This window comes from Artibeus jamaicensis, unplaced genomic scaffold (assembly GCF_021234435.1).
Source record: "Artibeus jamaicensis isolate MK-2021 breed Jamaican fruit bat unplaced genomic scaffold, CSHL_Jam_final contig_452, whole genome shotgun sequence".
Classification (NCBI taxonomy): domain Eukaryota; kingdom Metazoa; phylum Chordata; class Mammalia; order Chiroptera; family Phyllostomidae; genus Artibeus; species Artibeus jamaicensis.
Genome location: NW_026521837.1, coordinates 4,538,237 through 5,114,952, shown reverse-complemented (window position 1 = coordinate 5,114,952; position 576,716 = coordinate 4,538,237). Strand labels below are relative to the sequence as shown.

Sequence of the window (576,716 nt, the reverse complement as noted above, 5' to 3'; positions counted from 1 at the left end):
AAGATCAGAGTGGAAATAAATGACATAAAGACTAAAGCAATTCAAAAGATCAATGAACCCAAGAGCTGGTTCTTTGAAAAGATAAATGAGATTAATGAAACTTTAGCTAGACTCATCAAGAAAAAAAGAGGCCCCAAATAAATAAAATCAGAAATGAGAGAGGAGAAATAACAACTGACAACAAAGAAATGCAAAGGATTATAAGAAAATACTATGAAAAACTATATGCCAAAAAAATGAGAAACCTGGGTAAAATGGACAAATTCCTAGAAACATGCAATGTTCCAAAATTCAATCAGAAAGAATCAGAAAATCTTGACTAGACTGATAACAACTAATGTAATTAAAGCAGTAATCAAAAAATTCCCAGCAAAATAAAAGGCCTGAACAAGACACCTTCACAGGTGAATTTTACCTATGAATTCAAAGAACATCTGACTCCTGGTCAAGATGGAGGCATAGATAAATGTGGCTCATCTCCTTGCACAGCCACAGCAAAATTACAACTAAAACATAGAATAATAATCACTCAAAACCAACAGAAAATGGATCTTTGTGGAGGTCCGACAACCAAAGAATTAAAGATACCACATCCATCCAGATCAGTAGGAAGGATGAAAGGGAGAAGTGAAGACACAGAACCAGCTGGTTCCAAACTCACACCTGGTGGACACAAACCAGAGAGATATCTTGGAAGTGAGGGGTCCCACCCTCACACCAGACCACCCGGCCCAGGGTTCCAGTGCCAGGAAGATAAGTCCCCATTATTTCTGTCTGTAAAAACCGTGAGGGTTGTTGGATCAGTGGAAGAAACTGCAGGATTCTCAGGCATCTCCTCTGAAAAGACCTTGCACACAGACTTATGTAGACTCACTCCCTCTGGCTAACCAATCAGTATGCATGGTCTGCACTGAACACCAGCACCAGGACAGCAGCTTGAAGGGCACCAGTGGCATATGGGGAGGAAGTGAAGTGTCTGGCATCAGGGCAAGAGCTGGGGGTCAGCTTCCTTCCAGAGAGAACTGCAAACAGTGGCCATTGTACCTTGTCTGAGCCCTCCCACACAGAGCCACAGTGCTGTGGCACCATATCTGAATCTCCATCATCCTGGCTCACACACCCTGATGACTACCTAAGATTGGCCCCCTCCAACTTACAGGCCCACCCAAGTAATCCTCCCCCCACCCCCCCAAGCAACAGTGGCTTTTCCTTATGAAGGGCTGGGCTAGGCACCAGGCTTTAGACCTCTAGAACTCTGCTCAATAAGCAACAGCTGAGCCTAGCCCCTGTGCCTCTCGATGAATGGCCCCAGGCCTGGCACTAGCAGCAGCCATCTGAAGATCCCTTACAGGTTAAGCCAAGGAGCCCCAGGCAGAACACAGGAAGAGAATGACCTTGGACTGTACCACCATGGACACCTCAGCGCCTGTGCACCCAGTAGTCAGTTACAGACCACACTGAAGCACCACCCAATCACCTCCGCAAGCCAGGGAGGTAGGTGGTGGCTGGCCAAGGGTCTCAGCCAGTTCTACCAGCTATCTGGACTGGGTAAATCTCTACCATTGACTTGCTGACAACAATCAAGACTCATTTGCAAGAGGAGGAAATACTCAGCCCACACAAAGGATGGACCTCAAGTACCCAATTTGGGAGATAGGGCAGGATGTGCCACTATTACATCTACTACAATAGGTTATGCTTCCAAGACATGGAGTCAAAGCAGCTCTGCCTAATACATGGACACAAACACAGGGAGACTTCCAAAATGAGGAGACAAAGAAATATGAAAAAAATGAAAGAAGAGAACAAAACTCCAGAATAAGAACTAAACAAAATGAAGATAAGCAATCTATCAGATGTAGAGTTCAAAACACTGGTTATAAGGATGCTCAAGGAACTCAGTAGGTACCCCAAGAGCATAACAAAAACATGGGAAGAAATTGAGGATATGCTAAAAGAAATAAAAAACAATTTACAAGGAATCAACAGAAGAATGCATGAAGCCAATAATCAAATCAATCATTTGGAGCATAAGGAAGAAAAGACATCTAGTCAGTTCAGCAAGAAGAAAAAAGAATCCAAAAAACTGAGGATAGTGTGAGGAGCCTCTGGGACAACTTCAAACATTCCAACATTCGCATCACAGGGGTGCCAGAAGGAAAAGAGAAAGAGAAAGAAATTGGAAATCTATTTGAAAAAAAATGAAAGAAAGCTTCCTTAATTTGGTGAAGGAAATAGACATGCAAGTCCAGGAAGCACAGAGTCCCAAACAAGATGGACACGAAGAGGACCACGCCAAGACACATCATAATTAAAATGCCAAAGGTTAAAGATAAAGAGAGTCCTAAAAGCAGCAAGAGAAAAGCAGTTAAATACCTATAAAAGATCTACCATAAAACTGTCAGTTGATTTCTTCAAAGAAAATTTGAAGGCCAGGGAATTGGCAAGAAATATTCAAAGTGATGAAAAGCAAGGACCTACAACCTAGATTACTCTATTCAGCAAAGCTATCATTTAGAATTGAGGGGTAGGTAAAGTGCTTCCCAGAAAAGCTAAAGCTAAAGGAGTTCATCGTTACCAAACCATTATTATATGAAATGTTAAAGGGATTTATTTAAGAAAAAGAAGATCAAAACTATAAACATTAAAAGGTCAATAAATATGTAACTATCAACAACTGAATCTGTAAAACAAAGTAGCAAACAAGCAGAACAGAAACAGAATCATAGATATGGAGAACACTGGGATGGCGACAGTAGGGGGAGGGGTCTGGCAGAATGGGGAAAAGGTGCAGGGAGTAAGAAGTACAAACTGGTATTTACAAAATAGTCAGGAGACGTTAAGAACAAGTGTAGGAAATGGAATTGCCAAGGAATTTACATGAATGACCTATCGACATGAACAAAGGAGGTGGGATAGCAGAAGGAGTAGAGGTTGGTGGGTGGAGGAGGGCAGAGGGGAAGACACTGGGACAACTGTAATAGCATAATCAATTAAAAAAGTCAAAAATGAAAATAAACAACTTTTATTTTTATTAACAACTATTTTTTAATTTTAATTTTTATTTTATTGATTATGCCATTACAGTTGTTCTACTCTCTCCCTTCATTCCCCTCTACCCTGCACCACCCCACCCCTATCATCCCCCCTTTAGTTTATGACCACGAGTCTCAAGTTCTTTAGATTCTATATTTCCCATACTATTCTTGCCCTCCCCCCTATATATTTTCTACCTACTGTCTATGCTACTTATTTTCTGTACCTTCTCCCCTCTTCTCCTCCTGCTCCCCTGTTGCTAACCCTCCATGAGATCTTCATTTCTATGGTTCTGCTCCTGATCTAGCTGTCCTCTTAGTTTGCTTTTGTTTTAGGTGTGGTTGTTAATAAGTGACAGGTAAGTTTGCTGTCCTTTCACTGTTCATCTTTTTTATCTTCTTTTTCTTAGATAAGTCCCTTTAACATTTCATAGAATAAGGGCTTGGTGATGATGAACTCCTTGAATTTGATCTTATCTGAGAAGCACTTTATCTGTCCTTCCATTCTAAATGAAAACTTTGCTGGATAGAGCAATCTTGGTTGTAGGTCTTTGGATTTCATGACTTGGAATACCTCTTTCCAGCCCCTTCTTGCCTGTAAGGTCTCTTTTGGGAAATCCGCTGACAGTCTGATGGGAACTCCTTTGTAGGTTGATTTTAGTCACAAATTAGAGGAACATATGAAGGCTAAACTAATTGAAATAAATGGCAATGCACAGGAAACCAATAGTAATGGAAAGGAAACTGGGACTCAAATCAAAGGAGTGGACCAGAAGGAGGAAAAATATTGACAACTTTTTATATGCTAAAAAGAAAGAGCTAACACCTACTTCCTCAAATGATTTCAAAAAATTCAAAAGGAGGAAAGACTTCCAAGCTCTTTGTACAAGGCCAGCATCATCCTGATTCCAAAAACAGCTAAAAACACCACAAACAAAGAAAAATATAGGCCCATATCCTTGATGAACTAGATGCTAAAACCCTCAAGAAGATATTAGCAAAGTGAATCCAGCAATACCTTAGAAAGATCATACCCCATGACCAAGTGAGATATATTCAAGGGATGTAAGGTTGATACAATTTCTGTAAATCAATAAATGTGATACATCACATAAAAAAGATACATCACATAAAATCACATAATCATATCAATAGATCCAAAAAAGTACTCAGTTATATCCAGCACCCACATATGACAAAAACACTCAGCAAAGTAGATAGAGGGATTATACTTCAACATAATAAAGGCCATATTTGAAAAACCTATAGCCAACATTATACTCACAGGCAAAAACTAAAAGTGTTTCCCTTAAGATCAGGAACAAGACAGGGATGTCTACTTTTGCCACTCCTATTTAACATAGTACTGGCCCAGATGTGGAAATCCACCCCTAAGCTCGTCCATGGGGCCACTGGTTGCCCCCACTTCTGGGACCTGTGGGGACTGTCTGTGTGAGAATATTGTGTTTTATGAAAGTGTGCTGTGGCTTAAAAAGTTCAAAATCCAGTGAAGATGGAGTGATGTAGGTGGGAGTGGAGTTCACTTCCCCCTGCACAAAGGTGGAACACCTAGAGGATCTTTTGAGGAACCAGAGTGAACAGCCAACAGTGTCCCAGTGTATATAAAGGTTGGAGGCCGAAACTGTAGAGGACATTGAAAAACAGATGGTAAGGAGATTACTTTGGGACAATAAGGTCATGGGGACCAGCACAGGGACCAGGGCTGCTATAGTCCCCAGCCTGGTGTGTGACTGACTCAGGATTCTTGGAAGAGAGCCAGGTCAACGGTTCCCTCCCCTGCCAAAGAGGGAGGACAGAGCTGAATGGACCTGGATGCTTGAAGTTGCTGGGGGGAATAAAAACGTACTGGCAGACACACAGGGGCGGTGTTCACCCACTGAGATTATGGTCACCAGCTGGGTCATTACCGGAGAAATCGGGGGCCCGGTGATGCCTGGAGAAGGGAGAAGAGTTGGGCCTCATGGACACTGACCCAGATAGTCTCCCGTCTTGTTGGAAAGTTGGGCTGTGTGAGAGGCTGTGCACTTGTTGGGAGCGGCAGGCTTGGACAGGAGGATTTTGTTTAAAAAAGAGGCTCTAGGTGGCTGATTAGGAAACTCTCCCAGGGTGGCTACCCCTGGTGCAGCAGCCTCTGCCATCTCCCCTCCCCCACCACCACATAGGCAGAGTCCAGGCCCTGCACCCTCCACCTGCCACTGCAGCATCTGCACCCCCACCTGCATCGCCTCAACCTAGGCCCCACTCCCTCTGAAACAGTGGCCACACCCCTGCCCCAGCAGCCACAATGGTGCCCTGCCCTGTGCAGCCGATCTGTCTTGCTAAGAGGAAGGAGGAGGTACTCTCCAAACAGGAGAACAGCAGGGCTCAAGGAGTTAGCAGTCACCAGAAAGACTTAACTCGGTGGAGGAGCTGATCTTCCCTGAAGAGACTTTGAGAATAACTAGCACCTAGGACAGCAAAGAGTGAGAAGTTGGTGTGTGAGTTGCCACTAACTGGTGCACATCAAGGACAGCACAACTGGTGGATTGAAGGATCCAGTCTGGCACAGAAGAGTACTGGGTGCCCAGCAGCAAACTGAGGAACTGGGCTGGAGGCTGAGTAATTGTGAGGAGTGCGGTCCAGACCTGGCCCCCATCCTCACAAAACCATAGGAAGGGAGAAAAGCGACACCTAACCCCCCTCAGTCTGCTGCATCCAGAAAGACCAGCAGAACTCGCTTGGCCAGTTTAAAGTCAGTAAGAGGTTTTTCTTTCTATACGTATTTTTTCTTTTTATTTATTTAATTTATTTATTTTCCCCCAAGTGAGACAATGAGACCTGGGGCTGTGAAAAGACCAGAGTCAGACCCAAAGAGAGATTACAAAGCTAATCCTAACAATTTAGAAACTGACACAAATTTCACTTTGCTGTCTCAGAGAACTTGCATGTTATTGTTTATTTGTATTATTATTTTTTAATTATTTTTACTTCTTTTATTTTACTAGTATTTTTTAATTTCTTTTATTTCTGTTTAGTTTTCTTCATTTAACTTGTTTGTTTAATTGCATGGTTTGACTGGTTTTCCTTGTTTTCTCTTTCATAGTGTATTTTAATTTTCCTTCTTTCACTTCACTTATATTCCAGTAGCACACTACTCTAGGTCATGCACTTCCTATTCTCATTATTCAGATCATACATATTCTGTCATATGATTGTTGTTCCAGTATTACTGTAAATAATTGTTGTCCCATATAATTGTAAATACAGCATCCTTCCACCCCAGACCGTAGCCCATTTCACTGTCCTCCAGAACTTTATTACTGTTGTGGTTAACTCTTTTCTCTCACACACTATGCCTATTTTCTATACTTTAGTCTCACTATATCTCATAATCTGACCTCCCACAAGCTCACTGTTTTCTGGATTCAAATCACAATCATTCCCCTCTCTAACAAGAGTCTTATCTTTTTTCCACCCTTTCTAAAAAGTGGCTAGTTGGGTGAAATACCACCATTAACACTATATTTATCCAAAGGATCTCCTATCTTTTCTTGATAGAGAAGAGATACACTCCATAGAGTGTATCTAATACACTCCCAAGCTGTCTTAATTCGTTTTGCCTTCCCCCTCCAACTGATCACAAAAAAGAGTAGGTGGGAGCTGTGAACACCAGTATACCTGCTGGAAGAGAGAAATCACCAACAAAAGGAACCACCAACAGATAATAAAAGAAGAAGGTGAAGGAGTGAGTGAAAGCCACACCAACCTCCACCCAGGGCCAATCTGGAATTACAACTAAATGGTGGAGAAATTACACAAAACAAACAACTGAACAAGAGTGAGAGAGAAGCCTCAAAACCTCAGACAGACAGAAGAACCAGCTTTGACACAACCTGTCTATACCTGCACAACAGCATACCAGAGACATGGTAGGCGGAGTGACCCTCAGTTAACCAGCTGGAGGGAAGGATCCACCAAAGAAAGACCGAACAACAATCAAAACCCAAATACATCCAGAGAGCCAACATAAATGACAGCCTAAGAGCATCAAGTTCAGGGGATCCAGGAGACTGCACCATTGAATCTCACAGGTCTCCTACCAGAGAAGTTCACACCATAAACTCAGGGAGTCAGAACAGAACAGTTAGCCAGTGAGGCTAACAAGAAAAGTCTTACAAACAATGGAAAGACAAACAAATAAACCCCAAACAAAAGGAAAGAAGGAATACTCACAAAGAATGCTAAATGACATGGTTGGTGTAGCTCAATGGATTGAGCATGGGCCTGTGAAACAAAGGATCGAGGTTTGATTCCCAGTCAGGGCACATGCCTGGGTTGCAAGCCAGTTCCCAGCAGGGGACGCACGAGAGGCAACCATACATTGATATTTCTCTCCCTCTCTCCTTCCCTTCCCCTCTAAAGATAAATAAAATCTTTTAAAAAAAGAATGCTAAATGAAATAGAGGCAACTCAACTATCAGATATTGAGTTCAAAGCAATGGTTATAAGAAAGCTCAATGAGCTCACAGAGAATTACTGGAAACTACAATAAGCCCATTGCAAACTATATCAACATGAAAAAAGAAATAGAAACTACCAATAAGGGCCAAGAGTAAATGAAGAATACAATTTCTGAATTGAAAAACACAGTAGAAGGAATCAAAAGCACACTAAATGAAGCAGAGGATTGATCAGTAAGCTGGAGGACAAGGTAGAAAAAGACACCCAGAAAGAGCAGAAAAAGGAAAAAAAGACTCAGAAAAAATGAAGAGGTGTTAAGGGAACTGCAGGACAACATGAAACGTAATAATATCCATATAATAGGGATACCAGAAGAAGAAGAGCAAGGGATAGAAAACCTGTTTGAAAAAGTAATGATGGAAAACTTCCCTAATTTGATAAGAGAAAAAGGCACACAAATCCAGGAAACACAAAGAGTCCCAATCAGGAGGAACCCAAAGAGCCCCACTTTAAGACACATCATGATTAAAATGGCAAAATTCCAAGACAAAGAGAGAATCTTGAAGGCAGCAAGGGAGAAACAGGAAGTAGGATACAAGGGAACTCTGATAGGACTATCAGCTGACTTCTCAATGGAAATACCCCAGGACAGAAGGGAATAGCAAGGAATATTCCAAATAATAAAAAGCAAGGGCTTGCAACCAAGACTACTCTGCAAGGGCTTGCAACCGAGACTACTCTATCTAGCAAGGCTCTTGATTGAAATGGAAGGCCAAATAAGGAGTTTCCCGGACAAAAGAAGCCTCAAAGAATACGCTTCCTCCAAACTAGCCTTGCAAGAGATGCTAAAGGGTCTGCTTTAAGAAAAGGGGGAAAAAAAGACTGAATGAGAGTGGAACACAGTTATGAGGGAAGTAAAATGACAATAAATAAGTATCTATCAATAATAGCCTTAAATGTAAATGGATTAAATGCTCCAATTAAAAGATGTACAATAGCCGAATGGATAAGAAAGCATGACCCACACATATGCTGCCTACAAGAGACTCACCTCAGAACAAAAGACCTACACAGACTAAACATGAAGGGCTAGAAACAAATATTCCAAGCAGATAGACAGGAAAAAAAAAGCCAGGGTAGCAATACTAATATCAGACCAAAAGACTTCAAAAGGAGGGCCATAAAAAGAGACCCAGAAGGTCACTGCATAATACTCAAAGGAAAAATCCATCAAGATGACATAAACATTGCAAATATATACACACCCAACATAGGAGCATCTAAATATATAAAGAAAATCTTGGAAGACTTCAAGAAAGATATTGACAGAAACACAATTATAGTAGCGGACTTTAACACCCCACCGTCAAAAATTGATAGATCTTCCAAACAAAATATCAACAAAGATATTGTGGCATTGAAAAATGTCCTAGATCAAATGAACTATATATATATATATATATATATATATATATATAGAGAGAGAGAGAGAGAGAGAGAGAGAACCTTTCATCCCAAAGAAGCAAAATACACATTCTTTCCAAAGGTGCATGAAACATTTTCAAAGATACACCACATGACAGAACACAAACATGCCTCAACAAATTCAAGAAATTGAAATCATATCAAGCATTTTCTCTGACCACAAGGGACTGAAACTAGAAACTAACCTCAAGGAAAATACTCAAAAACACTCACACTCATGGAGACTGAGAGCATGCTATTAAACAATGAATGGGTCAAGAATGAGATCAAGGAAGAAATTAAAAAGTCTCTGGAAACAAATGAAAATGAACTCACAACAATCCAAAACTTATGGGACACAGCAAAAGCAATCCTGAGAGGGAAGTTCATAGTGATAGAGGCCCACCTAAAAAGGATAGAAACATTTCAAATAAATGACCTCACCCTACACCTACAAGAACTGGAGGAACAACAACAAATACAGTCCAGAGCAAGAAAATTAACCAACATCAGAGCAGAATTAAACAACATAGAGACTAAAAGCATAATTCTAAAGATCAATAAATCCAGGAGCTGGTTCTTTGAAAAGATAAACAAAATTGACAAGCCTTTATGCAAACTCATCAAGAAAAAAAGAGAGAGACCCAAATAAACACAATCAGAAGTGAAAGAGGAGAGATTACAACTGATACCACAGAAATACAAAGGATTGTAAGAAACTACCACAAAGAACTATATGCCAAGAAATTTGAAAACCTAGGTGAAATGGACAAATTTCTAGAAAAATATAATCCTCCAAAGCTGAATGAAGAAGAAGGAGAAAGCCAGAACAGACCAGTAATAGCTGACGAAACTGAAGCAGTAATCAAAAGACTCCCAACACACAAAAACCCTGGACCAGACAGTTTCTCAGAGAATTTTACAAAGCACTGAAAGAAGAGCTAACCCCTATCCTTCACAGATTATTACAAAAAATCCAAGAAGACGGAAGACTCCAAACTCTTTTTATAAAGCCAGCTTCATCCTAATCCCAACATCAGATAAAGACATAACAAAGAAAGAAAACTTCAGGTCAGTATTGCTTGCTGATGAATCTTTATGCTGAAGTCCTCAACAAAACATTGGCAAACTTCAACACTGGCTGGTGTAGCTCAGTGGATTGAGCATGGGCTGCAAACCAACGGGTTCCCAGTTCAGTTCCCAGTCAGGGCACATGCCTGGGTTATAGGCCAGGCCCAGTGGGGGCCACATAAGAGGTAACTACACATTGATGTTTTTCTCTCTCTTTCTCCCTCCTTTCCCCTCTCTCTAAAAATACATAAATAAAATCTTAAAACAACAACAACAACACTAGCAAACTGCAGCCAACAATGTGTTAAAAAGATCATACACCATGATCAACTGGGATTCACTCCAGGGATGCAAGGAAAGGATGGTACAAAATTTGCAAATCAGTAAACATAATACATCACATAAACGAAAGCAAAGACAAAAATCACATGATCATATCAATAGATGCAGAAAAAATTTTTGATAAAGTACAGCACCCATTTATGATAAAAACATTTAGCAAAGTGGGAATAGAGGGAGCATTCCTCAACATAATAAAGGCCATATATGAGAGACCTACACCCAACCTCATACCCAATGGGCAAAAACTAAAAGCTTTCCCACTAAGATCAGGAACAAGACAAGGATGTCCGCTTTCACCACTCCCATTCAACATAGTATTGGAACTCCTAGCCACAGCAATCAGACAAAAAAAAAAAAAAAAGAAAGAAAGAAAAGGCATCCAAATTGGAAAGAAAGAAGAAAAAGTGTCGTTGTTTGCAAAGGACATGATAGTGTACATGGAAAAGAGATACAAAGTCAATATTCAGAAATCAAAGGCATTTTTGTATACCAACAATGAAATATCAGAAAAATAAATCAAGAAAAAATCCCATTTGATATAGCAACAAGAAAAATAAAATACCTAGGAATAAACCTTACCAATGAGGTCAAAGACCTGTACTCAGAAAACTACAGAACACTGAAGGAAGAAATTAAGAAAGACAGACAAATGGAAGCATGTACCATGTTCATTGATTAGAATAATTCACATCATCAAAATGTCCATACTACCCAAAGAAATTTATAGAATCAATGCAATCCCTATTACAGTACCAATGACATATTTCACAGATACAGAACAAACATTTCACACATCTATATGGAACCATAAACGACCCCAAATAGCTGCAGCAATTTTGAGAAAGAAGAACAAAGTAGGAGGGATCACTATACCTAATATCAAACTGTATTACAAGGCCACTATAATCAAAACAGACTGGTACTGGCATAATACAGACATACAGACCAATAGAACAGAATAGAGAGCCCACAGATAAATCCAAGCCTCTATGGTCAATAGATATTTGATGAAGGGGACAGAAGCATAAAATGAAGTCAAAATAGCCTGTTCAACAAATGATGTTGGGAGATCTAAATAGCTACATGCAAAAAAAAAAAAAAGATGAAACTCAATCACCAACTTACACCATACACAAAAATAAATTCAAGGTGGATAAAAGATTTAAATATAAGCCATGACACCATAAAAGTCCTAGAGGAAAATATAGGCAGGAAAAGCTCAGATATTATACTCAGCAATATCTTTACCAATATGTCCCCTAGAGCAAGGCAGATAAAGGAAAGAATAAACAAATGGAACCTCATCAAAATAAAAAGCTGCTGCATGGCTAAACAAACAGCATTAAAATGAAAGGAGAACCAACCATATGGGAAAACATATTTGCCAATAATACCTTGGATAAGGGTTTAATCTCCAAAATATATAAAGAACTCACATGACTCCACTCCAGGAAGACAAAGCCCAATTTAAAAATGGGCATAAGACCTGAACAGACACTTCTCTAAGAAGGACATACAGAGGGCCCAGATACATATGAAAAGATGCTCAGTATCACTAGCCATCAGAAAGATACAAATTAAAACCACAGTGAGATACCCCATCACACCAGTTAGAATGGCCATCATAAACAAATCAACAAACAGCAAGTGTTGAAGAGGATGTAGAGAAAATGGAACCCTAGCGAACTGCTGGGGGAATGCAGACTAGCACAGCCACTGTGGAAAACAGTATGGAATTTCCTTAGAAAACTAAAAATGGTACTGCCTTTTGACCTGGCAATTCCACTGCTGGTATTATATCCTAAGAACCCTGAAACACCAATCCAAAAGAACCTATGCACCCCAATGTTCATAGCAGCACAATTTACAATAGCCAAGTGCTGGCAGCAACCTTAGTGCTATTCAATAATTGAGTGTATTAAAACAGTGTGGTACCTTTACACAATGGAATACTATGCAGCAGGAAAAAAGAAGGACTCCTACCCTTTGCAATAGCATGGATGGAACTGGAGAGCATTATGCTAAGTGAAATAAGCCATGTGGTGAAGGACAAATACCATATGATCTCACCTTTAAGTGGAACCTAATCAACAAAACAAAAAAGGAGGCAAAATATAACCAGAGACATTGAAATTAAGAACAATCTGACAGTAACCAGAAGGGAGGTGGGAGAAGATAATGGGGGGAAAGGAGGAAAGATTTTCAGGAACTATAAAGGACACATGGACAATACCAAGCCGGGGGTGGAATCAGGGGAGAGAGGTGAGGATGGCTGAGGTTGTGGGGGAGTTGTGATGGGTAAATGCAGACAACCATACTTGAATAACAATAAAATAATTTTTAAAAAACCATAATACTGGAAGTCCTAACCACAATGATCAGAAAAGATGATGAACTAAAAGGCACCCAAATTGGAAAGGAGAAAAGTAAAACTGTCATTATTTACAATGACATGATATTGTACATAGAAAAACCCTAAGGACTCCACCAAAAAACTACTAGATTTAATAAATGAATTCTGCAAAATAGCAGGATACAAAACTGATATCCAGAAATTGGTAGCACTTCTATACATCAATAATGAACTAATAGAAAGACAAACTAAGAAAACATCCCATTTACCATTGCAACAAAGGAATAAACTTAAACAAGGAGAGAAAAGACCTGTACTGAGAAAACTATAGGACACTAAAGAAAGAAACAGAAGACAGCACAAAGAAGTGGATGCATACTCCATGTTCATGGAATGGAAGAATTAACCTCATTGAAATATCCACACTACTCAAAGCAATCTATAGATTCAACATAATTCCTCTTTAAAATACCAAAGGCATATTTCACAGATATAGAACAAATATTCCAAAAATTTATATGGAACCAAAAGAGACCCCAAATAGCCTCATTGATCTTAAGAAATAAGAACAAACTAAGAGGGATCACAATACCAGATATGTCCCTATACTACAAAGCCACTGTCATCAAAAGAGGCTGGTACTGGCAAAAGAACAGGCATATGTTTTAAAAGAACATAACAGAGAGCCCAGAAATCAACTCACACCTTAATGGTCAGTTAATATTTGACAATATAAACAATAGCATATGATGAAGGAAAAATAGTCTCTTCAATAAATGGTGCTGGGAATATGGGACTGGTACATGCCCAAAAAAGAAAAAGAAAAAGAAAGAAAGAGACTACCAACTTCCACTATGCACAAGAAAAGTAAAAATGGATAAAAGATTTATTCGCAAAACCATAAAAATCCTAGAAGAAAACATAGGTAGTAAAATCTCAGACATCTCATGTAGCAATATTTTTGCTTCTGTATCTGCTAGGGCAAGGGAAACAAAGGAAAAATAAGCAAATGGGACTACACCAAACTAAAGCGCTTCTGCACAGCAAAGGGAACCATCCACAAAATGAAAAGGAAATCCACCCTCTGGGAAAACATGTTTTCCAAGGATACCTGTGGTAACTGGTTAATTCCCATGATACATGTATAAAGAGCTTATACAACTCAACACCAGGAAGACAAACAACCCAATTAACAAATGGGCAAAGGACCTGCATAGACACTTCTCTAAAGAAGACATCCAGAGGGCCCACACACATGGGAAAAAATGTTTAAAGTCACTAATCATCAGCGAAATTCAAATTAAAACTACAAAAAGACATCACCTCACACCTGTCAGAATGTCTATCATCAATAAATCAAGACAAGTGCTGCCTGGCTCTGGATACAAAGGAACCCTAGTGCACTCACTGTTGGTGGGAATGCAGACTGGTGCGGCCACTGTAGGAAACAGTATGAAGTTCCCTCAGAAAACTAAAAATGCAACTGCTATTTGCCCCAGTGATCTCACTTCTGGGACTATGAGGGAGGATCACCAAAAAAACAGAATTTATTTATAAAAAACGTGCATTTATTCTTACATGTTTAAACCTTAGTCACTGTCATGGCACTTTCCATTTGATGCAATACACCTATTGAGACATTTTTTTCCACTGCTCAAAACAGTTTTTGAACTTGTCAATTTTGATGCCTTTTAGTGCTTCTGATGGTTTTTTGTTTGTTTGTTTGTTTTACATCTTCCACATTGGCAAAACATTTTCCTCTGAGAACTTTTTTCAGCCTGGAAAACAAAAAACTTTGCTCAGGGAGAGATCAGGTGAATAGGGAATGTGGGGCACAGGAGGTCATGCTGTTTTTGGTCAAAAACTGCTGAACACTCAGTGCAGTGTGGGCAGGTGCGCTCATAACTCACCCATCATGAAGTGGAAAAACATGTTGAAAGAATCTTCAAAAAAATTCACTGAAGCCAAACGTAGCCACACAAAAACACATGCTGGAACACTGATACAGGTGGGTTATAAAACACTCACCTAGTGGAGGAAGCCTGTACTACAAGCAGCTTGCCCTTCAGAACATAATTTTATATTTTGGGGGACATTGCCCCTTGTATATTCTAAGAATCTCAAAACACCAATCAGAAAAAATATATGCACCCCTATGTTCATAGCGGCATTATTTACAATAGCAAAGATCTGGAAACAGCCCAAGTGCCCATCAGTAGATGAGTGAATAAAAAAGCTGTGGAACATTTATACAAGGAAATACTATACAGCTGTAAAGAAGAAAGGACTCTTACCCTTTTCAACAGCAGGGATGGACCTGGAGAATATTATGCTAAGCAAAATAAGTTAGTCAGAGGAAGACAAATACTATATGACCTTACTCATATGTGAAATCTACTGAACAAAATAAACTGACAAACAAAATACAACCAGAGGTATGGATACATGAAATAACTGATAAATCTCAGAGGGCAGGGGTTTGGGGAACTGAAAGAGATTAGCTAAAGAGTGTGTGTGTGTGTGTGTGTGTGTGTGTGTGTGTGTGTGTGACACACGTAGTGACAACAATGTAGTGAAAGCTGGGATGAGAGGCACTAGTGAGAGGGGAAAGAGGGGGAAAGGGGTGACATCTATAATAGTGTTAAAAATTAAAATAAAAATGAAAGAAACACCAAAGACTGTAAAAAAATTAAAAGCAAAAACCAGATGCAGCTGGACATGCTAGCTTCTAACTCCCTCCAGCTCTCAAATTCAGACTCCAGAGCCAAGTGTGAAGGCTTCTATTCCAGAATAACAGAATTATTTGAAGTACCTCCTTTAGCACAGTCTGGCGATCAATTCTAGAAGTTCTTCCTCAGTATTTTTTTAGAGTAACATGGAAGAGAAAAACTTGTGTAATTGCTAAGTATGATAGCCTTTTGTTCTCAATCTACTAGAATTCTACAGAGCCAGAGCCTTACGGATGACCAGTTCAGCCATGGTAATAGCTGTCATTCATTATGCACATTTGTACGGAAGATGTCATGCTCTGTGCAGTTTAAATATCTCATTTACTCAACCAAACTGCTATTATATCCATTTTACAGATGAAATAACTAAGAGCTCAGGTGAGGGTAAATAACCAGATATCACACAGCTCAATAAAACCGTGGCAGGAATTAAAACTCATTGTTTTAACACCTGCGCTCTGTTGCCCGTTAATTAGTCAGCTTAATTATCTAATGATATGAGGGGCAGGTGTAATGAATGCTGTTGCAGTTATGAATAGTGGAAGTTTTGATCCATTTGGATATTCAAAGTAATTTAGAACTGGCTTAGCTTTTCTTTTTGCCATAAGGAAGCAAGCAATCTCGTACAGTCATAATGGCCTAAGCTTAAATTCAACTCTAGCATTTATACTATGATCTCAGATGATTTGCTAAATCTCTCTTAATCTTTTATTTCTTCGTTCATGTAACAGAGGTCTCAAACTGAGCCTAATGCTTAGTTATTGAGAGAATAAAATGAACCATGTAGGTTACATGAAGTATTCAGCACAGTGCCTGGCCATACATAGTAGGTGCTCAAAACATTGTTGAGGACCCCCTCATTCTTTTCTCCTTTTGATGTCACTTCAACAAGTGGCAAGGCAGCATGAAATTAGCATGCTCCACCTATACAACGTGTTAAACTCTCCTAATAAAAAGTTTTTTTAAAAACCACAGCTATAAGGTGGTAGGGAAAAGTAGATTTACAGTTGTGAGTACACAAAACAGAGTTTATTCTTTTGAGCTAACAAAACTCTTGTAATAATTATAACCTGCCTGTCTTTCTGTATGAACAACTGCAAAGCTACTTTTGCCCACCCCTGTATAAAATCACATACTTTACCACTATATCAGATTATTAGCTAGTCATCACTCACAAAAACCACACTGCAATTATATTAATGTTAATTATAATTTATATAGAGTTCAGTAGTAGATAAAGTAAGGTGCTTTATGTTAACTCATTGGAACTTCACAAGAGTCCTATTAGAAACATCCCAATTTTACACATTAGAACCCCTGCTCAGGAAGGTGAAGTTATAGGCACATACGGGATTCAGGTACGAGTGCTTCCAGCTCGGTTCTTTCCTTGGTCAACTTAATGAGTCTGTACTAGCCAGTTTTTTTTTTCTTAATACAAATTGTTAATTACAAAAAAAAAAAACAGACTCAGAGCCTAGATATATATTGAAGTCAACATATACAAAAGCAAACACATATACTAGGTCACCACAGAAAATGTGATTTCTTGCTACAGGCATTGGGCAAAAAATGTCTCACAAACACTGACCCTGTGTCTAGTTCCAAGTTTTTACTTGCTGTGGGAACTCTGAAAAGTCAACTTAACTGATTTATTCATTTATAAAATGAGAAAAAAATTTTCTGTACTTCCTAGGAGGCTTTTTTAAAATTCAAATGAAATAATAGATGAGGAAAAAAAATACCCTGGAAACTGTAAACTTTCTATAGATGCATTAGTACTTTTGTAAACTTAGATTTGGGGACCATAAGAAAGCTTTGCAGATGAGATTCAGAAATTTCCAAAACTCCATGGTGGAGTTCTACTTTTGCAGGAGTGTCACTATCCCTTCATCCCCTGGAACAGTGTAGAGCTACTTAAGAGGAAGGAGGATAAATTACTTGTGAACTTCCATTTCTTATGGTTTTCCTGCCTCCTAATTATAAAGGTTAACCATTAGCCTCCCCTCCCCTACAAACACTGTAACGTCTTGCAAAAAGCCCCAATTCGATTACTGTCAAGAACTGAATTGAAAAAAATGCATGCAACAGACATTAAGCGCCTGCACACAAGCCCAGAGTTTGGTCTTTGCCTTCAAAAACCAATCACTAGAATTTTTTTTTCAGCCATCAGTTACATGTTGAATGCTCACATATATAGACTACTAAACCAAAAATTACAATCTTCAGACGAAAATGTTTATTTTATTACCCATTTTGTAGGCAGTGATTTATTAAGTTGGATAAATATACAATAACTAAAGGGTAATATATGGTTTTCACAAATCCTAATAGGTTGGGAGGAAAAGGCCATAAATACACTGCTCTTCCTTGTGGAAACAATCCTTTTTAATACGATCAGATATCCCCTGAGGCTTGATTATCGTTGTCCCCGAAAGGACAAAATTTCCTCTGTTCTCCAAAAATCGTGCTTAGCTCAAACTAAAATGTGATGTAACACCACTTCTCAGCAGGAGACGGAACAATTGGTTGTCTTCCCGGATTCCTTCAAGACAGGCAAATACATCTGTATCACAACTACACACGGACAACCATCAAGTTTCAAAGAAGCATCTGGACTGCTTCTTTGCAGGACACTGTCAATTATCCTTGGGACTTCAACAGAAATTTATCAAATTTAGGAAAACAAGCGGCAACTAATCCTCTGAGGTCGTCTAGGGAGATGGGAAGAGAGTGAGCGAAGGACGACTTGGGCTGCGCAGCTTGCGAGGGTTGCGCAGGGCGGAACCAGGGACCTTTGCTCCCCTCCCGCCTACGTCCGTCCCGGGTTTCCTGGGCCGCCAGCAGTCGCCGGGGGCTGGAGCCCGAGTCAATTGTGCAGGACCTAACCAAGCCCAGCCCAGCGGAAGGAGCGGTTTCACAGTCGTTTCTCGGATAAAGAAGCCCGTCCCTGCTCTTGCTGTTACTCTTTCTAGTGTGAAACAACCCTCCCGCACGCAAAAACAATTTAGAGTGATTGGTAAACATACCAAATCCTCGCAGCAAAAAAAAAAAAAAAAAAATGGTGCTGTTCGTCCTGAATTGCCTCCTGCTTCTGCCCTTCCTGATCTTCTGCATCTTGGAATCTCTCCTGAAGCTTTTTATTCCTAAGAAGAGAAAATCAGTCACCGGAGAAATCGTCCTGATTACGGGAGCTGGGCATGGAATCGGGAGACTGACTGCCTATGAATTTGCCAAACTTAAATGCACACTGGTTCTGTGGGATATAAATAAGGTAATACTGCTTTACTGTTTTACTTTCTCGTACCTTCAATCTGTGGACATGTATGCATGCATTTTGCAGATAACAACCCTTTACAGCAAGGCTGTTAAATGCGTAGAAAAAAATTACTATTGCCATTTTACAGATGGAAAAAAACATGGATAACGTGATAAATGGATTTAGTGAAGATTCTCAGTTGTGGCCCATTTGACATTGTAAATTTATCCTCATCATTGCCCCTGAGAATAATTTATAATATACTCCTGAACTTGACTTAACTGATCTGAACCGTATGGAAAGAGTAATAGTTTTACCTAGTACGTTAAGAGTAAGAGGTTTGTACCTATTAAGAAAAAAATAGCAATGCAGCAATTGCTATGCCATAGTAATTTCCAAGAGTTAAAAACAATAAAAAATAAAAAAGTCTTCAATGTAATTTTTACCAGAATGAGGGGTAGGCTTAAGGAAGGAAGGACGTAGAATCTCACCTTTTATTTGGCCACTAGGTAATGTACAAAGAGGTTCCTGGAAAGCACCTACTGACCTGAAATGCATATATTACATATTAGTCCACACCCTATGATGTAAATAGGAATTCGTGGGATGTGAAGTTAGATCAGCACCAATCTAGTGAGTGGGAGATTGAGAGACTAATCCACAAACTTTAGGACTCAGCAACACCAATCTGCTAGTGCTTCCCCAGATTACCTTTCTCCTATCTGCCCCTTTCCTTACACTCTGCTTGGTGTGCCCTGCCCCTTTTTGCATAGCTGTTCTACTCACCTTTAAGATTCAACTCAGGTACCTCTTCTTTTAGAATTGCACTGCATGCCCCTTCTCTGTGTTCCAGTAATTCTCTCTGTATAGCTCTATTATTATACTCACCACAACATATCAGTTTGAACCATACAAAACTGCCAATATTCAAACCTTTATTCCAAAGCGATAAAAATTTCATGTGATCCTACCTAAATATAATTTTATGTTTCTATTATATAGAAAGTAGTAGAAAGTGTGAGCTTGCTGAAGTCAGGACTCTGATGCATTCATATTTGTGCCCACATGGTTCTTCTACACACCTTGAATGTGATCTACGCATTAAAATGTTGGAGGAATGAATGAATGAATGAATGAATTGTAATTGACTCCTTATTTATATATTTTGCAGCCAAAAAACTGATGTCTGTGAATAGGTTTTAGTGACAAAGAAAAAAAGTTTAATTTTTTAAAGCTTAATGTGGAATACACATGCACATGCATATACCTCACAATGTAAAATTCATAATAAAAATAGTATTTTTTAAATTTTTGTCTTTTTCTTCTAATCTTTCTTTAAATTCAGTTCCAACTAAAAAAAGCTCTTCAAAGTACCGAGAGCAAAGTATACCTATAACTCCCTCAAAAATATGTGTCAGGTGAATTCTTGCCCAGTCCTAGTTCAAAGACTCTGTTTTTACCTGTTGATACAAATGCTCACATTGTTTATCTTCATTCTCCTTGCCCTCTGTTTTATTTATTTATTTATTTTTTGTAGAATGGAATTGAGGAAACAGCTGGTGAATGCAGGAGGCTGGGTGCAAAGGCTCATGCCTTTGTGGTAGACTGCAGTAAACGAGAAGATATTTACAGCTCGGCGAAGAAGGTGAAATTTTGCATTTGATTAGAATCATATTGTATCAGAGCTGGGAGGGATTTTGGACATGAGCCAGTCATGATGCAGACAAGCTAACAAAAGTTTTGTGATTTGCTCGAGGTTGAATAGCTAGCTAGCTAGTGGCAAACCCAGAACTAAAACCCAGAACTGAGGTTCCCAGGCTTTAGTGTGTTCTGGAATCTCCCAGGGAGTTTGTTAAAAAGTAGGCACCAGAGAGCTTTTTGTTCAGTAGGTCAAGGTCTGGGCCCAGGAATTTGCATGTGGTACCGTCTGCACACACAGCTCACCCATCTGATTCAGACGCATGTAACACCTTGGATGGCACTACAGGATCACTGACAGAGTCTTCTGAAGTCCAAAGAACTCAGGAAAATAGAATAAACAAATAATTATAATGCATTATTTGCCTCATCTATGCACAATTGAGATGTGCTATATGTAATGGAGTTTCCTCTGAGCACTTTCATAAATGTACTTGCTATCTAAAAGTGGCAATGGTAAGAAGGTCAGTAGAATTACCTGGGCAAATTTCTTAAAATATAGGTCCAGGTTCAGGTCCAGGTTCTTCCTGGACCTTACCCCTGCATATTCTGATTGAGTGCAGTATAAAGATCCTTATTCAGCCAAGACTTGAGAACCTCTTGAATTTTAGGGAATTTTAAATTTTGGGACATTTTTAACTTCTGCTTTAAATTATCATCTTTTATTTCAAACTGATGCTACTATTGTTGGTTAGGCCTTAGCTAAGTCAAAAGAATAGATAGAAATTACTCAGGCCAGTGGTGGGCCTTCCTGGAAGGAGATGCTGTAAGACCAAGCCCTTTGGGTAAGAACCATCTGCATTTCACAGCACCACTTTTACTTAAATTAACAACAATTCCCTTCTCATTTGGGAGTAGGCTCTTTTCTGGAAAACATAACTTTATTATTCGAAACAATTCCATGTATTTTAAACATAGTTTTATTTCTATTGAAATTTTTCTAAGGTGAACTATTATATGCTTAAACAGAATTTATACAATTACATATGATGTCAGATATTTTGAAGTTGCTATTTTGATGTGGCTGTCTTGGTGTCAGGACAATTTTATGCCACCTAAACAATAAAACTCTGTTTGCTTTCATTATTGAGAAATGTGCAATTTGACACTCTTACCCCTTGGGGGGGCGCACGGGACACAATAGGTGACAATGGGGAGCTTGAGGATGAAGGAAGGGCCAAGAGACTCTGGCAACACAAAACAATAACTTATATTTTGAGTCATGTTAATTTGGAGGCATTACAGCAGCTTCATCAATTTAGCCACATAAAATGTCGTTTTTCTCAGAATTTAGGGGCTTTATTCTGAACAATAGTTTTCCTATTGTGTTAGAGATGTAGATATAGGTACAAATTGTGTGTTGATCAAGGGCCAAATAACTTAGCTTGTCTCTGTAATAATTTAAATACAGCCCAGTGAAATTCAGTTCTGGCCAGGGAGCCGTCACAGTGGCACATTGAGGTCCCCCCGGGGTGCTGACGGGCCTCCCCCTCCCGACTTCCTCTCTGCACAAGGTTTGAGGCTTGTTTTGATCTCTGAGGTCAGAAAATCTTGGAGAGTCCCAACTCCATGTAACCTTTGGCAAGAAGGTTAGCCATTCTGTGTTTCATATTTCTGTAAAAATAAGCACACTAAGAGTTGCTAGCTCATAGAATTGTTATGAGAGTTCAGTGAGATAATGAAATCCTGTAAAATGCGTAGCACTTACATATGTGAAAGCTTTCCCCAAGCACAATGTAGCACCATCTAAAGAAGGGCAGCTGTGAATAGAGGCTAGCTTTCGTTTGGAACAAGTGTGTAACAAAATGCATTGTAACTTTAGGGTCCATCCACCAAGAAGCTTAGTTACTCAAAGAACAATAAAAATATGAGAGCAATAAAATGGAGTGAACATACAAATAAATAGATGGTGTAGATGGTGTAATCAGTTTTACATAGTTCCTCATAACAGTCTCTGCATTTGCCAATTAATTAACCTTGTTTTTTTTCTCTTTTTTGGCTTACCTTTTAAAGTAGTATTTAAAAAATAGCCCTGGCCGGTTTGTCACTGGTCGTGTTTTTGTTAGCCAAATGCCTCTTGAGCTATAATCAACAGAGCAAAGAGACTAAATTGCAAAATAATATTTTTACCTAGCAAACTATTTTGAAATAAAGTACCTAAAATTAAAAGGTTCTTTTTTTTCAACTTTGCACACAGATTCAACACTACTTTTTTTCCCCACGGCAAATAAAAAATACATACTTCTTTAACAGTCATTGCATGTAAGCCTCTCCTCATACCTCTTAATGATGTAGATATTTTTCTTATTTTACTTTTAAAGGTGAAGGCAGAAATTGGGGATGTTAGTATTCTAGTAAATAATGCCGGTGTGGCCTATGCGTCAGATTTGTTTGCTACACAAGACCCTCAAATTGAAAAGACTTTTGAAGTTAATATACTTGCACACTTCTGGGTAAGTATGATTTCCTTTACAAAACCATTCCCTTTTGTAAGACTCAGAGATTAAGTTTTAAGTGAAGTTTTCAGGAAACATAAGGACATATCAACTCCATACTAAAGTTTTCTCCAGGTACCAGGGATAACATACAAAAAGATCACTTTTGATGCTATAATCATATCTCATCAGTTATTCTTCCTTCCTCCAATAAAAATATTCATAATAATAATAAATAATAAACTTAAGGTGCTATATGCGTTTTAATTCTAAGCTAGATTCTCATATCTCTGTTTAGAGATGGAGGAGGAATGCGGGACCATCTGCATCATCTGTGATTCTGTAAAAGGGGAACGCAGTTTGCTTTCAGACTCTCATGAGACCCAGGCCTCCTGTTACATCCTGGCCTCTGATGCAAACTTTATTATGAAACTCACCATTCAAGGTCTTAAATACATATACACACAGAGTTTCTTAGGAGTCTAAATATTGCCCACATAGCCAGCTCCTAAAAGGGTCCCTGAAAGTTTTCTTAGGAGTGAGTTTGGAGTGAGTAATCTCAAAAGAATATTGGAGTTAGTAGGTGAAAATACAATATTATGTTTACATTCCTAAGTTATTCACATCTGTCTTTGTATTTTTATGACTTTTTCCATCTTTCTGCCTCTGTTGAAATGCAGGGTATTGTCTTATTTGGTTCTGAATCCCCATTACATAGTAGGTGTTTAATAAATATTTGTTGTGTGAGTCATTCAGTAACTACTGGAAGATTGCTATTCACTTTAATATTTTGATGACATAACCAAACTCTTTTCCAACAATTAAAATAGAAGACATCATTGAGAAAAGGTGGAGAGTCAGTGGACATAAGTTACCCACAATTTAAATGAGATGGATTCTTAAAGTTTTCAGTATTTGTTTTTTACCTTCATTTTTCTAATCTGGGCACCCTACCCAGTTGCCTTATGTTGCTAAATTTGGCAGTTAATCTAGGTTTTTATTTATGCTAGGAACAATGTTACAAACTATAATTTTGTTTCAAAATATCCCCAGTGGGTTTGTGAATCAGAAATAAAAGTTTTTTTTTCTGTCTTATAAAAACTGTTTCTAGACTACAAAGGTATTTCTTCCAGCAATGATGAAGAATAATCATGGCCATATTGTCACTGTGGCTTCAGCAGCTGGGCATACTACAGTCCCATTTTTAATGGCTTATTGGTAAGTGAACATGTGCATTTTTCATTGGTTTCTGTGCTTAGCTTTGTTGTACAAAGTCTCCTGTGCAACAACATTATCAGCTGTTAATAACCTCCTCTGTTGACTGTTTTAGAGGTGGGTGCAGGGAAATTATCCAATTAGAAGCCAACTGCTTCAAGCATTTCTTACCTCTTTTTAGCAACAAGGAATTATAAAACAAGAACAATACCATGAATACAAGTTAATATTAATAATTTTAAATAAAGTGATATGGAAATAAAACTCTAAAGACAGAGAAAGAGTGCAGTCTTGGAATGCTTTTGAATGCAAACAATGGAATTGGTCTGAAAGTAATTGTAATGGTTAGTAATTGAAGAACTTACTGTAGCAAACAGGGCACAGTCATGGTGTGCCCCACTGTGTGCTGTAAAGAACTGATCAGAGCAGCCAGTGTGGCCACAGTGAGCCTGCTGGTTGTACACACCCTAACAGTTCTTTGGCTATTGCTGTATGTTAGCAAATAATAACTCCTAGAATTCTGAGTTATGATTGTGCAAATAAATATGCATAAAAATAACGATAAAATTTTTAACATTGTGCTCTTAGGAAATTAATTATCTAAATTCTAGAAACAATGTAGATATAGTTATATATGTAGATATAGATAATGTATATAAATATTGGGTTGGCCAAAATGTCCATAATATAAAAGACACATTTTTCATTTTCACCAATAACTTTATTAATTTGGAGATTGTGAGTATGTTGGCTGTCTCCTGTGTGGTAGAATGTTGATTGTTTTCAGTTGATTTGATTACCATCAAGTTCAACTGGTCTGTCTACTTGACTATGAGCATTGTCCAGTGAGAAATCTCCAGCAGGGAACTGTGCAAGCCACAGCACCTTCTCCATACACTGCACAAACCTTTTTTTTTTTTTTTGCATTTTTACCTTTCCTGAAATAATAAAGCATAATATGCCAAAAATGTTGCATATTTTCTTCCATCTTCAATATTAAAATGGCTACACAAAAATTCACCAAGTTTAATAAGGTTTTTTAAAAGCATGCTATATGACAGTTGCCACAATACAATGTAACAAAAATTTTTCTAATGAAATTTAAGACAACTAAGTGCTACTAGAGCCATCGTATAGAAAAAAACAAACAGCCTTTATGGCCAAACTGATATATAGATATAAGCATGGGCAGGTAACTTGTATATATATATATATATATATATATATATATATATATATATATATATCTTGTATTTTAAAAGTTTGTAATGATACATACTAAAACATACCTAGAGAGTGGTTATTTTTAGTTAATAGCAATAAAAATGATTTTTAATTTGTTCTTTTTGTTCATCTGTGTGTTCTTCCTATCTTTCTGAACATATATTTGCTTTATAGTAGTTTTAAAAATAAATATAGGCGTGGATTGATATTTGACAAAAGAAGAAATGACTGCTGAAGCAGTCACAGAGCAGACCTGTAGTGTCCAGACTGCATCTTGACTCCTTCAGAACCACTTAAGTTAGGTGATGAGCCCCTAGCCATCAGGGGCTAATACAGTTTTACATTTACTTACTTCCTTGATGAAAGATCGCTGCAGGTGCTGCTGCTAGGCTTCTGTATGACATTCTACTGCCCTGACAAGCTCTGTCATAGTCCCCAGGTAAACAAGGAGGATCAGAGAATTAAACAGGCATGTCAACCCTCCTGCGCTTCCTTCTTCCCTTACCATAGTAAATATTGTACTTCTTTTGATTTTGATTTGATTCTGCCCCACCGAGGTTTACAGTGAAAATCAAGAAAGAACATGCTTTGTGTGAGAAACAAATTCAAGAGAAGTACAGGTTCTCACCGAGTGTTGTCAAAGCAGGAGCAACACACAGTTGTGCAGATTGTGTGCTACACAATTCTAGGGGGCATTGTTAACAACATTCAGGTCCTTTAGGCTTGAATGATTTTCCAGCAGATGGCAGTGAATTGACCTGAAAAGAGGGGTGGCCTTTTCTAATTCACAAAGAGTTACTACTTGGGCTGAGAGGCAGGGCTGCAACTACACGAGTGGTTTGTACACTTCCAGCGAGGGGACAGATCTGAGGTGTGTGGGCCTCACAGAACTCCAGTTTGGACCCTCAGCTCTCATTGGCCTGAGCTGTTGTGTCTGTGACCCTTACTGGCCACAATTATCTTGAGTTCAGTTAACTCTGGTTATCGCTCTGTATCTGGTCAATGGTAGGACTTCCACAGAGTCACACTGAAGACTTTACCCAGCAGGTAGCAGTGCTTATCAGTTGCTATTAATAATTGGGCAATTAAACTGAGATGCTGCTTTTTAAAACAAACTTTTTATTGAAGTATAGCATACATTTGTAAAAATGCAGAAATCACGAGTGTACAGCTCAATTAGTTACTGTAAAGTGGACACCTCTAAGTAACCACCATTCAGGTCAAAAAAATAGAACATCACAAGACCCCAGAACCTCCTTTTGGAATTCTTCCCAATCACCAATTCCTCTTTCCTTCCCAAAGGTAACTCCTGTATTGATTTGTTATACCATTGATTAATTTTGCCTATTTTTGTTCTTTATGTACATGGGATCATACTATGTTCGTAAGATTTACCCATGTTGGTAGCTGTAGTTTAATCATTGTCATGCCTAGACAATAATGTACTATCCACACTACTCTTCATAAACCTTTAAGTTGTTTACAAGATGTGATTACTATGAGTAATGATGTTCTGAATCTTGATTTAATCCATTACACTCTTATGTGACCTTTGGCAAGTAATAAAGTGCAGAAAAAAATCAACTCTATGCTAACTCTTAGCAAATCAAAATATGCTAAAATCAATTTTAGCATATACATTTTAGCATATACATTATTTTGTCCAGAAAAAGTTTGCCCATTGTTAGTATAATGAGAATGGTTTGCACAACATCAATATAATCTGGCAGTGAAGGAGAGTGGACTGGAATGTGCATGTGTGAACAGTGACAACTTCACTGTACTAGTCAGTGGGGTCTATAGATGCCATTGACTGAGCACGCGTACTGTGTGGCTGTCACATTCAAAATGATTGAGCAAGTAGAGCCATGAATCTGCATCAAATTTTGGACACTTATTATCTATCTGTCTATCTATCTATCATCTATCTCAAAACAAATTCACCCTAAAATTCGAAAATATAAAATTCTCTTAACACACTCAAGATCATTAACTCTGAGTTTAGATATATTGCTGCATTTTTGGTTCACTTTAAAAAATCAGAAAATACACTTCAGTAAAAGAGAAAAAATTACTGATAATTTCACCATGCAGAAATAACTTTGGTAAACATTTCTTGTAATTTAGGATATTTTAAATGCAGATATATAGTCATGTGTTGAAAAAAATCTACATACATAATCTTGCTTTTTTTAAATTTAAAATGAATGTTTTGCCAATTTTTAAATACACAAAGTTTTCCCAGAAGGTATCCAGCCTTGTAATATAAAAAATAAAGACATTTACTGAAGAAGATACAAGGTACAAGAAACCTTGTACATAGGACAATGATGCCTCAGTCCTCTTCAAAGTAGGCACCTTGGGACCTCACACAGTTCTCCCACTTACCATCAGCTGCTCTGTTGTATTTTCCTGAATCTCATCAATGGTCTGAAATCTCTTCCCTTCCAAAAATGATTTGAGTTTTGGGAAAGGCCAGCAGCCACAGGGCACCAGTTCTGGGCTGCAGCGGGGTTGAGTCACCTGGGTCATTCGATGTTTTACCAAAAAACTTCTGTACGAGATGGGATGCATAAGCAGGTGCTTTGCCATGATGAAGCTGCCAGTCACCAGTTGCCCACAGCTGTGGCCTTCTAAATCATTCAAATAGTTTAGGTGGAGAAAAGTGGAAGCTTCACACAAAATTTGATACAGATTCATTGCTTTACTCTCTCAATCATTTCGAATGCAATGAACACACAGTACATGTGCTCACTCAGCAGCGTCTTCCGCCCCCACTGACTAGTTCAGTGAAGTCATCATTGTTCACACGTGCTCGTTCCAGCCCATTCTCCTTGGCTGCCTGGTGACATCGGTATGGCACAAACCATTCTTGCTATTAACAATACTTAGACTTTTTCTGGACGGACCTCAGTATATATGCAACATCATTTTCAATTCCTGCATGGTATGCCACTGTACATATATGCCACCGTTTATTTAATTTACCCATTACTGTTGGGTAATGTGTTTGTCTGGACTCTTTCAGTTGCAAAGAACACAAAACTTAAAGTGGCCCAGGCCAAGAGAGGAGTTATTTTGTCTGTGTGATTAAAGTCACAGGTAGGCTGTCTTTCTTGGAAAGGATAGCTGCCAGCAGTTCCATGTAACATCCACTCGACTCCAAGTCCAGCAGATTGGGTAAAGTCATGACTTCCCAGTAATGCCTTCCAATGTTCTACTTCTAGAGTTTATTCTAACTAGACCAACTTGGATCCAGCCCCTGAATGGGTAGGGAGAGAAGGGGCATTAGCTGGCAAACTCAGAGTGATGCTGCCAGAATAAGGGAACGCATGAATACCAATGAGCAAAAACAAGTGCTGCCCACTATAGACCTTTAAAGTCATCTCCACAAACAACATACAGAACAAATTCCTAACAGAGGAGGAGTGAGTGCAGGGAGGGTTTATGGTGACACATGGAAATTAGATTTTTGATGGTGAGCACGATGCAGTCAATACAGATAATGAATTATAATGTTGCATACCTAAACTTATATATACATTATAAACCAGTGTTACATCAATTAATTTAATTAATTGAATACTGTTTCTATTTGCCTTTACACACTATGTACCTCAGGGACTACCCTTGAATAAATCTGTAGAAACATGAGTGATGATTTCCTTGGGATAAATACTTAAAAGGGAAATTACTGGATCTAAGAGCATGGCATATTTTACTGAATTTGATACCTTTTGCTAAATTGCCTTCCAAAAAGGCTGCCAGTTAACTTGTACTTTGGAAAATGGAAAGCTGTGGAAAGCTCTCTCTAGGTTTGTCTTTTTAAGCTTACACATACATCGAAGCCTTAAAAAGAAAAGATTGCTCATTCAATTATATAAAATGTAAAATATTATGTACTTTGAAAAACCACTTAAACAGATAAAAATGTCCTTGTATCCTTACCACTTACTGCTAGGTGAAAATTATTTTATTTTGTAATTTATATTTATTACACTTGAAGTAAAATATTTTAATATGCATAAACCTATTGGGGTTATTTTGTGCATTTTCCGCTAATGTTTTTTAGCCATCTATCCATTAGAGTATTGTCTTACTCATTTATAAAAGTTTCCATATAGTAACCCTTACCCTGGTCTTACACGTTGCAAATGCTTTACCAGTTTTTTTGGCTCTTAACTCGGTTGGGAGCTGATAAAGTTTAGAGTATATCATATAGAGGCCTGGTTATTCCCTAGATTTAAAGTTCGATTCTACCGTTCTCTTTGTGTCTTTGGACAACTTCTATAACCACCCCTGGGGCTTCAGTTTCCTTTGTAATAAGTGGGGATCATTGTGGCATTCACTTCATGGAGTTGCTGTGTGGGTTAAAGGACATAATGCGTCCGAGTCACTGAGGACCGTGTCTGACATGTAGTCATCCATCTTAGGTTTGATTATTTTTGTTCGTTTTGCTTTTTCAAGGTATAAAAGATTTACATTTTATGTAATTGAATCTCTCAATCTTTCTTTTTTTAAGTCTTCATTTTATGTCTAAGCTGTAAAAAAAAGAGTGGAGGGGGTGAAAGCTTTCCTTTTCACAGCTTTGTATTTTCCAAAGCACAGGCTGATTGGCAAGAATGTACAGGTGCTCTGCACGTAACCGCTAATCCACACAGATTTGTAGAAGAACAATCTGTCTGGTAATGCCACTGAATTGCGCACTTTCAAATTTCAGATTTTCTCATATATACTTCACATAATTTTTTAAATTAATAATGTCATATTGTATCTCTATAAAGTTGCTTTTCAAAACACCTAACTGGAAGTGTGATGTTCACTTCCAGTGAAATATGATTGATGTCCCTTCTCTTTTCAAATGAGGGAACTAGGACAATAAGAATGACTTTGCACTTTGTTTTGTTCATTTGACAAGTACTTACTGAGCCCCTGTTTTGACCCAGGCATTGTGTCGGGCTCTGCAGATTTACTGTAGACCACAGCAGTTGTGCAGCTTGTGGCAAAATTATGAAGGACAGACGTTCAAAAAGTTCACCCCGATGAACATTAAATTACGAATCTAAAGTGAGCTGTCGTGGAAAACTGAAGATTACTATACAATGGGGAAATAATTTTAGACTAGGGGTCAGGAAAGTCCTCTGAGGAAGTCACACTGAGACTAAAGGAAGAATTGGTTTTATGCAGGGACATTTTGCAATGAATTCATTGAACATATTAAAGCAAATAATGAGCAGCCTACAGTGTTATTAAATTTTATGGAAAGAGAAACAACAAAATAAACACTACCAATTTTCTCTAACAATACATTTAAGCTTATTCATTTGTCACTCTAATAACTGATGTTGTGATGCAGTAAGTGTTCTATGTCAGTGCTCATAAGCTTCAATGTGCCTATACATTTACTTGAGGATATTCTAGAATACAGATTCCAATTCAGTGGGTCTGGGCAGGGCACTGAGATTCAGCTGCTGCCTGTGTTTCTCAGATGGCTTAACCAAGGAAAACAGCCATCCAAAATACATGTAGTAACTTTCTTGAATTATTTTGTGACCTCTCTCTGTTTATTTTCAGTTCAAGCAAGTTTGCTGCTGTGGGATTTCATAGAGCTTTGACTGACGAACTGGCTGCCTTAAAAAGTACCGGAGTCAAAACCTCATGTCTCTGCCCTACTTTCATAAACACTGGCTTCATCAAAAACCCAAGCAGTGCGTAAGTTGAGACAGAAATGGAGATAAAAGGGTTGGTGATTGCATGAATATGAGCCATTCTGTGGCTTTTCTGAAGTATTTTGATCCTTGAAACACCTGAGATGCAATGCCCTGAGCGCAGTTCAGGTTCAGCTTCTGTAGATTGTGGGAAGACAGGTGGAGAGACGCAGGGAGAGAATGTATACACATGTAAATATGAAGGAGACAGGCGAACTTGCTAATCCTCCCTTTTCCTCTTCCCCAAAGCAGTGGTTTTTAGGCTTAAGTACACACACATTCACCAGGAGTGCTTAGGAACCATGTAGGGGACCCATCCCCAGAGATGTTGGTGTTTACTGGGTTTGGTTGGGAGAGGGTAGTTACCAGTTGGGATGGGGACTTGGAACTATGTACCATATGTCTAATAAGCATCATAGGTAATTCTGATAGACATAAGTCAGAACCACAATGTGAAAAACACTTTCCATTAGTAAGCTAGAGATTATCTTCCAAATTGAGTACGAGACCATGGTCTTTCCTTGGTTAGCACATAAAATTGTAAGGACCTGCTCTGAGGTTAATTTTAATGTTTCCTCTCTTTGGGAATAGCTTTAATATCTTTGTAAACATATTGTATACTTTTTTAAAAAGTCTAACACATACAAAGAAGAAAGTTTCTTTTTAAAATTTCTAAAAACCCTCTATCCAGTAGAAACTGCTCTTGATATTTTGATGAACATCTTTCTAGACATCTCCCTATGTGCAGATTAAATGTCTAAATTTTGTATAACTGACATACATTACACATAGGGTTGTGGAAACAATGAGTAAACTGTTCACTTTCTTCAGCATTATGTTTATAGACAATATGGTATTAAAAACTTCGAAGTTGCTAAGAAGCTACATTTTAACTGTTCCCACCACAGAAAAGAAATGATAATTATGTGATGTGATAGAGGTGTTAGCTCACACTATAGTAGTAATTGTATTACAATATATAAGTGTATCATATATATTGTAATACAATTACTACTATAGTGTGAGCTAACACCTCTATCACATCACATAATTATCATTTCTTTGTACATCACATTGTACATCATAAATTGACTCAACGCGATGTGTTGATTAGGTCTCACTAAAAATTAATTAGGAGACTTCCAGCCAAGATGGAGGCATAGGTAGAAATGCCTTGCTTCCTTATGCAACCAAAGAAGTACAAGAAATTTAAAAACAGAAAACAACCAGAAATGCCAGAAAATCAAACTATACAGAAGTCTGACAACCAAGGAGTTAAAGATACTCATTCAGACTGGTAGGAGGGGCGGAAAAGGGCAGCTGCGGTGGAGAGAACGTGCAGCAAGTGGGTGGACTGGGCATTCAAGGCAGCTGCTGGTGGACTGAGCAGTCCCACATTCACGTGTGGATAAGCCGAGATGAACAACTGGGGAGCGAGACAGATTGTGCAACCCAGGGTTCCAACGTGGGGAACTAAAGCCTTAAAACCTCTGGTGTAAAAACTCCTGGGTTGTGGCAGTAGGAGAAGCTCCCAGCCTCACAGGACAGTTTGTTGGAGAGACCCAAAGGGTCCTAGGATGCACACAAACCCACCCACCTGGGAATCAGCACGAGAAGGGCCAAATTTGCTTGTGGGTAGCAGGGGAAGTGACTGAAATCTGGCTGAGAGCAGAGGAAACAGCACTGTTCCCTCTCTGACCCCGCCCCCCCATGCAGTGCCACAACACAGAGAGGTGGGTTGCCCCGTCCTGGTGAACACCTAAGGCTCTGCCCCTTACAACATAACAGGTGTGCTGAGACAATGAAACGTGGCCCGAATGAAAGAACAGATCAAAACTCCAGAACAAGAACTAAGCAATGAGGAGATAGAAAACCTATCAGATGCAGAGTTCAAAATACTGGTAATCAGGGTGTTCAAAGAAATGACTGAGTCTACTTGCAAAATGAAGGAAGAAATGAAAGCTACCCAAAGTGAAATAAAGCAAAATATACAGGGAACCAACAGTGAAGGGAGGGAAACTCGGACTCAAATAAACAATTTGGAACTGAAGAAAGAAATTAACATTCAACCAGAACAGATTGAAGAAATAGGAATTCAAAAAATGAGGAGAGGCTTAGGAACTTCTGGGAAAATTTTAAACGTTCCAATATCTGAATCATAGGGGTTGTCAGAAGAAGAACAAGAGCAAGAAGTTAAAAACTTATTTGAACAAATAATGAAGGAAAACTTCAATTGGGTGAAGGAAATAGACTTCTAGAAAGTCCGGGAAGCTCCAAGAGTCCCAAAGAAATTGGACCCAAGGAAGCATACACCAAAGGCACATCATAATTACATAACCCAACATTAAAGATAAGGAGAGAATCTTAAAAGCAGGAAGAGAAAAAGAGACAGTTACCTACAAAAAAGTTCCCGTGAGACTGGTCAGCTGATTTCTTAAAAGAAACCTTACAGGCAAGAAGGGGCTGGAAAGAAGTGTTCAAAGTCATAAAAGACAAGGACCTACATTCAAGATTACTCTATCCAGCAAAGCTATCATTTAGAATGGGAGGGCAGATAAAGTGCTTCCCAGGTAAGGTCAGGTTAAAGGAGTTCATAATGCCCAAGCCCTTATTACGTATAATGTTAAAGGAACTTATAAGAAAATCAAAACTATGAACAGTAAAATGACAACAAACTCACAATTATCAACTGAACCTAAGAACAAAAATAAAAAACTAAGCAAACAAGAACAGAATCACAGAAATGGAGATCACATGGAGGGTTATCGATGGGGGTATGGGAGGCAGAAAAAGGGGGAAAGGTACAGAGAATAAGTAGCATGAATGGTAGGTATAAAATAGACAGGGAGAGGTTAAGAAGGATATAGGAAATGGAGAAGCCAAAAAACTTATATGTGCGACTCGTGGACATGAACTAAGGGGGGGGGGCGAGGAATACGGTGGGAGGAGGGGTGTAGGGCAGAGAGGAGTAAAGGGGAGAAAAAAAATGGGACAATTGTAACAGCATAATCAATAAAATATACTTAAATTAGTCAATTGAAAGAGTTCACTAAAACTGAAAGGGGTGTCAAAGAAAGAGGTACCATGCTCAGGAATAGAATTTGTCAATTTTTTCTCATATTTTCAGAATTTAGATACTAAAGTAATATATTTGAGTCAATGTCTTTTACTTAGACTTTCAGCAATTAAAAACAGAGCATATTTTTAAAATTATAATTGAATGTTTTACCCTTGCCCACAGGATGATGCACAAAGCTAACCTTCATGTGGGGAGGGGTGCCCTCTCCTGGCAATGCTCTACTACTACAATTGAAAAATAACTGGGAAGCTTGCTGTGAGGCAGGGGAGTGTAAATAGAAGCTGACAGGATTGTAGCTTAGTCGCAGGAATATGACCAGGCTAAGGAAGGGTCTGGGGCTTGGTCCTGCCACATGAATCCCTTTGAACATAAGCTGATACTAGAGTGGAGGCCAAAAGTGAGGTTGTTTTTAATCTAGAAACTTAGTTCTTCTAATCAGAGGGCAGAATTTATATTCTGGACACTAAATAAAATCTGTAAATTTTTAAACCTCACCACAGTACTTTGCTTGGAGAGATCAAGTCACTTGCCTGTAAGTAGCAGAACTGAGATTCAGACCAAGTTTTTTCCTTTTTACACAGACAACAACCTTTCTGAAAGAAGGAAACTGAAATAAACCTCTAAGTGACTTATCTAAAATAATTTGTGTCTTACTCATATTGGACTTTATATTCTATTTTAAGGCACAACAAGGATGTAATTTATTGGTTCTTATATTTACACATCTAACAGTGCAAAGAAACTAGTTTACTATAAAGGTTGTAACACAGCATAATCCGATTTTATTGGAATTAAATTCGATCAAGTGTTCTAATAATTTTTTGGCTTCTAAGAATTATTTTAATTACATAGACTTGGCTCTCAAGAAATCACTTTTTCAAGCATTTATTCAAAGTCTACCAAATACCAGGTATCTTACTAGGTCTGGGTACCTTCTTATATATAATCCGGGAGGGTTAGATTTGTCCCCAGGCCAGTTTGTCTACCCCTGCCCTCATCCTTCTGAAAACTCTGAAAGGTAAGTATTACTCTGCTCACTTTGTTGACAAACAGTCTGAGGAGTTAAGAAAATTGCCCAAAGTCATACAGCCCCAAAGGGGCAGACTTGAAATTCCCCCATAGGTTCTGGATTCCAAATGCCTTACTATTCCTAGCTTTTTTTTTTTAAACAAAATTTTAAGTGAAGTGTTTTTCTGAAAATAATCATCTAAAATGTATATTAAATATTTCATTGGAAATACCTTTATTGGGTTTCTAATAATGTGTTATGATTGTAAACAAAATTTAAATAATATAGAGAAAAGCCCCTTCAAAGGTGTTGTTCTTCCAGAGGTAACCACTTTATTGAAAATTATATTTCCAGCTATAGCTTCCCAATTTATGAAGCCATACTTCTTAATTTAATGCATTTTTTCTGGTACATGGAAACATACATACTATTCTGTACACTGCCCTTTTAATACTATGCTCTTGTTGCATTATTTACCATTGCCAAGATATGGAAGCAGCCCATGTGTCCATTGGTAGATGAGTGGATAAAACAACTACACAATATATTTACACAGTAGAATACTACTCAGCCATAAGAAAGAAGAAAGTTCCACCATTTGTGATGGTATGGATGGAGAACATAATGCTGAGTGAAATAAACCAGTCAGAGAAAGACAAATACCGTATGAGTTCACTCATATGTGGAATCTAATGAACACAATGAACTAATAAGGCAAATAGAGGCAGACTCAGAGAGCAGGCTGGCAGCTGTTAGAGGGAGGCAGAGTTGGCGGCTGGCAGAGAGTGAGCAAAGGAGAAAAAAATCATGGACATGGACAATAGTGTGGTGGTTGCCAGGAGGTGGGGGAGAGGGGAGGGGGATAGATGGTGATGGAAGGAGACTTGACTTGGAGTGGTGAACACAATACAGTGTACAGATGATACAGAATTACATATCTGAAACCTATATAGTTTTATTAACTGATGTCACCCATTAAATTCAATAAAAAGGAAAAAATAGTTTATTTGGTTCAGATTGACAGTAAACTGTCCCTTGACATATTTTCCTGACCAAAATACCCAATTTGTCATAAAAAAGGAAAGATCATATATAGGGTCCAGCACAATAATGGCCCATTTTTATTACAAAAATCAAGCATGTAATTCTGTAACATAACAATATCATGCTCAAGCACACCACATGACATTTTAGGTGAAATGTTCAAATTAAAACTGTAAATTATTGCACCCATATTATTACCCTACGAACTACGCTCAAGCAGGCATTACTTCTGACCAACCCTGTCTATGAGGTCTGTCCAGAAAGTATTCAGCCACACAAATGTCTCTGAAAAATACAGGCATTTATTAAAGACACAAGATAAACATTGTACACAGGACAGTGACGCCTCTGTCCCCTTCAAAGTAGACACCTTGGGACCTCACACAGTTCTCCCTGTATCTCTTCCACTGTTCAAAACACTGTAAAATCTTTTGTTGGAATCACTACCAGCTGCCCCACTGTATTTTCCTGCATCTCATTGATGGTCTGAAATCTCTTCCTTTTCAAAGGTGATTTTAGTTGTGGGAAAAGCTAGGAGTTGCAGGACACCAAATCTGGGCTGTAGGGATGCTGAGTCACCTGGATGATTTGATGTTTCACCAAAAAATGCTGCAAGACATGTGATGCATGGGCGGGCCCGTTGTCATGATGAAGCTGCCAATCACCAGTTGCCCATAGCTGTGGCTGTTTTCATCATATTGCATCTCTCAACCCACGAAGAATATTGAGTTGGTACTTCTTATTGTTTGGCTTTGAGGGACATTATGGAAAACACCTTTCCAATCAAAAAACAGTTAACATGGTCTTAATCTTGCTGTTGCTTTGCTGCACTTTCTTTGGGTGTGGTGAACCAGGTGACATTCACTGCGTGGACTGGGTCTTTGCTTTCAGATAATAGTCATAGACACACTATTCATCTGCGGTTATGATCTTCTTGAGGAAATCTGGCTCATGAGTAGTGGTTTGAATCAAGTCATTAGCAACTGCAGTATGATGTTCCTTCTGCTCTGGTAGCAGAAGCCATGGAACAAATTTTGACACAGCACATTTCATGCCAAGATCCTGTGTCAAAATCTTGAACACTGTAGATTTTGGAATCCCCAGATCAGCTTCTAGTTCCCTCACTGTCAGTCACAATCTTTGCAGACTGCAGGCCACACACGTGCAACATTCACAGGTGTTCTGCTTATTGCAGGCCTTTCAGAACATGGATCACTTTCAACAGATTCTTGACCATCTTTGAAGCATTTGTTACCCTTTATTTCTGTCACACTTACTGCATTGTCTCCAAAAGCCTTCTGAATCATCCGAGTAATTTCCAGAGAGGAACATTCAAGCTTAACACAAAATTTGATGCAGATTCATTGCTCATTCTATTTGAACGCAGTGGTCACACAGCACACATGCTCACTCAATGGCATCTCCTGCCCCCACTGACTAGTACAGTGAAGTTTTATTTTTCACGCATGTGCATTCCAGTCCACTCTCTTTGGCTGCCGGGTTCCATTGATGTTGTGCAAACAATTCTCTCTATTAAAAATGGCCAGACTTTTTCCAGTCTTCCTATTTAAGCTCTGATCTCCTTCATGTATCTAATTAGCATGCTCACTTTAAAGTGCAATATCATTTTTCTCATTTGTCCCACTTTTACTGCATATTTTCTCTTTCTGAATTAACTATTCTATATTTGTTCCTAAGAATTTGTTCTCTCACTTTTCTCAACTAGTCAAAACAGTTAAAATCTGCCTCTCCAAAATGTTAGTGACCCAAACAGTTTGGTGACATTGGCAAAGTTCCAAAGTGTAATTAATTATGCATCGTTTTTTCCAAATTATTAGTAAAATATTAAAAACTCAGGACCAACTCTGGTGCAGCTCCATGCTAAATGCATTTATCCTAACACCCATATAACAAAGGTCACGTTTTAGGGGCTACCTTCTCAATAGTGCATATACCAGCGAGATTACACAGGGCAGAAGTAACATTGAAACTACCATATTTTTCAGACTATAAGACACATCTCCCTCTCTGTTTCCCACCCCAAATTTGGGAGAAATAATGGTTGTTAATGCTGCTGTTGAGTTCTGTTTACATTTACATTGGTGAAATATTGCATTATTTCTGTTATTAAATATTTTCCCACATTTTTTGCTTCAAAAATATTTTTTCTATTTTCCTCTAAAACCTAGGTGCGTCTTGTGGTCCAAAAATACGGTAAATAATAAATCTGAAAATTAAATGAAGACCTGATAAAGTGGTAAAGGTAGATAACCAAAGGCAATATTAGGGTTTCATGTAGAGAGAGATCAAGGACCTAGAGCCAGACACATCCCTATATTTTAATTCCCCTGACACTTTAGAAATTGTTCACTCAAAATGTCTTAGTATATAATAATAACACTTGTAAAGGGTATCTGACTTCTTTTTCAAAGCTTCTAAAGATTTAAAAGTGAATTTATGTGTTAATGTAGCTAAATTATTTTTGAGTCTTAGTTATTTTCATACTTCTCGTTTGCATAATACAGTTGTTGTAAAGCTTCAGGAGGGTAACCTGTGTAAAATGTTTAGCACAGTGGGCAGCCCACGATAAGCACTAAGTAAATAGTTGTTATTGTTAATATTATTAATGCTAAAGCAGTTGTCATTTTCAAGCATCTGTGACAGCTAGATGCTACAGGTCACTTATGTTGTGGTTCCTGTGGTAATTTAACTTATTTGTTTAACACTAAGCTAAAGCTGAAGCCTCAGTGAAATGATGTGTTTCTGAAGACTGCTTCTGGTTTCAGTTTGGGGTCCACCCTGGAACCTGAGGAAGTGGTAAACAAGCTGATGAAGGGAATCCTGACTGACCAAAAAATGATTTTTATTCCATCTTCTGTAGGCTTTTTAACAGTGTTGGAAAGGTAAGCAACAGTTAAGTTTGCCAGCATTATAAATATTTATCTATTACATGTTTTTACTCAGATTGAAGACCAAATTTTTGTTAAGTACTATTAAATGGAATGAAGTTAATAAAAATAATAGGCTTAAAGAATTCATCAATTTTTAAACTATCTTTGTTAGTGATTGAAGCAAGATTGGTGTTGTAATTGAGCAAATGAACTGAATCATTTCCACAAGTTATTTTCTAAAGAAAGAAATTGGCATACTTTTGGAAGTCTTGTCTTATAAATGAATGAATATGAAGAAGGACAGTTTTTAAACATTAGTACATAGTGGAGTCATAGGATAATAATATTGAAAGAGACCATAGTTAACTTTTGTATATTCACCTAAGTATACAACAGGTGATCACTGAGCTCTTATTTTGTGAAAAATCAGACTGAAGCATAGAGATATCTTTAGAGACCCTCGAGGCTTGCCGCTTCAGATGTGGTTCACAGCCAGCAGCATCAGCTCCCCCTGGGGGTTTGTTGGGAATACAGAATCTCCTGTCCTCCTGAATCAGAATTTGCATTTTGATAAAATCCACAGGTGATTTGTGTGCATATTTAGATTTAGAATAATTTCTCTAGAGAAGTAGTCAACTTGGGTGCACATTGGAATTCACCTGGGAGTTTTAAAAATGCTGAGATCCCAGACCCACTCCCCAGGATTCTGATTTGATTGGTGTGGAGTGTGGCCTGATCACACAGCGACTTTCCCAGTGACTCTAATGTATGGCCAAGATGGGAAAACCCCTACTTTAGAGAATGCCTCATCGTAACACACTGTCTCATCACTCACCTGGGAAGCTGTGTGGCAATGAGGCTGGCCAGTGAGTGAGGGGAAACTGAAGAGGCTGCTCAGGTTAAAAAGGAAAAGAAACCTTTTTCTGTCCCTAGAGTCAAGCTTCTCCAGTGTGGTAGGGTATCAGGATCACTGGGGAAGCTGATTCAAAAAGTAGATTCCTAGCCCTGGCTGGTGTAGCTCAGTGGATTGAGTGCAGGCCAGGGAACCAAAGGATCGTGGTTCCATTCCCAGGCAGGGCACATGCCTGGGTTGCAGGCCAGTTCCCAGCAGGGGACCCATGAGAGGCAACCATACACTGGTATTTCTCTCCCTCTCTCCTTCCCTTCCCCTCTAAAGATAAATAAAATAAAAATAAATAAATAAGATAAATAAATTTTTAAAAAGCAGATTCCTGCATCTCACCTCTTGATATAGGATGTTTGAGTTGAAACCCAGAAATCTGAATTTTAACAGACAATTGCCACAAGCAGTTGGTTCAGAGATTATACTTTGAGAACGACTGACCTAGAGACTGAAAAAAATTAGAAAACCAAAACCATGGGGGCCTGTGTCAGGTTTTTTTTTTAGCCCCTTGTGCTAGTAACTATGGTTGAGCATACTTTGAGGTCAGGTGGCAAAGCTCAAGGATCTTGTTGGTGAGTAAATGAGTTAAAACCTCTGAGGTGTGTAGCATTTTACTTGTCACATCGCCTAAGTAAGCACTCACTAATTACAGTCCCTTACAATGTAACTCAATGAGAGAAGGAATTTTGCCTGTTGTCCTCACTATATCCCCTGCACTTTGAAGAGTTGATACATACATTTGAGGCATCAAAATGTTTGCTGAATGAATAATTAATTCTGTTTCCTAGACCGTTAACATAGAGACCAAATATTTGTGCTCTGGAGTTAGGTGAAGCTGTGTTTGTGTGACTTGCTTGCAACATGAACATGGATGAGTTATTTAACTTCTTTGAAGCTTAATTTCTTATCTGTCACATGGAGACAACAATAAGACTTCAAAGGGCTATGAGGAATAAATAAAATAATGCATTCAAAATATTTAATATACTATAAATACTCAATAAATGTTATATACCACTATTATTTTTATAATTACCACTCTTATTAACATTGCCCTGATTTTCCTCTGACTATGAATGTTCAGTTCTCAATTTCCAAAATTTATTTTAATACCTTCTAGGCAGATGTCTATATATAGTTACACTGACTTACATAGTCTGTTTCATTTCTCTCAGACTCATTGGAATGTGACAAATTTCTCAATATTCTTAAATATAGAGTGGGTAGAAAAAAATTAGACCTACCAGATGCCTATCACTATTTAAGGCATTTTATATTAACACTGATTATTCAAATAGCACTGTGGGATAGGTGTTAATTTTTTGTGTACACGTGAAGAATTTAAACTCAAAAGTTAAATTACTTGTTCAGCATTTTGCTCAAAACCAAGTGTATTGTCTGCATTTCCATTGAGCAGTTCTGCTCCCCCAGTCTCGAAGTGGAACACTTTAATAATATACTGGATAATAAAGTGTAAAATGAGTTCCTATTCTCACTTTCTTTGCAACATCAGCTTTTTATTTTTTTAAAGCCTTTAGCATCTCAGCTGCTCAGTTCTATACATATACTATCATAGATCTTTTAAAAAATATAGAGTATATTTATTTTAAAACTAAATATTTCAAGCCACTTCTACTCTAAAGAATTAAACCTTCCTTTTCCTTTTGAAAAGGAAATGGATTTAATTGGAAAAGGCATATAGTAGTGACTGTGTGTTAAAATTCTTAATCTTGTTTAAAATGAACATGACATGATACATGATAAGCATAAGTATTTTAAGAGAAGATATCTTAAAATGTATTTAATATTAACTTACTAATTATGTTCATGTATGTTTCTTTTAGGATCTTTCCTGAGCATTTCTTGGTACTTCTTAAACGAAAGATCAATGTTAAGTTTGATGCAGTCGTTGGATATAAAAACAAAGGACAGTAGCTCTGGCCCAGTAGCTCAGTTGGTAAGAGCATTGTAGCCATACACCAAGGTTGCTGGTTTGATCCATGTCAGGGCACATGCAAGAATCAACCAATGAATGCATCAGTGGGCAGAACAGCAATATCTGTTTCTCTCTGTCTTTCTCTCCCCATCTTCCTCCTCTCTCTTTAAGATTAATAATTTTTTTTAAAAAATTGTAAATTAAAGAACAATAAGTGCTTGTTGTTTTTGAAAATTCAGTTATCGGGTTTAAGTTGATTTATCTTATATTAAAAGAATTCTAATCTTTGGACTTCTGCTTTTTCTAATTACTTTTCTTTCTTTGATACCACCTTTTTGAGGCTCTTGCAGTCGTCATTTATTACCACTGTTTTCCAGCTGAAAGCTAATTTCATATAATACAAAGAGAAATATCTTAGAAATTGCCTTATGGAAAATGGAGACAAAGAATAAAAGCAGTTTTACAATCATTTCTAAGGTTTCATGGCTCATCTGAAGGTGTTGCAAAATTTGTACTGTAAATGATTAAGATACATTTTTATTTTGAATTGCATTTACATTTTATATAATTCACAAGTTTCCTAACTTCACACGATGTAGGAAATGTCATTCAAACATTTTGGCCTGCACATTACCACTGTTCCTGAGAGATAACTCATATTTTGGTGCAAAACATTTCAGCACAGGAAACTGGAGTGGACACATGTTGTGAGTGAAAAAGCATGATTGGGATGTAAGGCAGAGAATTGGGAACATGTGCCCATCAGTGGCAACAATAATAAGTGGATCAAATGTAAACTTGTGGTGTTTCCAGGTTTTTGTTTTGAACAGAACATGGCTTAACCTTCAAGTTAAAAGGAAAATGGGTTCTGTACCCAAAGGTCTTTATTTTTTTTTTTCATTTTTTTTAGTGTCTGGACTTTCTCAGATATGAGACTTACTGAGATGGTAATAGAAGTTCAGAACTATAAATTGAAAATCCAAGTAGATTTGTTGGATTTCTATTAAAGAAAAATATTTCAAGACTCTGAGACACATGAAGAACATATATATGAAGTAAAGAACTTTGGTCCTTATACCAGAAAGTTCATACTCAGTAAACATAAATCAGAGTCACTGGCCCCAGTGAAATGTAGCAAAAGGGCCACATTTAGGCACAGACCATTCATGATAAAAGATTTTGATCCATTTTGTAAGCAGGAAATTATAATTATTCAACATGTGTTAGTTGCTATCCTAAACACTTGACTTATTGAACAAGTCAAGTAATCTCAGTGCCGCTGCACATTTAAGGAAGGTTATACCTCAGGTTCTATAACATATAAGAAAAGTTCAGAAAGTATTATTCTTACAATAAATTTTCCCCTTTTTTCCATCAACTATTGGGTTGGCCAAAAAGTCTGTATAATTTTTCCCACAAAATAAAAGACATATTTTTCATTTTCACCAATAACATTATTGATTTGGATATTTTGAGTACATTGGCTATCTCCTGTGTGGTATAACTGACTGTTCTCCATTAACATCTTGTGTTGATTGCTATCAACTTCAACTGATCTACACGATGGTGGAGCATTGTCCAGTGAGAAATCTCTAGCACGAAACTTCACAAACCGCTTTTGACACTTTCGATCAGTCAACAGCACTTTCTCCATACACTGCACAAATCTTTGCGTGTATGTGTGTGTTTTGGTTGTATTATCAGCTTTCTTGAAATAATATAGCATAATATGCTGAAAATGTTGCATTTTTTCTGCCATCTTCAACATTAAAATGACTACACAATAATTCACCATTTTTGATTTTTTAAATGTACATTGATATGACAACTGTCACAATACAATCTAACAAAAAATCTAACTTCATGTTTTGAATGAAGTTAAAGACAACTAAGCACTACTAGTGCCATCTTTTGGGAAAACAAATGAACTTTTTAGCCAACCCAATACTTTCTTCTAATATAGACAATCAAAATAGAATTACTGTTGGACTATATTTAACATTTAGTTGATGTAAAGACATGTCAGTAAAAATGCCTACTTTCCAAATCAACATTACATTTGAATACTATAACTTCAATCCCTCTGTACATTAGCCATACTGTAGTAGCACTCTACTATAGTATCTATGAGAAACACACTAGAAGTCTGTACAGTTTCTTTTTTTCTCTTTGAAGTATATTTTATTGATTATGCTGTTACAATTGTCCCATTTTTCCCCTTTATCCCCCCTCATCCTGCAGCCCCCAACACTCCAGCATCCCCTCCCTTAGTTCATGTCCATGGGTTGTACACATAAGTTCTTTGGCTTCTCCATTTCCTATATTATTCTTTTCTAAATATATTTTATTAATTATGCCATTACAGTTGTCCCATTTCCCCCCTTCATTCCCCTCCACACCCCCTCCTCCCGACATTCCCCCCCTTTAGTTCATGTCCATGTGTCATATGTTCTTTAGATTCTACATTTCCCACACTACTCTTGCCCCTCCCCCTGTCTATTCTCTCCCCACCATCTATGCTACTTATTCTCTATACCTTCTCCCCTCTTCTCCTGCCACCCCTCTGTTGCTAACCTTCCATGTGGTTGCCATTTCTGTGGTTCCACTTCTGATCTAGCTGTCCTCTTAGTTTACTTTTGTTTTAGGTGTGGTTGTTAGTAACTGTGAGTTTGCTGTCCTTTCATTGTTCATATTTTTTATCTTCTTTTTCTTAGATCAGTCCCTTTAACAGTTCATATAATAAGGGCTTGGTGATGATGAACTCCTTGAACTTGACCTTATTTGAGAAGCACTTTTTCTGCCATTCCATTCTGAATGAAAGCTTTGCTGGATAGAGCAGTCTTGCATGTAGGTTCTTGCCTTTTGTGACTTGGAATACTTCTTTCCAGCCCCTTCTTGCCTGTAAGGTCTCTTGAGAAATCAGCTGACAGTCTGATGGGAACTCCTTTGTAGGTGACTGTCGCATGCACTGGCTCACAGTGCCCGTGGCGTCATGGATGAGACATGAGACAGTTCACATGGACTACTGAGTCCAATGGAGGAAAAGGGATGGCATGGCTACTCAAGGGGGAGGAGAGCCTCAGAACAGCCTGGCCACCCTCTCAAAGGGAGAGTGCATTGACCCTTGCCTGGACAGGCTTTTTTATTGGGTTTTTTGCACAGGAGTTCAGGTACAACTTACTAATCACTGTCAGGCAGTAAACAGTAGAATGTATACAAAGACCCATTAAGGCTTCTAAATCAGGGTCTGTCAGCTAAAAGGCTATAGAACTTTGGGAACATAAACTCTTTTTTCTGCTTGGGCCTTTATCATTTAACTAAAAACATTCTTAGCAAAGCAGGTTTCACAGGATTGTTAGGAATTTTTTCTCATGCCAGATCACCAAGGGAACCTGCCATTCCCAGCACAAGGCTGCACCACCCTCTGTCATTGTTTTCAGGCTTAAGTCAGGCAGAGGAAGCAGATAGCCAAAGAATTTTCAGAGACTTCTTACAGACAGACTGAGGACTCAGGCTTCGTCAAAGCTGGGGGGTGAGGGGCCATCATCCCCTTTCTCCATAGCCCCCCAAGTCCTTTCCTGGGGCCTCTGTGTGATCATGCCTGTCTCAGGTGATTTCCCCCTTGGGGAATCTTACCCGTCATTGGCTAACTGATCAAGCATTGGAGGCCAATTATGGAAAAAGGAGCAGAAGCAGCACTCCTGCCAGGGAGATAAGCTTTATCTCCTTAGTGGCTTATGGTCCAAAGGTCACTCACTCAGCCTTAGCCATGGTGGGTTTCAGTTCCTGAAACCAGGCAGGGAGGTTCCCAACAGGTGACTGTCCCCTTATTTCTTATTGCTTCTAGAATTCTCTTCTTCATTTTAATCTTGGGTAATGTAATTATGATGTGCCTTGGTGTGTTCCTCTGTGGGTCCAACTTCTTTGGGACTCTCTGAGCTTCTTGGACTTCCTGGAAGTCTATTTCTTTTGCCAGATTGGGAAAGTTCTCCTTTATTATTTGTTCAAATAGGTTTTCCACTTGTTGCTCTTTCTCTTCCCCTTCTGGTACCCCTATAACTCAGATGTTGAAATGTTTAAAGGTGTCCTGGAGCCCTGGCTGGTATAGCTCAGTGGATTGAGTGCAGGCCTGCGAACCAAAGTATCGCAATTCGATTCCCAGTCAGGGCACATGCCTGGGTTGCAGGCCAGTTTTCAACAGGGAACATATGAGAGCAACCATACATTGATATTTCTTTCTCTCTCTTCTTCTCTTCCCCTCTAAAGATAAATAAAATCTGCTTTAAAAACTTTTAAAAAATAAAATAAAATGAATTAATAAAATATAAAATAAGAACATATAATAAAATAAAGATTCCTGGAGGTTCCTAAGCCTCTCCTCATTTTTTTAAATTCTTGTTTCTTCATTCTTTTCTGTTTGGTTGTTTCTTTCTTCCTTCTGGTCCACTCCATTGATTTGAGTCCCAGTTTCCTTTCCATCACTGTTGGTTCCCTGTGAATTTTCCTTCATTTCACTTAGTTCATCTAATTTGCAACCAAAATCAACCAGTTCTGTGTGCATCCTGATCACCAGTGTTTTGAACTGGGCATCTGATAGATTGGCTATCTCTTGGTCACTTAGAAGTATTGGCTCTAGGGCTTTGATTTGTTCTTCTGTTTGAGCTGTAATTTTTTGATCTGGTGGCTCCTGTTAGGTATGAGGGTCAGAGCCTCAGGTGTTCACCAGGGTGGGTCAACCCAATGGCTGGGTTGTGATGCTATATGTGGGGGCAGGGCCAGAGAGGGAGCAATGGCACTTGTTCTGCTCTCTCTCAGATTTTGGTCCCCTCTGCCGCTTCCCACAAGCAAATTGGGCTCTTCTGGTGCTGGTTCCTGGGTGGGTGGGCTTGTGTATGTTGTAGGACCCTGTGGGTCTCTCCCATGAACTCTCCTGTGAGGCTGGGAGCCTCTCCCAGCACGTCAACCCCCCCGCAGATTTTTTCAATCTGTGCTTTTAGGCTTTATTTCCTGTTGCTGGGGCCCTGTTGGGCAGTCTCTCTCCCTGCCCGTTTTTTACCTGGTTTATCTGTACACTAATGTGTGTCCCACGTCAACCAACTGCCTTGTGTGCCTGACTGGGTTTGCTCATTTCCTCCCTGCACCCAGCTCTGCCAACCACTGCCTTTTCCTGCTGGGATCCCTCCCTGATGGCCACTGACTCCGCCCCTCTTATGAGTCTGGATGAGTGGTTTGTTGTTGTTGGACTTCTGTACAGTTTAATTTTCTGTCTGTTCTGGTTGTGTTTTTGTTTCTAAATATTTGTTGGTTTTAAATTTGGTTGTGCAGTATTTCCACCTACGCTTCCATCTTGGCCGTCCTATACTATTCTTAACCTCTCCCCATCTATTTTATGCCTACCAGTTATGCTTCTTATTCTCTGTACCTTTCCCTCCTCCCATTCTTCCCCTCAACCTCCCCAAAGATAACCCTCCATGAGATCTTCATTTCTGTGATTCTGTTCTTGTTTGCTTAGTTTGTTTTTATTTTTGTTTTTAGGTTCAGTTGTTGATAGTTGTTGAGTTTGTTGTCATTTTACTGTTCATAGTTTTGATTTTCTTCTAAGTTCCTTTAACATTTCATGTAATAAGGGCTTGGGAATTATGAACTCCTTTAACCTTACCTTATCTGGGAAGCATTCTATCTGCCCTTCCATTCTAAATGTTAGCTTTGCTGGATAGAGCAATCTTGAATGTAGGTCCTTGTCTTTTATGACTTTGAATACTTCTTTCCAGCCCCTTCTTACCTGTAAGGTTTCTTTTGAGAAATCAGCTGACCAGTCCCATGGGAACTTTTTGTAGGTAACTTTCTCATTTTCTCTTGCTGCTTTTAAGATTCTCTCCTTATCTTTAATCTTGGGTTATGTAATTATGATGTGTCTTGATGTGTTTCTTCTTGGAACCAATTTCTTTGGGACTCTCTGCGCTTCTTGGATTTTCTGGAAGTCTATTTTCTTCAAAATGGGGAAGTTTTCCTTCATTATTTGTTCAAATAAGTTTTTAACTTCTTGCTCTTGTTCTTCTCCTTCTGACAACCCCTATGATTCAGATATTGGAACGTTTAAAATTTTCCCAGAAGTTCCTAAGCCTCTCCTCATTTTTTTCAATTCTTGTTTCTTCATTCTGTTCAGGTTGGATGTTAATTTCTTCCTTCAGTTCCAAATAATTGATTTGAGTCCCATTTTCCTTCCCTTCACTGTTGGTTCCCTGTATATTTTGCTTTATTTCACTTTTGGGTAGCCTTCATTTCTTCCTTCATTTTGCAAGCAAACTCAATCATTTCTGTGAGCACCCTGATTACCAGTGTTCTGAACTCTGCATCAGATAGGTTGTCTATCTCTTCGTCACTTAGCATTTTTTCTGGCATTTTGATTTGATCTTTCATTTGTGCTTTGTCTTAGCACACCTGTTATGTTGTAGGGAAGCGGGGCCTTAAGTATTCACCCAAGTAAGGCAACCCCCTATACTGCACTGTGGTACTGTCTATGAGGGAGAGGTCAGAGAGGGAACAATGCGGCTGGCTTGCTCAGCTCTAGCCCCACTTTCCAATGAACTCTATTGTGTGAGACTGGGAGTTTCTCCCTTCGTGGCAACCTCCACAGTCGTTTACAGCTCACTTAGTTTCCCATTGAGCCAGCCCTCCCTCACCTGTGCGGTCATACAGTTCCTCTCCGCCCACCTGGCTGACTGCCAGTTTCAGTCCCTTCTACCAGATGGGTGAGTGTTTCTTTAAGTCCTTGGTGTCAGAGTTTCATGCAGTTTGATTTTCTGGCACTTCTGATTGTTTATGTTTAGATTGGTTGTTATCCCCCTTTTGGTTGTTCGAGGAAGTAAAGGGTTCCTACCTATGACTCCATCACGGCTGGAACTCTGTACAGTCAGTTTCAACTCATTTTGAAATATGTGTAATTGATTATTCTTTTACTTAAGTTATTATGCCTGCTACAGTGTGACAAGTGGAACAGTGAGGAGAAAAGCTAAGGGAAAGCTGATAATGTAAGTTTAGTAAGATAACTGAAGTTCAACACTTGGTTCAGCACATGTATGAACTTTGGCCTTAACCATTATGGTTAAGTGCACCTTGCATATCATGCTGACAGAATGCGAATCAGTTCTTTTTATTCAGTGTTAACCACATGCTAGGCACAGTTTGCCATTTAATCCTCTAGCAATCCTGTGTAATAGGAATTGTTGAAGGACTTGAAAAGCTGTGAACACAATTGTAGTAAACAGAAACCCAGAGTAACCTTAGAGGCTGAAGAGTCCTACTCTTCTGGAAGGTGGATGATGGAATGAATGCTGAAGATGTTCTGAATTTAGTTGTTTGCTTTTTAAAAAAAATTTTATTGTTATTCAATTAGTTGTTCCCATTTTTACCCCATTACTCTCCCCTGCCCTACCCACCCCCCACCGCCCACATTCATTTCTCCTTGCTACCCATTGTCTTTGTTCATGGGTCCTTTATACACATTTCTTGATTTGACTCCTTCCCATTAGCTCCCTCCCCCACCCCTCTGGTTACTGTCAGTTTGTTCTTTATTTCTGTGTCTCTGGTTATAGTTTTATCGGTTGTTTGTTTTGTTGATTAGTTTCCACTTATAGGTGAGATCATATAATATTTGTCTTTCACCACCTGGCTTATTTCACTTAGCATAATGCTCTCCAGATCCATCCATGTGGTTGAAAAGGGTAGGAGTTTTTTCTTCCTGTTTTGTAGTATTCCATTGTATAAATGTATCGTAATTTTTTGATCCACTCATTTACTGATGGGCACTTAGGCTGTTTCCAGCACTTGGCTATTGTAAATTGTGCTGCTATGAACATGGGGGTGCATAGGTTATTCTGAATTGGCGTTTCAGGATTCTTAGGGTATAATCCCAGCACTAGAATTGCTGGGTCAAAAGGTAGTTCCAGTTTTAGTTTTCTGAGGAAATTCCATACTGTTTTCCACAGTGGCTACAGCAGTCTGCATTCCCACCAACAATGCACTAGGGTTCCCTTTTCTCCACATCTTCGCCCATACTTGTTTGTTGATTTATTTATGATGGTGTGAGATGGTATCTAGTTGTGGCTTTAATTTGCATCTCTCTGATTAGCGATGCTGAACATCCTTTCATATGTCTCTGGGCCCTCTGCATGTCCTCTTCGGAGAAGTGTCTGTTCAGGTCCTTTGCTTACGTTTCAATTGGATTTTTTGTTTTCCTGGAGTAGAATTGTGTGAGTTCTTTATATATTTTGGAGAGCAAACCCTTTTCCAAGGTGTCATTAGCAAATATATTTTTCCATTCGGTTGGTTACCTTTTCATTTTGTTGGTGTTTTCTTTAGCTGTGCCGAAGCTTTTTAATTTTAATAAGTCCTATTTCTTTATTCTTTCCTCTATGTCCCTTGCTCTAGGGGACATATCAGTGGAAATATTGTTGCATGGAATATCTGAAATTTTTCTGCCTGTTTTCTCCATTAGGACTTTTAAGATGTCATGACTTACATTTTTATTTCCTTAAAAAAAAAAGAACAACCAACTTGCTTCAATTCACCAACATCAGCAATTACTGCTATGGCTCTATGTTTGAAGACATTGTCATTTGAATGAAGTTAATCTTTTTTTTTCTTTTTTTTAAATATATTTTATTGATTATGCCATTACAGTTGTTCTATTTCCCCCTTCATTCCCCTCCACCCTGCACACCCTTCCCCCACCATTCTCCCCTTTAGTTTATGACCACGTGTCTCAAGTTCTTTAGATTCTATATTTCCCCTACTATTCTTGCCCTCCCCCTATCTATTTTCTACCTACCTTCTATGCTACTTATTCTCTGTACCTTCTCCCCCCTTCTTCTCCCACTCCCCTGTTGCTAATCCTCCATGTGATCTTCATTTCTATGGTTCTGCTCCTGATCTAGCTGTCCTCTTAATTTGCTTTTGGTTTAGGTGTGGTTCTTAATAACTGTGAGTTTTCTGTCCTTTCACTGTTCATCTTTTTTATCTTCTTTTTCTTAGATAAGTCCCTTTAACATTTCATATAATAAGGACTTGGTGATGATGAACTCTTTGAATTTGATCTTATCTGAGAAGCACTTTATCTGTCCTTCATTATAAATGAAAGCTTTGCTGGGTAGAGCAATCTTGGATGTAGGTCTTTGGATTTCATGACTTGAAATACTTCTTTCCAGCCCCTTCTTGTCTGTAAAGTCTCTTTTGAGAAATCAGCTGACAGTCTGATGGGAACTCCTTTGCAGGTGACTGTCCCCTTATCTCTTGCTGCTTCTAGGATTCTCTCCTTCATTTTAATTTTGGCTAATGTAATGATGATGTGCCTTGGTGTGTTCCTTCTTGGGTCCAACTTCTTTGGGACTCTCTGAGCTTCCTGGATTTCCTGGAAGCCTATTGCCTTTGCCATCTTGGGAAAATTCTCCTTTATTATTTGTTCAAATAAGTTTTCCATTGGTGGCTGTTCCTCTTCCCCTTCTGGTACCCCTATAATTCGAATGTTGGAACGTTTAAAGATGTCCTGCAGGTTACTAAGCCTCTCCTTATTTTTTTGAATTCTGGTTTCTTCATCCTTTTCTGTTTGGTCATTTTTTTCCTCTTTCTGGTCCACTCCTTTGATTTGAGTCCCAGTTTCCTTTCCATTACTATTGGTTTCCTGTACATTTCCATTCATTTCAATTAGTTTACCCTTCATATGTGCCTCTAATTTGTGACTAAAATCAACCAGTTCTCTGAGCATCCTGATCACCAGTGTTTTGAACTGTGCATCTGAAAGTTTGGCTATTTTTTGGTTGCTTAGATTTATTGGCTCTGGGGCTCTGAGTTGTTCTTGAGCCATGTTTTAATCTGTTCATGCCTGTTACCTATGAGGAGCAGAGCCTTAGGTGTTCACCAGGGCAGGGCTACCCAGGTCACTGGTTTGTGACACTGTATGTGGGGCGGGATCAGAGAGGGACAATAGATCAGATCAGAGAATCTGTCGCTTCTCGCCACTGGGGCCTGCACGGTCTGTCTCACTGCTCACTCCTTCACTGGTTTATCTGCACGCGACTGTGTGACCGTGGTCAGCCCTCAGTGAGTCCACTGCCTTGCGCCCTCAGTGGGTCTGCTGCTACTCCACACCTGGGATCTGCCCACGGCTGCTGGCATGTCTGGGTTGCACACCCTGGTTGGTCTGGTGGATCTTTCCTGCCTGACCTCGCTCTGCTGCTGGCTCTGCCCCCCTTACCGATTTGGCTGAAGGGTTCGTTGTTGTCAGACTTCCATATAGTACAGTTTTCTGTGGTTTGGCTGCATTTTTGTCATTCAAACTTTGTTGTTTTTAAACTTGGTTGTGCGAGAAGGTACAGTGCTTCCACCTACAACTGCATCTTGGCAGAAGTCCCCCGAATGAAGTTAATCTTAACTCTGAATTCACCTCTCAACGAGTTTGTAAAAAAATCCATCTCAACAATCAATAGAGCTCCTTCAGAAGGTTGCAACAAAATCAGAGGCTTACATTGTTTTGGGATAAATGGGGAAGAGTGCTTATGTCAGCTGTCTTGGTATTCTGTGGCCCTAAACTAGGACCTTAATGACAGATGGCTCTCTCTATTGTGGGATACAGAAATCCTGACCGTGACAAGAAACCAGCCTCCAGTGACACACTATATAGCATTCCTCTGAGCCCTTGCTGTCGCCCTGGAGCTATGACATAGGACTGCTAGGATTCACTGACATCTCTTCTATTCCCTTTGAGAATGCTTCCATGCTTGCTTCCAGAAACACTCTTCCCTGCCCCTCCCCATGCCACCATTCTCAGTTGCCAAAAATCTACCCTTTTTAATGGAAACAAGAATTAGAAAGAATGAGGAACCAGGCTGAAGAAAAGGGCTAAAACTGACCTTTAGTGCATCTTCAACACCAACTTGGCTAGTGAGTAAATAGCTAATAAGGATTTTACTGTGGGGAAGGGAAGCAAGTATCAACAACCTCCTCTCCCAGGCTGGCTCACAGGTTTACTCCCTTGGACAATTCTAAAAGAGTTTCAACACACCTAAAATCACACAGCTACTTGGACTCAAACTGAGGGTTTGAACCCAAATGTGCTATTTGCTCACTGTTATATATATACAGCCTCAGTGGAATTTTCGGGAGAGGAACCATCACCCTAAACACCTTCCACTTCCTTTTACCCCAGCTTTCCTTGATATTTAAACAATATTCCTAAATCAGCCAAAAATGGCAATTAAAGCTATTTCACATAGGAATTATTTTAAGATGAAATAAAGTGCAACAGTGGAGATGCTCAACTATTTCACTTGAAAAATGTCCAGCCTGGCCTGGCCCAGTATCACCATGGTATAATTTTCTGATACTAAAATTCTGAGCCTGAAATTATTGGGATAGTCTTAATCTACTGGACATCACACCCTTCCCTCAAATAGAAAAGAATTCCCACATGACCTTATTGCCTATCTGATTACTCGTCTCTCTTTCTCTCTCTCTCTCTCTCTCTCTCTCTCTCTCTCTCTTTTGGGGGGGGGTCTAGGGATGGCTGGTCAACCTCAGAATTAGGGAGATGTACATTTTATATTCTATAGTCTTCTCCATAGCTGCCAGTTCCCCAGTACTGCAAAAGAACACTGGGCAATCTAATCAATCTAATTCAAGCTAGCTGTTCTGGAAACTAAGTTTCCTCATCTATAAAAAGATCAAATTAGACTATATAATCTCCAGTTCCAGTTAAATAAATGTCTGTAATCAGCACATGCAAAACCAAACATCTCTCTACCTCATCTGTGTTCCCTAACAGAGAATGACATTTCTAACAGGTGTCCAAGCCAAAAACCTGGGGTTATACCTGCCCCCTGACCCTCATCTCACCAAAATCATCTAATCCCTACCACACACACATGCAGTATCAGTCACTATTCCCACATTTATATTTCCAGGTGAATCTCTCCTCTGAACATCAGACACCTCCAAATGCCTCCTTGATATCTCTGTCTCTATGGCCAACAGGCATTTCCAGGTAGTATTGCCGAAACTGTGCTATTGATGTTATCCTAAACCTGCTCCAAACCCCACTATGCCAGTTGCTCAGACCCCCAAAAATTAGAGCCATCCTTGATTCCTCTATCTCACTCCGCACATCCATGATAAAAACAATTCTGTTTGTCCAGCTTAGAAAATACACCCAGAATTCTATTACCACTTACCACCCACACTGTGACCTAAGCCATTGTCACATTTCGCTCACCTTCGTGTTGTTCCCAACACAGCAGCCAGGATGATTCTTTAAAATATGAGATCATGTCATGCTTCAGCTCAGAATCCTCCATTGGCTTCTCATCTAAAACTTTTTTTATTTTAATGTGGAATGCCTCATGAATTTGCATTTCATTCTTGCTTAGGGGTCATGCTGATCTTCTCTGTATTGTTCCAGTTTTAGCATATGTGCTGCTAACGTGAGCACTCTCCTAAAATTTAAAGCTAAAGTCCTTACCATGACCTACAAGGCCATATGAAATCCAATTTTCTTACCCACTACCTTACTACCTGTATTTGTCAGTGTTCTTCAAAGAAACAGAACCAGTAGAAGATTTTATATACATACATACATACATGAGAGAGAAATCATGTCAAGGAATTGAGGAATTGGCTCACATGATTGTGGGAGGCTGGCAAATTTGAAATGTGGGGGAGGCTGGCAAGCTGGAAATTCTTGGCAGAAGTTGATGCTGCAGTCTTGAGGCAGAATTTCTTCTGACTCAGAGTATCTTAGCCAGTTCAGGCCGCTATAACACAATACCAAAAACTGTGTGCCTTATACACCACAGAAATTTATCCCTCACAGTTCCAGAAGCTAGAAGTGCAAGATCCAGCCACCAACAGATATGGTATCTGATGGATGAAAAACTGTTCCATTCATGTGTGAACCCACAGCCCAGCCAGCTTGTCTTCTTGCTGTCCTCACATGGCAGAAGGGGTAGAAAATCTCTCTGGTGTCTCTTTTATAAGAACATTTAATTCCATTCATGAGGTCACCACCTTCATGACATAATCGCCTCTCAATGGCCCCATCTCCAAATACCACCACACTGAGGGTTGAGTTTCAGCATAAGCCTGGAGGGGTCAGAAACATTCAATCTACAGCACAGTGAAAACTCAGCTTTGCTTTCAAGGCCTTCATATTGGATGAGGCCTGTCCATATAATCAAGAATTATTTTCTTTTATATAAGGAGTACTGATTACAGCAATGTTAACCACATCTTCAGTAACACCTAAACTAGTATTTGACTGAAACTGGGAATTATAGCTTAGCCATGGTGACCTCTCAATGTAACCATCCTCACCCTCTTTCAGTTCACTCCAGCAATACTGGTCCCCTTGATGTTCCTCAAGCCACCACACGTTTCCAACTCGAGAACTGTTTCTTCTCCAGAATGCTCATCCTCTACATGATCACAAGGCTAGCTCACTCTTTCCTTTTAGTACTTTTTCTTAGGTCTTTTCAGAATTTCTCACTTTATACATAAAATTGTATTTATGCTTACACAGCCATATTTTAAAAGATTCCATGTCTTCATCTGTTCTCTACTATTCTCCTTGGCAATTATCATTAGGGAGCATACTATATATTTTGGTTATTTGTCTTCTTTGTTGTCTTCATTCCTCCTAGAGCATAAGCTTCCCAAGGGAAGAGATTTGGTTTTTAAATTATATTTAATTGATTATGCTATTACAGTTGTCCTAACTTTTCTCCCTTTGCCCCTCTCCACCCAGCAACCTGCCTCCCTAGGCAGTCCCTACACTATTGTTCATGTCCATGGGTTATGCATGTAAATCCTTTGGCTACTCACTTTCTTATACTGTACTTTACATCCTCATGGCTATTCTATAACTACCTATTTGTACTTAATCCCTCTGCCTTTTCCCCCCTACCCCTAACTACCCCCACCCCTCTGGCAACCATCAGAATATTTTCCATATCTGTGCTTTGGTTTCTGTTCTGGTTATTTTCTTAGTTTGTTTTTTAGAGTCAGTTATTGATAGATTTGTATTTATTGCCATTTTTGTTCATAGTTTTGATCTTCTTTTTCTTAAATAAGTTTTTTTAACATTTCAGATAAAAATGGTTTGGTGATGATGGGCTTCTTTAGCTTTTTCTCATGTGGGGGGTTCTTTATCTGCCCTTCAATTCTAAATGATAGCTTTGCTGGGTAGAGTAGTCTTGGTCATAGGTCCTTGCTTTTCATCACTTTAAATATTTCTTGCTAATCCCTTTTAGCCTACAAGGTTTCTTTTGAGAAATCAGCTGACAGTCTCATGGGAATTCCCCTGTAGGTAACTAACTGCTTTTCTCTGACTGCTTTTAAGATTCTCTCTTTATCTTTGGCTTTTGGCATTTTAGTTATGATGTGTCTTTGAGTGGGCTTCTTTGCACCATCTTGTTTGGGACTCTTTATGCTTCCTGGACTTGCATGTCATTTCTTTCACCAAAGTAGGGAATTTTACTCTCATTACTTTAAAAAAAAATATATATATATATACACAATTTCTTGCTCTTTCTCTTTTCCTTCTGGCATCCATATGATGTGAATGTTGGATTTCTTAAAGTAGTCCCATGGGTTGCTTATACTATCTTCACTCTTTTGGTTTCTCTTTTCTTCTTATTGTTCTAATTGGTTGGGGTTTTTTGTTTGTTTGTTTGTCTGTTTGCTTCCTTATGTTCCAAATAATTGATTTGGTTCTAGGCTTCATCCACTTTATTGTTGATTCCCATCTACTTTAGAAGTTGTTCTTTATTTCAATTAGTATATCCTTCATTTCTGCCTGTGTCTTTTTTATGCTGTTGAAGTACCCACTGAGTTCCTTGAGCATCCTTATAACCAATGTTTTGAACTCTGCATCCGATAGATTGCTTATCTACATTTTGTTTAGTTCTTTCTCTGGAGTTTTGTTCTGATCTTTTATTTGAGCCATATTTCTTTGTCTCCTCATTTTGGCACCCTCCCTTTGCTTGTTTTTATGAATTTGGTAGAGCTGCTTGACTCCCTGTCTTGGTAGCATGGCCCAAGGTAGTAGGTGTTCTGTAGCGTCAAGTGGCACAGCCTTTTCTATCACCCAAGCTGGCACTTGAGGTGCACCCTCTATGTGGGATGAATACACACTTCTCTTGTAGTTGAGCCTTGATAGCTGTGGGAAGGGCAATGGGAGGAATTTGCCTAAGCCAGTTAACTTCAAGGACTGGCTGTGACCACTGACCATCAACCTCTGCTCTCTATGGAGGATCAGCTGTGTAGGGCCCAACTCCACAGAGCAGGACTTACTTCCGCAGGGCTCTGGTGCCTACTGAGTCTGTCCTTTGAATGTGTTGCTTGTGGAGGTGGTTGGGTGGTGGTCTCTAACATGAGCTATAACTGTCTACTATGTGTACAGACTCTGAATTTTCCCAGGAGGCACAGGCCAAGGTCAACCATTACCTATGTTCTATCTGGGGCCACTTGGCATAAATTACAAAGCAATCTTCAGATGTCTGTTGCTTTGTGCTGGGATGGAGGTGCCCAGGCAAGGCCAGACTGTGAACCAAGGCCAGGTGCTACTAGTGCTGGACCTGGGGCCACTTAGCAAGAGATATGGGGACTTGATGAGACCAGAGGCTGCTTGTTTGAGAGGATTTAGGAAGGTCTGGGGCTGGAACCTTGTAAAACAAGGCATTCTATGAAAAAGCCATTGTTAATAGCTTCAGTGGGCCTGTAAGTTTTGTGGGACAGAGCCTCAAGGAATTACCAATGTGGGGCAAACAGTGTGAGCCAAATTGATGGAGTCTCAGATATGGTGCCCGCTGCTCTGTGGTTCTATGGGGGGGGGGTTCAGGAAAGGAACAATGGCCTCTACTAGCAGTTTTGTCTGGGAGAAAGCTGTCTCCTGCTCTTGCCCTGATGCTAGACACCTCAATTCCTCCCTGTATGCTACTGGTGCCTTTCAAGCTGCTGCCCCAGTTCTAGAGCTCAGAGGGAGTGAGTCTGAGTAAGTCTGTGCATGGGCTCTTTAAGAGGAACTGTTTGGGCATCTGACTCAATGTCCAGTGGTTTTTTTAGTCAGAAGTTACAGGGACTTATCTTCCTGGCACTGGAACCCTGGGCTGAGGAAACTGCTATGGGGCTGGAACCTCTCCCAAGATATTCCTCCTGATTTGTATCCACAAGCCGTTTCACATTTCCACATCCCTACCCTCCCTACCCAACTGGATGGATGTTGTTTCTTCTTTAATTCCTTAGTTGTGAACTTCCATTCAGCTCAATTTCTTATGCTTCTCGTGGTTTGTTTTTTATGGATTTTGTTCACTGTGATATCCTCAATGCCTGGAACACTCCCTAAAGTATACCTACTGCCATACACACGTATGTATATATACATACACACACATATAAAACAAATGCTCATTTCTTCTATTATTCTATCTTCTAAATATCTCTTTGCCACAACCTTCATTCAAGCCACAATCACCTCTGGCCTGGATTCCTGAAAAGCATAGCTAGCCTCCCTTTATCAGCTCCCACCCTCTTTCCAATGCATTCTCCATCCTACAGTATTTCTTAATCTGGTAATAGTATCCCCTACTCAAAAACTTTTACTAGCTCTCATTGATGCTGAGATTCTGAGTGATTGAGCCTCTTCCTTGTCCTCTCTCTTTTCTCTCTGTCCCACACTCTGTTCTCTAGACAGAACTTCCCATTCCTTGAATGTGCCACAATCTCTCACTTCCCCGTGCCACTTCACACAGTTTCCTATATCTGGAACACTCTTACTCCCTTCATCATCTGGGAAACCCCTGCTCACCCTTTAGGTCCCATTTATGGCTTGCCTCCCACTCACATCTTCAGGACTGAGTAATATGCCCTTCTTGTCAGTTCATATAGCTCCTTATATTTAGGAATGTCATAGCACTTCACACCATGTAGAAAGTAAAAAGGAAAGATTTCTGTCCTCCCAAGGAAATAGGTAGCCAGAAAGCAGAAGTAATCACAGTAACTTAATTTGACAGGAAATGATGAAAGACAGGATGGCAAATGGGGATGAGGTGAGTAAAGATGTCACAATATTTTCACAGTGGAAGAGATCAGAAAACAAAAGCAAAAAAGGTCCTGTAGGCAGGATGAGATTGGAATCAACAGAAAGGAAGAACAATTTGGGAGACAAGGAAAGAAAGGTCCAGAAGCAGACTATAGAGATCAAGACTTTTTCTTTGTTACTACAGGAAAGAAGTAGTATTGATAAATATGCTGAGGCTTTCTATGAAGTGTGAATTTGGGATTTGCTTGGACAGATTCTAGGTTTTGGAACCTTCAGGAGAACTTTATATGACCTTTGATGCTACCTAGTACTCCTTTGTCAATTTGGCAGTACACAGACCCCCTGGTGATGAACTAAAAAACCTCTTCAAGAAAGAAAAAAGTATTTATTTGAAGAGATTATATTCTTTTTTTTTAATTTATTTTATTTATTTTTTTATTGATTATGCCATTACATTTGCTCTATTCCCCCCTCCCTTCCCCTCCACCCTGCATACCCCTCCCCCACCATTTCCCCCTTTAGTTCATGAACATGTGTCTCAATTTCTTTAGATTCTGTATTTCCCCTACTATTCTTACCCTCCCCCTATGTATTTTCTATCTACTGTCTATGCTACTTATTTTCTGTACCTTCTCCCCCCTTCCCCTCCTCCCACTCCCCTATTGCTAACCCTCCCTGAGATCTTCATTTCTATGGTTCTGCTCCTGATCTAGCTATCCTCTTAGTCTGCTTTTGTTTTAGGTGTGGTTGTTAATAACTGGGAGTTTGCTGTCCTTTCACTGTTCATCTTTTTTATCTTCTTTTTCTTAGGTAAGTCCCTTTAACATTTCATATAATAAGGGCTTGGTGATGATGAACTCCTTGAATTTGGTCTTATCTGAGAAGCACTTTATCTGTCCTTCCATTCTAAATGAAAGTTTTGCTGGGTAGAGCAATCTTGGTTGTAGATCTTTGGTTTTCATGACTTGGAATACCTCTTTCCAGCCCCTTCTTGCCTGTAAGGTCTCTTTTGAGAAATCAGCTGACAGTCTGATGGGAACTCCTTTGTAGGTGACTGTCCCCTTAGCTCTTGCTGCTTCTAAGATTCTCTCCTTCATTTTAATCTTGGCTAATGTAATTATGATGTGCCTTGGTGTGTTCCTTCTTGAGTCCAACTTCTTTGGGACTCTCTGAGCTTCCTGGATTTCTCGGAAGTCTATTTCCTTTGCCATCTTGGGGAAATTCTCCTTTATTATTTGTTCAAATAATTTTTCAACTGGTGGTTGTGCCTTTCCCCCTTCTGGTACCCCCTATAATTCGGATGTTGGAACGTTTAAAGATGTCCTGGAGGTTCCTAATCTTCTCCTCATTTTTCTGAATTCTTATTTCTTCATTCCTTTCTGCTTGATCATTTTTTTCTTCCTTCTGGTTCTCTCCCTTGATTTGAGTCCCAATTTTCTTTCCATTACTATTGGAATCTTTTGTATCCCCATTCATTTCAATTAATTTAGCTTCCATATGTTTCTCTAATTTGTGGCTAAAGTCAACCAGTTCTGTAAGGATCCTTATAACCAGTGTTTTGAACTGTGCATCTGAAAGACTGGCTATTTCTTCATCACTTAGGTCTATCGGTTCTGGGGCTGAGTTGTCCTAGAGCCATTTTTGGTCTGTTCACGCTGTTAAGTGAGTGGAGCGAAGCCTTAGTTGTTTACCAGGACGGGGCGACCCAGGTCGCTGGTTTGTGACGCTGTGTGTGGGGGCGGGGTCAGAGAGGGAGCAATGGCGTTCCTCTCGTTAGCCCAGCGTTTCCAGTCACTCCGCACGCCAGGGGTTTATCCGATCGGAATTGCGCGAGCCTGCAGCCCCGCGCCGGCTTCCCTTCTCACTGGCTTCTCCCCACGTAAATGTGCGCGACCGACCGATCGCCGCGCCTTTTCCCTGTGCGCTCCGGCAGCCAGCTCGCTGGCGATCAGTGCCCTCGGTTGCCTGTGCGTGCCGCGCACCGCCCCGGGAATTTTTTCTTGCTAACCTGCTCCGCTGCTGGCCTCGCTCCTCGTACCGGTCCAGCCGAGTATCTAGTTGTCCTTTGGACTCCGTATTGTCGATTTTCCGTGTGGCTTGGTTGTGACTGCTGTTAAAAATAGTTGTTCTTAGATTTGGTTGTGCACAGAGGCGAGGTGGATCCTCCATCTATGTCTCCATCTTGGCGGAAGTCCTGAAGAGATTATATTCTTAAACTTTTACTATAGTTAGACTAACCAAACAATGGATTAACGTCATGTGCATAAATTCCATAACTTCTTCATTTTATGGTCTCCAAAGAAATATTGTTGACCTTTCTTCTCACCATAATATACATCATACCATCCAACAATTACAATATAGTATGGACTCTCTTGAGCTCTCCAGTGTGCAAGTGGTGCTCACAGAATGGCTCCACTCAGAAGGCAAAATCTAACTTGAATGACACTTCTGCCACTGTTCCCTCATATATTCTTTTGTTTCTTCACTTTCTTTCGCTATATAAATGCTATGATTAATATTTAATATTATTTTTATCTATGCTCCAAGTTATAAATATTGTAATTATGCTATTCTATTTTTCCCCTTTCTGGTTATTAGTACCTGTGTAAAAATAGTTACATTTCTAAAATTGGTGGTGAAAGAGATGGTTCTCAAGTGGGACATTAATTGAAAATAGAAAAGAAAATAGTAGAGCATTAAGAAAATATTTCAGTTTAATAAGAATCTAAATGGTATGGATGGTACTACTTTAGTCAAAAAAAATTCCCCCAAAGCAACTCATAGTAAAATGTAATGTATAGACAAATTAATGATATAGTCAAATTGCCTTCATTCATATCAGGAGCAAACAACTGACCTAAAATGAGATTAGAATAAACTAAACTTTTTTTGGTTAAGAAAAGCTGCAGAAATTAAGACAATGATGTCATAAAGCCAAACAAACAAAAATCTCGAAAACCCAGAAAAAATTAAAGATCAGATTCTGTGCTTCTAGCATTGTTGAGGCAACTAAAACCCCATATTAAAGGAATGTGAACATTCTGACCCCAAGATAACAAGAAATAGATAAAAGGTAATTCATCAGGTTATCTCATGCTGAATGAAATTTTTCAGCACCCAAACAGAATAATGTTAACTAAGTAATGTTCACTAAATGATTTTCACTTCCTCAAAGTTTCTTAATTTTTGGTCAATTGAAATACCCCAGGAGGTAGAAGAATCTATATCTTGCTATAAAATTTTAAATTGCCTTTCAGAAGCCTATCTATAGTAGTACATGAATTTGGATGATGTGAGTCCTCTGGTCTGGCCCACCCTCAGCAAACTGATTATTGGGTTATAGACATTTAGACAGAAAACAGAATCCTCACATGGCAGCCCAACATCAGGTCTGATCTAAACTGCATATGTTAATATTTCACTGGCTTCATATGATCATCATTGCAAACCTGAATGTACAATGATATAATCAAGTATCTTTTTTTAAATACACTCTGGGTTTAAACTTAAAGAAACAAATATTCTCTCTTCAATGCAATATGGTATAACCTAGGTCTGAGTGTCTCATTCTTGGTACTACTGACATTTGGGGCTGGGTAATTCTTTCAGCAACATCCCTGGCCTTTACCCACTAGATGCCAGTAGCATGCATGACAACCCAAAATGTCTCCAGACAACAGTAAAATGTCCTGTGACAGGCAAGTGGTTGAGAACCACTCAATTGGTTTTGAAGTAGTTGGTCTCATTTAATTTAACCCTCTTGTGGTATGTAAAGTTGATACATGAAGCCTTTAAATTAGTCTATGGTATACAGTAAGTGCTGCATATAAATTTAAACTATTGCTATTATCATTTGATTTATAAAGCCATTTACTACTTGCAAAGCCAATTCATGCTGTCTCATTGGACCCTTATAACTACCTTGCGTGTGAGGGAAGGTTGCCCTTGTGATGTGTGGTAGGGCCTGTGTTGGGTCAAAGTATGCTTTATTTTTATGTCTATTTTACAGATAAAGAAATTGAGACATGAAAAAAAAAAGAAATAGGATTGGCCAAAATCAACACACTTTTTTATTGTAGCAAAATACACATAACATAAAGGTTACTATTTTTACCATTTTAAAAGGTACATTTTAGTGGCATTAAGTACGGTCCAATTATTGTACAACTATCACCACCATCTAGCCCCAGAACTTTTTCATCACTCCAAATTGAAACTCTATACTGCCTTTCTTCTCACCTTAGTATACATCATACCTTCTAACAATGACTATGTAGTTCTCAAACAATAATTCCTCATTCTCCCTGCCCTGCAAACTCATTCCTGATGACCACCATTCTGTTTCTGGCTTCTCTGTATTTGATTATTCTAGATAACTCATCTAAGTATAATCATACAGCACTTGTCTTTCTCTATCTGGCTTATTTCACTTAGCACAATGTTTTCAAAGTTCATCCATGTGGCATGCACCAGAATTGCATTCCTTTTTAGGGATGAATAATATTTCATTGTATGTATGTAATACATTTTATCTAGCCATTCATTTGTTGATGGGCTCTTTGGTTGTTTCCACCTTTGAGCATTGGAAGTAACACCACTTTCAAGTGGAGCGTTCTAGCTCCTGGTGGAGGGCTAATTGTTTAATAATCTACAATCTTCCCCCAAATCAAGAGTTTTTCTGGGAAATAGATAGCTTGTAAAATGATGAGCTAACTGAAATATTGATGCTGAGCTTTCATGAATAAATGAATCAAACTAAGCTTGGTTAGGTTACACTTTAAGTTTAAGATAATATCTCTACATTTTCCTTTTCCTTCATTAAAAAAAAGTTTACAGAGGGACTTCCGCCAAGATGGAGGTATAGGTGGATGTGCCGTGCCTTCTCACACAACCAAGTTTAGGGACAACTAAATATTAGCATCAGAAAACACAACCAGAGCACGGAAAATTGAACTTTTCGGAAGTCCGTTAACAACAAATTCTTCAGCCCGATCGGTAAAGGGCGAAACCGGCGTCTCGTGAGGGGTTGCACAGGAGGACTCCGGTCGGAGGGACCCAGGCTCGGAATCCAGACGCGCGAATCCAGACGCACGGGTTCCAAACGCAGGATTGGACCTAGTGAGTGACCAAGCAACCCACCGGGTGAGCGACTGCTGAGGAGACAGTGGGGAGGCGGTGCTGCGTGTTGACTGCGGTTGCCTATCTGCAGTTGCCTGCCTAGCGGACAGGCGAGGGAGTGGGCGGTTGGACCGGGCCGGTGGTCCCCGTGGCAAGCGGCGGGCGCAGCCATTTTCCCCGCTCTGACCACGCCCCCACATACAACGTCACAACCCAGCGACCTGGGAGTCCAAGGCGCCGCTTCTCACATTTAAAGGGCCAGAACAGACCAAAAATGTCGCAGGAAGACCTCAAAGCCCCAGAGATAAATCTAAGCGATGAAGAAATAGCAAAACTCTCAGACGCACAGTTTAAAACACTGGTCATCAGGTTCCTCACAGAACTGGTTGATTATAGCCACAAATTAGAGAAACATATGAAGGCTAAACTAAGGGAAATGAATGGAATTCCACAGGAAACCCATAGAGATGAAAAGGAAACTGGGACTCAAATCAATGGAGTGGACCAGAAGAAAGCAAATAATGGCCAAACAGAAAAGAGTCAAGGAGCAAGAATTCAAAGAAATGAGGAGAGTCTTAGGAACCTCCAGGACATCTTTAAACACTCCAATATCCGAATTATAGGGGTACCAGAAGGGGGAAAGACACAACCACCAGTGGAAAAATTATTTGAACAAATAATAAAAGAAAATTTCCCCAATCGGCAAAGGAAATAGACTTCCAAGAAATCCAAGAAGCTCAGAGAGTACCAAAAAATTTGGACTCAAGAAGAAACACACCAAGGCATATCATAATTACATTAGCCAAAATTAAAATGAAGGAGAGAATCTAGAAGCAGCAAGAGCTAAGGGGACAATCACCTACAAAGGAGTCCCCATCAGACTGTCAGCAGATTTCTCAAAAGAGACCTTACAGGCAAGAAGGGGCTGGAAAGAAATATTCCAAGTCATGAAATCTAAAGACCTACAACCAAGATTGCTCTATCCAGCAAAACTTTCATTTAGAATGGGAGGACAGATAAGGTGCTTCTCAGATAAGATCAAATTCAAGGAGTTCATCATCACCAAGCCCTTATTATATGAAATGTTAAAGGGACTTATCTAAGAAAAAGAAGTTAAAGAAACATGAACAGTGAAAGAACAACAAGCTCACAGTTATTAACAACCACACCTAAAATAAAAGCAAACTAAAAGAACAGCTAGATCAGGAGTGGAAACATAGAAATGAAGATCTCAAGGAGGGTTAGCAACAGGGGAGTGGGAGGAGGAGAAGGGGGGAGAAGGTACAGAAAATAAGTAGCATAGACAGTAGATAGAAAATAGATGGGGGGGCAAAAATAGCATGGGAAATATAGAACCTAAAGGACTTGAGACACATGGACATAAACTAAAGGGGGGTAATGGTGGGGATGGGGGGGCAGGGTGGAGGGGAATGAAGGGGGGAATAGAACAACTGTAACAGCATAATCAATTTAAAAAAAAAAGTTTGCAGAGAGATCGAAGAAGCCATTAACTGATGCAGTACCTTTAAAGTAATTTCTAGATATGAAACTTTATAGTGAAACATGGTCCAGAACTGTTTATCTTTTAAGCAAGTTTAGAGAGTACTTTCTCTTGGGTTCCCTTGTCCCTGTACCAAGCTTTTACTGGCAACTGGCATCTTTCAAAGCTAGGGGTGTATCTGACCTATTAGAACACATGGACAAAGCCTGCCTGCACACCTGGCTCACCCCTGCCAGTCCCATCAACACTTGGAGCACAGCTCTTCCCTGGAGTTCAGTGCAGAAGGTGGGCAGGGTGGGGGTGGGGTTCTCTGCTGGGACTAGACAAGTACTGAGCCAGAGAAGGGTACAGAGCAGAGCCATGAACACTGTCATGGATCTCCTCCTTCTTCCAACCACCATTGTCTGCTTCTACTTGGAGTCCTTGGTGAAGATTTTTATTCCATGGAAGAGAAATTCTGTGGCTGAGGAAGTGGTTCTCATAGGAATGGGACACAGGTGAGGTAGGCCGACTGCCTGTGAGTTTGCAAAACAGAGGAGCAAACTGCTTTTGTGGGGGATAGATAAGGTAATGGATTCATCTGCTCATCTTCTAAAGTAACAAAGTAAGACATGTGTTTAAAAACTGTTTGACTTAGCATCTGCTTATCTTTGTATTTTTCTTTATCAAAGTTTGATAACTGAACGCCCTGGGCCCTTATGCTGCACATGCATGAGGATGGTTTGGTGAAGGAAACATATGGCGCCTGGGGCGTGACTGTTATGATGCAACATGTGGGTCAGTAACGCAGACTCAGGAGCCAGGCTGCCTCCAAGCTATTTAAATTGGGCAGTCACTGAATTTCTCTCCCTCAGCCTCAGTTTTCTTCTCTTTCAAATGGGGATACTATCTCACAAAATGGGCAAGAGCGGCCTGGCCTGTGGTCAGCCTGTTGAGCAAGGAATGGTATTTTTTAAGGGTTGTCAAAGCAAAAACCAAACAAAGAAAAAAGAACACCAGAGAGAATCTTAGTGCTTCCCATCACATGCACACAATTCTAAAGTATTTACTACCTTGCTCTTTAAAGAAAAAAGTTTTCCAACCCCTGGGCAAGAACATTAAATGAGTGAATATTTTAAGTGCTTAGAACAATGCCTGACTGCAGTAAACACCAGTTCAATAAATAAGACCTACAGGCACTGAGTCAGGTTTTCTCATGAGCAATTGTGTTTTTCTGGTACATATTTGTAAGCACTACATTAACTACTCAAAGTAAAACTGAAATAACTGAAATTTTGTATCATTTCCCCTGAATTTGTGAATTCTGGCAAAGCCATGAAAATGTACACAGAAAAGTGTTTACAGGATTTAAGTTTAGAAAAGTTGTAAATTTTTTTGGAATCAGATTTTCCACAAATTATAATGATTTCAATTGCCATTATATTATTACTCCCTCATGTCTATCGCTATATCATATCTAGCTGGAACATATTTTATTAAGACCTTGAAAAATGTCTCTTTAACTTAGAAAACCATTTCTCTGGTTCTTCTAGACAGTGAAGAATGCTATACAAGAAAAGTTTACATTTTTATGTAACAGATACAGATTTTTGTGTAACAGATATAGACATTTGTATAATAGATGAGTTGATATAGATGAAAGTGATTTGGCATTTGGTTTGGTCCTTGAAGAGATTACAGTGAATTTTCTATAAGAGGATGTGATTTACAAATTGAAAAAAAATTGTTGTCTGCTGTCCTCAGGCATTTATCAAAAATATATAAATAAGTATAAATCCATGAAAAAGCCTTGATGAAATCTAACATTTAGATCTCTTTCAAGATGTATAGTTTTAGGGAGAAGACTGACATTACATTTTTTAATTTACAACGTCCAATAACAAGAGAAAAGCAAAGTTAGAAAGAAATAATAATAAAATATGTAAGTACAATTCTGCTTGAAGGATACCTTTGAATCCTTGACTTTTATGGTTAAACATTTGAGACAAGAAAGGATCCACCACAAAGCTATAAATGTAACTCAGATCTCTCCTTTACCTGTGGAAAGTGCCAACTGCCTTGTTGTCACAGAGGGTTTCTTTTGACTTATAGATGAGTCACGTTAGCAGTTTGCCCTCATTTCATTTAAACTATTACTTTAAAAAAATGTACACTGGAGTTGAAGCTAAAGCAAGCATTTTGCTTATGAAAAGACAAGGCATTACATTTTGCAATGCTCTAGTTCAGCTAAATCATCTCATAAAAGTTCTGGTTACTAATGCTCTCTCCCAGCCTTGAATCTAGAGACAAAAGAGTGTATAGTGGTTCTTTGTAAACTGAAAATGAGTGAGCTACCAGCTGAAGCCTGTATCGGTGAACCGCACTCTTGTCCTCCCTCCACTCCTTTTCTGCAGCCTCCAAAATGCTATGAGGGGATACTGGCTTAGTGACTACGTGTCCTAATCTCTGAGTCTGTTTTTTGGGATTTCAGGCTGCTGCTCCAGGGTTTAGCCCACCCTAGTGAAAAATGAAGGACCAGGGAGATGGTGCAGGCTAAGGAAAACCACCTGCTAGTCACTTAGGAGCCACCCCAAATAACAGCTACACCACTAACATCCCAACGTTCAGGAAAGGTATTTCAGGTGTCCTCGCCCCTTCGTCACCAAGAAAAGTTGGGAAATTGTGAGAGGGAAAAAGTAGAATTTTTAAAGCCTTACAGTATTTTCTACAAAAGTCAGCAGATGTCAAAATTTGAAAAGAATTCTACTTTTCCAGAAATGCAGGTCAAGAAACATCTGAGCAATTTTATCTTAGGAAAGACGCCTTTAAATTTAGGGTGAAAAGAAGTTGCTCAGCTTCCATGTCCTGGAGTTAGGTGCAGTTGTTACACAAGTGAGAATCCAACCAGTGGCCCTTGCTCATTTTCCCTCCAGGACACTTGAAGAAAATACTATTATATCCCCAACAGTAGTAGCACCATCTCCCTATGAAAGTCTTCCTTTAATTTTTTTATTGCTATTCACCTACAGTTGTACCCGTTTTTCCCCCTTTGCCCTCCTCCATCTGATCCCATAGTCAATCCCCACAGTCAATGGTCCATGTCCATTGGCCATTCACATGTTCTTTGACTAGTCCCTTCCCCTTCTTTCCACCATTCTCTGCCTCCCACTCTGGTCGCTGTCAGTCTATTCCATGTTTTCAGGCCTGAAAGTCTTCCTCAAATAAGTGTTCTTTCTCTTTCCCCCCTATATTCTAGAGTATTTAATCTGAACCATCAAGAAAAGTATGATGGGCAGAGGTATATAGTTTAAAATTACCACTAGTTTAAAATTGGTGCTTTCCTACTGATTACATAAGCAGTGCTCAATAAATATACTTTAAATAAATTGTTGAGTTTTTTTCTCCTTACTCAAACATCTCCCTTCATGACACCACAAAGAGCAACATCTTTCAAGCATGTTCTTTAAGCTATGAGAGGAGCCAAATTCAAGAAACTGCCTCCTGGAAAACCTCCAAACCAACATGAAAAGCTGGAAAAACATGAAGGATTGTTTTGTGTGTGTGCAGAATGGCTGGTAAGAATGTAGAGAAACAAGATGGAAACACATGACTGCTATGAGCATTCCCTGGCAGAAAAGTCAGGGGTAATTGCTTTGTGATCTAGAGTCTCTCATAAATTTTCTAAAGCGGGGCAGTGGAGGGGGCACATGAATTTCAATCTTTAAAAAACGTTCTTCTCCAATGCTTTCTTCCACATTCTTGCTCTCTAACTGACCTACATCTTTGTGAATTTGTTTTTTCCAATAACAACACAATGCTGAGGAAATCTCAGCAGAATGCAGAAACTAGGGGCCACTGTGCATGTGTTTGTGTTGAACTGCAATGACTGAGAAGAGATTTGTAACTCCAGAAATGAGGGGAGACTTCAGGACACAAGTTTCCTCAAGAGACTGTATCCAAGGCCACTGACATGGAAAATGAAAAGATTCTTTACATCTGCCTGATTTCAATTAGATTAGTCTCTGCTTACTGAGGTGGTTGTGTGAACAAGGACATACTTTTTCCTTGCATCTAATCCATCCAACTCTGCCAATTTGTTGTTTCATATTGCTAATCAACTTCATTCTGATCAGAAGCATGAGCACTGGTGCAGAAGAACAGAGAAAAGATTTATTACCAGAAAAAAAGGATTACTTTTTTTTTAATTTATTTTTTTTTTTATCTTTAGAAGGGAAGGGAAGGAGAGAAGGAGAGAAATATCAATGTACGGTTGCTTCCAGTGCATCCCCTGCTGGGAACTGGCCTGCAACCCGGGCATGTGCCCTGACTGGGAATTGAACCGTGATCTTTTGGTTCACAGGCCCGTGCTCAATCCAATGAGCTACACCAGCTAGGGCTAGGATTACTTTCTTGTTATATTTTAATCTGTTACTATTCCAGTAATTTAAAAAATTTTTTCCTTTCTTGGATTTTAATTATGTGGGTACTAATCTAGCTTTCTATAGAAAATGTAATATCATTAATTTTATAATAATTTTTAAAAGAGTAAATATCAAATACCATGACCGAAGCATTCTGATAAACCATTGCATTCTTTCATTGGATCACGACGATAATCCTATTAGCTTGTTTGACAGGTGAGCGAATTGAGGTTCAGAGAGATTAAGCCAGATCGAGGTCCAATAGCTAATAAGTGGGAGAACCAGGATAACTCAATCAGCACTTTAAAAGTGTTTGGTCAGGCCCTGGCCAGTGTGGCTCAGTTGGTTGGAGTGATGGCCTATAACTGAAAGGTTGTGGGTTTGATTCCCATTGAGGGTACATACCTACGTTGTGGTCTGATCCTTGGTCTAGATGCCTACAATCCCTGGGTGCATATGGAGGCAACCATGGATGCTTCTCCCTTGCATAGGTATTTCCCTCTCTCTCTTTCTCTCTCTAAAAGCAATGAAAAAAAAAGTGATGTGAGAATTTGAAAAAAATGCCTGATCAGAACTTATATATCAATTAACTTGCCTCTCTCCCAGTCAGATCTTTGCTGCTGTTTTGCTGATTTGTCAATCTTCCACCCTACCTACCTCCCACCTCAAGACAGGAAAATATAACTTGCATTAGTCAGTAATACCAAAGTGATTTTCAATATGATTATCTTTACAGAATATGTCTGTCTTTTAAAAACATTTTAATTATATTTATTTGATTATGCCATTACAGTTGTCCTAGTTTTTCCCCTTTGCCCCCCTACTCCTGGTATCCCAGTTCCCTCCAGCAATCCACCCAACTTAGTTCATGTCCATGGGTCGTACATGTAAGTTCTTTGGCTTCTCCATTTCCTATACTATTCTTATCCTCCCCCTGTCTATTTTGTACCTACTAATTGTGCTTCTTAAATCCTGCACCTTTTCCCCCTTTTTCTCCCTGCCCCCTCCCAGCTGATAACCCTCCAAATGATCTCTATAACTATGAGTCTGTTCCTGTTCTGGTTGTTTGCTTAGTTTGTTTTTCGTAGATTTATTTGTTAATAGTTGTGAGTTTGTTGTCATTTTACTGTTCATATTTTTTATCTTCATTTTCTTAGATAAGCCCCTTTAACATTTCATATAATAAGGGCTTGGTGATGATGAACTCCTTTAACTTGATCTTATCTGGGAAGCACTTTATCTGCCCTTCCATTCTAAATGAAAACTTTGCTGGATAGAGTAATCTTGGATGTAGGTTCTTGCCTTTCATAACTTGGAATACTTCTTTCCAGCCCCTTCTTGCCTGCAAGTCTTCTTTTGAGAAATCAGCTGACAGTCTGATGGGCACTCCTTTGTAGGTAACTCTCTTCTTTTCTCTTGCTGCTTTTAAGATTCTCTATTTATCTTTAACCTTTGGCATTTTAATTGCAATGTGTTTTGGTGTGTTTCTCTTTGGGTCCAACTTGTTTGGGACTCTCTGTGCTTTCTGGACTTGTATTTCTTTTTCCTTCACCAAATTAGGGAAGTTTTCTTTCATTGTTTCTTTAAATAAGTTTTGAATTTCTTGCTCTTCCTTTTCTGTTCTGGCACCTTTATGATTCAGATCATAAAGTTTAAAGTTGTCCCAGAGGTTCCTAAGCCTATCCTCATTTTTTGGAATTCTTTTTTCTTCCTGATGTTCTGATTTAATGCTTTTTCCTTCTTGTGTTCCAAATCATTGATTTGATTCTTGGCTGCATCCTCTCCACTGTAGATTCCCTGTAGATTTTTATTTGTTTCACTTAGTGTAACCGCCATTCTTTCTTTATGTTTTTGCCATACTCAGTGAGTTCTTTGAGCATCCTGATCACCAGTGTTTTGAACGCTGCACCTGATAGGTTGCTTATCTCCATTTTGTTTAGTTCTTTTTCTGGGGTTTTGTTCTGTTCTTTAATTTGGGCAATATTTCTTTGTCTCCTCAATTTGGTATCCTTCCTGTGTTGGTTTGGTGTATTAGGTAGAGCTGCTTTGACTCCTTGTCTTAGAAAAGGTACCTGTAAGTTGTGTGAGATGGAGCTTTAGGTAATTGCTAGGGTGAGGCAATCTACTTAACTGCTTTATGGTTCTGTGTTGGAGAGAGGGTTCATTTGGAAAGGGGACAATGTTGCTGCCTGGCTTCTGGAGGTTTGCCCAGTCCTTGACTCATTTTCAGTCACTTCGCCCACTTCCTGTATATGACTGGTGCCCTTCCAGCTGTGGTTCTGGTGGTGGATCCCAGAGTGGATGGGTTTGTGTATGTTTTAAGTCTGTGTGGGCCTTTAAATGGACTCTCCTAAAAATTCGGCAGTTTCTTTTGTCACCCCAACTCCCACCGGTTTTCACAGCCAGAATTTATGAGGATTTTTCTTCCTAGTGCTGGAAACCTCAGCTCTGTGGTCTGGCCTGGGGCTGGGATCGCTCACTCCCAAAGTATCCCTCCTGATTTGTATCTACCACACATGAGTATGGGACCACCCATTCTGCCACTGCTGTCAGCTCCTCTCTATACCATGCGGCCATGTCTCCAAGCCACTCTGCCCATCTCTGCGACTCTGCCCATCTTACCCATCTGGATGAATGTGGCTTCTTTAAATCCTTGGTTGTTAGACTTTCATACAGCTCAATTTTCTGACAGTACCGGTTGTTATTTGTTTTGAGATGTAGTTGCAATTCTCTCTGTGGTTGCACAAGGAAGTGAAGCATGTCTCCTTATGCCTCTATTTAACCAGATGTCCTGTGTCTGCCTTTTTATATTCACTCATAAACTCTTCCCTTCAACTGCCTATGCAAATCTTACCCATCCTTGAACACCCAGTTGTCCTTTGGAAGCCTTCCTTCACTATTCCAGCCCATATTAACCCTCCCTACAGTTATAGCTCTTTATTAGAGATGCCTAATATTTTTCAACAACTGTTTCATGATGGCCATCTTGGCCTTTCAGTTAAACAAGAAGCCCGTCAAATACAGTAGCTATTTTTAAAGTACTTTAGTATTCCTTATCCTAGAATGCATAATAGATATTCAGTAAACACTTAAGGAAAGGTAGAGGGATGGATGGAATGGATTCTAGTGGTGTATCTTTGTAAACTCTTAGCATCACAACTCACCAACAGTTTCACCAACAAGCCAAGACCTTCAGTTTTAGGTCTTTACTCATATAAGATTTCATATGAGATTTTATCAATATAAAATGAGAAGGTGAGAAGACTGGTATATGGCAGTGCTTTCTTTATATATGTATAATATTTGAAGTATGAGTATTAAAAGACACACACACACAAAGAGTGGTATATGTTAAGGAAGACAGGAAGAACAGAGGAAATTTAAATGCAAACCAGACAACTCTCAGGGTATTTTAACTGACAACTGAAAAGAACTCTTTTGTCAAACATTTTAAGTTGAAATGTTTAAAAAACTTTTCCCATACAGATTTCTCTGTGAAGGTGCCATGTCAGCTATAAATCATGTATAAAATATTCAATCTAAAGCAGTGGTTGTCCACAAAACCAAACAGAAAGAAATAAATGAGCTCCATCCAAGGATGTATGCACCTTAATGATGGAAATCCTAATTTAAATTCAATGCTTTAAAAATTTACTTCAGGACTTCCGCCAAGATGGAGGCATAGGTGGAGATGCCGTGCTTTCTCACACAACCAAGTTTAGAGACAACATAATATTAGCAACAGAAAACACAGCCAGAACACAGAAAATTGAGCTTTTCGGAAGTCTGAAAGCAACAAATTCTTCAGCCTGACCAGTAAGAGGGGCGAAGCCAGCAGCTGGTGGAGCAGGGTTGCACAGGAAAACTCAGTTAGACAGACTCAGGCGTGCAGATCCCAGGTGTGGGGTTGCAATGGGCGGACCTAGTGAGTGACCGCTGGACCCAGCAAGGGCGCAGGGCAGGGGGTTGACTGTGGACAGCACATTCATGCGCAGATAGACCAGTGAGGGAGTGGGTGGTGAGACGGGACCTAGCAGGCCCCAGTGGCGAGAGGCAGAAGAGGAGGCCGCTGTTTCCTCGCTCTGACCCAGTGACCTGAGCGGCCCTGCCCTGGTGAACATCTAAGGCTCCACTCCTCACCCAGTGGCGGGAAACAGCAGAGGGGGCCACTATTTCTCTGCTCTGACCCTGCCCCCACATATAGTGTCTCAACTCAGTGACCTGGGTGGCCCCACCCTGGTAAACACCTAAGGCTCCCCTCCTCATACTTAATGGGCACAAACAGACCAAAAATGGCTCAAGAAGATCTCGAAGCCCCAGAGCCCATAACTCTAAGTGATGAAGAAATAGCAAAACTTTCAGATGCACAGTTCAAAACACTGGTGATCAGGATGTTCACAGAACTGGTTAATTTTGGTTGCAAATTAGATGAAAAAATGAAGGCTACACTAAGTGAAATGAAGGAAAATGCACAGGGAACCAATAGTGATGAAAAGGAAACTGGGACTCAAATCAAGGGAGTGAACCAGAAGGAAGAAAAAAAATGACCAAACAGGAAAATATGAAGAAACCAGAATTTTAAAAAAATGAGGAGAGGCTTAGGAACCTCCAGGACATCTTTAAACGCTCTAAAATCTGAATTATAGGGGTATCAGAAGGGGGAAAGGAACAGCCATCAGTGGAAAACTTATTGGAACAAATAATAAAGGAGAATTTCCCCAATCTGGCAAAGGCAATAGACTTTCAGGAAATCCAGGAAGCTCAGAGAGTACCAAAGAAGTTGGACCCAAGAAGGAACACACCAAGGCACATCATCATTACATTAGCCAAGATTAAAATGAAGGAGAGAATCCTAGAAGCAGCAAGAGATAAGGGGACAGTCACCTACAAAGGAGTACCCATCAGACTGTCAGTTGATTTCTCAAAAGAGACCCTACAGGCAAGAAGGGGCTGAAAAGAGGTATTCCAAGTCATGAAATCCAAAGACCTACAACCAAGATTCCTCTATCCAGCAAAGCTTTCATTTAGAATGGAAGGGCAGATAAAGTGCTTCTCAGATAAGATCAAATTCAAGGAGTTCATCATCACCAAGCCCTTATTCTATGAAATGTTAAAGGGACTTATCTAAGAAAAAGAAGATTAAAAAGATGAACAGTGAAAGGACAGCAAACTCACAGTAATTAACAACCAACACCTAAAACAAAAGCAAACTAAAAGGACAGCTAGATCAGGAGCAGAACCATAGAAATGAAGATCACATGGAGGGTTAGCAACAGGGGAGTGGGAGGAGAAGGGGGGAGAAGGTACAGAAAATAAGTAGCATAGATGGTAGGTAGAAAATAGATACGGGGGCAAGAATAATATGGGAAATATAGAATCTAAAGAACTTGAGACACATGGTCATAAACTAAAGGGGGGAATGGTGGGGGTGGGGGATGCAGGGTGGAGGGGAATGAAGGGGGGAATAGAACAACTGTAATGGCATAATCAATAAAATTTAAAAAAAGAAAAAAATTTACTTCCATTTTTTCAACATTATTAATACTAAAAACATTAGTCTGGCATTAGCAGCACTCAGATAAAAACTCTAATTACGTATCTTCTATTTTCTCAAGAATATTAATGTAGTTTTAATATTCAGAACTATTTTTCATTTCATAGCTCTTACAAGCTATTTTTACATAAACATACTTAAGGGATCATTTTTCCTTAAGATATTTTATTTCTTATATTTCTGTTTAAAGGTGAACAAACCTACCTCCCTGAGATTAAATACAAAGAGCACTTATGGGGTTCCAGCCAAGATGGAGGCGTAGGTAGGTTTGGAAATACTGTACCTCCTCACACAACCAAAATTAAAACCAACAAATATTTCGAAACAAAAATACAACCAGAACAGACAGAAAATTAAACTGTGTCCAACAACAACAAACCACTTATCCAGACTCATAAGAGGGGCAGAGTTAGTGGCCATCAGGGAGGGATCCCAGCAGGAAAAGGCAGTGGTTGGCAGAGCTGGGTGCAGGGAGGAAATGAGCAAACCCAGTTAGGCACACAAGGCAGTTGGTTGACGTGGGACACACATTAGTGTACAGATAAACCAGGTAAAAAACGGGCAGGGAGAGAGACTGCCCAACAGGGCCCCAGCAACAGGAAATAAAGCTTGAAAGCACAGACTGAAAAAATCTGTGGGGGTTGATGTGCTGGGAGAGGCTCCCAGCCTCACAGGAGAGTTCATGGGAGAGACCCACAGGGTCCTACAACATACACAAGCCCACCCACCCAGGAACCAGCATCAGAAGGGCCCAATTTGCTTGTGGGAAGCGGCAGAGGGGACCAAATCTGAGAGAGAGCAGAACAAGTGCCATTGCTCCCTCTCTGACCCTGCCCCCACATATAGCGTCACGACCCAGCCATTGGGTTGACCCACCCTGGTGAACACCTGAGGCTCTGACCCTCATACCTAACAGGAGCCACCAGATCAAAAAATTACAGCTCAAACAGAAGAACAGATCAAAGCCCCAGAGCCAATACTTCTAAGTGACCAAGAGATAGCCAATCTATCGGATGCACAGTTCAAAACACTGGAGATCAGGATGCTCACAGAACTGGTTGATTTTGGTTGCAAATTAGATGAAAAAATGAAGGCTACACTAAGTGAAATGAAGGAAAATGCACAGGGAACCAATAGTGGTGGAAAGAAAACTGGGACTCAAATCAATGGAATGGACCAGAAGGAAGAAAGAAACATTCAACCAGGACAGAATGGAGAAACAAGAATTCAAAAAAATGAGGAGAGGCTTAGGAACCTCCAGGACATCTTTAAACATTCTAACATCCAAATTATAGGGGTACCGGAAGGGGAAGAGGAAGAGAAATAAGTGGAAAACTTATTTGAACAAATAATAAAGGAGAACTTCCCCAATCTGGCAAAGAAGATAGACTTCCAGGAAGTCCAGGAATCTCAGAGAGTCCCAAAAAAGTTGGACCCAAGGAGGAACACACCAAGGCACATCATCATTACATTAGCCAAGATTAAAATGAAGGAGAGAATCCTAGAAGCAGCAAGAGATAAGGGGACAGTCACCTACATAGGAGTTCCCATCAGACTGTCAGCTGATTTCTCAAAAGAGACCTTCCAGGCAAGAAGGGGCTGGAAAGAAGTATTCCAAGTCATGAAAGGCAAGGACGTACATACATCCAAGATTACTCTATCCAGCAAAGCTTTCATTTAGAATGGAAGGACAGATAAAGTGCTTCTCAGATAAGGTCAAGTTCAAGGAGTTCATCATCACCAAGCTCTTATATAAAATGTTAAAGGGACTTATCTAAGAAATAGGAGATAAAAATATGAACAGTGAAAGGACAGCAAACTAACAGTTATTAACAACCACACCTAAAACAAAAGCAAACTAAGTGGACAGCTAGAACAGGAACGGAGCCACAGAAATGGAGATCACATGGAGGGTTAGCAACAGGGCAGTGTGAGGAGGAGAAGTGGGGAGAAGGTACAGCATAGACTGTGGGGAGAAAATAGACAAGGGAGAGGACAAGTGTAATGTGGGAAATGTAGAAGCTAAAGAACTTATGACACATGAACATGAACTAAAGGTGGGGAATGTCGGGGGAGGGGTGTGCAGGGTGGAGGGGAAATGGGACAACTGTAATGGCATAATCAATAAAATATATTTTTTAAAAAGCTGGGCTAGTGATACTTACACCAGACAAAAATAGACTTTAAAACAAAGGCTGTAAGAAGAGACAAGGAAGGACCCAGTAATTCCGCTTCTGGGTATTTATCCAAAGAAACCCAAAATGCTACTTTGAAAAGACAGTTGCATCTGTATATTCATTGCAGCATTATTTACAACAGTCAAGATGTGGAGGCAACCTATGTGTTTATCAGTAGATGAATGGATAAAGAAGATGTGCATATATGCAAAGGAGCATAACTCAGCCATAAAAAAAAAAGAATGAAGTCTTGCCATTTGCAACAACATAGATGGACTTAGAGGGGACTATGTTGAGTGAAATAAGTCAGACAGAGAAAGACAAATGTCATATCATTTTGCTATATGTGGAATCTGAAAAACAAAATAAACAAACAAAAGAAAAATTTGTAGATACGGAAAACATTTTGATGGTTGCTGCCTAATGGAGGAAGATTGGAGGGGATGAGTCAAAAGGGGAGGGATTAAAAGGTACAAATTGGTAGTTACAAAACCATCATGGGCATGCAACATACAGCAAAAGGAATATAGTCAATAATATTGTAATAATTATTAATGGTTTCAGATAGGTACTACATGTATTGGGGTGATCCCTTTGTAAGATATACAGTGTCTAATCACTATGTTGTCCACCTGAAACTAATATAAAATATTTTATGTCAACTGTAATTGAAAAATAAAACACTATTTTGAAAAATAATAACAATAAAATGTACTTGAACATATTCATTTTAGTTTTACACTACTGGGCAACTACCATGCACAGGCAAACTACAAAATATTCTATTTTTATACATATATTCTAACAACAACAAAAGCCTCTCAAACTGAATCCTAGCATTAAATGTGAAGTATAAAAATTTCCTTCTTAATTCAATTTTTATTTTAATCCATTGTGAGGGAAACTCAGAAAAATTATTGGACTCACAACTATCAAGCTCTTTGCCCACTTTTTCTGCATATTTTAAGTGTAAACCTCTTTCTTATAAATTTCAGCTGAGTGTCCAAATGTTTTACTATGATAATCTCCACCTCATAATTCTCCCCAAGAGTCCCACCAAGATTCCGGTTCAAGAGATACCTGTAGTAGGGTATGCAGGGCCCTGTGCAAATATTTCTTGTGCAGCTCCTGTTTATGTAAATAAGTTGATTAAAATATATTTTGTAATAGATCCATGTGAAGTATAGACATTTATTGATGAAGACTTATAATAATGGGAAGATTTATTATTATTGTCCAATCAGAACATGTGAAGATGCTCTTTGATATCCAGGTACCATGTTGTCTTTATTGTTCCAGAAATCATTTCTTTTTTTCTTTTTTTTAATCAAATGAGGCATTTTTTAATAATTCCATATCTTTCACCATAAGAAAAGGTGGAATCACTGTTATTACTCATCATACCATGGCACTTGTAACATATTTGTATTAAAATAATATAAATCTTCTAGTATGTACAATACCTCACTACCATTTACCTTGTTACATCATTACTCTTGCCTGTACAACATCCATTGTGCTACCTGTGAATACTGGCTTCTGACCACTCAAAGACTGTGTGGCTTGTCTTCAATAATGACCACAAATTTAAGTCTGAACTAGAGTGTGCAGAAAAACACAAATCATTTATTTTCTGATCATATAAAATTTGTCATTTAGAACGTTTTATGCCCTGGCTGGTGTGGCTCAGTGGACTGAGCACTGGCCTGTGAACCAAAAGGTCACTGGTTCAATTCCCAGTCAGGGCACATGCTTGGGTTGTGGCCCAGGTCCCCAGTTGGGAGTGTGCAAGAGGCAACCAATTGATGTTTTTGTCACATATCAATATTTCTTTTCCTCTCTCCCTCTCTTTTCCTACCTCTCAAAATAAATAAATAAAATCTTTTTCAAAATGTTATAAAAGTAACAACACACCTTCTAACTGTTTTTCGTCTTGAACTCTTTAGGCAATAATGATTGTATTCCTACCGTGTATCTTTTTCAACACCGACTGTACCTTGTTTCTCAAACACCACCAGCAGCAGGGGGAGAATTATGAGCATAACACAATAAACACTTCCATTCACCCAAGGAAGTTCTCTTTCTCATCTGAGAGATCTTAACACCAACCAGGGAGAACATAGCATCACATCATTCGGAAGGGCCTATTTCTGTGGTGAATCAATAGTCTTGAGAGCTCTCAGAAGTTATAGGTACAGCCATGTCCAAAGGACTGTTTGACCCATGGTATAGAACCTACAAAGTGGTTGAAGTGACTGCTCTAAGCGCTGATGGAAAGAGATATGAACACACATATTGCCACCCCAGTGCACTAGAGTGTTATATCCCAGCGGTGGGCCCATGGTTAGAACATAGGTAGTGAGAGTGGATGCATGGGCCCACACACGTGGCCCGGCCAGCTGACCTTGGATAGCACAAAGCCTTGAATTACATGTATGCCCGGCCTGAGTGAGAATAACCCCAAATTACTATGTCGGTATCATTCTGACAGCCCAATTTCACATGATCCTGCAAAAGAAATGCTTTGGCAACCAGTGCAGCAATCTGCTTACCAGGTGTTTTTCCTAGAACTGGTGCCAGAAACAGAGGCTCGGGATGACCTCTTATGTACAAGAAATCTTCAGAGCTCAGAGAGGCAGACGAACAGCACTCCAAAGTGCAGAAACAGGACTAGAGGCAAAGAGAGACTTAGAAAATTTCAAAGAAGGCACTCCAACAGCAAAGCTCTCTGAGGCACAGAGCTAGGGCTTGGTCTATGCATAAATTAAGGGGGCGCCAAAGTAAATGTAAAGCTAAAGAGAAAATTTTGAGTTAGTCTCAGATATAAATCTTATGCCATGCATTAAATAATGTTTCCAAAGATGAGACTAGCATCCAACACTGAAATTCTCCATTTATACAGGGTGTAATACCCACAGACCCACCCCAGGATTGCTCTGTGCCCTTGCATCATGGCCGTCACAGGAAAGCAAATCAGAAATGCAAACTCTTGGGCCCCACCCCAGCTTTACATAACCAGAATTGGTATTTTTAAAAAGATCCTTATGTGATAGATATGAACATTAAAGTTTGAGAGGCCTCCATAACTGTGAGAAATGGAATTTCATGACACTAGTTTTGAGTTTAGTACAGCATCATGTCAGAAGTGGGTGGTCTAGATATATAATAATTATAACAAATTCAACATATTCCTTTGTGTTTATTTCATCACAAATTACATGCAAGAAATTACAATTCCTTCCACAGGGAAGGAATTCCAACCCCTGTGCTAAGTGTTCTCTCACACCACTTTTTGCTTCCTCTCATATGTAAAGGTTATTAGGTAGCATATACTTCTTTTTCAATTCATATCTTCAAATATGTCAAATGTTTTGTTGACTCTCCCTTCTTTATTTGATTTATATCTGATTAAATTGGCTTATCAGCTGCTTTCAGCAAGGATGGGATTGTCCGAAAGTGAAGTGACACATATTTGATGGGAATCATCTAGGTTGGTTCATGCTGCTCTAACAAAGTAACGTAAACAGGCTGGGCAGCTTATAGACAACAGACATTCATTTCCCACAGTTATGGAGGCTGGGAAGTCCAACATCAAGATGCTGGCAGATTCAATGTCTGATAAAGGCCACTTCCCTGTAGACTTACAAGACTCAAGAGGTGAGGGATTCCTCTGAGATTTCTTTAATGAGCCACTTTCTGCCCTCAGACCTAATCATTTCCCAAAAGACCTGTCTCCAAGTATCATTACACTGGGGGGTAGCTTTTAACCCATGCATTTTGGAGGGACACAAACATTTAGTCTACTGCAAGGATCTTTTATAGTAACAGTAATCGTACTCGAATTACAAGGAAGCACGTTCTCACTTGCCCAGGATGCAGTCACTTCCCATTTGAAATATTCAATAGCTCCACAAACCCAGTGTGCGGTTAGAGAATATTAATAAATTCACATCAAAACACTTACAAAAAAACAAAATCATTTATCTATCTAATTCAACACAGACTGGTCTTCTTTTATTTCCACATAGGAATAGAGGATAGCTCCAATAGTGATTCATTATCTCAATAGAGACATTGTTACTTTTAAATGTAGGGCTAACTTGTACCGTTAAGACTTAACTATTCCCAGACAACACCTCAAAATCTTAATTGTTTATTCCAATATTTAATTCTAATAACTAAGAACTCTTTTCTTTTCATTTCTCAATGCCTCTTTCCCTTCTGATGGCTCTTTACTCAATAGTTCATACCTTGTCCAATTATATTGGTGTGTTCGGTTCTCTGCTTCTCCATTATACTCATTCTCACTTCAGCCTCTCCCTTCCAAGCTACTGCTCGCACTCTGGTCTGGTCTGGAAACATGCCATATTTTTCAATCACTGAAACTATCCCCTATTCCTATGTGGGAATAAAATGTCTGTGTTGAATTTAATTGCAATTTGATTTAAGTATTTCCAACAATATTGTCATACTGATCAACCTTGTTATCTAATAACGTTGCAACTTTGAGTGCTCCTTTTACCTTAGTGAATTCAATGTAAATAATATCCAAGATGAACAGACTACACCAACATTTACACTTTTCAAACCAAACAAGGCTTTTTCATACAAAAATAACTATTCACTCAGCTTAAATTTCATTAAGTAACTTTCATAGGAAATTTATGATACTAAGCTGGAAAAAAATCAGGAATTAAGATGTGATCCTTGCTTTAAAGAAAATTACAATAAAGCTGGAGACCAAGCACATTGTAAGTAATTGCTCATCTAAAGTAAAATAGTCAGTGCCCTTAAAGTTACTAACAAAGTGATTCGTGAACAGTGATGCACCTCGAATGAGAAGCCTTTACTGAGGTGATGTCATTTAAGGTCTTAAAAAAGGAGGAGGCACAAGAACATTCTGAAGAGAGAAGTGCATGGGGGAGTGAAAGGGCGTGTTGACACAAAATGTACGCTTTGGGAAGTGTGTGCTTGTAGCAAGTCTTCCAGGGTTAACAGTGGTCACGTTGGAATTGGGGGGGAAGTAAGCTTGGAAAGTATGTTTGGAATCCGATTGGATTCCAAATAGTGCAGACCATTGGAAAAACATGGTGAGGTTTGTGGACTTCAGTTAGGAAAGCATGAAAAGCTAGTGTACATAAAACCAGTGAGGTCACATCAGTAGAGAAAGACAAAACTGGTATTGACATGGAGGACAAAGCACAGAAGAAAATAATAAATTATGAAATGACTAGTTTGTAAAGCAAAATAAATGTATGCCAGGAACAACTATAAAGGACACATGGACAATAACAAGGGGGGTGGAAAAGGGAGGGAGATGTGGAGGATGGGGGTGAAAGGCAGAAAACGGTACTCGAACAACAATTTAAATAAATAAATAAATAAATGTATGTGTTATTAAATTTCACAATATACAGTCACAAGATAAAACTTTACAAAATTTCAGTTGCTATAAGTGTATTTATTTGAGCCATCTACTAATTTATATGTAATTTATTATTGATCATTGAAAGAGTGAAGTTGATACATTTTAGCTACTTTTTAATGATTACTTACTATCCTGCTTTATTCTAAAAAGGATTTCTAGTGTTTTAAGAGTATCTAAAATTATTTTGCTTGCTTTTTTTGTTGTTGATTAGGTTCTTTGAACAACAATAAAATAATTTAAAAGAAAAATAAATAAATAAATACATTTTTTAGAAAGAGTATCTAAAATTATAAAGGGCACAGTTTGGGGAGCACTGGGGCAGTGGGCTGGGATGGGAGTAAAAGACAGAAAACTGTACTTGAATAAAAATTAAAATAAATAAAATTTTTAAAAAGGACACAGGTCTAGTGGCACTGAGAGAGTGTAGCAGATTGATAGCTTTACAGATTCAGAACTAAGTATAATGGGGGCAATAAACAATATTAAAATAAGCATAGCATTTAAATAGAATTATTATATGATCCAACAATTCCACTTCTGGATGTTTATGCAAAAGAATTGAAAGCAGGGACTCTAACAGATATTGCACACCCATGTTCTTAGCAACATCACTGCAATAGCCTAATGGTGAAAACAATACAGGTGCTCATTGTCAGATTAATGCGCACACGCTACAACATGAATAACCTTGAAGACATTATGCTAAGTGAAATAAGCCAGCCACAAAAAGACAAACATGATGTGATTCCACTTATACGAGGTACCCAGAATAGCCAAATCATAAAGCAAGACAGTGGAATAGTGGTTACTAAAGGGAGTAGAGGAGAGGAAAGAGGAGGTCACTGTTTAGTGAGTACAAAGTGTCAGTTTGGGATGATGACGATTTTCTGGAGTTGATGAGTGGAGATGGTGCACAAGAATGTGAATGTATTTCAGATCACTAAATCATATACCTAAAATGGTTAACAAGGGGTATAATGTACAGCAGAAGGAATGTAGTCAGTGACATTGTAATAACTTTGCACAGTGATAGATGGTTACTAGAATTACTGTAGTTACCACGACATGAGCTATATAATTTCGAATCACTGTTATACACTGAAACTAATGTAATAGCTCATGTCCAACTATAATTTAAAAATGGTTAAAACAATAAACTGTATGGCATGTATATTTTATTATAATGCAAAATATTAAAAAATTAAGAATAAAAAAGAATTAAAAAGTAACCTTAGCATACAAAATGTTCTCAACTTTAATGGCCACACATAATAGACATATTTATTGTACTATTTATGATTACATAATTAGTTTGGGTCTATAAACCTTTAATGAGTACCTACTGTGTCTCTGGGGCTGTGATAGGTGGGAACTGGTGATATAAAAAATTTTCATTTTCCAGTGAGAATGAAAATCATATTTTTGATTGACAAGTATAATACAAAAGAAATTTGATCCTATCATATATCGGCAAACTCCTATATTGTGCTCCTTTTTCTCTGAGACATTTACCTACCAGTTTTACATACATTTACTCATTTAATTTTTATAACAATGCTGTGGGTTATGTATTACTATTGGCAACAACGTCAGGTAAATAACTGTAAAGTCTCAATGCCTTGTCCAAGGCCGCACAGCTGGTGAGTGGAGGGATGGGGGAGCCATACCTCAGCTCCAGGGCCCATGCTCTGAATCATCATGATGCCCTGCCTCTCGTGTGAGGAAATTATATTCGTCAGTCCTTCCCAGTTCTTCCCTGACGTCTCTGCCTGAGCTTCTCTCTCTCCTCTTCAGCGTCCTCTCTTCCTTCTGTTGCTTAACTACAGCTGTTCCTCTAGGGATGGGTGTAATGAAAGCACACATGGCCCCGGAATCGGACCTCCAGCCCCTGGAGTACATGCCCTGCGTCATCCCCAGGACTGTGACTCCAGCGGGTTTTCCTCTCTCATGAGTTACGTTGTATGACACAGTTGATTTTAAGAAAGGGAGATTTTCCTCCTGAGCCTAACCAAATCTCATGAGTTTTGTAAAAGCAGAGGATTTTTCTGAGGAGAGAAATTCAGAGAAATGTGTTCTGGTGCCCTGGAAGAACGCAAAATGTTTATTTATTTTGTGAACTGTGTAGGCAGAAGGGTGGCTAAACGCAGTTCCCGCTCACAGCCAACAGGAAAATGGGAATCTCAGTCCTACAACTGCAAGGAAACCAATCCTGTCAAAAACCAGTGGTTTGGAAGAGCACGCTGATCCCAGATAGGATCGCAGCCCTTGCTGACATCTTGATGTCATTGGGGTGAGACCCTGAGCAGAGAATCTAACCACCCTATGCTTGTACTTCTGACCTTTAGAACTGTGACCTTAATAAATGGTGTTTTCTAAACCATGGAGTTTTCTATTTGTGGCATTTTGTTACACAAAAATAGAAAACTGATATAGGATATCAGCGATAAGAGTCTTTTTCTCTGATTACAGAAATATTATGTAACTCTCACTTCCTCTTCCCATTTAAGGTATGAAATTCAATTTTTCTGTTTATAAACATCTTATAAAACATTTGTCTCCTTTTCCTGTTTTCCTAGGTGAAATATTTTTTGAAATGTTTGAAGTTGTTTGGGGGAATATTCATATGTCCAGATATGTTTTTCCTCAGTAAGAAAATGTTGTGACCTATTGATTGTTCCTAAAGAGGCTGAAATCTAAAAGGGAAAGTTTTAGGTGCCCTTTGGTATGATTTTGTTTTGTTTTTCACTTGACTCAGCTAATTCTATAAAATTGTCTAAAATCACCTCCTTTTTTTTCTTTTTTGCAGGCAGGAAAAAGCGGTGCAACTTGGACAGGTAAATCATGCAGCATATCTGCTGGTCCTTTTTGTTTTTCTGCTTGCACCTCAGAGATGCTGATCTGATAAAGGCAGCAGCCGAGTCATCTCCACTTTGCTGAAAGAGATGTCCCACCGCTGCTGTGCTTACTGGTCTTGACATCTCTTCCCTCTCCTCTCTTGAGGGCTTGGTGGGCATACTTTTGCTGGGAGTAAAATAAAATGTAGAATCGTGTTTACTTATTTGAAGTGTTAATTTAAGAGTCACTTTTTCTTACATCAGTGACATTAGAGATTAATCCAAAGGAATTTGTTCTTTCTCACCACATTCATCGAACTCTGCCTCCAAAATGGAAGTCTTCTTTTTTTTTTAATTGTTGTTCAAGTACAGTTTTCTGTCTTTTGCTCCCATCCCAGCCCATCCCCCCCCCCCCCCCGGTGTTTCCCATCTCCCTCCCATTTCCACCCCCTTAGTTTTTGTCCAGGTGCCCTTTATACTTGTTCCTGTAAACCCTTCCCCTTTTCCCCTGAAATTTCCTCCCCTCTCCCCTCTGGTCACTGTCAGCCTGTTCTCAGTTTCAGTGTCTTTAGTTATATTTTGCTTGTTCGTTTGTTTTGTTGATTAGGTTCCACTTAAAGATGAGATCATATGGTATTTGTCTTTCACCTCCTGGCTTATTTCACTCAGCATAATGCTTTCCAGTTTCGTCTATGCTGTCACAAAGGGTAGGGGCTCCCTCTTTCTGCTGCATAGAATTTCATTGTGTAAATGTACCATAGGTTTTTGATCCATTATTTACTGATGGGCACTTAGTTTGCTTCCAGCACTTGGCTATTGTAAATTGTGTTGCTATGAACATTGGGATGCATGGATTCTTTTGGATTGCTGTTTCAGAGTTCTTAGGATATAATTTTAGCACTGGAACTGCTGAGTCAATAGGCAGTTCCATTTTTAGTTTTCTGAGGAAACCCCATACTATTTTCCATAGTGGTTGCACCAGTCTGCAATCCCACCAACAGTGCACTAGGGTCCCCTTTTCTCCACAACCTCTCCAACAGTTGTTATTTGTTGGTTTGTTTATGATGGCCATTCTGACTGGTATGAAATGGTATCTTATTGTGGTTTTAATTTGCACCTCTCTGATGGCTACTGATGCTGAGCATCCTTTCATATGTCTCTGGGCCCTCTGTATGACCTCCTTGGAGAAGTGTCTGTTCAAGTCCTTTACCCATTTTTTAATTGGGTCGCTTGTCTTCTTAGAGTGGAGTCATGTGAGTTCTTTATATATTTTGGAGATTAAACCCTTGTCTGAGGTTTCATTGGCAAACATGTTTTCCCATATGGTTGATTCTCTTTTCATTTTAATGCTGTTTCCTTTAGCTGTGCAGAAGCTTTTTATTTTGATGAGATCCCATTTGTTTATTCTTTTTTTTATGTCTCTTGCTCTAGGGGACATATTGCTGAAGACATTGCTGAGTGGAATATCTGAGCTTTTCCTGCTTATGTTCTCCTCTAGGACTTTGATGGTGTCATGACTTATATTTAAATCTTTTACTCACCTTGAATTTATTTTTGTGTATGGTGTAAGTTGGTGATCGAGTGTCATTTTTTTTTGCATACAGCTGTCCAGCTTTCCCAACACCATTTGTTGAAGAGGCTATTTTTACTCTATTTTATGCTGCTGCCCTCTTTGTCAAAAATTAATTGACTGTAGAGAGTTGGGTTTATTTCTGGGCTCTCTGTTCTGTTCCATTGGTCTATGTGCCTGTTTCTGTGCCGGTACCAGGCTGTTTTGATTACATTTGCCTTGAAATACAGTCTGGTACCAAAACAGAAATCTTCTTTGTGCCCCCAAACTTAATTCAACTTGAAGGAGGCAGACTGCTGGTTTTCACTGTGTTGTACAACTTCCAGGAAACATTCTAGCCATTTTGCTGAGGGAGCCTCAGGGTCAAGGTAACTTTTGATGAATGTTGGCAAATTGCATTTTTGACATTCCATGTGATTTGTAAGGAAGAGCCAAGAGGCGCCGCTCTCCCTGCCTGTTCCCAAGCCCTCCACTCATCACTCCAAAGCCCTGGAAGCTAAATTCTCTGCTTCCCTTTATTCTGGTGTTGGTAGTTGCCCTTGAAGGTCATCAAAGCAGTGAACTTCAGAGAAATGAACAGAGTAGTCTATCTGGATTGTTTTGATTTGAGGACCTCTATGTTTTATTAGCTTTGGGAAAATGAGCCTTCCCATGGAGTCTTAGCTTAGCAGCATCTCCACATTGGGATCTGAAGGAAAGCTTCAGCTACTAGTAAAGTGCTCCTTGCCTGTTTTTGTCTTCTTTGATGTTGTGAATGAATGATTAAATGAAAGAAAGAAATGATAAACCATTACAAAGTATTATAATTCTATGCAATCATATTTTATATTAGAAATTCAATTTGACTTACCAAGAGAATAGAATTTAAATATGAAATTTGTTTATTATTTTAATAGTGTGGCTAAAGAGTAGATGTACTGAATTAAGTAATTCAAGAAAAAGACGAGTCACTTATTAAACTCATTTTACTCAATACCATCTGAAGAAATATTTTATGAAAGCATTAGGTTAAAAACAAATAAGTGAACAAACACAATAAAACTTTATTACCTGAAATATACAAAAACATGTTAAGTTTATATAAAATGGTTATCAATCTTAACAACATTCTTAAAACTAAGCTTCTTTTATTAGACAAAGATAGAAATTGTTGGTAGTAAAACAAATAAAATCGGGCATTCGGTGGTTATTTTCCCTTGGTGAAGATGTGCATTAATTTCATAGTTGAATTACAACTTTTAAAAAGTCCTTCAAATTTTTCCTTGACGAAGAAATGGCTAGATGCAAAGACTTGTTTGAATAGAGTATATACTCTAAAACAGTGGTTCTCGTGAAAGCTTTGGCTTCCCTCCAAAAAAAAAAAGCCTATACATGAATGCAAAATTTTATAAATACAATGTGTAATTGATAACTTATACATTCGTTTTGAAAATTTTTTTTGATAAACAAGGAAAAAGGCATTTTTTGTATAAGTATGGATGGTCTTTATCTGACAGTAACAAACATTAAAATATAATATGTTTTTCATTTAAATATTCTGGAAGGATATACACCAAAATATTTCCAGTGGGTGGTGAGATTTGCAATGATTTTTTTTTTGCAATGATCTTTAATTAATTTTTTTCTACTGTCATCTCTGTTGTCAAGATTCTTCCAAGGTTTCTTTTTTAAAAAATGTATTTATTTGTTTAGGTTAGGTTTCTTTTATTCAGACAGTTAACATGTACAATATCAGACTTTCATAAGAGAAAAGCTGTTTTCATTTTGGATAAAGAATGGTGTGTGGTTATAAGTGGTGTTAAGAAAACATTACTTAAGGATTAGATACCTTTAGGGGTTTTTTGCTTTTTATTATAGATATTAATAAAATATATAAAATAGTAAAATGAATCTTCTAGACACATCACAACCTCTACAGTTGTTAGCTCTTAGCTAACTCATTTGATCTATATTTTTACCCTCTTCCGCCTCTTCTATTATTTTTTTAAATTGTGATTTAAAAAAAACCCACATACGTTAAGTTTACCATCTTAACCACTTTCAAGTGTACAGTTAAGTAGTATTAAGTATTCACAATGTTGTGCAATAGACGTTTAGAACTTTTTATCTTGCAAAACTGAAGCCCTATATCAATTAAAATCCAACTTCCCCTTCCCTCCTGATCCCAGTCCTTGGCAACCACCTTTCTACTTTCTGTTTCTATAATTTTGACTATTTTAGACACTTCATTTAAGTGTAATCATACAGGTTTGTTGTTTGTGACTGACTCATTTCACTTAGCATAATGTTCTCAAGGTTCCTCTATGTGGTAGCATGTGATAGAATTCCCTTCCTTCTTAAGGAAAAGAAATTCTAATAATATTTCACTGCATGTATATGCCACATTTTTTTATTTATATGATTGCTTTCACTTTTTCTATTCTTTTTATGCAAATTCTACACATCATATTATTGAAAACATTTTTTATTTAATATTAATCCAATCCAAGTAAGGCCATTCATGCTAAGTACCTGATACAATATCATATATCTCTGGGTAATCATGTTACATGATATAAAATTGGGCAGAAAACATAATAAAATAAGAAAAAGAGCTTATCAGGAGGTAAAATGTTCAATTTTTTTAATCTAGGGGTTTGTTGCACTGTTATGGCTGCTCATCGATCTTTCTAGAGTTAAGAGGAAACAAACTGCCCATTCCAGCACCAAAACTGACAATTTATTGAGGTTGCTTTAATGTGAAAATTTCAGATTTTGCCCAACATCAGTGTTTGCTCTAAGACTACAAACAACTCAATTGGTAAACACACTTTAAGGAAAAAAAATTCTTAAATTAGAAAACTACTTGTTTCAAATGGCATCAAACAAACTCAGATTGAATATTTAAAAATCAGTGGGATAACTAGCAAAATCTAAATAAGATCCATAGATTATAGAATTATAACAATGTTAATTACCCAGTTTTAATATTTGTACTAAGGCTTATGTAAGGTATTACCACTTAGAGAAATTGGTTGAAGACTTTATGAGGGGGGACCCAAAAAACCCAGGAATTATCTTCTAGTGGGCAGTACAGGCTTCCCTCTGCTAGATGAGTGCTCTAGGAACCCATCTGGGTACCAGCTGGTGTTGTTGTGAGAGATTGCATTCAGCTTCAGTGAACTTTTTTTGAGGACTTTTTTCAATGCATTTGCCCATTTCACGATGGGTGATTCATGAGTGCACCTGACCAGAACATGCTGAGTATTCAGCAATTTTTGACCCAAAATGGAATGACTCTCATGCTCCACCCTCCCTATTCATCCTCTTTCACCCTCAGCAAGACTATACTGTCAGGATCATTTTTTTTTAAATTTTATTTATTATTAATTTTTTCGAGAGAGGGGAAGGGAAGGAGAAAGGGAGAGAAATATCAATGTATGGTTGCCTCTCATGCGCTCCCTGCTGGGAACTGGCCTGCAACCCAGGCATGTGCCCTGACTGGGAATCGAACCGCGATACTCTGGTTCGCAGGCCCGCACTCAATCCACTGAGCTACACCAGCCAGGGCTCAGGATCATTTCTATAGTTTGTTACTATTTCACCTGAAGCGATGTCTTTTTTATTTTACCGAATGAAAAAAGTCCTCAAAGGGAAATGTTTTGCTGATGTGGATGAAATGAAACAAAAACATGGCAGAAGCACTAAAAGGCATCAGAATTGACGTTAAAAAAACTGTTTGGAGCAATAGAAAAAATGTCTCACTAGGTGTATTGCATCAAATAAAAAGTACTTTGAAGATGACTGAAATTTAAACATTAAAAAATATATGCACAATTTTTTAGAAATAAACTTCATTTTGGGGGGGCCTTCATACTTGTATTATTTTTGCCACCATTGTGTAAATCTGAAATTATTTCAAAATGAAAAAGGGTTTTGAATGGTAGTTTCTCTATATTATATTTGGCATTCTCAGACTTGCCTGGGTATTTCAATTGGTTGGAGCATTGTTGCCTGGATTTGCCAAAGTTGTGGGTTTGATCTTCAGTCAGGGCACATGTAAGAATCAACCAATTAATGTATAAATAAGTGGAACAACAAATTGATGTTTCTCTCTCTATCTAAAAATCAGTAAATCAATCAATAATAATTGGCATCTGAGTAAAACTTATATCTACCCTTTTAAAAGCCCAAACCTGATGAATTGGAGATTGTGAAATGCACATACTGTAAGAAGGAAAAATAAAAAGACAATTATCTTCATCATCCTACCTCTGAGCAAGCCATGGGACATGTTGGGAGCTTCTTGCCCAGAGACCTAGCTACCTTTCTGATGTGTAAAGGAGGGTCAGATGCCAACAACCAAGCAAAGATACCCATCGAGTTCTTAATCTTTGACTTTTTTCTATAAAAAATAGAATTTCTATCTGCAAATGACCATGAAAACTGGAGCCATGTAGAAGATAGGCAAGATGGGGCTTAGTGTCGTTTTAGTTTCTTATTAGCATGAAGGAAAATATACAAGTTAAATGAACTAACAGCCTTCCTAATGATTGGATATAATTGCATTTTCATAAATTTCTTCATGTTTTCTTTCTGTGTGCCTGCATGAGCTTATCAAAAGCTTGTCCTGTGTTCTGTCAATCTGAGCTAACATGCCTGGCCCTGTGTATAATTAATATTATCTTTAAGCCTGATGTTAAAACTATTAGTAGCTATTAATTTCACAGTAGTTATTCTCCAGTAAGCAAGCACAAGTCTTAAAGATACAGCTCTAGACACCTGGGCCAGGTATGAAAGAAAACTCTGAGCTCAGCTGATCTGACACAAGGCAAAGAGTTGGCCTGAGAAAAATCCAGTCAAGGTAAAAGATGAGCTAACCTAAAGTGGGTTCTGGAAAAGAAGTAGTAATTCTTACTTTTAAGGAGGGAGAAAGAGTAAGAAGAGCACATTCAATACTGTTTGCTTTCATGACCATTAAGGGACTGTGGTTTTCTAGAATCAGAAAAAGTGTGGTAGCAAAGAGAAAGAAAAAAATTATTGTCATGAGTCAGTGACAAAAAATAGATTTTGTTAAGTAAGTAAAGAAGTATGAGTAGCCTGGTAATATTTGTTATGGTAACACAGGACACTGTAACAAACTCCATGTTCCCAGCAGTTAATTAGTACAACGAATGTGTGCTTCTTACTCATGTTAAGGACCCACACTTGTGTGCCTGGTCAGAGAGCAGGTTCCAAGGCTATTCCAGGGTATGGGGTCCTTCCTTTTTTTAGTTCTTCTGTTTTCTAGGACCTCAGTGTCTTCTGAAGTGATGGTGTAAGAGAGAATGGAGAAGCCTCATCAACTTCTACAAGACCTTCAGCCCCATGCAAATATCCAACAGATGAATAGATAAACAAAATGTGGTATACCCATATATTATTCAGGCTTTAAATAGGAAGGAAATTCTTACACGTTATAATATGGGTGAACTTTGAAGACATCACGTTAAATGAAAAGCCAGACAAACAAGGACAAATATTGTACAATTCCAGTCACATGAGGTACTTAGAATAGTCAAATACACAGAGACGGACCGTACAACAGTGGTTACCAAGAGCTGGAGGAAGGAGGGAATGCAGAGTTATTGTATAGAAGGTCCAGAGTTTTAGTTTGGGGATAATTAAAACGTTCCAGAGGGCTAGTGGTGACATTTGTACAACAATGTGAATGTATTAAACACCACTGTATACTTAAAAATGGTAAATTTTAGGTCACATATATTTTACCAAAATTTTTTTTTGAAAAACTTTCAGCTCAGAACTAGTCGAGAGAGTTTGGTAACAAATAATCTTTGACTGGGCAGCTGCTTTCCAGTAATACCTCCTCACTGGAGAGGAGGCACAAAGTTTGGGTAGACATCTAGCCTCTAATGCCACAACTGGAAAGAGAGGGGCCAAAGCCCTGAAGTACTCCTTTTAAAAATGACCCCCTCTTCTCCTCACTCATCCCTATTAAAATAAAATATTTTCTCAGTCCTTATTTACTTGTAGTGTTTAGAGTTTATTCTCACCTTTTTAAATGCTACCTATACAGTTACATTTATTAAACCCTCACCATGCCCCAGCCCATGCTATAAATGCCTTGAACCACAGTAAAACTTGTTTAAGGTAGCTACTCTTGTTATCCCTATTTTAAGATAAAGGATCTGAGGTACGGAGGAATTAAGCAAGTGGGTCAGAACATGCAGCTGCTGTGTGGCACAGCCAGGACTGGCCCCACTATCCAGTGGTTTCTGTATTCTTAACCACTATACCACACTTTCTTCTAGGACTCTGTGATGTATTATGACTAATTTGTGGTATATTTGGCTGAGCTGCTTTTTAAAAAAAAAAAAGATTTTATTTTTTTATCTTTAGAGGGTAAGGGAATGACAGAGGGAGAGAAATGTCAATGTATGGTTGCCTCTCTGCGTCCCCTGCGTCCCCAGGCATGTGCCATGACTGGGAATCGAACCATGATCGAACCGTTTGCAGGCCCGTGCTCAATCCACTGTGCTACCAGGGATTCGATTACTTTCTAATATTGGCTTACACAAAAGAAACGTTTTACTTTTCTCTCATTTTAAAAGTCTAAGCTGTTGGGTAGTCCAGGGGAAGAGGGCAGCTTTACCCTACAGTATCCCTTAGGGACTCAGTCAGACTCTTTCTACCTTGTTGCTCCACCTCCCCCTAGGGTACATTCCAGCATGTTGTGGTTCCAACTCAAAGGAAGTGGAAAAGAGGAAATGGGGCAAAGCAGCTTCCTTCTAAGTACTATTTGACTAGAAGTCACACATACCACTTCTATTCCAATGGCTCAGCCTAACTTAGTCATATAATCACACCCAGCTATAAGGGAAGCTGAGCATGTAGTGCCCAACTAGGCAGCCATGTTTACCTGGAAAATTCAAAGAAGACCTGACTGTTAGCAATCTCTGCCATGTATAAAGATCATGTGCTCAATCATCAGACCATATGCAGGAACAAGGTACAAGAGGGAGAGTGATTAAAAAGTCCACCCAAGATACCCAATATCTGTATAACAATAGAACCAGAAAATAAATATATAAATAAAAATAAGAAAGGGAGAAAACTGTCAATAAAACCATAGATATCTAAAATTGATCAAAATGAGTGTCCAAATTGAAAAGGCAACTCATATTTATACATGAGTATCCTGACTGAGATTGCTACCAATAGTGAGTGAGAAGAGATTCCTACCAAAGTACATCATTATTAAACTGTGGACCACCAGGGAGAGAGATGATCCTAAAAGCTTATAGAAAGAAAAAAAATGTCACATTTAAAAATCTGGGAAGATAATGGCATCAAATTTCTCAGCAGCAGCATGGGGCGGCTAAAACACTGGGAAGCAATGCCTACAAAATTCTGGGGAGATACGATTTTAGAACTAGAATTCTATATTCAAGAAAATTACCAAGGAAATATAAGAGTAGAAGAAGACATTCTCAGAGATGCAAGCTTGCAAATGTAAGTGCAAGCAGAAATAGAAGTTTGTCAATCTGCCATACAGCCTTTCTCAGGAGGTAGTCACAGGATAGGCTTCATCAAAATGATGGAGCAAACCAGGACACTGTGTTGCAAGAATTAGAAGAAAAACAGGGAAATACAGGAAGTGAAGTTACAGCAGTTCTAGGGAGTGACAAGTCCACCTTGGAGTCAGAGGAAGACGGCTTCCGCGAGGCCATCTCAGTGGTGTTCCAGAGCTGACTCGGACAGGACCACAAGGGCAGCTGCTCCTCTTCCCAACCCGCAGTCAGCGGTGTCACGCTGAGAGCTAGAAATCTGCTATGGAGGGAGTGTTTACACACTGGAAGGAAGCCATCGGAATCAGGGTTTGATCCTACCTACACCCAAAAAGAGGTGGTTATTAAACATTTACACCTCACTCCTGAACTTAGCAGGTTTGCTCCTAAGATTAACTATATGGAAATTTATATTAAGAGATGTTTTACAAAGCTATTGAGAATTGTGAGAAACTTTAGCCAATATTTCAAAGAAAATTAAGCCAGTGGGAAAAGAGGAGGCGATTATTATCTCTAGGGGAAAAAAGTATACAATAAATATACTGTAATTATAACACAATATCTGGCTCATCCATGGGCAAAATTTACATAATCATAATAATAATGAAAGCACTAAATGTGAATTTAATCAAAATTGTAGTATAATTATATTGGAGAGAAGAAAAAGGGAAGGGGGTCTGTGTTAGAGAGGTAAAATCTTCACCAGTCATATTGGGAGTGTTGGTAGGCATGAGATTGATCTTTTTAAGATCCTCAGCTAGCCCTGGCTAGTGTAGCTTAGTGGATTGAGTGTGGGCTGTGAACCAAAGGGTTGTTGGTTTGATTCCCAGTCAGGGCACATGCCTTGGTTTTGGGCCAGGTCCCCAGGGAAGGCCACATGAGAGGCAACCACACGTTGATATTTCTCTCCCTCTTTCTCCCTCCCTTCTCCTCTAAATAAAATCTTTTTTAAAAATCTGTAAAGATCCCTAGCTACAGGGGCCTTTTGGTCCAAGGGTTCAGTTGTCCTTTGAAATCCACCACTACGGTCATGCTCCTGAAGGGCTGCTTCTAGCCAATGATGGGGAGAGAAAGGTAGGCTGGTTCCTGGGAGTAGAGGACACCTCTGATGGGTGACTGCTGCCTGAGGACTCCCCAAGGCCTCTTGACCTTTCCTTAGAACTGTTCCTGGTCTAAGGTGATTCTACCCAATCTTCCTTTTTTTTTTTTCTCTCTCTCCTGACTTAATAAAACCTGCAGGGCAATCTGATAGCATTCCAAGCCTTTCCCTGGTTTCCTCCTCGTTTTTTCTCAAAGACATTTACCCTAATAAATTTCTTGCTTTTGTGTCTGCTTCTTGAAGAGTCTGTACTAAAACAGAAGTCAATTAATAATACTTAATAATTAATGAAACGATGGCCGTGTATACCTCTTTCTTGGACTATACATGTAAATATCAGAAGAACTAGCTATGAGAAGTGGAAGTAAAAAAGAGGCACACATTTTTAAGTTTTTAGCACTGATTGACATATATATGTATACTGTTTTTAAGTAAATTGTTTAAAAAGTGAAAGACCAGTCCCACTGGTCTTTTTCTAATGGAAAGGCCAGTTTCCATTACTGAGGGAAACCAAAGTTTTATCTTGACTTTATACTTCTAGCAGAAGACTCCTTCTATACAATGACTCCTTTTTCTTTTTTTTATACCAGCAGTTAATCAAACTGCTTGAAGGCGGCTCCTCCTAGGGGTAGCAAAATGAGCTGTTAAGTGCCTACTCTGGGATGAAAGCACTATTGACAATGTCCTTGAGTTGTTTTTATGTTGAATACATACAGAAGGAAAAATTTTAGAGGTTTTCTCCCCTCCTTTTCTCCCTATTTTGGGTAAGACAAGCCCTTAGACCTTGCCTTTGGATTTTTGCAAATGCCTATTAAAGTGGTATACATCCTAAAAAAAACATTCACTAGAACTTCAAAACAAAATCCAGGAAAGTACCTTTTCACACTTATAAAACTGTTTTATATTTTAGGACAGTTTGCTAAAATGCTATATTTTATTATCTAAAAATAATAATAATACCATTCACCATTTTCATGATAAAGACTATTTCCCCAGGCTATGCCGAAGTCTTAATTCTTCAATTTTTTTTTACTGCAAATGTAGTGAAAAGTTCTAGTTAAACTCATAGATTAAAACATAAACTTATCACCATTACTTCTCATAATTTCTCTAAAATAGCAATGAAGGAATCTTTTAAAACTACAAAGTGTCAGAATTCAAACAGGTAAGACTACAGCAGAGAAGAGAATACAGATGGCAGATGGGTGTGTGGTGAGCAACTTAGTGGGAGAGAGAAAGCTGAAACTCCTATCCCCAGAGGAGCAAACCAAAAAGAAGCAAACTGATATTTGCACCCACCTTTTGAGTAAGTTAAAATAAAGCAAGAAAACTAATATGATACCCTCAAAGATTTGAGATATAAGATATCCTCAGAACAAGAAAAATGTGCTATTTTATAAAAGGAACATTTTGAAAACAAGAGGAGAAATCTTGGAAGTTAAACATATTACAGACATGAGAGGTGTGATAAAAAGATTTAGAAGATAAAGGCAAGGAACTTTCACAGATATTGAAAGAGACAGAGAGATTTAAAACAGAAGGAGAGAAAGATAAAAAAACCACAAGACTTCTAGAGAACAGAAAGAAGTTGGAGGATGTTAACAAACAACTATTACCAAAATTTTCCCTATTCATTTGATTGTGAATTCATTTCTTCACTTTCTAGAGAGTGTATGCTATATGCCAGACTGTATTCTAGGTGACAAAAATTCCTCAGAAAACAGTAAAGCAGTAAAATTCCTGATCTCATGGAGCTTACTCAGAAATTAAGGTTAGAGTGATAACTTTTTAGACAGAAAGAGTCCACTGAATATCATTTAAAATAAATAAAAAAGATTGACAATAATGCCCATCATCATGAATGTACAGAACACCTGGATGATGAAATGGTGTTGAAATTTCTAAAATTTTTCTGGAAAAAGAAAGTTTATATATAAAAGACTGTGAATGAAAAAATGGGCTTCTCAGCATTCCCATGGGAAGCTAGAAAACGATGGAACAATTTCTTCATGACCCCAGGGGCAATTATTTTTTACCTAGAATTTAATTCCCAGCCAAACTACTAATCAACATGAGGGCAGTATGTAGTCATTTTCAGATATTTCAAGTTTTCAAAAACTTTACCTATCATATATCATTTCTTGGGAAGGTACTAAAAGAGGTTCTCCACACAATAGAAAGTAAATTTAAAACCATCTGGGATCTAGGAAATAAGGAATCCAGCACAAGGGAAAAAAACACAATTCTAGAACAGAAGTTGGGTCTCAGATCTAGAGAGCAAGCCACTCCAGTTGCAACAGAAGGTCAGAGAGCTCCAGGGTGTTGCTATTTGCAGAAAGAGTGAGAGCAAGAGAGAAGGGGGCTGGGGGAGAGCAGATCTCTGACCTGATACACATGTATAACTATAGATGAGATTCACCCTGCTGCCAACAGTTATAAACAAATAAAGGAGAGGTGGATAAAAAAGAATAAGCTTAAAAAAGCAATTAACTTGTAAGGAAATTGTATAGAAAAGAAAATATAATGTAGTACATTATGTGGCTCACTTGTGAATAATGCTTCCACAGCCATAATAATGTAAACTCTGCATATTTAATTTAAAAGGATCATGAGGTTCCAGTTCAAGATGGTAATGTAGAAAGACCCTGAACTCACCTTCTTGGAGGAACAGAATGGATCCTCAGCTACACGTGGAACAATTTCCTACAGAACTGATCATCTAACTATATTGGGAGGATAGAGGGTGGAAGACTGCATGAGTTTAAAGAGGAGCTGTTGGGGGTGTAAGATGGCTAATTCACAGAAAGTAATTAGGAATATGGAAAAGTGGAGAAAAAGAGTAGTATAAGCATGTTATTTAGAAATTTGGAAATAAATACTTGAGAAACTAGTTGAAACCAGTAAATGTTTCGCTTGGTAAGTTTCTCCTGTTTTACATGACAAGGCTATTAAACTCTAAGTACATGCATTTCTCTGATTAAAAAAATTAAATAATAAAAAGGCAGATGGTTAAAAATTGATACTACTTAGGGCAGTTATCAAACAGTATATAATAAAATATAAAAATAATTGCTCAATAAATCTATTTATTTAACAAATAAAAAGAAGTGGACTATTCTGGCTAGTTTGGGTACTCCCTGAATCTGACAGAAGACTAAGGGAGTAAGTATCTATGCTGGTTCCTGATCTAGAACAAAAAGAAATCAGGAAAAGCCTAAAGTAACTTGGGCCATGGTAACTACAGTAAATCATTAAAGGCAGAAGGTTCTGATCTGCCTTCTGTTCACAATTTCTAATTTTTATGGAAGCAGTGTCTGTAACAAAACTCTGAGTCACTTTGGAGCAGTATTAGTACTTATATTCTCCTTTCTTTCTAAAAGGGAAGTAGTATATCAGGCCCCAGTAGCCAAATGGATAAGGTACTGGCTTCCTAAAAGGGAAGTAGTATAAAATTGTCATTGTCAAAAGAAATGAGAAGAAACAATGTCAAATGTCTGTAAAATATTTTAAAAGGAGAATATAACTAAAAAATAAATGAGAGAGATAGAGATCAATATAGAGAGAGGGAGAGAGTGCATTAAACAGAAATTTGCAACACAACAATGTTTGTTATATTATCACATAAACTATGGCAAATGACTCTTTGAAGTCCCATCTGGGATGGATATAATACCAGGCCAGAAAAATGACTTTGTAAATTCCCTAAGCATTTAAAGTAAAAAGTATCCTTCAAATTTCTTCAATTAAATTTTGACAAAATAGGACTTCCGGCCAAGATGAAGGCATAGGTGGAAATACTGTGCCTCCTCGCACAACTGACTTTAAAGACAACAAAGTTTTAGTAACAAAAGCACAACCAAAACACAGAAAATTGAACTCTATGGAGGTCCAACAACAATGAACCTTTCAGCCAGACCGGTAAGAGAGGCGGAGCCAGAGGCTGGCAGAGCGGGCTTAGGCAGGAAAAGGTGGCCAGACTGACCCAGGTGCACGGGTGGCAGTTGGCAGATCCCAGGCGTGGGATTGCAACAGGTGGACCCAGTGAGGGCACAAGGAGGCAGGCTGACCGTGGTCACACATTCGCATGCAGATAAACCAGGTGAAGGAGCGAGCAGTGAGACAGATCGCACAGGCCCCAGCAGTGGGAAGCAGCAGAGGGGACTGCTATTGCCCCTCTTTGACCCTGCCCACACACACAGCATCACAACCCAGCAACTGAGTTGCCCTGCCCTGGTGAACACCTAGGGCTCTGCCCCTCATACATAACAGGTGAGAACAGACCAAAATATGATGGCTCAAGAAGAACTCAAAGCCCCAGAGCCAATAACTCTAAGCGACCAAGAAATAGCCAACCTATCAGAGGCTCAGTTCAAAACAGTGGTGATCAGGATGCTCATAGAACTGGTTGATTTTAGTCACAAATTAGAGGAACAAATGAAGGTTAAACTAATTGAAATGAAGGGAAATGCACAGGGAACCAAAAGCAATGGAAAGGAAACTGGGACTCAAATCAATGGAGTGGACCAGAAGGAAGAGAAAAATGACCAAACGGAAAAGGATGAAGAAACCAGAATTCAAAAAAATGAGGAGAAGCTTAGGAACCTTCAGGACATCTTTAAACGTTCCAACATCTGAATTATAGGGGTATCAGAAGGGGAGGAGGAAGAGGAAGAAGTAGAAAACTTATTTGAACAAATAATAAAAGAGAACTTCCCCAATCTGGCAAAGGAGATAGACTTGCAGGAAATCCAGGAAGCTCAGAGAGTCAGGAAGTTGGCCCGGGGAAGCATACACCAAGGCACAACATAGTTACATTGCCCATGATTAAAAATAAGGAGAGACTCTTAGAAACAGCAAGAGAAAAGGAGAGAGTTACCTACAAAGGAGTTCCCATCAGACCATCAGCTGATTTTTCAAGAGAGACCTTATAGGCAAGAAGGGGCTGGAAAGAAGTATTCCAAGTCATGAAAGGCAAGGACCTACATCCAAGATTGCTCTATTCAGCAACGCTTTCATTTAGAATAGAAGGAGAGATAATGTGCTTCTCAGATAAGATCAAATTCAAAGAGTTCAACATCACCAAGCCCTTATTATATGAAATGTTAAAGGGAGTTACCTAAGAAAAAGAAGATAAAAAAGATGAACAGTGAAAGGACAGCAAACTCAAAGTTATTAACAACCACACCTAAAACAAAAGCAAACTAAGAGGACAGTTAGATCAGGAGTGGAGCCACAGAAATGGAGATCACATGGAGGGTTAGCAACAGGGGAGTGGAAGGAGGAGAAGAGTGGAGAAGATACAGAAAATAAGTAGCATAGATGGTAGGTAGAAAATAGATGGGGGGAGGGCAAGAATAGTATGGGAAATATAGAATCTAAAGAACTTGAGACATGTGGTCATAAACTAAAGGGGGGATTGTGGGGGGAGGGGGTATGCAGGGTGAAGGGGAATAAAGGGGGGAATGGGACAACTGTAATGGCATAATCAATAAAATATATTTTAAAAGATTAAAAATGCATTTCCTTATAATATATCCTTGGCCATGTACCCTATTAGTAGTTTGTCCTCTTTCACGTACTAAAATCATGCATAACAATGTACATCAAATAAAAATTTTCTTGCAGAGAATATGTGGTTTTTTCCTACTGGAAAGGAAGACTTCCAGAGCTTCAGACTGCCTTTCTAAAAAATAAAGGGAAATAGCAACAATGATTAAGCAGCACTTCTTCTTCTTCTTCCTACCCTCTCCTCCCATACCTCTCTGCCCTCCTCCCAAAATTCCCTATTTTCAAACAATCTGCTTAAACAGGAATGAACTGGTAAGCAGGAGTAAGAAGAATGGTGAGGAAGGAGGGCATGGAGCATTTCAGTGAAATAAAGAGAAATCAGTTAATTACACTAGCTGAGATTCTGCATCAAATTTGATTTTCTTTTTTTTTTATTGATTATGCCATTACATTTGCTCTATTCCCCCCTCCCTTCCCCTCCACCCTGCATACCCCTCCCCCACCATTTCCCCCTTTAGTTCATGAACACGTGTCTCAATTTCTTTAGATTCTGTATTTCCCCTACTATTCTTACCCTCCCCCCTATGTATTTTCTATCTACTGTCTATGCTACTTATTTTCTGTACCTTCTCCCCCCCTTCCCCTCCTCCCACTCCCCCTATTGCTAACCCTCCCTGAGATCTTCATTTCTATGGTTCTGCTCCTGATCTAGCTATCCTCTTAGTTTGCTTTTGTTTTAGGTGTGGTTCTTAATAACTGTGAATTTGCTGTCCTTTCACTGTTCATCTTTTTTATCTTCTTTTTCTTAGGTAAGTCCCTTTAACATTTCATATAATAAGGGCTTGGTGATGATGAACTCCTTGAATTTGGTCTTATCTGAGAAGCACTTTATCTGTCCTTCCATTCTAAATGAAAGTTTTGCTGGGTAGAGCAATCTTGGTTGTAGATCTTTGGTTTTCATGACTTGGAATACCTCTTTCCAGCCCCTTCTTGCCTGTAAGGTCTCTTTTGAGAAATCAGCTGACAGTCTGATGGGAACTCCTTTGTAGGTGACTGTCCCCTTAGCTCTTGCTGCTTCTAAGATTCTCTCCTTCATTTTAATCTTGGCTAATGTAATTATGATGTGCCTTGGTGTGTTCCTTCTTGAGTCCAACTTCTTTGGGACTCTCTGAGCTTCCTGGATTTCTCGGAAGTCTATTTCCTTTGCCATCTTGGGGAAATTCTCCTTTATTATTTGTTCAAATAATTTTTCCACTGGTGGCTGTGCCTTTCCCCCCTTCTGGTACCCCTATAATTCAGATGTTGGAACGTTTAAAGATGTCCTGGAGGTTCCTAAGCTTCTCCTCATTTTTCTGAATTCTTATTTCTTCATTCCTTTCTGTTTGATCATTTTTTTCTTCCTTCTGGTTCTCTCCCTTGATTTGAGTCCCAATTTTCTTTCCATTACTATTGGAATCTTTTGTATCCCCATTCATTTCAATTAATTTAGCTTCCATGTGTTTCTCTAATTTGTGGCTAAAGTCAACCAGTTCTGTAAGGATCCTTATAACCAGTGTTTTGAACTGTGCATCTGAAAGACTGGCTATTTCTTCATCACTTAGGTCTATCGGTTCTGGGGCTCTGAGTTGTCCTAGAGCCATTTTTGGTCTGTTCGCGCTGTTAAGTGAGCGGAGCAAAGCCTTAGTTGTTTACCAGGACGGGGCGACCCAGGTCGCTGGTTTGTGACGCTGTGTGTGGGGGCGGGGTCAGAGAGGGAGTAATGGCGTTCCTCTCTGGTAGCCCAGCGTTTCCAGTCACTCCGCACGCCTGGGGTTTATCCGATCGGGATTGCGCGAGCCTGCTGCCCCGCGCAGGCTTCCCTTCTCACTGGCTTCTCCCCACGTAAATGCGCGCGACCGACCGACCGATCGCCGCGCCTTTTCCCTGTGCGCCTCGGCAGCCAGCTGGCTGGCGATCAGTGCCCTCGGTTGCCTGTGCGCGCCGCGCACCGCCCCGGGAATTTTTTCTTGCTAACCTGCTCCGCTGCTGGCCTCGCTCCTCGTACCGGTCCAGCCGAGTATCTAGTTGTCCTTTGGACTCCGTATTGTCGATTTTCCATGTGGCTTGGTTGTGACTGCTGTTAAAAATAGTTGTTCTTAGATTTGGTTGTGCACAGAGGCGAGGTGGATCCTCCATCTACGTCTCCATCTTGGCGGAAGTCCCCAATCCAAATTTGATTTTCAATGAAAGGATATTACCAAATAACCAATGGGGTCCTACTGCTCAGGGTCAATAGGCAAAAACTCTGGAGACAGAGTAAGGTGAAAAGGAAACTATATATAACTATATACAGTTTGAAATAATGGCAGGTTTCTGCTTCAAAGCCCATTTTCTATAAGACGCTCAAAGAAAACCACCCTGCAACGTTTGCCAGCTCAGTTCAAGGTTGTGCCAGGAACCCCTTCTCCCACCCAAAGGCACCATCATTTAAGAAAAGGGGGTAGCTTAGCTGGTTTTCAGTCGCTGACTGGTGGTTTTCAGTCACTGACTGGTTTCAGGAATCCTTTGGAGTCTGTACACCCAGGCGTCCTGCTTGTGGCGCGCTGCCCTCTGGTGCACTGTGTACCTGGCCATGCAGGGCCTGCACAGCACAGCTCCAGTCATCAGCACTGCTGTGGCTCCCCATGCAGGGGAGGGGCAAGGGTTTGTGGCTTGGGCAAGCAGCTTCCTGGACGGCACTGACCGGTTCACTAAGCCTTGTCTTGCCAATTGCTCCAGTGGGTCCAAGGCACTGCCCGGGCTAGAGTGGGCAGAGCAACAGTGACTGTGGGCACAGCAGTTGCTGACAGGGCCCCAGCTAAGGGAGCACAAAGGCAGCAGGTGGATGGCTGCCAGGGCAGCTTCCCATGTATTCCTGTGCTGGGCAGGAATGCAAATCTCCCGGCCTGCTGGCCAAGCCTCTTTCCCTCCCCTCTTTTTACCCTAGCACCTATGCTCCAGGCAGGCCATGGAACACTGCAAGAGGGGAGCTGGGAATTCCTGGGCCATGCAGTCCTCAAGGCCCAGCACCCAGTAACTCCAGCCCCCACAGCCAGAAAAGAGGGGAGAACAAAGAGCTCGGCTCAGTGTTTGTGTGAGCTCCACTTTTAAAGGCTGCCCCCAGAATGCCCTGCCTGCCAGAAGTAATTGCATCATCACCCTGATTGTCAGGGCTGTGTACACTGGTTCCGCAGTCACAATGTGGCTGCCACCCATGCGCCATTCTTGGAGCTTCCCCACCCTTCCTCCATTTCCAAGGGGGAGGGCCCCGATACGAGGGGATCCAAATAGAAAACATTAGAAAATAAACAATAGTTGGGTCAAGGGTAAAGTATTTCTTTGCCTCGGATGCCTATAAAAATTATTCCAGCTTGTACTATTTGAAACTATTTGGCAAACATCAACTAAAAAGAGAAATAGACTACAAAAATAAAGATGAAATTTTGCCTCCTTTTATGGCTTGAAGTACTTCCTGCCATAGCAGGACCTTTCAAAATCTGTTTTCCTAGTGTAATAAAATGGGAGAACTGAATTCACCAAATTTCTTTCAAGGAGAGTGCGGTATTTGCACAGACATGCCTTGTCAAACCTGTGTGTGTTGGAAGCTGAGGAACTGAGATGGTCTGAATGAGGGTAGATGTTCTGTGTAGGACAAGGATATGGACTTTGTGCTAGTTTTAGAAGAAAAAAAAGAGAGGAAGAAAAGAAGGAAGTGGGGTAATGGAAAGAGGCTAGCACTTCCTACATTGTGACATCTCTGAGAACATCACCATCATTCTTTATGCAGATCTACAGGAAACAATCACGAAAGCCTTGAGGTTAGTGAGCAGAAAATAATAACTACAGAGATTTCGTCTCCCAAATCCTTGCATTTTCATTGGTTCAAAAGGTGCTGTCCTGATGGGTCAGAATAGAGCCACTCTGATTGGCCAGAGCTGTGCAGATCCAATTAAATGAGGAAAACTTTGGTTCTAATGGTTGAAATAGGACTCCAGAAACTGTAAGGGCTAGCTAGGATGGTAGAAACACAGTGTAGGAATGCAGTTCAGTGCAGCCTTCTCCCTGAAGTGCAATTTATATGAGAGACCCCTGTGTAGAAATGGCTGCTAGGCTCACTGGAAAAAAAAATTTTTTTAAATGAGCCTGGTAAGCCACAAGGAGCCCTTCTTAGCAGGTGTCTTCTTTCTCAAAGTTCACAATGGCTTCTGTGGGGCTGGTGATCATGGAAAATATGCAGAACTCTTGTCTAGGCTACATATCAGCAGTAACTAGAGACATTTTGGAAAAGAGCAAGAATGGAAAAAGAGGATTTGGAGTTGTAAGCAGAACATACCACTGCCACAGAGGAAGGATGACAATTAATATAAAATGCGCAGGGTGCAGCATTGGGAACTGGCATAGAATCAAAGACATCAGTGTATGTATTGGTGACAAAATACTTTCCAGAGTTCACAAGAAAATTACTATAACTCATACAACAATTCGGGAGTTATGTACCAATGGAAATTTAGAAAGGCTTCCACATATGTGTTAATATTTAAAGAATTTTTGCTATGAAATGATTTTTGCAAATTGCATCAAGGTGGTAAGGAACACAATTTGGAAATCAGGGTTGAAAGACATTACTTCAATAATAATCTAAGCAAAAAAATATTGTAAAAAGTCAAGTTCAAGGACCTCCCGCCCTCCTTCCACTGAGGTTAAAAGGTACAGAAGTAAATCACTAGCCATTGTTCACTCTGGACCCTAGTAACTGATTACTAGGACCCTAGTGACTGCATTATATCTTGTCTAACCAATAAATGGTATTCCAATACACAAATCATTCATCCAAGAAACCTCACATCTTTCCAAATTTGATTCTTGGCTCTCTACCTATTCCGCAAACTTTGGTCCCTACTTCTAGACTCAACTCTGGCACTTTGTTCTGGAGTGAGTACATTGCTTATTTTGCACAGCTCTCTGGCAGAAGCAGCTCCGATTATCTTAGGTGAGGACTCCATACTCTTGTTCCTAAACCCAATATGTAAAGAGAGGGCATCCAGATGAAAATCAGTATTTATGGTTTTAGAGGCCCAACTAGCAACATTAAGTAAACATAAGAAACATGGAAAGGCATAACAAGTGTTTCTCCAAGGTTCCAACACATAAAAGGATAAATGTCCATGGAATACACCTAAAACAAGAACGCTGAATACAAAAGATTCTTGAATAGTCCCAAACTGTGCCTAGCCAGTATAATTTCTTGAATCCTAGCCTCTTCTATTTTTTTTTCTGTCCTTGAAACAGTTTCAGTATTATTTCCAAAGAATCCCTGATATGGCAGGCCATTTGGGGGGGGGTGGGAAACTGCCTTCACAATGCAGATTATAAAATTACTACATTTGAATCAGCCGAAAAGCAGTGACCAGAACATTTCCTGACCTGCCTGACAGTTTTATCATGTAGAGGAAGTGACTATGGGATTGCTACTCTGAGGCAAACTCTGACCAATGAGGAGGCATTTATTGGTGAAGTGGAAATGACAAGAGTATTGGAAGAAAGTTATGTTAGTTAGAATTCGAAATGTTTAGTATGAGAAAGTACCAATTCATGAGGCATACAATTGTTATCTCCAAGTATTTGAAGGACATCTATCTGGATGGGAGATTTAGATTTTTTAAATTTATCCCTAAGAAGTAAAACTAGGTTCAATGACTAGACACTGGAGTGCAACCAATTTTACTCAATGTTATTTATTTTTTGGTAACTGTAATTATCAGAGTCACATTATTTGTTTTTTGTTTTGCTTTTAATTTCATATCACACAAAAGTAGAAAAGGTTATTATAAAAGGTGGGGAGTCCCTGTTGCTATGGGTGCCCAAGTCGTGGCTTGCAGACCTCTTGTTCAGAATTGGTCCTATAAACATTGGAAATAATATCAGTTAGCTATTGCTACATAACAAACCACTCCGATGTTTAAGGGCTTAAAACAAAGCTGTTTACTTGGCACATGATTCTGCAAATCAGCACGTTAGGGGAAGTGGCTGGAAATTCTCCTAATCTTGGTTAGGTTCATTCATATGTCTACAGTCAACTTCTAGGCCATCTGGGAACTGGCCTTTGCAGGCTTGCTTCCCACAGCAGAGAAGAGGGTCTCAACAGAGAGGAAAGGTGCAAAACACAGGCAACACCATCATTGCATCCTGCCAGGCAAAGCAAGTCACAAGACCAATCAAAATTTCAGAAAGAGAGAAATAGACTTCATCTCTTTATCACAGGAGGAGTGAAGGACTATAGTCATTTTCATAATTTTGTACAAAAAGTCACTGAAGGAACTTTGCCAGAGCTTATGCCAGAGCAATGGTATAATCAAGTAAGTGTTCTAGAATGATCACTTGGAAATATGTTAAGAGCCATGTTTTAACACTCCTCAACTAATACTACAGAACACACACATTATATAGTCTTCACTTTGCATGGCTCTGATATGCATAAAATTCAATTACCACAGATTTAGTTAAATAACACCAACCCCCAACAATCCTGTTATCATGGTATGGTAACTGAATGATTACATTAAGTATCAAGTTAACTTCTTGCTCTTTAGTCCACAAATCACTATGTAAGTAACAGGTGTACATGCTGGTAAGTGACCAATTACATCACTCTTTTCAAAGACTGGTGACTGCACATCTGTAATTCAGTTCACATACAGTAAGGCATTGTAGTTGTGGTATTTCTTGTCTCCCAGTGACAAACTCTTGTGACATTTTACAACAATGGGTCACTAAAAGAGAGACATGGCCAAGAAAGATAGAGGTACAGCAAAGAAACAAAAAGTGATAATGCTATTTGTGAAATTCAAATGGGACTGTTGACATACCTAGCCAGAGGAACTTAGTGAAGGCAAATTTACAAACATTAATGAGGAAAGTGGTTGTAACATAAAGGGTAAAAATGTTCCAGGGGAAATGACAACAACAAAACAACTTTACATTAAAGTCATTGTCAGAGTTTTTTACCACTTGAAAGCACAAAGGATAAAATGTAAGCTTATCCAAACTTAGAAGGGAGTGTGAGAATTAGCCAGGGCACCAAAAAGATGCTCTCTCTTTACAGCATAAGTTATACAAGGAGAAGGAAAGCACTATTCAAACTACTTGTGACCTTGGAGGGCACTCACGGTGGCCAATGGAGGCTGCAACCTGATAGCAGGGTCCAGGTCCCTGTCGCTGTACAGGAAAGAAATGGAGGACGAGACAGAAAGATTCAGCAAGTACAGTAAATGTATTAAAGTGAAAGTGTGCACTCAAGTGTGAGCAGAATTTGAAAAACAAGCTGCCCCAATGGGGTCTGGGAATAAGATTTCATTAAACACAAGCGATGGGGGCAAAGGGTGGTCTTCAGCTTCTGATTCTAGTGGGGTGATTGCTGATGCAGCTGCCCTTGTCCCTCCTCTCCAGGTAGTTATTTCCTTCTTCTTTTTTTTTTTTAGTTCTCTTGGAACTGCCATGGTGATTCGGGACGTGGGGTGGTCCTGAAACCATTAATTTATTATAATAATGTAATGGCCATGTTTGTCACTTTTAGATCAATATGACTGCCAAATCTGGTTGAGATCAGTTTTCATTTGACTTAAATACAGGAAATTGAGAAGAGAAAGCAGGGAACGTGTAGGTGGTCAGCATTCAATGTTCAAGAAGGGGTGGAGTAGAGCTTGAAGACTTTGATCCCTAATGTAACTTTCCTATTTGTGATAAGTTTTTTTAACAAATAAACATTTAAATTTCCAATGAGTCCAGTGTTTTAAATTATAGTGTACTAAATAAATACTAATTTTATTATTTTTTCACTTCCTTACACATTCATAACCAACAATAAGATAATTCTGAATGTTTTTTCAAAAGGTCACAGAACAATTGTAATTATTCCCATTGATTATTAAGATTTCTTTGCATGGTTTCAGCTTACAGAGTCACTTTTATGGTTCTATAGTGCAGTGCAAAGGAAGGGCTGCTTATACAAAAAATTCCTTCACAATGAAATAGTTTTCATAACTAGGTTTGGAATTGTTTTGGGCTTAGTAACTGTAATTAAACCAAAAAAAAAGTAGATGTTAGGAAAACAAACTGGGTTTTAATAAATATAAGTATTTTTTTAAGTAGAACTAATCCATGGCTTAAAATCTACGATTTGGATCTAGTAACTGCTCCCAGAAGGAAAACTAGAGATATGCTTTCCCTAAACATTACTTCAACCAAAAACAATGATGCTAATGAGCAACAGGCACATCTTTATCAAGAATACAAGCTTTCTGCTTCAAAATAAACATTGGTTAAAGCCTTATCTAAAATGAAAAGCTTTCAATTTTTTAAAGCATGCTTTTAGGGGGTGAGGGGTTCAGGGGCTAACTGTCAATCTTGAACAATGCTCTGTTTATATTGGTCCCTTTGGTCATCTAAGCTAGAGAGGAAAATAAAAGCACCATAAAAGCCAATTCTTCCATAATTTTCCCATGGCTTTAAAGCCAAATCCAAACATGCTGATGGAAGTATTAAGGCTGGACACCAAATCATGTGTCCAATGAAACAAGTTCACACACACACAAACTTTAATGAGACATATGACTAAATCATCACTCTTCTCCTCTCACCATTAGTTTGGGCTAGTCCATTTTTATGGCTCCTATGTCTTTTTTTCATGCTGTTAATTATTCTTATAATTATTATTCTAAACTCTTTCTGATAAACTGCTTACTTCCATTTAATTTAGTTCCTCTTGAGACTTCTTTTGTTCTTCATTGGGGCCTGTTTCTTTGTCTTCCCATTTTGGCTGCCTCTGCATTTGTTTCTATGTATTAGATAGATCTGTAAAAACTCTGGTCCCACCTATGTCAGACACTGCCTGTGACTGGTCCTGGGCAACCTGTTTTGAGCTATCCGTGATCCATAGGTTGTGGCTCCCTCTGCTGGGCCTGGGTATGTGCAAAAAAAACAAAACCAGAGTGCACACCAAAGCTGGCTTTTACCATCACCAGACCAGGGGGAAAGTCAGCTAAAGTCTCAGAGCTCCCAGAGATCCAACTTGGCCTGCAGGCTTTCTGTTAGGCTTTCTCTCTGAAATAGCCTCCAGCTGTACTCTTCAGCAGCCAGGCTTAAGCTCCATGGGGTGAGGTTAAGTAACATGCCCAATATCACAGCAGTAAGTACTGAAACTGGAATTTGAACCCAGGCAGGCTAGCAACAGAGTCTCAGTTCTTTAGCACTATGCTGTGACATGTTGTTGATTTTTTTTCCACTCAGCAATTTAGTTTGGTACGTTTTTTTTTTTTCCATATCCCTCCTACTGATTTCTATTTGTTCTGCTGAAACTTGGAAATCATTAGCCTTTTTACCATTTATAAGAACTTGGATATGTTTTCTAATCTATGATTTTTTTTCTTAAGGGGTAGTTAACTTTTTTAAATTATCTTTTATTTTTTAAATATACTTTATTGATTATGCTATTACAATTGTCCCATTTTTTTCTCCTCTTTATTCCCCTCTAACCTGCAACCCCCCTCCCACCGCATTCCCCTCACTTAGTTCATGTCCATGAACTAACATATAAGTTCTTTGGCTTCTCCAGTTCCATACTATTCTTGACCTCCCCCTGTATATTTTTTATCTACCATTTATGCTTCGTAATCCCAGTAACTGTTACTGCATTCTCCCCCCTCTTCCTTTCCACTGATAACCCTCCATGGGATCTCCATTTCTGTATTCTGTTCCTGTTCTGGTTGTTTGCTTAGTTTGTTTTGCTTTTGCCTTTGTTCTTTTAGATTCAGTTGTTGATAGTTGTGAGTTTGTTGTCATTTTACTGTTCATAGTTTTGATCTCTTTCTTTGTCTTAGACAAGTCCCTTTAACATTTCATATAATAAGAGCTTGGTGATAATGAACTCCTTTAACTTGACCTTATCTGGGAAGCACTTTCATCTGCCCTTCCATCCTAAATAATTTCTTTCCTGGATAGAGAAATCCTGGATGTCCGTCCTTGCATTTCATTACTTTGAATAGTTCTTTCCAGCCCCTTCTTGCCTGTAAGGTTTCTTTTGAGAAATCAGCTGATAGTCTTATGAGTACTTCTCTGTAGGTAACTCTCTCCTTTCCTCTCTCTGCTTTTAAGATTCTCTCCTTATCTTTAATCTTGGGTTATGTAATTATGATGTGCCTTGGTGTGTTCCTCCTTGGGTCCAGCTTCTTTGGGACTCTCTGAGCTTGGACTTCCTGGAAATCTATATCCTTTGCCAGATTGAGAAATTTATCCTTCATTATGTTTTCAATTTCTTGCTCTTCCTCTTCTCCTTCTGACACCCCTATGATTTAAATGTTGAAACATTTAAAGTTGTCCCTGAGTTTCCTAAGCCTCTCCTTATTTTTCTGAATTCTTGTTTCTTCATTCTGTTCCAGCTGAAAGTTTATTTATTCCTTCTGCTGCAAACCATTGATTTGAGTCCCAGTTTCGTTCCTGTCACTGTTGGTCCCCTGTATATTTTTCTTTACTTCACTTTTTATAGCCTTTTTTTCCTCTATTTTGCAACCATACTCAACCATTTCTGTGAGCATCCTGATTACCAGTGTTTTGAACACTTCCTCTGTAGGTTGGCTGGAGGGGTCTCTGGGGCGCGGCCCAACGGATTGACCACCCTTCTGCAGCATGCACAGTTGGCTATCTCCTTGTCACTTAGTTCTATTTTTGGAGTTTTGATCTGTTGTTTTGTTTGGACCATTTTTATTTATTTTTTAAAAAATTTTGGTCTCCACACGTCTGTTACATTGGAAGGAGTAGTGCCTTAGGTATTTGCTAGGGCAAGGCAACCCACTTTGATGTGTTGTGATGCTGTGTGATGTGTTTGATGTGTGTGGGGAAGGGGTCAGAGAGGAAATATGCCCCTTGCTTGGCTCTTGATGGACTTTCAGTCACTTCTCCTGCTACCCACAAGCAAATTGGGCCCTTCTGGTGCTGATTCCCAGGTGGACGAGTTTGTGTATGCTCTAGGATTCTGTGGGTCTTCCCAACGAACTCTACTGTGAGGCTGGGAGTTTCTCCTGCTGCCACAACCCCCACAGATTTTTACAGCCAGAGGTGTTGAGGCTTTCTTTTCCCATGCTGGAACCCTAGGTTGCATGATCCATCTTGCCCCCCAGTTATTCTTCCTGGTTTATCCACAGGCAAATGTGGGACCACCCAGTGCACCAGCCTCCACCTTGATGCTTGTTGTCTCCACTCCAGCTGCCTGTCTCTGCCTCTTCTATCAGTCTGAATGAGCGTTTCTTCTTTAACTCCTTGGTTGTTGGATTTCCATAAGTTCCATTTCCTGGTAGTTCTGGTTATTTTTTTTTAACTTCTTGTTGTCCTTATTCTGGTTGTGTGAGAGGGCAAAGTGTATCTACCTACACCTATATCTCTCCTCTCTCAGCAGCCAACACATTCATTCTCTCCATAATCTATGATTTTCATTCAATGAAATGGTCTATGTACTTTCAGTGAAAGCACATTGTATGTAGAAAAGAGATGTGCCTTTGTTTCTTGAAGAGACAGAGGCCTATTTTTATAAGTGATGGCCTTTGAAGAAATAATTATAGTTACACATTTCTGGTGTTATTAAGTACCAGGCAAAGTGCTAGACACTTTTATGTACAGTTTCTCCTATGCTCCACACAAGTATAAGATGTAAGTACCATTATAATTGCCATTTTAGATATTAGAAAACTTAGATTTAAAGAGGTTAAGTAACTTGTTGAAAGTGTCATAGGCAGTAGGTTGTGGAGCCTGAACTCAAAGTCAAACTTGTCTGGCTTGGAAGACCATTGTTTTGTTATAATTCTGTGCTGTTATACATTACTTTCCAAGATGGGTTAATTCCTTACAAGGATATTCAAAGGAAGAATTTGGGGAACAACAGAAGCCACATGTTGCTTTAGAGAGAAAAATTCTTTCTCTGTAAAATGATAAGCCACATGAATATTCAATGACTAACTTTATATAACCAACAAGTCACTGATAAATGCCCAGCCAGAATAAATACTACATAATAAAATTCAAAGGGAAGTTTTAAAAATCAAACTATAATGCAAATGTCCCTTTAAGATATAAATTGTCATAAACATCTTACCTATCCTAGACCATGTCTCAGAAAATACATATTCAGAAACTTTAAACACCTTACACAAGTCTTTCACAAATCACTGCTAATTTTTCCAAAATAATTATACTTTTCAGAACCTAGATGGACTGTAAAATGTTCCAACAGTCCCGGTCATAGTTTTCAATACCACACATTTTGTTTCTCTCTACCATTTCTCATTATCAGCGAATGAAGATAATGCTTCAAAAATATGACATGTAGTATGTGTTATCTCGAGACTTAACTTGTCAGGGGCAGTAATGGGAACCCAACATCTACTCTTATTGCCTCTGCCTGCTAACCCATAGTCATGATGAGTGCATCTTCATCCACACAGGCAAGGCAGTGTCCAGATTGGCAGCACTTGGTGGGAGCTCTATGGCCTAGAATATGGCACCTAGTTCAATGGCCAGATGCCAAGTGACAAGACCATTTGGGGAGGAGAGGGCTCCTTCAACACCCTCTTCAGTGAGACAAGTGCTGGCAAGCATGTGCCCAGCAGTGTTTATAGACCTGGAATCCACAGTCATTGAAGAAGTTTGCACTGGTCCCTATGCCCAGCTCTTCCATCCTGAGCAATTAATCACAGGCATGGAAGATGTTGCCAATAACTATGCCAGTGGACACTGCAACATCGGCAAAGAGATAACTGACCTTGGCTTGGGGTCACTTTGGAAACTGGCTGAGCAGTGCACAGGCCTTCAGGGCTTCTTGGTTTTCCACAGCTTTGGTGGGGGCACTGGTTCTGGACTCACCTCCCTGCTAATGGAGAGTCTCTGTCAGTTATGGCAAGAAAGTCCAAGCTGGAGCTCTCCATTTACGCATCCCTCCAGGTTTCCACAGCTATAGTGGAGGCCTACAACTTCATCCTCATCGCCCACACCGCCCTGGAGCACTCCAGCTGTGCCTTCATGGTTGACAATGAGGCCATCTTTGACATCTGTCATAGAAACCTTGATACTGAGCACCCAACCTACACTAACCTTAACTGCCTTATTAGCCAGATTGTGTTCTCCATCACGGCTTCCCTCAGGTTTGATGGAGCTCTGAATGTTGGTGTGGCCAAATTCCAGACCAACCTGGTGCCCTACACCCACATCCCCTTTCCTCTGGCCACATATGTCCCTGTCATCTCTGCTGAGAAGGCCTACCATGAACAGGTTACTGTAGCACAGATCTCCAATGCGTGCTTTCAGCCAGCCAACCAGATGGTAAAATACGGCCTTTCCCACAGAAAATACGTGGCTTGCTGCCTACTATACTGTGGTGACACGGTTCCCAAAGATGTCGATGCTGCCATTGCCACCATCCCATCAAGAACAAGTGTATCATCCAGTTTTTGGACTGGTGTTGGCAACCCACAAGTTCAAAGTTGACATTAATTACCAACCTGCCATTGTAGTACCTGGTGGAAACCTGGCCAAAGTATTGTGGTGTTCATGCTGAGCAACACCACAACTATTTGCCTGGGCTCTCCTGGACCACAAGTTTGACCTGATATATGCCAAGTGTGCCTTTGTCCGCAAAGGCACACTTGTGGGTGAGGGCATGGAGAAAGGAGAGTTTTCTGAGGCCCGTGAAGACATGGCTGCCCTTGGGAAAAACTATGAGGAAGTTGGTGTAAATTCTGTTGAAGGAGAGAGTGAGGAAGAAGGAAAGGAAAAAATACCAATTTTCATTCCTTTCAGCCCTGCAACATGTCATACTCAGAACTTAAGGTTTAATAACTGACAGACATTACAGCTTTTTGGTTAGATTGTCTTTGCTTTTACCTGTGATCATGTCTGTCTTTTTTCATTTGTACCTTTAAGATTTTTCTCCTCATGTCTCAAAGTAAAGACATTGATAAAAAAAAACACAATGTACCCTTTTAAACATTATTTCTTTTGAAAAATAAATAAAAAGAGAAAGCAAAAAGGAACAGTATATAATATTTTTTGTTTTTTTATTATTAGTTTTAGGTGTACAGCATAGTCATTAGACAATCATATACTTTACAAAGTGTTTGCCCTTCATATTTCCAGTACTGACCTGGCAACACACAGAGTTATTGCAATGCTATTGACTATATTTACTATGCTGTAGTTCACATCCTTGTGACTATTTTGTAACTAGCCATCTGTACTTCTCAATCCTGTCACCTTTTTTACCCAGTCTTCCAATTACCCTGCCCTCTGGCAACCACCAGTCTGTTCTCCATATCTATGAGTCTGTTTATTTTTTATTTGTTCATTGATAGTGTTCTTTAGATTCCATATATATGTGAAATAATATGGTATTTGTTTTTCTATGACTGACTTATTTCACTTAGCATAATACCCTTTAGGTCTACCCATGCTGTTGCAAATGGTAAGATTTTGTTCTTTTTTAATGGCCAAGTAGTAGTCCATTTTATATATGTACCATCACTTTCATTTTTATCCTCGCCAAAGGACATTTTTTTCATTGCTTTTGAGAGAGAAAGAGAAAGAGTGACATCAATGTGAGAGAGAAACATTGATCAGTTTCTTCCCATACATTCCCTGACCAGGAATCAAACCTGCAACCTCCGTATGTGTCCTGAGTGGGGATTGAACCCACAACCTTTTTGGGTTTATGGGACAAAGCTCCAATCAACTTAGCCACTTGGCCAGGGCCATGTACTATCAATTTTTTATCTACTTGTCTATTAATGAGCACTTGGGTTGCTTCCACAGCTTGGCTATTGTAAATAACGCTGCAGTGAACATAGGGATGCATATATTCTTAAACTAGTGTTCTGGGTTTTTTGGGATATATCCCCAGAACTGGAATCACTGTGTCATAGGCAGTTCTATTTTTAACTTTTTGAGGAACCCCCATTTTGTTTTCCACAGAGTATTATAATTTTAGGTGCAAAAACCTGATGTTTTTTCAAGATAACTTTACTTATAACTTAAAGGTCATTCTGCATGCTCATTTATAACAGATATTTTATAATGAATGATTTAAATAGTGACTATTCATATTCACCTATTTCTTTTTCCAAAAAAATTATTTGTATATTTTTAGGACCCACACCCCTGCACTAACTGCCCAAGCAACTACCACAGTCTTATGGTGGGGGAGAAGGAAAGGATTGACATATTATCTTATTCCCTCCTCAGCCATCATAAAAGATTTTTCAGGGGAGCAGTAATTTTTGAAAAGCAAAATCTCCACTCCTCTTGGAAGAACTTGTTTAGCTACGATTGTTAACTGATGGTTATTGGCATCAATTCAATGCCAACAGGAATCCCCAATTTGAGGTTTGCTGAAGAAGGGAACTGTATTCAGTGCAAACAGCTCAATTGTGATATAGCACAGTTGTGAGAACAGCACAACTGTCAAGCAGCTCAGTAATGTTATGACTCAATTATGAAGCAACATGGTTGCAAAACTGTATGACTGCAAGGCAGCCCTGGAATAAGACGGCCCTGGGATAAGACAGCCCTGGGTCCAGGGCTCTCTCTAGCTAGATAGCTCTACTCTGCTCTTCTCCACTCTGGTGTAAGGGGAAATCTTTGAAGTTTCAGCTTAGGTGGTTCAGTCCCAGCAGGGGAAACACAACTTCCAATCCTTGGTGAAAAGGGAAAGTGAGCTCTCTTGAGCCAGTAGGGAGCTGACTTATATTGACAAAAGTCCCCATCCCTGGTCCCTGACTAGTCTATCCTCATGCAAATGAGGACTTCAAATCCTCACAGTTTGATTGATCTAAAAGTTACTGTCCTGATTGGGCAGGGTGGAGCCAATCTGATTGGTTGGTGAAGATGCTGATAGGGATGTAGCTGTACACCTCCAATTGGATAAGGAAAGTCTCAAGTCCTATTGGTTGAAATACAATTCTAGAAACTCCTTTATAAGGATTGGCTCAGCTGGCAGGAACACTGCCCACAGGAAGTTCAATACAGCAATGCCCCTGAAATGTAGTTTGCAGTTTGTCTAAGAGGCCTCTGTATAGAAATGACTGCTAGGCTCTGCTTTTAAGTTTGAGCCAAGGGAGCCACCAGGAGTCCTTCTTGATAACATCTTTCTCAGGGTCCACGTGATTTTTTTTACACAAACTTTACCTTTTTCACTAGGAATTTATTAAAATATATTTTAAAAATGTAAAAGAAACCTGTTCTAAAATGAGATGTTTTATTATTCTAACAAATTAACCATATGTCATCTATTCACTAATTCTCGGATTTTACTCAGCAAGAATTCCTTTGCATTTCTCCCCAACCCCACCAAGGCCCTGTTTAAATTTTAAAAAAAATATTCAACAAAATATATTTTAAGTAATAAACAATTCTCTTTATTTTATAGGTGCTGGGAAGAAGGGTGTGAGAAGTAACAATGTGGTTTTCTCCTCCAAGCCATGGGTCGAGTCTGCACTGAAGGTAGAGAAAGATGATTTATAAGGAATTTGAGAATGAAGCATTGAACTAGACTGGACTGAATTTTATTAACTACCATGAGTATGCTGAGAATTAGATGAGATAACATATGGAGCGTCTTTATCTTCAAACAGTGGTGAGAAGACAAATAGTTAATTTAAGAGCAACAGGAAAAATCTTCTTCAACATTCAATTACAAGAATTCACAAATATATCCTTCTTGATACATTTCCTCCAGTTTTCTCCGCACTGATCTGGGAAATCTAAATCAGGTGGTTTTTATTTGCATAATCTAAACTTGAATGATAGATTAAATAATTTTTTTACACATCATTACAAATCACATACAACATGGCATCATCTCTCAGAGCTCACTACTTGAGTTATATTCCAGTCAAGATGGCAGCATAGGTAAACAGAGCTGGCCTCCTCACACAACCACATCAAAATTACAACTAAGATGTGGAACAACCATCACTTAGAACCACTGTAAATTGAGTTGAATGGAAGTCTCACAACTACAGAATTCAAGAAACCACATCTATCCAGGCTGGTAGGAGGGGTAGAGACGTGAAACAGGCTGGCCCCACATTTACATATGGTAGATAAAAATTCGGGAGGGATATCTTGGGAGCAAGAAGTCCCATCCACACACCAGCTCCCCTACACTAGAGTTCCAGTGAGAGGATATGTAAGTCCCCATAACTTCTGGCTACAAAAACCAGTAGGGATTGAGTCAGTAAAAGAAACTGCTGGATTTCCAAGCAGTTCCCCTGAAAGAACCCAAACACGGACTTACTCAGACTCACTTCCTCTGAGCTCCAGCATCAGGGTAGCAGCTTAAAAAGCACTAATAGGATACAGAGAAACACTGAAGTATCTGGCATCAAGACAGGAGCTAGAGGACAGTATTCTCTCAGACAGAGAGGCTGATGGAGGCCATATACCCTTTTCTGAGCCCTATTCGCACAGAGGCACAAACCCAGCAACCAGGTGCCATATCTGAGATTCCATCAACCTGGCTAAAACTGTTGCCTCCCCCCCTTGGAGATACCCTAAGGTTCCATTCCACCCAACTTACAGACCCACACTGAAAACTATTAACTGTGACTTTTCCATATGAATGGTTGGTCTTGGCTCATGCTTCATAACTTCCTAAATTCTGTCATATAAGCAACAGCTAGCCTCATTGAACCCTTGGCCCCCATACTTTTGGCTAAGTGATCCAGGCCCAGCACTAGCAATAGCCAACCTAGATTCACACTTTGACTTTACCTGGGAATCTCTAAGCCCAGCACAAATAGCAGCCATCTCAGATTGCTTTATAGCTCATGCAGGGTGGCCCCAGGCAGAACACAGGTGGGGGCTGAACTTGGCCTACATCACCCAGGAAAATGTAGGTGCAGTGGACAGCTACAGAAGCATTGGAGCACAACCACCCTCCCCTGGCACAGCTGATCCTCCACATAAGGTGGAAGCTGGCAGTCAGTGGTCACAGCCAGTTTTTGCAGCTGATTGGCCTGGGAAATTCTCACCCATTGACCAGCCAACAGCGATCAAGTCTCAACTATAAGAGGAGGGTGTACTCAGCCCACATGAGGGGCACTCCTTGAGTACCCAGTTTGGATGATAAGGGAGGCTATGCAACTGGACCCTACAGGACATCTACTATATTAGGCCATACTATCAAGACATAGAGTCAAAGCAGGTCTATCTAATACATAGAAACAAACACAGGGAGGCTGCCAAAATGGGGCGGGGGGGGGGAGAGAAACATGGTCTAAATGAAAGAACAGATCAAAACTCCAAAAAATAGAACTAAACAAACAGGGGATAAGCAATCTATCAGATTCAGAGTCCATGAGGATGTTCATGAGGATGCTCAAGGAAATTAGTGAGGACATCAATAGCACAAAAAAGATCCAGTCAGAAATGAAGGATACACCAATTGAAATAAAGAACAATTTATAGGGAAACAACAGTAGAGTGGATGAAGCTGAGAATCAAATCAGTGATTTGGAACATAAAAAAGTAAAAAACAACTAAGCAGAACAGCAAGAAGAAAAAATGATTTAAAAAAATGAGGATAGTGTAAGCAGTCTCTGGGACAACTTGAAGAAGTCCAACATTTGCCTCATAGGGGTACCCAAAGGAGAATAGAAACAGCAAGAAACTGGAAATCTATTTGAAAAAATAATGAAAGAAAACTTCCCTAATTTGGTGAAAGAAATAGACATGCAAGTCCAGGAATCACAGAGAGTCCCAAACAAGGTGCATGCAAAGAGACCCACTCCAAGACACATCATAAAATCCTAAAGGTTAAAAATAGAGAGAGAATCTTAAAAACAACAAGAGAAAAGAAATTAGTTACCTACAAGGGAGTTCCCATAAGACTGTCAGCTGATTTCTCAAAGGAAACTTTGCAGGCTAGAAGGGATTGCCAAGAAATATTCAAAGTCATGAAGCAGGGACCTACGACCAAGATTGTTCTACCCAGCAAAATTACAATTTAGAACTGAAGGACAGATAAAGAGCTTCCCAGGTAATAAAAAACTAAAGGAGTTCATCATCACCAAATCATGATTATACGAAATGTTAAAGAAACTTATTTAAGAAAAAGAAGATCTAAACAATGAACAATAAAGTGGCAATAACTATATATCTCTCAGCAACTGAATCTAAAAAACAAACTAAGACAAGAAGAACAGAGACAGAATCATTGATCTGGAGAAGGTTTTGATGGTTGCCAGATGGGAGGAGGCTGTGGGAGAATGGGTGAAGAGGTGAGGGAACTAAGAAGTACAAATAGGTAGTTACAGAATAACAATGGGGATGTAAAATACAGTATAGGAAATGGAGTAGCCGCAGAACTTACATGCATGACCCATGGATATGAACAATGGTGGGGGGATTGCTTTAGAGAGTGGGGGGTGCTGGGTGGAGGGGGGCAAAGGGAGGAGAATTGGAACAACTATAATAGCATAATCAATAAAATATAATTTTTAAAAATCCCCATGTGCAAAAAGTAAGAGTTGCTTCCCACTCTCAAATCAGTACCAAAGAGAAAGTGTACTTTGCCCCTCTCCACAGCCTTTCTCATATATCACTTCCCAAAGCTCTAGTGTTGCAGGGAGTTATAGTGCACCCTAGATTGAAGTGTTTAATGAGTAGAAGAATTAAACAAAAACAAGAGCCATCACAAACTTCAAATTAAGAGATCAGCAAAACTCCTGTTGGTTTAAAAATCCCATTCAACCTTGCCAATACACTAATTAATATAATAAAACACACAAAGATCTTGCTTAACATTAAGCCAGCAGGCTGCCCACAGCTTGTTGCCCACTCTGTGAGCATGCATCTGCTTAGAATGTAACCAATTGTCTCTCTGGGAGGTTAAAGGAAGGGAGGGGAAGTTGCTTTGGCAGAGAGTCTAACAGTTAACTATGCCTCTTTTGAAAATAGAATTCTTGGACTTCCACCAAGTTGGAGGCGTAGGTGGAAGCACTGTGCCTTATCACACAACCAAGTTTAAAAACAACGAAGTTTTAGCAACAAAAACACAGCCAAACCACAGAAAATTGACCTATATGGAAGTCTGACAACAACAAACCCTTCAACCAAACTGGTAAGAGGGGCAGAGCCAGCAGCAGAGCGAGGTCGGGCAGGAAAGATCCACCAGACCAACCCGGGCGCGTGACCCAGGTATGCCAGCAGCCATGGGTGAATCCCAGGTGTGGAGTAGTGGGCAGACCCACTGAGGGCTGATCGCGGTGACACATTCGTGCGCAGATAAACCGGTGAAGGAGCGAGCAGTGAGACTGAGACAGACCGTGCAGGCCCCAGTGGCGAGAAGTGGCAGAGGGGACTGCTAATGTCCCTCTCTGACCCGCCGCCACATATAGCATCACAAACCAGCCACCTGGGTGGCCCCACCCTGGTGAACACCTAAGGCTCTGCTCCTCATACGTAACAGGCATAAACAGATCAAAACATGGCTCAAGAACAACTCGGAGCCCCAGAGCAGATAAATCTAAGCAATGAAGAAATAGCCAAACTTTCAGATGCACAGTTCAAAACACTAGTGATGAGGATGCTCAGAGAACTGGTTGATTTTAGTCACAAATTAGAGGAACATATGAAGGCTTAACTAATTGAAATGAAGAAAAATGTACAGGGAACCAAACATGATAGAAAAGAAACTGGGACTCAAATCAAAGGAGTGGACCAGAAGGAGGAAAAAAATGACCAAACAGAAAAGTATGAAGAAACAAGAATTCAAAAAAATGAGGAGAGGCTTAGGAACCTCCAGGACATCTTTAAATGTTCCAACGTCCAAATTATAGGGGTACTAGAAGGGGAAGAGGAACAGCCACCAGTGGAAAACTTATTTGAACAACTAATAAAAGAGAACTTCCCCAATCTGGCAAAGGAAATAGACTTCCAGGAAATCCAGGAAGCTCAGAGAGTCCCAAAGAAGTTGGATCCAAGAAGGAACACACCAAGGCACATCATAATTATATTAGCCAAGATTAAAATGAAGGAAAGAATCCTAGAAGCAGCAAGAGATAAGGGGACAGTCATCTACAAAGGAGTTTCCATCAAGACTGTCAGCTGATTTATCAAAAGACACCTTACAGGCAAGAAGGGGCTGGAAAGAAATATTTCAAGTCATGAAATCCAAAGACCTACAACCAAGATTGCTCTACCCAGCAAAGCTTTGATTTAGAATGGAAGGACAGATAAAGTGCTTCTCAGATAAGATCAAATTCAAGGAGTTCATCATTACCAAGCCCTTATTATATAAAATGTTAAGTGGACTTATCTAAGAAAGAAGATTAAAGAGATGAACAGTGGAAAGACAGCAAACTCCCAGTTCTTAACAGCCACACCTAAAACAAAAGCAAACTAAGAGGACAGCTAGATCAGGAGCAGAACCATAGAAATGAAGATCACATGGAGGGTTAGCAACAGGGGAGTGGGAGAAGGAGAAGGGGGGGAAGGTACAGAAAATAAGTAGCATAGACAGTAGGTAGAAAATAGATAGGGGGCAGGGCAAGAATAGTATGGGAAATATAGAATCTAAAGAACTTGAGACACGTGGTCATAAACTAAAAGGGGGGGGGAATGGTGGGGGAGGGGGTGTGTAGGCTGGAGGGGAATGAGGGGGTAATAGAACAACTGTAATGGCATAGTCAATAAAATATATTAAAAAAAGAAAATAGAATTCTTATCCTGTTTTTGATGTCAAGCACATATAATGTCAAGTAAATTTGTCTTAATACAAAACATGTCAGAACTGCAGCAAGTGGATGAAAGTGAATGCTACCATTTATATTAACAAAAATAAGAGGAAAAGTCTGTATACAACTAATCTCATAGTGTTGACCAATATTTGAAAATTTTCTTCTTTTTCTTTCCTCTCTTGTGACTAGAACAGAGTTTGGCACATATTTAGCACTCAATAAATATGTGTTTAATAACTCTAGTTAATAAACAAGATACCTGTGATGTTCCACAGTCATTGTTAATATTAATGATTCCCTATTAGTTCTTGATGCCCAAACTCAGAGGCCAAACATCTTCCCTTGCTTTGTTCAGTCAGTAGTCATTTGTCATGCTCATCACTGTTCTAGGCACAACAAACAATATTTTTAAAAATTTCAGTTTCCTTAAGCAGCTTACATTCCTGTCTGCCAGAAAAAATGCACAGATAGTAAAAGTTAAATAACAGTACAGAGAAATAAGAAGTGAGTGATACAGGAATACACTGTTATATTTCTATTACTGATCCTTTATAAATAAAAAATGCCACTGATTAAGAATTTTCTATGGGCTAGACACTGTAGAAGGTGGTTTAGCTACATGATTTCACTTAGTTCTCACAACTTTGCTTCAGATTAGGTTTTACAGTTTCTAGTTTTATAGAAAACAGGTACTCGGAGAGGTTACTCCAGGAGATGCTGTTAATAAAAGACAAAGTTAAAGGCGAAAGATTTATACGATTTGACTATTGTCAAAGGGCAGTTATAAAGGTTATGGGCATTTTTCTTAGGGCATTTGTTGCCTTACATGTTAATAGCAAGTGTGTTACATCATTTTAAAATAAAACCATTAAGATGTTTTATTGTGTTAACTTTTATTTAAATCTGAATTTGTGATGCTCATTTGGTCTTTTTAAATTATATTGAAATTATGTTTCAAAAAAATAAAAGTCATATTTACCCCTGAAAAAAAAAAATAATAAAAAAATAAAAAAAAAATAAAAAAAAATAAAAGACAAAGTTTAGGATTCCAGCAGTCTTACTTCAAAGACTATACTCTTTCCAAGATGCCATGCTGTCTTCCTGTTTTTAAATTTCATGAATTATGCTTGTGCCCCTTTTTGAGGCTACAGAAATATTTAGGAGATGCAGTTTGGATACTGCATTCTGGAATTGCTTGGACATCTTGAGAATTTTAGAGAGGGGAAATGGTCTAAGAATTTGAAATCTTGGATTATTCAGGGAAATTTATGCTCTCTGTTCACAGTATATGTGTAAAAATAAAAGATTACTTAAAGAATAGGCAGGAAATTTTCATATAAGACAGATGAGATTTTTGAACCATGCCTTAGAGGAACCTAAAGTGAGATTCAACCCTTGCACTCAAGGAGCTAATGGTCAAGAAAGTTATAAAAAACAGACATTTGTATAGGATAAAGACACTTAGAATTAAATTAGTTTTTGTTAACACAACTAAAACACTGGTTTTATACTTCAGTAATTAGTTGTAGTTGGCCTCAGGCAAGGTTCTTAATAACTGCTGTAACTCCTCTTCAACACACCCTTCATCTTACTACAAAGTAAAAAGTAGGATTGTAATAACTCCATGGGCCAAGGAAACTCTTCAGAATTATATTTGGGACTGTTCATAAGATTAAAGACAGAATTTACAATTCTGTTATACATAATTTCAAATAATAAAAGTAAAATATAATAAAAACATTCTAGCAATAAAAAAATTTATAAAGCTTAAAGTAAAAGCCACTTTTCCCCTTAATCTTCCTCCCCTAGAATCCTTCCATTCACTCATTATCCAACAGATATTTATTGTGTACCTACTATATGCCAGGCAATGTCCTACCTAGACTCTTGGACAACTCATGAACAAAATAGACTAATATCCTTATTCTCATTAATTTTACATTCTAAAGACAGTCAACAAATAATATATATTTAAATTATGTGATACATTAGAGGGTGCTAAGTTCTATGAAACAAACAAGTAAAACAGGTAAAAAAAAGGGGGATTAGGAATGCAAGCTGGTGGAGTACAATTTTAAGCAGGGAATCCAAAGTAGGCCTCATTGAGAAGTGCCATTGTCTCCTCCTGGCTGGTGTGGCTCAGTGGATTGAGTGTGAGCCTGCGAACCAAGAGATCGCGATTCGATTCCCAGTCAGGGCACATGCCTGGGTTGCAGGCCAGTTCCCAGCAGGGGAACGCATTAGAGGCAACCATACATTGATATTTCTCTCCCTTTCTCCTTCGCTTCCCCTCTAAAAATAAATAAATAAAATCTTTAAAAAAAAAAGAAGTGCCATTGTCTATGCAAATTCCAATATATACTCAACCATTATTATTTTTACAAACATAAGATCATATTCCGGCGCTGCTTTTTTCAGTTCAAGAACAGATTGTGGCCATAATTCCATGTCGTCATATGCGGATCTGCATTATTCTTTTTAGTCATTGCATAGTTATTTCATTTTATTTATGTGTATCTCTTTGCTACACCTTCATGAACACCAGGTATTACCATTTCATTTGAATCTTTGCCAAGATTGATTTTTTAAGCAAAAAAACTCTTGCAAAATATTTGCAGGTCTCTGATTATTATATTATCATATGTTTATTGTTCACTGATTTACAAAGTGTGGTCAAAATATATTTTATTCATAATATACTTGAATATTTATCATATATTTGCTTCTAAAATTGTCTCCTATTGAGTGCTCTGAATATTTATTAATATTAACAAAAATACTATTACTAAATTAAATGTCCTCATAGTAGTATTCCTCAAAATGTTTTGACCTCTCACTACTCCTAGAACCTTAACTTTCTCTTGTCCTATAAACCTTAAGTATGTTGTTTGAACCTGACTCAGTTTATTCTTACAGCCCCTATTACATTCTATCAAAGACATTGCTAGTTTTTTAACAAACTGGATTATGACCCCCCAAAAGGAAAAAAAGGAACTTTTTCAAAATACTGAAGTGGGACTTTATCATCTATGGGCCAAGGAAATTCCTCAGAATTATATTTGGGACTGTTCATAAGATTTTTAAAGGAGATCTAACCAGATTAAAGACTAATGGGGAGAAATACAATACAATATTTTACCTCTTTTTCCTCTTCCTGGGTTTTCTTTCACCCATACTTTTGTGTGAGTTTAAGCATTATTATGTTCCCTGTTATAATCTTCTGTACTATATGATTCAACTTTGTGTGGCACACAGGAACTCACGAAGTAAAGTCAGAGGAGGACACAAAATCAAAGGCAAAGTCTAAGCACTGTAGGAAGCAAGAACTCTGCCTGTTTCCACTCTTGCCCCACAATAATCCATTGCCTAAACAGTAGTAAGGACGAGAATGTGGCTACAAGAAAAAATAAGTTCATAATATTTACTTTCTTATGGCTTTCCATTGCACTTAAAATACAAAGTTTTTACACTGGCCTACAAAACCCTACAAGATCTAACCTGTGGTTGCATATCTGACCCCTTCTCTGACTTCTCTCACTCTGTCACTACATTCTAGCTAAAGTTGCTTTTTTTCCTATTTCTCAGCAAACCAAGTTTCTTCACACCTTCACACCACAGGACCTTTCATCGTGTGTTTTCTTCTGGCTTCAACACTCCTTGGGTAGTCACATGATAAGATCTTTCATTAGCACTTGGTAGACTGTGGATAAAAATTTGTTGAATGAATAAAGGAAGACAGTGGTAAATATCAAACATCAATTAATTCAGCTAACTCTTTTGGATCATCTACTATGTGCTGGGTGTTGGTGATAACAAAGATGAACGTAAGACAAGTTACACTCTTACATTCCTCTTTCAATAGAAAAAGGACTGTTGTTTCAAATGCTACAGAAATCTTAAAACACCAACATGCAAAAGCAACTTCAGCACAGTATTTCTAAATCAAGAATTAAATTAATATAAAAACAAATGAAAAATAAAGCTTACATTTAAAGACCTTTTCCCATTTTGTAATTTGATTTTGCAAAAATGAAGAAAGAGATTTCAGGCTAAATGACCTAAGCCTTCAAATGTAAGGTAGAACACATCTTCTATTGGAGTAGGGGAGTCAAGGATCTGAGTGTCTGAGCCTGTCGGGAAATTTTGGAGATCCACAATGGAGGAAGTGATAATAATTTAAGAAGATGTGAAAGTGATCAAGTGGAAATTTGCAGTAATCCTCATCCAAAGGGTTTTATTCAGCTATAGGATAAAGAGAAAAATGGTGGTGTTCTGGCTTTGAAGATAACTAATAGAAATAGCAAGCAGGCAGAAAAGTCAAGGACCTATGGAAAAGTAGAAATATATAATAATAAACTCCTGTGTTCTCATTGTCTATCTTCAGTAATTATCTCCTTATGGCCAATCTTGTTTTATTTATATCTCCACACTCTCCAACTCATTACATTGCTTTGAAGCAAGTCCCAGATATATTATTTTACCTGGATTTTAGTGCATATCTCTAAAAGATAAGGGTTCTTTAAAAAAACATAATCACAATACCATTGTTACACCTGAAACATGAGCAATAATTCTTTGTGGGGGCAACTTTTCCCTCACTTCCCCCCCGGACTGCCATGGATGAAAGTAAACAAGACAAGAGATGTTCTGTGATCTGCTTGGGGAGGAGAGGTAGCCAGTTTCCCAGAGGAAAAAGGCCTTGAGCAGTGGCCAGTTTCTCAGGGGAAAAAGTCTTTGAGCCTCTTCCTCCAAGGGCTTTTACTGGGTTGTAATACACAGAAATACAGGGCAGCAAGGATCAAACAGTAGATAACATTTCAAAGAAATCTGAGGGCTTAGTCTGAATTAGAGTCTGTCAGAAACAGAGTTTTAGGGTTTCCTGCTTGTACCCTTAATATATGAATGAAAGCACTCTTAGCAGAGCAGATTTCACAGGTTTATCAGGAAGTCTTTGTGATGCCAGATTTTTCCCCAATACACACTCTAGCAAGGCAAGGAGCTACACCCCTCCCCAACAGGTATTCAAGCTTAAGGGGATTAGAGCCAGGAAGTGCTTCTCCAAGGTGACTGGGCACTCCGGCTATCTCAGAGCCGGAGGGGGCAGGGGCAAGAGTCCATTGCTTCCTCTTTGTTGCAGCGCCCCCCTTCCATGATGGCCTCCCACATGATCGAATCTGGTTTAGGTTGCCCCCCGCTGTGAGGAATCTTACCCATCTTTGACTTCCAACCAAGCTTTGGGGGCAGGGAAAGGAAACTGAGGCAGCATTTGCTACCAGAGACAAGCTTTGTCTCCTGCACTAGCATTCTAGTGGTCGTTGCTCGCCCTTAGGCACAGAGGGTGGAGTTACAATTCCTAGAACTAGGCAGAGCCGTCCACAACAATTCTTAATACAAATATTCACTCTATGTTCAAGTTACTCAAATTGCCTCATAATTTTTTATAGTTGTCTCACTTAGTTCAAATTCCAACCAGAATTCACATGTTGCTTGTGGTTTATAGGTCTCTTAAGTTTCTTCAAACATAGTTCTCCCTGCAGCTTGGTTTCTTTGCAATTTGTTGCTGAAGAAACTAGAAATAAGAGAGATCAGACATGCAGCCAGAGGGGCTAGATCTTGTAGGGCTTTATAAGCCATTGTAAGAAATTTGAGATTCAGTTGCAATGGAACACCATTAAGGAAATAAACTACTGTGATCTCATTTTTTTAATTCTCATTCTGGCTGCTGTGTGGACAATAGATTTTTGTGGGCAACAGTGGAAACAGGCAGACTCATTGTCATCTCCAGAGTTTAGGCATGACCCTTAATCTTGTGTCCCTAAATTATTCCTTCTCATAAAGATTATTCTATTTTTCCAGATAATCAATGACTACATTGGGAATAGATATTTTCTACTCCGTAGCAATCTTTGGGTCAAGAGACAACCTTCCTTTCAGGGTTCCTGATAACAAGCATGAGCAAACATATAGCCGATTAATCTTGGCATAGAAAGAATAAGCCCTCACTTGCTCTGAAGTGCTCCCCTCTGTGCAGAGACAAAGTGGACCTTGGCCAGACTCGCCAGTGGGAACTGACTCCCACTGTTAGCAGCTTGCAGTACAAGCCTCACTGAGTCTGCTTGAGTTGGCAGCATTAAAAGAAACTCAGCCCTTGTTAATTATGAGAGCCAAATGCCCCATCCTGTTATTTCCAAATTGCACTTCAAAATAAAATGAACATTTCTTATTCTATTGAGTGCTGCAAATGGAACTCAAAGATGTAATGAAACACATTTTTCAAAGAAAATTAATACGGAAGCTTCAGGGTTTATCTGCTGCCAATAATATCTGAAATGTAAGTGCCAGAAATGGGCTTTTCCTAAGTCAAGAAAAATTATTTTATTCTTCTGTTTACAAAGATTAAAATTTCCAATATCTCCTAGAAAGCATAATAATTTTTGTCACTATAAATTTTTTTATAAAGTTATTTCCTGCTCACCGTTTCCATCAGAACCTTGTTGCATAGTCACAGTGACAAGCCAAATAACGTACTGGTTGAGTAGACTTCCATGTCAGACTGCTTGAGTTTGAATCTCAGCTCTGTCCATTTCTTACTTGTGCAACCTTAGGCAAGTTACTTAACTTCTCTGAGTTCAGGTTTCCATCTCTAAAAAGTGGATGTAGTCATAGGACAATGCCACAGGCTTGTAATGAGGACTAGCTATGGTTTTTGAATTTGAACACTAACAATAGCTAATGTGATAAAGTAAATGTTGTTGAAAATATGATTTGTTTAGTTTAATTAAGTGCCCAATTCAGTGGTTTTTGGTATATTCACAAAGTTGTGCAATCATCACCACTATCTAATGCCAGGACATTTTCATCTATGCACAAAGAAACTCACATATATTACCAGTCACTCCCCACTCCCTGACAACCACTAACTACTCTTAGTCTCTATAATTTGTTCTGGATTATTACATGTAAATGTAATAATAAAATATGTGGTCTTTTATGTCTGGTTTCTTTCACTTAGCATAATATTTTCAAGGTTCATCCATTTCACAGCCTGTACCGGTACTTTATTTATTTTTATGGCTAAATAATATTTCTTGTATGAACATACTGCATTTTGTTTATTTATTTGCCAGGCGATGGACATTTAGGTTGTTTCCACTTGGAGAGCTATTACGAATAATGCGGCTATGAATATTTACATGCAAACTTTTGTATAAACATGCTTTCAATTCCCTTGGGTAAATGCCAAGGAGTGGAATTGCCAAACTGTTTTTCCAAGGTGATTATACCATTTTATATTCCTACCTGCAACACATGATGGTTCCAACTTCTCTTCATTCTTGTCAACACTGGTTATTGCTGGTCTTGATGATAGCCATACTAGTGAGTATGAAGTGGTAACTTATTGAGGTTTTGATTTGCAATTTTTCTAATGATGTTAAGCATCTTTCCGTATGCTTATTGGCCATTTCTATATGTTTCTGGGGAAATCATTCAAGTCCTTTGATGAATGGACTTGAAATTTTAAAATTGGGTTTTTGGTCTTTTTATTATGGGGTTGTAGGTATTCTTTATACATACAGGACAAATTTCGTATCAAATACATGATTTGTAAATATTTTCTCCCATTCTGTGAATTGTCTTTCTTGATAGTGTCCTTTGGAGCACAATTTTTATTGTCGACAAAACCCAATTAAAAAATTTTTTTTATTGTTATTATATTGTTATCCCAATTTTACCCCCTTTTCCCTCCTCTGCCTTTCTCACCCCCTGCTTCCAAAATTAATCCACACACCATTGTCCATGTCTATGGGTCATTCATACATGTTCCTTGACTAGTCCCTTCCTGTTCTTTCCACCATTATCTTCCACCTGCCTCTGATTGTTGTCATTCTGTTCCATGTTTCCATGCCTGTGGTTCTATTTTTCTAGTTAGTTTATTTTGTTTATTACAGTCCTCATAGTTGAGATCATATAGTATTTGTCTTTCACTGACTGGCTTATTTAACTTAGCATAATATTCTCCAGTTCCATCTATGCTGTCATGAAAGATAGGAGCTCCTTCTTTTCTTCTGCTGTGTAGTATTCCATTGTGTAAATATACCACAGTTTTTTGATCCACTCGTTTACTGATGGGCACTTCAGCTGTTTCTAGCACTTGGCTATTGTGAGTAGTGCTGCTATGAACATAGGAGTGCTTAAGTTCTTTGGAATTGGTGATTCAAAACTCTTAGGGTATATTCCCAGCAGTGGAATCACTGGGTCAAAAGGAAGTTCCATTTTTAGTTGTTTGAGGAAATCCCATACTGTTTTCTACAATGGTTGCACCAGTCTGCATTCCCACCAACAGTAAACTAGTGTTCCCTTTTCCCCACATCCTTGCCAGCCCTTGTTGTTTATTATTTATTAATGATGGCCATTTTGACAGATGTAAGGGAATATCTCATTGTGGTTTTAATTTTCATCTATCTGATGGCTAGTGATGTTGAGCATATTTTCATATCTCTAAGGGCCATCTGTATGCCCCCCTTGGAGTAGTGTCTACTCAGGTCTTTTGTCCATTTTTTAATTGGATTGTCTCTCTGGTGTTGAGTCATGAGTTCATTATATATTTTAGAGGTTAAACCCTTGTCTGATGTATCATTGGAAAATATATTTCCCTATATACTCAGTTCCCTTTAATTTTTATGATAATTTTCTTGGCCATGCAGAAGCCAAGAATGTTAGATGACTAATGGCCAGAAATGTGGATTTGAGAGGCTGGAGAGAGGAGAAATAGTAAGAGTGCAGAATAGAAACAAGGCATAGAAAGGGAAATAATAAAATTTAAAACAAACATAAGAAGGACAAATGCAAAATGAAGTAAGAGAAGGGAGGAGTAAAATATGAAGTTTGAAATAAACTAAAATTAAAAAATAGTGAAATAATAGGAACAAACTTGAAGAAAAAGGAAAGATGTTAAAAAACTATTCAGGAGAGAAAAGTAACTGAAATAATGATGAGGATCACAGTAAAATTCATCTCAGCAGAGTCTACAGTTTGCCACCATATTCTTTCTAGATCAGGCCCTAGTAGTGTCAGATGGTGTCCTAGTCTCACCCTAGGCAGCCCGTTTGAGACTACAAGTGATCCACAGTCTATGGCTGTCTCCTTCAGGTTTGCTGTTCCCCCAGTTATGCCCTGCCATCTTTCCATCAGCACAAGGCCCAGGAGTGGTTCATCTAGTTTTGTTTTTAAAGAACAAGCTCTTGGATTCATTGATCTTTTTATGTTTTAAAGTCATTTGTTATATTTCATTGATTTCTGCTCTGATCTTCCTTCATTCTACTCATTTTAAGCTTTATTTGTTATTCTTTTTAAGTTCCTTTAAATGTGAAGTTAGATTGTTTAGTAGAGCTTTTTCTTGTTTTGTTTTGTTTTTTATTTTATTTTATTTTTTTGAGATAGGCTTGTAATACTGTGAATTTCCCTCTTAGGATTGCTTTCTCTGTGTCCCACAAATTTTGGATTGTTGTGTCCTAATTTTCATTTGTTTCAAGTTATCTTTTGATTTCTTCTTTGATCTCATTGTTGACCCATTCATCATTTAATAACATGTTATTTAGCTTCCATAATTTTGCATGTTTTTCAATGTTCTTCTTGTGCTGATTTCTAGTTTCCTAACATTGTGGTCAGAGAAGATGCTTGATATGATTTCAAAGTTCTTAAATGGATTGAGACTTGTTTTGTGTTCTAAAATATGATATATCCTAGAAAATATTCCATGTACACTTGAAAATATGTATATCCATTGCATTGGGATAAAATACTCTGCAGGTATCAATTAAATCCATTTGATCTACTGTGTCATTTAAGGCCACTGTGTCCTTGCTGATTTTTGTTTGGAGGATCTATCCACTGAAGTCAATGGGGTGTTAAAATCCCTGACTATGACTGTATTTCTTTTGCTCTCTTCCTTTATGTCAATTAAGATTTGCTTCACATATTTAAGTGCTCCTATGTCGAATGGGTAAATGTTTACTAGGATTATATCTTCTTATTGATTGTTTCCTTTATCATTACATAGTGTCCTTGTTTGTCTCTAACTATAGCCTTTGTTTTAAAGTCTATTTTGTCAGATGTAAGTACTGCTACCCCAGCTTTTTTCCCATTTCATTTGCATGAAATATCTTTTTCCATCCTTTTACTTTTAGTCTTTGTGTATCTTTCCATTGGAGTTGGGTCTCTTGAAGGCAGCATATCTATGGACCTTGTTTTCTTATCCATTCAGCAACCCTATGTCTTTTGGTTGGAGCATTTAAGTCATTCACATTTAATGTGATTATTGTTAGATTATTTTCCTCCCTTTTTTTCTTTTTCTCCCTCCTCCTCCTCCTCCTCCTCCTCCGCCTCCTTCTTCTTCTTTTCTTCTTAAAGAAAGTCCTTTACCATTTGTTGCAGTACTAGTTTCACGTTTAAAATTTCCTCTACCTTTCTCTTTCCTGGGAAGTTCCTTATTTTTCTTTCAATTGTAAATGATAGCCTTGCTGGGTAAGGTAGCCTTGGCTGTAAGTCCTTGCTTTTCATCACCTTGAATATCTCATGCCACTCCCTTCTGGTTTTAAATGTTTCTGTTGAGAAATCAGATGACAGACCAATTGGTGTTCCCTTGTATGTAACTACCTGCTTTTGTCTTATGGCTTTTAGGATTCTCTACTTGTCTTTAAGCCTTGTCATTTAAATTATTATCTGTCTCAGTCTAGGCTTCTTTGGGTCCAACTTGTTTGTGACTCTCTGAGCTTCCTGTACTTGTGTATTGTTTTTCTTCACCAGATTAGGGAAGTTTTTGTCATTATTTCTTCAAATAAATTCTCAATCTCTTGCTTACTCTCTTCTCCTTCTTGTACTCCCATGATGTGGATGTGCTACACTTCATGTTGTCCCAAATGTTTCTTAAGCTCTCCCCTTTTTTAAAAATTCTTTTTTCTTTGGCTGCTATGTCTGGATGTTGTTTTCCACTTTGTCTTCCAAATCACTGATTCAATTCTTTGCTTCATCTAACCTACTCTTTATTCCTTCCAGTGTATTATTTATATCAGATATCATTCTTCATTTCTAATTGGTCTTTTTTTATGTTTCCATGTCTTTTTTCATGCCATTGAGAATCCTTATAATCATTACACTAAACCAGAGGTCCCCAACTTTTTTTGCACCCAAGACTGGTGTCCTGGAAGGCAATTTTTCCATGGACTAGGGAGTAGGAGAGACAGGAGGCAGAGTTCAGGGAGTAATGTGAGTGAAGCTTGCTCAGTCACCTGTCACTCACTTCCTGCTGTTTGGCCTGTTTCTAACAGGCTCTGGATAGGTACTGGTCTATGATCTTGTGGCTGGGGACCCTTGCTCTAAACTTTCTGTCTGATAAACTGCTTGCCTCCATTTCATCAAGTTCTTCTTCTGGAGAATTCTCTTGTTCTTTCATTTGAGGGCACTACTTTGTCTTCTCATTTATGCTGTTGCTTTGTACTTTCTGCCTTAGTTGTTAAACCGTTCAGTGATTATAGCCTCAATCTGTAACCAGCAGCCCCATGTGGTGGGGCAAAGTAATTCCCCTGGGCAGGGCTATTGTCTCCCCTCAGGCTGATGCCACTTGGAGAGGTATGTTCTACCTGAGAAAGATGGCCTTTATTACGTTGTGGTGAAGTGGTTTCTTCTGTCTGTCTTTGGTTATAATACTTCTCTCCAGCAATTGTTCAGTTGGTTACTCAGGATGATTTCTCTCTAATTTACTTGTAATTCCACATTGGTTCTGGGAGGAGGTTAGTGTAGCTTCCACTTACTCATCTGACATCTTAGGACTCCCTAACTTGATTGATTTTCATTTATTTAACTACCCTTGTATTCTGGGGATACATCCCATTTGGTCATGGTATATAATCTTCTTAAATGATGGTGACTTCAGTTCACTAGTATTTTATTGAGGATTTTTGCAAAACCAAAAGATAGTGGTTTTAAACAGCTTTCTTCTCTTATGATGTCTTTGTTGGAACCAAAATAATACTAGCTTCATAGAAGGAATTTAGAAGTTGAGATAGACCTAGGAATCAGTCCATTCATGTAGGTTATCTATATCTATGTGGCATACAATTGTCATAGTATTTTTTAATAATCCTTTTATTTCTGTAAGGTTGGTAGTAATGTCCCTGCTTTCATTTGTGATTTTAGTCTTCCTTCTTTTTTCTTGGTCAGTTTTGCTTAAGCTTTGTCATTTTTTAATATGTTTTTCAAAAACTTTGTTTCTTTGACTTTATCTTTTGAATTTTTCATTTCACATAATTACATTCATTTATTATTTTTTCCCTCTGTTTGCTATCAGTTTAATTTTCTCTTTGTTTTCTAATTCCTTAAGGTATATAATTCAGTTATTAACTTAAGATCTTACTTTTTTCTGCTTTTAAATTTTTTAAGACTTATAAAATAACCCCCCCCCATTTTTAAAAATATAGACAACTGCTGGTATAATTATTTTCCTGCTCTAAGAAAATGTTTGTTGAGAAATCATCAAGGACTAAATGTCTGGACTGTAAGATGTAATGATTAGCATTCAAGTACCTAAAAGTTATTAACAGGACATAGACTTTATTTCCAAAGGGGAAGTAAGAACAAAACTTATTACTATCAACATTAATTTGTATTATTATCTTCAATACACCAACTAAGAACTACCAATCTTAACATTATTTTCAGAAGTAGGGTATAAATGATAAATATATATGATAATGTACCACTCCATTAATTTCTACCTCTAGATCAGCCACTATTTTATGCCCTTTTAAAATATTAATCTCAGTCTAATGATTTGTTTATTTAAAGCAAAAGTTGTATCAGTATGTGGTTTGTTAAGCCTTCCAATGAAATAAATTACACCTAGGCTACCTTTCTTTTCTCCTAATTATTTTATTTTTTAACATTTTTTGAAGAGAGTTTCTACCAATAACAGCTAAGTAAACAATTTTTAAAAAGAAATATGTGGTTCGAAATGACAGCAGATTAGGCAGAAGGTATACTCACCTCCCCCCAGGATCAAACTGGAATTACAACTAAATTATGGAATAATCATCCTGAATAAACAACTGAAGACTAGCTGAATAGAAGTCTTAACCAGGAACTTACAGAAGAAGCCACATTGAGACTGGTAGAAAAGGCAGAGACATGGGAAGGGCTTACCCCACTCCCACAGTTAAGGAATATCTCAGCTGCAGGTGTGATCCCACCGAGGAGTGTAGTTTCTAAACCCCAAGTCAGGATTCCCCAGCCCAGAGCACCAGAGCCAGGAAGAAGTGCCCACATAACATCTGGCTGTGAAGGACAGTGGGATTTCTGTTCACCAGGAAGAGACAGAAGTCAGCTAGAGAAATAGGTGTCCACTTAAAGGGTCGTGCACAAGTTTCAATCACAGCCACTCATCCTATGCTCCAGTGAAGGGAGGGCAGAGTAAAAACAGTCAAGTGAATATAGGCAGTTTCTTTCAGTGAATGAGCCTAACAGGCAGCCACCAGGTAGAGGTAAGCAAAAGCAGATATCAGAGTGCTTTGGAATTTTGCTGACCTGTCCCCAGACCCAGAGCTAGTAAAATCCAGCCTTGGTGAAAAGGTTGGTCCTTCCCTTGTGCACCCAGTCCCATAGAGGCAGCCAAAACTATGGATTACTTCTAAGTCAAAACAGGTTGCCCAGGGCCAGTCACAGGAAGCATCTGACATAGGTCTGCACCAGAGAACCTTCCAAGAGGCCCAGAATCAACAAACCCAGTAGCCAGCTTCTGACAACATCAGAAGAGGATCCAATAAGATTTACAAGTAGCATATCCAAAGGGACATCTCAGCAGGCACCAAGCCTTGCTGATGGAATTCCACTTTGTGTGGTCAGCTTCTATACAGCAGCTCCCATGCCATGGTCAGGGTTGAGCCTCACAGCTAGTCAGCCTGAGGGTTGATCCCATGTATGAATGGGCCATTAGCAATCAAGTCTCAATTACAACAGGAGGGCCCACATACCCTATACAAGGGACATTTTTAGACCATCCAGTACAGGTGATCAAGGAGACCACACCATTGGATCTGATAGGACACCTACTACATAAGGCCACCCCCCAATACTAGGAGTCATAGCACATCTATTACTTGGAAGAAGCCCAAGTGTCCATCAGTAGATAAGTAGCTTTAAAAGTTTTGGTACATTTACAAAATGGAATATCATGCTGCCATAAAAAAGGAGGAAATCTCACCTTTTGCAACATCATGGATAGACCCAGAGAGCATTATGCTAAGTGAAGTTAGTCAGTGAACAAAATAAACTAACAAGCAAAATAAAAACAGATTCATTGATAGAGGACAGACTGACAGTGGTCAGAACCCCTCTTTGAGGGGTTGCAAAGATGGTGAAAAAGGTGAAAGATTAAGCAAAAAGAAAAAAGAACCTCATGTGCACAACAATAGTGTGGTGATTACCGGAGGGAAATGGTGGTAAGGGGAGGTGCAGGAAGGTATGGGGGAGAAATGGTGATGGAAGGAGATTTGACTTGGGGTAGTGAACACACAATACAATATACCGATGATGTATTATAAAATTGTACATCTGAAACCTATATAATTTCATTAACCAATGTCACCCCAATATATTCAATAAAAAAGAAAAAAAGAAAGAAATATGTACTAGACGAGTACCTTGTCATTTAAGTCCCAGCTCAAATACAACTTACTTTTCTTTGAAGCCTTTCCTGATCATCCAGAAAATTATGTCTCCATAATCCTCAAAAATATTACCATAGGATTTGCCATGTTTCATTGTTATTGTCTGTGTGTTTATAGTGTTTTACCCAGCAGGCTGTTCAACTGTCAGTTCTAGGAGGATGAGGCACATGCTCTATTCGTCACTGTATCACCAGAGCCTAACTCAGTGCCCAGGAGGAAACACTATATTCATCAGGGAATGTGGTTACCAGCCAGTTCTGGGATTTTAGCCATGAGCATTTGTGGCACTGTGGAAGTTTGTTTCACATCTGTTGCCTTCTTGTTTGCTCTCCCATTATGACAGTGTTTGGGACTGCGGTTGTCATCTTCACTTTAAAATTAGGACAGAGTACAGAGAAGTTAGATGACTTTCCAAAAGTTGCACTGTGAATAAAAGTCTGGGGTATCAATAAAAGATTAGAACACTGATGTTCAGTCATCAGCATTCTAAAGTGATGTGCTCTCCTGAGGGTGCTCCTGTAAGGTGTCAATTAAATCAAGTTCATGCTTTTTTTTACCATAAGGCAAACATTCCTTAAGTAAGTGGAAAAGTGATGAACTCTACATAAAACCATAGAAGAAAGCCTACTGTTGTTTTAAGCTTTCCATTTAACCTAGTGTCAAAGCTAACCTAGAGCCATTTGTTTCCATTCCCTTCCACCTTGGAGAAAGAGCACCTTCCTTGACCCCCTGCTCCTTTACAACATATTCCAGCAGAGGGAGCTTCAGGTGTTTTACACCTACCTATTACCATCCTGCCTTCATTTCCTCCCTCTCCATCTAGCCCAGAGACTTAAGTTTGGGGGCTAATTCTGGTGCCAAGTCATTAAACAGCCCCTGGCTTTCCCCTAGGGTTGCATTAGAAGCTGCTAGGATCTGAAAAACCTGAAGAGAGAGACTCTGTATTTTTACCACACATCTCCATATTCAATTAAGGAGGTCCTACTTAAGTATACAATATGAAATATTGAGCATAATTTTTTAATTCTTGATTTGCTATGTAGTTAGAGATCATGATAGATGATAATAAAATGACAACCATGCTCCCTCCTCAAAAGGTGTAGCATATCCAATTCATCTCGAAAGATGACACAGGCAATATTTATACAGTTTTTCTATTTAGCAGGTCAAATATGTAAAAATATCTCTACATCTGCAATATGGACCCAAAGCTTAACTCACTCTAAATCTAGTGATTCACCTAAGAATTGAATGCTGATTGAGGCTAATTGTTGGCTCTCCTGTGCTTTTGGTAACTTATGCGGCATCTAAACAATGACAAAGAATGTATTGTGGAGTGCTTCTGAAAAATACATTTAGCTTGAAATAAGCATTTGAAAAATTTTATTCAAAGTAACAAATTGAGCTCTGACCAGTGTGGCTCAGTTGGTTGGACATCATCCCACAAAACAGAAGGTTGACAGTTTTGTTCCTGGTCAGGACACCTGCCTGAGTTGCTGGTTTGGTCCCCAGTCCAGGCAGGAACAACACTGATGTTTCTCTCTCACATCAATGTTTGACTGCATCCTTCCCCCCTCTAAAAATAATTAAATAAAATCTTTTAAAAATAATAAATCAAAAAATGAAAAAAGAGGTGGAAAATATTGAGTATCTTCTAGAGGGTTGCTATGATGTACACATAAAGAGTAACATGATATAATTTTAATTTATAAAAATCAATTCAGGCAGACTAAGAATTTAAATATAAAAGATACAACTCAAAAGTTTTGGAAGAAATTATTTTTATGTCTCAAGAATAGGAAAGTGTTTCTTAAGGAACATATGAAAAGCTCAACCCATTAAGTAAACATTGATAATTTTATTACCTTCTGATTAAGACCTGATTATCAAGAGATAATCTTAAAAAGTAACAAGGCACAAACTAGAAGAAAGTACTTAGCACTCAAATAAAAAACAGCTGCTTTCCAGCTGGAGGGCACAGAAGAGAAGAAGGTTCCTGCTATGCCAGGAACCCTTTAGAAAAATCAAAGGAATTTCGTGGAACTGAAGATCAAGCACCTGAGAAAGAAGTTTGCCCAAAAGATTCTTCGAAAGGCATGAAGGAAGCTTATCTATGAAAAACCTAGACTTCCGCCAAGATGGAGGCATAGGTGGATGTGCCGTGCCTTCTCACACAACCAAGATTAGAGAAAACTAAATATTAGCAACAGAAAACACAGCCAGAACACAGAAAATTGAACTTTTCGGAAGTCCGTTAACAACAAATTCTTCAGCCTGACCGGTAAGGGGCGAAACCAGCGGCTGGTGGAGCAGGGTTGCACAGGAGGACTGGCCAGACACACTCAGGCCCGCGGAATCCAGGCACAGGGTCAGACCTAGTGAGCGACCCAGCGAGCGACAAGGTGAGCGACCGCGGGGGAGACAGCCGGGCCCCGGGCTGCGTGTTGACTGAGGTCGCGCATTTGTGCGCGGGTGGACAGGCGAGGTAGTGGGCTGTTGGACCGGGCCGGCAGGTCCCCATGGCAAGCGGCAGAGGGGGCCGCCATTTCCCCGCTCTGGCCACGCCCCCACATACAGAGTCACAACCCAGCGACCTGGGAATCCAAGGCGCCGCTTTTCACACTTAAAGGGCCTGAACAGACCAAGAATGGCGCAGGAGGATCTCAAAGCCCCAGAGCCAATAGATCTAAGCAATGAAGAAATAGCAAAACTCACAGACGCACAGTTTAAAACATTGGTGATCAGGATCCTCACAGAACTGGTTGATTATACCGACAAATTAGACAAATATATGAAGGCGAAACTAATTGAAATGAATGGAATTGCACAGGACACCAATAGCAATGAAAAGGAAACTGGGACTCAAATCAAGGGAGTGGACCAGAAGAAAGCAAATAATGGCCAAACAGAAAAGATTCAAGAAGCAAGAATTCAAAGAAATGAGGAGAGTCTTAGGAACCTCCAGGACATCTTTAAACGCTCCAACATCCGAATTATAGGGGTACCGGAAGGGGGAAAGGCACAGCCACCAGTGGAAAACTTATTTGAACAAATAATAAAGGATAATTTCCCCAATCTGGCAAAGGAAATAGACTTCCAGGAAATCCAGGAAGCTCACAGAGTCCCAAAGAAGTTGGACCCAAGAAGGAACACACCAAGGCACATCATCATTACATTAGCCAAGATTAAAATGAAGGAGAGAATCCTAGAAGCAGCAAGAGCTAAGGGGACAGTCACCTACAAAGGAGTTCCCATCAGACTGTCAGCAGATTTCTCAAAAGAGACCTTACAGGCAAGAAGGGGCTGGAAAGAGGTATTCCAAATCATGAAATCTAAAGACCTACAACCAAGATTGCTCTATCCAGCAAAACTTTCATTTAAAATGGAAGGACAGATAAAGTGCTTCTCAGATAAGATCAAATTCAAGGAGTTCATCATCACCAAGCCCTTATTCTATGAAATGTTAAAGGGACTTATCTAAGAAAAAGAAGTTAAAGAAACATGAACAGTGAAAGGACAACAAACTCACAGTTATTAACAACCACACCTAAAATGAAAGCAAACTAAAAGGACAGCTAGATCAGGAGTGGAAACATAGAAATGAAGATCTCAAGAAGGGTTAGCAACAGGGAGTGGGAGGGGGGAGAAGGGGGGAGAAGGTACAGAAAATAAGTAGCATAGACAGTAGATAGAAAATAGATGGGGGGGCAAGAATAGCATGGGAAATATAGCATCTAAAGGACTTGAGACACATGGTCATAAACTAAAGGGGGGGGTGATGGTGGGGATGGGGGGTAGGGTGGAGGGGAATAAAGGGGGAATAGAACAACTGTAACAGCATAATCAATAAAAAAATAAAAAATTTAAAAAAAAAGAAAAAGAAAAACCGAAGCACTATCTCAAGGAATATAAGCAGATGCGCAGAACTGAGATTTGAATGGCTAGGATGCCAAAAAAATCTGCCAACTTCCACGTACCTGTGGAACCCAAGTTGGTATTTGTCATCAGAATCAGAGGTGTCAATGATGTGAGCCCAAATGTTCAGAAGGTGCTGCAGCTTCTTTACCTTCACCAGATATTCAATATCACCTTCATTAAGCTCAGCAAGGCTTTAACATGCTGAGGATTGTGGAACCACATATTACATGGGGGTACCCAAACCTGAAGATAGTAAATGAATCAATCTATAAGTTGTGATTATGGCAAAATCAACAAAAACCAAATTGCCCTGACAGATAACACACTGCTTGCAGAGTTTTCAAGTCTGGCAAAACAATTGGCAGAATGTGACACAAATAGAATCCTCAGAATTTTTTTCTTTTTTTATTAAAAAAAATTGTATTGATTTTGAGAGAGAGGGAGGGACATTGATTTTTTTGTTCCACTTGTTTATGCACTCGTTGGTTAATTCTTTTGTGTCTCCTGACCAGGCATTGAACTCACAACCTTGGCATATCAGGACAATGTTCCAACCAACCAAGCTACCCAGCCAGTGCTCAAAATCTTTTCTTAAAATATGTTGATATAATGATCTTGGAAGAGAGTTTGGCATTGTTTAATGAATTCAAAGCATGAATACTGTGAAATCAGCAATTCCACTTCTAGAGAGACTCTTGTACTTGCTATTGTTAACTTGTCCGGGTCCCAAGTGTTCATAGCAGCATCATTTGTAATGGTAACAAAGAGGAAACAATTCAATAACCATCAACAGGATAGAGAGTGAACTATGGCACATGCAGCAAAAAATGAATAAACCACAGCCAAATACACTGAGACAAGTCTCACAAATATAGTGTTGAACAAAAAAATGCATATAATATGATACTGTTTATTTAAAGTTCAAAAATACATGAGGAATGTATTTTTATACATGAGAAATATATGGGAAATGACACATTCAGGACAATGTTCACCTCTGTGGGAAAGAGAGGGAGGAATCTGTTTGTAAAGAAGCCCACAAAGGTTAAGTACATAGTTTTATTTAATTATCTTTTCTATCTTATGTGTTCACATATACCATTAAGTGCCAGATAAATTTAGTTATTTTAAAATATTAAAAATTTGTACATTTAAAGCGCTTTAGTCCTGGCTTGAGAGAAGTCATTCCGACAGAATGTGATAGGTTTTAATTAGAGTCATAGTTGTAGATATACAGTGTTGGGACAAAATCTGTGAGATGTTGTGAACAAAGAAACTGTTAAATCATGTTTGATTTTATTTGGGTCCAAAAAAGAGCAATAAATTTTTCAGAGTCCCACTATCTGAAATTTTGGAGGCCAGGAGAACTGGGGTGTCACTGAGGAAACTGGCAATAGTAACAGACTGGAAATCGGGACTCAACTTGCTGAAATTCAATACTGATAGGAAAGCCAATGGAGAGATCCAGGTTACTGGGAAGCCTGATGTGTGAGGTCATTGGTACAAGGGTCAAGGTTAAACTTAAGTGTAAGATACTGAAGCAGGAGCTGTCAGGTCTCCTCTTAGGTCTGCTCTTGGGGAAGTAGTAACCAACTGAGTAACAAAGAGCAATAACAGCATGACCTTCAGCTAATAGTGCAGCAGTAGCATCTTCCTACAACTGTCCTGTACAGAGAAACAAGGCAATTTATAAGAAAAGGAAAAGAATGACCAAAATGTTCCTCCTTATTATTATCAAAGAAATAAAATAAAATATTGGCAAAGACTTCATAGAAAAGAAAATTGAGCTGATAAAGTTGTCAGGAAATCAATAATCTTACACATTGCTGCTAGGAGTGTAACACTTCCTAGGGGCCACTAAGGGGACATATCTGGAATCTTTCAAATTCATGTGTTCTCTGAAGTAGCAGTTTCAATGTCGGGGAAATATCTTGATGACTTAGCTACAAGTTATACAACCTAGTATTGTTTTGAAAACAGAAAAACAAATCAAAATGAAAACTTGATTAAAGGAACACTAGTAATAAGTCCATACAGTGAAATGTTCTCCAATCATTTTTAAATATTACTAAATATAAATATATATTTTTGACTTGGCAATTATTCAGTATATATTCTCAACTGGTAAAAGAAGCAAAAAAAAAGTAAAAACATTAATTCCTATAAAGAAACTGATTTAAAAAATATACAGCAAGATATTAACAGCTGCTATTTTAAAACTGATGTTATCTTTATCTATAAAGGACACATAGACAAAACCAAAGAGGGGCAGGATTAAGGGTGGGAAGTGGGGATGGCTGAGGTTGGGGGGTAGTACTGAGGGGGGAATGGGAACAATAGTACTTGAACAAAAATTTTTTTTAATTTTGCCAATATTTTAAAGTTAAAATGCCTCAAAATAGCATAGTTTTTCATATTTTGACTTATTTTCATAAGCTTTGTCTGCCTCCTCCTCAAAAACTTTCACTCAAAAAAAGTGACATTATCTTTATTTCCTAATTTTTCAATTGTAAGTATATGTTACTTTTATAAAAAACAAAACTAACATTTACTTTTCACTTAAAAATGTCTGTAATTTTTCTCAAGTAAATAAAAAATATGTTTATATATCACAAAAGCTCAGTTGATTGGAGTGTTGTCCAGTAGACCAAAAGTTCGTGGGTTTGATTCCCAGTTGGGGCATGTACAAGAAAGCAATGAATTGATGTTTCTCTTTCACATGTCTCTCTCTCTTTCTCCCAGCCCCTGACTCCCTCTTTTGCTAAAAGTAATTTAAAAATGTCCTCAGGTGAGGACATAAAATAATTATTGTAGGTGTCCGAAGATGGAAGCCTGAGTTCCACCTTCATGCACCACTGCCCAGCTTCAGGAACACCCCTACTGAAACAGTGGTATAAAAATCCTCATGCCTAGATCTCCTGTGCTTTTTAATACTGCTTTTAAATGATTTTTCCCCTTGAGTGCCCACACTGTAATATGAAGATATAAGCCTCCTCTGGGGCAGATAGGGAATGGGGATAAAAAGAGGAAGGCAATTAAGAAGATTATGATTTGCTTCAAATATTCTGTGCTGAATAGTGTTAGGTGCTGTGGAAATGGTAAAGAAGTGTAACTCAGAAATTCTGGTCCACAGAGCTTATGATATAAGAGAAAACACATATGTATATACATATATATATATGAAACATATGAAGTGACAATAAAAGATATATATATGCATATATACACACACATACATATAATTATATATGTATACATATAAAAATTATCAGTGTGAGTGGTACAGATAAAAATGCAGAGAAGAGAGGCACTCCTGTGTTTAAGAATAGTCATACACTGAATCCCACACCAGACCAGAGAATTATACAGCAGTTGAAAATGAGGGTGTTCTAAATGATAAGCCCAGCATGAGCAAAAATGTTAATAATAGGTGTGCTGAGTATCCTCCAATGTATCTCTAAATTTCTCCTTATCCTTCTCTAGCTTGCTGTGTGCCAGGAAGGCTGATCTTTACGGACAGGATTAACAGACTTCCAACAACTTCATTTGGCAGGGTATCACTAGAGGTCAAAGAGAAGGAGAGGAGACTTCCAACCAAGATGGACACATAGGTAGCCATGCTTCACCTCCTTGCACAACCATGAGAAGGATCACAACTAACCTCAAAACAAAATACAACCAGAACTGCCAGAAAATTGAACTGTATGGAAGTCTGACAACCAAGAATTTAAAGAAGAAATATTTATCCCCACAGGTAGGAGGGGTGGAGCTGGGAACCAGGGCAGAGGGGCAGCAGCAAGGGGACAGCAGTGAGGGAGCCATGGCATCAGCAACTGGCAGAATGGGTGGTCCCACATCCACATGTGGCAAGTAAAAATGAAGAGGGTTGTGTGGGGTGCAAGCCACCCCAGTCCCAGGCCAGACAGAGCAGCTCAGGATTCCAGCACCGGGAAAATAAAGTCTCATAACTTGTGACTGTAAAAACCAGTGAGGGTTGGAGTGGTGGAAGAAACTGCCTGTCTCAAAGAAGAGACCATTTAAAGGACCTGCACAGCCCTAGAGTGTATGCAAACCCACCCACTCTAGGATTTAGCACCAGGGCAGCAGCTAGAAGGCACCAATCACATACAGGAAGTGGGGGAAGTGACTGGAAATGGGTAGAGAGCCAAGTAAGTGGCATTGTTCCTTCTCCAGCTCCTCCCCCACATACAGAGCCACAAAGGGCAAAGCAGGTAGCTCCACTCTGGCAAACACCTAAGGCTCCACCCCTTACAGTGTAACAGGTGCACCAAGACAGAGAGTCAAAGCAGGGAGGCTGCCAAATTGAGGAGACAAAGAAATATAGTTCCAGTGAAAGAACAGATCAAAACTCCAGAAAAAGAACCAAGCAAAACAGTGATAGCCAGCCTACTAGATGCAGAGTTCAAAACACTGATCGGGAGGTTTAAAGAATTCCTTGAGTACAGCAAACACATAGGGGAAGAAATGAAGACTACACTAAGTGAAATAAAGAAAAATCCACAGGGAACCAACAGTGAAGGGAAGGAAGCTGGGGTTCAAACCAATGATTTGGAACATAAGGAAGAAATATAGTCAACCAGTACCTAATGAAGAAACAAGAATTAAAAAAAAACAAGGAGAGAATCAGAAGACTCTGGGACATCTCCAAATGTGCCAACATCTGCATCACAGGGATGCCAGAAAAAGAAGAGAAAGAGTAAGAAATTCAAAACTTATTTGAAAAAATAATGAAATAAAACTTTTCTAGTTTGGTGAAGGAAATAGGCATACAAGTCCAGGAAGCACAGAGAGTTTCAAAAAAGTTCAATCCAAAGAGGGCAACACCAAAACACATCATAATTTAAATGCAAATGATTAAAGATAAGCAGGGAATCTTAAAAGTAGAGAGTTATCTGCAAAGGAGTCCCCATAAGACAGCAGATTTCTCAAAAGAAACTTTGCAGGCAAGAAGGGGCTGGAAAGCAATATTCAAAGTGATGAAAAGTAAGGACCTACAACCAAGATTACTCTATCCAGCAAAGTTTTCATATAGAACAGAAGGACAGATAAAGTGCTTCCCAGACAAGGTAAAGCTAAATGAGTTCATCATAACCAAGCTCTTATTATATGAAATGTTAAAGGGACTTATTTAAGAAAAAATCAAAACTATGAATGTTAAAATGACAACAAACTCACAACTATCAATAATCAAATGTAAAAAATAAAAAACCAAAATAAACTCAGCAAACACTAGAACAGGAACAGAATCATAGTAAGAAAGAGCACATGGAGGGTTATCAGTGGAGAGAGGGGAAGGCAGGATGGGGGAAAAGACACAGAGAATAAGAAGCATAAATCGTAGGTGCAAAATAGACAGGGGGAAATTAAGAATATTATGGGAAATGGAGAAGCCAAAAAACATATGTGCAGGCCATGGACAAGAACTAAGATGGGGGGAGGGGACTGCTACAGGGAAGAGGGACACCAAGGAGAGGTGACAAAGAGGAAAAAATGGGACAACTGTAACAGCATAATCAATAAAATATACTTAAAAAGGAGAGGTTTGGGGTATTTCTATTCCAGCCCCCCTTCCTGCAGGGTAACTCCCAAGTGAGCTGTTTTCTTTTATCAAGGCTTTATTACAGTCAGCGGGCCACTGTACACAGCTTTCTCTCCTCTCCAGGTTCTGGTAACTGGTCTCTTACTAACCCAGGTGTACTGCACTGTTCCTTGTAGCATTTCCTAGAACCTGTCCACACTTTTGCTAAATTCTCCTCCAATTGCTCCTTAAGTGTACCAGAAATTTTCTGCCTGCCTCCTGACTAACAGGGTGGGAATGGGCTTCATGAGAGGAGAGAAGACTGAATGAAACGTTTGGCGTGGGCATTTCTTTTCAATTCCTTCTTTCTAAAGAAAATCGTACTCCAAATTTGAGGATAATATTGAGAATGAATCTTAAAAATCTTTAAATGACATGTAAATGTCTGCTTGCTAATGAGCACATAGGAAAGGTAATTACATATTTTCTAACCTGAGCTTTGTTTGGCCTCAACTATTTTCTACATAAAGGAAGAGTCTTTGTGCATGGCACCTCCAGCAGGTAGGCACATATTTAATCATCCTGGGTGTGTCTGTGATTCAAGTCTCAGCCACTGATAAAAATAGCAACAGAAACCTTCCAAATAAGCTGAACAACAGGGCATTCCATTCTATAACCCACTTTATTTTATGTTTTTATTTTAATTGCTGTTCAAGTGAAGTTTTCTGTCTTTTATTGCCATCCCATCCCACTCACCCAGCCCTTCCCTCTCCCTCCCATTTCCACCCCCCCTAGTTTTTGTCCATGTGTCTTTTATATTTGTTCCTGTAAACCCTTCTTCTGTTCCCCTGAAATGTCTTCCCTTCTCCCCTCTGGAAACTGTCAGCTTGTTCTTTGTTTCAGTGTCTTTGGTTATATTTTGCTTGTTTGATCGTTTTGTTATTTAGATTCCTGTTAAAGGTGAGATCATGTGGTATTTGTCTTTCACCACCTGGCTTATTTCACTCAGCATAATGCTTTCTCCAGTTCCATCCATGCTGTCCCAAAGGGTAGGAGCTCCTTCTTTCTTTCTGCTGCATAGAATTCCATTGTGTAAATGCACCATAGATTTTTTGATCCATTCATTTATCGATGGGCGCCTAGGTTGCTTCCAACTCTTGGCTATTGTAAATTGTGCTGCTATGAACATTGGGGTGCATAGGTTCTTTTGGATTGGTGTTTCAGGGTTCTTAGCAGTGAAATTGCCGGGTCAAAAGGCAAATCTATTTTTAGTTTTCTGAGAAAATTCCATGCTGTTTTTCATAGTGGTTGTACCAGTCTGTAATCTCACCAATAATGAACTAGGGTCCTATTTTCTGCACAACCTCTCCAACACTTGTTGTTTGTTGCTTTGTTTATGATGGCCATTCTGACTGGTGTGAAGTGGTATATCATTGTGTTTTTAATTTGCACCTCTCTGATAGCTAGTGATATTGAACATCTTTTCACACGTCTCTGGATCCTTTGTATGTCCTCCTTGGAGAAGTGTCTGTTCAAGTCCTTTGCCCATTTTTTAATTGGGTTGCTTGTCTTCTTAGAGTGGAGTTGTGTAAGTTCTTTATATATTTTGGAGATTAAACTCTTGTCTGAAGTATGATTGGCAACTATGTTTTCCCATACTGTTACTTCTCTTTTCATTTTAATACTGTTTTCTTTAGCCATGCAGAAGCTTTTTATTCTGATGAGATCCCATTTATTTATTCTTTCCTTTATGTCCCTTGCTCTAGGAGACATAATGGTGAAAATATTTCTGGGTGGAATATCTGAGATTTTACTGCCTATGTTCTCCTCTAGGACTTTGATGGTGTCACAAGTTATATTTAAGTCTTTTATCCACCTTGAATTGATTTTTGTGTATGGTGTAAGTTGGTAATTGAGTTTCATTTCTCTGCACTTAGCTGTCCAGTTCTCCCAACACCATTTGTTGAAGAGGCTATCTTTACTCCATTTTATGTTGCTGCTCCCTTTGTCAAATATTAATTGACCTTGGAGACTTGGGTTTATTTCTGGGCTCTCTGTTCTGTTCCACTGGTCCATGTGTCTGTTTTTATGCCCATACCAGTCTGTTTTGATTAAAGTAGCCTTGTAATACAGTTTGGTATCAGGTATTGTGATCCCTCCTACTTTATTCTTCTCTCTCAGCAGCTATTCAGGATTGTTTATGGTCCCATATAAATTTTGGAAGTGTTTGTTCTGTGTCTGTGAAATATGTCATTTGTACTTTAGTAGGTATTGCACTGAATCTTTAAATTGCTTTTGGTAGTATGGACATTTTGATGATGTTAATTCTTCCAATCCATGAACATGGTATATGTTTCCATTTGTTTGTGTCTTCCTTGATTTCTTTCTTCAGTGTTTATGTTATATGGTTTTTACATACAGGTCCTTTACCTCTTTGGTTAGATTTATTCCTAGGTATTTTATTTTTCTTTTTGATATATCAAATGGGATTTTTTTTGTTTCTGCTTCTGCTGTTTCATTGTTGGTATACAAAAATGCCTTTGATTTCTGGATGTTGACTTTATATCTGGCTGTTTTGCTAAATTCATTTATTAGGTTGAGCATTATTTGGGTGGAGTCTATAGGATTTTCTAGGTACACTCATGTCATCTGCAGACAGTGAGAGTTTTGTTTTCTCCTTTTCGATTTGGATGCTTTTTATTTCCTTTTCTTGTCTGATTGCTGTGGCTAGGACTTCCAATACTATACTGAATAGAAGTGGTGAAAGTGGACAACCTTGTCTTGTTTCTGACCTTAGTGGAAAAGCTTTTAGTTTTTGCTCATTGAGCATGAGGTTGGCTGTAGATCTCTCATATATGGCCTTTATTATATTGAGGAATGCTCCCTCTATTCCAACTTTGCTGAGTGTTTCCATCATAAATGGGTGCTGTACCTTATCAAATGCTTTTCCAAATCTATTGATATGATGATGTGTTTCTTGTCTTTGCTTTTGTTTATGTGGCGTATTACATTTACTGATTTGCGAATATTGAACCATCCTTGCATCCCTGGGATGAATCCCACTTGATCATGGTGTAGGATCTTTTTAATGTGTTGTTGGTTGCAGTTTGGCAATATTTTGTTGAGGATTTTAGCATCTATGTTCATCAGCAATATTGGCCTGAAGTTTTCATTCTTTATTGTGTCTTTATCTGGTTTTGGGATTAGGATGAAGCTGGCTTCATAAAAAGAGTTTGGGAGTCTTCCATCATTTTGAATTTTTTCTTTTTCTTTCTTTCTTTTTTAATGTAAGCATTATGTTAGTATATGTGCTTAAATGCCACTTTATTTTTAATATATAGTTTATTGATTATGCCATTATAGTAGTTCTATTTCCCCCTTCATTCCCCTCCACCCTGAACACCCCTCCCCCACCATTCCCCCATTTTAGTTTATGTCCACATGTCTCAAGTTCTTTAGATTCTTTATTTCCCATACTATTCTTGCCCTCCCCCTATCTGTTTTCTGCCTGCCATCTATGCTACTTATTTTCTGTACCTTCTCCCTCTTTCTCCTTCCTCCCACTCCCCTGATGCTAACCCTCCATGTGATCTTCATTTCTATGGTTCTGCTCCTGATCTAGCTGTCCTTTTAGTTTGCTTTTGTTTTAGGTGTGGTTGTTAAAAACTGTGAGTTTCCTGTCCTTTCACTGTTCATATTTTTTATCTTCTTTTTCTTAGATAAGTCCCTTTAACATTTCATAGAATAAGGGCTTGGTGATGATGAACTCCTTGAATTCGATCTTATCTGAGAAGCACTTTATCTGTCCTTCCATTCTAAATGAAAGCTTTGCTGGGTAGAGCAATCTTGGTTGTAGGTCTTTGGATTTCATGACTTGGATACTTCTTTCCAGCCCCTTCTTGCCTGTAACGTCTCTTTTGAGAAATCAGCTGACAGTCTGATGGGAACTCCTTGGTAGGTGACTGTCCCCTTATCTCTTGCTGCTTCTAGGATTCGCTCCTTCATTTTAATCTTGGCTAATGTAATTATGTGTGCCTTGGTGTGTTCCTCCTTGGGTCCGACTTCTTTGGGACTCTCTGGGTTTCCTGGATTTTCTAAAAGTCTATTGCCCTTGCCAGATTGGGGAAGTTCTCTTTTAGTATTTGTTCAAATAAGTTTTCCACTCATGGCTGTTCCTCTTACTCTTCTGGTACTCCTATAATTCAGATGTTGGAGCGTTTAAAGATATCCTGGAGGTTCCTTAGCCTCTCCTCATTTTTTTTGAATTCTTGTTTCTTGATATTTTTCTGTTTGGTCATTTTTTTTCTTCCTTCTGGTCCACTCCCCTGATTTGAGTCCCAGTTTCCTTTCTATCACTATTGGTTTCCTGTGCCTTTCCCTTCATTTCAATTAGTTTAGCCTTCATATGTTCATCTAATTTGTGACTAAAATCAACCAGTTCTGTGAGCATCCTGATCACCAGTGTTTTGAACTGTGCATCTGATAGGTTGGCAATTTCTTGTTCACTTAGATTTATCGGCTCTGGGGCTCTGAGTTCTTCTTGAGCCATGTTTTGGTCTGTTCAAGCCTGTTATGTATGAGGAGCGGAGCCTTAGATGTTCGCCAGGGCGGGGAGACCCAGGTCGTTGGGTTGTGGCACTGTATGTGGGGGCGGGGTCTGAGAGGGACAATAGCGGTCCCCTCTGCTGCTTCCCGCCACTGGAACCTGCGCAATCTGTCTCACTGCTAGCTCCTTTGCCTGGTTTACCTGCACGCGAATGTGTGACAGAGATCAGCCTGCTGCCTTGTGCCCTGAGTGGGTTCACCCGTTGCTACTCCACACCTGGGATTTGCAGTCGGCTGCCTGTGTGCCTGGGTCACATGCCTGAGTCACACACCCGTGTCGGTCCGGTGGATCTTTCCTGTCCGACCCTGCTCTGCTGCTAGCTCTGCCCCTCGCTCTGTTCCTCTTACCGGTCTGGCTGAGTGGTTTGTTGTTGTCGAACTTCAGTATAGTTCAATTTCCTGTGGTTTGGCTGCGTTTTTGTCATTCAAACTTTGTTGTTTTTAAACTTGGTTGTGTGAGAAGGCACACTGTTTCCACCTACACCTCCATCTTGGTGGAAATCCCTCTAGAATTTTTTCAAATAGTCTGTGCAGGAGAGGGGTTAGTTCTTCCTTAAATGCTTTGTAGAATTCTTCTGTGAAACCATCCAGTTCAGGGCTTTTGTGTGTCAGAAGTTTTTTGATTACTGCTTCAATTTCATCTGCTGTTATTGGTCTGTTCAGGCTTTCTACTTCTTCTTCATTGAGTTTTGGAAGATTATATTTTTCTAGAAATTTGTCCATTTCACCTAAGTTTTAAAATGTCTTGGCATACAGTTCTTCATAGTAATTTCTTAAAACCTTTGTATTTCTGTGGGGTCAGTTGTAATCTTTCCTCTTTCATTTCTGATTGTGTTTATTTGGGTCCTCTCTGTTTTTTTTTCTTGATGAGCCTGCTTAAAGGCTTGTCGATTTTGTTTATCTTTTTAAAGAACCAGCTCCTGGATTCATTGATCCTTAGAATTGTGCTTTTCATCTCTATGTCATTTAATTCTTCTCTGATCTTGGTTATTTCCTTCCTTCTACTTCCTCTGGGCTGTCTTTGTTGTTGTTCCTCAAGTTCTTGTAGGCATAGGGTTAGGTTGTTTGTTTGAAATGTTTCTATCTTTTTTAGGTAGGCCTGTATTGCTATGAACTTACCTCTCTATAATCCAGTTTTTTCTCTGAGGAAATTAAATTTTTTTCTTCCAGTACGGCTTCCTTGAAAAATAAATGCAATTATAACAATTTCTTTTTTTCTTTTTTATTTTTTTTCAAATAAATTCTTTTTCAACATTGGCTTATAAAGTCCCAAAGAGAATCACTTACAAAGAGGATCTGAAAATTTGAGCTTCTTTCTACACCATTTGTGCAAGGATCATGGGTGCATGAGTTCTGTAACTGATTTTGCTGACCTGACAGCCAGCAAACATTTGAGTAAAATAATTACATCTTCATAAGCAGCAACAAAAGAACTATGAAGTTACCTTAAAGTTTCTGTGCCAACAGGTCAAGGCCTAGTGAAGTAAGTTCACACACTTCTTGATCTTTTCCTGGTTGTGAGTACATGCAGCCCCTAGGAAAACATCCTAGGACTGAAAATCTACCTCCATAATTGGAGGGCAGGGAAAGATGGAAGATAAAGGCTGGCCACTCCAATACAGTAATTAGCAGAGTTTATTAAGGGAAACTTACATATAAGGCACATCTTGGGCAGCTGCAAGACCAGATAGATCCCTTAGATGAGTAGTAGGCACCAGAGAATTACATAGGGGAAAGAGGGAAGATAGTCATGTGTACTAGTGCATGAATGCTATCAGGTATAGGAAATTACATGCTTGAGCAGCTCAGGACAATGGCCTGTTCCAAGACCCAGCACATAGCAGGATGCAGGGGTAGGGTTTATGTCAGAATAGACATCAGTTATAATCAGACAGTCTCTGAGGTAGTTTTCTGTAAACTATGTCCAATCTCTGATTTGGCTCTGGTCCAGCTCACCAGGTAGGACACCAGTGATGTCATGGAATAGTCACTCCTCCATACCACACTGGTTTGTCTCTTTTATTTTTTTAATTTACTTTGGGGAGAGAGAGACACACAGACAGACAGACAGACATTGACTTGTTGTTGCACTTACTTATCCATTCGTTGGTTGCTTGTTGTATGTGACTTCAACAGGGATGGAACCCACAACCTTGGCCTAGTTGGATGACTCTACAACAAACTGATGTACTCCGCCAGGGCTGGTTTAGCTCTTTCAATCAGTAATTTTCATCTGCCGATCTCCTCCTGGCTCCAAACTCTCATGCCTTCTTTCTCTACTGATCCGGTGAAAGAGCAGCCCTAAACTGCTAATTAATGAGAAAAGAAATCCTGCCAGTCTGGGCAGGACTGTGCCAGTTCCAAAACTTGGAAGCAGCCACATTTTGTTTATCCAATATAAATATTATCTTTTTTCCAACTGGAAATTCCAACCCATCACGGCCTGTAGTGAGACTGTTTGGTGGTTCAGTGATCATCAGGTCATCTTCTGTCATTCTTCCACCATCATATACACGACTTCCACCTATAAATAACCTCCTGCTTGTCAATGAAAAAAAAGATTTGAACCTTTGTAGATTTAAGAAAAGATATTGTTATTTGCACCTATCTGAGGACATTGCTTGAGAACAGAGTTCCAAGAAGACTTGAAACAGTATTCTAACTTTAAGAAAGTGAGGGGATGTTTATATGTGCAGGAGGACAAGGAAAAATACAACTATGCATCAGCACTTTTAGCTACATTCAAAGATTAACAGTTTTGCATCAGGTGGAGAGAATATGCAGGTAAGGCAGGGTCATCAAGCACCCAAAATTGGGAATGTGGAAAGGGGTCTGGAAGCAATTTGTTTTACATTTTTATCAGGATGTGTAAAGAACAGTCACTGCCTTCTATAATTATCTTTTTATTGCAGTTATTGAAAAATATACATGGTTAGAAATTTATTGTGTTTTCTTGGTTACTAATCAAGTTGGAACAGCAGCTTAGACATAGTACTTTCCTGTCTCATAGTCCAAGATGGCTGCTAAAATTTGTCATTTCTTCCAAAAAAGAATGAAGAAAGATAAGAAAGCTACCTACCCAGATGAATCAATTCCCTTTAGACAGCCATCCCTAAGTCTTAAAACCTATCTCATGGATAGAAGTTAGTCTTTCAGTGAGAATGAAAAATAATCAGTTATCCGGGTACCTAGTCATTCTCTAAAAAACTTTTTTTTAAATCAACGAAGCAAAAATATACTGTTTAAGCAGTTAGCATTATCTGCTATGCTGCATGTATTTTACTTTTAAAAATTTTCAAAAAAATACATTTTTCAGTCCCGGTTGGGCGGGTCAGTTGGTTGGAGTGTCAGCCCCAAAACCAAAAGGTTGCAGGTTCCATTCCTTTTAGGGCATATACCTAGGCTCCGGGTTCAATCCCTGGTCAGGGTGCATACAGGAGTCAACCAATCAATGTTTCTCACATTGATCTCTCTCCCTCTCTCCCCTCCTCTCTCTCTTTCTTCCCCATCCCCTGTCCCTGCCCTCTCTTTAAAATCAATAAACATATCCTTGGGTGAGGATTAAAATAAATAAATAAACAATTCATAGATTGTTTGAGATAGATTTCATGAGATAGATTTCATTATGAGAATGTGAAGATGATATTAGAAAGCTAATGCAATATAGGTCTATATCTTAATGGAACATCATACATTTGCAATACATATTGAAATTGAAACAGGGTTACATTTGTTCCACGGTGTCAGTTTTTTTTTAATTTAATTATTATTCAAGTACAGTTTTCTGTCTTTTACTTCCATACCAGCCCACCCCCACTGTGTCAGTTTTTAACATACACATGGATACAATTTTGCTCAGAAGTCTATTGCACACATATTTCAAACATGGAGACTGGAAAACAATGTTTCTCTCAATGTGTGTTTTCTGCTAGCTAAAGTCACAGCACTTCTGCAGCATGGTAGGGATGGAGACAAACTGCTCTCATCCTGTCGTTTCACCAATTGTTCTAGAGAAATTTCCACAGGTCCCCATATATGCAGCCTCAATGCCCAACCATGTCTAGGCAAGTTCATGGGAAATGGTAAGTGATTTGACTTGGGCAGGATGGAACAGCAAAAGTGAAATGTTAAACAATGGAAAAACAACAAAACAACTCCACATTAAATTATAAAGTTTAAAAACTTACCAACACTGCCTTGCGTGGTATAGCTCAGTGGATTGAGTGCGGGCCTGCAAACCATAGGATTGCAGTTCAATTCCCAGTCAGGGCACATGCCTGGGTTGTGGGCGGGTTCCCAGCATGGGACTCGTGAGAGGCAACCATACATTAATATTTCTCTCCTTCTCTCCTTCCCTTCCCCTCTAAAGATAAATAAATAAAATCTTTTAAAAAACTTACCAACATAATTAATTTTCAAAAGAATTTTGTGTACACTGCTAGGATTATATCCTAAGAATCCTAAAACATCACTTTCAAAGAACCTATGCACCACAATGTTCATAGCAGCACAATTTACAATACCCAAGAGTTGGAAGCAACCTAGGTCCCCATCAGTAAATGAATGGATAAAAAAATTGTGGTACATATACACAATGGAATTCTATGCTGCAGAGAGAAAGAAGGAGCTACTACTCTTTGCAACAACATGGATGGAACTGGAAAGCATTATGCTGAGTGAAATAGGCCAGGTGTTGAAAGACAAATACCATATGATCTCACCTTTAACAGGAAGCTGAACAACAAAACAAATAAGCAAGCAGAATAAAAACAGACACTGAAATAGAGGACAAGGGGACAGTGACCAGAGGGAAGAGGGAAGGGAATTTAAGGGGGGAAAAGGGGAGGGATTTGGAGGAACAAATAGGAAGGACACAGGGACGAGAACTAAGGGGGGTGGAAATGGGAGGGAGGTGGGAGCACAGGGCGGGGGGGCTGGGATGGGAGAAATAGACAGAAAACTGTACTTGAAAAATAACTAAATAAAATTATTTTTTTAAAAAAGAATTTTGTGTACAAAGTGAACTGGCAGTGGCCATACTAAGGACCCCTTCTCTTTTAGTTCCATTTACCCACCCAAGCTGAAATGACCTGAAATAATCACTCTAAACAAGAACAATGTACCAGCTATGGAAACATATTCTTAAATATTGTACTCTAGCCCAAAGCTGCACCCCCTCTCCTTCCACTGAATTTTAAACTCAAATTCTATCTCACATAGCTATCTGGAGAGAATTAGCCATTTTCTTTAGAGAGCAGAGTTGAAGAGTTGCAGCAGAGACCTTATGGTCCGTGGCCCTAAAATATTTACTATCTGGCCCTTGACGGAAAACATTTACTGACTCCTTCTTTATTGTATGAAGATAATATGCATTTATTTATTGACTGAGTATTTATTAAACAGCTATTATATATCAAGTACTGTGCTCCCACTTTTTAAGAAGCTCTCAGGCAAATAAAAGAGTAGATAACTAGTTAAAATGCTTACCAGCAAGTGCTACCTTAGGGGTAAAAGGTAGCACTTGCCAGTAATGTAAGCATAGCTCGCAATATAGAAGCAAAGCACGTATAGAAGGTGCTAAGCTGGAATAGAGGGGTACTGAAACCAGTACAGACTTCTTGATGAAAACAATACCTAAATTGATATTGGATGATGAGCAGGAGTTAGCCATGCAAAGAGGAAGAAGGCACAACAGTTACAAATGCTGAGAGAGAAATTAGGAAAATTCAAATATTTCAGAGGTGAAAGTGAAAAAGGTCAGCAAAGGTTTAGAGATACCTATGACAGACTACTAGTAAGGGTGGAAGAGCTGTCATAAACTAACTAAAGTGGCACAAGCTGGGCCACTGGGCCAGGGCCAGAAAACAGTTTGTATTGGGGCAGAAGGAAGTGATTGTTGTTTTGGGAAGCTGAAGCATCACGCTAAGGGGCGTTTGCAGAGGAATGTGAGAAGACAGGCATCAAGGAGTGAGAAGAAAAGTTACCTACAGTCCAGTGACTTTGACCTGGACAGAAAGGGGTGATCTTGCTGCTGGTACGAAGGCTCTTTAAGGAGGTTTTCACAGACAGGCAGCTGTCCAGAGGACTGTGCTCTAGTTACCAGCATTGCCTCCACTGCAAATTAAGATGAAATTGTCCTCTTCATTAATCTTTCCAAATCCCTCTGCAGGCCACATCTGAAATTCTTTTGGAGATTATAAAGCCTTTTATTCCAGGATTAGAGATAAAGATGTAAATGTAAATGTCATTTGAGGTTAAAACTGCAGTTTGTTGGCAGGGCAGGTAGGGACAGGGGTGGAGGGATTGAGCAAAAAGAAATAAGGACTCATGGACTTGGGCAACATTGTGGTGATTGCTCGTGAGAGCGGGGAATAAGGGGACTAAATGATAATGGAAAAAATACAATAAAATTTTTTTTAAGTTCAATTTGTTTGTACCAAAGTACAATAGACAATAAGCCAACACATATCAGATCCTTTCCAGTTTTGATTTATGGGATTTTGAGGTAGGGAAGGAGATTCTAATGCAAAATCCTTGCTTATTAAGGGCCTGTCCTATTTATTCTCAAACATTGCAGTAGAGCAATGAATAAAAGCTAAGAATGGGTGTGTAGAAGGGAGAGCCATACTCCTCTTTCTGTCAACAGATTCCTTCAGCGAAAGATATTCAATATGCCAAGCTGCCATATTTTGTTTTGAGGCAACATGTCTGAAACCATATCAAGATACAGCTTGTTTTATAAAATATATATTTTAAAAAATTATTATTTGAGAGCATTGCTGTGGATATATCATTTTTAAGGAAAGGACTTTTCCCTTCAGTCTGTCATTTCCTTTGAGAATCTCATTTAATTTTCAGAATTTTCGCCTGACACCCCTCTCCCAACAAATAGCTCTACATTGCTATACATTCCCCAATGGTTGTATGTTCCCCCTTCCCTGCCCCCGCTATGCATACCTTATTATTGCTCATGAGCTGTTTAGTTCTTTGTCTCCTCTACTAGATCTTAAGTCTCTATCAGGGCAGGGGGTTCAGTTTGCTCACTGTGTATTTCCCATTTCCTAGTTGAGGGTCTGGCATATAGTAGGTGTTCAATAAATATTTGTTAATAAATAAATAATAATATGGAAACATCAATATTTCTTTTATGTCATTAGTAACTATAAGTATTCTATTATTTGCATATGTCAATTAGCAGGAAAAAAGATCTGTTCTATAAACATTGTTTTTAGGAAACATTGCATAACAGCCTAAAAATGTAGATTATTAAAAAATTCCATTAGAACATGATCCTGTTAAATATACATTGTATTACATGATGCTTCCAGACAAATTTTACTTTCCTTTTGCGGTGTGTGCACACCTTAAAACTGGTCTTGTTCAATTTATCTAAGGGCATTTGCATTATATTTGCCAAATATGCTCTGAAGAGAAATATTTTTAAATATTAAGAATTATTTATTTCTATTTTGGCTATGTAAAAAAAGAAGTGATTTTTCTCTTCTAGATTCTAGAAATGAAATTTCAAATTCAGAAAGTCATTTTGGGATTTTTACATAAGATGCTAATGTAACAATATAAATTCTTTTCTAGCATAATACGAACCTATGTGCTAATATCCACAAATGTATCTACAGTTGAATTTATTGTGAAATAGATTCCCAGGGTTGTAGAAACGTGAGGTTGCTATATTTAGGGGAATGCAGTTCTTTTAAAAATGTTTCTTCGCTTTGTCTTTACCCTTCTACACTCTGCTGACTATTGAAAAGTTGGTTTACTTCATCCTTTTTTTTTACTGTTTTTTTCCCCCAGATTTTACTTATTTATCTTTAGAGGGGAAGGAGAGGGAGAAAATATCAATGTATGGTTGCCTCTACTAGGTCCCCTGCAGGGAACTGGCCTGCAACCCAGGCATGTGCCCTGACTGGGAATCCTAAGGGGTTCCTTTGGTTCGTAGGCCCACACTCAAATCCACTGAGCTACACCAGCCTGGCTTCAACGTCATCTTTACTCGCAACGGATTTTAGCAGCGAGTACTTAAGTTAATAAACTGCTTTCTTAGTTCTGTGACCTGTGGGTATGTACTTACAAACACATATGCTTTGTAAAGCATGTGGAGAAAATGATAGGAATAAAAGCGGCAGCCATTTTTCCTTTTTATAAAAGTTATAAACCTTAAGAACACCACGCATAGGAGGAAACTTGGTGGATGTAAAAACAAATTTTGCACTACCACTGAAATGAGGAAACTGGCAATTGCAGAGGTATTTATGCAGTGTCCTATCTAAAAATGTGGTTTTTGGTCCACGGCTAGGCCCCGGCCTGCCACACCGCGGCAGGTCGACACTGCTCAGTCACTGTCACACTCCTGTGCCCACAGGGGTGGAGCGGGGGCGGCCGGGACGCGAGGCTGCCCTCCCTGCAAGGGAGGGAGCTGCAAACCACATTTCCCGGAGTGCTGTGCGCCGTCGGCGCGCTCCTAGCCCCGCCCCTGAGCCGCCCCCGAGGCGCCGCTCTCCGGTGCCCGCCCCGAGGACTGGGGCTCCAGGCGCAGGAGAGCTCGTGCGGCGCTAGTCCTGGCCGCCCAGGGTACCTGGTGGCTCGGCTGCAGTCCTGGCAGGGCCGGAAGGAACGGAGCCGATGGAGTAGGCGAGGACCGAGGTAACTGGACACTCATTGCCCTTCACTCTCCGCCCTTGTGCTGCTCCCTGCGCTCGCAAGGAGCCCTCTCTCACCCCAGCTGCAAATCTTGAGGCGGTCCCGGGTTGTGCCTCAGGCGCCTGGGAACTCCAGCCCGGTGAGCAGTAAACAGAACTCCACAGCCTAGAGGGTTTGGGCCCGTTAAAATGCTGCACGGTTTCCGTTGCTCCATTTGGCGGGAGGAACGGGTCGCGTTCCCCCAGGGGAAACGCAGCCTCCGGCTCCATCAGACTCACCGGCCGCCCCCTGATGCGCTCCGGTGGCTCCCGGCTCCCGTAGGTCTTGCGGGGAAGAGAGGGCCAGCAGGTGCTTCCCAGGTCCAGGGAATGAGCTGTGCGGCTGGCGTCGGGTCGGGTTCAGGGAGGGTGCTAGACGCCCCCAGAACAGCGTCTGTGGGGGCAGGGCGGCGGGCTGTCTCCAGGCCCTGGTGTTCAGGGCAGTCTCTGCGGGCTGAGAGGCAGAGCTGCCGCTGCGGGACTTGCTCTGGCGCGTGTTGCCTGTCCCGGGCTGGTGCGCACTGGGCGGGGTGGGGGCGGGGGGGAGTCGCCCATCCGGGATTTGTCCCTCAGCCGGCCCGTGGTCGGTCATAACTGCTAGTACCAGGGTTCTGCCTGCAACAGGTGTACCTCCCGAGACGGACACCTGTGGTGGAGACGGTGTGGAAGAGTGCCTCCTGGTGTGACAACAGAAACTGCAGCCTTTTTCAAGACGCGCAGCTGCTCAGTGGTGTTGTTCGGCAGCGATGTCAGCCAGCTCCTTCCACTCAGTCCCGGGCTTAGTTAGCTTGCTAGTTTCTTCAGGGAGGGTGACTTGTCTACATTGTTGGGGTGTTCTAGCTTGGGCTCGCCCTTTAATGGATTTGCACACTCCCAGGTGCCCGGGGTTGAAAAGCCTTTTCTATATTTTCCCACTTGGCAGTGTTTAATCAGATGGATTTTCGTAGAAAACTGACCTTTTCTCATTATTCCTTTTAGTCTGTTTTAATAGCATAACCACACTTGGCCCTTACACCCTATGCTAATGTGCGAGCTAAAATAATGTTAACTTTTTCCTCCCACCTTCTAAGTCCTTCTGGCTGGGCTACTACTCATCAAATTAACAGTTTTTAATATATGTGCATAAGGAATTCACATAAGTATGAACATTTCAGAGACAGTGAGGCAACACTGGGGAGTTAAGACATTTTGGACAAAGGGAAAAAAATGGGAGAGGGAGAATTGGTGATTTACAGGTAGTTTTAAGAGCTGAACACAGGTGGCAGGAAAACCCTTGCTGGGCAACACAGAAACAATGCACTGAGGAGGAATCTAGCCTGTAGCCCTCTTGTTTACTATACATAATTCAAATTAGGTTAAGGTAACTTCCTTAAGATATCCTTTTAAAATTTTTTTAGACAGGGAAAGGGAGGGAGAGAGGGAGAGAAACATCAATGTGTGGTTGCCTCCTACATGGCCCCCACTGGGTACCTGACCTGCAACCCAGGAATGTGCCCTGACTGGGAATCGAACTGGCAACCCTTTGGTTTGAAGCCCGTGCTCAATCCACTGAGCTACACCAGCCAGGGCCCCTAAGATATCCTTCTTGAAGCAGATTTCCTTGTCTGAATGCCTTGGGCAGGAAAGGGGGAAGGTCATCAGTTCTCTTTGAGTCATGTTTATTAATAAACAGCTTAAAAATCAAGATCCCAAAAAGGCAGCCTCAGGAAGTAAACACTTTGGTCCCTTCACTAATGTTACCACTTTGGAAGGATTCTTTAGAAAAAGGTTTTGGAAGAACTTGGGTTGAAAGTATTTTATCTGCTAGTTGTACCTTGACTTTTTTTTTTTTTTTGCATTGCTTTTCTCCTGTGTAAGTTGATAATTGTTCAGCTCTTGGTGTTCTTCATTCTCACTTTATGAGGAAATTCTCTTCCTGAATCTCCCTCCAGTCTGTGTGTGTGTGTGTGTGTGTGTGTGTTTTATTTTATTTTTTTTATAATAAATTTTATTTAGTTACTTTTCAAGTACATTTTTTTAATCTATTTCTCCCATCCCACCCCCCACCCTGTCTCCCCCCTCCCTCCAATTTCCCCTCCCCCAGTCCTCATCCCTGTGTCTTTCATACTTGGTCCTCAAAATCCCTCCCCCTTTTTCCCCTTAAATTCCCTTTCCTCTCCCCCTCTGGTCGCTGCCCACTTGTTCTCTATTTCAGTGTCTTTGTTTTTATTCTGTTTGCTTGTTTGTTTTATTCTTTAGCTTCCTGTCAAAGGTGAGATCATATGGTATTTGTCTTTCAATGCCTGACCTATTTCACTCAGCATAATGCTTTCCAGTTCCATCCATGTTGTTGCAAAGGGTAGTAGCTCCTTCTTTCTCTCTGCTGCATAAAATTCCATGGTGTATATGTACCACAATTTTTTGATCCATTCATTTACTGATGGGCACCTAGGTTGCTTCCAGCTCTTGGCTAGTGTAAATTGTGCTGCTGTGAACATTGTGGTGCATAGGTTCTTTGAAATTGATGTTTTAGGATTCTTGGGATATAATCCCAGCAGTGGAATTGCTGGGTCAAAAGGCAGGTCGATTTTTATTTTTCTGAGAAAATTCCATACTGTTTTCCATAATGGTTGTACCAGTCTACAATCCCACCAACAGTGAACTAAGGTCCCCTTTTCCCCACAACCTCTCCAACATTTGTTGTTTGTTGCTTTGTTTATGATAGCCATCCTGACTGGTGTAAAGTGGTATCTCATTGTGGTTTTAATTTGCATCTCTCTGATAGCTAATGATATTGATCATCTCTTCATGTGTCTCTGGATATTCTGTATGTCCTCTTTAGAGAAGTGTCTGTTCAAGTCCTTTTCCCATTTTTTAATTGGGTTCAATGTCTTCCTAGAGTGGAGTCGTGTAAGTTCTTTGTATATTTTGGAGATTAAACCTTTGTCTGAGGGATCATTGGCAAATATGTTTTCCCATACAGTTGGTTGTCTTTTTAATTTAATACTGTTTTCTTTAGCCCTGCAGAAGCTTTTTATTTTGATGAGATCCCATTTGTTTATTCTTTCCTTTATATTCCTTGCTCTAGGGGACATATCCGTAACCCTGCCAGAAGGGTAGACTTGGGTGAGCAGAGGATCTTTGCCTGGCAGTGGCTTTTTTCAATGCTCGTTGCATTTCCTCTTGCTACTGCCACCTCTAAGCAGTCAATCCATGACCCACTTCAAGCTTTTAGTCACTTTATAACTTGCCTTTAAGATACCAAGTAGTGTTAATATAGGTATAAAAAGATTTCATCAGCAGGATCTGATTTCTGTTGGCTCGTTGTCTGTTGTACTTTGGTCCAAATAAATTGTACTTTTGTCTTTTTAAAAAATCTTTATACTGTACCTTAACTGTTAAAGCTACTAACATTTAAATCCTGTTAACATTTAAAGCTACTAATTCTTTTAGCATTCGATAAGATTATGATTACTTTCTTTTATGATATATTCTGTAATAATTTCATGTTCTGTATTCTGGCAGGAAACTTAATTCACAGTCAATGAATATAATTAAAAACAAACAAACAAGTGGTATTTACCCATTATTAAGAAGAAAAAGAGGTAGATAATCCCCCAACCCTTTTTGAAACCGTAAATACGAGTATATTTAGGTTCATAGTAAAATTGATTTGATGGTACAGAGGTGATTCATGTACTTTCTGCCTGCATGTGCCCTCTGTCAGTCCCATTTATGCACAGTCTCCCCAGCCATCAAAAGCCCCACATTGGAATGGTAAATTTGTGACAGCTGATAAACCTACATTGATACATTGTTATCACACAAAATCCAGAGTTTACATTAATGACTCTGGACTTTGGGTTCACTCTTGGTGTCTGTACATTCTATGGGTTTAGATAAATGACTCCTTTAAAAAAAAAAGTCAAGAACATTTGAGACTTGTAGAGAACTGAAATGGGTAGTATCATTTTTAGAAGATTAAAGATTTAGGATATTTTAAACATCCTAAAAGTTAATTTCAAATAGCTTTTATGTTTTAAAATTTTGAATGTTTAAGCTTTGATTTCTTGTATAATTTTCAATAATTATTTGTTTTTTTATAGTAAGGAATAGAGAGACGAGGGAGTAGAAGTGCTTCACAGAAAAACAAAATACTAAATTTTTAGTCCTAAAATTCATTAGCTTGACCATTTCTTCATTTTTCTGAAAAAACATGTTTTATGTTAACCAATGAAGCAAGAAAAAAAATGGGTGTTTTAGTTATCTTCATTTTTCTTTACTGATAAAGAAATAGCTACAGTAAAATGTGACAGAACCCATGAGCTACAGTTTTTCTCCTCTGGTGGCCTAGGGTCCCATGTGCCCAGTAACCACGTTGGAAGATATTTCTGCCATTGTCTACATGGTCAGGGCTTTGACATAGGCCACACCCATTCTCAGCACACTGTATCACATCTTTTCCAAGTTGAGGGTGAAAGGATATAATAGTTCTGTTTATAGAAATGAATGGGTAAGAACAATGTAGGGGAGAGTGGAGCTATACTTCACTATTTTGTGTGCAAGTTCTATTAATGCTTTAAAAAAACTTAGGAAGCAAACTTCAACCAGTATACTTGATATCTAGAACCCATGGAGTGATTAATAAGTTTGAAAATGACCCACTTTCTTTTACAACGTAATGAGTCATAAAAGCACTTTTTGGTAGCATCACCACATTGAATGACAAAACATTAATGGGTAGAATTACAATGTCATCTCACTGGTTCGTAACCTGACCTATGGGGGTCCCCATAAATGGTCTTCCAAGAGTGTAAACTCTGTATATATCTGCACAGCAGTTTTCTGGGGAGAAGACCAGAGCTTTCAATATGTTCAAAAGGTATTTATGGCCATCTCCCCCCCACAAAGTTTCTAAAAACCATTAGCTTCAGTTATCTAGGCAGTTTTTTCTTTTTACTAAATATTTTATAAATTATTTTTAACATTAGTTTTTTGAGAAAAGAAATTGAACAGGTAACTTCTGAAGTACCATGAGTGCCTGTTTTATGCTAGAAGTAGGGGTCGATATTTATGACATAATACTTTGATATGAATAATAGTGTTACTTCTTAGACCTGGAGATTATACCAGTGATTCATCCATTGTCATTAGGCAGACACTGTCCACTCTTCCCCTCTCCAGGCTCGATGTGCAAGAGAACACATGGCAAAGAATGGCACCCAACATGGCACCCTAATACAATCCAACATGTTAGACTATTATTCTGAAATGCTAAAAGGTCATTTGGTTTATTTATTCTACAAATTGGACATTTTTTCTTTTATCAACAAAACACCAAATGCTAAAAAAATTAAGTATTTTATCTTTAAACTAGGTGATATTTACATAGTTATATGTGTTGTATAATATTTCTCCCTACACATCATGGAGTGGAAAGTATTATTAACTCCTAATTGATCATTTTACTTTCAGTATTGCTGGTTAGGAAAGTATGGAATTTACAATCATCTTATGTAAATTAGATAATAATTTATAATTTGAATTTATAACATTTAAAATTAATCTTATTTGTGTTTGGGGAATTTCAGAAGTAGGTTATAGTTCTAAGTTTGAGTTCATTCTTCTAACAAGAGTTTGAAGTAAGTTATATCAACTGCCCTGTTTTCCTTGTAAGTGATAGGTTGCTGGGCTATAGAGTTTTATAACATGAAGCAAACTTCTGCTTCTGGGCCAGTAGCAGTCACAAGTTCTGAAGAGTATGAGGTGGATCAAGTGATGTTTTACAAACTTATGAATGAATCTCTCCACCAGAATAATGTCTTTATATTTTTCCTCAGATCTTTTTTGTACTTTGATATTGGTCGATTTTTTCCATTTGAAATTTAAAAGCTTTTCAAAGTTCAAGGATCTAAAACAATATTGGGGGGTTTATAAAATAAAGTAACTGTCTTTGTCTCTCTAGATTTGTTCTTTATAAAAATTGTCTAAGAGGTCTATATAGATCTCAAATATTAATTAGAGAAGAATGCCAGCATTTTCATGGTACTTTATGTATGAAAGATAAGTTAGTATGCTACATCTTTAGTTATTTTAATATGTAGGATTGCTTATTTCTTTAAATACACAAAACGTCTTTTGTATGGGCAGAGTACTATTATTACTTGTATTTTAGTTTTCATAAATAATGTATGCATGCCATACAAATATATAGTTACACTCCCTATACAGAGATCTGGTTAATGCCATCTTTGGCCTAGTGTTAAGAGTTTTGGCTTTGTAGTCAGGCAAGCCTATGTTGAGTCCTGGGCAGTGGCACTCAATATTTGTGTAGCTTTGGATAGGTTTCTTAACTTCTCTGAGCCTCATTATCCATATTCCTTTATGTAAATATAGAAATAATACCTCTTTGGGTTGACCTGAGGGTTGAAATCAATAAATGTGAAGTATCTAACTGAAATAATAGCAATTACTTACATAGTTTGTATGCCAGAAAATTTATTAATTCATTTCATTCTTATAACAGTCCTATGAGGTTAATACTGTTCTTTTCTAAATTTTTATAAATGAAGAAACTGAGGTTAATGAAAGGTTATGTAACTTAACCAAGGTCATACAGCTAGTAAGTTGATACTAAGCATTCAACTAATGCTAACTCCTTTCATTTAAAAAAGAAAAAGGATGGGAAGATCTAAGGTAATATAGCAAGTCTTATCTTTTGCTGTAGTGAAAATGTAGATTATTATAAAGCATATTTTATTTCTTTGCTGGGAAAAATGTTGATTGGAGGATTGTCTTTTTTAATAATTATTTTATTGTTCAATTACAGTTGTCTGCATTTTCTCCCAACCACTCCCCTCGACCCCCGCCAAACCCAGCTCTCCTCCTTACTTCCATCCTGCCCCCAATTTTGTCCATGTGTCCCTCATAGTAGTTCCTGCAAACCTCCCCCTCATTTTCCCCACCCACCCACCTCTGGTTACTGTCAAATTATTCTTAATTTCTATGTCTCTGGTTATATTTTGCTTGCTTTTTTCTTTTGTTGATTATGTTCCAGTTAAAGGTGAGGTTGTATGGTATTTGTTCCTCACTCCCTGGCTTATTTCACTTAGCATAATCCTCTCCAGTTCTATCTATGCTGTTGCAAAGAGTAGGAGCTCTTTCTTTCTCTCTGCTGCATAGTATTCCATTGTGTAAATGTACCGTAGTTTTTTGATCCACTCATTTACTCATAGGCACTTAGGTTGCTTCCAGCACTTGGCTATTATTAATTGTGCTGCTATGAACATTGAGGTGCATAGGTTCTTTTGGATTGGTGTTTCAGGGTTCTTGGGATATAATCCTAGCAGTGGAATTGCTGGGTCAAAAGACAGTTCCATTTTTAATTTTCTGAGGAAATTCCATATTGTTTTCCATAGTGGTTGTACCAGTCTTCAATCCCACCAACAGTGCACTAGGGTTCCTTTTTCTCTACATCCTCTCAAGCACTTGTTTGTTGATTTGTTTATGATGGCCATTCTGACTGGTGTGAAGTGGTATTTCATTGTGGTTTTAATTTGCATCTCTCTGAAGGCTAGTAACTCTGAGCGTATTTTCATGTTTCTGGACCCTCTGTATGTCCTCCTTGGAGAAGTGTCTGTTCAAGTCTTTTGCCCATTTTTTTATTGTGTTTTGTGTCTTCCTGGAGTGGAGTTGTGGAGGGTTATATTTTTGATCAATGACTCAGCATTTCATAATTTATAGAAGTATTAATGTCCCTTTATTGAATACTTTCCATGTGCTAGATATAGGGCTAAGTACTTTATATATATTATCTCATTTATCCTTTACAATAAACAACCTTGAAAGAAAGCTAAGACTCAGTTTTTTGTTTTGTTTTTTTAATACTCACCCAGCGAGATACAGGTATGTATATTTCATTGATTTTGGAGAGAGAGGAAGAAATAGAGAGAGAAGAGACATTGATCAGTTGCCTCCTGTATGAGACCCAGCTGGGGGTCAAACCCACAACCTGACAGGGGACTGAACCCACAGCCTTTTGGTTGAGTGACACTCCAACCAACTGAGCCACCCAGACAGGGTGAGACTCAGTATTTTTAAGTGACTTGCCTAAGGGTACTCAGCTAATAGGAAATCCCTAAACTATCTACTCTAAAGTCTGCTATTAACCCCTAGTTTATGTGCCTTGTGTTAGATATGGCAACGGATGTCTCTAAAACACAAGGAAACAACCTAAGTAATTTTTAAAAATTTATTTATTTATCTTTAGAGGGGAAGGGAAGAAGAGAGGGAGAGAAACATCAATGTATAGTTGCCTTTCGTGCATCCCCTGCTGGGAACTGGCCTGCAGGGAACCGGTCTGCAACCCAGGCATGTGCCCTGACTGGGAATCGAACCACGATCCTTTGGTTCACAGGCCCGTGCTCAATCCACTGAGCTACACCAGCCAGGGCCCAGCCTATGTAATTTTAAATAGAAAAATGAAAGTACTCTCTTAGTTTAGACCTGGAAGTAAACAGTGATTACCAAAAACTAAGGTCTCATGGGCAAAACTAATCTTGCTGCTGGTTTTGTAAAATAAAGTTTTATTGGAACACAACCACACACATTCCTTTATGTATGTCTATGGCTGCTTTCTTCCTATAATGTCATAATTGGGTACAGTTGATGGGTGAGGCATACCCATCATCTATGTAGAGGCATAGAACTCCCTGAAGTTGAAAATCTGCATTTAACTACTTTGGCAGATTCATATACAGATTCCCAACCATAGAGTTGTAGAGGAGACCTTTGAACTGCATGGGTTTGATCTAGGTCAATTAAAAAAAAATCCATCAGGGTATTTCAAACCCCCTGATGTTGTTCAAGGGTCATCTGTAGTGACAGAGTCTAGATAGTTCATAAAACCTAAATTATTTGCTCTCTGGCCCTTTACAGTAAAAGATTGCTGACCCCTGACCTGGACCATCTCTGTTCTTTTATGAATGAAGAAACTGAGACTTGGAGAGATTAGATAATTCCCCAATAATGTATTAAAAGTCAATTCTCCTGTTCCCTAACTGAATTGTTATTTCTGCTATACCATGCTACCTTGTATGTTTTTTAAAATCAACAAATATACTATACAATTATTATATAAGACTTTAAAGTATCATAAAATGTTTATGATATACAGTCATGTACCACTTAATGTCCAGGGTACATTCTGAAAAATGCATACTTAGGAGATTTCATTGTGGTGTGAACATTATAGAGTGACTTACATAAACCTAGGTGGTATAGCCTATATAACACATCTAGGTTATATGATATACTCTTGTATCTATGGTTGTTGACTGAAATATGCAGCTTGTGACTGTATAAGAATATACTCATATACCTACTTAAAATAGACATGCTTATATATACTTATACATGCTTATTTATAAGTGTATATATAAGCATGTCTATTATATACTTATATAATAAGTATGTATAATACTTATATACTTATTAGAGTATATAATAAGTATAGACATATTATAAGTATATATTAACAAACATTTAGTCATTTCTCTTTCCTTACAATTTGAAGAGCTTTGGGAATATACGTGTATTTGTATGGCCCATGCCTTACAGTTCTGTGGCCCACTTTAAACTTATCTTTCCTTATTTCTTCTTCCCAAATTTCTCTGTAATAAAGAGGCTTTTAGAATCATTTCATTAATTGATTACAAAACAGCAATTGCAGTTGGACCCTATCTTACAATTAGAAACCTGTCACATATACAGTGTTTGTCCAGAAGACCTTGTAATCCAGCTATGTAATATGAAAAATAGAGACATTGATAGACTTCCACCAAGATGGAGGCGTAGGTGAAAACACCTTGCGTCCACGCACAACCAAATCTAAAAACAAAGTTTTAACAACAATAAACACAACCAAACCACACAGAAAATTGACAATATGGAGTCCGAAGACAACGAAATGCTCTCAGCTAAACCGGTAAGAGGAGCGAAGCCAGCAGCAGAGCGGGTTGGCAAAAAAGATCCCCGACCGGGTGGTGCACAAGCAGCCAAAGGCACAGATCCCAGGTGCGGGCTAGCTACACAGGGAAGAGGCACGGCTGTCTGTCTGCGGTCAGTCGAGCATTTGTGAGCAGATAAACCAGTGAAGAGGCGAGCATTGAGACCGCACAGCCCAAGGTGGTGGGCTTGCATATTTCCGCTTGGATAAACAAGCCGGGGCGGTGGGACGGACTGGCGAGCAGAGAGGACTGCCATTGCTCCCTCTCTGACCCCGCCCCCACATACAGCATCACAAACCAGCGACCTGAGTGGCCCCACCCTGGTAAACAACTAAGGCTCCGCTCCTCATACTTAACGGGCATGAACAGACCAAAAATGGCTCAAGAACAACTCAGAGCCCCAGAGCCGATAAATCTAAGTGATGAAGAAATAGCCATACTTGATGCACAGTTCAAAACACTGGTGATCAGGATGCTCACAGAACTGGTTGATTTTAGTCACAAATTAGAGGAATATATGAAGGCTAAACTAATTGAAATGAATGGTAATGCACAGGAAACCAACAGTAATGGAAAGGAGACTGGGACTCAAATCAAGGGAGTGGACCAGAAGGAAGGAAAAAATGACCAAACAGAAAAGAATGAAGAAACAAGAATTCAAAAAAATGAGGAGAGGCTTAGGAACCTCCAGGACATCTTTAAACGTTCCAACATTCGAATTATAGGGGTACCAGAAGGGGAAGAGGAACAGCCACCAATGGAAAACTTATTTGAACAAATAATAAAGGAGAATTTCCCCATTCTGGCAAAGGCAATAGACTTCCAGGAAATCCAGGAAGCTCAGAGAGTCCCAAAGAAGTTGGACCCAAGAAGGAACACACCAAGGCACATCATCATTACATTAGCCAAGATTAAAATGAAGGAGAGAATCCTAGAAGCAGCAAGAGATAAGGGGACAGTCACCTACAAAGGAGTTCCCATCAGTCTGTCAGCAGATTTCTCAAAAGAGACCTTACAGGCAAGAAGGGGCTGGGAAGAGGTATTTCAAGTCATGGAAATCAAAGACCTACAACCAAGATTGCTCTACCCGGCAAAGCTTTGATTTAGAATGGAAGGGCAGATAAAGTGCTTCTCAGATAAGACCAAATTCAAGGAGTTCATCATCACCAAGCCCTTATTATATGAAATGTTAAAGGGACTTATCTAAGAAAAAGAAGATAAAAAAAGATGAACAGTGAAAGGACAGCAAACTCCCAGTTATTAACAACCACACCTAAAACAAAAGCAAATTAAGCGGACAGCTAGATCAGGAGTGAACCATAGAAATGAAGATCACGTGGAGGATTAGCAACAGGGGAGTGGGAGAAGGAGAAGGGGGGAGAAGGTACATAAAATAAGTAGCACAGACAGTAGATAGAAAATAGATAGGGGGAGGGTAAGAATAGTAGGAGAAATACAAAATCTAAAGAACTCAAGACACGTGTTCATGAACTAAAGGAAAAATGGTGGGGGAGGGGTGTGCAGGTTGGAGGGGAAAGGAGAGGGGAATAGAACAAATGTAATGGCATAATCAATAAAAAAAGTTTAAAAAAATAAATAAATATAAAAAATAGAGACATTTATTGAAGAAGATACAAGATATAAGAAACATTGTACACAGGACAATGACACCTCTGTCCCCTTAAATGTAGGCACCTTGAGACCTCACACAGTTCTCCCTCTGAATCACCATCAGCCTCCCCGTTGTGTTTTCCTGAATCTCCTCAATGGTCTGAAATCTCTTCTCTCTCAAAGGTGATTTTAATGTCAGGAAAAGCCAGAAGCCGCAGGGCTTCAAATCTGGTTTGTAGCGTGGCTGAGTTACCTGGGTGATTTGATGTTTTGCCAAAACACTCTGTACGAGACGTGATGCATGAGCAGGCGCATTGTCAAGATGAAGCTGCCAATCACCAGTTGCCCATAGCTATGGCCTTTTGAATCATCTGAGTAGTTTCTATGGAGGAGTGTTCAAGCTTAATGCAACATTTGATGCAATTTGTTGCTCTTCTTGCTCAGGCATTTTGAATGTGATGCCCATCAGTGCACATGTTCACTCAACTGCCTCTACTGCCCCCACTGACTAGTACAGTGAAGTTGTCATTGTTTACTCATGTGCATTCCAGATCACCTTCCTTGGCTGCTAGGTTACATTCATGTCATGCAAACTATTCTTGTTATATTAACAATGGCTGGACTTTTTCTGGACAGATCTCATACATATTTACAAAATAGAGACCTTAACAGTTTTGTATTCATTTTTTTCCACTTACCATTACATTATTCATGAAAGTTTTAAGCATTGAGGTGATGTGGTCAGATTTGAATTAGGGAATAACTGGCAGCAGTAAGAAGGGTGTACTATTGGTGAAAGGCTGTAATAATAGTTGTAAGATGAGGACAGTGACTAAAGTGTTGTGGCTGGAAAGGAAGCAGGGTCAACAATATGAGAGAAATTTAGGAAGTAGGGTGTATGAAATTTGGTTATAGTTGGAGTTAAATGGGAACTTTGAGTATACATGACCTATCATGTTCAATGGGAAGCCTTCTTGATCACCCATGTGAGTTTAGGTTGTCCCATAATATCCAATATATCTTTCTACTATTTCCTTTATCACATTATTGTTATCATCTGTTTTTGTCCCAGTCAAATGATTCAAGCTCCTTAAGTAGGAATTGCATCATGTCTTATTCCTCTTTTGGAGGGAAATTATTTTAGATAAATTATAGTTTAAAAAGTAGATTAATCTTGTGCATACAGTTTTTTAAAGAAGAAAATATAAGAGATAGATGAAGATATTCCTAAATTGATTCACATTCAGGGTCTGACTCTTTTGCAATTCTAATCTGAGTCATTTGTTTTTTCGTATAGTATAGTCTCCTAGTCCATTTAGAGGGGATAGATGATGCAGCCTTTCTCAAGTGTGCTATACCATCATCCGAGGGATTTTCTTTTGTGTCATCAATACCAATCTTCAGATTTTGATGCAGGTGTTAACTTGTTTGGTGTGTGCTTTACATTCTTTTTGCATGTATCTTAGTAGCAGACTATAGCACAGGCTGAGCTGTTGTGGATATCTGCATTTCTTGAGTCCTATAAAGTAGTGCTTCTAAAATTATCTGTGGTGAAAGACTAGTTTGTGAACCAATATTTTGGTAAAAGAAAACAAAAATGAATTACTAGAAAAATGAAATTAAAAAGGACACAAAATACAAACATCAGCTTTTTATGAGATTTGACAGATATAAAATTACTGTCAAATATAACTTTGCTCAAAGAGTTTTTAAATTTTTTACACTTAATCTTAGCCAAAAGGCCAACAAGTGATAAAATAATCCATTTTTATACTTTATTGCAGACCTGTAAAAAAAAGTATGTGGACCAGACCTGCTGTGAATAGCACTACTTTAAAAGCACTTGGTTGTTGCTTTTCATGTTCATCTTTGAATTTCCACAACCTGCAATATACCATGTGATGACGGATTAATTAATACTAAAAAATGGTGTTTCCCCTTCACACTGACATTTCTCTTTTTATTGAAATTTCTTGAAATGTGATTATAAAATCATGACTAGTATGTATGTACATACGTGTACGTTGGTTTCTGTGCTCGCCTTGTAAAAATAAAAGGAAGTTCCCAAACTCCTAGAAGACTTGTTCTTCAGTGTGCAGGCTGTTGATGCTCAGTCCACTGAGCCACGCCAGCCAGGGCTAGAAGACTAATTCTATATAGCCATGGCAACAGCTATCAGAACCAGGATTAAACCTACTTAATATATGATATTTCTTTAGGATGGGTTTTAAGTCAGTGTAATCAATTAGCAGTAACTTGCTTGGTGAACAGAATTTTTGAAAGCCAGCTAGTCAATGACAGCCCTTCTAGTAACCATGTTTCTAAGCCTCTGAACGTCCACCAACCCTTGAATGGCATACTTCCAAACCCTACGTAAGATTAGCAATGTGCTCTACTCAGAGGCACTGTACCTGACCAGCAGAGCTCTCCCTCAACTAACTAATAATACTATTCAACTTTGTGTTTTATGTTTTATTTCAGATATCTAGTGGGAAATATCTTTTCATACTTGGAAACAAATTATTGGTGAATTTATTTTTTGGTAATCTTTATATTTCTATTCAAATAATTATGGTTATCTTAAGTACAACTCTGTGACTTCTATGCATCTTCAAATAAAAATAATAAGTAATAGATGTAGTTCACATACTTAGATAAAATCCAAGTTTGTTGTGTTTTTTGTTTTTTCGGGTTTTTTTTACTACTTAATACTAGACTTTTGGACAACTCTTATAATAAATTAAGTGGTCCAGTTCAAACAAAGAAGTGATTATGGTAGTGATGCATCAAGTGCCTTAATAAAATAGACCCGCAGTAGAAACATTGTATAAAGTAATCAGTACAATGGAAGTATTGTTTAAAGATCCTGGAAGTGACATCAGTATTTAAAAAGCAGCCTTTGGTAACAGTTATGTCTAATAAATGCTATTGATAATAAAGACATTTTTTTAAAGTCATACTGTTAAACTGTTGGAAGTTATGTATTCCTTGACTGCGTAGGCACTATTGAAACTATAAACCACTCTGGCAAAGCAGCAGAATCTCCTTTAATTATTAGCACAATAATTTTTTGGACTATTTGATTCAAAACTTAAAGTCCCTACACTTCTCTTCTATAAATAAAAAGGAAATAATAAGTATAGTTTGATTTTCTCTGACTTAAAATTTTTTTTAACATATTTACCTTTGAAATAAAGTGATTCAAAAATGGGGAGCTTTTTTGGCTTCTTCTTGTATTTCTGTCTGATTTGGCATCCTTGCCTCCACTCCAGCCTCCACCATATCCACAAGTGTCACCCATAAGACCTACAAGGTGTCCACCTCTGGCCCCCAGGCCTTCAGCAGCCACTTGTACTTGAGTGGGCCCAGCAGCAGGTCCTTAGCCTTTTTCCAGGCTAAGTAGCTACCGGGTTGGCCTGGACTCCAACATAAATCTTCCTGGGAATATGGGGTCTATGAAAGCTGTCCAAGTGAACCAGAGCCTCCTGAGCCCTTTGAAGCTGAGGGTGGGCCCCAACATCCAGACTGTGCAAACCAGGAGAAGGAGCAAATCAGGAGCCTCGACAAGTTTGTCCTTCATTGGTAAGGTGTAGAGCCTGGAGCAGCAGAATAAGATTCTAGAGACCACATGGACTCTCCTGCAGCAGCAGCAGGAGTTTCAGTAACATGGACAACGTGTTTGAGAGCTACATCAACAACTGTTGGCGGCAGTTGGAAATGCTGGCCCAGAAGAAACTGAGATTGGAAGTGGAGTTTGGCAGCAGGCAGGAGCTGGAGGCTCCACTTTTCAAGTGGAGGACTTGAAAAGTAAGTATGAGGACAAGATCGACAAGCACACAGAAATGGAGAATGAATTTGTCCTTATCAGGAAGGATGTGGATGAAGTTTACGTGAACAAAGTAGAGCTGGAGTCCCGTCTGGAAGGGCTGACTGATGACATCAATTTCTACAGGCAGCTGTATGAAGAAGAGATTTGTGAGCTGAAGTCCCAGATCTCTGACGTGTCCATGGTGCTGTTCATGGACAGCAGCCACTCTCTGGACCTGGACTGCATCATCACCAAGGTCAATGCCCAGTATGAGGAGATTGCCACCAACAGCTGGGCTGAGGCTGAGAGCATGTGCTGAATCAAGTACGAAGAGCTGCAGACATTGGCTGGGAAGCATGGGGATAACCTTTGTTGCATGAAGATGGAGATTTCTGAAATTAACCAGAACATCAAGGTTCTCACAGGCCAGAGGGCTTACCTGGAAGCCACCATTGCTGATGCCAAGCAGCATGGGGAGCTGTCCATTAAGGTTGCTCAGGCCAAGGTGGCTGAGCTGGAGGCTGCTCTGAGAACTGCCAAGCAGGACATAGCCTGGCAGCTGCAAGGCTACCAGGAGCTCAAGAACATCAAGCTAGCCCTGGGCATGGAGATCACCACCTATCACAAGCTGCTGGACGGTGAGGAGAACTGTTTGGAGTCTGGGATGCAGAAATATGGGTATCCATACCATGACCACCAGCAGTTACTCTGGTGGGCTGAGCCCCACTTACCAGAACCTCATCTATGGCCTGGCCTTCCAGGCCAGCTTGGACTGTGGTAGGGGCCCTGGCTCCTTCAGGTGCACTAGTAGCAACTCCTCCAAGATAGTAGTTATGAAGATTGAGACCCATGGTGGGAAGCTGGTGTCTGAGTCATCTGAAGTCCTGCCCAGGTGAACAACCACTGTGGTCCCTCCTGTCCTCCGAGACCGTGGGAGAGGAGCTGTGCAGGGGAGCAGAGGGCCCCCCTGAAGCTCAGCCCCAGTCCTCAGCTCACCGTTGGGGTAGGAAAGTTTATAACCTGGGAGAGAATAAAAAGGCGCCCTTGGGGGCACCTTTAACCCATGCCCCCAACTAAAAGCTGAATCAAATGTTTGAGGGTTTTTTTTTTTTTTTCAAAGTAAAGTCTCAGCTGGCTCTGCCAAAAAAAAAAAAAAGTACAGGAAATGTCTTTATTAAAACATTTACATGTGATTGTGGTTAAAATAATATATTCAGAATGCAGTATTATTTCAGTTCAAATAATTTAAGTAAATGTCGATTTGGGTAATAGAAAAATAGTCTCTAGTGTTCATAATAAATCCGTTCATTCATTCCAAAAATAATATTAGTACCTCTATTTACTGTGTGCTATGCTCACATGGGAGCAATAGAAGTGAAGAGAAGGTACCTATATTTTGGGGCTTTTATAGGCAATTATTACAAGTATTATAAATTCGACTATATGTTGAGTATGGTATAATCTATATGATTAGTGCAATGAAAAAGATGTGATCAGATTGTTACAGGTGAACAGAGGAAGTACTCCCAATCCAGGCTAGGAAGAAGGAAGATTTTAAGCAAATGACCCTGAGCCAAGTTGTTAAAGATGCACAAGAGTCAGCTGGTAGGGTTGGTGGTAAAGGGCCTTTCAAAATGAGAGTGTAGCCTGAGCAGGGGCAGAAGAGGTATGAAGTTGTTAGGCAGGACAGGGTCTCAAGATCCCGGCCATTGTTACTAAATGCTATTCTTGCTAAGTGTTATAATGTAACAGTGTTTTGCAGACCACCTATAAAGAGGATAAAGAGGCACCAAGTCAATCTGTAATTGACCAGATAGTATGTATAAGCAATGGCTAAGCCTCCCTTCCGAAGACAGAGCTTTGGATATGAATCCCCTGTCTCTTTTGCTTGCTGCAGGTAAATGAAACTACCTTGTGGTAACCTGACAACTTTGTCTTGTTCTTTAATAGAGCACCCCACATGGCATACCCCTTCAGTTTGGTAACAACTTAACATGGAGTGTGTGGAGAATTACATGCAGTCAGGTTTTACTCTATACCACATGAGGTGGGGTTAACTAACTTATTATTTAACAATTATAAATGAGTCAATTTTAATAAATATACGTCCTCCATCAACTTTTAGGTACAGCTCTAAAATTAAGCAGAAACTGGTGTAAAATATAACATTATATATTATCTAAAATCTTCATCTAACTGAATCGTGAAGAGTATAAAGTTATATTTATAGAGGAATGAGTCTAATAGCACCATTTCTGCCTGTAGTAGATACTGCAGCAGTAACTATATAGCGCTGAGTGTTTTTTAGAGATGCTTTCAGTCATTCAAAGTGCCATTTGGAGTTCTCTTTCTACTTAACACTTTTCTGGTTAATATATTGTATAAAAGTCACTCTTTGTCTTGAAAAACATGTTTCTTTGTCTTAAAAAAACATGTTCTGTGTAACAGTGTTACATATTGATAGCTCATGCTAAAGTGTGATATAGATTATAAGTGCAAAGAAATTTGAAAAAAGAAAATAAAGTAGACTGACTTAGTAGTATATTTGTGCTTTTGCTGTAAGTTCTATTTTAAGTAGTGTTTACAAGTAAAAAATACATTAATTTTGTTGTATATTCTCTGCAGTGAACCAGTATCGCCTTTCTGCTTCTGTTTGATGTATTTTTTTCTTCAGAACGTTCTGTTTTGTTGATTGATATGACTTTATCGACACGTAGAAGAGCAAAAAATGGTCTCAACTTCCAGCCTGCTTCAGTGTCATAATGTGCCAGGGTGTGATAGAAACAGACTTCCACGGACCATGTCTTTTTTTTCTGTTTTTAATATCAATATATTTGAGGAATAGATAGTATTATATATTTTTTCTCCCTACAAGTAATAATCTTAGAAACATTTTTTAAAGTTTTGGGTTAGAGTTTAGGCTTAGTTACATTTTGATTGATATACAGTTTTTACAAGTTACAAAGTCTGCTGAGTTTCTTTGAATGAATTTTTTAAGTAAATATTCTTTTCCTGCTCCTGTATTTCTGTTCTATTACACATAACAGATTTTTTAAGTTGAGGACATTGCATTCTTTAAATAGACTATTTTAAGAGAATTTGCTATAAAAAAATTTCAAGTTGCTGTGTCTTGCCCAAATGTTACAATCACATGTAAACATACAGACTTCTAGCCAAGATGGAGGCATGGGTAGATATGCCTCACCTCATTGCTTAACCATAAGAAGGAATACAACTAACTTAAAAATGAAAAACACCCAGAAATTCTACAAAATCATTCAGAAAAACACAGAATCGTACAGAAGTCTGACAACCAAGGATTTAAAGAAGTTATATTCATCCAGACCGGTAGGGACTGAGTCTGGGAGTTGGGGTGGAGAGGACTCAGTGTGGTGGCAGTGAACCAGGGCTGGAGAGGGGAAGATGGCCAGTGGAATGGGCAGCTGCTTATTCATGTGTGGTGGATAAAAATCAGGGAGACACCTTGTGAGTGAGGGAGCCTAGCACCAGGCCAGACCATGCAGCACAGGGAAAAAGAGAGCATCATAACTTCTGGCTGTAAACCCAGTGGGGGTTTGAGGCAGCAGAAGAAATGGCTGGTTTCTTAGCAGAGCCCTGAACTCAGGCAGACCCACTCACCCTGGGAACAATGTCCAGGACAGCAACTAGAGGGGCTACAGTTGCATATGGAAAGTGGGTGAGCGACTAGAAAGGAGGGAAAGACCAGGCAAGCCCAGAAAAGGCAGTCAGAAGTGGCATTATCCCTACTTAAAACCCCTCCTCCACACATGGAGCCACTGTTGCCCTGCCTGGGTGAATACCCAAGGCTCCGCCCCCACACAATTTAACAGGTGCGCTAAAACAGAGTCAGAGCAGCTCTACTTGGTACAGAGACAGAGGAAAGCTAGCAGAATCAGGAGACAAAGAAATATGGGCCAAACTAAGAAACAGAACGAAACTCCAGAAAAAGAACTAAGTGATGCAGAGATAGCCAGCCTGTCAGATGTGAAGTTTAAAGCACTGGTGGTCAGAATGCTCAAAGATATCATTAAATATAGCAAAAGCATAGGGAAGAAATGAAGTCTCTTACTAAGGGAAATAAAATCCATGGGAAACCAACAGTGAAGGGAAGGAAGCCAGGATTTAAATCAAGGTTTTGGAACAGAAAGTAGAAATAAACATTGAACCAGAAGGAAATGAAGAAACAAGAATTGAAAAAAATAAGGAGAGTTTAAGAAGACTCTGGGATATCTCCAAAGGTACAATATCTGAATCATAGGGATACCAGAAGAAGAAGAGAAAGAGCAAGAAATTCAAAACTTATTTGAAAACATAATGGAAAAAAAAAAAAACTTCCCCAATTTGGCCAAGGAAATACACATACAAATCCAGGAAGCACAGAGTCCCAAACAAGTTGTATCCAAAGAGATCTATAACAAGACACACCATAATTAAAATGCAAAAGATTAAGGACTTCCGCCAAGATGCAGGTGTAGGTGGAAACACTGTGCCTTCTCACACAACCAAGTTTAAAAACAACAAACTTTTAGCAGCAAAAAACACAGCCAAACCACAGAAAATCGAACTATACGAAAGTCCAACAACAACGAACCATTTAGCCATACTGGTAAGAGGGGCGGAGCCAGCAGTGGAGTAGTTAGGGCAAAAATGATCCCCTGACCCAGGTGCGCAGGCCGCCAAGGGTGGATCCCAGGTGTGGGGTAGCAATGGGCAGACCCAGTGAAGGTTCAAGGTGGAAGGCTGACTGAGGTCACACATTTGCACCCAGATAAACCAGTGAAGGAGTGAGCAGTGAGACAGACCGCGCAGGCCCCAGCGGCAGGAAGCAGCAGAGGGGACTGCTATTGCTCCCTCTCTGACACCACCCACATATACAGCCTCACAAACCAGCAACTGAGTTGCCCTGCCCTGGTGAACACCTAAGGCTCCACTCCTCAAATGTAACAGGTGCAAACAGATCAAAACATGGCTCAAGAAGAACTCAGAGCCCCAGAGCCAATAAATCTAAGTGACCAAGAAATTGCCAACCTATCAGATGCACAGTTCAAAACACTGGTGATCAGGATGCTCACAGAACTGGTTGATTTTAGTCACAAATTAGAGGAACATATGAAGGCTAAACTAATTGAAATGGAGGAAAATGCACAGGAAAGCAATAGTGATGGAAAGGAAACCGGGACTCAAATCAAGGGAGTGGACCAGAAGGAAGAAAAAAATGACCAAACAGAAAAGAATGAAGAAACAAGAATTCAAAAAAAATGAGGAGAGGCTTAGGAACTTCCAGGACATCTTTAAACTCTCCAACATCCAAATTACAGGGGTACCAGAAGGGGGAGAGGAACAGCCACCAGTGGAAAACTTATTTGAACAAATAATAAAGGAGAACTTCCCCAATCTGGCAAAGGCAATAGACTTCCAGGAAATCCAGGAAGCTCAGAGAGTCCCAAAGAACTTGGACCCAAGAAGGAACACACCAAAGCACATCATAATTACATTAGCCAAAATTAAAATGAAGGAAAGAATCCTAGAAGCAGCAAGAGATAAGGGGACAGTCACCTACAAAGGATTTCCCATCAGACTGTCGGCTGATTTCTCAAAAGAGACCCTACAGGCAAGAAGGGGCTGGAAAGAGGTATTCCAAGTCATGAAATCCAAAGACCTACAACCAAGATTGCTCTGTCCAGCAAAGTTTTCATTTAGAATGGAAGGGCAGATAAAGTGCTTCTCAGATAAGACCAAATTCAAGGAGTTCATCATCACCAAGCCCATATTATATGAGATGTTAAAGGGACTTATCTAAGAAAAAGAAGATAAAAAAGATGAACAGTGAAAAGACAGCAAACTCCCAGTTATTAACAACCACACCTAAAACAAAAGCAAGATAAAAGGACAGCTAGATCAGGAGCAGAACCATAGAAATGAAGATCACATGGAGGGTTAGCAACAGGGGAGTGGAAAAAGGAGAAGGGGGGAGAAGATATAGAGAATAAGTAGCACAGACGGTAGGTAGAAAATAGATAGGGGGAGGGCAAGAAAAGTAGGGGAAATATAGAATTAAAGAACTTGAGACACATGGTCATAAACTAAAGGCGGGGTGGTGGGGGAGGGGTGTGCAAGGTGGAGGGGCATGAAGCGGGGAAATAGAACAACTGTAATGGTATAATCAATAAAATATATTTAAAAATGTAAAAGATTAAAGATGAAGAGAATCTTAAAAGCCGCAAGAGAAAGGTGGAGGGTTGTTTACAAAGGAGTCCCATAAGACTATCGGCTGATTTCTCAAAAGAAGGGGGTGGCAAGAAGTATTCAAAGTGAAGAAAATCAAGGACATACAACCTGGATCACTCTAACCAGCAAAGCTCTCATTTAGAATGGAAGGCAGATAAAGTGCTCCCTGGACAAGGTAAAGCTAAAGGAGTTCATCATACCAACCCCTTATTATAGGAATGTTAAAGTGACTTATTTAGGAAAAAGAAGAATATCAAAACTATGAACACTAAAATGACAACAAACCCACAACTCTCAACAACTGAATCTAAAAAATTAAACAAACAACTAGAACAGGACTAGAATCATAGATATTGAGACCATTTGGAGAGTTATCAGTGGGGACGGGAGAGAGGAAAGGTGGGGGAAAGGTATGGGGATTTAGAAGCATAATTGGATAGGTACAGAATAGACAGGTGTATGTTAAGAACAGTGTAGCTAATGAAGAAGCCAAATAACATGTATGCACAACCCATGGACATGAACTAAGGGAGAAGATTATTGGAGAGAAGGAGGGAACTGAGCAGAGGGGGGCAAAGGGGGAGAAATTGGAACAACTGTAACACCATAGTCAATAAAATTTACTTAAAAATATAAAAATAATTTTATAAACATGAATATTTGTTAGTACCCTTTTCATGGGACAGTCCTTGGAGAAAGGAAATAATTTTGTGACAACAATAATAAATAAAGCTTTTTGCTAGACAGATGTTAGAGTGGTTGGATATAAGGGTGAAAAGTGTGTGATAGTTTTGAATTGTGTATAATTAAACCCAATAAGATTAAACAATATATTAGTACTGGGGGGGGGTTGGTGTTAGGACGGGTATGGCTTAGCAGATTGAGTGCTGGTCTGTGAACTGAAAGGTTGCTTATTTGATTCCCAGTCAGGTTATGTGCCTGGGTTGTGGGCCAGGTGTCCAGTTGTGGATGTGTGAGGCAACTGATTGGTGTATCTCTCATGCAATGATGTTTCTCTCCCTCTTTCTTCACCTCTTCACTATCTCTAAAAGTAAATAAGTAAAATATTTAAAAAATTAAAATGGGATATTAGTGATGTATCTAATCATAATTCTCAGACACTTAGGGTACAACCCGTGGTATGATGAAAGTTCTGGATTAAAGGAGATTCATTAAACTAACCAATAATGAAGAGTTGACCCAGATTTTATATACATATAATATATTCATATTATATGAATATATTCATTATTATATGAATATATAATATATTCATATTATATAAAGTGCATTATATAATATGTGATACATATTTCATATACATTTATATGTAAGTATATAACTATATTTATATCTATATTTGGGGTAAGAGAAGCACCCAACTCACAAAAGTCATATTGATTTGGTCACTCGTAACCCAGGTTCATCATGTGTGCAAGGTACATAGATGATGTTAAGAAATAACCTTGTCAAAGAACTCACACTGTATTAAGTACATAAGTCTAAAGCACAAATAAAGATAAAACAATGAATGAATTAGAGAAATACAAAGTACTATGTGGAATCATAGAAAAGAGATCACATCCCATTGGGAGAATTTAGAGAAGGCTTTGTGAAACAAGCATTATTTAAGCTGGGTCTTTACATCATTCCTCCACATAGAATGGTGTGAGTACTCAAATACATATTTGATGAAATCAGAATTGTGAAGTCTGTGATAGAGTCCAAAAAGAATGGGCTTTAATCAGAGCTGAATTGAAACCCTAGCTCTCACTTGAAAAATAATTAAATAAAAAAACTTTTAAAGCACACATTGGAGGAAAAAAAAAGAAATCCTAGCTCTTACTAGTTTCTACCTGTGTAACTAGGCAAGTCAGGGATGTTTAAGCCATCTGTAATGTAGTTGTGATGCTTAAATTAGCATATGTAAGATTTCTGGAAAAATATATGGGACATAGTGGTTTAGTCAGTACTCTTCCCCTCTTTTCCTCTACTTTATGCTAAAAATTAATGGAAGAAAGGACTGGTTGGTAGGCTGGAGTCAGAGCAAGGATGGTCTTGAATGCCAGGATAAGCTGTTTGAACTACATATGGTAAGCAGTACAGAAGTGAAATCTATAGCTAGATCTATCTGGCAGCACTGCTCTTGGTAGATGTATAGAGATGGGAGGAAAGGGTATGATGATTGCTTATAGAGGCTGTTATAATTCAGACAAGAGATATGGGTCTGAATTAAGAGTTCAGTGAGGGTGGGAAAAAGGAATGGAATAGGCAAGAGAATTTCCCAAGTAAAAATCAGGGGAATTGAAACTGATAGGTTGTATTAAATTGAGAAAAGATATGGGCTTCTAGCGAAGATGGAGGCACAGATATGTATATACTTTGCTTCCTTGCACAACCAAAAGAAGGACAACAACAAATTTAAAAACAAAAATAACCAGAACTGCCAGAAAATAAAACTGTATGGAAGTCTGACAACGAAGAAGTTAAAGAAGAAACATTCATCCAGACCAGTAGAAGGGGCGGAGACAGACAACCAGGATGGATAGGACTCATGGCAAGGCAGTGACTGGTGGACCTTGTGGCCCCACATTTGCATGCAGATAAACATGGAGGAACAATTGGGGAGGCACCCTGAGCAACCCAGGGTTCAAGTGCGGGGAAAATAAAGCCTCAAAACCTCTGACTAACAAAACCTGTAGGGGTTGCAGTGGCAGGAGAAACTCCCAGCCTCACAGGCTCATTGGAGAGACCCATAAGGTTCTAAAACATACACAAAACCACTCACCCAGAAATGAGCATCAGAAGGGCCCAATTTGCTCATGGGTAGCAGAGGAAGCAACTGAAAGCCTGCCGAAGCCAAGCAAGTGGCACTGTTCCCTGTATACCCCTCCCCCACATAAAGTGCCACATACAGTAATGTGGGTTGCCCCACACTAGTGAATATATACGGCTCCACCCCTACTACATAACAGGTGCACTGAGACAAAAAATATGGTCCAAATGAATGAACAGATCAAAGCTCTGACAAAATACAACTAAGTGATGAAGAGATAGTCAGCCTATCAGATGCAGAGTTCAAAATGCTGCTAATCACGATGCTCACAGAAAAGGTTGAGTATGGTCGAAAAATAGAGGAAAAAGTAAAGGCTATGCAAAGTGAAATAAAGGAAAATGTATAGGAAACCAACAATGATGGGAAGGAGACCAGTACTCAAGTCAACAGTTTAGAGCAGAAGGAAGAAACAAACATTCAACCAGAACAGACTGAAGAAAGAAGAATTAAAAAAAAAAAAATGAAGAGAGGCTTAGGAACCTCTGGGACAACTTTAAATATTCCAACATCCAATCATATGGGTGCCCAAAGGAGAAAAGGAAGAGCAAGAAATTGAAAGAACTTCCCTAATATGGCAAAGGAAATAGACTTCCAGGAAGTCCAAGAAGCTCAGAGAATCCCAAAGAAGTTGGACCCAAGGAAGCACACACCAAGGCACATCATAATTGCATTACTCAAGATCAAAGATAAGGGGAGAATCTTAAAAGCAGCAAGAAAAAAGGAGACAGTTACCTACAAAGGAGTTCCCATAAGACTATCAGCTGATTTCTCAAAAGAAACCCTGCAGGCAAGAAGGGGCTGAAAAGAAGTATTCAAAGTAATGAAAGGCAAGCACCTACATCCAAGATTACTTTATCCAGCAAAGCTATCATTTAGAATGAAAGGTCAGATAATGTGCTTCCCAGAAAAGGTCAAGTTAGAGGAGTTCACCACTACCAAGCCTTTATTATATGAAATATTAAAGGGACTTATCTAAGAAAGAGGATAAAAACTATGAATAGTAAAATGACAACAAACTCTAAACTATCAACTAAACCTAAAAACAAACAAACAAAAAAATGAACTAAGCAAACAAGTAGAACAGGAAAGATTCACAGAAATGGGTATTAGATGGAAGGTTATTAGCAGGGAGGGGTAGCATAGAGAATGGGGTAAAAGTTATAGGTAATAAGCATAAATGATAGGTACAAAATAGATGGGAAAGTTAAGAATAGTATAGGAAATGGAGTAACCAAAGAACTTATGTGTACAACCCATGGACATGAACTAAGGTGGGGAAATGCTGGTCGGAGGTGGGGTACAGGGAAGAGAATAAACGGGAGAAAACCAATGGGACAACTGTATAGCACAATCAGTAAAATATAAAAAACTTTCATTTTAAAGCATGGCAAAAATAAAGCCCCCAAACAAAAAAGAGTCAGATATGGCTCAGATTTTGAAATAGGACAACTGAAAAAATGGTTTTCACTTGCAAAAGTAAGGGAATTAGAAAGAATGGCTGGTTTTAGAGGAGAGAAAATAGGGACCTTGATTTTTTTTAATGTATTTTTGTTGTTTTTTGTAATTCTATTTTACTTGGAGAATACTGTAAACAGTACTTCAGTGGTTAACAGCATAGGTCTTTGAAGAACTGCTGCCTAGGTTTGAATCTGGGCTCCATCACTTGGACTCTATCTCATTGTGCTCAGTTTCCTTATTTGCAAGAAGGGTAAAATAAAAGTAGCTGCCTTATACAGTTGTAGTAAGTATTAAATAATTTAAAATACATAAAGCACTGAAAACAGTGGCTGGCAGACAGTGTTTTGTGTCATGATGATGATATGATGATCCCATTTTGGATGATGATGATGATGATGATGATGATGATGTTGATACTGATGATATTGTCTGCCCAATCTATTTTTCTGTGGCTGATTAATCCTTTTAGGGATTAGAGTAGTTTGTGATTATATTGCATTTTGTGTCCTTTAAATTTTTATCATGAATATATTAGAATAAAACCTCCTCTTATTATTTTTTTACCTTACAGTAAAATTGGACATTTTTGGTGTATAGTACTGTGAATTTTAACATATGTATAGATTTGTCTAATTGCCACTGAAATGAGGATATAAAACATTTCTATAATCCCCCTCAAACTCCCTTGTGCCAGTTCTTTATAGTCACACCCTCCCCTGTCCCTAAACCCCTAGCAACCACTGATCTGTTTTCCATCTCCATGGTTTTGTCCTTTTGAGAATATCATATAAATGGAATCATATAAATATAACCTTTTGAGACTGGTTTCTTTTATTCAGCATAATGCCCTTGAGATTCATCAAGTTGTTTTATGTATAAATTTGTTTCTTTTTATTGCTGAGTAGTATTCCATTGTATAAGTGTACCATGGTTTGTTTATCCATTTACTTGTTGAAGATTATTGGGTTGTTCCCAGTTTTTGACAGTTGTAGATAGAGCTGCTATAAATTGTCATGTACTGGTTTTTGTACAAACGTAAGTTTAAAAGAATGTTTCATCCTCACCTGAGGATATATTTATTGATTTTAGAGAGAAAGGAAGGGGGGAGAGGAAGAGAAAGATCAACGTGAGAGAGAAACATCAATTGGTTGCCTCCCATACACACCCTGTGTGTGTCCCCCTACCCAGATTGAACCTGTAACCTAGGTATGCGCCCTGACCAAGGATCAAACGTGCAACCTTTTGCTGTACAGGACAGCACTCCAACCAACTGAGTCACCTGGCTAGGACCTCAAACATAAGTTTTTATTAATACTCAGGAGTGAGAATGCTGGGTCATAGGGTAAGTTGTATGTATAAGAAAGTGATAAATATTTTTTTAGAATAGCTGTACCATTTTTAATAGATTTTATTTATCCTTAGAGGGGAAGGGAAGGAAAGGAAGGAGGGAGAGAAACATCAATGTATGATTGCCTCTCGTGCGTCCCCTGCTAGGGGCTGGCCTGCAACCCAGGCATGTGCCTTGACTGGGAATTGAACCTTGATCCTGTGGTTCGCAGGCCTGTGCTCAATCCACTGAGCTACACCAGCGAGGGCTAGCTGTACCATCTGGTATTCACCAGCAGTGTATGAAAATTACATCCTCACCAGCATTTGGTAGTGTTAGTATTTTTTTATTTTGGCCATTCTAATAGGTATGCTATGGTATTTCAGTACAATTTTAACTTTAATATCCCTAATGGTGATGTTGTTGAACATCTTTTTTGTGTGGTATTTGCTATCTATATGTCTACATTGTTGAAATGTCTTAAGCATTTTGCCCATATTTTAATAGTAATTGTTTTCTTACTGTAAATGTTGAAAGTTCTTTATATGGGGTGGGTAAAAGTAGGTTTACACTTGTTCGTATAGGAAATAATACAATAGTAAGTAATAATACAAGAATAACCTCTGTGTTTCGAATATTCACAACTGTACACCTACTCTTCCCCTCCCCCGTATGTTTGGAGTACAAGTCACATCAGATGTTTTATTTGCAAACATTTTCTCCTTATCTGTACCTTGCCTTTTCATTCTTTTACAGTCTTTTTCATAAGAAAAAATTTAAATTTTGATGAAGTCCATTTTATTAATATTTTTAAATGTATCTAAGAATTCTTTTCTAAGGACTAAACTCAGACATGAAGCTTTTCTCCTGTGTTTTCTTCTAAAAGTTTTTGTGTGTGTGTGTGTGTGTGTGTGTGTGTGTACAGTGTGTGATTCATTTTCAGTTGATTTTTATTTAAGGTCTGAGGCTGAGGTAAAGTTTCATTTTTTGTATATGAATGTCTAACTGCTTCAACAATATTTTTTAAAAGACTATCATTTCTCCATTGCATTGCTTTTATACCTTGTCAAAAATCAATTGGCCATATTTATGTGGGTCTATTTTTGAAATTTCTAATCTGTTCTTTTGCTATGTGTGTGTATTCCACTGATTTCAACTGGTATGCCCAAAGAATTTTTAAAACATGCAGTACCAGACTATTAGTCAGGGATGCTGACATCTTTTCCTTTCCATTATCAGATTTTAAAAAATAGCATCAGCCAATACAACAATGACCATCTGGTGTGAATGAATCAAAAACCTATTTTTTTGTCAGATCAGCTAGAAAAAAAATTTTTTGGTGTGCCACAGAATTTTATTTATTTTTTATTTTTGGTATTATTTCCTCTTTATTTTTTTTTAATTTTTGAAATTTTATTGATTATGCCCTTACAGTTGTTCTGTTCCCCCCCTTCATTCCCCTCCACCCTGCACCCTCCCGCCCCCACAATTCTCCCCCTTTAGTTTATGACCATGTGTCTCAAGTTCTTTAGATTCTGTTTTCCCATACTATTCTTGCCCCCCCCCATCTATTTTCTACCTATGGTCTATGCTACTTATTTTCCGTACCTTCTACCCCTTTCTCCTTCTCCCACTCCCTTGTTGCTAACCCTCCATGTGATCTTCATTTCTATGGTTCTGCTCCTGATCTAGCTGTCCTTTTATCTTGCTTTTGTTTTAGCTGTGGTTGTTAATAACTGGGAGTTTGCTGTTCTTTCACTGTTCATATTTTTTAATCTTCTTTTTCTTAGATAAGTCCCTTTAACATTTCATATAATAAGGGCTTGGTGATGATGAACTCCTTGAACTGGACCTTATCTGAGAAACACTTTATCTGTCCTTCCATTCTAAATGAAAGTTTTGTTGGATAGAGTAATCTTGGTTGTAGGTCTTTGGATTTCATGACTTGGAATACCTCTTTCCAGCCCCTTCTTGCCTGTAGGGTCTCTTTTGAGAAATCTGCTGACAGTCTGATGGGGACTCCTTTGTAGGTGACTGTCCCCTTAGCTCTTGCTGCTTCCAGAATTCTCTCCTTCATTTTAATCTTGGCTAATGTAATTATGATGTGCCTTGATGTGTTCCTCCTTGGGTCCAACTTCTTTGGGACTCTCTGAGCTTCCTGGATTTCCTGGAAGTCTATTTCCTTTGCCAGATTGGGGAAGTTCTCCTTTATTATTTGTTCAAATAAGGTTTCCACTGGTGGCTGTTCCTTTCCCCCTTCTGGTATCCTATAATTTGGATGTTGGAGCATTTAAAGATGTCCTGGAGGTTCCTAAGCCTCTTCTCATTTTTTTTGAATTCTTGTTTCTTCATATTTTCCTGTTTGGCCATTATTTTCTTCCTTCTGGTTCACTCCCTTGATTGGAGTCCCAGTTTCTTCTTCATCACTATAGGTTTTCTGTGAAATTCCCTTCATTTCAATTAGTTTAGCCTTCATTTGTTCCTCTAATTTGTGGCTATAATCAACCAGTTCTGTGAGCATCTTGATCACCAGTGTTTTGAACTGTGCATCTGAAAGTTTTGCTATTTCTTTGTCGCTTAGATTTATGGGCTCTGGGGTTTTGAGATCTTCTTGAGCCATTTTTGGTCTGTTAATTAACACAAGCCCGTTAATTATGAGGAGTGGAGCTTTAGGTGTTTACCAGGACGGGGTTGCCCAGGTCCCTGGGTTGTGAGGCTGTATGTGGGGGCGGGGTCAGAGCAGGGAAATGACAGCCCCCTCTGCTGCCTCTTGTCGCTGGGGCCTGCTCAGTCCCGTCGTCTCACCTCCCACTCCCTCGCTGGTCTATCTGCGCAGGAATGCGGGACCACAGTCAACCCGCCACCCTGCACCCTCGCTCAGTACACCGGTCGCTCACTGGGTTGCTCACTGGGTTGCTCACTGGGTCCGCCCGTTGCAACCCCACACCTGGGATCCACACGCCTGAGTCCGTCTGACCAAGTTTTCCTGTGCAGTCCCGCTCTGCCAGCTGCTGGCGTCGCCCCTCTTACTGGTCAGGCTGAAGAATTTGTTGTTATCAGACTTCTGAAAAGTTCAATTTTCTGTGTTCTGGCTGTGTTTTCTGTTGCTAATACTTTGTTGTCTCTAAACTTGGTTGTGGGAGAAAGCACGGCATCTCCACCTATGCCTCCATCTTGGCGGAAGTCCCATTTCCTCTTTTACTGCCACAGAATTTTAATAATTATATTTTGTGTGCCATGAGTAAAAAGGTTGAACTTCCCTGTGTTGCATCCACCAACTCGAGAGACAAATTGTCAGAAACTTTCAGGATTCAGAGATGTTATTTTATTGGCCAAAGTTTTAACCTGCGCAGGGGCGGACCCTCAGAGTGTCCGGAGACACGGTGCTCATAAGAGCTGCAAACGAGAGCCGCCCTAAGCGCTTACAGCTAAGTCTTTTTATAGACGCGAGCAAGCAAGCATTGTATAGAAGCAAATGTGGCTCTTAGCTACTGGCTACTTGGGTGGCGCGAGCATGACCTAAGCTTTCTGGGTTTTGAGTAATGGAAAAATTTTAACCTAGACACTTGAACGGGTGGTCCTCTACTTGTTCAGCCCCATTGGTTTTGTAGTTCCGCCTTCTCCACTCCCTATGTTCTTTCTTAACTTCCTTGTGGTTTCTGCTCTAAGTTCCTTGTTCCTCCAGGCCAAGTCTCTTTAAGGCAGTCCCTATTTTATTCCCTATTTTTCTGGTTTCAACACCTAGTCTATCCATTTACCATTGTCACATTCTCACATTGTCATTTTAAACTAAGTTTTGGATTTTAGAATAAATTTTTATTTTTAAGTATATTTTATTGATTGTGTTATTACAGGTGTCCCAATTTTTTTTGCACTTTATCCCCTCCACCCAATACCCCCCCTTTCATCCATCAGTCCCTTCCTTAGTTAATTTCCATGGGTTGTGCATATCAGTTCTTTGCCTACTCAATTCCCTATTCGGTTCTTAACCTCCCCCTGTCTATTTTGTACCTACCAATTATGTTTCTTAATCCCTGCACCTTTCCCCCCATTTTCTCCCTTCCCCCTCCCAGCTGATAACTCTCCAAATGATCTCCATATCCATGATTCTATTTCTGTTCTGGTTGTTTGCTTAGTTTTGTTTTGTTTTTGATTCAGTTGTCGATAATTGTGATTTTGTTGCCTTTTTAATATTCACAGTTTCTAACTTTTTTTTCTTAAATAAGTCCCTTTAGCATTTCATGTAATAATGGCTTGGTGATAGTGAACTCCTTTAGCTTTACCTTGTCTGCGTAGCACTTTATCAGTCCTTCCATTCTAAATGATATTTTTGCTGGATAGAGTAATCTTGGATGTAGGTCCTTGTTTTTCATCCCTTTGAATACTTGCAGCCAGTCCCTTCTTACCTACAAAGTTTCTTTTGGGAAATCCAATGAGAGCCTTATGGTTACTTCTTTGTAGGAAACTCTCTGCTTTTGTCTTGCTGCTCTCAAGTTTCTCTCTTTATCTTTAACCTTTGGTATTTTAATTATGATGTGTCTCGGTGTGTTCCTCTTTGGGTCTGCTTGGTTTTCTGTTTGGGACTCTTTGTTTCCTGGACTTGTATATCTATTTTCTTTGACAAATTGGGGAAGTTTTCTTTCAATATTTTTTTAAATAAGTTTTGAATTTCTTGCTCTTCCCCTGCTCCTTCTGGTATCTCTATGATTCAGATGTAGACCCTTTGGAAGATGTCCCAGAGTCTCCTTAAACTGTCCTTTTTTTTTTTTTTTTAATTCTTGTTTCTTCATTTTCTTCTGATTGAATGTTTATTTACACTTTCTGTTCAAATTGTTGATTTGAATCCTGACTTCCTTTCCTTCACTGTTGGTTCCCTGTGGATTCTCTTTTAAGTATTTTTTATTGATTATGCTATTACAGTTTTCCCCATTTCCCCCCCTTTATCCCTCTTCCATTCTTCCCCCCCAGCCCTCCAGAATTCCCCTTGTTAGTTCATGTCCACGGTTGTACATATAAGTTCTTTGAGTCCTCTGTTTCCTATACCATTTTTTATCTTTCCCCATTTATTTTATGACTACTAATTATGCTTCCTCTTCCCTGTACCTTTTCCCTCCTATTCCTCCTTTCCTCTTCCCCACTGAAATCCCTCCATGTGATGTCCATTTCTCTGATTCTGTTCCTATTCTGTTGTTTGCTTAGTTTTTGTTTTTGTTGTTTTTCTTTTCTTTTAGGTTTGGTTGTTGGTAGTTATGTGTTGTCATTTTACTATTCCCATTTTTTATCTTCTTTTTCTTAGATAAGTCTCTTTAGCCTTTCATATAATAATGCCTAGGTGATGATAAACTCCTTTAACTTGACCTTATCTGGCAAGCACTTTATCTACCCTTCCATTCTAAATGAAAGCTTTGCTGGATAGAGTAATCTTGGATGTAGGTCCTTACCTTTCATGACTTCAAATACATCTTTCTAGCCCCTTCTTACCTACAAGGTTGGTTTTGAGAAATCCATTGATAGCCTTATGGGCACTCCTTTGTAGGTAACTCTCTCCCTTCCTCTTGCTTCTTTTAGGATTCTCTATTTATCTTTAATCTTGGGTAACTTAATGATGATGTTCCTTCGTGTGTTCCTCTTCGGATCCGACTTCTTTGGAACTCTGCGCTTCCTGGACTTCCTGGAAGTCTATTTTCTTTGCCAGATTGGGGAAGTTTTTCTTCATTTTTTTTTTCAAGTAAGTTTTTAATTTCTTGCTGCTGTTCTTGTCCTTTTGGCACCCCTATAATTCAGATATTGGAACATTTTAGGTTGTCCCAGAGGTTCCTCAGCCTCTCTTCACTTTTTTGGATTCTTGTTTCTACATTCTATTCCAGTTGGATGTTATTTCTTCCTTTTCTTCCATATCATTGATTTGAGTCCTGGTTTCCTTCCTGCCACTGTTGGTTCCCCAATATTTTGCTTCATTTCATTTGGGGTATCTTTCATTTGTTTTTCCATTTTTCAACCAAAGTCAGTCAGATCTATGAGCATTTTGATTACCAGAGCTTTAAATTCTCCATCAGATAGGTTGGCTATCTCCTCATCACTTAGTTCTCTTTCTGAAGTTTTGCTTTGTTTCACTTGGGCCCTGTTTCTTGGTCTCGTCACACCTGTTAAGTTATAAGGGAATGGGGCCTTAGGTGTTCACCTGCAGGGCAACCCTCTATGCTTTGCAGCAGTGCTGTCTGTGGTGGAGGGGTCAGAAGGGGAACAACACAGCTTTCCTGATCGTCTCTAGCGCACTTTCTGATGGACTCTCTTGTGGGACTGGGAGATTCTTTAGACGAGGCAGCCCTGCCCTAAGCCACAGTCAGCTCTGAAGCCCAGTTTCACCTTCAGCAAGCCCTGCCCGTCCAGTCCTCTGCCTCCCCTTGGTTTTTCTGAGCTGTCTGGCCCATGCAGTCTGCTGCCTTACCGGTCTGGTTGTTCTGGCTATTTCTTTAATTCCTTGGTTATCAGAGTTCCATGCAGTTTGATTTTCTTGCGCTTCTGGTTGTTTAAGGATTTTAGATTGGTTGTTATCCTCCTTTTGGTTGTTTGAGGAAGCGAAGAGTTTCTACCTTCCCCTTCATCTTGGCTGGACCCTCAGATTTCCTTTAACTTACTTAGTGTAACCTTCATTTCTTCCTTTGTGCTGTTGCCGCACTCAGTAAATTCTTTGAGCATCCTGATCACCATTGTTTTGAAGTCTTTATCTGGTTGGTTGCTGTCTCTTTTTCATTCATTTCTTTTTCTGGGGTTTTGTTCTTTTCTTTCATTTGGGCCATATTTCTTTGTGTCCTCGATATGGCAGTCTCCCTATGTTAGTTTCTGCGTATTAGCTGCTTTGGCTCCCTGTCTTAGTAACATGGCCTGTTGTTCAAAAGGCACCTTTAATTTTGTGGGTCAGAGCCTTAGGTCGTCACCAGGGTGGACCAACCCGCTTCACCACTTTGTGGCTCTTTGTGTGTATGTGGGGGGGGGGGTTTGGAGAGGGGACTGTACCATTGCCTGGTTTCTGGAGGTTTGCCTGGAACTTGACCCATTTCCAGTCCCTTCACTCACTCCCCGTTTGTACCTGGCACCCTTCCAGCTGTTGCCCTTGTGTTGAATTCCAGAGGGGTGGATGTGGGTATGTTTCAAGACCATGCAGGTCCTTTAAGTGGAGTTTCCTGAAAATGTGGCAGTTTCTTCCACTGTCCCAACCCCTACAGCCAGAAGTAATGGGGATTTCGGTTCTCTTTGCTGGAACCCTGGGCTGTGTAGTCTGCCCTGGGGCTGGGATTGCTTACTACCAAGTTATCCATCCTGATTTTTATTTACCACAGGTGAATGTGGGACCACATATGCATGTTCCACCACTGCCTCTCTGCGCAACTACACATCTTCTTCTCTGCCCCATCTCCATGTCTCTGTTCTCCTCATCGGGATGAATGTGGCTTCTTTAAATCCTTGGTTGTTGGACTTCCATACAGTTCAATTTTCTGACAGGTCTGGTGTTACTTGTTTTGAGATTTAGTTGTAATTCTTTTTAAATTATATCTTATTGATTATGCTATTACAGTTCCTGAACTTTTCCCACATTGCCCCTCTCCATCCAACATTGCCTACTCCCTCAGGCAATCCCTTCACCGTCCATTGTTCACACCCAACGGTCATGTATATGAGTTCTTTGGCTACTCTATTTCCTGTCTTGTACTTTACATCCCCATGGCTATTTTGTAACTATTTATACTTCATGATACCCTTACCTCTTCACCTGTTCTCCCCTTCACCCCTCCCATCTGGCAACCTTCCTGTAACTAACTTCTTTTCACTCTCTTTATCTTTAATCTTTGGCCTTTTAATAATGGCCAAAGTCTTGGAGTGGGCCTCTTTGCCTCCATCATAATTGGGACTCTGCATTTCCTTGGCTTGCATATCTGTTTTCTTCACCAAATTAGGGCAATTTCCTTTCACTTATATATTTTTTATAGATTTCCAATTTCTTGCTCTTTCTCATCTCCTTCGGGCACCCTTGTGAGGCAAATATTGGACCACTTCCAGTTGTCCCAGAGTCTGTTTGTGCTATGCTCATTTTTTCAAATTCTTTTCAGATTTTTTCAGATTTGAAATCTACAGCTGCTATTGTAGAACTGTTGATTTCTCTCTTCAGTTCTGTTATTTCTTCATATATTTTCATAATGTGTCATTATACATGTAAATGTTATTATTTTTTCTTCTTGCTTTATTGAATTTTTATGTCTTAAGACATTTTTTAAATTTAAAATCTTATTTTGACTGATAGTAGTATAGTCATTTCTACTCTGTTTTGGCTACTGTTTGCATGGAATTTGTTTTTTAATGAGTAATTTTTTATGGTACTTTTTCCCATTATCATTTAGTCCACTTATGTCCTCCTTCCCCCTACAGTCACCACACTTTTGTCCATTTCCACGAGTTCCTTTTTGCTCAATCCCTTCACGCAGTAACCCCTACCCCAGACCTCTCATTCTGCTCTGTATCTATGAGTCTGTCTCTATGTTGCCTGTTAGTTCAGTTTGTTCATTAGATTCCACATATGAGTGAAATCATATGGTATTTCTCTTTCTCTGACTGGCTTCTTTCACTGTGCATAATGTTCTCCAGGTTCATTCATATTGCTGCAAAGGGTAAAATTTTCTGTTTTATACCCAAGCAGTATTCTATTGTCTAAATGTCCCATAGTTGTTTTACCAACTCATCTACTGATGGACACTTGGGTTGCTTCATATCTTGATGATTTTAAATAATGCTGCAGTGAACATAGGAGTGCTTCTGTTCCTCCAAATTAGTGTTTTGGATTCCTTCAGATATATTTCCGAAGTGGGATTGCTGTGTTGAAAGGTAGGTCCATTTTTAATTTTTTGAGATATCTCCATACTGCTTTCCACAGTGGCTGCACCAATCTAAATTCCCACCAAAGTGCAAAAGGGTTCCCCCCTTTCTCCACATCTTCACCACACTTGTTGTTAATTTATTGATAATGGCCATTCTGTACAGGTGTGAGGATATCTATCTCATTGTGGTTTTAATTTGCTTTTCTCTGATGACTAGTGATGTTGAGCATAAGTCTGTTGGACATCTGCATGTCCTCTTTGGAGAAGTGTCCAGGTCCTGTGCTCATTTTTTTAATTGGGTTGTTTGGCTTTTTTGGTGTTGAGCTTTATAAGTTATTTATAATTTTTTTGTATTAAACCCTTCTCAGATGTATTGGTGAACATGTTCTCCCATTCTGTGGATTGTCTTTTTATTTTTTGATGGTTTTTTTTTTTGCTGTGCAAAACCATTTTAGTTTGATATATTCCACTTGTTAATTTTTCTTACTGTTTCCCTTACCTAAGGAGATATAGGTGATAAAATATTGCTACAAGTGATGTCTAAGATTTTGCTGCCTATGTTTCTTCTATGATTTTTATGGTTTGGGGCCTAATATTTAGATCTTTAATCCATTTTGAATTTCTTCTTTTGTGTGGTGTAAGAAGGTGGTCTGCCATGTCCACAGTTGGATCCCTTCCTTGACAGACTCAGGAGGGGAGGTCCAAGACTTCAAAGAAGCATTTTCCAACCTGGTGGACATGGCATGGAGGGCCCTGCTATACCCATTGTGATTGTTCTTGCTTTGGGGGATTTTAACCTCTTCTGCCCTAATTATTTTGAATACCACTGCTGTGATCCAAATAGTACAAGCAGATCTTTCCCTGTTCACTAAACAAAGTAATAATATTTCAGAAAGTACATCGACCCTGTTCACTGAACAAAGTAATAGTACTTTAGAAAGCACATTGAGTGATGTGACTCCAGATGATTTAGAGAGTTCTTGGAACAAAGAAAGTAACCATAGTAACACACCAGAAGAAATCGGGAAGCAAAATATGAGTATTAGAGAATTAATAGAAAGTTAGAAAAAGCCTCATAAGATATTTTTCCAGGCCACGGTATCTTACATACTGGCCCGAGAAGAGAGCACAAATATTAAAAGAAATAAAAGAATTAGAACCCATAGCAAAAGAGGAAATAAGGAAGGGCATAGACAAGTACACAGGTTAACCAGGAGGGCATGTTTACCCCCCCGAGTCAACTTTAGACATATCTAAAACTCCCGGAAGAGAACATGGCATCCAAAATGGGTTAACAACTGGCTGTTTTATTTTAATTATTTTACTCTTGCTCCTGAGTATGGACATTGTACTGTACTTACTTATTCCTGTGAAAATCACCAAAGAGGAGGGAACAGTTTAGGGGAAAACATTACTGTTCCCCATGAAACTGCCTGAAAGGATAGAAAAATTTCCACAGATTCCCCTCTCCCTTATACAGGGGAGTACAACAGCCAAGGTAATATAATTATTAACCATAAGGGAAAACATGTCAAGTTGTATAAATTACCCTAGTTTGAGCAACTTAAGGCGATCAGGACCGCCATAGTATACCAGAAATAAGAAAAACAAGTTACATATTTGTTTGGGTAATCAAAAAGTGGTAGAATTGTTAGACATTTATATTTCAGGTTCATTGATCTGTGTAATTCCAATGAAGTTGTACAAAATAATTTCTTGACCAGAGAACAAAGTTCCCTCTAATGAAATAGTCCCTAAATGTTTAGAAGTTGTTGAGGTAACAGCCCCTCCTTTACCTTGAACAAGAATATATATTAATTAGAATTTAGTAGACAAAGAAACAAGAAAAGCTTGTTAGATACTATAAACTAAGCACGTAGATACAATTATGTAGAGTCCACAATACATAAACATTTTAGACAGAAAGATAAATAGCTAAGTTAGACATCACAAAGGCTTTATAATAAATTTCCTAACCTCTGCTCAGTCTAGCGTACCTCTTGCCCCATGCCAAAATTTAGGCCTTTAATAAACAATAAGATATTCAAACTCTGTACATAGAGTTATTTCAAATGGTCTGATTAATGGTTCTCCTAGTCAAAACAATTTTTATATAATATAATTGAAACTATGGAAATTCTTGTACTTTTCCTGGTTACCTTTATGTTGATTTTTTTCTGCTTAACTGATCATGCTATACACCTGCAAGTGTTAATCCCTACCTAAAATGAAAAATATAAAAACCTGCTTATACTTGCAATAAACGGAACAGAGCTTCACTGTCCTTTGAGGCGTGTTGTCGTCTGTTACCCAGGGCCGACACCTACCCTCACCTGTGGGACCCCTTGACCCGCTGCGGCCAGACCGTGGCAGTGGTCTAGTTTTATTTTTCTGCATGTATCTCTCCAATTTTCCCAGTACCATTTATTGAATAAACTATCTTTAGCCCATTGTATGTGCTTGCTTCATCTATCAAATATTAATTGACTATAAAGGTGTAGGTGTATTTCTGCACTCTTTCTGTTCCATTGATCCGTGTGTCTGTTTTTATGTCAGTACCATGCTGTTTTGATTTCTATAGCCTTATAGCATAGTTTGATATTAGGAAGTGTGATTTCTCCAACTTTGTTCTTCTTTGTCAGGATCTCTGTTGCTATGCAGGGCCCTTTGTGGTTCCATATAAATTTTTAAATGATTTGTTCTAGTTCTGTGAAATATGTCCTTGGAATCTTGATAGGAATCATGTTGCATGTATAGATTGCTTTGGGTAATAGGGACATTTTAATGATGTTAATTCTTCTTATTCATGAACACAGTATGTGCTTCCACTTGTATCTTCTGTTTCTTTCTTCAGTGTCTTGTAATTTTCCAAATACAACACACCTTTGGTTGTCTTGTATTTGGGAAAACCAAATACATAAACCAAAACCAAGCACCTTTGGTTAGGTTTATTCCTAGGTATCCTTTTTGAAGCAATTGTGAATGGGCTTGTTTTCATAATTTCCCTTTCTATTAGTTTGTTATTGGCATATAAAAGTACAACTGATTTCTGGATATTAATTTTGTATCCTGCTATTTTGCTGAATTCATTTATCATGTCTAGTAGTTTCTTGGTGGAATCTTTGGGGTTCTCTAGTACAGTATCATATCATCTGCAAATATAGTTTTACTTCCTCCTTTCCAATTTGGATGCCTTTTTTTCTTCTTCTTGCCGGATTGCTGTTGCTAGGACTTCCAGTATTATTTTTCTTATCCTTTACATTTCAGCTTGTGTGTGTCTTTGGATCTAAAGTGAGTCTCTTGTAGACGGCATATACTTACTTGGATTGTGCATTTTTACTCATTCTGCTAATCATTGTTTTGGTTGGAGAATTTTATCTATTTATGTTTAAAGTAATTACTAATAAGAAAGGACTTGTGTTATTGTGTATTTGTTTTCTGTATGCCTTATAAGCCTTTGACCCTTATTTCCTGTAATTCTGTCTTTTTTTAGTTTAGTTCGAATTTTTTTTGGTAATGAAATGTTTAAATTCCTTTCTTATTTCCTTTGGTTTATATTCTATGGGTATTTTCTTTGTTGTGTTCATGGGGATTACATTTAATATCCTGAGGTTATAATACTCTAATTTAAATTTATACCAGCTTAACTTCAGAAACTCTAAAGTTAATAGATAGAAACTGATTTTTTTATAGCTCCATCTCTACCCCTTTCAATTGTTGATCTCATCAAATTACATCTCTTTATATAAATATAAACTAAAATTTTGTAAATTATTTTTTAATTTAAATCTTATTTTGTACTTCTTTTAAGTTATTTTCTTAAATTGTGTGAAACAGTATTTGACATTACAAACGAAAGTTACAGTTAATAGTAGCTTTTGCATTAAAAATTTTTTAGAAATGTGCTAGTTTCTGAAATCATGCAGAGAAAAAATATAGTTTCAAACTATTGTTATAATAATTCTAGTTTTTGCAATTACTCACGTATTTACCTTTTTTAAAAAAATTTTTTATTGATTATGCTGTTACAGTTGTTCTATTCCCCCGTTCATTCCCCTCCACCCTGCATCCCCCCACCCCCATTACCCCCTTTTAGTTTATGTCCATGTGTCTCAAGTTCTTTAGATTCTATGTTTCCCATACTATTCTTGCCCCCCCATCTATTTTCTATCTACTGTCTATGCTACTTATTTTCTGTACCTTCTCCCTCCTTCTCCTTCTCCCACTCCCCTGTTGCTAACCCTCCTTGAGATCTTCATTTCTATGTTTCCACTCCTATTTAGCTGTCCTTTTAGTTTGATTTTGTTTTAGGTGTGGTTGTTAATAACTGTGAGTTTGCTGTCCTTTCACTGTTCATGTTTCTTTAACTTCTTTTTCTTAGATAAGTCCCTTTAACATTTCATATAATAAGGGCTTGGTGATGATGAACTCCTTGAATTTGATCTTATCTGAGAAGCACTTTATCTGTCCTTCCATTCTAAATGAAAGTTTTGCTGGATAGAGCAATCTTGGTTGTAGGTCTTTGGATTTCATGACTTGGAATACCTCTTTCCAGCCCCTTCTTGCCTGTAAGGTCTCTTTTGAGAAATCAGCTGACAGTCTGATGGGGACTCCTTGGTAGGTGACTGTCCCCTTAGCTCCTGCTGCTTCTAGGATTCTCTCCTTCATTTTAATCTTGGCTAATGTAATTATGATGTGCCTTGGTGTGTTCCTTCTTGTGTCCAACTTCTTTGGGACTCTCTGAGCTTCCTGGATTTCCCAGAAGTCTATTTCCTTTACCAGATTGGGGAAATTCTCCTTTATTATTTGTTCAAATAAGTTTTCCACTGGTGGCTGTCCCTTTCCCCCTTCTGGTACCCCTAGAATTTGGATGTTGGAGTGTTTAAAGATGTCCTGGAGATTCCTAAGACTCTCCTCATTTCTTTGAATTCTTGCTTCTTGACTCTTTTCTGTTTGGCCATTATTTGCTTTCTTCTGGTCCACTCCCTTGATTTGAGTCCCAGTTTCCTTTTCATCGCTATTGGTTTCCTGTGCAATTCCATTCATTTCAATTAGTTTCGCCTTCATATATTTGTCTAATTTGTGGCTATAATCAACCAGTTCTGTGAGGATCCTGATCACCAGTGTTTTAAACTGTGCATCTGAGAGTTTTGCTATTTCTTCATTGCTTAGATTTATAGGCTCTGGGGCTTTGAGATCTTCTTGAGCCATTTTTGGTCTGTTCTGGCCCTTTAAGTGTGAGAAGCGGAGCCTTGGACTCCCAGGTCGCTGGGTTGTGACGCTGTATGTGGGGGCGTGGTCAGAGCGGGGAAATGGCGGCACCCTCTGCTGTTTCACGCCACTGGGTGAGGAGCAGAGGCTTAGGTGGTTCACCTGGGCCGGGCCACTAAGAGTCGCTGGGTTATGACGCTGTATGTGGAGGTGGGGTCAGAGCGGGGAAATGGCGGCGCCCTCCCTGCCGCTTGCCGAGGGGACCGGCTGGGTCCCAGTCCAATCGCCCACTCCCTCGCTTGTCTATCCACACACGAATGCACAACCACAGCCCACCCAGAGCCCTGCTCCCTCGCTGTTTCCCCGAGGTTGCTCTGTTGCTTGCTTGGTTGCTTGCTCGGTCGCTCACTAGGTCCAACCCTGCGCCTGGATTCTGCACCCCTGGATTCTGGGCGCCTGGATTCCGCGCACCTGGATTCCGTGCACCTGGATTCTGTGCGCCTGAGTCCGTCCAACCGAGTTTTCCTGTGCAACCCCTGCTCCACCAGCTGCTGGTTTCGCCCCTTACCGGTCAGGCTGAAGAATTTGTTGTTAACAGACTTCCGAAAAGTTCAATTTTCTGTGTTCTGGCTGTGTTTTCTGTTGCTAATATTTAGTTGTCTCTAAACTTGGTTGGGTGAGGAGGCACGGCTTATCCACCTATGCCTCCATCTTGGCGGAAGTCCCCTCCGGGGAGGTTTCACGTATTTACTTTTATTGAGATATTTATTTCTCCTTATGGCTTTGAGTTAGTGTCTAGTATTTTTTTTAAGATTTTATTTATTTATTTTTTTAAGAGGGGAAGGGAAGAAGAAAGAGAGTTAGAGAAACGTCAACGTGTGGCCCTTACTGGGAACCTGGGCTGCAACCTAGGCATGTGCCCTGACTGGGAATCTAACCAGCGACCCTTTGGTTCGCAGCCTGCACTCAATCCACTGAGCTATATCAGCCAGAGCTCTTTCTTTTTTTAAAATTTATTTTTTATTGGATTTTTAAAATTTATTCCCCCTTGTTCCCCCTCTCCCCCCCTGACAATCACCAAACTGTTGTTCATATCTATAATTCCTTTTTTCTCAAATCCTTCACCCCTACCCCCAGAACAGTCAGCCTGCTATCTATAAGTCTGTCTCTATTTTGCTTGTTAGTTCAGTGTTCATTAGATTCCACATATGGGTGAAATTATATGGTATTTGTCTTTCTCTGACTGGCTTATTTCACACATAAGCTTATTTCACTTAGCATAATGTTCTGTTTAGGAATAGCATTCAGCAGTCAGAGGACAGGGTCTTTTTGTCCACCATGGCTCCTGCCAGTTGTGTGCAAGCTGCTCCAGGAACACATGCCCAGCTGCTGGCCACGTGACTGGGGTTGTGGGATGGACAGCTGCCACCATACTCTCAGAACTGAAATTGATAAAAATTAACCATAATTTATCATCCATGTCTTTTATGGAAGTTGCATGCCTTCAAAACTCAAGTTCTAAAATAGTTACATCAGACAATTTCTGCCACTACAGTTATTGTCTAGGTGGGAAGACAAATTCCTGGTGCTTTCTATTTCACCTTCCCATAATTTTCAAAATAGATTTTAAAGGAGTTTCTTCACTTAAACAAAATACAGTTCATCCTTCAAAACCTGGGTCTGACCTATGTTGGTCCACTTATGTACAAATGTTGTATAGCCAGCGCTTTGTATCCATGGGATTCACATCCGCAATTTCAGTGACCCCTGGATCAAAAGCAGTGTTTTCTCATTCTCAGCCATGGATATCCAACCATAAAGTTCCAATTGTGAATCAAAAATACTGTATTTGATCTGTGATGGGTTGAATCCATGAATGCAAAAGGCCAACTGTAGAATTATATGTGGATTTTCAACTGCACTTAGGGGTGGTGCCACTAACCCCCTCTGCATTGTTCAGGGTCATGTGTTTTACTGATGTAATTTATGGGACATATAGCATAAGATCTCCAAAGTTACTGTTATTTTTTCATTTATATAGTCTTTTTTACATATATAGCATTGGTAAACTATAGTTATTACTGAATTTTTTTCTTTGATTTCTTTCTATATGTGTTTTGTTGTTCATTTTTCAGTTTCAGAAAACTGGATAATGGCAGTTGAGTGAGTTTAAAACTGTCTGAAGCTTAGTGGGTGCATCTACCTTCTGCGTGTGCCCTATTATTTACAAAAGAATAAATGGGGTGTTTGACAAGACAGCTCTGTTAAAAGAAGAGTGTTGCAAATGGCTTCAGAATCCATGAATGCAAAACAAAGTAGGAGTCACTTCACAAAGGGAAAAAGGCAACAGCACCAGCAAATAAAGAATAGATCTTCCGTTGGTGATGGTGATGGAGACGAGTCCTTTATCTTTGAAGCACATGAAGCTTGGAAAGATTTCCATGGGTCTCTTCTTCGGTTTTATGAAAATGGAGACCTCTGTGATGTCACACTAAAGGTGAGACTGTTTTCTTTTTTTACTTTTTTCATTCTTTTTAGTAGGAGTGTCCAACCTTTTGTCATCTCTGGGCCACACTGGAAGAAGAATATTTGTTTTGGGCCACACATTAAATATATTGTAACACATAATCACAAAAAAATACCATGTTATAAGTAAATTTGTGATTTTGTGCTGAGCCACATTCATAGCCATCTGAGCCGCATGCAGCCCATGGGCCACAGATTGGAAATCCTTGCCTTTAGAGTATTATAGAAAATGATGGTTTCTATTACCATATAGGCAAATTTTTGGTGTTGTACTTATTGTCGTAATCATAATGATTTTAGTCTCAATCCTTTTTAGTGAAGGGGAAGGGACATGAGGGAGGGTAAATAAAAGGAAATTAGAGTGATGTTGATGGTCATTATTTCATAGTTTAACTCCTGAGAGTTCTAGAATTCCAAAACAACAAATAGTTATTATTAGTAAAATTAACAAATTGTTGTTGACCCGATAAGCTTTTAACTTGTGAATTTAAAAACTTGATGCATTCACTTACTCTTGATTTTAGTTAGAAGACAGGAATTCTTGGTTGTTTACTCAGTTGCACTAGTGTTTTACTCATGTTCCTATCCTGGTAATTTAATATCTACTTCAGAATGATCATCTGTTAAGTGAGATTGTTTATCTGTACCTGATGGTGAAGTACAGTCTGTTTAACTTGAATGAAAAAGTCTTTAGTAAACTTTAAGTCAGTGAGTTATAGGATCATTTTGGTCTGTTACAAAAGACGGTTTTAATAAAATTGGAAAAGTGATCAAGTAGAATGGAAGAGTCTGTGTTCATTATTTGTTTAAGGTACTTTCTTATTTTTATCTCTGTGTAGTATTAAAATTGTTGAGTGGTTCATATATATCCATGCAGCATATTTCACATAAGATTTGCCACTTTGGGACCTCTTAGATTTTGCTTTCTGTTCCTGATCAGACAGGTTCTTTGAGTGCATAGTATTGGGGATTGAGGGCATTCTTGGAGAATCACATCAAGGGACATTCAGCAAAAGTCTGTAACTGAACACATAAACTGAGTTTTGGGCCCAGAAGATCCAGGAGTATAGGGTTCCACTGTGAATAAGTGATCTATAATCTCTTTACTTAAACTGTTAGTGTCCCTACATATTTCTAGGTCCTAAGATTTTGAGAAGAAAACTATTATATAATTCTACTAGCTCCGTGTGAAATTTAGCAATGTATATATTTTAGTGAAAGGACATGTTGATCCATATGGTAAATTATGTTTTAATCTCACACAGTTGTTCAACTTTAGCATGATATTCAGTGACCTACATTGGCTTTGGCAAAAATAAAAACTGTAAAACAGATTATTTGAATTTAATCAATTATCAATTCACATGTCAATATATGCGTGAAAATAATTAAATAAAATATTACTGATTTTATAAATTTTAATTAGATTTTAGAATAATTTTTGCAAGCTACTGCATATTAACTTTGTTAAGTAAAAAGGAAGGAAACAGCCATTTTAGAGTAAGTGATAACTAAACTCATAACTTTTCTTTGTTTATTGGGTACTGTCAGTAATAGTTTGAAGTGAAAACTTCAAAAGAATCTATAGTGAAAGATGAAAAATACTCTTTGAAGCAGTGACTGAGGTCTTTTAGAAATGAGAAACCTCACTAATGTAAAGGGGTTATCAATCTTCCTTCAACTGTAAAATTACAATGATGATTAGGTTATTGTGAGGAATAAGAGAATTGACACGTGTAAAGTCCTTATAACAGTTCTTGGCACATAATAATCAATCAGTATATATCAGCTGTTAGGATCATTATGTGCACTGTTACACTATTATGTGCACTGTTGTTCCAAAGTTGTTCCGAACTTCTGCTATGGTACGTTCTGTTCCTACCTTTAGAAAGAATTACAACTTAATGTTTTATCAGGTCTCTTATTGGATTGGTTTCTTTCACATTTCTTCAGCTTTTCAGAATTTAGTGATCACAGAACAACTAAACCAAATAGGATTATTGATAATTTATAGTGCTTTATTCAACATAAGCTTTACTTTTTATATTCATGCAACCTTGAAGATTTTTCCCTGATGTAAATTCATCTCCTTCCTTTTGTTGTGTTTTCTTTGATCCTTATTGCTTTAGGATGAACATTTTTGGAAAGCAGTTATCATAATTTGTTTTATTACTCATATATAAGACTTTAAAATTACAGAGCGAGCACCTGTATTATAAACAACAAATTCATTTAGCCAAATATTTACTAAGGTTTTATGCTAATATATGGAGAGTATAAATAAATTTGAATAATATTCTGTACTCGCCAGACATAGGCACATACACAGTTAACTAGCATACAATTTAGTGATTGTCACTTTTATGTTATTTTTATGGAAGCATAGGAGAAGGATCTATTATGTCTGAGAGGTGAGAGGTGATTGGAGAAGCTTCACATAGATTATATATTAAGGTCACTCCATGGAAAGGCAAAATTTGTTTAGATATTATGTTTATTAGTGAAAATATTTTAAACTCTATTCAGCAGCAGTTCTAAAATTATATATGGAGAAAGCCTCTTCAGGGCAACAATTTGGTTGGTGAAAGAGCAGGAAGAAATTTTCTTGGAGAACTATTGCATAGCACTTACAATGTTTAGTTTATATGTTATAAATCAACAAGAGTAGCATTTACAAAAATGCTTTTATTCATGCTTTACGTAGTTTGAGGAAATGTCATTGTCCTTATGAAAGATCGTACTTAATTTTGCCTCAAGAGGTTAATTAGAGATTAAAGCAGCCCCTTACATTACCTCCTGATTCAACCAGTCTGTGTTTTATTTGTTATTTGGCTTCTCTTTTTTGAAAGTGCACATTTCTGTGATTTTTAAAAAATAAATGTTTTCTTTTAAAATAAATGGTTTTTAAAAATATAGGATTTTAATATACATTTTCAAGCCTCTACGTGTTATTATTTGCTATCAAGTAGAATAAGTACTCTGAAAGATTGCAGAAAAAAATGTGACCTACATTATACTATACTTCCAAGAGATAGAAATCTTAACATTATTACCCTTACAGATGTGACAGTTAACTCCTAATGGAAAAGCAGACATATTGTAATCTCAATAAAAGAGAAATGGTAAAGGAGAAAGTAATCCTATATTTAACACTTGAGCATTCTATTTTAAGAAGTCTAATAAAATGATGATCACTCCATTCAACTAGTTGTCAGTATTTTGAATTTTTTTCCATGTTGCTTACAAGCAGGGTATTTACAATAAAAAGAATTATTAAAAAAGGAAAATGGAAAGAAATCTCAGGAGAGACCCCCCCAACCCAGAACCATCCATCTAAACTGTTCTCAAATTTGATACCCACAGACTATATGAGATAACAAATGTTAATTACTTTTTTAAAGAGGGACATTTAACTCTTTATATTCCTAGATCCTTATTTATTTACCTTCAAAATGCTGTCTAAATTATTTCCATTGTGTAGATTTTTTAAATGAATTCAGTACAATTAGTTAAGATTGTAGAACAGTAAATGTGGCTAGACATTGTGATATGGCAATCACTGCAAGCTAAGATTATCTTGTGTTTTAAATGTTTAACTCTTCCTTGACCTTAGCAATAAAACACTTTTTTGGCTACTCAAACTCACTAAAATTCGTGAATTATTGAAAAGAGAACCTATTTACTTTAAAAGGCAAAATTGAAAGGGGTTGAATGGAAAAATTGGAATACAGTGTTTATAGATGTGCATAAAAGCAATCTTGGTTATATAGGGTTTTTTTCCCTTGCAGTCTTCATTTCTGTTCCACTGTGTATCTTCAGCACTTTTATTTCAGTGTAGTTCTCAAACACTTCAGTTACTATTTATGGCATAATTATAAACATTTCAACCTAATATACCTTAGTTTTTATTTTAATCTAAAAAAAATTTTGGTATGTTTGTAAAATTATTTTTAACAATCTGTGTTAGTGGGATTATATAATTAAAAGTTAGAAATGAAATGAACCTATGTAAAACAATCAGTTTGCAAAAGAATTGTTCACAGGATAGCCAGGTTTTTTTTAAACTTTTAAACATAGCTAAAATCAACGAAACTTTGTTTACTTACCAACATATTGAAGACTTCCGCCAAGATGGAGGCATAGGTGGAGACGCCGTGCTTTCCCACACAACCAAGTTTAGAGACAATTAAATATTAGCAACAGAAAACACAGCCAGAACACAGAAAATTGAACTTTTCGGAAGTCTGATAACAACAAATTCTTCAGCCTGACTGGTAAGAGGGGCGAAACCAGCAGCTGGTGGAGCGGGGTTGCACAGGAAAACTCGGTCAGATGGACTCAGGTGCGTGGAATCCAGGACCAGGGTTGGACCTAGTGTGCGACCTAGCGAGTGACCAAGCGAGCGACCGCGGGGAAACAGTGAGGGAGCAGGGCTACAGGTTGACTGTGGTCGTGCATTCGTGCGCAGATAGACAAGCAAGGGAGTGGGCAATTGGACCGGGACCCAGTGGGTCCCTGAGGCAGGCGGCAGCGGAGGGCGCCACCATTTCCTGCTCTGACCCTGCCTCCACATACAGCATCACAACCCAGCAACCTGGGAGTCCAAGGCTCCGTTCCTCATACTTAACGGGCGCAAACAGACCAGAAATGGCTCAAGAAGAACTCAAAGCCCCAGAGCCTATAAATCTAAGCGATGAAGAAATAGCAAAACTCTCAGATGCACAGTTTAAAACACTGGTGATCAGGATCCTCACAGAACTGGTTGATTATAGCCACAAATTAGAGGAACATATGAAGGCGAAACTAATTGAAATGAATGGAATTGCACAGGAAACCAATAGCAATGAAAAGGAAACTGGGACTCAAATCAAAGGAGTGGACCAGAAGAAAGCAAATAATGGCCAAACAGAAAAGAGTCAAGAAGCAAGAATTCAAAGAAATGAGAGTCTTAGGAACCTCCAGGACATCTTTAAACACTCCAACATCCAAATTCTAGGGGTACCAGAAGGGGGAAAGGGACAGCCACCAGTGGAAAACTTATTTGAACAAATAATAAAGGAGAATTTCCCCAATGTGGCAAAGGAAATAGACTTCCAGGAAATCCAGAAAGCTCAGAGAGTCCCAAAGAACTTGGACCCAAGAAGAAACACACCAAGGCACATCATCATTATATTAGCCAAGATTAAAATGAAGGAGAGAATCCTAGAAGCAGCAAGAGATAAGGGGACAGTCACCTACAAAGGAGTTCCCATCAGACTGTCAGCTGATTTCTCCAAAGAGACCATATAGGCAAGAAGGGGCTGGAAAGAGGTATTCCAAGTCATGAAATCCAAAGACCTACAACCAAGATTGCTCTATCCAGCAAAACTTTCATTTAGAATGAAAGGACAGATAAAGTGCTTCTCAGATAAGATCAAATTCAAGGAGTTCATCATCACCAAGCCCTTATTATATGAAATGTTAAAAGGACTTACCTAAGAAAAAGAAGTTAAAAAAACATGAACAGTGAAAGGACAGCAAACTCACAGTTGCTAACAACCACACCTAAAACAAAAGCAAACTAAAAGGACAGCTAGATCAGGGGTGGAAACATAGAAATGAAGATCTCAAGGAGGGTTAGCAACAGGGGAGTGGGAGGAGGAGAAGGGGGGGAGAAGGTACAGAAAATAAGTAGCATAGACAGTAGATAGAAAATAGATGGGGGGGCAAGAATAGTATGGGAAATATAGAATCTAAAGAACTTAAGACACATGGTCATAAACTAAAGGGGGGGTAATGGTGGGGACAGGGAGTAGAGTGGAGGGGAATGAAGGGGGAATAGAACAACTGTAATGGCATAATCAATAAATAAAAACAAACAAAAAACAAAAACAAAAAAACATTGAATATTTAAAGCATTTATTGGTTTTGAGATTTTATTTTTTTAAAGATTTATTTTATTTTATTTTTAGAGCGAGGGGGAGAGAAGGAGAAAGAGAGGAAAAAAACCATTAATGTGTGGTTTCCTCTCTCACACCACCTACCTACAGGGGACCTGGCCTGCAACCCAGGCATGTGCCCTGACTGGGAATTGAACTGGCGACCCTTTGGTTCACAGGCCTGCTCTCAATCCATTGAGCTACACCATCAAGGGCTGCTTTCCAGTTTGGATGAGGCAGATATTCTCAAACACTGCTGGTAGATAGGTAAATTGGCTCATTGTTTTTCATGGACAGTTTGGCAGTATGTATTGAGAACTGTAAAAACTTTACAGTTTTTGATTCAATTATTTTGCTTTTCAGATTTTATCTCAAGGAAGTATTCTAAAATGCTGTGAAAATTTTTGTTCCAAGATACTGTTTCTATTTAAAATATGGAAAAATCTAAATGGCTGACATCAGAATGGTTAAATAAAGTGTGTGCTACATCCACTGTTTAGAATAGTATATAGCCAATAAGAATGAGGCTTATAAAAGTTTTCAGAAACTTAGGAAAGGGAAAACTTAGGAAACAAATTTCAGAACAGTCTCAGTCATGTTTCAAAATTCATAGAAGAAAGTTTGAAGGAAATATACTAGCAAGTTTGTAACTGGGTACAGAATAAGGGTCCCCAAAAATAGCAGAGCATATTCCCCAGAAACAACTATTGGGGGAAGGGGAAGTGAATGATATGGCATTTAAGATACTTTGCATAACAATGGCAAGTTAATTGTGTTACTGTCCAGGGCAGAGGTGTATGTGACTTCAAGAGCGTCTAGTGACCTGTGATATAGCCAGGGGAAGCGGATGCCACTGTGTCACAGGGAACTCTTGCTGTGACTAAAAATGGCAACTGAAAGAAGGTAAAAGATACAGGGGAACTGGCAAAAAGTAGCACATCATAGGAGGGCCCAAATATGAGGTCACGTAGGAAGTTCCAGGCCAAGCATTTGAAATAAGAGCAGTCTGAAAGAGAAGGGGATTCTGCCATGAGGTCTGAAAGAGCGGAGGAAGAATCCATACAGGAGGAAAGAGTATAAGGAAAAGGCTGATGGAGCTCTGTGGGGACCTGCCTAAACAAACATGGATTCGTGGGAGATGCTTGGAGCTGAACCGAACTGTGATGGGGAATGCTGAATTGCAGACTTCTGCTTCTCTAAAGGACTTAAGGAGAAGCCACTCTCTTGGGGGCATGTGCCTCCCCGGACTCCACTATGACCCAGTGTAACATGGCACATGTTTCCCTGAACCAGTACACGGTGGCTGAGAACAGTGTACCCAAATCTGGAAGGAGAGAGCTACTTCAAGAGATGGTGACTCTGAAACCCGTCAGTGCTCATTTCAGAGGGGATGGAGATCTGTTTGCACAGCTGGCGTAACAGATAAGGATGTGGGGAACTTCTGGGCATGATTTTGGCTTATAGCCATTTGGGGAGGGTGGGAGGTGCTGGATCTCGTGAGAGAACAGGGCTCTTAGTAGGAGTGCTCTCAGCCTCCCTGAGGTTGGAATCCTATAAATAAAAACTAATTTCCTTCAACACTGGTTGTTGCATCAGGAAACTAATTTCATGATACAACACTCATGTATCAGGGTGCCCCGTGGCTGAGCCCTGGTTTGCTTGGTTACACATTGACAGTATTTCTTGAGTAAATCTTTTTCCTTTTATTTTTCTGTGCTTTTTTGGCTTTACACATCACATATATGCTGTAGAGGAGGAGGCAGGAGAAAAGAAAACTTGAAAAATAAATGACCTTTTTATGTAATATAGGTTCATTTTGCAAGTCAGATCTGATAATAAAAATTTTGATGTTTGTTTAGTTAATATTATTTAATTTTATATCATTTTAGTTCATTTTACCTCATAACTCAGTAGATCATTTATATTTTCAAACAGAGTTCTACTTATTTTTCATATAGTGTTTCTGGTTGGACCTAAATGTGGTATCAACAATTAAAATTAAGGATGCTTGACGCCCCCCCCCCCACCCCGCTGTTCCCTTCTTCCTGTGTTGAAAGGGAAGTGCTTTACCAATCTAAAAATCATTGTTTCATTTTATTTTGATCCCTACTGGGTAATCTATGGAAAATTACTCAAGATTTTGATTTATAGTTTGCATTTCAAGTTTTTATAAAAAATGGGGATCATATTATTAATGTTGATATTCTACATACTTCACAAAAGTTTAAGCTTGACATGTTTTTTCTTTGAGCATCTTGAATTATATGTTCACTGATCAGATTTTTTAAAAGAATATAATTTAGAAAGTTTACTAGCATCAATGACACATAATATAGTATTTATATCATTTTAAGTTGTGTAGTGATGTCTGTGTTTTGTAGTTTGTGTATTTTTCACCTAATTTGAAACATCTAGTCTACAGACTTTGATTTCTTTTAATTCTAAATTTCGGAAGGTTTTTTGTTGGTTTTTTTGTTTTGTTTTGTTTTTACTCAGAATGAATAGTTCTCCACTAATCCATCAGAGTATCTAGTGAAGTTTTTTTTTTGTACCAGAGAAGAAAAATGTAGAGAGAAACTTTCAAGAACATAGTGAAACTGTATAGTGTCAAAAGAGAATTAATAAAAAGGGTATTTTTTATGTTTCTATTTCATACACATTGCTCAAGGCTCTTTTTAAAGTTAAGATGAGTATTCTAAGGGGTACATAGGGTGTATGTATGTTTTTTTGTGTGTTAAATATCCATGTTTTTGTTTATTTGAATTAAGAAATTAAAATCAAAACATACTTACAGAGGGGACAGAATCTTATCATGAACAACATGAAGATAACTTATGGACTGTTGATTTGTACAGCTTGGATGAGAAGGAGTGTTAAAATAGTGTCTATCTGAAAATTTTAGAACTCTGTTTTATAGTACTGTTATGTAGTAGAATGTTGGCAAGTCATTTAATTGAGCAGGTATATGCCATGTGAGATTTACAGATATTCGTATAAAAACCAAATCTCAAAGGTGGTGTGTGCAGATAATTCAGAAAAGGGATATTAAGTCTATTCTGAAAATGTTTGGTATCAGATTTTAGATCTCATTAGGGCTGAAGTGAATTTAAAAACATGCCAAGCTTTCTACTTTAGTGTAGTTTTTGAGCTTCAGTAGAATCTAAACCCTACCTTATAAATTCTTTTAAAATTTTTAACATAGTGTATATGACAGAAATAATCATTTGTTGAAATGTGTGTTATTCCTTTTTTACCTAAATCAGTGAAAAAAAGTTGGGCAAGGACATTTTTAAGCAAAACCATTTGTATATTGTAGCATTCCTTGGACCACCTTCTTTAGAAGTTCTTACTTTAAAATTAGTGCCCAAATAATTAGACACAACTATAAGTGTATTACATAATCAAATGCTACACGAAAACAGGAAAATTGCCAGAATACTAACTATTCTGTTACTTGTACTCATTAATTATTCAATATAAAGTGCTGGGAAAATTGGATACCTACTAGGTTAAAAAGAAGATATCTGCCTGTTCAGTACTTAGAACTTCCAGATGGAAATAAAATTGTGGTATGAAACATTAAAAAATACCTAAATACTTATGGAATATTAGAATGACTCCTATTTCAAGCGTAGTACCAAAAGCAGAAGTCATAAATAAAAGATTGATTTAATTATATAAAAATCTATGGGGGGAATAAAATTTAAAAGCACACTATAAAACAAAAATTTGAAGTATGTATGAGACAGATGACTAATACTCTCAATGTATGTGTTCTTATAAGCAAATAAGAAAAAGGTCATGGAAAAAAGTTTATAAAAAATACAAATAGCCCACAATGTATGAATGACTCAGTTGTATTAGTTAAAGAAAGATAAAATAATGAGATAATATTTACACTCATGAAATTGACAAGTATTTCTTAACAAATCAATACTCAGAATGTGGCACAGATATTGTAGGTAGATCGAACACATACAGAATACATTCAAATGGTATCTATTCTTTGAAGCAGGGTTTCTATTTTTAGGAATTTATCTGTAGGAAATAACTGGGAATGTAGACAAAGGTTTAGTTTCAACAAAGTTCATTACTGGGTCATTTATAATGGCAAATTATTGCAAGCAATATAATCTTTCAGTAATTAAGGTGGTGAGATTTCAATTATTTTATTATCTTTATGTAAAATACATTATTTCAAAATAAGCTGGGAATGATTTTAAAAACCCTCAGTTAAGTCATATAAAATACTACTAAATATTGACTTATTTACTCTGTGCTTCAAAATTCCCCACCGATAAATTGTGGATAATAATAGTATGTAATCATAGGGCATTGGGACAACTGAGTGAATGAATATATGAAAAGAACTTAAATAGTTCCTGACATGATGACTGTAGTGAATAATACTGGACAGTATATTTGAAAGTTGCTAATGTCTTAAAACTTTTCATCACAAGGAAAGAAAAAAAGTGTAATTGTGTGAGGCAATGGATGTTTACTAAACATTGTGGTAATCATTTCATAATATTCACATATATCACATAATTATGTTGTATACCTTAAACTTACACAATGTTTTGTCATAGTTTACTTCGTATACATTATACGTGTATGTGTATGTGTATATACATATATACACACACAGATACGTGTATAAAAGATAAGTGGCTAATTTGGAAGAAGAAAATTACCTTATTTTAAGAAATTGGCCTGGATTAAAAATAAATGAAGTGACCAAAGAATTACATTGTTAAAAACAATGTAATTGTAATTTTTTCTGGAGTTATTGTCCCTGGTATAGGTGATCTAAAACTAATTATGATATTAAACTGAATTTCCTTTTGTTTGTTTTGGACAGGTTGGCTCAAAGTTAATCTCTTGTCACAAATTGGTATTGGCTTGTGTTATTCCCTACTTTAGAGCCATGTTTCTCTCGGAAATGGCTGAAGCCAAGCAAACAGTGATCGAGATTAGAGATTTTGATGGTGATGCAATAGAAGACCTGGTAAAGTTTGTCTATTCTTCACGGCTCACTTTGACTGTGGACAACGTCCAGCCTCTCTTATATGCAGCCTGTATTCTACAGGTTGAACTGGTGGCTAGAGCTTGTTGTGAATACATGAAGTTACATTTTCATCCTTCCAACTGCTTGGCAGTAAGAGCCTTTGCAGAAAGTCACAACCGAATAGACTTAATGGACATGGCGGATCAGTATGCGTGTGAACATTTTACTGAAGTAGTGGAGTGTGAAGACTTTGCAAGTGTGTCACCCCAGCATCTCCATAAGCTTTTGTCCTCCAGTGATCTAAATATTGAGAATGAAAAACAGGTCTATAATGCAGCCATCAAGTGGCTTCTTGCCAATCCTCAGCATCATTCCAAGTGGTTGGATGAAACACTTGCACAGGTAGGGACTGAAATGAGATTGTGTGTAGAAGAAGTAAACAATACAGAAGCAAATCAGCATGTTTCATTTGTCATGAAAGGTGTAAACTATCCATTGATATAATACAATGTGAAAATGGCTTTGACTCTTACTCTCCTATTTACTCACTGTATTATTTAAGGATGAATCTGAATTTGCTATATTTGAATTAGAAATACCATTCTCTTCTCTTTAAACTAAAATTTAAAATATCCCTTTGAGATAGTAGTAATGAATACTTTAGGCTATTAGAAAATGGTTTTGAGGAGACTGCTCAAAATTAATTCATTGCTATTGTTTTCAATGAAGTTTCTACTAAATTACTTTGCTAATGAAAATACACTTATTCCTAATGTATATAAATTTGATATGGAAAGAATTACAAGATACCACTTCCCATTTTCTTCCCTTACCAAATTTTACTTTTGAATCTCAGAAACGTGTCTCTATTTTAATCATTTGTGTTTACTGTCAACAGATGTTACTTGGATAGTAACGAGGCCTTAGAATTACTTTGAAAACAAATCTGTCAACAAAAACAAAAAATTTTACTGTCTTGCAGCTATATCTTCTTATTGTGTGTGTGCATGCTTTTAACTCAAAATAGTTTTATAATCTCTTTAATCCACTAGAAAATCAATGCTTCTTTAAGAGAGGAATGGTAAGTACATCTACTAAATGAGGGGATGCATCCTTGAGTTAGTCTACACCATATTTTGCCATGTATAATGTGCACCCACTTTTTTGGCCCAAACTTCCAGGAAAAAAACCTTAACTTTTAAATTCAATTATTTATTTATTTGTTTGTTTGTTTGTTTGTATTTTACTTGTTTTTTTATTATAAAGGAATTTTAGCATTTATTTTTGAACATATTATGGTACAAGAAATTTTATATACCAAATAATTACAAAACACAAGAATAGACACAAGGTACAAGAAATTTTATGTACCAATAACAAATTTACAATATTTATGCATCATAGAAGACCAAGAACGCATCAGTGTCAATATTAAAGGGATCATCTTCTTCAGTTTCTACATTACCAGTGTCTTCTGAAGAGTTACTGTCTTCATCCTGGTACATTTCATCATCCTCAGACATTGCTGATGATACATTTTTTAAACAATTTCACAACCACTGCCTTCTTGACACCTTCCACAGTCTCAGGATCCAGTCACAAATCTGGGCAATGGATGCTTTCTGGATCCTGCCTGTAGGTGTTAAATCATTACCAGCTGACTGCATCTATGATGTCCATTCTTTCTTAAAGGGGGCTTGTTTACTGACATATCAAGAGGTTGCAATTGGCTTGTTAGCCCACCAGGTATCACAGCAAGTTGGGTTTTCAAGTCCACTGTGACTGCTTTTGCACTTTGTGTAATGTGGGCTTTGAAGTGACCAAAAACAAGCAAAGCTGTTTTCTTTAGTAATCTTCCAAGCCTTAGTGACCAGACTTTGTTAAACCATTGTTTCATGCCTCCTTCATTCATCCTTCCCTTTTCATGCATGTGGACAATAACTCCACTCAGAATCTTTTCTTTTAAAGATGATCACAGGTGGTAGCTTTGTCCCATCTGCACAACAGGCTAGAACAACAGTCAACTGTGTTTTCTCACAACCACTAGTTTTAACAGCCACAGTCTTTGCTTTTTTTATGTCCATAGTTCTGTTGGATGGCACATCAAATATGAGTGGGACATCCATGTTGGCGATTTGGGACAGCTTAGAGTTGTTGTAAGTCTTTTGAAGATTGAACATAATAAAATTCCAAAACTTGATTTTCATAGGCTGCTAGAAGTTTCGGGGCAAGTTTTGTTCATGTCCTCATGTTCAAACCTTCTAAAGCGCCTTTTAGGTGTCCCTGAGAAATCATCGATTTTTTCTCAATGCAATTCTTTTACCTTCTTCCCTGTACCATCTTGTTTGAAACAGAGATCCCAGTTTGACACTGCTGCAGAATCCAGGTCTTCACTTCCTGCTCCATATCCAGCCACTTTGGAGGTTTCCCTGGCATTGCCTTCTTCTGTCTTGGCATCTGAAGAAGCTTTTCTTCCTGTTGCCTCCATAGTCTGATGACACTGTCTGTGGGAGGAGCTCCAAAGGGTCTCTCGGCAGCTCTGTTGCCACACTTTTTAGCATCTTTAATAACTTTTAACTTAAAGCTTGCAGTATACAAAAACCGTTTCAACATTTTCTAAGGAATTTTCCAATAATTTCTCCTGCCTAAAGTATATGAAGCGAAATGTCACGCTATTCACCCTATGGTAAAAAAGTTGGTGTCACCTATCTTATCAAGTGGATAACAATCAGGCATCATCTGTGTTACTCTGTGGGTAACAGTACATTGCTCTTCATTTCATTTTGTTGAATCGTTGGCAGAAACTTCTTTCTGAAATAAGATTGGGTTCGTTGTAAGTTCAACAAAACCGATTATGGCATTTCTGGGTATTATTTTCCATACAGATATTGTTATTTTTTTTCTAGAGTTACACTTTTAATGCATAAACAAATAAAAGAATTAAAAACATTAATATAGATGTAGAATTAGTACTGTCCAGGTATAATGCTCATCCTAATTTTTCCCTCAAAAATTTGGGCAAAAAAGTGTGCATTATACACGGCAAAGTACAGTAACTTTCCAAGGTAATCAATTTAAAGAAAACAACACCTATTTGTTTCAGATATGAATGTTTGCATGTTTAAATAAGAAATAGATCACATTTACATATGTTCAGTCTGAGCTTTAAGGAGCAAAATAACGAAGAACAGCAATTTTGTTTTGATTGTTGTGCCTTTTCTTTAGCAGCAAGAGGCCTTTTCTAATTATGACTCATTGGAAGTAGAAAACTTGAAAGAAGACAGTTGAATTATTTTATTTAGTCTACTTATAGCTGCATTTAAATGGGGAGGATATATTTACCATATAATCTGATTTTGTTAGTGCAGACCTACTGTAAATTGCTTTAGAGCTTGGCACATTGTATTTTAAGTCTTTATGAAGTAAATGAGGTTTTAAAAGGTAATAAACCACAGTGGGTCCTGGCCAGGTAGCTCAGCTGGTGCAAGCGTTGTCCCGATACCGTAAGGTTGTGGGTTCAGTCCCGTTTCAGGGCACATACAGGAGTCAACTGATGGATGGATAAATGAGTAGAACAACAGATCGATGTTTTTCTTTCTCTCTTTCTCTTTTCCTTCTTGTGTCTATAGAAAATCAGTTTTAAAAAGAATATAATGTGCTGCAGTGAAAGTAGAGAATGAGTGATCAGTTACAAATTAAATTTATATCCACAAATATTCATGATCTTAGGTTCGTTTGCCGCTGTTGCCAGTGGATTTTCTAATGGGTGTTGTGGCAAAAGAACAGATTGTCAAGCAAAATCTAAAATGTAGAGATTTATTGGATGAAGCAAGAAATTACCATCTTCACTTGAGTAGCAGAGCAGTACCTGACTTTGAATACTCTGTTCGGACTACACCAAGGAAGCATACTGCTGGTAATTAAATTACTCATTTATCAACTCTGCTGGAAGGACCTTTGTTGTATTTGAGAGTTGGTTATGTATGCCCAGTCTTAACTGGATGATTAATATGATTGCCTTAGAATAATAATTGGCAAATAAAGTTATTTATGAATTCTTTTTTTAAATTTTAAATTAATTGCATCTTGGAAATAGTAGTAGGGATTGGGAAACACTGGATAGTTGATGACTTTTTAAGTTCAATTTATTGAGGTGACAATGGTTAATAGGATCAATATTAAAATGGCTACACACAAACTCACCAATTTATGTTTTTAGAAAATGCCTGTGGATAATGACAGCTGTCACAGTATAGTCTAACAAAATTATTTCAAATAAAGTTAAGACTGCTAAGTGCTACAACAGCCATCTTATGGGGGGGAAAAACTTTTTGGCCAACCCAATAGCATTCATCAATTTGTGTATGTTGAATGATCTCGTGCCTTTGGAATGAACACCTCTTGATCATGACGGCTTGTGCCTTTGGGATGAAAATAGTTCATGACAAACTGTTTTCTAAAGATATTGTATTTGTTTAGGATTTTTGCATCTGTATTCATCAAAGATATTGTAGTTTTCTTTTTTTATGGGTCCTTGCCAGGTTTTGGTGTCAGGATTTTTTGGCCTTACAAAACATGTCAGGAAGTATGGCCTCTTCTTCAGTTATTTGGGAGAGTTTAAGAAGGATAGGTATCAAATCTTATTTGAGTGTTTGGTAGAATTCATTAGTGAAGCTACCTGGTCCTGGACTTTTACTTTTTGGGAGATTTTTGATGGTTGTTTCAGTTTTCTTATTTTTGATTGGTCTATTTAGATTTTCCACTGCTTGATTCAGTCTAGGAAGGTCATATGTTTGTAGGAACTTACTCATTTCTTCTAGGTTGTTGAATTTGGTGGCAGATAGTCTTTCATAATATTCTAGTATGATCCTTTGTATATCTGTGATGTCTGTGGTAATTTCTTTCACTTCTGATTTTGTTTACATGAGTCTTTTCTCTTTTATCTTTAGTGAGTCTAGCCAGGGATTTGTCAATTTTATTAATCTTTTCAAAGAGCCAGCTCTCTGTTGTATTAATTCTTTCTATAGTCTTTTTGTTCTCTATTTTATTCAATTCTGTTATACTTTTTATTTCCTTCTGCTAACTCTTGATTGCTTCTGTTCTTCTTTTTGTACATCTTTAAGATGTACTGTGAGGTTGTTTTCTTGTGATCTCTCTTGTTTCTTGAACTAGACCTGTACTGTTATAAATTACCCTCTTTTACTGCTTTCACTGCATCCCAGAAGTTTTGCTGTATTGTATTGTCATTCTCATTTGTCTCTCTGTATATTTTCATCTCACCTTTTATTTCTTCTTTAAGTCATTTATTAATAATATGTTATTTAATATTCACATATTTGTGGATTTCTTTACTCCTTTCTGCAGTTGATTTCTAACTTCAAAGCATTGTGGTCAGAGAATATGCTTGGTATAATTTCAGTCTTCTTGAATTTTGTTGAGGCTAGTTGAGGTTAGTTTTATGACCCAACATTTCGTCTGTCCTTGTGAATGTTCCATGTGCACTGGAGAAGAATGTATAATCTAATGTTCTGATGAAAGGCTCTGTAAATGTCAGTTAGGTCTGTAAACGTCAATTATGTCTATTCATTCAAATTCTTATTTAAGGCCAAAATTTTTATTGATTTTTGTTTGGATGACCTATTAAGAGCTGTCAGTGGAGTACTAAGGTCCCCAATTATGATCGTGTTTTTGTCAGTTTCTCCCTTTTGTTCTATTAGTTATTTTACACATTTTCATGCTCCCTGATTGAGTGCATCTATATTAAGAAGTTTATGTCTTTTCAATGTAGTGTCCTCTCTATCATTATAAAATGTCCATTTTTGTCTCTTGTTCCTTTGTTATCTTAAATCTATTTTGTCAAATATAAGTATGGCTACACATGCTTTTCTGTGGATATTTGTCTGAAGAATCATTTCTTACCACTTCAGTTAGAGTCTAACTTTGTCTTTGCAGCTCACACGTGTGTCCTGAGGCAGCATATGGTTGGGTTTTGTTTTTTGGTTCAGTCTGCTAGTCTGTGCCTCTTTATTGGTGCATTCAGTCCATTTACATTAATGGTAATTATTTATATATGAGGATTTCCTATAGCCATTTTATCTTTGTTTTTTGGTAGCTCAGTGTCTCCATTGGTTCTTTTCCTTTGTGTTTCTGTCTGTTGTTTTTGTTGGTGGTATTTCATACTTCTTTCCTTTGTTTCCTCTTTTTATCAATAGCTATGTGTCTCAGTTTTGGGTTTTTCTGTGAGATTACCATTAGGTTTATGAAAAAGAAAGTTTCATGTATAGAGTAGTCCTTTTTCTTTTGAATACATCTGATTCCCATCCTTGTTTGCAAACTCAGACCCTTCTTTACCTACTCTTCTTTTATGTTTTTGTTGTCACAAACAATCTGTTTATGCTGTAAGTTTGTCAGTGATCTTACTCATTGTTTCATGATCTTTTATTCTTTGTCTCAGGTAGAATAACCCCCTTGAGTATTTCCTGCAGTGGAGATCTTCTGGAGATAAATTCCTTCACCGTCTGTATTTCTGGAAAATTCTTTATTTCTCCTTCATATCTAAAGAATAACTTGGCTGGATATATTAGTCTTTGCTGGTAATTTCTCTCTTGCAGTAGTTTGAGCATTTGGTTCCACTCTCTTACAACTTGTAGAGTTTACTGAGAATTCTCATGATAACCAAATTGGCTTTCCTTTATAGGTTACTTTATTCTTTTTCCTGGGTGTTTTGAGAATTCTTTCTTTGTAATTACTTATTGACAGTTTTAAAAACAATGGGCCTTGGAGAAGGCCTCTCTGGATTAAGGTAACAAGGTATTCTGTTTCCTGCTTAAATTTGATAAGGTAGCTCTTCCCATAGTTCTGGGAAATTCTTATCAACTATTTGAACAGGCTCTCTGTTCCCTTCTCTCTTCTTCTTCTTCTTCTTCTCCCCCTCCCCCTCCCCTCCCCCTCCCCTCCCCCTCCTCCTCCCCCTCCTCCTCTGGTGCTTCTGTTATTCTTATATTTCTGTTTCTGACGGAGTCATACTTCTCCGAGTTCTTTCATTTTTTATGCCCAAGTCTCTCTCTTTCCCTCTGCATCATTTCTAGGTTTCTATTTTTGGTATCACTCATTCTTTCTTTCATCTGGTCAGCTCTATTTCCTCTCTAATTATTCTTGATCTCTTTTATTGAGTTCCCCCTCTCCAGAATTTTTTTTTGGTTATTTTTTAAAGTTTCAGTCTCTTTGGTAAAGTTCTTATTTTGTTTGTGTTCTGAGCATGTTAGATCGCCTGTCTGTATTTCCTTGCAGCTCATTGAGTATTTTCAGAACTGCAGTCTTGAATTCTCTGTTACTTATATGACCTATTTCCACATGCTTGAGTTTGATTTCTGTAGGTTTTTTTCATTTTATTTCTGTGCTGCCTCACTACCTTGGTTATTCGTGCATGGTATTTGATGGATTCCTCTTCTGTCTAGGCATCTATGTATATGAGTGGCACTTCTCAGTTACTAGGATGGTGTCTTTCTATTATTTTCCAGTAGGTGGCACCAAATCACAAGTTTCTAGCTCAGTAAAATTTCAGCACTGACCCCAGCCAGCTCTCTCTGGCTGCTGTTACTGTAGCCATGATACAGGGATTGGGTTGGTTGGGGGAATCCCGCCACCTTCTTTGTTTTGCCCTCCCAGTAATGGCGACCTTGGACCTCTATTGGATGCCCCCTGTACTTTGACCTGGGACCAGTCACAGAGAGTACATCATTTCCTTAGAGAAAATAGTCATTGTGTAAAATACCAGTTCTCAGGTTTGCAGATAATGGTGCTCCACAACCCTACACCAAGGACAAAGGGAGAAGAGCTCTGGGCTGGCCTCTGTGACTTTATGTCCAGTTCCCCAGTGCTGGGTCCTTGCCTATTATCTCTGGGTTCAGCTGTGCCTGATACTGTTCACTCTTTCAAAGATGCCCGCCAAATCTCTTTGCTCCTCTTGGTTGAAGGGATTGCCTTTCACAGCCAGCTTCCTCCTTTCTCCGGGCTGAGCCCCACCTTAAGCTTCTGGCCGCAGGGCTGCGTCTGTGGCTCAGCCCTTCTCCCTGCTTATCTCTTGTTTGTTCCCAGTTGTCCACTTTTAGATGCTTCAATGTGTGGATCTCTCAGGCAGGCCTGTATTTTTAGCAGGGAATCTTTTGGTGAGTTATAGCTGTTCAAATTGTTGAAATTTTCAGGGGAGAGGCCAAGGGGATTTCTCACACTGCCATTCCTCTGACATCATCTGTGAGTTCTTACTGTACATTTTTCAGGTAGTTTTACCAATATGCCAGTTTTTTAAAAAGCCATTACATAATACGCTGGGGAGATGACATAGAATTGTACAGCTGAAACTTAACATAATTTTATTAACCAATGTCACCCCAATAAATTCAATAAAAAAGAAAAAAATAAGTAAAAATAAAAATTAAAAAAGCCATTACAAATCTTATACACTCTGAAGAGCCTGCTAAAATATCTCTTATTTGAATTCTTTCTAATTCTTCAGGCCGAATTAGTTCCCATCATTTGTACTTTTACAACACTTTTGCATTTTTTTTTATTTTACAATATTGCATTGAAATTCATTTATGTAGTATATTTTGAGCTCTACAAAGACAGGTAAGTACCTTATTTAGTTTTGTATCTAAAGTGCTAAGCATGGAGCTTGACACATAGTACATTCTTAAATAACTTGTTTTCTTGCATCTTATCAAATCAAAAGGAAGGTACTAAATGTAACATTGTCTAACAGACCATATTAAACTCTTAGAATCTAACACTCTTATTTTTGAAGAGGTATGCAGTTTCACCTTTATTTGCACAATTTTCAAATTTTATCTTTTCCCAAGTTCATGTTCACTTAATGTTACTCTTTTTTTTTAATTTTTATTTTTTTAATTGATTATGCTGTTACAGTTGTTCTATTCCCCCCTTCATTCCCCTCCACCCTACCCCCCCATCCCCACCATTACCCCCCTTTAGTTTATGACCATGTGTCTCCAGTCCTTTAGATTCTATATTTCCCATGCTATTCTTGCCCCCCCATCTATTTTCTATCTACTGTCTATGCTACTTATTTTCTGTACCTTCTCCCCCCATCTCCTCCTCCCACTCCCCTGTTGCTAACCCTCCTTGAGATCTTCATTTCTATGTCTCCACTCCTGATCTAGCTGTCCTTTTAGTTTGATTTCCTTTTAGGTGTGGTTGTTAATAACTGTGAGTTTGTTGTCCTTTCACTGTTCATGTTACTTTAACTTCTTTTTCTTAGATAAGTCCCTTTAACATTTCATATAATAAGGGCTTGGTGATGATGAACTCCTTGAATTTGATCTTATCTGAGAAGCACCTTATCTGTCCTTTCATTCTAAATGAAAGCTTTGCTGGATAGAGCAATCTTGGTTGTAGGTCTTTGGATTTCATGACTTGGAATACCTCTTTCCAGCCCCTTCTTGCCTGTAAGGTCTCTTTGGAGAAATCTGCTGACAGTCTGATGGGGACTCCTTTGTAGGTGACTGTCCCCTTATCTCTTGCTGCTTCTAGGATTCTCTCCATTTTAATTTTGGCTAATGTAATTATGATGTGCCTTGGTGTGTTCCTTCTTGGGTCCAACTTTTTTGGTACTCTCTGAGCTTCCTAGATTTCCTGGAAGTCTATTTCCTTTGCCAAATTGGGGAAATTTTCCTTTATTATTTGTGCAAATAAGTTTTCCACTGGTGGCTGTTCCTTTCCCCTTTCTGGTACCCCTATAATTCGGATATTGGAGCGTTTAAAGATGTCCTGGAGGTTCCTAAGACTCTCCTCATTTTTTTGAATTCTTGCTTCTTGACTCTTTTCTGTTTGGCCATTATTTGCTTTCTTCTGGTCCACTCCATTGATTTGAGTCCCAGTTTCCTTTTCATCGCTATTGGTTTCCTGTGCAATTCCGTTCATTTCAATTAGTTTCGCCTTCATATGTTTCTCTAATTTGTGGCTATAATCAACCAGTTCTGTGAGGATCCTGATGACCAGTGTTTTAAACTGTGCGTCTGAGAGTTTTGCTATTTCTTCATCGCTTAGGTCTATGGGCTCAGGGATTTTGAGAATTTGCGACATTTTTGGTCTGTTCGAGCCCTTTAAGTGTGAGAAGCGGCGCCTTGGACTCCCAGGTTGCTGGGTTGTGACGCTGTATATGGGGGCGTGGTCAGAGCAGGGAAATGGCGGCGCCCTCCACTGCCACTTGCCGAGGGGACCCGCCGAGCCCCGGTCCAACCGCCCACTCCCTCGCCTGTCCGCCGGCGCACAAATAGGCGACCACAGTCAACACGCAGCACCGCTCCCCCACTGTCTCCCCCGTGGTCCCTCGCCTGGTCACTCGCTCGGTCGCTCACTAGGTCCAACCCTGCGTCTGGATTCCGCGCCTGAGCCCGTCTGACCGAGTCCTCCTGTGCAATCCCGCTCCACCAGCCACTGGTTTCGCCCCTTACCTGTCAGGGTGCAGAATTTGTTGTTAACGGACTTCCGAAAAGTTCAATTTTCCGTGTTCTGGCTGTGTTTTGTGTTGCTAATATTTAGTTGTCCCTAAACTTGGTTGTGTGAGAAGGCATGGCACATCCACCTATGCCTCCATCTTGGCGGAAGTCTCTAATGTTACTCTTTATAAACAAAAAATGTATGAGGGAGAGGAAAAAACAGATGAGGCCCAAGAACTCAGGTGTCAGTACTCTGACCAGAAACTTCCTCTAAATTTGCTGCTATCTAATATAGTTATTATCAAAGATACCAATGGAATAGCCTAAAATGACAACAGAAGGCAATATTTCATTATATATAGTGGGATTTTATCTATGTAGTGTAAAGAAAGTTTGAATGTCATAGACCTGCTATGAAGTATATAGTCATTCTAAATAATTTTAACAGAAAAGGACTGCTGATTTCTTTTCTTTTTTTATAGGCTGGTTCTACTTTATAATTACTTTATAAATTAAATTATTTTACTTTATAATTAAATGATTTTAAAGTATGGATTTATTTTAGTTGTGAATCCTGTTTCAGGATGTCAAGGTATTTAATGAAATTCTTCAAATTTAGGTTTGAACTCAAACAACATCTTGGCAGTCTAGGTTTAACTGCCAAACAACATAGGCCGACCCTCATACATATGATCCCTTACATGATTGCAGGGACTTAATGAAGTAGGCGTTAGTGAAGGATTTGATCCTCATTATGAGATATTTGGCATTATTCCATTTTATGGATGAGGCTAAGAATCAGAGAGGGTGAAAGTGTGGTCAAGGACCCACAGAGAGAGGATCTGCATCCTGATCTTTTTGCTTTATTTTCAGTTTTCTTTTCTCCCATGTCATGTTCTTAGGTGACCTAGGTAGCTAAAATACTGATTTACATTTAAAGAAAATCTCATCAATGATTATAGTTACATTCTGGGATTATAATTCCAGCAGTGCTATTAAACATCTGTATTTTGAGCAGATTTCTTAATCTCTGATGGCCTTAATTTACTTATAAACAATTTTGACTTCGTGATTTTTAAAGTCTCTTCCAACTTTAAATTTCTCTGACATAAAATATTGAATTAGTTAGAAAAGACAGCACAAGCAGTTCTGATCATTCATTTATTCAGTCATTCAGCAAACATTTATTAAGTGCCTACCACATGCTGGGTTCTAGTTAGCATTAGAAATGCAAACACAAATAGCCCTCCTTGTTTTGAGAGAACTTGTAGTCTGATCTAGGGAAATAGACATGTCAGTAAATAAATGCCATAAAGTATTACAAATACTTTTATTTAATCATAACGTGTAGTGGGAAGCACAAATAAAAGAGTGGTCATTTTCACCTTGCAAGGGTCAGAGAAGGTTTTATAAAAAAGTAAACCTCAGCCTTGGTTTTAATAATAAATAGATGTTTTTCTCGGTGCCAATTAGGGAAAAAGGGGTATTCTGTTTATTTTACATTTATCGAATGCCTAAAACATGCCAGGGACTATGGTGGTTCTTATTAGTGCATAAATACTTTAACACACACTCTTAACCTAGCTTAGCGTCTGGTGACAAATATCAGCATAATATAGATCATTTTAAAATAGTGTATTAAGTAAAAGTTGCCAAAAAGTTCCTATCAGAACATCAAGGATGAGTGCTAAGTAGACCCATGTTGCAAGAGCTTGAAGTTTTAAGAGAAAGGGGGGGAAATCAGGTTAGAAACTGCAGGGCCTTTATGCCGTGCTGAGGCTTCGTCTTGTATGGCAGGGGTTCTCACAGTGTGAAGGAAATGGTGGTGCCTGGACCGGTGGCATCGGCATTCACTTGGGAACTTGTTAGAAATACAGTCTTGAACCTACAGCAGACTTACCGAATCGGGAACTTTGGCTGTCAGGCCCCACAATCAGTGTTTTATGCCATAAGGGTGATTCTGAAGCACACTGAAACTTTGGTTTCTTGTTAATTGTGATAAAATACACATAGGCTTTCCCCATTTTAGCTTTTATATGCATTGGGAAACCAAAGAATTCTTGTGACTGGCTGTATTGTGATATTGGCGTTATTGGGGTAGTCTGGACCTGGACCCACAGTACCTCTGAAGTATGCTTGTATTAATGTTAAAGTTGCCATTTTTAAATGTATAATTTAGTGGTGTTGCTCACACTTTTAAGGAACTGTTGATGTAGGTAATGAAAAGGTGTGGCAAGAACCTTTATAGATCACTCTGTTGGCAGTCCAAAAGCAAAAAGGCAACTAAGTGATAAGGACTTTGCAGTGGTCGGTACTGGCTGATGAGGGCCTGCACTGAGGCAGGGGCAGTGCGAACAGTGAAGTACGAGGAGGGCGCCTCAGGGAAGGGAGAGGTGGTTTAGGCAGGTGAGGAAGGGAGATCCTTTTGAACATGTTGGGTTTGGGTGCCTGTGGGACATCAAGTGGAAATGTGGCTTACAAATATAAATTGGAAGTCACTATGATACAGATGGGACTTAAAGTAGAGGAATAAAAATGTTTCTGTGTGAGCAGGAAGTATATGAGAAGTAGGCCTAGGATGAACGATGAAAAACAGGAAAAAGAGAAATGATCAGACACAAAAGGAGACTGACATTAGGGAAGCCAAGAGAGTTAAGGAAATTTCTCAAAAAACAGTGATCAAATGTTGCAGTGGTGTTTAGTATGAGATTAGGAGTTCATTGGTTCTTGGGCCAAGATGGAGGTGTAGGTGGAAACATTGTGCCTCCTCGCACAACCAAGTTTAAAGACAACAAAGTTTTAGTAACAAAAATGCAAACAAAACACAGAAAATTGAACTATACGGAAGTCACTTCCGACAACAATGAACTGTTTAGCCAGACCGGTCAGAGGAGCGGAGCCAGGGGCAGAGCGGGGTTGGGCGGGAAAGATCTGCTGAACCGACCCAGGTGCTCACGCAGCCCAGGCGTGGGGTGGCAACAGGCGGACCCAGTGAGGCCGCAAGTTGTTAGGCTAACCACGGTCACACATTCATGTGCAGATAAACCAGGCAAAGGAGCAAGCAGTGAGACAGATTGCACAGGCCCCAGCGGCTTACGGGAAGCAGCAGAAGGGACCACCATTGCCCCTCTCTGACCCCGCCCCCACACACAGCATCACAACCCAGCAACTGAGTAGCCCCGCCCTGGTGAACACCTAGGGCTCTGCCCCTCATTCATAACAGGTGAGAACAGACCAAAACATGATGGTTCAAGAAGAACTCAAAGCCCCAGAGCCAATAACTCTAGGCAACCAAGAAATAGCCAACCTATCAGATGCACAGTTCAAAACACTGGTGATCAGGATGCTCACAGAACTGGTTGATTTTAGTCACAAATTAGAGGAACATATGAAGGCTAAACTAATTGAAATGAAGGGAAATGCACAGGGAACCAATAGTGATGGAAAGGAAACTGGGACTCAAATCAATGGAGTGGGCCAGAAGGAAGAAAAAAAAATGACCAAACAGAAAAGTATGAAGAAACAAGAATTCAAAAACATGAGGAGAGGCTGAGGGACCTCCAGGACATCTTTAAATGCTCCAACATCCAAATTATAGGAGTACCAGAAGGGGAAGAGGAAGAGCCACTAGTGGAAAACTTATTTGAACCAATAATAAAGGAGAATTTCCCCAATCTGGCAAAGGAAATAGACTTCCGGGAAATCCAGGAAGCTCACAGAGTCCCAAGGAAGTTGGACCCAAGTAGGAACACACCAAGGCACATCATCATTACATTAGCCAAGATTAAAATGAAGGAGAGAATCCTAGAAGCAGCAAGAGCTGAGGGGACAGTCACCTATAAAGGAGTCCCCATCAGACTGTCAGCAGATTTCTCAAAAGAGACCTTACAGGCAAGAAGGGGCTGGAAAGAGGTATTCCAACTCATGAAATCCAAAGACCTACAACCAAGATTGCTCTATCCAGCAAAACTTTCATTTAGAATGGAAGGACAGATAAAGTGCTTCTCAGATAAGATCAAATTCAAGGAGGTCATCATCACCAAGCCCTTATTATATGAAATGTTAAAGGGACTTATCTAAGAAAAAGAAGATAAAAAATATGAACAGTGAAAGGACAGCAAACTCACAGTTACTAACAACCACACCTAAAATGAAAGCAAACTAAGAGGACAGCTAGATCAGGAGTGGAACCATAGAAATGAAGATCACATGGAGGGTTAGCAACAGGGGAATGGGAGAAGGAGAAGGGGGGAGAAGGTACAAAAAATAAGTAGCATAGACGGTAGGTAGAAAATAGGGGGGAGGGCAAGAATAGTATGGGAAATATAGAATCTAAAGAACTTGAGACATGTGGACATAAACTAAAGGGGGGATGGTGAGGGAGGGGTGTGCAGGGTGGAGGAGAATGAAGTGAGGGAAATAGGACAACTGTAATGCATAATCTATAAAATGTATTTTTTAAAAAAGAGTTCATTGGTTCTTATTGATGACCTTAGAGCAATTTTGCCTAGCAGGTGAGGATCAAACTGTATTGTAATGGGATGTTAGCAAGCAGGGGTAGTTAATGTGTCCCATTCTTTGAGAAAAACCAAATGAGAAAATACAGAAAAGAGATATTTCTAATAATGTAGTAACACTGAATGCTACCCAAATAACTCATTTTTTTACCATTAATAAAAATTTTAATTTCCTGAACACTTTTCCATATTAATTTTTGTAAAATTTGGCAACTTTGATTTTGACCTCTGTTTGTGGCTTTACCTTTAGGTGTGCTGTTTTGTGTGGGTGGTCGAGGTGGATCTGGTGACCCTTTTCGCAGTATTGAGTGCTATTCTATCAACAAAAACAGTTGGTTCTTCGGACCAGAAATGAATAGTCGAAGGCGACATGTGGGTGTCATCTCTGTGGAAGGTGGGATCAGTACTGTATAAATCTCATCACATAATCACAATGCTCGTTTAAAATATTTGAACTTTGAGAATGCTTTCTATAAGAAAATTGCTAAATGATAAAATATGTTTCAGTATATTAATAAAATATTTGGGTGATGATTATTTACTTGCTTTATGCCCATTGATGCTCAGTGTGCAGTCTCTTGCATGTAGTTGCTTTTCAGAAGATGAATATCAGGGAAAAGGGAGTTAAAATAAACTATATTTATAAAAGAATCAACCTAAATATTTATTGAACCTAAGTAATAAATACATAAATTTATTACCTAAGTAATAAATACATATTAGCTTTTTTCTATACCCATCTAATTATTATTGAAATGGGTTTTTTTTTTACTGGTTACTGAAAATGATTAATTGCAGAAAACATGGAAAAATTATTAGACTTTTTAAAAATCACTTTTATGCTGATTATAAACACATAAATGCTTTTTTGGGGAAATAAAACACTTTAATCAAAGTAAAAATTATCTGTAACCCAAACATCCAGATTGTCACACTTAACATTTTGATATATACCTTTCCAGTTTGTTTGTGTATTTTATTTATTTCATTTAGAAAAAGTTTGATTGTATTGTATTAAGTTTTATATTTTCTTTATGTTACATAAGGGAATTTTTTTATTTTACTAAATATTCTATGAAAGCATTGTTTACTGATTTTATCTACTAAATAATAAAAATGTTGGGAAACCTAAGAGAGGGATAGTCTTTGAGCATTTAAATAACTCCATGTAGAACAGCACATTCCAGGCATTTTATTAAGTAGAAGCATACATTTATTTTCACCTGACTACATAAGTGACATTGATCATAATGTTGGCCAGAAGAAAACTTGTTGAAAATTATTATGCTGTTTTAGTTATACAAGATCTGTCCAGAAGGTATCTAGCCATTTCATATGAAAAATAGAGACATTGAGAGAAGATCAAGACACAAGAACATGGTATATAGGATGGTGATGCCTCAGTCCACTTCAAAGTAGGCACCTTGTGACCTCACACAGTTCTCCCAGTTTCCATCAGCTGCCCCATTGTATTTTCCCAGATCTCATCAATGGTCTGAAATCTCTTCCCTTTCAAAGGTGATTTCGCAGGGTGCCAAATCTGGGCTGTAGGGGGCTGAGTCACCTGAGTGAGATGACGTTTCACAAAAAAACTGCAGGAGACCTGATGCATGAGCAGGCATGTTGTCATGATGAAGCTGCCAGTCACCAGTTGCCCATAACTGTGGCCTTCTGAAACATCTGAATAGTTTCCTTGGAGGAATGTTTAGGCTTAACACGAAATTTGATATAGTTTTGTTGCTCTACTTGCTTAGCCATTTTGAATGAGATGATCACACAGTACACATGCTCACTCAATGGCATCTACCACCCCCACTGATAAGTACAGTAAAGTTGTCGTTCACGTATGTGCATTTCAGTCCATTCTCTTCGGCTGCCAGTTCACACCAGTGTAGTTGGAACTGTTCTTATTAACAATGGCTGGACTTTTTCTGGAAAGACCTTGTATATTGATTGTAAATAACTAGGTTTTTGTGGAATCAAATCAAAATACTTTTTTATTTGACAGGTAAAGTGTATGCAGTAGGTGGACATGATGGAAATGAACATTTAGGTAGCATGGAGATGTTTGATCCTCTCACTAATAAATGGATGATGAAGGCATCAATGAACACAAAGAGGTAGATCAGCATGGACATTTATTTTTATCTTTTTGGTAGAAAATAGAGCTTCCTTTGAACGGGATACTTTTTTACTTTTTACATTTTTAGAACCTTTGACTATCTTCTTAAATACGTTTTGTTAAAGCATCCAGTGGGATGCTTTATTATAACTTCTTTTCATTTTCTTGAGAATTAAAAATGTTTCCCTAATAAGATAATGGCTTTAGGACTAAGGTATATGTATTCTAACATGATAAGAAAATATCCCACTATTTCTATTAATTGCTTTTTATCATTATGTGTATTAATATTTAAAATCTTCATCTATAATAAATTGAAATACATGTCAATAAATGGATCAGTTTAAATGAGAGGAAGGTATCTAGTAATGTGACTTAGTAAATGTTGACTAGCCTGTTCAGAATTTTCAAAATGAGTTAAATACCAAATTTGTAGATATGTGGCAAAATCAGGATTCAGAGATGTAGTAGACCAAAGGTGTAATCTAGAACTAGAGGTAAAACCTAAAAATATTAAAATTAGAGTTATAGATTAAAACCTCCTTTACATAATTTTAAAAAATCATTTATACCAGCACAAACAACATAGGTGGGATGTCAGGTCTATGATTATGTTTCATATGGAAAAAGTACTTGTACGGCATTTAAAAAAAGAGAGAGAGAGAGGAAAATAGCAAATATAATATAGTTGCCTACATTAAAGGAATTGAAGCCTTTCAATCAGAGGAGATTGCAGTTGCTCTGTTCTTTACACTGATCCATCTGTATCACTAGCTCTGGTCTCAAAGTGCCGATATGCAGTATCAGTTGGGGAGCAGGAATAAAATATGAGACTCTGCACATTTTTAATTGCATCCTTTTAAATTTATTTTAAGTGGATGTTTTATAATGAATACAATCTGTTAGTACATGTTTATAATTTGAAAATAGTTATGGTCTATAGGCGTCCCCAAACATGGTTATAAATGTGGGCTGCACGGAAGCACAGACTAGTAGGTAAGAGATCTGAACACCGTGTCATATAAAAAATTGCTGAAGAGTTTTGGTCGGGAGACGTAAGCAGTTAAGAGAGTATCTAGATATTTTAAGAGATGTGTGGCGCCTTAGACAGAAGGAATAAATATTTATAGTTCAATATAATAATAATACAGCACACTATAATACCTCCCAATGACTGGAATAATATATGTCAGAGAGATAACATTTTTTGCACCAAGTGGGAGATTGACTTACCTGTTCTTCTCATTTTTTAAATTTAAAATTCAGCAAATAGGGAGAGGATTTCAAAGACTGACCTTAATAATTTCCATAAACCCAGCTACAATAATTCTGCCTCTGTTTCAGAGCGAAAATGTAGTAACAGAAAGAAAAAGGGCTATCTGAATAAATATCCAAAATACTGCTTAAGGGTAGCTTTGTAAAATGCTTTCCAGTTCCATCCATGTTGTTGCAAAGGGTAGTTATGCTGAGTGAAATAGGCCAGGCATTGAAGGACAAATACCATACGATCTCACCTTTGACAGGAAGCTAAAGAATAAAACAAACAAGCAAACAGAATAAAAACAAAGGCACTGAAATAGAGAACAAGTGGGCAGTGACCAGAGGGGAGAGGGAAGGGAATTTAAGGGGAATAATGGGGAGGGATTATGAGGAACAAGTATGAAAGACACAGGGATGAGGACTGGGGGGGGGGATGGCAGGGAGGTGGGGAGACAGGGCAGGGGGGGCTGGGATGGGAGAAATAGACAAAAAAATGAACTGATCTTAAAATATGCTATTACCTCCCATTTATGTACAAGTGACATTTTAATACTTCATTAGGGTTTGATTTATGCTACATGGTAACTACAAATAGTTTAAATTGTAGTGCATGAATTAAAATGAGAGAGAAAACCCTGAAGTACATTTTTAATCTTTATCTTCTTGCCTCTTTATTATGCTAAGCTGTTTTTAGCCAAGAACTGAAAATTATCTAGCAAATAGCAGTTGAATTTCGTTAATCTTTTAAAATATGCCCTGAGCACTTCACAGTAGCTACTCAACTATATAAAGAAATAACAGAACTACAATTATTTTGTCATTATTTGTTTACCAATTTGTATTCCCCGAAATCATTCAGTATGCATTCCAAGATCATATTCACATGTAAAATAACTGGTTTTCTTTACTCCCTTCTTTTTCATCTTTCCACTAAAATGGACACTGGTGTTCATTTAACCTGTGGTTTTAGTGAAACCCCTCATCCTAACAGAGCATCTCTAGGGGTTGATTTATTTATTCAACAAAGACTGGTTAAGTGACCATTGCAAGATATACCAAGGGCTGAAAATACAATAATAAGACAGCCCAAATCCCTGCTTCTATAGAGCTTACATTCTAGAACAGAAAATACAAATAAAGACATGACTGACTACATGTCAGTAGTAATGTTAGCACAGGGTGGGCTAACACTCACAAGTAAAGAGTGCTGGAGGGTGGAAAAGATCTTCATGAAGTCCCATTTAACCTAAGATCTGAAGGGATAGAATAATTTAGCCTAGTTAAGTAGTAGTGGGTGGAAGAATGGCGTTGGCGGGGGGGGGGGATGCAGAAAAAAATGAAGAATCCTTGAAAATCAGATTAGCCACAGCAGAAGGAGGGCCTTTCATATTTGCCCAGATTTTTTTTATCCAGTGGGCTTTGAAATACACATACACACATGTACATTTAAATAGTGTAGGGATGATATAATCATGCTTGTCATTTCTAAGATTCTCTGCATATGAAATGGAGAAGGGATTTGAGAAGGACTATCATGAAAACAGTCTGGGAGACCAAAAGGATTGTTGTCATATTTCAGTCAAGAAATAATGGTGACTTGGACTAAAATAATAGAGAGTGGAATAGAGAAAAGAGGGCATATTTGAGAAATAGTTCAGAAGTGTATTATCAACAAGATAATTAGGTATGGGAGGTAGAAAGAAAAATAAGGCAGAGGCAAGGATGATCCTTCAGTTCTTGGTTTAAGCATCTGGATATGGATAGTGATGTGACTCTTTTGCATTACACAAAACAAGACAGGAACAGAATAAAATTTTTGTCTTGTGATGGGTCTGTTATTATTTTATTGCTGTGCAACCAATCACCACAAACTTAGCATCTTAAAGCAACATTCATGTTTTAGCTCACTGTTCCATAGGTCAGACGTCCAATAGGTATGACTAGATTTTCCACTTAGGGACTTACACAGCCAAAATTAAGGTGTAGACTGGGCTGAGCTCTTATCTGGAGGCTCTGGGGAAGAAGCTTCTTCCAAGGTCCTGTAGGTTATTGATAGGATTCTGTTCCTTATCCTTGTAGGGTGGAGTTTCTCATTTGTACTGGCTGTTGGGCCAGCAACTTCTCTCAGCTCCTAGAGACTACTCTCAGGTTTTTGCCAAGTGTTCTCCTCTATTGTCAAGCAGTGGCATGCAGAATCCACCTCATTCTTTAAGTTTCTGACTTTTCTTCTGCTACCAGCTGGATAAACCTCTCTGCTTTTATAGGGTATATATGATTAGAGTAGACACTCATGTAATCTCTCCTTTGCCATATAATGGGAGCATATCATAAGCAAAAACTGGAGAGTGAATATCCTGGTGGAGCATCTTAGAATTCTGCCTGTCATGGGGAAGTAGACAGTGAGTTTCATGTCACACTGTAGTGAAGGCTGAAGAGCCAGCAAGAGAGATTGGAGGTAGAAGTTGGATATATGTCTGGATATTAAGAGTTACCATAAATCCATTGAAGATGAATTGCCTACAGCGAGAAATGATAGGGTGATAAGAGGCCTTAGGAAACTTCATAATTTAATGAAGGAGTAGAAAAGAAGGCACTGATAGAGGAAGTTGAAAAGCACCAGCCAGAGATGTAGGAGGGAACTCCAACATGCAATGTCATGAAAATCAAGAGAAGACTTTTGAGGAATAGGAACTAGCCAATGTCATGTGCTCTTGTGCTTTGGTGCGTGGGGAGGGAAATTATTAGGCACACTTACTTCTGCCATGATACAGCACCCTTGTGTTCTAGAGTACACACATGTGTTCACACACCAGCAGGTTTTATGACCACAATATATTATTATTTTTAAAATTTAAAATAATTTTTTATTGTTCAAGTACAGTTATCTCCATTTCCTCCCCACCACTTGTTGTTCAAGTACAGTTATCTCCATTTCCTCCCCACCACTCCACTCACCCCACCCATTTCCACCTCCCACTCTTGATTCTACAGCCCATTGGCTTTGTCCATGTGATCTTTATACATGTTCCTTGAGGACCCTTCCCCGTTTTCCCTCCATTATCTTCTTCACCCTCCTCTCTGGATACTGTCGGTTTGTTCTTTATTTCAGTGTCTTTGGTTTTATTTTGCTTGCTTGTTTGTTTTATTGATTAGGTTCCACTTATTGGTGAGATCATATGGTATTTGTCTTGCACTGCCTGGCTTATTTCGCTTAGCATAATGCTTTCCAGATCCATCCATGCCGTCACAAAGGGTAGGAGTTCCTTCTTCTTTCTGCTGTATAGTATTCCACTGAGTAAATGTGCCATAGTTTTTTGATCCACTCATTTACTGATGGGCACTTAGTTGCTTCAACCACTTGTCCACTGTAAATTGTGCTGCTATGAACGTTGGGGTGTGTAGGTTCTTTTGAATTGGTGTTTCAGGATTCTTAGGGTATAATCCCAGCAGTGGAATTACTGGGTCAAAAGGCAGTTCCATTTTTAGTTTTCTGAGGAAATTCCATATTGTTTTCCACAGTGGCTCAACAGTCTGCATTCCCACCAACAGTGCACTAGGGTTCCCTTTTCTACACAACCTTGCCAGCACTTGTTGCTTTGTTTATGATGGTCATTCTGACCAGTGTGAAGTGGCATCTCATTGTGGTTTTAGTTTGCATCTCTCAGATGACTAGTGATGCTGAGTGTCCTTTCATATGTCTCTGGACCCTCTGGATGTCCTCCTTGAAGAAGTGTCTGTTCAGGTCCTTAGCCTATTTTTTTAATTAGGTGGTTTATATTCCTGGAGTGGCATCATGTGAGTTCTTTATATATTTTGGAGATCAAACCCTTGTCCAAGGTATCATTTACAAATATATTTTCCCATATGGTTGGTTCCCTTTCCATTTTGTTGATGTTTTCTTTAGCCATGCAGAAGATTTATGATTTGATGAAGTCCCATTTGTTTATTCTTCTTTTATGCCCCTTGCTCTAGGGGACATATCAGTGGAAATATTGCTGCGTGGAATATCTGAGATTTTCCTGCCAGTGTTCTCCACTAGGACTTTTATGGTGTCACAACTTATATTTAAGTCTTTTATCCACCTTGAATTTATTTTTGTGTATGGTGTAAGTTAGTAATCAAGTTTCTTTTTTTTTTTTTTTGCATGTAGCTGTCCAGATCTCCCAACACCATTTGTTAAAGAGGCTATTTTTACTCCATTGTATGTATCTTTCCTCTTTGTCCAATATTAATTGACCATAGAGACTTGGGTTTATTTCTGGGCTCTCTATTCTGTTCCATTGATTTATGTGTCTGTTCTTATGTCAGTACTATACTGTTTTGATTACCGTGGCCTTATAATATAGTTTGGTATCAAGTATTGTCCTCCTACTTGTTCTTCTTTCTCAAAATTTTTGCAGCTATTTGGGGTCATTTATAGTTCCATATAAATGTTTGAAATGTTGGTTCTATATCTGTGAAATATGTCATTGGTATTTTCATAGGGATTGTGTTGAATCTATAAATTGCTTTGGGTAGTATGGACATTTTGATGATGTTAATTCTTTTAATCCATGAACCCAGTATATGTTTCCATTTGTTTGTGTCTTCCTTGATTTCTTTTTTCAGTGTTGTACTGAGTACAGGTCTTACCTCCTTGGTTAGGTTTCTTCCTAATTACTTTATTTTTCTTGTTGCTATGTCAAATGGGATTTTTTCCCTGATTTCTGTTTCAGATATTTTATTGTTGTTCAAAAATGCCTTTGATTTATGAATATTGACTTTGTATCCCACTGTTTTGCCAAATTCACTTATTAGGTGGAGTAATTTTGTGGTGGAGTCTATAGGACTTTTCTGTGTACACTATCATGTCATCTGCAAACAATGACAGTTTTGCTTCCTTTTTTCCAGTTTGGATACATTTTATTTCTTTTTCTTATCTGATTACAATGGCTGGGACTTCCAATACAATGTTGAATAGAAGTGGTGAAAGAGGACATCCTTGTTTTGTTACTGATCTTAGTGGGAAAGCTTTTAGTTTTTGCCCATTGAGTATGATATTGGCCGTAGGTATCTCATATGTGGCCTTTATTATATTGAGGAATGCTCCCTCTATTCCCACTTTGCTGAGTGTTTTTATCATAAATGGATGTTGTACCCTGTCAGATGCTTTTTCTGTATCTATTGATATGATCATGTGATTTTTGTCTTTGCTTTTGTTTATGTGATGTATTACGTTTATTGATTTACAAATATCGTACCATCCTTGCATCCCTGGGATGAATTCCACTTGATCATGGTGTATGATCTTTTTAATGTATTGCTGGGTGTGATTTGCAACTATTTTTTTCAGGATTTTAGTGTCTGTTCATCAGTGATATTGGCCTGAAGTTTTCTTTCTTTGTTGTGTCTTTATCTGGTTTTGGGATTAGGATGGTACTGACTTCATAAAAAGATTTGGGGAGTCTTCCGTCTTCTTGGATTTTTTGGATTGTCTGTGAAGATAGGGTTAACTCTTTTTTAAATGCTTGTAGAATTCTCCTGTGAAACCATTCAGTCCAGGGCCTTTGTGTGCCAGGAGTTTTTTGATAATTGCTTTGATTTCTTCAGCTATTACTGGTCTGTTCAGGCTTTCTGCTTCTTCTTCATTTGATTTTGGAAGACTTTTTTTCTAGATTTTTTAGAAATTTGTTCATTTTGCTCAGGTTTTCACATTTCTTGGCATATAGTTGTATAACCATAATATTTTATGAGTCATTTTTTTATACTCAAGAGAAAAGAGGTTAAGGTTACTGAAAACGAATGACAACATTATCCTTAAGAATTCTTTCCCAGGATACTGCTTTGGTAAACTTAGAATCTCAGTAGAACTGCTGCTCTCACCAACAATAGCTAATACATAGCACTAAGTATGGGTCCATCACTGTTCTTAGTGCTTTGTCTGTATTAACTCATTAATATCAGCTTTATCTTCTCCTGTCTCAAATGGGTTACAGAAGAAGAAGCAAGGTAGGGGAGATTTATAAGATACACTACTTTATCTAAAATACATACCAAGTCAGTGACAGATGTAGTTCTAGAATAGGTCAACTTTGAATCACTGAAATGTGTTTTTTTAAGAAATTTATGTCATCTTCTTCTGATCATCATTCCAGTAATTTAACATGAGCTAAATCTCTTTTCCAAGAAGAGAAAAAAATGTCTTACATAAGTGAAGCAGTTTCATATAAAGTTTGTAATATAAAAATTGATGTTCTTTTGTGCAGTACAGTGAAACCCTGCAACCAAACATGCTCTGCAAATTACATGAATTTAGAAATGACATTGACTTCTGATCTCCATAATAAATCATCTTTCAATTTATCAACCTCTCAGTTATGCAACCTTGTTTTACTAATTGAATGTCTTAGACTCCATTTATAGTATTTTATTGGGTTTTTACCTTATTATTTCATTTGAGTTTAAAGTTAACCAGTATAGACTATGCATCATAAAACTCCTGAGGGCTCTGTTAACATAGATGTGCACATTTGACAATACTGTAACCCTCTGTTTAGAAGCTTTGATAAATCTAAATATACGTTGAAGTTTAACATTATGATTGACTTGCATTGGCACAGTTGTTTTTTTGCTACCTGTTTTCTGAAAACAAAACCAGATGCTAAAACGTGTTGTATCAACTTTACAGGCGAGGAATTGCGTTGGCCTCCTTAGGAGGCCCAATTTATGCAATTGGAGGGTTAGATGACAACACTTGCTTCAACTACGTGGAGAGATATGACATAGAATGTGATCAGTGGAGTACAGTTGCACCAATGAATATTCCCCGCGGAGGAGTTGGCTCTGTGGCTCTACTAGTAAGTTACATGGCAGCTTGCTCATTGGACTGGATTGTATCACATCCCTAACCAAATGAGGGAAGATCTGGTATATTTGTATCTTCAGTGTGCACATATCAGTTATACTCCATATTATTCCACAAAATGCTGCTTGCTTTAAAGATTCTGATATACCAAGAGGATAATATATAAATAAATTCAAAGTCTAATGTGATATGTTTTTATTTTCTCTTAGAACCATGTCTATGCAGTAGGTGGCAACGATGGAGTGGCTTCTTTATCTAGTGTGGAGCGGTATGATCCACATCTGGATAAGTGGATAGAAGTTAAAGAGATGGGTCAACGAAGAGCAGGCAATGGAGTTAGTGAGCTCCACGGTTGCTTATATGTTGTTGGTGAGTGTGTGATACTTCTCTGGCCTAATTTTTTATAGGGTGTACAATGGCAGTGTTATAAAACAACACAATAACACAAATTATAATGCATTTAGGTACAAATGGAATCCATCCTAAGGTTTGCTTTTGAATTCTTAGGGTTGACATTCATGCTTTTTTGTTTACCTCTTCCTGTTTCATGTTTGAAACTTCTACCTCCAGGTAGAGTTTAGATATACTTGCTACTCCATACTCCCAGCAAGTATATCTAAACCAAGGGATAAACTAAACTCCATCCTAGTATGGAGTAGCAAGTGTATCTAATAAACTAAGGGACTACATTTAAATAAGACATATATATATATATTTTTAAAGATTTTATTTATTTATCTTTAGAGGAGAAGGGAAGGAGAGAGGGAGAGAAACGTCAATATATGGCTGCATTTGTGCGTCCCCTGCTGGGAACTGGCCTGCAGGGAACCCGCCTGCAACCTGGGCATGTGCCCTGACTGGGAATCGAACTGTGATTGTCTGGTTTGCAGGCCCACGCTCAATCCACTGAGCTACACCAGCCAGGGCCTTAAGACATATATTTTTTAATCTAAGGGCAGAAATTGAATGTGCTTTGATAAAATCTTTAAAGATCTAGGGCATGTTTTTTGCATCTCAAGGGAATTATGTTGACTACTTTAAGCTATACAGAATGGGTATTGGCATCATTATATTAATTTGTGCCTTGCAGAGTTGGAAGGAACCACAGGGCAGTGCTTTCTCAAACTTTGATATGCATATAAATAATATGGAGGTATTGTTGAACTGCAGAGGAGGGGCCCAGATTCTGTATATTTGTCAGTTTCCTAGTGATACCTGATGCTATTTCTGGTCTACTCACTTCCAATAGTAAGGCTTTAAAGGATTGAGAGATGGGAATAATAATGCCTGTCTTTCAAAATTGTTTTAAGAGTTAGAGGTAATATATGTTAAGCCTTTCCAACTGCATCTGGTACTTTGTAGTTACCCAATGAATAGGTAGCTATATTGGGATTAGTAATTTCTTCCTTTACAGAGGAAGAAACAAATTCAGAGTTTGCCACTAGCACATGTCATATTTATGTTGATGTAAATTGTTTGGTGTTACATAACTTAGGGTTTTTGAAAAGAGAATGGGATATTGTTAGTGTTTAAATATCTGCAAGTAATAAAAGTAATGCTGAATCTTCCAGTGCTCGTGTGTTAAAGAAGAGAAGGAATAACATGATTTACCTTCAGATCTTGCCTGATCACAGCACTTCTGTGATGGAGTCAGTCTCAGAGAGATGGATAACTTACAGTCATGTGCCTAAACAAGTGACAAAGCTGGAATCTGGACTTGGGTCTATGAGACACCAGATTTTACAGTACACGGTTGCTACCTCACAGCGCCCTGTCCAGCACAGGCAGTATGTGTTATGTCAGTAGGAGTATCATTGTTGCTGTTACTTTTAAATCTAACCTTATAGTTGGAATAGATATGGTAAGAATAAAACTGACTCAGGTTGAACATTAAAAAAACCCTCTAAGTCTTCAAATCCTAAACAGACATAACTGTTTTGAGTAAGAAAGCTTTGGAGGTAACTGTGTGCACACATCTCACAAGCTGGTTGCATCCTCTTTCCTCTCTCTGCTTTGAATTCTTTCTTCTACATTTATATGCATTGCCCAGGGAAATGATAGGGAACCAGTGCAAAAGAGGACTATGAAAAATATAACCAATAAAAAATTAATCTTTTACATTAGCATGAGCAATAATTAAAACTAAACTCTGTATTATAATGAGAGAATGTTCTGTGTCATGGTGGTGATGACAGTTGTTATCATTTGTTGATACACTTGTTAAAATTTGTCAAGTTATGCACATAAATTTGCTGAATTTTACCTTAGTTGATTACATCAAGGTAAAGCCATTAGAGAAGTTACCTGTTGATATTCTTTTTACTGACCTTGTTTCTAAATAGGTTGATCATAATATCAGTACTTCCTATTGTCAGGAAAATAGGGTTAGTCACCAAAGAAAACTGTGATTCATGTAGACTAACGAGAAATAGAGCCTAAAGAGAGACATTTATTTGTAAAGGAAAAAGCAGAGCACCGTTAAAGTAACAGTCTATGTTTAACCCTCAGGGATGTTATCAGTAACATTGTTAGAATGAGCTGCAGAGAGGACTGTCATCGCCTACAATGTTGTAGCATGAGGATGTAGTTTTGACAAAAATTGGTAAGAATTCAATCCTAATGTACTGTTTCTAGTTATGACGGCAATTATAGTATTAAAGGAATCCGTTGGAAAACTTTAACTTATATCTAAATGAGTCAAATGAGTTAATGTAGTTTATTTTCTTCTCAAGCCTTGTTACTGTTTAAAAAGACAATACACACATATACACACAGTACAGATGGTGCTGTCTTGCTTACTCACAGGAAGCTAAGGAAAAATTATACGTCTGTTGGTTTTTTTTTTCTTTTCTCTTAAATTATAGTCTTAGACACAGAGACTCCAGTGTTTCCTACTTTAGGATTAAATGCTTGTATCGCAATAAAATACTATTTTAGTTATCCTGAATTGTAGAAAATATCTGACAGGAGTTGGTAGTGGTGATAGGTGTTGAGGTGAATTTTTTTTCCGAATTTTCTCTGTTCTCTAAAATGTTTTTAAAAGATTAGGTTTGTTGACATTGTTGAATTGAGACTTAACAGTTAATGTCTATAAAATGTAATGCTTTGAAATTTTTTTTCTCTCTATAGGTGGTTTTGATGATAATTCTCCTCTGAGTTCAGTTGAGCGGTATGACCCTCGAAGCAACAAGTGGGATTATGTGGCAGCACTTACCACTCCCAGGGGTGGAGTGGGGATTGCAACAGTGATGGGCAAGATCTTTGCAGTTGGTGGTCATAATGGCAATGCATACTTAAATACTGTTGAAGCATTTGATCCAGTGCAGAACAGGTAACTTTTGTTATCTGCTTTAATGGGATCTTCCAGTAACTGATTACTTCACAGTGCTAAAATGCTGTTAGATATAGTTAACATAAAACATTTGGGATATCTTATCTTCCTAAGAAGGCTTGGTGTCTTTTAAAACCAGTCCTGTAATAAGCAGGTTGTATCTTGTTGATATTTTGAGTAGATCAGGCTTTGCTTCAAGATAACATTCTTTCTCTCTATCTTTTCAGATGGGAGCTGGTTGGATCTGTGTCCCACTGCAGAGCTGGAGCAGGTGTAGCTGTGTGTGCCTGTTTAAATAGCCAAATTCGAGATGTAGGTCACGGGCCCAGTAATGTGGTTGACTGTATGTGAGTTTCAGCCATCAACGATTTAGTCCTGTCTGATAGTCAAGAAAGATGACCCGGATTTTGTATGACCATCTTTGAACAATTTTAACTACTACTAGAGTCTTATCTAAATGTAAACTGTTGTATTGTGACTAAGTGCAACTTTTGGAATAGTAGGAAAAGAATTATTAGTAATTAAGTTAAATTTGTTTCTTCCCACTTTAGCAAATAATTGAGTGGGGAAGGGAGACATTGTAACCTGAAATCATACCTGCTCTGAAAAAAAGGTTTAAAATCATGCCAAATATTGAAATCCCCATTTAAAAAAGTGTAGATGAATCAAAATGTAAAACAGTCATTTGTTTAGTTGTACATTTTCTTTTGCCTAAAGGTATTAACCTTAGCCAGTGGATTTTTCCTAGAGGCCAGATTAGAACCTATTCATCAACACCAGGGTATCAGGATAGGTAAGAAACCTCCTTTTGAAGAGCAGTTCTATTTGATGCTGATGAATTTATGCCTTGCTTTTTTCTAGGTGTTGATTTTTCAATTCCTTGGATATTTACAGAAGTAGAAACAAATGTGTCCTCTTTCTGCATGCCACTCGGCTGCATTTTCAGAAACTTATAGGAGTATTAGAAGATCTTAATTTCAGTTTCACTTGTTAAGACACCAAGAGACCTAGCTGACCTAATTCAACCTGAATGAGTGTACACTTTTATTTTTTCATCTCATACAAAAAGGAATTTTTACATAATAAGCAAAAGTTGAACTAGAGGAAATATTAGAAGCCTTTAGAGTTGATGTTATTCTGGTGCCCAGTGAAGAAACCTTGAGAAAAAATGGCACAGCTTATGTGTCTCCTTAATGAGGGAACCCAAAAGTATGTTCAGTACTCTTTTTTGATTTGATTCTGAACTCCCTGTTTTGCTGTTTGCCACTGTCCTGGTGTTTCTAACTGTACAGACTCTGTATTAATTTATTATTAGAAAATGAATGCATTTTTACATAAACCTTATATAGACTGTAGTTTACTGATTAGTTAAAGTTCATCATCACAAATAAAAGATATTGTTGGTAAAACAGAGAAAGTTTTTTTTCCTGTTTTATTTAATCCCCTTTGGTATATTTATTGAACTTTAATTGAAAATATTTCTGTACATTAATTTGAAGTTAGGATATTCATATACCTACTGATTTAACAGCTTTTCGTGGTTTAACCAGCGTTATAAAATGACCTATTCATTATATGTACATATTTTTATAAATATTTATGAAGAATATTAAAGATTTTCTCTTTTGTATTTGCAATGAAGTTTGATACTTCTCTTCTAGGCCTTTCTAAGTTTTCCTTTAGTTATGCCTTAGAATTTAGTATAATTCACTGCTGGTCAGTTTTCTGTTTCACAGGGAAGCAGGGGAATGAAGAGCACTAACCCCTCTAGCTAGCCCTGAAGTTCATTGCCTAGTTAGTAGCTCTGACCATCCTCATTGAAGGGCATCCTGGGCTTGTCAGTGCAGCAGATCAAAAAGCCACATTACAAAGGTAGTATCTATTAGGTATAATTAGACCCTCCAAAAAAGGGGGGCAAAATTGTAGGAGAGTTCAGCGTAGCAGAAAAAGGTCTTTCATGAAGCAGATTTAAAATTTCCCAAATTATGCCATTTTTTGGCATAATTTTTTGTTCTCTTATATACCTATAACCATATTCAGTCAGTCCCCAAAGCATTTAACTCCTTAGTACTTACTAGATTGGCTACAACTGGCTGGATGTAGAGAATTAGTCTCATAATCTGGCTTCAACTGTGTATTTGTCATATCTAACGGCATTCTTGTATTACAGTGCTTGTCGAGCTGTAGTTACTAGTTATTTTATTTATTTGGTGGTGAAGGAGATTTCGATCTTATTTCTAAGATTAAAATATTTTTTCTTTAACATTTCTGCCTTTGTCATGTGTATAGAATTTAGGAACATAAAGATGTTCATTTCCAACTGTGATTTTTATTTTAAAGTAGTCATCTAGCATACTAACCTGGTACCCCAGCTACCCATAAAATATGAACTACTCATAAGAGAAGTCACACAAAGCAGTGGAACATGTGGCTGACTGGCACATTGTGTGGTCAACAGTCAGAGGCACAGCCTTGAAGGACCGGGCAATGGTTGGAAAGATAAATAGGGGAATCATATGCACGATCTCTTTATTAAACACATATTCTTTAAGATATGAAATGAGAATCTGGCCAAAGGAATCATGCAGTTGAAAGATGATTATATTCATAGGTATAAAGAGATGAAATATTAAAAGGTGGCTCCTTAATTATGAGGCCTGTTTACTTTCAGCTTAGGTGTTAAAATGCCTATCAAAAAGTGATATAAAATAGAGCTAAATTTTGACATTATACATGGAAAAAAGAAAAAATGAAAATCTGCATACTATTTCTTCAGGATGTATCGCTAGGTGCTCTGTGTGGTTTTCCCATGTACTTGCGACAAGCACTGCTTCACGGGTACTGCACTGCCACTTTAAAAACATTACTCGATACTGCTTTTGACTAATTTCACTATATTTTGTGTAACTAATTGATTATTTTTTAATGTTTGAATACATTTTGTATTCCCTTTGAGGAGTTATTATTCATTGTCTTAATTGCCAAGTGTATTTTGAACTTAAAATGCTATTAAATATCTACTTAAGAGATTGTCGAAATTACATGAACTACTCTCACAAATGATGTGAAAAAATTTTATTCCCTTTTCTTCTGTGTAGAGAACGAATCTAGAATCTAATTCATGTCCTATCAGTTAAGAATGTTTTCTGTGATTTCTCATCTCAGACTTGTAAAGAAATTACTATTGGGATGCCATTGGCTCTGTCTCTCTTCCCCTTTATGTGAGTTTACAGGTGGCAATAAAACTTCAACATAATATTTTCTTAAAACCATACGTAAATTTGTATAGTAATACTCCAGAGCAAATCAAAGTAATAAATTATCATATACACTATCAAGTACTGAGATCAAAGAGTTGGGTTCATATCAGTGCTACTTATTAAAATACATTGCATGTATCTATTATAAATAGGAATGTCTATACAGTCGATAAAACTTTACATCTCACTGTTCGATTACTTTTATGAATCTTATCAAAGCAATGTAATTATTTATTCTCCATTGCTCAAATAAAAATCAATTTAGTAGGTTGGCTGCAATATTTTTCTCATAGAAAGGATCTTTCTGTTTAACTGAAAATAGGAAGGTGTTTGTTACCCTTACAGAAGTTAAAGGTAGCTGATAGAATCAGCCACTAAGCAACTGCAGGCTTGTACTGCATAGAATTGAGATTCATTATGCATTAAGATGAATGTTGTCTTTTTAGGTAGTAACTTCATGAAGCTACAGTTTTATTTTTTAGCTGTGTTGCCGTTCCTAAAAACTTACCTGAAACTCCTCTTTGAAAAAACAGCCTGAAGATCTCATTCATCATCTAAGAGAACTGGTCTCATGAAAGTCATGTTGATTTTGAGCAGTGTCTTAACTTGGTTATGGTCCCGTGTATTTTATTCATCATACTTGATTCAAACTATTTCATGCTTATCACAGGTGAAATCTACCCGCAAAGAATATTTTCTTTCACTGGAAAAATTTTTTTCAAAAGTAAACAGTTTTAGTGGAAGAGTACTAAAATTACCCTGAGCAATATACCTTCAGTGAATGAAATATATAGCTTCTTCGAGGGCAAACTTTACTTGAATGCACAAAATTCTAGTTGTTTTTGTTGCTGTTTTAACAAATCACTCTTCTATTAATGACCGAGGCTAAATTCAGTCTACCTGAACAATGCATTAGTATGAGAAATTTCTTACACTTGAGTACTAGTCATGAGGAGTATTGATATGTATAATTTTTTAAATGTATAGTCTGTACCAGTTATTTTATAATAACATTTTAAATAATATTTTAATCTCTACAATAATTCTGCATTTCACAGTTAAAAAATTCTTTCAAAGACATTAAGTATTTCAAGATCCACAACTAATCAGTTCTTTATGACTGAAAAAGTTAACTGTTCCACCTAACCAGCTATATAACTCTGCTTTCACAAGACTGTCTATGTGCCTGTAAGGGAAGATGGTTTGCTTTTTCACAGTCTCTTAGCAGTATAAAAGTATTTCTGGTCACTACATTCTTTTTTGTCACTTTCCTGTTACTTTATTGAGATATAATTGACATATTGGTTTCGGGTGTACAGCATAATGATTCGGTAGATGTGAGTATTGTGAAATGGTTACCACATAAGTCCAATTAAACATCCATCACCATCCATAGTAACTTTCAAATGGATAATGCAGTCTTACTAACCATAGTCACAATGCTGTACATAACGTCTTCAGGACTTAGAACTAGAAGTTTATGTCTTTCTGTCCTTCACCCGTTTCACCTACTCCCTACAACTAGCTGCCTCTGGTAGCCACTGGTCACTATTTCTGTATATATTTGATACATATATAAATATATGCAATGTGGATATTATCAAGTATACTAATAAAACACTCATATACCTACTTTCTAACTAAGAACTGGAATATTTCTGGTAGGATCAATTCCACATTAGTGCGCCTTCTCAATTTCAATTTCCACCTACCCTACCTGAGAGGTAAGTATCCTGATCAATCATTAGTTTGCTTTTTTTCTTTAGTTTTTATACATATATCCCTGAGTTACATATTGTTTACTTTTGTTGATGAGCTTCATTTAAAAAAAAAGTATCACCCTGGCTGGTATAGCTCAGTGGATTGAGTGTGGGCCTGCAAACCAAAGGGTCACAAGTTCGATTCCCAGTCAGGGGACATGCCTGGGTTGTGGGCCAGGTCCCCAGTTAGGGGTGCATGTTTCTCTACTTCACTTTCTCCTTCCCTTCCCTCTCTCTAAAAATAAATAAATAAATAAAATAGTATTATACTGTTAGTCTTATGTATTTGATTTTTTGTATTCAACAGATTTGTGATTTTTTTTCAAATTCTATTAGTGTCTTTTTATTCTTTTGGTAATCTCTTCCAGTTCTGTTTGTAGGTGATGAAATGTCTAAGAAATCCACTTCAAATGTTAGCTTTTCTATGAACCTGGTCTTTCCCTTTACTTCAACTCAGAATTAAGACTTTTGATCCTTGTTTTTTTATATTCCAGTCTCAAGAGTTGTTTTCACTGTAGAAATTATCTGAAGACAGTCTTATGCTTTAGTAGTGGGGTATAACCAGGCTTTAGCTTCTCCGGGAATTCCATACAGGATGAATTTAAATATGTATTAAACTAAGAGGCATTCTCTCAAATGAGTTTTAATGCATTTTATTTTTATACAACCTACATGCCATTCATTTCTTTAAAACAATGCCTCCACTCCAAATCAAGGTCAAAATAAATGAAGAACTCAAGATAACATCAGTTCCATTTGTCCTAGTCCTGGTGTGTGGCTCAAAAGCAGCAGCCAGCTATGATGACAGGTGACAGACCCAAATTCCAGATTCTTAACTCTTTTCCCTCTTTAAACCATCCTTAAAGAGAATCATATGCGGGTTGCACCATCCTCACGGTACTCCCACAGAGCAACCATGCCATCTGGATTCAGGTTTTCATCAGTCAAGAACTGGGAGTTTTGAAATTAGCAAGGATATGCTCAGTTTGTTCTGTGGCCCCTGTCAAAGGCTTTGCTCTTGTGGGTCTCTCTTCTTCAAGTTTCCCTTTGATTGATTTCATGTCGTCTTTGATGTACCTCCTGTAGACTTTTCTTGTGAAGCTTGTTTCCTGCAAATGATGATGGTTCATGACAATATCAACACCAGTGATGGCTGTGCTTTTGGAAACTGTGCCCTCAGGACCTTCAGTGGAGACATTGCCACCAATGACCAACTCATCAATGTAATTCTCTGTCCACTGACCCTCTTCTCCCCACCAGGCACAGCCTGACTGTAATCTTCCAGATGTAGGTATCAGAGAACATCTCATCCTGGCTGATCAGGTTGCCGGCAGCTGGAAGAAGAGGAGGGCTCTGCTAGTTCAGGTGGTGCTTGGGGGTCGGGGGAACCTGGTGGAAAGGCTGCAATTTGTGTTGGATATCGTTTTCCTTTTCTTGGCTTTTATAGCACTAAAATGAACAGTCATATTTCATATAGTTTCTTAGTACACATGTGCAAGAGTGTTTTTTAGAGTATATACCTACAAGTAGAGTTGGTTGTAGGTATGTGCTTGGTTAGCTTTGTATCAGTTTTACAAATAATACCAAGTTTTTTCCAAAGTTGACATTATGGTTTACTGCTCGCTTGCTATTGTAACACCTAATTCTTGCCAGTCTGGCAGGTATAAAATTGTATTTCATTGTGGCTTTACTTTATTTTGTCCTTATTCATTAAATGTTTCCTCGATTACTAGTCATTCCTGTTTCTTCTGTGAAATACTTCTTGATGTCTTTTGTCTATTTTTCTATTTTTTGTATTTTTCCGTTTTTATACTTAAGAATTCTTCATAATGTATTCTAATATTTTCATTGCACATGTGTGTCCAGTTTGTGGCTTGTGGCTTATCATTTTGGTGTTTTGGTAAGAAAGTTAATTATAACATACTCAAATGTAGTTTTTTTTGTGTGCCTTAAGAAATTTCTTACCATCTCTTTTAAAAGTCAGAATGTTGTAAATTGATGCAGCAAGTCTTATCATATACTCAATAGAAAAGCATGCATGTGTGCAATAATCATAATACTAACTGAATTTTCCTTCAATATTAAAAAATGCTTAAATATACTATGGTATGATCATACGATGGCATAATATCCAATCAGGAACATAAAGTAATACTACACAAAATATGGAGAAACCTCACCAATCCAGAAACAAAATAGTACATTATGACTAAATCAATTTATACAAAGTTTATGAAACAGGCAAAACTAATCCATCATATTAGAAGAGTTGGGAGGGTAGTTAACTTTGAGGAGCAAAGAAAGGACAGTGGTTGGGAATCAGTAAGAGGGCTTTTGCAGAAACAAATTTTTTACTTCAATGATGGGTGGTTACACAGGTGTGTTCATTTTGTGATATCTCATTGAGCTATATGTTATAAAAGGTCTGTCTAGAAAAAGTCCAGCCATTGTTAATATAACAAGAACAGTTTGTGTGACATCAGTGTAACCTGGTGGCCAAGAGTGGACTGGTGTGCACATGTGTGAACAATGAGGACTTCACTGGACTAGTCAGTGGGGGCAGTAGACACTGTTGAGTGGGTGTGTGGCCATCACACTGTGTGACCATCATACTGTGTGGCCATCACACTGAAAATGGGCAAGTCAACCAATCTGCATCAAATTCTGTGTTAAGCTTGACTATTTCTCTGTGGAAACTAGTTGAATGATTCAGAAGGCTTTTGGGGGCAATGCAATGAGTGCAACGCAAATAAAAGTGTGGCACAAATGCTTCAAAGATGGTCGAGAATCTATTGAAAGTGAGCCATGTTCTGGAAGGCCTGCAGCAAACAGAACACCTGTGAATGTTGAATGTGTGTGGGCTGCAATCAAGAAAGATTGGTGACTGACACTGCAAGACCTAGAAGCTGATTTGGGGATTCCAAAAACTACTGTGTCTGAGATTTTAACAGGATCTTGGCATGAAATGCATTGTGGCAAAATTTCTTCTGCAGCTTCTGCGATCAAAGCAGAAGGAACATTGTGCTGCAGTTGCTAATGACTTGATTCAAACCACTACTCATGAGCCAGATTTACTCAAGAAGGTCATAACCAGAGGTGAATTGTGGGTCTACGGCACGGCCGTGATTCAGAAACAAGGGCCCAGTTGTCCTGGTGGAAGTCACCTGGTTCTCCACGCCCAAAGACGGTGCAGCAAAGTCACAGCAAGATCAATCCCATGTTAACTGTGTTTTTTTATTTAGAAGGTGTCCATTATGGGTACACCCCTCCAGGCCAAACAATGATCTTGTTCAGAGATCATTGAACTACCTCAATGTTCTTCGTCAGTTGAGAGAGACAGTATGACGACAATGGCCACAACTGTGGGCAACTGGTGATTGGTCGCTTCATTGTGCCAACATGCCTGCTCATGCATCATGTCTAGTGCAGAGTTTTTTGGTGAAACATCAAATCACCCAGGTGAGTCAGCCGCCCTGCAACCCAGATTTGGTGTCCTGGGACTTCTGGCTTTCCCCAAAACTAAAACCACTTTTGAAAGGGAAAAGATTTCAGACCATCAATGAGATTTAGGAAAATATGATGGGGCAGCTGATGGTGATTCCCACAAAGGCTTTTGCAGGATGTTTTGAACAGTGGAAGAGATGCTGGGAAAACTCTTGTGAAGTCCCAAAGTGTCTACTTTGAAGGGGACAGAGGCGTCAGTGTCCTGTGCACAATGTTTATCTTCATTAAATGTCTCTTTTTCATATTACATGACCTGATACTTTCTGGGCAGACTTCTTCAGTAAAACATGTGGAGACCACCCTGGCTGGGTGGTCCTGATACACCAAGGTTTCAGGTTCAATCCCATCAAGGCATATGCAAGAATCAACCAATGAATGCCATCAATGTATGTTTCTCTCTCAAAATCAATACAATTCAAAAAGCAAAAAACACCCCAAAAAAGAAAGTCATATGTCTTTAGTCCACTTGGAATTGATTTGTGTGTGAGATAAGAAAAATTTAATTTATACGAATAACCAATTTTATTCTTACTGTTTACTAATTCATCCTTTCCTTGGGGACTTTAGATGGCCAATTTCCACATAAGTAAACATCTCTTTTTGGACTTACTGTTCTATTCCATTGGTCAATTTGTCTAACAAAGGTCTAAGTGACATTATTTTAATTGCTGTAACTTAATTAAAAGTCTTAAGACACAGGTGGCAAACACAAGGTCCATAGGCCAAATCCCGCCCTCCAACTTGTTTTATGTGGCCCAGCACCTGGTTTCTACCCAGCAGCAACGCCAAAGCTCCTTGCCCCTAGTTAAGGAGGAGTTACGTTTATACAATCCCAAAATTACATTTGGCCCTTTGAAGGCAACCGCCAGGCTGATGTGGCCCCCAGTGAAGATGAGTTTCACAGCCCTGTTTTAACACAGGGAAGAGCGAGTCTTCTCTCCTTATCTTTCTTAAGGAGTGGTCTTGGTCTTTTGCTCTTTCACCAGATAGAATTAGTTTGTCAAGTATTTTGGGGAAAGAGCAACTTAAGTTGATTAAAAAAATAGAATCACATTTAACCTGTAGATTAATTAAGGAGTATTGACAGCTCTACAATATTGAATCTTCTTAGGTTTTGCTGTTCTTAATTAGGGCAAGGAAATATCAAATAGGGATTGAGTTTTATAAATTGCCTTTTTTCATCTTGAGGTAAACATGGTTTTTCTACTTTAATCTGGTAATGGGGTGAATTACATCTGAAAATGTTTTTATTTTACTGTCATTTTTATATTAAACAATTTTAGCTTTATTAGAGTATAATTGACAAAATTGTAAATATTTGAAGTGTAAAATGTGATGATTTGACATATGAATACTTTCACACAGGTTAATGAACTCATCCATCACCTCATAGTTACTGTGTGTGGTAAGAGGGCTTAAAGTTTACCCCACACATTTGGAGGGCACAGAACTTGTTGTGCTTCATAGTTTTACCAGACACGGTTCTAGTTAGGGTTGTCTTAATATTCTGAGACGTGTCATGTCTCTGGGGTCATGGTTCCCTTGGTATTTCAAGTCACCTGCTGTCCTTGGGGTTTCCTTTTTCTCTCTGCTGCTTCTGGGATCTCATCTGGTTTGTAATTTCACTGTAAGACCACCTGGATGTGCCTTTGTATTTGTCATGCTAGTGTACATTGTAATTCTTATATTTATGGTGCTTTCTGCTCTGAAAATTTCTGCCATGGACAAAATCTGAATATTACTGTTCTCTTTTTCTATCTACTAACATTCATTTCTGTATAATCTGCTCTTCATTATTGAAGTTTTCATTTCGATTACAGTGTTTTAATTTCTGAAAGTTCTATTTCATTTTCTTTTACATAAACTTGGTTGTTTGACTCTTAATTCTTTTTGGTTTTTTATCATTTTCATTCTTTCAGCATTTTCATAATACTTCGTATCCTGTGGCTGATAAAGCCAGTATCTTGTCATCGGGAGTCTAAATTTATTTGTTTTTTCTGAATTTTTCCTTATTGCTATTCTTTCCTGAGTTTGGTGACATTCTTCTGTAAACCCACACACTTAGTTGAACCTGTAGAAATCCAGAGGTTCTAAATCAGGCACGTCCTTTGTGACAGGTTTTGCATTTGCTTCTTCAGGCCAGGAACTGCTCCTGGGTGGGACACGTTAGCTCTCCTCAACCTAATTCCCAGTGCTGGGGGTTCAGTGCTCTGTCTCCCAGTCTGGGCCTTGACAATGGCCTTTGTCCTCAGAGCAACCCTGGTCTTCTGTTTACTTACCCCTCCTGCTCTGGTTCCACCTGATACATAAACTGGCTTTGGATGTTTCCTTGTTTATTCTTATTTTTGAGAGTTCAGTCAAGTATTTTAAAAGTATACTGTTTATAATTTATCTGAGAACAAACAGTGATAGGACAGCCTTTACATTACCTGGACATTCACAACCCCCAGAGCAGACTGTTGTCACTGCCATTCTGCAGGTCCCAAAAGGCAGTTTTATCTTAATATTACCTACCTTTCTCTTATGCACTAAAAGGCCCTCCGTGAAAGTTGTTTGTTAAGTATCTTAGACCTTAACAGAATGATCCCATATATTTCTCATACTTGAGGCCTTGGATAAATTTAGTTTATGAAAGGATAATTCATCACATGTAAGATTACTTGGCATACTTGTGTCCATCACTTTGTATCTGTGCCCTGAATGTCTCAAGTACCAGGTACTTTATATACACCCATCCTTTAGCACATGATGTGTTCACTAAATCCCTTTGTAAGTATGACTGCCATGTACTGATGTAGGTTAAGAAAATAATTGCCTGGAACTTTGCAGCTGTTTTTTGTCTTTAATTTTTGTTTTGACCGTTGGCCAAAAGTAGTAACATTTTACCTGACTATAAATTTCCTGATTTCTTCCTGTTGGTCGCTAAACAATGATCATTCTTCCTGCTGGAAACCAGAGAGCTTGGGGCTGAATGACACAGTGGCGTTGTATCACACACTAACAACGCTCTAGTTTTCCTTCTGTCTGTTTCTCTCCATTTCTCATGCAGTACTCAGTGTGCTTTTTTGGAAGTCATTTTTACTTTGAGGTATAATTTACATAAAATTCACTCACTGTGTTTACAGTTCATGATTTAGTGCCAACACCACGGTAATCCAGCTTTGGGACGTTTTCAGCATCCCCTCAACACTCTCGGGAGCCCTCACAGTCAGTCAGTCTCCACTTCTGCCCTCCCTGCCTCACCTCGGAGGCAAGCAGCCTTTGCTGGGTTTTCCACAAGTGAAATAACACTCTTCAGCCTTTTGCATCAGGCTGCTTTCACTTAGCAGGTTTTTAGGTTCATTTCACCCGTACTGGAACACTTTTATTGCTGAACAGTATTCCATTCTACGGGTAACCACGTTTTATTTATCCATTCACTAGTTGGTCATTTTGATTCTTTCCCACTTTTGGCTGTTATGCCTAATGCTGCCATGAATGTTCATGAATATGTCTTAATGTGAACGTGTTTCCATTTTTCTTGGGTAGGATCACACAAGTGAATTGCTGGGTTGTAACAGACTTTTAAAGAAAATACCAAACTTATCCACAGTGGCTATGTTACTGAACACAGGTCTGGCTCCCTGCTGCTACAAAAGCCAAGACTCGAGAGGCAGGTGCTGATGTAAAGTGGTGTATCTTCAGGTGCCAGCAACCTGGAAGATGGGGGACTCCTGTCTCAGAGCCCATCTCCACTTCTCAGTGGAGGCAGAGGTGTTTATAAGGAGGGAGCGGGGAACAGAGCAAACAGATCAACAGTGGTGAGTGGTGCAAAGTTTTCTATGCACAGACAAGCATGGCCCATTCTGATAAGGCAAGTGAGGGTCCAGTGTGTGTTGTCCGAGTTTAGTCATCCTAGCTCCATGGATGGAAGCCAGCAAATCTGAAGCAGGGATGCCTGAAGGTAAGATTCTGTCTCTCTTGAACAGTTAGTTCCTAGGACTCTTATACACACATACTATTTATCTGCAAGCTACATATTAGTCAAGAGTCAGCACTTAAAGAAACTGTCGAAAGAATGGTGAGGTTGCCTGGTCTGGTGTGGCTCAGCGGGTTGGGCAATATCCCAAAAAGCAGAAGTCCACTGTTTCGATTGCCAGACAGGACACATGCCTTCTCTCCCCTCTTTCTCCCTCCCTCCCCCTCAAAAAATAACATCTAAGAAAAAAAAAGAATGGTGAGTAGGGTTACAATTTCCCACCATTAACAATTATCCACTGTTACTATACTATATAATATACTATACTATAGTATACTATACTATACTATACTATACTATACTATAGTACTATACTATGTTACTATACTATATAATATAGCTATACTACATAATATTCCTACAAGTACCTATGAAGTTTCTGGTTTTTCTCCAATACTTCATTGTTTTTCTGTGACAATAGCCTCTCCTGGATGTGAAGGGTTATCTTATTCTGGTTAAATAAATGTGTTTCCTACAGTATTTTTTCCCTAAAGGAATGGTTGCCCTCTAGTGGTGCATTCTGCACATTACATTTGGAATAAGGGCACTAATGAGAAGCCTAAAGCTAAAACTTGTTAAAATTCACATTCGTTCCACGTTGTGACTGCATTGTTTAGCTCACGGAGTGCAATTTGAGGCCTGGTAATAATTTCCGTATTAGCTCTGTTAATCATCCTCAGGACCTGGCTTGGTTCGCTGTGGCGTTTAATCCCTGGAGGTGCACTGTAGTCGAAACTAAGCCTCTGTTTCAGATCTCATCGGTTTTCTGCACTTAGAGCTTTGGAATAAGGGCTTACACCTGTGGAGCGGCTGATACCTATGAAGGGGAGGAAAAGCCCAGAGACAAGTTTTGTTGACTCAAACCTACCACATCCTTTCAAACCAGAACCAGAGGAGTAATTAATTACCAGTGGAATGAATGTAAATTTTTTTAATGAATTGCACACAAATGGTGTGTCTGGTGGCTCTTTGGTATTCTTAGCTAACACTTTGTAAATATGCCCGTAGAGAGTTGTAAAAAATTTAGGAGAATGGGTCTCAGCTGCTCCAAGGCTCCCAGGGTTCTGCTGAAGTAGAGAGCACTGCGTACATTAAAATAGTGAATTGAAGAAAGTGAGCTAAGGAAGGAATCTGGCCAGGGATTTAAGGAGTGCAAGAGAGGTGAGTGGGAGATGTGGCTTCAGGAAATTAGGGAGTAGAATAAAATATTTAATGGTTTAAAATAAGGACTTCCAAGTTTTGCTTCAAACAGGGTCTCGCTTATTTTTTAGAAAGTGCAGAAAATGTACATACATGAAGTTTTCCTAATTTGCTGTGCCCTAGCACAATGCATTCACCCAACAATAAATTTGCCCTATGTCTATAAAATGCTCATGTGTGTATGTGTATGTATCCATATGCACACACAAATGCTTGGGCACAGAACAGTAGAGTACGTAGGATGGACCGGACCACGGCTGCTTTGCTGTTCCAGTCACATGAAGGCCAGAGGAAGAGGGCCGAGCCGGCCACTTCTGTGGGGCACTTTGGCATGCACTGAGTCCTCTCCACGGTAAAGATGGTTCCATCAGAGGTACGAGGTTTGGACAGGAGAAAGTTGATTCAAAATCAGGATAAGCATTGAACATGAGGGAAAACTGGATTAAAGATTAACTTTAACATATAGCAGAACTTTTAAAACGTTGCTATGATGAACATTGCTTTTTAAGGAATAGGTGGAAATTTCTATTGATCCATTGATTCTGCCATTGCTGCCCAGTGTTGTTTAACTCTTCCCATAAAAATACCCCAAAGCAGTGACTGTGTGCACTTGCCCGTCTAGTTCTGCAGATTTTAAGTGCTATAAATTGTTTTGAGAAATGCAACAAATGTTCAGAGCACCCCCCTCTCCAGATTTTAATTTTGAAAGCGGTTAATTTTAGTAAGTTATTTCTTTAACACATCACTGCCAATATTGTTACTATGCAGATTTTAGGATATCATATATACTAACCCCTCCTTTTTGTTAACAGGTGAAGAAGTGCAGCACCAAGACATCCAGGTGTTTGCATGATGTAAATTGTTGCTTTGCCTTCCTGTTGGCTGTACTGTCCAGACCCTGCATAGTGAAAGTGGTGAGCACCCAGCTGGGACCAAGGCATTCAGCCTTCAAATACCAGTTTCTGAGCTAGTTTTGTTCCAACCCTCCACTATCCAACTTGGGGGAGGACCCTGAGGAACTGTCTGTTGCCTATTTTAATTATTTTGAATATGCTGTGAATTTAACCTTTAGAATTGACCTTGTTCATGAGTTTAAATTTTTTGTTTTATGCTATTTTTCTTTAAAGGTTTATTACATCACAATTCTAATTGCTCCTTTGAGATGCTTGTAAAGTCCTCAGTTGCAATCCTGGGTACCAAGTCCTAACTGCAGGAGGAGCTTCTTTGAAGCCTCCAAGATGGAGTTCGATGGTTAAAGACATCTCTCTACAGCCCATGCACTTGCATACAATTTGTTTTCCATGTTCAATACTCTCTCCATAGGTGTAGAAGCCTGTGTGCACGCACCTGTTTGTGTGTTGCTCCTGTTGCGTTTAGATGATAATTTACGGGAAGATTTAGCAGTGGAGTTATAAACCCAGAATTCTTTCTGCTTCCTACACATAAACTAAACTAAATGAGATGTTAAGACTGGGCTCCAGGTATAGAGAAGGGTGATTTAAAGCACTTATCTGGGGCAGGCAGGCAGTCTTTTAAATCTAAAATGTAATCACCTCTTTAGGAAGAACTTCAAGGCCGCCCTCTAGTCTATTAGAAGAACACAGGTCTTTACTATTAGAGCCGTGTGGTGTCTCACTACAGTCTTGCATTCAGCCAAGTTTAAACAGGGAAACCACAAACACTGAAATGGTCCTGTGCTAAGACAAAACATACGATGGGTGTGGCTTTCTTACCACAACCAAAGTAATAGCTATTAAACCGCTAAGACCCATTGGGCTTCAAGGTTGTTTGGACTTGACTCGAGGGTTCTGAATGCCACCAAATGTCCTGCTTAAAAGGAATGTGGATTGTGACATTTTATGTTCCCAACAACCCTCGCAAGTAGGGAACAAATATCTATTTAAATAATTCAGGCTCCAAAGTGCCTAAATACTTCCTTATAAAAAGACTGAGGACACGAATGGGACATTACTTACCCTCGAGTTGTCAGTGGTAGCGACCCTGACCCACAGTGTCTGGGAAACGGCCCTTACCTACCCGGGACGCCAAAGTGCAAAGCACAAAAGCACTGGTACAAGTCGACCTACTTAAAATACTAGAAAGAAAAAAATGCCATAATGAAAAGCGAAACATAATTTGGAAAAATGTTTACAACATAGTAAGAGGATAGTATCCTGAATATATAATCAAAAAGGTGAATAGATTGGAAGTATTTTTTCTTTCTTTACTGCCTAGCATTCCTTCTCCTCATTAACTGTACCCTTCCTAGAGGTGAGCTCACGACTGAGGTGAAAACCTTCCTCACATCTACCAAGTTAGACACTCGCAGTGGGTCTGCCTTACTGGTCACATACATAACCCATGCACTGCAAATGGCGACTTGATATGTGACCAAAAAAATTACACACATATATACATATACATACATACACATATACATACGTACATATATATATAAACAGAAATAATGTAAATAAAAACCAGAAGACACTGCTTCTCACCTACCACATTTGGTGATTCTGTCCCTTGCATTTTCTGAACAATACTGAGAATTGGCAAAGGAATGGATTATCAGTGCGTGCTAAAATCACTAAGTGAAGGGTTGTTGAAACAGGGAAAAGCCTGTGTTTACCACAGAGTACTGGTGAGCACATCTCAACCAAAGACGCAAGAGTTAGCATCATTAACAATGATTATACGTGCCTCTGAAGTGGTGTAATATGAAGTTCACAGACCCTACAAAGTATTCTTGCCAAATATAATCAAGCTTCCAGACCTAACCCAGTCTGCAGGAAATACAGGAGATAGAGAAATGAATTTCAAAAACTTAGGGAAACATAAATCTAAGATGGAGAACATTACAATAAAAAATAAAGATTTTTTTGTTCTGGATGAAGACTAGAGACATAACAGCTAAATGTAATACATGAAATGTCTGAATTCTGGTTCAAAAATAAGCTATAAGGCCTTTGGGAGGACCACTGCAGAAATCTGAATATGGGCTAAATATTAGATGTTGAGAAATCCTCTTAGATGACATAAAGGTATTACGGTTGTGTTGGAAACTGTCCTAGGAAGTGCATACTGAAATGTTTAGGGGTGAAATACAACTCAGCATAAATACACACATGCACACATTTACATAAATGCGGTAAAATATTATATATGCGGTAAAATATTATATCTGCTCAAGTAGTTTGCTTCAGGGATGGTCATGGAAGCATCCTTTACAATATCCCCAAATTAGGAATAATCTCAATATATAATAAGGAGGTTGGTTAAAACTGGTACTGCCACATGATGGACAACTACTCCTGAAAATCTACAATAAACAAGATATGACATGGAAAGATTTTGTAAAAAAAGAGGAAAGCCCAGGAAAGATGTTATAACCCATCTTGCAGATGAGATCTCTTCCCTGTGGCGCCATCAGGAATAATACTCTCTTTTCCCATCTTGCTAACGCATGCTTGTTATTGCAACTTAACTGCAAGATTGCCAAAGCTGGGTCCCTATTTGTTCATTAGGACCAATATGAGTAGAAGTCACCCTAATGTAAGGAAAAGCAAAATTAAAGAGGAAGAGGTGGGTTGTGAGGTCTTTCTGAGCGTTTAGTCAGAGGCTGGAAGGTCAGATGTTGGGGCACTGTAATGCAGTGCGGGGAGGGAATACATTTAAAAAGCCAGTAGTTTCCGAATGTCTATTCCATGCATTATGCTAAGCACCCTTCATACATCACCTAACGTGATGCTCACTTTTACTGGGTAGATACCAAACGAACAAAGTTTATAGACTAGGTAGGTCACGTAGCAAACTGGAGACCCGGATTCAAATTCAGGAAATCCAGTCCTTTCTGATTTCATAAAACCATTGGGGCAGAGCATTTCTTTCAGACTGGCAAGGGGAGGAGGGAGCAGATGGCCTTCAGATTCAATACCGGCATTCTACATCGTCTGCCCAGAGAAGAAATGGCTGATGGGCAAAGTTGGCCGCTGTTGCACCCGGCACATGTTAGAAAGATAGAAAGTCACATTTGTGATATCAGGCTAGTTTACAGGTGATGAAGATCTCAAAAATAAACTGAAGGATGAGCTAGCCACTGCCCGCATTTTTCCCATGTTAACAATAAATACATATTGTGGCTGAGGGTACACTATTCCATGTGAGCCTTTCCTTGGCTGTAAGTAAATAGTAATTAAATATAACAACTTTAGGAATTTTTTTATTCAGGCAAAAATGGAAGCATGATTCAACCCAATGATTTCTCTAAATTTTTATTAATTTTTTTTACAGCTTGATCTTCTTGTGAAAAGAATTTGAAGGTGAACAAATCATGTATGCTTTTTTTTTTTTAACAGAAATTAATCTTCATTACAGAGAACAACAAAAGATCTGTGGCACATTCTCTTTGGAAAGATCTTTTGCAAATATATCTTCTAAAAAAATGTAATTTTCATAGATCACATGTCTCTTCCAGAAGGTCCATACAAGGCAGCTCAACTGTATTCGCCGAAGCCCAAGATGCAGCCCCACGGCTGAAGTAGATAAAGCACACGGAGTCCCCTTCCTCTGTGTTGCACATCTTCCCACGGAGAGCATCGCCGCTTCTCCTCCTACACACAAAGTCACTGTGCGGATTACACCGCTGGCACGTTATTCCACGGTAATTAAAGAAAATCTTATTATTTTAGAGACAGACCAGTGATCCTCATATCAACTGGACAACTTATTCCTTTTTAAAACAATTTTAATCATACCAAGATTTGACTTTAAAGTTACAAGAAAGCAAAAATATAATATAATATAATATATGGTAATAAATTAAAAAAAAAGGCAACCCTGCTCAGGTATCATCCAAACGTAGTCACATTCAGAAAAAAAAATAAAATAAAACAAGATTCAGGGGACGCGCGCACACATACACACACCAACATGAACAGTGTACACTTGTATTGAGGGGGATGTGCAGTAATTTAACAATACACGTTGATGGCCTGAACAAAAGGAGAAGTTAATACTGCCTGTGTTAAGCATCGCTTAAACAACTACTTTTAAGCAAAGCAAGTTATCTTCTTAGTTCAGCCACTGCCTGGTCTGACCAGCACAGCCTGGCCAGCCTCTCCGTCAGTGGTCTTATTCCCTGGTCATTTCAGGCCACTAGAGTAACAGCTAGGCTCACAGAGAGCTGCATGTATCCTTCCTGCCCTTCTGGGTCCAGAAACATAGGCACTTCTCTACCCACCACAGTACCTGCTGATATCCGGCACACAGTGAAACAAAATAGTGTGATTTTTCTCCAGGACAACAGGGAACTTACAGCTACCTTAAGAAAGGCGGCATAGGCTGTGTATCAACTCACCATAAAAACTAAAGGATGTGGCCAGTGGTCAGAATTCATTCTCAGTCACTGAGAAACCAACACAACTAGACTGATGGCCTGACACTCACATGGTAGAAATACTACATCGTGAAGTTTGGAGGAAAAATCCCCAACACCATGCTATCTCGCCCTCTACTGCCTGCCAAAAAAAAAAAAAGATAAAAGATTTTAAAAGGCACAGGAAAAACCTTACATCTATAAAATCTAAACAGGACCAAAAACAAAAGAGGCAGCCCACTAAAGAAAGGGGGCAAAGGGGCAAGTACCACCATCTTCTGACACCCTCACAGCCAACAATGCGTAACTTCCTTCTAGTGAGCAAATCTTGATGTCTGTGTTTCTAAAAGCCCAAATATTCTTGCAAGACTTAAATGCTGCTAATCAGTGGTATACAGTGTAACAGATGGAGTGGCAAAGATTTTTCCAAAGATTTTATGTAGTGTCTGGGAAAATAAATCCTTAAAAAAAGTAGAGTCTGTGGTGGGAGGTAGGGAAATCAAGCCTTTTTTGATTCATTTACATTAAGATGCACAAATATACCAAGCTTCATGAAGCAGGACAGCAAAAGGAGCAAGGTCCACACAACATCTCGTAAAGCCGTAACAAAACAAATATAGTATTATTCCAAAGTTAGGTTTGGTCTACAAAAGGCACAGTAAATATATCCAATTCCATCAGCCTCTTACTTTGTGGGTGTGCACATGCGCCCACACATCTCCTTTCATATATCAGAACGAGGAGTTTTTTACAGCTAAAAATTATTAAACAAGGACTGTAATAAAGTAGTAAGCTTTTGATCTTACTAACATTAATATTTAAGGGACCAGTTAAGGCAAGTTTTCAGTCAGAAGTGGGTGTTTTTTTAGCTTCTAGATATCCTGAGATCTGGAATTAAAGAATACAGAACAAGGGAGAAAAATGTAGTCCAAATTTGTCTAAGGGAAATAGCTAAACATTTTTGTCAAAACAGACCTTAAAGGTCCTTTAGTTCAAAGAAATCAGGTGCTTTTCCCATTCAACATTGTGATCAAATCATATCAGATAAGTCATTGTGCCACTGTGGTTCCAGTCCTGCTGACATGCCTGCTGGACGCTCAGACTGGACTGTCCACCGGGGCTGGTGCGCGGTAACTCGGTAAATTTCAGGGAAGTGTTTTTCACTGTTTAGCAGGGTCCCTAGTCTGGCTAAAGCCTCAAGTTCAATCATCTCCAGAAGTGGCAGAAACATGCAACATTTTTAAAAGTAAAACCGTGTCCTTCCATTCCTAACAATGACACAGGAAACTGCAGTGGCAAAGGCAAGATTTCACACTCAGCTTTTACTCCAGGTGCCTTGCACTGCCTCACTGGGAAGTGCATACTGTTATTGCTGTAAGAACTTCACATAGCAAAGGCTTAACTTTAAAACTAGTCCTTTCAATTATCTACCTCAGTACACATTCTGTCTTTCGAAATGTAAGCATGCAGTGAAAAAGTGCAAATGATTTACAAAGCCTTTTGATTTCTATATACAACTGTAACAGCCAAAAAAACCCCTGATGAACATGGAGTCATCAAGTCACCACCTTTTACATACTTATTTAAAAAGTAGGCACTAGGAGTTTTCTTTTAGGAATAATGCATGTTGTAGTTCATGATCAAAACAAGCTGATCTCTGCAAAATCATTCGTTTTTCAAGGGACAACTAAAATTTAACGTCAAGGTCAGGGAGAAAGAAAACACCAAGCTTAAGGCCACTGCAAAAGCAATCACTTCTTTTAGTGTTCGCTGAGAAATCAAGTTGGAAACATCCTCCGCCAAGGAAGCACAGTGGCTTGCTGACAGGACATGCTCACTCTGGCACCGTCAGTGCAGATAAGCACCTGTCCCAGAGAATACGCCCTTCCAAACTGACAGGTGACATACAGCGGGGAGTGCTGGGGTCCAGGGGCGGGACTGGCCAAGGGAATAAAGGGAAGAAAGAAAGATGTTCAATAATTACATGTGCCTGATTCCAGCACCTTGTCTTTTACATAAAAGAGGTGCACAATGTCACAGGCATACAGCCTACCAGTCAACTATTGTTCCCTTAAACACAGGTTGCTTTTTAAATGAGTAATTTTAAAAGGATGGTGGCTTTGCTTTAGAATGTCGAGACCACACATGAAGTTCTTATGCTCACAGGTTACTGCTACTGTTAATTCTCTGGTTTAACCTAAGTATGAAGTAACAGACCTCAGCTCTAGCTCATGAGACAAAACAGGCTGAGTAAGTCGGTGAAGTAACAGCTCCACACAGTTCATGCTGTGGAAAACAAGCGTCACTCCCATCTTCTATGCATCCCTTTATATATTTGCCAAATTACCAAGAAAATTCTCATATTCATTGAATGGACCTTAGATACATTCATTCCCTTCTTGACTAATAAATAAATAGGAAAATGTCAAACATGCTTAGTAGAAAACATGTACAGGGGTAGAATGGGGTAAAGGGAGAAAAATCAACTATAGAGATAAGACTCAGTCCTCAATTTTAATGTGTGCAAATTCTACTTCTAAAAGGGGTAAAAAAAATTGGCACTCAAAATAATGCTTCCAATAATAACCTTCAAAGTGTCAATGAAAAAGAAAATCTGTGCTTATGGGTATGTGGGGTTCGGATCTGTTCTTTCCGTTTAGGTCATTCAAAATGAACTTGGCTTAATGTATATATAATATGGCAACAACAACTTATGGGAAGGCCACAGCTCCTCTTTAGTCTGTCAAATCTAGTTGACTGAGAACACTCTGGAACGAAGGCATGTGGTGGTGATTTTTTCTTTTTAAGTCTAATGAACCATTCCAAATCTCCATATTCTTTCAGGGAGTTAATTTCCCCTAGACAATTAAGGGCTCCGAAAGTCTAGCTTTGCTATAAATATAAAATAATTTGTAGCAGAAAAATATAGCCTCTCTAAGTAGATCTCATTTGTTTGTGTTCGCTAACAAAACTCTGAGTTGGTAAGACAACGTGAGTTACCGCATAACTGTAGACCACAGATCAGCACCTCAAATTCCAGCTCTCATTAAACAAAAATTAAAAAGCCCTTTAACCAACTGGTTATGTACAAATGTCGGTCCCCTTCTTCCCCAAGTAGAAAATTCAGAATATAGTCACTGGAGACTGTTTTTTGCTGAAGCCAGGGGTGGGAATGAAGCGTCACGCCTTCCAACGGCCTCCGTGTGTGCTGTAGCGCCTCCTTCCACTGCTCCAACTCAGGCCGACTTTCAACACAGCAATGAAGAAATCAGGGCTGGGCTGAGCGCGCAGTACTCTGGGCAGTGGGAGGGTTGCCTTCAAATCTCTAAGTTATGACAATACTTGGTATCATCAGAGCAACTGTTCACTGGCAAAAAGTGGGGTAGAGTGGGGTCCTTCACAATTTATGTTTTACAGATGGCTGTCAGAATTTACTAAACAAATATTTTCCAAAAAAAAACTTAAAAGAAAAAAATCATCCACAGAACCCTACACCACCAAAATTCATTGTTAAAAATGCTTCCTTCTGGGAATGGACTAGTGTGGCCACTGAGATGATATGAATTTGCTCTCAGAGTTGAAACTGCTTCTCATTTCATTTGCTATTTGCATCCTGCTGGTTCAAAAAATACAGAAATGTTTCTAGACCATTCATATACCCCTCTTAGGCTACATTGCACTTCTGTCCTTTTTTTTGAAAGGCAAAGGTCATCTCTGAAGCCAGCCTCCTCATTCCTACTTCTGCATAACCATTGTGCCCAACCAACGACCACATCATTCGTGAGCATTTAAGTGGCCAGCTGTCCTGGCCATCTCACGGTGCTTCTCAAGTTTGTTGTCCTGATGAGACAAAGGTCTAGACTGTTTTTGAAGCTTCCAATGTGCAAAATAGGGCCCGAGGCATCAAATCAACTTGGGCCTCCATTAAGGGGTTTTGGCTCCTTGTTTGAGCCACTGAAAACCCTGTCTTGTGTAGCGCACCAGATTCACCAAGCTGCTGTTCAGGGCCAATGAGCACACGCTTGTGCTGAGCTGAGTAAAAAACTCTGTGAACAAAGCAAAACCAAAACCAGGTAAATACTCTTGCCCACATGAAAATTAAAATGGCAACAAAACATCACTTTTTTTGGTGTTGGTTCCATAAACAATCCCCAGAGAAGTCTGTACTGCACCTAGCACAGTGAAAACTCACAGTCTACCACCATAATGGCCTGTCCACTGCCCATAAGCCTCCACTAGTTCGGCAGGGTCGGAAGTGCACACTGGATGATGCCAAAGTATACTTTTGGATCAATGAATGCATGGAAGAAAAAACCCACAAAATGTTTAAAAATAATCATTAGTTGCTAAGAAATTAAGTTCTAAGAGGATGTGAGGAAATTAAGTGGCCACGGCCAGGAAAAAATATGTCATGGTGTGAATCCACCGTTCATATATAAGCACTTGCTTAGTGGTCACTGATAGCAGACAACTCCTTAAACAGCTCCACCACCTCCTAAACTGTGGAGTTCTCCCAGGGCCTCCGTCTCACACGAGTTTCAGGAATGTTTACTTATGCCACACTTCGTGTACTGTTCTGTCTTCCTTCACGTGTGTTAACAAACACTAAACTCAGCATCTGGGTTAAGCCACTTCATAGCTCAACCTTGCTGTGCCTGTGGACAGCCATGCGACTCTCCTTCTGCATCCACCTTGCCCTTTCCTACCACTGCAGTTCAGGCTGAAGTGATGGTGCCAGAACCTCTGCAGGGGCGAGGTGCTGAAGCCGCGCCCACTCCCATCTTGCTAAGATCTGGCTACAGAAATTCAGCTCCATGCAGCGGAGCTCAAGAAACAATCAAACTGGGTTATAAGGTGGAATGGACAAAATGTGAGAAGAGTAAATAGGTACACATTTCTTATTCTTCAAAAAACTGAACACAAAATACAAACACTATTCCCTCCCAATCCCCACCAGTCATTACCACCCCAGAGCCATTTACCTTTATTCTTCCTTGTGAGGACCTCAGCCTGCTCCCAAAGATCAAAGGCGGTAAAAATGTGGGAAGTGATGGTGATGTAGGAAGAGGTCATGTTTTGGATGGCGGCAGGCATCCCACTGCTCCCCGCACTGCCAGTACTCAACTGGGGCCCTGCGCAGCTGGCAGAGGAAGGCATTGGAGAGAGAGGGGATGGTGTGCCTGTGCTTCTGGAAGGCGGAAGATCAGAGAGAACTGGTCAATCGCCTAAGCCCCCAAAAGACAGATTTCCTGCCTCTGAAACTGTAGGCCAAGTCACCGAGTTTCGGTGTGTACTTGCCAAAATAACAATCACTTCTACAAGGTCAAAGACATACACTTCACCTTCAGTATGCTACGAATTTATTTCATAAAACACAGTGAGACAGGCCCCACCAAAGCGATGGGAGCCAGGCGTCCTGCACCAGATGCAGAACTCGGCGGGCAAGTCTGTACCTAAGCTGCTTTCCTACACCGTTCACGTCGTCTCCTCCTTATGCTTCAGTCCACCGCCTTCCAACCCCCACTCCAACGGCTCCTAGTGAGACAACACTGCCCTGTGAACCCGGTCACTATCTCTTACACAGTCATTCTTTCATCCCCTTGGTAAATACGAACCGACCACCTACTCTGCACCTGGCACTCTTCTAGACACAGGAGTACATCAGGGCTTCCTGGCTGCCACTGAGCTTTTCCCCTTGCATTTATTTAGTTGTTTATTTATTTACTCACATATTGTATTTCTACATTCCACACTTTTCTTTTTATTGCTTTCTGGGTTAGGAGCACCTTAAAGGTAGGGGCCATTTGTTATTTACCTTTGTATTTCTAGTACTTAACTTAAGTAGATGCTAAGAGTAGGCCCTAGATAAATATCTGCTGAATCAGTGACTGAATGACTGCAATACAGTCTAGGAGACCAGGAGACTAGGAGACCAGGAGAGAAAGCACCAGCAGATTCATAACCTTCTCTTTACTCTCCCCTCTTGACTATATACCTGTTCATGCAAGTTAACAAGTGCCTCGATGTGGGTCCGATGAGCAACACAAGTGAAATTACTTACACCTAATGGCTATAAAATGGAAAAATGTGGCTATACCTGCCCTTTTTTGGTAAAGGAGTTATCTAAAATAATGTGACTGACAATGTATTAGCTTAGAATAATACTGCAGAGATGGGAGTCATGAAAACTTTCAGAAGCAAAAAGTTACTTCTCATTCAGGAATTTTCCCCCCTGAGAAAAAACATGGGAACCTCTCTCTTTGAATGTATTGGAAATAGGGCAATCTTCTAGGTGATATTCTTAAAATAGCAAAACCTATCAGAACTGGAACTTTCAAGGGGTATAAGCAATTAAAAAAATACTAGGCAAGTACTATAGGGAAGAAAATCCAATCTTCACTTGCACAAGGATTGTTTTTCAACAACTTATGGCACAGATGAAAAATTTTAGCTCAAGAACTTGGTGGAAAATTTAACTACAGATAATCATTTTTATTCTTAATATCACTATTATGAATCCTGGAGAAGGTTGAGCACCTGTGTTTCTGGAAAGTTCTTGTTTACTGAAACTCCACGATGATAAGGATACAGGGAGAAAGGACTTTGATTCTGGTTCTTTTTTTTTTTTTTAACATATTTTATTGATTGTGTTATTACAATTGTCCCATTTCCCCTCCATCCTGCACATCCTCCCATACCCCCCCTTTAGTTCATGTCCACATGTCTTAAGTTCTTTAGCTTTTACATTTCCCACACTACTCTTGCTCTCCCATTTTCTGCCTGCCATCTATGCTACTTCTTCTCTGTACCTTCTCCTTCTCCCACTCCCCTGTTGCTAACCCTCCATGTGATCTCCATTTCTGTGGTTCTGTTCCTGTTCTAGTTGTTTCCTTGTTTTTATTTTAGGTGCTGTTGTTAGTAATTATGAGTTTGATGTCATTTTAGTATACATGTTTTTTATCTTTTTCTTAGATAAGTCCCTTTAACATTTCATAAAATAAGGGCTTGGTGATGATGAACTCCTTGAATTTGATCTTATCCGAGAAACACTTTATCTGCCCTTCCATTCTAAATGAAAGCTTTGCTGGATAGAGCAATCTTGGATGTAGGTCCTTGTCTTTCATGACTTGAAACACTTCTTTCCAGTCCCTTCTTGCCTGTAAGGTCTCTTTTGAGAAACCAGCTGACAGTCTGATGGGAACTCCTTTGTAGGTTACTGTCTCCTTATCTCTTGCTGCTTCTAAGATTCTCTCCTTCATTTTAACCTTGGCTAATATAATTATGATGTGCCTTGGTGTGTTCCTTCTTAGGTCCAACTTCTTTGGAACTCTCTGAGCTTCCTGGATTTCCTGGAAGTCTATTTCCTTTGCCAGGTTGGGGACATTCTCCTTTATTATTTGTTCAAATAGGTTTTCCACTTGTTGCTCTTCCTCTTCCCCTTCTGGTGCCCCTAAATTCGGATGTTGGAACGTTTAAAGATGTTCTGGAGGTTCCTAAGCCTCTCCTCCTTTTTTTGAATTCTTGTTTCTTCATTCTTTTCTGTTTGGTTGCTTCTTTCTTCCTTCTGGTCCACTCCATTGATTTGAGTCCCATTGATTTCCTTCCCACCACTACTGGTTCCCTGTGCATTTTCCTTCATTTCACTAAGTGTAGCTTTTATTTTTTTAATCTAATTTGTGACTAAAATCAACCAGTTTTATGAGCATCCTGATCACGAGTGTTTTGAACTGTGCATCTGATAGGTTGGCTATCTCTCGGTTGCTTAGAAGTATTGGCTCTGGGGCTTTGAGCTGTTTTTCTGCCGGAGCCATAATGTTTTGGTCTGGTCATGCCTGTTATGTATGAGGGGTGGAGCCTGAAGTGTTCACCAGGGCGGACAACCCAGTTGCTGGGTTGTGTTGCTGTACATGGGGGCGGGGTCAGAGAGGAAACAATGGTGCTTGCTCTGCTCTCTGTTGGACCTCAGTCCCTTCTGCTACTTCCCCCAAGCAAACTGGGCCTTTCTGGAGCTGATTCCTGTGTGGGTGGGTTTGTGTGTGTTCTAGGACCCTGTGTATCTCTCCAATGAACTTTCCTGTGAGGGTGGGAGTCTCTCCCTATGCCTTAACCCCCACAAGTGTTTTCAATCGGTGTTTTGAGGTCTTATTTCCCGGCGCTAGGACCCTGGGTTGCTCGGTCTGTCTCATTCCCCAGTCATCTGCATGCGAATGTGAGACCGCTGCCCAGTCAGCCAGCCACCTTGTGCACGGTGCCCAGGGTCTGCCTGGTGCTGCTTTGTGCACCCAGGGTGCCTTGTGCTCCCGGTGTCACCGCTTCCTGTACCGCAACCCCTCTCCGCTTGGCCACCTGACTGCCCCACCTACCGGTCTGGATGAATGTGTCTATTTTAACTCCTTGTTTGTCAGACTTCCATACAGTTCAATTTTCTTTCAGTTTTGGTTTACTTTGTTTCTGAATTGTTGTCCTTATTTAGGTTGTTCGAGGAGGCGCAGTGTGTCTACCTACGCCTCCATCTTGGCCAGAAGTGATTCTGGTTCTCTTGCCTTCCCCTTCAATACGGTTTGTGGTGCTATGCCTATCTAAAGATCCTCAAAGACCTAACATTTTGACTATATAGTTTTTTTTTAAGAGTTTTATGTTATTTATTTTTAGAGAGAGAGGAAGGGAGAGAGAAAGAGAGGGAGAGAAACACTGATTAGTTGCCTCTTGCACACCCCAACTGGGGACCTGGCCCACAGCCTAGGCATGTGCCCTAAGAATTGAACCAGCGACCCTTTGGTTTGTAGGATGATGCCCAACCCACTGAGCCACACTAGTCAGGGCTTGACTGTACAGTTTTTGCAGTTATCTTTTTATGTTACCCAATCAGGAAATGCCCTAATTTAAATTATTCCTCATAAAGTAGAAACATGCAAATAACTTAGCTAGAAAGCAATTCAGCACATGAATATATACAATTTTTTGAAAAGCCAAAATCACATGTACATACAAATGGTTGCAAAAGCAAGAGGCAAATAATGACCCAATATTGAAAATTATTTAAGGAGATCTATCATTACCTTGCAATGCATGGAGAAGGTGCCTGTGTAACTTTGGAAGAACTCTGGAAGTGTTCGTTAAGAGTTCGAGAATACTTTATTGCTCTGTCTTTTTTACAACGAAACATCGCCATATTCAAAATCGACTGGCAACGCATGCTGCAAACAGAAACAGAAGCTGGGCGTCACCACTACAGACAAAGAGCCATCTGACCACCTGGTGGACACACCGAGTGTCTTTGTCCATGTGAAGAATCTCACTGCCCTGTTCACTGCCATCAGAACTAAATATTGGCTGAAAAACAATTATACGAAGAAATAATTCAAGTCACTAGACCAAAGCGGTTACTGAGTCATCAGTCAAATGGCAGTGGGTGCCATTTCATAATAACTAACTCTATCAGTGGGATCAATCCTGACCTGAATTGAAAAACCTTTCACTTTTCAATTTTCTCCCCAATTTTCATGCTAAGCAAACAAATTTCAAAATCTTTTTTATAACATCAAAAGATACAAAAAGAAAATGTGATGCTTTTCAGATAAAGAAAATGTACTCACCATAAAATAGCAAATATTTTCTCTTGTGTTGATGCTGTGGAGTCTGTGAAGGGTTTTAATGACATTATAAATCTATGGGAAAACATAGAAATAGATCAGGTCAAACACAGTGGTTGGAAAATCCCTGACATAAAGATGCCTTACTATGTGTGTCTCAGCTTTATACTGACTTTTCCCAAGGATGTGAAGATGAGAGCAATGCAGCGGCTTCACAGCAACAATGCAGGCCATTCAGAAAACTAGGTGAGGACTTGTTTCTTCTCTGGCCTGACCACCCGCATGAACCCAAGCAGACTGGTGTCCTGACTGAGTCCCTTGTTGAAATGCAGATGACAAAGGTGGGAACTTAAACTGAGATGAGAGGCCATCTGATAAGAATGCCAAACTGGAAAATCCAACCTTGCCCTGAAAGGTTTGGCATTTCACAGTGCACTTGGCAAATGATGTAGTTGGAGCCAGCTTTTCTGTTCTAGCATTCATCTAGAATATAATTTTAGTTCAGGACAAAAAAAAAGTTCCTGGATCAGTAACTTTTTTAAGGTTCCCCTTTATTAAGCTATCTTTGTACTAAGGTTCAAATGGCTTACAGCAATAAAGGTGAGGAAAGAGAAGTACTTAAGAGAATGGCAAAATGACTTGGCACCTACTTAATGAGGTCTTCAGTTTCGGAGTACACCGAGTAAGCTGACTTGGACGCCGGGCTTTCAGACTCCATGGCAATCCCACACTCAATGAGAGACAAGGCGGCTTCCAAGTACTTAAAAGCCTTCCCAACCTTGTCCGTCTGTGGACGAACATGGTCATTGTTAGGCCTAAGACAGACTTTTATTTAGTTTCTCACCCACATTCTTCACTGTAACTTCCCTCCACTGTCATAGTTTAATTATGGCTACAGAGAAGTGTGAGAGCAAAACAACTCAAAATTATTAACAAAGCCTACTGGCTCTGACCTGCTGAAAACATACTTTTAACACAAATTCAGTACAAGAAAATAAAACAATTCTGTAATAGGATGACACTCTCAAAACCTTAAAGCACATATTCAAACTAAGGCAATGAGTACATAGTCCCCTTGTTACTAATTACTCATTATGTAATTTTCCTGAGAAATAGATTATTCTGCCCATCTAGAATAATGCAGACACAAATTTCTTTGTATGGGTTGAAACTGATCTTCCAATGAGTAGAAGATGTTATGGTTTATGAGAATCTTAGATATTATGATAAATAATAATCATTTTATGTCTGTTACAATACAACAGATTTCTAATCTCTTTTGGAAGTCAGAGCTAAGTGTACAGAGTTATCCCCTGGGCCAACAGGGATAAAATCCCAGTCTCTCTCTTTTTTAAGATTTTATTTACTTTTAGTGGGGAAGTAGGGGAGAAAGAGAGAGGGAGGGAAACCTCAATCCGCTGCCTCTCATGGGTGTCCTGACAAGGGACTGAACTGCAACACAGGCCTGTGCCCTGACCAGGAATGGCGCAGGGGCCTTTCTCATTGTGGGACTTGCCCGGCCACCTAAACCACACTGCTCAGGGCAATCCCAGAGTCTCTGAGAGAGAAAACAGAAATATAAATGAAATCAGATACTGGTGGATACACATTTTATAGCTTAACACTCTTCTCAGTGGAATACAACCAACTCAACAGAGATTGTGTTGAGCACCTCTTTTTATTTAACACATGGTATGTGAACCACACACAAGAAGAGCAACTGATGAACACATTTCCAAGTTCGTAGTTTTTGCTAATGCTTTCAATTTGATATTAAAAAAGAAGAAATGAAAACAGTAAAGATGCAAGTGGAGTATAAAAAGATAGCGACATATCAGTAAAGAAAGATCGTTTAGGGCTGCTGATTTCAATTTTTTTAAGGAATTTGACTTAAAATTTTTTTTTGCTAGAGAACCTATGCTCAGAAAGATGGTGACAGAAGAAAAATCAAACTAGCATGGCCCAGTTTATCAGCAGTACAAGGCCTTATTGGTTTACTTAACTGTTGGGAATTTAACTCTTCAAAATTATTTTTCAATACAACATCTTTCCTGGAATTTCCAAAATTTATATTGACTTTCGGTATAAATAAAAGAAACTACAATAAAGCAAGTTGTCATTATCCACATGGTCAGCTTAGGTAGGGGGAGGAGATGTGCAAATGTACAGATTAAAAGCAAAACGGAAACAAAGTTCCCCGAAGAATGCTTCCTTTTGAATAATGAAGGAATCTAATACGTAAAGTGTCCAATGTCAAGACAAGTTTTAGAAAGCTGGCTGACAAAATACCAACTATTCTTTTTCAAAATCGGAAGACTTATACAGTGCTAGCAACGACAACCTTGGAAAGCTGGGGGAAAGAAGACAGGCGAACGGCCACTGCTTGGCAGGGACTGCAGCCTCTCACTGACGCAGGTCACCCCGGCACAGGATCGCTTCAGCGTACAGAGGCTGCTCTCTGACTCCCATATAGCACCTTCCAACATGTGGTCCCAACAAACGTGGACCGGATCCCGGGGTTTCGGCCCAGCCCTCCCTAGCCAGAGAACGGATGCCAGTCTATAGACTGGGGCTGCGAGCGCCAGGCCACAGCCCTGAAGGCCGCTGCGGGCCACTCCGATTCGGCTCCTTGTGGGCCCCTAGAGCTCACGCTCAGGTCTGTGTGTGTGGGAACAAGGGTGACCCGTACTCCTCTCTGTGGTGCAAAGTTCAGTGTAAGGTGTTTGCTGGGGTTTGGGTTTGGGAAATACATTAAGTTTAAATGCTTAATTATGACAAAGGGCAAACATTACTAATTACAGTGCAGCAGAGATATAAAAGCATATTTAATTATGTATGCAATTAAGAACAAAACCACCAACTTCCAGAAAGTCCAACAGCCACCAGGCAGCAAGCTCACGCTTTTAAAGCACATTTACCAACAGTGCAATCATCGCCTTCGTCGGAAAATCTCTTCTGATGGTGCTGGTCTGCTGTTCCCTCAGGCTAGCCTCTCAAGGGCTTTAAGATAATTTTGGAATGCAAATAGGCTCCTCACCTTTTAAAATGTTTCAGGGTGAACACAAATAGATGGACTTCCAATAGTAGCACTCATTTGTCATATCCAAAGAATTGATTCAGTGGCACAAGGAAGCACTCATTTATTACATAAAACACTACCAGGTGCATCAACTTTCATTCATTCAGACATGCAACTTGAGACAAGGTACTCTGTGTATTTGTTCATGATCAATGAATGGGGTCAAAGAAAATAAATTCACTAAGAATCCCTTATCCCTCACCCATAAGATCTTGCCAACCTTGCTTCCACTGTGGCCAACGCCAGCACCTCTCCCACTATAGTCAGTGACATGGAACATACCAGAATGCGATTACAAATATTCTATCAGAAAACATGCTACTAAAGGGATAAAGGACCAAGACTGACCATTAACTCTGCTCTTTGCTTCAACTTTTTCGCCTCCTTCATGTGAAGATCTGCTTGTCTGAAAAAGAACAAAAGATCAGGGGGGGCCATAGAAACCTGAAGTTATAGGCTGGAGTGGAATGACTGAAGAAGACAGAGAGAAAGAAAAAGGATGGGAGTGGATGGAGGGCAAAGAAGGAGGATGAAAAAATGAGGGGGGGGGGAGGAGGAAGAAGAAATGGGCTAATAAAGGATAAGAAGCATTTGGAATCTTACTTGTCAAACTTCACTTGAGGCTTCCCTGGTTTAGAATTACCATTCGGCAAAGAAGGCACTGGAAAAGGATTTGCAGCATCTCCAGAAGATCCCTTTAAAAAAATCATTATACAGGTCACACTCTAACATTTAAGATCAATGACCCATATATACCATCCCTTTAAATTAGTCCAAAATAATTTTTAAAAAGGAAATCAAACACTGCACAATTTAGTTCGGTCAAGCACTTTCCAAGCTAGATTTAACTGAAATCCTAGGTTCTGGGGACTCAGAAAGATGTAAGACAAAACTGTCCATGAGACAGTGAATAAACAAAACCAAATGTAACATTTTCTTTTAGCCAATATACATGTTCACCAAATATACCTACACCCTGATTAACAGGAAGAGGAACATGTATTTGAGAAAAGTGGATGATGTTTTCCCATTACCATCAATATTGAGATCAAATATTCAAACCAAGAACTAGCCAGGGTAACCATTTCTTACTATAAAACACCTGATAGAAAATTAACACAAAACATCTATTCTGATAATTTATTTCACTTCTTTTAAAAGAAATTGATTTTTAGATAGAGAGAAAGGGGAAGAGGAGGAGGAGGGGGAGAGAGGGGGAGAGAGAAAAAGGGAGAGACAGAGAGAGAGAGAATCTGCTGTTCCACTTATTGATGCATTTATTGGTTGTTTCTTGCATGTGTCCTAACTGGAGATCAAACCCGCAACCCTGGCACATTGGGACGATGCTCCAAGCAAGTGAGCTGCCCAGCCAGGGCTGATATTTCACTTTTGAATCACTTTAGGAATAGGCTGATACCTAAATGTTCATATACTATTAACTACTTTTTACCCTCTCTCTAAAGAGTCAAACTTTAAACACAAACAACTATCGCCTTAATAAAAGTGGTGAATAGTTCTGAAGTGTCATTAGGAACTTACCCAGTTTGGGATTTAAAGACTTATCAATATATCCCATTTTATGCAATTGTGGCTTCCCTCACTTACTCTGTGTTCTGCAGAGCTTCCAGAGCCCTTCCCCTCTGCTTTTCTGCGCCTGGGGACAGGAGAGTCCTTATGGTTGTCCTTGGTACTACTGGCACTTTTGGGAGGGTCCTGGCCACAGGGGTGTGCTTCCCGCCTTGGCCTCTTTTGTGCAGGCTTAGCTGGCTTCTGGGAGGATGAGGACGAGGAGGAGGCGGCGGAGGAGGATGACGACACAAGTGTGGGGGGAAGCATTTCCTTCTTTGAGGGCTCAGAGGAGGGCCTAGGCATTCTGGAATGAAACATCATACAAAACTAAGTTAAAATAGAACATGAACCTCATAACTTATTTGCTTAATTAAAAGGACACAATGGCTGAGAAAGACTAAAATGTCAGAAAGCACGCAATCTGTCTCTGTAGAAAGGCCAAATTCCAGGGACTTTTTGATGCCTTTCAAAAATCAAGTCCAACTGATGAGTAACAGGTACAGCTCTGTGATTTGTGTCTAAGCTCGCTGGGCCTGCCAGTAGTCTTAACTTTTCTGAACCCGGTCAGCCTGCACAGCCACTCCCCAGCCCGGCCCTCCTCCGACAGGCAGGCACCTTCACCTCTGACTCTTCTCTCAGAGCCCCCACATGGTGACACGGTGCACTTGGTTTTGCCATGTCATCTTATCAAGCAATTTCTTAAACAAATCAGAGAAAATAAGTTATTTTTTGTGACTTTGGACAAGTTGTTGCCTCACTTTGTGCCTCAGTTTCCAATTCTGAAAAGCAGTGACAATAATGGCACCTTTCTTATTTTCATGGAAAAAATTCCTTTAGAAAGAAATTAATTCTGGGACTTCCGCCAAGATGGAGGCATAGGTGGAGACGCCGTGCTTCCTCACACAACCAAGTTTAGAGACAACTAAATAATAGCAACAGAAAACACAGCCAGAACACAGATAATTGAACTTTTTGGAAGTCTGGTAACAACAAATTCTTCAGCCTGACCGGTAAGAGGGGCGAAACCAGCAGCTGGCAGAGAGGGGTAGCACAGGAAAACTCGGTCAGACGGACTCAGACGCCCAGAATCCAGGCACAGGGTTGGACCTGGTGGGCAACTCAGCAAGCAATCGCGGGGAAACAGCGAGGGAGCAGGGCTGCGGGTGGACTGTGGTCGAGCATTTGTGTGTGGATAGACAAGCGAGGGAGTGGGCGATTGGACGAGAGCCAGCAGCCCCAGCGGCAAGGGGCAGCGGAGGGCGCCGCCATTTCCCCGCTCTGACCCCACCTCCACATACAGTGTCATAATCCAGCGACCTAAGTGGCCCTGCCCCAGTGAACAACCTAAAGCTCTGCTCTTCACCCAGCTGCAAGAAACAGCAGAAGGGGTCCCCGCTCTGACCCCACCTCCACATACAGCGTCACAACCCAGTGACCTGGGAGTCCAAGGCTTCACTACTCATACTTAACGGGTGAGAACAGACCAAAAATGGCTCAAGAAGATCTCAAAGCCCCAGAGCCTATAAATCTAAGCGATGAAGAAATAGCAAAACTCTCAGACGCACAGTTTAAAACACTGGTCATCAGGATCCTCACAGAACTGGTTGATTATAGCCACAAATTAGACAAATATATGAAGGCAAAACTAATTGAAATGAATGGAATTGCACAGGACACTAATAGCAATGAAAAGGAAACTGGGACTCAAATCAATGGAGTGGACCAGAAGAAAGCAAATAATGGCCAAACAGAAAAGAGTGAAGAAGCAAGAATTCAAAGAAATGAGGAGAGTCTTAGGAATCTCCAGGACATCTTTAAACACCCCAACATCCAAATTATAGGGGTACCAGAAGGGGGAAAGGAACAGCCACCAGTGGAAAACTTATTTGAACAAATAATAAAGGAAATTTCCCCAATCTGGCAAAGGAAATAGATTTCCAGGAAATCCAGGAAGCTCAGAGAGTACCAAAGAAGTTGGACCCAAGAAGAAACACACCAAGGCACATCATAATTATATTAGCCAAGATTAAAATGAAGGAGAGAATCCTAGAAGCAGCAAGAGCTAAGGAGACAGTAACCTACAAAGGAGTCCCCATCAGACTGTCAGCAGATTTCTCAAAAGAGACCTTACAGGCAAGAAGGGGCTGCAAAGAGGTATTCCAAGTCATGAAATCCAAAAACCCAAGTCATGAAATCCAAAGACCTACAACCAAGATTGCTCTATCCAGCAAAACTCTCATTTAGAATGGAAGGACAGATAAAGTGCTTCTCAGATAAGATCAAATTCAAGGAGTTCATCATCACCAAGCCCTTATTATATGAAATGTTAAAGGGACTTATCTAAGAAAAAGAAGTTAAAAAAAAAAAAAAAACACGAACAGTGAAAGGACAACAAACTCACAGTTATTAACAACCACACCTAAAACAAAAGCAAACTAAAAGGACAGCTAGATCAGGAGTGGAAACATAGAAATGAAGATCTCAAGGAGGGTTACCAACAGGGGAGTGGGAGGAGGAGAAGGGGGGAGAAGGTACAGAAAATAAGTAGCATAGACAGTAAACAGAAAATAGATGGGGGGGGCAAGAATAGTATGGGAAATATAGAATCTAAAGAACTTGAGACACATGGTCATAAACTAAAGGGGGGGTAATGGTGGGGACGGGGGGGTAGGGTGGAGGGGAATGAAGGGGGGAATAGAACAACTGTAACAGCATAATCAATAAAAAAAGAAATTAATTCGGGGTTTTTAGGAGATTTTGTATTTATTGAACATTTTTGATAAATCCAAGTTTATTGCCAAATGACCTATTAATCTCTCTAAGGTCCTTAGAGATGAAAGCAAAATGAAAAAATTACTACATCATCAAAAGGAGCCAGATTGAGTTCATTAATCCACTCATTCTATTGCAGAAAACATTTTGCCATGTCAAGACCCAAGAAGACTCAATCACCTTTCAAGGCTGTTCCTAATCTCTGTACTCACTTTGTTTTAGAAGATTCTTTGTGGGAAGATGAAGATGATGACTGCGATTTAGTCTCTTTCTCCAGTCTGACTTTCTTGCTCTCATGGTCTCTTTCTGCTTCACCCTGTAATTGTAGTATAACAAAGTACAATAGTTACTAACATAATTGTGTAGGCAAAGTAGGAAAAAAAAGACACACAGCAAATGCAAGGAACATTTGACTTTTGGAGACATCTATCTACACACACAAAACAGCCTTCTAAGTCCCTGCACTATGTGAGCATTTCTGGGGCAAGGGCGGCAGGATCTGGATTTGCTGAGTTCTCTGAGCAGACTGTTTTGCATGAGGAAGGACTATTCTTTACATCCAGGAAGGGGAGGATGTCTAAATAGCTGACAACAGAAGAGTAAGTAGTAGGATTCAACACATCATGTGTTTTTCTAAATACAAAAGAATCAATAAGACTTGCATACTCTCATCAAGTAACAACAGATGATTTTATGATTAAGGTTCCCCTGTTCCTTTCAAAAGAACCATCCATTTATACCCACTAATTTATTGGTCATGTAAAATTAGGAGTAAAGTATTTAAAGATCGCCCTTTCTTCCCTTCCTTTCTTAAGATTTTATTTATTTATTTATTTTTAGAGAGAGGGGAAGGGAGGGAGAAAGAGAGGGAGAGAACTATCAATGTGCAAGAGAAACTAATCAGTTGTTTCTTGCACACCCCCAACTGGGGACCTGGCCCACAACCCAGGCATGTGCCCTGACCAGGAACTGAACCCGAAACACTTTGGTCTGCAGGATGACACCCAACCCACTAAGCTACACCAATCAGGGGGCTTGGCTTTTCTTCTAATGAAAACACAAGTACGTTGTCAAAAACAAGACAGGCTATAAAATCATCTATCTAGATGGTTTAGAGATAGGTCCAGAAAGACACAACAAAATAAGAATAGTTGCTCTGGAATCCCAGTGAACTTTTTCTTCCAATGACACAGTTTTTAAAAAAGTATTGTCTTTGTATTTTTCTCTATATAGAGACTTGTGTTTTTATTTTACAAGACATTTGATAGAAAATAAAGAATTGCAAATACGATTTCAGTGAGATGGGATATTCAATTCTACAGGAGTGAAGTGCCTCAAAACATCCCTTTTATACTAACTAAAGTACAAGATAAACACACAAAACCATTAAGAGAACAAAGAATTCCTCGTGGTGTAAGTCTTTCATGTTCCTGTGCTCACCTGTCAGCATGCACACCAAGTTTACAAAAAGTTCACCATGTTGACCCAGGGACTGCATGGTGGCCTCCGCCCCCACTGGTCTGGGTGCAGGCCCACCCCCTGGGAAGAACGCGCCTCTCCTGCATGTGACAGTGAAGAGGACTGGTGGGAGTCCTTCAGTCAATTCTGATGCACATTTAGAATTAAACTCCTCCAACTGTCAGTTCACTGAGACAGAAATCTGGGACACCATCCATCAATCTAGGACAATCTCTTAAAAGCCTCAAGTCCTCCTTAAAGCCTTAAAAGAAAAAAACACTCTTCAGATGAACTGCTTGTAGGAGGCCCCGGTTTTCACCACTGTCTCTTTTGTTCCCTGAACATCTCCAGGAAAAATGACTAAATTAAGATGTGTAGGCTTAAGCTTTGCCCAGATACTAATAGCCTGGCCCAGCTCAAAAGACAGGGAAATGGAGAAAACACGCCCTCCTCCTCGCATTCCACTCGGGAAGGGCCAGAGCACGCATTTCCAGTCAGCCCTTCATCAGCTTCTAGGGAAAGACACTTCATTTCTTGTCTCAAAATGGATCCTTTCAGGTGGTTTATACAGAAACTTGTTTTTAATCTCTTGGTGTGCACACGGCGAGAACATTGAGAAGGTGGAAGGCTTGTGCCTCCAGAGGCCCTCAGCTCTGCGCTGTGCTGCAGGCTGGCTTAGCCGGCCTCGCTGAGGGAGTGCTTGGACGTGGCTAGTCCCAAGTGACAAGTGACGTCCAAGACTTAGTGCAAGATAGGGAAATGTGATTTTTATTTTGATTAAACATTAAAGTGATATTTTAGATATAAAATAAAATAAATTATTACGATTATTTAACTGGTTTTCTATTTTTTTTAAATATATTTTAACGTGGTTGCTGGAAAACTGTAAATTACATATGCAGCTCACGCTTTATTTCTCACAGACAGTGCTGCTCTCCACACTCTCCTAGAGGAAGTGTGCAAACTGGGCTTGAACCACCAACCTGCCAACATAAAGAAGAAACTATACAATGTACAGGTGAGGTAAGAAGCAAACAAATCAGTTCCTCGAAAACATGACCATGCATTATGGAAACTGGAGAAGTATCTTGAGGGACCTAACAAGGAGGTAAAATGTGACATAAATAAGCACAACCTAAAGGCCCAACTGAAACACACCAGGAACTGTCACCAGCCGTGGCTTTCGGCCGGTGGGAGCAGAGTCCTAAAGCACCATTCAGAAATGCACGCCTGCGGGGGCTCTGCCGGCACGCAGGCCACCCCCAGCAATCCGTCCTGTTGACACTTGGGAGTCAGTCAGTGTTGGCAGAGAAAAAAGAATCAATTGGAAATGACTGGGTCAAGAGAGGACCTCAGTACCGGGGGCCCCTCCTCATCACTTTAAACTGCTGTGTCCCAGGGGCTCTGCCCCCAGTGGGCCCAGTGACTTTTAGATTAAAGGCTGCAGAACTGGCCCAGCAAGCAGTCCAAGAAGATGGAAAATTTACCTTTGGGAAAAGCCCCAGAATTTGCTAAAATACCCAGACACTGTACAGGAGGCGGTTAGTAATACACACTTTTTGCAATGGAAGGTATCTCTGGGCACATAATGATACATAAGTTCCTGAGGAAAAACTAAGTATAAACTGTCCACAAGGTTACTTCCTTAAGAAAATACCAGACCCCAGGGGTGGAATGAGCATTAACTTGTTTGTGTATTTTCATACTGCTTAGGACTTGCTAATTATGACTATAAATCAAAGTGGCAGACCTTCTAAACCACATATGAAAATAAGACTCATAGTGAGTCATTCGTCACAAACTGGTTGTTGTAACCCTGGCTTGTGCCAATCAGTGACTCAAAGAACAGTCAAAACACAAGAAATCAGTAAATACTGATTTCAAGGCTAGCATCAGAACTGTTAGCACTTACTAGAATAATGTGCTTTATGTTGACATGTAGCAACTTAGAAGCTGATAATATACAGTAAGCTGGTAGAAAGTAAGCCACTAAACCAACTAAAGTAAAAATCCCTTTCTGTTCACTCTGCTTGCTTGACTGAGTTCAAGCCCCTGGGCTTGAGGTTAGTATTTCTGTACACTGTGCACTTGGAACCCTGTCATCTTCCATCTGGAACAGTCACAGCGGCTTCCCCAGAGCAAGCACTTAGGAACTATTCGCTAACTGGCACAGAAATGAAGTTCAGCAGCTGACGGCACAGCTGAGGTCCCTGGATGGTTTTAGGAAGAAGGAACCTTGCCATACTGGGTGGCAGGGAATGCAGACTTTAATTTCCAGACTGGAAAACAGGAGGCAAGGAGTCTGAGATTTTTCTAGATCAAAGAGCCATTTGAAAATGAGATGAGAATAATGTACTTCCTCTTAAAGAGGAAAAAGACATTTCCTCTGCCATGTGGCTTATCCCCATCTTCAGGGCGCCCTGTCTGAGGTCTGGGAGCCGGAAGGCACCTTCCCCGGGAGGTAAGTGTCTCAGTGGCACTGCAGCCCCAACAGAAGGAGGCCGCTGGCGGCCAACCCGGTCCTAACTGACTTGTTTGCTTTTCTTAACCTGTTGGGTCAGGCAGCCCTGCATTATCTGCCAACTGTGCCTCACCCAAAGAGCAGAGCAAAAAGCAAGAATAAAGTCCATAAAAGGAAGAGCTGGGACTGGGCTAGAACGAGGTGGTTTCTGGGAGAGACCGCTGCCAGGCAGCCTGCGGCCTGCCCTGCACCTGGCTCACCATCTAGGTACCACCTCAATGGAGCAGGGAAACGAAAGTGATTTTTTCAGAACCGACACTCATTTTAGGCTGTAGTGTTTCTAACAGGTGTGTGCACACCACGCCCATTTTTAGAACACATTCAGTTGCACTGGCCTGTGTTATATTGTGCTTCTCAACTTCAATTTTTCTTTCAAATCTGGAAAACATAATCTTGGTATAAAAATTATTTAAAAGGAAAAAATAAGTTGTAATTTAAGTTCTAAACTATAATCAGAATGAACTTCTGTAGTTTATGTAAAAGCGCTATGTGTGTTCATGCCTATTAACCCTCACAATGTTCTCCACTTTTCCTCCCAAATTGTTCCTTACCCACTCCATTAAAGTAGTAAAATTATATATACATACACATGTGTGTATATGTGTATATATTCCTTTTAAATTTTTTAATTGATTTTAGAGAGAAAGACAGAGAGGGAGGAAGGAAGGGGAGAGAGACAGACACAGACAGATACCAAGTTTTTGTTCCACTTATTTATGCATTCATTAGTTGATTCTTGTACATGCCCTGACCAGGAATCGAACCCATAACCTTGGCATCTTTGGACGACGCTCTAACCAACTGAGCTACCCAGCCAGGGCTATGTGTGTGTGTATACATATATTTCTATAGGTGCCACATCTGATGGCTTCATGGCAGCTATAATCACCTTTTTAACTCTTTATGATCATCTTCTCACACTTTTAAGTCTAAAATGGCTTTACGAATCTGTTTACCCTATGTAAATATTTGCTAAATTTTATGCCAGGAGAGGACCGGACACTAACAGGCCTTTAGATAAAAATGATAAATTTCACTAATGTGAAAGATCAGGCACATTCTTCAACTGCTCTCACTGCACCCTCAGAGAGCTTTTTCTAGTCGTCACACTTAAAATAAAGAACACAGACAAGTCTCTACTACCCAACTGGGGGAAAGCACCCAAACTTAAAAAAGGACAGCCCTGCCTCTGCTGCCGCTCCAGGCCCACAGGTTGGGCTGCTCCAACCAGAGGATTCAGTGTCCTGACAAGAAGGGGAGCTTGCCCCCACAGGGGAAGATCTGAGGTTAATAATGTTCAACACTAGTCATCCTGGAGCTCCGTAGGAAGTAAATCCAAATGACAAAATTCTCTGATTGTAAAATAAGTATACAGTGAGCTGATTTTTATATTTATCTGAAAGCTTCTAAGTAACATTTTAAACTAATGACATAATTGGGTTAGCCAAAAATCCATTTAGTTTTTTCTGTAAAACAAAAGACACAGTTCTCATTTTCACCGATAACTTTATTGATTTGGATATTTTGAGTATGTCGGCCATCACCCAAGTGGTATAATGTTGACTGTTCTCAATTAATGTCTTGATTCAATCACTATCAACTTCCACTGGTCTACCAGACTGTGGAACATTCTCCAAATGTCCAATGTGAAACTTCACAAACCACTTTTGACACGTTTGATCAGTCACTGTACCTTTTCCATACATTACACAAATCTTTTTTTGAGTGTCAGTTGTGTTTTTACCTTTCTTGAAATAAAGAAGTATAACATTAGCAAAAATGTTGCATATTTTCTTCCATATTCAACATTAAAATTGCCACACAGAAATTTACCAGTTTGGGTCTAAGTTTTTTAAAAATGCATGCTGATAGGACAGCTGTCAGAATACAATCTAACAAAATTGTTTTTGAATAAAGAAAGACAACTAAGTGCTACTAGAACCATTGTATGGAAACAAACTTTTTGGCCAACCCAGTAATTAAAGCAGGGGATTCCTGTTTGCCTAGGTGATGACACCTAAACACAGGACTGGGGGAATTTCTCTACCCAAAGAACTAGCTTTGTATGATGCTGGCCCCAAAGTAAGGCTCTGCTGCAGGGCTCCCCAGACCCCAAGACATTAGGATTCACTAAGAGTTTTAAAATACCAGTGGGTTGAGGGGTTTGAGGATACATACCTTCCCATCAGTACTGCAGGCACCTCAGGGGACCACAGTGACAAAGCCAGGGTTTGCAACCGCTGGTTCTTACCCTGATTCTGTCAATGCCACAGCAAAGAGGGAGACTATTCCCAGGGCCGGAGCACTCAGCTGCTTGCCAGGGCTTTGGAGAAAGCATCCACTGGACTGAGATGAGGGGCTTGTTATTTCTCCACGCTCCAAACAGAAAGACACATGAGCCACCCCGGTGGAGTTTAGCCAAGGGCTGGGAATGGCTACTGGAGGGCAGAGTTCACAAACTCAACAGGGAGAGCTGAGGTTCCCTTTCTGGAGCTGCAAGCCATGCTTCTAGATTGCAGAGAGCACGAGCTAGGCTGAGAACTGTCTGGGGAAGCCTCTGCTTTCTAACCTTTTCACCTGGTTAGGAAGCATTTAGAAGCTAATACCTCTCACTCCAGCTCATTCGGAAGCTCAGCGCTGGAAACAGGGTGAGACCATGGTGGCTGGGGCACAGGCGACAAAAAGATTTCTCAGGAGAGGAAGGTGAATGAATGTATTTTTGCAGTCTTTTCAGGTACATTAAGTGCAGGTAACTTTTTCTGAGCCAGGGCCACCATAATTTTCTCCATTAAGTTTTGCACCTTTTCACACACAAACACCGTTTTAATGGCTTTCCGGCAAGAGGAAGAATGTGCCCTCTCCCAGCCGGCACAGCACGGCCAGTGAGCACTCAACCCCACTGGCCTGCTGCAGTCCTGGTGGCAATGCCCTCGGGGCCCTTTGGACAAGATTCTGCGGAAAACAGTCACCCTGACTATTTGTTCAAGTCATGTTATATTTTTAACCTAGTGGAGTAATCAGCGGTATCAGAGACATGACAGCAGACTTCATGATCTTTTTGTCCTTTGTTATTCTTAGCTCAACTTCCACAACTGAGTAAGAAGTTTCTTCTGTAGTTATGAGTGTTACAATTTTAGGGGGGTGGGCTGGGATGGGAGTCAAAGGCAGAAAACTGTACTTGGACAACAATTAAAATTTAAATATATATATATATATATATTTTAAGTGTTACAATTTTTACTCCTTCTCAGTAGGAAATAGGTGGCTCTTCCAGGGCCTTTCACTCTGAATCCGAGGCAGGCTGACTTGGGAATGCCACTGGGGAAAAACTCACCAATCTTTCATTAAGAAATAGCAAAAACACCCTATCAGGAGCTCAATGATTAAGAATAAAGGAAGAAAGGAGACTGACCAAAACAGTAATAAGCGCATGTAACTGAGGGTCTAAGTAATGTACAGATTTTTTTTTTTACTATGATCCTTTTTAAAGTGAAACTTCCAAAAACTGTGATAAATAAAATGATGGATTTTTAATACTTAACAATGTACCATTCCCACCTATATGACTCAATAAGATGTCCCAACCATAAGTTTAATACAATAGTTCTAAAACCTTTTAGAATAATCTGCTATTTAATAGAAGAAATAGTGGAGATCAATAGTGGAGGTCACGGGTTCTAAATCTGGCGAGTTCAACTCAGTGAGGTAGTGTGTGGCCCCGATGCAGGGTCGGTATCAAAAAGATCATTCTGCAGGAGTCAAATTTAGTGTAGGACAGTGCATTCAGGAACTCAGAGTACTAATTTACATTTCAATTCATGTAAGGTTTATAATTTCTAGAGAAAAAGCAAATGAGCCAGGAAGTAAATATAGATGTTATCAGAATAAATAAAAATGTATCCCCCCAATGCTATGTTACCCTAAAATAAAGTATCCTTTTCAAGGAGTGCCTCATCTTTTCTCAGACGGGCAAAACTGCTGACGGTCCCTGGCACGTGGCGATGCCTGGCTGGAGAGTGGGAAGCACCCAAGTCTGAAACAAAGGAGTGACTGGTCTAGGAGCAAAGCCTGTCTCAAATCCAAACAAACACTTCCAGCCTCTTCTAAGACAACTCAGGGCTGCGATCAAGGGCCAAGCAAAGGCCTCCCTAAGGCAACGGCAAGTACAGGCTGCACTGTAAGGAAAGGCCGGTCCCCTCTACTTACCTTCCTCTTTTTGGCCAACTTGCTTGAGTTGTCTGAGCTTCTCTTCTCAGAATCCAGTTTCTTCCCTGCCGATGGCTGTTTGTCCTCTGGTTTATTCTGGTGGCTGCCCTTCCCAGGTGGCTGGGGCACCCAGGAGAGGAGGTCAAGGGTTATCTTCACCATCAAGCTTTGTGGGGGAGGAGTGTCCCTGAGTGGGGAGAGCAGCTTGGTGTCTCTCAAAGGCACCAGGAGTTTGCCCTTCCTGCGGTCCTCCTGCACCACCACTGCTTGGCGACAGCCACTAGTCCTGCCACCAATGCCACCGTCCTGTGTGGGACCCTGGCTCTGAGTCAGGGGAACGAGGGCCAAATGCTCAGGGCTCCTGTCCTCCACATTGTCATTCGTGGGCTCGGGACCCAAGAGCGCCTTTGAGGGGGCCGGGGGCCCACCCCTGTGCTTCTTCTTTTCGCTGGGGGTTGGCACAGCTGGTTTAGGCCCTCTCCCGTCTCCAGCACGGGGTCTCCCTTTCGTCTTCACCTTGGGCTTTTCTTTGGAAGGCTGGTCCTTAGATCCATGGGGAAGTCCTGGCTCACTCTCTACCTGCAAGCTGGCCCGAGAGTCCGCCGGGGCAGAGGCCTTGATGGGGTTTTTGGGCTGTTTGGTTCCAACGGTCTGCCTCTGCGGCAGCTCCTGTTGGGCAGGGGACTTCTGACAGCTCCTCTTGCCAGTGTGAGAGCCTTCGGGAGGGACCCGTGGGGGTCTGCCGGAGCCTTTGTGGGGAGGATCTTTGGATTCCGAATGCTCGTGACTAGTGGAGCCACCCTCACCACCCTTGCCCTTCTCGTCTGGGTGCTGAGGTGGTGGTTCTGCACTCCCCGGGGCCTCTGGTGGCACTGCTGGCTGGCTGACTTTGGTCAGCCAGTTGTCTAGCTGCCATTTGTTTGTCGTAGGAGGTTCAGGCTAGAAACAAGGAAAAAGAGAAAAGTGTTAACTGACCAAAGGTTAATACAATAACCAATTCTTCCCTTGGTTACTCACCCAGTCCTACAGTACTATCTTGGGAGACACAATCATTCCACACTTAAGATCAGGTCCTTTTTATCCTCCTCAAATTACAGGTGACAATCTATAAGAATTGACTCTTAAACCAACCTTTCAATTTGTTGTGCTACAGAAATTTTGCTTTAGTAGATATCGACTAATAATAGACCATTAAGTATTGACCAATGCAGACCACTGACCTGCTGAGAAATACTTGCAACATAAATATTTTTTTCTAATGGTAATCACAGTATTAACAGCAATTAACACTTTGTTCTAATGGTAATTAGTTACATAAACACAACTGACACACTTTGGCTCTCAAACTATTCTGTCAGAAGGTAGCCTTAAACAGCATCTAGCAATGCTCAATAAATATTTTTAAATTAAAAAAAGAAAGAAGAAACTAATAGGTAATAAAAAGAATTCTTTTGTCGAAGATCTTCAAAAGAAACCTAATGAATAAACTAAGTCTTGGTGATTAGCTACAGTTTTCATGTTTTATCCTTTTCTTTACACACTTTTCAACTAAAATTTTTTCTTCAGACTAGATAACATTTCTTATTCAGTTAAAAACATTACAAGCATTTATCTGTAAAAAAGGTTTTCAGTATATCAGGATAGATACTGATATTCAAATTTAACACCTTAATAAAAAGAATCAAGTGAGGGCACATTAGATGAGCATCCATCCCATTTGAATTCCTTAAAAATCAAGCATTATGTCTCTTGTCACAGGCAATGTGAGCTACTGTGGCCCTATTTTTCTAGGACACAAAGGTAGGCTTCAAAGCACACAATTCAGAGCAATGAGATTATACCAGTTACCTGTGCAACTGATTTGGCAAATAAACAGAAGTCCCTGACACCTCCTGTTACCTCAACTGTTGCTTAAATCTTTGCTGTTAACCGATGGTTGATGCATCCCACCATCTCGCTCCAACTAGGTGTTAGGATTTATTAACAGAATGACAGACACCCTGGCATCTCCAAGTTCCACTATTGGGCCTCACACACGGTGGTGCACACTGAATAGTTACTGGAGCATTCCTATAGGTGTGTTACTGTGCCCATAAATGTGCCCTATAAAAATATTAGTGTCTAGGAGGGTAAGCAATGAGTACACTTTTTTAAAGGGCAGCACCTCATTCATGCTGCATGTTTCTCTTTCATCTGACAGGTGGTTTATAGTAATGACTAAACCACATACACAATGCACCAGAAAGTTAGCAGAAAGATATTCTGCACAGGATTTAACTGATTCAATTATGAATAAGGAGAGCACTCCAGTAAGTGGACAACATTTTACAGGGAAGATTGCTAACAATTTTCCCAAGTGAAATATCCCAAATATTCAACTCTAAAAAAAATGTGAACTTAATACATACAAGATATATGAATATAATTTAAAGACTTTCAGTCCAGAAAAAGGGTAATTAAGTGTGACTGAAATAAAACAAAACTAACAGGAACTTTAAGGAACCAGATGAGACCATGCTTCGGCAGAAAGATGGCTGAATAACTGCTTTCTTTCTGTTTACCCTGTGTTGCTGCTTAGACTGGCACAGCTCCTTCACAGTTCCCCTGCCCTACGCCAGCTCCGTACCCAGGCTTGCATCTGATTTTTCAGAGCAGGGAGGAAGGGAAGAAAGAAAGTATTCTTATGTGCCAGAAATTTTGTCATGTGTAATCTAGAACTGTATTCAATATTCTAACGAGACAGGATGACTGTTAAGGGTGGAGAAAAGATTAGCGCACAATACCTACCTGTCAAACACTGTTTCCTGAGAAAGCTTGGGGGTGTGGTAATACTAGTGGTTAACTGGGGACAAAGCACTGGGAGATGTGACAATCAGGCCAGGAACCAAACCCTCCAAACCCTTTCCTGGGAAAAGTATGGAATCACCTCACCAGGACTTCCTTCCAATACAACTTGCACTCCAGTCACCAACATCAACACTGAAAAGTATGTATGCGGGGACCAATGAGAAAGGTTAATTCCAGTATAAATATCATTTGCCTTTTCTTTCCCAAAACAGGGCAGTGTAAGATACATTTAGTAGTCCCCAGTGGAATGTCCTGGTTACAGAAATAAAACACATTTTCTTCCGCTGCAGTCCTAAAAATGTCCAGAAGGCAGGCAATATGGCCCAATTGCGGAGTCAAATTGAGCTGGTGTGCCCAGATGGGGGGGAAGGGGTAGGGGCAATCCTTCCTGTGTACCTACTACAAAGATGTAAAATGGATAGAACTCCTTCAAGGTCAGGAATTATTTCACTGTTGGAATGGGGGAAACTTTTACATAAGGGACTGATTACAAATAGATTTAAAAATGGATTTTACGTGTGCACGTGCTGGACAGCATCGAGGTTTGAGCTTTCATTTCTCCCTCTGCCTTTCCCCAGCCCTGTCCCCAGCCCCCCGGGGCTGCAGTAACTCACATACTGCACACTGGAAGTGAAAAAATATGATACATTTTCATTAAGCATTTTAATAAATGTTTGGCCATATGTCTTTTTCTCTTTCCTAATTTTTCAAATTGGCAAAAGTTCACATATTTTAGAATGAATTATGATTTTGTATAAAAAGCTTTGAGATATGTACAATATATGACTACTTTTCTAGTAAAATATCATATTGTGAGGGACCATGCATCCAAGAATTAAAAGAAAAAAGAAAAGAAAAGAAGGAGGGAGAGAAGCAGCATGGTACAGTAGGAAATAAAACAGCTTCGGAGTTAAGGGCTATAGTTTGAATCTTCAGTGCAGCTCCTTCCTTCACTGGTGAAAAGAAAGCTACCAACTTTTTAGGGTTGTGGGAGGGTTAAGAGCCTCCGACGCAATCAACCACGGTCATTAACTACCAAAGAAATAGACAATGAACAGATTAGAAAACTAAGCATATCCTTGAATAACTAGAACAGAATCATTTCCCCCCTAAATTTACTGTTTTTACCTTAAACAGTAAAAAGGTGAGGTGTCCTATATATTTTCAAAAGCTGAGGATTATATTCTAGCCCTTTCTATAATGCTAGTACTGAAAGTCTGCTTTTTCCCAAGCTCACACCAGCTCATTGGCAGGCATATGATATTTCAGATTCTCATAAGATTACTAAAGTACTTCATCAAATGAATTTAAAATACAGTCATAAAAAGCAAATTTCTCAGCATTAAAAACAGAATTTTAAAAAGGGTGAGAAAGTAATAACTAGTAACTATGGCCTGTTATGTATAGAATTCATGTTACTCTCAACTAATATAGGAGGATTTACAATAATGAAAGTACTCATTTAAAAAGAAAAGGAAAGTAGTTAAATACCTTCAGGAAAATTAAAGGTTTAAAATCCAGGCAAAGACAAAATATTTCTAGGGAAGTTGAACCTCAGTATAAAACATACAAACCACACCAAGTTAAGACTTGCACAGCAATAGAAAAGTACAAATATGAACACATTTAGTAAGGCAATTAAAAAAATAATAAAGTAGCTTTTCCCTCCCCTCCAACCTGCCATCTGTGGTGGAATTGCAGCCAAGATGCAGATTTTTGTGAAAACCCTTATGGGGAAGAACACTCTCAAGGTCAATCCCTCAGGTACAAGAGAAAATGTAAAGGCCAAGATGCAGGATAACGAAGGAATTCCTCCTGATACGCAAAGACTGATCTTTGCTGGCAAGCCACTGGAAGCTTGACGTACTTTGTCAGACTGCCAACACTCAAAAGCAGCCCACTCTTCGTCTTGTGTTGAGACTTTGTGGTAGTGCTAAGAAAACGAAGAAGTCCCAAGAAGAATATGCATAAGAGAAAGAGGGCTAAGCTGGCTGCCCCAAATACTACATGGTGGATGAGAATGGCAGAATCAGCCGCCTTCACCGGGCACCTTCAGGCGGATGCGCTGCTGGAGCGTGGCCAGCCACCCTGACAGGCGCTACTGTCATGCATGTTGTCTGCCCGACTGTTTCAAACAACCCAGAGGACAAGTCATTGTATGTAGGTTAATAAAAGATATAAACCAACATTTTAAAAGAGCAACAATAAAAATAAAAATTAAAAATAAAGTAGGATAGAACATTTATTTTTTTATCTCACTATTTCAGTAACCTCTTGAGCAAAAAGGCATAATTGTTTCATTAAATCAAATTCTAGATTAATCTTTCTCTAAAATCTCAACTATTGCCATTTCCACTTTATTGAATATAATCTTATTATTTAGTTGAATTCTGTTCCATCAGTAACATAAGGAGCATGAAGATTTTTCTTACTGAACAAGGTAAGACACAAAGCAAAGATCTTATAAACGTTAACAGTGAACAATCATATAATTTGTCTGCTGGGCATATTCAATATCTTTTTCCCTGGGGCGCAGAAAAATTCTTTCAATAGCAATCAGTATCACACAAGGAAATAACCCCCAGAAACACAGAGAGTAGTTTCTAAAATCTGAAAGGCACTCCAAGTGCAGTTAATGCTGATCTATGTTTATTCACTCCAAAAGAATATTTATTGAGCAATTACTCTGGGTCAGACATAAATTCACATCTAACAAAAAATGACACTCGGTCATGCTGTCAGCCTCCCTCACCCTCAGACGTGGCTCTAAGCCTCACTCCCTGATCCCCAGATGGAGCCGGTCACTGCTCTAGTGGAATTAACTGCCTTGCTTTCTAAACAGCAAAGACAAATACTGAGAACTTTAACACTTTCTTAATCAGAAATTTTCATTTTCCAGAATTCCCATCTTAACCATGTGGAATAACTTCCTCTACACAAGCTGATCTAGGTCACCCAAAATGCCTTCCCTTTTCACCAAGTAGCCTTCTCAAGCTCAGTTTTACATTGCTACTCTAAGTCTTGAGGGCATTTGGCAACCCTATCAGCTGTCACTAAATTTCTTGTGCATCGACAATCCAGTAGGTAGCATAAGTCCTCTAGAAAAATGTAGTGCTTGAAATTTTCAATATCATCTGTTTACCTTTACGATACGACAGGCAAACACAATTATCCCTGTTTTACATGGGGCAGAGGGCGCAACGAAACTCAGCCCTGGCAAAATCACATCACCATTTTAATGGCTTTCAGTGAATCAAAAATAGAACCTCTGAAGACTCATTTGTAGTTCATGTTCCTATCTTTGCTAAATCAGGCTGCCTCCTTTTGATTTCATTAATTCATGCATTCCTGAAATTTCAAAAAGAATCCTCATTAATATTAAAACAGCAGTCTACTAAAAATGAGTTTTCTTCTCAGAAGAAGGGAAAACAAAATGGTGTGCAAACATTCTTAATGAATTGTCCTTCAAAACACACTAGCAACAACAGAGAAGAACCTGTCACTTAAACAGGAGAGAGAAGACCTCTCTCCCAAACCTCCACTGACAAACGTTTGGTAAGAAGTAAGTAAATAGAAATAGCTGGTTCCACATGAAGTCAGAGCAGGAAAACACTGCCCCAGAGGACAAAACTACTCAGTCCCACAGTCTGGCCCACAGTGGACTCTAGCCCCAGAATGCTGCCATCTTAAGATGGTCTCCTGGAGGGGACACGGTACCTCAGGAGCCGGAGGTTCATGGGGCTCATTCTCCTCGCTGTCACTTGAGCTGCTCTCGCTCTCCGAGTCCGAGGAGCTGTCTGAGTCACTGGTGCTCTCTGACTCTGCACCACTGGAATGTGCTGAGGCCGCTGCTTCTGGGAGAGACTGTGGAGCGCTGCAAAGCAACCAAAAGAGATCTGAAGACACCACGCAAGGTGGATTTTTTCCCTCTTTACTTACTTCCTGGTTTGCTCATTTTTCTGCTACTCAAAAGAAAACACTTCAATATTACCAAACATTACTAAATTACTCTGTAATCCAGCTGAAAGGACTATAATGACTGAAAAATCAGCAACCCGCCCTGCAAAAACCCCTTAGAATAGCTTACCTGATAACTCTACAAAAGAGAAGACTGTGGAATTTTGCTCCTGAAAACATTTCAAGCTGTACTAATTTCATTCAGATGCCGGGTGCTTTCTGCTAGGGGCTGGTAAACCACGGCCTATGCTGGCTGCCTGTTTTTCTAAATAAAGTTTAACTGGAACACATCCAAACCTATTATTTCATGTATTATCCATGTCTGCTTTTACACTGCAAAAGCAAAGGTGACCAGCTTTAGCACATACTGTATGGCTCACAAAGCCCAAAATATTTACTTTCTGACACTTTAAGTGTGTTGACCTGTGCTACAGGTAACCCAAACAAGTTAATTTAAGGAAGAATAGCAAATACATTAAAATCTCCCTCTATATAGAGAAAGTCTCCCTCTATATAGAGGAAGTCTATATAGGAACTGTATGGTTGCCAAATACTATTGCATATAAATGGTGTTGCTCCTTTGGAAAGTGACCTCAAAGGCAAGCCAGTCACAGTCTTGGGCAGAATTGTAAAATAGGCCATTCTTTCCAAGTGCCTTAGGATAATCCACAAATATCAGCTGAAGTAGAGATTAACCACTCCAAGTTTTCAAAATAGGACAATAACTCTAGGTCAGCAGAGAAAACATTACTGGGCATATATGGAATTTCAGAATATATCTGAAAACCTTGCCTTTGATGGAATTAGCAACAGCAGTAAATCAATATCTATACTCTCGAGAGCCTCCAAAGCTACCTAAAATACTAAATTTATTAAATAAAATTACATTAGGATAAGTAGAATTTAAAAAATATAACAGATAAAACTAGTAGTTGAGGTCATTTTAAAACAAACTGTATTATGACATAATTTCCTCATATAAATGCTGCCTCAAGTTTATGATCATTTTCACACTGGCAGCTAAAGGGCTTAAGTCAATGATGAAAAACAGAATGATCATCACTCAGTGTTATTCCTGCCTTTGATTTATCCTCACTTTGTTTCTTCTCTTTTCTTTTCCTCCACTTTCAAGTTAGGCTACTTTGTCATATTTAATGAGTCATTATAAGCCACTAGAAATTACTGAGCAAAATGGAATATAAATAAATGAGCAGAGCTTATGGATCCATAAGACCTTGCACAATAAGATGAGCTTCCTCCACATTAACTGTAACATCGCATGTACATGATGGTCTTTATTGCTGAGCTTGTCTTGGAATAGGAGATCAAAGAGCTACCGTGCAATTTAACTCTTCTTTGTCCGTGAGGTCAGGCATTGGCAAATTAAATCATTAAATTCAGTACCAGAAGGAGTTTAGATAGTTTCCATTTCCAAAAATTAAAACCTCATGTTTTCTAAAACATGGCAAAGCTGTTTACTAAATGAAAACAGTGCCATTTCCATCACACTAAAATGTACTTACTGCCAGTCCATTTACAAAGCAACTGTAACAGTCAGAAAATTCAAACTAAAAAAACAGGCAATATGGAAATTTCAGCTTTATAATTTTTGAAAACACAGCAACCTGGTCACTTTCAAGAAACACTGGGCTCTTCAGCATAACTTTTCAAATACTGGTTACATAATACTGATGAAAGTGATGTAGGCTTATTTTAAATTCTCGAAAATTTTAACCACCCAAACTGATGATTTAGGTGGGTGCAGGGGTTCTTTTTCTTTCAGAGTTAACAACCTCTCTAAGGTTATTTGAGGCTTCCAAAAGATTAAACAGGTACTTTCTTTTAACTGTGATCCTCCCTCTCCTTCTCCATGAAGAAGTTACCAAAGTACTAAATAAAGCTGTTTTTCCCATTTTGTAGGAAAATGCAAACATTTTCCTACAAATGTTTGCATTTGCAGGAAATGCAAACAGGTGAGGAGAAACCCGCACACAGTACCTTGGTGGTGCAGATGCAGAAGAAGGCTTCTCTGGGGTCTAGGCATTCACAGGAAGGGGAGGAAGGACAAGGAAGAGAACAAAAAACAGGTTAGGATAAGCGGTTCAGAAATGTTAGACAGATTTAAAAGGATTCCTGGTGCTACGGGATGTACAAAACTTACTTGTTCGATCTCACTGTCCTCACTGTCACTGAGCTGAAGGTCATCTTCAAGCATGCTAAAATGGGCAAGGGACACAGACACTGTAGAATTTAGAATAATTTCTAACAACTCCTTTTAACATATAAACAGAAAATATGCTTAATGATTAAATAAGGGATGGGACAGATGAGGACTTCAATTCAAAATGGCAGCATAGGCACACAGACCACCTCTGTAAATAATCAAATCAAAATTAAAACTAAATTATGGAACAACCACCACTCAGAACCACCAAAAATCAAACTGAATGGAAGTCTGAAAACTACAGCATTAAAGAAAAAACATCCATCCAGACTAAGCCACAGAGGTGGCAGGTGGGTGCCCTATCTGAGACTTTGTCAACCTGGCTGACATTGTTTGCCCCTCCCTGGAGATGTCTTGAGACTCCATTCCATTCAACTTACATGCCTTGCAAACTGTTAACAGAGATTTTTCCACATGAAAGGCTGGTGTTGGCTCATGTTTCACAACTTCCTAAATCCTCTCAAACAAACAAAAGGCAGCCTCACCACCACCACCCCCCCCCGCCAAGGGCCCCAGGGGTGGCACTACAGCAGCCAGCCTAGATTCACAGCCTGGCTGCTGCGGAAACTGACAGTCCAGCACAAGTAGCAGCCATCTCGGATTGCTTTATATCCCAGGCAGGGTGACCCTGGGCAAACATACTGGGGGCTGACCTTGGCCTGCACTACCCAGGAAACCCCAGCGCCTGCACAGCCACTGGACAGCTACAGACCATGCTGGAGCACCACCACCCTGCCCTCACAGAGCTCATCCTCCATGGAGGGCAGTTTGGTGCACAGTGGTCACAGACAGTCCTTGTAGTTGAATGCCCTGGGTAAATCCTTTCCACTGACCTGCCAACAGCAATCAATCTCCACTACAAGAGGAGGGTGTACTCAGCCCACACAAAGGACCCACCTCAAGTACCTGGCTTCAGTGATAGGGAAAGCTGTGCCACTGGACACTACCAAACACCTACTACATTAGACCACACTACCAACACAGAAAATCACAGCAGCTCTACCTAATACATAGAAACAAACACAAGGAGGCTGCCAAAATGAGGAGACAAAGAAACATGGCCCAAATGAAAGAACAAATCAAAACTCCACAAAAAGAACTAAACAAATAGGAAATAAGCAATCTATCAGATGCAGAGTTCAAAACACTGCTTATAAGGATGCTCAAGGAACTTAGTGAAGACCTCAACAGCATAAAAAATATCAAGTCAGAACTAAAGGATACATTAATTAAAAAAATAATTTATAGGGAAACGACAGTATAGTGGATGAACCCAAGAATAAAAATCAATAATTTGTAACAGAAAGAAGCAAAAACAACCAATCAGAATAAGAAGAAAAAAGAATTTAAAAAAAATGAGTATAGTGTGAGCAGCCTGTGGGGCAACCTCAAGTGTTCCAACGTTCCTATCATAGGGGTGTCAAAGGAGAAGAGAAAGGGTAAGAAATTGGAAATCTATTTGAAAAAATAATGAAAGAAAACTTCCCTAATTTGGAGAACAAAAAGACATGCAAGTCCTAGAAGCACAGAGAGTCCCAAACCCAAGATGAATGCAAAGAGCCCCACTCCAAGACACGTCATAATTAAAATACCAAAGGTTAAAGATAAAGAGAGAATCTTAAAAGCAGCAAGGGAAAAGAAGTTAGTTACCTACAAGGGTGTTCCCGTAAGACTGTCAGCTGATTTCTCAAAGGAAACTTTGCAGGGTAGAAGGGACTGCCAAGAAATATTCAAAGTCTGAAGCAGGGACCTACAACCAAGATTGTTCTACCCAGAAAAATTATCATTTAGAATCAAAGGACAGATAAACAGCTTCCCAGACAAGAAAAAACTAAACTAGTTCATCATCACCAAATCATGATTATATGAAACGTTAAAGAGAATTATGTAACAAAAAGGATCAAAACTATGAACAATAAAATGGCAATAAATACATATCTATCAACAACTGAATCTAAAAAACAAACTAAGGAAACATGAACAGAGACAGAATCATGGATACAGAGAGGATTTTGATGGTTGTCACATGGGAGGGGGTTGTAGGCGAAGGAGTGAAAACGTGAGAGGACTAAGAAGTACAAACAGGTAGTTACAGAGTAGCCATGGGGATGTAAAGTACAGTATAGGAAATGGAGAAGCCAAATAACTTATGTGCATGATCCATGGACATGAACAACGGTGCGGGAATTTCCTGAGCGGGTGGTGCTGGATTGGAGAAGGGCAAAGGGGGAAAATTTGGGATAGCATATACCCCAAATTTTACATGGGATAGCATATAATAGCATATTCAATTAAATATAACCCTCCCCCCACCAAAAAAGGATGGAATATGTGTAGGATTTATTTATTCACCCAATGTTTTATTTCATGGAAATATAAGCTTTACAATGATAACACAGAAACTAGTTCAATTGAAAGCTCCTTACTATCCCAAACTGAATCTTTCACTCATCTGAACATTAAAGGCAGAACCACCACAAGACAGGAATTTGTTGTCAGCCCCAAGACTAAAGTTCCCATGTCCATGTGGTAGGAAGACAGGTAAGTAGGTAGGTAGACAGGAAAGGAGGGAGGGAAAAGAAGGGAACACACTCAAATTGTTTCCTTTGATATTCCTGAAGAAGTAGAATAAATGATTAACCATCGAATGAGTACAGCACTTAAAAAAAGCTATATATAAATTAAATATATGCATAGTATCAGGCAACAGTCACCAGAGAGTACACTTACCCTACACTTTTGTCCAAAGGACATTACTACTATTGAACTTTATTTTTCATACATGCAAAAGTCTCTTTTGTTTGCTTGAACACTGATCAGTGGAAAGAGTAGTAATACAAATGATATCATTGTCTAGAAAATGTTTAACCTCACAGCTATCATTCTGGTCACAATAAAAAATCAGTTCCCTTCCCCAAAGTTGTATTAACATTCATCTCTAGGCAGTGTGGTTTATGATGAACCTAAATATTAAAAATGAACACTTTTCAATCCGTACATGAACTCACATCTTAGCCCCTTTCCCTTCTCCCATGGGCATGCCCAAACAGTGAAGGAGTAAAGTAGTGAATGCTCCTTCCATTTCCCTTCAAATTTATGAGTGTGAGTATTTCAGGAAATGTTATTACATGAAAGTGAAAAAAAATCTGCTTCAGTATAGATGCTCAAAGAGCAAATTATATTAGAGGTTACAATCCTTCAGTATTTCCAAAAATACCTCTTCAATAATCTCACCAACTATTTTTACTACCTGCCCCTGAGACAAACACGAATCATTATTTTGGCAATTCATGGTAAAATCACTGTATTTTCTAATGAAAACAAATGATGAAACTCGGCTCTTTCATAACTGTCTGCATGCAGTGTTGTAATTCTGCCAAGGAAGTATTTTCACCAACAAATGTATTAAAAACCATCCTATGTAAGTTTCTCAAAAGCATGAAAACAACTTGTAAATATACATTTCACTTAATATTTATCTAAGGAAAGGTAAGTTCCTGTTTTAGCAAGGCTAGAAAACACAGCCTTCAGATGCAGGACTTTGGCAGAAACCACAGCGGTATATATGGGAAAGTCACTCAACAAGTTCACTGCTGAACAGTGAGTGGCTTGGCTGGGGCGCACACAAATGGATGATAAAAGGTGTAACTTTGGAATAAATGTAAGAGAAAGAAATCTCACAAAATGTATTCAGTATTAACCAACAACAAAACCACAGTAAATGAACCTCTTTGTGTCTTTAGTCATTGGGTTTGTTTTGTATAAAACTGATTTGCCTTAATTTCCTGAAACATCAATGGCCGTGCAACTCAACCATGCTTCCCATTGTAAGCAAAGGACCAAACGCCCCATACGTTGTTTGCCAAGCTACTGAATGCCTAGCTTCCGGGAAGGTATTCTCCTAAAGCCAATCACAGAGTATGTGAGATATCTTGAGTAAATCAGAAAATGTATGTTGTGACTTTTAGCTGTACTTGCTGTTAAGGTATAAAAAGGGCCGAAAAAAAAAAAATGCTGTTTCAGATTCTGAAAATTTCCTCTTCAGAGCATTAAGTAGACAACGACAAAACAGGCCTCCAGGCGCAAGACTTCCTCAGGACCAAACAGCCAAGGGACAGTGACCGCTGGAGGAGGTGACCGCTGGAGGAAGCCTGCTGTAGGGTCTCCAAAGAACACTTAGTCCGAAAGCAATGAATGACAGACACACCAATAAAGTCAGACAAAAATCTGTTCATCACATGGGTTATACCAGGCATTTCATGTCATCAAAATTCATGGGCACAATTTATCTGACATGAAAATTAGCACACATGGTGTACTATCAGTGTGTGTCCACTCAGCCAATAGTAACCAGGGAAATCTTCCAGAAACCACAGTTTATATCACCAGAGATGGGTCGCTTAACCAGCAAGCTTGTAGTGGGGGGAAGAAACATTTTTTAAAGTTTTTGATAAAAAAAACATGTATCTCTACTAAGAAAAAGGCTACTTAAAAACCATAACTAAAATGTAATCACAGAAGACAGATTTTTTTTTTTAAAGGATCTATGTAGTTGGGGAAAATGTAACCTGATAACAGATAAAGGTTTCATTTTTAGAGATAAGAAAAACTTTAAAAAAGAGTCAGTTACTAAAGCCCTTACCTGTCCCACAAACAATATATCTGAGGCTGAGAACATGAGCATGCCATACTATACTATACTTCACCTACTATATGTGAAAGAACTGGGTCACTGAATGTGAAGAATGACAAAATTAACTATAGCACACCTGGGTGAGCATCTTTATACCCACTAAAAAGAGAAATGACTATCTTAGATCTAGTCCCATTCATACCAAGAAAATCTGGGTCAAGAGAACCCAAGGCCCAAGGGATGTACTCAACTGTAAGGTTTCCTGAGGCAGTATCAAATCATTTGTACCTTCTTAATCTCTACATCTAGAACTTGGCAGGTACCCTAAAAACCTGGCTGAATGAAAAGCACCCCTTTTTTTGAAAAAGGAATAGTACCACAAAGCTGCTCCCACTCCACGATCAGAAATGCACACACACTCCCTTACTCACAACCCCGTGCGCTGGCTCTGATCATCTCCGGTTCCAAGGATGAGGCAGCAGCACAGATCCGCCACCTAACTTGCCTACCATCATGAAGCTGGTATATGCTGGAGCCAGGATGCATAAGCCATTCTCTCTGAACCTGCCCCCTTGCTCTGGCCCACACAGGACCCAAGAGCTAGAAAGTCTGACTGGTGCAATGGAATCTAAAACCTGGCACCCACAGATAGAAGACTTTAATTTAAAAGAAAATAACTATCAATAAAAAGAGAAAGGGCAAACCAATAAAACAGCTATCTTGTTGGTAGAATAAATTTACTCTTTTTCCTTTACAAAAGCCAATGAAGTTTAAACCTTACATACTTTTTAAACTGATCAAATAATTTATTTTGCTTTCAAATGCTAAGACAAAGCAGCTATTTCAAAGCACAGGGCACCACATGGCCTACCTTGGCACTGCTCACGAGGCCAAATGCGCAGGGAAAGCAACTCTTTGAACCACCAGGTAGGTCTGACCACATTTTACACTACTGGTTTGGTAAACTTTTTACTTAGAGGTAACAAACAATTCTCAAAACCCTTTGCACATATGCATTCTTCTGGCAGCTGTTCCATAAAGCTCAGAGTCAAGTACAGGTTCCGGCAGGCACACTTCAGTGACTCAGAATCCAATTGTTACTGAGTGAAGACACGCAAGACAAGAAGCCTTTATTCCAGTTCCATGCCTCAGTAACTGGCCTTGCCCAAGATTTCACTGCCAATATTTTGTAACGTCTCAATTCCAAACCCAAAACTACTTAAATACAATAATTTTTTGGCTTAATGTTTCCTATCATTGGGCCATATATTTTATTTGGGAAAGAACAAGTGAAAGCAAGCTCATAGTAATTAATAAGCCACAATCCTGGTTATGAGGTATACGTAAATGGTAAGTAAAGCAATGTGTTTTAGAAACCACTAACGAGTGTGTAAGAGTGTATAAACTTGCAGAACCTCACAAACTTAAAATTTATTTGGGGACGGAAGAGGCAATGGGTTACAGGAAAGGGAAAGGGGTTGGGTGCCCAAGCAGACACACAATTCCCAGAATTTTAAATTCAATCAGGCTTTGAGTCCTTTTCTGATAAAGCGTAGTAACAAGGACTACGAATGCTTTGTAGAGGATGACGGAAGGCCACAAATTATGAAGAGGCCTTCACACACAGTAAACAAACACAACCACACAGATCTTAAGCAGCTGAGACAGGACAGGGGACCTCTCGAATGATGAGGGCAGTTGGCAGGCAGCGTTCAGACTCGTGGAGAGACAGTTCACGACGGGAGATTACGGGCTAACAGGACAGAGGGGGACGTCTCGGTGCGTGACTTAGTGTAGCGACCAGGCTCATGGGTGATAAGGTAAAAACCTGTCACAGGTTCAAAAAATTATTTAAACTCCACGGATGAAGTGATGATTAGCTGAGGTCAAATAAAGATTAAAAAAATCACAAAAGTATAAATCAAGAAAAATTTGAGGTTAAAAAATAGGATTAAATCAGTAACTATGACAAACAATATACTGGTGCAAAGGTGACACACTGGATGACTACAAACAAAATCTAGAAAAATTACTGCTGGAAATAATGTTTATTAAATATTGGTTACAGGGAGTTAATACAGTTTATGTGTAATAGTTTTCCTTCCCCATCTATTTCAGGGGCTTACTGTTATATGCCAGGCCCTACTCTAGACTATGAACACAACTCTAAGCAAATACCCACAAAAATACCCACTTTTGAGGCACTTACTGTGTAGAGCAGCAATTTTCAACTACTGTGCTGCAAGAAGTTTTAAAACATGCAGTACCTGACTCTTTAGTCAGGGACACTGACCTCTTTTCCCTTAGGTTGTCAAATAAAAAGAAATGACAACAGTCAACACAACAATAACCATCTGGTATGAATGAATCAAAATTATACTTTTTGTCAGATCAGCAAAAAATACATATTTCTGGTGTGGGGCAGAATTTTTAGTTTATGTGTGCCGTGAGATAAAAGAGCTTGAAAATAGCTGGTCTGGAGAACGGAGATAAACAGCTAAAAGATACTCTTCCCAAATGGGTAAGAAGGGCATGGAGGGGCACAAAGGTATAAAAGAGAGAAGGCAGGCGTGGGGTGCTTTCCTACTTGGGGTAGGTAGGGAGACGGTGTGGATGAGGGGATGGCATCCAAGGAGAAGCCTGAAAGGAGCGGGAATTAGGGAGAGAGTATTCAAGGCATAGAACACAGCGAGGAGGCCAACTGTGGCCGGAAAGGAAAGTGTGCTTTTACTATGGGGGTCGGGGGGAAGGGCAGCAGGGGCGGGGGCGGAGGGGTGGATCACGGATGGCCTTGGAGGCATTTGTGGATAAAGAGGGGCAGGGGGAGAGGGTAAGAGGAAAGGGGCAGGGAGAGAGAAACAAACACGAACTCATGAAGTAAACCACACCTTGCTGGTTTCATAGCCAAGCATCCCAGAGTGGATGAGATGCACAAATCAGTTTAGGCCTAACAGAGTCTTAGAAATGCAAAACATATTTTATTCTTTCAATCTACGTTTAAATTAGTCTGGGGTCACTTATGTAGTAAATTAGCAGTTATGATTAAAAGTGAGAGTTAAGTGGACCCTTAAGGGCTACTTTAAAACCAGTTTCACATATGCAAATGAATTACTTCAAAGTAGTCACTGGCAGTAAGAATTATTTCCTGGTGTCTTTGAATGCCTAGCAGCCTGCAGCAGGCAGACACTATCAAGCCCCTTTAAAGGCAGCATTCTTTGCTTCCCTCTTACCATTCAGGCTCGAGATGAAATGTCACCTCCTCTGAGAGACCGCTCCTGACCTCCCACCCAGACGCATCGCCACCCCCCAGGGAAACTCCTCCCCCACGCCTGTCACTATCGCACCACCTAGTTGGTACCACAGGCCACCTCATTTAGTCACACGTTGTGGGAGACAAGAATTTTATCTTATTGGGCCACTGTTTTCCCAAGTACCTAAAGCAGCACTAGGTACACAGCCTTTGTTCAATACTTAGCACTGAATGGATAATGGCAAGTTCTGAAAATACCTCCAAGTCACCTGGAGCCAAGCAAGCCCCAAAATGGTTTCTGTAATTGCAGTCAAAGGCACATTTAAAAAGGATGAGAACAATCTTTCTTTCGTAGAACACAAACAGGCTCATTTACTTAACATTTAGTGGTTATACAACAAAATGAACTCTTCTTTTCCATCTTATTTGACCTGTGGTCTAAGCCAAGTACAGGAGCAGATATCACTCTGAAGGGCTGCTCCCAGAGTAGTATGAGCCACAGCTGTATCATCCGAGAAAGTACAGCTCCAAGATGAAAACTTTGAAGGTGATCTATTCAGCACCTTAGTAGTATTTTTATAATTATAAAACATATGCTTCTTTCATATCCTCATCAGAATATCCCTTCAACATTACTCAAGTTCCAAGCATGAACTCATACACAATATTAAGTCCAACTTTGTCTGCAAAAGATGCTAGAATACTGTCTAGTAAAGCTGAAAGTCCAAGAGTGAACCTGACCGTTGCAAGTGACTATAATTGTACCACAAGCCAGTCACAGCACAGTGCAGATGGGGCAAAGAGGTGAGTCTAGATTTGGGAGTTGTAGTGTTTTCTAAATATTGGTTTAATGTGCCCTTGTGAGTATAATTCTGAAATAAGCAAATTTAAAAAATATTGCGCAGAATGATTCTTTTAGTTTGCTTTCATTCAAGAACAAAAATTCTTCAATACTCAACCTTATAAATTTTCATTTTGCAACAGAATGATAAACAGGAGTTAACGTAAAAAAAAAAAAACCCAACCCTAAATGCCTTATTTTCTTTTATTTTACACTTCCCCCTTTCCTCGGAAAACAAACAAAACACTTCTTAATTTTATCTAGGATACTAACACAGTTCTGAAGACAAATAATTGTGGATCCCAGGCATCTGATCAGATAAGCTGGCAGTGAAAACAGGGCATCCTCTCCCAGAAATGCTGGGAGTGAGCAGGGCGAATGAGTGAGAACGGGACCCACACTCCCGTCCTGTGACACTGATGGTTTGATGCAGACCTACCAATACAGAACCACCTGATGGGCACAAATGTTCTTTCCTTGTTTACAGGAGGTGGGGGTATGATCTCAAGGACAAATAATTTATAAGCACTGCACATTGGGATGACTTCTACCACTTCCTCTACAATACTTATCAGCAAACAGCATGCTAAGTTAGAGGTGCCATTAAAATAAAGGGTGCAGGCAAAACAGTCTCATGTGATATAAGCTAACATTAAAGATAAAACAAAAAGAAGTACCTTGAAAAGGGAAATTATAAATAATTTCCTTGAGCTAAACATAATTTAGATGAACTGGTCCAAGTAAGCCACTTTTTCACTTAATTCTAGGACATTTCAGCTGACACGTGTCCTGATGTGATAACTTTATACTACAACAAACTGAAAGAACGGGGCTTCCTTTGCCAAGATATTTAAAAACCAATAAAGTTTTACGTAAAAGTAGAAACCTCAGGGCTCATTTTAGAAAGTATCAGACTGTTCCCAGCCTCCTTTATTAACTTTGTGCCATTTCTTCTCATCAAACTTCTGGGATGACCCCAATCTCAGGCTCTACATACACATATTTCCTGAAACTTTCCAGGTAAATAACTTAAAACTGAAAATTGCTCTAATGGCTAATTTCTGTCTCTTAGTTTAATACTGATGATTTCTGAGACTGACACAAGAAAAATAAAGGAGGGTACTTTCTAGTAAGGGCTTGGCAATTTGGGGGTAAGGGTTGAGAAGGAAAAAGAAAGTTAGCAATAATAATACCTATGACGTAGTTTCCTAAACATTAACAGAGTATCCCTTTTGAGAGACTGACAAGAGAATTGATACTTGTAAATTGTATCTCACTGCAGAGAAAGGGAACTGACTGTCCACAATTATATAAAGGACATAATAATTATATAAACTAAATAGTTATTATGTCATATATATGACATTATCTATCTAGCTATATATCTTACATACATATATGTACATATACATACGTGTGTGTGTGTGTGTGTGTGTGTGTAATCTGTACTCTGCAACACTTTGTACTTTGCCCTGAGAACCCAACAGACCCAAGCCTTAGAAAAGAGGACCTCTAATGTCAGCACTCTTTGCAGGGGTGTCCAACCCACGGCCCAGGATGGCAGTGAATGCAACCCAACACTGAATCGTAAATTTACTTAAACATTATGAATTATTTTTGTGATTCCATATCATAATGTATTTAATGTGTGGCCCAAGACAACTCTTCTTCCAGTGTGGCCCAGAGACACCAAAAGGTTGGACACCCCTGCAGAGCAACATTTCCTGCCCTAACCTTAGGGATAAACAGCACTGACATCCTAGCTAATCACTTACCTGCAGAGCTTGGCAGAAAGAACTGATCACTTGATAACTAGAGCTTCAACTACAGAAAGTAAAAGCAATGACTCTGCACATACTTCTTTCGCACCTACATCTTTCCACCACCTGGTTTAACTACCCTCCCCCCAAGTCTGGACAGTATAAGTTAACACAGATTCTCCACACCTTATTTTCTCATGCCAGGCCCTTTTGTTCTCCTTCACACATACTATTCCACTTTTCTAAGGATTCCCAAGTACTGGTAACTCTGAAGTAGAATACATTATGACCTGGATTTTTAAAACCAAAGTACAAAAGACTATGCAAGTAACATTTTTTTCCGGACATTCAGTGTGCATTAGACTGTGTCCTGGCACTGTGTGTGCCTCTCAACAGTTCAGTACATGTCAAAGAACCCTAATGCTGACACTAGATCAAATTGACCTGTGAGCACTAAGAGACTCACTGTACTAAATCCAGAACGACTGCAGTTTACAAATTAATTGGAACAAGGCTTTCATCGGTCTTTTCATGTGATTCCCTAATCCTGAAGATACATTTCACTTGGGCACGTACCGCCATCACTGCCCTGGCCCCCACACAACCACAGCCGTGCAGCCCCCTGCCCCCCCGCCCCCGGTCCAGTACCACTCTCCCTGCCCTCTTTGCCTCCACTAGGCCCTGCTTTTTCATCCCTTCCCTAAATTAATTAGGAACATAACAATTATTTTCTAATTAATTTTTTATATAGGAAATTAACAGTTCTTGTGAAGAAAACACTACATATGTCACAAGATGTAAGTATATCTGTTAGAAACCTAGATGCCTCTGATTTCAGTAGTTCAACTCACCAGAACTACCCAACTATCACAGAAAATGGTCTCACTCCTGAACAACTACCTAAGCCTGAAACCTGACGGAAACCGTTATGGGAGGATGCACCTTTGACCCACTGGATCTGAAGCTGCTTCTCATGCCTAGATCAGACCTCACTGCCTTTCTTCCCCTGCGTACAGGCACCGGGTACCCCTGCTTCCCTCTGGTGCAGTGCTGCTGCCTCCTAGAAGCAAGTGCTCCTCCTTCTACTCTTACTGCCAAGTGGGAGGCAAGCTTTTCAATCCTCCTTCCTCACTATCTCCAAAGACACTGGCCAGGGCCTTTAATGGTCTAAAGGGCTCTGTTACCATCCATTATAAAGAGCATAAGGTGTAAACTTCCTTGGGGAAGTTACCGGGCTTTTACAGAATTATTACAATGGTGGTCCTTGGAGAGGTGGTTCTACTCACTACCAGCTATCAACCGGCTTAACGAACCTCCTCCTCCTTTAGATGTAATTAATCTAAGCCATGACTCTAGCCTTTCAAAATCTGGGAGCCAGTAAAATTATTTTTTTAAGAAAAGGGAAAAAAGAAAATGGGAAAGAATAACAGACATACAGTTAAATACTTTTTCTAAAGAGGACAATAAAAACAAGCAAAAACTCATCCTCTGCCATGACAGTACTACAAATAAAATAGACTTTTATTACACACACACAAAACCCATCACTCAAACTACAATTAATTTACCTTTAAAAACCTCATTATATTGTTCTTTTTTTCTTATTTTGCTATGGAGAAATGAAACACACTGCATCAAGAGAATGGCGGCACCTGGGACCCACGATTTAACTCAGTCCCACATTCAGCCATAGTGAGAAGACAAAATTACCTCTTTACCTCAACTATGCAGTCTAAAAAATATTCAATCCACAGCAATCCCCCCTTCCAAAATACGGGGGATAAATATGATGCCTAGAAATCAGAAGAAAGCTGGAGCTGGCACCTGAGATCCTCTGTAACTATAGCTCCACGTTAGCAACTGCTCAGACACTGAAGGAGAGAACGGCCTTCTCTCCTAGCTTCTCAACATCACTTCTAGGTGTGTGAAAAGAAGAACTATTAGTTCAATACCATCTAGAAAGGACAAATTGGGTCACAATGCTGATTTTAAAATCTTTATTATGTAGTTTAAAATGTTCTGAAAACCCAAACTATATCTGGACTTACTTGGCCTTAATAAAGAACAGCTGGGCAATAGGACCCATTCTTTAAAACTAGGCCAAAGCGGGGCAGAAAAATCTTAAATTGCGCACATCCCCCAAAATTTGTTTCCAAAGGCTAAAGCTACTTAAGACTAAAATGTGTAAAGCTAAAAGCTTCTATTTTCCTCACTAAATATGTGAATAGCAGCTCGAAAGCCTTTCTTTTGAGCAAACTCTCCTATGGTGCCTAAACTTTCAACAGAATTTAATCCAAATATATGAATATGGGTCATTTCTTCCCTCTGTGATGCAACAGAGTATTATGAAAGTCATTACTTGAAAGCAGGAAAGAAAAAAAAATCCAAGCAATAGATTTACTGGGAAATTACAATGTATTATAAACTTTTAATAAACAAAAGCATTTTACTTACGATGTTCCCTGCTGAGAGTTAGGGTGGGCTTTTGAAGCTGTATCATATTGTTCTGTGGGGGAGGGAAAAGTGGTTAGAGCAGCACAGTGACATACATGTATGAGAGTTTTAGTTACAAATTCCACTTTTTGCTGTCTTCCCTCACCTTTCCATCTGAACACTTCGTATAGTTACGCTCTGTCAAGCACACTGCACTTGGTATAATCTCACCACTGTTTGTTATTTCTAGAGAGAGAGGGCTTGCTAAGAATGCCAAACCCTTAACAGAGCAAAATTCCTTAAAGCACGGCCTATAGCAGGCCCTACCTCACTGCTGGAAACGTTCTACGCCTTGGAGACTTCCCTTGCCCTGCTGTCAGTTGGTGGGGCTCACACAGAAGCACCATGACAGGGGTGCTCTCCCCGCCCCCAACCTGATCTGATCTCCTGCATCTACCAGTGATCGGCGGGCCCACCGTGCTCTCCCTCCCTGCTGTTCCTCCATTGTTCAACAGCCCCAAGATGTATGTATTCAACAGCTCGGTAGAGACTGCCTAGCAGACAGGATGTTCAAGGTGTCTGACCCTGTCCCCAATGAGCTTACAGCTGACTCTGGGACATCAGACAGGGTACAGGTACCTACAGCCCAAAGCAGTGTGAGATCAAGTATACAAATCAATCATAAACCAACTGTCCCAGGAATCTAGAGAGTGGGCCCTCTGTTGGTAATGATTAAAGAAGGCAAATTAAACAGGGGAGAAAATGAACTGTGTCACAAGGAATGGCTGAAATTTTGACAGAATGACTTCTGGCAGGACGGTAAGGAAGAACTTCAGGCGGATGAGACGATGTGAACAAGGTACCGAGTGAGAGGGCTCAAAGTGGCGTGGGTTGGGAAGGGGAAGGCTGGGGTGCAGAATCTGTGCTGAACGGCACGAAAACCCAGGTGGAAGTCAGATTTCGGAGGACTCTGAACGCCAGGTTGGGAATTTACTACTTTATCTGTTGGGCAATGGGATACCACCCAAGGTGTTCCCCAGGGCTCGATAAAAGGACTTCTCAGAAAGACCATCCTGGAGGCACAGCCTGGTAGAACCTAGAAGGGAGCAGGGAATGTTGAGTGTGCAGGCAACAGCCAGTCAAGAGGCTGCTGATTTTGTCTACGCATGAGGTAACGAGCACCTGAAACAGGACTTGGGGTGGGATGGGAATACGGGTGCCTTTTAGACAACGGTGAGTGTTATTTTTCAGAAATGTGATATGGAGACCCCTGAATATTTGTAATTAATCACTTTATCCTCATGGTGGCAGCAGCTCTTACATGACAGTTTAAAGGTGCTTCTTTCAGGCTATAAAGCCAGGGTCAGGGTAACAAACGTAGGGGGGCTAAAATCACCCCTCCGACCACTCACAGGGACTCCCATACAGTCCTCCTGACAGCCCTCCCATACAGCCCTGATCTCCACGAGGCTCCGGTCACCCTCAGGCAGCCATGATTTGCACAGGTAGACTTTATTCTCTAGACTTTACAAGACTCCAAAACCTCACACTCAAGATGTTTACATTCCCAGCCCTGGCTGGTGTAGCTCAGTGGATTGAGCACAGGCCTGCGAACCAAAAGATCGAGGTTCGATTCTCAGTCAGGGCACATGCCCGGGTTGCAGGCCAGTTCCTAGCAAGGGCCAGTTCCCAGCAGGGGACACACGACAAGCAACCATACATTGATATTTCTCTCTGTCTCTCTCTCTTTCCTTCCCTTCCCTTCTAAAGATACATAAATTAAATTTAAAAAAAAAAAAAGGAATAAAGATGTTTACATTCTCTGGCTGGGCATACTTTGAGAAACATGTGCCAGTCTCTATCTTTCTGAAAGCATTACCCCCATAAATTCTACACCCTTTTCACCCAACATACAGCTAGACTCCTCTCGGGTCCCGCTAGGCCCCAAAGAGGCCACATCCTCATAAAGGTAAACAGGGTTCCACAGAACACTGACAGAAAGTGGAGGCACGGAAGACCCCAGGGTAAAAATCCGTGAGCCAAGGTCTACCGGAGACCTGCCGGGTCTGACAGTTTCTCCTCAGAGCAACAGATAATCGGCCGGTGCGATTCCACAGGCCGAGACGGGACCCACCCGTACCTGGGCAAGAAAGCACTTACTAATCCATTTTTAACTGTATTTGCTAGAAGGGGACACCAGTTGCAGGACGGAAAGGTCTTTCTAGACCAGGCGTTGGCCATGCAGCTGTGAGTAAGCCAGTGGCAGCCCGTGCGGGGGGAGGCAGAGCCGCAAACGGCAGGTGCCCACTGCTGCGCTGGCAGCCCACCGCACACTCGTGCCGCGCTGCCCATCAGCTATTTCTGGGTAGAGATTTCCCAATCTCCCCGGGCGGCCATCGATTTCTGTTCAGTTTACCTTGCTGCTTACGCAACACTGTGGCAAGATGGTCAGGCTTATTTCTCTGCATTTGGGGAAAATTTAGTTAGAGTTCTTTGTAAGACCTCATTCAGTATCTCCAGGGCAAAGAACAGCACACTTTTTCTGTAACAGTCAGACATATATGTGTATTGTTTTCCAATTATAATAAATATGTATTTAAAGTACTATGACATTGTGATTTATAATAAATATATATTTGGTTATTCAGATAAATATACTTCTCATATGTATCTAGTCTTTGTCCACAGTTCCTAGCTCACAGCTCCAGAAATCCTCCAAATATTTTACACTTGGCCTGCTATACCTTGTAGTTTCATAATAAATACATGAGTATGGCTGTGTCCCCATAAAACCTTCTTTACAAGAACAGGCTGCAGAACAAACTGGGCTCTCGGGCTGAAGTCCGCCCACCTCTGCTCTAGAGGAAGAATGCTCTGTTTCTGCCGTTTTCATCTTTTCACTCCCCCCCCGTCTAACTTACATGACAGAGTGATCAAGGGGGAAACATGTAAGTGAGGGGAGAGACTGAGGCAGGGAGATACGAAGGAAGAGTCACCTCCCTGGAACGTCCGTCCATCTCTACGCTCCCTCCCCCGGCACATGCACACAACCTGCTTTGGTCTCCCAACCATGTCAAGACTGAAACTTCATAGCTTGGGCACTTACCACACAGTAATAGTGAACTAAATGATTACAAATACCCTAGCCAATTCTGTAAGGCATAAACTACGTTGCATGTAGTTGGGATACAAAGACTTTACAGGGTTACTGATGAAGAGAAAAGCTGGAAATAGTTACCTCTCCTCTGTTTCCCCCTGAATTTTCAAGTACTATAATCCATTAAAGGGGTTCAAAAAATAAATTATATGGTGAATACCATATAGAGGGGCTAAAGAAGCAACATACTGTATCTTTATGAAGGTTTCTCACTTTTATGTTAAAAAAAACCCCACAAGAATTACACAAAATATCCCACCCAGTTCTTATTACAGGGCTTGGCAAAGGTAGGTTTACATTTGTTTGTATGGAAAAATACATTCAGGGTATGATTGTTACAATCACTTTATTAACTCGGAAGGCTGTCGCTCAAAACTTTAAACATACTTTTGCTCACCCTTGTATACAATTCCTAGATTATAATGCTTTGATTCATTCTAGATATTTATCATGTTTCAGGTAATACAAATTGTATTTGTTAAGGACTTAACTAAGACATCTTCATGAAGTCTTTGCAACAATTTGAAACTCTACTTAAAGAACAGTGTTGGGAACTGCTCTGCCTGGTTTCAGGAATTGTAACTGCCCCTGATGACTAAGGCTGAGTGAGCGACCTGAGAGCCACTAAGGAGACAAAGCTTGTCCCCTGCCCCCAATGCTTGGTTGGTTAGTCTATGACAGGTATGACCCCTCAGAGGAGGGGCAACCTAAGCCAGGCACGATCACTTGGGAGGCCATCATGGAAGGACTCAGGGGGCTGCAACAAAGAGGGAGTGAGGGACCCTCGCACCCCAGCTATTCTGACATAGCCCAAGTCCCCGCTTCTGTCTGGGAGAAGTGCTTCCTGGCTCTAATCCACTTAAGCCTAAAAACCTATTATAGAGAAGGCAGTCCAGCCCTGTGCTGGAAAGGGCAGGTTCCCTGGGTGTTCAGGCCTAAGAAAGAATAAGCAAAATCCTGTGAAACCTGCTTTGTTTAGAATGCTCTCATTTAAATGATAAGGGTCCAAGCAAGAAGTTTGTTCCTCAAAGTTTTATGGCTCTTTAGCTATCTGACCTGACTGAGAATAAGCCCTCATAGGTCTTTGAATGCTATCTATTGTTTGATCCTTACCTGTATTCTTGTGCAAACAAACCCAATAAAAGCCCCTTGAGGAAGGGGCTCTTGACCCTTCTCCTTTGAGAGATTGGTCACCTTTCCTCCCCAAGCAGATCATGTTTTGGTAGTTTCACTTTCATCTGTGGCGGACTGCCAAGGGGTGGGGGGTGGGGGGGAGAACAACGACGACTTTGCGGACAAAGCTGCCCCCACAGAACAGCTCTATGTTTGCCCTCCCTTCCTAGTCTTTCAACGCTGGAGGCCCTTATCTCTGCCACCGCATTTGTCATTAATTTTTTTTTTTATATTAAAAGAGTTAAAATGATGCTTTGCTCTTCAGTGCAATAATCACTCGCACACATTTACTTACTTTGGTTTTGGGTTGCGGAACTGATGTGCTGAGAATCCTAGAGAGAAAAATAAAAATCTCTAGTTATTAAGTCTTATAAATCTAAGGTTCTATTAGGTCTAAATCTATTAAATGCTGATAAATATAATTTTTTACATAAATCAGGTTTTATTGCTTCCCTTCTTTCTTAGAGGCTGTTTTTCCTTTGGTATTAAGCAAAGATTTTTTTTAAAATAAAGTATATATAATGATTTACCCTGAAACCAGTTAATAATGAATTATCTTAAATAAAAAACTATCATTAGGGAGTATCTAGTTAGTAAAGTATCATTAGTAAAGTATCTAATGTGGCAAATACTGGCTTAGGTAGACATAACCTTTTGAAAACAATTATCATGGAAAGGGAGAGCTATAATATATTAATAACGTGCATGCACACCAAGCTAGACAGAACACAGACCTAAAGATGATATTGCTACATTCTAAAGGCTATCCTAAAGTATGATCGCCCCCAAAAAGAAAAAAAATGGTAGTGTTTTTATTTTTAATGCACTGCTCACAAACACTGCAACAGAAACATGTAAGTCAGCTGCTGGTTGGTTTGTTATTAAAGCCAGAGCAAGCGAAGTTAATCATGTTAAACTTTAAGAAAATTTACAGGGTGTGAGTAGTGTAGGATATCTGTGTGCACATATGTATGCAGGTATATATGTATGTATGCACGTGCACACACACGTGTATGTCTAAACTAGGAATCAGACAACCTGCCTCAATTCTCCTGTACCCGTGTTTCCCCATTTCTCCGTAATGACCCTCAAATGAGAGCATTTACTAGAAAGCCTTGAATGGCTTCATAAGCTACAAAACCCTTCACAAATGTAAGATGTTCTTACTGACATAATTTGGAGAATAAAGTGTTTGGAAGCATTATGAAGTACTTCGGAAGCCAAATTAATTGTGATTTTAACCCAATCGCCAAAGATTTCAACAAGATATAATTGACTAATCTGGCTCACAGCAATACCCAGACTTTTCACTGTGGATGCAGTGCCTGCTACACTTGCAAAAAATTACCTTGGTGGGAAAAGGAAATCTGGAGGGCTCTGCTGTACTAGGGGTGTGTATTGCTGTCAGGGGAGGAGGCCACGAATGGGTCATTTCCTGAAAAGAAATTTGGAAAGGGAAGAAAAAAATCAGTTACAAATAGAACATTTATTGCTACTTAACTTTTTAAACAATGTAGAATGAATTGATGGTAAATGAAAAGTGAAATCTTAAAAGTTATTTCATTTACTTTTTAAAAAATGCCTACTTAATGGGCTATGTTTAAAAGCTGAAGATCTGCAAAATCAATTCAAAAAGGAGCACAGAACAGGAATAGTTTTAATACTCTGAATATTATAAAGCATAAAAACGCGACAGGTATCACCAGAGCTTATGTAACTGAAAACTGAGTCTGCCCAATGCTTGCTTTCTCCCTCAGCTTCTTTATTACATTTCCTGGAACTATTTAAGTTCAAAGGAAGAAGAATTTTCCTGTTTGACTTAAGCAAACAAGTAATACAGGTCACTTGTTCCTCTTGGGAGAGGATTTAATGGATTTGACCCTTCCTTGAGACACACTGTTAGTACATAAGACCAGTTAGGAGGAGAGAGCCTTAAAAAATTATCTTCCCTTTCTATTAACAGAAGTTTAATTTTTATTCCCTCTTCATAGAGGCAAGGTTTCTAAATCTTATAAATTAATACATTTATCTTGACATAACTTTTTTTCTCAGCATTCATAAATTATATTTTACTTTGCTAAAAATAAAAATCATTGGAGAACCCACTGCCCTTTGTTAAGGAGCTGAAATGGCACTGGAGAGCATCACTTCTGACCCTGTTTTGCAGATGTGAAAACTGAGATCCAAAATGACTGGACTGGGTGCCCTAGGAAGCAACAATTTGAAATTCTACCTAAAGAACAGCTCTATGTTTGCCCTCCCTTCTGGGAAACGGGCATAAAGACCAGTGGCTGAGAGCACAGAATACAGGTCTCTTGCTTTCCCAGTCTAAGAGAAAAAAAAAAAACAAAACACTCCCACATGTATAGAGCAAGAGCAGAGCAGACTTTCTGAACACCTTTAACAATCCAACACGGAGTTACTATCAGCCATGACGGTTAAGCCAAGCGCTATGTCAAGACTGAGGTAATGGGGTGAATGGGAACGCCCAAAACAACACAAGTCCGGACACTCGGACAAGGGCTCCATCAGGACACTGAGGCGAGTGGGACCTCTGCCCATTGTGGCCGTAAGAACTCAGAGCTCCAACCACTTGAGGCTGGAGCCTGGCTGAACCACGGAACATGCCGGGAGCCCTGGAGACTTCCAGGCCACTGTGTGTGTGCTGCCACTGCAACCACCTGGCTTGGGACTGACGTTCGCCCCTCTGCCTGCAGACGCCGCCAGTGACTGGGAATTTGCTCTGGACACTTGCTCTGCTCACTTCTATGTGTATGTAACTCTACTGGCTTTAGTGGGGAGGTGTTCCCCAATAAACCTGGCATGGTGGAAGGATGCCAGCAGGTGTGAATGACTCCTTTCAGGGATGCTGCCTTGCTCATGACACCACATGTGTCAGACCTGCTGGGACACAGGCACAAAGACTGATGGGCACCTCTCTGCCAGCAACCCGATGATCCTACTTCAGGCTTTATTACCTCCTCTCTATGACACACTGTGTATTATAACACTTCATTTTCTTCAAAATACTGACCAGCCTCTCTATGACCACGAAAGCACCCACTGATCCTTGCAACAACTGGACATGGAACTCTAGCGGGTTCTTTCCAATCCCAGTCTTGGCCCACATCTTCCCTGGCCTGTTCCCACAGCCACTCTCTAGGTTGCTACAGCTCCACGATCAACATAAATGACCTAACACAATAACAAGCAAAGTAACTGATGCTGGGGTTTTCTTGAGTAATTTTTATTAAAGGTGAAAGTGTCCCTTATCGAGCCATTGGTTTGGTTCAGTGCAAATGAGAAGTTCTGTGCTAAAATGTGCGAGCTCTGGAGCCAAAGCCCCAGACTGGAACCCCAAATCTGACCCTCACCAGCCGTGTAAGCCTGGGCCATCTGAGCCTTCTGTGCCTCAGTTCTCAACAACAGGTAGACTGAGACCACCTATTTTCAGAAGAGCTAAGGATAATTTACACAAAATGCTGGGATACAGGGTGAATACACAGCACTTAAAAAATTAAAAGCATTTGCCCTGGCTCGTGTAGCTCAGTGGATTGAGCGTGGGCTGTGAAACAGAGGGTCTCTGGTTCGATTCCCAGTCAGGGCACATGCCTGGGTTGTGGGCCAGGTCCCCAGTAGGGGCCGCGTGAGAGGCAACCACAGACTGATGTTCCTCTCTCTCTCTTCTTCCTTTCCTTCCCCTCTTTCTAAAAATAAATAAATAAAACATTTTAAAAAATGTAAAAGCATTTCAACTTTTAATTAAAAGTCTAGCTTTTAAAGAACTTCAATACTGCATCAAACAGAGCTCCTTGCCATTTTATCTGACCATTATGATGCTACAGTGTAAAACATAATTAATTGAGAAGCTGTCTGAAGGTACCACCCTTAAATTTTCCAAGAATTTCTTTAGAATTTGTTTAAAATTCTGCCCTGGCTGGTATGGCTCAGTGAACTGAGTGCCAGCCTGTGTACCAAAGGGTCACTGGTTCGATCCCCAGTCAGGGCACATGCCTGGATTGTGGGCCAGGTCCCCAGTGGGGGTGACCAAGAGGCAACTACACATTGATGTTTCTCTCCCTTTCTTTCTCCTTCCCTTCCTTTCTCTGAAAATAAATAAGATAGATTTTTTTGGTAAAGACTTTATTTATCTCTAGAGGGGAAGAGAAGGAGAGAGGGAGTGAAATATCAATGCTTGGTTGCCTCTTGTGCGTCCCCTGCTGGGAACTGGCCTGCAACCCAGGCATGTGCCCCAACTGGGAATCAAACCACGGTTGTTTGGTTCGCAGGTCCGTGCTCAGTCTACTGAGCTACACCCAGCCAGGGTGCAAGATAGATCTTTTTTAAAAAGAATTTGTTTAAAATTCCAAGTTCTTTAGAATTCCAATCTATGACTTTTAGTTGCCAATTATTCCCAAAAAACACCCACTGTCCTCTCAATGCCCAAGGCTGTGCCGGCTACTGAACTAGGCAGTTGGAATGTGCACAACCTCTTTCAGGTCCTGAGTGGTTTGCTGGTAGTCTGATAGAATTTATGTCCTTTCTAAATGTCTAGCTTAGGAGAGGTATTTAGGCCTTAAGAGAATTGGGACCATAAGGAGAAGAAGCTGCCCAGAAGTGCAAGGCCATGAATCTGCTTCCAGCCTTAACAATGACATATCATACCAGGGGGGTAGAAATATGCGGCACTGCCCCAGTCCTGGCCTTCTGGGTGACACAGCTGCTGTCCCTGCTCCACACGCCACCTTGCTCATTTTGCTCCACACAGTCTAGTTCTTGCTGTTCTGTAAGAACACACCACCCTGTTCCCTTCTCAAGGTTTCTGCACTGTTTCCTCTGCTTAGTCATTTGCCTGCTATAATGACTCATACCACTTATCAATATCTGATATTTTATTATATATTCACCTTCCCCACTGTGACATCCATAAGAGCAAGGGCTCTGTCTTATTCATATGGCTTCTCCAGTGCCTATTAAAGTATTTGAAGCTTAGTGGGTATGTGTTGAATAAATGAGTGAACAAACAATAGTATTACCACTCATTGTACCAATGTTGCTGGAATGTTGCACTAAGGTAACACATACAAGTTCTGCATTATTCCCCCCAAGAGATTGTACAGGCTGAACCACTGTAAATAGAAATCCTGAGCTATTTTCATTCACATACTAAGGAGGGCACGTTGCCCTATCTGAACCCTCTGCATGACCAATTCCTGGTTTCTAGCAGTGTCTGTCTGCTATCTTCTTACTCCATCAGGCTGTAGAAGTTATAGGTCACCACTTCCCCTTCATTAAAACACTTCCACCCTTAATATGTCCCCTAGAGAGCCCAACAAGATCGTCCATGATTGATTTTTCTCTTTTAGAAAACTGTTTACTGCCTCTATTGCCCATGAGAAAGATTTGTGTTAGGATTCCTGGCAATCTTCATCAATTGCTGGTACAAGGTAAAAACGGAAACCATGAGGAAGAGGAAAGTATCTGGATCAACATCAGAGAGAAAGAGAGTGGAGTGGGCCCCGGGGGTCATCTATGAGCCCAGGGCCTTTATTTTGGCAACGAGGAAACCGAGGCCCAGGGAGAACACACAACTTAATTGAGGCCACAGATGGAGGGAAAGGGTATAGACTCTAAGAGATCAGCACATTTGGTCTCCCTATTTACAGTTTTCAAGTTAAAATAATCACCTGTTGGTTATATTAACCATTTACTTCCAAACATTTCCAGGTTAGTAAGAACTCATTAACGTGACGTTGGGTGAGAGGAGAGGGGGGTGGATGAGTTTATTAAATTGAAAATGCTCGTCTGAAGCTTTAATACCACATCCTAGATAAAGGAGTCGACAGTCACATACCAACACACATCAAAACCTAAGAGGAGCATTTGACATACACAGGGACAATTGATCTATATTGTTGTATTTATTTTGGAAATAGTTATAAAACAAATCACACACAACTTCAGGGGAAATGTGACGGCCATATGTGCTAAGTAATTTGTCGTTTTCATGACTCACCCGACCGAAGAATCTCAGAAATACCAAGAGCATCGAATAGAACTTGATCAAGATAACTTGTTTATTATTATTCATGCTGGTTAACAAAACTTCCCCATTTTTAGGAGGACAAAGTGTGCTTCCTTAGAGGCATTTCTTTCTCAGAAAATCTTAACTACAATATAACGGGACAAAAGACTGTAAAACAAAAACAGTTTCCAAACATCTGGTTCCACACTAAGTGAGAAGATAAAGAGTCCACTGAACTACTTGTTTCAGCTCCACCTCACTTCACTAAGTGGAAAATTAAAGAAAAAATGGGGTAAGTGTATATTTTGAGAAAAAAGACCGAACAACAGAGATACAAATTAATAGGTACATGTGTCAAATATATTTCTCTCCTATTCCCCAAAAAACTAGAAAACTTCTAGAAAAAGATAAAGCAAGAGTATCATTAAAACTGATGTGGAAGAAAATTAAAAGCTGTAAAGGAATGAAAAATAAATAAAACTCTCAATTATTATAATTACTGTAAGTGAACATTAATTTCAACTCTAGATTTCCTAGAAATTAAAGCCAAAATGGGAAACATAACAGTTTACTATTCTTTTCTGATAAAAAGAAAGCGTGCTGGTAATGAAGGGAAACTCCCCTCCTTGGAACTAAATCCTAGAAAGAACTTGTCGTCCTCGTGAAAGAAAACTTGAGTGAATGAGTGACAGGTTCGATGATGTGTTTGTAGGAGCAGCAGCACACTGCTCATGGTGCACTCGATAAACGGGAGCAAAAAAAATAAGCTTTCCTTGTAGGTCTAAAAATGTCCGTTTGTTTTCTGTCTTTCTCTTTACCTCTTTAAAAAATCAATGGTCTTGGCTCTGGACAGACAGCTCTGTTGGTTAGAGCACCATTGTGATATGCCAAGGTTGTGAGTTTGAGTCCCAGTCAGGACACATACAAGAATCACCCAACGGATATATCAATAAGTAGAACAGCAATCCATCAATCATTCTCTGTCCTCTTTCTCTCTCAACAACAACAAAAAAACTTAAATAATAAACGTATGGTCTCATTAAAGATAAGGCTATACACATGAGATGCCACCCAAGGACCACCAAGAGGTGTAAATCAAGCACTTGTTAGCAACTGATGCTGCCCTCACTCCATCACTGCAGGGAGTTGCCCCTCTGGGAAGCAGGCACCTCTCCCCAGTGTCTGACAACCACCAAAACTTGAGAGAGAGAGAGAGAGAGAGGTCTTGAAACTCTGGTCCAAATGCCCTGCAGTTTGAAGATGTCATTTTTATGTAATAAAATCTGTCCATGAGTTCCACTGTGTTTTTAGACTCCCTTCATTACTGCTCTGGTAATTTTGCTTTTGGACATGTTTGGGGTGGGATTATATAAAAGGGTTTTAAATGGCAACTTTTCACTGAAGTCAAAGTAACTAGGTATGTGCCCTCCTACTTAAACATTTCTTCAAGTGAGAAACAGTAACGATAAACTCACCTTCAGAATCTCTTCAACACAATGGACTTCACTGGAATAGGTCTGCTGAAAGTGAAAAGGAAGAAAAAAATAAGCACACAAAAAATTACAGTATTGGCAGATGCTGGTATTAACCACAGCAACACTCTCATAGGTGGGATCACCTTAGGACCCCACCTTGTACCTGTAAAATATTAGGAACTTCACACCCTGGATGAACTAAAATAGAAGAGAGAACCTGACTTAATCAGGGGGAAGAGGTTCTACTGGATACAATAACAGACTAATTATGACTTCCAGGTCAAAAGTTTCCAGTGAGAAATATGTATAGTATAGAAATTTAGGATATTCCTCAGTCTAGGGGAATAACAAATATAACAGGGTGGAGGCAGAAAGAGATAGAGCAAAACCAGTGCTTTACAGTTTGCTCCTTCAGAGCAACATCCGTCCAGTGAGCCAAGTTAAATGAACACAAAGATGGCGATGATCCGAATGCCTTAGTGTAAGTCTACATACGGTAAGGAGGCCAACATCCAATTAAGGGTAATTTTTTGGTAATATTTGAACTGGCCAAAATATTAATTTTAAAATAAATGTCTGTAGCTACACTTCAGGTCAGTATTTTGATCTTTGATATGCTTAAAAAATTTGTACACATGTACACACAGTCAATACTTCCCCAGAGAAAGACACTGTCTTGGTGTCTGCCCCCAGTGTCTTGGAGAAAGGATCCACTATTTATACTTCTGCCCTAACCCCAGCTAAAACAAACAATAACCATTGTTTGGCTGCTGCCAATACCACCAGAGATACTGTCTAGGAAATGTCATTTTACAGTCTCTATATTTTTAACAGCAGAGAAAATGGAAAAGTTACATCTTTTAAAGCAAAAAAATAAAGAAACGCTTTTCCTATAACTAGAGACATGAAACAAAACTCATGACTTCATGGTTTTCAAAGGAACAGTAACTTCTGATGTGCGCCAATTCATGAGCCAAGTGCCCAGGGCAAGTTCCCCACAACACACGCCCTCCCGCAGCTGCCACTGCTGTGCAGCAGGCACTGGCCCTCCTGGTCAGCTTGGTGCAACATCTGACTCATCGCTAGGGGGGATGGGAAAGGGCTCTTTTCCTGGCCATTGTTTCTAATTTGAGTGTAATGTAATACAGCATTGGCTGCTGCTAATGACTGAATTAGAGTTCAGAAGTCTGTTTCCTTCATTTTATTCTTTTTCTTTTTCATTTTAGTTTATTCTTACAGGAAGAAGAAAAAAATAAGAAAAGAACATATGACATTCACACTGTCCTAGAAGTGACTCTGATGGACATGTCAAAATTCAAATGTGATTTGACCTGCCTGAGTCCATTTTTACAGCACATAAATTTCATGGAATGGGTTTTATTGAAATATTTGCAGTTCGTTACTTTTGAGGTGGGGCCTGGACGTTACAAGGCATAATCCAGGAGTCCCGGCTATCTTTTGTATCTGCTGCCCCACACGACCTGGCTTCAGGCACCGTGCACGTCAACGACTGGTCCTGCTCACTCCCTCACAGTTTTCAAAGCCATCAACAGATGCCTAAAATCTCAACCAAAGATTAATGTCTAAGCATTTTAGCAGAAATGAATGCTGTCTTGACCTGAGGTTAAAATGTAATTATATTCCATGGGAAAAGTGGTCTCACTTTTTCACGTGCATCATTAGGAAAAAGAACAATTAGAAGTTGAAGGTGAATCAGCAGAACAGAGCACATGACTACAGGGACTCTGGTCAAACGGTCCCCTCACACAGTCTGCTGCTAGAAGGGGCATCCGATTAAGAAATCTAGCAATCAATGAAAAAGTGAAGCATGTTGGAAAGAGTTTGCCCACTGCTTCCAAAAGAGTGAGACTGAAAGGCTACAACCTCAGGACACTAAGACTTTCTCATCTTCATGACTCAAGCAGTCGACACCTAGCCAGGACGTGTCATGTCACTAAAAGACTCCTTTTTTCCTCAACTTTAACTACAGGAGGCTGACAGCCATGGGGATGCAGGGTGGAGGGGCTGAGCAGAAGAAGGACCCATGAGCACAGAGAACACCGTGCTGACTGTGGGGGCAGAGGCACTCGGTGGAGGCAGAATGGAGTGTAAGGGGGAGGGAGAGTAAATGATAATGGAAAAAATACAATAAAAATAAACTTAAAAAAACAAAATTAGTATCTTTATCACATGAGACAAATCAGGACTGAAGACATTTTTCCATAGCTGATTGTTTATTAGTTTCACAGTAAGATACATATTGCTAAACAGTCACCACATGACCTATTAAAAATTCGGAATATGTTCTTAGGTTCAAGCAATAATTGGTTAATTTACTGTGAACCTTCCTATGAGGTCCATTATAGAAGTGGGATTATTTTAAAGGGGTTTAGGGATGCCATTTCAAATACCTGAGAGTACATCATATTTAAAGATCTCTAAGCAGCACTGTTTGTAATGGCAAATAACTGAAAATGATCAATAAATGACCAATAATAGCAGTCCAGATAAAAAGCTTTATAGTACACCAAGCAGCATTTTATGCAGATGTAAAATAATAATGTAAATATATGTACTTGCATGGAAAAATGCTAAGACATATTTAACTTTTTCTTTAGAAATTTCACACTTACAGAAAAATTTCAGGAATAGTATAAGGAATTACCACAAATGCATCAAATTCCCCAAATGTTGGCATTCTATCACATATGTTTTATAGTTTTCTCTCTCTCTGCCCACCCACACATCTATACTGAACTGTCTGAAAGTTAGAGAATTAGAGTCAATGCTCCTTTACCCCTAAAGATTTCTGGGTGCACCAAGGTACATTTAAAACTGCATCTACAAGAGGGGAGGTAAGGACACCATCTGTACAGTGGAACCTATTTTGTGTCCCATCTACCTGAGATCGGTAGCTCCACTCCTCCCCCACATCGGAGACTCTTAAACTGGAGTATAGCTATTTCGGATGTGTTTGCAGAGCAAGACCTGGAAGAGGAGGCTGCCTTGTTTAACGAAGTACAACTTGGCTCCTCCAAGTCTGCCACTGGCAGGAGACTTTTCAAAAAGGGAGGGGCAGTTCAACAAACCACTGCGGCCTTATCCCTTGTGGAAAATACACCATCTCCACTGGTTCTCCAGCTGAGCCCTGCCACTCCTGCTCCAGGGCTCCCTTTCACACTGTGGCCAAAAAGGAAGCATTCGGCCTCCCGTAAGCACAGCTGAGTTAAGGCTGAAGATCTTCAGTAAGACATCCTCAATGAATAAGAGAGGATAAAAAGGAACAACAAAAGTCTATCCTAGTTGCATGACTCAAGATGCTGTAGGCCACAAAGCACTTACAACCAAAAACCTCACTGCTGGTCCCACTTCAGTAGCCGGGTGCCTAGAGGAGACAGCACTCTCTTCCTGCGGTCCTGTGTGTGGACCAGCCCCCCGGCAGCCACCTCACTTCCCCAGTGGGGCACGGCCTACACACAAGAACCATAATTCTATTTTTTTTAAATGACAGCAGCTATTGGGTTGGCCAAAAGTTCATTTGTTTTTTTCCATACACTGGCTCTAGTAGTGCTTAGTTGTCTTTAACTTCATTCGAAACAATTTTCTTAGACTGCATTGTGACAGCTGTCATGTCAGCGTGCATTTAAAAAAAAACTTATTAAAACTGGTGAATTTTTGTGCAGCTATTTTAATATTGAAGATGATATGCAACATTTTCAGCATATAATGCTTTACTACTTCAAGAAAGGTAAAAATGCAACTGAAATGCAAAAAAAAAAAAGATGTATGAAGTGTATGGAGAAGGTGCTATGACTGAGTGAATGTGTTGAAAGTGGTTTGCAAAGTTTCTTGGTACTACCAAAATTTTGGCTAAATAATTCTTTGCTGTGGGGGTGTCTTATGCATTGGAAGGTATTTAGCAGCACCCCTAGTCTCTACCCACTGGAAGCCAATAGCAGGAGATAACTAACATACCCAAAATATCCAAATCAATAAACTTACTGGTAAAAATGAAATATCTGTCTTTTCTTTTATGGAAAAGCCATGAGGACCTTTTGGCCAATCCAATCCTTATTGACAACATATTGTACCTGATAGCACATTAAACTCTCTACATTTCCTCCATTTGATATCATTTATTATAAGATTCACCATCATTAGCTTGGCAGGGGGAGAAAGCTACTGCCCTAAAGGAACCCATCAAATCTAGATACATCCCTCAGGACAGGTACTTCAGACCAGAAGAGGCAGCGATGCTGGCCTTGGTCTGATTTCTCACTCCTCTTGGAATAGCATTGTGTAATCATAAGGAAATGCACTGATTCCAAAATAAAATATGTTAGTGAATGTCTTCTAAGCATGGCACAGTTTGTTTTAATAAGCTAAAAAGAACCGGACTGAAGAAATATACCTTACCACTGAGACCAGGAAGCTCTCGCAATACTGTGTTTTAAGTCTCTCAAGTTTCAACAGAGCAGCACTTTTATAACAATGCAATTCTCAAAAAGGCTCAGTTATCACCAACCAGAAACTGCAGGGAGCACAAAGGCAGCATGCTGAGGAAGGAAGCCAAAGATCTTGGATTCCAGTTCTGGCTCTGCAGTCCTGGATGAGATTCAACTCGTTTGTGACTACTTCCTCGTGGCAAGGAAGGCATAACATTTCCAATCTGACTCGCTTCAGAGGGTTGGTATGAAGGTCAAATGTAAAACCTGAACATTCCCTGACTCCATTCCTCCTGAAACTGCATGTGCTCCCACGGCTGTACCTACTTTCCTGTCAAAGCACAGCACATTTTGTCTCTGCTGCATCCAGATTACAAATGCTGTATAGCAGGGGATGGTGCTGCCTTGCTGAATCACATATCACATGCTGCTTGCTGGTATGTGTTCCATCAGAGAACTCAAAATACGACAGTAAGTTTCTAATTCCAATTTTTAAAGCTTTAAAGACTTACTAAACACTATTGCTTGTCTGAATTATAAGTTAACATCTTAATTAACAAACTACATGGAAATAAGCACACTAAGGACAAAGGAGAACTGTTTTGCATTGTTTTCCCCTTAGAAACATTAAGATACTTCTTTGAAACTATTTCACATATCAGATTGGCAAAACACAGAACGAAGGACTGACAACAGGACTGACAGTACTGTGAGAGACAGACGGGGAAACAGACATTCAGTCCCTGAGCCGTGGAACACTCTGGTTGGTGAGAAGGTAAAGCAACCCAGACTCTGAAGATAGCAATTTGGTGACAGTCACCAATTCTAGTTTCTCATACTCTGGCCCAGCAATCTGACTTCTAACACCAACTGCTACATGTACAAAAGACCTATGTACAAGTTACTCACTTCAGCCTAATTTGAAAATAGAAGATACTGGAAACCATCTAAACGCCCATATATAGGTAACTGGCTGAGGGAACTGTAGTACCTGCAGCTTCCACAGAAACAACTATGCAGCTATGACAAAGGGGAGGCTCTTCATACACTGATTTATCTCTAAGACACTGTTAATAGGAGGAAAAGAAAACTAAGATGCAGTATTTCTGTAAATGAAAGGTAACAGTAAGAAAAGAACATGTCTGTGGAGTTACTTATTATGCATAAAATACTATTGGGAATAACACATTAGAAGTCATTTCTAAAAAATTAAACTAGGTGGCTGGGGGGTAGAATAGGAGACCTTCACTGTATGTCTTTTTGTCATTTAATTTATGAATTACAAAATATGTTATCTATTCATAAAAACAAAAATTAAATTGAGATAAAAAAAACTAGGGATAAAAATCTTTTCAAAATACACTTCAATGTCTTCTGCCACATCTGCTTTATTTTCTATTAGCGTTCCTCTGCGCAGTTTTCTACTCCCCAGGACACACCTGTTTGCGTATGCCCCAGTTTCCTGCTTGGTGCCCTGGGCTCGCCCCAGGTACCACTCAGCACACTGACCTGTTCGCAGATTTACAGTCAACTTCCCCGAACAGACAGTGAGGTGCTCCTGGGGGAAACCCATGCTCTCAAAACGTGGCCCCGTATTTGCTGGCTGGTTCACTCTTGTTTCCCAAACTAGACTATATAGTCCTCGAAAGAGGGGGTGCTTATTTTTATTTATTTATTTATTTTTGTGGCGGGAATTCTCTTTTGATCAGTCACTCTTAAATACTAAGCAGACACATCTGAAACACATAAATCCTCACAGGATTGTTCTGAGGAAGAAATGAGACAATACCTGTTAAAGCTAATGCCACACAAATAAATTCAAGCATTTATCATTAAGATACTGTAATCAGTATTTCCAAGAAACAGATTAGAGGAGGAAACCAGAAGGCCTGCCTCAACAAGGTTTTGACATAAAATTAACTTTATTCTGGGAACACATAGCAAGTTACCCAGATGACTAGACCTATTCCAAGGATACACACATACTGCCTGGGTGTTCCTGCTGCAGCTGAGAAAGGCACTAGCAGTGCTTCTTTGGAAGTATCACACCCTCTGGACAACTAGCCACACCCAGAATTTTAAGATAAGAAGTTTAAAAAGCTCTAGACAGATTTATGGATACACTCATAGTACAGATTTCTCTTTTTAGCCTTTTTTAAATCCTTACCCCAAAACATTTTTTCCTGATTTTAGAAGAGGGAACAGAAAGAGAGGCAGACAGACAGAAACATCGATTGGCTACCTCTCGTATACTCTCCAACTAGAGATCAAACCTCAAGTCAGTCCCCTAACCAGAAATCGAACACGTGACCTTTGTGTGTATGAGATGATGCTCCAACCAAGCCACAGGGTGAGTACATATTTTTTTTTTAAAAAAAGAAAGCCATAGGTTGTTAATATGGAAGGAGGGATAATGTGTTAGAAAACAGAAAACAAGATACTCTTAACAGTTTTCTTAAAGAATAACAGTATTATTATATAAATTGAAAACCGACTTTGTTCAATTATCCCTTCAAAAAATCAAACACCCTCCATGTCTTCCCAAATATTTTCAAATAATGAAAAGGGTTGACATAGTTTTTTAAAGGTGATAAACTCCTAAAAGGCAATAAAGTATTAGTCATATGGACCCTGGAAGCTTCTTTTAAACACCAAACTGTCTGTGACATGTGAAGACTAACAGTTAGTGTTATATGCTAACTGTAGAAATCTCTACAGTTCTCCAAATAAATTTTTCAAGGAGAGGAAAAAAGAGATTGATAAAGGCCGAGATGATTTAAAAATGATAAGCAATCTATAGGTCACCTACAGTCATCATCCAACGAAAATGTACTGTGAAAAAGCCAAGCAGTTGCACTCATACAGAAGCAACTCGAAAAGACCAGAGAGTGTGAAAACGGGCATGTCACAAACACAGGCTGCCCTTTTTTTGAAGCCTTCCTTCCCCTGACCGTCCTATCACCTTCAGCTCCGAAAGGTGAGCCATACTGTTCTAACCTGTCTTCTCTAGACTGGCTTCTGCAGGTGGGGACTGGAGCTGATTCCTCTCTGTCTCCTCCCAGGGCCTTAGCATAATTCTGGATTAATGTAGAAATGCAAGTAATATTTATGAAATAAATAAATCTTGATTTTGTGATCTCATGGCATCTCCAACAAAATCCAGAAACATGAGCTTGCTAAAAAGTATAGAATAAGTGAATTCTGAAAATTTTTTCTATATTTTGGAGGCAATATGTTCGCTCACCATTTTCAACCCATGTGCCACGAGAATTCTTGAAACATGCGATATCTGACCATGTAGTCAGAGACACTGACCTCTTTCCCTTAGATTGTCAAATAAAAATATGACAACAGCCAATAAACAATAGCTGTCTGGTGTGAATGAATCAAAAGTATGCCCTTTTTTTTTTTCAGATCAGCAAAAAATATATTTTTTGTTGTGCTGCAGAATTTTAGTAAATACTGCAATTTGCCGTGTACAGTGTACACCCACATTTTTGTGTGCATTATACCTGGGATTATTATGTCCATGTTATGTAATCATTGTACCCATGTATAATGTACATCCTTATTTCTTCCCTCAAAAATCTGGGCAAAAAAGTGCAGTATACATGACAAAATATAGTAGTTTATGTATGCCATAGGATGAAAAAAGTTGAAAATTGCTGGTCTAAACTGTAAAATATCATGCCTTTGATAAAAGGTCATGTGAGACCCCATGAAGCCCACTGTGGGCATAGGAACCATGAAGACTGGCTAAAAACCACTGCTTAAAAAAAGAAAAGGCACCCTGGCTGGTGTAGCTCAGTGGATTGAGCGCGGGCCTCAGAACCAGACAATCGAGGTTCGATTCCCAGTCAGGGCACATGCCTGGGTTGCAGGCCAGTTCCCTGCAGGCCACTTCCCAGCAGGGGACACACAAAAGGCAACCATACATGGATGTTTCTCTCCCTCTCTCCTTCCCTTCCCCTCTAAAGATAAATAAATAAATAAATCTTTTAAAAAAAAAAGGCACCACTAAAAACAAGTCTTGATGCTGATTCTACTCCAGTGATGACACACTGACAAATTCTTTCAAATGGCCTAACTATATGATTCATCTCCCCCTCCACAAACAATTCTTACTAAAACAACCTCCTTTTTAGGAGGGATTTAAATTTTATTTTTGAGTGGGTGCATTAATTTGCAAAGCATGAGTGCCTTTTCAATGAAAATATTTCACTGCAGAAAAGGTGTTAAACTGCAGTCTGACAGTGCTCTGTCACTCGCTCACTCCGTCCCATGCAGCCTTCTCTCTCCCCCACCCCCGCGCCTTATACAGACATACCCAGACACACAAGTGTTCTCTAAAAAATCATGGTAACTGATGGTTCTGAGTCTAAAATAACACTATTAAATTACTTTGTCAACCATGACCAGATTTATAGATGCATAAACCTGTATCACTGCTCCTTCTTTGAGCATATATGTCTACTAAATTCAAGGACAAACTATGATCAGGAACCATGTCTAATTTTATATTTCATAGGGTGCCTGGACATTTTTTTCTTCAGAGCTGGGTATAAGGTGAGACTACAGAGTCACAAGAAAAAAAAACTTTCCATCAGTTTCTGGATGAGGCTGAAAGAAACTGAAGTCATATGAATCAGATAAACCACTTAATCCATGCTTTGTCTGAAAAGACCTGAAGATTTTATCCTGGGTTTACTATAGCAGTAATCCCAACAGTCCTCTCTGGGCTAGGTGCTGGCTCTCTGTCTCCTGACATTGATGATTTTTAAAAACAAAAAACAGACCTCAGGGGGGGGAGAGGGAAAGAAAATTACTGGAGCAGTAGGCTAGAGGGATATATACTCTGAGGGAACAATCTAAGCTTCAAACTACCCTGGGGACTACTGATTCTTTAATAAACACAGAGGAGAGAAAGCAAATAGAGATGGCCTTGCCCTTATATCTTAATTCTCAATGAGTAAATTTCTTTTCTTTTTTCTTTTTTTGGCTTTAATGTCGATAACAAACAACCAGGTTACTTGCCAGGGTCTATAAAAGGGCCAAAGAGCATTCTGTGAAAAGTACAACTCATTTAATACTATGATGTTATGGTTATAAATCATTTACTTAATCCTATCATCAAAGAGCACCTAAATTTATTTTGTTTTCCTCTACTCTATTGAAAACCAGATTCAGCCATTCTTTTAAGGAAAATAAAATAAAAAAAAGCTTAGTGACGCCACTGACTCTCTGGCAGACTTGGTCTTTTCTTTGTCCTGCATTACCTTTGTATGTGAATTTGGTCTGAAAGTGTAGACAAATTACATCAGACTTCCAGGAAAACTCATCTGATAAACCGATTTACTGAAGAAAAGTGAAAATTCGTTTAAGAGCAAAGTTTTGAACGAATATTTTGTCACTCAACAAGTGTCAGTATTTTTTATTTTTTATAAATATAAGGGGTTGGGCAGTTAAATAAATATTAAAAAATTATTCTTGAATTTCTTGAAATAGATATTAAAATGTGCCAAGGAGAAATTTTCTTTGCTAGTAAAATAAATGTTATCTAAAGCTGCTAAATTTAAAACTTGTGTGAGCATCCCTAGCATATATGACCAAAATTCAGAAAGTAAGAGTGGGTTTATACCCATGTTGAAGACAGGAAGCAGCCAGCAGCCCTCTCCTTGCATCTTTATCCATCTCAATATATTTCTCTCAAAGTCCCCCAGCCCATCTCATCCCTTCACACTGACACACACATGATGAAGAAATTTAAAAGTACTCTTTTGATTTTATTCTACAGCCCTGCCCCACATCTCCAACTTTGAGTTTGAAGGCATAGTGTGACTCAACCACATTTGTCAAAACTCCCCAATGTTCTTGCATCGACTGTAGTTCCTGCTTCTGCCTTTCCAATCTAAACCCTTCCAGAGTACAGAGTCTAGGTGCCACAGAAAAGAAAATATGAAATAGAGGCAATCATTGTAATAGCAATAAAAGCAACTTTGAAAACTGCATTTAAATGATGGGAGAGTCAAACAAGCAGCAGTCAATTCTCTCAGTTGTCACATAAATCCAACTGTGGCTCTCTGGGCTCATGCACACGCCTGGCACACAGCCTGCTGGGAGAATGTTCCGGAGCCCATTTCACTCTCTAATACCATCAGAATCACATGGCCGGTTTGGGGGGTGGGAAGGCTGAGGGGGAGGGGCATGTGCCATTTTTTTTAAAAGATCCTCCTTCAACTTTAAGTTCTTTAATTGGTTGACAGCCAAATCCTCTGTAAAAATACACAAATGTGGAGTATTAGGTATATCACCACAAACAAAGCTCTCTGAAAAGTTTTAGGTTGGCTCCTGAGCAGATAAGTCTTATGTGTTTTACTCTGTTTTTGGTAAAACTTTTAAGAGGAATCTCAATGTGAAACAGTTGTTTCCTTAATACAATTCTCTCAAAAGATTACTGAAGGAAAAAAAAAACCTAATTTTTTTCTGGACTTAACTAGAACACTGGCTTAAAAAAATTACATATGTGGGACTTAAGTCACACATGTAATTCTAGAAAATTCTACTACTTCCTAAATTTGGGGTAACAGGTTCTTCAACATATTTTACGGCATACTTCCTAATAAAAAAGAAGCCATACAGTATTACTTGAATTCAAGTCAATCAAGGAAGAGTTTGCAATATACAACTTGAGGGTTCTCCTTCTTTTCTCATTATCTCTGCCCAATTTCTCAGCTCTCTCCTGGATGACAGAAGATTCACTACTCTTAACTTTAAAATAAGTAAATTTTATCTCCCGAGAGAAAAGTGGAAACACTGTCACCTTCTCTAACTAGATTTTCATCTCATAAATTTACCCTCCCCCACGGATACACACTATGTGACCACAAACTACGCTGAATAAATGAATGAGACCCATAAAGATAACATTACAAGTTATCCACTATACCTGCCTGTACTGGAGTATGACTACTCTGAAATATTCCTAGACCAGCAGAAATCAATACTACTATAATTGGGTAGGAGTTACACAATCTTTTAAATCTGACTTAAATTCCATTTGTCTGCTGAAAAACAAAAACGAGGCAATAAAGCTGGGGGTGAGGGGAGGGCAGGGCAGAGGGGGTGGAAGCGAGTGTATACACACACATATTTAAGCTTTTAACTGCCGATATCTTCAATTTATACCTTTACTTTAGGAAGACAAAAGACACCATCAACATATACTGAGTTATCTAGAAATTTAAGATCAGAGCTTAAAAGATGGACCAAAATATCAAAGTGGTAAGGAATTGCTTATTTTAAAATATTTTTAATCTCCTTAAAACACATTTTCCAAAAATATGCTGCGATTTTTACAGATACAAAAGTACAGTATTATATTTTCTCTATTCTTACTCCATTATTTCATTAGAAAGAGAGAAAGAGAAACAGGGAAGAGAGAAAGAAAAATCCATAATCCAAACCAACAACCACGCAAATCTCAAGAGGCAGTCCAAGTCTCTAGTGGCAGCTGAAGGGAAAAGAAAGCCACCCCACACCACCTGTCTGCTGCCTACCCAGTGTATACCAAGGGAGGGGACATGGGAGGGGCTGAATACCCGTGGCTGGAAAGCTTATTTACCTTGTTTATAAGGTTGCGCACACAGTGGCACCGAACTACAGAGGTTCTTAGATCATTCTTTGATGTTAGCCCTCACCAGGAAAAAAAGAGAGGGAGAAAGGAAAAGAAGTGGGAAAATGGCAGGGCTGGCGGGGGGGTGTTGGTGTTGTTTTGAGGTCCTTCTCCTGCCTCCTCTTCCCCACCTGAACTTCAGGCTTGCACTTCCTTGTACATACTATGGGGCAGCTGTACACTGTGGGGCACTTACCTTTTTCAACATGTCTTACTGCCTTCCTACATGGTAAACAAGCTTTCCTGTTTTCATACATCCCTTTGGCAGCCCCTAATTGTGCCACTAGGTCACTGTCTTTTGTGCTGTTGGCTGCAATGGCGGCCCTCACAGGAAAGAACTTTTCATTTCTTCCCTAGTACTGAGCCATAAGAAGCTACGAGTGCTCCAAGGCACAACTCCCCTGGCTCTGCTCCTAAAAATGCTCTCGCAAGTACACCGTTGCTTAGCAATATTTGCCTTCCCCCTGTACATTTGAAATTGGCAACATCTGTCCCTTTGGCAGTTTTGACTTGTGCAAAGCACCATGCTCATAGTTTAAAAACATACAGCTTTATGAAATGGGCAATCCTCTACTCTTCCCATCTCCCTGCAAACCTCCTAAATGGTTTAACCTTTGCTTATACAAGTCAATATAAAAATCTACAGGATTTAAGGCAGCTGATAGTGAATGTTGCCAAATATATGTCAGCCACTAGTGGGAGTTCCTTTAAACCCCACCTAATAAGTAGTGTGTTTGCACAATCATCCCTGAAAATGTGCCTAAACTAAAAACCTCATTTAGTCCATAATTTTCTATACAACTAATTCTACTACCAGGTATCATGTGTGCATACATATTAGTAAGACAAGATATAAAGGCATTATTCATGGAGTAGGTAAGAGAATTTTCATGCTCATATTACAGCCCAACCTTATGAATACATGCATGCCTGCATGGACCAATGGCAACAAACCTAAAAAAAAAAATCTATGGGGGGGGGGCGTGCGGTAGAAAGAGAAGTACATTTAATTACAACATCATGAATTTTATTTTTTTAATTTATCCCTCAACATAGTCACTTTAGTATTTTACTGAAGTTACTCACTAACACTAAAGCAGTTCATAATATTGTGATTTTATGCATCAGAAAAAAAGTAACATTTTTTAAAAAATTAAAACTTTATGGGTAGTATATATGTTCTGCATAATTACCTTTTATCTAGCACATCAATGGGAAATAAAAATTGGAATGATGATCAGAATAATAATCAACTAAGTACTGAACAATATTCAGTGCATTTCAACTTCACTATGTAGATATTCTAGTTCTTTTTAGCCAAACTAATTTTGACATATTAGAAACACGTTTTCAAAGACAATCTATAGGAACTGAGTTCCAGCTACAAAGTAAAGGCTGACCTATTACTTTCATCAAGTCTCTACCTAAAACTTATTATAGAGGCAGAAAAGACTGGCTGATACAGCCACTAAAAATACACCCAAAAGGTCCTTGACTCTGTGGATTTCATGATAGCCCTGAAAGTGTATGACACACATGGATTTGGAATCCTGCTTAGCCACAAATGTGAATTCAATAACCTACATCCTACTTCTCACCATACCTCATCACTTGCTATTTGCCCAGATGACACAGTAATTCTTCTGAAGTTTAAACTGAGTCTTAATGTAGTTTATGGAAGGAGCTTGAGCAGACTTTGCAAACTGGAGGATTCTCAAAAATCTCAGGTGTTTCTCCAAGTCACCCGCAATGGTTCTGGCCTTACAGGGTAGTGCTTACGAGCTGGCTAGGTTCCAAGTCTCGCACACCAGCTTCCAGTTACAAATCTGCCAGGGACCAACTTCTGAGCTCACTGCATGGAAAGGGCTTCAGCACAGTGCGTGGTACACAGTCCATTCTCAACAAAATACAGGCATCACTTGGATTATTATATTATACTATCCTACCACGGCACAGAAGTCTGTCTTTTTTCCCTCTTTCTTCCATTCTAAGCTTTCCCACTTCTCCACAGCATCACCCAAACACAATTTTTACCTAGTGGCTGTCTATGGAAACTTCCTCTGGAATGGGGAAGGGAATGCTAAAGGAATAGATGACAACAAATTTCATATATTTTAATACATGTATAGTACAACCCTTGCTTGCACCTCCCTCTAATTTACCCTGAAACAGCCGAAGTCTCTCCAGCTCTGAAGAAGCCATCATCTACTGAACACTGGTGGCTGCAATATGTTTCTAGTGAACTTTGCATTAACTAATGCATGGAAAATATGGTAATGGGTAGAGGCTGGAATCCTGTCTGGGTCCTGGGGAAATAGGAGGATGGAGGAGCTGGGGCAGGGGCTGTGGTGCTGTCCACCAGGCCAGTGCTGATAAACTGTAGGGTTCAGCCCTGCAGGCCACCCACCCCTGTCAAGCCACACACTGAACAAAGACAAGGAGCATAAAAGCTTCCCCTGGGAAGAGCTGCATAATTAGGTGGGGAAAGCAAAGACCAGTTGTATCAATACTGCCTTTCTCCCTAACTGTTCCTGTACAGTGCATAGCAGCAATTTTCAACCAATGTGCTGCAGGATTTTCAACTGATGTGCCACAGAATTTTAAAGCATGCAATACCCGACTATTTAGTCGGGGGCACTGATGTTTTTTCCCTTAGGTTGTCAAAAAAAAAAAAAAAAGGAATGAAGGGAGGGAGGGAGGGAGGGAGGGAGGGAGGGAGGGAGGGAAAGAGAGAGAGAGAGAGAAAGAAAGAAAGAAAGAGAGAGAAAGAGAGAGAGAGAGAAAGAAAGAAAGAAAGAAAGAAAGAAAGAAAGAAAGAAAGAAAGAAAGAAAGAGAGAAAGAGAGAGAGAGAGAGAGAGAAAGAGAGAGAGAAAGAGAGAGAGAAAGAAAGAGAAAGAAAGAGGGAGAAAGGGAGAGAGAAAAGAAAGAAAACAGCCAACACAATAGCCATCTGGTATGAATGAATCAAAATTGTACCTTTTTTTGTAAATAAATTTATGTGTGACATGAGATGAAAAAGGTTGAAAATTGCTGATCTACAGGGCAATGATGGTCCACTAGAAAGCCGAACCCTGGGGGGGGGGGGGGCGGTTTACTAAAGCAACTGCTAGAGCAATATTGAGTATTAGTCTATTCTGAAATTCTGCCATCAGATTTGCTCTTAAGAATGAATGCCATAATCTATCCCACAGTGCCAACCAGTAAATAATTATTGTTTGCAAACAAAATAAACCACAGGCTGTAACAGTCTTATTCAAATCAGCTATATGTTAACATTACTACATAATGATTCTCTATCATATTGTGATATCCCCTGTACTATTTTCACCTCTGAAAATGTTCAAATACATACAGTGCAGCTCAAGTCTCCTTCAAATCCTGTACACCAAGCAATAACTTGCAGGACAACCTACTGGCAAAGTCAGAAATAAGTTTCAAAAAGTGCTATTATAAAAGCCTTCTGAAAGACATTCCCCACTCCAGAAAACTTTCCACATGTATGCTATTCGCTGGAGGAGTAGCAGCTGTCAGTAGCAGAAATATGTATTAAGAACCAGTTGGACGGAGCGAGTAGAGGAAGGGGAAAGAAAATAATGGAGAAATTTAATTCTGAACTGAGGGAAGTTCTTCAGGCATGAAGAGGTCCTTCATTCATAGAGACAAGAAAAAATTTTAGGTCACTCCATGCCTCAAGCTTATCTATCTTCTATGACACTGTTCCATCTCCAACTGAACTTTTTTCCCCCCTCCATAACTCAAAATATAGTATAAAATAGTTTTACCCAAACTTCAGTCATTTTCACAATATCATGACAGTTGACACTTTATTGTAATAGTACCTGCACTGTTTTATTTAAATCACCTTATGATCAACTCACTTTTTTACCTGTCCTCATCTGAAGTAACAAAGTGTATGAAATTCTGGGTTTCATGTGTTAGTATACATGTATCTCCTAACTCACACTAAGTTACATAAAATGAAGACTGGTGCCCCTGTTCTCTCAGACATTCACGTATCAATCCATACTCTTTGAATGAAATCTGAATGGATATCTTGGAACATTTTGACTCCCTTCCTGGTAAAATCATCCTGCTTTATTAATTTATACAAGTGTCACCGTCCTCTGTATCAGATTCAGGAAGTAGTCACAAATCACATGAAAATATGCCCACTCGTGCCTATCTTTAACTGCATCTGTGACTCAGAGCACGAAATGCTATGTGACCTGTGGTTCAGAGCCATCGTTCTTCTTCCATTTTGTGTCATGAGGCCCCAATACAACTGAGAGCTGGCCCCATGCAGTTCTCACTATAACTAATGTAATTCCAGAATCCTGGAAATACAGCAGGCACTCAGTTAGTGGCACAAAATATTTATTCAAATCTCGTTTTTAAAAGCATCATGTTCTAAAATCTGAGGAAAATTAAACCCATGACACAGAAATTTGTGATTTCACCAAAACAACTGGGAAATACCCTCAAACCACCCCAGAACATTAGGACACTTCTTCGTATCCTGGTGACTTTAAACATAGTTGTAAAGGCAATAAAGACAACCTAAAAACAGGTAATAAACAACTTTCCTACAGGGTGAATTTGCTTTTATTGTCATGTGTTTTAAGGGAAAGTGGGTCATCCCAAACCTACTATATGGTAGGCAGCTAGATCCCATTTCATGTTCACAGCAGCCCTGTAGGTCAGGTAGAACTGCCCCATTTAAAGATGGAAGAAAGGCCAAACAGAAAAGAGTCAAGAAGCAAGAATTCAAAGGAATGAGGAGAGTCTTAGGAACCTCCAAGACATCTTGAAACGCCCCAACATCCAAATTATAGGGGTACCAGAAGGGGGAAAGGAACAGCCACCAGTGGAAAACTTATTTGAACAAATAATAAAGGAAATTTCCCCAATCTGGCAAAGGCAATAAACTTCCAGGAAATCCAGGAAGCTCAGAGAGTACCAAAGAAGTTGGACCCAAGAAGGAACATACCAAGGCACATCATCATTACATTAGCCAAGATTAAAATGAAGGAGAGAATCCTAGAAGCAGCAAGAGATAAGGGGACAGTTACCTACAAAGGAGTCCCCATCAGACTGTCAGCAGATTTCTCAAAAGAGACCTTACAGGCAAGAAGGGGCTGGAAAGAGGTATTCCAAGTCATGAAATCCAAAGACCTACAACCAAGATTGCTCTATCCAGCAAAACTTTCATTTAGAATGGAAGGACATATAAGGTGCTTCTCAGATAAGATCAAATTCAGGGAGTTCATCATCACCAAGCCCTTATTATATGAAATGTTAAAGGGACTTATCTAAGAAAAAGAAGTTAAAAAAAAAACCACAAACAGTGAAAGGACAACAAACTCACAGTTATTAACAACCACACCTAAAACAAAAGCAAACTAAAAGGACAGCTAGATCAGGAGTGGAAACATAGAAATAAAGATCTCAAGGAGGGATAGCAACAGGGGAGTGGGAGGAGGAGAAGGGGGGAGAAGGTACAGAAAATAAGTAGCATAGACAGTAGATAGAAAATAGAAGGGGGGGGGCAAGAATAGCATGGGAAATATAGAATCTAAAGGACTTGAGACACATGGTCATAAACTAAAGGGGGGGTAATGGTGGGGATGGGGGGGTAGGGTGGAGGGGAATGAAAGGGGGAATAGAACAACTGTAACAGCATAATCAATAAAAAAATTAAAAAAATAATAAAGGTGGAGGAAAATGAACCCCAATACTCCAACCCCACAGCATAATCCTTTAGGAACATCACATCCCATTTACATTTCTTTAAAGCCTTAGCTTAACATTCAAGTCTAAAAAAAAACATCTAAATTGCAGATTCCATGCCAAGGCAAAGAGGTAAATTCACTACATTTACTCACACATAGAGACAACATTAAAAATAACTATGATGGTGATGTAGATATAATAGTTATTTATTAAACAGAGTGTTTACTACATGCCAGTCACTGATCTAAGGGTATCGTGAGCATTTTTTTTAATTGTTTGTTGTTCAGTTACAGTTGTCCCCATTTCCTCCCATCCCCATTGCTCTCCCCTGCCCCACCCAACACCAGCTCCCAAAGACAACTGCCACACCATTGTACTTGTCTGACAGTCCTTTATACGTGTTCCTTGACCCATCCCTTTCTTTCCTCCATTATGCCCCTGACCCTCTCCTCTGGTCACTTTAGTTTGTTCTTTACTTCCGTGTCTCTGGTTCTTTTTTTTTTTTCTTTTGCTCATTTGTTTGTTTAATTGATTAAGTTCCACTTATAGGTGAGATTATATGGTATTTGTCTTTCACCACCTGGCTTATTTCACTTAGCATAATGCTCTACAGTTCCATCCATGCTGTCACACAGGGTAGGAATTCATTCTTTCTGCTGCACAGTATTCCATTGTGTAAATGCATCATAGTTCTTTAACCTACTCATTTACTGGTGGGCACTTAGGCTGTTTCCAGCACTTGGCTGTTGTCAATAGCACTGATATGAACATAGAGTAGCACAGATTCTTTTGAATTGGTGTTTCAGGAGTCTTACAATATAATCCCAACCGTGAAATTGCTGAGTCAAAATGTAGTTCCATTTTTAGTCTTTTCAGGAAATTCCACACTGTTTTCCACAGTGGCTGCACCAGTCGGCATTTCCACCAACAGTGCACTAGGGTTCCCTTTTCTCCTAACCCTCTCCAGTACTTGTTGATTTGTTAATGAAGGCCATTCTGACCAGTGTGAAATGGTATCTCATTGTGGTTTTAATTTGCAACTATCTAACAGCTAATGATGTTAAGCATCTTTTCATATGCTCATAGGCCCTTTGTATGTCCTCCTTAGATAAGTCTCTGTTCAGGTCTTTTGCTCATTTATTTATTTATTTATTTATTTATTTATTTATCTTTAGAGGGGAAGGAGAGAGGGAGATACTGCAGCTCCGACTGCTCAATTTATTAATTGGACTGTTTGTCTTTCTGGTGTGGAGCCACGTGAGATTTTTATGTTTTGGAGACCAAATCCTTGTATGAAGTATCATTAGCATGTATGTTTTCCCTTATGGTTGGTTCCTTTTTTATTCTACTGATTTTTAAAAGAAGTTTCACTTATTTTTAGAGTGAGAGAAAAGGAGGGAGAGAGAGAGAAGAACATCAATGTGTGAGAGATACTTTGATTGGTTGCCTCTTGCACATCCCCAACTGGGGACCTGGCCTGCAACCCAGGAAGGTGCCCTGACTGAAAATCAAACTGGCGACCATTTGGTTTGAAGACCAGTACTAAAACCAGAGCCACCACACCAACCAGGGCTTTGCTGATGTTTTCTTTAGCCACACAAAAGTTTTTTAATTTGATGTAGTCTCATTTGTTTATTTTTTCCTTTATACCCCTTGCCCTAGGGACATATTGGTGAGTATATTGCCGTGTGGAGTATCTGCAATTTTCCTGCCTATGTTCTTCTGTAGAACTTTTATGGTGTCACAACTTATATTTAAGTCTTTTCTCCATCTTGAGTTTATTCTTGTGTATGATGCAAGTTGGTGATTGAGTTTCATTTCTTTCCATGTAGCTGTCCAGATCTCCCAACACCATTTGTTGAAGAGGCTATTTTTACTCCATTTTATGCTCCTGCTCCCTTTGTCAAATACTAATTGACCATAAAAACTTGCATTTATTTCTGGGTTCTCCATTCTGTTCCACTGATCTATGTGTCTGTTTTTATACCAGTATCAGACTGTTTTGATTACAGTGGCCTTGTAATATAGTTTGATATCAGGTACAGTGATCCCTCCTACTCTGTTCTTCTCTCTCAAAATTGCTGAGGCTATTCAGGCCATTAATGATTACACATAAATTTTTGAAATATTTGTTCTATATCTGTGAAATAGGCCATTGGTATTTGATAGTGATTGTGTTGAATCTATAAATTGCTTTGGGTAGTATGGACATTTTAATGATGCTAATTCTTCCAATATGTGAACACAGTATATGCTTCCATTTATTTGTGTCTTCTTTAATTTCTTTCTTCAGTGTTGTACAGTTTTCTGAGTATAAGTCTTTTACCTCCTTTGTTAGGTTTATTCCTAGTTACTTTATTTTTCTGATTGCTATAGTAAATGGGATTTTTTTCCTAGTTTCTGTTTCTGATGCTCACAGTTGGTGTCCAAAAATGCCTTCAAGTTCTGAATATTGACTTTGTGTCCCTCTGATCTAGCAAATTCACGTGTCAGGTGGAGTAGTTTTTTGGTGAAGTCTATAGGGTTTTCTATGTACACTATCGTGTCCTCTTCCGACAATGACAATTTTGCTTCCTCCTTTCCAATTTGGGTACCTTTTCTTTCTTTTTCTTGTCTGATCACTGTGGCTAGGACTTCCAAAACTATGTTGAATAGAAGTGGTGAAAGTGGACACCCTTGTCTTGTTCCTGATATTAGGGTGAAAACTTTAGTCTTTGCCCACTGAGCAGGATGTTAGCTCTAGGTCTCTCATACATGGCCTTTATTATGTGAGGAATGCTCCCTTTACTTCCACTTTGCTGAGTGTTTTTTGTCACAAATGGGTGCTGTACTTTATTAAGTGCTTTGTAAGCATCTGATTTTTAAGTATATTTTATAGATTATGCTATTACAGTTGTTCCATTTTTTTGCTCCCCTTTATACTGCATTCCCTCTGCCCTGCACCTCCTTGCCTCCCCTTGCCTCTAGATCCCTGCCCCCACCCACAGTTCATTACATTTATGCTCTTTGGCTTCTCTATTTCCCAGACTATTCTTAATTTCTTGCTCTTCCTCTTCTTCTGGCACCCCTATGATTCAGAAGTTGGGACATTTAAAGTTGTACCAGAGGTTCCTAAGCATTTCCTCATTTTTTTTTTTTTGAATTCTTATTTCTTCCTTCTGTTCCAAACTATTGATCTGAGTCCCAGTTTCGTTCCTTTCACTGTTGGTTCCCTGTATATTTTTCTTTATTTCACTTTGCTAGTGAAATAACACTTCCCCCTTTATTTTGCGGCTGTACCCAGTGATTTCTGTGAGCATCCTGATTACCAGTGTTTTGAACGCTGTATCTGGTAAGTTGGCTATCTACTCTCGCTTAGTTCTTTATCTAGAGTTTTGCTCTGTTCTTTCATTTTGGCCATATTTTTTGGTGTTGGCACACCTGTCACACTGTAAGGGGCAGAGCCTTAGGTATTCCCCAGGGCAGGGCAAGCCACTTTGCTGCACTGTGGTACTGGATGTGGGGGAGAGGTCAGAGAGGGAACAATGCTGCTTGCTCAGCTCTCCTCTCACTTTCAGCCACTTCCCCACTACCCACAAGTGAATTGGGCCCTTCTGGAGCTGACTCCAGGGGTGGTGGGTTTGTGTACGTTCTAGGACACCATGAATCCCTCCAGTGGACTTTCCTGTGAGACTGGAAGTTTCTCCTGCATCATCTATTGATATAATTATGTGCTTTTTGTTCCTCATTCACACATATTTTCTTATTTAAATATGGCAACTACCTTATGAGGAAGATTCTACTAGTATTTTTTATTTACACATAAGAAACTGAGGCTAATTTCAGGTAAAGACAAGATTCAAACCAAGGTCTTCCTTATGCCAAAATTCATGCTCTTAACCACTACCTATAGTGCAAAAAAGTCACATATAATTAGAAAAAGAAACAGCAAAGTATATCTTCCTCCCCTCCAACAACATCCAAAAAGTTTGTTGTAGCAGTCCCTGGATTACATGTTCTATTATATAATTATTATTCATCTCCAGTTGTAAATAAATATTAACACATGAAAGTTTTCACCACTGATAACACTAGAGGATAAAAATGTCACCCAACAACAAAAAAATAATCTGAAAATTCTCCAAAACAGTCACACTCATACCCTACTAGTAAGTTTACTTGTATACAAACTTGTACCTGTACACACAAACATGAGTTGTCCATATAATTCATGTAGGATCAATACTAGTAAGATCAGTATATTGGGGAGAAGGAGCAGAGTTTCTGGAGACCCCAGGAGCTGGAATTGTCATGTCCACTCACCCCCCCCATCTCTTCCACTTCCAGCTGCAACCAGCAAAGGCTATTCATACAGTAATAAACAAAAATATATATACAGTAAGTCCTTGCTTAAGTGTCTTTGATAGGTTCTTGGAATCTGTGACTTTGAGTAAAATGACATGTAACAAAACCAGTTTTATCAGAGGCCCATTAATATAAACAAGAGTGTTATATTTCTGGTCACAAATACACCACTAGACTTCTAATAAAGACCCAAACACTTCTAATATTAAATATTAAAATAAACCTAGCCCTGCCTGGTGTAGCTCAGTGGACTGAGCATGGGCCTGCCAACCAAAGAGTCGCAGGTTCAATTCCCAGTCAGGGCACATGCCCAGGTTGTGGGCCAGGTCCCCAGTAAGGGGTACTCTAGAAGCAACCACACACTGATGTTTTTCTCTTTCGCTCTCTCCCTCCTTTCCCTTCTCTCTATAAATCAATAAATCAATAAATCAATCTAAACTATACATACATTTAATGAAGATTAATAAAAATAAGTAAGATTATTTTTCAACCACTTATTTCAATTCAGGGCTGAGGGTGACTGCAGCCTCTCATGGCAGTTCAGGGCACAAGGCGGCGGCCCACCCTGGACAGGACACCATTTGATCACAGGGACACCCACACCCACAACCACTCATCCAGGGACAATGCAAAGTCACCAGCTTGCCTAACGGGCACATGCTTGGTATGTGGAAGGAAACTGAGTCCCCACAGAAAACCAAGCTGATGTGAAAAGTATGTGCAACAACCACCCCCCTGGCCCCAGACAGTGGTGTCGGCTTGGAATAGATTTTTTAAGCCAATATTATGACAAAACAACACTGAACAAAATGTTGTTGTTTAAGGACCTATTGTATTTGAGGACCTGTAGGGTGCTAAGATCAAAAGAAGGAAAGCAGCTCTTTGTTTGCTGAATGGATGCTAAAAACCAACTACCTATTATGTGCTACAAAAACGAGAGTAGTTTAGAATAAAAGGTATTAAAAGATATGCTACTGGACTTGGTGTGGGAAACAATATCAGAGTCCAACTGCTAAAACACAAATTCCTTTTTTAAAGATCCATAATATTTTAGAGCTGAAAAGAGCATGAATGGCTACCCATCTCCTTGTTAAACAACAAAAAACTAAGCAAGCCATTTGCTCTTTGGTGACAAGGAGGTAAATACCAAAGTTCTACAGTTTCTGGTAACAAAACCTAAAAGCACAAAATTTAACTACTTTACAGTAGGTTAAAATGGTGGATTTTCTTCTTTAACTGAAATATAAACAAGTCCCTGAATCACACACATTTATAGGTTTATAGGAAAACTTTCCACATTTGGAAATAAGGGCAAAAGATAAAGAAATAAAGTAGGGCCTACTTCACATAATTTCTTTTAAAATTTTGACAAATCAATCACCTTTTACTCTAACTAGATACCATTAAACACACTTCATTATACAACCTTCTGAAAACAAACGTCTTTGGCATGTTTGGGTTCTCATTCCTCCAATATGCCTTAAGGAAGGAATAATCACAAGGATATAGAAACTCACAGGGCAGGAGCACCAACAACTACAGAGTTTGTCAAGCAGTGGATGTGGAAGGCCCAGTGAGGACTGGGGCAGCCAGGGCATGTATCCTAAGAGGTCAGCCAATTGTTGCTTTGCAGAAATTCAAGTCCTATGTTGCCAGTGCTTTCAGTGTTTTAAGAAACAAAAAATCAAAATTCAGATTTCAATATGAAATCTAGTACTTTGAGACGCCGGCACCTAAATCAATACACCGTGCAAGACACTGCCCCCCTGTGAGGGAGGGCACTCTCCAATGCTGGCTTTAATGCTTTCTTCTCTCCTGAACGGGGAAATGAGAGATTGGGAAACATGCTCATTTTGAAGAGAAGAGTCTCTTTTTATGCTAAACACAGCCCATGTGCACATCAACATCTTTACTTCCCTCAAAAAAAATTTTAAAAAGGGCTTCAGCTAAGGAAGGTGGGCAAGAAACCTGAGGCAGACTCACTGCTGCCCTATGATGGTCTCCTCTTTGCTGCACCAGCTCCTTCCAAAGCCTGCTTTCGCAATTGGCAAATGCAGCCTGACAGATCAATAAAAACATGAACCAAGTTAGCAAAACAAACCACAGTGCAGTTATTTTACATGACTTGCATGGAACGAATCTGTGAATGATAGGTGAGTCATAACATAAAATAAAGGACTCAGTTAGGTTCCGAACAACACACCAGTGTTTTCCCTCATCTTAGCAACTAGGTCACTGGAATCTTGAGAGAATATAAGGTACTTAAAGGACTTCGGTGTCTGTTTTACTTTTTCCTGAAAAGTAATTAATCTTACTAGAACATTTAACCCAGGTTGCTAGACAGGCATTTTCAGGGTCCATAATTCTTAAGTTACTAAGATACCAAACTAGTGATATCCAAGTGGTCTGGCAGAATTAACGCCCCTACCCAAAATGTAGGGTTGGCTCATTCCCTAAAAATGATTCACTGAATGACAAAATGTTTAAAATTGAGAACCCTTTGACTTCCAGATAAGATGGGAGCATAGGTAAACATGCCTCACCTCCTAGCACAACCACAGCAAAATTACAACTAAAATATAGAACAAATCACTCAAAACCATCAGAAATTGAGTTGAATGGAAGTCTGACAACTACAGAATTAAAGAAACCTCATCTGTCCAGACTGGTCGGAGGGGTGGAGACATAGAAAGGGCTGGTCCCACATCTACATGTGGTGGATAAAAATTTCGGAGGGATATCCTGGGAGTGAGGAGTCCCAGTCCCATGCCAGATCCCCCAGCCTAGGGTTCCAGTGCCAGGAAGGAGTCCCAAGCAGATGTTCTTAAAGAACCCACAGACAGATTTATTCAGACTCACTCTCTCTGAACTCCAGCACCAGGGTAGCAGCTTGACAGGCACCAGTGGCATATAGGGAGGAACTGAAACGTCTGGCATCAAGGCCAGAACTGGGAGCAGTTTTCTCCCAGATAGACAGGTGGGCAAAGGCCATTGTCCCTTTTCTGAACTCTCCCCCTACAGAGCCAGGGAGTCAGCAGGTGGGTGCCATATCAACCAGGCTAACACTGTGTGTCCCACCCTGGAGAACCCCTGAGATTCTGTCCCACCCAAACTGCTTTTCCACATGAATGGCTGGTCTTGGCTCATACTTTACAACTTCCTAAATCTTTTCATACAAGCAATAGCCAGCTTTAGTGAACCCCAGTCCCTATACCTCTTGCTAAGTGGCACCATGCACAGTACTAATAGCAACAAGCCTACACTCACAGCTTGGCTTCACCTGGGAACCATCTCAGACTGCTTCATAGCTCAGGCAGTGTGCGCCTGGCAAAATACAGGTGGGCGCTGACCTTGGACTGCGCTAACCAGGAAACCCCAGAGCCCACATATCCAGTGAACAGCTACAGACCACATGAGAGAACGATCGCTCTGCCCTCACACAGCTCATCCACTACGGAGGGCAGAGGTTGGTGGTCAGTGATTACAGCCAAACGTTGCAGCTGAATGGCCTGCGTAAATCCTCACTGACCTGCCAACAGCAATCAAGGCTCAACTACAAGAGGAGGGTGTACTCAGCCCACATGAAGGATGTATCTCAAATACCCAGCCTGGGTGATAGGGGAGGCTGTGCCACTGGGCACTACAGAATACCTACTACATTAGACCATACTACCAAGACAGGGAATAACAGCAGCTCTACCTAATACATAGAAACAAACACAAGGAAGCTGCCAAAATGAGGAGACAAAGAAACATGGCCCAAATGAAAGAACAAATCAAAGTGCCAGAAAAGAACTAAACAAAAGGGGGACAAGAAATCTATCAGATGCAGAGTTCAAAACACTGGTTATAAGGATACTCAAGGAATTCGGTGAGAACCGCAACAAGTCAGAAATGAAGGATATGCTAATTAAAATAAAGAACTTACAGGGAAACAACAGCAGAGTGGATGAAGCCAAGAATCAAGTCAATGATTTGTAACAGAAAGAAGCAAAAACAAGCAAGCAGAACAAGAAGAAAAAACATTAAAAAAAAATTGAAGGTAGTGTAAGCAGCCTCTGAGACAACTTCAGGCATTCTAACATTTGCATCTTAGGGATGCCAGAAGGAGAAGAGCAAGAGCAAGAAATTAGAAATCTATTTGAAAAAATAATGAAAGAAAACTTCCCTAATCTGGAGAACAAATAGACATGCAAGTCCTGGAAGCACAGAGAGTCCCAACCAAGATGGATGCAAAAAGCCCCACTCCAAGACATATCATAATTAAAATGCCAAAGGTTAAAGATAAAGAGAGAATCTTAAAAGCAGCAAGGGAAAAGAAGTTAGTTACCTACAAGGGAGTTCCCATAAGACTGTCAGCTGATTTCTCAAAGGAAACTTTGCAGGGTAGAAGGGACTGCCAAGAAATATTCAAAGTCATGAAGCAGGGACCTATAGCCAAGATTATTCCATTCAGCAAAGCTATCATTTAGAATCAAAGGGCAGATAAAGAGTTTCCCAGACAAGAAAAAACTGAAGGAGTTCATCATCACCAAACCATGATTATATGAAATGTTAAAGGGATTTATTTAAAAAATATATATCCAAACTATGAACAATAAAATGGCAATAAATATATATCTATGAACAAATGAATCTAAAAAATAAACTAAGCTAACAAGAAGAAAAAAGACAGAATCATGGATACAGAGAGCATTTTCATGGCGGCCAGATGGGAAAAGGGTGTGGGAGAATGGGTGAAGAGGTGAGAGGATTAAGAAGTACAAACAGGTAGGTAGATACAGAGTAGCCATGGGGATATAATATACAGTATAAGATATGGAGTAGCCAAAGATGCTGCTTGTAAGATTCCTTCTTTATCTTTAACCCTTGGCATTTTAATTATATGCATGACCCATGCACATGAACAATGGTGGGGAGATTTCTTGAGGGTGTCGGGGGCTGAGTGGAGGAGGAGCAAAGGGGAAAATTTAGAATAACTTAATAGCATAATCAATAAAATGTAAGTTTTTAAAAATGAGAACCTTTGAGATTTTAACAGTAATTTTATTATATATATTTACCCCTTAATAAAAACCAAAATATGCTAAAGGAAATTTGGTGTCTTATTTAAAATAGAGAAAAGCACCTATATGTTCCTAGTACATAATGACTACCTGATTAATCCCCAAACTCAATACTGAAAAGTATAGCAATTATGAGGCTGGAACTCTACTAAGAATGCCTAATGATCAGATTTGGCTGCTTATTTTCAAATCCACACTCGACAATGCATAAAGTGACCTGGGAAACACTTAGGCTAAAAATGAGAAGTTAAACAATCCCTTCAAAAATTGTTGAACTTAAATGCCTGCTTCCCATTTGAGTGTCCTAAGTAGAAAATTTAGTCCTGTATCAAATTGATTTCCCCCTCTCTTCTGTGACAAACATTTGTAGGAGATCATCTCTCAGACTCCAGATCAAAGTGAATTGTGTAAGAACTCCTTGAGCTGAGCACAGTGCAGAAAAAATCTCCGTTCTGTCCCAGGCCTCTCTTGTGCTATGGGACAAATAAGCATGAGACACACAGTCCTGCCCTCACAGTGTTACCACCTGGAGAAAGACAAAGGATGGCACCAAGGACAAGTGCTGAGACCAGAGGCCTGGACACCAGGTACACAAAAGTTAGTTACCTCTGAAAGCCAGAGTGTCTACTGCAGAGACAGAACTTCAGCACAAAGGCTATAACCCAAGCCTAGAGAGACAGGTAAGTCTCATCAAGAAGGCAGCCAGAGTAAAAGTAAAAAATCTGGATTTTTACTCTGAAGGGACTGAAAAAAGTGCTCAAGGATCTTAAACTAGGGTAACTTGACCAGGTATTCATACAATAAGAATCACTCTTTTGTGGAGCAGGGTGGCAGACTGTTGGAAGAGAAGGGAAAGGAGCAGCTTTCAACCAATATCTACCAAGTAATCGCCATAGAATAGGGTTACCAGATGAATAAAGTAGGAACCAGAAAGACATTGAAGCTGATGACCAGGAGGAAGAAGAATGGTGTGTGTATGTGTGTAAGAGAGAGAGAGAGGTACAAGGGGAGACAGACACAAGTAAGTCAGTTGTAGGCAGGCTGAATTTGATAGAACTGTGCGTCATCTACAAGAAAAGTCCAGTAGGCAGTTGTATAAAAGAATCTAGAGCTCAGAAAACTTTGGAGTTTTAGGCTAGAAAAGTCATTTTGCCATTCATCAGTATTTCAGTAGTTGAAGCCCTAAGTGCAGATGAGATCCCCAGGGAAAAGCTACAGAAAGAGAAAAGAAGGTTGAAAGCAAAGCCCTGGGGAGAGGGGTGGCGGGTGGCTGGGGGGCAACCTCCAAAGGAGATTAAGGCACGTTCGAAAGGGTAGGAGACAACAATAGAAGGCAGTGTTTAGGGGATGGTGGGCAAAAGCGTCAAATGCCACAGGGGGGTCAAACAGGCTCCTCAGAGCATTCCTTGAGTTAGCCCCCTGGGGCTCTTGGGGCAGCACCTGGAGTCACGGTGGCACAAGCCAGCCAGCTTAGGTTCAGAAAGTGCCCAGAAGGACAGGAAGCAGACACCAAACGGTGTACCTCTCTCCAGAGCTTTGTCTGTGAAGGGAAGGAAGGGAATGAGAAAGATGTGATTAGAGTACGAAGAAGGGCTAAGAAAGAGTTTGTGTTGCCCATTCAGCTAGGAAAGGCCTGACTTTAAGTATAGACTGTTAGAAAGGAGCCAAGTGATCAAAGAAAGGTTTAAAGTAACTGAAGAAGGCATGCAGGTGGAAGAGCAAGGGAAAGAATACCACCTTCTGAGATCAAAGAGAAACAGGTAAATAATGGGTACAGACAAGTTTTTTTTGTTTTGTTTTGTTTTTGAGTCATCAGAGGTGGAGAGAATTGAAAAGATGCATAGCTGGTGGCCTCATTCTCTAAAGGACAGAAGCCAAGTTAAAGGCCTCAGAGTGGGTATATGACCACCACAACCAAAAGTGAGTTTTAATAATTATCTGTACACCTACCATCTGCATGATTTATCAGGTGCCAACACGAAGGCAAGGCCATGTAGAAAAAGAGAGCCCTTGACACTTGACACTTATTTAAAGTGTCACACAGGTGGTGAACATAGTACCATACACAGATGATGTATTATAGAATTGTATACCTGAAACCTATATACCTGAAATTGTATACCTGATAACTCCTCATTTTGATAACCCTCTGTCTAAATCTTATACTCTTCCTTAAAGCCCAGTTCCGATTTTAACTCTAGTCACCCCTACCACCACCTACTGAGATCTTACTATGCACCAAACACTGTCTAGGTGCGTCACCCAGAGCACCTCAGCCCGGAAGCCTCACCACACACAGGGATAAACTGACGGCACAGCACGGTGAGGCTCCTTGCCCGAGATCTTAGAGTTATAATACCGTGATGCACTGTTTTCCATGAAGCCAAAGTAATCTCTCCGTTTCATTATTGACTCTGGTTCCTGGATAAGTTACTCAAGAAGCAATCAAAGAGCTTCAAAACCTGACCCCCTCACTCCATGCAGGCTCCGGTCCCTACTGCTCTGCTCTGCCTCTACCCAGTCTCTGCAAACCACAGGCCCAGCTACTCCTACCAAACAGACTTCTCTCCTCGCTTCCATGTCTCTTCTTTCCCTAAATCTCTCACCAATATCCAAGTACTTACAAAAATCAATTCTAAAAAAATGTATAGTGCCCTCTTTTCAAAGTCAACATAATGTAGGTGTCAGAGTTAAGGGTGTGGACTAGAGCCAGAATATTTGGATCTGGATTTAACCAGCACATAAGGCCTCGGTCAGCTCAGACAAATGAATCGCTCCATATCTCTGTTATGACTCTCAGGGAAATGGCAATAGTAACAGCGCCTACCACGTGGGAGTGTCATGGGGTTGATGAGTTAATACACAGAGAGCATGCAGAACAGCTTCCACCATAAAGTGAGCATGAGAACAGGATGGGCTTTCTATAATGAATAGATCCACGCTGATTATACTTCATTTTTTACAGTATGTCATAAATTTACTGTGCAAGAGTCTCCCCACCTTAACTCCCTTTATAACTAGTGAGTATTCAAATATTTGTGGACTAAAAAGGCATAAACCCACAATACAAAAAAATGCATTTTTCTATGACCAAATTGTTCCTAACAGGAAGGAGTTTTAACATTTTGTAAGAATGTTCAGATTATTTAATGAACAAAAAAAAATTTTGTTCATTAACATCACCAGCTAACATCTCAAGCATGAAAAATGTTGAAAAAAACTCTAAGTACAGCATAAAATTTTGTAAAAAATTTTTTTCTAAAATGCAACAGCAAATATTTGCTTTAGGGTGGAGTATTTTTAAAATTGAGGAAAATTTGTGTGAGGAAAAGGAGAGGTCCATAGTTTGAGTTTCTAAGAACTGTAAGAAAACTCAGTAAAAGAGAATGCTTTCCTTTCAATTCATGTTGTTCTCTTCAAAGCTTCAAATTCTTGCCAATTTAAATTTTCAGAGTTCTATTAATTTGTAAAACAAAACAAACAAACACTAAGGTGATTTATCTGAGGGACACAGCTAGAAATAGGACCTCTAATTACTTAAACACTGAGGCTGTAGATTAAAACATTAAACCTCAAAACCCTTCAGCCAATCGGATTAAGAAGATTAGAATGGACCTGACAAATTACCATGGGGGGGGGGGGAAATGTGGACAGAAAGTAGGCCAGGCTTAAACAGGGAATTAAATAAAGTTCAAGAGAAACCTAATGGTGTGCATGGACCCTCAATCTCTGTGGGGAAAAAAATTGCCAACCTAGTGATTTCAACAATTACAGAGAGGAACAACATCAATATAAAAATAGCTGCTTATAAAGTTCTTGGAAAATGTGAACATGCAGCAAAGTTAACCTTGGAAAATAATGATTTTCAAATAGACCTTGGCAACTAAAGAAGAGACATACAAGGTCAAAAATAAACTTGTTATGATAACATGAACCTAAATATCTTATGAGCTCTCGTCACCCCCCACCAAAACAGCTATAATCAAAACCACTAACTCAAGTCTTCAACAGGAGCCCCACTGGAATATCTGGTTTTCTGTCCCTGAAGATTATCAGTTGGCTCAAAATAAAAAACAATTAATCTGCAGAAGAGCTAAAGTGACTTGGGTGGCTACATGAGAGCCTGGGAGAGCGCACAGCCTGGAAAGATTCTGAAGACATGAATGCCTCCATCTTGGCAAAGGCACAACATGAGAGACCCAGGGGGGATCCAATAACCCTCCACAAACATCTCAAGTGTGAAAACAACAAGCAGGAACAAAAACTTCTTATCCTGGTACCAAATGTACTTTCTGGAATTTTGAGAAAGAATAGAAAGTAAAATTTACAACTCTAATTAATGCCACCCAAAAAGATTTTCAAGATTCAACCGTAGGCTTTCTTCTTGGGCTACTATAAGCAATTCTGTTCTTCATACTACCTCTTTCTAGCATTTTAATTTTTTTGAAAAATATTTATTTTTAGACAGGAAGGCAGGGAGACAGAAAGGGAGAGAAATAACAATCTATGGTTGCCTCTCGAGTGCCCCCTACTGGGGACCTGGCCTGAAACCCAGGTATATGGCCTTGACTGGGAATTGAACCATCAAACCCGCGGTCCGCAGGTGGTACTCTACCCACCGAGCCAGCTAGAGCTCATTTCTAGTCATTTTAGAGCTTTTAAAAAATATTTTGTCTATGTTATTTTAAATGTTTCCTTCAGAGTTTAAAGTATTTCTTCAAACTCAAAAAAAATGCCAGGATTAGGAAATTAAAGGTGGCAGTTTCTACTCAGCTCTAGCTGGTGAATCAGAAAATCTGAATTCTCACCAGAATTCTCCCGTTTGTAAATATTGGCTCGAGTGGGTGCAGGGCAGGTGATGGGGGGACCACACTACATAGCAAAACAAGAGTCTACAGGCCCAGTCTAGCCTTCTGGCTGTTTGCAGCTTCTGTGATACATTTGTCTGCAGCTTGCTAACACTTTTTAACCTCTGTATTTACACATCTGGGGGTCTAAAATTTAGCCAGTCTTTAGGAAGATACAGGTTACTTACTACTCATCAGTTCTCGTAGATTGGAAGTATTCTGCTCCAGGTGCCCAACATCATCAGGTAATTGTGTACACAAAAAACCTTCTTGCTTTGCTATCATTTTCCTAACATAAAACATGTAAGCCATGTAGTTATGCCCAAATTAACTGAGAGCTAGCTCATGGAGTGTAACTCAAATTTGCTATAAAACTTACTATAATAAAAATATTTTTAGAAAACTGAAGAAAGCTAAAGAAGCTTGTACCAGAATCCCACTTTTCCCACAAGCATGAAAATGGTGGGGGCACAAGAAAGGAAAACACGAACTGTGGAGAAACAGAAGAGTTAAGGCTTAGGGTCCCACTCCGTGCTTCTCCCCCAAAGCTACTGTCATGTCCTGCTTTGGACAAAATCCCCATCGATTCAATGCAATTCTTAGCCAAGGCCCACTTGTAAAGACTATAACCAATGGGAAGGAGCCCTTTTCTCACTACCTGTGGCCTGTTATCAGCTCTTCTGGAACAGCTTTCATTTCTAGGCTCTAAAACAAAACTCGTAAGAATCACAGATACAGATTCCTGAGCCTGCCTACCTGTATACCTGCTGAATCAATCTCCTAGGGAATTTTTATTTTTTAGTGATTTGTATTTTTAACAGACTTCCTGGATGATTATGATGTGCTGCCAACCTCCAGAATGAATACAAAATTTCCCTTCGATCTATAGTACTGGACTTAAAACCCAAGAGGACTTGTAATGGTCTCTACATCATGTGGCATAAGCCACTGGCACATACTGTTCTTTCTGCTCGTACACTGATGCTGCTTAACCCCTAACACACCTACTGTGCTATGGTAGGAATGTTTATGTGCTCCCAAAATTCATGTTGAAATCCTAAACCACAAAGGCAATAATACCAAGAGGTGGGGCTTTGGGGAAATGCTTAAGTAGTGAGGGTGGACTCCTTCTAAATGGGATTAGTGCCTTATAAAAGAAGTTCCTGAGACATCTCTATCCCTTCTACCTTGTAAAGGCACAATGAGAAGGAAACCAGAAAGAGGGTCCTTTAAGAGAATGTGACCATTCTGGTTCCTTGATCTTGTACTTCCAGCCTCCAGAACTGTGAGAAGTAAATTTCCATTGTTCATAAACCCTCTAGTCTGTGGTATTTTGTTATAGCAGCCTCAGCAGACTAAGTCCACCCGTCACTTTTGTCACTTCTACTCAACACTCAAATAGTACTTTCTCAGAGAAGAGTTTGCTGAGCTCTTTCATTCTAAGTCACAGTCCCTTTATCAATCTTATAATAGTGCATAAATGCTTTATAGCACTTGTCAAAGTTCTCACACATTGACTTGAGTGGTTATTTGAATAGTATCAGTTTCCCACTAGATAGGACTAGAACCACCTGGCTTTGCTCCTCACTGTAACCCCATACCCAGCACTAGGCCTGGCAAACAGCAGGAACTCAAGAAATTTCCGTTAAAAGTTGCTAAATTGACAGTGTATATTATATGGAAGATAGTGGGCTTCTCAATTGTATCGTGACTGGTGCACCAGCAGGACACACACCACTAACAAACTGAAAGTAGCTGCCTGCAGGGTTAGATCATTTCATAATAGGACAGTTCCTCTTTCGAGGTTTAAGACAATAAGAGAGCTAAATATGGAAGCAGAAAAGATTATTTGCACATACGAATGCAAAGTGAATCACAATCACACAGGTTTCCACTGTGGATTATTTCACACAGTGAGGCTGACGGTTTGAACTGAGAAGGCAAGGCTCAGTGTAACAGCTGCCATGAGTCAAAGTGGTGCGACAGTGAATTCACAACTGCAGGTGACACTTCCATCTGGGAAATTAGGTGGAAGCATCTGGTACCAGAAAAAGTTCTTAAATGATGTCCTGAAAGGTCACAAAGAAAAGAGCAATGCTTTGTAGAAATAAGAGACCATCAGGGCTCAAAGCCTGATTCATCTGGAGCCGAATGGAGTAGGACCATATAAGGGGATAGAAGTAATGGCAGATTGACGGTAAATGCTGCTAGGTTCCAGTGACTTATTTGGGATGTAAATTAGGATAACTGTGCCATTTCCATGTATACTTCAAACTCAAAGTAAAACAAAAAAAACAACAAAAAAACCCTCAGAAACCTGTAATTTCCATTGATATGTAGATTCTCAGGTTTCCCACGTGATCTCCAGTTTTTGCTTCTGAAGACCTAGCAGAAGGTCTTTCCACCCAAAGTCTTAAATACCTACTACATGCAGAAAAACCCCAAATTTTTTATTTCCAGTCTTAACATTTTCTCTAAGCTGATCTACTACTTTTTCCTGCCAATGGTCAAGTCTTACCTGGACACAGAACGGCATAAAACAGCATCTCAAACTTAATACATCAAATATACAGAGCTGTTGGTTTTCCCTCCAAACCTGCTCCACCCAAGTCAAATCTATGTCAAGAAACTAGTATCATCCCACCATCCCTACCTTTCAAACAACAACAAAAAAACCCTTATGGGCCTCCCTTGATGCCTCACTGTCTGTCACTCACCTCAGGCCCACTCCCATCTCCAATCATTCACAAAGCCCTATAAGTTCCCTGCCAAATACATCTAAAATTTGTCCACTTCTCACTATGTCCACTGCTACAATCCTAACTCCAAGGCACCATCACCCCTGCTCACTCGCTAACCGTTCTCCCTGTTCCTGCCCACTCCTGCCCTTCCAAGTCATTCTCCACCAAGGAGCCAGAGTAATCTTTTTCCAACATGTTATCACTCCTCTGCTCAAAATCTCCTCTGCTCCAATGGTCTTCAGTCATAGTGAACAAACAAAAGCATAAAGGTCACATAGAACTGAGAGTTCTCACTCTGGCTCTACTACATTTTAGCAAAATGTAGTATCTTTACCCTCCTAGGGCTTATTAGCAAAATAAAAGGGCTTTATGTTTACCTTTAAAATTCCAATTTCTAAGTCCAGCACACAATTTGATATACCTATCTCGGTTTATTCCATTTCTCCCTTTCAATAAAATGTTTATCTCATAAATTTGGTATCTAGGCCCCCCTCCCTTCCAGGGACCATGCTCATGAACACACACACATACACATACACACACACACACACACAGAGATGCCATGATTTTTCTCTCACTTTCCTTTGTTACCTTTGGACAGAAAAGACAAATATAAAGGGACCTCAACCTTCCACTTGGGCAAGTACATCTTTGATGTACACACCTAGAGCTGGAAGTTACCCAGTGAAATCAGCAAGCACTGGCTGTGCCCTCAAATGGGTTTTAAGCTGCTATACATTGTCCTCCAGTTGACACAAAACTAAAACTGACACCCAGAGAAAACCGAGTGCAGATTCTTGAAGTCCAGGCCTCTAGTCAGAATGGCAAATTTTTAATAATTTTTCTCCTCTAGGGTTTTAGGAAAGGTTAAGTTTTTAATGTAAGAACAACTTGTTCATAGAAAAGAACATCATTTAAAAATTTTTTTATTCATTTACTGATTTATTTTTAAAGAGAGGAGAAGGAAGAGAGAAAGAGCAAGAGAGAGAAACATCGATCAGTTGCCTCTTACATAAGCCCCAATCCTCAACCTGGCCTGTAACCCAGGCATGTGCCCTGAATGGGAAACAAAACAGCCACCTTCTGGTTTTCAGGAGGACGCCCAACCCACTGAGTCACACCAGTCAGGGCAGAACATCATTTTTTAGGAGAACCGACTAAAACATACAAACCAAGTATTTCCCATGAAAGTAAAAAGTAAAAAGACAGATTCCACACTTATGTGGCCTGAGTAAGACACACCGAACAGATGAGAAGACTTTCTCATTTTGGTTCACTTTGTAAAACACGGTTTCAAGGAGGCAGCGGGGAAGGGAGAGCAGTGAAACAAACCACAAAACCCTCACATTCAAAGAACCGGGAAAGACAGCCTCCTCTGACTTGCCTTAGGACAAATTAAGCAAATAAAAACCACTTAGCTACCAACAGCCAACTTCCTCTTCTGCCTCTCATTCTCTGTCCTCTGGCCCCAATGCCACGAATAGCCCAGGATATTGCTAATATTCTGGTTCTATATTCCGAGTTAGCTGCTTTTGCATTTAACTCCCTGTTTTTGTCCCCCATCTCTATGCTTTCTTTGGAGACACCGGAATATTACATTTGAGATTTTACATTCAATCTGCACTTCCTTAAAAACAGAAAAATATACTCATTTAACAGGGTGTGTAAACAGAAAACTAATGCTAATTATGCAAAATACGAGATCTTAGTTAAAAGAGCTAAATCAAGTCTAAAACCTATCTAGATAGTACCACTATCCATGCATCAAGGATTCAGTTCCTTTGACTCCAAGCTCTTGGGTCCTGACTCTCCTCACAGAAGACACCCTGAGCCCCCAGTTTTACCCCTTCCCGAAACCAGCACTGCTCAGGAGCTCCAAGGGGGCTGGCACTGTGGCTGCCACTGACCTGAGAAGCCTGAGCAGAAATCAGACAGAGCCATGGAATTCAAAGGAATGCTGGCTGCAAACACAGGCCAAAGATAAAAAATTTTACCTAGTAAAGTGTTGATAGCAGGTGCATTTGTGCCAAAAAAAAAACACCCCATTCTCCAACCCCCAAACTTACGGAAGATTTTGTTACCATTTCAAATGTCCACTCAGAAAATATGGAAGGGCCATCTAACACAGTCCTAATGTTTGAAATTAAATACTTTCAAACAATTACATTAAATAATACCTTGGAGAAATCTCAACTCTGCTTTTTTTTTCCACCAAGAAAGCAAAAAGTGAAGTAGGATCCTCTTTCCTGGAAGGCTACTGGGAAGCCTACTGGCCCAGTTTGCAGGGGTTCGCTATATTGTGGAGGACACCTGCAACGTGCTCAAGCACCTATTAGTGGATGGTTTGTACGAAACTGTCCCATAATTGTTTCATGTGTGTAGGCTATCCAGCTCGACCCATACTTCTCTGGTACCCTGCCCTGAGCTGAGGTATATATTTGGTGGACAATGCAAATATTTGATATTTTGTCTTAAAAGTGTTTTCTTTTTAAAGATTTTATTTATTCATCTTTAGAGGGGACGGGAAGGAGAGAGGGAGAGAAACATCAGCGTATGGTTGCCTCTCATGCGTTCCCCACTGGGAACTGGCCTGTAACCCAGGCGTGTGCCCTGACTGGGAATCGAACCTTGATCCTTTGGTTTACAGACCTGCACCCAATCACTGAGCTACACCAGCCAGGGCTTAAAAGTGTTTTAAAGCAATTTTTAGCTGCATAGCTTTTTTTTTTCCTTAAAAAAAAAAAAGTTAAATTTCCACCTTATCTGTTTTTTCTTTAAACTAGGAAAGTAGAACAGATCCTATTTGACAGATAAAGCAAAGCAAATCCTATTAAGTTCTTTACTATTTTAATCGCGTTGCTGGCAGACTGGCCCTCCTCTGGAGGAGGGAGGAACTCTGTTTCCTCCCTCCCTCATTTTCTCCCTCTCCTACAGCCCATGAAAGCACAACAGTTCAATAAACGGCTCATTCTGGTGAATCTTCGTAAATTGGAGTTAAAGGTACATTTCTGCCAACACGGTTAATTTCTACAAGTTGCTTTATTTGCCCCTTTCTAGTTTTTCCTCAGCTACCAAACAAGTCCCATTCTGAAGATATCTGGATGCACAAGAGCACACTGTAGACACAACCCTAACCTCTTCTAAACCAAAAACTGGCAACACCAAGGAACAGATTTTTCTCCTTAAAGATAAGGGTTACCTTTCCAACCAAGGATCCTGGAATCTGCTTCTTCTGTTTTTTTCTTTAAACTTCAGGAATTTTACCTCCTAGCACTATGTAGACTGCTTATCTAGGTGTACACAAGTCTTTGAGCAATGGATATGCACATTAGAATGTTCATACCATAGATGTTAACAAAATCACAGACTTTAAATTAACAGATAAGTTTTAAAAATTCACTTCAAATATTTTACTTTACACTACTAATCTGAATTTTGGAGTCGGTGGCAATAACTTAGAATTTTAGTGATAGGATGTGTGCTCTGAGTCAACCTCATTCAAACACAATGCTTCCATTTATCAGAGGGCAGAAAAAGGAATTTTTTTCTTTGTTTTAAAAGAAAGATACAGTATTTTGTTTACTTGACAAAGCCACTATTGGAAAACATCCTGTGTTACATGTATAACTCGCTCTCAAATATCAGCATGACCCCAGCTCTTCTTTCTTAGGTGGTAAATAAAACATATTAGAACAGAACTTTGGTTTCAAAGTTTCTTACAGTTTACAAGGAACAAATCTTTAAAAATTAATAGTGTGCCTTCAACCTTTTGACCTTGCTTTATTTTATTTCTTATGGTTTTTATCTCAAGATAAACTAACTGGGGTTGAGGAGACAAAAAAGTTATTTTCTTTATGATGTTAAAGAAGCAAGTGCCCCTCTCACCTCACCAAAAAAATAAACAAGAAAAAAACAATAAAACAAAAGCAAGACAGCTCAAAACATTCTTTGAAATTTTCCCATGACAGAAATGTCCTCTACCTTATTAGGTTGCGGGTTATACAGATATACATGCTTTTTGAAACACAGCAAATCATATTCTTATAATCTCTGTATTTTGTTGTATATAAATTATGGCTCAATAAAAAGATTTCCAAAAAATCACTGTGCAAATCACATTTTAATACTGCCCTCAGTACTTCATCTCAGAGCTGAATTTTTTGTAGGTCAACAAGATTCTAACATCAAAAATGAATTTCCTTACCCAAAAACTACTGGCACCCCTGCCCCCAAACTCTCCAGAACTTCCATCTAAAAATCTTTCTTCACACTGGAATTGCCCCAGATATGAAATTCCACTCACCTCAACTGACTGAGAAGGCATTTTCAGCTTAGTGAGCTTAGATTTGGCAGGCACTTTTAAGTCAGTTTTTTCAAAGGTCTGTTGCCGGTAATCCTCTGGTGGTGGTTTTAGTTCAGGAGACTCACTAGGAGCTTGATCTTGACCATCCATCGGCCGGACATAAGCTGTGGGCTTCTGCTGCATTGCAACGCTTTTTGAGGGGAGGGAGGGTGGGGGAAAAGACTGAGAAGGTGGCTGGGGAGGGACTACTCCAAGGCTGGAAACTGCCACTAAACTGTCCTGAGGGGTCTCTTTATCTCGGACCTTTACTGCTAGGTCCTTGGGTGACTTGGTGGGGCAGTAGCCTTTATTGTTATTGTTACTGCTGTGAACCTTGTTGCTTCCTTGTGTCCTGGGACGAGTTTGCTGGTTGGAATGTACAGGTGACAAAGGGGGTACTGGGGAAGGTAAAGAGGAGAGTAAAGGAGAAAGTCCCCTCTCTGGAGCTGAGTCTGTCATCAAACTACAGTGGTCTCCACCAGCTCTGCGGTCACCATTTTTGTGATGACCAGAGCTGTAGCCCTCCTGACCAAGGCGATCTTGGGCTAGGTGCTGGCTGTCCGGGGGTGCATAGCTTTTGACATGGAGACTTGGCATTGATTCCATTCTTGGCTGTGCCATCTTTGGATTGTGGCTAATGTTACCTGCAGGAAGTGGTCCAGAGGCAGGAGTGCTAATAGGCTGGTGACGGACACTGGTGTTGAAGGAGTGGGATGGAATTTTGCTCCCCTTCTCAGGAAATAAAGGATATCTTGGCTTTCCCAACCTGCTTTCAGAAGCATCCACACGATGAGTGTGGGACTTGGTACTAAGTAACTCCTTTACTTCTTCATAGTTTCCCAACATATTCTGTATTCGACTGGATAGCTCGTCACCTTTTTCTGTCTGAAAAAATGAAAAAGAAAAAAGGAGACAGCAAAGTTACTGAAGAAAAACACCATTAAAAAAAAGCACCTCGATTTAATGTGTAACACAGAATTTAATGTGCAATTTAAACTAAGCTCCCCTGTTGAAATGCCTGTCATGGAAAATATTACTACATACAGAAGACTGACATTACCACGAACTTTGGTAATTCTGACTAACAATGTTCAGAATTTTCATATTTTGTTTTCAGAAACAATCTCTAGAATAAGTTGTCTTATTTTCACAGTCATTGCCCTTATTCAAACTCACTTTTGTCACAGTGTTAAATATTACAATGAATCAGACTTTCCAGTATACAATAAATACCTTGTAGGGCTCTCCAAAAAGGGGAACCTTTTCAGGAAATGCCTCTTTCTCTTGGTGAGCTTCCTGGTTGCGTCTTTCCTTCTCTCTAATTCGAAGCAGGTTTCTGTCTTCATTGTACAAGCTGTTTCAGATGCCACAGAATAACAAAAACAATGGAATTTGTCAGTATCCAAGTTTTGCTGTGCATACATACATGTTTGAGGAAGGCGAGGATAGGTCAAGAAGAAGCAATGACAGGGAGGTTGATTTAGAGAAAGCCTAAGTCTCTCAACTCAATTCTAGATTAAGGCTCAGTCAACAGGCCGTGACCCTCCGGCCTCAGTTCTGGTTCCAGAAACCTAAGCATTCACTTTGGGTGACTGCCTTCCTGGCTCAAAACGGACTCCAAACCGAACAGTGTTTTATAGGCAGTGGTGGAACTGAGACAAGATTAATAATATTTTTACTTTCTGCTTGAAAAGTTTGAAATAGAGGTGGAAGCCTTTCATCTAAAAGAATCAGCAGGATGTGAACTTTTAAAACGCTGTTTTCCTGGATCAGTACTGTACATTTTGGAAGATTAAAATCAAAAGGTTTATTCCATAATTAAAAGATTACTAGGTACCCAAAACAGCATTTACTTTACTCTCAGCCTATTCTACTGGGAACGTGCTGGCATGTAAACTCAAGAAGATCATTTTTATTTCTCATTTCGAATCCCAAGGATGGGAAAATCCAATTTTAGATGTAAACTGATTGCCCTAGTTAAACCATATAAAAACATACCCTAAATCATAAGCCCCGGCACCAAAAAAGTTAAAATGCATTCACTGACACACAAACACAGAGACGGAAACCAGAGAGTGTGCAGTGTCAGCTAACGTCTGCCCCGAAAGCACGCTTGGTCCATGTCAGCAACAGGAGCTACCCCCTGCCAACTGCACATATGAGATATAAGAATGAAAGTAAGAACTATAAAGGACTTTGTCTTCACAGACTTGCTTCTAGTTACCCACTGAATTTTTACCCCAACATGACTTGAATAAATAAGTAGGGAAATATTTCATTATCTCACCAAGACTATGTGTACCCTTAGAAATTCCAGCTGTGATGCCAGATACCCTCCCCGACCCGACATCCTGGCCCCTCTGCTCTCTCATGACTTCTCTCATTTTCTCTAACAAGAGCCTACTTACTCGTCTCCCTGCCTTCCCCACATCTTTTCCCTCTAATTTAGACTTTTCGCAGAAAGAAATCTGACCTACAGCCCTGATCCTCATGCCACTATCTGTATTTTAAAATAATAAGCTGATGGCTCTTTACTACTGTAGAATAAACTCCATTTAAAAAATAATTTATATTGATTGATTTTAGAGGAAGGAGAGGAGGGAGAGAGAGAGAAAGAGACACTGATTTGTTGTTCCACTTATTTGTGCATTCATTGCTTGATTCTTGTATGTGTCCTGACTGGGGATGGAACCTTCTACCTTTGCTTATCAGGACAAGTCTCCAACCAACTGAGCTACCCAATCAGGGCAGAATAAACTCTTAAATCCTTTTATGCTCTTTAATGCATTTACATTAAAATTCCCCCATAATTTAGCACAGATCTACTCTAGAAATTATCACCCTTTCTCCCCGCTGGCCTACCACGTGCATTCCAATTGGCAGGACTTCCCAAATATACCCTGTCAAGGTCAGTGTCTTGCTCTCTATCCCAGAACTGCCTTTTACTGAAAAGATGACCAATTCTTCCAGGATCAGCTTACTCAGAAAGTACTACTCTCTTGCAAACCACCTCTATTTTCCAGCCACACAAGCCTATACCCTGCCCCCAGTGATATCCTGAACTTTGATGCTTTCCTTCTAATCACACAAATTCCCTCTGCCTCTCTCTCAACTACACACACACATCCCCAGTTTTCAGCCACCAGCTGTCAGTCACTCTGGAGTGACTCCAATGTCACCCACTCTAAAGGCTTCCTAAAACCCACTGAGTATAAAACCCACTGCTGACTTAACATCTAGAGTGGTTCTTTCTCTTCTCCCCTTCCCCCTAGAATGTGACCTCTATTTATAACAGAACTCACATTTCTCTCTCCTGCTGCTAAAACATGGTACTTTACATAAACACTAACCATTAAATATTTTAAATTAAAAATAGCCACTATGCTTACAGTATATTTGTATAAACTTACTTATAATTTTCTTTTAAAAAATTAACTCTAGAAGACATATATAAAAACAATTTTTAAAAATGATAACCATCTAATTTCCATAGTTCCTTTTTAAAATTTATTTTTATTGTATTTTTTCATTACCATTTGTTCCTCTTATACATCCCACCCCCTTTAATCACCACACTTATCCAAGATCTACAGGCAGGGAAAGGCTAAACTACCTGGCTGAATTCACTAGGGTGTGGTAAATAACTATCAGCTTAGGTAATCGAACAAAAACCATACCTAGATAATAGATATCTCAGTATCAGATTTTAAGAAAACTCTTAAAACTACACAGCAAAGAATTTATGCTAGTCAAAATACTGAAAAAGTTGAAGAAAAACTAAACCGACTCCAGAGCGTCGTCTTTAACAGTGTGAAATCTGTTTCAGACAGGCTTGCTTCTGGTTGGTAACAGCACCATTGATTTGATGATCTTTCAAGAATTAGTAACCATTATTTTAGAACTTTGGTGATTACTCTTGTTTCTCAAAAAAAAAAAATAATAATAATAATAATATTAACATAAAACCATGCGAGCCATGCTGATCAGGAAATAGCTTCTTTTTCCCTTAAAAAAAAACTTGTTTTTCAGCCACTTTGTTGGCAAGGAGGGGTGGGGTGTGTGACCTGAACTCCCAGCGTCTCTTTTCAGAAGCAACCTGGCATGTGGACCATGGGAGGCAACTGCTTTGCTCCGCTTTCCTGACTCTGCTGGTTACAACAGTGGAGTCCCTACACCTTTACCACTTGGGAATGTCGGCCGTCTTTGGTTCTGCTTTATAAATTAGGAGTTTTGACCACTTCTAAGTAACTGCTACCTTTGTCTCAGAAAAGGGAACCCCAAAGTGCAAAATTCTCAGTTTCAGGTTTAAAAGTGAGGGCGTGAACAGAAGCGCCTCAACCATCAGGCTACTTGGGAGTTCTTGCTTTATTTTCCTGTCAACAACACAGCATTTTTAAAAAAAACTACACTGGCTTAAAGTTAGTAAAATATTTCTAAATCAATCAGCTCAGCATTAGTTAGGTTTCACCACACCTGTAGATTTTCAGTCTAAAATAGTAAAAACTGCTACAGAAATAAACACAAAACCCCAACTTGATAAATTCCCAACACTGGTTTGCTTGCTATGTCATTCAAAAATCATGCCTCCCACAGGGAGAAAATCCTTTTAAATTAAGGATTCTAGTTAATTAAGGTTTTACTTCATTAGTTTAAAAAAAGTTTAGCCCACACCAAGATTTTATTGGCAGGCATGTAATACTACACCAATTTTCTTCTTTATCCAGCACCCCCTCCAACTGAAAGGTAGTCGGATGAGGAAACACAGCAGGAATGTCACTGGCGGGATGAGTTTTTTGAGGTCCAGACTTTGAGAGAGAGAAACTGCCTCTCACCCACACTGTCTGACGGGCAACTAACTCCCAGTTGGGTCTCACTCACCAAGGCTCCGGGGCGGGGCAGAAGGTGGCAGAAGGGGAAAGGCCCAGTCCACAGTTTCCAAGAGTATGTAAGGTAGGCTGTGAGCGCTCATTCTTCTGGGTTACTTAACTTCTTATTACTAGACAGGAATTTGCCAGCTGTACTGGGTACTTTTCTGATTTATCTGGCTTTTACTTATTCCAAGTCTTCAATAGCTTAAGAAATGGTTTGTTAAAAATGACTAGGCAAATATGTTCATGAATATTTTCCTTTCCTTGGTTCCGTTTTGAAACCAGGGGAAATGTGAATTAAAAAAAAAAACATGAACACAATTCCTAGCATAAGCCATTGTTCAACCTCTATACATCATTGTTTTTAAAACAGGGTGCACGCAAGGAGGGGGTGGATGGAAATATTTCAAATGGGGGATTTTAGGAAGCAGTAAATATCCTACATGAATCACAGACTCTGTAATTACCTTTGAATAATTACAAGTTGACTATCACTTCATTTAATTAAAGGCACTTTATTTTCCGGTATGGAGGGAAAAAACACATTCTTGCTCTCACAGGATAACCTCACACCTCAGCCTTGTCAGACCTTCTCACTGTTCCACGTAGAACAGAGCTGCAAGTTCTCTGCCGCTGATTTCTACACCGCACTTGGCATTAGATAAGAGATTATCATCCTTCTCTGAGTGTCAGAATCAGCTGGGGGGCTCCTTAAAACCAGAGTGCACAGACCCCACCCCTAAACTTGATTCAGTAGGTCTGCGGTGGGGCCTGAGAGCTGCATGTTGAACAGGTTTCTAGGTGATGCTGAGGACTATAAGAGAGAGCAGCCTTCCTGGGCTTACCAAAAACAGCAGCAACGGCGACAGCAGCAGCACGGCCGAGGACTGCCACCATTTAGCATCTGTTACTCAGCAGGTTCTGATTTAGGTACACCAAATGTGTCCTATTTAATTTCATGACAGTGAAAGGGAGATTATTAACTCCATAAATGGTACATCCACATTCGAAGGCAGGTTTGCCTGGCACAAAGTTTATGTTCTCAACCACAGTCTGCAGACTCAGCTTTCCGTCGGTGCTACACATGGAAATGACAAAGAAGGTGTGCTAGAGTGTGTTTACTTGCAAGCACTCATAATTCTTTATGATTCCTTAGTCCCATCCACAATTCAGGTAGTGGCCTTGACAGCAGAGCAATCGCACAGCATAAAACACGTTTGCTTAAAAGCACCCACACAGGCCTGTCCTTGCCTGCACACCTAACAACAGAGGGCCCTTTGACAGAGGGATGGCCGACCGCACAAAGTTGCTCTACAACTTATAAAAACTATGCTACAATGCTCATTTTAGAGCCTTTTAAAAAATTTACAGATTTGAGATCACTGACCCCATGATAACCTCTGAATCCACGAGTCACTTCTAATGGGCAAAGGGACTCTTCACATTAATTTCTTTCAAGGACAGACTGTAAATAAACTTGCACCAAAGTAGCCTGCTATTAGGCTTTGCTCCCATTAATGTGTGGCTGGCTGACAATGGCCCTGTTGCTTAGGGCCTCAATGCCAGCTTTCTGGTCAGCCCAGGAGTCCCTACCTGGGGAGCAAAAAACACCAAGCCACATGATCATCTGAAGTAGCTGACTACATACAAAACAGGTCCACGTGTTGATGTGCCCTGGGGAGGGAGCAAAGTCCTACCATCCAGTAGATGTCCATGAGTTCCCCAGAAGTTTGCAAAAATATTTTTAGATAAAGAATATCTTTCAGTAGCCAAGTTCTTGCTTTTGGATCATATACTACTGACCACCACCTGCAAAGTTCAATGCTAACGCATCAAAAGGATCTCTGCAAAATGCATCAAACCACCTCCTCTACCACATTTTTTAAAAACTAAGTGAAGCAGAAAGACTGATGAGGGACACCACAGTGTCCGGTGCCTGGTGAGAACAGTGGCATATGAGACTCACTGTGCAGAACACAAATGCACAAGCCATTACTAAGGGGGACTGCACCACAGATGTTTTTGCAGACAATTCCACCACTCTGTAAATCAGCACAGGAGCCTGAATGAAGCCTGGAAATCTAAAACACGCTCTCACTTTCAGAGAGGTGGTGAAACTCCTGTGGAATTCAGAGCTGGCCACTGGGCCCCAAATGCAGTCATTTAGTCAGCCCCATGCTGGGACCTGTCAGGGCACATTTACTTGGGCATTACAAATGCTTCTGGGAGGATGTGTGAAAACACTGTGGTAAAATGAAGAAATTAGGGCTCTGTACGTATCAGTGAGAGTGAGCCTCCCATTTCTGTCCCTAGCACTAAAAGGGAAATAACTTACGTAGAAGGAGGAAAACACAGTAACAGAAAGGCCTGCATTGGGCTTCAAATGTGCGGCAGAGCACTGGCTCTGCTGGTGACAGGCTGGAAGCACCTTCTTCCAGGCATAAACCCACAGGCCCTGCTGCTAATCTAGGTTATTCATGCAGGATTGAAGAATGCCACTGGGTGCTTCCATGGCAACTCTCAGCCCACAGCGCAGGCTGTGCACAGCTGACTACCCATTTATCACCCTTGACTGGTCACTTCACACAGACCTTCCTCTGTGAGATGTGACCAACTCTCTCTAGAACATTTAAAAGTTTAATTCTCTCTTGGAGGATACAGTGTGATTTCTCCTGTGTATTTATCTTCAGAGGCATGGAAGAGACACTGGCAGGAAGAAGGTAAGGGAACATCTTAAAATCAACAGTGCACATTAATTATGGAAAAGAATGGGTCTTTTTACTGTTTTAGAGGCACTATTCTATTCTGGTTTGACAGTACAAAGGAGAGAACAAAACATAAAACTCACATGTCTGTTCACAAAAGTTGGGTATCTCTGGCTTAGAGAGTGGCGATAGAAGTGTCACAAAGTAGCGGAGGCAAAAGGACAGCAGGCTTGCATTCTTGTTGTGCAAGTAACTTTTTTATTTTGAAGTCACCCATTGACTTTTTTTTTAAGGTTTTACTTATTTATTTTTAGAGAGAGGAAAGGGAGGGTGAGAGGAAGAGAAACATCGATGGTGTGAGAGAAACATGGATGGACTGCCTCTCCCACATGCCTGAACCCAGGCACATACCGACTGGAAATTAAATCGGTGACCTTTTGCTTTGCAGAGTGACACCTAACCAACTGAGCCACAGTGATCAGAACACCCCTGTTGACTTTTTAAGTCCATCTTCTGGCCCTTTGCTTCCATGTTTTTCTATTGCCACAATCTAACACCCAGAGAACATTGCTCTCTGGCTTTTGAAAAAATATCACATTTGGCTTTTATGAAAAAATATCAGTGTACTTCAAAGCACAAAATTAGTTTTGTCAATTAATTGCATGACTCACAAACACAATTTGAACCTAAGAAGTCAAAGTGGCTCCATGTTTGAAGGCAGACAAATACTACTGCTTCAAACAAATGAAGAATTTTCTCCTCTCTTGCTTTGTGTGTATGAAAGAATTCGCAACAGCCTCTCTCATAATAAAAAACACTCAGCAAAATCTTCCAATGATTTCACCCTCATAACCTTCCCTGTCACCTAACATAATAAATACAAGGTGGGGCAAAAGTAGGTTTACAGTTGTCATATGGGAAATAATACAATAATTAATAAATAATAACACGAGAATAAACTTCCGCATATTCACAACCATAAACCTACTTTTGCCCCACCCTGCATTAAGAAAAAAAAAATCAAAGACTTAATCCTAATATCTGATTTTATACAGAAAACAAGTATCAGCCAAGTCAAATGACACAACGGCATTATGTCACAGCTGTTTTCCTGGAGGCGCTCCCGGGGGACCTTCTCCAAGTAACAGCTCTCTCTGGTTCGCACTTCCGCTTGTCCCAGAATGCTCAGCCCCGTTGTAGTACTGAAATAGTTGTATGTGAAAAGATACAACTATTTTGCAAAATTAAACCAATCTTTAAGATATTATACATAGCGAAAAACACAGTGAGTTTTAAATTGAGGCAGCCCCTATTGGGCCAACTTGAAAAAAAAAAATTACTTCAATTCTTTCTTACAAGAGATGTTTTCATTTACCTTTCCAGATGAATCTGCCAGGTACTAAAGATTACTATGCACCAATGTCTGAAAGGCCACATGTGACAAAAACCTACCACGGAGTACTAGATTAGGGTTGGAAGAGGCTGGTGAGGGTGCGCTGACTAGGAATCCTGGCTGCACAGTAGGAGGTGCACAGCAAAATAGCAAGGGAAGCTCAGCTCACATCTCAGCCTGAGCTCTGCCCCTGCCCTTGCCCCTGCCCCTGCTCCTGCCCCAGCCCCCTCTCCCAGGGCCGTGGAAAAACCATCTTCCACAAAACCGGTCCCTGGTACCAAAAAGGTTGGGGACCACTGATTTTGGGAGTATTTTGTTTAAATGTCTGTTTTATCATTCTTTTCGCAAAAATTATTCACTTATTATCTGTGTGGTTAAAACTTCTGATTTAAGCCCTGGCTGGTGTAGCTCAGTGGATTGAGCACGGGCCTGTGAACCAGAGTATTGCGGTTCGATTCCCAGTCAGGGCACATGCCTGGGTTGCAGGCCAGTTCCCAGCAGGGGACGCACAAGAGGCAACCATACATTGATATTTCGCTCTCTCTCTCTCCTTCCCTTCCCCTCTAAAGATAAATAAATAAAACCTTAAAAAAAAAAACTTCTGATTTAAAAACAAGAAAAAACAGCCTCACACACAAATAATATCAAAATCAGGGGTCAAGAAACATTGCAATATTGGTCTTTCGGCAATAACTCTCACTGGAATCTCTACAAACTGATTTTGAACCCTGGACTCAGGATCAGATTGTTACTGAATAATTACTACAACCCACCTGCGTAGTGCTGCACATGAGAGGCTATGCCCCGAAGTGCAAACACCAGCTACTGCTGTTTCTTCACTGGAGTAGACTCACTGTAGTCTATTCTGTTTCTTTCACTAAACCATAGAAATGTATGTTGAGAGGCATGTTTTTAAGGTTGTATTTATTTATTTTTAAAGAGAGGGGAAGGGAGGAAGAAAAACACTGGTCAGCCTTTTGCACGCCCCCAACTGGGCACAGGACCTGCAATCCGGACCTGTGCTCTGAGTGAGACTCAAACCAGCGACCTTTCGGTTCGCAGGCTGGTGCTCAATCCACTGAGCCACACCAGCCAGGGCTGCAAGGCATTTTTACCATCTAGAAGCAAAAGCACAAGAACCTGTCTTCCTCAATACTTTATATTAAAGGGAGTGAAGGAAATGTGTCGGTGGGACGCACAGCTCCAACCAAAGGAGGGTGAGGGGAAGGAGTCAGATGAGCTCAATGCATTCCCACGTGGCGTACATCAAGTCTCTCACCATGCAAACACATTTGAGAATAAAAACCTAGTACTGACTGAGGAGGGCCAACAAGCAAAGGGCACAATTCTACAAAGCACACGAGTGGGAAAAAGTCATTCTCAAAGTCAAGGATCTGACGATCTGTAACTGGGAGCTAACAAAATATTTGTTTACTGTTTCTTGAAATGAGAACGTAATGTTATTGACAAATTCCAGAAAATCCAGTCTCTGAGAAGTGTTCCCTAAAATGCTGACAGTACTTAATGGAAGTTCAGTGAAAGGACATACAGAAAATACCCCCTACAGTGGCAACAGGCTCACTAGAGATAAATCTGCCACCTGACCAGTTATTTATGTCTCCCTCTGCAGTTATAAAGGTCCCTGGTGATCAGAGCCACCTCTGACCGCCTGCTCTGTTGGCACTGTTCATTTGGCACCAACCAGAAACACGGGCAGAAACTGCTGGCTCTTCCCCTGCAAGTCTGGTCTGCGTGGGACCCACTGGAGCACTGCACGCATTACCAGGCCACCCTCACTGCACACTCGACAGACCGCGAAGGACCACACCACATCCCTGTAAAATAATGAGGCGGGAGAAAGTCTCTATCATTACAGAAAGCTGTGATCACACACTAAGAAAGAATGTAGACAAGCAAGCCTGATGTTTTGTTTTTTTAAACGTCTGCCTTGTTTAATGCATACTCAACTTTTTAAAAAATGTTTTGGGCATTAAATCTACAAAGCATTCATAATTCAGGGTTGTGTGGACACTTCTCACCCGGAGCAAAACCCCAACAGGCTCCTCATCTCGGGTTATCTAGCTCCACATAGCTGCCTGATGGATCTTTCAAAAAATTGTGAATCTTATCTTGTTATTCACCTACTTAAGAACCTTTTTGAGCTCCCTGCTGCATACAGGATCAAAGCTGATGGGTACATATACCAAGCAATGCCCTTTACCACCTGGCTTCCACTCACGGAGGATCCACTCACTTCCTCATCTCTTGACCCTTTGAGGAAAGGATCTGGGAGGCTGGGGAAAACACAGACCTTCTCTCTGCCAGTTCCCTACTGAATTCCTAACTTAACTTTCAAAACTTTCTAAAGCATCACTGCCTCTAGCCTCAATATCCCCTCTCACCTCTCATCCTCTGCTGTAAATGATTTTTTCTTCCTCTGGGGTACATCTGTTCTTACTAATCTGTCCATGTTTCCATTTACAAAAATGAGATGAACTGTACAAGAGCCTACAGAGTTTCCTTATTGAACTATGAGCTTTTTAAAGGCAAGGACTACTCCTGGGAGCACAGTGCTTAGCAAAAAGTAGTGCTTAATATACATCTTTGACTGAAATGATTACAGTTGTCCCTTCAACACCACAAGTTGGAACTGTGTGGGTTCACTTTATAAATGAACTTTATCATATGAACAGTGTGCATATTTTTTTTTCAATTAATACCTGTCCTATTTTTGATTCACAGTTGGGAGGCCACAGATGCAGAAAGCTTGCACTGAGCGACCCCTTGTTATATGGGGATTTCACAATCCGCAGATTTGGGTATTCACAGGGGTTCCTAGAACCAATCTCCCCCAGATACCAAGGAACTACTCAATTTTGGGGAAGTCAAAAGTTATACTGATTTTCAGCAGCTCAGGAGGTCAGTGCCTCTAATCCCCATACTGTTCAAGGGCCAACTGTTATGTTTAAGCATTACTCAATTTCAAACAATCCAGAATTCTCCTGAAATCTGCAGGTCTTATTATTTGATGACAAAATATGATTCACTGTCTGAAACCTACAGCCAATTTTACCAGACTGTTGTACCCACTGAGTGACTCAAACCTAGAAGGAAGCTGACATCACTCTTTCCTAGATCAGCCATGAAAGCTGCCTCAACTAATGACACCATACATATGTTCATCACTGTTACAGGTTTTACTCTTCAGTTTGCCACACTTAATTAGTCATAAAAGCCCAAGTAAACTACACTAAAAATAAAAGAACATTTGAGCAACATTTATAGCAGATATGCATTTAATTCCAAATCAATAAGATTCAGTGTAATATTAATAAACTGTCTCCAGGGTTAAAATGTCCGTAACCCCCCCTCCCCCCAATGCAAAAGCTCTTCATGCTGGTGTAAATGCATCTTGGGGAAAAACAAAGAAAACACAAGATCCAGAGAGAGAATTTTAAAATGCACTTTGGATTATGTGGCTCCTTCCTGAAAACCCTGCACAGGCTTCCCTCAGCAGTTGAGACTCACTCAGAAGCCGGGCCTATTGGGCTCCATCCCCAGCACACTTCCCCTTCCTTGCTACCTCCCACATGGATTCTCCTCCCCCTGCCCTTCCTCAAATATTAGCCACAGTAGCCTTTCCCTGCCTGGCACGGGTTGAGCTTTGCAAGTTGAGTGCTGCTGATCCTAGTCTAGATGCTCCACTGTCCCTGTAGCTGAGGATGTTGTCACTAGTGGCTCAGGTCTTAAAAATCAACTCCTCAGGGAGGTCCCAGATCTAAATGGCCACTTTGCTCCACCAGCAGGAGCTAACACTTTACCCTGCTTTATCTCTTTTAATCACTATTTAAAATTATCTTATCTATTCATTTATCTGGTTAATTACTACTGGCTCCCTGGCACTCACCTCTAGGAAGAATTTAAGCCTGAAGGTCAGTAACCTTTTTTTCTTGCTCCTCACTGTGTAAGAAATACTGAGCCATTAGGCTAAAGGATATTGGTTAAATGGATGAAATTCTGCATATACATGTAGACTCAAGTAGTGGTTTCTCTCTCTTTGTTTAAATAAAGATTTTATTTATTTATTTTTAGAGAGAGGGGAAGGGAGAGTAACATCATTGTGTGGTTGCCTCTCACATGCCCCCTATCGGGGACTTAGGCCCAAAACCTAGGCATGTACCCTGATTGGGATTCAAACAAGCAGCCAGCAGCCCTTTGGTTCGCAAGCCAGCACTCAATCCACTGAGCCACACCAGCCAGGGCACTCTCTCTCTTTTCTTTAATCATACAATATGAAGTTAACAGAAACATTTTCAAAAGACTTATTAAAAAAAAAGGCAGTTATGAAGAGCATCCTGTAAATAACTGATTAATACATCAACTTTTCAATTGCCAAATAGAAAGCAAGAGAAGAGCAAATCATTTCCAAATTAATATTGTATCTCATGAGACTGCTGAAATGTCCCTAAGGGGATTAAAAGACCAAAAAAAAAAAGGGCAACTCTTCTTTGGAGAAATTATTCAGGTGCAAGTTGGGCTTTTCTTTTTGTTTGTTTGTTTTAAAGGAGAGAGTAATTCTACAGTCATAAGAAATCAAACATACTAAATGAATGTTGTCACTTAACAGCTTAAGCACCAGCTAATGCCTGGCATACCCCAAACTGAATTAATTATATTCTACAGAATAGCTTGGAAACCTGTACAGGATTTACTATTCCAAAAGGAAGGGTCCCTCCCCATGACTGACCTTCTAACACACACATTCCAGAGAACCAATTGCAGCACGTATGATAAGAACCGTTTAAAACTGGGCCAATGTACCAAGTACAGCTTCAGCCAGAACAAACTGCTCAGCATTCAGACTTGCTAACCAACAGCAAAAACCCACAGGAAAAGGCTTACGCTTGGAAAACGAAAGGTAAAGCAATGTCTGTATATTGATAAGGATAGTGGGGAACAATAGGGTAACAAGGAAACTGGCAAGATTCAATTTATTTCTCTAAAGAAAAAAACATTAAGGTAACAGAAAGAAAAAAGGAAAAAGGAAGAAAACATTTAAAAAACATCTTCTTTTTCTTGAAATGAGTACATAGAGACCCATCAATACATTTTTTCAATTAGTGAACAAACAAGCACACAGAAAACATTTTAGAGTCCTTCCTCTATTCATTTAAAGCTCATTCCACTATGGGAGCATATATCTAAAGCCAAATTCAAGGACCCTCCATTCCCCAATCGACATAAGTAGTAAAACACACCTGCCCACTACATTTTAAACACAGCAAAATAGGCTGCGGTAGACACACACATATGAAGAGAAAAACTTTCTATGACTGAAAAGTTTTGTTCAGTCTCTAACAAATGAACATAAAAACACAGATATCTAATCTTATTTGCATCTTACACAAAACAGACAAAATGTAAGAACAACCTGTTCCTATACTGTTTTTACAGAATCATTAGCATTGTTTCTTTCTATCTTGACTTACAGTCATCTCTCTTCAACTGTACGTCACCCTTGTTTCCACAGAAAGAAGCTTGATGTCATTAAAAAGTAGAGGCAGTGTCATTATTCTATTCCATTTCACTCCACAGGCAATTCGAGTAGGAAGAACAAGGAGATTATTATAGGAGAGGAAAGCTGGAAACATGTATTGGTATTTTATATGGCAACAAGCAACAATTACATGTTTCTAAATATTCTCATTTTCATCATAACCCCAGCTCACCTCTTACCACTCACTATAACTGGCATCTCCTGAAAGCTAAACAGTAAGTCACTGTTTTCCTGGAAAAGTCTTCCTTCATTTTGACCTCTGCTAAGCAGTGTTATGAGCCTTACAAAGCTTGTCAGGATTCTTTGGGCTGATTTTGGCCCAGCCATGAATATTTATATGCAAAATATATTATCTTTTCCCCATCACTGCCAACAGGCAGTTCACTTGCATAAAACAAAGGATATTTATCAAATTTAATTAAGTATTCCTCCACCTTTTTCAACACTAATAAGTAGAATCTGAGAGTTTAATTTTAAAAGATAAAAAAAAACTTTGGGGTTTTTAGAGAGTGCTTTAAAATGTTTTCAAGTTTTCATTCTTTACCCTTTGAAAAGCAGAGGCTAATACATCTATTGTAAGAAAAGAATAAGCAAACATTCAAAGCTACCAAATATACCAATAATTTATATTAAACAAGCCCTCTAATTATAAAATATTTTCTTAAAAAAAACTAACATTGCATTTTAAATATGATTTATATCACTTTAAGTTATTTAAGGGCATGAATACTCTTATCTATACTATAGTTTTCTGTAGTCCAATTCAAGATTTTAAGCCTCATAGAATGAAAGCAGAAAATCTATTTGTTTCCACTAAGTATACTGATGGCCCTGGCCGCACGTATGTGTTAGACCTAAGGAGATTCCACAATCTAGTGGGAGAAATAAACAAAGGAAGGAGGGGCGGGCTCTAAGAGTGATTGAAGAGGCTGGCTACAAGTGAATCAATAGAGAAAAACAAAAAGTCTAAATGGAGGAGCCTGGGATGATTTCATTTAGGAGCAGTGACATCTGAGCTTGAAGGATGAGCAGAAGTTTGGAAGAGAGGAAGGGGCCCCATGCCCCTGCTGAAAAGCTTTTAAGTCACAGGAGTGATCATTCACCGTGGGGTGTTTACACACCCACTTCACCTCATCCCACAACTCCAACTCCAAATTTTTCCAAAGGACCCTTGATAATTTGTGGGGATGACCATCTTTTACAGTCATTAGTGCCAACTGGGCTGGCCTAGATCCTCAATGGCCTTTTAGGGCAGCAATTACCTCAGAATAGTCTGTGGACAGTCCTCAGCCTGAACCAAGGTCTCAAATTACTTCGCATGTGGAAAAGTGTCAATTTTAGAAAATGAACGCAGCTGGGATATCGAAGTTAGAATACAAATGGACTTAACTGTGGCCTGTGATAATCACAAAAGCAAAGCCGATCACTCCTCCCAAGCTTTCTTCCCTCCTCGTTGGTCCAGAGAGCGCAGTCTCACTGCCCACAGAGCAGCAGCCCGCTCACCGTGGAATCTTTGCTGAGCCATGTCTGGCCTGACTTTTCAGTTCAGGTGATTGTACACTACATCAAGACCTCCATGTGCCATTTCCGTTTGCTGAAGCAACATAGGAAATTCCACAACTTAAAAAAGTTCAGTAGTAAATTTAAAAGGAACATTTAGTTGAACATTCTCAATCCAAACTGTTTCTTAATTTCTTGGCATGCGTATAGTACAGAAATTTCAGACTGTTAAGTAAAATTAGTTCAAGGAGAAGGCGGCTACCAGTGGCAAAGAGGGGATGGGGCAGAATTTAAACATTCCTCTTTGATTTACATTGGTCAATACTTAAATTTCAACCTAAAAATGTACAAAGCGGAATGATGGACTAGACCCAAGGGGTGGCAAACTATGCCCTATATGGCAAATCTTGCCCAGCTGTCTGTTCTTGTGAATAAAATGCACTGGGACACAGCCCTGCCCATCCATTTAGACACTGTCTGTGGCTGCTCGGGCCCTAAAACGACAGAGCTGAATGGCTGCAAAGCTGACTAGTTGCAACAAGGACCCATGGGTGACAAAGCCTAAACTATTTGCCACCTGGCCCTTTACAAAAAAAAGGTTTGGCAACCCCTGGACTAGGCTTTAAATTATTAAGGAAAAAAAATAAAGGGTTAAATTTTCAAATTTCATTTTTAAAGGAATGGAGTACAGGCTGTTTCTGAAATAAGTTCTGCTGAAATGTGTGGGTCTCTCAGTAACATCAAGTTTCTCTCTTACCAGCTTTCCTAACATAAGAAGAGATGAAAAATCTCCATTCTTGTCTCTAATTTTCTAATTGCAATGCCTTCCTCTTTCATTCCAAAAGACTGGTTATAAATGTAGTATGCAGTGATAGGTGTGCCAGGCTGGCAGACACTCTCTATATGATGTTATCTAATAATTCTAGGACTCAGCCTCCCAACCACCAACACCTTGCCTGGCCTAACACTAAGCCTCAACCAGGCTGTAAAAAGAGTGTGTTGGTGGACGTTTAGGAGATGCAATATGAGGCATAAAAAACATCCCAGTCACTGATGCCAGCTGCATCTTCAATGGAATAATGAAATTCACACCACAAATCTTCATAATTCTAGGATGAAATGCGTGGAGAAGGACAGGATATGAAGGAGATGGCAGAGAAGAAGAAAACATTAGAAGCTCTGGGATTAAGAACTCCCAAGGCACAGTGAGTCCACCCAACCACACTCAGCTATCTACTCCAGCGGGCGGGTGTGGTTTTTGGAAAATATGAAGAATGAAGCCTGTGGCTGCTATTAACGGTCAGAACTTACTGTTCCTCAAATGTCCTGGTTCTTTAGAAATCTGCTGGGAGACTGCACCACTAAATTTGAATACCTTTATGGAAATAAAAGGACATCTGTCAGGTTGACAGTGTAAGGAAATAAGTTGACAGTTGATAAAATGAAGCTGAAATGTTCAAATAGAAGTTGAGTGAACCTCTTATACATGTTTATGTCTTATTCCTTAGAATTTAAAACCTCCTAGAAGGCCTCTCACTAATGAATCCTGCCCTCAGGGGGATGCTGCTTCCTTTAGACTCTGGCCCAATCACACGCTCAACCATACCCTTAAAATAAAAGAGCTGAGAAAGGGGTGGAACATTTACATCGGACTTGACCAAAAGCTGCAGGCTCGTGAAATAGAAATAAACCAGAAACATGCAACAAGATAATTTGACTGACAAAATACAACTTTCCCACTTTCAGCTGGGGGCCCCTGGTTACCTACACATCCACTCACTACATGGTTACTTGGGAAGACAGTCCATCACCCCCAGACTTTTCTGTCTTCTGGGCTGAAGAAAAGCCCTGAAAGCCCTGGGCCCACGCACAGTAGGATAAATGACAGCATCCAATCTAAGTCCCCTTCTTTCAGGGGAGACCCTGCCTCCCTACTCATGACTACACAGCATAATCCTGGGAAAACACGACCCAGCGCTCTGAGAGCGCCTCTAATCCTTGCACTGAAAGCAGCAGGGGGGGGTTTAGTCAGTCTGTCAATGGTATTTCACCATTACCCCAAAAAGGGGAGGCCTCAAAGGACAAACAGGGGTCTCTACTCCCCACGAAGTGTCTTCACTGAAGGAAGGGCTAATTCCAAAACGATTTATCATTAATGATTTTGGAGTCAGACTCCAGTGTACAAAAAAGCACTTTGTAAAGAAGGTTTTGCTTATTTTTAAAAAAGCAGTCACCATATCTCTGGTCACAGACAAAAGAAATTTTAGTTTGTAATAGTTGTGAGAGATTTCATTTTTAAAGACAATGTTCAATATACTTTAGGTGGGTCGAAAATCCCAGAAACTGAATGAAGTGACCAAGGAGAATTCTTAGATAGAGACATCCTGGATAGAGAAAAGGTGTCTTAATTCAAAGGTTTTGGTCTGAGGCTTCAAGACATTACCTAAATATTCTCTACAAAATGAGGTATTATCAAACACATACAACTCATCTTACAATTTCTTAAAAATAGAAGTGACACCTTAAAAGGGCATCGTCCACCCTGAGGCCCCCGGGCCCCATGCTGCCCAGGATGGCAGTGAATGCAGCCCAACAAAAAATCACAAATTTACTTAAAACATCATGAGGGGTTTTTTTTTGTGGGTCCGTGTCACAACGTATTTAATGTGTGGCCCAAGACAACTCTTCTTCCAACGTGACCCAGAGATGCCAAACAGTTGTACAGCTCTGTGAATGGAGAAAAATAAAACAGGAATGTGTATAGTTACTTATCTCCTAATTATCTTCCCTCATACACTCCAAAGAATAACCCCAAGATTGGTTCTGTATCCTAACAGGGGTTTAGGTTACATGGGTGTATGCACTGTCGAAAGGTTGCCAGGACACCTAAGGTTTGTGCATCTCATGGCACATAAATTTTATGGCAAAAGAAAAAAAAATCCTGTAAATAAACACTTAACTTTAATGACACACAAAGTGAAGTAGGGAAAGTATACTGATATCTGCAACTTACATAAGAAGCACAATAGAGAGATTAGTGGGCAAATACAGCAGTGAAAAAATGAATGGATACCTGGTAACGGAAGTATCATAAAGCATTAATAACACAATCTGGGAATAAAGCTTTTTACCATGAAATTCTCCTTTCAAACTTTTCTGAATGAAAATTTTCATCACACACTGTCAGGAAAAATAGCAAGAATAAACTAGTAAATACAGCAGTACCTGAGAGAATAAACTAGTAGATACAGCAGTACCTGAGAGAATAAACTAGTAGATATAGCAGTACCTGAGAGAATAAACTAGTAGATATAGCAGTACCTGAGAGAATAAACTAGTAGATATAGCAGTACCTGAGAGAATAAACTAGTAGATACAGCAGTACCTGAGAGAATAAACTAGTAGATACAGCAGTACCTGAGAAGATGCTGCACACGGGCAGCTCATGCACCTTTCCATTAGACATGTCTAGAAACCTCTGGTTAAATCTGAAGTTTTATCAGAAAGGATGAACCTGCAAGCACAAGTTCGTCTATCAAATGGCACAGTGGACCTCAGGGAGGAAAGGAGCCGTAAAGGGTCCTGACTTCGTGCACCGCATGAGATCGCCTCTGCTGTTGGCAGAGCTGAAAAAGCTGGAGCACATGCGTGCCTGCTGCAGGAGTGTGTCTGTGTGTGCACGCGGGGAAATCTTGCTTCACTCCTTTTAACGCTTTCTCTGCATTCTGCTTTTTGCGCTACTGAGGAACTACAAGTTGATCCAGTGGTTACACACACTTGCAGGAGTAAGATTCAGGCTCCCATCTGGACAGCTTTCAGGGCAATCTGCTTAGCAGCCACTTAGAACACTTAATCTACTTCTCCCTCCTCCATTCTTCATCTTTTAAAAGAAAGAGTTGCTTTTTCCTATTTGAGAACTAGGTTGTTTGTGAGGATTCGGAAAATTAATCTCTGATTCTTGTCCTATCTCTTCATGTACCGATTTAGTACCACCACCAGAATCACATTTCCTTCTTCATATTTCAAAGTGTTTTTCCCGCAAGTCCTTTCCTACAAAATTACCAAGCCAGAAAGCTTTAGGCTCTAAGGGGTGCCTCATTCTATGGTTGTGTTTCTCCTAGTTTGAGTTGCATCTGATATACAAAAGGCCCAGATTTCAGAAATGCATTTTGCACAAGTGAATCCGTAATACAATAGGTGGTTACCTTATACCTACCAATCTCCCTTAGTGCATGTTTTCTCCCTAGAGTAGTTCAAAATGCAGCTGCAATCAACCTCTTCCCCGCCAGATATATTAAGACCCTTGTCACTCAGAATTCTTTCCTTGCCCCTCTAGAAGGCTCTCTGCTAATGGGCCCCCCTCAACTTTGACCCTTCCATCACCTCTGCTACAAAACAACCAGATGTCCACTCAAGGTCCCCAGATGGAGACTGCTGCTTGCTAGTCTCCTCCCATGGTTCTCCTGAATTAAGGGAAGGCAGAGAAGAGGCTGAGTGATTCACAGCAGGACTGAACGCCTGCCCCAGCAAGCTTGTTAAAAAAGAAGGTGGTCTGTGGAGTCAGTAAGGGTTCAAACCTGGGTTCTACCACTTCCTATCTGTGATCCTTTCAGCAAGTCACATACTACCTGAGTCTCAATTACACCAGCCATTAAAGGGTGTGGTGATAAACAATAGCACAAGTTCCCTGAGATTAGGTTGAGAATTAAGTGAGCTAATGACTGTTAAAGTGTATAGCATACAGAGAGCACTCAAGTGGGTAAGAAAATCTAAAAATGTCCCTCAGATATACCTGCAGCCCTGGAAAGAATACTGAGCTCTTTACCTACCCCACTCAGGTTCTACACTTTTCAAATTCATAGCCTGTAAGCCATCCAAGCCTTTGCCCACCTCAAATTCCCTCTATTTCAACAAACCCTTTTCTCTTCGCCACATTCAGAAGTGTTTCTTCCATTTTCCTCACCACTAAGAAAAGTCTGATCACTTCTCCTTTTTCTGTAGGGCCGCGTAATCCACACAGGTATCTAGCACTGTTTTGCACACATTCTGTCCCACACAAACGGCAAACGCCTAACATCTGAGGCCAGGACTGATTGAGTTGCAGTCTGATAACAATGTACAGGTGTCCAATGAAACACAACATCCTCACACCTATGAACTAGGGAAACCTGTAGAGTTCTCAAACACGCATAACAGACGGTGCTGTTACAGATATTTTGAGCCGAATCATTCTTTCTGATAGGAGCTGTCCTGTACATTGTAGGATGTTTAAGCAGGGTCCTTGGCCTCTAAGATTATGGTAGCATACCCTGTCCCCCAGCTGTGACAATTAAATGTTTTCAGACATTGCTAATACCCCCACAAGTGGGGTGCAGTGGTGGTAAAAATTCTGCACACATCTACATTGAGAACCATTGCTAAAGAGAATGAGAATATTCCCCAAGTCCCTGAGTTACTTTTCTACTTAGAAAGCAGCCATCGCAATAGAACAGGTTGAAAGCAGACATGGGGAGTCTTTCCTAACAGCTACATTTGTAACAGGCACTTCCAAGACTGTCACCACTAGCTTTCGCCCACAGTTAGGTAAGTCACAAACTCTCTAAACTCTAGTTGTTGGTTTTTTAAAAATATCTTATTTATTTATTTTTTGAGAGAGGGGAAGAGAAAGAGTAGGAGAGAAATATCAATGTATGGTTGCCTCTCATGCGTCCCCTGCTGGGAACTGGCCTGCAACCCAGGCATGTGCCCTGACTGGGAATCAAACCATGATACTCTGGTTTGCAGGCCCGTGCTCATCCACTGAGCTACGCCAGCCAGGGCTAAACTCTAGTTTTGTCTTCTCTAAATGGCGATAACTGTTCCAAAGGTTTAAGGACTATGGTAAGAATTAAATTAACTAATGTATACAGAGTGCTTAGCCCAGTAACTGGCATATATTAAGTATTCAATAACTGCGAGCTATGAATAAACGTATACAGCTGGAGCCTAAGTGCTGGGCAAAGTAAAACAGGCATTGCTTGCCCCCTCCCTCCCCATTCTTTCTATGCTTCTCCTACCCAATCTCCTCCCCAAGGAGGAAGTAAAGATAATTCAATACTAAACACACTGCAATGAGCTAACAGCATACAGAACAGGGTAAGAGGCCAGCAGAAGAAAGGAGAACCCAAGGACCGTATGAGAAGTGTGGTGTCCTGCAGCAAAGGCAAAGGGGTATTTGCATTACATACAAAAAGGAAGAGGCAGAAGGCTGTCTGTTTCATTCCAAAATGAGTTTCTTATAAGGAAGTGGCATGCTGAAGAAGGTTTACGCAGGAAGGTTCCACCCACACAGATCTTCCTTCCCAAGTATTACAAGAGTTCCCTGAGTTACAAACACTCCACAAGCTGAAGCAGTTGCCTTGCCTCCCTAACTCCCCATGTGGCCATGGAGTTGTGGGGATAATACACTTCCCAGTGCTAAGCATTAGGGGACACTGACTTCCAGTTCTCTGCACATTTCCTGACCCTGAGGGGAATTTCACACATACCATGTTTCCTACCCTTGTCCCCTTTCCTGTCTCACAGTCACAGTTCAGGGAAAAGACAGACATACACACACAGCCACGTTCCACTTTCTCCTTCCATCCGTGGCTCCAAATCAAGGAGCACTGGCCTTATATATAAGCACTGTATTTTGCTGTGTAGAATGAGCAATTTTTTGCCCAAATTTTTGAGGGAAAAATAAAGATGCGCATTATACATGGGTAGTACTAATTCCGTAGCTGTATAAATATTTTTAATTATTTTACTTATGCTTATGCATTAAAAGTAACTCTAGAATGCAGTAATGATATCCATATGTAAAATAGTACCCTGGAATACAACAATTTTGTTTCTAAATATAAGTAATTAAAAATTAAAATGAAGATATTTTCCTGAAAGTTTGGGTCAATAACATGGGTGTACATTATACATGGCACTGCATTATACATGGTGAAATACAGCATATGAAGAACGAAGAACATATTTATATGAAAGTCTGGAGTAGATCAGTAGAGGCTATGATGTCAGCTGTCACTTGCTGGCAGTATAACCTTGGTCAGCTAATCGCCACGAACGTCACATTCTTCATCTGTGCAATGGGAGTGACAATTCCTACTTAGAAATTCAATGACACCTAATACGTGAAGTTCCTGGGTCATGGCTCAGAACATAACAGAATGTTCAATAAATGATAAGTATTATCATATATCAAAATTATACAGAAAGCCTCTGTCCTTCAAAGTGCCCAAGTTTACAAACAAAAATGCTCCCAAAAGAATTCACTTTTCCCTGCATTCTGTTAAAACCTATAGATCCCTCATATAATGCTTCCCTCCAAAACAAACAAAAACCAACCTAAGTGTGAGATAAACTGTCATAGTCAAGCGTGGTTTGTATGCATTGTTTTATCAGTTGCACTATTTTATTCATTATTGTTCCAAAGGTTTGGCATTTTGGCACTGAGTGAAGAAACATTCTGTGTTCAGCCGAAGGCCAAAACTCTACATGTCTTCTCACTGCTCCTTCTGCAAAATACTATCTGTGCTTCAGACCCATTTTTGGAAGAAAATTAGTAAATAGGAAACAATCTGTACTTTTGTTTTTAATTCCCAACACCTACTGAAATAACCACCCACTCTTACCAGCTCAACAGAGAAAACACAGTGGAAAAAATTATTTCTGAATTAAAGCAGGTATGTTTGAGAATAATTGAATAATTTCAATTGACTAAATGAATGAATAATTTCAGTGACTCTTGCTGTCCTACAGTTTGTTCACAATATTTAAAGGAATTCTATAAAAATATAAGTGTCTGAATTTTCTGTTCCTGATTATTTAAATAAACATCATCAGATTAAAATTTACAAAGTCAATTACCAAAAATCTGTTACTTCCTTGTCATTTGTTAAACAAGACTGATAGCAAGAACAACAAAAAAGGACATAATTTTTCACCAGCTAATTTTAAACTAATATTTAAAAGCAGTGTTAAAATAATGATTTCAGTCTGCATGCATGATTCCAACTTGTCCAGCTGAGGCAATGCTTGGGTTCTGTGTGAGCATGCATGTACATATACCTGCACGTGTGGACAGAAAAGGAACAATCCTTGTGGTCTTCGAGGACCACACTAGTTCTTCAGCTGTGACAGTTTTACAAGTAAACACGAGTGAGTGAAACTCCTCAACAAGGTCTCCAGTACATTTTCCACAACTAGCATCACAAACAGACCATACACATCATGGCTCCTAGCACGATGTACAAAATACCTTGGTTAGTCAATATGATCTGGGCCACTTTTTCACTTTTAAAAATGTATTCTTGGCGTGACATTTTTAAGCATAAAAGATGTGAAAATATTTTCTATTCCTCTCCAAATTTAAAACAGAATAACAATCTCAAAGATCACAACAGCCTAAAGTAATTTGACCTCGTATTTTGACCTTGTATTTTCCTTATACGTTGACTCAATCGCTTATCAAACACACAAAGAATATGGGAAAATATTTAATGTGTGAAGAAAAAGCTGAAAAGGAACAAAAAAAAAATGTTTGGTCAAGCTGTTGAGATTGATGAAGACAGTTCTCTTTCACTTTAATTACAATGAACTTTAATATGTTGTTGCTTTTGTTTTACTGAACTACAAAAAGGTTTTAAAGAGACTAAATTATATCCATTATGGTCAGGAAAAAGTGAATGAAGAAAAAGTCTCCTAGAAAGTGACATACTATCCACAGCAATACATAAACTACATAATGCTCCTTCTGCCTAAAGCTAGATATAAATCGCCTGCAGAAGTATGATTCCACTCTTAGTTATATTAATAATGTATTCATTTATGACAAGAGAAAAATGTACATTTTCACCTCCTTCTGGAGCAACTGAGGCCACAGGATTTCCCAAAGGTCTCCAAGATAAACAAGCAGTGTCTGACTAGTACCTGGCCCTCTAACTTACTGTTTTCCATTCCATGAAAATCTATAAAGAACACAGCAATCCTGCTTAAAACCTTAACACTTCTGAAAAACAGGATGAGGTTTTAAGTTTTTTGGGAAGTCATCCTATTAAAACTCCACTAGCTTTTTTCTTTTTTCTTTATTTTTAAAGACTTTATTTTCAGAGAGAGGGAAATGGACGGAGAAAGAGGAGGAAACGCTGATACGTGTGAGAAACATCAGCTGGTTGCCCTGGCACGCCCGCACAACCAGGGAGCTGGCCTGCAGCCTGTGCCCTGCCGACAACCAAATGGGCAACCCCTTCGGTTCACAGGCTGGTGCTCAATCCAGTGAGCCACATCAGCCAGGGCTCCACTAGCTTTTTTAAACAAAATACTCAAGTTGACCTTGAAAAGTTTACCTGAGAAAATACCCATGAATCTAAAACCACAAAGAGTAACAGAGGGAGACTGGCTCTGTCACTTATTAAAACACGTTACTAAGGTATAGTGACTGGATGGATGATGGCTCTCCAATACAGAGAACAGAAACTGCTCATTGTGAGGGAGTGAGGGAGAAATCTGGAACCCTTCCCTCACTCTTAAACAACAACAAAAGTCCACATAGATACTAGATTTAAAGACATACCTTTTTTTTTTTTTTTTTTTTTTAATCACCAATATTCACAAACACCTTCTGGAACAATGTATAACCAACTAATTAGTCCAGGAGGAGGCAATTTTAAAATAAAGACATAACAGTTATAAATATTTATGCATAAACACATTGCATCAACATTTGTAAAGCAAAAATTTCAGAAGATAGAAGAAGAAATAGAAACTTAATTGTATGAGGTATACATACTCACCTCTGAGTACATGACAGAATAAACAAATACAGAAATGATGTTAGACAGGTCTAATATAAAAACACACATTTAACTCTACACCCTAAAAATAAAAAATATGCTTCCTTTTTTATGTTCACAATACAGTATAATTATTATATATTATGTTACAAAAGGCCTGTAACAAATATATTTTTTTGACAATAACTATAAATCAGAAGTACAAAAAAATGAGGTAAGCCCTGGTTGGTGTGGCTCAGTGGATTGAGCACCAACCTACGAACCAAAGGTTCACTGGTTCAATTCCAAGTCAGGGCACATGGATAGGTTGCAGGCCAGGTTCCCAGTAGGTGGCGATCAAGAGGCAACCACACATTTGTGTTTCTCTCCCTTTCTCCCTCCCTTCCCTTCTCTAAAAATAAACAAATAAAATCTAAAGAAAGAGAGAGAGAGAGAGAGAGAGAGAGAGAGATGAGGTGATAATGAATGCAAGTCCCTGAAGCAACTTTATATAATCCAATATGCTGTGATGCCTGCAGGAGATAAGAACTTCCAGTTTCTGAAGTTCTAGTTTGAGTTTGCTGTAATCACATCTTTTTCAAGAACCCACATAATCCCTTGAGAAAAAGGTACTTAAACCATCTGCTACTTCCTGAAATATCCAAGGTAGAAGATGATCTATTTTCTATTCTAAAACTACTAAAAGAACACCACCTTCTACTGTGTTTTCATGTTTAACCTCAAGGATAAGTTCATTCCTGGGCTTTGTTTTAACTTAATATATATAAATTATTTCTTCAAGATCTGTTGTTGGCAGAGGGAAGCTTTTGCCCAGCTTCCCCAAAACAGTCTTCCACATGTAGAAAAGGGTGCTATATTATAAATTAACTTTTGTATTTAATATTCAGGCCAAATCTGCTCCTTACTGTCTAAGCCTTCCTCTGCTTCCTCATGACTGCACCCACAGCAGGGGAGCAACCCTAATTCTACCACATCCCTTAACTCGATGGCTTCTAAACGAAGAAAAACGTCCTCTCAAATTTCTTTTCCACATGCTTAACTTGTTTACGATTATACACCAATTAAGGCTAACTTCTAGAAAATAGTCTCATGATTTTCTACTATGTTGTACTCCTGAAACTAATATGAAATAATACTCAATGTAAACTGGAAGAGATAAAAAGAAAATATAGTCTTTATTCTGAAAGTACAAGTTACAATGTTACAAAACTCATTTTGCCCTCATTAAAATAAAACCCCAAAATAACATAGCTGAGCTTTGGTAGAATTAATCCACGAAACCAACTAAATTTTTTACTTTGAAAAAGTGCCACCATTTTTTCCTCTGATGGTTATTTCCTACAACCTATTTGAGCTGTTTAAAACTGCCATTCTTCCTACCATCATCGCTTATTTCCATGTACATCCTGAAAGGTCAATCAACTCCCACTAATCTAATATGTCATGACTTGCTTTTTCTCCACCGCAGGTCAACTTCCTCAGAGTTCCTCATGCCCCTGTGAGACCAAGCTCCTCACACTTTATTACTCTCTCACAACTCTCTTGTTTTAGTCACAGCAGTTAACACAAGTTTCAGTTGTTTACGTGACCAATTCGTTTCCTATTTTCTGCCTGTCTTCTCTCACCAAACCAGGAGCTCCTCTCCTGGTGGGGAGGAAGACGGTCTATCTTAACTAACTCAGAAACCTGCACGCACTGTGGCAGGCCAGCTCGGAGGGCAGTGAGGCCCTCTCCAACACGTGACATGGGTAACGAGATTGATAGCACTGTTCACACACATGACTATGCCACAGTCACAACGCTATTAATATGGATGTAATCTTTAAGCAGGTAAATTAATACCTAGAAGCAGTGAATTCCATCACCACGGCTGTAACACACTGAGGCCTCAAAGCTAAAAGCACGCTGCGCAGATTCGGGAAGGCAGCCGGCAGCTGTGATGAGAGGACTAACAAAGGCCTCCCAGCTTTTTTGCAAATAGCAACAGAGTGCTAAAAAGGTACTTTCACTACCATTACACTTGCACCTAACAATAATTTCAAAGCATTTCATAAAAGAATTTTGTTCATAAAACAGATCTATCTTCTCCTGAAGTCTGGAGCACACCGCCCATTGAGAACACAGTCACCACCTTCCCCTGGCAGGGCCCACGTCTGAATGATAACTCCCAGAAGCTGCACTTAGATAACGTATCTCTGCGTGTGAGGCTGCAGTGAATAAGAACAGCTAATTTGGGCCTAAATGGTTTTATTTGAAAGCACACTGAAAAAACAATTTCTAGGGCAATTTAACAATTACAAAACAAAGGATTTATGTTTAATAATATATTTTTATTATTTAAGGTTTCTGAATTGTAGGTTGGGAATTTTGTTTGCTATTTTGACAATACCACGCATCGATACTTTAAATTTTATTTTATTTTTCCTTAAGCATTTCTTGATATAAGTTTCTTAATCAAAAAGCCCAATCAACTTAAACACTATACAGGATATTTTATGAGAAAAAAATTGCATTTTTAAGTCATATATAAATTTAAAACACATTTTTTAATAAACAAATGTGAAATTGATCATATCTCAGAATCACTATTTTCACAGTCCAGCTGACTATGAAGACAGTAAATAACTTACAATAAGTTGACTGAATTACATCAATTTAAACATGGGCTACAATGGACATATAGTTTGGGAAACAGTTTGGTGGTTTCTCAAAAGTTAAGCATAAGGGAAAGGATTTACAGGAACTAGTATAAAGGACACATGGACAACAACTAAGGGGGGTGGAAATGGGAGGGAGGTGGGGAGCACTGGGGGTGGGGTGGGGTGGGCTGGGGCGGGAGTAAAAGACAGAAAACTGTACTTGAACAGTAATTAAATTAAAAAATGAAAAAAAAAGTTAAGCATAAAACTATCATTGGATCCAGCATTTCTACTCTGAGGTTATCTAACCAAGAAAAAGGAAAATAATGTCTACACAAAGACTTACATGTTCATATCAGCGTTATTCATAACAACAAAAAAAAAACAACCCTGGAAACAACCAGCCTATCATATCCAGACAATGAAATACTCCCTAGCAATTAAAAGACAGAGCTGCTGCCACATGCTGTGCCATAGATGAACCTCAAAAAATTGTGCAAAACCCCACAAGATTCCATGTTTGTGAAGCGTCCACAAAAAGCAAATGTACATGGAGACTGAAAGCAGCTTAGTGGTTGCATGGGCCTGGGAACAGGGATCCCTCTAGGTGGGCGCGGGGGTCATGAGGGACAAACCGTTCCCAAAGTGCTTATGGCGATGGTTGGGCCACTCAGTAAAGTAGCTAAAAATCAGTAAAGTGTACACTTGAAACGGATGACTTTTATGATGGTAAAATATACCTCAAAACTGTCCCAACATTGAGGGAGAAAGAAACATTCATCAATTAAGAAATGACACAGAAGATTAAAGATCTGAGTGACAGTAACACTCCCTGCCCCCTCCCTGCACCAAAGAAAGGGAGCTATTTCTGAAGTACCAGAAAGACCGGGGAGGAGCACAGCTTCTACTTTGCTCTTTTAAAACAATGGATAAGACAAATACTTTAGGGGTGTCACTGCAGAATATGGCCGACCTCAGGAAGAAACCAAGTTTTATTCTAGGCTTATCATGAGAACTGTCATGACATTTCAAACACCTATGAAACAAACTCAGCAGTAAGTAAACACAATGATTCTCTCTTTATCCTTAGACAAACACTGACTGCTAAAATAAGAAAAAGATGAAGGTGTTTGCATGAAGAGGCCCCATGTGAGGGTTAAAACAAAAGTCTCACATTCTCAATACTATTGGCAAAATGACAGGATTAACAAACTTAATCTTTTAAAACTTTCAATTTAGGGCTTTTATTTGTCTTCTGGACATAAGTCCCATTTAAAACCATAAACTAAGTTTTAATTGGTTTACTTTGAATTTCACTAAAACGAAGTGACAGGACAAGTAGACAACACTAATCTCATTATTCTTTTCAACATTTTCAGGTAGCAGAATTTCACTGTGAAATAAATGAAACACACTGGCTTTCATTTGGGTTTTTACTACACTAATGTTAGAACAGGTTGCTGCCTAATTTTTTCCAGGTGGTATGAATTTGCATTTACACAGCATCACCTAACTCTAAAAGGGTTGGAAATGATACATAGACTATAAAAGAATAACAGAAAAACATTTCTAAAAGTGTAATTGCTAGGTCAAAGATACTAGAAAAAAATAAATAAAATGACAGCTTTGGCTTTGTGTTACTAGCCAGAACTTTGTGCCACTGAATACCCCTTTTTAATGAATTTTAAAAACTATTTAAAATGTAGCATATTAACTCAACGAGGGGCTCTGTTTCCCTTTACGTTTCCCTTTAAATAGCGATTTTCAACTGTTTTCATCTTGGGGAACACATTAACTGATCACTAAAATTCAGCACACCAGAAAAATATACATTACTGCCAATCTAACAACAGCAACAAAAAAGTGAAACCAAGTATAATTTTGATTCATTCACACCAGGCAGCTGTTGTCATTTTTGGACTTTACAATCTAAGGGAAAAGAGGTCAGTGCCCCTCACTAATAGTCAGGTATCGAAGGCTTGAAATTCTTGAGGTGCACCAGTTGAAAACTGCTGCTTTCAATAATTTTGTAGAAACCATAACAACACAGACTCAAATTTTTATTAGCATTTTGGTAAGAGAGCTACCAACTTACTAGATAAGGGCTTCTTAGAAAAGTCTAAAGTAAAGTATTAATATTTCAGTTGTGAGACAAAAATAAGTGATTTCTGCAAAGCTGGGTAGGAAACATTTCATATTTAGTACAAAACAATGGGAACTGGTTAATTTCATACCACTTTCCATAAAAATATATCCAGAGTAAATCAGATACACCTGTATTTCTAAAGCAGCGGATGGGGGAAGGGAGAAAAGCAATCTAACAAGTAATCCAGACGCACATTCTGCAGGATAAAAGTCACGTGATAGTCTCAGCTCTATCAAAATCACGAAAGCATATGCACCAAATCAAAATTTAATTACACTGCACAGCATAGTTTGTGAATTGTGCTTCATATATTTTGCCTGCCCTGCTTTTGACAAGGCAGTTTCCTGAAGGAAAGTTCCAAGAACTAAAGTTACAACACCCACATACCAGAAACTGTTTCCTGGATTTCATTACAGGAACCAACATCTGTTATAATTTTAACATTTACTTCCCAGTAGGCATCTTATTTAAAATTTTTCGTTGAATATGATTTGTTCAACAACAGTAAACCAAGACAGTGCTTTTGTTTAGGAAAAAAAAAAACCTTTCATTTCAAATTCATAAACTTTAGATATAATTGACAAATTCACACATAACTTTTCCTTGGGAATGAAACCAAATGTCACCTGATAAAGGGGTTGGTGGGCGGGGCAGGGGGAGCCCAGAGTGGATAGGAAAGCGTAAATTAAGTAAATTAAACATCCAGGTCCTTGAAACAGTTCATGGGCAAATTCTTTATAATTAAACATTGGGCATTACTTCTTGGTGCCTTCTTTTTCCTTTTATTCTTTAATATAGGTGCATTTGGTCATTTCAAGAAATACAGTTTGTAGTTAAGTACATAAATAAGTAGATAGGTAGGTATCTACTTTCTCCACCAACCTTATGCCTATCTCAACAGAGTGGGGGGCAGATTGTACATACATGAGTATATATTAAATCAAATGCAACTGCACTGCACGATATATATTGTAGTTTATATGTCTCTCACACACATCCCCATTTCGGAGTATGGGAGGTAGGCCCCTGGCCTCTCAGCCAGCAGGGCTCCACTCTGAGCTTCACCCTGCATGACAATTCTTAAGTCTAATCAGCCTGGAAATCTTGCATTCAGTATGACCACACTGCTCCTAAAATATTCTTTTACTTTTGTTTAATTGCCCATCCCATAGTAAGCAATGCTGAAGAGGCGATATCCTTTTGGATAAAGTAAAGTAAAGGTAAACTAGTCTCTCAGGAGTCACACCTCTAGGGCTCCCCCCCCCTCCCACACAAAGGGTCATGTGGCCTGCAGATCCCCATGAAACCATCATCATGAGTCATTATGGAGGAAGAACAATTCTTGGTACCTTTAGAATGTGGCCAAACTGTGGGTGCCCTTCAGAAATATAATGCCTAATACCAAAATAAAGACAATTTAGGTGTCAACAGAAATACAATACACTTTTCCCTTTCTGTTTACTTCAGTTCCCGATGACAAGATTTCACTTGAGATTTCTTCTGAATATAGTAGGTAAGTCTGACATCAAATTACTGCTTTGAATAATAGCTTAAGAATCTGATAGGATCAAAGAGCAACAACAACAGAAAAGAATGTGATAGGCATTCAACCTGACTAAATCAAAAACAAAGCCAGTAAACCAACACAAGAAAACAACAGACATTCACCAGAGAAAAAATATTTTCAGGATATTAATTATGTTGGCTGTGTGGCCACTGGGTTAAGCTTTAAGTCATGGTGGGTAGATGGGAAAAGTTTGCACTCGGGAAGGACGGTCAACACATGGTCACTGCCACAACCTGAAAAGTTGGCCCTTGGATGGTTTTAAAGTTAATTTTTACTTTTGGGTGTCCAGGTCATTAACACTCAAAGCTATAAATCTTATTTTCCTCCCTGAGGTCTAAAGTCAAATTTCATCTGATGCATTTATATTTGAGCAAGATATCACTGTGCATTCTATTTGCTGTAGTATTTTGAGCAAATGAATACGTTATATTCATAATAAAATGAATTGAGAACATTCTGAAGCAGAGGTAAAAATGCAAGTTTAGCAACCCCCCCTCAAGTTTTTCCACATAAGTAAAAAAGCTAGGTAATCGTTTAAACTGTAAAAGTTATGCACCCACCCTCTACCAATAAAATGTAATTGAACCACAACAAAGAGATGACGATACCCAAGCTTGCTATGTTTATAATTCTGAGCCAATAAATTCTGTCCCACAGGTGCAGACCACATTCCCAAGTAGCATGAAGGGGAAATCAGAGTACACCACTACTTGTAGTCCTTTCTCACATGTAGCACTTTCTTTTTTAGAAGACAGGAGATCTTGGAATTAAATTTCTTTGCCAATCTTGGAAAATAAACAAAATGAAGAAATTTGCTAATAGAAGACTAAGCTTATATATTTAGAAGCCTGTTGCATGTTGCATGTTGTATCTCAAAGCAGGCATGAAGCAATCAGCTTTCTAAGTCCTCCATTTGACAACTATCAGGTAATATATAACTTTGGTTGCTCAGAACAAATTAGTGAGAGTACCAAGAGAAGTAAATAATGTCTCTTATCCATGATTCAGATTTTTTTCATTACTGAGCACATCTGATATTGAAATTGTTTAAATATAGCATTCACTGAATTCCATTTTCAAAAGAATATAGAAACAGTGGTTGAATACCTTTTTGTGGTCTAGTATAGAATCCCCTAAATTTCTCAAGGGATCATCACTTTGTTAATTTTGCCAAAGAACATCCCCACAAACCAGCTGACTGAAAAAATGACTCAATCCTCCTTCCCACCTTTATCATGGAAGGAACTCCAGTCTGTGAGTCAGGAAGCTCAGCTGTGCTCTCAGGATGAACTAGCAGGAAATCATTTCAGAGACCTGTCTATTTCTCTTCTGTCAAGAACACTGTTTACAATGGTGTCATAAGGGAAAAAATGAAGACATTCACTGAGTCAAATAGTGCATAAATTATTTCCCTCTTGAAATCACTTCCTTGAACAGCATTTCCCAAAAACCATAGCAGTCGTCTTTGATATTTGTTTGTATTTACTGGGAGTTTCCTTGCTTTCAGGAATTTTCTTCCAAGGTATCAGTAGTTCATAAATCAGGGGTGGGGGCAGAGGGTGGAGCAAACTGGTTCTACACCAGTTTAACAGCATTGCTTCTTTTTTTGTGATGGAAAAACTTCCCTCATGAAAGTCAAAGAGAGCCACCAAAGACCAGCTTTATAATAATCTTGGGAACAATCTGATTTTACTCCATTTTTTTCCTCTTTAAAAACTTCATTAACAAATCAAATGCAAACAAACAAACAAAAAACTGTAGGAAAGCTGATAAACCTAATTTCCTTTTGCTGTTTGTGTGAAAATGCTTTCTTTTGAGATGTTCTCAGTCACCAAATGCTACTCTTCTAAAGAAGCTAGTTCATCTGCCCAACTCCCACCTCACCCTCAGGTAGGGGAGAGTCAGGGCTTCTCAGGTAACACAAGGCACATTCTAAAACAAATTAATCCCTGATGGTAGTTGAAGGTATGTATATATTCCTCCCTAGAACTCAGAGATTGCTTCAGTAAGGGAGTGAGCAGGGATAAAGGAACCACACAAAACCCTCCTTTCTATTTTATCCATCGACATACTATTCAATATAAAGAAAGCTAATCCTCAGAGAAAAGGACACATCTGCTAAGTGTTGGGATTCTATGCCCACCCATGCCTATCACAGGCTTAATGGTTCTCAAAAGAGGGCATGCCAGGTTGTACCCTTCTATAAAAAATAGTCTCCCTGTGCTTTAGATCAGAATTTGGAAACAAAGGCCAGAATCTGTAACTATTTCACTTTAGAGAAAGCAAATCTGTTACAATTCCCACTAGGAAGTATAGTCAATGTATCTGCTGTGCTTATAAATTCCAGAGAAAGCACACCCAAATCTGGGAGCTGAGGCCACAGCACGCTCCTGCTGTAACTACTGTTATAGTTGTAAGTGACTGCCTTTCACCACAACTCTGATAACTCAATCCAAATATTCGACATTTTCAAAATCTTGAACCAAATTCTAATTCTTAAAACTTAGGCAATTAACCTTTTTCAATAAATGTCTTTCTTTTCTAGAGAAGAAATCAACCACAAAACGAAACAACCAATTTCCTACTTTTAGGTTTTAAAATGAGGAAGAGGTATATACAACCTCAATTTGTAAAATTTTACAAGCCAAGAAATACTTAGGCAGGTCCTTCCCTTATGCAAAGTACTTCAAACTTATTCAGGGGATACTTAAAAAATGTGAGGTAATAGCTTGCCTTAAGAAGCTGACCACTGAGAAAAAATACACGGCCTATCCTATGCACATGAAAAATTAGTCATGTACCACCCATTAGTGGCAAATCAAGAATATCACCTAATAACAATGCCAAACAATAAAAGTGCCATGGTCAGCTCATATATTCACTATCGGTGCCACAAAATTCAGTTCATCTAAGTTCCCACATACATCTTCCACTGAAAGAAAAAAAAAATCAAATTGAAACTTGTACAACGAAACTACTGTGGTTAGAATATAATGACCTACGAATCGTTAGGTCCATGGAGTCCAGCAATCTAAATTACTTGTTTCAAGAGCAAACGAATACTGTGTGTGGCACATGGGCAAGATTTCACCACCCCAGATTATATATATATCACAGATGATGATTCAGTTTCACTCAGGGGACTACTCAACACAACTTGGCCCAACTTTGAGGTTTCCCTGAAATCCACAAATATCTGCAACCTTCTCCACTTTAGAAGGTTTCCCTTTAGATCTTAAAGGTTACCTACTTTCCCCCTGTCTAAATGAGCTTGGACACATTCCAGATGTAATGAAGAATATGGACATTTGCAATTTGTGACATATACTCCCATTATGCAGGCTAAGAAAACAACACACATCGTGGACCTTGTGGCTTTGTTCCTAGTTCAAGGGCATGTATGAAGGCCAGGTAGCAGAATAAAATGCGTTGTTGAGTCCTTCTATTTCAATTGCTGTTAAACTGAACTACCACACCAGTAACTCAGACTGTTACATGTTGAAACAAAGCACTTTTAGCAAAAAAAAAAAAAATGCTTTTTGTACACTTACACTGAGGCTCTGCAGCTCCCTTTTAACACCTCATCTAGCATTAAGAGGTGGCCTGGGAGTGAGGAACAAGTGCTCCACACTGTGACCTCAGGCAAGGACAAGCTGGCTGGGCCTCAGTTTCCTCAACTAACCCAGTGTGAAAATAAAAGCACTTGCCTACTTAACAAAAGTGATTGAGGAGAATCACAGGTAATTCAATTAAAGTCACTAGGACTGCATACTGCACTGGCCAAAGTAGCTAATAAATCTGTTTATTCTTAAATAATATAAGGGCTAAGACATTAAAATCACTGACACCTGAGTTCAAATCCCAGCTCTATATAGTAGATAATATTTACTGAATGTCTTAGATAAAGGTATTTTAATCTGTTTCATGTAATGGACACCTTTGACCGTTAAATTTCAGTAGAGGTTAGCAAAAATGAACAGGCGACTTTTGTTTCTAATCCAAGTTTTTCTATGCCTTGGCCCCAAATTAAGAGCCCATTTTCTAGAACAATCAATAAAATGGGGCAAGGATTAAAACACTGTGTTGAGATGATTAAATATATACAAAGCAGGTAGCACATAGGAGGTGCTCTATACAGAGAAGTCCTTTTTCTTCCTCGAAAGTTCTGTCTCTTCGGGAAATTTTTCAAAGTCTCATCTATGCTAAACTCCAACATCAAAACCTTTATTTCTCTCAGTGATCTGTCTGCACCTTCAGAAATGTGGTTAGCCTTGTAAGATATCCCCAAATAACCATCCCACAAATATCAACCTGAAGAGCCCTCCTAATACTTTAATTCTGTGACACCAAACTGCTTTCTGGTAAAACTATTGTAAAAGACAATATATACATAACTCCGAACTTTCCCTTGGCACCAACTGCTGTCACAACTAAAATGAAATCACACAACAGTCTGAATCGTATAATAAACACGAATGCCTCGTCATCGGTCTTCAACGCTCGCATTACAAAACACGCAGAAACCACGGGAAGTCGGAGCTCGAGGCTCTCACAACACGGCCCCTGCCTGCGGCACCAGCTCGTTCGCCTCTCCCCGCGGCCGCCCGCACACTCCCGCTCTTCGCCGACTCAGCAGATTCAAGCTGCGCCGTTTTATGTGGAATCGTACATTTCAGCAGTAAAATCTTCAGTCACTCAGCAGGCAAATTCTCAAACCCCACTCTCCAAGGTGAACTGTTTAACATTAAGTGCTTTACTAAACTCGGCTCACAACACTGGGGCGGGGGGGGGGGGAAATCAAGAAAACCAAAGAGGTGCACAAAGAAACTACATCAAAATTTGGCCTAAGGCAGACAAGTTCAATCAACTTACTTCTCTGGAATCAATGGTTGCTTTTGTAAGAGGGCAGAAATTTACCTTCACTCCTAACTTTCACTCAGTCGCTCTGGTCCACTCTTCAGGAACTGTCTAGTATGTTCTCTAAACCGTTTTTTCAATCTGACGTTAAGCAGCGACCCCAGCATCAGAACGACGAGAACGCGATGACAAAGCTGCTTCCTGCCCGTCTTCTCCGCAGCAGCCCGACCTTCCCGCGCCCCCACCCCGCAACCTTCAGCTCTCACGGCAGCGAACAGACTGTACGAGTTTCTCCTCGTGCCTGCCTTACCTTGACTGGGCTGCCATCATTCAGCTGCTAGAGCTCAGGGTCTTCTGTCCATCAGAGCCTTCCACCCGCGGCCCTTGTGCCAGCGCCCGCTCACCATTTGCCGGAGCCCGGCGGGGACGGCTCCCGAACGCGGCGCCCCGAGGTTGCGGGACAACCTGCTCCAAAGCCAGGGCGTCCGCGACGCAGCCTCGGATTCCGACCGTATTGGCTCGCACTAATCTTGATGGACATCCGGGCACCGGCGCCTCCGCAGGCGAACTACTCTCGGGACGGGCTGGGGAACACCGCGTCCGATTTCGGAGCGAGAGCCCCAGGACTGCTGCGGACAAAGGGGACACCAGAGGCCCACGTCCCAAGCCCACCAGCTCAAGGCTCCCACCGAACTGCACTAGAATTTGGGCCAAGTTGGGGAAAAAAGGAAACCATCTTTTGGCTCACTTAAAGTTATCCAAGTTCGCCTGAACACGCCCACCGCCCCCCCTTCAGGAAAGTTCTGGTGGTACAGTCCTCCTCCTTAAATGGGCAGGCGCTCGGCTGGTCCAGGCTGGAGGCTGCACTGCGCGGGAGGGGCGCCCAGCCCCAGTGCGGACGCAGCCAGTTCTGACGTTTTGGTGGGGCCCCGCCTGCAGGCTCCCGGCTGGTGCTCTGCCAGGCTTTAACAATGTACAAACACACCGCCAGAACACACGGTACCCGGCCGCTCAGAACTCCAGCTTCAATTTGAGCATTTGATGGAGACTGGGCCCCAAGAGGCTGCAGTGGGCAAGGAATAAAACAAAACTAGCACACCACGTTCGCTACTTTTGCTCTTTGCAATGCGAGCTCGCAATCAGGAAATGTTCAACTAAAGCACACTTGTTATACTTTGCTCGCTTTCAGTTTTGATTTCATTTTACATTGAGACAAATATTTACAAAACGCCCTTCCTTTTGGGGGGACGCCATGCAGATTATAAGCGAAACGGATTCGTTTTGGTTCTTAAGGGATTGGCTAAATCTTCAAAAAATTACTGAGGATGCAAAACAACAATACTGTAATCGTAAGAAGTACAAAAGAAACCGCATACTATTGAAGGCCTAGGAACGCATTTAAGTTTAAATTGTGTCTAAAGCTAAGCAGGGGGAAACTTCCATGAGTAGAGATGAAGTGAGGTTGTGCATTTCAGCTGTCATGGGGACCACAGCACACTGTAGGAGCTGGAAACTCTTAAGTAAATGCCTGTCCTGTGGACTCCCCACTCTAGCTAGAATCATGACAGCGCTGCCCATCTCAAAGAGATATGCCAGACTATATTACTAAGAAACCACAGAATACAGACATGTTGATGTCTGGCGCGGCGTGGCGCGCCACACACACACACACACACACACACACACACACACACACACACACACACAGAGCTGGGACGCTGGGGGTGGTAGGAAGGCCCAATGCATATCTATTCGTGGTTCTCAAAGTATGATTAGTGGACTCCTGAGAGTCCCAAGACCTTCTGAGAGGTCAAAACTATTTTTAGAATAACACAAAGACATTATTTGTCTTTTCACTGTGCTGACATTTGCACTCATGGTGAAAAAGCAATTGTGGGGAAACTGCTGGCGCCTTAGCACTAATCAAGGCAGTGGCAGCAAGTGAAACTAGTAGCCCCTGCATTCTTCACTGCATATTAGCAATTAAAAAAAAAAAAAAAACAGTTTCCTTTACAAAAGCTCTTAAGGAAGCAAGCAGTAGGAATTACTACCTTATTAAATCTTGACCCTTGAGTACAGGTCATTTTGATGTTCTTGTGACAAAATGAGAAGTACACATGAGGCACTCTGCTGCTGCAGAGTGAAGTACAATTCGTGTCCACAAAAAAAAGCACTCAGGTAACTGAACTGCAAGCTGCACTAGCTGTTTTTTCATGGACTATCATTTTTATTTGAACGAACAATTGGCAAAGTGTGGGTGCTCTGACTTGGGTAATTGGGCAGTCATTTACTCAAAAATGAACAAAGTGAGCCTGTTTCTCCAAGGTAAACAACTGACAGTATTTACTGTCGATAATAAATTTTGAGCTTTCAAATGTTTTGGATAACTTCACATCTGCCACTGTGACCTTGACAGCTTCTCAATATTTAGAAACTTTTCCAATGAGGTAAGAACAGCAGTGAATGTGATTTTAGAAGATCTGCAAAACTTAGTGATCAATATTATCTGAATGGTACAAAATTACACATGGGTAAAAGATCCATTGAAAGTGCAAGACAGAACAATGGATTATAATATATCAAAGTACAAAAAAAAAGTCCTGGGCAGGTAGCTCAGTTGGTTAGTGCATCGTCCCAGTTCAATCCTAGATCAGGGCACATAATACAGCAATCAACCAATGAATACATAAATAAATGGACAACCAATCAAAGTTCGTCTTTCTCTCTCTAAAATAAATCAATAAACTTTTTTTTTAAGTATTGAACTTTTTTAAGTTCAATAATATGATTTCAGATTTCACACTGCAGCTAACCTTTAAGAAACTATGACTTGTGGTGTTTGGACATAGTACCAGAAAAGGTATTAAAATACTCCCTGTTCTGTATAAGACTGAATCTTCTTTATAGACTTTAACCAAAACACTGTAACAGACTGAATACAGAAAAAGCTAGACAGTAAAGAGATTTACATCAAGATAAATAATTCCACTCTTCTTACTATTTTTTTCAATTTTGAAATAAAAATTTTAATGAGAGCACAAAGTTATTCCATATCATTAGCTAATATTTCCACGTCTCCCTCACTTCTCCACACTCATCATGGCCTCTCTTATGTTAAAGGAAATGTTATTACTTTATAGTTATTCCCATGCAACCTCTTAGCACCTAGATCAGCCTTTACAAAACGTGGTCAAATCACCTGGAACATGTACACAAACTTAGACTCCAGAAGTACTGAGTCAATACAACAAAAGCCTTACGGAGTGAGGTCCCAGGCATGTACATTTCAACAAGTTCTCCAGCTAATACTCATCTGTTTATATGTGGGCCACTACTCAGATCATGCATATTTCGAAAATAATGTTAAGAGCTTTTTGATTCAGTTTTGGTTTATAATCTCTCAATCACTTTAAGGATCATGGTTAGACAGCATTTATTTTCATTCCTAAAAGATCTCTATCACACAATAAACTTCTGTTGGATACATATATTCTTTTGCAACAGAGTGATAAACCTTAAAGAAAACAAAGTATAAATTCAGGCAAAAGTCTTCTCCCAGGAATTTTTTCTTGCCGTTTCCTTTCCATTTTTCTCTTGCTGTTCTAAATACCCAATATCACTTATGCGATAAACAAAGTGATAGCAGACATGTAAGTAAGTTGAAACAATATTTAATAATAACATTTGCTCAAAATTTTTCCATTTACCACAGGCTAGGAACATAACAACTCTAATATTAAATTATTTTTTTCTCCGTGAACTGTGTCAATTGTCCTGGCATTATTTAAATACTATGAAGATATGAAAAAAATATATACAACAAATATTTGCCCAAAACGAAATATGGAATCAACAGCAGATCAGGATTACAACTGAGATTCCCTTGGCTCCCAAGATCATTTGTAACATATATAACCATGGGTAATATGAAACAAAAGTGGGATTACACTCAATTTGTAATAAATCTAAAAACACTAGAGGAAAGTTCAGGAGAAATTCTGTAACTGAATACGGTATGTGGCTAAAGAAGTACTGCAACACAAACATAGATGTTATTATTTGTAAGTGTTTTTGAAAACACCATTGTATCCTCGTTCAGCAGTGAAAATGAATAAAAAGATTTTCTTATCCTTTTAGTGGCACAGAATTCTTTGGCTTTCTGATGAAATTTGAGGATACAGGAACATACACACAACATGTTATACTCTGATGATGTTCATGATGCCCTGTAACCCACTTAGCAAGACCTGAGGCTCTGTAGACTTCAGGTGAAGAATTCCTCAGCCCTAGAGTATGCTCAAACTGGACCAATTAATACATCCAACTTAACTGACAAATCAGTGGTAAGATCACTTGTCAATCTTCACTGCCCCTTTAAAAACTTAAGACTATATTAGTAATTGCCCGATATGGTGAATAAGTTTTTAATCCTCACCCAAGCATATGTTTATTGATTTTGTTTATTTATTTTTGAGAGAAAGAGAAAGGGAGAGAGAGAGAGACAGAGAAATGTGGATGGGTTGCTTCCTACACACACCCCAAAACTGAGGATCAAACATGCAGCCTAGGTATGTGCCCTGACCAGGGATCAAACCCACATCCTTTTGCTGTACGGGACAACGCTCCAACCAAATGAACCACCTGGCCAGAGCACAGTGGATAATTTCTAATGAAAATAGGGGAAAGATGTTACTTGAAAGAAAAAAAAAATCATCTAGTAAAGTAACTTTTTCTGTACAGTGAGAATATGCTAATCACTGCTACATTTCCTGAATTCATGAATCCCATAGCCATGAGGTATGCTAAAACCAAAAAAGGTAAGTTACTTAATAAATAGGGCAGGATTTATAAGAATCTAATAAACAGGGCAGAGTTCAGATAGATTGTTCTACTACCTGAAATGGGTTCTTCAATCACAAGAGTACCTTTTCATTAGCTCTTTAAATCAATGAGTGTGAATGACTTGCACAGGTGGAGCGGCAACAATCCACACGGCATGTGTAGTGAACAACACATCTTAAGTTCAATTACACATGTGCACTAGATATTGTTATGCTAGAGTGAAAACACATTGATCTTTTAAAGGCTCCATCATTTATTTGGCAAAACATGAATAGACATATTTTTAAAAATATAAACATATTTTTAATTAAAGAGGTAGATGGCAAAAGCTTTCTAACATAAACTTTTTAAAAATGTAAACAGGCTGCCTTAATCAGAACAACAAAATACTTCATTCAATGTGTACATTTGTACCATGATGGTCATTCAATGATTCTACCCTTCAGCAGCATTTTTGGTCTAAAAGACACACAGGTCAAATTTCTTCACTTAGAAGTGTTACTTCCTTTCAGTGGAATGTTGCTTCATGAGGACACTGCAGAAACCACTTCACCAAGAGAAGTGATTTCTCAAGGTTTCCTCTGGGAGGTCCCAAAAACCAGGCACAGGAAGTGGGAGGAGAGACAAAGGAGAAGAAAAGGATAAGCAGTCCCTGGAGAGGAGAGACAGCAGGGAATAGTGCAGTGAGCATCGCTGAAAATTAATGGGCTTCCTCCCCACTTCGGCTGTGACCTCAACACAAAGCTGTCCTGAGAAAGTCCTCTCCTTCCCCAGGCAATCTTCCGAACTTTACTCCATACCTCTCAGGTCCTCTACCATGGTCTTCAAAATCAGGGTACAGGGAAATTCTCAAGAAGTGTGAGGGCAAAAGTTTCAATTAACTCTATTACCAGGTCTTTAATTTGCAAATCGCTCTATTCTAAAACCAGGGTTCAGGCTTTCCTTTCTTGTCCCACTTGCCTCTCCCTCATCCCAAATCAATCTCAAAAGCGTACACTGCTCCAGGGTGTAAATACCTCTGAGGCCCCAAAGGAACAGCTCTACATATTAGAGGAGGAGCGTCCCTGAGCTCAGATTAGGACACATGAGTGGTGGCTTCCCGTTAAAGACGGAATTCAGGTAATTCCACGCCTCAGCTCTCTAACTATCCGTGTATATCAGAATTATGAAATGAGATGGGCAAGAAGCCGGGTTTTCTCTGACAACTCTCAGATGACAGGCCTGAGAATGAAGACTTGGAGTTTGTCAACATTCTGTTGGGGTTACACAAAGATATTTAAAAACTACTGCCCAACTTTACCTCTTCTTCAACTCTTTCTCTGCTTCTGGTCTGTACTTTTCCACATCTCTTTCAACTGTGCATTGATAAAACGTCCCTCCTTCCCCTCCCCGATATCCTTGCCCATCCTTGCCTATCCTGAGAAAAAGTAACTTTATATCCCAGATTTTGCTCTTGAGATAGTAAAGTGCAGGGGTATAAAGAATGTTACTTAAAATTTTTTTTGAATCTATAAAACTAGTGTCTAATTACTTTTTTCCCCCCTGTGTGGACAATGCTTTCACCCTCCTGTTTCACGAAGCTGTTTAATAGCATGGAAATATATAATATAGTATAAGGTTTTATAAAAACTATTGCAGTACACTGCACTTGGTATGCTCCCACTTCATCAAAATTGATTAAATATGCATATTTAATCAAAATGCTAGCCACAGATATTCCTGGATAAAAGGATCACATGACTTACTCCGGGCATTTAAAATTTTTCTAAATATTATAATATGAACACACAGCTGCTTTCTGTAGTAACACACAAAGAGAAAATCACAATGTTCATACATTGTAATTCCTCCGTGAAAATGAACTACAGTCATGTGCTGCTTAATGATGGGGATACATCCCGAGAAATATGTCCTTCAGCGATTTCATCATCGGGTGAACATCAGGGAGTGCACGGAAACAGGCACACACCGAGGCTACCAGCCTGGACAGCACGTGACTATAGAAAATATGAGATTAAATCAAGCACAAGAGAAAATGATGCAATCAAGAAACTTGCAAGTATGAGGCTGCTCCCAGTGTAACATGGCAACACTGTTTTTCAGCAAACTTTTTAAAGAAGTAGAACAAATGCATTCTAAGATAACGATAAATAGTATAGTACAGTAAATATATAAACCAGTAACCGCCATTTATTACCACTATCAAGTGTCACGCACTGTATGTAACTGTATGTGCTGTCCTCTATATGACAGACAGTGCAGTAGGTTTGTTCACACCAGTGTCACCACAAGCACGTGAGTAATGTTTTGCACTCTGACATTTCCACAACTATGACATACTAGGCGATAGGAATTTTTCAGCTCCATTATTATCTCATAGGACCACCTATGGGATAATAGTTATGGAGGAACTCTGATCTGTCATTATGGAGGAAGCCTATGACTACATAATAAAATCTTAGCTCCAGAAAGAGAACAGAGAGGTCATCTAATCCATTTCTCCATGCAAGAATGCTCTTTCTCCACCTAGACTGGCCTGTTTGCCTATCTCCAGAGATATCTGCTGTTAATTACACAACATCCCCTTCCAGCTGCTGGCAGGTGATGAGCACTGGAAAGTTCTGTGCTCCTTAGAGCTAAAAGGGGCTTTCCTGCAGTTCTCATCCACTGACTGTACTGCTAGGGAGACTGGGTGCAGCTGGGTAGTGTGGGCTCACCTGGACGTGGCTGGACTCCAGGCTGCAGGTTGGACTGCAGTCAGCTACACGGGTCTCTTCATTCTGGGCACCATCTACCTTTCATATTCTCATTGTTTGATTGTGTATTTTGTTCTATCCTTTTCCCTTACATTGTACTTATGAATAGTTTCACATTTAAAATTCATTTATTGTAAGCAGATTATTATGTTGGGTAAGACCCAGTCTGCAGGATCTCTACCTTATAGTTGAAATGCTTAGTCATTTATTTTAATTATTGATATGGTTGGGTTTAAGTTCTACCAACCTGGTATTTGTACTCCATTTACTCCTTCGGCTTTTTTTCCTGTGTTGCTCTTTCCTGCATTCTTTTGCAAGTTTTCAGGCCTCACACAAACCTACACAATCAGAAATTCTAGGATGGGGTCCAGCAATTAGTTTCAACAGCCCTCCAAGTGATTCTGCTGAACACTAATACCCAAACCACTGCTCTAGGGCTACTGTCCTTAGTTCACCAAATTCTACTTAGATTCAATAGTATATCAACTCACAGCTGACACTTCCATCTTCTAATTCCTTTTTGAAATTAAAAAATAACCATAAAATCTTCCATCCTTTCTGGAACCCCCACCACTCTTACTTCGGGTTCCCCATATACCTGGGTATCAAACTCATTTTCACTGGGGGCCACATCAGCCTGGCAGTTGCCTTCAAAGGGCCAAAATAATTCTAGGACTGTATGTAACTACTCCTTAACTGTTAAGGAGTTGAAATTACATTCTGCCCTTTGAAGGCAACTGCCAGGCTGATGTGGCCCCCAGTGAAAATGAGTTTGACACTCCTGCTATATACCATCATGCTTTGTCAATGGCATCATAAGAATTATTTCTTTTGCCCTGTCTCTCTCCCCACTCAACCCTCAACCCTACTGCCAGAACATAGAATATACCATTTTAAAACACACACTAGATGTTACTTACTTACAAAAAGGGAAAAAAAGAGAAAGAAAATGTCCATTCCCTGCTGCCTCCAGGAGGAAGACCAAGCTCCTTCCAGGGGCATCTACTACGCTCCCCAGTTTGGCCCAGCTTCAGCAGCCTTGGCTTCCCCCACCGGCCCTTCATCCTCTCCCCACACCATCACCACAAATGTCCTCCAGCGAGACACTTCTCTAGCGCCACCCATCCCTGCAAAGAGCATTTTCTCTTTGTTGGGTTATCTTTTTCCTCTTCTCCTCCTGGAGACCCACTGCCATTAGTCAAGTTCCTACCAACTGCAGGTCTTTTCAGAAGCCTTCCCTGATACCTTAACCTTCACTCATTACCTACCAGGAGCTCCTAGCTCTCAAGCAAATCCAGTCATGAGATTGGATGGGATTAAGAAGATGTTTGCTTGTTTGCACAGAAAGGCAGGCAAAAGGTAACTCCTGAAACAGAATCTGCTGGAGTTGCAGCTGGCAAGACTTCCTCCTACACATAATTAAAGGCTGAGCTCGGTCCCCCAACCTGGCCTATCTGAGGGGTTCTCTCATTATGTAAGCAATGGACTGCGACCTGGGTCCACTTAGGAGTGCTCAGTCAGTAAACTATTCTCAACATTTCGAAAAGTCTAAAGAAAGCACATATTTGCCCATGGAAAGTGTGTGAAGGACTCTGCTGCAGGCCTTTCTGGAGCTTATGCCAACTCAGTGTGGTAACACCAGTCGGCTCACACTGGTCAGGAAGTCTAACTGAAAACTGCCTGTAGTTTGATTTAAAAATAAGGAAACGAAGTTGTTTAAATGTGGTTTGTTTAGTAGAAGGGCTCTTTCAAAACATGGGGTCCAAAGAAGAAAAAATAATAGAAAATAATGATAATTTAAAACACATGCACAGAGGGCATCACTTTGAAGACAGGTACTTGCCCATAATGTGAACTAATGAAAAGAATTCAGATTCCTCTGACCCAGATTTCACAACCTTGCCTACACAGGAAAAATCACCTGGGGAGATTTACAAATTCCTGACACTCAGGTCACCCCAGGCCAATTAACTCCTGGGGATGGGTCCCAGGCATCAGTATTTTTATTTTAAATGTCCTCCAGGAATTTAATGTGCAGCTGTGTTGGAGAACCTTTGCTTTTGAGGCAACCCAGCAAAGAGAAAACACTCCAGGTGAGGGCCCAGCAGTGGTGGTGGTGGCAGTGGTGGTGGCAGCGGCAGTGGCAGCAACCATCCCCTCTGTGGGAAGCTTGTTAGAAATGCAGAATCTCAGGTTCCATTCCAGATCTACCACATCAGAATCCTAAGTCAGTCCTGGCTGGTGTGGTTCAGTGGACTGAGTGCCAGACTGCAAATCAAAAGGTCACCAGTTTGATTCCCTGTCAGGGCACATGTCTGGGTTGTGGGCCAGGTCCCCAGTTGGGGGGCCTGCGAGAAGCAACCAATCAGTGTTTCTCTCCCTCTCTTTCTTCCTCCCTCCCCCTCTCTCTAAAAATAAATAAGTAAAATCTTAAAAAAAAAAAAAAAACCTAGGTCATTCATATGCCCATTAAAGTCTGAAAAGCCCTGCATTATGAAATACAGAACACAAGAATTCCTTGAACTCTCAAAGTGACCAATATTCAGTCTAAAACATTCATCTCTAAACAATGTTTCGGTGCAGTCTTCTGTGTGTTGGGGGCTTTTCCATCCCTTCAAGCTATCCCTAATTGCCCTGAATACACATAAGATGAAAGGACGGATTTAAGGATAGAAAAAGAGGAGATACTTCCCAGGCTTTGCATTAGGGGTGTCCAACTGCAGGCGGCCCAGGATGGATGAATGCAGCCCAACACAAAATCATAAATTTACTTAAAGTATTACGAGATTATTTTGGGGGGGGGGTAATTACATGTTGCAATGTATTTAATGTGTGGCCCAAGACAACTCTTCTTTTTCCAGTGTGGCTCAGAGATGCCAAAAGGTTGGACACCCCTGCTTTGAAGGGATGTTTTTTCCTTTTGTGGGAAAATTTTTTTACCTATACAGACAAGCCACAATGATCAGTAAATCACAGCATATAAATTACACTAACATCTTGTCTCCCCACACATGAAAGAAATTACATCAACTACTAACAATTTCTGTGATACGCAGGCCTGTCCTAAATGGGCTGTTTTTATCTCCAGCAACTGACTGAGAATAAACGATTCAAAACATAATTTGGGGTACAAATTTTATAGTCTATTGGAAGACAGAGGAACTCCTCCAAAAATCAGAAGAGGATTTTTTAAGATTTATTTGTCATGAGCTCTGCTTCCTATCAAAGTCATGATGCAAAAAAGGAAGATAAAAATGAAATCAATCAACATTTATTAAGCACATATTAAGAACTTAGGTTCAAAGCCCTGTTGCTATGAGCATCCTCCAAAAGAGTCATTCACACATATTGGTGTCTTTCCACAACGCCATGTTTATTAGCAGAGACCTCCCCATTGAGCCAGTAGAGTCACAGACAGGTTACACAAAGAGAGGGGGAGCAAGAGCCAGCAGAGCCATCAGGTGCACAGTCCCAATCGCTGGAGACTCCATAGTTGGAGAGGTGAGTGTAGGTCTCAAGACCGGCAGCTTCAGTAGCAGCGCAGGTACAGTGGAGCCGGAGTCCCACTGGACTCCAAGTGGGACCCACGGTACAGCCAAGCCCTCGTGTCAAATGTTTGAAGTTCTCAGTTCTTATAGCCCACAACAAGTGGATGCTCCATTCATATCCGTATCCAGATGGGGTCCTTATCTGGGTGCCCAGACTTATGGTTTTGGGTGTTCCCTGCCCCTCCCGAGGGTGTTCCCTTTGCACCTTATTACCTCAGTCTTGGGCATACTGCTACTTGTCAAAACTGTCATGGCTGATAATGACTCCATAATGGATTGCTAAAAGGTATATAAAAAGTACTGTCTGCTTTTGTTATATACCTGTACAAACCTACAGGGGAGATTTTAACAATCCTTGTCTTCTAAGCCCTTACTAAACTAACTCAAAGACAGTTTACTCCATTTTCTAAATCCTAAATATCTTGAATACATAACAAAACACTGGTTGATAACCAATTAAACCTTTTCAGGATCAAGGGTCTATAAGTTATTGAACTGATACATAATTAGTTTTAAGCATTATGTTTAAGGATTCACTTAAGAAGATTACAGCCATTTTAGTTCACAGAATGTTTGGTCTCAGAAACTAGGGGGCTTCCTCAGCTAATCCAATTAGAGCTCACCCAATTCCAACTCTGTCAAGCGAGAACTCTGGGCTGGCAACTCTGCTCCCAGTTGACAGACTTGTTAGTGCCCTTCACACCTTAGAGCCAGCTTAATGCCTTAAAATGCAGAACAACTGAATGTGCCCCTACATTTCCACTTGGAAATCCACAGAAAGACTACTTTCTCCCATATTTGAAGTAAATATGGAACTCTTAGCTAATTTTTTATCTGTCGTTTCAGGTGCCAGATGCCCTCTCCCATCCTTCAGAAAAGATGTAATAGAAAGTCTACAGAGATGAAAGTTCATGTTTGTGAGTCTGAGGAGTAATAGTAACAGAGTTATTCATGGTGGTGTCATGTAGGACAATCACTTTATGAACAGACAGTGATTTTAGAATAAGAACTAACTTGGCTGAAATAATTTCAACTAACAGCATTTCTCTCTCCTTAACAAATGTAGTTTCTGGGGGCCATATATGTAAATTATACGTTTTTATCAACCTCAACTAAGTAGTTCACAATTGAGAGACCAAGACAAAATTATAGAGGAACCAAAAACTATTTTCTGCCCAAACTATTTTCCTAATGTCCATATAATTATCCTCAGAGTTGAAGCAAGTTCTGGGGAACCACACCATTTCAATAGCCTCACGCTACCTACATGCAATACTGAAGCCCTCACTTTTCTATAAACTTGAATAACACCTATAGAAGTTACCCAAAATAACCTTTTGCAAACGCCTCCCTGAGCTCTCCATTAATGACTAGCATTGCTGCTAATGAATGGCATTCTCTCTGTGCATAGCCTGAAACTGGCCTGGGGTTTCAAGAAGCTCTGTTGTACACAAGCTCTGGTGATATCACTCTGGAGATGGACCCCATGGTCTTGTGTTTTCTTCATACCTCTTTGATGTCATCATCTAAATGAAGGCTCTTTGGATATTATCAAAGTAGGGGTGCCTATGGCTCCCTTGAATGGGTCCTGCTGTCTTCTGTAACTCATGAAGCCTTAAGGAGTGTGCAATCATTACAACTCTACATTGGTTACCACCTCTGGCTTCCACATTAGTCGTCATCAGTTATCACCTCTTGAGGACTGATGACTTCCACACAAAGGACCTGGGTGCAGTGATCACCCAGTTTATAAATTATTTGTTGTTAAACCCCTGGCAAACTCAAAGTTCAGAACTGCTGTGTTCTGATCCTACTCTGAAGAGGGCAAATGACCAGGAAAAGAGTGCAAAGCAGACTCCTATGGTCAATCAAGCCTTTCAGCCTGAGTCCTGGAGTTTCTTCCCTGAGCTGTGCATTGATGAAAGAAAACTTTATCCACAAACAACATCACTGCTTGCACATAACAGCACCTATAAGATTCTGAGAAGGAAAATAAAAGGGCATGGCTATTAAGAAGCAGAAAGAAAAAAGACACCTAGAGGTGCTGGAGACTTCCACCAAGATGGAGGCGTAGGTGGAAGCACTGCACCTTCTCACACAACCAAGTTTAAAAACAACAAAGTATAAGCAACAAAAACGCAGCTAAACCACAGAAAATTGAACTACACGGAAGTCTGACAACAATGAACCCTTGAGCCAAACCAGTAAGAAGGGCAGAGCCAGCAGCAGAGTGGGGTCGGGCAGGAAAGATCCACCAGACCCACCCCGGTGCACAACCCAGGCGCGCCAGCAGCCATGGCCGGATCCCAGGTATGGAGAAGCGGGCGGACCCACTGAGGGTGCAGGGTGTTGGACCCACTGAGGGCTGACCATGGTCACACATTCATGCGCAGACAAACTGGTGAAGGAGCTAGCGGTGGTGAGACAGACTGCAGGCCCCAGTGGCAGGAACCGCCAGAGGGAACTGCCATTGTCCCTCTCTGACCCTGCCCCCACATACAGCGTCACAAACCAGCGACCTGGGTGGCCCTACCCTGGTGAACACCTAAGTCTCCGGTCCTCATACGTAAGAGCCACAAACAGATCAAAATATGGCTCAAGAACAACTCAGAGCCCCAGAACCGATACATCTAAGTGATGAAGAAATAGCCAAACTTTCAGATGCACAGTTCAAAACATTGGTGATCAGGATGCTCACAGAATTGGTTGATTTTAGTCACAAATTAGAGGAACATATGGAAGCTAAACTAATTGAAATGAAGGGAAATACACAGGAAATCAATAGTAATGGAAAGGAAAATGGGACTCAAATCAAAGGAATGGACCAGAAGGAGGAAAAAAATGACCAAACAGAAAAGGATGAAGAAACCAGAATTCAAAAAAATGAGGAGAGGCTTAGGAACCTCCAGGACATCTTTAAACGTTCCAACATCCGAATTATAGGGGTACCAGAAGGGGAAGAGGAACAGCCACCAGTGGAAAACTTATTTGAACAAATAATAAACAAGAATTTCCCCAATCTGGCAAAGGAAATAGACTTCCAGGAAATCCAGGAAGCTCAGAGAGTCACAAAGAAGTTGGACCAAGAAGAAACACACCAAGGCACATCATCATTACATTAGCCAAGATTAAAATGAAGGAGAGAATTCTAGAAGCAGCAAGAGATAAGGGGACAGTCACCAACAAAGGAGTTCCCATCAGACTGTCAGCTAATTTCTCAAAAGAGACCTTACAGGCAAGAAGAAGAAATATTCCAACTCATGAAATCCAAAGACCTACATCCAAAATTGCTGTATCCAGCAAAGCTTTCATTTAGAATGGAAGGGCAGATAAACTGCTTCTCAGATAAGATCAAATTCAAGGAGTTCATCATCACCAAGCCCTTATTATATGAAATGTTAAAGGGACTTACCTAAGAAAAAGAAGATAAAAAAGATGAACAGTGAAAGGACAGAAAACTCACAGTAATTAACAACCACACCTAAAACAAAAGCAAACTAAGAGGACAGCTAGATCAGGAGTGAACCATAGAAATGAAGATCACATGGAGGGTTAGCAACAGGGGAGTGGGAGGAGGAGAAGCGGGGATAAGGTACAGAAAATAAGTAGCATAGACAGTAGGTAAAAAATAGACAGTGGGAGGGCAAGAATAGTAGGGGAGATATAGAATATAAAGAACTTGAGACACGTGGTCATAAACTAAAGGGGGGAATGGTGGGGGAGGGGGTGTACAGGGTGGAGGGGAATGAAGGGTGGAAATAGAACTATAATGGCATAATTAATAAAATATATTTAAGAAAAAAGACACCTAATAGATAAGAAATTCAAGTACCAAGGATTCCAGTTTTAAATAGACTTTAAGATGAAGATTGAAAAAAATATTAAGACTTCCAGTCACGATGGAGTCTTAGATAGATACACTTTGCTTCCTCACACAACCAAAAGAAGGACAACAAACAATTAAAAAACAAAAACCACCAGAAAATCAAACTATATGGAAGTCCAACAACCAAGGATTTAAAGGAGAAATATTCATCCAGACTGGTAGGAGGGACCGAGACAGGCAGCTGGGGCAGAGAGGGTGTGCAGCCAGGTTACTGACAGCACAGCTGGCAAACTGGACTGTCCCACATTCCCATGTGGGTAAACAGGGAGGAAAAACTGGGGAGAAAGACAGACCACACAACCCATGGTTCCAGCTGGGGGCAGGGGTGGGAGCTGTCACATAAAGCCTCAAAACTTCTGGCTGTAGAAACCTGTGGAGGCTGCAGCAGAAGAAGAAACTTCCAGACTCACAGGAGAGTTGGTTGGAGAGACCCACAGGCTTCTAGAATGTACACAAACACACACACCCAGGAAATCAGCACCGGGAGGGCCCAAATTGCTTGTACGTAGCAAGGGAAGTGACCGAAAGCTGGCGGAGAGCCAAGCAAGGAACACTGTTCTTTCTTGACCTTTCCCCCACATACAGCACCATAACACAGCAAACTGGGTTGCTTCATCCTGGTGAATACCTAAGGCTCCACCCCTTACTACATAACAGGCATGCCCAGACAAAGAATTATGACCCAGATTAAAGAACAAAACTCCATGAAAAGATTTATGACCCTGATGAAAGATCAAAACTCCATGAAAAGAACTAAGTGAGGAGGAGACAGCCAACCTATCAGATGTACAGTTCAAAACATTGGTCATCAAGATACTCACAGAAATGACTGAGTATGGACACAAAATAGAGAAAGAAGAGGTTATGCAAAGTGAAATGAAGAAAAATATACAAGGAACCGACAGTGAAGGGAAGGAAAATGGGACACAAATCAATGATTTGGAACAGAAAAAAAAAAAAATTCAACCAGAACAGAATAAAGAAATAAGAATTTTTAAAAAAATGAGGAGAGGCTTAGGAACCTCTGGGAAAACTTTAAATGTTCCAACATCTGAATCATAGGGGTACCAGAAGAAAAAGAGGAAGAGCAAGAATTGGAAAACTTATTTGAAAAAATAATGAAGGAAAACCTCCCCAATCTGGTGAAGAAAATAGACTTCCAGGAAATCCAGGAAGCTCAGAGTCCCAAAGAAATTGGACCCAAGGAGAACACACCAAGACACATTATCATAAATTACTCAAGATTAAAAATAAGAAGAGAATCTTAAAAGCAGCAAGAGAAAAGGAGAAAGTTACCTACAAAGAAGTTCCCATGAGACTGGTCAGCTGATTTCTCAAAAGAAATCTTACAGGCAAGAAGAACTCAAAAGAAGTGTTCAAAGTCATGAAAGGCAAGGACCTACATCTAAGATTGCTCTATCCAGCAAAGCTATCCTTTAGAATGGAAGGGCAGATCAAGTGCTTCCCAGATAAGGTAAAGTTAAAGGAGCTGACCATCACCAAGACCTCATTATATGAAATGTTAAAAGACTTATCTAAGAAAAAGACCCAAACTATAAACAGTAAGATGACAACAAACTGACAACTATCAACAACTGAACATAAAACAAACTAAGCAAACTAAAATAAGAACAGAATCACAAAAATGAAGATCACGTGGAGGGTTATCAGCAGGAAAGAGGAGAAAAGGTACAGGGAATAAGATGTATAATTGGTAGGTACAAAATAGGAGGAGGTTAAGAATAGTAATGGGAAAGGAAGAAGCCGAAGAACTTATCTTACAACTCATGGACTTGAATAAGAGGGTGAGCAGAGGGAATGCTGGCAGGAAGCGTATGCAGGGTGGAGGAGAATAAAGGGGAGAAAAAAATGGGACAACTGTAATAGCATAATAAAAAAAAAAAGTTAAAAAATGAAAACAAAAAGTAACCTAAGTACTATTATCCCAGCTAAAATTTTCCTTTAGTATCAACATATTATTATTTAATACTGACAAATTTTCCTTTAACTAGTATGCTCAGATCCAAAGAGGATCTGATGGGGGACTCCAGGGTCAGAAAATTTCCGTTTAAGTAATAGCTTAGTAATCAATGCATGTGAAAGCTGTTCTTCCAGGAACTGAAGGTATGACCCACTCCGACTCCAGGAGACCAGAAGCAGTTCCACCTTTGTGCCTCAGGATAACTACAAGCAATCAAGATGGTATCTGGGCCATAGTACTCCACAGTGAGAAGACCACCGCCCAGGGCCAGAATGCTGCAGGTTTTTTTAATCCAATTAACTTCCCCCTGAATTCCAAGCCCCTTATCTACACTTTGTTCTCCTGATAAAAAGGGCCATTTAAAAGTTGTATTAGGACACAAGTGGCAAACACAAGGCCTGGGGGCCAAATCTGGTTCTCCACCTTGTTTTATCTGGTCCAGCACCTTGTTTCTACCCTGCGGCAGCACAGAGCTCTTGCTTAACTGTTCAGGAGAAGTTACGTTTATACGGTCATAAAATTACATTCAGCTCTTTGAAGGCAACTGGGAGGCTGATGTGGCCCCCAGTAAAAATGAGTTTGACTCCCTTGCATTAGGGTATGGACCCACCATCTTCTCAGATTGCTGGCCATCTGAATAAAACACCCACAGAGATTCAATCCCTGTTTCTGCTTATCAAGTTCCATATGTGACAGCAGGAATGCTGGGGTTTTTCTGGTTTCATACCCTTTCATTACAGGCTAATATGTCTCTTCATTGTTGGTTTGTTGTGTATATGTTTTTTTTTAACTTATTTCCCCTTGAGATTTCTTGGGGGAAGTTATTTTCTGTAGAATTCTCACATTATGGATTTTGCTCGTAGCATGCAGAAGTGTCATTTAACATGTTTCTTAGCCCGGTATATTTCCTACAAACTGGCTTGATCGTATTTCTGTCCAAACTTTTGGAAAGACTGTTTTGTAGGTGGTTTGTCTACATCCTATTGAATCACATCGGGATGCACAATAGTTATCCTTTTGAAAAAAACATCTTAACATTAAGTAACTAATCAGGTGTAGTCGGCCACCCTAAACTTTTCCATTAAAAAGTTTCTCATCAAGTTTAAACCTAATGACATTTATTATCAGCTATTGGTAATCACTGCTTATACAGTCTGAGAATGCAAATATTAGAATGACATTCCAATGCTATCGCTCTTTATTTGCTCATTTTTTTCCTGCAAATAACATTTCCTCTATAATAATTTGGTATGTTCAGGAAACCAGAATACATGTTTAACTTTTCTTTTCTTTTTTTTTAATTATAAAAAAAAATCAGTTCCCTACCATTTTCCAAAGTTGACTAAGAGATTTTGTTTTAATGTCATTTCAAATCCATGGGATCGAACATATTTGATGTTTTTTAATCCACTACAATTTTTATTCTTTTTTAAAATATACTTAAGGTTTTATTTATTTTTAGAGAGGGAGAAAAACATCAATGTGTGGTTGCCCCTTACACATACTCTACTGGGGACCTGGCCTGAAACCCAGGCAAGTGCCCTGACTGGGAATCGAACCAGGACTCTTTGCTTCACAGTCCAGTGCTCAATCCATTGAGCCACACCAGCCAGGGCCCTTTTTTTTTTTTTTTTTTAATGCTCCCACTAACAGATTTTTGGCTGCTGGGAAACACTTCAAGTTTTTTCTGGGGTCTGTTTGCTATCACCCCAATAATGTTTGAAAGTGCTTTGCTTTCTGGTAATAATGAGTAATTCTAGGCTCATCTTGTGCATTCCCAGACCCAGGCTTAGAATCAGTCTTTACTCCAAGACCCTGGTTCCTTTTTGTGGGAAATGGTTTGTAGTATCCACACTGTGAGGAGTCTAAGAGCTGCCCTGTTCTTAGGCTGGTGATTATTATGCTTAAAAAAAAAAAAAAAAAAAAAAGGGGGGGGGCGGGGAACAGAAGAGTAAATGCAACTTTAAAAAGATAATATACATCATTAGTTTCCATTGACATTTTCAATTACATTTAGGATAATAGTGTTTTTTACTTAATTTTTTTATGTATCTCTTTTTTACACTGAAAACTTTGTATCTTTACAAATATAATAATACCTATATCTTTCCTAAACATGTTTGATGAGGACAGTTTAGGGTTTCTTTGTCATTTCAGTCACTTGAAATACAAATAATCCTCATTTTGCAGAGTAGTGCAGGACCATGAAAAGGACAAAGCAGTTGTAAAACAGTTTTAATAATCAATGGGAAAAATTATGTTTTTCCCATGTCCTTACCAAATTGTTGTCAAACTCTAGAAACTTCTATGTTACCAATCTATAGGCTTATAGAGAAATAACATGCTGTATAAGACACACAAGTAACAAATTATATATAACATAATTATCAGTTTATAGGGAAATAAACAAAAATAATAAAACTAGCATGTATATAGTGTGCTGTAATTTAAAACATCAGACACATTAAGAAATAAAGGATTTTATTTACGTGTTAATAAAATCTGTGTAAGAGTTCTTTGAACACGGGCCTCTTCCTTATTATCACATAACGTGACACAAAGCAAATGTCTTTTCTACACCTTGGCAAGCTGCTGTGCTCCTTTCTGCGTACAGACCAACTTCCCACATTTTACCCTTTGCTCTTCCGGTGTGGCACAATTATCTACGACAGCTCCTGAGTCGCTGCAGTTCGTGCACTGTGCACACACCACTTCCTCTTGGCACGTCATCCTTGCATCACAATGGCCTGCTTCATTTAATCGGAGTTCACCTCCACTGCACTCCTCTGGCCGCACGTTCCCATTCGGCTGGTTCGTCTCTAATGTCACTTACGCTCTATTAGAAGTTCACTTTCCAGCATTGTCCCTTTTTGTTTCTTCCCCGCACTTTTGTCTTTGTGGGCCAATTCTCTTGTCTCATGAGCCATTTATGTGATATGTCACATGGCTTTTTCACTGGGAAGAAAGGAGACAACACAACTATGCTTTGCTACCTCTGCATGAACTGAATTGACCATGACCAATCACCAACAGGCTTTTTAAAAGATTTTATTTATTTTTAGAAAGAGAGGAAGGAAAGGAGAAAGAGAGGGAGAGAAACATCAATGTGTGCTTGCCTCTCGTGCGCTCCCCACGGGGGACCTGGCTTGCATCCAGGCATGTGCCCTGACTGGGAATCAAACCGGTGATCCCCTGATTCGCAGCTCGTGCTCAATCCACTGAGCTACACCAGCCAGGGCACCAATAGGCTTTAAAAGAAGTGACATGAGTGCTGACTGATCATGATGCCATCTGTTATTTATATATTGATTTCTGGAGTAATGAGCTAGCCACAAAGTTTGTACTTAATGAAATTGCTGTGCTGACTGAAATTTGAACCTTTGTGTTGTGGAACTAGTGTTGTTTAAACCATGATATTAACTTAAGTTTATGGGTATGAGAATTGTGCAAAGCAAGGACTGACTGTAATTCCTCTCAGTAAATATAAACAACCACTTGAGAAAGTATTATTCATTTGTTCATTATAGTTTCTAATTTTTTTTAAGAATTTATTTTTATTATTTATATATTTATTGATTATGCTATTACAGTTTTCCCCCCTTTATCCCCCACCCTGTACCCCCAACCCTCCAGCATTCTCTGCTCCCTTAGTTCATGTCCATGGGTTGTACATATAAATTCTTTGAGTCCTGTTTTCTATACCATTTTTATCTCTCCCCATCTATTTTATGCCTACCAATTATGCTTCTTATACCCTGTACCTTTCCCCCCCTTATCCCTCCTTTCCCCCTCCCCTCTGAAATCCCTCCATGTGATGTCCATTTCTCTGATTCTGTTCTTGTTCTGACTGTTTGCTTACTTTTTTGTTGTTGTTTATCTTTTCTTTTAGGTTCGTTTGTTGATAGTTGTGAGTTTGTCATCATTTAGATTTTATTTATTTTTACAGAAAGGGGAAGGGAGGGAGAAAAAGTGGGAGAGAAACATTGATGTGCAAAAGAAACATAGATCAACTGCCTCTCACATATGCCCAACTGGAGACCTGGCCCAAAATCTAGGCATGTGCCCTGACAAGGAATTGACCCAGTGACTTTTCGGTTTGCAGAAGGATGCCCAACCCACTGAGACACACTAAGTCAAAGTGTAGCGTTCAATTTTTAAGGACCCCCTCCCTCTGTTTTGATTCAACTGTCTTATAATTATTTATAATATTTAATGATTCCAAAGTGAGCCACAAATCAAGGTATATTCAGCAAAATCTAGCTTCTCTTTTTGTGACCCCCCCTATCAATTTTTGGTTTATTCTCTTGTTACTTATTCTTTTAATATTAGCAAATACATACACATTTTCATATTCTTCTTTCCTTACTAAGTAAAAGGTAGCATAATTACACACTATTCTGCATCTTATTTTTTTAATATTATTTCTTAGATATCACACAATGGTAGACAAGTTCTCATTTCCTTTTATACGTATACAATGCTCCATTGTGCTGAAGTACCAGCATCTTTTAAAACTAACTCCCTGTTGCTATTTGGACTCTTTCCAGTCTTTTGCTATTCCATACAGTCCATAATGAATAAACCTGCAGATATCCTTTTCTTATTTTTGCCAGTGTATGTTGGGGATAAATTCCTAGAAGTAAATTAGCTGGTTCAAAGGGTAAATGCAAATGTAATTTTGCTACCTCCTACTGTCAGATGCCCCTCCGAGGAATACACCACCTTTCATTCCTACCAGCTGTGTTTGAGTATAGTGCTTTTCCCCTTACAGTCTTATCAAGAAAACATGTTGGCAAATTTTTGATTTGTCCACCCTGATAGACAAGATATGACAGCTTAGTATACTAGTTTTCATTTGTATCTTTTCTTACACATGATTGACCATCTTTTTATATTATAGGGATATTTTTTTAGTGTAACTGCTTAGACAGGTATAATATTTTAAAATAATAAAGTTCTCAATTTAAAATAAACTTTTTTGTCCTGACTGGTGTAGCTCAATGGATCGATTGCAGGCCTCCAAACCAAAGGGTCGTGGGTTCATTTCCCAGGCAGGGCACATGCCTGGGTTGCAGGTCAGATCCCCAGTAGAGGGGCGCACAAGAAGCAACCACACGTTGATGTTTCTCTCCCTCTCCCTTCCCCTCTCTCTAAAAATAACTAAAATCTTTTAAAAAATAAGATTAAAATTAACTTTTCACTAAGAAAAAAAAACTGTTAAACACACTTTAAAAAAAAATCTGAGTAATTTAAATACCCTCCCAACCACAATTAGGCTTTTCTCTTATCAGTTCATCTAATCTAGGCATGTTTGAGAGTTTGGGTGCTCCAGGTCCTGCCTGGTGAGTGCTAACAGGGCAGGACACAGGGTTGTGGGGATGAATGCTAAGTGTTTAGCAGGGGTCCCAGTAGTTTCAAGAGCACTGGAGTTGAGAGTACCTGAGGTAAACTTTCAATAAGGAGTTCATTAGGTTAAAAGAGATAGTTCCTTAAGCTTTAGAGATGGTCTAAGCAAAGAATTGGTCTAAGCAAAGATTTGGAAATGGTCACAACAAAACAAGTCTGCCTTTTTTATTTAATAAAAAAGAAAGAAAAAAGGCAGTCAGTGATGAGGGTTACAGGTGCCATAGAAGTAGGATAAGAAAAGTAGAGACAGATAAAGCCAAAAACTTAAACTACAGCTGTAATGAAAACCTGCAGTTAGGTACCTCTAATCAAACCTAGTTCTCCACACTGATCACAAAGTATGGCCAACACCAAGATCCCAGAAAGGCGTCTTGACCAAGGACAAGGACATACATCCTCTCTCATACACGAGCAAAGTCAGGATTAAACGGAGAAACGAACAGGCTTATAATGAAACCTTACACTATGCACTTTACTAAACAGATTCTGTCATGATACAAAAGTGAAATGTAACCTATCACCCATGAGACGTCATTAAAAAAAATAATTCTAGATTCTTTGATCAAAGAAAGAAGTAAATACACATCTAAACAAAAACCCCAATACAACTAAACCACTTCACAGCTTAGGACTCATTAAACCCGCCAGCAGTCCTTTACCTTTTCCTTCACACCCACAGCTGAGGTTGTGAGTGAGAGTCCACACAACGCAGGGCAGAGTCCACCGCTCATTCGTCTTGTACCCCCATGGCACCATGTGCAGCAGGCTCTCGATAAATACTTGGTATATAAAAGAATGAAAACACACTCCCATAGCCGCATGCCCAGACTTATCCATGGGAGATCATTCTCCCAAATTATAACTTAGGGCAACTCCCTAGCTAACATTTCAAATAAATTCAACAAACACTTCTTGTACCCAGTGTGTGCCAGAGGCAGGCACTATTGTTGGCACTGGCATGAAAGATGAGTAGTACACAGGCCTTAACAGCCTGAGGGGACCCAGTCTTGTGCAAGAAGCACAAATCATAAAAGACCATGAAAAAATGCCATGGTACAGATAAAATGATGTACAAACGCAGGGGAAGGGACAGGAATTACGTAGGGAATGAGGGGGGAAAGTGAGGTGGGAGAATCCACAACAATGCAGTTCCAGCTCCCTCCTCCCAAGCACACACGCTCACACTCACTCTAAGATGACATTTGAAAATGAGAGGCGTGACCAAGTCACCTCCCTGCAAAGCACCCTTCATGGGTCCGCAACGGGTCACAGTTTATCTCCACACTACACAACATCTACAACCACCACCAGCCGCACTTAGTGGGCACCTGCTGTGAGCTGGCCACTGCTCTGAACACTTTGTAAGTTTTAATTTATGTAATTTATTTGTGATGTTAAGTTCACCTTTCACTGCGGTCCTCTGGCTGCACATGCCCACAGTTGGCTATTTTGTCTGTAACTTCAATAACCTGATGAGGGTGGTGCTGTCATCATCTCAGTTTCACAAGGGAGAAAACTGAGGCCCTAAGAGGTCTTCTCGATGTTGATGCTGTTGTTATTTTGATTTTTTTAAAAGAAAACTCTGTCCTAGATATTGGGCACCAGAACTCAAGAGGCTGAGAAAAGAGCCCAGTTCTGGCTCCAGAAACCCCATGTGACCGCCTACCTCTCAGACTCATTTCCTACCTGGCGACTCATTGCAGTGTAACACTTAAGTAACACCAAACTCCTTTAAATTCTCTGAGCACAACTCAAATTGCTTTAAACCTCCATGTTTCTGCCTGGAAAGCCCTTCGGCCACCCCTAACGGAACCCTTCCACTGCAGTGCAGTGAAACCTGTGTGCCCCTCCCACTACCAACGCTGTCACGGCCTGTGCCACTACGACTGCCACGCTGTGTGCTGATGCTCATTTGTATTTGCACGTCTACACATAGGTCTCCTGTACTCCCCCCATGATAATTAACCTTTGTAGTAATCCTTTACTACTGTATAATCACTTGTTTGAAGGTCTTTTTTTTAAATGTCAATTCCTCAGAAAAGCCCTCCTTTGTTTGTTTTAAATCTAAAATTGATTTTCCTCACCTCCCAAGTAACTTGCTTTCTCGGATCAAAGAGTTTTGCTTTTCTCCCACATAGTACTTCTCCCAGATCAATTTTAAAATTTGGTGCCTCTTCTCACCCACAAGAGTATGTCATTCATGGGAGCAGGAAGTATAACTGTCCATTTTGTCATTGTGTTTTCAACACCTAAACCTAGTATATACATGGGAGTGTTAATAACCATTCGCACACCTGCCTCCTTGTACTATTAGCTCCATAAAAAAGCTCTTTATAAAAAATATATTTTTGAGAGAGAAATTGATTTGTTGTTCCACTTATTTATGCATTCATTACGCATTCATTACTTAGCTATTGCATGTGCCCTGGCCAGGGATCAAACCGGCAACGTTGACATATCAGGAAGACACTCTAACCAACTGAGCTACCCAGCCAGGAAGAAAAAAAAAAAAAAAGACTGTCTTAATGTGTTTTATATCCCCAACACACAGTGCATGGGAAGACCTCAACAAATGTTTGTGGAATTGCAACCAACTGAAGGTTAAGGTGGGAATAAATGGGATTTCCCCAGGAAAACAAACTAGTGCGAAGGCCACTGCAGACATGGGACCAATACAGTCAGAAGCACAGTCCTGAAGACATGGCCTCAAGGGGGAAAGTGAAACTTGTGCTGTACTACAGGGCATCCGAGAGAAGTCGGCAACAGCTAAGGAAGTGAGTGCACACGAGGCTGCAAAGACCCTTGCAATATTTTCTTTAGGAACCAATGATCCAGCAGAGTTTTGTAAGCAGCTGTGGTTTTGGAAGGCCATCCTATAGAACAGAGGAGGATGCAGGAGGCGGCAGTTAGCTCGAGGTACAGGGAACTAGAACCTGTTGTGAAAACACAGGCAGCATGTCAACAGCATTCAGAAGACCAAAGCCAGAGTGCTAAGAACCTGAGACCAGACGGCGGGCGGCCAGACAGCGGGCAACCGCCTGACGGCTCGTTTTCTGCAGCGTGACCCCGAGCACCGCTAGTAGCCAAAATTCTTTTCTGAATTTAACTCATGTGACCAAAGCATCATGTCCAGCTTTTTAAGGGGATATTAAATGCTTTCCTGTGGTTTCACATACTAGCCTTTAAGATATTTTCTATGAAAACTGTTAATTAGAAGAAATATCATCCTTTCAAGAAATCACAAGTCAGTTAATTCTTGATGGCATTTCCTGTCTAATATCTTCATCTGCACTTAAAATCTTAGAAGCAACTTGACAGTAACCAAAATGATAATGGTGGAATAGGCACAAGAAGGAGAATGTATTTAATATATGTCACTGCAGTCACTCAAAATCAAAAGTTTAAGTAAGAAAAAGTCTAAAAAGACAAATTGAATTCTGCCATGGCACTGGTTCAAACAAAATGGTGGACCCCCAAAACCCCAAAAGAGAGTGAGAAAGAACCAGATTAACCATGGTCCTCACAAGAAAGATCTTGTTCAGGACATATCACTGCCTTCTACGATCCTGTAACACTCCACTGACATGTCCATTAGAGCATTTAGCACACGGTTTCATAATTTATCTGTGTCTATCTCCCTGATTAAATACAGGGGCCCCTGTCTGTAATGTACCACTAGACTTAGTAAATGTTCAGTAAGTACTCACTGACTGAATAAAAACAACTCTCAAAAATGAGGGCTTTCTGCCCTGGCTGGTGTGGCTCAGTGGGTTGAGCACCAGCCTGCAAACCAAACAGTAGTTGGTTCTATTCCGAGTCAGGGCACATGCCTGGGTTGCAGGCCGGATCCCCAGTAGGGGGTGCATGAGAGGATGTTTCTCTCCCTCTCTTTCTCCCTCCCTTTCTCTAAAAACAAATAAATATATATATCTTTTAAATGAGGGCTTTCGTAATAACTTTCTTAGTCATCATTCTGATTCTAGAAAACAAAGCTCAGCAAGTTTGTCATTTGGATACTTCCTTTCTCTTTACCAAATAAATCTGCTACCAGAAATAAGTTAAAAGGTAAGTTTCTATACTAGTCTAAAATACTTGCATTGAAAGTTTTTGGTCACACCATAACTTGTATATTATTTCCCTTTCTGCTTACTATAAAAGTATGGTAATTTAAGAAAAAAAAATCAGGGAGCTTTTGAGGCAGAATTGGGTAGGCCAACGTAAAATTCAGTACAAACTACCAAGCAATTCTGCAGATTATTTCTACAGCCCAATACATCACACTCTCACCCCGCCCCTTCCAAGAAGCTGCCGCAACGAGGTGTGATGGGCCTGGGACCCAACCTAACTGGTCTCCCCATTTCCATCCAGTCTCTGCCAGCTCTACAGTTTGCTGCCAAATTAACCTCCCTAGAGTACAGCCTGTGATCCACAGGACCCAAATGAAATCATCATTGTCCCCCGCCCTCCACGCCTGCGAGCAGCAGCGCGCATTCCTTCAAGGCGATTTCGACACCGAGACCAGAAGCCTCAGGGGTGTCTTCGACGCCTCCTCCACCCCACTGTGTACACGCTGGAGATGCTCTGTTCCCAGTTTGCATCTGTGGTTTTCCTCTCCCCATTTGCCCTGCTTTTACTCCCTCTCCTAGGGCTACTGGCCATGCACTAGATCAGCTATGACCAATAGAAATATAATGGTGGATATAATGTAATTTTTTTTTTAATTTGCTGGTAAACACATTAAAAAGAAACCAGTAGAAATTGACCGGCAGGGTAGCTCAGTCAATTAGAGCATCGTCCCAATACACCGAGGCTGTGCGTCCCTCAGTCGGGGCACTTACAAAAATCACCGATGAATGCACAAACAAGTGGAACAACAAATCAGTCTCTCTCCCTCTCTCTCCCCCTACCCTTCCCTTTCCCTCTCTCCCTCCTTCCCTCCCTAAGCCCTCTCTAAAATAAATAAAAATGTTAAAAAGCTTTTGAAAAAGCCAGTGCAATTCATTCTAACAATCTTATTTAAAACCAATATATCCAAAAAGTGTCTTCATTGTTTAACTTGTAATCAACATAAAGTCACTGATTAGATACTTTACACTTTTCTCCAGACAACGTCTTGGAAATCGGTGTGCACCGAACTCTTTCAGCACATCTCAAATCAGACCAGCCCCATTTCGAGTGCTCAACAGCCACATGTGACCAGTGGCTAGTGCGCCAAACTGCAGCAACAGTTCAGGCTTCGATGGAATGGCCCCACTCCACTCACTGCCTCTCTGCTTCTCTCCCTCTGAAAATGCTTTAAACCAGCTGCACTAGACCACCCTCTGCATCCATTCCCATCCACGTCACCCTTCTGCCTGCCCCTGAAGCACGAAGTGCCTCTTCTGCTCCTCTCCAAACTCCAGGCTTTGCACACGGCCAACACTTAAGCTACTGATGAACTTTTTAATTGACCAGCCTTATGACAGACAAGTATACTCTTTAAAAAAATTATTATTATTATTTATTTATTTATTTTTTAGAGAGAGGGAAAGCAAAGGAGAAAGAGAGGGAGAGAAACACCAATGTGAGGAAGAAACATCAATGTGAGGAAGAAACTGGTGGCCTCTCTTATGGGCCCCAACTGGGAACCAAACCCAGGCATGTGCCCGGACTGGAAATTGAACTAGCGACCTCTCGCCCTGTTGGACAGAGCCCAACCAACCAATCCACGATCCACACAATCAGGGTGACAAGTATACCTTAATGTCAACACACGGCCAAGGTACAGGTGGTTCCAAGGTGAGCTAAACACTGTTTAATGCCTGCAGGCAACACAAGAACTGAGTGTGTGGTGCGCCCCAACCCCATCATGGAACAAGTGACACTTACGTGCTGACCCAGAATTTTAGAAAATGTCACAGATCAGAAATATCATCTGCATGTAAGAGAAGAACTGAGGCCTGACCTCTTGGACATTCTCTACATATTGTAGTCCACATTCATAATAATTCATCAGAGGTCTAGTTATTAAAAGTAACATGCTATAATGTAAAAAATGGAAATTTCAAGATTAGATACCATTTTTTGCACAACAGAGCAAGCAATGAAGTGACAACCAGGAAATTCAATTGAACGTGGTTTTTGCAATAACACCTCATGCTCCTGTACCAAACCTTTGACTTCTGTTTGCGAAATGAAAGGGAAGAATTGTCCCTGCAGGGACAATTTCCCCTGAACTGCTTTTGCTCCTGTCCACCACAGTGTGAACTCCACTAAGCCTCTCAGGTGACGCTGTTAAAAGGACATTCAGATAACACCACTCCCCTGGTCAAAACCCTCTAATGGCTTTCCAAATCACTCTAAAAACTTTCTAACAGCCTGCAAGGCCCCCCATAATCTGGCCTCCCATTAGCTCTCAGATGTCATCCCAATCATTCTCCCCTCATCATTGCTCCAGCCTCACTGGCTGCCTAGGTGTTTTTCTAAAGTATATAGCGCATGCTGCCTCAGGCATGTGCCTTTTTATTGAAAAACAGAATAAAGAATCATTCCTACAGTTTTTCAAATATTGTAAGAAATGTTATTTTAATATCTTTGCACCCCACCCCCCTCCCCACCGTGCCCCCCCCCCACCCTACCCAGTAATCCATCTGGTTTATACTTCCTTCAGGTCTCAGTTCAAAGACAAATGTATTAGACAGGCATTTCCTGATGACTAGAAATAAAATAGTATACCTTTCCCTCATATACTTAACACTGTTTAACTCTACCTGCCCTGCTCCATATATAACCCTGACCTGTTACAGTTTTCATCTCTTCCCCTGCACTGGACAGAAGCTCCAGGAAAGGAGGGTCTTATTGGATTTTTTTTCCTGCTATATCCTCACTGCATAGAGCAATGTCTGAAATGCCACAGGAACACAAATGTTTGTTGAATGAGTAAGTGAATGAGCAATGTTTTAATTTTATTAAAAAGCAGAATAAAGAATCATTCCTACAGTTTTTCAAATATTGTAAGAAATGTTATTTTAATATCTTAAATCTATGATATTAATGCATGTGCATCATGAAAAAAATTATGCTTCAGTGTATACATTCTAAAAATAAAACCCTACTAAACATCTCCTCAAATAATTCTATTTCCAAAATTAATTGTGCAATGGTTGATCAGTAAATGTCTTTCAGAGCCATTTTATGCTTGTTTAGACAGATATAGCTCCATATTCCTACCCATAAAAATAGGAAATACCTTTTATTCTATTGTGATTTGTACATAATATTATGCCATATCATGTATGTAGATACATACAGAATTATCTTAGGCTTTTTAATAGCAACTTAATTTTCTATTTTGTAGGTATATCTGATGTAGAATCTGATCCCCCATTGGTATACTGATTCAAGTGTCTTTCATTTGAAAAGACCAAAAACAAAACAAACAAAAAACTCTCAGGCCCAATAATTCACTCTCTGGCCAAGACATCAGGATCTCACTCACCCACCATGAGCTAGAGTTAAAATCAACGTGGGTCCATGAAGGAACCAAGAGGCTTCCACGTGGAAGGTACCATGTGAGGCCTGAGACGAATGAACACCGTGGTCTGCTGCCCCCACCAAACGGCCCCTTTGCGCTCTCTCTCTTCACAATTCAGCAAGCATTTATAAAACTCTAGATGAGTCTGGGGCCCACTGTGCCATTTTCTGCTTCTCCTGCTCTTGTTTCCCCTTTGGAAACCAGGATTAGCACAACCTAGCGCTAACCCCCACACAGACTTACGAAGAGTACCTCCTATCTGTTCTTTACCCACGTGTTATGCGAAAGATGTCCTCAAAGGGTACCCTCAGGCCTGTGGCAGGCTTTATTTCCGGAGCTGCCCTCATGATTTATACGGCCATTTATCCCCCTCTTCTGTCCCCAGCAGTGATCCCAAAACAGGATAATGCTCATAAATCTTTTCCCTCAGCTTATTGCCACCCACCAACCAGCCTATTTTAACAAGAGTTGCCAGTGCCCCTAACGTAAGCCCCCTATGTAAGATCACAGAAGTGTTGTGGCTGAGGTCTTTGCCCGCCACAATAAGGCAGTCAAATGGCATACTTCTGCCACTGTGAGTGAACAAGCGTTGACGTATTTTTTAAAAACCCTAAATCCAGAGAGATAAAAATCAGGCAAGTCACTAAGAGAACATAACAATTTCTTACTTTTTGAAAAGAATTTATTTATTTTAGAGAGAGGGGAAGGTAGGGAGAAACAGAGGGAGAGAATCATCAACCAGATCCTCTCGCACATTCTCCTACAGGGAACCAGATCTGCAACTCAGGCATGTGTCTTGACTGGGAATCCAATTGGCAACCTTTGGCTTTGTGAGATGACACTCAACCAACTGAGTCACATTGACCATGGCCATAACCATTTCTTAATGGTAGAAGCCAATTCTCCTCTGTCTTTAAGTTATTTAATTACACCCTGGCCAGGTAGATCAGTTGGTTTGAGCATTGTCTTGATGCACCAAGGTTGTGGGTTCAATCCTCAGTCAGGGTACAGACAAGAATCAACCCTGGAATTTATAATTAAGTGGAACAACCAATCAATGTTTCTCCCCCCCCCCCACATTCCTGATGGATTCCAGCTCTTTCTCTATAATCAATAAATTTAAAAAAACAAAAAATAGTAAATATTTTTTAGAAGATTTTATTTATCTCAGAGAGAGGCGAAGGGAGGGAAAAAGAGAAGGAAACGTCAAAGTTGCCCTCTCACTGGGCAACTGGAAAAAGTGAGAGAAACATCAATCAGTTGCCTCTCACTGGTCCCCAACCAGAACAAGGGACATGGTGGGAAACCCAGGCATGTATCCGGACACAGAACTGAACTGTGACCTTTCGGTTCCCAGGTCAGCACTCAGTCCACTGAGCCACCCCAGCCAGGGTGCAAACATTTTCTTGAAAAGTTACTTAGTTTATTTATCCATCGAATGTGTGAATATCTGAAGTCCAGGTACAGTGCTAGCCTTTGGAGAAACAAAGGTGGCAGCTCTTAATCAGCTGTCCCATGACAGACTCTTGTGAGGAAAATAGACACAAAAGCAACTTAAGAAAATAAGTGTCACAATAAACGATGCCGTCTTTGAGGAACAGACAATTACTGCCTAAGAGTGCGAGGGAAGCGGCACAGCAGAGGTGACAACACCAGGCACTGAAGGCCCCCGAAGCTCTGAACCACTCTTCTCTTGGCCCCCGAGACAGCGCTCTGCTGGTTTGCCCTGGCAGCTCCTTCTCAGTGTCCTTGAGCCTTCTTGCTACTTAAGTTTCCTCTTTCTAGCATTCTCATCTTCTTACTCTCCTAGGGAAATGCCATGTACAACTGTGACTTAATTTCTACTGAATAAATGTGTTTCTTAAGCCCACACCATCCTCACTGAGCTCTATTCTTAGGTAACCGATTGCCCACTTACACCGCCACTTGCAAGGATTCCCAGAGGTATCACAAACCGAAATTCTCCTCAAAGTACCTGTAACACCTTCAGACTTCCCCACCTGACAACAGTCTCTCCCAGTCACGAAGCCAAGTGATGAAGAGTTGTCTGTTACCCTTCTCTTTTACACATTCTTTACATCCAACCTACCTACTATTTTCCTAGAAATTTCACTATTATCTACCTACTATCTACCTAGAAATTTTCACCATTTCTCCAAAATTATCCAGAAGCCATTTGGTACCTTCCAGCTCTCCCATGGATTACTTAATAGCCCCCCAACTGGTTTCTCTGCTCCCACTCCTGCCCACTATAGTCCATTCTCCATCTGACAGATGACCTTCTAAACTCATGTCAATCACTACCCTTCTTAAAATTCTTTCATGGCTTCCCATTCCCACCAGATCATTTCTTTGCCTGGTGCTCTATGCCCCAGAGCTATGCCTAAGTTCATTCAGTTCCTCAAAAGGGCCTATGTTTGTTTGTTTTGTTTTTAAAGATTTTATTTATTTATTTTTAGAGGGGAACAGGAGGACAGAGGGGAAGGGAAGTAGAGAGGGAGAAAAACATCAACACGTGGTTGCCTCTCATGCACCCCCTGCTGGGAACTGGCCTGCAACCCAGGTATGTGCCCTGACTGGGAATTGAACTGCAACCCTTTGGTTCACAGGTCTACACTCAATCCACTGAGCTACAACCAGCCAGGTTTTGTTTGTTTTCTTAGCCCAAATCTTCACAAGTATGTTTCCTTTTACCTGGAATACATTTTTTTTTCTTCTCTGCATCCCACCACACAACTTTTTCCATTGATTAGCTCTTAAATGTACATTAATTTTTTGCTTAGCCACCTCTCCCTCCAAGAAGTCTTCCCTGATTATTCTCCAAATCTGTATCTCAATGCCCTTCCCATATTCTCCTGTTACGCTCTGCACTCCTCTGACAGATGAAAGAATGAATGAATGAAGCAGAGATGGGTAGAGTTGGGAGGAAGGCACAGCATATGCAAAGGCATGGTACTTGAAAGACAAAAGGCTGAAAATGAAATTGTGGAAACTTCTGTACAGCTAGTGATGAGGGTTGGTGGAAGGGCCAGAACTGAGAGATGACACTTGAGAAATGGCTGAGGCCCAGAGGAGGAAGGGTTTGAATGACACATTAAGGGAATCCAACTCTGAATTGTAGGTGATGGGGAACCCTGGAAGTTTCTAAAGGAGAGAGCAAAATGAACACAGAGAAACACCCTCCCCTAATGACAGAAGTTGTTACCTCAGGGAGGTGTGGAGGCTATAGCACACTCACCTGGAGCAGTATTTAAAAAATACCATACTTAACTCCCTGATTCTAAGGGTGTTTTGAAGAGAAACGACAAAATTTTCTCCATAGAAATAATTACCCTCTAATTTTTCAAATTGGAAGTTTTAATGTATCTTATCTCTGTAAGGAGAGAAATCTTGCATCAGTGTGAAAAAGTCATCTAGATGGGTAAGGAAGAGACAGGTGCAAAGAACTGAGCAATGACAGACACACACTGAGGAAAGAGGTCAGGCTTGGGGAAAGGATGTCATATACAATACCTATGAGCTGAAATCAGCATATCTTGAAGGGTCAACCAGCAGACTGCGTGAACAATATAACTTAAGGATTCAAAAATGCCCAAGAATCTCATAATGATACCAAGTATCAAAGTTTCCTTTCTATGAGTCAAAACGCAGTGCCTATCTTCAAAAAACAGGCAACATTCCTGCTTTTCTGGCTATGCTGCTCTCCTAGATACAGGCTTAGAATGGTAAATGGAAGCAAAACCTCCCCGCTGCATGGCCTATGCCCTCCAATGCCTCCTCTTTTGCTCGTGGGCTGGTGAGAGAAAAAGCTTAGCAAGTATGTGTGTGGAACCTAAACATTAACCCAAGTCTAAAATTCTGGCTAAAACAGACAAAAGAAGCCACTGGGAGATGACATTGACAAATTACCCTATAAAGTGAAATACAGGTGATTTTTAACCACCGTTGGCTATATATCTTGCTGTACTTAAAAGCCATTTGTTTTTAAAAGGTCAAGGAAGACAAACAGATAGGAGTAAATCACTCTTGACACAATTCTGAAGACTTTATATGCAGGCCCTAAAATGTAGTTTTTAACAGTTGAGTCAACAGTAATCACTTCAACTGTTACAGGCTTTCACAGAAACACTAAGGTAGCCAATGAATAACAGAACAAGAACCCTGGGTTGTTTTTCCAAGAAAGAGAAGATAAATACCCATTAGAACCATCATCCATCCTGCATCTCTCCATGACAATAACAGCTGCAGCAGCAAACCCTATTGTCCATTAATCCCTGGTTATTGGTAAAGCGCAAAGATGATGCTGAGGGATTAAACAGCCTCTGGTATGAAAAAAAGCCTAAACTTAAATTTATGTATAAAGTAAATACTGACACTGAGGGAAATAAGCACTAGAGGTTGTATCAATCTAGGTCTCATCAGGGGGAGAGAAACCACACAATAATGTGAACAAGGTGTTTAATATAAAAGCATTAACTGATGATAGAGGAATAAAGACATGAAAACTTAAAGAGCACCCTAAGGTAAGAGAAAGTACTCAAGAGAGGACAAACTTTGGAGAGGGGTGCCTCCCCCAAACCGAGGTTGGGATGTTACTGACAAGGATATGGCTGCAGCTCACTGATGCAAAGAAGTTCACTGGGACTGGTCTGTGCTAGCTGGTCGGCAGGAAACATCCTCTCAGGTACAAGCAAGCCGAAGCTGATGGATGGCAGGTGCACAGAGGGAGGTGGGTGCTTCTCTGTCTGTCGGCATGAGGCCTGTGCCAGTGTCTGCACTGACAGAACCAAGGCAAGGCCTGCAAAATGCCAAGTGACTTCATGCTCTGGGGCACCTGGCTGGAGCACAGCACTTCTGCATGGACGGACGGACAAACACACACACACACACTCAGTGCATGCTTCCCATGTACAGCAGGAATAAGAAAAAGCAGCAAACACAACCAGAAGGAGAATTTCCCTGACTCAAGCAATGTCCCTCTAGCACGGCCTACTGACCAACTTCAACATTGTACTCACTACAAAGAAGAAAGAAATGCTTTGAGTCCATTACAGCAGAGCAGGTGCTGAAGGGTAAGTTTAGAAAAGACAGGAATTATCTGAAACTTGGCAGATGTAAAGGCAAAGATGGGAGTACATAAAATAAAAATTAATTTCTTGAGTGATAAGAGTTTTAAAAGAGGCAGCATTTTGGGAGACCAGGGGCAAACTGCGCATCCAGCAGCCAGTGGGAGATTGGCGCTCCCTGTGGACCTCCAGAGGCCGACTGGACTCACAGACTCATTGGCTGCCATTCCCGCTGCCAAGCACTGGATTAAAAAAAAAAAACCAACCCCGACCATGAAAGATCCAAGTGCAGCAGTACTAGCCCAAAAATCATCAATGCAGACACAACTATGAAAGGCCATTCTCACAGAGATGACAATCCATTTACAGAGTATATGTGGATGGAAGAAGAAGAGGAATTCAAGAGACAAGATGAAGAGGAGTTACAGGAAGAAGAGTTTATTGAGTGCTATTTCATAGAAATGTTGAAGAGGAAGAAAACATGACTGGTTTACTCCAGCTCAAGATCTCCCACAAACTATGGACCAAATCCAAGACCAATTTAATGACCTTGATATCAGTGACAGGTCCTCTCTCAATGATCTCGTGGTCAAGAGTAATCTGAATCCAAATGCAAAGGAGTCTGTTCCTGAAGTGAATACTAAAGTCTGAGGAGACACCTCTTTTAGTGGATGTAGCACAATTTCCACACTGTGAAGGCAGTATTACGAAACTTAATTATAAAAGCTCTCTCTTGTCACTGTGCTACGCTTATGCACTGTCAAAGTTTTGGTAGTCTTGAATACTTAATAAGAGTGGTGAGACCGTTATTTTGGTAGATCCTTGAAGGATGAGTAAGATTTTGACAGACTCAGGGAGGAAGAGGGGCTGGGAGAGTGAAAGAAAATTCATCCCAGGTTGACAGGACAGTTTTATCAATTCTGGGATCTTGGGCAAATCTTTTAACTTCTTATAGCCTGTCTACCTTATAAGACCCCTGTGAGATTAAAATGGCAACAGTAGATGGTGAATAATGCTTTGAAAAAAGTTTAAAGCATTAGATGAAAACTACGTGACGGTCATACCTTCACACAGTGGAGATGCAACCCCCATGAGCAGCAGTCAGCACTTCAAGTCCATTGGCCAGAATGCAGCTCTAGTGTGAGAGCCTGAGACTCACCTACAGTCCCTTCTCTCTCCATCCTCTGCCTGGCATCCTGGCCAACACCTGTGATGACAGGAAGGCTCTCTACAAGTCTTGGTGAATGAATGCGTGAATCTTGGATTGCCACAAAAAGAGAAGACCCTCTGTTTAAAGTCAAACTAACCTAAAGGAAATACATGATTTCTTATTAACTTATAAGGGTAAAAAGTATTAGTTAAATATCTACTTTCTCTACACATAATTAGCCACACTTATCTTGAGGCGTACCCTAAACTTAATGTAATAGGAAAAAGAAATTAATAAGGATTTTTATTGAAAAATGAATGTATAGTGTCACCCACCCAAACTCTTAATAATATAAATTCCATAATAACAAGCAAAACTCAGCACAGTTGCCTGAGTTCACAGTCAGCAGGAACATTTTTTTTTAAAGATTTTATTTATTTATTTTTTTAGAGAGAGGGGAAGGGAAAAACAGAGCAAGTGAAACATCAGTGTATGGTTGCCTCTCACACACCCCACACTGGGGACCTGGCCTGCAACCCAGGCATGTGTCCTGGGAATTGAATCGGCGACCTTTCTGTTTGCAGGCCAGTACTCAGTCCGCTGAGCCACACCAGCCAGGGTAGGGACATTTGATCAGTTTGCACACTGCCAGATCCTACCACAGACCAGGTCTCAGGGCACAGAAGGCTACACTACTACTGCTCCACAGAGCCCCAACTTTTAAACCGCTTACTAGAGGCTTTAGGAACACCACAGATTTCAAATTCTCCAGGCCCTGAACACTAAAACTGTCAAAGGCATGTCAACAGAAAGGGAAGAAAATACAGGGTGGAGCTAAAGTAGATTTAGAGTTGCTTGTATGGAAAACAATACAACAATAAATAATACAAGAATAAACTCTGTTTCACATACTCACAACTGTAAACCTACTTCTGTATTTATTAAATTTCAACTCAGTGTGGGCACTCACCTGGGTCTTTAAAAATTCATTATCTCATGTAATTCTTATTTTTCTTATTTTCAGATAAAGGAAGTAGAGTTTGGAGAGGTTAAGTAAATTGCCAGCATTACACAACCCAGTGGGACTAGAATTCCAGCCAACTCTTTCTCTGAACATAGGCTTCCTCTCCAGGTGAAAGTTTAATGGCAGTGTCTCAGAGAGCCTGTAAGGGCAGTTCTGCTCACCTGAGTCACTACTGGAGGTTGAGGACATGAGGAGGGAATGGAAAAGTAAGAATGATATTAAGAACTGTCCCAGATATTCTTGTATCTCACTCCAGTCATCGTCTTTGATCTCAACTCTTCAGTCTTTTGTAAGCTGAGGAACACATATTTTAAAATGTTCTTTTCAGACAAGATACATTCTCTGCTTTCTGCCTTATCTGAAAATTGATGCCTCCATTCTTAAATTAAGGACGATTCCATATCTTGGTCATCAAGTGCTCACTGGAGGAAAGTCAGTCTCTGCCGGATGCTGAAAGATAATCTAAAACGAGAAGCGCTGCAACTCTAACAGTCGAGAGCTTGATTTATTGGCAGGGCCACCGCCTGACGTCTGTGCGATGCTCTCCAGACTCCCAAGTGCTCTCTGGGAGGGCACACGTTGCCTCGCCACAAGGGTAAAATCAGCTCTGAAGGAGGCACACTGGGGAGACTCTAACTTACCTCAGGGTGGGCGCCACTGCCATCCCTCAAATTTTTAACTAAATTAATCTTTTCCTTTCATCAGCTGTTAGTCTCACCATCCACCTCCCGTCCTTACTTGTCCCCACCCCACCTTCCACACCCCAGTGTGGAGGTATCCCCTTTGTTCCGACACTAGAATGCATGCATGTTTCCCTGACCACTGCAGATTGCTAAGGCCATCTCCCGGGAACAAGCTTCTACCTAATATTCCTTTATGACATCAGAAAAGAACAGTCAACTCAGGCTCTCTGGTCCAAACCTCAGGGTTTCCAACCAGAGATCAGAATGTACTTCCCTGCCACCAGCTTCTGCCAGGACAATGTGGGACAGGCATTAAGGAATTGGGTTTGGTGACAGAAAGAAGGTGGTCTGAATATGTGCCACCATTGAGTCACTTAACTTTTTCTTTTTTCATCTGTAAAATACAAGCCTCATAGGAAGCTGTGAAGTGGAAATAAAATCATACCTATCATACTTATTAGCACAAAATCTAGTCACTATGGCAGTATTAGCTGCCACTGGCATCTGAACTCACAAAAGCAGTGTCAACCAGCAGTGCCTCCCATATTCTCATCATTCTCACCACGGGGCAGGACGGCCTGAAACGCTCCCTTACCTGTATCAGAGAGCACCTCAGCCACAGGACAGTGGCTCTCTGCCCCCTCATTCCCCGGGACAGGCTCCCCTCCAGCTGTGACCTCTGCTCCTTTCTCAAATCTCATAACTTGTTTGGAAGATACACCCAAAAAGTGCTTTTACCAAACATTTGGAAAGTCAGTAAACACATTAGACTTCTTCAGTGCCCAACGCCTTACTAGTTACACTCAGGTTACAAAGGGCAGCTTCTGACCTCCGGTTGTTTAAAATCTGTTTAGGACTTGGATTGACAGCAACCACGAAGCCATGTGAAAAAAAACAGCGAGCTACGAGCCACGCTTGCTAAAGAGCTGGGTACACAAGGAAGGGAGTTGACTGAAGTGGACCTTCAATTGCAGGGTGGAATTTGGAGAGTGCTTTCTAAAGCTTGGTTCCATAAAACGCTAGATTATTAGTGTTAATAATAGTGTTAACACTATTGTTTTCAATTAAACATGAAATGTTAAATACTGTAAGCAGTGTTGCTTTCAACATAAACATTGAACATAAAGTGTCCAAATACTGTAATTTTTTTGTTAAAGGTTTTGGGCATATGCAAAGCCCTGTACTACACAAATAAGTATTAATTTAAAACTTCAAGTGTAAACTTATAAATAGCCTTTGGACTTCTTTACAAAGTTCTAAGAATTTACTTAAAAACTGACCTCTTTCTGCACTACACATTAAGGAAGTCTTCCTCTTATCGTTGGGTGAGGAAGGAGCAGAGTGGTCTAAGCCCTCAGTCTTCCCAGAGAAACAGGGTTCAGAAATCCTGCCCATTCCAGCACAACACAGCTGAAGCCAGAGCACTTCAAACCTCAACTCTTAAGGATACCGGCGGGGCTGCCTGGGCAGAGTGCATTGATCCCCAGTTTGCATCCGGATAAACCCAGGGTAGCAGTGGCCGCCTCTTGATAACCATAACAAAGGTCTTCTCCACTGTAAGGAGTCAAAATTCAAACGAAGAGCAGCCCCACTCACTACTAGTAAACCCTGTTTTCTTTTCATTAAAAAAAAAATTTAGAGGTCATCCCGCAGCTTTGTTTACAAGTAATGAGTCCCGAAGCCCCCATTTATCACCCCTGGAGATGCTTTCACACTTTGATGTGAAAAGAGTCAGGGCTCATCATGCTCTCAATGACCCCAACGGCGGTCCTTTCATTTGCCAAAGAAAGCCCTGGTCCCCAGTCAGAGCAAACTGTCAGAAAAATAATCCATTGCCTTTCCTTCCAATGATGTAACCAAGATGGGGGAGAAAAGCTGGCTTTTAGACAGGTTTCCAGCAAGGGTTCCCAGGACACCGCACCCCCCCCCCCCCCCCCGGCATCTCCGCCTTCGCCAGCTCTTTTTGCCCTAAATGCCCCTTACCTAAATCCCACTGTTCATGAAGCACAGCCTTCTCATTTCAAACCATCGCATCAGAAAGCGTGTGTGCTCTCTCTCCCCTCCCTCCCCTTTAAGCTTTCCTAGAAAGTGCAAGTGGCCAAACGTTACTTGCACTTTATTGTGTAGGTGTGTCAGTCCCTTAGGGCAACTCTCCAAGGCCGGGAGTGCACCAGCCCCCTAACTGGGTCATAACAGACATGACCACTCCAATAAAAGTCACCATTCAGCCACATTCCCCATTTTACCAGTTTCTCACATTAAAAGGAATTGAATATTAAGGAAGCTTTCAAGGAAGGATGATTTAAAGATTTTTGATGTATCTAAAAAACATGGTGGTAGTCAAAGAAAATGAAGGTGCACAGCAAGAGTAGAAAATTTTTCCAAGTAAATGTTAGAAATCCGAATATTACATATTTTAAAAAGTACACAGCTCACACGTGCATTTTCCCAAAGTGACGCACTGTTGGAACCAGCATCCAGATCAAAATGCCACCCACCACCAGCACTGTTGGCCTCAACTATTTTTAGCAAAAAGACTTATCTTGAATTCAACTGAGCTTCAGAGCTAACTTCTATCTGACAGGAAATACCTGGGATAGAGCCACAAGGATTCTCAGCCTCTGCACTACTGCCATTTGCAGCCAGAAAGTTCTTTGTGGTGGGCCATCCAATGCATTGTATGATGTTCAGCAGCATCGCCTACAGACCTCCAGGCAGCCACTGAATTATGACAATTATAAACCTCTGCACAAATCCTCAAAAGCTGACCCCACCACTCCGCAAGATAAAATTGTTTCAGGTAAAATGCACTGATCAACTAACCCCCACCCTAGCTCCAAACAATCAGTAGAGACCATGACCCTAACTAAGCATGAGCTTGACCAGAACCCTAACTTCCTTAGTTACCACGATTAATGATTTTCCCCAACCCCCTGGAAGCCATCAGAGAGCTTGAATATTAGCTCACCTGTCTAGCCATGGGTCACTTCCTAAAAATAAACCCTTACTTTCTTTGCTGCTATATGTATACAGCAGCAAAAAATGTGTGTGTAAATTATATGTGTGTATATATATGAACAAGTTATATATAAGAACAAGTTACACACATAATTAAGAGGCAGCAAACAGACAAATCCACAAGGTTAGACATACATTCGAATCAGCTTTTTCAACCAGTCACTGCCCCCTTAAAAAAAAATACATTAAGACTCCAGATTAAGAAACAGAACTTAGTGAAATGCATGTACTTTGATTTGCTTGAACCAGGATTAAACAATCTTAATAGACATTTTAAAACAATTTGGACAGTTTAGATACAACCCAGTTATTAGATGAATGCAAAATGTTAATTGCATTGGGTAGGAAGACTGGTGTGCAGTTATGCAGGAAAACAACCATATCTTTAGAGATGTGCATAAATACACAGAAGTGAAAAACAGATGTCTGGGATTTGCTTTAAGCTATTTCAGCAAAGAAAAATAAGAAAAAGAATCAATCTTTAAAAGTGTGGCAAAATACTGAAAAATGTTAAGTCTGGAAAAAGGGTTGAAGGTTAATGAAATATTTTCTCTACTACTAAAGTCTATTTCCATGATTTTAAAACATTTTTTTTTAAGTTAAGAAGAAGAACCCTGGCTGATGTGCCTCGGTGGATTTGAGGATCAGTCTACAAAATGAAAGGTTGCTGGTTCGATTCCAGGTCAGGGCACATGCCTGGGTTGCAGGCAGGTCCCCAGCTGGGGGCGCGTGAGAGGCAACCACACAATGATGTTTCCCTCTGCTTCTCCCTCCCTTCCCCTCTGTCCAAAAATAAAGTCTTTAAAAAACAACAAAACAAAAAACCTGTTGTCTATATCCATTAACATCTTACCGATGTAAACATATGCAGTCCAGTGTCTACTGTTTTAAAATCAATTTAAAGCAACAAAAATGGTGGCACTCTGCACTGCAGATTATGAAGAAGGCATCATAATCTGCTGGTCAAAAGCAGAAATAAAAATGTGCAGTGCCTCACATATTAAATGTTATTTATTGTAGCAATCAGAAATTTTTCCAACCGAAGCAAACCAGTCTCCCAGGATTCCCTACAATCTGCTTGACAATTCAGCTGTTGACTTCCCCAGGCTTCTGCTCCCTTTAGTACAGTGAAGCCTATTATGACCATCTAAGCCGACCACTTTCCAGGTTTATTAGAGGGACAGAAACAAGACTCAGATTCTGAAATAATGTTCTCCATGCTTCTGAAAAACAGGAAACTGGAACTGAAATCCTCTTTTTTTCTACCGCTGATCTGGACTTACAGGAGGCTGAGAAATACAGCTTCAGAAGAAAACGATTTATAAGTGAAGCCCTTCAAAAAGAAGAAAAGTTCTTCCCCAAGTCAGAATAGTATAAAATCAGCGCCCCTACAAAGATGGCATAATCTTAAACAATTCAGCTGTCTTTCTGACCTACCAACATGGACCAAAGTGTCACCTAAAATGACAGAATGCCACCTACCTGGACTACTGTCCATTTTATTAAAGGTGCTATATAATTGTTAATTCATTATCTTTCAACTCCCAGCATTAGTACAGTTCCAGGCTGAAGGCCAAGAGAAAAACCATGTTCAAATAAACCTGAAACCAACCCATGGGCACACTGACTTGTGAACTTTGAATACTCTAAAGATGACTCTAAATATAAATCTACCTTACAGGAAAATAATTCCACTCCTAGATATCTACCCCAAAGAATGAAAACATATTTAAAATGAATGAAAACACATTATCTATAACAGCCAACAAGTGGACACAAAGCAAATGTCCATCAACTGGTGAATAGTAAACAAAACATTGAAATATCCATACAGTGGAATATTTGGCAATAAAGAGAAATGAAATATTGACACATACAACATAGACAAATCTTGAAAATCTCATGAAATGAGATTATTTCACTTTCAAATAAGTGAAAGAAGCCAGTCACAAACAACCACATATTATATGACTGCGTTATTATGAAATGCCCAGAACAGGCAAAAGTATTAAGTAGATTAGTAGTGCTGCCTGTAGCTGAAGGTAGGAAATAGGCAGTTGTGTCTATCTGGGGTGCAATTCTGAAGTTGGACTGTAGAGACTGTTGCCCAACTCAGCAAATTTACTAACAATCATTAAAGAGTGTACTTAAAATGGCACAAAAGTTATATCCAATAAACTGGTTTAAAAAAAAACAGAGGGGGTGTGCAGGATATGGAGGGGAGTGAAGGGGGGAAAATGGGACAACTGTAATAGCATAATCAATAAAATATATTTAAATAAAAAACTGTGATACACAGTAAGAAATATATACTATATTGGCTCATAGTTCCATCTGGCTTTTTAAAATAAACGTTGGTCACTACAAAAAAACAACTATGCTGCTTGTAGAAAAGGCAATACTATGCAGCAGGGTTTTCTTATCCTTTGTGACTCAGGACAACCCCATAGCCAATAATAAATGTAAAACAGACCAGAGGGAAACTTGTAAGTGCATCCAACATGCCCTGCAAATGAACACACTCTGTGTTTTGTTTTTAAGGATCTGTTTTTTCTAATGGTTGGCTTTTTCTGAATGCTACTCCTGGAGTATCTCACTAAGGAATCCCTTCAATCCAGAGTCTCCTATAAACAAAGCCTTTCCTCTCCAAGTAGAATTTAGGAAGCTACTAAGTACCCTGAAACCCATACCATCAGCAGAGTAGTGCACTTCAACAATTTTTTGAGGACTTATGATGTACCAGGCCTGGTAATAAGCACTTGACACGCATTATTCTCTTTATCTCCATTTAAAAAATTTGATTTTATTTATATTTTTAGAGAGAGGGGAAAATTGGGAGAGAAACATTGATCGGTTGCCTCTCCTGCTCCCCCAGCTGGAGACCTGACCCACAACCCAGGTATGTGCCCTGACCAGGAGTCAAACTGGGAATCGAGCCAGTGACCTTTCAGTTGGCAGGACAATGCCCAGCCCGTTGAGCCACACCAGTTAGGGCTATATCCCCATTTTAGTGAGGCTTTCAAAGTTGAGCAACTGGCCCAAGTAACCAAAGTGTCAGAGACCTAAACACAAACTGTCCTGCTCGAACCCCACACTCAAACTTGCTGTATCACATATGTACTAATAGATCAGGCGGGTTTTACTGGTGGATTACTATTTCTACAGTTTAATCTAAATTTTCCAAAATTAAACCATTTCTTTGAGAAGTAACTATTTCTGAAAAAGATTTTCTCAGATCTGGGACAATAAGTCTAAAATCAAACTCTTTTAAACTTACCAAACAGTAATTCATACTACGTATGACTATGACATCCTTAATAGTTAGGAACTATTTTCTAAAACAAAGGGAAATAATGAGTTTTGTATGCAAACTGTTAATGCACTTGTAAATCAGGCCTAAAATGACTTTCTTGGGAAATACAGGAAACCTGCCCAGCTTCTCCACTCGTGATTGCAGGTGTGGATTATTTACAATGTCCAGGCCAGTCTCAGTTTCAGGAAAACAAGGCCTCCAGCCATTAATCTCTCTAGTAAGCATCTGGAAGTTAGGCCCTTGATTTACTCACACACAGAAGAATCTGTCTATATAATAGGTGTTAATCAGCTTAACACCTTGTAGCTTCCTCACTAATTGAGGACTCTTCTCAATTAGAGTTATACGTTGTTTCCGACTCTCCTGGGAAGGAAAACTGCCAGGACTACCTAAAATAATATGATTCCAGCTGCACAAAATCCAATCCCTCAAATCTCCCCAAATACTAAGAAAGCATATCAGCAGAGCTCCTCAAACATTTACAACCCTTAATGGCAGAAAACAATAAAATTATGTCCCCAAAATCTGGTGGCGTGCCTTGAAATACAATTTCTTTCGTTCTTATGTTTTATCTTCACATGTCTTCCCACAATCATCGAGTAAAATTTTCCCAGAATGTATCCAGCTTTATTCTCTGGCTTTGCTTACCTGGCTTCAATTTCACACACTTTGTGAAAAACTAATTCTGAAAATAATATTCAATGTAAACTGTGATTGAAAAAAAAAATTTTTAATTTTAGTTCCAGAATTTCAATAAGAAAGTGAGAGATTTCAAGCAATAGGCACAGATGGAAGAAGGAGAATGAGTTTATGGCAAAAAAGGCAGGTTCTCTCTTTCAGTAAAGAAAAAGAAAAGTAATTTAAAAATCCAGGAAGTCTTTTGGCTTTTGGCTTGGAGGCAGCCTCGGTGCGACTCGCTTCAGTGGTGCTGCACCTGGGTTCCTCCCACAGCAGCCGCCTCCACGATGCCACTGACCTAAGACCCCAGCGAGATCAAAGCTGTGCACCCGAAGCACACCAGTGGGAAAGTAGGTACCATGTCTGCCCTGGCCCCCAAGTGTGACCCCCTGGTTGGTGATGGCATTGACAGAGCAACCAGTCACTGGAAGGGTCTGAGGATGGCAGTGATACTGACCATCCAGAACAGACAGGCCCAGACGGAGGCAGTGCCTTCTGTGGCTGCCCTGATCATCAGAGCCCTCAAACCAACACCAAGAGACAGAAGGAAGCCACAAAATGTTAAGCACAGTGGAAATGCCACTTTTGATGAGACTGTCAACACTGCCGACAGATGCGGCACCAACTTTTAGCTAGAGAGCTCTCTGGCGTCACTGAAGAGGCCCTGGGGGCTGTGTGGGTCTGGGGGCTGTGGTGCTGGCCCTCGTGACTTCACACGGCGAGGCCACAGAGGTGCAGGGGTGGCCTGGCCAGTTAGGAACACAGGCTGGGAAACTGAAACAGTTGAAAATACTTCAAATATTAGAAAATGGAATATTTGAAAATATTTCATTTAAAAATCATTCGACAACAACAAAAACAGAAAACTCCAGGAGAAACAAAGGCATCTTTCAAAGATAAAATGATTTAAAATGTGGCATTAATTTAAACAATTTACTCAGCAGAAGGTAAGAGTTCATTTGTCCTAAACAACATGAACCTTCTCTCTCAAGCAGGTACTTGGGTAGACTTTGAACTACAGAGAAGAAATGATGCCCTAAGTATTAGTTTGCTTCCACTTCAAAATGATGTAAATGATACCAATTGGGTTTTCAATGTTTATTGTCAATTTTAAGACAAAGCTTTCAAGGGCCCAGATAACTATAAAATGTGCTGTCAACCTGGACAATTTAAAACAAAAAGCAGAGCTAATAGTTGTCAGGCAAAAGAGAAAGTGAAAGAGTGGGAATAATTATATTATCATATTAGACTATGAAAGTTGCTGGAAAAAAAAAAAGTTTAAAAATTTAGCCCTGGCCGGGTTGCTCAGTTGGTTGCAGTGTTGCCCCATAATGGCTGGGTTGCGGGTTCAGTCCCCAGTCAGGAACATACCTAGGCTGTGGCTTCAGTCCTGGTCAGGGAGTGTATGGGAGGCAATCAATCGATGTTTCTCTCTCACACTGACCTCCCTCTTTCTCCCTCCCCTGGCACCCGCCTTTCTCCCTTGCTCCAGTAAAGATTTAAAAAAAAAATAAAATAAAATAAATAAAAATTTAAAATTGATGATAACATGTTGATATAGTATGTTAACACAGAACACATTTTTATTATATTTTAAAATATTAAAACCATTTAAATTTATTAAAATAAACATAAAAACATCAAAACTGAATAGAAAACCTAGTATAGCGTATGAGTAAGGTTAATTAAATTCAAAAACAAGCAAAACAAATCCATGGTTTTCCAAGTCAGCACAGTGCCAGACTGTGAGGAAGGTGGGGGTGAGGGGGGGCAGGGCTCTGGGGAGATGGTGGCGGCACCTGATCAGTTACACAGTGTGTTCCCTTTGTGAAAATGCACTGAACTGTACTAACATGTCTGTCCTGTACAGTTTGTTATACTCCCCAAAACAATTTTTAGAAAGAACAAAAAGAAAGGGGAATGGAAGGAAGGTGCAGGGATCTGGAAATCACAGAATAAGCCTATTATTTATAAGAACTAAAACAAACACTGTCTTTACACATTGCATTCATATTCTGTCCATGCTTGTGACTTCTGATAGCCTTGAACAAAGTAGGGGTTCACACTCAGACTTCTATTTAGTTTGAGTGATTAGCGCTGCACCTTCAATAGACATCTGTTTCCTTTCAAATATGTGCCAGTCCAGGAACAGTGCCACATAAATTTGATGTTTTCTTCTGAACTACTAAAAGATTAAAGCCTATCATGATTAAGCATTCAAACAAGTGAGCTGTTGCTATATATTGAAAACAGAGCTACAGCCCTGGCTAGTGTGACTCAGCGGATTGAGTGCAGGCCTGCAAACCAAAAGATCGCCAGTTGGATCCCCAGTCAGGGCACACGCCTGGGTTGCGGGCCAGGAGCCCAGTTTGGGGCCTGAGAGAGGCAACAGATGGATGTTTCTCTCACACATTAATGTTTCTCTCCCTCTCTTTCTTCCTCACTTCCCCTCTATCTAAGAATGAATAAATAAATAAAAATCTGTAAAAAAAAATTAAAAACAGCTCTATTTAGGATTCCCCCTAGCTTATCACTTATACTGGTAATAAAGTTAGAAGCAGCTCACAGGAAGAGGAGGAACTAGAAAGATAAATGTAACAAATAATAAAAGCAGTTCTGTAACTGCTAGAATGTTACTACAAAGAGCAGTCACCTATTTAATTAGCAACAATAGAAAACATGAAAATACAAAATATCTTTTTAATCCCACTACAGATAATACTGTTTTTCCCTATTTTTGTTTGTGTGTGTGTGTTTTTTTATAATACTAACTTGAGTCTACCAGAAATTATATTGGATGCAATGTCAACTACTAGAAATTTCTGAAAAATTTGATCTCCACAAAAACCTTACAACTGAAATTTAAAACGTCTTCATTCCCTATACTTATCACTGATCTGAAATTTAGATTCTTTTGTAGGAAGGCCCATATTTAGTATTCTATAGAATTCAACACTCCCTAATTGATTAATTCAAAGGGACCCTCATCAGAATGCCAACAATAATTTTCCTAAAAAATAATGACTTCAGAGAATGCAAGAAAATGTAATCAGGTATAACTAGCTATGAAAATCCTAAAAATGAAAAGTACTGTCAAAGAATCTACCTGAATATTGGGATCTATAAAATAGTATGGCACCATTGCCAGAGAAACAATCAATGGAACTACAGTCCAGCGATAGACTCGACAATATGACAGGATTTAGATATGGCACTCGAATAAGTGGAAAAAAAGACAGATGATTTAATAAATTGTGTCCAAATCAATGGGCTAGCCATTTGCATTTAAAAGATGTTTTCCTAACATTCCTTGGGTTTTTTCATTTTCTTAATATGGAAATTAATATGGAAATTTGCAACACATACTTCACACTAAAATTAATTACAGGTGGGTCAAAATACCAGGCAAGTTAAGAGGCCCAAGCAGCTAACTAAATGCATGAATCGAGCTGTCTAGGAATTGTAGTGAACCAGAAAACATCCGTGCTTTCCAAACTTTTTTTAACAATATATACAAAATATCTCTGGGGCAAGCTGACACCTGACAGATGTCTGCAGGAGGAAATCAGGTGGGAATTCTGGTTGACCTGTAGGCTGAGGGGGAAAATCAACATCTTAGCACAGCTGAAAAATAATGATGATATACCACTTGGAAAGTTCTGAATTAGAAAGCTCATGCTTTGTCTAAAAGAGCAATAGCTCTTCAATTGCGAGTGCTTCTATATGGCAATGCATGACCGATGTTAAACCTTAAATTTCTCAAGAGAAGATAGAAGTCTAGTATGTAAAAAACATGGGCATATATACCTCTTTAGAACACTGTGAGGAGTTGAACAAAAGCCCATCTGTTGGCCAGATCTATCCCATAAGCCACCAGCTTACAAATTCTGATTTAAATGCAAAAAAAAAAAAAATTGAAACAATTCAAGCACCACGGAGAACATGTGACATTATTTTCAGTCTTGCAGTAGGAAATACTCAAGCACAATCAAAACCAGAATGCATAAAAGACAAGACATTTAACTACATAAAAATATAAAGTGCATGTGCAACCTGACATGACGGACAAGCCCAAAGACACATGACAACAGTCTCCCCCCAGGCGCTAATAGAACGTGGACGGCTGCAGCCTGGGTCACATGCCTTCTTCTGGGGGGGAAGAGAATGCACCACATGTAACAACAGTACCAGAGTGACCCGGAATAAAGAGTTTCTTAAATAAACAGAGGGAGGGAGGAATGAGGAAAACACCCAGGATGGACAGGCGCCATCATCTGTTACTAACTCAGTAAATATTAAGTTTGAGTCTACATGTCTCATGCTTAATATGTTTTGGGGTATCTAGTAGCATTTTAAAAACCTGATCAATGTTATTAAGAATTCTTCCTGGCTATAAAGTGAATTATTCTTAATAACTGCTTCAGAAAGTGAATATGCACCCCCCCAAATCAACACTGGTCATATAGTATAAGCAAGAAAGCAGTTAACTGCATGTGCGAAGTTGGGCAGTAAAATGTGAAAGTCAGAAAACACAATGACGAGAGAATTTCCTCCTTCGAGGCTCTTATGATAAGATTAATTTCATCACTGAATTTGTTTTAACACATGATGAACACGTGCACATTTCCCGAAGCAGCGCTATATGGACCGATATCTTGAACACTAAATTAGGATGTTGATTTAATGTAATGTCGACATGGTAAAGAAATGAGTTGTACCAGATTTGAAGTAAGCATGTAGTTAGTCTAAGAGGTTTGACTTCATGTAGAGAAAACTAAGATTTTCACACATTTTTATGCACCAGAGAGTTCGGAAGTTGCAAAAATAAAAAGGAGCAAATTTATTCCTTCAAAAATAGATTATAAATTTAAATATCTTATCTTTGAATCACAGATTTTAATTACCTGTTGCTGCTGCTGTTGACTCTTTCAGTAAAGGCCATTGCTGCCACCAGTCAGTGGAAAGTGACAAATCTATTCATCTGAAAGAGAAAGAGCTTATGAATATCAGTCCATAAGTAAACTCATAGGTACATCTGACCTGTAAGAAATCTTCCTGGGGACAAAATTCAAAGTTCTCATTTGAATTAGAGAACAGTCCTTTACCAACTCCCAAGTTGCATGAATATATCAGCTAGCATATATCAAAGGTGAAATGCACTTCTAATTTTGAGGCTGCTACTCAAAGCCATTTTAGCAAGAAAAACTGTCCAGAAGTTTATCATGAGAAGCAGTAAAGAAAATAATATTTCCCCGGTGTCTAATGTGTCGATCATGGTGTTAAACTGTTTTTAAAATGACATTTCATGTAAACATTATAATAAACTTGCAAGGTCGATACAAATGCCCCATTTTAGAGTTAAGAAATGCTAAAACTCAGTTTTAAGTAATTTGCCCAATAGGTTGCGTCAGCATCCTCACCAGAATGAGGAAGAAAGGTAAAGAAGTAGTCAAGAAAAAAGCAATCAACAACTGATCTTTACATAAGAGTTCAACACTTAATAAAATGACAAAGTGGACCCCAGTAAAATCCAATGTTAAGATTTTACATCCACCCATAAAAGGTGCTTAATTAATCCCCAAGGCAATTCTGGAGCATTTTCTCCTAACAGGACTGATTTCTTTATTTTTAAGTCCAACCTGGGCAGATGGCCTTCCTACTATCTTGTGTATCTCCAGAAACAACCTCTCTGTCTATAGTTAACACCATCAACAGCTGTTTCCTTTTCCCTTTCTTGTGCGTGTTCCGAAACTTACTGCACTTATCCAAATTTGCTTTAAATAGTTACTATTATTTCAAACATCCTCAAGGCAAAGGATATGTTACTAAATTACCTTATACAGATTTAACAAACTATTTGATACAAATGGAAACTGCATGAAACTTGTAACAATTTTAGCTGCCTGCTATGTTTAAGGTGTTATACTTTTGGTTGAGGTTGAAACACTAGACACAGTCCTTCAGCTCCACTCTGTCTCCTGATAAGGTCTTTTATCTCGCCCTCCATGAAATGAAAACTGCTGACTTGAAAGCTACCATGTTTCCATATGAGTAGATATCATTTGTCGCTCCGCTCTCCTCCCCACTCCCCCAAAAGGTAACATGGATGCTGCAAATGTTCTAATTAAATTCACACTGGGAAATCCCTCGATGGAGGTTGGTCACTCCTCCAACTGCCAAAGTGGCCCTAGGCAAGTTTCCTAAATTCTCCAACTCAAATCTGACTTCCCCAGTAGTCTTATCCCCTCTCATTTTCCCTCTCTCAAACACACTTTTACTTCTTTCTCCCTCTCTCTTTTCCTATCTTTCCTTTCCTCCTCCCTTCCCTCCCATCATTTTCTCTTTCCCTTCTAACCCATTTTCCCCACCTGCCCCCTTTTCTGCCCTCTCACTTTCTCCTGGCATGCAGGGCTGGTGCACAGCAAGTAATGGATAAAATTGTTATTCGTTTTGGCATTGACCTTCCTAATGCTGGGAGGGCTTTTGAAGAGCCTGTGATAGCAGTCCCCCATGCAAGCCCTCCCTTGTAATAATGCCCCACTTGCTTGCAGCCCAGCAACATTCACCCCTGGGGCTTGTTAGCAGAGAGTGAAAGGACAGTTTGGGATGCTAAGGAATGCCAATTTGAAACAGTGGTCCTTAGTAAATGTTTATTCATTTACTCACTGAGCCAACAAGTATTTCCCGAGCAGCTACTCTTGAGCCAGGTACTGAAAACAAGAGAGCGAAGGAAACTTGCCACCATCTTAGTTTAGCCTCCAAACTACAGGAGGTGACAAACAAAACACAGTATGTAGATGTTAAATACTAAAAGGTGCTACAGAACCCCAGTTGGTGTGGCTCAGTGGAATGAGTGGCACCTATGAATCAAAGGGTTGCTGGTTCAATTCCCAGTCTAGGGCACATGCCTGGGTTGCAGGCCAGGTCCCCAGAAGGGGGCATGCAAGAGGCAACCACACATTGATATTCCTTTCCCTCTCTTTCTCCCTCCCTCCTTCCTTCCTCTCTTTATTGATTTTAAAATAAATAAAATCTTTTTAAAAATAAAAGGTGCTATAGAAAAAAAACAAAGTATACAGTGCCAGAGAGGAAATGAGGTAAGGCATTGCAATTTATATAAAGTGGTCCAAGAATGTAACAGTTGCAGGAAGACTTAGAAGTGAGGAGCAAGCCATAATCTATAGTGAAAAAATGGTCCAGAGTTCTGGTAATAAGGATGTGTCAATGCAGACTCATCAATTGTAGCACTCTGGTGGAAGATGCTGATTATGGGGGAAGCTGTGCATGTGCCGGGGTCAGGAACTCAATGGGACATCTCTGTGCCTTCAGCTCAAATTTGCTATGAAGCTAAAAGTGCTCTAAAGGATTCAGCCAAACCCCTGTTGGACAGTGGGTGCAGAACAACATGAAAGAGACATATTCTGAGAGATCTGGCCCTTGGCCATAGTAGGGACTTGTCTGTGCAACTGAAATTCACAATTTTACTGGGAGGCATGGAGCAAGGAGGCTGAATCACTAGATTACTGACTATCTCAGGTAAGTCTCACAGAAAGACTCAATTCAGCCCATGAAAGGCGGTGTAGGTGGTGGTGTATGTGCAGCTCAGCTTCATGGAGGAGCTGTGCAACTCAGATACAAGGTCAGGTTGGAGTGGATGCCTACTGTGGCCAGGAAAGTATTATCCAACCACCACTAAGAAAGAAAACTTGTATATATCTCAGTTTAGCAATTCTCCTTCCAAGTGTCTTTCTTAAAAATGTAGTCGGAAGTCTACCAAGAGGCAAGCGCAATAAAATACTGTTTAGGTAAGAAGAAAACATAACAATGTAATACATACCAACACGGAAATGGCTAAATCCACTGGATACATCACAACATGCAATGTAACATCAAAAGATGAGGTTTATCCAAACAAAAAGCTGAACAAAATGCATAATATGTGTGTGGGGGGGGGCGGAGGGAGCACAATGTGAGCCACTTCGTTTAAAAAGAAAGTGCTTGATGTTTATGTTAACGCATAACACTAGTGCACACACATAAACATGCATGCCCTTATGCTTGCTAGTAGTACCTTTTCTGAAAAAGTGCACCTTTTATTCTTTATATAATGAAGGCTTTATTATCTGTGTAAACATTTTTTCTCTAAATATGGGGATTGGGGGGAAATGTACTGGTCTATAAATACTGAAACTGGGTCTTCCTGAAGTTTTCACACATTTTTGTATTACTTTCACTAAATTATTTAAAAAATGGAATAATAAATGGTGGAGGTTCAAAATCCTCCCAATTTTTTTAAAAAAAGCAGTGAAGACACTAACGTGGCTTTTATTTAAAAGAGGACAGTGCTGGACAGTAGACAGAGACCAGGCTGCAGTGTGACTGGTGCTCACTTCGGGCAAATGAGGCCCTACCAGGCCCAGTGCTCCCTCTGTGCCATAGAAAATAGCCTGTTTTACAGAGTTACTGAGAAGAGAATTACATAACCTAGCGAAAATGCCTAGCATACTGACACATCATAGGAATGAGCACATAGCAACTCTGTTACTTAAGTCAGCAGTGTCTACATTAAATTTTATGTAAGTGAAGCAGACTACGTTTCATTTACAAATGTACCTCACCAGGTCTATTTAAGTGGCCCTTCAGTGGTCCTTCCAGTCTCTTGAAATGCAGATTAACCCAGAAATAAAAATATTCTGTATATCAAACTATTTTTCTCCCCCAAATAGCAGGTAAACAGTTCAAGTAAAAAAAAAAAAATGTGTTATAGATACATCACACACCCATATAATTACAAGGGAAGAAAAGGGGGAATAAAAAATGCAAAATATGACTCAGGATATTTTCAAATATTCTGTTCTAGGTCATTAAGTGCCTCCTGAAGCTAGCACATTCCAGGGCACCTCCTCTCAGGAGTCTTATTTTATGATGTGTCAGATAAAGGCCTGCTTTAACACCTGCCAGCTCCGTGACCTCAAGAAAAGACTGTTCTTCTCTAAGGTCTCAGCTTTCTCACCAGCAATATGGGGATTCATGGGGTTGCTGCAGGGTTAAATAAAATGTTTGTAATATTTTTAGCATAATGCCCAGTTCATGGTCAGCTCTCGATAAATGGCAGTAGTTGTTCTGGTTATTTTTCTGCCAACCGAAGCACATGCTCTGGAGAATTCACACATTAGAGAGGCTTTTCAACTGGACAAGCAGCTAGGCAGGTCTCAAGGCCACAAGACTGTGAACCAGTTTCCAAAGGAAAATATGAAGACAATAACTGTCTGGTGGCCAGTTACTGGTGGGCTTGTCAGTAGTCCCTGGTCAGATTTACTTCCCTTCCCCTTCCCCACACATACCCGCCAGGAATAACAGTCTCTTGGTAACAGACAATGTGTCATAGGTGAGTCATGGGTCACACTGTTTTCATCTGAATTCTCCAGGGGCTCCAAACTGACCAGATCACCCACAATTCCTTTAGCTCTCCAATGCCCCAAGGAGCTCACAAGCTTAGAAATCCATAATGGAATGTAATGGCCTCAACTATCTCTTCTCCACTTCAAATATTTGTTCAAGGAGGCTCTGGCACAACCCCAAACCCAAATACACACCCCGCATCTGTTCGCTCCCTCTCACCACGCGGGTCTCAGCTCACTGATGCGCTCCCTGATAACAACAGCTAACAGCACAGGCGCACCCTCACCCGCACCCTCACCCACACCCTCCAACCCATCTCCTATTTCCATTATAGTCTATGTGGGTTAGGACTGTACCTCAATGCAGGTAACAATGGCTTAATTAACAGGTTTATTACCGTAGTTTCTGGACCATAAGATGCACTTAGTCCCCAAATTTTGGAGGAAAGGGAGGTGTGTCTTACAGTCCGAATGTAGCATACCTGACTCTGTGGAGGGTGCAGCGGCCTATGTTATTTATGTCATTAAATACTTCACCACATTTTTTGCTTCAAAATTTTTTTCCTATTTTCCTCTTCTAAAACCTAGGTGTGTCTTATGGTCCAAAAAATTTGGTATTTCTCCTATACCAAAGGAGAATTGGTTAAGTCCAGAAGACAGTAGCTACTAGTATAGCTTTAGCTGTTCATCAGAAGGAGGCCATCAGAAACTGGGTCTCCTTCTGCTTTGCCATACTCAGCATGTTGTCTTTATGCCTGTCACCTCATGGTACAAAAAGGTTGCTGACCTAACCCAACATCTGATCTACATCCCAGACAGGAAGGAAATGAGCGGATGTTGTGGCTGTACCTCCTTTAATCAGAAAAGAAAAATCTTTTCCCCAAACTTTGCCTACCAAAAAACTACAATGAGGTCACATGGCCTCGAGCTGCAGGGAAGACAGATAGATCAGGGTACAAACTGTCACTGCTGGCTGAGAACAAACACAATCTGTCACCTGAGGCTGGGCACAATGTAGTCCCAAACACAACTAAGGTTCTCTTAGCAACAACACCAACGACAAAATGGGAATGGCATTTTCCTAAATAGTGGTGTTGGCCACCCATCTTTCCATAGTACTGAACTTTCTCTGAAATTAACTTATGCTAAGTAGATAGATAGATGTTAACTGCTTATATTTCTTCAATGGAATGCAAGCTCCATGTCCAGCTTTACACATATATACCCAGAGACTATATTTTAAAATAATTGGCTGTCAACTTTCTCATAATAGGCATTTACTATAGGCACTGGAATACAGCTGGGATAGTCTAGGTTATGCTTTAGTTGTAAAGTAATGCCAAAACTTCAGTGGCTTCATAGAACAAAGAATTGTTTCATGCTCATTCTTTTTTTAAACATATTCTTTTAAGAATTTATTTATTTTTAGTGGGAAAGAAACATCAATCAGTTGCCTCTTGCATGTCCCCAACTGGGTATCTGACCCACAACCCAGGCACATGCCCTGATCGAGAATCTAACCAGCGACCTTTTGGTGTGTGGGACAATGCCCAACCCACTAAGCCACACCAGTCAGGGCTCATGCTCAGTCTTTAGATCCATTGCATATTGGTGTGTTGTGATAGAGAAGAGAGTAAGGAGTTTTTCTCCATGTTGAGAAACCCAAGCTGTTGGAAGGTCCATCATCTCGAAAAGTGTGGCTTCAGGGTTTACTGTTACAAGAGACAGTTGGAGGAGGGCGTCCTCTTAAGAGCCACTTATATGCCTCAGCCCAGAAATACACATCACTCCCACAGATGGCCCCATGGACAGAATTAGTCATGTAATTCCATATAACCATAAAGAGGCAGAGAAACATGGGAGAGCACATGAATATTAGTATCTAAGTGTTGCTGCCTCATTCCCCATGGGCTGATAAAATGTCATGCAATGCATTAGCCCCATCTCAGAATTCAGATCCCTTAAAGATGTTTCTTGGGACAAACTCTCCCTCAAAGTTTGGGAGACTTGGTAAATCAATTATTTCATCCTATAAGACAATGGTTACCATTTAAAAAACACATTTTTTCCCCTTTAGGAGTAAAAATAGGAAACACTTACACTCTGCGCCAAATACTTGCCAAATCTTAGTAACTCTAGGTTACCCAACTACCCAATAAGGGAGATACTACTACATTGTTAACCCCACTGTATAATGAGAGTCAGTCCTCCTTGGGTCTGTGGCAGGTCTGTACATTGTACAAGCAGAGATGCCAAATGCCATTGTTCCAGACAATCTTTAACGATGTTTGTACAGAGAACACCCTTGGAATATAGAGTGTCTTTTTCCAGAGCAAAGGACAACATGTTCACTGTCCACTGTCATCAAGATAACATGTCCTAGAGACTTCCGCCAAGATGGAGGCATAGGTAAAAACACTTTGCTTCCTCGCACAACCAAATCTAAAAACAACAAAGTTTTAACAAAAATAAACGCAACCAAACCACAGAAAATCAAACGATATGGAGCCCGAAAACAACAAACCGCTCAGCTAAACTGGCACAAACAGATCAAAACATGACTCGAGAACAACTCAGAGCCCCAGAGCCTATAAATCTAAGCAATGAAGAAAGAGCCAAACTTGCAGATGCACAGTTCAAAACACTGGTGATCAGGATGCTCACAGAACTGGTTGATTTTAGTCACAAATTAGAGGAACATATGAAGGCTAAACTAATTGAAATGAAGGGAAATGCACAGGAAACCAATAGTAATGGAAAGGAAACTGGGACTCAAATCAATGGAGTGGACCAGAAGGAAGAAAAAAATGACCAAACAGAAAAGGATGAAGAAACAAGAATTCAAAAAAAGGAGGAGAGGCTTAGGAACCTCCAGGACATCTTCAAACGCTCCAACATCCAAATTATAGGAGTACCAGAAGGGGAAGAGGAACAGTCATGAGTGGAAACCTTATTTGAACAAATAATAAAAGAGAACTTCCCCAATCTGGCAAAGGAAATAGACTTCCAGGAAATCCAGGAAGCTCAGAGAGTCACAAAGAAGTTGGACCCAAGAAGGAACACACCAAGGCACATCATCATTATATTAGCCAAGATTAAAATGAAGGAGAAAATCCTAGAAGCAGCAAGAGATAAGGGGACAGTCACCTACCAAGGAGTTCCCATCAGACTGTCAGCAGATGTCTCAGAAGAGACCTTACACACAAGAGGGGGCTGGAAAGAAATATTCCAGGTCATGAAATCCAAAGACCTACATCCAAAATTGCTCTATCCAGCAAAGCTTTCATTTAGAATGGAAGGACAGATAAAGTGCTTCTCAGATAAGATCAAATTCAAGGAGTTCATCATCACCAAGCCCTTATTATATGAAATGTTAAAGGGACTTAGCTAAGAAAAAGAAGATAAAAAAGATGAACAGTGAAAGGACAGCAAACTCACAGTTATTAACAACCACACCTAAAACGAAAGCAAATTAAGAGGACAACTAGATCAGGAGTGAACCATAGAAATGAAAATCACATGGAGGGTTAGCAACAGGGGAGTGGGAGGAGGAGAAGGGGGGAGAAGGCACAGAAAATAAGTAGCATAGACAGTAGATAGAAAATAGGAGGGAGGGTAAGAATAGTAGGGGAAATATAGAATCTAAAGAACTTGAGACAGGTGTTCATGAACTAAAGGGGGGGAATGGTGGGGGAGGGGTGTAGAGGGGAATGAAGGGGGGAATAGAGCAAATATAATGGCATAATCAATAAAATTAAAAAATATATTAAAAAAAGATAACAGGTCCTTCTGGAGCAAAGGGTAGGCATGCTTACTACCCATTATAAAAGATTAGGGGTCCCTAAACTCAGGATTCCTCTCCTACAATGCAACCCACTATGTTTGCAGGTGTCACTTGGCTCTCTCCAATTCTCCCTTTGGAAACTGGGAGTTAGGGAACCAGTGTAAGAAAATGTTGACACTCTGGCTACAGCTATTATGAATTAGTAATAAAGTCATTCCCAGGAATCCATGAAACTTGGCAGGTTAACTTTGTTAGCTTGATGGTAGGGTAAAATTTCAGAGCCTTCAGAGTCCTTAACAAGAAGTCAAGTAATTTGTTGAAGGTCTGACTGCTAGTAGGTGACATATCCAAGACTCAAGCCCAAGCTGTCTGGCTCAGAAACCACACTTCTAAATTCTCTGCCACACTAACAGTAGTTCTCAAAGTGTAGTTCCAGAAAGAACAGCATCAGCATTACCTGCAAATATATTACAAATACAAATTCCTGGGCATTCCCCCAGACCTGGTGAATCAGGAACTTGGGGGAGAGCAGTAGAGATACATCTGTGTTTTAACAAGCCTTCCAGAAGATTCTGATGCTTACTATAAGTTTGAGAACCACTACTACACTGTATATATTCACTGACTCTAGAAGACTGAAGGAAATGGTATGGTTACATACTGATTTATACAGGACTGTGAACTGACTCTTCATAACCATGTAACATATTTCAAGCACTAAAGGAGATGGTTTACAAACTCTTGCATTTTACTTTTAGGAAGGTAAGGATCTTTATCTGATACAAATAAATGTCGTATCTGTTTAATAGGTCTGCATAACATTTTTCTTTGAAGTCCCAAATATATGTCCAGAATGCTAAATGAAAATACCTGCTTTTCATTCCTATAATGATCTGAAAGAATTACTTAGCTAAGGGGAAACAATTATTTATATTTTAGAGTCAAGCTGTAATTCTTGAAAAACAGGAAACCACACATCAACACAGCCAACGCAGTGTACCATAGTAGAAAGGGCACCAAGCTTTGAGTCACAGAGTCAAGTCACTTCTTCAACTCAATTTCCTGATGTTCAAATGGAAAATGAACTCCAACTTCAGAGTTGCACTGAGGCTTAAATGATATTTCATGTGAAAGCTGCTGGTAAACAGCTTTCCTGCTACATGAATATAAACTCCACCTGCATGGGCTCTTTCTCTTTCTTGATCATGGAGTTCCCACAGTTCTTCCTATGCTTAGAGTACTGTCTGGCACACAGAGGATGCGCAATACTTATCAAGTATTAGGAATGAATATGAGGTGTTATATTAATGATGTGATTGATTCCGATAGGCTCCACTTTTCACAGTAATCTCAGTCTTTTAATAGGAGCAAGTCACTCTAACAAAAAATCCTTAGTCATGTTTAAAATAGGCCAGATAATTTAAGAAAATCAGCTGATTTTCATCCCCTGGAGAACCCTAGTGCAGGGGTTCTGTCCCAAGGATAAGACAGAAGCTGCTCTTAGCAACTCTGATGGCCTTAGGACCAAACTGTTTCACGTGCCAACCGCCAGGAACAAAGGATGGGCACCTACAAAGAGGTACACATTCCCTGCTTAGTTTTGCAATGGGTAGAATTGTAATAAATAGAGTACAGGGGTTATGGACTCTATTTTAATAAAATCTGAGATTCGATTCCACAAATATTAAATAAGCTACAACTGTGTATAAGAGAGAGAAGAGACTGCTAAAAAAAAAACCACTGCCAATTAAATATCATTTGGGAAACAGACACCACTGTTGGATTTATAACTTAATGAGGGAACTACAACTTACTTACGAAGCTTTGTATATCTATGGTAAAGGGAGTTTCTTGATTTGTACTCTCTCCAACACACTTTCTCAACCTCCTGAAGAGTTAGTTAACGGTCTAGAGTCCTGAAATAGGGGAACCGGGGGCTTTTAGCTTCAACAGACATAGCTAAGATAAGATAGCAAAAGAATTCAAGTTGAAGGACAGTTTTCAGTGTCGGGCTCTAACAGTTAAGACAAACATCCCAGTTATGTTGCCATTCCTTCGAGACATCTGCAGGGCATACTGTTTCCTGTGTACGATCCAAACATTTATATGTAAATTAGATCTACCTTTAAAACAATGGAAGTTTAAGTCTATCACCACATTTGGAATAGTCAACTAACTTTAGTCAACTAATTTGCAATGAAAAAAAAATGAAATAGCACAAATTACAGAATGGAGCATGAAATTTCTTTCACTGACTTCTTAAAACATATTGAAAACAAGTTTTTAATCATTTTTCAACTCCCAAGGCAATATACAGTGCTGTGTAGAGGTCAATAAAAAAGTTACTTTTAGTTCAACCAATTCATTACAAAATGCAGTTAAACCAGATAGGAAACTGGAGAGACAGCCAGTCTGATGTAGTCTAGTTACTGTCATACAACCTCAGTGAAATAGTGACTTCTGGTGGCAAAAAAAATGCATGCATGTAATGCATCTGGTAGAAAGCAATGTTTAAAATCACCTGTGTTTTATTCTTACCATAAATTCTCTCTCCCTGGATGATTCTGGAATCCTAACTTAACACATTATGATTCTCTGAAATTGCATTTGTACAAAGTTAAAGAGTTAAGCAAAGACAAATGCCAAAGACACTAAAGAAATTCAGTTGCCACAGTTAAGGCATTAACTGATGTGTAACAACTCACTTTTTTCCTGCAAGTGGAAAGGAAAGAGTTCACAGTAATAAACTGGCAAGTCTCACATCCCCAGCCTCATATTCCATGTAAGTTATATTTAGAAAAAGAAAAGAAAAAGGAAAGTCCCCAATATCTAAACTCCTTTTTTTAAAGCCTGTGTCCCACTCTTTCAACACTTCTTTTTCTTAAAGCGACCAAATCTATCTCAAATCCTGTTCTTGATTCCCCCTTTCCTAAAATTAGTTGAAGTCAAGTTGTTTTTCCTTGTTGTAAGTACCAGTTACCTATTCTCTTGCTTTGTCTCCTAGCCTCCCTTCATTCTCTTGGGTCATTTATCCCTGAAGTCCTCTGCATTCCTGTTCTGAAGATGTATCTTTAAATATAATACTTTCCAACACTGGCAAGAGACACCTTTAAATTAAAGCAGGCAAACCACCAGAATTTTAAACTCTCCTGTGATTTTATTTCCAGAATATCCTCTCAAGGTCTCCTTTCCACTAAAGATGAAAGGCAAGCTAAGGAAATACATTAGACAGAGGAAGTAAACATTGAAACAGGGCCTTGCCTAGGTATTCTTATTCCTCTTGGTAGAACTAGAGTCTGGGCTCCGAAGGTCTTTTTCTTTTGCGTGCCTTCTATTCTCACTCCGAGTCTGGTGAGACAGGGGTCTGGAAGAGATATCCACTGCCCCCTACCTTGTACGAGCCCTGCGAGACCTTGCTCTGAAATAACCTTCACAAGCAAAATCCTCACCCCTCTCAGGCAGCTCCCGCGCCTGATGTTTCTGTGCCTCAATTACTGAGCTCTTCTCACTTCGCTGCTGTTCCAGGGGACACTGACTATGTCTTCGCCTTAATTTACCGTTTTGCCTTGAAGGTTTAAAACCCGTCTGGCTCCTCGAAGGTAGATCTTGTTCCCTGCCTCGCGCCTCCCACCTCCAAAGTGCACCTTCAGGGTTAAAATTACCCCCACCCCACCCTTAAAATACAGAACAAAACACTATCTGCGAGGCTCGTCCCCTCCCGCTCCCCCCGCCCCCACAGCCGGGCTCCAGGAATTTCGAGACACACCTGCACCTTTCCGAAGCCAAGGGTGGGCCTGGGCTCCTCCGCCTTAGGGTGTGGGAGTGTGGAAACTCCTAGAAGGCAAAGCGAGTAGGAAATTACCAACACCCTCAAAGGCCTGTCGCAGCTTCTTTACTGTTACATTAAGGGAAAGTGTGATTCGCAGGACCCTCCAATTTCTCTGTCTTTTAATTCCCAGCGCTCACAACGTCGGAGGACTCGCACACGGCAGCCGCAGACGATCAGCACCGACGGAGAAAATTACCGGGAGAAAACGAACGCGTCCCGCCGCCTCCCGCCGCCGCCCTCTGCCCCAGGGGCAAGTCTCCGAGGCGCCTCCAACTTGCGCCCTCCCGCTCCGACCCGGACCGACGGCGCGTGTCCCACTTACTCGCCGTCAGCGGGGACCGTCGCCACCGGGCACAAGGGAAGGGGTGACAATCCCGGCACCGAGGGCCTCGGGGTGGGAGAGATCACGGCGCCCGCCCCGCCCGGAGAAACTTCGGGGACTCCCGGTCGCGCAACCCGTTCCCGGTGGGAACGCCCGCACCCCTGCCCGCTCCGCGGTCGCTGCGGCCGCGTCGGCGTCGGGCAGGTGGGAGCGGGCGGAAGAACGGCCCTCCCCTCGGTCCCCTCCCGGGCTTTTCTGGGAGATACCTGCCGCGCCGCGGAGGTCCGCACCGGAGAGGTGGGCAGGCCCGCGGCCCGAGTCAGCTGGGAGGCTGGCGGCGCGGCGGGGAAGAGCCCGGGCTTCCCACACGTCCGCGGCGGCGGTTCGGAGCCCCACGGACCCCTGGCCCGGGGCAGAGCTCCCCTCACCTTCCGTACCTCGCGTCCCTCGGTCCCGATCGTGCGCCGCCTCCGTCTGGACCTGTTGCGGTGGGAAGGGCGCGGTGCGAAGAGCGCAGGGCAGCGCGTGCTCCCGGGGCTCGCGGCAGCGGCTCGCCGGGGACGCAGCTCCGGAGCCGCAGGGGCGAGAACGCCGCCGTCCTGGCGACACCCGCAGGCGCCGGGCGGCCGAGTGCACAGGGGTCTCGCTCCTCGCAGGCTCCCCACGCCGCTCGCCCCACACGCTGCTCGCCCCAGAACGCAGCACCCGCCTGGGCTGTGAAGCCACCGCCTCCTCCTCAGAGCGAGGCCACGCCCCCGCCTGGGCTGTGAAGCCACCGCCTCCTCAGAGCGAGGCCACGCCCCCGCCTGGGCTGTGAAGCCACCGCCTCCTCAGAGCGAGGCCACGCCCCCGCCTGGGCTGTGAAGCCACCGCCTCCTCAGAGCGAGGCCACGCCCCCGCCTGGGCTGTGAAGCCCACCGCCTCCTCAGAGCGAGGCCACGCCCCCGCCTGGGCTGTGAAGCCACCGCCTCCTCAGAGCGAGGCCACGCCCCCGCCTGCCCCCAGCCGCGCCGGCCCGCCCGGCCCACGCCCTCTAGCTGGCGCCGCCTGCATGGCGAGGAGCACTGCCGCCCTGCCCTTCCCGGGAGACCGTGGGAGGCTGGAGGGGGAGCGGCAGCTTGGGGTGGAATACTGCAGTGACAGCCCCGGCAGCTGCAGCGTGGGTGACCCTGCTTCGGGCTGGTGTGCGGCACAAAAAGCCCAGGGTCAAGTTCTGACTGAAAGTGTCAAGGAGCCTTGTCGCAGTCTCCTAGTCAGTTGAAATAGAATCTGTGCCCTTTAAAGGAGATAATAACTAACATCTGGGGAGCGTTCTACGGTTTCGAAAGGGCTTTTCACACACAGGCCTGTCTCATCTTCACAACAACCTTATAACGTATAAATTATTGCTGCCATTTCCCAAATAAAAAACAGCTGAAAATAAGTATGCCCAATGTCACAAGCTACAAAGTGGCAGGGGGATCCAAGTCCCCAGAATCCAGCCTCCAGATTCTTGCTCTTTACCAGCCCAATCCCAGAAAATTCTGATGGAGTAGGAGCTTTGGCAAACAAGTGCAAAGGAAGAAGGAAGAGCTAACAACTCTGATTAACGATCCCTTCCGCGAACATACCAAGAAAAGCATCCTGTCACTTTCCTCCCTGAGATGCAGAAGTATTACAGCAAATGGCCCAGGTGGATATATTTCAAAAGCTTAGCAGCGATTCTCAACCTTTTTCATCCCGTGGCACACCGAGAAACAGATGCACAATTTTAGAAATTCTACAGCACACCAAGAAATATTTTTGCCAATCTGACAAAAAAATTGATAATTTTGATTCATTCACACCAGATGGCTATTATTGTATTAGTTACAGTCATTTTTACATTTGACAATTTAAAGGAAATGAGGTGAGTGCTCATGAAAATAGTCAGCTATTACATGCTTTAAAAAAATTCCTGTGGCCCTGACTGGTGTGGCTTGGTGGGCTGGACTCCGTCTGGCACACCTGCAAGGCCGCTGGCTTGACTCTCCATCAAGGCTAGTGTGGATGGTGTTTCCCTGCCTCTATTTCTTGCTCCCTTCCCCCTCTTTAAAAAATAAATAAAATATTTTTAAAAATTATTGGCACACCAGTTGATAATTGTTGGCTTAATGCTCTAAGATGGGTGAAATTATTTGCATGAAGGGAACTACCTTACTTAAATGTAATATAATGTAAATATAAATTAATATTAAGATACCCCCCTCTTTGCCCTTTGTGTCCTTCCCTCATTTATTTATTTATTTATTTATCCATGTTACTGTTGCTTTACCCCTTGTGGCTCCTTCAGTGTCCATCTGAACAGTGTTTTACTGAAAATACATGCATATACCTAATAAATACATGTTTGTACTTTCAAACTAAACCCTTGGCTACTTGACTTAATTTCCCATGAACAGTTTTCCAAAATACAATTCTTCTCTCTACTCCTCATGCTCCCATGATGATACTGATTTGATTTACCTGAACAGCTAAAATAATTAAGTTGTCCCTGATGAAGTCTTGTGTCACTCTATGAGAGCTTCGGAGGGCCACCCCTGAGCAGGGTGGGGAAGGAGTCACCTGTGACAGATGGGTCTTTGTACAACTTCTTTAAGCTTTCTAATAGAGGAGATCTATCCTAATCATTAAAATTAAAAAATTTGCGTTTTGTTATATAACTAATATATTTCACTGTGAAAAATGTATAAGTATAGTAATATTATATAATCTGTAGGTTTTTTTATCTTTCCCATTTAAAACTTTTTCTTCTGTTGCATTTTGTTTCACCATCCTATAATATCTCCTCGTACCTTCAAACTATAGTCAATTTAGTAAATCATGTTGACAGTGGAGGTTTGGTAATTTTATTTTCCTGCTTTTGAAGCGGAATGATGTAATTTTGCAAAAATATTTTGTTGAAGCTGTTGTAGCTTTGGTTCAGACAGTAGTTCTTTCTGTTTATATGAATATTCTTCAGACGATGTGCTAGGTGACGGGCCATGTCAATGACAAAGACAGAGCTCTTGTTCATGAGATTCCAGTGCCCAGCAGAAACAAGCCAGTAGATTCACAGTTCCAATGTACATGTCTATTGATTAATTTCCAGAAAGGCAGTAGTTATTTAAAAACCAAAGCCAAAATTAATTTTTTCATAATAAATGAAGAAAAAGCAGGATCGCCATTCTGGTGACTTTTTCAAGCTAACTTTTTAAATTAGCTTTCTGCCTCTTCTCCAGATCACATCATACCAATAGTTAATGTGCTGGATGTTTTAAATAGTGATTACACTGTATGTGATTTTTTAAAAAACTGTGGCATAGACAGAAGTAATTATGCAATGGAGATGCAGATATTCCTCTGTCCTTCTGCCCTTTCCTCTGTCTTCTTCATATAGGAATCCTTAAATTATATTTTTAGCTCACTCAGTGCAATTCTAGCACTTTCTTCATCGTGACAACCTAGTCACACATGTTGCTGATTATGTTTCTGCTAAGGTGAAGCAGGTCTCTGACATCAGTGATCTCTTTTTTAAATTAAATAAAACTAAAAAAACTGTTTCCATTTTTAACACAATAATGGTACTTTTATGGTGACTTTTCATGTGAGGACTCCTGGGATGTTACCTGACAATTTTCAGCCATGATTTTACTTAAAATTTTTGACTTTGGGTGATAAACGCACAAAGTAACATACAGGTGGTATATTATACAATTGTATGCTTGAGACCTTCATTTTATTAACCAATGTCACCCCAATAAATTTATTTTTAAAAATGTTGAAGACACACAAGTGAAACCCCGGGGACTCACAGCAGCCAGCAGGCTGTGTTCTCAGAGTGCCTGCGAGCGGGGAGGGAACATGGTGTTGAGACTGAGCCTGATGGCAAGTGTGCTGCTATCTCAATACAGACGGCTGTTTGCTTGGTCATCCTGAAGTACCGACCTCTGCAGTCAGCAAGACCCCAGTGTTTTTAACCAGCAATTTAAATTATGCTACTCCAAAAAAACTGCATACATATTTCAAAGAGCATCAATTTCTTCACACTGTAAATAAATCTTAACTGAGACCTGGGCATACCCTTGTGAAAGAAAACAAGTAAACCAGAGTTGAGGGAAGGTGGTTCAGATGAAGGTGACAGTGAGGATGGAGGAGGAAGGATTACCCCCAAATAGGTAAAGGGAAGTGGAAGAAGAGCCAGTTCTCAAAAAAGAACACAACATGGAGAGTAGGATGTAAGGGCAAAGATTATGAGTGGAAGTGATAAGAAATAAAACAGGAAAGGTCAACTGGAAACTGATGGTGAAGGGCCCTTGCATGCCAACCTGGGGAGTTTTCCTTTCATGCTAAGTGCAGTAGGTGGGAAATTGATTTGCTCAGGTTGCAGTTTAGAAAGTCTACTGTGTCTGCCATAGAAAATGAGCAGGAGACGGTCAGGCTGCAGTGCTGGTCCCTGAGGCCATGGCAGAAAGTGTGCTGAGAGCTGGCAGAGATTGGAGGCAGATGCAGAAATTCTTAGCTTTGGTTCTCTACCTGGGAGGCAGGTAGAGAACAAAACAAACCTGCCAGGGGACTTCCAGTCAAGATGGAAGTGTAGGTAGACATGCTTCACCTCCTTGCACAACCATGAGAAGGATCACAATTAGTTTCAAAACAAAAAACACCCAGAACTGCCAGAAAATTGAACTGTTCGGAAGTCAGACAACCGAGGATTTAAAGAAGCTATATTCATACAGACAGGTAGAAGGGGCAGAGATGGGGAGCCAGGGCAGAGAGGATGCAGTGTGGCACGCTGAGCCAGCAGCAGTGGCTGGCAAAGTGGGCAGTCCCACATTCACATGGGGTGAATAAAAATCAGGGGGACAGCTTGTGAGTGAGTGATCCCAGCCCCATGCCAGACCATGCAACCTAAGTAAGGTTCTAGCTCTGGGAAACATAAAGCCTCTTAACTTCTGGCTGTAAAAGCCAGTGGGGTTTGGAGTGGCAGAAGAAACTACTGGTTTCTCAGGAGAACCCAGAACATATACGAACCCACTCACTCTGAGAACCATGACCAGGGCAGTAGCTGGAAGGGTGACTGTCACATCTGGGAAGTGGGTGAAGTGACTGGAAATGGGGTGAGTACCAGGCAAGCCCCCATAAATCAACCAGCAACAGCATTGTCCCCTCTTCAACCTTTACCCCACACACAGAGCCACAGAGTGGTTGAAGGCAGGCACCCATCCTGGCAAATATCGAAGGCTCTGCCCCCTACAACTTAACAGTGCATTAAGACAGGAAGTCAAAGTGGCTCTAACTAGTACACAGACACAGGGAAACCGCCAAATTGAGGAGACAAAGAAATATGGGCCAAATGAAGGAACAGAATAGAACCCCAGAAAAAGAACTAAGTGATGCGGAGATTACCAACCTGCTAGCTGCAGAGTTCAAAACACTGGTGATCAGAATGCTCAGAGATCTCATTGAGATCTCTGAGCAAAAGCGTAAGAGAAGAAATGAAGACTACACTAAGTGAAATAAAGAAAATCTCACAGTAAACCAACAGTAAAGGGAAGGAAGCTGGGATTCAAATAGACAATTTGGAACATTGGGAAAAAATAAACATTCAACCAGAACAAAATGACAAAACAAGAATTCAAAAAAATGAGGAGAGTTTAAGAAGACACTGAGACATCTCCAAAAGTGCCAACATCTGAATCATAAAGATTCTGGCAGGAGAACAGAAAGAGCAAGAAATTTAAAACTTGTTTGAAAAAATAATGAAAGAAAACTTCCCTAATTTGGTGAAGGAAATAGACATACAAAACCAGGAAGTACAGAGAGTCTCAAACAAATTAGACTCAAAGAGGACCACACCAAAACACATCATAATTAAAATGCCAAAGTTTAAAGATAGAGAATTTTAAAATTGGCAAGAGAAAAGCAGTTAGTTACCTACAAAGGAGTTCCCATAAGACACTGAGTGGATTTCTTAAAAGAAAATTTTCAGGCAAGAACGGGCTGGCAAGAAGTATTCAAAGTGATGAAAAGCAAGAACCTATAACCAAGATTACTCTATCCAACAAAGATATCACTTAGAATGGAAGGGCAGATAAAGTGCTTCCCAGACAAAGTAAAGCTAATAGAGTTCATCATCACCAAGCCATTATTATATGAAATGTTAAAGGATGTTACTTAAAACAAGAAGATAAAAACTGTGAACATTAAAGTGACAACAAACTCACAATGATCAACAACTGAATGTAAAAAAAAAACACAAAAACCTAAGCAAACAACTAGAAGAAGAATAGAATCATAGATATGGAGATCATTTGGAGGGTTATCAGTAGTGGGGGAAGAGGGAGAATGGGGGAAAGATATGGGGATTTAGAAGCATGATTGGGTAGGTACAAAATAAACAGGGGTATATTAAGAACAGTATATGAAATGGAGAAGTCAAAGAACTTATATGCATGACCCATGGACATGAACTAAGGCAGGGATGATTGGAGGGAAAGTGAGTACCAGGGAGAGGAGGCAAAGGGGGAAAGTTGGGACAACTGTTATAGCACAATCAATAATATATACTTAAAAAACAAACAAAATAAACATGCTATCTTTTGCTGTAAGAACTAGGTGTACACTGATTATAATGAATATAATTGTCATTATTTTATCATGACTACTTTGCAGAAAACATGGTTCCTAGTGACCTGACATCATTTGTCTAAGTTCAATATGAGTTTCATAGTGCGTTTTTATCATTGCTACTACACAGTATTTCCTGATCCCAATGGGGATTATAAATATTTTTTAGTCATGTTATAGCATGGTTAAATTGATTTTATATCTGAAGTAGTAATTTGGAAAATTCAAATTATTTGGATTTTTGTAAAAAAATCTGAGCACAACACTCGTTTTTCTCTAAAAATAACTAAGTATTTAAATGAATTTCTACAATTTACCAGACATTTCACATGCATAATTTTATTTAATCACCTTGAACACATATATGTGTGTGTGTGTGTGTGTATATATATATATATACACCACTGTATGTATAACACTATATATATATATATGTATGTATTGTTGATGTATAAAGAAGAAATAAGCTCAGAGACATCATTCATCTGGATCATGATCATGCAGCAAGTGAATAGAAGAGGCAGTATTTGAACTCAGCTCTTCTGTGGATGTCATTCTCTCACCACCATGCACAGTAGATTAGTGTAACTATCCCAACTAATGTCTATTACAGTGTAATCTATATCAGCAGTCCCGAAAAGAGCTGACAATGGGTTTTCATTCTGACAGCTACATCTGAAGGGTTAAATAGGAAGAGGATAAGGAAAGCTGAGCTACTATGGGAAAATCAAGTAGGTGGGAAGTGGAAAAGGGAAAAAAAAATAACAGTCAGAGCCAGAATACAAAAGCCAACTTATGGTGGCCAGTTTGGAACAGGACTGGGGTAGGAGTACCCTAAAGACTAAGGTACAACTTAAAAAAATGCAACATGATGCTTCTCCTCAACCCACAGCTAACCCATATCTCCCTTCTAAGTTTCAGACGATCACTCTCGCTTGTTTGTAGGAAATTTCCATGTGGTTCTTTCATAAGCAAAACAAACTCAGCATATCCAGTATGATACTCATAGTTTTCACTCTGTCCACTCGTTCTTCCACAACCCACTCAACCCAACTCCTCTTTGGTTTCCAACTTTTTAATGGTCTCATTATAGAGCCAGGATTCAGGTTCAAATATCCATTACCTATTAAGACATATTTAAATTTCCTTTTAAATATCTCCCTCCCCTCTAAGTTCCCTTCCCCCTTTGTTTTATTTCTTTATTCTTTCATTAAATAGCTACTAGGTGTCAGGTACTAATTCTGCTCCACTCTGAGGACACAAAGACAGAGACTGGCTTTGCCCTTGGAGAGTTTGCATCTAGAAGGCCCCCAAGATTCCCACTTCTAGTGTGTATTTGCCATTTGCCATATTTTGCCATATATAACGTGCACTTATTCGCCCACATTTTTGAAGGAAAAAGTAAGGACACGCATTATACATGGGTAGTACTAATTCTGTATCTATATAAATGTTTTTTTAATTTTTTTATTTATGCTTATGTGTTAAAAGTGTAACTCTAGAAAGCAATAATGATATATATACACAAAATAATGCCCTGGAATACAATAATTGGCTTTGTTTCTAAATATAAATAATTGAATTAAAATTAAAACGAAGATTTTTTTCTGAAAGTTTGGTCAAAAAATGTGGGTACACATTATACATGGGAGTGCATTGTACGGGGCAAAATTTGATAATAACCTCTCCTTGAGTGTGGGTGAGCCTGGCCTAGTGAGGTGAACACTTTTTTTTAAAGGATCAAGGGGCCAAAGAAGTCAGAGAGATTTGAAGCTACAGCAGATGCTGTCTATGGGCCTTAAAGGAACACATTTTTACACTGTGGAAAGGGCCCTATAACAAGGACCTGAGGGTGACCTCTATGAGCTGAGACTTTGGTCGCTAAGAGTTAAAAAATAAATAAATAAAAAGGAATCTCAGTCATACAAAAAAAAGGAATCTCTGCCAAGAGAACTTGGAAATGGATGTTTCCCTAGTCAAGCCTCCGGATGAGGATACAGCTAGCTGGTCAACACCTTGATTTCAGCCTGGTGAAGTTCTGAGTAGAGGACCCAGGTAAAGTACACTGGTTTTCTGACTTACAGACACTGTGAGGTAATAACTCAGTGTTGTTTTAGACTGCTGGGTTTGTAGAACTTTGTTATGCAGCAATAGAAAACTAATATGGAGAGAAAATAATAAATAGATCATTGTCCTACAGTCTGCTTAGAGCTATGCTAGAGACATACATAGTATACAATCAGAGCATAGATAGAGAAGTCTAACAAACCTTGATGGACTCAAGGAAGGCATTCTGTTAGAAGTAGAACCCAAAATGAATCATGATGGAAAAGAGAGACTTGGGTGTGAGGAGAGACTTGTAATGTGTGTGGTTTGGGGAGGATGCAATGCTGTGTGGGCAGAGGGAGCTAATTCTGCACAAGGCCTAATGTGATAAGAGTTCACAGTGAATTTTACAAACTAGAAATATTTCAAATACATCTGAAATTATGGGAAGAATGGTAAAATATAAAGAGATGTAAGAAAGAATAAGAAAAAATAACACTGTTTCCAGACTGTACACTGTACTAGCCCACTGTGTAATCTCAACTGAGTGTTCACAATAAACCGGTGTAGATCCATGTGTGTTGGTTAGTTGCTTGTTTGCCTCCAATTCAGTCCCTGCTCTTCCTCTACACTGCTGTGAATCACAAGGGATTAATTCTTGCCAACTTCCTTTCCCAGGCTTCTTTGCTGGGAAACTGGCTTCTGGCTCGTTTTGGGCAGCAGGAAGGGAGGAAACTCACGAGTGTTTCTCTGCTCTCTCTGCTCTGTGCAATGGTGCTGACCTGGTGACTGCACCTCTTACCCAGCCCTCCGCCAGGTCCTGACCAGAGGCTCTGCCTCCTGGGCTGTGGTAACACACCATCTCTCTTTAGTTCCAGACTTGTGGGCGGCTGTTGCTCCCTACAGTTGCCTAATCCCTGGGCAGACTACTTTCCCCTATTTAGTATTTCAACTCTTCAGTCTGAACCTTTTATTAAATTCTCTCTATTGAATTACCTGGTGTGAATACTATTTTCCTAATTAAATTATTACTGAATCACCATGTTTTACAGATGAAGAAACTGAAAATCAGGAAGACCGAGCAACTTGTCTTATATTGCACAGTTAGAATATTGTGGGCCTGAAGAAATACAGAAAAGAGAGGGGAAAAAATCCAGATGTGCTTTAACAGATCGGAACTAAGGGTATCACATATTTAAGGAAAGTTTGTTTCAGCCTTAAAAAGAAAGCAACTGAAACCAAAGAGAAAATATATCCATTAAAATACAGAACTAAAATCTTAGGATAAAAATCTGGATGTGACAAGATTAAGGAATGAGTAAGGAGAAAATCGAGTTATGGTTGTATCACTCAGGTCCCGGAAACCACAGCAATATTTTATCAGGGAAAACCTAATGCAAGAGTTATGAACTAATAAAAGGTGATTAACTATTAAGAGAGGTAAAAGATTACTCTACAGAATATCGAATGTAAGAAGCACTACTATGTCTCAAAGGTTGAGGGACACTATCCAGAGAACACACCTCAACCCCAGGCTGAGAGTCAGACCTCCTTTGAGAAAGTGCGGCCCATTAGATGTCAGAAAAGTTCACCAGAGTGCTACAAGCCAGAGCTGGGGTGTAGCCCGCAGGCTGGGGTTGGTCAGCTGGAAGCCCTCCAGCAGTGTGGTGGTGAAATTGGCTGGACAGCATGTGCCACCGGGTCTCCACAGATGTCATCTCAGCAACAGGAAGATCTAGGGAGGGAAGCTGCCTCCTGTGCCATGACTTGCAGTATCCCTCCAACGACCTCTGCTGATAACTGACAATCAATAAATAAATTGGTAATTGTCATAGTCCTCCCTGTTTTTTTCCCACTCAGTGCAATATTGTCAATATTCAGCCATGTATCTAATATTCTCCCTTGAGCACAATTCCTTTTCCTTTAATTGTTTGTGGACTATTTTATCGTACCATAAATTGTAGAAAATTAATAATGCAAATAATTTAAGTCCATAGAAATGGAAGTGAATTGTGTCTGGTAGAATACAATTGATTATTTTCCTGCAGTTAGACCATCTTGTATCTTTCTGTAAATTTATTCTACTATTTCTTGTTGCCTATATATGTGTGGTTGTTTGAATTCTCCTTCAGTCTAGTTATAACATCTGACTGGTTTCTTTATTAATCACTGAGGTAAACAAAACCTCTGACACTTTCATTTTATATTTGTATGAGAGTTATGGCTTTAACCTCCAAAAAAATCATATCTTAAGTAAGTGAATCCTAGAGTAGTCAGACTCATACAGATAGAAAGTAGAATGGCAGTTGCCAGGGCTGGGGGGAGGAGGACATGAGGTGTTAATATTTAATGGGTTTGGAGTATCAGCTTGAGAAGATGAAAACAGTTCTGGAGATGGATGGTGGTGACGGCCAGACAACAGTGTGAATGTACTTAACGGCAGTGAGCTGTACACTTTAAAGTGGTGAAAATGGCAAATGCATATTTGAGCACCATTTAAAAAGTTAAAATTAACCCTGGCCAGGTAGCTCAGTCGGTTAGGGCATTGTCCCGATACACCAAGGTTGTGGGTTTGATGTCCAGTCAGGGCACAGGCAGGAGTCAACCACTGAATGCATAAAGAAGTGCAGCAACAGATCCCTCTCTCTCTCTCTCCCTCCCCCCATCACTCTTTCCCCTCTCTCAAATCAATTAATAAAAAAATGTTTAAAAGACTCATTTAAAATAAATGAATAAATATAAATGAAAGTTGAAATTAAGAAAGTATACTTTAACTGGCTATATTAATTATAGATATCATATAGCCAGTTATAAACTGGTGATATTAATTGCTTCTCAAATTCAACCACTATTCTACTAAATATTCTAATACCTAAAGACTAAATTCTAAAGTTAACTTCCACCACCTAGAATATGAAATAATAATGAGAAAAGGAAGATGAGGGTTAACGTTTAACAATGAACACAAACCCACGACAGGCAAAGAAAAAACATGCAAAGCTGCAATAGTTCTTGTTTTAGCAACTGCTCATGAGGCCACAGTGGACATTTATGACCCCCTTCTGTCCACTGCCTATTTTATATTTCCTTTGCTCTCAGGGAGAAGCTCACCTAGTCAGTTTCCTAGTGGAGTGACCTAAACTTTCCTTCTTGAAGCATTGCAATCCTTGATACTCCTGCCTCTCTTTGGTAAGTTTTCTATTAGTACTTACTATTGGACATGGAAGTACTAAGAGATACCCCAGAAAATGCCCTGGATTCCAGACATAGCACTGTTCGTACTCATGTATTAGCGGCAGCCTAAGTTCCCTTTTGGTAGTTGAGATGGAGCTCTCCAACAGTAGAGAACCCCCTTTTGCTGCCTGTTGGTTTGTGACATAAGAAGCCCAAGATGGCTAGGAAGTAGCCTCACCTTCCAATGCAGTGCCTATGCTGTTGTATCCCATAGTAGAAGCATTCCTCCCTTGGGAACAAAGTCCTTTAAAGCAGCAAATCTCAGAGATGCCAGGGTGGGAGGCAAAAAATTTATGAGTGGGTTATTTGATATTATAGCGAGAGGAGTCATACCCACTTACATCCCTGGATTCCTGAATCCCCTGAGTTCTGGCTATGGAGGAGATAGCTCTATAGAGTGACCTCTGGTTCAAAGCATATACTACATCTTGCAAAACAAAACCCTGTCTTTAAAGGTCTTGTTTCATTTCTGGCACTATAACTGAGTTTTCAGCAAGCAATTTCACCTTCAAGTTAGAACAGCTATTTCTAGATGATGGAGTATGTGGTTAGACCTGTTAATTCTATAGGCATATGTTCACTGCTGCATTTTTATTGCTACAGAATGAGGTTTTTTTTTATGAGAAGCAGTGCTGTGTGGAATATTGTGATGATGGAAAAGGCATTCTGTGAGTGTTGATGAAGTTTCTGGCAGAATTATTGTGGGTAGAGAAGGCATCTATAACCAGAATAAGCGTCTGTTCTAAAGAGGAAGATTTTCTGTCTTCTCAATGATGGAAGAGTCCCAATGTAATCAATGTGCTGTGAAGTGGCTGCTGATCACCAGGGACAATGGTGCCTTGTCTGGGAGCCAGTGTCGGTCTCTGCTGTTGGCAGATAAGGCACTCAGCAACAGCATTAGCCAGGTGGGCCTTGGTAAGGAGAAGCCCACGTTGTGGAGTCTATGGCTAGCCTCCATCCCTACCATGACCATTTTGTTCATGGGCCCACTGAGTTAGCATACACAGTTTTTAGTGCCTGGGGAGAGAGGATGTTTGCCATCTACAGAGCATGTCATTTTGTCCACTTAATTACTGTACTTAGAGCCACCTCTGCAATTCATCTCCCTTGGTCAGCATTCACGTAGACACAAATATCTTTGCTGTCTGTGTCCTTTCAAAAAAAGACCATCAACACTCCTCTTTCTCCATACTTCTTTGTCACCAATCATTCAATCTGTTTCCTTCCCTAATCATTCAGCCAAATTGTTAGCAATCACACATGAATTACTGTAGGTATATACACCTGTCTTCTCACACCACACAAAGCAGATGTGTTTGTTTCTGAGGGCTACCATAGGAAATTACCGCAAATCAAATGGCTTAGAACGATAGAAGATTATTGGCTCATAGTACTGGTGGCTAGAAGACCAAAATCAAGGTGCCAGCATGGTCATGCCCTCTCTGAAGGCTCCAAGCTAGAATTATTACTCACCTCTTCCTAGTTTCTGGTGGTTGCTGGCAATGCTTAATGTTCCTTGACTTACAGGTGTATAACTCCAATCTCTGCCTCAGTCATCACATGGCATTTCCCCTGTATGTATACATATTCAAATTTCCCTTTTCAAATAAGGCTACCAGTCATTGGGTTAGGGCTCACCATAATCTACTATGATCTCATCTTAACTTGATTGTATCTGCAAAGATGCTATTTCTAAATAAGGTCATGTTCACTGGTCTGGGTGGACATATGTTTTAGAGGAGGATACTATTCAACCCAGCATAATCCAGAACTTTATTGGAAGGATTTCCCCTCACCACTGTCCTCTAGGTTCATTTCTGGATGGAGCTTTGCCTAGCATATTGTAATGAAGTTAAAATTTAATACAAAAGGATGGGTACAACTTCACATATTTGAAAATTAAGTTACATGTTACTAAATAGCCTTTATGTTGAAAAGGAAAGTGCAAAGTTAATTAACATTTAGAAATAAATGATAATAGAAATGCTACATGTAAAAACTTATAGCTCACAGCTAAAGCAGTTCTAGAGAAAAAATATAATTACGTATATATTTATTAAAAAATAAGATAGACTTCTGGCAAAGATGGAGGCATATGTAGATAAGTTTTGCTTCTTCACTCAACCAAAAGAAGGATAACAACAAAATTAAAAACAAAAAACAACCATAACTGCCAGAAAATCAAATTCTATGGAAGCTTAACAACCAAGGAGTTAAAGAAAAAACATTCATGCAGACTGATAGGAGGGGTAGAGATGGACAACCTGGCCAGAGAGGACAAGTAATAAAGCAGGCTGGAGAACCTGGTAGTCCCACATTTCCCTGAAGATAAGTTGGGAAGTACAGCTGTGGAGCAAGACAGACCACACAACTCATGGTTCCAGCGTAGGAAACTAAAGCTTCAAAACCTCTGGCGGCAAAAGCCTGTGGGGCTTAAAGCAGAAGAAGAAACTCCATCCTCACATGAGAGTTTGTTAAAGAGACCCACAGGGTCCGAGAACACACACAAGCACACCTACCTGAGAATCAGCACCAGAAGGACATACTTTGCTGGGGAAGTGACTAAAAGCAGAGCGAGAGCTGACCAAGCCACATTGTTCCCTTTCTGACCCCTCCCCCATATACAGTGCCACAACTCTGCAAAGTGTTGCCCTTCACTGGTGAATAACTAAGGCTCTGCTCCTTACAATGTAACAGGTGCGCCAAGTCAAAGAAATATGTCCCAAATGAAAGAACAGATTAAAACTCCATGAAAAGAATTAAGTGAGGAGGAGATAGCCAACCTATCAGATGCTGAGTTAAAAAAAACATCCTGGTCATCAGGATGCTCACAGAAATGGTTGAGTATGGTTGCAAAATAGAGGAAGAAGTGAAGATATGCAAAGTGAAATAAAGAAAAATATACAGGGAACCAACAGTAACGGGAAGGAAACCAGGACTCAAATTAGCAATTTGGAACAGAATGAAAAAATAAACATTCAACCAAAACAGAATGAAGAAACAATTCAAAAAAAAAAATGAGGAAAGACCTAGGAACCTCTGGGACAACTTTAAACGTTCCAACATCTGAACCACAGGGGTGCCAGAAAGAGAAGAGGAAGAGCAAGAAACTGAAAACTTATTTGAAAAAATAATGAAGAAAATCTTCTCCAACTGGGCCAAGGAAATAGACTTCCAGGAAGTCCAGGAAGCTCAGAGAGTCCCAAAGAAATCAGACCCAAGGAGGAAAACACAAAGAAACATCATCATTAAATTACCAGATATTAAATGTAAGGAGAGAATCTTAAAAGCAGCAAGAGAAATGGAAATAATTACCTACAAAGGAGTTCCTATAAGACTATCAGCTGATTTCTCAGAAGAAACCTTGCAGGCATGAAGGGGCTGGAAAAAAGTATTCAAAGTCATGAAAGGCAAGGACCTACATCCAAGATTACTCTATCCAGCAAAGCTATCATTTAGAATCATTTTTAGGAAGGCATATCAAGTGCTTCCCAGATAAGGTCAAGTTAAAGGAGTGCATCATCACCAAGATCTTATTATATGAAGTGTCAAAGGGACTTATCTAAAGAAAAGAAGATCAAAACTATAAACAATAAAGTGACAACCAACTCACAACTATCAACAACAGAATGTAAAAAACAAAAACAAACTGAGCAAACAACTAGAACAGGAACAGAATCACAGAAATGGAGATCACGTGAAGGGTTATCAGCAGGGAAGGGAAAGAGACAAGAATAGGGGAAAAGATACCGGGAATAAGAAGCATAATTGATAGGTACAAAATACACAGGGGGAGGTCAAGAATAGTATAGGAAAGGTAGAAGCCGAAGAACTTCTATGTACAACACATGGACATGAACTAATGGGGGGGGGGGAATGCTCAAAGGAGGGGGAGGTGCAGGGTGGAGGGCAACAAAGGTGAGAAAATATGTGACATTGGCAATAGCATAATCAATAAAATATACTTTAAGAAGAAAGGAGATAATTTTAAGTATGGTACTAACACAAAAAGAGACACATAAGTCAATGTAACAGAATAGAGAGCCAGAAATAAACCCTCACATATAGGGTGAACTAATTGATAGCAAGGGAAGTAAAAATATACACTGAAGTAATGATAGTGTCTTTAACAAGTGGTGTTGGGAAAACTGGACAGATACATGCAAAAAAATGAAACTGAACTCCTCTCTTATACCATAAACAAAAATGAAATAAAAATAGATTAAAGAAGACTTCCGCCAAGATGGAGGCATAGGTGGAGACGCGGTGCCTTCTCACACAACCAAGTTTAGAGACAACTAAATATTAGCAACAGAAAACACAGCCAGAACACAGAAAATTGAACTTTTCGGAAGTCTGTTAACAACAAATTCTTCAGCCTGACCGGTAAGGGGCAAAACCAGCAGCTGGTGGAGCGGGGTTGCACAGGAAAACTCGGTCGGACGGACTCAGGTGCAGGGTTGGACCTAGTGAGAGACCGAGCAAGTGACCGAGCAAGTGACTGTGGGGAAACAGCGAGGGAGCAGGGCTGCGGGTTGACTGTGGTTGCGCATTTGTGCGCGGATAGACAAGTGAGGGAGTGGGTGATTGGACCTGGACCCAGTGGGTCCCTGCGGCAAGTGGCAGCGGATGGTGCCACCATTTCTGCGCTCTGACCACGCCCCCACATACAGCGTCACAACCCAGCGACCTGGGAGTCCAGGGCTCCGCTCCTCACACTTAAAGGGCATGAACAGACCAAAAATGGCTCAAGAAGATCTCAAAGCCCCAGAGCCTATAAATCTAAGCTGATGAAGAAATAGCAAAACTCTCAGATGCACAGTTTAAAACACTGGTGATCAGGATCCTCACAGAACTGGTTGATTATAGCCACAAATTAGACAAACATATGAAGGCGAAACTAATTGAAATGAATGGAATTGCACAAGACACCAATAGCAATGAAAAGGAAACTGGGACTCAAATCAATGGAGTGGACCAGAAGAAAGCAAATAATGGCCAAACAGAAAAGAGTGAAGAAGCAAGAATTCAAAGAAATGAGGAGAGTCTTAGGAACCTCCAGGACATCTTTAAACGCTCCAACATCCAAATTATAGGGGTACCAGAAGGGGGAAAGGCACAGCCACCAGTGGAAAACTTATTTGAACAAATAATAAAGGAGAATTTCCCCAATCTGGCAAAGGAAATAGACTTCCAGGAAATCCAGGAAGCTCATAGAGAGTCCCAAAGAAGTTGGACCCAAGAAGAAACACACCAAGGCACATCATAATTACATTAGCCAAGATTAAAATGAAGGAGAGAATCCTAGAAGCAGCAGGAGCTAAGGGGATAGTCACCTACAAAGGAGTTCCCATCAGACTGTCAGCTGATTTCTCAAAAGAGACCTTACAGGCAAGAAGGGGCTGGAAAGAGGTATTCCAAGTCATGAAATCCAAAGATCTACAACCAATATTGCTCTATCCAGCAAAACTTTCATTTAGAATGGAAGGACAGATAAAGTGCTTCTCAGATAAGATCAAATTCAAGGAGTTCATCATCACCAAGCCCTTATTCTATGAAATGTTAAAGGGACTTATCTAAGAAAAAGAAGTTAAAAAAAGATGAACAGTGAAAGGACAGCAAACTCACAGTTATTAAGAACCACACCTAAAACAAAAGCAAACTAAGAGGATAGCTAGATCAGGAGCAGAACCATAGAAATGAAGATCTCAGGGAGGGTTAGCAACAGGGGAGTGGGAGGAGGAGAAGGGGGGAGAAGGTACAGAAAATAAGTAGCATAGACAGTAGATAGAAAATAGATGGGGGGCACGAATAGTATGGGAAATATAGACTCTAAAGAACTTGAGATACATGGTCATAAACTAAAGGGGGGGTAATGGGGATGGGGAGGTAGGGTGGAGGAAAATGAAGGGGGGAATAGAACAACTGTAAGGGCATAATCAATAAAAAATAAATTAATTTAAAAAATAGATTAAAGACTTAAATGTAAGGTCTGAAACCATAAAACTCCTGGAAGAAATGTAGGAAGTAAACTATGTATCATCAATCTGAATATCTTTTGGACACAGTTCCTTGAGCAAGAGAAACAAAAGATAAATAAATGAGTGGAACTACATAAAACTAAAATGCTCTCACAGTGAAGGAACCTTCAACAAAACAAAAAGGCAACCTACTGACTGGAAGAATATATTTGTAAATGATATACTCAATAAGGGGTTGATATCCAAAATATGTAAGAAATTAATACAACTCACTAACAAATGAATAAAATAAACAATCTGATTTAGAAATGGGCAGAAGACATGAAAAGATATTTTTTCAGAGAGGACATACAATCCTGGCTGGTGTGGCTCAGTGGATTGAATGCCTGCCTGTGAACCAAAGGGTCACCAGTTCGACTCCCAGTCAGGGAACAAGCCTGGATTATGAGCCAAGTCTCCAGTAGGGGGTGAGTGAGTGGCAACCACACACTGATGTTTCTCTCCCTCTCTTTTCCTTTCTCCTTCCCTTCTCCCTAAAAATAAATAAATAAAATCTTGGGGGAAAAAGAGGACATACAGATGGCAAATAGATACACGAAAAGATGTTGAACATCATTAACCATCAGGGAAATGCAGTGATACCATCTCACACCAGTCAGCATGGCTCTTCTCAAAAAGTCAACAAATAACATGTTGGTGAGGATGTGGGAAAAAGGGGACATTAGTGCGCTGTTTGTTGGTGGGCCTGCAAACTGCTGTAACCCCTATGGAAAACAGTATAGAGATACCTCAAAAAAAGCTAAAAATCGATATGCCATATAAATCAGAAATTCTACTCCTGGATATTTATCCAGAGAAAATGGAAACAGGAATTTAAAAAATATATGCAGCTCTGTGTTCATTGCAGCATTAATTACAATAGCCAAACTATGGAAACAACCTGGGAGGCCATCATAGTTGAATGGAAAAAGAAGATGTGGCCCTGGTGAGGTAAGTCAGTTGGTAGAGCATCATCCTGAGACACCAAGGTTGCAGATTTGATCCCCAATCAGGGCATATACAAGAGTCAACCAATGAATATATGGCTGAAAGAAATAGCAGGTTAGTGTTTCTCTCTCACTATCTCTTTCCCCTCTCTCCTTCCTCTCTCTCTAAAATAAGTAAATAAATAATGGATAATCTTTTTAAAAAAAAGTTGTGACACACACACACATACACATACATACAGTGGAATATTAGCAATAAAAAAGAATGAAATCTTGCCATTTGTGATAATGTGCATAGAACTACATACAGTACATTGTGCTAAGTGAAATAAGTCAGGCAGAAAAAGACATAAACTGTATGGTTTTACTTATATGTAAAATATCAAAACGAAAACAAACTTACAGAAACAGAGACCAAAGGGATGGAGGCAGTAAGTGAAAAGGTCAAGAGAAATATAGACAGTAATATTGTGATAAATTTACACAGTGACAGATCATTACTAGAATTAGTGGGGCAATCAGATTGTAAGGTATAAAAATATCAGGTCACCTCTGGCTGGTGTAGCTCAGTGGATTGAGTGCGGGCCTGTGAACCAGACGATTGTGTTTCGATTCCCAGTCAGGGCACATGCCTGGGTTGCAGGCCAGTTCCCAGCAGGGGACCCATGAGAGGCAACCATACATTGATATTTCTCTCCCTCTCTCCTTCCCTTCCCCTCTAAAAACAAATAAATAAAATATTTTTTAAAATGTCAGATCACTACATTGTACATCTGAAATTAAAATAACCAGTATCAGATTATATACCAACTAAAATAAAAATAATTTTAAAGAAGCAAGATAGTTTGAAAACAGAGCAGCTAAGCATTGAACTATGGTATTTGAAGAAAAGTAATATTCAAAGAAACAATAAGAAGGCAAATAAAAGAAATAAAGAGAAAAATAAAAACAATTACATTTTTCAATTATACAAAATAGTAATGAAATATTAGATAATAAAGGAAAATTCCTGGCACAATTGATATAGACAAGCAGAAGGGGGGGAGGAGAGAGGGAGGAAGAGAGAGCAAGAAAAAGAGAGAATGCAAATAAATAACAGTATGAAGAGGGGGTGGGATAGCCAATCTCAACACAAATTAAAACTTAATGAAATTGTATTATAAATAATTATATATAAATAAATTTGAAACCCTAAATGAAATGGTTAAAATTCAAGAAGAAACAAAAAGCTGCCAAAATATCACAAGGAGAAAGAAAAAACTTGAATAGGTCAATGAAGTTTAAACAAATCAAAATAAAACCTCAAGGCTTAGATAATTTATACACAAGTTTCAAGGCATAAATAGTGGGTAGTATATAGTGAGCAGCAAACATGAATATGAATGAAGAAATTTTAAGTATATTCTTTGGATATGAGGAAAAAGAAAAGAGTGTCCAATATTACTGGTGGTGTTTAGTATAGAATTAGTGGTCTTGGCCATTGTTATTAGGAAAGGAGAAAAACCTGAAGGGATGTAAGAAGGTAGATAAAACTGATATATTTTTTTAAATATTTTTTTATTTATTTATTTTTCGAGAGAGGGTCAGGGAAGGAGAAAGAGTGGGAGAGAAATATCAATGTATGGTTGCCTCTTATGCATCCCCTGCTGGGAACTGGCCTGCAACCCAGGCATGTGCCCTGACTGGGAATCGAACCGTGTATCTGGATCACAGGCCCACGCTCAATCCACTGAGCTACGCCAGCCAGGGCTAAAAACTGATATTTTTATAGATAACATGATCATCTATAGAGAACAACCAACAGAATCAATTCATAAATTTATTAGAGTAAGAGAGTTGAACAGTTAATTGTTCAAGAGCACAAATTAATTGCATTTCTCTACATCAGCAGTAATAAACTACAAAATATATTTTAAGAAAAGACACAATTTAAAGTGGCAACATTACACTTATAGAATACACTCTCTCTCTGGAGCATGCCCATGCCTTCTTTCTTCAGGTGCATATCTTTGCTTTCCTTCTCCTAAGCTCTAAGTGTCCCCATGAGGCTTGCAACTAGGGGAGCAGCAGGCAGTGGTCACTTATCCCAGGCTTACCCTGGGAACCTGTCTCCAAGGGCTCTTTTTTTCCTTTCTAGCTTGTTCTCTGAGTCCACACAGTCCAGCTGGCCCACTTCTCCTGCCTCTGATGCAGCTCCCTGAGGAGACCGCTCAGATCTTCTCTTTGAGTGTACTTCCTCATGCTAAATAAACTTCCTCTTGTGCTAGAAACAAAATTTATCGAGAAAAATGTCAAACTGCAATAAAGGGCACAGAGGATGATCTGAACAAATGAGAAGACATTTCATGTTTTTGAGTGGAATAAGTTAATACTATATATTTTTAATTAAAATCTTTTAAATTAAATTTGTTGGGATGACGTCTGTCAATAGGGTTGCATAGGTTTCAAGTGTACATTTCAATGACACATGATCTGTGTATTGCATTATGTGCCCGCCACCCATATAAAAATATTATAAAGACATTCATTTTCCCAGATTAATCTATAAATTCAATATAAACCCAATTAAAATTTTGGTTGAAAATTTTAAGGAACTTCATAAGCTTACTCATAGAGAAGAGTAAAAGTCCATAAGTAGCTAAGTCAACCTAGGAAATGTAGACTAGAAAGTAAGTCTCGCCCCATCAGATGTTAAGGCATATTATGAAGATATGGTGACAAACACTGAATGTTGTTGGCCAGAAATAGACAGACAGTTTAACTGGGGAAACTAGGTTACCCTAAGAAGGCAATAAAAATGGATTCCTTCCCAATATTATGTACATAGGTAAACCCAGATGTTTTAAGAGCATAAGTGGAAAAATTATATATTAATAAAAGAAAATGTAGATTTTTTTTAGCAAGGAACTTGGAAAGCAAGAGCTAAACATAAACAGTGATGGTGAGGATGAAAGGGTCAGATGGAAGATATCAAGATTTTCATTGACAAACTCATCTATTTGACTTTCCCTTATACTGTTATCTCAAAGTTTAGAGGGGATAGATGAAGTGGGTATAAAATACACATACATTGCTTTATATACTGTAGTTATGTATGATAGTTCTAGGGCACAGTGTTATAAAGGGAATAAAGTTTAGAGTCAGAAGTCTAAGTCATGGCTCTTTCATTTAATGTGACTATGAATCTTAGTTTTCTTATCGCCATAATACGGATTGTCAAAAAAGATAAAACTTTCATTGTACTAAATATAGGGCTCAACCATACCAACACTCTTTTTTTCCATTTGCACATCTCCCTTCCTGTTATAGTTGAACTTTGGTGTATGTCTGTATCTGGAAGTGTACTTTCATTCACATGTCACAGATAGCTCAGTGCTAACAAGATCAAACAAAACAACCAAAAAAGAGAAAAGAGAATTAGCTCTTATAGATGTAAAGTACATGAGCGGACTTCTAGCATGCCTGGACTAATGAGTTCAAATTGCGGTACAGGAAGTTGTCTCTCTGTCTCCTTGTTCTATTCATCCTGGGTCAGTTGTGCCCCATCTGGCTTATATGTTCACAGTTTTAAGAAGGAAAGAGCAACTTTTGTTGTAACCCCTTGCAAAAGTTCTGGGATATATCCTGCCTGGCTTAACTAGATTCCCTTTTTTATCCTTGAGCCAATCACTGTAACCAGGTGGTTGGCACTTGTATTGATTATCGTTGGCCAGTGTAATGTGATCATTCCTAGAAGTTGGAGTCAACTGGAGTGCATCCAATCTATGAATACTGAAGTGGGGTATGGGTAGTTTTATAATGAAACACAGGCATTTATAATAAAAAGGATTAGAAGAGGTACTTGGTAGAAAAAATAATAGAAAATTATTGTGATATTTTTTCTATTTCCTTTCTCTTTATTGTTAATTTTGACAACATGATATGTGTATACAAATGTTACAGGGCCCTGGCTGGTGTGGCTCAGTGGATTGAGCACCAGCCTGTGAACCAAAGGGTTGCTGGTTCAATTCCCAGTCATTGCACATGCCTGGGTTGCAGGCTGGGTCCCCAGTGAGGGTTGTGCAAGAGGCATCCTGACCTTGATGTTTCTCTCTTTTTCTTTCTCCTTCCCTTCCCCTCCCTCTAAAAATAAATAAATAAAATCTTTAAAAAAATGTTATGGGACTCTAGACCTGGTGATTGAAAAGGGCCTTGACTTGAAATCATGGATGGCTAGGTATATAAGAGACATGGTTTTATGGGAAGAGTAACCTGTAAATTGGTAAAACCCCTTACTCACCTTCCCATCACACAGAACACTTAAAAAACTTTATTAAGATATAGTTTACACCATATAATTCACAATACACAACTCAATAGTTTTGCAATTACAGTGTTCTACAACCATCATTACAAGAAATTTCATAACCTTCATCATCGCGAAGGGAAACCCTGTACTCCTTAATTATCATTACTATTTCCTTTAATTCCCTTATCCCCAGCTGCTTTAGGCAACCATTAATATACTTTCTATCTCTATGTATTTTCCTATTCTGGACATATATTGTAAAAGAAATAATATAATATGTAATCTCTTGTGACTGGCATCTTGCACTTAGCAGAAAGTTTTCAATTTTCATCTTTCTTGCATATCTCAGTATTTCATTCCTTTTTATGGCTGTATAACATTATGTGCACACACATATGCCACATTTTGTTTATTCCATTTACTTTTTCTCTTTGTTAAATATATTTGATTGATTATGCTATTACGGTTGTCCCATTATTTCTCCTCTTTATTCATCTCTGTCCTGCACCTTCCCTGCCACCAGTTTATTCCCCCACCTTAGTTCATGCCCATGGGTCGTACATGTAAGTTCTTTGGCTTCTCTCTTTCCTGTACTTTTCTTTACCTCCCCCTGTCTATTTTGAGAAATAGACTTATCTAAGAAAAACTATAAACTATAAACTCAAAACTATAAACAGTAAAATGACAACAAACTCACAACTATCAACAGATAGTATCAACTATCTAGAGTGTTTTTCCAAGTGGCCATACCACTTTACATTTACAGCAGGAGTATATGAACCTACCAATTATGCTTCTTATTCCCTGTACTTCTCCCCCATTCTCCCCCATTTCCCCTCCCTGCTGATAACCCTTCAGGTGATTTCCATTTCTCTGATTCTGTTCCTGTCCTAGTTGTTTACTCAGTTTGTCTGTGTTTTTTACATTCTGTTGATAGCTGATACTATCAGTATTCTATTGATACTGGGAGTTTATATTTGTGTGTTGATATTTGTGTTTATTGTCATTTTACTGTTTATAGTTTTGATCATCTTCTTTTTCTTAGATAAGTCCCTTTAACACTTCATATAATAAGGTCTTGGTGATGATGAATTCCTTTAACTTGAGCTTATCTGGGAAGTGCATGATCTGCCCTTTTAAAAATGATTCTAAATGATAGCTTTGATGGATAGAGTAATCTTGGATGTAGGTTCTTGGCTTTCATGACTTCAAATACTTCTTTCCAGTCCCTTCTTGCCTACAAGGTATCTTTTTTTTTTTAAGATTTCATTTATTTTTTAGAGAGGGGAAGGGGGGGAGATAGAGAGGGAGAGAAACATCAATGTGTGGTTGCCTCTCACATGTGCAACCCAGGCTTGTACCAGGAGTGGGTATTAAACTGGTGACCCCTTGGTTTGCAGGCTGGCAATCAATCCACTGAGCCACACCAGCGAGGGTGCAAGGTATCTTTTAAGAAATTAGCTGATAGACTTATGGGACCTTTTTTGTAGGTAACTGTCTCCTTTTCTCTTGCTGCTTTTAAGATTCTCTCCTTATATTTAATATCTGGTAATTAATGATGATGTCTCTTTGTGTGTTCCTCCTTGGGTCTAATTTCTTTGGGACTCTCTGAGCTTCCTGGACTTCCTGGAAGTCTATTTCCTTGGCCCAATTGGAGAAGATTTTCTTCATTATTTTTTCAAATAAGTTTTCAGTTTCTTGCTCTTCCTCTTCTCTTTCTGGCACCCCTGTGGTTCAGATGTTGGAATGTTTAAAGTTGTCCCAGAGGTTCCTAGGTCTTTCCTCATTTTTTTTTTTTAATTCTTGTTTCTTCATTCTGTTTTGGTTGAATGTTTATTTTTTCATTCTGTTCCAAATTGCCGATTTGAGTCCTGGTTTCCTTCCCGTTACTGTTGGTTCCCTGTATATTTTTCTTTATTTCACTTTGCATATCTTCACTTCTTCCTCTATTTTGCAACTATACTCAACCATTTCTGTGAGCATCCTGATGACCAGGATGTATTTTTAACTCAGCATCTGATAGGTTGGCTATCTCTTCATTGTTTAGTTCTATTTTTGGATCTTTGTTCTGTTTTTCTCATTTGGGCTTTATTTAACTTTTTTTGTCTCAGTGCACCTGTTACAATGTAAGGGGCAAAAACTCAGGTATGTGGGGGAGGTATCTGAGAGGGAACAGTGTCACTTGCTGGGCTCTCGGCTGACTTTTAATAGCCTCCCCCACTACCCACAAGCAAATTGGGCCTTTCTGTGTTGATTCTTTGTGAGTGGGTTTGTGTATGTTCTAGGACCATGTGGGTCTCCAACAAACTCTCCTGTGAGGCTAGGATTTTCTCCTGCCTCCTCAACCCTCACAGATTTTTAGAGTCAGAGGCTTTATTTCCCTGTGTTGGAACCCTGGGTTGTGCAGTCTGTCTCAGTCCCCAGTCTTTCCTTCTGGTTTATCCTCACGCAAATGTGGGACCAGCCGGTCTGCTAGTGGCCACCTCTCATGGTCTACCAGGCATCATCTCGCCTGCTTTGTCCTCCAGCTACCACCTTGCCACACAACCTTTCTGCCCTGACTGCCAGTCTCCACCCCTCCTACCAGTCTGGATGAATATTTTTCCTTTAACTCCTTCGTTGTCGGACTTCCATACTGTCTGATTTTCTGGCAGTTCTGGTTATTTTTTGTTTTTAAACTTGTTGTCTTTATTTTTCTTGAGTGAGGAGGCAAAGTGTATCCACCTATACCTCTATTTATTAACTGAAGAACATTTGGGTTGCTTTTACCTTCAGGTATTGTTTTTGGATAGAAATATTTATATTTCTCTTGGGCATACACCTAAGTGTGGAACTTAGGTTCCATTTGCTAAGTCAAATGGTAACACTATGTTTAACATTTTGAGGAACTTCTAGAGTCTTTTTCCAAGTGGCAATACCACTTTGCATTTACAGCAGGAGTATATGAAGATTCTAATTTCTCCATATTCCAGATGGATCTTTTATTTTGTGTCCTTTAAAAAAAATTATAGCCATCCTAGTAGATGTTAGGTAGTACCTCATGGTTTTATTTGCATTTCCCTAATGGCTGATGATGTTGAACATATTTTCACGTACTTGTTGACCATTTGTACTCTTCACTGAAAGAAGGTTTATTGATATATATGATTTGCAAATATTTTTCCCCACTCTGTGGGATTTTTACTTCTTGTTTGTGTCCTCTGAAGCATACATTTTAAAGATTTGATGAAATACAGTTTATCCATTTGTTGTAGTCTGCTCTGCCTGGTTCTAGGAATTGTATCTCGACCCCTTGTGGCTAAGGGTGAGGGACGACCTTTGGAATGCCAGCCACAGGAGACAAAGTCTGTCTCTGGTAACAAACGCTGCCTCAGTTCCTCTCCCTGCCTCCAAAGCTTGGTCGGAAGTCAATGACCAGTAAGACCCCTCACAGCGGGGGGGCAACCTAAGCCAGACTTGATCACTTGGGAGGCCTTCATGGAAGGACTCAGGGGGTTGCAACAAAGAGGGAGCAATGGACTCTTCCCCCCATCCTCTCCCGGCTTTGACATAGCCCGAGTCCCCATGTTCTCTGGGAGAAGTGCTTCCTGGCTCTAATCCTCTTAAGCCTGAATACCTGATGGGGAGAGATGCAGCTCTTTGCCTTTCTAGAGCTTGTCCTGGAGAACAATCTGGCATCACAAAAACTTCCTGAAAAACCTGTGAAATCTGCTCTGCTAAGAGTGCTTTCAGTCATGTGTTAAGGGTTCGAGCAGAAAACCCGAAAACTCTGTTCCTGACAGACTGACTCATACTAAGCCCTCAGATCTCTTTGAAATGTTATCTACTGTTTCATCCTTGCTGCCCTGTATTCCTGTGTATTACAACCCAATAAAAGCCCCTAGAGGAGGGAGCTCAATGCCTTTTTCCCCTGAGAAACTGGCCACTGCTCATGGCCTTTTTCCTCTGGGAAAATGGCCACCTCACGTCCCCAAGCAGATCACATCATGTCTCAGTCACGATTACTCTCATCTGTGGTGGCTGGGGGGACTTGTGAGGAAAGTTGCCTCCACATCTATTTTTTCTTTCATTGCTGATTTTTTAAATGGCACCCTTGCTGCTTCTAAACTTGGCACTTTGTACAAAATGTTATCTCTGTTTCTTTTACATGTATGATCTCACGAGTATTTTAGGTGAGTCCCAGGACTGTTTTTAAAAAATAAGTCACCAGCATAGGATATCAGAACCTGAATAAGGTGAGAAGAATATCTACTTGGAGGTGGACTGATGTGAACGGTCAGAACCTGCAGGGACCAGAAGGACATCCGTGCATGGTGATGACCCAGCACTGGGTGCTGGAACCCAGAAAAAGAGAATGTCATCCATGCATGGGAGCATACTTGTGTGGGGAGTCAGAACCTGAGTGGGCTATGGAAGGGTATCCATTTTGGGGTGGAGGTGGCAGCTCAGGGCATGTGAGAGCCCAAATGGCATGAGAGGGCTTGCACAGGTGATGAGGTGGCCTGATATTGAATATTGGAATACAAGTGAGAAGAGAAGGGTATTTGCATGGGGGTAAGGATGGTGGAGGGGACGAGAGATTGATTCTACTCAGGAAGATTGATCAAATATCAAAGATAATAAGGGCCAGGTCTCTCAATATTGGTGAAGGGATTAAAACTATAGAAAGAAAGAAAACTAGAATGAACCTTATGGTGGAGGATTAAAATTAGAGGTACTGGTGTGCTCTCATAGTTTTTAATATATGTAGATATGGAAATATAGATGTAAATGCAAGCACATGCATATATATATATGTATTTACATATTTGTGTTTGTGTATACATAAACACTTAAATACACACATATATTGATTAGATAGGTCCCCTGAAAGAACGGTACCTGGGAGTAATGACATCTCAATAGCAATGAGTAAAACTGGTACCCAGATATCGGTTTCTCAATACTGTCTTGAGAACAGGCAAAGCAGCTGGCTTATAGATGGAGGCAGGCATTGACTGTTGGGAGACCTGTTCATCCAGGAAGGCAGAGGGTAGTAGAGCCAGTTACAGTGCAAGCACAGGGGTCTGTAGTGAGTCAGGGATCAAGTTTTGAATCCACACCACGAGTGAGCTGGATCCCAGCTCTGGATTTACTAGCAGTGTATTGGCAACAGGTTTGTTTTTTTTTTTTTTTTTAACATTTCTGAGTCCCAGCTCCTCCTTTGTAAATAGGATAGTATGAGGCTATAAAGGAACAATGTCAGTCAAACACCTGGCATGTTGTGAACACCTTATTTTTACCAGGTGTTGTGAACACCTGGTGTTGGTAACACCAGGAAGGCATGTTGCAGTAGCAAAAATCAATCAAAGAAGCAAACAAACAAAGAAACAAACAAAAGCTCTGTGAAAACTTTCCAAAATCTTCATTTAGGTTCAGAAGGCCAAAAACTTGGTGTAGTTCCAGGGGCTTTTCAGTCCATATATCAACCATGGAATTAATATGTAACGCTTCTGTGTTAATTATGCCTATTAATAAAATCTCTGGTAAGAGATCCGAACTTGTGTTGGATAGTTCCAAGAGTGTGGTGTTGGATCAGGGTGGGATGAGAGAAAGTATGCCACTTTGATTTTATCCCAAACTAATTAGCTGGGGAAATTCCTATGGAAATAGTCTGTCACTGAGACATCACTACTGCTTAAACCAGGCTTCTAAGTTTGCTCATTTCCTCAGTGGTGCTTCCATCCAATGAGACCCCAAGCTTCCTCTTCAACCTCCCCACACCTGCTACTCTGCACCTCACTGTTCCAGACCTTAATTCTGACTGGGTTAATTTGTGCGAAACTTTCCAGCTGGTCTTCCTGCCCCGGTTTTTGTGTTCTCCAAACCGGTCTCCATCCTGCTGTGCCATGATTTCCTCCTCCCTCCCCCTCCAAGGATTAATCTGATTATGTCACACCCACACTGAAACTTCTCAAATCCTATTTCTTCCAGGATAAATTTTGCACTCTTTGGGCGACATTCAAGGGCCTCCTGCCATACAATCAGGTACAGCCAATGGGAGCCACTCATTTCTTTGGGGTGATGTGTTCACGTGTCTACCTAAACTTTTTACCTAAGTCTTCCTTCCTTTTCTTTTCTGCAATCACTGTTTCTTTTTATATCCTGCTAGTAAAATATTTTAAATCACAATTTTAAATGCTCACAGAAAATTAGAGTCTAAAAGGTTAAGTAAGCGTCAATTTCCTGTCCCCTGCCCACCACAGTATCCCTTTCCTCAGAGACTACAACTCTCATTTTTGTAGATTGGTTTTGTATCTCCCTCCTGTCAGGATGGGCGGGGTAGGACAAACTGGTGGCTGAACTACAACCCAGATAAGACGGCTGACCTCAAACCAGAGAGCCGAAAGGGCGGGCTCTGCCAAAACGGATATGCGCATAGCAACCTGAGCCTGAGGAAAGCCACCAATGATCTATTGCCGCTTTGTTCAAAGGGAACCAATCCCCAGCTCCCACGAAGAGAGCAACCAAAATACCCCCCCCCCCACCATATTCCCTGCTTGGGTGTGACTTCCCTGGCCCCGCTCTGCGGACCAAACCTTGCCTGGGTGCGCAAACCCCAATAAAGCTCTATACTGCCTAACTTTGTGATTGATTGGCATGTCTTCCTCGGCGGAGCCTAAGAAAACTTTTTACCTCCATACATCTAAATAAAATACTTATGTTGTTACCAATTTGAAAATTTTAGATATTATCTATATAGTTTGTGCTACTGAAGATGTCACTCTTTTATACAGATATACACTCATATCATACCCTTCTCTGTCCGCATATCTTGTCAGTAAAAGTATATCACAATTTTGCACAAATAAATATTCATGTAAATACTAACCCAACTTGAATAATGTAGTATATTATGACTATAATAACAACTTTTCTCTTTCTACTTAATCCATTTCCTCAAAATTTCTGTAAGTTTTGCAAAATTCCTTTAATTATATTCAGATGGTCTGGAGCCTTCTGCGCTGCCCTCACAGCAGGACCCTCCAGGTTTGCCCACAGTTACTACACTTCTCTTTGCTTCTCACAGTGTAGGTCCTTACCTACTGGATCACCTCTTCCTCTTTTTCTGTTTACGCCCTTCTTTCTGGGGGAATCGTTCTTTCTAGTTTTCTAGAAAGCAGTGCAGGCATATTTTTTCATAACTTATGTGTGTTAAAATAACTCCATATCAGTCCTGGTTGGTGTTGCTCAGTGGATTGAGCACTGGACTGCTTACCAAAGGGTCGCTGGTTCAATTCCCAGTCAGGGCACATGCATGGGTTGCAGGCCAGGACCCTAGTTGGGGTCCTGTGAGAGGCAACCACACATTAATGTTTCTCTCCCTCCCTTCTCCTCTTCAAAATTAAATAAGTACAATCTTTTAAAAAATAAAATAAGGTTATTTCATATTGATATTTGAATGATAATTTGGCTGGGCAGAAAATTCTATGCTGAAAAATGTTTTTCTTCATAGGTTTTTTTTTTAATAGCTGTTTGATTGCAGTTGTCCCAGTTTTCCCCTGTTAATGTCTCCCACCCCACATATTTTCCTTCATAATTTCATTTCCAGTTTTCAGCATTACTGCTGAGAAATCTGATCCAATCAGACTCCTGATTCTGTATGTGGAATCAGATTTGCTTGCCTTTTAAGCCTTAATTCCTACCATATCTTGTTTTATTTAGAATGCTTTCAGCAACAAGTGAATGAAAATCAACTGAGAGTGGCTTAAAAAAATAAGAAAATTTACCTCATTTAAGAAGTCCAAATGTAGGATCAATCCCAAGATAGTTAATCCATTGACAAATGACATTATCATTGACCCTAGTTTTTCCATTTTCAAGCTTTCTCCTCCTCCCTTCTTCCCCTTAGATGAACTCTTCTTATGGTCACACAGGGCTGCAGTAGTTTCAGGTGTATCCAATACCCAGAAATGAGACAATCTCTTCATTTATATACTTTCTCAGTGAGAAAACCTTTCCCAGAAACTCCCAGTCTATCAGTCTGTTTTACTGAGTCTCATTGGTGATACTAATCACCTGCCTAAGCCCAAGTCAATCAGCAAATGGTACTGCTCTGGCTGGGTGGTTCGGTTTGTTGGTGCATTGTCCCATGTGCCAAAAGGTTGCAGGTTTGATCCCAGATCAGCACCTGTATAGGAAGCAAATGATTGATGTTTCTCTCTCACACTGATGTTTTTCTTTCTCTCTCTAAAATTGATAAACATATCCTCAGTTGAGGATTTAAAAAATGGAGTGGTACTAGCTTGATTGGCTTAATCAGGATTCACTCTCAGGAGCTTAGGAGGCAGCGGGCATCCATGCAAGCACATGACCAAGTGAGGAGGGTAGATACCTGACAGTGTAAGACATATTCAAACCTGTAAGGAATTTTTGGTAAGTTTATTTGAGCCAAACTGACGACAATTGCTGGGAAGTAATATCTTAGCAGATTGAGAAGTGCTCCAGAGAATGGCTGTTTAGCACCTTATTTTATACATTAGAATCATAGGAAGAGCCATAAGGGGGTTACAAGAAGTCCAATGGTGATAGATTAGGGAGGTGGGAGAAAGCAAAAACGGGGGGGGGACCGTTTAGACTGGATAAAAGGTAAAATGGTAGACACAAATTTATTTTTCATAGGCGAGTAAGGGATAATTAACAATTAACATGATAACAATAACAATGAGGGGGTTTGGGGAAAAGGGAAGTTACCTTGACATTTCAAAGGTCTGTTATCAGAGTTGCAAAAAGACAACAGACAGGCTTAGTTAAGGTAAAGACTGACCTTCGTTAGGAAAAAATACTGGCCTAGGACATGACTACCAGCCATGAACTGCTTTTAGCTAATAAGTTTTAATTTTAGGCCATCCTTGTAGTTACTTTGGTCTCTCAGTTTTTGCAAGGCTCCTTTCCAGGCTCCCCAAGCTTGTCAGGTTAACACGTGGCCCCTTTTCTTCCATGTACCTGAAATAAAGCCAGAGCTGTGTGCTGGCCGGGTGGCTCAGTTGGTTAGGGTGTCATCCTGACAAGCAAAGATTGTGGTGCCATCCCTTGGTCAGGGCCATACAAAGAGCAATCAACAAATGCATAAATACATGGAACAACTCAATGTTTCTCTATAGATAAAAAAATAATAATAACAGAGCTGTAACAGCAAGGGAAAATGGAAAATGGTTTTGGGAGATAATCAGCAGTGTCTACTACACTCCCAAACACACTTTGCTTAATTGATACTGATTTTATTACAGTGAGGTATCGAGTTTATGTGGAAATGAAAAATATGGAGTTCTCTCAATGCTCTTCTTTTTAGGTCCCTGACTTTGCATTAGCTTCTGTACCTGTCAACATTGGAAGTTGTTCACCTCTATATACTTGACTGGCATTATGTTTAACCTCGTATCCTCTGGCAGTAAAGTCAGAATGTTGGTACTGGGTGCTCCCTATCCACTGAGATAGGGCCCTGAATGAAACTTTGCACTGAAGCTCCCTGCTGCTCCCACCACCACAAAGGCAAATTGGTAAGGAGAGGATGTTGAACCTGAGACAGGCTAGTGAGCCAGGACAAGTAAAATCGGGAAACTGAGACAGATAGCTAAAGGACTAAGCAGTTTACAACAATCTAGTAAACTGCAAAATCCTGTGTTCCCTAACTGAGGACACTTAAGAATAAATGGTTTATGCTTTTTCCCAACCAGACAATAGCTTAAATCACCCCATTCAGGGAGATAGATAGCAACCAACTAGTACCATTTGGTGCCAACCACACCCAAAAACAGATGAAATTGGGGGACAGATGAAAATCTCACTTTGGTGCATCAGCATAAAGTTGATGGATGTTCTGTTGAGATCCTCCCCTAGAATTCCTGCCTTCGGAAAAGAGATAAAAACCTTAAGACAAAGGACCCAGCATGTGCTCTCCCCTTCTGGAACATGCCCGCGCATTTCCACCCCCTCTCCTTCTCCCAGGTGTGTTACCTTTGCCTTTCTCTCTCCTAAACTCCAAGGACCCTACTTTTGCCTCTGTGATTTATTTCCTGTGCCCATACAGCCCAACTGGCTCACCTTTTCTCCCTCTGTGACTTTATGAATAAACTTTCTCTTATAAGTGGCATCTTGGCTCTGAATTCTTACTTAGCCAGAACTCAAGAACTGAGGTTGCTAAACCAAGGTCTAACCTCTGATGTCATTTTGTTGTGGGAGAAGGCCCCAGAAACTCTGTTCTTCTCACCAATGCCATAAAGAATTATAGATCAGTGAGTCTGTTAGTGTGCAAGCAGGGTTTATTGGTGATCTGTTCTCATGGAAGGTAGGAGTGGGAGGGTGAAAGGCATAGGTTAAGGGCAAAGTAGGGTAAGAGTGACAAAAGTAAGGGTGGCCAAAGGCCAGTGTGGCAAACACAGGGGTGCCAAGAGCAAGAGAGCAAGAGATACCCTTTGTTCTGAGGTGAAGAAGTTACATACTGATTGACAGGTAAAGGTGGTGCTAGCTTTCCAGGAGGTGGGGTATGTGTGAATACCCAAAGGTGTTAATGGGCTTCCTCCTTTGGGCACTATGGGCCCTTTCCTACCTTTCAGGCCTTGAGGTAAAAGTACAGTTTCAAAGGCTTTCTGTCCCAGAGAGTGAAGATACATAGAATTTCAAGGACTGCTGAGTCAGTGGGTGGGACATGTATCCCTCCTGCTCCCTGCCATTGTTTCCCCTCTGGCTGCTCTTTCTACCAGAACAACTGTGCTGCTAACGAACCCAAGTTTAACCAATCAGATTCTCTCCCTATTTGGTATTAGGACTGAAAGAAAGTCTCCATTGGCTTCAAACTGTTACTTCAGACTCAAGAGGGACAGCCCCGTATTCTATTCTACACTTCCAGGAATGGAGAACTTGGCGTGCAGAGAAGCAGCAGCGAATGCACGGAGAGCCGCAGGATTGAGCTGGAGCGGAGCACTCTTAGCGTTGCACTTCTTGATTTCAGTCTCTGCTTGAATCAAGTCAGTCTCTGCTGACTTCCTACCCTTGAGTCTCCTAGGGTGAGGCAGTATCCTCATTATAACTCCCCCTTTTTGATTTAAACTAGTTCCCTGGAAGTTCTGCTATTTTTAACCAAATCGCCTTAATTTAAGGAGTTATGACCAACCCTGGATTAAGGCTATGCAACCTGAGAACTTGTGACTTTTTCATGTGGCACAGAGGCCTTTCTCTCTCCCTTATCAGCGGGTTTTATTTGTTGTAGCTTTGCGGGAATCTGGGATGGTCGGGAGGGGGATCTGAGGTGTGGTTAGTGAGAACTAGCAGAAGGGTATGTGTCTGGTTCATGAAGAGACTGGTAGGATATTTCAATTTTCTTTCACGTGGCATGCAGTAAGCATTAATAAATATTTGAACAGATGAGCATTCTATATCTCATAAATCAAAATCTGATAAAAAATTAAAATTTAAAGTGATTTTTAATAGCTCTTGTGTCATACTGAGATATAAACACTCGGTGTTGCACCTGTCACCGTGTGGGGTGTCGGCCGTACACTTCCCAGCTGACTTCTACCTTCATGTATGTGGCCCATTTGCTGTGGGTAGGATGATTCTAGTGCTGACAGAGGGGGCTGCTTAGAGAGGCCTTGAGGAGTCACAAACAGCTTGGGACCTGAACAAGTACTTTTTCTCAGAATTTTTGCATTGATTTTGCCACCTCCTGGTGGCAAAGTAGTACTTTTGCTACTTCTCAAACCAACTCCTCGTGTATGGTGTTAATTTGGACAGGTTGGAATGTCAGCAGAATCTTCTTCCTGTGTGATTTGTGTTAGAGTTGAAAAAAAGAAAAAGAAGCCGATATGGGATTTGGTAGGTAGAAGTGAAACAGCAGCCACACTTTGGGAGAAATACTCAGAGAGGTTGGTATATCCCAGTTTATCCCGACTTTCCACCATCCTGTGAGACGGACTGAGGTGACAGCAGGTTCCCCATGTCCTCGCTCTCCCCTGCTCCACACTCAGCTCTTCTCCCAAGAGCAGGCCCTGCCCATGATCAACAGTGAGTCCAGGCTGGGTGGTCCCACTCTGACAGCTGAAGTGCCTGGCTTCTCAGGTGACTTTGCAAGCTCCATCTTGCCTACCTGTGCCAGCACTAAAGGAGCGCTGGCTAGTAACCTTTTCTGATCCTTCGGCTTCTGCTTTCAGACCCTTCATTCTCCAGATTCTCCAACAACAGTGGCTGGTAACTATGTCTCGTTTGCTTTCCTGGGATTCGTCACAGCTTTTAGCCTATAAGGAATCCACGATACATATTTATTAAACAAATGAATCATTAGTTTATAGAAAGAAGGAAAGAAAGAAAGCAAGAGAGAAGGAAAGGGAGTACTTCTCTCATTGAACTGGTCCAGATGATGAAGAGAATCTTCAAACAGGGAGAGAAATCTTTCAAATTTTGGCTAAGAGGAAAAGGTGCTTTCCAATCTCATTACTTATTTCTCAGAATAATTCCACAAGGCATATCCTTAAAAAAAAAAAAAGAAAAGGAAAAGGAAAAGGAGGCATGGTTGCAATAGAGAAATGAAATTAGCTTGCTTGATTCTGAGGCAAGAGAGGAAGTACACTAAAATTAGAACTTGTAGTTATGTTTTCCCTAACTACAATTTAAGTCCACTCTCAGCAACTCCCTGTTTTATCTCTCTTCCTTTATCAAACCCACTTTTGCTCACCATTACCTCTTGTGCCCCTTAACCATATCTATACATATGCTTGTCTAAATGCCACTAGTAAAAAAGAAAAGAAGAGAAATTACTTGTTGAAAATAAGACACATCAAAAGGGAATACATTCAAGTCAATTTTACAGGTGTTTGTTGAGCATCCATATGTAAATAAACTTGTGCTGCAGGCAAAGTGAGGATGAAGAGAAGGCAGATGTGTTGTAGACAGCTCTGCCTGGTTTCAGGAATTATAACCCTAACACCCCCACCCCCATCCCCACCCCCCGTGGCTAAGGATGAGGGAATGCGAGCCACAAGAGACAAAGCTTGTCTCTGGTAGCAAAGGCTGTCTCAGTTTCCTCTCCCTGCCCCCAAAGCTTGGTTGGAAGTCAATGACGGGTAAGTCTCCTCACAGCGGGGAGCAAGCTAAGCCAGACTCTGCCACTTGGGAGGTCATCATGGAAGGACTCAGGGGCTGCAACAAAGAGCGAGCAATAGACCCATGACCCCCAGCCATAGCCCGAGTCCCCTTGTCCTCTGGGAGAAGCACTTCCTGGCTCTAATCCCCTTAAGCCTGAATACCTGATGGGGAAGGTGGTGCAGCTCCTTGCCTTTCCAGAGCATGTCTTGGGGTGGGGGTGGGGTTGGGGGTGGAATCTGGCATCGCAAAGAATTCCTGAAAAACCTGTGAAATCTGCTCTGCTAAGAGTGCTCTCATTCATATGATAAGGGTCAGTGAGGAAATGAGTATGTCTCCCAAAGTTTCTGCAACCCCCTTTCCTGACAGACACTGATTCAGACTAAGCTCTCAGATTTCTTTGAAATGTTATCTAGTGTTTGATCCTTGCTGCCCTGTATTCCTGTGTATTACAACCCAATAAAAGCCGTTGGAGGAAAGGGCTCAATGCCTCTTTCCCCTGAGAAACTGGCTACTGCTCGCCGCCCTTCCCTCTCGAGGGATCGGCCACCTCTCCTCCCAAGCAGATCATGTCTCAGTCTTGTTTACTTTCATTTGTGGTGGATGGGGGGACTTGCAGGAAAAGTCGCCCCCACAGTGTTTCTACTGGAGAAACTATAAAAGTTATTTGATGTGAAAACATTGTTGGTTAGTACTTAATTTCCTATTCTCAGTACCCTGACTTTTTCTCATTCCTCATGTACACCCAAGGTAGCTTAATGAGATTCTACAGAAATAGATCTCCAGGTCATGGCCTATCTAAGCAAACATTTTGGTATTCCCTAGGCAGGTGGTTCTTAAAATTTACCCATAAACTTCTACCTGGGGAGCCCCTTTAAAACTTAGTCCCCAGCTCCCTTCCTCATGTTTCCCAACTCTGCCCATACAGATTAAAATTCAGGAAGCCAATAGAATTTGTATTTGTCACAAGAACCCATGGGCTCATCTGATGCGAGACTCTTCAGCCCATTATTAGAGAAATGTCCAAAAACATCTAAAAGAGAACCATCTGGGCACTTACTTTTATTTTTAAAATTTATATATACTTATAGTTGACATACAATATTATATTAGTTTCAGGTGCAACACAGTGATTCAACATTTGTATACTTTATGAAGTGATCACCCCAATAATTCCAGGAACCATCTGTCACCATATATAGTTTTTATGATGGGCAATTATTTTGAAAAAGCTGATTCTTGATCCCTACCCCCAGGCCATCTGAATTAGAATTCTCATGGCAGGATCTGGAAGTACACATTTTAAAATCACTCTCCACTTAATTTGAGGTCACTGGTTCCCTTTGGAAACTATTTTTAGATCTCCTAACGTACACTTAAGCCCAGTTTAGACACAAAGCCCTCTGGAGAGAAAAATAAAAGGCGGGGGGGGGGGAAGGTTCTCCTCTCTAATTAACATTGATTTCAGAATTATCCCTTTCCAACTCTTGGAATCTGTTCCTAGCTAACTGCTGATCTGAGCATTTCCTAGGAAGTGGCTGAGTTCCCAAGTTCAGGTGCCCTCATACCCTCTGAGGTGGCCAGGACTGCTGGTGGACCCATGGAGCTAGCCCTGATTTGCAGACCAAACATCATCTACAGGTGCATCAATCAGTAATGGGAACCTCAGAAGCCTAGGGAGTGCTGGGAACTGTCTTCCTAGGTAATGGGGGCCGTGGTCTTTCTGGAGTCAATCTCAAGGATCCCTCTGCTTCCCCCTCCCTACTCCCCTATCTGCCATAGCCAAAGTGTCTAAGATGTCATACCAGGTGCCAGTTTTGTTTAAAAAGTGTCATTCACATTATTTGAAAAGAGCATGATGTGGCCGTGTAGAACAAGCAAGCACTCTGAGACCCAGTGTGAGTTTGTATCTTGGCTGCCCTTTGCTAGGTGTGAGTTTGGACCAGCTAATGAGCCCCAAGGGTAAGTACAGTGATAACGGCTGGGAGGGGGCTGTGTGAAGTCAGGAGAGCCAGTGTGTAGAGCGCTCAGGAGGGACAAGACAGGTACTTTCCCCTCTTCCTGACTCCACGATTCCTTTTCCTTCCTCTCCACTCCATCCTTCACCCTCCCTGCTCCCAGCAGGGACTTCTTTGTAAATGTGAGAAGGCGACTTCGTGGAGGACCCGGCCCCATAGGTCCTACTTTCTCTCGCCAGCCTCCCATGACCCAGGCAGTCACTCTGTCATCTTTACTGCTGCAAACCTGCTTCCGGGACTGAAAGGGAACATTTGCTGGGCACTGGGCAAGTGCCCGGTGCCAAGAACTAAAGATACTACAGGAAAAGTGCTCAGGGCAGTGCCTGGCTTGTTCATAAATTATAGCTGTTACTCACCATTGTCCTGTTATTTGTGTCTTACAACAGACCTGGGGAGTGGATCCTGACCACTGATCTGTGCCTCTTTGCAGGTGAAAAAAGTTGGGGCTCAGAGAAAGTAAGCCACTGCTCCTGCTCACGTTGCCAGGAAGCGGTGCGACTGGAATGTCAACCCAGTCTCTAGAAGGCTCCAAGCCTCATACATTTTTTTAAAGATTTTATTTATTTATCTTTAGAGGGGAAGGGAAGGAGAGAGGGAGAGAATATCAATGTATGGCTGCCTCATGAATCCCCTGCTGGGAACTGGCCTGCAACCCAGGCATGTGCCCTGACTGGGAATCGAACCTCGATTGTCTGGTTCACAGGCCTGTGCTCAATCCACTGAGCTACACCAGCCAGGGCACATTTAAAAAAAAATTTAAATTATATTTCATTGTTTATGCTAATATAGTTGTCCCAATTTTCCCCCTATTGCCCCCCTCCACCCAGTCCCCCCTCCTCAGGCAATTCCCATACATCTGCCTACGTCCATGGGTCGTGTATATATGTTCTTTGGCTAATCTCTCCAGTTTCTTTCAACCAGTTCCTGCCTCCCATTTCAACTTACAGCTATCAGTCTGTTCCATGTTTCTGTGCTTTCGATTCTACTTTTTTTTCAAGTGCAATTAATAAGACCTCAGTCCAAGGTCTTGCATTCAAAATAAATATAGAAAAACTTTTTAAAAAGCTGCTAGCTCTAGGAATATATGTACGTATCTAATTTTTGTGTGTGTATGAAATTAAAGTGACTTATTAATGATTTCAAAAAAGTTACCCAGTACTTAAGGGGAAAGTGATAGATTAAATGATATTAAACAAGTTGATAGTTGCTGACAGTGGGAAAAGGATAGATTCAGGTTCGGTATATGAATCCGTTGCTTTGTATGAAATTTTCTTCACTGAAAAGTTAAAAACCAAATTCATTCCACATCTGCCCAAGATCTACTGATTACAGTAGGCGATTCTCTAAAGTGCCTACATCAGTACTGGAAAGGCCACATTTTGCGAGGATCCTGTTGTTTTTAAGAAAGCTAAGTTTTTACTTTTTAAACTCTCAAAAATAGTGAGAATTTATGTTTATTTTATAATATGGGCAAGGTACTGTCTTAAGAACTGACTTAATGGCCACGACAGTCCCATCCTGCAAGTAGAATCATTTTTACCTTGCAGCTAAAAGCCCGAGGCGTCAGGGTAACTCCCTGGCTGGACCACTCCTGGCTGGGTTGGAAGGAGATGCTGGACTTAGGGAGTTTGTCTCAGGTCCACACATATTATGCTGACCCACTTAAGGACACCACCTTCAAGCAAATACTCATTTTAAGTATCATTTAAGAGCAGTTATATCACAAGTACAAAAAAATTATACTAATCATAGTTTAAGTAGCTTAAGCAATAAAGAGCTGTCAATCCCCTCAGGTAACGAGCAGATTGGAATGCAGCTGTCGGGGCCTGACGCAGCTGCTCAGTCTCGTCCCCAGGGTTCCAGGGCCTTTCTCTCCTCATACTCAGCCATCATCCTCACGATACCTTTTGCCAAAATAAGAAATGTCAAAATGTAGAGAATTTTTATAGCAGTTTATCTGAGCCAAACTGATGACTACACTAGGAAGCAAGGTCTCAAATGCTCTAGAGGACAGTTTTATAGTTTCTTTTATACATTTGGGATTAAGGAGGGAACATGAGCAAGATTACATGAAGATGGGAGAAAAAAAATAAGATGGAGATTGGATTACAGGATAGTTAACAAGATTATGTGCTCTCTTGAGGGTGATTATGCTTCCAAGGGCTCTGGAAAAAAAAGGCATTTCTGAGGAATGCTAGCCTAGATGCACAGAAACAGGGCAGGGCTTACTTAGGGCAAAGATAAGCCTTTTACTAGGGAAGTTATATGCCTAGGGCATGACTACCCAAGCAGGACCTGCCCAGTGAGAAATTTATCAGATCGCCCGGTGAAGTCCATTTAGGTTAGATGAATTACGACACCGCTGCTCAGCCACACTGCTCATCTTTAGGCTTGTGCTCTTATTGGCACAAGACAGCGGTCTCCTACAACATTAGTACTTTATAGGACAGAACGGGCAGGGACAGTGCAAGCAAATTCTCGAGTGTGTTTCTCTCCTCAGCAGGAAACAAACTATTTCCCAGAAGCTCCTATTATACATCCTCTGATGACTCTTCAGCTACCCTAGATAGGAGAAAAGCTGAGAAATTGGGTATCTAGTAAAGAAGGATAAAACTACTCGGGTTGATTTAGGTAACTGGGTCATGAGCCTGGGGACACATGAAATTACTGGGCAGTGTTGGGTTATTATTTTATACGTATATATATTTACTTATTTTTTTTCAGGAACACGAGGGAAAGATTTATATGATCTAGCATAGTAAAGTTTCCTAAATCTATCTTTTCATACTTCTGTCCACAAAGTCCCGCTTCTTGTACCAGTTGCCCTCACTTTATCCTGTCTCTCCAAAAGAGTAAACAGTTTGGAATTCTGCTCACTGTGCCCTGTTTCTCCTAACTCCTCTTCATTTCAAGGCTTTTACTTCTACGTCTCTTTATCTTTATATGAGAAATCTAGCCTATTGTGTTAGTTATCTACTGGCATAACAAATTACTCCAAATTCTGTGGCTTCAATAAACATGTCATTTGCTTCTGTGCCTCAGGAATTTGAGAATAACTTTGTTCAGGTTGAGCCTTAAACATCCAGCTAAGTTGCTCCCGAATTTCTGCAAGATGTTGGCAAGGGCTGCAGTCGCCTGAAGGCTTGACAGGGGTTGGAAGATCCACTTCTACCGAGGTTCACTCATCTGGGTGGTGACTCAAGGTCTTACTTAGTTCCTCAGTCCGTGGGACTGCTCAGTATGCAGGTGACTGCCCTCAAGGCAAGTGACCTGAGAGAGGGAGAACAAGCAGGTTATCATAGTGCCTTTTATGACAAGTCTCTGAGTCATACTGTCAGTTCTTTATTTGTGAGAAGGTGGTCACAAAGTCGAACTTACACTCAAGGGGAGGGGAATCAAGCTCTTCTTGAAGGGAGATACAGCACAGGATTTGTGGACATGTTCTTTAAATCACCACATCTGTACATCATTTAATTTATTATACCTTAGTTTTTATGAGAAGAGGGTCAAGGGGAAGAAGGAACAGAGGAATGAGAACAAAAACAAGTTATGTGTTGGTAGCTATATTAGTCTCGTAGGGCTGCCATAACACCACAGGCTGAGCCCTGGCTGGTGTGGCTCAGTGGACTGAGGAGAGCCTGAAAACCAAAGGGTTGCCGGATTGATTCCCGGTCAGGGCACAGGCCTTGGTTTCTCTCCTTCTCTTTCTCCTCTCCCTTTTCTCTAAAAATAAATACATAAAGTATTTTAAAAAACAATAATTTAAAGCAATAATATATCTCCATAGGGAAAAAAATGAAAGTAATTCTTAAGCATCTCTTTATTGTGAAAAACAGCTCATGCAGAAAGGTGGACAAACCATAAATGTCCAATTGAACGAATCATGAGAAAGCAGTCATGCCTTTAACTGCTAACCAGGTTAATAAATGGAAACCTGCCTACAGGTCAGGAGTCCCTTATAGATACTGCTAACGTAAAAAACATTGAAACCTGTTGAGAATTTTTGGTGAGTTTATCTGAGCCAAAGTGACGATAATTGCTGTGAAGCAGCATCTTGACAAATTGAGAAATGTTCTGGGGGAATGACAGCTTAACACCTTATTTTATACTGGATTTCTTATAACCCTTAAGGAGGAGCCATAAGAGTTATAAGAAACCCAGTGGAACCCTGGCTGGCATAGGTCAGTGGATTGAGTGCAGGCCTGCGAACTAAAGGCTTGCAGTTCGATTCCCAGTCAGGGCACATGCCTGGGTTGTAGGCCAGTTCCCAGCAGAGATGCACCAGAGGCAACCATACACTGATATTTCTCCCCCTCTCTCCTTCCCTTTCCTTCTAAAGATAAATAAATAAAATCTTTAAAAAAAAAAAAAGAGACAGAAATAGAGTGGGATTGATTAGGGAGGCGGGAGAAAGCAAAGCGCCAAGTCGGGGCTGGGGGTGGAACCTCTGGAATTGGAAAAAGGTAAAATGGTAGACACATACTTATTTGTTACAGGTGGGTAAGGGAAACTTAACAGTCAACTATTAACTTGATAACAATAACAAAGAGGGGATTTGTGGTCTCAGCTTGTGCCCACTGGGTTTGGAGAAAGGAATGTTACCTTGACATTTCAAAGGTCTGTCAACACAGATGCAAAAAGACAACAGGCAGGCTTAGTTAAGGTAAAGACTGACCTTCGTTAGGAAAAAATACTGGCCTAGGACATGACTACCAGCCATGAACTGCTTTTAGCTAATAAGTTTTAATTTTAGACCATCCTTTGTGGTTACTTTAGGTCCCTGAGTTTGTAAGTCTGTGTTGCAGGCCTCCCCTGAAGTTGAAGGTTAATATGTGGCCCCTTTTCTTCCACAGTACTTTCCACATTATGACCTCCTTCTTCCTCTAAAGCTAATTGCTCACCGTCTTGTCTTGCATGATTTTCATTTTGTTGCTGTTCTTTATTTTTTACTACCTACAAACATTCATGTTGAACATTCAAAGTTCTAAAGATATAGCTGTGAGATACACAGAAATTCCCTGCCTTTATGGAGTTCAGGAGTTTATATTCTGATGGTGAGTGATGATCATATAATAAACCATAAACATAATAAATAAACTATGTTAAAAAATGGTAAATGAAAAAAAAAGCAGAGCTGACATGTACTTGTCTTCGTTACCATGTAACGGTTCCAACATTGGAAGAGAGACAAAGGGTGAAATGAAAGTGTGGATGGGAGGAGGTCAAATGAAACCAGGGAGGGAAAGAATAGAGAGGGAAAAAGAGAAGAGGAAGCAGCTGAGGAAGGAGAAGTAGAATATTTGTGGGAGAGAAAATAGAACAATGTTAAGAAACAAGAAAAAAAGGAAAATGAGAAGGAGGCAGAGAAAGAAAAGTGGGAGGTTAAAAGTCCTCTTTCGCCTTGAGGGCCACTGAAGAGCTCCTGGGCTGGGGGCCACCTTGTGTGCAATTTGTTAGGAGTCCAGCAGGGCCTCTGATAGCGAACGTCATTTCATTTTGTTATAGTGTTACGAGGTGGCAGTGACTTAGCTCTTATTTATTATTAATTAGCATATCGTAAAACTGTTGTTTGGCCACAGTTCCAAGAACTTATCAACAACATTAAATGAGGACTTACTGTACTAACTTCTTTTTTTAAATTTTTTAAAAAAGATTTTGTTTTTAGAGAGTGGGGATGAGAGGGAGAAAGAGAGGGAGAGATGCAGCATCAATCAGTTGTCTTTTACATGCTCCCAGCTGGGGACCTGGCCTGCAACCTGGGGCCCTGATGGGAATTGAATCAGCGAACCTTTGGTTTGTAGGCCGGCACCCAGTCCACTGAGCCATACCAGTCAGATCCTAACTTCTTAATCAGAGAGGGCAATTTCCTATTTTTCATATTGCTTCTGTTTGTTTAACATAAATTAATTTTATGTGAGCTAAAACTTAGCTTGCATGAAAGTATTCCTTAATATTTGTACAAAATTTAAGAAGCTGTTTCAGAGATGACTATTTTAGAGCCCATAACAGATGACTGGGCTATGCAACATTTCTGGAATTTGTAAGGATTATCAACTATTAATGAAGTAGTTTTTTTTTTTTTTTTAAAGCAAGGTAGTGTATGGTGATTGGCAGTACAAGGATGAGGAGTGGTAATTAAAAAAAATTTTTTAGTGAAGTATATTTGGAAAAAATAAAGTACATTTGGCATACAATATTGCATTAGTTTCAAGTGCACGACATAATGATTTGAAATTTATATACCTTATGATGTGATCACTCTTAGAAGTTTAGTAACCATCTAACACCACACAAAGGTATTATGATATTATTGACTGTGTTCCCTGTGCGGCAGAAGGGTGATCATTTTGAAGAGTGTTGGGGAGAGCCTCTGTGAGCACAGGCTTGAAGGAGGTGAAAGACTCCCATCCAAACATTTAACCAGGCCTGACCTGCTTAGGTTCCGAGATCAGATGAGGTCAGGCGCATTCAGGGTGGTGTGACCTAGACAGGAGGTGAAAGACTTCTCAGTGTCAGGAGGAAGACTGTTTATTCCAGGTAGAAGAAACTATAATCGTTTAAAGGCCTATGGTGGCACATCTGTTTCACAGGGCTGCTTTGACAAAGGACCACGTGCTGGGTGTCTTAAAACAACAGAAATCTCTTCCCTCCTCCCCGATGGTACCAGGAGTCTAAAATCAAGGTATTGACAGGGTTGGGTCTTATTTTGGAGGCTTTGAGGAAGAATCTGTTCCTTGATTCTTTTAGCTTCTTGTCCTTGATGGCAACCCCTGGCATTCCTTGGCTTCTGGGCACGTCATTCCAATCTTTGCCTTGATCATCACTGGGTGTCCTTTTGTGTTTCAGCGTCTTTATTTTTAAGGGCTCCGTGACTGAATTTAATGTCCACGCTTATCCAAAAGGACCTCATTCTTATTTTGATTATGTCTTCAAAGATCCTATTTCCAAACAAGGTCACAATGGCAGTTAGGACAGCAACATCCCTTTTTTTGGCACACAATTTGACCTATGACAGGTAGGAATATGCCTTGAAGGCTTAAGAAACAGCAAGGAAACCAGGGAGGTTATAGCTACTTAGATACATTTGAGAAACTTTGCCTTTAGACTGCAATGCCTATTAATGAGCTAAAGTGGGTGTCCTTTGATTTTTTTGTTGGTATCTTGAAAGCAGTAATAAATTAAGAAGATGTGCACAGTGCTGTTTTTCTCCCTCTTTTTCTCACCCTCTTTCCCACTCTCTAAAAGTAGAATAAAATCTTTAAAAAATGTTTAAAAATAAAAAAATGCAATACTGTTTTTAAACATCATTCTCACTGCTGTCTTGAGAAAAACTGTAATGTCCAAAGTTGATAGGTCTGCTTTTACTAGTGAACCTAGTAAAATTGACGAACACCCAGCTAATCAGAGGCAGAGCAAGGATTCAAACCCAGGAAGTCTGGCACTAGGCCCCATGCATTTGACCTCTACCACACTGATTCCTACAACATGCCTCTGCTCGTGGTGTTTACTTGGAAGCTGTCCTCCTTCTTTGAATTATCTGCTTTAGATTCCAAAACCAAGTAGGGAACCAAGAACGGGGCGGGGGGAGAGCCTGTATCCTGACCACTGAGGCTGGAGAAAGAGGAGTTTGGTCTTTTTTGCAGTGCAAGGCAAGCCCTATTTCCCCTCACAACTCACACAGGCACATTCTCCAAAAAGGAAGCTCAGATCTTGGACAGCCACAAAAATAAAAACTGTTCATTATAATTCGAAATGAATGGTGCAGTACTTGAAAAAGAAATGGGAAACTTCAACCAGAATTGCAATTTAAAAATATCAGGGACTTATTACGACAATGTGGGGGGAAAAATTTCCTGGGTGCTGGGTCTCCTCAGAGATGTTATAAATGAAGGGACCTTGAATCATACACAGTGATGACCCAACTCTCAGGTTTACAGTTGCATTTGCACCGTTTTCTGCGCAGCACATCAGTACCACACACCTCAGCAGTCTAAAATCCCACTCAGTTACTACCTCACAGATCAGAACTGTGGGCCTGGCAGAGCTGCGTTCTCTGCTCAGAGCCTCACAAGGGGGAAATGAAGGTGTCAGCTGGGCTGCATTCTCATCTAATAGATGCTTTCTCTCAGAGAACACTGTCTCTTCAGAGTCCTCTTCCAAGCTTATGGAGGCCCTTGGCAGAATTCAGCTCCTCACGGTTATAGGATCAAGGTCCTGTTATCTTGCTGGCTGTCAGTGGCAGTTGTCCTTGGCTCCTAGACGTTAGCCTCAGGCTCTGCTACAGCAGGGTTTAAACAAACAATAGAAATTTACATCCTTGCCATTATGGAGGCTGGAAGTCTGAGATCAAGGCATGAGCAGAGTTGGTTTTATTCTGATCCCCCTCTCCTTTGACTGTAGGTGGCCACCATCTCCCTCTGTGTCCTCACAGGGTCTTCCCACGGTGCAGGTCTGTGTCCCAACCTCCCCCTCTTCCAAGGACACCCAGTTAACAGCTCACTGAGTGGGATGATGGATGTTGTGGGAGGGGAGGGGGAGTTCTCTTCCCTCCGCTCCTCATTTTCCCTCTCGGTTCTTCTGGCTGGTCTAATAACCAAATTGACATAAGGGAGATTAATAGGGCAAAATAACCAGATTTATTACGCATTTACATACTCATGGGATCCATGAGAACATGGGATCGAGGATAAACCAGTCAGTGGAAGTTAATATACCATCTTGAGCTACGGAGAAAGCAGGGCTGTTGTGGTTCAGACTTCAAGGAACAGGAAGGCAATTCACATGAGGATGAAAAGTAATTGTTTGGTGCGCACCTGTTTGCTAGGCTGTCTTTAACAACAGGACAGAGGACAGGACCAAACGACCTTGCCGGGCTCCTCCCGGTCTACCACTAGTTCACATAAAACTACACTTTTTGTGGGGATGGCCCACGTTCCTGCAGGCCCTCTGTCTAACTTCCTTTAGGTAGTTAGGAGGAAGGTCAAAGGTTATTCCTGAGTCTTTGTTTCTTAAGAATAACCTGCATAAGATAATCAATGTCTGCCCCCCTCAATGGTATATTTGGGGGTGGCAAATGGTGGTCCCCTTCAATGTCTTGATTTTGGTAATTATTTTATAAGGTATATGCATGTAAAAAATGTTTTTAAGAAGAATTTGTCTTAGAGACTCCAGCAGACAAAACAGAATTAAGGAGTAAAATTCAGACAGGTTTATTGTTAAGTCAGTATTTGAGCAAATACAAGAAATTCTACACTTCAAGTAATTCTTTGTTTTTAAATTCTGAATTTAAGTACATTGGTATTTATTACCTATGGGTGTTTATACCCATTCTAGTTTTAGATTTTGGCTTAAAAAAGGAATCGATTTTTTCAAGACAGCTTTCACAACTGACATAAGGAGGGGCGATCACTTCTTTTTCCGTATTTCTCCAAGCTGAGAACATATATGTTTCATAACTGACTTAATCTTCAAGGGGAACAAGAGCTTTTCTTGCACATGAAAGAAGGGGGAAAAGGGGACAAATGTTAGACTGGAGGGACCAAACTACAGAGCCTTATGTACAGAAAGTGCTCAATAAATATGTGTTAAACTGACTTGAATGTAACCGAATTAAAGCTTATGATGAAATATGAGTCACTGAAGTGACTAAATTAAAAAGTGTGTGAATATGGTAAATGGAGGATATATAAATATCCAAAATAAGTTTTAGGAGAAATAAAATTTATAACCCTTTATACACTAATTTTAATGACTTCTTTACATAAATACACCAAAATGTAAAATAATTAAGTCATTTACTAACATTAGAGACTGAGCACTATAATATTTCTGTGAAGGATTAGACAAACCCATGATGTCTATCATAAAAATATTTTTGAGAGTTATATATTAGGTTTCAGAAGTGATATACAAAGGCCTAGGAGCTTTGCATATTTGTAAGGGTCTACAGTGCAGGATTTTGGGTTCCTAGTTATGAAACTGGAAAAGCCGGCTTTCACGGCGGCCTGTCACCTACCAGTCCCAATAAGCAGAGACCAGGATTGAATCACTGTGGGTGCTTTATTCAGATGGCCAGTGATCTGAGAGATGTTGGATTTGTACCCTAACAGACCACCTTACATTTCCTTTCAAGCCAGCCTTTTTACAACAGAGAACAAAGTGCGTGCGATGAAGGGTCGAACTCTGGGGAAAATTAGATTAAAAATATAAAAACCTGCAGTAGTCTTTCCCTGGGCCGTTAGTTACCTGTGCCCCAGGCAGTCCTCTGTCATTCCCAGGACCACAGTGGCTCCAACTCCACTGTGAAATGCTTGCAGTGCCTGGGGCACAAAGGTGGAACTGCTGACAGTCTCTCTGCTGTGGTCAGGGTGGGCCCTACCTGCAGTTCCTGGAACAATAGCTTTGCATGTGCATTAACTACCAGGCTCACTATGTTCCATCTCTTCAGGCCTCCATCAGTTGGGCCATTTCTGTCACATCCCACTGCCTCCACCTGGTCTCCCTCTCCTCAGGAAAGCAGTTCCGTTGATGTGATTTATGTTTTTGAAAAGTCAGTAAGACTTCCACCAAGATGGAGGCGTAGGTGGAAGCACTGTGCCTCCTCCCACAACCAAGTTTAAAAACAACAAAGTTTTAGCGACAAAAACGCAGCCAAAACCACAGAAAATTGAACTTCACAGAAGTCTGACAACAACGAACCCTTCAGCCAAACTGGTAAGAGGGACAGAGCCAGCAGCAGAGCAGGGTTGGGCAGGAAAGATCCACGGACCGACCCAGGTGCACAACCCAGGTGTGCCAGCAGCCATGGGCAGATCCCAGGTGTGGAGAAGCGGGAGGACCCACTGAGGGCACAAGGCGGTGGACTCACTGAGGGCTGACCATGGTCACACATTTGAGCACAGATAAACTGGTGAAGGAGCTAGCAGTGAGACAGACCTCGCAGGCCCCAGCAGCGGGAAGCAGCAGAGGAAACCGCCAGCATCCCTTTCTGACCCGCCCCCACCTACAGCGTCACAAACCAGCGACCTGGGTGGTCCCATCCTGGTAAACAACTAAGGTTCCACTTCTCATCCCTAACAGGCACGAACAGATCAAAACATGGCTCAAGAAGAACTTAGAGCCCCAGAGCCGATAAATCTAAGTGATGAAGAAATAGCCAAACTTTCAGATGCACAGTTCAAAACATTGGTGATCAGGATGCTCACAGAATTGGTTGATTTTAGTCACAAATTAGAGGAACATATGAAGGCTAAACTAATTGAAATGAAGGGAAATGCACAGGAAACCAATAGTGATGGAAAGGAAACTGGGACTCAAATCAAAGGAGTGGACCAGAAAGAGGAAAAAAATTACCAAACAGAAAAGAATGTAGAAACAAGAATTCAAAAAAATGAGGAGAGGCTTAGGAACCTCCAGGACATCTTTAAAAGTTCCAACATCCAAATTATAGGAGTACCAGAAGGGGAAGAGGAACAGCCATGAGTGGAAAACTCATTTGAACAAATAATAAAGGAGAATTTCCACAATATGGCAAAGACAATAGACTTCCAGGAAATCCAGGAAGCTCAGACAGTCCCAAAGAAGTTGGACCCAAGAAGGAACACACCAAGGCACATCATCATTACATTAGCCAAGATTAAAATGAAGGAGAGAATCCTAGAAGCAGCAAGAGATAGGGAACAGTAACCTACAAAGGAGTTCCCATCAGACTGTCAGCAGATTTCTCAAAAGAGACCTTACACACAAGAAGGGCCTGGAAAGAAGTATTTCAAGTCATGAAATCCAAAGACCTACAGCCAAGATTGCTCTACCCAGCAAAGCTTTCATTTTGAATGGAAGGGCAGATAAAGTGCTTCTCAGATAAGGTCAAGTTGAAGGAGTTTATCATCACCAAGCCCTTATTATATGAAATGTTAAAGGAACTTATCTAAGAAAAAGAAGATTAAAAAAAGATGAACAGTGAAAGGACGGCAAACTCACAGTTATTAACAACCACACCTAAAACAAAAGCAAACTAAGAGGACAGCTAGATCAGGAGCAGAACCATAGAAATGAAGATTACATGGAGGGTTAGCAACAGGGGAGTAGGAGAAGGATAAGGGGGGAGAAGGTACAGAAAATAAGTAGCATAATGGTAGGTAGAAAATAGATAGGGGGGAGGGCAAGAATAGTAGGGGAGATATAGAATCTAAAGAATTTGAGACACATGGTCACAAATTAAAGGGGGGGAACTATGGGGGAGGGGGTGTGCAGGGTGGAGGGGAATTAAGGGGGGAAATAGAACAACTGTAATGGCATAATCAATAAAATATATTTAAAAAATCAATAAACACACAAAAAAGAAAAGTCAATAAATTTGATTCATTTTGACAAACATTTAATGAGTAACTAGAGATCTCATCTTAATTATCTAATTGCTCCTATTTTCTTAGCTATTTTTAAAATAACTTATAATTCAGCAAGGAACTGAAATAACGAACTGAAGCAGATAAATCCTGCTTCAATTGTACTTTAGAAGGTGACATCGTAACACCCCAATTGCCTCATATATTAAAACATGTAGGGAAAGACCTTTCTTATTTTTATAACTAATACTTTATGCTTGCACAGAAGAGGAGTTCAAGTGCAGCTCTCCTGGTAAAAACCAGTCCATGACAGGTTCAGGTTCATGGTGCCCACCTGAGAGCCAGCCAAGGATACTCACTGTTCCAGGTTTTGTCTTGGGGGAGAATGCTAGGCAGTAAGTCATACACCATAGTCTTGAATCGGGACAATGGATTCTGATCTGCTTTGCCTTCCCAAAGAGCAAGACTTTAATCAACTGGACACCTGGGAAATTGTAATTTCTGCTTCTAAGGAGAGCAGGGGAGCCTGGACACTAGTTGTGACCATTATTTTCTCTTCTGGCCAGGCAATGATGTGTATAAGGTACAGAAACCTATTCTGTGGACCTCAAATAAAATGGGTGGGTAGTGTTATTGTAAAAATGCAATAAAAATCTCATGGACAGAGGGATGTATATGGACATGTAGTTTAGCCAGAGGATCCAGAGAACTCAAAGGAGATAGATGTCAAAGTGAGAAACATCCCAATCTGCAGAGAATTTCAGTAAGACTTTATCTGGACCAAAGCGATGATGTATGCCAGGGAGTGAGATCTCAAATGCCCTGGAGAGTAAGTTTTACAGTGTCTTTTATGTATTTGAAATTAAGGAGGAGACCTAAATAGGACTGAAAAAAAACAAGGCAGGAATGAAATGACAGGATAGTTAACAGGATCATGTGCTCCCTTGAGGGTTAAGTCCCCTTTGAGGGGTGTTCTGGTATTCCAAAGGTGTGTTAACCTAGATGCACAAGAACAGAGGACAGGGCTGGCTTTAAGCCTTTCACCAGAGATGTTATAGGCCTGGGACGTGACCACCCACCCTGACCTGCCTCATTAGGAATTTGTGATCAGATCACTCTGTGAGATCACCTCCCACAGAAACCCCCATTTTTTGCCCACATAGGTCAGGAGTAAAACTGACCAGTGTTAAATTTGGCTTTGCAACTTCCTACAGTCATGTACTGCACAATGACCTTTTGGTCAGCAATGGATGGCATTTCTGGTCCCATACGATTATAATGGAGATGAAAATTACTGTGGCTTAGTGACATCGTAGTTGTCATACTGTTGTACCACAGCACGCAGCACAAATACCATTGTGTTATAGCTGCCCGCAGTATTAGTACAGTAACCCATGTGCAGATTTGTAGCCTAGGAGCTGTGCTGGAAGAGCATTCGCCACCTCAGAATACGTCTATTTAACATAACAATTATTTTAGGCTGATTGACTTCAAGAAACAGCAGACATGGGAGAAGCCCTGAAAACCAAGTAGAAGTTGTTCTTCGTAAAAGACACTTGTTTGTAGGGGAAACCTCCCCTTGTAATCTCCCTTGAAACATCTGGGAGAAGGGGATAGCCATGTCTCTAGAAACTCCTATCAATGCAGAAGAGAATGATGTAAACAGGCCTGACTTGCACCTTGGTTCGCTGGGTTGTTCCTGGTAACCTCCCATAACTGACGCCCCAACCCCAACATCGCTGTCTTCAGCAGAAGATGGCATTTAAGGAAGGTGGTGGCATCACCCATGTTGGCAAATTCCTCAGTTTCCCTGGTGTCTCCAGTGAATACAGGATGTATACATATTATTTAACATTTGTTTGATTTGCTCCTGCTAGTCTGTCTTTTATTACAGGGATGTCGCAAGCAAGGGGAAAATTATGGCCCAGATGCGTAGCAAGCTGCAGCACCTACGTTTGTGTTAAGTGCACTCTGCCGTTTGCACAGAGACAGAACCACCTGAGGGTGCGTTTCTCAGAACATACCCCCGATGCTCCTTAAGTGGCACATGACTGTAGTTGTGTCATTGTAAGCAAGTCATTTTACAGCCCTATAAACTTCTTTCCTTAACTATACTAGGGGAACTGTTACCTTCTTCCCTCCTAAGGTGTGAAGGTCAGATGTCACATAAGGTGGCCAAGAATGACAGCTGGCACTGAATACGTACCCAACAATATGCCTCAAACACGGATTGGTGCTGGAAGGCTGGCTCATGAGAGACACCTGGGGCCAACCCAGGAATAGAAACACAGGAGATGGCTGAGGGAGTGGGAGATGAATTTTATTACGTATGTGTTGACACTTTGGTCTGAACAGGAGAGTTAGGTAGGAAGGTGCCACAAACCACTGGAAATGCAGGATGTGAATCTGGGAAAGAAGTTAAGCCTGGCTGGGGAATCAGATTTGGGGGCCTTCCAAAGAGTAGTGAGCTCCAATGGTGAGAGCAGAGCCCCTGAGTGCGCTGGAGCAGAACAGATAGAGCGAGAAAGGCATACACAACCGGGCGCGCACAGAGGCAGAGGGCACGAAAGAGGGAAACAAGTGAAGGTCTAGCCACCTGGGTTGAACCCCTGCAGAGGGTTGAACACTCTGAAGAAGCCTACATAATTACATGTAGGCTTCTTCATGTATGGAGAAGCCCCTTCTCCCGTACATCTTCATGTATGCTTGCTTGCCTGAGAGCTTTTTTATTTTTCAGGGACAGAAGGTAAAGATTAGAAAATCTGCCTGAGACCCATTAAAGCTGCCTAAAGACCCCTCCGGTGACCTCAGCAGGAACTTTTCTCTTTATACCCCCATTATAACACTGAAATCCTCACTCAAGGCTCAGCTCGTCCACTGTTTTTCTGCACATGTAATGTGCACATGCCATCCATGTTCACCTGCTGTGCATGTTTACCCTGTAACATGCCTCGGCAGGCTATGATGTAAACAACTGGTCCTGCAAAGCCCTGAGCTCTTTTCTGTTAGGAGAGGCCCTGTGCTGGGAACATCCCCAGCGTGCTCCTTGATTGCTGGTTTGTAAGCAAGTTCCTGCTCACAGAATCAACTTGGTGGTTTCTTTTGATTGACACCTATCCCCAGTGGCCAATTCCCAGTTCAGTTCAGTAGCAAGAGAGTGGCTAGAGATGTGGGACAATTAGGGAGGCGCTAGTAGTACAGAAGGGTTGAAACTATTTAGAGCTTTAGCGCTGTTTTGGAGATTTTAAAGTTTTTTGTGGGCAAATTGCTTTATTAGTATCTTAAAGTTGGTATATCATTACTAGAGAAATTTCCGAAGAAGCCATGAAAAAAATCTAGGCTGTGTCTGTGATTTACCTATTAAGGTAAAAGAAATAAAACATCACTCTTTGAAGTGAGAATGAATATTGGGGACATATATGGTGAGAACTTAAAATATTTGAAATGGTCAGTTGCAAAAAATGTTTACAAACATACACCCTAAAACCTTACTCTAATTACCACCCTGAGAGAATATAGAGTGTTGCAGAGACAGCAAAGGGTCAGAATCAGATAGTCTTGGGTCAAACCCTAGGACCCTGACGTTCACACTTGAGATGCCTCAGTTTTTTCTTCTTTAACATCCCTAAAGTCACATCAGTAAATTGATAATAGCTTGTATTGTCGTGATAGTTAAATGGGGACAATGTATATGAAGTACCTTGAACAGGGGCCAAAGCACCAAAGCACAGTAAATGTTCTGTTATTTACTAATAAAACATTTACTAACACCCCCCACACTAGTATTGTTTTTGTTTGATTGTTATTGTGTCTTTTGCATTTCTCCTTGTACCTTAGTTTTAACACCAGGGGGCAGCAATGCCCTCTTAACCAATTTAAATGGACCAGGCTAAATTGGTGGGAGAGAACAATGAAGACTCATCCTATAGGAAGATAAGCATAAGTCACCAGAAAAACAGGGGGGCTGGGTGGGGGGAAATCGTGGATAAAATAGAAAAAGAAAAAAGAAGGAAAGGGAGAAGGAAGGAGGGAGGGAAAGGACACAGGGAGGGAGAGAGAGGTGAGGGAGGTTTAGAAATAATTTGATATTTCAAAAGAAAATACTGAAATAGTCATTATGAGTAGAAAACCAGATATTTATTGTATCTTCTTCTACCTTCTATAGTATTTAGCATTATTTTTGTTTTAAAATACATGTAAGAAAGTGGTGGTTATTATGTATTTTCTCTGTTAACAGTTTTTTAAGGATCTTAACTGGTTCTAAATGAGATTTAGCAAAATGAGCTGCTGTCCAGAAAAATGTCTATAAAATATAATGCATTGAAAAAAAAAAAAGGCCCTGGCTGGCATAGCTCAGTGGATTGAGCACGGGCCTGCGAACCATATGATCGGGGTTCAATTCCCAGTCAGGGCACATGCCTGGGTTGCAGGCCAGTTCCCAGCTGGGGACTCACAAGAGGCAACCACACATAGATGTTTCTCTCCTTCCCTTCCTCTCTGAAGATAAATAAATAAAATCTTAAAAAATATATAATGCATTTACTGTTCATTTTAATCAAACTATTAACCTCAAAATTATAAAAAAATATGGCTCTTGTTCTCCGGGTAAAATATTCCTTCTACAAAAAGACACAGTGGTATATTAATTACCTATTGTTCTAATAACAAATACCTCAAAAGTGAACGGCTTAAAATGACACTTACTATCTTTTATTTTCTGAGGGTCAGGAATCCTGGAGTGCTCACCTGCGTCCAAGGGCTCAGGGTCTGCATTATGTTTCGTGTAGAAACTGGGGCTGCTGCCATGTGCAGGTTTGACTGAGCCTCGGAGGATTCACCTCGCTTGTTTAGTGGCAACAGACCTCAGGTCTTCAGTTGTGGGCTGGACACCCTGGTTCTTTTGCAGTTCCTCCCTGAGGTGTCTTGCCTGGCTCCTCAACGTGACAGCTGACCTCCTTCCTGCAGGCTGAGTGAGCCAAGAAAGGCTGAAGAAGAAGGCCCTCCACACCTTTAATGACGTAGACTCGGAAGTCATACTCTGACTGCCACCATGTTTGCTCAAAGTGAGGCATACGGAAAATAACCAGACCCAATTGTCAGGAATTATGTACATATAATTGGAGTTCCCACATGGAGAAGTCACAGGCTGGCGGACCTCTCAGTGTGGTCTGCACCCTTCACATCCTCTGGGTCTTGACTGCTTCACATAGAACGAGAGCCATGGGTCCACGCACCACTTCAGTTCTAAGGTGGCTGCTTCTGCCCCACCTTTTGTGACATCAGCCACACAGTGTCTGTCTTTTTCATCTCTGTTCTTACACAGTGGCTTTCCAACTTTTTAGACCCAACATAAGAACCACATTTACACTGAAATTACACATACCCACAGGCATGTGTAAGAGGCATATGCTGGGGTCCGGTGTCGGCAGGGTTCAGGGTCCCTGAAGGATGATGGACGGCGTAGGTGAATGAAGAGTCAGACACCCGATTGGATGCCGGAGAACAGCCAGCCTCTGTGGGTCTGACCGAACTCATAGAGTTTGATTTAGGCTTTATTTTTATAGAGATTGTTGTATAACATTAAAGGAACAGGTGCATGGCATCATCAGTTAAGCAGAAAAAACCAATACAGAGGTAACCAGGAAAAGTACAAGAATTTCCATAGTTTCAGTTGTGTTAAACAAAAGTTGTTTTGACCAGGAGAACCATTAATCAGACAATTTGAACAAGCTCTGTGTATAGACTTTGAATGTGTTATTGTTTATTAAAGGTCTTAGAATTTGACATGGGGCAAAAAGGTACACTAGACCGAGTAGAGATTAGGAAATTCATTATAAGCCTTTGTGATGTCTAACTTAGCTATCTATCTTTCTGTCCAAAATGTTTCTCTATGTACCATGGACTCTAACTCCTTGATAATGGTATGTATGTGCTTAATTTGTAGTATCTCACAAGCTTTTCCTGTTTCTTTGCCTACTAAATTCTAATTGATATATTTTTTTTAATTTTTTATTGATTATGCTGTTACAATTGTTCTATTCCCCCCCTTCATTCCCCTCCACCCTACCCCCCATCCCCACCATTACCCCCCCTTTAGTTTATGTCCATGTGTCTCAAGTGCTTTAGATTCTATATTTCCCATGCTATTCTTGCCCCCCCCATTTTCTATCTACTGTCTATGCTACTTATTTTCTGTACCTTCTCCCCCATCTCCTCCTCCCACTTCCCTGTTGCTAACCCTCCTTGAGATCTTCATTTCTATGTTTCCACTCCTGATCTAGCTGTCCTTTTACTTTGCTTTTGTTTTAGGTGTGGTTGTTAATAACTGTGAGTTTGCTGTCCTTTCACTGTTCATGTTTCTTTAACTTCTTTTTCTTAGATAAGTCCCTTTAACCTTTCATATAATAAGGGCTTGGTGATGATGAACTCCTTGAATTTGATCTTATCTGAGAAGCACCTTATCTGTCCTTCCATTCTAAATGAAAGCTTTGCTGGATAGAGTAATCTTGGTTGTAGGTCTTTGGTTTTCATGACTTGGAATACTTCTTTCCAGCCCCTTCTTGTCTGCAAGGTCTCTTTTGAGAAATCTGCTGACAGTCTGATGGGAACTCCTTTGTAGGTGACTGTCCCCTTAGCTCTTGCTGCTTCTAGGATTCTCTCCTTCATTTTAATTTTGGCTAATGTAATGATGATGTGCCTTGGTGTGTTCCTTCTTGGGTCCAACTTCTTTGGGACTCTCTGAGCTTCCTGGATTTCCTGGAAGTCTATTTCCTTTGCCAGATTGGGGGAAATTCTCCTTTATTATTTGTTCAAATAAGTTTTCCACTGGTGGCTGTTCTTTTCCCCCTTCTGGTACCCCTATAATTTGGATGTTGGGGCGTTTAAAGATGTCCCGGAGGTTCCTAAGACTCTCCTCATTTTTCTGAATTCTTGCTTCACTCTTTTCTGTTTGGCCATTATTTGCTTTCTTCTGGTCCACTCCATTGATTTGAGTCCCAATTTCCTTTTCATTGCTATTGGTTTCCTGTGCAATTCCATTCATTTCAATTAGTTTCACCTTCATATATTTGTCTAGTTTGTGGCTATAATCAACCAGTTCTGTGAGGATCCTGATCACCAGTGTTTTAAACTGTGTGTCTGAGAGTTTTGCTATTTCTTCATAGCTTAGATTTATAGGCTCTGGGGCTTTGAGATCTTCTTGGGCCATTTTTGGTCTGTTCCTGCCCTTTAAGTGTGAGGAGCTGAGCCTTGCACTCCCAGGTTGCTGGGTTGTGACGCTGTATGTGGGGGCGTGGTCAGCGCGGGGAAATGGCGGTGCCCTCTGCTGTTTGGCGTGGCTGGGTGAGGAGCGGAGGCTTAGGTGGTTCACCAGGGCCGGGCCACTCAGAGTCGCCGGGTTATGACGCTGTATGTGGAGGTGGGGTCAGAGCAGGGAAATGGCGGCACCCTCCCTGCCACTTGCCCCAGGGACTGGCTGGGTCCCGGTCCAATCGCCCACTCCCTCCCTTGTCTAGCGGTGCACCAATGCGCGACCACAGTCAACCCGCAGCCCTGCTCCCCCGCTGTCTCCCCCGCGGTCGCTCGCTTGGTGGCTCGCTCGGTCTCTCACTAGGTCCAACCCTGCGCCTGGATTCCGTACGCCTGAGTCCGTCTGACCGAGTCCTCCTGTGCAACCCCGCTCCACCAGCTGCTGGTTTCGCCCCTTACTGGTCAGGCTGAAGAATTTGTTGTTAACAGACTTCCGAAAAGTTCAATTTTCTGTGTTCTGGCTGTGTTTTCTGTTGCTAATATTTAGTTGTCTATAAACTTGGTTGTGTGAGAAGGCACGGCGTCTCCACTTATGCCTCCATCTTGGCGGAAGTTGATATATATTCTTGTTCAAGGTAAAGGAGGGGCTGTTACTCCAACAACTTTTAGACATTCAGGGGCTATTTCATTAGAGGGAACTTTGTTCTCTGGTCAAGAAATTATTTTGCACAACTTTATTGGAATTATGGGAATCAATGAACCTGAAATACAAGTGTCTAACAATCCCACCACCTTTTGATCACCAAAACAAACATGTAAGGAGAGATAGACAGGAAATCCAGCCACAGTTGCCTCTGCCTTGCAGATGCATCACAACCATCCCAACCTTGTCAAGGGATGGTTGCTGGCCAGCTCCCTACGGGCATATGTGTAACAGAAATGAAAGTTCCTCAAAACAACACTCTTATTTGAGTGATGTGCTGTCACCCCAACCCCCATTCCATGTTAATTTATTTTAAAAATTCAAGCTCTATTGACTAAGGTCAAAATCTACTACATTGGTTTCACAATCCCTTAATGGCTTCGACATTCTTTGTGTTACCATACTAACTCTGCCATTCATCCCTGTCACTCTTCCATTGGTCCTAGAATAGAAATGTTAAAGAGCAGGCGAAACTTCACCTTCCAGTTTCTGGGAGGAACAAGAGCACCTCCTGAAGGTGGGTCAGCCCTAAAAACCTACTCTAATTAGGCAGGAGCTAGGATCAGAGGTCGCTGTCAGGGCCAGTAGGGCCCTGTGTTTTAGCTTTAAAAGTTGGCCCTACGACTCACTAAGCTGTGTGACCCTGAGTGACTGCTCTAAGGGGGCAGAAGCAGCCACCTTAGAACTGAAGTGGTGCGTGGACCCATGGCCTGCTCTCGTTCTGTGGGTGAAGCAGTCCAGACCCAGAGAGGATGTGAAGGGTGCAGACCACACTGAGAGGTCCGACCGCCTGTTTTAACCTCTCAGGTCACCCTTCCTCTATACAACTGGAATAATGAACGTTCCTTGCCTATCTCATAAGGTTGTGACTAGGCTCAAAATTGGATAATTAGGTACAAAGAATTTATTGACAATTTTTAATCCTCACCACAACCCCATAAGAGATACAGAGCATCACCCGTGTTTGATAGAAGAAATTGAGGATTGGAGAATTCAGGTCGGCTACATCTTAAAGTTGGCAAGTGGCAGAACTAGAGTCTAACCCAGTTCTGACTGCAAACCCCTCACCAAGACGGAAAGGTAAGCTATTCTCCTTTCATGTTAAGTGGTGACCATCGGATATATTGAAGTATACGGATCCACCCTGAGTCGCCACAGCATCATTAGAAACTGGCCAGGTTCGCTGATCCCAGCTGGGTGTACACGCGAACGCAAGGCATATCACGAGTGGGTTTTGAGCTTTAGCCTTTAGAACCGCCTGGACCCCAGGGGCCTGAGAACACGGACTGCAACGCGGGCGCTGCTCAGGCGTCACAATGGGAAATCACTCATAGTGAACGAGTCATAATTGAGAACTTTTCCTTAAGTGAGGCCCCCGGATGGTCCCTAACCAAAATCCCCAAGTCGCTTCAGCATAACCTCCTGACCCTAAAAAGTGTAGTTTTCGGGGAAAGGACTAGTTTACAGTCCTCTTGCGCTAGAGGACTTTGTTCCTTGAGGGTGTGTGGGTCTTCGGCTGTGTAACCCAGAGGCACCCGCCCCAAGGGGACCCCGCAGGACGTGTGTCCGGGCCTGTGGCCCCGGAGCCTTCGCGGGCGGGACCCCACCACAAAGCCCTTTATTGAAGCCGCGGCCCCCCCCACGCCCCCAGGAAGGAGAAGTGGGCCCGCGGCGCGGGGCCCGGGTGTGCCCGACCTCGTGCGCCTAGTCGCGGGCGTCGCGACCCTCAGAAGACACCGAGTGCGAGTAAGTGGGCCCTGGCGCCCCCTCTGGGACCCGCTCCCGGGGCGCGGGTGGAGCGGGCCGCTCTCGGATGGTGGCTGGAGCCAGGCGGGGAGGCGACCTAGACGGCCCCCCGCGGAGCGGCTCGCGGGTGGAAGCGCGGGAGGGGACCGGGCGGGGGAGACGAAGTAGGACCGTGGTTTACGGTTGGACGCTTCTTAAGTTAGGTATTTCAGAGAGGGAAACCTGCGAAAGTTTGCTTTTCCCCCCCTTTTGAAGGGCTGGGGCGGGGCCCAGGAACTTCGTGTGCCCGCACAGCCACGCGCGTCCCTTAACTGCGCCGCAGTCGGCCGCGGGGTGCGGGGTGCGAGCCGGTTGGGAGGCTCGGGCCGTGACGACGGAGCAGGACGGAAGAAAAACGATGCTGTTAACCTGGCATTTTCTCCTCCCCAGATCAGAAGAAGTGATAAAATGACTTCCAGGAAAATAAGGAGAACACAGGTCTGCCTTAGGAGTCCAGCTTCACTGAACATTTTGTCAGGGATGGTCTGACATTTAGAAATGCTTTCTCTGACTCGTTTTATTGTTTGAACATTAAAAATATTCCAACGAAGCCATTCATTAGGTGTGTTGTACCCATTTCAGGCAAAGTGAACAAAGTATCTGCGTCCTTGCTACAAAAGGCACCTGTGTTGGGAAATTAGACTGTAACAATTCACCATGGCGTACGGCCTGCCCAGAAAGAACACAGTGAAAACCATGCTGCGGGGCAGTTATCAAGTGTAAGTATTTTTAATCTGGTACGCATGGACTTGGCAGGCGGTGTCCTTGCTAAAATAAAAGTACTGGACACCCTTATGTTCCTCGTGAGGTAGATACCAGACTGCCTGAGACATTTTCAGGTGAATGGATGCTGTGTTTTTTTTGTTTGTTTTTTAAGGAAGTAACTATCACAGGAATTTATAAATTATCTGACTTGGTCTTCACAACAGAAGGGCACTTTAAAAAAAGATTTTATTTATTTTTAGACAGAGGGGGAAAGGAGGGAGAAAGAGAGAGAGAGAGAAACATCAATGTGTGGTTGCCTCTCACACGTCCCCTACTGGGGACCTGGCCTGCAACCCAGGCCCATGCCCTGACTGGGAATCAAACCTGAGACCCTCTGATTCGCAGGTTGGTGCTCAATCTGCTGAGCTACACCAGCCAGGGCCAAGAGGATACTTTCAAATGAGAAAACTGAGATTCAAAGAAATGGTTTGATCAAAGACACAGTTGTTTAATAAAGTGAAGCCTCCTTACTCTAAAGCAACACTTTCTGCTATTGCCCACTGACTTAAAATACCTCTGTAGATAGTGCAGAGTATCTGAAAATGCCTTGGTGTCAAGTATATCTTAACAAGAGCACTTAGTTAACTGGTAAGAAGGGTCAGTTTTTCATCCTGGATACTTTGGCAGGCGATGGCAAATAATCTCTGCAAAAGAAGTGCCTTCTCTATCCTTCTCACAAGGGAGTAGTTTATATCATGCTATTTATAAGAACAACTGAATTAAGAGGAAAGAATGGTAGTAGCACTCTTTGGAGTTCATTTGCTAAAGCATCTTGGGTTTTTTGTTTTATTATTTTTAGAAGGTTATTTAAAAAAACACTAAACACATACAACTTGCATAGAAGCATTTGAAAGGAAAATAAGAATGTTATTTCTCATATCCCCATTCCTACCCAACACCCCAGTCCCACTCGGGGGTAAAATGTTTTATATATTTTTATAGAATTTGTATTATACAAGATGTATATATATATATATATATATATATATATATATATATAGTCTGTCCAGAAAAAGTCCAGCCATTGTTAATATAATGAGAATAGTTAGTGCAACATCAGTGTAGCCTGGCAGCCAAGGAGAGTGGACTGGAATGTACATAGGACAATGATGCCTCAGTCCCCTTCAAAGCAGGCACCTTGGGGACTCACACAGTTCTCCTTATCTCCTTATCTCCTTGTTCTTGTATCTTTAGCAAATGTCTCTTTTTTATATTACATGGCTGGATACCTCATGGACGGAACTTGTGCACACTCACACACACAGTTTCACACATGGGCTTATACTGAAGTTTCCTCCCTATCCCAGTACATCCTGTAAAGCCTAGTGATTAAGTGCGCAGATTCTAAAGTTTGATGTTCCTTGTTCAAAACTCCAACTCAAGACCAACAGCCTTGTGACCTTGGGAAAGTTGTTCTCTGCTCTTGTTTCCTAACCTTTAAAATGAGGATAGTAACTGCACATGCCCAACGAATAAGGTTACTGTGGTCATTAAATGACTTCATATGTGTAAACTCATTTAAATAATGCTTAGCATATAGTGAGTGCTAGATAAAGATTAGCTGTTTTATTGCTCTTCTTTCCAAATCAATGAATAGGAATAAACCTCATTCTTTCATTACAAGTACGTGCCACAATTTGTTCACCAAGCTCTTTGATAGACACTAAAGCCATTTTCTTTGGGGGTTTCCGAACAAACGGTGCTTCAGTAAGCATCTTGTAAATAGCTCAGTGCGCTTGTTCAAGCACACCTGTCATAATTGTAGAATTCAAGTCATCCCTTAAAGTTAGATGGGAAGGGAGTAAGGAGGCAGGAGGCAGAGACCCGAAGGGTGGGCGGCACGAGTGTGCTGCCTTCACCGCCCTCACTCGTGCCAGAGCACGTGTGAGCACCTTCCCTTCCTCAGGCAGGTGAGCTTATAGTGTCTGTAGAGGAGGAACATCTCATTGCTTGCAGCTGATATTTTAACTTTCCTAGTCACGATACCTAAAACTATTCATTTAAAGTTCATAGTGATTATTTAAAGTATTATAGTTTGGCATTTTATCTCTCTTCAGTTTCCTAAGGATTCTCTTGGTACTAGTGCTTCTAAATAAATATACCTAGGCTAAGTACCAGCACTGGTTCTTAATTAAGTTGTGAATCTCAATTCCCTTGTCTACCTACATAGCGGCTGTAAAAATTAAAATAAGATCACACACTCAAAGTCTTATTGTATGCCAAGCACCCTGCTCAAGGGCATGCTTATTTGCTTTGTTCCTTCTCCCCTAATGTGACCTTATTTTTGATCGGCCATAAAAGACTACATCATTTTAAAAGACATGGAGAGATTCCACTGACTTCAGGGAGGCTGTGTGGTGAACAAAAGCTCCTGTCATTATAGCTTACAGTAATTTTTCAATATGTCATTACATTAGTTAACCTAAAGCTCCTTCTCCTGACTAGACTAGCAATCCTAGAAAATCCTGAATACCCCCACACCCAGAAAGCAAAATGTATAGTAGAAAATAGAACTTGAGAATTAGATGTTTTCTGTATCCCATAATAGATACTTAATAAGTATTTGTTGAGAGAAATAATGAATTTTCACTCCAGAGAGCAACCGTGGGATCTTGCACAGCTTACAGAGATGTGGTACACCAACCTGGCCAAAATCAAGTTCCCATTCTTGCAAGAAATTACATTCGGTGGTCCTGTATACCTCAAAAAGTGTAAATTCAGTCAGGATAGTCTGCTTCCTGCTGCAGAAGGTATGTTCAATAAGAGCTACTTTAATAAACTGTAAAATTTACATCTTTTGCTCATTATCAGCTACATGTTTAAGTATGTTCATTCTCTTCTCATTTATATTCAGGAATGTGAATTTTGCCATGTAATAAATATTCCATTTTTTCTAAGTTATACCTTGAGAAAATATCTGTTGGATTGCTTCATGTATTTTATTTTTTAGACATCAAACTGGAAAGGGAAAGTGAAATGAAACACCTGAATAATCTGAAACACCAGGAAAATACAGCCAAGGAAGTTCAATTTGCTCTGAGGGGAAAGCAAGGTGGTTTGAGAAGACCTCTTCCACCTAAGTGACAGTCCCCTCATAATCGTATCTGTGCTCTGTGCTTTCCGGTCTGGAGGGGATGAAGGTCTGCAGCCTGTCACTGCGTGAGTCTCCCTGCAGGCGTGAGAATGCCACTGGGGGATGAGCCAGCTCCAGTGGCTGAATAGACAGCTCTGACAGGCCTTCTGGTCCCTGCCACCCGCCTGTTCCATTGCATCACAAGCAATAGCACAGTAAGTAGATGAAAAATGCATCTGGATGGAGTCACCACTGGTGCTATTCATCTTTGTGAAATGGCACTAAGGGAAGAGAAAACTCCTTGTCAGAGACATTATTTTGAAGAACATTTAAAATTGCCTCTCTACGATCCTAAGGAGGCACCAAGACAGAGAGAGAGAGAAATTATTTTTTTTAATTATATTTTATTGATTATACTATTACAGTTGTCCCAATTTCCCCCCCTTTCCCCCACCCCACCCAGCACTGCCCATTCCCTCAGCCCATCCCCACACCATTGCTCATGTCCATGGGTCATGTATGTAAGTTTTATGGCTACTCCATTTCCTATACTGTATTTTACATCCCCATGGTTATTCTGTAACTACCTATTTGTACTTCTTAGTCCCCTCACCTCTTCACCCATTCCCCACATGCCCTTCTATTTGACAACCATCAAAATGCTCTGCATATCCATGATTCTGGCTGTTCTTCTTGTTTTCTTAATTTGTTTTTAGATTCAATTGTTAATAGATATGTGTTTATTGCCATTTTATGGTTCATAGTTTTGATCTTCTTGTTCTTAAATAAGTCCCTTAAACATTTCATATCATGATGGTTTGGTGATGATGAACTCCTTTACTTTTTTTCTTGTCTTGGAAGCTCTGTATCTCCCTTCAATTCTAGATGACATCTTCTCTGAGTAGAGCGATCTTAGCTGTAGGTCTCTGCTTTTTATGATTTTGAATATTTCTTGCCATTCACTTCTAGCCTACAAAGTTTCTTTTGAGAAATCATCTGATAGCCCTATGGGAACTCCCCTGTAGGTAACTAATTGCTTTTCTATTGCTGCCTTTATGATTTTTGCTTTATCTTTAACCTTTGGCATTTTAATTATGATGTATCTTGAAGTGGTCCTTTTTAAGTTCATATTGTTTGGGACTGTCTGTGCTTCCTGGTCTTGGATGTCTGTTTCCTTCACTAAATTAGGGAAGATTTCTCTCATTATCTTTTCAAACAGATTTCTAATTTCTTGTTCTTTCTCTTCTCCTATGGTACCCCTATGATGTGAGTGTTAGAACATTTCAAGTTGCCCAGAGGATGCTTACTTTATCCTTGTTTTAGGGAGTTCTTTTTTTCCTGTTATTTTGATTGGTTGTTTTTTGCTTCCTATGTTCCAAATCATTGATTTGATTCTCTGGTTCATCTGCTCTACCATTTTCCCTGAAAATGGTTCTTTGTTTTAGTTAGCATATTCTTCATTTCTAACTAGATATTTTTTATGCTGTTAAAGTCCTCATTAAGTTCCTTGAACAGCCTTATAATCAGTGTTTGAACTCTGCATCTGACAGATTGCTTATCTACATTTTGTTTAGCTCTTTTTCTGGCGTTTTGATCTGTTCTTCCATTTCGGCCAAGTTTCTTTGTCTCCTCATTTTGGCAGCCTCCCTGTGTTTATTTCTATGTATTAGGTAGAGCTGCTAATGTCTTGGTAGCATAGCCCACCGTAGTAGGTATCCTGTGGGCTTCAGTGGCACAGTCTCCCCTATCACCCAAGGTGTGTACTCAAGGTTTGCTGCTTGTGTGGGCTGACTACACCCTTCTTGTGTAGTTGAGCCTTGGTTGCTGTTGGCAGGTCAGTGGGAAGGATTTACCCAAGTCAGTCAGCTGCAAGGACTGGCTGTGACCACTGACCCCCAACCTCCTCCCTCCATGCACGATCCACTGTGTGAGGGCAGGGTGGTGGTTCTCTGATGTGATCTGTATCTGTTCCCTGGTTGTGCAGGCTCTGGTGTTTCTTTGATGATGCAGGTCAACATCAGTCCCCACCTATATTCTGCCTGTAGCCACCCTACATGTACTATAGAGCACTCTGAGGTGGCTGCTTCTTGTGCTAAGCTTGAAGATTCCTAGGTGAAGCCAAGCTGAGAATCTAGGCTGGCTGCTTCCAGTGCCAGGCCTATTACCACTTAGCAAGAGTTACGGGGAGCGGGGTCTCACTGAGGCTGGCTGTAGCTTGTTTGAGAGGATTTAGGAAGTTGTGACATGTGAGCCAAGACCAGCCATTCATATGGAAAAGTCACTGTTAACAGCTTGTGTGGGCCCATTAATTGGGTGGACAGCTTTATGGGTCTGTGGGGGAGGGTTCAGGAAAGGGACTATGGCTTCTGACGCCTTTCTGACTGGGAGAAAGCTGTCCCCCAGCTCTTGCCCTGATGCCAGACACTTCAGTTCCTCCCTGTGTGCCACTGGTGCCTTTCAAGCTGCTGCCCTGGTGCTGGGGCTCAGAGAGAGTTGGTCAGAGTAAGTTGGTATGTGTATTCTTTGAGGTATGAGGTACCTCATATTCTTTGAGGTACTCTGTTGGTATGAGGAACTGCTTGGGACTCCAGAAGTTTCTTCCACAGACTCAATCCCCACTGGCTTTGGCAGCCAGAAGTTGTGGGGACTTATCTTCCTGGCACTGGAACCCTGGGCTGGGGGACCTGGTGTGGGGCTGGGCATCCTCCCTCCTGAGATATCCCTTCCAGTTTTTATTGACCACACATGGTTGTAGGACCAGCCCATTCCATGTCTTCATCCCTCTTAATAGTCTGGATAAATGAAGTTTCTTTAATTCTGTAGTTGTCAGACTTCAATTCAACTCAATTCCTGATGATTGTGAGTTATAATTGTTCTATAGTTTCATTGTGATTTTGATGTGGTTATGCAAAGAGGTGAGGTGTATATACCTATGCCACCAACTTGACCAAAAGTCCTCTAAAGTATCCCCGGAAATTCTTTTAAAAATGATTAGCTGTGAAAACTTTTGTTTGTTTAAGAAAAATTTTAGATTTCTTTTTAGTAGCTCCCATTTCTCAATTTTTAGTGATATGTCATTTTTATTCTCATGTAGTACTTTAAAGTAATAAGTAAAACTTGTTTATGTTTTGTTCTTCTAAAAATTGTCTTTTTCCTTCTGCTTAACTTCATATTGTATCTCTGGGATGCCCTGGAGCATGTGGAACATGTGTGTGTATGTGAAAGTGACATGAAAATAACAAAGACCTATATGGAGGAAAAGTCTTATTTGTACAGAGTAGCTGGAGAATGAGGAGTGATTAACTAGGAAGTTTTAGATTTGCATGAATGAACCAATTTTCCTTGAATTCAAATTCAGTAAAGCACATTTGAATATGAAAATATATTTAAGCACTGCTTAGTGTTTGTTAGATGATTTAGTAGGTATTTTAGGCGTTTCTGGTATCTTAACCTCATTATGAAAGGCACTATGGCATAACGTTTAAGAGTGTGTACTTTAGACCAGGCTGTCTGGTTTCTTATGTTGTCACTTCAGGGCCTACCCTAATGCCTAACTCATGTAGGCACTCAATAAGCATTTATTGATTGTCGACTGAAAATTTCCATATGGTCAAAAGTTCATAATTGAAAGTACTCAGGGAAATGGTTTGTATGTATGGTGATGATGCAAGAAAGCATAGAAACAAAATTCTATCTTCTATGTGAGGAAGTCAACAGATTATGCATCTGTAAAGGAAAAGCCAAGAAGTAGAAATACCAGGTGTTACTAACAGACACAGATAAATAATGAAATAGGTGAAAGATGACACTGGTTGCCTCTGGGGAAGTGAAAATGAGTGGCAGGGGTACCATAGCTACTGTCTTTAAAAACAATTTTTTATTTTATTCTTTAACATGCATTTTCAACTGATAATTTAGAAAAAGAGAAACAAAGTGAGTTCCATGGAAATTAAGAAAATTTCTCAAGGATAAACAATGAATCAGGGAAAGGTGGGGAAAGAAGACTGGAACCCAGACCTATTAATTAAAACTAGAGTTTTCTTTCTACTGCTCTCTTATGTAAATGCAATTTTAAAAAATATATTTGATTGATTATGTTATTACAATTGTCCCATTTTCCCCCCTTTATTCCCCTCTGCCCTGCACTCCCACTTTCACCCGTATTCCCCTTGTTTAGTTCATGTCCATGGGTCATACATATAAGTTCTTTGGCTTCTACATTTCCCATACTATTCTTAACCTCCCCCTGTCTATTATTCTACCTACTGTCTATGCTACTTATTCTCTGTACCTTTTCCCCCTCTCTCCCCATCCACTTCCCCACTGATAACCATCCATGTGATCTCCATTTCTGTAATTCTGTTCTGTTCTTGTTCTAGTTGTTTGTTTTTTTTAAGGTTCAGTTGTTAAGAGCCGTGAGTTTGTTGTCATTTTAGTGTTAATATTTTTAATCTTTTCCTTAGAAAACTGCCTATAACATTTCATATAATAAGGGCTTGGTGATGATGAACTTCTTTAACTTGACCTTAATTGGAAAGCACTTTATCTGCCCTTCCATTCTAAATGAAAGCTTTGCTGGGTAGAGTAATCTTGGATGTAGGTCCTTGCCTTTTGTGACTTTGAATACTTCTTTCTAGTATCTTCTTGCCTGTAAGGTTTCTTTTGAGAAATCAGCTGATAGTCTAATGGGAACTCCTTTGTAGGTAACTGTCTCCTTTCCTTTTGCTGCTTTTAAGATTGTCTCCTTATCTTTAATCTTGGCTAATGTAATTATGATGTGCCTTGGTGCGTGCTTCCCTGGGTCCAACTTCTTTGGGACTCTCTGAGCTTCCTGGACTTCCTGGAAGTCTATTTTCTTTGCCAGTTAGGGAAGTTCTCCTTCATTATTTGTTCAGGTAAGTTTTCAATTTCTTGGTCTTCCTCATCTCCTTCTGGCACCCCTATGATTCGGATGTTGGAATGTTGAAAGATGTCTTGAAGTTGCCTAAGCCTCTCCTCATTTTCTTGAATTCTTGTTTCTTCTTTCTGTTCTGGTCGAATGTTTATTTCTTCATTCTGCTCCAAACCATTGATTTGAGTCCTGGTTTCCTTCCCATCACAGTTGGTTCCCTGTAGATTTTTCTTTGTTTCACATAATTCAACTTTCATTGCTGCCTGGGTCTTTTTTATGCTGTTGAAGTACCCAGGGAGCTCCTGGAGCATCCTGATAACCAGTGTTTTGAACTTTGCATCTGATAGGTTGGTTACCTCTTTGTCGCTTAGTTGTATTTTTTCTGGATCTTTGAACTGTTCTTTCATTTAGGCCATTTTTTTTTTTTTTGGTCTCAGTGCACCTGTTACATAGTAAGGGTCGGAGCCTTAAGTGTTCACCAGGGTGGGGCAACCCACATCATTGTGTCGTGATGCTGTATGTGGGGGAAGGGTCCTAGAAGAAACAGTGCCACTGGTTCCATTCTCAGCCGGCTGTCAGTCACTTCCCCCACTTCCCACAAGCAAATTGGGCCCTTCTGGTGCTGATTCTCAGGTGGGTGGGTTTGTGTATGTTCTAGGACCCTGTGGATCTCTCCAACGAACTCTCCTGTGAGGATTTTCCCATTGCTGTCTGAACCCCCACACTGTTTTCAGTCAGAGGCTTTGAGGCTTTATTTCCCCACACTGGGACCCTGGGTTGTGTGGTCGATCTCGCTCCCCAGGTGTTCCTCATGGTCTAGCTGCACGTGAATGTGGGACTGCCCAGTCTGCAGTCTGCCACCTCACCTAGTCCACCAGCCGCTGCCCTGCCTTGAGTCCTGTCTGCCTAGCTGCCCGTCTTCCCCCCTCTTACTGGTCGGGATGAACGTTTCTTCTTTAACTCCTTGGTCATCGAACTTCCATACAGTTCAATTTTCTGTCACTTCTGGTTGGTTTTGTTTTTAAATTTGTTGTTGTCCTTGTTTTGGTTGTGTGAGGAGGTACAGTATGTCTACCTATGCCTCCATCTTGGCCGGAAGTCCTATAAATATGACTTTTAAGAAGATAAGACAATAACAACAATGTTAGAACTGTATGAATTTCAAGTCCAACCTTTTCCCAAAATCCATGTTGCTAAGTCACCTGCTTGGTGCACCTTTGGCCTGGCTGCCTGAGTGGCCTACTGAGGAAGCTGATATTGAAGACTGTGGCTGGTATGGAGTAGGTAGGCCCTATTCTAAAATTTGGAATGTGACATATTTCGCCACCTAATCACTGGCAACCCTGGGCCGAGCGGGCCTTCTTCTGAGCAGCAGGGTAATTCCCAGTAAGGGTTCTGTGTGCTGAGGTATGGGCACCTGGCTTCTGTAGAATGGCAGCTCCCAAGAGGAAGAAAGGAGGAAGGAATTGAGCCACACTTGCTTATTTTCTTCTTCCAAACTTATCAATCAGCTCTACTTCTTTTGGCGTGGAGTGAACAAGGGCCACCAGGGGGCCACGGGTGTGGGAACACTCTTCACATGGAAGGAAACCCCACACTAGAGAAGTGTTCCTTCTCAGCACCTTCATGTGTGATGACATTCAAGACATAGATATCCTCTTGAGACAGAATGGGAAAAAAAGATGGCCTGAGTTAAGGTGAAGTTCAGGAAGTGAGACTGAAAGACATTTCTTTCACTCCCTCAACTGACTCAGACCCCTTGACTTTTGTTCTGCATATTTGGACATTTTCTACTCTGGGTGATCTCTGTGAAGATGCATTGAGGCCACTGTTAAATCCTTTGTGACTTTTCAGAAAGTGGCTCCCAGGAGATCTAGTAAGGCCCACAACATTTTAGATCCCACACAATTCTAGTATAAGGAATCCTTAGAGAGCTCCAATTCCATCAGTAAGTAGAGAGGACTAACATTTACTGAGGGTGTTCTACGTGCCAGGGATTGCACTGTGCTAGTGCTTCCCAACATTTTTCATGTCTTGGCACATGTAGAGAAGTATAATCTTCACGTGGCATACTGGAGTGAAAGAGGAATGAGGATGCTCAAGGCCAGAGGAAACAGGTGTGGGCTCTGACCAACCGAAAAGCTGAGGGATCACCTTCCTGGCACACACATTGCTCAGGCAGAGCACAACATGGTGCCGCGGTGGTTGAGAGACCCTGCGTTGCCCACTTGAGATCTCTTATCCTGTTAATCCTCTTATTTACAAAGAAGAGGATTGAGACCCATGGGTTAAGAAACTTGCTTAAGATCACACAAGCAGAACTTGGTGTCAGACCAAGGTTTTTCTTAACCTAAACCCCACATTCTTTGCACTACAGGGTGCTTTCTTCTATAGGTTCTCTGAATGTTTTGTTTTGGCCCTGTGTGCCATTCACTGGATAATTTCTGGTTGGCAATTTATTTAGTTACAATTCATTTCAGTAAGAATTTATTTGGTTCTCATAATCTGCCAGCAGTGCTTGGTGCGGGGATCTAAAAGTGAACCATAGAGCTAGTCCTATTCATTTTTTAATGATGAATCTATATGTTGTTTCCAGTTTTCATTATTACAGACATTGCGTCTATGAACATACTTAAACAAGTCTCTGTAAGTACATTTTGTGGGAATTTCAACTCAGACTCTAGGCCTAGAAAAGGAATTTCTGTGTCATAGAATATGTACTTAGAGTTCTACAAAATAATGCCAAATTGCTTTCCAAAGTGGCTGTACGAATGTATGCTGCTTCCAGTGGCTTATGAGTATATTTGAAATTTGCCTTTTTTGTTTGTTTGTTCATTTCTGGGCTTTCCAGAATCTAATCTGGGTTTTGTGAGCTGAACAGTTAGATTTTTGCTCTGCCTGATCCTCAAAGCTTGGGCACAAGTGTGTGGTCAAAGTCCACCAGCTGGCTGCTTCCTTCTTGGACTTTGCCTCTGGGGTGAGAGAGACACAGAGCCAAGCTGGTTTGGAAGCCATTTCAGTGATAATGGACATCGGACCCAATGGAAGGGGTGGAAGTAACATCAACACTGGTGTCCAGTGCATCTTAATAGAGCCTTCCATGACAAAATTTTAGCTGTGATTCTGGGTTTCCTGCAGTCCCTGGGCCTACCTGTTTTCTGAACCTGATTCTCTGGACTTTTTATTCATACAGTTCATACTGTGAGCTCTTCAATAGCCTTCCAATACTTCCAGTTCTCGTACTGAAATTGAGTGTGCTGCGCTCTTTTTATGCTGTCAATCACAATACATTTGGAGGGCTATGAAATCAGTTCTGAGGGTCTGACAAAACTAGAAATAGAATAGAATAGAAATAGAACTAGTCAGAATTCACCGACTGTTGTAAAGTAAGGATTATTCCATGAAACATATGCACACATAAGCAGACACATATATAAGCACCTGTGTGCCAGATTGCTAGTGAAAATTCTTTCCTTGTCTTAGGTTATGGTTCAGACATTTGAGAAGTAGTGATAGAGTGTTTAGAGCATGGGCTCTGCAGTTAGAGTGCTTGCATTCCAGTCCCACTTGCCAGCCATGGGACCTTGGGCAAACTACTTCAGCTCTACACCTTGCCTTCCTCATTTGTAACATGATAGTGTGTGCAGACTGCTTGTTTTCTACCAAAGTTCTTTTCCCTTCTTTTATAGCTATGGTGTTTGTCTCAGTTAGCTCATGCTGCTATAAAAGAATTCTAAACACTGGATGGTTTAAACAACACACATTTATTTCTTACAGTTACGGAGGCTGGATGTACAAGGTCAGAGTCAGGTTTTTGGTGAAGGCCCTCTTGTCTGTTTAAAGACCATCACCTTCTTGCTGTATTCTCACTGGGAAGAGAGAGATTATCTCTTCTGTGTCTCTTCTTACATGGGCGCTAATCCCATTTGTAAGGGCTCCACCCTCATGACCTAAACACCTCCCAAAGGCCCACCTCCAAAAACTATCACACTGGGGATTGGGACTTCAACATGAATTTGGGGGTGCGAAGACACATACATCTAGTCCATAGTAGGGTTGTGGCTGAGCACGTGACTGTGCATCCACATTTGCTGCCTAAATTGGAATTAAGTGTGGCTAAATTCTTGCCAATGGAATGTGTGAAAGTGATGTGTACCACACTCAAATCTGAATCTTATAAGGCATTGTGCATACCTCTTCCATGGCCTTGTACTGGTGGGTGAAAACCTGATGTGATGGCCATCCAGCTTGACCACATAAACAATGATAATGTAGCCCATGTACATAGACAGTGATGGTGGAGCAACCAAATGGGAGGGGACTGGATCCTTGAATGACTATGTAGAGTCCCCCAACCTGAACTATTTATATCAAGACTGTTGAATATGAGAAAAATGCCTGTTTTCTAAGCCACTGCATTTTGGGATTTCTTTATTATATGAATTTCATCTTTAAAAAATCCTCACCTGAGGTTATGTTTATTGCTTTTAGAGAGAGAGAGAGAGAGAGAGAGAGAAACATCAATCTGCTGCTTCTCACACTCACCCTAACTGGGGATTGAACCTGTAGCCTTTTGGTGTATAGAAAGATGCTCCGACCAATTGAGACACCTGGCCAGAGCATTAAGTTCATTTTTACCCTAGCAAATACACTATCTCATATAGCTGTTGAGACTTATTCCAACAATTCCTGGTTTATAATTAATATATCTCTTAATAGTGTTTTTGAAATCAAGAACCCTAGTTGAAGGAAGGTGGTCTAAAGGTAGAAACTTCCAGTTAGATGGTAACATGTACTAGGGATATGATGTACAACATGAGGACTATCCTTAACACTGCTGTATGACATATAGGAAAGTTGTTAATAGAGTAAATCCTAAGAGTTTTTATCACCAGGATAATTTTTTTCCCTTTTTTGTTTTGTTTTTATCTATATGAGAAGATAGATGTTAGCTGAACCTATTGTAATTATTCCACAATATATGTACATCAAATCATCATGCTGTAAACCTTAAACTTATAGAGCAATATATGTCAGTTATTTTTCAATAAAGATGGAAAAAATAAATAAAGAATATTTTTTAAAACCTTGACTAGTAAATTGAAGGGTGAGTTTAATTCAGTGATTCTTTATGATTTTGCCCCCCTCCCCCTGGGGGACATTCATTAGTCTGGAAATATTTTTGGTTATCTTAACTGTGGGGTCTCATTAAGGCATCTGTGGGATGCTGCCAAATATGTGACAGTACACAGTACAGCCCCCCACAACGAAAAGCTTTTCAGCTCCTAATATCAATAGTGCCAAGACTGAGAAACCCTGATTTAATGGATCGATTTAAGCTACTCAGAACACTTGCTAAAACAAAAAGTTGAGTCAAGTTGCATGACTGAGAATCATGAAATGGGGTATTTCCTCCAAAGAAATGCAGACTATTTTTATCATAACAGGAGGAAAATGAGTGCTCAGTAGCAACTGACAGATTTCTCCAGTACCCTTTTAGCTACTCACATTCACTCATACCTTCTCTCCACATATATAAATCCACTAATTCCTCAAAGTCATATCAAATTACTAACTACATCAGGTCCAAGTCCAGGATTTCAAGACTATACATAGTCCTTGTCTTTATTCCAGACCTTGCAACCAAGGTTAAATAATAGGCAATTATCCCTTATGCAATCAATATACTATGATGGAAAGAGAATAGGATAGACATACACAATGAAAAGGTTGGGTTCTCTAATCTTGCAGATGGTCTTGGGCCACAGAGCTGGCAATTTCTCCCTTGATTTTGGGGGCTACACAGGGGTTGCTGTATCTACTCAGACCTCATTGAGCCATCCATCCACCATTATGGATTGCAGTGTGAAGTCCAATTATGATTTTCTTTTGCTTCATTTGGGAGACAGAGGGATAGGACCAAGACAATAGAGGTATTGACAGTGTGCTTTAGAGATATTATTGTTGTTCTCAGTCATGGAAGCTAGTGACCTTGGCTTACTTTATTTGTAATTATGGGCATACTCTGTTTTTCTCAATTGATCCCCAAAGAAGGAAAATGTTGCCAATGTGCCAGCAGTCAGACGTTCTTCTGGAATTTTCTATTAATAGGCTCTTATCCTCCATTCATGTGCTTCTTTCCATCTCAATCTCTCTTGTCTTCGAATCAGCTACCTCCACCCTAAAGACTCCTGTTTTAATTTGAAACTTTCACAGCATTGGAATGTAGGTGTAATCTTCATGGACTTCAACTACAGGTGCCATTTCTCTTCTGCATTAACTCAACTGTTAAAGCAACTTCTTCCAAGTACAGAAGCAGACTCCCTCGCTCATTATGTTAGTGATTGCTCACCATCTGGGTATGTCCTGTTGGCATTCAGTCTCCTGCTCTCATAAGGTATGTAGAACAGGTAAGATAAAGCATAACCCAAACCCAGCCAATGACCAAACACTTCCTGGCCTGCATTACCTGTACCACCTCCCTTCCCAGATTGGTTGCACCAAGGCTCAGGCATTTTCAGAGGAGTGACCGTCAGATCCTAGCACTGTAGTTTAACAATATTGGAGTTTACAAAAGTAGTGGAAATAGCCGACATAATTTTCTTCAAGACAAGAGGATGGTTATTTTCTAACAGTGGTCTCCTTTGATCATGGAATCATATGACAAGTATATATGCATATTTTTTCTGTCACAACTATTTTATTATTTGAAAGAAATTTCTAAGTTTTATTAACAAAAGGCTTTGAAAAATCTGAAAGATGGAGCAAAAGAAAATTTAGTTATTTATTTTTGACACTGTTACTTTTTGGGGTTAGTTGCAGATGTTAATAATAACAATAACTAACACTCCAGCTGATATTTATTGAGCACTTCAAATATCCCAGGCATAGTAGCTAGAAAAGGTCAAATCAAAAAGCTGTAGGTTTGTATAAGATGCTTGAGCTCAGCAGCACCTTTTATATTGATCAAGCTCGGCCTAGCAGTTGAAGGTAGAGGGGAAAAATGCTTCTGACCCTCTCTGGCCATGGCTTTAGGGTTTAACTTCCGTTGAAAGTTAATTAAGGAAGGGGTAAATGGCCACTATATTGAAGGGCACTTATATTTAAATATCTGGAAAAGCACATGAAAGTTTAAGTAGGTGAGTAATAGTGACCAGGATGTGATAGTTTGTGTAGCAAGAGTAGTAATTTATTATTATTATTTGTTGTTATTCATGAGTGAAACTCATAAACTTTTATTATTTAATTGTGTTCATATATATTGGGTTGGCCAAAAAGTTTGGTTTTTTTTTCTATAAGATGGCTCCAGGAGCGCTTAGTTGTCTTTAACTTCATTGAAAACAATTTTGTTAGATTGTATTGTGACACTTGTCATATCAGCATACATTTATAAAGCAATCAAAATGGGTGAATTTTTGTGTATACATTTTAATATTGAAGATAGAAGAAAATATGCAATGTTTTCAGAATATTTCAAGAAAGGTAAAAACATAACTGAAATGCAAACAATTTGTGCAATGTATGCAGAAGGTGATGTGATGAGTTGAACCTGTCAAAACTGGTTTGTGAAGTTTTGTGCTGGAAATGTCTCAAAGGATGATATTCCATGATTGGGTAGACCAGTTGAAGTTGTTAGTGATCAAATCGAGACATTAAGAACAATTAACATTATTCCAGGCAGGACATAGCTGACATACTCAAAATATCCAAATCAATAAAGTTATTGGTGAAAATGAAAATATGTCTTTCATATTTTAAAATATATTTTATTGATTATATTATTATAGTTGTCTTAATTTTTCCTCCTTTGCCCCCATTTACCCTGTTACCCCCCATTTTCTCAATCAATGTCTCTCCTTAGTTCATGCCCGTGAGTCATGCATATAAGTTCTTTGGTTACTCCACTTCCTATACTGTTCTTAACCTCCCTGTTTATTTTTTAAAAAGATTTTATTTATTTATTTTTAGAGGGAAAGGGAGATAGAAAAAGAGGGAGAGAAACTTTGATGTGTGAGAGATATATCAATTGGTTGCCTCCTTATGACCCTAACCAGGTACCTGGCCCACAACCCAGGCATCAAACTAGGAGTCAAACTAGCAACCCTTTGGTTTTCAGGCTGGTACTCAATCCACTGAGCCACACTAGCCAGGGCCCCCTGTCTATTTTGTACCTATCAATTTGTATTTCTTAATTCCTGCACCTTTTTCCCATCTTCCCCCTGCCCTGTCCCAACCAATAACCCTCCAAATGATCTCCATATCTATGATTCTGTTTCTGTTCTGCTTGGTTTGTTTTTTTTAGATTCAATTGTTGATAGCTGTGAATTTATTGCCATTTTAATGTTCATGGTTTTGATCTTTTTCTTTTTTTTAAAATTTTATTGATTATGCCATTATAGATGTTCTATTTCCCCCCCTTTGTTCCCTTTCATTTTGCACCCCCTCCCCCACCATTCACCCCCTTTAGTTTATGCCCACATGTCTCAAGTTCCTTAGATTCTATATTTCCCATACTATTCTTGCCCCCCCAACTATTTTCTATCTACTGTCTGTGCTACTTATTTTCTGTACCTTATCCCCCCTTCTCCTTCTCCCACTCCCCTGTTGCTAACCCTCTTTGATATCTTCATTTCTATGGTTCTGCTCCTGATCTAGCTGTCCTCTTAGTTTGCTTTTGTTTTAGGTGTGGGTGTTAAGAACTGTGAGTTTGCTGTCCTTTCACTGTTCATCTTTTTTAATCTTCTTTTTCTTAGGTAAGTCCCTTTAACATTTCATATAATAAGGGCTTGGTGATGATGAACTCCTTGAATTTGATCTTATCTGAGAAGCACTTTATCTGTCCTTCCATTCTAAATGAAAGCTTTGCTGGATAGAGTAATCTTGGATGTAGGTCTTTGGATTCCATGACTTGGAATATTTCTTTCCAGCCCCTTCTTGCCTGTCAGGTCTCTTTTGAGAAATCCACTGACAGTCTGATGGGAACTCCTTTGTAGGTGACTGTCCCCTTATCTCTTGCTGCTTCTAGAATTCTCTCCTTCATTTTAATATTGGCTAATGTAATGATGATGTGCCTTGGTGTGCTCCTTCTTGGGTCCAAGTTCTTTGGGACTCTCTGAGCTTCCTGGATTTCCTGGAAGTCTATTTCCTTTGCCTGATTGGGGAAGTTCTCCTTTATTATTTGTTCAAATAACTTTTTCATTCATGGGTGTTCCTCTTCCCCTTCTGGTACCCCTATAATTCGGATGTTGGAACGTTTAAAGATGTCCTGGTAGTTCCTAAGCCTCTCCTCATTTTTTTGAATTCTTGTTTCTTCATCCTTTTCTGTTTGGTAATTTTTTTCCTCTTTCTGGTCCACTCCTTTGATTTGAGTCCCAGGTTCCTTTCCATTACTATTTGTTTCCTGTGCATTTCTCTTCATTTCAATTAGTTTAGCTTTCATATGTTCCTCTAATTTGTGACTAAAATCAACCAGTTCTGTGAGCATCCTAATCACCAGTGTTTTGAACTGTGCATCTGAAAATTTGTCTATTTCTTGGTCACTTAATGTTATTGGCTCTGGGGTTTTGAGTTCTTCTTGAGCCATGTTTGGTCTGTTCATGCCTGTTATGTATGAGGAGCTGAGCCTTAGGTGTTCACCAGGGCGGGGCAACCCAGTTGCTTGGTTGTGACACTATGTGGGGGCGGTGTCAGAGCCGGGCAATAGTGGTTCCCTCTGCTGCTTCCCGCTGCTGGGGCCTGCACGGTCTGTCTTACTGCTCGCTCCTTCACTGGTTTATCTGCACGCGAATGTGTGACCACGGTCAGCCTGCCATCTTGCGCCCTCACTGGGTCTGCCTATGGCAACCCCATGCCTGGGATCCACCAACCGCCGCCCACTCGCCTGGGTCGGTCTGACTGAGTTTTCCTGTACAACCCCGCTCCGCCAGTTGCTGGCTCTGCCCCTGTTACCAGTCTGGCTGAAGGGTTCGTTGTTGTCGGACTTCCGTACAGTTCAGTTTTCTGTTTTGGTTGCGTATTTTGTTACTAAAATTTTGTTGTCTTTAAACTTGGTTGTGCAAGAAGGTATAATGCTTTCACCTACGCTTCCATCTTGAAGGAAGTCTCCAAGAAATGATCTTTTTCTTAAATAAGCCCCTTTAACATTTCATATAATAATGGCTTGGTGATGATGAGCTCCTTTAGCTTTACCTTGTCTTTGAAGCACTTTACCTTCCCTTCAATTCTAAATGATAGTTTTGCTGGATAGAGCTATCTTGATTTCAGGTTCTTGCTTTTCATCACTTTGAATACTTTTTGCCAGTCTCTTGTAGCCTACTTTCTTTTGAGAAATCAGCTGACAGTCTTACGGAAACTCCTTTGTAAGCAACTATCTGCTTTTCTCTTGTCATTTTTAAGATTGTCTCTAACTTTTGTCATTTTAATTATGATGTGTCTTGGTGTGGTCCTCTTTGAGTCCAACTTGTTTGGGACTCTGTGCTTCTTGGACTTGTGTGTTTATTTCCTTCATGAAAATTGGGAAAAATTTTTTAATTTTTTCAATTTCTTGCTCTTTATCTTTTTCCTGCACCCCTATGATTTGAATGTTGGTATGTGTGAAGCTGTCCCAGAGACTCTTAGTCTATAGTTGTTTTTCAGATTCTTTTTTCTTCTTGCTGTTCTGATTGAATGTTTTTTTTCTTTCTTCTGTTCCAAGTCATTGACTTGATTCTTGGCTTTGTCCCACTTCACTGTTGAGTCCCTGTACATTTTTCTTTATTTCACTCACTGTAACCTTCATTTCTACCTGGGTCTTTTATTGTGCTGCTGAAGTGCCCAATGAGTTCCTAGAGCATTCTAATAACCAGTATTTTGAACTTTGCATCTGGTAGATTGTTTATCTCCATTTCATTTAGTTCTTTTTCTGGAGTTTTGATCTGTTCTTTTATTTGGGCCATATTTCTTTGTTTCCTCGTTTTGACAGCTTCCCTGTGTTTGTTTCTGTGAATTAGGAAAAGCTGCTTTGATTCCCTTAGTAGTGTGTCCTATTGTAGAAAAGCACACCGGTAAGTTGGAGGCAGCAGAGCCTTAGGTAATCTCCAGGGAGGGCAACCTGTGTCATTGTTCTGTGTCTGTGTGTGGGGGAGGGGTCAGTGCCACTGCCTGGCCCCTGGAGTTTTATCTGGGAGGAAGATGATCTCTCAGCATTCGCCCTGATACCAGACACTACAATTTTCCCCCATATGCCACTGTTGCCTTTACAGCTGTTGCCTTGGTGCTGAAGCACAGAGGATGTTTGTAAGTTCTAAGTCTGTTGAAGGCTCTTTAAGGAGAGACTCTTGAGAATCCTGAAGTTTATTCTGCTGCTCAAACCCCCACTGGTTTTTACAGCCAGAAGTTATGGGGACTTATCTTCCTAGTGCAGGAACCCTGGGCTGGGTGGTCTGATTTGGGGCTAGGATCCCTCGCTCCCAAAGTATCCCTGCCAATTTTTATCTACCACATGTGGGTGTGGGACTTCCCATTCTGCATCTCCAAGTATCTACTCCTCCTACCCATCTAGATGAATTTCTTGGTTGTCCAGCTCCATACCCCTCAATTTTCTGACAATTATGAATGATATTTGTTTTGTAGTCTATTTGTAATTTTTCCTGTAGTTATGCAAGGAGGCGAGCTATTTTACTTATGCTTTCTTCTTGACCAGAAGTTCAAAATGAAGTCTGTGTCTTTTATTTTTTGGAAAAAAAAACATTTGGACTTTTTGGCCAACCTAATAGTGTCGACTCTCATCGTGTTACCTTGTCTTTTACTGGCTTAGCCCATGGTAAGTGGTTTAACCTCTTTAAGCCTCCTCACTCATGGGTAAATGACAGCAATAAATGATTAATAGGGTTGTTGAGAGGACTAAATGTGATATATGAAGAGGAGGAAGAGAAATATTTTTTTCTATTCATTTCGGGTTTTCTCCCTGGGGCACTGTAAATTAGACTAAGAGACAGATTAATAGGAGAAAAACTAGTACATTAACATGTGCATCACATATACATGTAGGAGTACTCAGAGATGAGTAACGCAGAAGGTATTTAGAACTTGAGTTTACATAGCATCTTAACAAAAGAACAATATATTTTTAGAGAAGTAAGACAAAGGAAAAGGAGTTTGAGTTTCTAAGGGAGGCAAATAGTGGGAAGGCAAATATATAAAAAGACAAATACAATGGTAATTTTTAGCAATTTGTTATATAGATTTCTTTGGTACGATACAGATCTGGACATGTGCTCAGTGATTAACCTCTGTTCTTCCTGGTAGAGAGGGGAGGGGAGATACCTTTACAAATTTATGTTCTGCTTTTCAGCAAATAGGCAAAAAAGGAGAAGGGCAGCTTCTTAAATTACCTTCTGCTTGAAATAATCCATATACTTAAGTACTAAGGGACCTATCACAGAACCTGATACATAAGAAGAACTCAGTAAATGGTAGTTGCTGTTACTGTTATCATAGAAAATCAGTATCAGTAATTTGCCCTCATAGCTAATGAATGGCATTAATCTCATTTATTTTAACTTGTGGATTTTCTTCTCCTAATTCTGGGATTTAAACAAGCTATGAGAATTTATGGTTATCATCTTAATAGCACGTGGTCTGATGAGCTGAGACCAAAAAAGATTGCTGAGTAAAAGACCACAAATACTATTATAAATAGCATGCCACCTGAGCAGGGTTAACAGGCTTTTCTGGTTGGTTTTGTTGACATGGTGCTTCGTTCTCCCTTCCGTTTATCTTATCCTGAAGGTGGAGCAGGTTCTGTTTCGAGCTAAACACTTGGGAAGCCCTCTTGCCATCCTTCTCTATTTCCTGATTTGGCCGTCAGTCTTTCTCACACCCTTGCCCTCCATTTTCCGCAGGTGTTTCTTACCTAGAAGCTTTGGAATTTATTAGGCTACCTTAAAAAGACATGGGAACAGAGACAATGATTGAGCCATCTCAACAGTCTGGATCCTTGTGGAGTAATTGGGTTGCTATCAACATTTAAGGAGCTGCTCAAAATAACCGCAACTTCCTCTGTCTTTGCTCCTTTTCCTTATAAAAATATTATAAAAAATTAAATGATCATATAATTGTTATAAAAATAGTAGATTATAAAAATAGTGACACATAGCCATTTCAAAGATGTAGGTCATACAAAAAAATATAAAGAGTCCAGACCAGTGTGGCTCAGTTGGTTGGGCATCGTCCCCTGAAGTGAAAGATCACCAGTTCAATTCCTGGTGCGGTACACACTTCGGTTGAAGGTTCAGTCCACTGTTGGGGTGCATAAGGGTGGCAACACATCGGTGTTTCTCTCCCTCTCTTTCTCCCTCCCTTTCTCTCTTTCTAAATAAATTTATATTTTTAATTAAAATATAAATAAAAAGAAAAAATTATCCATGATCCTACATACAGATAAAATCACTATGAACATTTTGCAGTGTTTCTATTAAGTCTCTTCCTGTGTTTATTATAGTATGTCTAGGAGAATTCTGTATCATTTGATCTTGATTTTATTTTTGCTTAATCTTACAATGTAAACATTTCTCTGTTAAAATGTTCACATTTTAAATAGTTCTATAATATGGTCATTGTATGGTCATATCATTTTACTTAAATCGGTCATACTTTAGACATTTAAGTCGATCCCAGTTTTCTGCTTTTATAAATAGTACTGCTATTATAAATAAAAATATATATAAGTAATAGTGTCTTTATATATAGGAACATCTGCCCCAAATACATAATACATTTTTGCCAGTATTGCTGCTTACTCATTAAGACAGCGTCTTGGGCTCTTTGTGACAAAGGTTGTTATTACATATTGCCAGATTTTGCCAGAAAGGTTATGTGAATTTTCAGTCTTACCTGCAGTATATGAGAATGTATCTTTCAGTCAACTCTTGTCAATAAGGGGTATTCAGTTTAAATTCTTTTTATTACTGATAGGCAACACATATTTTAATATACTTTAAAATTATTACTGTTGTTGATTCCCATACCTATTAATGACTTTGTGAATTATCTTTTTCAATTATTGGTCTCTTTATTTTTTCTGTGAGATGATAGTCTTTTTATTTTTGAAGTTTTATTTTTTTAAATATAGAATTAAGCTTTTTATCTTGTGTTATGTCTGAGTAAGCAGTTTACTTCTTTACTACCTATTTCTTTAAACTTGTTTCATACCTATCTTTCAAGAGTTTACCTAAACTCTTTTGGAGCCTGTAAGATTTTTTATGTCTTTCAAGCTTTTAGAAGTTTTCTTTTGAGGCCATTTTTAGTTGGAGAACCAATTCCATAGCCATGTGTAATTACCTTTCTTTTTGGTGCTTTCCCTTCAGCATTTACATTCCCAGACTGAAGAGCACAGGCTCTTTGGTTGGTTTTCCTGAAGACTATCTTTCACTCTAATTCTACCTGCAGAGAACAGAAATACATGAAATACTTCCCGTGATTTGTAGAACTGAATCTCAAAATTAAGGTGTATTTATGTTGAACATATACAGATGGCTTGTAAATTTATGAGCACATGAGATACAATTAAAGATTAGAGATTAGTTGGTTTTATTTTTCATCTTTTTTTAAGTATATTTTATTGATTATACTATTAGAGTTGTCCCATTGTTTTCCTCCCGTTTATTCCTCTCCATCCTGCACTGTCCCTCCATCATCATTCCCTCACTTAGTTCATGTCCATGGGTCTTACATATAAGTTCTTTGGCTTCCCCATTTCCCATATTGTTCTTAACCTCCCCCTGTCTATTTTGTACCTACCCATTATGCTTCTTTTTTTTCAAATTAATTAATTTATTTTAAAAATATTTTTCAACTACAGTATTCTTTCTTTTACTCCCTTTCCAGCCCACGCCCCCGTGCCCCCCATCTCCCTCCCCTTTCCACCCCCTTTAGTTGTTGTCGATGTGTCCTTCATGCTAGTTTCTGTAAATTCCTCCCCTTTTTCCCCTGAAATTCCCTCCCCTCTTCCCTCTGGTCGCTGTCCCCCTGTTCTTGATTTCAGTGTCATTGTTTTTCTTTTGCTTGCTTGTTTGTTTTGTTGTTTAGCTTCCTGTTAATGGTGAGATCATATGGTATGTGTCTTTCACCGCCTGGCTTATTTCACTCAGCATAATGCTTTCCAGTTCCATCCAAGCTGTTGCAAAGGGTAGGAGCTCCTTCTTCCTTTCTGCTGCATAGAATTCCATTGTGTATATGTACCATAATTTTTTGATCCATTCATTTACTGATGGGCACCTAGGTTGCTTCTAGCTCTTGGCTATTGTAAATTGTGCTGCTATGAACATTGGGGTGCATAGGTTCTTTTTGGATTGGTATCTTAGGGTTCTTAGGATATAGTCCCAGCAATGGAATTGCTGGGTCATAAGGCAGGTCCATTTTTATTTTTCTGAGAAAATTCCATACTGTTTTCCATAATGGTTGTACCAGTCTGCATTCCCACCAACAGTGAACTATGAGAAATACTAAAAGGTCTGCTTTAAGAAAAGGAAGGAAAAAGAGAGAGACAGAGAGGAACACAGGTACAAAAATGGCAATGAATAAGTACCTATCAATAATAACCTTAAATGTAAATGGATTAAATGCTCCAATCAAAAGACATAGAATAGCCCAATGGATAAGAAAGCATGACCCACACATATGCTGCCTACAAGAGACCCACCTCAGGACAAAAGACCAACACAGACTAAAAGTAAAAGGCTGGAAACAAATTTTCCAAGCAAATGGACAAGAAAAAAAGCTGGGGGTAGCAATTCTCATATCAGACAAAATAGACTTCAAAAAAAGGGCCATAAACAGAGACCCAGAAGGTCACTTCATAATACTCAAGGGAAGAATCCACCAAGAAGACATTAACATCGTAAACATATATGCACCCAACATAGGAGCACCCAAACATATAAAGAAAATCTTAGAGGAACTCAAGAAAGATATTGACAGCAACACAATTATAGTAGGGGATTTTAACACCCCACTATAAAAAATGGACAGATCTTCCAAACAAAATGTCATCAAAAATATTGTGGTATTAAACAACACCCTTGATGAAATGGACTTAACTGATATATACAGAGCCCTTCATCCCAAAATGCACATGGAACATTCCTGTTATGCTTCTTATTCCCTGTACGTTTTTCCTCATTGAAGCTGGGGGTTTCTCCAACTACCACAACCCTTACAGGCTTTCTCAGTCAGAGGTTTTGAGGCTTTTCCTGAGCTGGAACTCTGGGTTGGATGGTCTATCTGGTACCCCGGTCTCCTAGTTTATCCATATGCAAATATGGGACCACCCACCCTGTCAGCTGCCTCCTGCCTGGTCCTCCAGTTGTGCCTTGCCAAATATCCTCTCTGCCCTGGCTTCCTGTCTTTGCCCCTCCTACTGGTCTGGATGAATGTTTTTTCTTTAACTCCTGGTTGTCAGACTTCCATACAGTTCAGTTTTCTGGCAGTTCTGGTTGTTTTTTGTTTTTAAATTTGTTGGTGTCCTTGTTTTGGTTTTGTGAGGAGGCAAAGTATATCTGTCTATGCTTCCATCTTGGCCAGAAGTTGGCTTTTTTCTTCATCTTCATGCCAAATAGTGTGTTATCCTTGGCTATGCCCACATGGTTGTCAGTTATTCAGCATGATCATGCTAGGACTACTTTGCAGTACTTCCACACCAGAGTGTTCTAGGGAAATGAGAACAGGCTGAGAGTTGGACTGGGATTGAAATCCAGATGTTAAAATTTACTGGCTTACTAACATTGGACAAGTCCCATAGCCTCACTAAGACTTTGTTTCTGTGTGAAGCCAGGAATGATAGTACTTACCTTTTAGAATGGATGAGAAGATTAAATGGGACCTCGTGACCCACCTCACCAGCTTTGGGTGTATCTTTAAAAATTTTGTAATTGTTGAATTCCTACAAGCCAGTACGTTTAGAACCCCCTATTTAAAATACTCTTCACAAATTTAGCAAGAAATCCAGGGGCTTACATTTCCCAAGGGGTCTCCTTCCCAACCCTAGATGGAGAGAAACTTGGAAAAGCCTGACCAGTCCCCTGGTAGACCCTGGTTTCAGCTGCTGTGGTTTTTGTTGGGACCTCTTGGTCCCACTCGGTCCAGTGGTTCCTTACTCACTGCTCCCTTCTGGTCCAGATCCTGGCACACAACATGGTTATTGTCCTCTGAAGGTTACTTCTCTTCAGGTTACAACCACACACTCAGTCATTGTATCCTATATCACTCTGTGACATCTGTGCCAGGATGACTGAATCTGGAGTAACTTGTCACCTGTCCAGATATCCCTTTCATGGTGGTTTTTGGACTTTGGTATCTTTTCCTGACAGTGGATGTCAGTTGGAACAATCCTATCTCCTAATTCAGTGAAGAAATTCTGAAAACAACACATTTCAAATGGGCAGTGGCCAAGGTCACCTTTCCCTTGCGGAGTCTCCTCCAGTGCAGTGTGCAAATGTAGACACTTCCTCCAGCTATCAGTGCTGAGTACCAAGCAAACCACTCAAGTTGCTATCGCCTCTCCTCACTCAGGAATGGAGGAGTTTACTAAACTTAAGTTTGTGTAACTAAGAAGTGACTCTTCAAGGAACAAAGGTCTGCCAAGGAAAATTTTGATGTTATCTAGAAAGAAATGTCTGATAACCTCTCTTAGTAAGTAACCTTTTTAAAACTTCTGCTTCATCAGACACAGCCACATAAGCATAGAGCCCCTAGCATGCCCCGTCCCCCTCCTCCGTCCCTCTTCAGCTCTGCCACCTGTCTGCATTATTCACACGGGAACATGCAGCTTTCCAGAGATGAGACCAGTTCCTGTGTCCATTTCTCTGCTTGGCTCTGTGTAAGTACACTGCAGATGGTTCCAGGTTGCCTTCTGACAGCTCGCCAAGCTTGGTGTAAATGTGGGCTTGTTCTCGACGTAAAACTAGAGTTGGTGGCAGCAGCTTGTTGTGCTCACCTCTGGTGGCCTCCAGCAAGGTTTCACCTTCAGAGCTGCTTTTAGGTGAAAAGCAGGTGTTCCACCCAGCTTTTGGACTAAGGCAGTTTATACTTTCTTCAAAGACGTTTTATTTTATATTTGTATTCAACTTGTATTTTTATACAGGAAACATGTCCATTTTGTCATGAAGAAGAATTTGTTAATCAAAAAAATGAACAATGCATAGCTGGTGTTCCTTGTAAGACAGACAGTCATTTATAAAGTGCACCTTGTCATCAGCCTTTGTCCCACAAATAACCTTTCTGCTCTCTGTGAGAAAGGGTGTGGCCTCTGCTTTTTTGGAGCTTTAGTTTCACAGAACCACGTTTTCCTTGTTTGGTTTTGCCAGCAGTGCTGGGTTAGAACACACGAGGGCCCCTGGGCCATTGTGGTCAGAGGCTGACCTCAGACTGTTTTCAGACTTCAGACAAGCTCTTTACCACATTCCCTGTGGAACTCCCAGACCTCACCAGGAGGCCCGAGGGTGTGGCGTCACAAAGCCAACACTATTTTACAAAGGAAAGTCACAGCTCCCCTGAATTATTTTGGGTACAGAAATGTTTGATGAGACATACTCAGGTGCTTTACATGACATTATTCTTGCTGGTGTTTTATTACTGACTTTAGACATAAATTCTCATAGAAGTAGGGAGAAGAAAGACAGACTAATTCTGAAGTTCTCTTGAAATTATCCTTAGTTCCCCCTGCCGTTTTCTTAGCTGGCAGCCTTTTGCTTTAATATTTTCAACAGAAATGCTTTGCTAATGCTGTGATACTGGGCTTCGGCTTAATTGCCTTTGTTTGTTTCCCTGAAATTACCCTCTCTGTCTCCAAAACATTGCATCCTGGCTCTTTGAAATCCCCATGGAATTTGGAGAAATTATGTCTTGGCATCCACCCTGCTTTTCTGGAGCACACAATGGGATGCTGACGACATCGCCCGATCACTCCCCTTGACAATAAGTTTGCTTGTCTCATTTCACATGCAAGAAATGATGAGTAAGAACAGAAGTGGAAAGCCTTACTTACCACATGCAGTTTATTATACACGTCGTGACCGTGATAATTGCTTTTATAATGCCAGTCGTAAAGAAATTGATCAGATGAGGATGAATCATCTGACTGGCCAATAGTTATTGGAATGATTCTTCATGCGTGACTTTGTTGCATTATTACAAAATGTGGCAGGATAGACCTGCCCAGCTCTCTTGGCAGATGTTCATTTGTAACGCTGCCCTAAGGAGATGAGGAGATGGAAGCAAATTGTTCCAGCAGCTCAGCCTGCCCTGCCAACATTTCAGAAGAGGAGCAGCCTGTGGGGCTGCCGGCACCTGGGAACCTGGAACTTGTTTTTGCAGTGGTGTCAGTCTTGATGATGAGCCTGCTCATGTTCTCGCTGGGATGCTCTGTGGAGATCAGGAAGCTATGGCTGCACATCAAGAGACCCTGGGGCATTGCTGTGGGACTGCTCTGCCAGTTTGGGCTCATGCCTCTTATAGCTTATCTTCTGGCCACCAGCTTCTCTCTGAAGCCTGTCCTAGCTATTGCTGTTCTCATCATGGGGTGCTGCCCAGGAGGAACCATCTCTAACATCTTCACCTTCTGGGTTGAAGGAGATATGGATCTCAGGTAAGTTACACTGCTCAGTCTTCCCCTGATAGCACTTTTTCCTGAGGGGGGGGGGCGGAGGTAACTGACACTTTTCGTGTTGAAAGCTCGGCCAATTTTTAGGTGGAGAACCGAGTAGGAAATATTTTATAGAGACTTGTTCAGTCCTGGAAGGACTTTCCTTTCCGAGCTTAAAATGGACTTTGCTGTGATTGTCCTTTGACTGGCAACTACTTTTCTGAGTGGTGGGGTTTGGGTTATATGTAATAGTGGAAGCAGGTGCCTTCCTCCCCCAACAGCCCTTCCTAGGCATGAACTCATTCTCACCCTCACTGATAGCTTTAACAACAGGCTTCACGATCTCCCAGGACATAGGCTGAGAATCCCCGGAAGCCAGTGACAGTGGTTTGGAAACGGTCGTGGTGATGGTGTTGGTGGAGGTGGCATACCCCGAGTGAGGCCCTTGTAGCTCTAATCAGCAAGTGTTGCCTGCACACCTACGTCATGGGGGACTTGAATGAAGGAGTTTAGGGTAATGTGATAGACGTATCCTGTTTCAAGTGCCGGTGGTAGCCTGTCGAGTTGACTTGGAGAGCAACATAAAGACTTATGGCTAAAAACGTTCTTTCTCTTTGCTTTTCACATCCTTAACATTCATGAGAACACGCTCATTCCTTTTATTTAAGCCAGTGACCTTATCCCCAGTTATGTGTGGACAAATACCTCTAGGAGACATTAGGCTTTATCACTCATTTATATGTTAACGAGGGTAAATTAACCACATGTTGTGATGGGAACAAAGGAGAACATTTAGGAAAGAATAGAGGAGTCACAGTTGGAAAAATGAAAGAGCTAAAAACAGTGATCTTTCTAGATTCTTTGCTTACTGATGAACAGATTGTTTTATGTCCTGCCCAGGGAGAGAATTACTTATAAATTTAAAACTTTGTTTGATGTGTATGTCATTTGGCTGAGATTTGTTATTTGATGAACGAGTGAATCTGGTGCTGACAGTGCCTGGGCTATGAGTGGATGGTGGTGAGTCAGCTGCAGGTACGGGTTTGTGGTTCCCTGCATGTGCTGAATGGGCAACACATGGAGCGCATTTCACCTGGAAATGTTAATGGGTGAAGACCAACAATTAATTTTAATATGGCAATGTTTTTACTTTAATACGGCAATGTTTTTACTTACCAACTTACAGAGATTTGAAAAGAATCACTTGATGCATTGCTAATTAAAAATAAGCCCCACTGAAACTCATTGCTGATTCAAATTCAGTAAAGATGATCATTTGTATAATAATTGGGAAAGGATAAATCTTCTTTATACAGAGTCCATACATATGTCATCCATAAATTCTGGGATCTTAATGTTTTTGGAGAGAAAAAGAAAACATTTTTGAGTACCTTTGTAGGCATGCAGTAGATGATTTCATGTATTCTCTTTCTTTTTTTTTTTTTACAAGTCATCATCTCTCTTCAAGACAATGTAAGTTCTCATCATTGACCCCTTTCTCTTCTTGGCTCTCATAATAACCTGGTCCATGACCTTTTATTATGTTGAATTTTACTGTTGAGAAAGTTGTGACTCAGATGGGGTAAATGTTTGCCAAATGCTACAAATGAGGACGGCAGAGTGCAGATTTGACTTCCCATCTGTCTCTCATCAGGCTGTAGTTAAAGAACTTTCTTCCATGCTGCTTGCTAACATACTACATCTTCTGTGCTGAATAGGCAGGTCAGTCTTCGACCAGTGTCCTCAACCACTTCTGCTCTGGAAAGAGAACATTTATTACCCTCATTTCTTTATTAACCAACATTGTAATAAAAACACCAAAGAGTAGGAAGTCTATAAAAGATAATTTCACTTCTCTTAAGATCATTTTACTTCTCTTAATTAGCTTTAACTTTGGTCAAAATATTTAACCAATAGGCCTCATTTCCTCATTTTAAAAACGAGGTTAAAATTACTTATTCCTCACATTGCTATATTTTAAGGAGAAAATATGTATGCATAATGCCAGGCACATAGTGGGTATGAAATAAATATTAGCTACTCTATCATTCTTTAAAATTTTGGTTTTGAGTCTTAAAACAAAAAGCAAAAAGTCCCCTGTAAGAAACAACATTTTAAAATGGAGACTAAAGTATTAGATTTTCAAAAGCTTATAGATACAAGAGTAATAAAATCTTAAATCTCAGCAAAATTGCCAAAAGGATAAAATTCAGTATTATTAAATAAAATAACATCCAAATTCATTATGTTTCTTTCCATTTGATTACCAACAAAAATAACTTTTCAGCAAAACTCAATATAACTTTATAGACAGAAATTCTGTTTTGCATGCTGGATAAAATTCAGCATTTAGAACTTCATTTTATAGATGAAGAAGTTGAGTCTGGCTCTCTGTAGATGACCCTAAACACGTTTTTCATGCCTTAACTCTGTGTTCATTTAACCGACTCACAGTCCTCCACATGTTCTTCCCCACGGGGCATTTCAGGAGCAACACGTCTGAACCAGTTTCTGCACTCTCGAGTGTCTGCTCATGACCCCGATCATTTTCCCCGTCACCTGGGCTCATCATCTTAGCATTCTCCCGTGACTCCCTTCATTCTTGACCTTGGTCACTCAGTCTGCTGTTTCGACCTGTGGCTCACTCTCTTGCATGTCACCCATAGCTATTATTTTTGATCTCTCCCCAACTACTGTCACCTCAGGTCAGGCCCTCACAATTTCTTTCTTGGCACTTGCAGTATCTTTACAATGCCCCCCCCCGCCTTCAGTGTCTCCATCATGGTTTGTCGTAAGTGGATAAGGGAGGCTCTGGTCTCTGATTGCTTGTATTTAAATCCTGACTTGGGACCTCTTTTCTGTAACTCAAAGTCATAGTACTTTTTTTGTGGTATTATAAGGAGAAAAGGAACAATGTGATATATATAAAGGCTTCTTAACACCTACTAAACTGGGTAGAAACTAAGCCAGGCCTAACCTACTTCTCAAAGATTATTTCCCATTTGACCCTTTCTGCACAACTGGTCTATAGTTTAATGGGACAGTCGCTGTTCTCCAAACACTCTGCACATTTCCTACTTTCTTTTTGCCCATGCTGTTCCCACAGTCTGGAAAGCCAACTGGCCTGATCCTCGCCCAAGTCAAGTCATTTCCTTCATTATAACTGTCCCAGAAAGCAATTGGCCCCATATATACGGGCCACCTAAGAAATTATCCTGCCTCTGGACTGAGCTCAGCTGAACTTGCTGGGCTCTCTCACATATTTGTGAACTGGTTAAACGTAGACTGGTCTTGGCTGGTCTCAGCTGGGACATCTGGGCTTTTCCTCCGCATGGTCTCTCATTATCCAGCAGGACAACCTAGACCTAATCACTTAGCAGTCGTGGGGTTTGGAAAAAAGAAGCTTACAAGACCTCTGGAGACCTGGGCTTGAAACCAGTTTATCATTATTTTCATTGCCTTCCGTTGACCAATGGAAATTTCACAGCCAGCCCAGATTCAAGGAATGGAGGAATATGGTAGATGTTGCCTCTCAGTGGGATCAGCTGCAAAGTCACACTGCAGAGGGCATGAATAAGAGAAGAGTGAACCTTTGGGAACACTTTTGCAATCTACTAAGGATGGACAGGGTTCTTGCCTTTGAGGGCAGGGCATGAAAACTAAGATCTGGCAGTACAGTGTAGTAGTTAAGTGCACCACTCTGGAACCAGTAAGTAGATCCATCACTACTGGGTCAGAACTGGGTCTTCTTGGTAGATTATGTAAATTCTTTATGCCTCAGTTTCCTCACTTAAAATAGGGAGAAACATAACCTACCATGTGGGTTGCTGTGAGGGTTGAGTGAGTTAATATATATAAAGTGCTTAAAATCTCACCCGGCACAAAATGCTGTATGAGTCATTAATTTGTATGTGGGGCAGGCAAGAGCACTGGCGTAGGGGTCTGGGTTTAGTGTCTGCCCGAGGAGCTGTGTGCCTTTGAGCAACTCCTTCTCTGGATGCCGGTTATCTCCTTTGTGAAATCAGTGGGTTAGGGCCAGGTCTGTTGACCTGATCTTATAGCCTATTCCATTTTCATCTGCTATCCAGATAATTAATTTTTTTCAGTGGGGAAATAAGTATGTACTTTCATAGTTTTTGAAATTCAGTTTCTGATTTTATTGGTTTAAAAATAAAATATCTTAATAATTTAAGCCCCAATTGCAAAATGATATATGTATTGATGCTACATGTACACACACACACACACACACACACACACACACACTTTCCATGTTTTAAGGGAAGTTTGGGACTAATTTTTCCAGATTTGCTGAGTCTGTCTATTTATTCTCTATAATTGTTTGGGAATGGTGATGACATTCTTAATGGAAAGTGGAATTGCACTATATCAAAGTCAGATTTTTCCAACAATTTATATGTGAACAGCAGAGAAACCCAGTTTGTTGTGTCCTCTGTTTATACTGTTTATACATGTTGGAATTTCATGGCAGCAAAACAAAAGATGTGACCTTCCACTGCACGTACACCTGTCCACTGTGTGCTTTTCCAGTTTTGTTGTCATTTGTAACAGCTGGCGGAGCACTGGGATCATCTGTCGCCATCTTTGACCATTCCTGTGAACGTCATGGGCTTGAACAATTGTGTATAGATGGAGGCAGTAACCTATGTAATCAAGGATATAGAATCAGTCTGATGGAAATCTCACACTTTCAACAGTCATGAATCTTACCTGCTATTTGAGCCAAAGCCATGTTGGGGGAAAATGCTGTGAAAGTTTTTTAAAAGTTCAAGAGTAAAGTGATGTAGTAGGGAATTCTTTATAAGACTTGGTTAAATGAAGAGCCAGGGAATGTAGCATTATCACAGAGTAAGCATTGAAAAAAGCTTCCCAGCCACGCACTTATCATGGACACAGAGGTTTGAGAACTGCTTTTCTTCCTTTATCTGCTATCTAGGTAGGAGGACATGTTGCTCAAAGTAAGCATTCTTAATAGGATAAAATGATTTTAAATTTTATATGGAATAAAATACATGCTAGAACTGCTAAGAAAAGTTTGAAGAGAAAAACATACAAAACACTACAATTTAAACAATTTGGCATTTGTTAAGCAAAAAGAACATTTTGATAAACTTGAACATTTAATGTCTAGTGAGGTTGGCACTTTAAATTAGTGGAAAATTGCTTATTTAGTAAATAGTATTGATACACTTGCCTTTCATTATAGAAAACAATAGATTAACTTCATACCTTATACCACATGTAATACATGTTTTAGATGAGTTAAAAATATAAATATAAAAATATCAATAAAAAGTGGGGGCAATATTTGAATAACCTTAGGATATGGGGAAATCTTTAACAAAACAAAAAAGTCAGAAGCCATAAAAAATGGGCTGATTTGACTGTTTCAGGGTCATTTACTATGGCCAAATCATAGTAAACCCATGTGACTTCATATAAGTTTCTGCAACTTATAATAATATACCAGAATCTTGGAAAAGATACTGGTATTACACATGATGATATGTACCCTAATTTTAAAAGCAATTCTGTAAGTTGAGAAAAGAAGAAAATTAGACAAGCAAGGCTGTTTTCTCTTTTAAGATTTTATTTATTTTTAAAGAGGGGAAGAGAAGGCGAGAGAGAAGAAGAGAAACATCAATGTGTGGTTGGCTCTCATGTGTCCCCCACTGGGGATCTGGCCTGCAATCCAGGCATGTGCCCTGACTGGGAATCCAGCTGATGACCCTTTGGTTCCCAGATCCGTACTCAATCCACTGAGCCACACCAGCCAGGGCAAGACTGGTTTTTTTAGTATATTTTATTGATTATGCTATTACAGTTGCCCCAATATTTTCATCCTTTGACCACCTCCACCTAGGGTCCCCCTTCCCTCCAGCAACACCGCCCCCCCCCGCCATTTTAGTTCATTTCCATGGGCTGTGCATGCAAGTTGTTTGGCTTCTCCATTTTCCATACTATTTTTAACTTTTCCCTGTCTATTTTGTACCTACCATTTATGCTTCTTAATACCTGTACCTTTTCCCCCTTTCTCCCTCTTCCCTGTACCAGCTGATAACCTTCCAAATGATCTCCATATCTACGATTCTGTTCCTGTTCTAGTTGTTTGCTTAGTTTGTTTTTAGATTCAGTTGTTGATAGTTGCGAGTTTGTTGTTATTTTAATGTTCATGATTTTTATCTTTTCTTAAATATGTCCCTTTAACATTTCATGTAATAATGGGTTGGTGATGATGATCTCCTTTAGATTTACCTTGTCTAGGAAGAACTTTACCTGCCCTTCCACTCTAAATGATAGCTTTGCTGGATAGAGTGATTTAGGTTGTAGGTCTTTGCCTTTCATCAGTTTGAATACTTCTTGCCAGTCCCTTCTAACTGGCAAAGTTTCTTTTGAGAAATCAGCTGATAGTCTTATGGGAACTCCTTTGTAGGTGACTCTCTGCTTTTCAGATTCTCTCTTTATCTTTAAACTTTAATATTTTGTGTTTTAATTATTTTGTGTTTGCATTTTAATTATAATGTGTCTGGGTGTATTCCTCTTTGAGTTCAACTTGTTTGGGACTATTTATTCTTCCTGGACTTGTATGTCTATTTTCTTTGCCAAATTAGGGAACTTTTCTTTCATTGTTTTTTTCAAACATGTTTTCAATTTCTTGCTCTTCCTCTTCTCCTTCCAGCATCTCTATGATTTAGATGGTGAAACTTTTGGACCTGTCCCAGAGTCTTCTTATCCTATCCTCATTTTTTTTTGAATTCTTGTTTCTTCATTCTGTTCTGGTCGAGTGTTTATTTCTCCCTTATGTTCCAAATTGTCAATTTGAACACTAGCTTCCTTCTGTTCACTGTTGGTTCCCTGTGGATATTTCTTTATTTTACTTAGTGTAACCTTTCATTTCTTCTTTTATGCTTTTACCATACTCAATGAGTTCTCCGAGCATCCTGATCACCAGTACTTAGAATTCTGCATTTGATAGGTTGGCTATCTCTGTTTTGTTTGATTCTTCTTCTGGGGTTTCGTTCTGTTCTTTCATTTGGGCCATGTTTCTTTGTCTCCTCAATTTGGCAGTCTCCCTGTGTTTGTTTCTGTGTATTAGGTAGAACTGCTTTGACTCCCTGTCTTAGTGCACCTGTTAAGTTGTAGGGCGTAGGTATTCGCCAGGGTGGTACAAACTGCTTCAGCACTTTGTATCTCTGTGTAGAAGGAAGACTTGGAGAGGGGACAATACTACTGCCTGGCTGCTGGAGGCTTGCTCAGCACTTGCTCCATTTCCAGTCATTTCACCCCCTTCCTGTATGTGACTGCCACCCCTTCAGCTGCTGCCCCAGTGGTGGTTCCCAGAATGGGTGGATTTGCATATGTTTTAGGATTGTGTGGGCCCTTTAAATGGTCTCCTGAGAGGCTGGCAGTTTATTCTGCTACCCCAACCCCCACTGGTTTTTACAGCCAGAAGTTATGGGGCTTTTTTTTTTGGTGCTGGACCCCTGGGCTGTGTGGTCTGGCCTGGGGCTGGGATCGCTTACTCCCAAGTTATGCCTCCTGATTTTTATCTACCGCACGTGCATGTGGGACCACCTGTTCTGCCAGCCACTGCGGCTGCCACCTTGCACCCACCACCTTGCCACTGCCACACTGCGTCCTCTCTGCCCCAGCTCCCTGCCTCTACCCTCCCTACCTGTCTGGATGAATATGGCTTGTTTAAATCCTTGGTTGTCAGGCTTCCAAAAAGTTAGATTTTCTGGCAGTTTGGGGTGATTTTTGTTTTGAGGTTAGTTGTAATTCTTATGGTCGTGCAAGGAGGAAAAGTGTGTCTACCTATGTCTCTATTTTGGCCAGGGTGTCAGCAACACTGTTTAGAGAGGACCTCTAAGAGGCCAGCAAACATGAAAAAAAATATGACTTTGTTGAGACTGAGTGTAACAGAATAACAGCAAAATGCACTTTTGTGTAAGAGTATTCTCATTAAAATCGAAAGGAATTGGTCACATCCAGTGTAGGCAAGATTGTGAAATGCAACAGTTTTTTTTGGAAAATAATCTGGTAGTATCTTATAATTAAAAACAGAATTTTGACATAGCAGTTTCAGTTTTGGAAATCTATTTCATAGACATAAAAGAATAACTTCAAATGAAATATGTAAAAGAATATTTATTACAACATTCTTTATAATGATAAAACACTCAAAGCAATTTATTCATCATTAACAAGGTGACTGAAGAAATTATGGCATTTTAATGTTATGGTATACTGTGCAATTTTTTAAAATGATGAGCTTAAGGTGTATTTGTTGTCCTGAGAGGACATCTGTATTATTAAGAGGAGATAAAAAAAAGGAACTGAGTTGCAGAGTGATATGTATTGTCTGATTACTTCAAAAAGAAAAAAACAGAATAAATCTCTATTCACTGAACGAACATGTATAAAACAGGACTGCTTGATGAAAAAATAAAAGAGGGGAAGGAATGTATACAAATACTTGTAAATTATCTAAGTTTGATTTTTGAAAAGCTGCTTTTTAAAATGTTATTCTCATTTGTACTTGGAAGAGCAAGATTTTACTTAGTTTTAACAGAAAGTCTCTGTTCCTCTGGACTGTGGTAGAGGTGACTACCATTGAGTTCAGCATAAAGGGGTCACATCACAAAGATTTTCAAGACTCAGCTGCAGTCATACGACCCATGAGGAAGGCAGAAAGAACATTTTCCTGGCACCAGTGTATTAGCATTCTGGTCCATCCTTCGATCTGCCACAAATGAGAGTGCAGAAGGATTATATTCAATATCATTGAAGTAAAATAAATTCTCCTTGGCTGAGAGTATAATAAACATTTTTCTGACAGAAAATGTCAAAGTAAACATAGATTGTTTTATAAACAGGGAAATTAAACAGAAAGCCTCGTGATGTACATTGAGGAAGAATGACACGTGACCCTCAGGCCCGAGGATGAAGTGCTGGAGCACCCTCGTTACCTCTGCAGCAGACCTCAGCCCTGAAGAGGGTCTCCTTTCTCTGCCTGGTGTGTGTGTGTGTGGCGGGGGGTGCTCTGCCTCCCAGTTTTGCAGCCATTTGTGCCATGGGAACAGACGGGGCCCATGCTATGTGTAAGGCAGTCTGGCGTGGGAACTTAAACAGTGTATATTGGAACGTTCGCAGACTTTCGGGGCCTGGTATTGAAGTGAATGAAGTCTTACTTTACCCCTGGGTTGTGTTGTGTGGTGTGTTATTTGCCTCAGTTCGTCAGGTAGAGCAGCATTCATGGTGTCTGTAAACAGTGTGTACTTGTATAAACACATTGCGTAATTTTTCCAACAATTTAATGATAAAATATTTAGTTGGCTTGGAGGATATCTCATTTCCATTTACCTTACTTCCCCTAATTTTACTGATGTATTCTTTCACTGGTTCCATCACCCAGATAGGGAGAGAAAATAACTTGGGGGAGTTGGCAGTGGGGGAGGGAGATGGGAAGAATCAATTTGGGGTGGAGACCCATAAAATTGGGGGGAAGTTGGATGGCACTAATCAACTTCTTGGGTTCTCATCCTCTCTGATCTCTTGTTGGCGTTTTGCCTTTAGTTGGAACCTCTTGGTTCTTCTCTTTCATGGAACGAACCTCCTGGCTCTCTCCCTCGTCTCCGTCTGAGCTTTCCCTGCACCAGGCACGTTTCTCCCTCTTCCCAGGTGAGAGCAGGGGGCCCCCAAAACTCTGCTCCCCAGTTCCTGGTCTCTCATTATGCATGCTTATGTATTTTATGTATACTCATACATGCTTCTGTATTTTAATGTGTAACCAAGTGATTTTCTCCAACTAAAATAAAGACGAAAAAATAGACCTTACATAGCTGGAAAAATACAAACAATATATTACAAATTTATGGAGCAATAACTTATTTTATACAGTATAATAAAACTACAGTAATCAAGATAACATTCGGTCATAAAAGGATTGAACTACTGATACATACTAAAACATGGCCGAACCTTGAAAACTTGCCATGTGGCAGAAGCCACACACACACACACACACACACACACACACACACACACACACACTTGAACTTATGAGAAATGTCCTGAATAAGCAATCCTATAAAGTCAGAAAGTAGATTGATCATCGGTTGCCAGAGTCTGGGGAAAGAAGGGAATGGGGAGTGACTGCTAATGGGGTGCGTTTTTAAAAAAGATTTTATTTATTTACTTTCAGAAAGAGGGGAAGGGAGGGAGAAAGGGAGAGAAACACCAGTGTGTGGCTGTCTCTCCCACTCTCCTTACTGAGGACCTGACCCACCACCACCCAGGCACGTGCCCTGACTGGGGATCAAACTGGCCACCTTTTGTTTTACAGGCTGGCATTCAATCCATTGAGCCACACTAGCCAGGGTGGGTTGTATCTTTTGTTTGATTTATTTTTTGATAAAGATATTCTGGAAATAGGTGTTGTTTTTGCACAACCTTGTGAATATATTAAAAGTGCTTTAAAATGATGAATTTTATGATCTATAAATTGTATCTCAATGGAAAAAAACTAGGTATGGAAAAAAATCCTATTACTATCACTAGCAAAATGTTTAGGACAAGTATATCTTCAAGTAAATAAGGGTTAATAGACGGAGGTCAAAAACTGCTGGAAATCTTTTTGTAGCCCACAAGTGCAACCGTCATTTATTGAATAACAAGACAGGAGTAAGCTTCAAGTAAGTTACTCCATGTCAGCTCTAAGATGTTGTGTCTGGGAGTGGCTTTTGGTGTGGGACTAATTTCTTCATTTCAAACTCTCCTTCTTACGTGTTATTTTAATTTTACTTTCAGCATCAGTATGACGACCTGCTCCACGGTGGCTGCCCTGGGAATGATGCCACTTTGCCTCTATCTCTACACCTTGTCCTGGAATGTTGAGCAGAATTTCACCATTCCATATCAGAACATAGGTGTGTATGAGCTTGTGAAATGAGACAGGAACAGGAATGGTGATAGTAACAATACTGGTGATTGTTTACTCGGTGCCTCCTTTGTGCAGGGGTGTTTATGTTACTTGATTTAATTCTCTGAGCAACCCTACAATACAGATTCTACTACTAGTTCCATTGCCTAGATTTTCAGGATCAGGGAGGTTAAATAAGTTGGCCAAGTTTGTACAGTTGCTAAGGGAAAATCTAGAATATCTGGTTCAGGAACCTAACTGCAGAGTCCAAGCTCTTAACTCCTACAAGAGTTCACTTTTAAAAATAAAGCCAGAAAACTTCATTATTTTAAAAATTATGTAACTTACTATAAAGCAATTGGACTCATTATGGTCAGAAGGTTAACTAGATCGCAGCAGCTCTAATGAGACCTTAGTTCCCACAGCTCCACCTTTCACATCACCCGTGAGCCCTGACTTTACTGATCAACAGAAATGATTCCTATCGGTTGTTGTTTTTATCTTTATATATTTTTAATTGTTGTTCAAGTATAGTTGTCTCCATTTTCACCCCACCATCACTGATGCCTATTAATTATTAAAGTCTATCTACATGTCACAACTTTTACTCATATATTGTTCTTTATTTCCTTTCCTGAATATTATTTCTTTTTTAAAAAATATTTTATTTATTTATCTTTAGAGGGGAAGGGAAGGAGAGAGGGAGAGAAATATCAATGTATCGTTGCCTCTCATGTATCCCCTGCTGGGAACTGGCCTGCAACTCAGGCATGTGCCCTGACTGGGAATCGAACCTCGATCCTTTGGTTTGCAGGCCCGCACTCAATCCATTGAGCTACACCAGCCAGGGCCTGAATATTATTTCTTATTAAACTGTGTCCTTTTCTTAGAGATCTCCGTGGACTCACTAGACTCAGAAGAAAAGCTTGGTGAAATTATCTGCCTGGTCTAGTTCTGGTTTGGCCAGAAATTTTGGAGAACTGGTAGAACCTTTGTTCTTTGATTCTTAAAACTCTAAAGTGTCAATCTGGAGTCTCAAATAAGCACCTGGAGGGCTTATAGCCTGTGGGCTGTATTTCAAAACCATGACTATGACTATCTCCTGATAACAGCTGGAGACCTTTAATTTGTAAAATTTGAGGAAAATTTTTCACGATTGCATGCAACCTTTTCTGGTCAGTAAATTACTTGATATAGTCTGTTTTGGTGACATTCTAAAAGGTATTCACAAATAATTAAAACCCAAAATATTAGAGGCAATTTATATAGCTTTGGAGCCAGTATCGCAGGCATTCAGCTCCACTGGGAAACCAGGGCCAGAAACGTCAGCGAGCGGATGCTGTTGGCGCGTTGACCCCTGCTCCACTGAGCCTGCTGTCCGCACCTTTATTCACTTGTGTTACATAAAAGGCATTTTTTTCCCTACCTGCTTTTGGGTTACTAGCCACGCATGGAGAATATGAGAAATTGCTTGGTGCGTCCAACAAATGCTCTTTCTAATGTCCGAAACAGGTCTTCTTACTTTGTGAAGCTAATGAACCATTGGCTTCTAATAGGGAATAACAGCTATGGTTGTAGAGGGTGGGACCATACATAGAAACAAAGACTATCACAGATTATAAAGGGTCCTCCTGTTTTCTGACCTTTCCATTTCCAGTTGTCTCTGAAATTCCATGTGATTGTCAGAGGGACTGTGAGAGAAGTGATTGACCAAGTATGGTAGCATTCAGTAGTATCATATACCATTTAAAAACTGTCTTTCAAGGATTAAAAAAAGTTGGAGGTGGGTGCAGAAAATAATGCAGCTGTAATTACAGCTTTTATCTAATCGAAGTAGAAATTGCTGAGGACTGGCAATTAAGGTTTTACAGATTTTTCTTCTGTTCAGGAATTTCCCTTTTGTGTCTGACTGTTCCTGTGGCCTTCGGAGTCTATGTGAATTATAAGTGGACAAAACAATCCAAAATCATCCTCAAGGTAAGCAGCCCCACCTGCAGCGAGCACACCCTCAGACTCAGAGACAGGCAGATGGAGCAACGGCTGGAACAAATGAGCCAGGCAAACACAGTCCCACACCCGGCAATTTTCCTTACATGGCCTACATTTTAGGTCCAACTGCAGTATTGCCTCTACTTCCTAACCCTTTCTGTCACTCCCATACACCTGTAAACCCAGGGTTATGACACCCTAGAAATGGTGGGACTCTTGCTGGAGTGACAGAAAAGCTAAAGCCTGTGTGTGGTGGGAGAGAAACCAGGGTCCATCCATTCCCAAGGCTTCGCATAGGTGCTCTCAAGGTGAAAGCCGCTCAGGTGTGTGTGAAATGGCACCCAGTGTGCAGGGAGCAGAGATGGTTTTGTGGAAGAGCAGGGCGAAGGGCTGTCTCATGTCTTATTTTTAAATGGCTTTTAAAAAACACCTAGCTGGAGAGAAGACAATCTTAACAAGAGTGTTAATCTCCTGGGTTGCTTTCTAATTTTGTGATTATATATTGTTTTAGAAGCTAGAGGATCGTGTTATATGCTACTTTCATGAAGAGTTTACAAACATGTCTTAGTTATTTTTGTATTTATAAAGAAATAAACTTTGGGCTGATTGGAGGTTCAGCAACTACATCTGAGTTCATCTGAGTCTGGGGTTTATGGTTTGGTTTGCTTTAAGCTCTTGCTGCTTGGCTCCACCTGACAGAACAAGGCCACTCCACTTGCCTGCACAAACGAGTGCTGCTTTCTGCTTGGGACAAGACCGAACAACTCCCACGGTTCCTCCAGGGAGATGAGGAATGTGAGAAAAGGGCTGGGGGAGGAGCGGGCAGAGCAGCGGGGCCTGGAACGCTGGAGGAGGCTTCCATGTTGTGCCTTTGGACTGCAGATGAATGACTTTGTTATTTCAGTCACAGAAAATTTCCAATGTGGTCGTTTATAGCCACAATTTTGTTTGTAAAACAAGAGAAGGAAATATGTTCATGGGAACCTCTTACTTTTCAAATACTCTACCTTCAGTTGTTTTCCTTAAAGGGCGTCTAACAAAAAGCAATCATTATTTTTGGTGTTTCCAGATCCTATGATAGCCTGTCAGTGCCAATGGAGAAATCGGATGCATTTTCTGTATGTCAGTTTTATTATCTGTAAGGAGCAGGTTTAAAACTCCTTTGCTTTGGCTATTCCATGGGATTTGTAGCAGAAAATATTTAGTAATATGCATAAATATTCTAGAGCACCTTAGGAAAAAAAGGATAATTTAATGATTATTTTGGTGTATCTTCAATTTCTGTTCTTAATCCTCCTTTCATTTTAGGTTGATCCATTTTCTAAAGAAATTGCTTTTGGTGAATTTTAAACTTTTTTAAATCCATTTTTTTGGTAGAAAGATGCAGAGGGGTTTTTATAATCAGAAGTCTTCTTTGTGTGTTCCAGCATCTTCCTGTGAGGCAGGAACCCTGTCTGTCCTTGTGTCTGGGCAGTAAAAATTACCCTCAGAACACATCCATGGTACACTGAGTTGTTTTTGTTTTGTTTTGGTTACCCGTGACTACCTTCTTCCACTCCCAGAATCATTTCAAATCAAAGTTGATGCTGTAACTAGATGCATAGTTTTCTGTCTACATGGCATGAATAGGAGCTTGCCAAGATCCTGATTCTCCCCCAACATTCTAGGTCTTGCTTCTTTTTCATCTGATCTAAAACTCAAACCACTGGATTTTTTGTTCTTGATTTTTTTGTTTCTACTAAACAACAAAAGAAAGAAACAGTATTCCTTTGGGAGAGGATAGAGGTAATTGTCGGTACCTCTCATATTCATTAATTAGCTCAGATTGTCCAATAAAGAATGGGTAAGTTTCATTTAGAGGTAAAAGGAACAGGGGTCAAAACAGTGAGAAGCCATTGGTGGTTGAGGGGTGGTGGGAAGAGAGGGGGATAGTCAGGTGGTGCAGATCTCAGACAAGAGGTTACCAGCCAGGTGTCTAGGAGGTACATGCAAAGGTGTTGGATGCTTGTCAGATTTCACTTTTACAAATATCTTATCCAAGAAAAATACAACTGGCCCTCCTGGCCAAACCCTGTACTTGAAGGGAAAAGATACTTACCGGTCATGCAACAAGAAGACTTAGATTCGTACTGACCTTTACCAGCTTCTAGCATAGACAAGCCACTTGATTACGTTTGACCTCAGGTTTATTCTCTGTGAGAGGAGATTGGATCCAGTGGTCTCTATGTCCTCTCTTTGTTCTAAAACTTCTAGATTCCAAGATTTTAGAGCAGAATTGGACTTTGCATCATAGAACATAAAGACCATGATGTTTATGTGTACTTATTTTTATTGGTTTGCTTTAGATTGGGACCATTGTTGGTGGGGTCCTCCTTTTGGCGGTCACTGTTGCTGGTTTGGTGCTGGCAAAAGAATATTGGAATCCAGACACCGCCCTGCTCACCATCAGTTTCATCTTCCCTTCGATTGGCTATGTTGCCGGCTTTCTACTGGCACTTCTTACCCACCACTCTTGGCCGAGGTACAGTTAAATCACCCATAACCTTTGTTGAGAAGGATAAATTAAACACATGGCCACTGGTGGCTTTGCTACTTGGCTATGTCAGAAAATACTGAGTTTTGACTTACGAAGTGGATGGAACAGGACAGCCCTTCATAAAGGGGGTAAAAAGATCATAGTCATTCTGTATGTAAATGAAGCAAAGACCAAACCGATGGAGGTTATAATCTGTGAAAGTAGGACTGGGGTGTTAACACCACTTGTAATCTGGACACATTTGTCTTTGTATTTCAGTAAATAGGAGAGGTGAGGTGGTTTCACTAAATACAGAGACCATTCTATGACATGTGCAAGTTTGAGAGATTAAACATATATGCATTATTTGTGCCAATTTGTCAAAAAGTGCTACTTATGAGGGACAAGAAGAAAAAGGGCAAACTTGAGAAATAAAGTAGAAATTTACCTTAAATATTATCATTACAAGTTGGGGGATAGAATTTATAAGTACTATGAAATATTAAAAATGGTAATATTCCATGTTATTGGAATAGATGATGTGAGCATTAGTTTCCACTGTGGGGGAACAAATTGGCATGAACTCTCTAGAAGACAAGTCTTATCAATAACCATATGAATATTTGTAGTTAACTCAGTTGTTTTACTTCTAGAGCTCTGTCCTGAAGCTGTCAGATAGACAAATGTTGATGTGCAAGGATGTTAATTGCAGTGTTATTCATAAATGTAAAAATAGAAATAATGTAAATATTTTGTAATACAGAGATATTTAATTCTTTAAAAAAATTTTTTTATTGATTATGCTGTTACAGTTGTTCTATTCCCCCCTTCATTCCCCTCCACCCTACCCCCCATCCCCACCATTACCCCCCCTTTAGTTTATGACCATGTGTCTCAAGTCCTATAGATTCTATATTTCCATACTATTCTTGCCCCCCCATCTATTTTCTATCTACTGTCTATGCTACTTATTTTCTGTACCTTCTCCCCACTTCTCCTCACACTCCCCTGTTGCTAACCCTCCTTGAGATCTTCATTTCTATGTTTCCACTCCTGATCTAGCTGTCCTCTTAGTTTGCTTTTGTTTTAGGTGTAGTTGTTAATAACTGTGAGTTTGCTGTCCTTTCACTGTTCATATTTTTATCTTCTTTTTCTTAGATAGGTCCCTTTAACATTTCATATAATAAGAGCTTGGTGATGATGAACTCCTTGAATTTGATCTTATCTGAGAAGCACTTTATCTGTCCTTCCATTCTAAATGAAAGTTTTGCTGGATAGAGCAATCTTGGTTGTAGGTCTTTGGATTTCATGACTTGGAATATCTCTTTCCAGCCCCTTCTTGCCTGTAAGGTCTCTTTTGAGAAATTCGCTGACAGTCTGATGGGGACTCTTTTGTAGGTGACTGTCCCCTTAGCTCTTGCTGCTTCTAGGATTCTCTCCTTCATTTGAATCTTGGCTAATGTAATGATGATGTGCCTTGGTGTGTTCCTTCTTGGGTCCAAGTTCTTTGGGACTCTCTGAGCTTCCTGGATTTCCTGGAAGTCTATTTCCTTTGTCAGATTGGGGAAATTCTCCTTTATTATTTGTTCAAATAAGTTTTCCACTGGTGGCTGTGCCTTTCCCCCTTCTGATACCCCTATAATTTGGATGTTGGAGCGTTTGAAGATGTCCTGGAGGTTCCTAAGACTCTCCTCATTTTTTTGAATTCTTGCTTCTTGACTCTTTTCTGTTTGGCCATTATTTGCTTTCTTCTGGTCCACTCCATTGATTTGAGTCCCAGTTTCCTTTTCATTGCTATTGGTGTCCTGTGCAATTCCATTCATTTCAATTAGTTTCACCTTCATATATTTGTCTAATTTGTGGCTATAATCAACCAGTTCTATGAGGATCCTGATGACCAGTGTTTTAAACTGTGCGTCTGAGAGTTTTGCTATTTCTTCATAGCTTAGATTTATAGGCTCTGGGGCTTTGAGGTCTTCTTGAGTCATTTTTGGTCTGTTCACGCCCTTTAAGTGTGAGGAGCGGGGCTTTGGACTCCCAGGTTGCTGGGTTGTGACGCTGTATGTGGGGGCGTGGCCAGAGCGGGGAAATGGCGACCCCCTCTGCCGCTTCTCACAGCTGGGTGCGGAGGAGCAGTGTCTTAGGTGGTTCACCTGGGCCAGGCCACTCAGAGTCGCTGGGTTATGACGCTGTATGTGGAGGTGGGGTCAGAGCAGGGAAATGGCGGCGCCCTCCCTGCCACTTGCTGTGGCGGGGGACCCGCTGGGTTCCGGTCCAATCGCCCACTGCCTCGCTTGTCTATCCGCGTACAAATGCGAGACCACGGTCAACCCGCAGTCCTGCTCCCTCGCTGTTTCCCCCGTGGTCGCCTGCTTGGTCGCTTGCTCGGTCGCTCACTAGGTCCAACCCTGCGCCTGGATTCCACGCGCCTGAGTCCATCTGACCGAGTTTTCCTGTGCAACCCTGCTCCACCAGCTGCTGGTTTCACCCCTTACCGGTCAGGCTGAAGAATTTGTTGTTAACGGACTTCCGAAAAGTTCAATTTTCTGTGTTCTGGCTGTGTTTTCTGTTGCTAATATTCAATTGTCTCTAAACTTGGTTGTGTGAGTAGGCACAGCGTCTCCACCTTTGCCTCCATCTTGGTGGAAGTCCAGAGATATTTAATTCTTGATGTGCCTATGAAATAGAATATGATGAATCAATTTTAGTGCTTTTAGAAAATACTTAAGAGATACATTTTAGTTAAAAAAGAATGGAAAACAATGTGCACTTTGAGTGCCATCTTATAGAAGGAAGGAAAATAATTTTATGCATGGAAAATACTGGAAGAAATATGCTAATAGTGTGTGAATAGTGGAATTGAGACTAATTTTAGTTGCCTAATATTTTTGGTGTATTTTTTATGTTTTTTGATATGTACTACTTTTAACATAGAAGAAGAATTATTGAAGAAAAGTTAACTATGCAGTTGAATTCCAAAGGTAGAATTGGGAATTTTTAAAACTAGCTTTATGGTGTTTCCAGTTTACTTGGGGACATTTAGATCATACCAAGTACTGGATGGGGCTCCACCAAGAGTATCTCATTTACTTACTATGCTGGAGAGATAGATATTATCAGTGCCCTCATTTTGCAGATGAGCAAACCTTTCAGAGAAGTTAGGTAACTCGACCAGGTGCCTTAAGCTAGAATGTGGTTGAGTTCATACTTGGATCTGGATTTGTTTCCAAAGTTAGAAATACGACTGTTGAGTGGTTGAAATATAATTGGACCTGGAGAGAAAGTGTTCCTATAGAGAAGTGTCAACATTCTTGCTTTTTACACACCTGGTGGCTTAAGAAGGATCAGGACTGAGATACGCATTTGCCCAGTGAATGGTCTAGGTGTGAGGTCCAGCCTAGCAGCTTAATCACATCATGTTATTGATGTGGGTCTGAGAGAAGTCAGGGTAGTCTGAAGAAAGCATAGGAAGCAGTGGTGTAACTAGACACAAAATAACTTGTCCTACCCCAGTGACGGCATTTCCCTTCCCACAGCACACACCCACATTCCAATCCAGCTTGCATAGAGATGCTGCTTTACCTTCTGAAGCACCTCTCTCCTCTTCACTTCCAACTATAAAAAACCTGAAGCCTCCCTTTGTGAACTGGAGGCAGCTGAAACTGCTTCACCCAGCTCCCAAGGTCCTGCCTGTGTCTTCCTTTCTTTTCCTCTTGCCTTTTCTTTTTCAAGTGAGATTTATTTATTTATTTTTTTGCAATTAGGAAACTAATCAAATATAAGAAAGTGGAAAAAACTTTCTCCTGTATTTTCCTAGACCTTTCACCAAGGAAACCATTTCAGACATTTTTTTCATTAAAAGTCTACTTTCAAGTGTTGTTTAGCCGTTGCTCTTTCATACCTCTAACTCTACTTTCCCTTCTCATTTCCTCCAAGCCTCTAGCCCACACAGGCTGGCTTCAGCTCATGCAATGGCTCTGAACGGGTCAAGCTCATACCTGTCCCCAGACCTTTAATTTCAATCTTTGTCCCACATTAAATGCCTCTTCCCCTCTTTCCATCCTTTAATCCCGCTCTTCCTCTGTGAAGCCTTCTCTAACCATTGACACCCTTTTCCTAAATTTCTACAGCATCTGCTGGTGTTACTGAGCTTTTCCTGTGTGTATATCTTGACTTTTCCATCAGATTCCCAGGGCAGGGTTCATAGGGCCCTACTCCCAGGTGCCTCTCAGGAAACTGCCCACCACTTAGCAAATAAATAGACCTTAAATGAGTGATCATTGTTAGTGGCCTAAGCTCATAGCTGACATTACTATTTGTAAGAGAACATTTAAGAATAGTCCTTATTGCCAGGATGTAACTTTTGAAAAAAAATTATTGTAGGTGCAGGACAATTTCCTTAGAAACTGGAGCTCAGAATATTCAGATGTGTATCACCATGTTGCAGTTGTCTTTCACTGCTGAGCAGATGGTCCAGATGATTTGCTTCCCCTTGGCCTACGGACTCTTCCAGATGGTGGATGGAATTCTCATTGTTGCAGGTGGGTAGAGCCCCCGTTGGATGGATACACCTGATTGAAAATTGTTGACTCAACTTACCAACTCCTTTTCCAATCCAAACCCACATGTGCTGCCCTTGTGATGCATTTTTAGCCTGACATTTTTGGGAAAAAAGTGCATAAATGAGATCTTTTGCCACAAAGTGAAAGTTTCACAGAAAAATATTAAAAAACTAGGGGGAAGTAAGCTTACAATTTTAAACAAGTATGTCACAGAAGACAGGGCACTATCAGCACTTCAGTTTCAGGACTTGCTCAAGCTCCACGAGCCATTGTTTATCTCAAAACTGACATTTACTGTGTTTCAGCAAGAGCCAAATGTCAAGTTACTTCATGGTGTTTTTGTGACTAAGAGTTGTGCTCAATTGCTGTGACATATTTTTCAACTATGAAGTATAATACATACACAAATATTGAAATTAATTGTATATATGTATACATATGCATATGTGTATACATACAGGGTGAGGCAAAAGTAGGTTTACAGTTGTCCATATGGAAAATAATACCATAATAAATAAATAATAATACAAGAACAATCTCTGCTTTGTGTACTCAAAACTGTAAACCTATTATACTTTGGCCCCACTCTGAATGCTTACCTATCCATGCAGCCACATATACATCATTTTGGAGTCAATCACTATGTAGATTCACAGGAAGTAAATTAAAAAATAATATATATATATAGTGGGGATTGACTGTGGGAGTTGGGGGTGGGCTGGGGAGAGAAGGACAAAGGGGGAAAATTGGGACAGCTCTAACCGAATAACAAAAAGAATTTTAAAAAATCACAGAAAAAGTGTAAGAAAGAAATTCCCATTGATGAGACCTATAAAAAAATACACACATAGATGGGTAGATATGAACACACACACATGTATTTTAATTTTAGGCCATGGTCATTTTTGTTGCCAGGTACCAGGCTCTGAGTCAGTCTCAGCAATTGCTGATACAAATGATTATATATGGATTACTGATACAACAATCAGTGTAAGGAACATGTGTGGTTTAACTTTCCCACAAGACAAGAGGCCATGAGGGAGGGAACGTGCACTCCCAGCTGTGCTCCAGGAGCCAGAGGAGGGCCGGGCTCGCTGGCAGCACTCCACGGGAGGTGACTGGGTAAACGGATGAGAGAGTGGATGAGCTGTCGGTGACTGATGACTGTCTCATCCCCCAAAGGCCCATTTCAGATAGAAACTGCCATTCTGATACACTGAATTGTTTTGTTTCATGGTTTCCTCCCATTTTCCTTGCCCCTTCCTTTTTTACCTATGTGTTTATGCATATGTGACCCAAAGCAAACATACTTCGGAAGTATCGACTAGCGTACAAGGTCATTCAATTATTGTCCTTACTGAAGTGATTTTTTAAATACTTGCATGTTTTAACACCTAGCATATAAGGTGTACAAGAGGAGATTGAAGAACAAACACAGGAAAAGGAATCCAGGTGGTGCTGAAGGCTGCCATAACAAGCAACCCACCTCTTCCAAGGAGACCAGTGCTTTCTTGGAGGTGAATGAAGAAGTTGCAGTAACTCCCGGGTCACCAGAACCTATGGATTCCCATATGATTCTCGAACCAACAGGCCACATCTCTTCATGTGCGTAGTAGGGGCTTGCTGCCTGACTGGACACTGACTTCCTTCACAACCAGTAAAGAGAGGTCAGAACTGATGCGTGGGTCTCATTGGCAGGGCCTGTGGGAATATTTATATTTTTGTGTGGCTTGTAATCATCAGGATACACTTTGGAGAAGGTACTCTGCCTGTTTCAGGGAGTCCTTCTGGGGTTTACACAGCACATTCTTCCCGTGCAGTGAAGAGTGATGCCCATTGTGTGATGTCATCCTCAGGTGGACTTCAGTCTCAGAAGGGCAGGGATTCTACATGGAGCATCTCGTACTTCAGGGCAAGGACAGAGTCTGAACCCACTTGATTTTGGGAAGGTCCTTTGGAACATTGGTGAGGAAGCCTACAACTCTTATTAAAAATGGGGCCTTTTCCAAAGTGATTCAAGTCTTTTCAGATCATGGATGAAATACACATTTAGAGGCAATTTAATAATCACTGAGGTTAAAGGGTAAATATCCCATATCTTCACTTCCCAGTGATAGGCACATGTATAACCTCTTGATTTTTGTTTACACATGTAAGTTTAAAAATATTGGGATTATCCCACTTACAGTTTTGCAAGTCACTTAATGACACGTCTGGAGCATCTTTACATGTCAGTCTGTGCTGACCTACCTCGTTCTTCAGAACAGTGGCTTCAAGGAAGGATTTCATTGCATGGAAGGGTTCATTTGTTTAACCATTCCTCACTCATGGACATTTAGTTAGCTTTCGAGTTGCTGGCATTGCAATGCTGCTACAAACACTCCTGCCCTTCTGCAAGTGTTGTAGGTCATTCCTGCAATGGGGATCGCCAGGCTGATGGCACGTGGAACGCTGGCCGGCTGCTCCCGGCCACGCGTGTGCATTCCAGTGCCTGGGAGGAACTGGGTTCCTGTAGTCGCACCGTCTACACGATGATCAATTTTTTTGTGTGAAACTATCTCATGTAAAATTGCATTTAAAAAATTATGAGTAAAGTATTTTTATGACCACTTGCTTATTCATGTCCCTTGCCTACTTTTGTTATGTATTTCCTTTCTGATTGATAAATTTTAACACATATGGATGGTGACCCTTTGTCCTGCTTGTCAACATTCTACCTACTCTTTTATCTTCTGCCATTCTGTAATATCTACTGCAGTACAAGAGTTTTATATTTTTACATACTAAGCCATATTAGTCTTTACTGTTCACATATCTGTCTAGTGTTAGAATATTTACATTTTTAAGTGGATGGTGAGTTGTGAAAGGACTCCGTTTGCGCGTGTGTTTGGCCCTTTGCGGGGAGTCCCTTCTGGGGGTCCCCACAGTGGGTGCCGGCTGCTGCGTGTGTGGCCTGTCATCGGAGGACCCTCCTCCTCCTCCACTGCATTAAAAATACTTCCCGTGTGATTTCTCTTACTTTCATGGACTAAGTATGTACTTATTTTATTCCATCTTGAATTTATATTTCTGTGTGCTGTGTTAAGAATCTGATTGTCCCAACACCACATATTGAATCATTCATCTTTTCTCTACCGGTTTGATAGATGCCACATTTATCACCTGACTTCCTATACAGTGTGTTTTTGTCAGGACTCCATTTGGTTCCACTTTCTTTTATTCTTTTGTTTTTTTCCAACAAATATTTATTATTAGTTAAGCCATGATTCAGGATCCCAGGGTGGGATGTGCCCAGGTCCCCCTTCACCCTCCTGGGAGAAGGATGGAGGACAGAGGAGGGACAGGGTGCAGACAGTGCAGATCTTCCCAGGCAATGGGCCTTCTGCTCAGACGTCATCCCAGGCCACGGGCAGCCAGGCTATGGGGCCAAGGGACTCGAACCCACGCCAGTACCCCTCGTGCATGAAGACATTGCCCCCATTAGCAGTCATTGCCTTCTCACAGCGGGGGGAGTCCAGGTAGTTCTGCCAGCAGTTCCTGGGCTGGTTCTGGTTGGGGAGGCAGCTGTCAAAAGGGGCAGGCTCCTGGTTCTTGACTTTGTTCTGGATGTCTTCTGCCATGTCACTGACTCCAAGGCGCCCCCGAAGCTGCGCACAGCTCTGTGTCTTCTGTCTACTCTTATTTGTAAGTTTTAAAATGTGTGAGGAAGTGCATTGTCTAAGATAAATCTTTACAGTTTTATTTTGTGAGTATTCCCAAGAACTTGTAGGTTAATATAATGACAATGAGTATTATGGTATTGTCACAACAATTAAGCTCACCTTTATGGTAGTACAGAAAGAGCCCCATTAGGTGTTGCAACTACATTTATAAGGAAAAGAACTATGCAGACTTGCGACGTGACTGTTCACTCGCAAGTGCTGCTTGACCACACGGGGACCCCCGTGTGCCCGCCCGAGAAGCACGGTTATACTGGGAAGCTGGTCTGCACTGTGCACGGGCGCCCGGCACAAACTGCAACAACGAGGCAGGAAGCGTTCCCGCCCTCCTGGGTCACAGGCCCGTGGGGGACAGATCGCCACAGAGAGCAGAGCAGCGTTGTGTACTGACATCCCCAGGCCCAAAATGAGCATTACCATGAATTTTAAAGACTATACAAAAGAAAAAAAAAACTACATTGTTTCTCTATAAAGGAATCTAAATAAAACGATAACTTCCAACACTCCATTCTGAAAGGACCGGCTACTATGGTCAACGTGGGCAGCATTTACTGTAGTGGGGACAATCTGGGAACAGGTCTACCAAAAACCACCTTTTTAAGGCAGAAACAACACAAATCAATGTAAGTGAGTGAAAGCAGTCACATCAGAAGACTGTCATCTCCAGAGACAGTTTGCGACTGTATTACTGAGAAGACCCAGAAACAGTCCAGTAGTCCAGGAGGCCGTGCATTAACTTTAGGATGAAGAGTGTAACTACACAAAGCTATATCTGAGTAAATTATATTCTAACTGATCTAAATAATTATGAGTTCATAAAAGCCAGGGCCTATATGAGGCTCAGAAGAAGTGGGGCCAAATGAGATAAGGGTAAGTGGCATGAGTCCAGCTCCACGCCTGGAGAAGAGCCGGATGGGCGGGTGCAGCGGTGAGCTGTCGTGGAAAGAACGTGGGCTCTGCCAGGGCCACTTGCTGCCTTCCCCCTGAAGAGCTGGGATGCCTCTGAAGTGTAGATTGAAGTCAGACCTGGAACTGAATCCCAGCTGTTATCTGGGCAACCTTGGGCAAGTGACAGTCCCACTAGTCTTCATTTTCCTCTCCGGAAAAAAAGAGACATTCAATCCTTCAGACATTGCCTGAAATGTATTAGGCAATGTGAAAATACCTGTTATGATGCGTGGGAAGTGAGCAGTAAGTGTTCCGTCCCCTTCTTTTCCTTGTGTAGTCACAATTAGTCCTAGTATGGAAAGGGTAATTTAGCCTAACCCAGTTTAATGAATCACACCTTAGCCTCTGAGCTAGTTCTAACCAGCCTCTGTGGGTATGTGCTTCCCCCCCAGGAAGAGCCCCACCTCACTGTCCAGGCTTAGTCATCCTGCTTGTGGGCTAAACTACAAAACTGGCAACTTGGTTTATCAGCAAATGTATTGAGTTTGCTTAGCCTGATCTTTAGAATATAATTTTGGGTGAAGGGATAAAATGATGTTTCTAAATTTGCAAGGCCGAAGATTACTTTCAAATATTTCCTATCTATGAATCTCTTTTCAACAGTTACAAGTTCAGAGAGTTCTGGGATCAAAAAGATTTTAAATATTGACATAGTGTTAGCCACTAAAGAAGTGGCGGAAACTGGCAGAACTGGAAAGGCACACGCTGCTTACTGATCCCCAGTGTCTGTTGTTTTTTTTTTTGCCCTCATTAACAAAACCAAGGTTTCATTTGGGACAGCAATATGGCTAAACTAAAAATAAGGTTTTTTTGAAGCTAGAGATGGCCATGTGACACAGTTCTTACAAGTTAGAAGTGGAAGTCTACATGTGATTTCTAGAACATTTTGTTTTCATGCCCTAACTAGGCACTATCCCTTTCTCCTGTCATTTCTTCCGCTTCCCTTTCTGGAATGTGGATGGAATAGTTGGAGCTGGAGCAGCAGCCATTTCCAGATCACGAAGGAAGAAGGCCAGGATACTCATGCATCTGTTGACATTCTTTTTTTTTATTATTAAAGTTTTAAAAAATATATTTATTTTTAGAGAGAGGGGAAGGGAAGGAGAAAGAGTGGGAGAGAAACGTCAATGTATGGTTGCCTCTCATGTGCCCCCACTGGGGGACCTGGCCTGCAACGCAGGCGTGTGCCTTGACTGGGAATCAAACTGGTGACCCTTTGCTTCACAGGCCTGTGCTGAATCCACTGAGCTACACCAGCCAGGGCTGCTGTTGACATTCTTGAACTATAGAATCAATCACAGAAATGGCCTCCTTGTAAACCTGTTTTTTTTAAATGAAATTTTTAATTTGTGTAAGTGCATGTAGTTGGTTTTTAGTTCCTTGCAATCAAATAGTCAAATGCAGTTCCAAATTTATGTTAACATTTAAATTAGCTTAAAAGTATTATGTAGGTGAATGCATAATTTGTCATATTTTTCTCCACCATGATCAAGTATCTTGAATATTTCTGAATTATCTGAAACAGGAATACATTCTCTTACTGTCCAGGTATCAATGACCAGAGGATAGCTATTTTTAAAAATTTCTTGGCTTCACCACATATCATTTAGCTAGTCATTTTAAAATCGAGATCTGGCAGAGTATCGTGAACCACAGATGTGAGCATCTCCACATGCATTTCTCTCCATATTCATTTTTTTCTATCATGATAATTCAGAAAGATTTCTGCTGATGACATCTACCAAAGGTTTGATGTGGAGATAAAATGCAATGCTCAGGACTACACTAAGTAAGATACCGTTCTTTTAGAATATACCACTCTGGTTCAGTTTTGTAATTCCATCCCAATGTGTGTTTCCCTTCCATGGCGGAGTGGCCTGTCACAGGAAACACCTGGTTGCCCAACTCATTTCCCAGCTTCCTTGTACTGGGTGGGTGGGCGGGTGCTGTTTGACCAGTTCTTGCTGCTGGAATGAGTGGCAGCCGCACGCTTTGTTTCCAGGCCTGCCTGACTCTTGCAACCCTCCCACGGTGGCGCTCCACACTTTCCCCTTTCAGGCTAGGGGAATGGCGCTGATTCCCAGTACAACCTTGGAAGCTATGTGTCGATTACAGAACCTCCTCCAGGCTAGGCTCCCGAAAACTGGGAGGAGAGCTGCCCCGCTGAGCTCTTCTCCTGCCCAGAACTGTTAGGTGAGAAATGATTATGTTTGAGCCATTATATATTTGGGGGTATATTTTATAGTCCTTAGTTATCCACTGTGGGTTAAGAGCCCAGTTAACTGTATTTATTCATTCATTTGACACCGTATGCCACCCTGGCTCTGTGGCCTTGCCGTGCTTTCGAACCAGTGTGGCCCTAGCAGATGGCTCATCACACTCCAATAGTGGAACCAGGTCCCCAAGGAGGACGGTAAAGTTTACTACAATGAAGTTCCCAGGGCCTGTAAACTGAAACCTGCATTTCCCTCCCCCCGTTTTCATTGAGGAGGGAT

The 576,716-nt window shown here is 40.0% G+C and overlaps 7 protein-coding genes, 2 non-coding genes and 3 pseudogenes across 21 annotated transcripts; 7 read left to right on the top strand and 5 right to left on the bottom strand.

Annotated features, from left to right (window-relative positions):
- Window positions 1–18,062: 18,062 nt before the first annotated feature.
- Window positions 18,063–98,842, top strand: HSD17B11 (hydroxysteroid 17-beta dehydrogenase 11). 5 transcript variants are annotated; one of them, XM_053666364.1, is made up of 7 exons: window positions 18,064–18,726; window positions 20,249–20,356; window positions 22,731–22,862; window positions 23,956–24,062; window positions 30,858–30,995; window positions 85,928–85,955; window positions 98,776–98,842. In XM_053666364.1, exons 1-7 carry the CDS (start codon window positions 18,514–18,516, stop codon window positions 98,818–98,820), a joined length of 771 nt encoding a protein of 256 aa, XP_053522339.1. In that variant the 5' UTR covers window positions 18,064–18,513; the 3' UTR covers window positions 98,821–98,842. The 5 variants fall into 5 exon arrangements, with proteins under 5 accessions (XP_053522338.1, XP_053522339.1, XP_053522340.1 ...); XM_053666365.1 differs by lacking the exon at window positions 98,776–98,842 and adding an exon at window positions 92,795–92,827 and having other exon boundaries at window positions 18,067–18,726; XM_053666366.1 differs by lacking the exon at window positions 98,776–98,842 and adding an exon at window positions 87,387–87,416 and having other exon boundaries at window positions 18,067–18,726.
- LOC119039641 (U6 spliceosomal RNA) lies at window positions 54,229–54,335 on the bottom strand. The gene has a single exon (XR_005080651.1). It is a non-coding gene; the product is annotated as a U6 spliceosomal RNA (small nuclear RNA).
- Window positions 98,843–114,169: 15,327 nt separating the features above from the next.
- Window positions 114,170–115,579, top strand: LOC119039621 (tubulin alpha-1 chain-like; annotated as a pseudogene).
- A 45,202-nt stretch (window positions 115,580–160,781) lies between these two features.
- On the top strand, window positions 160,782–247,109 carry KLHL8 (kelch like family member 8). 5 transcript variants are annotated; one of them, XM_053666361.1, is made up of 11 exons: window positions 160,782–160,913; window positions 204,440–204,801; window positions 215,610–216,158; window positions 219,486–219,672; window positions 230,981–231,124; window positions 232,739–232,850; window positions 240,780–240,948; window positions 241,166–241,325; window positions 244,086–244,287; window positions 244,515–244,599; window positions 245,149–247,109. In XM_053666361.1, exons 2-11 carry the CDS (start codon window positions 204,589–204,591, stop codon window positions 245,185–245,187), a joined length of 1,860 nt encoding a protein of 619 aa, XP_053522336.1. In that variant the 5' UTR covers window positions 160,782–160,913; window positions 204,440–204,588; the 3' UTR covers window positions 245,188–247,109. The 5 variants fall into 5 exon arrangements, with proteins under 5 accessions (XP_053522336.1, XP_053522333.1, XP_036988314.2 ...); XM_053666358.1 differs by having other exon boundaries at window positions 244,515–247,107; XM_037132419.2 differs by lacking the exon at window positions 160,782–160,913 and adding an exon at window positions 160,924–161,049 and having other exon boundaries at window positions 244,515–247,107.
- LOC128627577 (keratin, type II cytoskeletal 8-like) lies at window positions 175,992–176,672 on the top strand. Its single transcript, XM_053666339.1, has 2 exons — window positions 175,992–176,127; window positions 176,230–176,672. The coding sequence occupies exons 1-2, from the start codon at window positions 175,992–175,994 to the stop codon at window positions 176,670–176,672; spliced, it is 579 nt and encodes a 192-aa protein (XP_053522314.1).
- A 2,953-nt stretch (window positions 247,110–250,062) lies between the features above and the next one.
- LOC119039619 (translationally-controlled tumor protein-like) lies at window positions 250,063–250,685 on the bottom strand (annotated as a pseudogene).
- An 11,602-nt stretch (window positions 250,686–262,287) lies between these two features.
- AFF1 (ALF transcription elongation factor 1) lies at window positions 262,288–461,485 on the bottom strand. 5 transcript variants are annotated; one of them, XM_053666356.1, is made up of 22 exons: window positions 461,261–461,485; window positions 460,439–460,506; window positions 448,392–448,468; window positions 362,801–362,921; window positions 361,529–362,452; window positions 322,380–322,424; window positions 316,228–316,314; window positions 315,175–315,211; window positions 310,571–310,622; window positions 297,570–297,624; window positions 297,407–297,444; window positions 295,169–295,325; window positions 288,605–289,543; window positions 280,632–280,735; window positions 277,684–277,951; window positions 276,682–276,773; window positions 276,427–276,484; window positions 273,650–273,786; window positions 273,003–273,074; window positions 272,466–272,603; window positions 268,389–268,594; window positions 262,288–267,452 (listed from the first exon to the last, which is right to left on the bottom strand). In XM_053666356.1, the coding sequence occupies exons 3-22, from the start codon at window positions 448,427–448,429 to the stop codon at window positions 267,331–267,333; spliced, it is 3,690 nt and encodes a 1,229-aa protein (XP_053522331.1). In that variant the 5' UTR covers window positions 448,430–448,468; window positions 460,439–460,506; window positions 461,261–461,485; the 3' UTR covers window positions 262,288–267,330. The 5 variants fall into 5 exon arrangements, with proteins under 5 accessions (XP_053522331.1, XP_053522332.1, XP_036988309.2 ...); XM_053666357.1 differs by having other exon boundaries at window positions 322,380–322,421; XM_037132414.2 differs by lacking the exon at window positions 460,439–460,506.
- LOC119039616 (polyadenylate-binding protein-interacting protein 2-like) lies at window positions 433,895–434,272 on the top strand (annotated as a pseudogene).
- Window positions 461,486–521,856: 60,371 nt separating the features above from the next.
- On the top strand, window positions 521,857–525,048 carry CUNH4orf36 (chromosome unknown C4orf36 homolog). Its single transcript, XM_037132378.2, has 3 exons — window positions 521,857–521,918; window positions 524,560–524,714; window positions 524,915–525,048. The coding sequence occupies exons 1-3, from the start codon at window positions 521,857–521,859 to the stop codon at window positions 525,046–525,048; spliced, it is 351 nt and encodes a 116-aa protein (XP_036988273.2).
- Window positions 525,049–548,939: 23,891 nt separating this feature from the next.
- Window positions 548,940–572,156, top strand: SLC10A6 (solute carrier family 10 member 6). The gene is made up of 6 exons (XM_037132420.2): window positions 548,940–549,549; window positions 560,377–560,495; window positions 562,377–562,465; window positions 564,823–564,998; window positions 569,376–569,533; window positions 570,953–572,156. Exons 1-6 carry the CDS (start codon window positions 549,173–549,175, stop codon window positions 571,165–571,167), a joined length of 1,134 nt encoding a protein of 377 aa, XP_036988315.2. The 5' UTR covers window positions 548,940–549,172; the 3' UTR covers window positions 571,168–572,156.
- LOC119039643 (small nucleolar RNA SNORD115) lies at window positions 550,958–551,040 on the bottom strand. The gene has a single exon (XR_005080652.2). It is a non-coding gene; the product is annotated as a small nucleolar RNA SNORD115 (small nucleolar RNA).
- A 784-nt stretch (window positions 572,157–572,940) lies between the features above and the next one.
- Window positions 572,941–573,174, bottom strand: LOC128627592 (cytochrome c oxidase subunit 6B1-like). Its single transcript, XM_053666441.1, has one exon. The coding sequence runs from the start codon at window positions 573,172–573,174 to the stop codon at window positions 572,941–572,943; it is 234 nt and encodes a 77-aa protein (XP_053522416.1).
- Window positions 573,175–576,716: the final 3,542 nt, after the last annotated feature.

Excerpts from the sequence above, each read along its gene's own strand:
- SLC10A6 (XM_037132420.2), top strand. The coding sequence starts at position 549,173 with ATGGAAGCAAATTGTTCCAGCAGCTCAGCCTGCCCTGCCAACATTTCA. Across the intron at positions 549,550-560,376 it reads GAAGGAGATATGGATCTCAG|CATCAGTATGACGACCTGCT; the intron begins GTAAGTTACACT and ends TTTTACTTTCAG. Across the intron at positions 560,496-562,376 it reads CATTCCATATCAGAACATAG|GAATTTCCCTTTTGTGTCTG; the intron begins GTGTGTATGAGC and ends TCTTCTGTTCAG.
- AFF1 (XM_053666356.1), bottom strand. The coding sequence starts at position 448,429 with ATGGCCTTTACTGAAAGAGTCAACAGCAGCAGCAACAG. Across the intron at positions 289,544-295,168 it reads ATGAACCTCCGGCTCCTGAG|CCTGAACCTCCTACGACAAA; the intron begins GTACCGTGTCCC and ends CCTTGTTTCTAG. Across the intron at positions 273,787-276,426 it reads AGCAAAGAGCAGAGTTAATG|ACGGACAAGGTTGGGAAGGC; the intron begins GTCAGTCTTGGT and ends GTTCGTCCACAG.
- LOC128627577 (XM_053666339.1), top strand. The coding sequence starts at position 175,992 with ATGGGGTCTATGAAAGCTGTCCAAGTGAACCAGAGCCTCCTGAGCCCT. Across the intron at positions 176,128-176,229 it reads GACAAGTTTGTCCTTCATTG|AGCTACATCAACAACTGTTG; the intron begins GTAAGGTGTAGA and ends AACGTGTTTGAG.
- CUNH4orf36 (XM_037132378.2), top strand. The coding sequence starts at position 521,857 with ATGGCGTACGGCCTGCCCAGAAAGAACACAGTGAAAACCATGCTGCGG. Across the intron at positions 521,919-524,559 it reads CTGCGGGGCAGTTATCAAGT|AGAGCAACCGTGGGATCTTG; the intron begins GTAAGTATTTTT and ends TTTTCACTCCAG. Across the intron at positions 524,715-524,914 it reads TCTGCTTCCTGCTGCAGAAG|ACATCAAACTGGAAAGGGAA; the intron begins GTATGTTCAATA and ends TTTATTTTTTAG.
- LOC128627592 (XM_053666441.1), bottom strand. The coding sequence starts at position 573,174 with ATGGCAGAAGACATCCAGAACAAAGTCAAGAACCAGGAGCCTGCCCCT.
- KLHL8 (XM_053666361.1), top strand. The coding sequence starts at position 204,589 with ATGGCTTCAGAATCCATGAATGCAAAACAAAGTAGGAGTCACTTCACA. Across the intron at positions 219,673-230,980 it reads ACCAAGGAAGCATACTGCTG|GTGTGCTGTTTTGTGTGGGT; the intron begins GTAATTAAATTA and ends CTTTACCTTTAG. Across the intron at positions 232,851-240,779 it reads GCATCAATGAACACAAAGAG|GCGAGGAATTGCGTTGGCCT; the intron begins GTAGATCAGCAT and ends TCAACTTTACAG.
- HSD17B11 (XM_053666362.1), top strand. The coding sequence starts at position 18,514 with ATGGTGCTGTTCGTCCTGAATTGCCTCCTGCTTCTGCCCTTCCTGATC. Across the intron at positions 18,727-20,248 it reads TTCTGTGGGATATAAATAAG|AATGGAATTGAGGAAACAGC; the intron begins GTAATACTGCTT and ends TATTTTTTGTAG. Across the intron at positions 30,996-38,909 it reads ATCAAAAACCCAAGCAGTGC|TTTGGGGTCCACCCTGGAAC; the intron begins GTAAGTTGAGAC and ends TTCTGGTTTCAG.